This window comes from Callorhinchus milii, unplaced genomic scaffold (assembly GCF_018977255.1).
Source record: "Callorhinchus milii isolate IMCB2004 unplaced genomic scaffold, IMCB_Cmil_1.0 Scaffold2, whole genome shotgun sequence".
Lineage (NCBI taxonomy): Eukaryota > Metazoa > Chordata > Chondrichthyes > Chimaeriformes > Callorhinchidae > Callorhinchus > Callorhinchus milii.
Genome location: NW_024704743.1, coordinates 29,061,515 through 29,638,230, shown reverse-complemented (window position 1 = coordinate 29,638,230; position 576,716 = coordinate 29,061,515). Strand labels below are relative to the sequence as shown.

At 41.0% G+C, this 576,716-nt stretch overlaps 4 protein-coding genes, 1 long non-coding RNA gene and 2 other non-coding genes across 7 annotated transcripts; 3 read left to right on the top strand and 4 right to left on the bottom strand.

The window, feature by feature from the left end:
* The first annotated feature begins 102,098 nt into the window (after nt 1-102,098).
* On the top strand, nt 102,099-449,143 carry gmds (GDP-mannose 4,6-dehydratase). The gene is made up of 11 exons (XM_007908694.2): nt 102,099-102,231; nt 157,134-157,178; nt 159,993-160,080; nt 164,602-164,711; nt 229,852-230,044; nt 231,377-231,481; nt 236,568-236,695; nt 394,092-394,210; nt 411,930-412,026; nt 447,999-448,067; nt 448,552-449,143. Exons 1-11 carry the CDS (start codon nt 102,178-102,180, stop codon nt 448,612-448,614), a joined length of 1,071 nt encoding a protein of 356 aa, XP_007906885.1. The 5' UTR covers nt 102,099-102,177; the 3' UTR covers nt 448,615-449,143.
* Nucleotides 223,250-223,318, top strand: trnav-uac. Its single transcript has one exon. It is a non-coding gene; the product is annotated as a tRNA-Val (tRNA).
* On the top strand, nt 298,559-298,627 carry trnat-ugu. The gene has a single exon. It is a non-coding gene; the product is annotated as a tRNA-Thr (tRNA).
* Nucleotides 449,144-454,122: 4,979 nt separating the features above from the next.
* LOC103176203 (forkhead box C1-A) lies at nt 454,123-465,739 on the bottom strand. Its single transcript, XM_007889611.2, has 2 exons — nt 464,166-465,739; nt 454,123-454,493 (listed from the first exon to the last, which is right to left on the bottom strand). The coding sequence occupies exons 1-2, from the start codon at nt 465,691-465,693 to the stop codon at nt 454,363-454,365; spliced, it is 1,659 nt and encodes a 552-aa protein (XP_007887802.2). The 5' UTR covers nt 465,694-465,739; the 3' UTR covers nt 454,123-454,362.
* A 49,434-nt stretch (nt 465,740-515,173) lies between these two features.
* Nucleotides 515,174-520,558, bottom strand: LOC103176204 (forkhead box protein F2). The gene is made up of 2 exons (XM_007889612.2): nt 519,522-520,558; nt 515,174-515,997 (listed from the first exon to the last, which is right to left on the bottom strand). The coding sequence occupies exons 1-2, from the start codon at nt 520,501-520,503 to the stop codon at nt 515,834-515,836; spliced, it is 1,146 nt and encodes a 381-aa protein (XP_007887803.2). The 5' UTR covers nt 520,504-520,558; the 3' UTR covers nt 515,174-515,833.
* Nucleotides 520,559-520,612: 54 nt separating this feature from the next.
* On the bottom strand, nt 520,613-526,893 carry LOC103176205. Its single transcript, XR_487572.2, has 3 exons — nt 526,617-526,893; nt 521,773-521,865; nt 520,613-521,378 (listed from the first exon to the last, which is right to left on the bottom strand). It is a non-coding gene; the product is annotated as an uncharacterized LOC103176205 (long non-coding RNA).
* A 25,086-nt stretch (nt 526,894-551,979) lies between these two features.
* On the bottom strand, nt 551,980-553,528 carry foxq1b (forkhead box Q1b). The gene has a single exon (XM_042332141.1). The coding sequence runs from the start codon at nt 553,481-553,483 to the stop codon at nt 552,431-552,433; it is 1,053 nt and encodes a 350-aa protein (XP_042188075.1). The 5' UTR covers nt 553,484-553,528; the 3' UTR covers nt 551,980-552,430.
* Between the last annotated feature and the right edge of the window lie 23,188 nt (nt 553,529-576,716).

The window sequence follows — 576,716 nt, the reverse complement described above, 5'->3', positions numbered from 1 at the left end:
AACTGTTGATTAGAGATTGCATCTTGTGATTTTTTCATAATTTATGAAGAATTAGCTGTTCAATGAAGTGAAGAGTATTGAGTTCTCTTTGTAAATAGTATTTACTATCCAAGGTTGAATTTGAAAACTATTCATACACATTGCAGGTGTGGATTAAAGTTAAAAGTTATGTTGAAGCAAGCAACATAAAGGGGTAAACTGTGATAACCACATTTTTTTGTGGTCTTTTGTAATGTAATACAATACTCTTCAGATTTCATGAACGGTGAGAAATAACCTTTATTTTTCAGAAGTCTGTCACAATTCAGGAAGGAGGGAATCAACGTTTAGCAGGATTTATGGTTGGATTTTTAAAGCTGGAAAACATAAGGTGAGATTCCCCAGCTATAGATCAAAACTTAACCAATAAATCTGCTCTATAAATATTAGTATTTTTCTTTTCTAATAGATGATCTTTCTCTTACTTCTGGACTCCTAGCTCTTTATTCATTTTAGTCTTTCTTGTATATCCNTTTTTTTGGTGTCTGACACATGTGGAAACCCATCACCATGCTTGAGAGTATGCAAACTAGACTGAGAGTTCCATGCATCCCATCTACACATGGAAATTCCTCTATTCTGGAATGAAATGTGTGCTCTCTCCCTGGAGGGATGCTCCCTGCTTACCAAATTATGGAGTGTATTAGGTGCAGGTTGATGAGGGAAAAGGCTGAGGGATCTCAAGAGTGTGTGGGAGAACTGCTGGAGTTTATCTACCTAAAACCATATAATTTGACATTGAACGCACTGGCTGGCAAGCTTCATGCTGAAAGCTCACCTAGGCACCCTACCCATTTAGGGCTTTAACATGCAGGATAAACAAGTTTGTCAAAATGGGTTGAGAAATGTAACATTTCACAACATGTTGAATCAAAACAAACCTTTTGTGAAACATTGGATTTTTCAAGTGTGTAGCTGTGAATTCTCTCTGTGAATGACGAATATATATTTTCAATCCATGTTTGACTTTTACATGTATGTGCCATTCCCACTTGAATGGGAAGAACTAAGACAGCTTCACGCTTCAGTAAATATAATCTGTTTGGAGGTTCAAAGTGCAACCTTGGGTTGCCTTGTGAGTAGATTTTCTTATGAGGAGGTACCTGGTCTCCACGATCTGCATCTTGAGATTGGTACTTAACTAAATAATGGATGTGGATGTGAATTGTCATTCTAGCACTTTGTGGCTCAGTTTGTGAATTCTGCTGTTGTGCTACTCTCTGAGTCACATTCAGATTGTGTTAATTGCTGAGGTGGCAAACTGCACCAAAGAAGGAAATCTTACCTCTAAATGTTTCCTAATAGCCTTAGGAGGTAAGATGACAATTCCTGTAGTGGACTGTATTGCTGGAGTCCAGAAGCTCTTCAGTGTGGGGAATCAAAGCTGATCAGTGGAGTAGTGCCAGTCTCCATGACACCTCTCCCCTCCTTGTGAGTCAAAACAGCAGTGATGGGAACAATGGTCTGATTGTTCAGATTACCAACCACACACTACGCTAAGACAGAAACCAAATTCTTGAGGTCAGAGAAATGGCAGCTGTCTTAAATTAGCTGACATGAATGAAGACTGTGGGCAGATTCCTGGTCGCATCAAACCAGCTCTGCAATCTGTAACATATGTAGAACTCAGTTCTGCATCTGTTGTGAAGAAATGGCAAAATAGGTAACTGAATTGAAATTCAGTAAAGTACTAGAAAGAAGAAGATAATTGTAAATGAGTAAGGCTTGATCTGGGGTATTATCTATTGAATTGCATAGTGCTATGTTATGGGTGCCTGCTATTTCCACTTCTTGATATTAGATGAGAACAATTCTCGTAGTAAAAATAAAAATATTAATCCTTCATATGACACAGCACCTTTCATGTTGGGAGGACATCTCAAAGCTCTTCACAGCATAACCTGTAAACTGCAATGACTATTTTGTGGCTGTATATATTATTTGCTGTTGAGATCAAATTAATTGGCAAGGGGATTTGTGTAAGTGAAATGATGGGTTAAATAATCTCCATTGTTACTGAGGGAAGAATTAATTATCATTAATATTGGCATAGGAAAATGTAGACAATTAATGCATATTATTGGCAAAGGAGAAAAGGAGCATTACTTACAATAATTATTCATCATATAATACAAATCTAGTTCATACAAGATTACCATCAACACAGTTAATCATGTTCTGAAGGACATTTCAAAGGTATTTAAATACAAGCCTGAAAGCTTTATTTTGTTTTGTCTTCTCTCTGATCGGTTGTGGCTATGTTTGAAATATTGTGTAGAGTTTTGATCGCCTTATTTTGAAAAGGACAGTTGTGGATTTCTCAGGGTACAATAAAGATTAATAGCAAATCTTTGACTGGATACGCTTTGTAATAAAGAGAGAATGGTGGAATTGGAAAGAGGGCTGTATACTATTGTTATAGGTGGCCTTTAATCGGAATACAAGAATACCATTTGTCTTACGCAATGTGCAGCAGTTGAATGATATTCTGACCTTTATTTAATCGATTTCAGAATCATGCAGGAACTAATAGTTTATTTTATTTTAGAACGTTTAGCCATAGCTGTCTACTGTTAATACATCAGAGAGCTGAATTCCTCATAGCTTAAGTAAAGTGCATTAATTTTTATTACTGCAGCATTGTATTATTTCTGACGAGGCATTGAAATGCAACAGGGATGCAAAATAAATCTTAACTGAACTGAGCAAAAGCCTTTAAACAGTCAGTTAAATGACTCAATGGGCCAGTTAAATATAGCAATCGTGTCAAGGGGCAGCAATAGAGCCATTTACAGTGGAATTTGTTTGCTTTAGGGGATGGTCGCAGATAAATAATCCTTAATGAGAGTCCTTAACAGATCTTCGACATTTGCCGTGACAGACTATGTCTATTTAAATCCCAGGTGATACACTTGGCTCAAAATTCCATCCCGTCTTAGCCTGTAAGACCATTTTGTTTCTTAAATTTTTTTAGATGGCAACAAGTTGTGAAAATTGTTTTAATTCAGTCTTAATTCACAAGGCACTTTCTTACGGTTCATGAAAAGAACCAGCTTCCAAATTAAGACAGAATTTAAGAATTTTCCACAATTCTATGCAATATAAAATTCTTTGACAAAATTGTCTTGCAGACTAAGACTGAGTGCAATTTCAGTCTACCATGTCGAGGATTTTACGAGACGCATGCAAATATTTGTTGTGAAGCTGCAATTGTCGACAATCTGGTGAATTGACATAGTTTGCAGAACACTGCATCTCAAATGGATGTCATTGGTTTCGGGTGAGTTTTTTTGTCTTATAATAATCCTTGCATTTGATATAGTGCCTTATTATGTCTTTGAGACGTCACAAAGCGCTTCTCAGAATATACTGTAAAATGAATTTACTATATATTTTGTGGGTAAAACACGGCAGCCTAAAGTCTTGGCACTTTAGGGGAAGTGATTTCCTTTCACTGTTCTTTTCCCTGCATTATCATACTTCTTTGATTCACAATACTCCTGGTAGTGAGAGGCTTTCTGGGATTTAGATGATGCTACCCTTCTTAACCATCGCCTGTGCAGACAGTCTTGTGCAGCAGTATTGTGCTACGATTCAGATAATAATCTTTGCATTTGATATAGCACTTTTCATGTCTTCTAGATGTCTCAAAGCGCTTTATGTGCAGGAAAAGCTGAACTGTTCACTCCATTTAAGATTTCTGGAGATGTAGGTACATCTTTTGCCTACAAAATACCCAGTCCACTACACTTTACATCAAAATCCTATGAAGCGCTTTGAGACATCCTCCCAACATCAACTATATGAAATGCAAAGGGTTATTATTCTGCACTGATGCTTACCGTGTCATCAGCATGCAGTCATCCCTTGAGCCATGTTGTTATCCCTTCTCTTGCAGAGACCAATACAACATAAATACATTCATTCTCACAGTAAAATAACATTTCTTCCACCACAATCTTTAACAACATTTTCCACTCAATTCCAGGAATCATCACCAAATTCACAGATTGTAGGATCAAAGTCATTTATAGCCTCAGTCATCATATTGAAATCAACCATAGCTTTGCCACTTGCTGTAGTTAACATATTTTTCCAGAGGAGTATATTCAAAGCTAATATAAGTCACCATACCATGATTTTGAACTTCTTCAGAAATTAATACACATAATAGTGCCAGAGGAGCTCTGTTTTACAGAGGTGTCATTCTTCAGATGAGATGATAAACCAAGATCCCGCTTGTCTGTTCAGGTAGATGTTAAAGATCCCATGGCACTATCCATAAAGAGAAGGGAGTTTATGCTGGTGTCTTGGCCAACAATCCCCCAGATAAAATTTTTGATTTGCTTCTTGGCTGTTTGTGAGATATTGCTGGATGCAAATTGGCCACTGCATTTACATAATACACAGTCACTACATTTCACTGAAAACTCTTTGAGCCATGTTATAAGAACTTTATCAAATTCAAGAATTACAAATAATAATCCTTGCATTTGATATAGCAAATTTGGAGTCCTGTAGCACATTGGTTAGAGCACTCGCCTCACAAGTGAGAGGACCTGAGTTTGATTCCAGGCAGGGCAAGTTTCCTTATTCCAAACACCTCTGTTTATCTAGCAGTAACTAGGAACCCGGTTGTTAGTTGATTGGTGGATTGCTTTCCGAGGGTAATATTCTGTTAAATATTTTTTGAAATAATAATTTGGTCACTCAATGCATGACTGTGTGTGAGACATTGCTGTGAGCAATTGGTTGCCGCGAGCAATTGGTTGCCATATTTCGCCCACAGAATATACAGTCAAATAATTTTACAGTATATTCTGCAAAGTGCTTTGAGATGTCTTTCTTGGGGATGGGTCTGCCAGGTGTGTGACACATGCAGAAACCTGTCACCATGCTTAAGAGTATCCAAATCAAACTAAGAATTTCATGCATCCCACCTGCGTACGGAAATTCCAGAGATAGATTGTTGGAATGGAATGTGCACTCTCTCCCTGAAGAGACACCTCCTGCTTATCCAATTCCACAAAATTATTAGGCATAGATTGGTAAGAGCCACAGCCTAGGGACCCCAGAGTGTGCGTTGGGGTACTGATGGAATCTAACCAGCTAAAACCACATAGCTTGCTTTCCCATGCTTGTCCAGCTTGGACCATCCTATCTGTTAGGGCTTTGGCTTGCAGGGTTAACAGGAAATGAGTCAGATTGTTCCCTATCCCCAGTAACTGGTCTGCCCTTCACAAGCAGTGAGTTTGCATAGTCAATCCTTAATGTAATGAAAGCATGTATGAGGGATTCGGGGGCCTGATGTGTGAAACAGTGTTGGAGCCAGGTGACGTTGCGGAGGTGGGGGAAGGCAGAGCAGGTCATGGTGCAGATGTGGGGTAGAAAGGATAGTTGAGAGTCAAACAAGACCAAGTTCCAGACTGGCTTAGCAAGTGGAGTGTGCAACCATGGATGGTGATGCTGTCAGCACCTTAGGTGAAGAGGCATTGATGGGAGCCAATCAGAGGGCCTCGGTCTTGTTGACGTTCAACTGAAGAAAGTTAGCTCTCATCCAGGACTTGATGTCTGACAGACATTCTGTCAGCACAGCAGTGGTCCTGGAGTCAAGGGTGGAGTCAGAGAGGTAGAGTTGGGTGTCATCCGCATACATGTGGAAGTTGACCACTTGTCTGCGGATGATGTCATCAAGAGGCAGTATATAGATATTGAGGAGGAGGAGGGGCCAGGACAGAGCCCTGAAAGAATGCCGCAAGCGACGATCCAGGGGCTAAAGGAGAAGCCATTTGAGGAGATGAAGTGCAGGCGGTGTGAGAGGTATGATCTGAACCAATCAAGGACAGCGCCATGGAGGTTGAGGTGAGGGGAGAGACGGTGGATGAGGATAGAGTGGTCGACAGTGTCAAAAGCAGCAGAGAGGTCAAGGAGGCAGAGGGAGCTCTGGTCCCAGATGGACAGAATGTCATTTGGCACTTTGACCAAGGGAGTTTCTGTGTTGTGGGCGGCATGGAAACCTGATTGGAGGGGTTCGAGAAAGTAGTGGCGGGAGAGGAAGGAGTGAAGCTGAGAAGCAACAACTCATTCCAGGACCTTGGAGAGGAAAGGGAGATTGGAGATGGGGCGGTAGTTAGGAGCAGAGAAGGGTCCAGGGAGGGTTTTTTAAGGAGAGGAGCGATGACAGTGTTTTTTAAAGGGGTGGGAATAGTACCAGAGGACATGGAGAGATTAATGATGTCAGTGAGTAGAGGGGCAAAGAGGTGGAGCTGGGAGGTAAGGAGGGGGGTAGAGATGTGGTCGAGGGAGCAGGTGGTGGGTTTCATACGGGTTATGGTGGTGATGAGAGAGGAATGAGAGACAGGTTCAAAGGTGCGGAGGGAGGAGTGGGTTGGGGTGGGATGGGGGAGGAAATGGGGAGGGGGTAGCAGATGCAGTGGCAGAGGCAGCTGAGTGGATTCCCTCTACTTTGGATTTGAGGAAATCCAGCATTGCCTTACAGTTGGCATTTGAGGTGAGGAGTGAGAGGGTGGCGGAGGAGCCAATTTGTGATGGAGAAGAGGAGGCTGGGGTTGTCCTTAGTCTCCAAGATTGTCTTGGAGTACGACGACGATTTTGTGGAGGCGAGGGCGGAGCTGTAGGATTTGACATGGTCCAGCCAGATCTGAGGATGGACAGTTAGGTTTGCTTTAAGCCAGATGCGCTCAGCGGAACGTGCCTGGGCTTTAAAGGAACGGAGGTGGCTGGTGTGCCAAGGTGATTTGTGTGAGTAGGAGATGGTTTGGGAAGAGAGTGGAGTGAGGGAATCAAGAGTGGAGGAGAGGGAGCTGTGGAGAAAGGTGACCGAGGGTCATTGTGGGAGGACGCCCAGAGGGGAAGGAGTTCAGATGACTCCAAGGCAGTCGAGAAAGAGGAGGGAGAGATTTTTTTTCAGTGGCGGTATGAGATGGAGGTGAGTTGGGTGGAGATGGGGAGAGGGATTGAGCAGTTAAGGGAGATGAAGTGATGATCTAAGATCGCTTTGTCGATGATGGTGAGGTCTGAGACAGTGAGGCCCTGAGTGATCACCAGGTCGACCGGGTTACCGTGGATGGGGGTGGAGGAGTGGATGTGGAGGGAGAGATTGAGGGAGAAGATAAGGGAGGAAAAGCCAGCAGAGGTAGAGCAGGAAGGGGTGAAGTGAAGGTTAAAATCGCCTAGGATGAGGAGGCATTCAGAGCAAAGGGAGAGGGAAGATAGGAGGGTGGAGATGTCAGGGATGAAGATGGGGGAGGTTTTGAGGGGGCGGTAGATAAGGAGAATTTTGAGGGAAAGGTTGGAGGGGTGATAAAGGGTAAGGTGCTCAAAGGAGGGGAAAGTTCCAGAGGAGTAAGGGTTTAGGCCGAGAGGGGACTGGGAGATGAGAGCCTCACCAGAAGGTGAAGCCAGTTGGTGTGACCTCAGTCAGGGGGAAGGTGTCACTTGGAGTGACCCAGGTTTCAGTGAGGGCGAGAATGTCGATGCGTTCATCGACGATGAGGTCTTGGATGGTGTGTGCTTTGTAGAAGAGGGAACGGATGTTTTGTAGACCGATATGGAGGGGACAGTTGATGGCAGAAAGTGGGGGGGGCAAGGCAGGGGAGGGGGGGACTGACAGGGAGGGTGGGATCTGGATCAGGGAGGAGAGGTTGGCCTCTGTGGTTGGGTACCGGTTAGTCTTGTGGCAAGAGTAGGGGATAGGGCAGTCAGAGTGGCTGCTGTTAGACAGCCAGCGGCAACTCCCACAGTGGGCCTGATGGAGGATTCACAGGCTGGAGCAGAGGAAGGCAGTGGGACTATCGAGCAGGGATAGGAGTTGGGGAGGGCGGTGGGAGAGGAGGACCGAGCGGGAGTAAGTGAGAGTAGAGGACGGGGTGGAGGCATTGTGGGGAAGCAGCACGTGCCGTTGTCGGCAGCCACAACGCGCACGTCAAGACTAAAAGCAAGTGGTGGGGGTAGGGTGGTCAGCAAGGCATTGTTAGCCAAATAATAACCATGATATAGTGGCTTATCACATCTTCTGGAAGTCCCAAAGTGCTTCACAGAATATACTGTAAAGTGAATTGACTGTATGTTTTGTGGGTGAAATGTAGCAGCCAATCGCACACAGCAGTTTCCAACAAACAGTCGTGGATTGAGTGACCAGATCATATTTTTTTGGAAGGGGCTATAATTCCTGGAAAAGCGATCGCCAATTGACTTGCAACTGGATTCCTACTAGCTACTAGCTGAACAGAGGAGTATGGAGTAAGAAAACTTGCCTGACCTGTCGCCTTACCCAGGAATTGATCCCAGGTTCTCTCACTTGCGAGGCAAATGCTCTAACCACTGAGCTGCAGGTGATCAGCATATGAGAGAATTCCAGAGAGTGCAGCCAGACACCTGCAGGATACATTATTTGCAAATCCCTTTGCGAATTTCACAAATTAGACTCTGTGGTCTTCTACCACGCTCTTCAGTTTTGATGGAGTGCTATGCTATGACACATCATCTATTACCTGATTTTTCCCTATAAATTAACTTTTAGCACCTTTTTGGCACCAACCATGATTCTAATTGTCTGGATGAAATGCATTTTAAAGTGGCAGCATGTTACATCATATCTGTGCAAGCCAATTTCTGCTTTGATGAAACTTGGCTGACCTTGTGTTGTGCAATATATTTATGTGAAACAAGGCTATAGGAACACAGGATTATGTGGAGACTGCATATGTCTTAATCCAGGAAGAATGATACACTAAGGTTAGTTAAGGATAGCCTGTATGTCAGCCTATCTCAGTTGGTAGCACTCTTACCATTGAGTCAACAGGTTGTTGGTTCAAGCCCCACGGGAACCCATATAGTCCCTGCTGACTCTCCACTGCAATGCTGAGGAGGTGCTGCACTGATGAGGGCCATTCTTTGGATGAAACATTAAACCGAGGCCCATCTACCTATTTCGGGTGGACATTAATGATTCCATGGCACTATTTGAAAAGAGGCAGAGTTTCTGGCTCACAGCGTAAACGTGACCAATTCACACAACTGAACGAATACATTGCCTTTATTTGTTTTTTTACTCCTTGTAGATTCCATAAAATCCCATAGTGAACATTAGTGCCACATTACGTTCAAGTAATGGAAACAGTGCTGTTTTCTTGGAACTGAGAAGTTGTGAGTACCACTGTTCCATGGAACTATACATATAATCATGACTGTCAATTTCAGTGTAGAGCATGCACCACACAATGAAAAAGGATTGAAGTAGTGTACTCTTTGTGTAATCTGAGTCATACATTTTGTTATCTTAACATTACTGTAATTAGTTATAAATGATTTCTAAGTTAGTCATTCACAGAGGTCGTTGCTTCTGTCTCATTCTTAAAATCTCACTCCTGTTATAGAAATGTGATTGTTCTTGGCAAGTTAATTTGCATTAACTCCTCTTATACTTTGAGACGTCCATCCGATGTGAAAGTGCTTTATATATATATATATATATATATCAAGATCAAGCTGTGGAAACGGCTGCTAGTAATGGCATAAAAGAAAACCCAGGTTTCCCCATTCACTAAAGAGAAGCAAGACATAACTATGCATTTCCTCCAAACCCTGATCATCTAATCCTCTTCTTTTTGCATTATTTATTTTTCAATTTTGTCTAAACTTCCAATTGCTAGCAGCTAGCAACATTTTGTGGCCTGCAGCTCAATTGGAATATCTGGAGAGAAGGCAATATGCTTACGCAGAGAATGAGCTAGAATGGAAGGAGATTATGACTGACGCTCCAATGGCCTGTTCGAGGTGCTCCTTCCACTTAAACCAAGTTCAAAGCTGCCAACTCAATGAGAAAAGGGAGACAGAGGCTCTCATGGTGCCTTGGCCAACAATTCCTAGATAAATCTGCAAACAGCTAGAAAATACAGCCTACAAAATAATCTCACAATTCACAGCTTTGTTCATACACAGTTTCAGTTTTGCTGTTGGTAACCTACAGTGTAACTGCAATGAAAACTGCACTGACACCATCAAGAGTACTGCAATGTCACATCAATCTGAATCGTCTTTGCAGTTAACACATGAGAACATATTTTACAGTTTACAGCTAATTGAGAGGGTTCCCTTTACAACACAATAGCGTGAAATTAACACTGGTGATTTTCATTACACACTCCGGTTTCACACAGGAAGGTTTCAATAGTTCATTTATTTCCAGGGCAATTTATCCACTGTTTATTTGGTTTTCCTGTGCTCACATCTCTGCTGCAATTAGAACAGGTGGGCAGGCTACTCTGTGAGCATTGTCAATGGCCTTTTGACCAACAACCAGGTGTATGTCACTGCTTAGATCCTTTCTGATTTTTTTTCTACCTCCCGCATCTGTCACCAGTTGCCTTAACCTTATACCACACCTCAGTGGAGTATTGTAAGGGCTGGATTGAATGTGTATTTTCTAGTCTTTAACTCCTACTATCAGAGCTCTAATAAAAGAATCCCATAATTATTTGAGGTATTCATTTTAAGTATGTGAAGAGTGGCATTTAAATGCAAGTTATCATTATTTTAGTCTTAGTCTTGATGAAAATTTTGTAGTTCATGCTACTTGACAATAGGATAGATGTTAACAGTTGGAATTTGCCTTCCAGCTGTTACCAATGTCTCTGAATGTTAATTTATGTTGCTAAATACTTTGGTCCAGGATAAAGTCAAACTGGTTATGAATTACACTGGGATCACGCCCAATTTATTTGGTGGGACGGTATCCAAGGTAACAGCAGCAACATTAGAAAAACTGTCATGCACAGGATTGCATCACAACTTTGATCTTCTGATTGTGAACCTTCCCATATAACCTTCCCATATATAACCTTCCCTGCCAAATACCTATGGCAGGAGTGGTGAGTAGAGCAGGGTGGGGAAGCAATGTTGATTAAAGAGCACTGAAAACTGAATGAAGCCCAATCAATATGAAGGTCTATTTATGTGAACTTCCTCTTGGGGTTTGGGGAATGGTCCTGGGCAAAAGGGAAAGAGAATGGAAATAAAACCAGGGCTTGCAGCTTGTATTTGCTTGTTGATTTGGTTTAGTTTTTGTTTTGCTTCAGGAAAGAAACTTTGATTTGATTTTTAACCTTGTGACTGATGTTGATCATTGGGATCCACTGGGCTTCTAGAAACAAGAGAACCTGGCCTGTGATTGAAGGGGAGTAAATTCAAAACCAATCTACGGAAACACTATTTCAGTGAGAGAGTGGTAAATCTATGCAATAGGCTCCCAGATAGATGGTGGAAGCAGAAAGTGTTGATTTATTCAAATGCAAATTAGATAGGTTTCTTTTAGAAAATAATATTTTGGGATACAGTCTATAGAAATTTGAGACATGTCATGTAGTAAGTGTAATATGCTTGGAAGAACTTGGCAACTTTGGATCTAAGGTTCCCAAAGCTTCCCACTCGGTTGTAGATGAATCCATACGAAATTAATTGCTATCAACATCTCCATTATTGTAGCATGTAACTTCCAGGATGGTAGAAGGCGAACTAGATGGCCTTTCATTGTGCACTCGTCTCTGGAACCTGGATGAAAATCAAACTCGGAGAGTAAGAAACCATGGATTGAGTCAAAAACTATTTGGCCCATTAAGCCATACCTCTACAAATGACAGTTTCAATAAAAAAAATGTTGAGGTTAAGGCTTCTTATAACAATAACTCACATTTATATAGCGCCTTTCATCTGGGATAGCAGCTCAGAGCATTTCAAAATGAATGGTTTGACCCTGAGCTGGGGATGATGGGTGGGGGAGAGGCACCATAGACATGGTTAAGGAATAAAGTCTTCAGGTGCAATTTGAAGACAAGCAAAGAAGGAAGGCAGAAGGATTGAGGCAGAAGGGGAAATGCCTAGAATTAAAATATTGGAATTTGAGTTTATCCTGTGTGGCATTCTATGGTTGCTTGGGTTTGCATTAATCCAATGTATTATTGATGACAGACTAACCAGGCTGGCTTGTAAGTAGAACATGGAGGAGCAGACCAGGCACTGGGGACTGGAATTTTTCCCCACTTGATTTCTGTTAATTTTGTAAACCCCAAACCCCTACCGGTAAGGGTGGTCTGAGCTGGAATAGCAGCGGAAGCTTGGCAACAATCCTCCAGATAAATTGGTCATTCACTGCATGGCTATTTGTGGGACCTTGCTGTGCCGTGACATTTGGCTTCATTGGTTGCCTTCAAAACAGTCACTAGACTTGCCAGTAATTACTGTGAACGCTTTGAGATGGTTGGACATGATAATATGCTTAAAAAAAAAGAAGTTCTTTCTTTGTATTGCTTAAGACTGGGAGGAACTGTAGAATTTCTGCAACATAAGACAACACACAACTGACCTCCGAAAGATAGCAGCCCAAAGCAATCCTCCCTCCAGAGGGTAAGTAAGTGGCTTACTGCTCCCTGCAGGAACTTGGCTGACACCGGGAACTCAGCATGAGGGGGGATCACAGGCAGTAACCTGCATCCCACCACTCTCACTCAGCACGGCACGGTGGAATACAACGCACCGTGTCACTGTCCTGCCAACAAAAATATTTTTTTCACAACTGAAATCACAGTCCACGCTCCATCACATGAGGATCACCCAGGCTGTAACGCTAAAGCAGTCACTTTGGTGCCTGTCTGTATTCCTTCTAGTTCTGCAGTGATATCTGTATGCTGCCTTTGGGCAGAAGCCTATTGTAAATAAGCTTTTAGGCTTAACTGAGACATCCTGTAGAAGTAGATTTCATACACAAATAGGTCTTTTTCCCCCATTTAATTCTCACAGCTGCTTTTATTTAATTTAAATTGTATAAAAGCTTTTGTGTTTAAACTCAATCGCCAAGTTTGACCCAAAGTTTCATTAATGCTGTGAAGAATGCAGTAAAATGCCAGTACAATGTCCAAAAATAACACTCCATTAGAATGGTTCATTTTCTCACACTGTCCTGTAACAATCTGAAGTGGCACCAGACCTTGCAAAGCCTGTGTGAGACTGTACCAGCCTTGTTCGTCATTCTACATTGTCTGCAATTACAGCCTATGAGACCAGCTTCAGCCACAATAAGGCAGGTATTGCAACATAATTCATTTTTCAGTTCAAACAGCCCAGACAGAAATTCCTGACATTGAACTAAAACAGTTAATGCTCTGGTTAAAGTGCTGGTGACATCAACAGTTCCCATATATTCTTCTAGAGCAATACTATTAAGCTTCACTAAATCTCTTCCACTCTAACTCTTTTATTTTCCCTTTCATCTCTAAACCTTTTCAATTCTCCATTTTCTTGTTAATTTTCTCTCTCTTTATCTCTCTAGCTTTCTCCAGCTTTATATAGCTTAAATTCGTAGTTTCTTCCATGTAGCCTTCAATTTAAGACTAAATTCAAAAATTCTACGAAATGTTAAACTTTGAGGCAAAATCATCTTACAAGCTAATGGTCTAAGTGGATTTTTAAGCCTAATGAATCTTTAGGCTCACACGTGGAGGCCACCAAATATACACTACTTTACAGTGCAGTGGGGGGAGAGAGAAGGAGTGGCCTGTTCCCTGTGGTGAGGAGAGGGGTGAGAGGTCTCCAGGTGAAAAAAAACCTGGAGTTGGACGGGTCGTGTGAGGGAGAGGCCTATTCCCTGAGGTTGAAGGTGGGGGAGAAGCTTGGTCCCCGGCATGAGGGGGGAGAGAGGGTGAGAGTGGGAGAGGCCTGTTCCCCTGGGTGAGGAGAGGGATGCGAGGTCTCCAGATGAGAAGCAGTCTGGCCCTGGGGAGGTGTGGGAGAGACCTGTTCCCTTGCACTATATGAAATGCAAGGATTATTTATGGAAGCCTATTGACTGCCTAGGTGGGGTCACTTGGATGAGGGTGGGGCAGAGAAGGAATTAGAGGGGAGCCTCAAAAGAATAGAGTTTACAGTTGCATAAATCTAAAAATGTAACCAATCATTAGATTACAACATATTAGAAGTGAACTGTGCCAATTCAGACATTCACACTGTTATGAACTTGCTCAATCCATTTAAGTCTTGTGTTGTGATGAGTCTTGCTCTCACTGGACCAGTTTTCTTTTCATATTGCAAATGTGGAAAGACCTTAGGCAATATTGTATTCTCACGAACAAGTAAAACAAAAAATTATAGCACAGAATGTGTTTTGGCCTCACCTTGTGTATGTTTGCCCTAAGTGGAAATTCCTGTCTTCTTTACAACAACTTATATAAATATAACTTGCAAGAAATGTCTCAAACTGCTTTACAGAATCAGGTTATATTGAATGAAGTGAATGTCATGTAGGCAAACGTGGTATTTGTGCCAACATTTCACAAACAAGTCATGGAACAAGACGGATTTTTCAATACAATTTCCATTGATTCAGTGCCTTTTATGTCGGGAGGAAGTTTCAAAACTCTTCACAATGCTGAATGCGCACCCAAGATGGGGGTGGGAGCCGGGGGGGAGGGTGGGGATTGGGGACAGGAAAAAGATACATTTTGAGACGTGCCTTGAAAGAGGAGAGGGAGAGAGTGATTATATCAAGAGACATGCAAGGATGGAGGACCCCTGATTCCAAGCACTGGACACTGGAGAGCGGTTTGAGACATTTCAACATTTTAGGTCATATATCAAATGTAAAGATTATTATCGGAACAAAGTGAGAATTCCAGCAGTGAGAGAAATGAACAATTCACTAGAAAAAAAGAAAGCAGAAGGAAAACATAACTCATAGTAAACAAATGACAATGTTTTACATTACCAGAAAATAACATTGAATAATAGTCTGAATGGCTTTCTGTTCCATGTACTTAAAAAAAATGCTGATCTAAATGAAACCAGAGAACATGAAAAATGACTTTTTTTAAATAAAGGGAATATTTTATGATAATTATATAGTGTTATTGAGGTCCAGTTAAGAATGTTATCAAAACAGATTTGTGTGTTAAATTGCAATTTCCGATTTGCAAAATCGAATTGTAAAATGTGTGACACAATTCGTAGCCAACTGATTGCAATTCAACAAAGTCTCAGAGAACTCAAGTTGTTTCTTAATTGCATTTTGCTTGCCAGACATGATTTTGTTTTTGTTGGTTTGGGATAAGACATCTATTTTTGGTCTTTCCTGGGTTGGGATGAGCCAACCGTTTATGTTTGGATTTTGCTGGATTGGGATTAGCCAGATGTGAATTTCACTGTAAATATCAGAATCTGATATTCACAAACAAAAAATCAATTCCATTGCAAAAATACAATTGTTACAAGTGGCAGAATAGACTCCCATTATCGAGTGCCTACTATTAATACATGCTTTAGTATTAGTTTGGAAATTTCAAGCTAAAATTGATAGAGATATTTTAATGCTTTTGATACCTTTACTGTGATGTTTGTTGGACCTATGAGGCAAATTTTGCTGCTTGCAAAATGTCTGCGGTTGACTATTGGAGCCAATTTGGTGAAAATCGTTTGATTTACTGACAATGCTGTGACAGGATTTTCATAATGGGTTTGTCAGTAAATCCTCTGACACGAAGTTAGAACATCCAAATAGAATACAAACAGTAAAAAGGGTTGTTTGACCTTTCCCAATGAGCATAGAATGAGCTTAGGGCATATTCTCCTCGACCTCAATGCCTGTGGTCTGAAAAGTGACAAATAATTACAATATTAAATGAGACAAAATTCTCCCTCATTTCATACGTTTTGATGTCAGGATCCAAAACACAGCGATTTTTAATTTGATCATAATAATAATCCTTACAATTTATATAGCACCTTTCATGTCAACTGAACATCTCAAAGCACTTGATAGGATATACTGTGCAATGACTGTGCATTTTGTATGTGAAATGCAGCAGCTTGTTTTTAGGTACAGCGATGAAGTGAGTGACCAATTTTTTATTTGAAGAATTGTTAGCCAGGACACCAGGAGAAACTCCCTTCTCTTTTTGTATAATCCACCTGAATAAGCAGATGGGACCCCGGTTTAACGTCTCCTATGAAGGACGTGTTGCCTTATTGATGACCCAGAAAGGTAAAGGGTTTTGACAATCAGAAGTACATCACACTGCTCCCACTTGATCTATTTCCAATGCATAGTTGTTGTGGGTCAGGGTGATACCCTTTTAGCTATTTGCAGGAGTCCCCATTGTGACTGAGAGTCCTTATTGAGGAAAATATTGAAAGAAATCATAAGCTCCATTATCCACTGACAGTTAAAAATAGTGGACATCACTATTATTTCATGACTAAAGCAAGGTTTATTGGAAAGTTATTCTGAACTCCTCACAGCAGTGTTGGCTATGAAGACTAGACAGACACATTTCAGGAATGCACATGGGCAGCTTCTGATCAGAGAAGTCTTAAGCAGATAAGAGTCTAGCCTTTGGTTCTCATAATAGCCTCCTACACCTGCTGAGTGTTATATTGCCTGTGTCTGGGTAGTAAATAAAACAAATGGAGTTCAAACATAACTGAGAGGAGAGCCTCAAACATCTCATTGGCGTTGAAGCAGTATTCAGAGAAAAGCACTGGCCCGGACTGGTTCGGCTGAATGGTGTGTTTCCATGCTGCATACTCTGTATAAACTTCTGCTCTATAAAACTTTAAGCTTAAAAAGTTGACATTGCACTGGTCACAGCTATGCTAAACATGCCCACAAACACACAATCACTCCACTTCATAGTAAAACCTGTGAAACACTTTGGGATGTTCTTCTGATGTGAAAGGCGCTATATCAATTCCAAGGATTATTATTACTAACAGCCCAGAGTAGAAGTGGTGTGAAAATATGGATGTCATTGCGATGGTTGCTAACCACTTTTCAGAATCACGCTCTTTAAACTGTGGTTGTACTGCACAACAGAGTTTGTGCCAGTTCAACAGGAAAATTACTTCCAACCAGCAAGTCCCTGGAAGTACAACACAACACAGTTCAGTAGCATGGTTACTATGCCACAGTGGACTATAAACTGAATAGGAGGTCGTTATGAGTAAGTGTTGCATAAACTGTCATGTTTACTTATCTTCATATTTGGCAGCAAAGAAGAACAATTCCGACTACTTCACAGTTGATATTTGGTTACATTTATAGTACTAAATGTTTCATAAAATGAGAGCCACCCGCAAACAAAAATAATCAAATTCTTTGCCAATTTTCTGAAAGGAATGCTTCTTCCCTGTTGAACTTGAAATGTCATTTTTAAGCGATGAATTAATGCTTCTGTAATGTGAGATGCCTTGTGCTGTTTATTGCAAATTATCCAAACTAAATAACATCTATATCTCCCCAAAGCTGAAAATCCAAAATGTAGCTTGAAGCACAAAGAAGAGGAATCCTTATATAAGCACTTTGGACTGTAAAAAGCAGGAGTTATAACTAGATTGGCTTGAATAAAGAGGTCCAGTTGATCTCATCCTTCCTGAATTCACATCAAAATCCACCCTCTTGGGGAGCGATACATTGCTGAAAGTGCTGTCTTTTCAATGAGACATTAAACCGAGGTCTGTCTGTTCAGGTGGATGTTAAATATCCCATGGTACTATTTGAAAAAAAGCAGGAGGTTCTTCTGGTCTCAGAGGAATCCTGCCTTCATATGAGTCCATGTGACTTGCTTCCAATTTGAGGAAGAATATTCCACTCAGATTTAGTAAAGAATCCCATTTAAAATCTCTGCACATTAGACCCAACATAAGAATGAGCAAAGTCCACTTCACCCATTCAGCATTTTAACCATTTACATCCTTGATCCTTGTTCATAATCTTCACAGGATGCTTATAATTGCTTCTCAGTTTGACGCAAATTCACAGAAGTATTCATAGATCATGAGTGGATTTCCCCAAAGGTCTATCCACTTTTTCTTTCTATTTCTTTGATAGTTCCATGTACGTTCCAGTGTGCATCCAAATGTAAGAATGCACAAGATGTATGGAAGCAATATAACGGTTGAGGGATTTTCATTCATATTAATGAAGGAAATCTGTTGCAAATGAATTAATGTACAAGTGTTATTTTCTCAGAATTCAGAAATTCTGTGTGATGTTAGTTTTAAGCCCATGGTCTTCAGCTTAAGAGAAATGCCAGGTGCTACTGCTGCAATGCTATGTCGGTTATAAACACATTGGTTCCAATGTGGCCAGCAGCTTTTCTGCAGTGAAGGCTTTGTTGGAGATGCTGTTGGGACAACAATGCTAAACTTTGTTATGCCTCATTTAGTGATTCTATGTCAGTGTTTTGGCACCTTGAAATCTATCTGCTAGAGGGACAGTGGAGCTTGGTGAAGGCGAGGGTCAAGGTGATGAGCACCTGGAGCCTTATTATTACTATTCATTGCCTTATCTGTAAAACAAAAGTACAATTACATCTTGTAATTGAGACGTGGAGTCCTGTAGCTCAGTGGTTAGAGCACTCGCTTTGCAAGCGAGAGACCCGAGTTCAATTCCAGGCAGAGGGCGAAACCTTGGGCAAGTTTCCTTACTCGACACGCCTAATAATAATCCCTCCAAAACCAAAAACAATAATAAATTGGTCATTTTCAATCCACGACTGTTTGTGGGACATTGCTGTGCGCAATTGGCTGCCGCGTTCGCCCACAAATAGGCAGTCAATTCACTTTACAGTGTCTTCTGTGAAGCGCTTTGGGACGTCCTCCCGACGTGAAAAGCGCTATATCAAATGCAAGGATTATTATTATTATTATTATTATTATAGTATGTCTGTATATTGAATGTTATTCATTTTCTGAAGATAATTATTTATATGGCGCATGAAGGATACATGTATCCTGTTAGCTTGATTTCACATATCAAGTTTTATGTATGCCGCAATCCATTATTAAGCTATTATTGAGGGACTAAAATACTATATTCACAAACAGTACGTCACAGTGCTAATTTCAACTTCTAATTGGTGAGTGAAATTGCAGGATTTGCTAACAAATTTGGAAGCAGTTCTTTTTAAAAACTGCAGAAAATATGCTTTCAATTGTTCTATAATTCAGTATGATCTTAAATTATTAAACAGAATGGTCTTAAGACAAAGTGAAATTTCAACTCTTTAGATCCCCAATAAGAAATTGGACATCTCTCTCTCTGAAGATTATAAGCTTTTTGTCCCCCTCCTCCCTGTATGGCTACATTTTTGAAACACCAAGATTCCTGTAGATATGGAAATGCCTCCACTCCCTCTAAGACCTTTGTTGGTTAGTACAGTAAAGTGGCTTTAAGCAATGTAATACAAATCCCTGAGACTTGGGGGATACTTTACTTGTCAATTGTGTTCAGGTGAGAGAAAAACAACCATCCCTTCATGATTCTGGACACATAAACAGTGATCTGAAACAAGAATGCTTTGTTGTTGACATTTTTAATAACAACAAATTGAATTTACATAGTACCTCACGTCAGAAAGATGTCCCAAGGAGCTGGACAATGAGGGGTTTGCACCCGAACTGTGGGTTATGATCAGAGAGGGGTTGAGGGAAAAGGGGTGGAGTTGGGAAGTCTGGTGAGCAGGGAGTTTGCATAGTCAAGCCTGAACGTAATAAAAGTGTGGAGGATGGAAGATGACCGAAGGCACAGTCGAAAAGGAAGGTCTTGAGACGGTCCTTGAAGGAGACAAGGGAGGGGGCGAGGCGGAGGGGCTTCGGGATGGGATGAAAGCCTGACTGCCAATAGTGGAGCAGGCAGGGCTGGAGAAGTAGAGCAGGCCAGTGCCTGCAGCGGAGGGAGCGCACAGGTTGACAACGTTTTAATAGGTCACAGAGGTAGGGCGGTACAAGACTATGGAGAGCTTTAAAGATGAAGACAAGGATCTTGAACTCGATCCTGTGGGGAATGGGCAAGGCAAAGATGGGGGTGATGGGATCACAAAGCTTAGTTCAGGAGAGGACATGAGCTGCAAAGTTCTGAATAATCTGCAGATTGTGGAGGGAAGAGTTGGGAAGTCCGGCTAGCAGGGAGTTAGCATAGTCAAGCATGAACATAATAAAAGTGTGGATGAGGGTTTTAGCAGCCTGAATGGAGAGATAGTGGTGGAGGTGGGCAATATTACCGAGATGAGGAAAGGCAGAATGGGTCATGACACGGATGTGGGGTTTAAAAGACAGTTGAGGGTCGAGCAAGACACCAAAGTTCTACACTGGCTCAGTGAGGTGGAGATTGCATCCATGATAGTGATGCTGTCAGCACCTAAGGTGTTATATTAATTATCTGAAGCCTCACCAACCTAAATAAGCCTTAATACTGAGTGTCAACCATAGAAACATCTAAACGTTTTTGAGGATTCCTTTAGAAGCTGCATTATATCCCTCATCCACCAATCTCTCTCAAGATAGTTCATATTTTTTTTTAAAAACACGTAATCTGTGATCTTTGAGTTCATGACACGGGGAGCGGCGGCAGGACAGCGCGGGGGAGGTGTGTGGAGATGGAGCGGGGGAACCGCTGACGTCATAGTTTAGTTTTCAGGAGTGTGCGCGCGCAACAACAAAAAAAACCTTTGCGCCCCCCACCCCCCCCCACCCAGGGCTCACATCAGAGCCCACCATGATCCTGTTGGGTTGGCAGCCCCAGCCTATGGGATAATGCCATCCATCTGACCGCTCGCTCCCGGTCCCTGCATGTGCACTATGGCTTCCGCTTTAACCCGAGCCCCCTCACCCCCTCCCTCCCTCCTCTCTACCCCCAAACCCTCCCCCCTCTGCATCTCTACCGCTCTGTCCTCTCTCTCCGTCCCTCACGCCTTCTATCCCCACTTGACCCTCCCACAACCTCCCCCTGTTCCAGCCTGGGAATCCTCCGCCGGGCTCACCGTGGCACTCGGCGTTGGCTGTCCAGCAGCAGCCACACCGATTGCCCCATTCCCCACCACACTCGCCAGCCACCCCGGACACAGACCCGGGGAGCCAACCTCTCCTTCCTCATCCCCATTTCCCCCACCCCTGCTTCACAACCTGGAACCCCCTCCCCTCCCACACACCCTTCTGTCAACCGCTCCCTCCACATCGGACTACAAAACGTCCGCTCCCTCTGTAACAAGGCCCTGGTCATCAACGATCTCATCCTTGATGAGAGCGTTGACATCATGGCCTTAACGGAAACCTGGCTCACCCAAGGCGACACCTTCCCCCTCACGGAGGCCACACCATCCGGCTACACCTCCCACCACATCCCTCGCCCCAACCGCCGTGGCGGTGGTGTAGCCCTTATCTCAAGGACACCACCAACCTGCACTTCACCCCCTCCTGCTCAATCTCCTCAGATTTCTCTTCCCTGCTCTCCTCACTCAACCTCTCCTTCCACATCAACTCCCCCACTCACAGTCACGGCCACCCACTCGACTTGGTGATCACCCGGGGCCTCAGTGTCTCGGATGTCACTATCACCGACAAGGCTGTCTCTGATCACCACTTCATCTCCTTCACCACCTCCACCCCCCTTCCCACCTCCACCAGACCCACCACCATCTTCTACCGCCCCTGGAAGAAGTTACCCCCACAATCCCTAACCGCTGCCTTGGAGTCCTCTGAACTCCTCTCCCTCTGGCCTTCAACCCTCACTAACCCCTCTTCTCCTCTCACCCTCCTCCACAACACCCTCTCCTCCACACTCGACATTCTTGCCCCCATCACTCCCGTACTGTCTCCTACTCTCGCTCCTCCCCCTGGTTCAACACCTACCTCCGCTCACCGAAGAGTCAGGTGCGAGCCGCTGAACGTACCTGCGTCAAATCTGGCCTAACGGTCCACCGACAAATCTGGCTGGACCTCCTCAAAATCTACCGCTCCACTCTAGCCTCGGCCAAGTCGTCCTTCTACTCCAGGATAATCCTGGAGGCGAAGAACAACCCCAGGCTACTGTTTTCTACCACATCCCGACTCCTCCGTCCCCCCGCCACCCCGCGCAGGTCATCTCCTCCAACCTTCACTGCGAGGAGATGCTGGATTTCCTTGAATCCAAAATCAAGGGAATTCGCTCCGCGGTCACTTCCCCTCCAACATCCACCCACCCCCCACCCCTCCCTCCCACACTCCGACTCCTACCCATCCTCCCCTACACACTTTCGTACCCGTTTCCCCACCCTCTGTCACCAAACTCATCCTATCCCTGAAACCCACCACCTGCTCCCTTGACCCCATCCCCACTCCACTCCTTATCTCCCAGCTCCACCTCCTTGCCCCACATATCACAGACATTGTCAACCTGTCCCTCTCCTCTGGCTCTGTTCCCATTCCCTTAAAAACTGCCACCATCACTCCCACCTTGAAAAAACCCTCCCTTGATGCGTCGCAGCTATCAAGCTACCGGCCCATCTCCAACCTCCCTTTCCTGTCCAAGATCCTTGAACGAGTTGTTGCCTCCCAACTGCGCTCTTTCCTCTCCACCCATTCATTATTCGAACCCCTTCAGTCGGGTTTCCGTGCTGCCCATAGCACAGAAACTGCCCTGGTCAAGGTCACCAATGACATCCTGACCATCTGTGACCTCTGCCTCCTCGACCTATCGGCAGCATTTGATACGGTTGACCATGCTATCCTCCTCCACCGCTTGTCCTCCCACCTCAACCTTCAAGGCCCTGTCCTTGAGTGGTTTAGGTCGTACCTCTCCCACCGTCTTCACTTTGTTTCCACAAACGGCTTTTCCTCCAGCCCCCGCACTGTCTCGTGCGGTGTCCCTCAGGGCTCTGTCCTCGGTCCCCTCCTCTTCACCCTCTCTATGCTCCCCCTTGGTGACATCATCCGCAGACATGGGGTTAACTTCCACATGTATGCGGATGACACCCAACTCTACCTTTCCTCTTCTACCCTCAACTCCACGACCACCGATGTCCTGACAGCCTGTCTGTCCGACATCGAGTCCTGGACGAGAGACAACTTTCTTCAGCTCAACGTGCGCAAAACTGAGGCCCTCCTGATTGGCTCACGTCAGCGCCTCCGCACCTCAGGCGCTGACAGCATCAGCATCCAAGGCTGCACTCTCCACCTCTCAAAGCCAGTCAGGAACCTCGGTGTTCTGTTCGACCCTGAGCTGTCCTTTCTCCCTCATATCCGCACCACAACTGGCACCGCCTTCCATCACCTCCGGAACATCGCCAGACTACGGCACTACCTCACCCCTCACGCTGCTGAAACTCTGGTCCACGCCTTTATCACCTCAAGGCTGGACTATGGGAACTCTCTCCTCGCCGGCCTTCCCGGCCCCTCCCTCCACAAGCTGCAGGTCATTCAGAACTCTGCAGCTCGTGTACTGTCCCGCACCAGGCTTCGGGACCACATCACTCCCACCCTCGCTCGCCTCCACTGGCTCCCCATCCCCCAGAGGATTGATTTCAAGATCCTCATCCTCACCTACAAGGCCATTCACGGCCTTGCTCCCTCCTACCTCTCTGACCTACTATCCCCCTACCTACCTGCCCGTACCCTCCGTTCCTCTGGCTCCGGTCTGCTCCACATCCCCCGCCCCAACCGCCCTACCATCGGTGGCCGGGCCTTCAGCCTCTCAGCCCCAGGCTCTGGAACTCTATCCCCCAGTGCCTTCGCCGCCTCCTCCCTTTCCTCCTTCAAGGCCGGTCTCAAGACCTTTCTCTTTGACGGTGCCTTCAGCTCCCCTCTCGACTCTCTACCCCCTCCTCGCTCCCTTCCTTCCCTCCCCTCACCCTGACCATTTCCCCCCTACTCGGGTCCTGACCCAACTGTACAGCGCCTTGGGACGTCCTCCCAACGTGAAAGGCGCTCTATAAATGGAATCTTGTTGTTGTTCTTGTTGTTCTTGAACTGATTTAGAGATCAGAGAGTCAACGAAGAGATTAACAAAAAATGAGTCAAACAGCATAGTCACTCTCAGTTGGTAACACTCTCTGAGTCAGACGGGTGTAGGTTCAAACCCCATATTAGGACTTTAAACTCATAGTCGAGGCTGACACTCCAGGAACATGATGGGGCTGTGCTGCATTGTTGGAGATGCAGTTCTTTGGATCAGCCATTAAACCATCTGTCTGTTCAGGTAGATATTATAGATTCCGTGGAACTAATTGAAAGGCTTTCTTCCAGTTTCCTGATTAACAACGCCCACACTTCATGGTTGTTTGTGGGACAATGCTGTGCTCAAACGGACCATCGTTTAGAACTACAAATATACAGTCACTACACTTATAGTATATCCTATGAAGCACTTTGAGACAGCCTACTGACATGAAAGGTGCTGTACCAAATGCAAGGATTATTATTATTAGCCAGCAGGGATCCCTGGATAGTGATCAGGAGCAAGAACCCTGGCTGATTATCCTTCCCCAGCCTAAGCTGCTGAAATCGCTTAACTCCACATACACCAGGTATTCAATCTTCAACCTCAAGTATGTTTGGTAGTTACAGTGACACACCATCATCCGTAAACTTCGGCTTATCGAAACTCCACTGACCATACCTTTACCTTCACCAAACTCTGCACTTCCTATCATCCCAGTTCTTGCCAGGCTCCATTGTCACTCTATCTACCAGTGGATTGTTTCAAAGAATTTTGAATAGGAAAAGATGCCCTGTCTTTTGTATGTTTGGATGTAGTGAGGAATTAACTTTCAGTGTTTTTTTTAATATTTTAATGAAAGCAATGCCCGTTAAAAATAACATTCAACTTTTATTGGAAAAAACTCCCTAAAGCATAGTTTATTGTAGTTATGTGGAACCTCCAATTCCTCAGTGAGCAAATGACTAAGAGACCACTAATCAACAGTAAACTGTCCTGGAAACTTGTCGAATTCCAATTGTAAACAAGTAAGAAAATGATTGTTATTTTTCATCCTTGACGTAAAATATATTGTGGACTTTTGTAAGGTCAAGAAAAGGTAGCCCATGTTCAATTTTAGATGAGTTAAATAGCCACGTAACCACATCAAGCACCATTGTGAACCCAGTTTCATGTGTGCAAACAAGGTTATTATTACATTCAGAAGATAGTTTGTGATTATTTAACTTGGGCCACAAGAGAATAAAGATTTAAATGCCTGGAGCTAGATTCTGAAATACATCTGTGATCGTGTTTTCATTGTAATCGCAGTGGTGTTGTTGTGACCTGATTGTTCACCTTTTCTTCACCTCCATCAGATCGCCCGCCTCTGACATATCTCACACCAATTGCTGCCAAAGCCCTCATCCATGCCTTCTTTACCTCCTGCCTGAACTTTTAAACTGCACTCCTCGCTGATCTCCCGAACTCCATTATCCATAAACTCCAACTTATCAAAAAAACTCCACCACCCATATCCTTACCCGGACGAAACTCTGCACACCTGCACTCCCATCATCCCAGTCATCTCCATAGATTCCCATTGGATCGATTTCAAAGTCCTATTGCTCTGTGGCCTTGTCTTCAGTTACTACACCCCTAATCATTCAACCATCTTGCTCCCTTTCTATTTGTCTTCAAGTACTGCCTTAAAACCTACCACTTTGACTGCATCCTTGGTCATCTCCCCTTTTCCTCTCCATCTCCCCCTCTTTGTAAACAACTCAAAATTTTATCTTACGTGAAGAGCACTATACAAATGTAAGTTGTTGTTCAAACTGTTCTTTAACTTTTCAGACTTAATGCAACAATCCTCTTGTATTAGAATAAGAATATACGCTTTTATAGATGTTAGAAGTATAGTGGTCTAGCCCCACCCTATCTCTGTGGCCTTTTAAAACCCTACCAACCCGCCCACTCCCTCTGCTTCACGTCCCCTGTCCTGCCCATCTCACAATCAGTGTTTGGGATTTCAGCTTTTCTGACCCCACTCTCTGGAACGCCATCCCGGAGTCCTTCCGCCTCGTCCCTTCCCTCGCCTTCTTCAAGGTCTATCTCTCAACACCTTCCTCTTTGGTCATCTTTCTCCCATAATCTCGTCCCACACAATCTCACCCCCCCCCCCCCAAATCCAACCCCCGTCTCACGTACAAACTCTTGATTATCCAGTGCATCAGGCCTGGACATGCAGGACATCCTCCCGACATGACAGGCGCTATATAAATGCAATTTGTTGTTGTATTCACACGCCATCATAAATGGTCAAATAGGAGCAGCTAGTAGTGTCTTGAGTATTATCTTGGCTGAGATCAGAAAGCATAAGCTAAACCAGCACTCAAATCTGTCACATTCTCAGTCCATACATCAGTCCATTGGAAACATTCACTGAGCTTTACTTTGCATTTAGCATTTACTTTAAAACATAGCAATGTGACCCAGTAGCTGTCGTTATGAGTTTGGGACCGTGAGTTAGAATTCTAGTTTGTATATTCATGTATGTCTATCCTCTTTCAGGTGAGTTTGAAGAGACCCTGGCCAGAGTCCTAGTAGGAGCTGCACACCTTGAAAAATGGAGCAGCGTGGAGAGAAAGGTTGGCTGAGGAGCAGAAAGACACTGCCAGCAGCTGACCGGGAGGCAAAAGTATGGGATATTTCCACCCACCAGGTTGAAGGATAAACCATAGCCAAGTAAGGAAATTTTCAAGGGAAAATTATCATTTTATACAGATAAGGAAGGCCCACCCTGTGACATTACAGATTTTTCCACCCGCAGCTTGAGATCGCTAAAGGAGAAACAGGCTTTGTATTTTATATCAGCTTTCGAGATGTGTTCTGGATTCATGCATGACAGCTGCGAAATGGGGTTATAGACATTTGAAAGAAACTGACTGTAATACCTTTTAAACATAATTACTTAAGGCTCCGTGGGCCTTTATAATCAGTTTACAAGAGCAATAAAAATGAAATGTGGCAGGCGGGTCAATAGGGGTTCACTTAATTTTACATCAGAAAATACGCAGGCAAAATCTGATCCTGCTAATGGATTTTTATTACTTTTAATATGTGCTCGCTTGTGCCAAACAGGTGAAACTGATTTATGCCAGGTCTGTGAAACCAAAGGCCAGGGAGTGAATAGCTGGTCTATCCTGTTGAGCACAAGCCTCCTCCGGTTCTCATCCTCAGCCTGAAATTCTGGGGGAACTCAGTTTATAAGGGAGAGAGGGAGGTAAAAAAAACCTTTGAAACTTCAAGCTGATCCTGAAGACAAACTAGACGAGCAAAATCAAAACCAGATGTACTTAGCGGCTCTAAAGATAACAAATAGCACTTTGGTTTCTCTTGAAGGACCACCATGTAAGAATAAGAAATGACTTTTCTCTCTGAAACTCTAGCACCAATTCACGGACACATATTGGCACTTTCCAGATTCATAATGAGAGCCTTTTTTGTACGAGGTGCCTTGGTGGAGTGCATTGGTTACTTGAGAAGGTTAAAGTGAAACAGGAGCCACGGCGCTGTGAAAGCCAAGCCTTTAAAGTGTGCCCATGGCAGAGGATGGTTTGTTTTGGCAAGGAGAGCAGGTGTCTGCCCTGATCTGAGAACTGGATTGTCAGCAGTGACCTGAGGACTCTGGGTGGCCTGCTTCACGCTCTCATTTCCTCCGTCAGCTGATCCCTGCCACCCACACACAAGCAGGGCCGACCCAGACAAGTTCACAGGCACTCCCGATGTGACTCGAGTCATTGATGTACTAAGGCTCCTCCAAACTTAAAAGTGAAAGAAAACTGGACTTCAAAATCATACTGCGCACAAAATTGACTTCCCGATGCCAATCTTTTAACTTACTGAACGTAAAAGTGCAACAATAAAATAAAATCTTCTCAATAACCTTCAGCAGCCATGCATGAAAACCTTTCATTGTTTTAAACTAAAAGTATTTTGAAGCGCTCTCTTAAATGACATTGAAAACCCAGTCATTGCCATTTGTACAAGTTCACTAAGGATTATTGTGTTTGGTTTAAAGTTTAATAGAGGAGATAGCTGAATAGAGATTTTTTTGATGACTAAAACATAGTTATGGTATTGCAATGTGTTGGACTTCAGTAGTTATAGATATATACACATTTATATTTATGAGAGTACTGGCCAGGATGAATTACAGACATTTCTGTGGTCAAGTTGGTTTTCAGACAGCATGTGCATGAGAGGTCCAGTCATACATACAATCCTGAGCCCTACCTTAATAAAGGAAGCCCCATATCTGTCTACCCCACAACCCCCATGATCATTCATCATTTTGCAAAATATACACACTATTTTAAGCTGCCACTTTGAGTCAAATGGCTGTGGGTTGCATTATGGGTCACTAACGTCAAAAAATAAAGACATTTTACATTTGGTACAGAACCTAAAATGTCAAAATGCTTCAAAGACTTTCACATTGCTGTTGTTTAGTGACTGTGTATTTGTAGGTAAGATAGCCATGAGTAATGAAGAATAATGACCCACCAAGTCTGAGGTGCAACATTAGAATGGACAATTGGTGTCAGAGGCAGCAGAGGTACAAGAAATTATCTAATAGAGTCCCTCAATTGGTCACTCACTCCATGGCTGTTTGTAAGACATTGCTGTGCGCAAACTGGCTGCTGCATTTCGCCCATAATATTCACTTTACAGTCTATTCTGTGAAGCACTTTGAGACGCCTCAATGGTGAGATGAGGCGCGGAATGGTGAAGGATTTACAAAGGTTGAATTCTGCAGGTAACTGGATGTGGGTCATGCCACTCTCGCAAAACAATCAAATGAATTATGAGGGGATTCGATAGGGTGAACAAGGAGAAACTATTTCCACTGGCGGGCAGGTCGGTAACCCGAGGACACTGATTTAAAATAGCTGTTAAAAGAAACAGAGGGGAGGTGAGGGAAATTTTTTTCACACAGCGAGTAATTTGGATCTGGAATGCATTGTTTGAAAGGGTGGTGGAAGCCAATTCGATAACAACCTTTAAGAGAGAAGTAGATAATTATTAGGGGAGGACAAGTTTACAGGGATATGGGGAGAGAGCGGGGAAGTAGGATTGATTTGGACAGCTCTTTTCAAAGAGCCGGCACAGACACGATGGGCCGAATGGCCTCCTTCTGAGCTGTATAATTCTATGATTCTATGATAATTCCAGATGTGTTCCGGTTTTGTTACAAGTCAGAACGTGGTGCAGCATTAAGTCTTACACTAAAATCTAATTCCTGATATGTGCTGATATAATTGAGCTGAACTGGAACAGCAGGACTACAATTAACATTAGCACCTCTGGAAAAAATCAGCCAGGTTTTCGGACTCCTAGTCACCATCCAGGAATCAGATGCTAAATCCAGGAACAATATCATCATTTTACGCCAAGGCAACATGACAAGAGAGCAGAAGTTCAAAGCAGTGAAGGGCAAGTTTAGCTCAAACATCAGGAATTATTTCTTTACAGAAGGTAATTAACAGCTGGAATAAATTACCTGGAGGAATGATTGAAGCCAGGGCACTGGACTCATTTAGAAACAGCTTGTTGCTGTAAAGGATTCATTAACCAGGCTCGACTATGCCAACGTCCTGCTTGTCAGTCGTCCCAACTCTTCCCTCCACAATCTGCAGATCATCCAGAACTCTGCAGCTCGTGTCCTCGCCCGCACCAGGCTCCGTGATCCCATCATCCCCACCCTCACCCAGTTCCACCGGCTCCCCATCCCTCAGAGGATCGAGTTCAAAATTCTCGTCCTCAACTTCAAAGCCTTCCATGGCCTTGCCCCCTCCTACCTCTCCAACCTGCGAACCCCTTATAAACCTGTCCGCTCCCTCCGCTCAGCAGGCTCCGGGCTGCTCCATGTCCCCTGCCCGGCCAGCCCCACCATCGGCGGTCAGGCTTTCAGCCTCTCTGACCCCACCCTCTGGAACTCCATCCCACATTCCCTTTGCCTCCCTTGCCTCCTTCAAGGCACGCCTCAAGACCCTCCTCTTCAAACCATGCCTTCGGCCACCACCCTCCACCCTCCCTGAACTCAACCCCACCCCTGGCTCGGGTTCTAATCCCTGACTGTCCAGTGCCTTGGGAATTCCTCCCGACGTGAAAGGCACTTTACAAATGTAATTTTGTATTTTTGTATCATGGGGATGGGTATTCTGGATGGTTGAGATCAAATGGACTAAAAGACATTTTCATGCGTAGCTCTCATGATCTTGTGGCCCCTGGTGCTGTGAATAGTGAGTGTGTGTGGGATTGTGCTCAGCTGTGATGCCCACTTGTTCAAATGAGCCAGTCAACACTCACTCTCTGGGCTCGCACATGAAAAATAGACATGTTTTAATATTTACAGAGGGATGCAGGCGCTGATGGAACATCCCCAGCATAAGCCAGCACCTCCAGGAGATGAGGAGAGGAGAAAATTGACCAAAAAACAAACAAGAGAAATAACATTCACCAGGACTAAAGAAATCCCAGCAAATTCAGCCAAATAGATCAGTGAGGGCTGGGTCATAACAAGGGAAATGACTTTTTTTATTACGCACACACACACACCCTGAAAACAAAAGTTGGCTGAACAGCTGAAGTCCTCCCCACTGAGGTTGACCTCCAGCCCCAGTTAGGGACGAAACAAGCCATTAAAAATTTGACAGTGCCAATACAAGTCATTCGACCTGTGTCTGCTGACGTTTAAAAGCTGGAAGATCAGGAAGTGGTTCAATAGTTCTGTTAACACGTCCTAGTTACCCTAATTGGTAGCTAATTGTTTTGTGTATCTATTGCCATTACCACCAAGTAACAAGAAGACAAATATCATACAGCACACAGCCCTTACCAGGCCTCAGTCTCCAAATCAAGGCTGCAGACTTCCTGTTGGCAGTCCTGTCCGGAATAGTATTACTTCTGCCAATTGCGCAATTTTTCACCCTGTGGTAAGTGGAAAAATCCATAAAGCAGCCAGAATTCTGATTCTCTGTATTTCAGAGCGCTGGCTGTAGAGAAAGGAGCAGCCACCAGGGTCCAGAGAAGGAGAGGGAGGCTTGGTGAAGCTACTGAGTAAGCCTCACAGTTTTCCTCTTCACAGGGTGTGCTCCCATGGGTGGAGATTAGGCGAACAAGAAACTGGTTCAGTCTTTGCTGCCACTGAGGTAATGTTCTCTCCTGGGCCAAGCTGATTATAGCATGGAGTCCAGCAGTACACAAAAGAAAATAGTACCTAGATTTATACAGATTTACAAAGACTTTACAGCACGGAAACAAGCCTTTTGGCGCAAATGTCCGTGCTGATGTTTAGACACCATATGAGTTTCCACCCACTGCTTATTCCCTCCAATACCCTTTTATTTCCTTCTCTCTCGTATATATATCTAACTTCTTAAATACATCTATTAATCTCTCTAAAATGTATCCAGTGTTTTTTAAATGGGTTGATGACATCTGCACAATGGAGCAGTACATCAGGACAAGTGTAAGGAGAGTCAGACACCGGTTCCTGTCTTTGGATTTTACCCTCGCACAGTTGCTAATCTCAGGCATGTGGATGTCAGACATCAAGGAGAGTTCCAACTCCCATTGGCCATGTTCAGAGCTCCGCTGGCTGATGGTATAAAACAGGCCATCTGTCCACTCTACATGTCAAGTCATGGGCCCAGGGAAATATTATGCAAAGACCCTAGCTGGAAAATGTTTGCGAGTAATTAAAAAAAATACTTTTATGTGCAATGCACGATCTCTTAAGTCTACCACACTGAAGCCTGAGGAAAATGGCTCTCATATCATATGAAGTCCACTGACCATTGATGTGTACATGAAACTGTTGTGATACAATTGCTGAAAGATTAATCCCACTGGTTGATAAATTAGTAACAAGATAGTCTAACTTTAGGATTATTATAGGAAGAGTTAAATTAGAAGGTTAGAAAAATGGCATTCACACAGAGGGATATGAGAACATGGAAAGCTTTGCCAGAAGTAACTGTTGAGGCTGAGATCATAACAACATTTAAAAAGCAATTGGGGTTTAAAGTGCAGAAGTTGCAACCTGGATTTATACATACAAAAGATGTATAAACATTGAATAGTTACCAGTGGGAACTCTGCTCCGAAGCAATGTATTTCTTGTCACATTGGAGGGGAGTTTCCACAAGCCAGGGTCACCTACATCTGCTTACCAGCAGCAAGCAATAGTTATCACTCCTTTAGGAATACTGGTTGTAGATACTGCGCTTTGGACTCCAATATAAAGTGGGGGAAGGCGCAGGGATTTGGGATTTTACCAGATAGCTCCAATGGAGGTGACACTAGTTTGATTTAATTGGCGGAATGGCCTCCTCCCATATTGGAATTTGTAATAAGAGTTGAATAATAATAATAATCCTTGCATTTGCTGTAGTGTCTTATCATGTCTGAGACATCTCAAAGCACTTCACAGAATATACTGCAAAGTGAATTGACTGTACATTTTGTGGGCAAAATGCTTGATTTCTGGGCAGTAACAGTAGCTACTCTGATATGCCTGTCAGTAAATTTATTATCAAGGAGGGAGGGGGAGACAAAAAGGAAAATTACACCACAGGTCACGGTGAAATTTATCCTTGGTAATGAGTGGGAATGAGTAATTACATTGAAAACAAGTTCACAAATACACATACATTTCAGAAACCAAGCACAGGTCTAGACAGGATGTGTGTAAAAGCAGTTTTTAAAAATACGCAATGTCTAGTTGACCCTTTGATGGCTGGACTTTTCTGCATCTAAATCACAGAAAAGCTTGAACAAGATGAAAATGTTTCAGAGCAATCCAGGGAATCAAGAAATTGAGAAATGTCCAAATATTTTGTATCCTCCCAAATTATACGCTGTGATTTTCCGCACAGTGTATTATACAAAGTAATGTGTTTAGTGATAGTGAAAGCTGGGGAGAGGGATTTCATTCACAAAAAAGCAAGCTTTACACCAGCAGTGGATTAAAGTGTAATAACTTCTATGGATAACATTTGCGGTGTGTTCCTTCTTTAACACTCGCATACACTGTACCCACGAGATGGCAGCTCACCATTCCAGGTCAGCGATTGCTTTCCTTACAAATCCCAGCATCAGGCAATTTTTTTTAAACTGAGACTGGCGATTTATTATTTTGGATATTTTAGGCCCTAAATCTGTCTCTAATTTATTTTTAGGCAGATTTTTTTGTCCAACACTCACAAGGAGGGAGAATATCAGGATTCTCCTTGGCCAGAAATTAACTTTGTCGATCAAGTAGGCCAAGACTGGGCCAATCATTGAGGTGGGTGGATGAACACCCCTTGGACTGTTTAAAACTTTTGAGCCCAATATTTGCAGCGGATCATTGACTAGGGCCTTTAGAGCGCTCCAAGGTGCTAACCAGCATGAAGAGTTGTATGTAAAGCAAGGTGTTGTTGTCATTGCCAAGAGTGGAAATTTGGATCTGGAATAATAGTGGCCAACCTGTAGCCCACAGGCTGGAAGTGGCCCATGGGGCAATCAAGAAGCTGATGCCTCGAATATTCACATGAGTGAATATATTCACATGCGTAAGTCCGTGTTCGATCAATAGTGTTTTAATTTCTTTCTTATGCCATAAATCAAGCAATATTCAATCAAGAAAATGTATTTTGTTGGCCGACCATAAAGGTTGGCCACTACTGATCTATAGGAACTAGGCCATTTTCATTTGAATAGAGAAGGATGAAGCAAGACCTGATTAAGCACTTTAAAATTATGACAGGTTTTGATACAAATGATCAGGAGAGATTACTTCCACTGGTCAGTGAGTCATTGACTGGAAGGCAGCAATTTCACATAATAATGATATAGCACAGCATCATGTTGTCAGGACATCTCCAAGCGCTTCACAGGATTTATGGAGTCCTGTAGCTCAGTGGTTAGAGCACTCGCTTTGCAAGTGAGAGACCTGAGTTCAATTCCAGGCAGAGGGCGAAACCTTGGGCAAGTTTCCTTACTCCACACGCCTAATAATAATCCTCCAAAAAACCAAAAACAATAATTAAATTGGTCATTTTCAATCTACGACTGTTTGTGGGACATTGCTGTGCGCAATTGGCTGCCGCGTTCGCCCACAAATATACAGTCAATTCACTTTACAGTGTGTTCTGTGAAGCGCTTTGGGACGTCCTCCTGACGTGAAAAGCGCTATATCAAATGCAAGGATTATTATTATTATTATTATTGCATATTTGTAGGTGAATGCAGCAGCCAATTTACAAGACGTTAGCAAGGAAGCAAATGGGGAGTTTTGGAGGACGTTTCTACACAGAGAGTTTTCATTAAAATTAACTAGTGCCAAAATGAACAATATAGACTGGAAATAAACTGTGGAAAACTGACCATCTAATTAAAATTGTTAGAGAATTTAGCGTGCAGAATTCATAGGAGCAGCACAACCTGATTCGTCAGGTTTTTTTTAACTATTTGATCAGATCACTCAATTAGGCCACCTGAGTTGCTACCACATGTGTCTTCTACTAAGAGTTTGCTAAACAATATAATTGAGTGTTCCTTATGCTCTACTAAAGTGCATGTTAGGTCCCACAGTCTCATTGTAATGTTAGTCATTCCAAGGTAACTCTTACAGTAAGTCGTATGGTCAGCCTACAATGTAGAGTTTGCAGTGCAGATAATTAATACTATTTTGAGCTTTTCAACCCTACTGGGCATGGATGCTAGCATTTTGTTATCTGCTGTGGCAATGAATGGCTACAATAAGCAATAAAGCTAAGTGGATTATTTTATATTACTATAATAATGGGGGGTGGGGATGGGGGAATCATTGAAGTTAAATTGGCTCAAAGGTGACATGTTTGGCAACGGAATGTCAGAATTGAGCTCACCCTCTAAGGCAGTGTTAGTAATCCAGTTTCTGAGCCAGGTGGGTCTGCAGTATTCCACTATTGTTTGTACAAGTTAAACAAAAATCAATTGCTGGGTTTGCTGTTCTGCACTTCATACTGTACATATGGAAACTTCGCAAACAGCCTTTAAAAATTTAAAAGGACTTCTCGAGTAGTTTTGCTTATGATTACTTCAACAGTAGCATATGTGCCAGACCCATCACCATCACCTTGATGAGTCAAATTTCATCCAAAAGCAATAATCTGATAAAAGATGTTAACCGTGACATCAATAATAATAATCCTTGCATTTTATATAGCACCTTATCACATCTTCAAGACGTCTCAAAGCGCTTCACAGAATATACTGCAAAGTGAATTCACTGTATATTTTGTGGGCAAAATGTGGCAGCCAATTGCGTACAGCAGTGTCCCACAAACAGATTGAGTGACCAAATTATGTTTTCTAATATTATTTCTGAAAGGATTATTACTCCCAGAAAAGTGATCTGCCAATCGACCAACAACCAGTTTCTTACTTACGGCTAGGTGAACAAAGGCATGTGGAGTGAGGAAACTTGCCTAACGTTTCACCCTAACTGGGAATCAAACCCGGGCCCTCTCGCTTGCAAGGAGAGTGTGCTAGCTAATACGCTACAGAACTCCTCTTTGATTCTCCTCGGTTCTTATATTAAAAAAGAGTATTTTGCACCCCATCTGAAAAACTTCCAATGAAGTAATTTAAAGGAACATTTGAGGGACGGAGAAAGACATAAAGGAACTGTGACTCGTTCATGATTTATTTTAGTATAATAATTGTCCTTGCTTGTAACATGGAAATGAATTAAAGCACTTTTCAGATAATTGTAGTTGCTGTGCATTTGTAAGTAATTGTGACAGCCATTTGCACACAGCAAAGTGAATGATGAATTTTATTAGGAGGTTTATTGACCAGGACACTGGGAGAAACTCTTTTTACGAAGAGTACCATGGGATCTATAATGTTCACCTGAACAGGCAGACGAGGCCTCGGTGTAATGCCTTATCCGAAGGACGGCACCTCTAACTCCAAGTGTAGTAGAACTTGCCCCCACAGTGTGAATAGGGGTGGAAATTCCTCAGCGCTAGAAGCTTGTGGTTTATTAAGTGAATCAGCAATATATAGAAATTCAGAAGGGTCTCTGAAAACCTGGATCCAACATGACAACAGGACACTGGAGGGCATTCTATACTCAATAAGATGTTGTCTGGAGTTGTTGCATGTAACACTTTTGTCTTGTTGCTGCTGTCCTCCAGGCTTCAGCTTTCTTGTTCTGTACCTGTCTATTAAAATACATTTATATACCTCCAGATCAGACAAGAAACTACTAGCTTTAAAAACATTTAAAGGATTAAAAATATAATTACTATGAACTTGTTGCAAAAAAAACTGATGGGTTCTTCATTATTGTAAATGATAGGTGTTCTCTCATGCTGATCATTATAGAAAACCACACCACTTTTTCCCCCATGTTCTTCCCTGTTTTAGCAATAAAAATCTGTCTCCACCATTAGCGGAAGAGCCTTCAGCCACTCTGCCCCCAACCTCTGGAACTCCATCCCCCAATCATTCTGCCTCGCCCCCTCCTTAAACTCCTTCAAGTCCTACCTCAAAACCCTCCTCTTCGACCATGTCATTGGTCACCCCCTTCCGCTCCTCTCCCTTCTCACCCCTGACCCCAGCTTAGGTCTGAAATGCTGTACACTGTCCAGTGCCTTGAGACGTCATCCCGACGTGAAAGGTGCGATACAAATGTAATCTTCTTGTTGTTGTTGCTTTGCAGGTCCTGTCTTGCCAAAGTCCTGCTTTGGTCCACATAGCACTCCAGAAAGCATGAGCAATATCAAGATGGTGAGATTTTCCTCTCCCTCCCATTATTGTGCCACCAAACAACAGACTAGGTTTGAATTTTATGTGCTAAGCTAAGAGGCACAGAGGGAGATATGCCCACACTCCCTCTGGGTCAGAATGGTTGTGGGATCCTGCTCTGTACTAGAGCCCATAATCTAGACTGGCATTTGGGGTGGCGCTACATTGTTTCTTTCGATTAGACACTAAACTGAGGTCCCTCTGCCTGTTCAGGTGAATGCTCAAGATCCAATGGCATTAATTCAAAGAGGATCCCAAAGGTTCCCCAGTATCCTAACCAATAATGGTCAATCATCTTGTTGCTGTGTATGGGCCATTTCCTACACAGATTAGGTGTCACATTTACCTACATAAGTGACTGCACTTCAAAGTAACTTAAATTAATCACTTTGAGATGGTTCATCATGAAAAGGAACTAAAACATTTTTATCATCAATGAATTGTGTTCAATGTTCTTTGAGGATCTGGTTGTTCAGTTTGTACTGTCCCTTTATTTTCATTCCCAACTTGTACCGAATGTCTTCAATATAAAGCTACTGAGGAGGTTGTTGGTTCTAGGCCTCTGGTTGCAGGATTTATGTACATCCTAAATATTCTATACGTTAGGAATGCTCAGTGTGGCAGCTGCCACTCATCACTGTGGAACACACTTGTCTGGATAGTACAAATAGCAAATCCTGAGATATGATAGGTACATCTTGTCCTGTTCTCACTTGGCATTCACGTGTGTTCTTTGAGCACCGGAGTTGAAATAACATTCATAAACAGAAATTTTCTGCTTTTCTAGGCTTTAATCCCACTTTGCCTCAGATCAATCAACTCACCACTTGCTCACTGGCCTCTTGTCTTCTTGTATCTTAAACTCAGGCCTACAACATATGCTGGTTCTTTTTAAGAGCTATGAAACATTGCCTCCCCAAATGAAGACTGAATTATTATTATTATTACATGAGACCAGCCTGAGGAAACATTTCCAGTTGGAATGCAACCAAAATGCAGTAAGGAAACACTGCAACACAATTTAACTTTTGTGATCTCCGCGATCGCAAGTCTATTTTATTCAACAGGGCAAAAATGTGGTACCTGATCATTAACACTAGTGATGTTCCACTGGGCTGTTATTTGGAGTCTTTCTTTTCAAAATTGGTCTGGATGATCTATTTACAAATGCGAATTGTGAGATTTGCAAGGCAGTTTATTACAAATCCTGAAAGCCAGCAAAAGCAAAAAAACAAAGGCCAGTGAGCAAAACACCAATATTTTGCTCGCCAACCTATTTTCAGGCTGTGTCATCTTATAGGATTTACAACTAGCCATTTTAGCAAATATTGCAAATTAAAACCCAATATTCAAATGGGTAGTTTAGAAAGACCTGCTTCATTATGTATTTTATCGCACAGACCTCCCCAGAGTGGACACTACGGATATGATTTCTCTGAAGCTGAGAACAGTTTAACATATTAACATTATCACAGAAGATGACCGAGGCATTTCCCTTTCTTGTCACTGGTACTGAGAGGTAACCTGATGCTATAAATCTGATTTTGACTCATAGCAGAGATGCTACCCTGTTTGAAGGGTGCAAGTTTTGACGATGATCTTCTCAAATTATGAGGTTGTTGAAAATGGCCAGAAAGCAACAAGGACAGCAAGGCAACTGAGCTATGGGAAAGGAATGTCCCACAGTTTCACCGCCAATGTAGTAATAAATAATAATCCGTACATCTGAAGATAGGAGAACATTTCAAAGTGCTTCTTCACAAATATACTGTAATGTGGAATAAATGGGTACTTTGTGCGTGAATTGTACAATAGCTCGTTGAAAAGGGAAAATGTTTATGTGCAAATGAATACGTCAGCAAGATTGAATGTAAGGTGCAGTGTTAATCTGCTATGGTTCATGTTATCATGGATCACAAAAGACGGGTGATACCAATAATGATATGAAGTTAAAACAGAGCAAAATACTGCTTCAGGCAAAATATATGAACTGTGCTGCAAAGAACCCTCTATACCTGCACAAATAGGAATAAAACTGGACCAGGACGTTTTTCTTTTCTTTGTTTTTGTTCCCTTAAAATAACATATAAGAGGTGATTTAAAAAAAAATTGCTTTATAGTTTGAAACATTTAAATAAAATTTGACTGAACTAAACCTTGTTACGTTACTCGGGATATGGTAAAAGTTCTGAATGTCAAAAATCAGACCTTATTTCTTCGCAAGGAAAATGTATCTTGGAGACTGGCTGGCTCAGTTGGTACTGTGCTTGCCTCGAAGTTCAAAGGTTGTGGGTTCAAGGCCCATGTCGGGATTTGGAGCTCATGTCATCTAAGTTGACACTGCAATGCTGTGCTGGGGGTGTGCTGCATTGTTAGACTTTCTGATGAGATGTTAAACTAAATCCAAGTCTGTCTGTTCAGGCAGACATTAATGATCCCATGGAACTATTTGCCCAACAATACCCTAAATAAAATTGGTCATTTGTTTCATGGCTGTTCGTGGGACATTGCTGTGCACAAAATTGGCTGCTGCATCCGCCCTCAAAATACACAACCACTGCAGTTAACAGCATATCGTGAAAGCACTTTAGCATCCTGAAGTGAAAGGAATTATACTAAATGCAAGGATAATTACTATTATTTATTTTACAAAGGCTGCATAGAAAGTTGTAACACAATTTATTGTTAGAGCCAATAGGTCCCAATCACAAAATACTCAATGATATTGAATCTTTCCAAGTTAATAGTTAGGCTAAAACTTGAGAAAATATCACAGTGGGTTCAGAGCCACAACAAGGGGTATGAACTCAAATATTTTAAAGGGTACAGAAGAGATTTAACAGGATGACACAAAGCAACAAAGGATATGATTGAGATAAAAGGCTTAAAAAACAGTGCATTCACTGGAGCAGAGAAGATTAAGAGGTGATGGATAAAAGTGTTAAAAATTCACAGAGGATTTGAAAGGGTAAATAATGGTAAACTATTGTAGCTATTGGGTGGTTAATTAATAAGGGGTACAAACTCAAGATTATTGCTAGAAACATAAAGGGAGAGATGAGAAAAATATTTTTTACAGAAATGTTTATAAGAATGTGGAACATATTACCCTAAAGTGATTATTGAAAGCAGGCCAGTTGCAGCAAATGTAAGCAAATGATAAGCTCTAGAATGAAGATGCAAAGGGAAAAAGCTTCAAAATTGAATGAATTCTGGTAAGAGAGCAAGAAGGGCACAGGCACAATGGCCAATTGACCTCCTCCTGTGCTTCAACCTCTCTAATTCAATTATATTGATTATTCTAGGAGCCGAACACATTTGTTGCCATTTCATACACTGAAGTCAGACTAATTTGACAGAAAACAGTTCATCACTATAGCAAGCTTATGGTATATACAAATTTATGGATATTTTTAGTGAAGACTATCTAGCACATTGATCCTGATATTTATTTTTTGCCCTGGTTCCAGCACAAACGCTAGTTCAGGTAGAATGCAGGGTATTTCATGCACAGAGAGTCTATTTTCTGAATTCTAAACAACTTTTGATAAGGTTTTGTAAAATACTACAACAATAATAATAATCCTTGCATTTGATATAGCACCTTATTACATCTTCAAAACGTCTCAAAACGCTTCACAGAATATACTGTAAAGTGAATGATTGTATATTTTGTGGGCAAAATGTGGCAGCCAATTGTGCACAACAGTGTCCCACAAATAAACAAAATGATGAACGTTCCGTCAACTGCAATGATGAGAAACGATGGCATGGACTTCTTGACAGACCACTTCCAGCCGTGGGCCACAGGTTGGCCACCACTGTTGTAGATAGAAGATGCCGTGAGTTAAGACTGCATTGAAACCCAGGAATGAGAGGGTGGCCTATCTGACCCAAGATTGGGAGACTAAGGAGACGCAACAGTATCCATTGGATGAAGAGATTGTACAGATTGTAGAAAACTGGGAAATATCAAATTAATCAGATACTGACTCTAACTCCAATGTGTCTGAATCATTGCATCACCCTGATTTTTTTGGAATCTATAAAGTTAATTTTAGAAGATTGCCTATCTATTCATCAGTTTAGTCCTTTATATCTGTTTTGTTTTCAACATTTAACCTGGCAAAGTGAAAGATGTGAAGTACATACCTTGCCCCACTGTCTGTTTTCCTGTGGTGCTACTGGGTGCGAGGAAGCTATGATAAAGGATTCCTATCTGATTTGTGCTTGCAAAAAAAATTTAGATTAAAAAAATTGTGTCCAACATGTCAGAGAGTAAATGTAGCTTACTAAAGAGAATGCTATGTCTCTGTTTAATTGATCTAGAGGTTGCTAGATTCTTCCACACTCTAAGGGTAAGTGGTAGCTTCTGAAACCATGACGTTTTAATGGTCCTTACTTTATGGTGTAGCTGTAGAAGAATGCCCTGCAGACTCCTCCTTAGCAAAGTTCCTACATATAAAGTCATTGATTTTTAAAAAAAAGAGTGTGGCCGGGAGAAATGATATGAGGTTGGAAGGGTCTTCCTCCTGTAAAAGATGTTGCCTCTTACATTATCAGTTTGCAGATCTTAACCTATTTAGGAGAATTTACGGCACAAAATTATATGCTACATCAGCATGGAATATGCTGGGCTACCCATATAGTCGACTACATTTCTAATCTTGTTTTGTTGTAAAATCGTGCCTTGTTCTGCAATTTCTTTTTTTTTAAAAATCAACTGTCAAAGCAGCTGCAGCTGGTGTTTGGTACTTTTTGTTGGCAGCAAAAGATGGTATAATGTTACGCCAATATGACAGGCTTTTGTTACCTTCTGCTATTGGCGCAAAATTCATGGAATATATTTGTTTTGGAAGAGCTGGAAGGAAATTGTATGAGCCTTGGTACTACAGAAGAAACTGCTCAGTATATTTAAAATAGGCTGCATTATATTACATAAAACACATGGGATACAATCCATAATCTTGTTTGACTCTCAAATATTTCAACTTTGATATTTTTGCTACATTTTTCCTCCTATAAAATTTCCCAAAAAGTAAAAAAATCTGCCCTTTTTCTTCACCTTTTAAATTTAATTTGATCAATTATTTTACTAATGTTCTGCCTCTGACCTCCTCTTGCTGGGGTCCGGTTCCACAAGGGCTAATTGCCATCTGATACCTCAGTCAAGTGGCCATTTTCACCTATGAGCTTTATCAATAAGTGTCAGCAGGCCACTTGATTTCAGAGAGTGCATAGTGGAACCTGTCCTCTCTCCACCCAACTTTCACGTACACACAGGCATACACACACAGCCAGTAGAAAGTGCTTGTGAGGAACTAGGAGCAGAAACACTTGCTACGTTCCTCTCCCAAACCTCGTAAAAGCCAAGGCCAATTTAGCCTACACAACCAGCCCTGGCTGAGACCAGCAAACTCAGCACAGAACAGGAATCAAATGCACTCAATTTCCAATCAATTGAAGAACAATCTATGTGTTAAGTAGTGTACACAACAGTATTGAAGTGATTTACACTTAACTGTCCAAAAACATAAAAAGGTTACGCCTATCTTTTCAACATTTGATAATGCTAATAAAATATCAATTTAGCTCTTTCTAAATGGTCTAGTAGCTTGAACACTGTCCGACTCACGCCAACCAAAAAGTTGTGGCTCTGAACCCATTCTTGAACTGTTTCCCTTGTAGGCATTTTCTACCCAACAGAAAAATGATTTGCCCATTTTACCTTACAAATACTGGAGACATCCATAAATCATGGTCAATTTGCCATAAAAGAAAATAGTGGAAAGGGATTCATTTCTCATTCATCATTTGTTGGCTGGCGTTGTTTGCTGCTAGCCTGTAAGGGAGAGTTTGGGAGGAGAGCAACATAAATTTAAACGGGGTATTGAAAATCAGCAAGGTATTGAAAAGACACTTAAACCAGGTTTGCAAATGGAAGTGGTGGAATAGTAGAATGACATTGCTGATCACATCTGCCATTAGAAATGTTAAAGTTAACAATAGAAAGAAGGAAGCTTTGGATTCTAATGGTAAAGAAGACTGAGCCAGAAAATAAGTTAAAAGTAAGAAAAATTGAGTTAGATTAGAATACAGCAGAATGAGTCTTGATTTCCGAACCATGATGTTGCAGCCAGAATGTAGACGATGGAGATTGGTGTAATTGAAGTTTCAGGGAAAAGTTATGCTCACACACATATATAATATATTACATATATATTATGGTTATAGATATATATATATATAAAAAACAGAATCCTAGTGCTGGATGGGCTTTGGATTTATTGGGAAGCTTGAAATTGTTGAGAGCAAGAGACATACAAATGTTCAGCACAGACAGCCATTCAGCCAATCTTATCTGTGCTGGCTCTTTTAAAGGGCAATCCTTTCACTGGCATTTACCTGCCTTTTCCACATTTCCTACACATGTGTGGCAAAACAATAGTAACTCAGTCCCTTGGAGGTAACTATAGTTATAATACAATATAATTTATAATACAATTGACATTTAGCACCTTTCATGTCGGATGACCATCTCAAATACTTATGGAGATGATGTAACTATTCTACTTTCAACTTGAGGAGATAGTGAAATTAAAACTGTTGATCAAAGGTCACAAAGCTTTTAGCTAATCTTAGACGAGATGGGAAGAAACTTTGTTTGAAGAGTTGTCACAAACCCAGATTTGCATTGTTAGGCAAGGATGAGATCAAAGAGGAAGGAACTCTTTTTTTCGGATATTATCCAATTTAAACTTCTCAAAGCACTTCAGAGGTGAAATATAGTGAAAAATAGCATCCATTTGTGCGAATAAGACCCTACAAATTGCCATAAGAAGAATAATCAATTTCTTGGCTAAGACCCTGGGAAAAGATCCCTTCTCTTTTTGAATAATGTGATGGAATCTTTAATGCCCACCCGAATGGGCAGAGAGGACCTTGGTTTAGTGTCTCATCGAAATAATGAGTGAATTGTTTCAGCGTTGAGACAGTGAAAGTGAACGTAGAGTGCAATCATCAAAAAACAAGTGGGTAGAATTGAATGATGAGTTGAGGAGACCGCAGTTAAATATGTTACTTACATCAATTTATTCTATGCCTCCACTCATTACTTTTTATTGGTTATCCCTGTGTCTGACACATGCATCACCATTCTTCTGAGTATCCAAACCAGACTGAACTCCAACCATACCACCCTCATTACAAACCTGGAATCATTCCTCTCCCTCTTATTTAACCCCTCTCAATATGTCAATGTCCTGTTGAAAGTAAGGTGCCCAAAACTGCCTAAATTATTGGACTCACATATGATGTGCATTGAGTTAGAATAACATTTGCTTGACTTGTAGTTGAAATCCCTTAAGAACAAAGTGGAGACCAGTGTTTGATTAGTTCTGTTGGCAGCAGTTTCAGATTGTTCCTAAACCTCCATTCCACACACTCCTTTTGGCTTTCAAAACTCTTCTAAAAACCTCTTTGACTGTGCCTTTACTTATAACCCTCTGATGTCCCACCTTAATTTGTTTTCCACTCCATTGCTGTAAAGCTCTTCGACATATTATCCTATTTGAAAGACTATAAAAATATATAAATACAAGTTGTTGATGAATTACAGCAACAACTTGCATTTACATAACGCCCTTCATGACGGACAGCGTCTCAGAGAATTAGTTCAAATCTTCAATATTTAAAAAGAATTATTTTAGAAATAGAGGAATAATGGGCCAAATGGATGCTCCTGTTCTTATTTTCCTATGTTCGTAAATGTTTTCAGATCAGACAGACAGTAAAGTTACATGGTATTCATATATCAGCAACAAACAGGATAAACGAGATGTGTCTTAAAGACAAAAAAACATTGTCACAAGCTTTATTACTTTATTAACTCTGTGATAATGAACAACAACGTTCACAATTTGCAGCAAATACGACACGCAGCTCTTCACTCTCCTAGCGAAAGATATTCATCAAACAAAAATGAAGATAGCGCCCCCTTAAAGACCTCACAGCTCTTTTGTCTTGTTGCTCCTAATAATCTTTTAAATCATTTCTTTTGTGATAGAAAAGCCAAAGGGTGCAGTCCAGCGAGGAGTCTCTCCTGCTGTCCTGGAACTAGTCCCATCATCAATCATAAAGACAGCTTTTTAAAAATTAAGCCATATTTCAAAAGAAAGAGTTCAAATTTGAGGTAGGTGGGGAGACTAGCCTGGCATGAGCTTTCTAAAATATACAAAATTCCTCATTTCCAAGCAGAGAAACGGGGAATGAGTGAAAGCAAATAAGTATGTCAGTCGGAATTGTATTCACTGAATGACCCTGCACTCGAGGGAGCCCAGAATGTACCAAACCTGAGATACGCATTAATGGAGCTGTTAAAAATTGCCGTTCTCCACTTTAATTGGAAACAGGACCAACTGTGACACGCTTTCAGAAACTTGTGAAATATGTATTTAACTTTTTCCCACATATTTCAATAGATAACAGCGACAGAGAGGTGTTGATTCTCTCCTATCTGGAAAGTTTTCTTTCTAACAATTTTTGGGAATAAATTTTGGCTTTTAAAAAAAATCCTTTTGATCTTTATTGAAGATTTGTTTTAAAAATCTACTTGTACTTTTTTTGTACATGCCCCCCCACCCACTCCCCCACCTTCCTTCTCTTGAAGGCTTGTGACTTCTGCTGGGTATTGTTTCATGAGAGCAGACAGCCCTCCAGTGTCTCACCCGAGTGACCATGTTTCATGTAAGAATCCAGACAGCGATATGTGAATCCAGACAGTGAATGTCTGCAGGCTATTCGATCGCCTGGGACACTGCAGCAAGCCCAATCCTGTTTCTCACCCAATGTCCACTGATATGTGCTCTCCAGATAGTCACCATACAGCAAGCAGAAGCAAGCCTGTGTTATTGTAGTTGTAGTTCAGGGTCACCGAAGACAACTACTTTAAACTTTGCATGCCCATCACCCCCATCTTCACTAGGCTACACAGTCTTAACTGACTTACAGTGGATCAACTTCAAGATTCTCACTCTCATCCACAAATCCCTACACGTCTTTACCCCGCTGAATCTCTGTGATCTTCTCCTACTCTCCACTCGGCAAACTCATGCTAACCGTACTTTTTAGACCCTCTCCATCACCAACCTAGCCTTCAGCCACTTACCCTAAAGCCTCCTGAAAGCCTATCTCCGCAACTTTTCCTAGGGTCACCTCCATCACCCTTCTTCCTCGGTGTCTGACCCGATTATGGCCATTGAGTTGTTACCCTTCATGAAAAGTGCTACTACATTAAACGAGTTGTTATTCTTGTAGTATCCCCAATCACCTGAGCTAAGATCACTTATTAGCACAAACCAAAAATCAAATCAGAGACTTTGTTAATCTGAATACTAATATCCAATATCCTTCTACTTCTCTCTTCAAAGTTGTTATCGAATCGGTTATCCTCATCTCCCCTCTGGTTCTTTTGGCAGCTATTTTAAATCTGTGTCCTCTGCTTACCGACTCACCTGCCAGTGGAAAACAGTTTCTCCCTGTTTACCCTATTGGAACACCTTTATTAAATCTGCCCTTAACCTTCTTTGCTCCAAGGAGAATAATCTTAGCTTCTCTAGCCTCTTCTCATAACTGAAGTCCCTCATTTCTGGTGCAATTCTGGTAAATCTCTTTTACACCCTCTCCTAGGTCTTGACATCCTTCTTAAAGTGTGGTGCCTAGAACTGAACACAGAAATCTAGCTGAGGCCTAACCAGTGTTTTATAAAGGTTCATCATAACCTCCTTACTTTTGTATTCTATGCCCCTATTTATAAAGCTGAGTATCCAGTATGCTTTTTAAATAGCTTTATCTACCTGTCCTGTCACTTTCAAAGATTTGCTTATGTGGACCCCGAGGTCTCTCGGTTCCTGCACCCACTTTAAGATTGTACCATCTAGCTTATAATTCTTCGCCTCATTCTTCCTCCCAAATTGCATCAGTTCGCATTTCTCCGCATTAAATTTCATCTGCCATATGTCTGCCCATTTCACCAGTCTATGTCCTCTTGCAAACTGCTACTATTCTCCTCACTGTTTAATACTTTTCCTAGCTTTGCATCATCTGCAAACTTGGAAATTGTACTCCCTATACCAAGTCCAGGCTAGTTATATAGATTAAAAAGAGCAATGGTCCTAAAGCTGACCCCTGGGGGACACCACTGTATACTTCCCTCCAGTCAGAGAAACAACCTTTCACCACTACTCTCAGCCAGTTTTGTATCCATGCTGTCACTGTCCCTTTAATACCGTGGCTTCAATTTTTCTGACAAATCTATTATGTGGCACTTTATCAATAGCCTTTTGAAAATCCAAAAATATACATCAACTGCACTACCTCATCTACACTCTCTGTGTTACTTGTCCCTAACCAGTTATGGTTATAATCGGGACTGCAGGCTGCAGACTATATTCTGAGTGTATCAGGTCTGTTAAGTTTTTCTAATTTAAAACATGGTTTCCACTTAAATGTCGAAGCCAATTTGCCGTTCAACTATGCATATGGGTGTGGTGTGTTTGGAACCCTGGGTGCTCCATGGTTTTACCACCTTGCACATGATACAGGGTTCAGCGCTCTGGGACACTACCCTGTGTGAAGGGTGCTATATAAATGCAAGATGTTGCTGTCATCTAAAACAGAAAGAGTCCAATTTTCACTAACATTGATTCAGATATTCCTCTAGCCTTGCAATGAATTGACTGTTTCCACAATGTCTGCTGATTGATAATATTGTACAACTGCCACTAATTAACAACAATATTACCCGAGTAATACATATAGTTGAAGAATCGTCTGGGATATTTAGAAAAGAGAGATACTGGGGATGTTAATGTGTTAAGGGAAAGTCTGAAAAATTGGATTGAAAGATCTGCCGTAAAAATAGGAAAGTGAAGGTTATTTTTAGTTACATTTTACAGGAAAATAAGTGAGAAAAGATAGAATCCAACATATTAGAGAGAGAAAATTTTAAACCTAAATAAAATGAGAATGGTAGAAAAAAAAGTCAATAAGTTGAGCAAATTTTTGTTTTATTTGAAAAATGTGTTTTTAATATTTTTTAGTTTGAGGTTAATCTTACAGCTAGAAAGCTATTTCTTATATTGCAGTGATTTTAATATTGTAATAATATCACGCTTCTTGGACAAAAGATTGTGAGATCTTGGACAGGACTAAATCTTGGGCATGGTTAAACCTTGGGCAAGTTTCCTTATTCCACACGCCTGATAATAATCCTTCCAGAAAAAAAACAATGATAAATTGGTCACTTCAATCCAGGACTGTTTGTGAGACACTGCTGTGCGCAATTGGCTGCCGCATTTCGCCCACAAATATACAGTCAATTCACTTTACAGTATATTCTGTGAAGCGCTTTGAGACATCTAGAAGAAGTGAAAAGCGCTATATCAAATGCAAGTATTAAAGATCAAATTCCACGTTGGGACTTTAACTCACAGTCTGGGTTGACATTCCAGTGGAGTACTGGGGAGAGCTGCATTGTCAGAGCTATTAAAAATACAGTTTCTCCCACAAAATATACAGTCAATTCATTTTACAGTATACTCTGTGAAGTGCTTTGAGACATCTCGAATTCCATAATAAGGTGCTACATAAAATGCAAGGATTATTATTATTATTACCGAGGTCTCTGCCGCCTGTTCAGATAGATGTCAAAGATCCTATGACACTATTTGAAAGGATAAGGATCCTAGCTAGCAATCTTCTTTGCAGGACCTTGCTGGTGTGTAAGGCTGCTACTACACCTGATAGCAAATACCTATGAACCACTTTGAGAAATTATGAAGAATGGAAGTTCTTGCTGTATTGGTATTATTTTCAGCATCAACTTGCAGAAGGTGAAAGGGCACATAAATGAAGATTTACTTAACTTGTAGTAAACTTTTAATATCAACAGGGATATAATTACCCTCCCTTTTAAAGTGTTTCTCCCCCTTTCTTTTCATGAGTCTTTCTGTGAAGTAACCTCTTCCCATGCAAGAGAGCAAGCAAGCCTCTGGCAATGCCAAGTGAGATCTGTAAAGACCCCTGAGGACTTTTCAAAGCATAATTCAGGCTGACACAGCTTGTGAGGGAAATGTAGCATAATTTTCTTACTGTGTTTTCATACAAGAAAAGATGAATTACTATCTGTGGAGTCCTGTAGCTTAATGGATACAGCATTTGCCTCGCAAGCGAGAGGACCTGGTTTTGATTTCCGGGTAGGGCAAAACATTGGGCAAGTTTTCTTACTCCACACGCCTCTGTTTACCTAGCAGTAAGTAGGAACCCGGTTGTTAGACAATTGGCAGATCGCTTTTCCGGGGGTAATAATCTCTTCAATTTTTTAAAAAAATAAGAAAAATTTGGTCACTCAATCCACTGTTTGTGGGACACTGCTGTGCGCAATTGGTTATCATCCAGGTAGTTCATGTCTTCCTGGGGACAATACAAAGGTGTGTGTTACATTGGGGGCAGTTTTAGAATGAGTGTGATAAAACACATACAAAACAATGAACAAAAAAGGCTATTTGGACAAATTGAGCCCGCTCTTTCCACAGACAATGCACAATCTCCTTATCATTGACTTCACCTGTATAAGGCAGCATTCTCCAGTCTTACATCTTCTATTATATTACACAACTACAAAATTCCAGTTGCCCCCCTTTATGAGCATTAAAAACATGAGTGGTAATTGCAACCAAGTAGCGACTAGAATCATAGATAATGAGTCCTGCCGGTAACCAGGTATGGGTCATGCTGAGCCGCAGCAATTCCGCCATTTACTTAATAATAATAATCCTTGCAGTTGATATAGAGCCTTATCACGTGTTCGAGACGTCTCAAAGTGTTTCACAGAATATTTGCAAAGTGTATATTATAGACTGTATATTTTGTGGGCGAAACACAGCAACCAATTGTGCACAGCAGTGTCCCACAAACAGTCATTCATAGAATCGTAGAATCATAGAATCGTACAACACAAAAAGAGGCCATTCGGCCCATCAAGTCTGTGCCGGCTCTTTGAAAAAATCAATGTAATGTCAATCCCACTCCCCAGCCCTTTCTCCGTAACCGTCCTCCTCAAATGCCCATCCACCGTGTTATTAAAAGTTGTTATCAAATTGGCCTCCACCACCCTTTCAGGCAATGCGTTCCAGATTCGAACAACTCGCTGCGTGAAAAAATTTCTTCTCACCTCCCCTCTGCTTCTTTTAGAAACTATTTTAAATCTGTGACCTCGAGTCACTGACACACCCCCCAGTGGAAACAGTTTTTCCCTTTCTAACCTATCAAATCCCCTCATGATTTTGAAAACCTCTATTAGGTCTCCTCGTAACCTTCTCTGCTCCAATGAGAATAATCCCAACCTCTCTAGCCTTTCCACATTATCAAGGTCCCTCATTCCTGGTACCATCCTTGTAAATCTCCTCTGCACCCTTTCCAATGCCTTAACATCTGTCCTACAGTGTGGTGCCCAGAACTGGGCGCAGTATTCTAACTGAGGCCTAACCAGTGTTTTATATAGGTTAATCATAACCTCCTGACTCTTGTACTCTATGCCCCTATTTATAAAGCCTAGTATCCCATATGCCCTTTTTACAGCTTTATCTACCTGTCCTGCCACCTTCAAGGATTAATTTACCTGAACCCCCAGGTCTCTCTGTTCCTTCACCCCCGTTAAGATTGTATTATCTAGCCTCTATTGCCTCCCCTCATTCTTTCTTCCAAACTGTAATACCTTGCATTTCTCCACATTGAAATTAATCTGCCATGTGTCTGCTCATTTTACCATTCTGTCTATGTCTTCCTGCAGTTGGCTGCTATCCTTCTCACTGTTTGCTACCCTATCTAACTTTGTATCGTCCACAAACTTGGAAATGGTACTTGCTATACCCAAGTCCAGATCAGTTATGTATATTAAGAAGAGCAGTGGTTCTAATACCGATCCCTGGGTGACGCCGCTGTACACTTCCCTCCAGTCAGAAAAGCAGCCGTTCACCACAACTCTCTGCTTTCTGTTTCTCAGCCAGTTCTGGATCCATGCTGCTACTGTCCCTTTTATTGATTGATTGGAGTGACCAATTTATGATTATTATTTTTTTTGAAGGAATTATACTCCCGGAAAAGTAATTCACCAATCGACTAACAACCGGGTTCCTGCTTACTGCTAGGTAAACAGATGCGTTTGGGGTAAGGAAATATGCCCAACGTTTTGCCCTGCCGGGAATCGAATCCAGGCAAGTGCTCTAACCATTGAGCAAGTCTGTAGAAGCACGGTGGGTTACCAGCAGGAAAGTCTGCTTGCCATTCCAAGTCGCTGATTGTGAATCCAGATTGGAAATATCAAAGTCTAAAACGTGGGATTCAATAAGTAGGTCAAGAAACAGAAACAGGGTCTCCTAACAGTGACTGGATATGCTTCCTGCTGACTACCTCGGACACCATTTACCTCTGGATCAGGATCAATGGTATTTCTAGTGGATTCCATGTTAACAAACCCCATTAGAAAACGCACATGTTCGACTCCCATCAGTACCAAAATCACTGCCGCTGTTGTTGTACAGTATCGCCTCAGAGCAATGCTCCTGCTGCTCTCAAGCTCCACTTAACCGTAGCTTTGTATAGAAAGCATTGTTCACTTTATCTTTAACACGTCGGACATAACTCAGAACTGTCAGAATTACTGCCAGCATTTGATTTTGTATTACCTCCAAGGAGGCATATTTTCGAACCAAACTGGGAGAGGAAAGAGGAGGGGGGAAATAAGAGGAAGAAGAATGAATACATAAGTTATTTGAGACTGTAACAGATACAGAGGGACACAGCAGCTTAGTGGTAAGTCCTTTCAGGTCTCATTGAATATCGGTATGCGCTCAGCAGTGGTATTGGGAGGAAAATCTGCTTTGGAGCCTAAGGAAAATATAGTTCAGAGACATTTGCAGTGGTGAACTTCTCGTCTGATCTAGCAGTCCCATTACTCTTTGATCCCACAGAAGGATTTGGCTCGTGTGTGTGTGTGTGTGTGTGTGTGTGAGATAGACACTTGTTTTTTAAAGCTCTTTTGAATTCACCCCTCGTAGTTTAGAATGTGCCACAGCATAATGTGTAATGTGCAGTATAATGTGTAGTGTAATGCCTTTGGTTGTGTTTTCCTACCTCAGACAAAATGATAGATAATGCTTCTCTTATCTGTAGTGGAACCCTTTCACTCCCTGGCTAATAAAACTGACACTGTTGCCAGGACAAATAGTGCAGACCAAAAAAAAGTTAATAGTTCACAATAATTGTGGTGTTTAAATGTTTCCCATGAAGGCCAGACATCAGCGTTGCTGCCTAGAATATCTGAGATTTGTAGCATTTTTCTTTAATGATACATGCCCCGAACAACAAGAAGGGAGACTGTGGGCAATGCAGACACATTTCCAGAAAGGTCATCGTGAATTTTAGTTCCTATAGTCCAGCAAGATCTGGAATGTGAGCTTCAGGAGTACAGGCGCCAATAACCTACCCTTCTCTCTTCCTCCAGCCCTTACCAAAAACAGCTACTTAAGATAACAATGACAAATATATTATATATAGCTCACTTTCCAATGTGGTACGAATGGGAAATCAGTCAGTCTGTGGAATTTATGAACTAATTTTTATGCTAAGGTGTTTTATGATGGATCAAATTGGCTGCCATGTTCGCCTACAAAAGCATAGTCGCTAGTCTTCACACTAAATTCTGTGAATTGATTTGAGATGTCTTCCTGACGTGAAAACAGTTGGATCAAATATCAGGATTATTATTTTAAATAAATACATAATACAATACAAATTTATATTTATATAGTGGCTTTCTCATCAGGAGGGCATTCCAAAGTGCTTAGTAGTACTGGATGGATTGGTGAGATTGCACAAGTAGGGTTAGACTACGGAGGGATTTAAAGGTGAGAACAAGGATCTTAAACTTGATTGGCTTGGGATGTGGAACTGGGCGAGGATGGGGGTGATAGGCTCTAAAATAGTTTTTTGGTCAGCCAGGTGTCTGACATATTTGAAAACCCATCATTATGCTTAGGAGTATCCACAACAGCAACTAGAATAGAATGTGCTCCCCTGCTTTCCTAATCCAGGAAAGTATTAGGTGGCAGGATGGCAAGAACCAAGGCTTGGGGACCCTGTGTACTGAAGTACTACTAGAGTCTAACCAGCTAAAACTGAATTGAAAGCAAGCTTTCCCACTGCTTGTCCAGCTAGGACCACACTATTTGTAGGACTTTGACTTGCAGGGTTAACAGGAGCTGAGTAGCAAGAATCCCTAACCGCCAGTGACTGATCGGCCCTTAGAAATCCTGCCAATGAACCAGGCTGGCTGGCTGGGCTGTCATTAGTGGTGCCCTTGAGTATTGCAGACCCGCTTGGCTCAGGAACTGGGTTACCAAGACTGCCACAGAAGGTTAGCTGGATTTTACCTTGGCTCTTGTCAACCTACACTAAAACTCTCCAGTATTAGGTAAGCAGGATGCATATTCGACTCTAATAAATATCTTGGGAATTTCTACAGAAAGGTAGAATGCATGGAACTCTTTGGTTGGTGATGGGTTTCTGCATGTGTCAGAACATACAGCTGACCCCCAAAAAAGACTACATTTATCTGGAGGATTGTTGGCTAGCACATTGGAACAAATTCCCTTCTCTTTTCCAATCGATCTTCAATATCCACCTAATATCCACCTAAACATGCAGACAGGAATTTGATTTCAGTATGTCATCTGAAGGACGGCACATCTGACAATGCAGCCCTCCCATTTTCATTGTACTGTAATGTCAGCCTAGACTAGGAGCTCAAAGTCTAACATGGGGCTTGAACTCCATCTGTGCCATGCTAGTACATTATAACAACAAGGAGAAGATACCCCAGCTCTTCCCCTCCCAAACCCAGAGAGAGGCCAATTTCAGCATCCCCATTGCTGCCCAAGCTCAGATCAGCTAACTCAGTACAGACTGGGATTTGAACAACTTTTAAGAGAGAAGTAGATAATTATTTTGGATGGACAAGTTTGCAGGGCTCAGCGGAGAGAGCGGGGGAGCGGGATTGATTTGGGTAGTTCTTTTCAAAGAGCCGGAACAGACACAATGGGCCAAATGACCTCCTTCTGTGCTGTATAATTCTATGATTCTGCGAACATGTTCAAATGCCCTTGCATTTAGGCTATATGGCTGAATGCCATATTTAGCCATTGGCCATCAGGGAAGCTCTAAGTGAAATGTTTTGATAACTGTATTGTACGAATACCTAAACCTTCTGTGAATGCCATTCTCATGGTCCAGTCTTCTTAAGATTTAAGCTTGAAGCTAGAATTACATAGAATATTACAGCATGGAAACAGGCTTTTCAGCCCAACTAGTCTGTGTCAGTATTTATACTCCATATGAGCCTCCACACCTCATAGATCCTATACCCCTCTATTCCCTTTGTCCTCATGTATGCAGAGTGAAACAGAACGATTCCTCTAAATATTAAGCGCTTTTGCACTGAGTTGAGGAAGAACTTCTTCACTCAAAGGGTGGTGAATGTATGGAACTTGCTACCCCAAAGGGCTGTTGATGCTCAGTCCTTGAACATATTCAAGACTGAGATAGATATATTTCTTATTGCAAAAGGGATTAAGGGATATGGGGATAAGGCAGGGTCTGGTTATTAGCTGGAGTTAAATTAGAAGATCAGCCATGATTGAATGGCGGGGCAGGCTCGAAGGGCCGAATGGCCTACTCCTGCTCCTACATGTTATGTTATGATATTACAGTAATAATGTTACATCAGGAGGTTATTAATGTTTTATTCAATAAAAAAATAAACTTGAAGATGTCACTTTGCCCTGCTTATTTTTTCATTTTGTCCCTGTCCTGTCTTCCTTCTCTTTCTTCCATCTTTGTTATTTGAACATTTGAGTTTGATTTGTTTTACCCAAAATAGCCATTTTATCTTAATTCTTACTTCAGCTATCAAAACAAAAGATGACTGTTTATCCGTGTCTCTGCCATGCGGACATCTATTCTGGAATTGTGATAGACCTCAGTGAAATTAATTGGCTTTAAACTGCATCTAAATATTGTTTTTCCGTTTGGTTTTTTCCTTGAAACAGCCAACTTAAAAGTTGACTTGTTTTTTAAGATGACATTCAGAAGGTTGAGTCACTCAACCAGATAATATGTTGATAGTTAAGCAAATGGTGCTTTGAAACGTGATATTTCACTGGCAGTGTAGAGGGGAGTGTGTGCGCTGAAACATGGTGTCCCACTAGAAGTGCACAAGGGGAGCTGCAGTAACACATTACCTTGGTTCTCAATTTATTCCGTTGACATAGCTGTTTAGAGCATCCAGAATTTGACAAGTTGTTGAATACAGGATTTAATTTTGAAGTCTCTATTCTGTAAGCTATTTTAAGACATATCTCAAGAACAAGAACAAAATTACATTTCTATAGCGCCTTTCACATTGGAAGGTAACTCTATCTGTCCACTCCCAAGGCACTGGACAGATAGAGTTACCTACCCGAGCTGGGGGTCGGGATCGGGGAGGGTGGACTGTAGGGGGGGAAGCAGGGAGATTGAAAGCACGGTCGAAGAGAAGGATCTTGAGGTGGGTCTTGACGTTGGCGAGACGGAGTGACTATAGGATGGAGTTCCAGAGGGTGAGTGCCGAGTGGCGGAAGGCCCGCCCGCCAATAGTGGGGTGAACAAGGGGGTGACGTGAAGCAGGCTGGAGCCCGCTGAACAGAGGGAATGAACAGGGTGGTAGGGGGTTAGGTGGTCGGAGAGGTAGGGGGGAGCAAGACCATGGAGGGCTTTGAATGGAAGGACCAGGATCTTGAACTGTATCCTCTGTGTGATGGGAAGCCAGTGGAGATAGGCAAGGATGGGGGTGATAGGGTTGCAGAGCCTAGTGTGGGAGAGGACATGGGCTGCAGAGTTCTGGATGATCTGCAGCCTGTGGAGGGAGGAGTTGGGGAGGCCGACAAGCAGTGAGTTTGCATAGTCGAGCCTCGATGTAATAAAAGCATGTATGAGGGTTTCGGCGGCCTTGGGAGTGAGATAGTGTCGTGTTGCAGAGGTGGGGGAAGGCAGACCGGGTCATGGCGCAGATGTGGGGTAGAAAGGATGGTTGAGGGTCAAACAAGACCCCAATGTTCCAGACTGGCTTAGCAAGGTGGAGTGTGCAACCACGGATGGTGATGCTGTCAGCGCCTCAGGTGAAGAGGCGCTGACAGGAACCAATCAGGAGGGCCTCGGTCTTGATGACATTCGACTGAAGAAAGTTAGCTCTCATCCAGGACTTGATTCTGACAGACATGCTGTCAGCACAGCAGTGGTCCTGGAGTCAAGGGTGGAGGCAGAGAGGTAGAGTTGGGTGTCATCCGCATGGATGTGGAAGTTGACCCCATGTCTGCAAACAGAAATTGTGCTTCAAAATTAATAATGAATCTAAAAGTTTACTGAGTTCAACAATTTGCCAAATTCTGCACACTCGGAAATGCTGGATTGATAGTGTAAATCTAGACCTGGGTGGAATTTTAACCCCTGGTATTTTTTGTCTCACATGCCCCCAAAGGCAGGAGTGACCCAGGCGAATGCTTCTACTGAGGAGAGATGACCCAGGGGAGGGGTGCATTCAGGAGGGGCTGACTCACTGGATGAAACATATTACCTCAAGATCACATGATTTAATAAATTATTTCAAAACTATTCAACAATTGTGCTTCCTTCATCTGGTGACTTACAAGTAGGCTTGCCTAGATTCCATAGAAATCAATAAATATCGATATTGCAATGTTTCACAACCTGGCAATAAATTTTCAGTTTTTTTAAAAATTATGATGCAGGAAGGCAGAGAATTAATTGAGAATATAAGTTACTTAAAACCCAGCTGGAGTCTTAGAAACAGTGTGGTGGGGATCAAAGGTATATGAGGGGATGGAACCTAAAACAAGCACTTGTACTGAGAGTGAGTCATCAACAGGTGTCTGAAACATGCACTTTTACTGAAGTCCAGCGCTTTCGGGTGTAAAAGCCACTATACAAATGTAATTTGTTGCTGTTGTTGTATGTATTCCTGAAATGTGTCATTTTAAAATATTTGAAAAATATTTTCCAACAACGACTATCTGAGACTGTTGATTTGTCTGTTTTAACTTCTCCCGAGTGTGAAGATTGTCATTAAATACCACAGTAGTGTTTTTAAAAAGTTAAAATCTAACCACCGTTGTTACCTGTCAAAACAATCAGAAACCAAAACAAGTTTCCATCAGCTCTAGTTATACAGTGCTGAGTGAGGTAAGGGACTCTGAGGTATATGTTTAACTTATCTGTACATATGTTCTGACATTATTTTAAAAACTGAAATGAGGGCTGAAAATGTTAATAGTCATCATCACTTTTAATAGTCACTAAGTACAAATTGTTAAAATAATGCTTCTATTATTTTGTGGGATTCCATGTGGTATATGCCTTTCACGCCTTCTTTACGTGAAAGGTGTTTTCAAATGTAATTTGTTGTTTTATAACTTTCGATAATTTACTTTCCTGCTTGATTCTAAGGTATTTTTCCCCCCGTAACATCACTGAAACATCACAGTGCTTTGCCCATTGTCATGAAGCACGGATTCTTTCTCTGCCTGTATTTTAAATAATAAGTCTTTCATTTGGCATTTTGTCTAATCATATCAAAGATGCTTCACAGGATTTACTGTAAAGTGACTATGTATTTTCTGGGTGAACGTGGCAGCCAATTTGCATGCAGTAGTGTCACAGAAAGCCATGGGTCGAAGAATTAATGCAGTATATTAAAGAATTGGTTGAGTTTACTAGTTCTGGGATGTGTTGAGATTCCTGAAACGTTGCTTGTTCCAGATATTAATTCCTTGAAACAATCCTTCAGCAGTGGCCATTTGGTTCACTTGACCCTCCAATGTGCCGACATGCCCTGAAGATGGCGTTGCTTTAAACTGTATTGCTTCAAAGCAGCTATTTATTCGACAGTGTTGGACAACAGGAAAGGTTATATCCAAGAAAAGCTTCTGTATTTTGCCAATCCTAATATAAACATTATGTGCCGGAAAATTTGTGAAACATTGAAATATGTTGTTTCCCCCCTCCCCCCCACCAACACATTTAAAAACAGAGATAAAGATATGTATTCCTGAAATGTCTCATTTTTAAATATATCTCCGATGACAATGATATCTGATGAAAACCAAATAATGAGTCATTTCCACATTGACTGGCCAGTGAGCTTCCTGCAGCCAATGGTGATTAGCTCTTCAAATGCGCAGATTATGCGGTGTAGGAGGACATATCAGTGGAGGAGGAAGCTCGTAAAATTTCCATTATTATTTTCTGCCCCTCTTTAGAATGGGTTTAAACAAACTGTGTAACTGTGTATCTACTTTAAAGATTTTTTTTCTCCCCTTGTCCTTGGCTTCCATCGACTGCTGTTAGACACTAACACAATCAGATTTTTCATTCCTTACAAATTCTTTTCTCTCTGATATAGCAATGCAGAATTTGTCTGCACGGAAAGAAGCCATTTGGCCTACTGTATCCGTGCCTCAAAACTGTCCTATGTACTGTGCAGATTCTTTCAATTTGCAGGCCAGCATTTCTAGAATTGCTTCACTTTTACAAGTTTATAATTTCACGTTTTTAAAAAAAAATTAAAACAGACTTTTTATTTAATTTCTCGCCTGTTTGGAATGTGAGTGGGAAAGAAACTTGATTATTCTACCATTGAAAATATTGGGGGGAGTGGGAGGAGAAAACAGGGTAGTTGACAATAATTGAATATCGTCAATTTGGCTAATTTGGCAGTACTAAGTTAAAAGCTTGGGTATTTCATAGCTATCTATGCGCAACTTCTCTCAAAATACAAAGTCACTGTACTTTACAATAAATCCTGTGCAACATTTTGGACGTCCTCCTGACATGAAGGCACTTTACCAACTGTAAACGATAATTATTTTTATTGTGAGTTTGAATCCTTCATCAGGACTTGAGGTGATAATCTAAAATTATCACCCACAAAATATCGTCAATTCACTTTACAGTGTATTCTGTGAAGTGTTTTAAGACATCTAGAAGACATGATAAGGCGCTATATTAAATGCAAAGATTATTATTATAAAATTACAAACATTAGATTGAAAATGACCAATTTATTATTGTTTTTGGTTTTGGAGGGATTATTATTAGGCTGTGTGTGGAGTAAGGAAACTTGCCCAAGGTTTCGCCCTGCCTGGAATTGAACTCAGTCTCTCCTTGCAACGAGTAAATACAGTACTCCTTCACATTAATCCTGAAGAAGTACTGCATATACTTTGAGGTGCTGCTCTTCATATGAAATGTGAAACCAAGGAACTAACTGATGTTTCTGGGACATTAAAGCTTTCACAGTGATGTATTGAAGAGGAAAGGAGAGTTCTCCAGGAGTCTTCACCAATATTCCTTCCAAGTTCTATTTCACCATGAATAGATTATAAATAAAAGTAATTTTGCCTTTCATGAATAGATTACATTTGGTCATTCATTGCTGCTGGTGGGACTTTGCTGATACAGATTGGCAGCTGCATTTGCCAGAATAACAGACATACATTTTCAAGGTAACTCAGTGTGAAGCATTCTGAGACATTTTGATGTGATAAATTAGTGTAAGTAAGAGGAGTATGATAATAGTCAAGCTGCTAGAATAGTTCTGCTTGTTTATTGTGCATAATGCTGTTATACAACAACAAAACTTTGTTGACATTCAGCTGCAGGACATTTGGAGTCCTGTAGCTCAGTGGTTAGAGCACTCGCTTTGCAAGCGAGAAACCTGAGTTCAATTCCAGGCAGGGGCGAAACCTTGGGCAAGTTTCCTTACTCCACACAGAGCCTAATAATAATCCCTCCAAAAAAACAAAAAAACAATAATAATTTGGTCATTTTCAATCTATGACTGTTTGTAGGACATTGCTGTGCGCAATTGGCTGCCGCGTTCGCCCACAAATATACAGTCAATTCACTTTACAGTGTGTTCTGTGAAGCGCTTTGGGCCGTCTAGAAAACGTGAAAAGCACTATATCAAATGCAAGGATTATTATTATTATTATTATTTGCGCTCATTCATCCCTTGATGTCCATCAAACAAGCTGACAAGAAGCTGACTTATTAATAGATAAAACTTTTGAAAATATTTCCACTTGCCTCTTGCCCAGGTCTCTGCAGACTGCAGGCCATCCCTGGATATGAGATGGGTAATCTGCTCCCTAGCCTCTACCAATGCTGCTCTGAAGATGTCTACACAAGAATAGCACCCCAGGGATCCCTCTCTCTCCAAATCTTCCCTTTGTAAAGGCAGCACTTGAGCTTGTGTTGTGCTCCTGTACCTTCTCCTCATTTGTTTCCTGTATGCACGATTGCCAACACATCAAGTAAGTATGGAAGGATCCAACATCCACTTTGAGTATCCAGTATTTCCTTGTTTACAATGTTTTAAAAAGCCAAGGCCCATCATCAATACAGCAAAAAAGTAACAACTTGAGATCACTTGGTGCTCAGGTGACTCCTGGATATCTCCCTGCCACATTTCATGAAATTGAAGATTTATGTAATCCATAACGTCAATGGTAGTTTATATCTTTTAAGGGATGGGTGTGCTATATGCATTTCTTTATATGGTGCATCTGAAGAGTTACTCTTGAGAGTTGGAAATAAGCATGTAAATAAGAACATAAGAAGTAGGAGCAGGAGTAGGCCATTCGGCCCCTCGAGCCTGCCCCACCATTTAATAAGATCATGGCTGATCTTCTAACCTAATTTCATTTACCCACCCTGTCTCCGTATCCCTTAATCCCTTTAGTTTGTAAAAATCTATCAATCTCAGTTTTGAAATCTCAGTCAAATGTTTCTAAGTCCAGAATGGATTGCCTGCTCTCTCTCCAGTGGGGTATACCTTGCTCACATAATGTCAGAAAATATTAGGTACAGGTTGGCAAAAGCCATGGTTTGGGAAGCCAAGCATGCACTGCGAGAACTGCTGAAATTTTATCAGCTGAAGCCACGTAGGTTGCGATTACGAACACTGATGAACAAGCTTCCTGCTGTTTGTGCAGCTAGGACCACCCTACCCATTAGAGTTTTGGCTGTTAGCTTTGGGAGCACATCACATCAAAGCTGATGCTATTCAAACCTGACAGCCACATATACAATGATTCCAGCCAGATTATTTTCCTTTCCTCCCCGTTCCTTCGTGTAGTGTGTGTGTTTCTATTACAACTGTTGCTAATAATTAATGAATTAGAATAATTCCCCACATGATAATAGAAATTGTGTTTCAGGGGTGAGATTTACAAGTCATTATATGATGTATGAAATCACACAGTCGCGTCTATCCTTTTGACTGATATTTTCCAAAATTTAATATGAAGTAGTTTATATTCACAAATAAGACTCAACCCTTGATCTTGTTTTATTGGAATTTTAAAGCACCAGCAATGAACTGTGCCATTTATTGATAACTAGAATGTAGTACAATAAACTCCGAAAAACTCAACTCTGTATGGACCTTTCACTACCACTTAAATCATTAAGCTGCCAATATCCTGGCCACATTTATTCATGTATTTATACATATGCCTAACTCGCCACTCCTGATAACTCACCACTGAGTCCCTTGGAGTGATGAGTTATCAGGAAGTTTACTGTAGTTGGGGGAATCCCTGGTTGAATCTACTGTGGGGAAGTTTTTCTTCCCTGGAGCCTTCATATTACTGTTCCTGTCTCTTCATCTAGCCCACTCATACTGTGACACAATAAGGAAACGTGTATATATGATATGACGGAAAGAGCAACATAAGGATCAGGATAATCACTATAAGTTCACTATAAGTTCAAAAATGTATATGGTCTTGGTTAATTTATTATCAAGTTTTAAGTTAGTGATTCTTTGTGTATCTGTTTACGTCAAAAGTACCTAAATGGTGCCTGACACTGTTCCACCAGTTCCCAGCCTAGAAATTCTCTACAGAATATTTTGTGAGGCCTGCAGTGAATTAATGCCTGCAGTGAAGTGGTGCGAGCTGGCAGACTGGTTTTGCACTGCCTGCTGATTCCATATTATTTTCAGCCTGGGTTTAGCACAAGTGAAGAGGCCCCAAATAACTTTTAATATTGTAGTAGTAAAGAGCCATCTCTTAAATAATATTCAATGTTTTAAGGGAAGTCTAATTGACCAACCACCAACAGACCTTTAAATGGAATCGATTTAAGTTTTGAACACAATGTTTTTGAACCTTACACGACATCCTGTGAAGTGCTTTGAGATGTTGCAATAACTCGATAAGACACTGTATCAACTGCAAGAATTACATTATTATTATTTAAATATCATTATTAAACCGGTGGGATGTGAAGGAAATGAGAATGAGACTATACTGCAAATTTCCCAGTAATTCAACGTAAAATTCAAATGATTTGAGTTGACCTTTGAGCAGAGACTAGAAGAACTGGGCCTATTTTTTTTGAACAGAAAAGATTGAGGGGAGACCTGAGAGAGAACTTTAAAATGATAATGGTTCGATAGAATTGATAGAGAGAAATTATTTCCACTAGTGTTAAGTCGGTGACTAGAGGCCATTACATTAAGATTTCAAGGAGCAAGGCGGAAGTTTACAAGAATTGTTGTTAAACAGACTTGTTAGGATTTGAGTGTTTTGCTGGATAGGATCCATATTAACTTTCAAGAAAGAACTAGAGAGATATCTAAAAATTAATAATTTGGAAGGGCATAAGGAAAAGGCTGGTAAAATCCTGGGCTCCTCAGTGAAATCACCTTACAGTTTCCTGTTTTCTCCCCATTCCACTGCCCACTGCCTCCGCTTGGCTGGCTCTGGCCTCCTGCTCATCCCTCGTCCCCTCCAATCCACCAACGGCAGCCATGCTTTCAGCCACTATGCCCCGAAGCTTTGGAACTCTCCTCAATCCCTCTACCTTGCCCCCTCCTTCCCCTCTTTTAGATCACAACTGAAGACTTTCCTCTTTGACTGCTTATGGTCACCTCCTCCCTCCACCCAGCTTGGCGTTAGGCTCAGGTACTGTTAAGTGCCCTGAGACACTTCCCCATGTGAAGGCCGCCGTATAAATGCTAGTTATTGTTGTTTGCACTGTAGTGGGAAGAGAGCATTTTGAAAGAATGAAATCAAATGAGTCAAAAAAAAGTTTTCATCTGTACATCTTTTGTGATCTTGTGGAGTATAGCTGGGCTGTCAGAACAGTCACAAGGCATTTGCACAGAAGATTATCATTTGCATCGGAGGATGGGGGAGTCTGGAAAATGCATCAGGCAGAGGAGTTAATTCAATGGGGATGAGACTTTTCCAGATTTGTGGATACAACTTCTGTGAATCCCATGAGCAAAAAAAGTTCTAGTCACAAGTGTGCCATGAGAAGCACTCTGAGATGCTAGGGCACTACATAAATGCAAGTTGTTGTTGTTGTTGTTATAATCCTTGCATTTGGTATAGTGCCTTTCACATCAGGAGGACTCCCAAAGCACTTCATTGGATTTACTGCGAAGTGGAGTGACTGTGTATGTGTATTTGTGGGCAGATACAGCAGCCAATTGTGCACAGCATTGACCCACAAACAGCCATGAAATGAATGACCAATTTTATTTGAGGGATTGTTGGCCAGGACACAATCCCTCAAATCTCCTCTTTCAAGGGACATCTCAAAACATACCTCTTTGACCACGCTTTCGCTCATCTTTCCCCTCCCCATCCCCCTCGGCTCCCTACCCCCAGCTCAAGTATCCATCCAGCACTATGAATTGCTTTGAGACATCCTCCTAATGCGAAAGGCCTTACATAAATGTAAATCGTATTATATTGTATTTCTAGCCTCTGACATTAACACAAATAGCAAATCTTTACCACTGATCCATTAGTGCAGTATCAGAAGCAATTTTCTTCATGGTGATTTACCATCAGCGGTAATTTAAACCATCCAGTGATAAATTAGGTAAAATAAATTACCACTTGAGCAGCCAGAAATGAACCATTTAACCTTTTAACAAGTGTGTCCCATAGAAAACAGGCAGTAAATGTCAAAGTTAATCCAAACCCAGTCCCAGAGTTACAGAAATGAATGCCACATTGCACAGAGGAAGACCTGTATAAAGTGATCTAGTAAGTGCTAAACAGACGCAAGCAATCTCAGACATTGCAGTAGAATCTCAGCAGCTTCTGGGTGTGTAGTACAAAAATGAAGTGTCTAAAGTTTGTTGGAGGAGGATGCTGAGAAACATTAACAAATAGTTGAATAACCTTAAAAGAAAGAATTGTATCTCGCAACAAAAGAAGAAAGATTTACCAGCCAGAAAATTGCTGAGTGAATGTTAATCATTTTTAAAACAAGTAACAAGATGGAGATCAGCATTAACCAACTCCAGGGTGATTTTGCTCAACATCACTGCAAATGACCAGCTGATTCTTTAAAGGTACTCACCCTACTATGAATTTCAGATTCAGAAAGAAATAAGGGCCCATTGATAGGAAATTATAGCAATGAGCTCTGAGAGTTGGTCGTGCAATAGTTTAGTATGCTGTCCTTTCCAGGGACCTAGGGTCAAATCCAATCGAGAGTGATTGAACAGATGTTTTTCTCACTCTGCTTCTCTGTTTGCTGGCAAGACCTTAAAGTTAAACAAAATGGGCTCAAAGGTTGCAGTATTCCTGAATGCATTCCATTCCTTATTTAAGGAATGGTATTAAAATGGATTTTTAGATACCTCTCCCCCAACTTCTGAATAATGGTAGCGCACAGGCAGGCTGAAAATCCAGTAGTTGGAGCCATCGTCTCAGATTCCTGCTCAGCAGGCCCGCTGGTTTTGAAGCTGCAACAGACTTTCAGGTGCCATTTTACAGGATATTAATTTCATTAAGTTGTTACCCTTTAAAAGGACATTGAGAAGCTCCAATCCAGGATCCAGAACTTTAATGTCCAATACAAACCTTCAAGAATCCTGGACCTGGCCAGATTCTTGAAGCTTTGTGATCAGTGTTGAAGTTTGACTCTCTGAATTGTGCCCGTTCAGCATTGCTTTACGTCAGGGTTTTAAACTCACAACCAAGGGTGATACTCCAGCACATTACTGAAGTGTGCTGCATTGTTGGAGGTATCGTCCTTTGGTTGAGACACAAGACCAAAGTCCCGCTTGTTCAGATCCCATGAGCACTATTCAAAAACAGAAGGAAGTTTCTCCTCGTGTCCTGGTCAACAATCCCCCAGATAAAATTGGTCACTCACTTAATGGCTGTTTGTGGGACATTGCTGTGTCCAAAATTCATCATGTTCACCTACAAAATAAACAGTCCCTGCACTTTACAGTAAAATGCTATGAAGCACTTTGAGATATCGCTCTGATGTGAAAGGTGATATATGCAAGGATTATTATAATTATTATAATTTTGTACACTAATTTCATTGTGTTGGGTGCCTACTGACCATATGCTTGTTATATATGAGGCCCAGAATTCTTAAGGTCTTCGTGATAAAGTCGTTGAATTACAAATTTAATATTGTACAGAATTTTGGAAAATTCTTTAATTTGGTCTGAATTTAGAAACTGGTTTTCATAAAGAGAACTCTGAAAAACTGCCTGAATTGAAGAATTTTCAAAACTTCTGCATGATCTTAACTTTTAAGGCTGTGGTTTTAAGGATAAATGTATCGGCCGGCAAGGCATGATGCTGGTCTCAGCTGATGCACCCATCTCGGAGCTGCTTGGAAACTTATGCCAGCTCATAGGAGGAACGCTAGCACAGGAGGAACGCTTGCAAAGTGAGCACAGCCTTCCAAGCATTCAGAAAATACACAAATAGATTCACGCATAAGAAAAGATCTCTCCATTCTGTTGGACTACATTGAGGGGTCTGTGTATAATGGCAAAGGTAAAACGCCATATTTTACGGAAAATCTTGTACAGTATCATGGAAATCATAACATTACTTCGGACTTCAACCATTCATATGGTAGATCACTACATGACACCAATTACATCAAAGACATGTCTTTCATTATCTTTGATTTGAATAAATGAGGTGAATGCAAGTGCAAAGTTAGGTAAACTGAGTCCTAACAAAAAGTTGCTAGTTGCCTGGTACAAGTAACATTCACATTAATAAAACATTTTTTTTCAGCTGTGGCTTGAGTGATTGTGTAGACATTTCCCTGAGGCAATTCAATATTTTGTGTAGTTGTAGCCATGACCTCCCAGTGACCTTCACAAAGTTTATACCTGCAGCATTCATTTTCACAACACTCAAAAGGCACTCTTCCTCATGTCATTATTCTTTACCATTTGGTTCCCTGGCTTCAAATTCAAAATTTCATATTAAAATAATGAATCTGAAGACTGAATAAACGTAAGATCTACTGCACCAGTAATTGACTGATGACCCAATAACCTTTAATTTGATAATTCCATTATTTTTCAATTCAAGTCTTTTACTTTCACTGTTATGGATGTTGTTCAAAAAAATAATCAGTGGCTTGAAGCTCAGATTTTCTGCTCGGAGAGATTATCCCAACAATATTCCCTATAGCTTTATGGAGATAATATTAAATAATAATTTTGAACCTTTCACGTAGGAGGTCTCAATGTGCTTCACAAGATTTATTGGGAAGTGCAGTAACTATACATTGTCTAGGTAAATGCAACAGCTAATTTGTGGCAGCAATGTTTCACAAACAGCCATGAAGCAAATGATCCGTTTTATTTATTAATAATAATCCTTGCATTTAGTATAGTATCTTTCATCTCCGGGGGATGTCCCAAAGGTTTCACAGGATATTACTGTGAAGTGAAGTGCTGTGTATTTGTGGGCAAAACCAGCAGGCAATTTGCACATGGCAATGTCCACAAACAGCCATGAAGTGAATGACCAATTTTATTTGGGGGATTGTTGGCCCGGACCCTGGGAGAAACTCCTTTTTGAATGATGCCATGGGAATTGTGCAGACAGGATGAACACCAAAGCCAAAATGATCCAAATCAGGCTGATTCAGATCTAATGGAATTGTTTAACCAACTCAAATATACTGGGGTTCATGTCCCTCTTTGCTTTAAAAAATAATTGTGATCAGTTTGAACAAAGAAGCAGTTTGCTAGCTAATTATTTTCTGCCCATAAAATATGTAAATTTTGTTAGTTAATAATATTCCTCGCATTTGATATGGTGCCTTATCATCTCTTCATCTCAAAGCATTTCATAGGATTGACTCTAGAGTGAAGGCACTGCCTATTTGTGTCAGCAAACATGGCAGCCAATTTGCATGCAGCAATGTCCCACAAACAGCCTTGACGTGAATGACCAATTTTATCTGGAGAATTGTTGGCCAGAACACCAGGAGAAACTCCCTCCCCTTTTCAAATAATACATAGGATTTTTAACATCCTCTTGAACAGGGACCTTGTTTTAATGTCTCATCCAAAGAATGGCACTTCTAACAATGCAACACTTCCCCCTGGAGTGTCAGTGTAAATTATGAACTCAAAATCCAGCCGAAGGTAATTATCTAGGAAAAAATTCCTTTGTTCATGCTAATCACCATCATTTTTTAAAGTAAAGGGCAATGTGAACCCTTGTGGAGATATGGGACCTGAGCCCACAACCTTCTGACTCAGAGGTGTGAATATTACTAACTGAGCCAGGTTAAATAGTGTTGCACCACTGGAGTGAATGTTGAAGCACAATGAGGTTACTAGCTGGTTTCTATTCCTCTGTTTAATTTTTTGTTGCGTGAAGGGCGTTTTTCTGTTCATCATAAATGTTCTGTGGCTTTCTTTGCTTTCCCAGGCACATTAGTAAGGAGTTTGATTCCAGCTCCCTAGTGGTTTGGTGAAGGAGATAAATTGCTTTTCATGTAGTATGGTGTGCATGTGGTTAAGTGCTTTGTGATTTAGGAGAGGGTGTGGGTCTCAATCCCTGGCAGTGCAGTAGGAGGCGTGGACCCATATCTGTGGTATTTCAATGGAAGCTGTCCCTTTCAATATAACACTTTGTCAGAGTATGTTTGAACACATGGGACCTACGTTCTCTAGATCGGAATCTGAAGTCAGAAAGCATCGAAGCCTCTTACAGTCTAGTCACAGATGGGAGCTGCCAAAGATCATCCATTGAGCCGAGATGAGTTCAGACAGAGGTTTCTGCTCCCTTCGAACCTATGATAATGTGATTGGGAGTTCAGTGCTTTACTGCTATTGGGTCAAGTCCAAGTTTACTTTTCATAAGAAAGTCTTAAAGATCAGAGTGTTAAGCAAAGCTGAATGAGAAGAGGAGAAACAAATCATATCTATAATTCTCTTTCACTCTATGCCAAATCCTTGCAGCATTTACGGTGGTTTTCAGTTATTTACCCATTTGTGGAAAAAAAAGTTGGAACTCTTCACTGATCATATCCTCAATTCCCAAGTGGAATACTGAACACATGTCATGTAAAAAGACTGTAAAATTTCAGAGCTTCAAGCTGAAATCACTGGAGGTCCTTCTCAGAGGCTGTCCAGTGGCTACTGCGGGACTCAAGTTTTTTTTAAAGTGAGTCATAACTCTCTGAAATATAAAAGGTCCTTTTTATAATTTCCTGACCAATTATGGGAAACTGTGCTGTGTTATGATTTATCACAAAAGATTTTCCCATATGTATAAGAGTATCTCACTAATCTGGAGAGCATGCTCAGTGGCATAATGCAGCGTGGGAATATGCTCGCTTCACAGACGCAAATGGAAGGCTGAGCAAAGTTAAATCCCGCCATGCATTGCAACTCTGCAGACATGCACAGTAGGAACTGGAACAGTTTCACCGTAGTGTGCGTGTGTGCTTTTGTGCTTTTCATATTCGTAATTTGTTCTCGGACAAATATTCATCTAACTATTTTTTTCAAAACAGGATGTGGCAAACAGCTTGATGCTGTAATGGGAAAACGGTAGTGGTGGCTGTTCTGGAAGGATGAGATCAAATAGGCTGAAGAGTCTTTTCCATTTGAATCAATCTTGTGATTTGCATCAATAGGAAAATAAACACAGGCAAAGGATAATGAGCAGAAGGATGAATACTATATTTGCTGCCAGGATTTGCACATAGCAATACCTATAGGTAAATGCAGGTACTTCATACCAACCCATGGGATCTCTGCTCTAATGAGTTCTCAGAGGGAGATTGTCTCATAGCAGAATTCCCATGAATAGGTTTGACGCACATCAAGTTATCTGCTGAGGTAGCATTCTCACACAATTTGCATCCCACTATTCAAGAGGCCACAGGATGGGCACCTGAGCTTGGGGTGGGAGCTGGGGGGAGTGGGGAACAGAAAGCTGACCAAAAGTGTAGTCAAGGTAGAATGGCTCAAGTTAGCAGTTCCTACATGGCTGTCCCAAGCAGAGTAAGCGTCTCTTTCCAGAATGTGATTGAACCCTTACAGGAGTGAAGGAGTTTTATTGTGCTTCCCTTTTAAAAGGAGCAGTTGTACACTCAGCTTAAAGCACAGGTCTCGGGAATTTTAGGCTTTGTGATCCTGAGCGTTCTCGTAACATAAGTAATATCTGGTAACTCCATTGTTCTTTAAACCCCACATTCAGGCTCTGACCAGCTCAGCTTTCCTCCACCTCTGTAATATTGCCTATCTCCGCCAGTACCTCTTGCCTCAGGCTGCCAAGAACCCCCCCCACCCAATCCATGATCCATTCACTTATTACATTCAAGCTTGACCACACCAGTGCTCTGCCTGCTGGGATACCACTCTATCTTTGCAACAACAACAACAAATTACATTTGTATAGCGCCTTTCAAGTTGGAAGGATGTCTCAAGGTGCTGGACAGTCAGGGATTTGGACCCAAGCTGAGGTTGTAGGGCAGGGTAGGCAGGGGCAGGAGGTTGGCCGAAGGCGTGGTCGAAGAGGAGGGTTTTGAGATGCGCCTTGCTGTGGAGAGGTTTGAAGGTAAGGACAGGATTTTGAACTCTATCCTCTGGAGAATGGGGAACCAGTGGAGCCAGGCGAGGGTGGTGGTGATGGGGTCACAGAGCCTGGTGCAGGAGAGGACACAAGCTGCAGAGTTCTGGACGATATTTCAGCTTGCGGAGGGTAGAGTCGGGAAGACTGAAAAGCAGGTAATTGACGTAATCGAGCCTAGATGTGATTAAAGCATGGATGAGAGCCTCGGCGACCGAGATTATTACCCTGGATGTAATAAATGCAACCTCCTCAAACCATACCAACCTGCCCACTCTCTTCACTCGGCTGTTCAATGTCCCACGGCCTCCCTCCTACCATCAGTGGTTGGACTTTCAATCTCTCTGCCCCCACTCTCTGGAATTCTATCCTAGAATCCCTCCGACGTGTTCCCTACCTCATCTCCTTCAAGGTCCATCTCAAGGCCTTCCCCTTTGAACATGCTTTTGGTAATATTTCCCGTCTCCCACCCCCAGCTTAGATTGTCGAGCACCTTGGGACATCCTCCCAATGTGAAAGACACTACATAAATATAAATCTGTACTGTACATAAAAGTCTGGTAGTGGAGAGCTAGTTGACTGTACAGTGAGCATGCATTTACCGACTCCGCTGTGAGGCAAGGTTTAATTCCTGCCAGATGTCAAATACAGGTTGCAGGCACTTAAGTGGGATAAAATTCTTTTTCATCCCGTACAGGAGACTAGTTGCAAGGCCCAGTGATGTTAATCCATTGACCCTAACATCAGAGAAGGGAGTCTCTTGGCTGATTGAGAGTCTGCATAGCTGAAGTGTTGTGTAAGAGATTGCGATCCTGCACTTTGGAGACGCCTGAAATAGCCAGAAATGGCTTGGAGCAAGAGTCAGCACTTGGAGTGAAGTAGAGAAGAAATTTTGCAACCAGAAAAAAAAACTTTGGCTGATAAACGCCATGTGGTATGATATACTTTACATGTGATGTATCCTGTGAAGCACTTTGAGATGTCTTGATGATGTGTTAAGGTGCAAAACCAGATATAAGGATTATTATTATTATATATGGCTCCTCAAAAAGGAGATTTGCAGAAAGAGTCTGCAAATCAGAAAGTTAAATGCACCAGTCAGCACTGTTGGTTTAGTGAAGTGCAACTTTGAACAACAGCGTGTAAAGGACCATCAATAAAGCAAGGAAGTTATGGTAAACTTCTATAGAACCTTAGTTAGACCACACAGAATACTGTGTGCAGTTTTGGTCCCCACATTATAGAAGGGATGTGGAGGCACTGGAGAGGGTGCAAAGGAGATTCACAAGGATGATCCCAGAACTCAGAGGTTATACCTATGAGGAAAGACTGAACATACTTGGGCTCTTTTCTCTTGAAAAGAGGAAGGTAAGGGGTGACCTGATAGAGGTCTTTAAAATGATGAAAGGTTTTGATAGTGTGGACATAGGGAAGATGTTTCCACTTGTGGGGGAGACCAAAACCAGGGGCCATCCATATAAAATAGTCATAAATAGATCAAATGGGGAAGTTAAAAGAAATTTCTTCACACAGAGAGCAGTGGGAATGTGGAACATGCTACCACAAGGAGTAGTTGAGGCAAATAGCATAGATGTATTTAAGGGAAAGCTAGATAGGTGCACGAGGGAGAAAGGAATAGAAGGTTATGCTTGAAGGCTTAGTTGAGGAAGGCCAGGAGGAGGCTCATGTGGAGCATAAACACCGGCACAGACCAGTTGGGCCGAACGGCCCGTTTCTGTGCTGTATATTCTGATGTATTCTAATAGGGTCAGAGAGTTCCATTTAGTAATGCATTCTCTAAATGTGGGCCACACCCACACAAATTCCTTTAACCCTATCAGACAAGGTGACCTCTCAGAGTCGCCTTAGTGTCTATGTGGCGCCAGAGGCCCAAAATTGCTGATGATTTTAGCTTAAGACCATTACCATTGTAATTCATAAAGTTTAAGACTTTGCAGAATTTTGGAAAATTCTAAAATTGTGCTTAGAAGCAAATTTTCCACTGTTCTTAAAAATAGGTGTAGGAAACTGTTTCCCGATAATTTTAAGGCTTTGCATGTGAAAATGGGCACTTGAAGGAAACTAAATTGACTGTGAACTATACCCCAGCACAATGGTGTACCCTTTTTCATTGAATCCTCCCACTTGGTTGTCCCCATAAACAGTAGGTTAGGGTGTGTGTGTTTGTATGTGTGTGCGCAGGGGGCTGGGGGAGAGAATGTCTTCATGTAGGCTTGTAAGGTCCGAATGAAGATTGGTTGGAGGAGCCTGAGTGGGACCAAGAACCTGCCAGTAAAATTGTTGTAAGGAATTTGTATTGAATTGACAAGTTCAGTTCTCATCATTTTAAACTCTCCGACGCATGGCTGTGGGGCAGAACATTTTTTTTTAAACACAACTCCATCTTGTTCTTGAAACTGGACTTGCCCTATCTGGCTTTAAAAAAAGAAAGCTCAGCATGTTTTACCCATGGGGGTAAGTACATGTCTGCCCCAGAGTGAATTAATGCCTTCAGGACAAGAGAGAAGTAAACTGAAGAAGCAAAACAAATAGTATGTTTTAGTCGAAGATGGTTAATATTACAGTAATACAATTCATGCTGACATCTGAGTAGTTTTACAACTGCAATGTTAGGCTTTGTTGCAGACTCCCTGGTGTATAAACTGAAAAGTTTTATAGAGAAACTGAGGCTGCAATTCCCTGGAGATGGCAATAATCGAAGGATTAACTTACTGGGGCAGTAAATTAAGGTCCAAAACCAGAAAGTCGTGCAACACTATTTGGGTGGTAAATAGGGGGAAATTACCTTGCATTCACCACTAAAGTAGTCTTTAACAGCACAAATGAGATGATATAGCCAAAATATTATCTTGCTTCGGGGAATGGGTGGGAACGGAAAGCCTGGTATTAAAAAACCTTCACAAAATTATTTTTTTCTGTGTGTGGTGGGTAGGGTGGGGGTGGGGTGGGGGTGTGGGATGAGGAGTGGGGGTGGGAGAAGCGATATGTGGTGACTCAAAAAATATGTAATCGTGCCTAAATTTTTAAAATTGTTGCAGTCCGAAAACGTCTAACTAGACTTAAATTTACTGTCTGGTTTTCACTTCCTGACAGATATGAGCCATGGGTAAGCCTACAGCTTTAGACACAAGAGAACGTGTGGCACTTGATCGTAGTTCTTTTCACCAGCTGCTCTCCTCATGTCGAAACACAAGAACTACAATTCCCTATGCCCCCCCCCTCTTTCATAATAACACGAATCCTGCTCCCAGAGCTGGCCTCTGTGTTTTATCTGCTACATCGCTACTGGCCTGTTCAATTGAAATCACTGTTGCAGCACAAAAAGGAAAGCTTACTGCCAGAGGGTGTAACCAATTCCCAACAGAGCGAATTTAACAACGCAAATGGTTTTGTTTAAATGTTGTAAAATTGACAAATTCCCAACCTATATGGAAGTGCAGAGAACATATATGTAGAACTATTAAACAAAGAACTTAAAACATCAGTTTCAATTTGCCACCACAAAAAAATCTGGCAATGATTGGAATTTGATCTCAAATAATGTCTCACTGGTGATTACTGGAACAAAGTTCATAAGTACTCATTTTCTGACACTAGATGTAGCTAAACTACAAAATACTGTTTTAGCAGAATGTAGTAGAGACATTTAGAGACACTAAAGGGACTTTATAGGCTTATTATTGTGTGTATATATTGAAATATTGGGAATGGGATTCTTTATCGCTTTACACTGTATCTTTTGCATCTCTTCATTCCCATACATGACTGTGTTACATTTTAAGAACATAGCAAAACTGAATACAAGGAGAGACTATTCAGCTCATCAAAACCACTCCTTTCGCAGATCATACAAAACTTATCCAACTATATAACCACTCTACCTCTTTAAGGAAAGCTCCACAAAGAGATTTTCCGATCCTCAAAGATAGCTATGTACATTACTCCTCCACATTTCTACTATTCTACCCTGGGCTGCTTCCCATCAAGGACAACATTCTCCTTGTCTCTGATCAATATAGATTTCGAACACTGCACGCAATGAGATAACTTTTGGGATATTCCTTAACATGTCTGCTACATGTTAGCTATCTGCTTAATTGGTCCAGTCTCCTGAATACTATTCATCCTCTTCATGTTATTCACTTGGTAATGAACTTAGTATCGGCAGCAAATTTTATGTTACAATAAGGGTTAAAAATAAATTACTTTGCATTGTGTGAGGAACAAAGGATTTTGAACAACTCTGGTTGGATCCTATAGTACTATTCAAATTGAGAAGGCAGTTTCTCCCTTTGTCCTGGTCAATAATCCTCTGGATAAAATTGATCATAAGAATAATGATCTATACGTTTCAAAGCTCTTTACAGTAAATAAAGACTATTTTGTTGGGCAAAACGCGGCAGCCAACTTGCACATAGCAGTGTCCCACAAACAGCCATGGAGAGTGTGGCCTATTTTATTTGGCGGATTGTTATCATTATAATTCTTACCTTGCCCACGACAGAACTTTTGTTTATATCTAACATCGCTTTACAGTTTCCAATCCAACCAGATAAATTGTCAATTCCTTCAGTTTAGATCTTAAAACGCTCACGTGAAGAATTTTACCAAAAGTCTTCTGAAATCCCAAGTGATTATATTAGGTTTGGAACAAATTTGCTATGTAACTTATAAAATCAGATTCTTTAAGTCTGAGGAATAGTTTAGGGACACCAACGAAGAAACCCCTCTCTCCCTAAATTTCCATGCTACCAGATGCAGAATGGCATTGGCAGATGCCTAGTAATACGAATCGTCTTTCTTCCTTTCTTTCTGGTGCACGACATGGGAGTCCAGTGAAGGAGAAAAATAGTGAATAAAATATGGGGAACATTTTTTTAATCCTTTTTATAAAAGAAAACTAAATTGCTTTACATTTAGGGTTTTATCCAAAAAATATTAGTTGTGGTTTCACTGTAACATTAGCACTGTTTGGCAGCAACCACCACAGTGCAAAGATATCTTTTTGTCTTGAATGTCATACTATTTTCTTGGGAACATTTATTGGCATAGCTGGAGTGCTAGCTTGGCAGGTCAATTTGGACTGTAGTTCAGCACAAGCATTAAAATAAGAAGTGTGGCTCACACCCATCTATTAATACTTTGAGAAAAAATAAATGATTGTAAAATGTTCTTTTTCTAATTTTGTTTTGTTATTCTCAATGAGAACTATTTTCATTGGGTGTAAATGAGTTTGACCTGTTTATCAATCTGCTATTTTATTGCATACAGCCCTGTGGAAAAATAAGCCTGATAATTGTTTTCAGAGAGAACCACCTACCAGGGTCGGGTGCTGAATCAAACTTAGACCTGTCAGCGTTCAAATTTAGTCAATTCAGGTCTATTTAAAAGGATCTGAAATTGGCGAACTTTGGATGTCTTCAGTTGAAATGGAAAATTACCATATGCCCACAGGATTAAAACGATCCTCAAAATCCACAAAACAATTTTGAGCATCCCACCGCAGTTTCCTGCTCCCATGGATGAGTGTCAGGAAATGGCTGCATCTGTAACTGGAACCTTAACAATGGTGTATATCATATACTAAGTGCTAAAAATAGTGGTCTTTCCTTTACATCTTTATGGTAGAAAATCCCATGGTGATACACCAAGCAGAGGAGAGTCATTCTCCCCAGAGTGGGAGGGGAAAATCAAAAGGATTATCATTCCAGAACTCTCACTCTCTCCCACTCATCTTCCAGTGGTCAGTAATAGAACAGAAATGGTACAGCACTGGAAACAGGCCATGGGTATAGTCAGAAGTCATACACAGCATGAGGAAACTAAGAATGAAGGGGAAAGAATAACATTTTTAAATCAAAGAGGAGGAAATAAAGCTTACGCTTCCTGTGTTAAAAAGGGCAAATATCTCTCAGTTTTCTGAAACCCATTTTTGTCATTGCAGACATAAAGAGGAGGGGTTAAAATAGCATTTTATTTTTCTACTCGGAGTGAGAAAAAAATCTTCTAGTTTTTGTCCAGAAAAAATGCAATGAAGATCGATCGAAAATGCTAAGAAATTGGGTGTGTGTCTATACCCAGATTGAATTTTTCTCCTGTCTGTGCTGGGTCAGTTGATCTTGTCCTGGTCATAGTTAGACTATGATTAATTTCACGACCCAGTGTGTTAAGGAGAGAACAATGGGTCCTCATAAATTTTAGTAGGTTGCTGAATAAACTTGGCTGTGATTCCTGCACTTCCCCCAAACCCCCATGACTCTGCACCTAAACAACCTGCCAACATGTACTGTCCAAACTCACATATAGGATATGGCCACTCAGAAGCCGGGGGGCGGGGAGTGGGTAGAGATGAGGAAAATGAATGGTGGGGGGGGAATAATTAAAATTAAATATTTATATTTTAAAAATTGTCTTGTTGTTTTGGACTCTATTTATAAGGACATTTCTATCAATGTAATTTGTATGTACCTATTCCGCATATAACATATGGTTAGTTATTTCACTTTTCAATACACCTTTTTTATATCCCTGCTTTACAGTAACTTGCATTTATATAGTGCCCCTCACACAGGGTAGCGTCCCAGAGAGCTTGACAGTGGCAGAGCACGAAGCTGAGCCGGGGGAAGGGGGAGGTGACTGTAGGCACAGTCAAAGAGGAAAGTCTTTAGACTCGATCTGAAAATGGGGAAGGAAGGGGCAAGGCAGAGGTATAGAGGAAGAGTGTTCCAGAATTTCTGGGCATAGTGGCTTCCACCAATGGTTGAATGAAGGGCTCAAGGGACGTGCAGAAGGCTGGATGGAGCCAGTCAAGCGGAGGAAATGGTTTGTGTGTTGGGGAGTAAGCAGATCGGAGAGGTAGGGAGGTGCCAAATCATGAAAAGATATGAAAACAAGTGTGAGGATCTTGAAATCTATCTGTCCGGCGATAGGGAGTCAGTGGAGCTCTGCTGGAACTGGTGTGATGGGGGTACGGAGTTTAGTATGGTTAAGTATGTAGGCAGCAGAGTTTTAGATCAGCTGAATCCTGTGCATGTGCAGCTGGGGAGACTAGCGAAGAGAGCATTTAAAAAGTCAAGTCAGGAGGTGACGAACAAGGCTTGTAATACTTTACAAGCGTTACAATTGGGATAATGTAATACAGTTGTACAACGACATCTCAGCAGCTACATTTCATGGGATCCAATGACATGTAAAGGGGAATAATAGGTTTCAAGGCAGCCGCCTGCTATTCAGTACTAGAAGTGTCCTGAAAAACACCAAATGGTGCCGGTCTATATTTAAATGTTGTAGTTGTATATTTAGATGAGGGAACTGTGTGTTCTTATTGAAGGGACTTGAACTCTGAGATTGGAATAGAATATGTTCATTTTCTAACGGAATTCCTTAATAAGGCCGTATAATAATAATCCTTGCATTTTATTTAGTGCCTGATCATGTCATTGAGGTCTCAAAGCCTTTCACAGAACATAGTAAGTGGAGTGACTGTGTATTTTGTGGATGAATTCTGCTCCATTTTCTGTTTTCAGAGCAGGTTTCCCACAAGTTAGCACAACTCATGTGACATACTTCTGGTTATTCTAAGGATTCCCAACTCATTTTCATTATAATGCAATCTCATTAGATATTGCAACATATTACACCCCATTCTCTGCTCCAAGATATACCTGCTGAACTTGTATCATGAATCTTGCCTTCCTGCTTTGACAATTCCATAGAGCTTTCATTTTCCAAGCTGTACAGATAAATTTGTATAATATAAGTAAATAAGGTTATATTCTTTCAGAGATGTCACTGATTACTTTGCCAGGTATTTGATTAGCTACTACAATGAAACAACCAAACACACTCTTATTAGGCCATCTACCATCATGGACCAGCAAGTGTTTCCAAAGGACAATGCCATGACTAGGGCTAGTTTCAAGTGCTAAACACCAAAATAACCCTTGAATACCCACACTGTAAATAATGTGCAAGGCACAGTTGAGATGTACTTAAGGTGATACTGGAGTCTAATTTGTAATATTCATGATAAGAATATGTGTTAACAAGATTTATGATAGTCACATTGTAATTTCTGAAGTCCCAAAATGTAAAAAGGACTGGAACAACCTGATACCACTTTGTTCTATGGCCTCTTTCCACACTTTTCTACTTTTGAATAATTCCTATCAGCTGTTTTGCAAATATTGCAGATTGGAGGCTATTAATATTCACAGATGGAAATTACAATTTTGCACTTGAAATCTGGGTTGGCAAATATTGCAAAGTAGATGTCAATGCACCGGGAGAGAAGTGGGAGGGGAGGCAAATATTCTGCCAAAGCTAATTCATGCAAAGGGAGAAAAGAGTTTGTTCAGTTTGATGCCTGGGAGTCCCTAAAATCTGTGTATTACAGTGTGAGGTTATTGAACCAGTGGGGTCCGCAAGCTCAACTCATGGTACTTAAATTGTGAAAAATTAGTTTGGTTGTCAAAGATTATCATTTCTATTTTGTTCTTAAAAACTTGTCAAGGGGAAGGGAGTCAGGAGAATTCCACTTTAATAGAATCCATTTCTTGGCTGCAATGAATAAAATGTCTATCAATTCTACAGAGTATGTAACCAGTTAGAGCTGAGACAGGAGGCCCAAAAGGAAAACAGCTGGTACAGGGTCTAGTTTACATTCATACTTTTCTGTACAAGTCAATTATTTTGTTTCAAAAGATTTGGATTGTTGAATAGTTTCAAACTAAGAACATGTGTGTCTGAGTTAACACACCTATGACATAAGAAGGTGTTTTATTTAAAACAACTGTTGCACAATAACTGCAATAATCATTCTCAGATTTTTATTATAACAATTGATCCAAATCAGACTTCACCTTTGTCATCTTTCAAGTGGTCTTTAGTGCTGGAGTATTCAGTAATAAAATACAATGAAATATTTTTGTGAAGTTTTCATTTGGGTGTTTCAACTGGAAATTAACAGGTGTGTTTTTGGTTTGGTCTATTTTCCATTCCATTTTCCCCATCTCCTCCCCCTGCAGTTCTGGCTTGTGCCAAGTTACATTTCCAATGACACCTTTGTCCAAGTGACTTTTCCTTCACGTGTGAATCTGCACAGTGAGTGTTGTCAGGCTATTAGATTACAACAACCAAGCCTAATCCTGTCCTCATTTGAGATTCATGGACAGTGTGGAGGATAGCAGCAGACTACAGGAGGACATAGACAGGCTGGTGAAATGGACACATGGCAGATGAAATTTAATGCAAAGAAGTGCTGCATTTTGGGAGGAGGAATGAGGAGAAGCAATATAAGATAAATCATACCATTTTAAAGGGAGTGCAGAAACAGGGAGACCTAGAGAGTTCACATACACAAACCTTTAAAGGTGGCAGGACAAGTTGACACAGCTGTTTCATAAAACATATGGGATCCTTGGCTATAAATAGAGGCATAGAGTATAAAAGCAAGTACATTATGTTGAACCTTTACAAATCGCTGGTTAGGCCTCATCTGGATTATTGTGTCCAATTTTGGGCACCACACTTTAGGAAGGATGTCAGGGCCTCGGAGAGGGTGCAGAGGAGGTTTAGAAGAATGATACCAGGGTTGGGGGACTACAATTATGTGGAGAGATTAGAGGGGATGGGATTATTCTCCTTAGAGCAGAGAAGTTAAATATGGGATTTAACAGAGGTGTTAAAAATTAAGGGGGGTTTTGATACAGTAGTGGGTGGGTCGTTAACCAGAGGACATAGATTTAAGATAATTGGCAAAAGAACTAGAGGGGAGATGAGGAGATTTGTTTTTTACCCAGGGAGTAGCTTCAGTCTGGAATGCATTGCCTGAAAGGGTGGTGGAAGCAGATTCGATAATAGCTTTCAAAAGGGAATTAGGTAAGTATTTAAAAAGGAAACATTTGCAGGGTTTGCGGTAAGTTAACTAATTGGTAGCTCTTTAAAAGAGTCAGCACAGGCTGATGGGCTCAATCCCCTCCTTCTGCGCTGCAGGATGACATCCAAGTGAGAGTCATTGGAAATGATTAGGAGCGCAGAGCATGACTGATATTTTCCCCTTTTCCAAGCCCAATAGCAATAAAGTTAATCATAGCACTCCAACCTTGTCCAGTCTGACATCGGATAATTCAGCACTGGGGATCAAGCCTGGCCAGTTCTGAATTCATTAGCTGCACTCCAGGCAGTGCCAGTTACCAGCTGAGTCATCCAGGGTCTAGTGTTAGCCTGGCTCAGCTGGTAACATTCCCAAGAACCTCCTGACATGAAATATGCCACATCAAATGCAAGGATTATTATTATTGGGATTCCAACTAATGGTGTTCAGGATTCCTGAATATTAGTGTAAAGATTATGAATTGTTTTATCCCCATTTTACAACTACAATTACCTGAAATTAGGAAAGTTAAGGGTTTAGCATCAAAGGGAACATTGGGGAACAATGTGAAACAGTTTTGAAAAGCAATGTTTTGGATATCTATTATCATTGAAATGCAAAAACAGGATGAGGCCCTTCAGTCCATTGAGCCTGATCCCCCAGGTTATCCAATCATGGCAAATTTTAAAATTAAATTTATCCGTCTTTTCTCTTTACCCTTTAATTGTCAAATTATCAATTAGTGGAGTCCTGTAGCTCAGTGGTTAGAGCGCTTGCTTTGCAAGCGAGAGACCTGGGTTCGATTCCTGGCAGGGTGAAACCCTAAAATTTCTTACTCCACACGCCTGATAATAATCCTTCAAAAAAAACAATAAATTTAAATCCACGACTGTTTGTGCGACACTGCTGTGTGCAATTAGCTGCCGCATTTCGCCCACAAATATACAGTCAATTCACTTTACAGACTATTCTGTAAGCACTTTGAGACGTCCTCCCGACGTGAAAAGCGCTATATCAAATGCAAGGATTATTATTATTATCCTCCTGAGGATGGAAGAATGCCGGGTCTGTTTGGAGCTGAAATAGATGCAAGGTGATATGCTTGGCAGCGAAATGTTGAAATCGAGCCAACCTTCTGTGGCGGTCTCAGTGGTCCAGTTCCTGAGCCAGGCGGGTCCTCAGTACTCCAGGGCACTGCTGATAGACCAGCCAGCCTGGCTCATCGGAGGGATTTGGGGGGCAAACCAGTCACTGAAGCCATGGACTCTTCACACTCAGCACCTGTTAACCCTGCAAAGGCTAAGTGGGTCGGGTAGTCCCAGCTAGAAAAGCAGTGGAATGCTCACCAGATAGTGCTTTCAATGGAAAAGTATACATTTTAGTTGACTAAGCTCGAGCAGTACTCTACTGCACACTCTGGGGTTCCCAAGCCTTATCTCTCGCTAACCTGCACCTTTTACTCATAAGAACATAAGAAATAGGAGCAGGAGTAGGCCATTCAGCCCCTCGAGCCTGCACCGCCATTTAATAAGATCATGGCTGATCTTCTAACCTAATTCCATTTACCTGCCCTATCCCCATATCCCTTAATCCCTTTAGTTTGTAAAAATCTATTGATCTCAGTCTTGAATATGTTCAATGACTGAGCATCCACAACTTTCTGGGGCAGAGAATTCCATAAATTCACTACCCTCTACATGAAGAAATGTTTTCTCTAAATGTTTTCAGTTCTAAAGGGCTTTAATCCTGAGACTATGACCCCTAGTTTTAGATTCTCCAATCAGGAGAAACAGTCTTACACTATCTACCCTGTCAAGACCCTTAAGAATTTTATAGGTTTCTATAAAATCACCTCTAATTCTTCTATATTCTAGAGAATATAGGCCTAGTCTACTCAATCTCTTCTCGTAGGTCAATCCCCTCATCCCAGGAATCAACCTAGTGAACCTACATTGCACCCTCTCTAAGGCGAGTATATCCTTTCTTAGATAAGGAGACCAAAACTGCACACAATATTCTAGGTGTGGTCTCACCGAGGCCCTATACAATTGCAGTAAGACTTCCCTACTCTTGTACTCTAACACCTTTGCAATAAACGCTAACATACTATTAGCTTTCCTAATTGCTTATTGTACCTGCATACTAACTTTCTGTGATTGGTGTACAAGGACACCTAAATTCCTCTGAATACTAACACTACCTAGTCTCTCCCCTCTAGAAAATAATATGCTTTTCTATTTCTTCTACTTAGGTGAATAACTTCACACTTCCCCACTTTATACTCCATTTGCCACCTTCTTGCCTACTCACTTAACCTGTCTAAATCCCTTTGTGTCCTCCTCACAGCTTACATTCCCGCCTAGCTTTGTATCGTCCGTGAATCTAGATACATTAAACTCATCTAAGTCATTGATGTAGATTGTAAACAGTTGAGGCCTAAACACTGATCCTTGCGGCACTCCACTCGTCACAACCTGCCAATCTGAGAAGGACCCATTTATCCCTACTCTCTGTTTTCTGTCTGTTAACCATTCTTCGATCCATGCTAATATATTACCCTTAATTTCATGAGTCCTAATCTTATTTTACATGGCACCTTGTCGAATGCCTTCTGAAAATCTAAGTACACTATATCTACTGGTTCCCCCCTTTCTAACTTCTTAGTTACATCTTCAAAAAACTAAAAACAAAATTGTTAAAGACGATTTCCCTTTCATAAAACCGTGTTGACTCTGCCTAATCATATTATGGCTTTCTAAGTGTCCCACAATGACGTCCCTAATTATAAACTCTCCAGAATGAGGTAAGCAGTATGCATCCCTCCGGGGAGAGAGTGATTATTTCATTCCAACTGCTGGAATTTCTATGTGCAGGATCAATACATGGATCTCTCAGTCCAGTTTGGATACTCTTAAACATAGCGATTAGTTTGTGCATGTACTAGATACCCAGGTAACCAAAAATAAAGCCCAAGTTTCTGTCTAAAATAATAATAATCCTTGAATTTGATATAGTGAATTATCATATTGTTGAGTTGTTTCAAAATACTTCACAGAATATACTATCAAGTGGATTGACTGCATACCTTGTGTGCAAAACTCCCTCTTCAACATCCAAATTGACTCTGCCTCTACTGCCTTATGCTGCAGTGCATTCCTCATTTTCACCAGCCTCTGTGTGAAGAAACATTTTCAGGCCTAACTGGCTTCTATCAAGCAGTTATTCGGTGAAGATGCACATTTCAGAAGTACTTTTCAGCACTAAGATGCATAGACGATACAGGTGGAATTGGAACAAAGGGACACCTCTGATTCCAGCCTTCAATTTCTCAGGGATCAAACAATTGGTTTTATATTCATCTTTCATTATTGGAAAGATTGTCTTTATCCTGAACATTTACTGAGTATAATTTTTAATGCGCTGAGTCAATTTGGATGTTGAAGAGGGAGTTTTGCACACAAGGTATACAGTCAATCCACTTGATAGTATATTCTGTGAAGTGTTTTTCCTCAATTCACATTTGCATTTAGCTATAGGCATATGAATATATACAAAGAAAAGTTTTTTAGATATGAAAGAAAACAGCCAACAATTCATGTTATTTAAACTGGGAGCAGCACTGGTTCCTCTGTAAAGATTAAATGCTGTCCTTTTAGTTTATACTTGCTTTTATGAAGTATTTGCTTTTTTTCTAGATTCATAATCTATATTTATAATTGTGGAGTTCCATAGGATATTGGTTAGCGCACTTGCAAGTGAGAGGACTTGGGCCCAGGTGAAACCTTAGGCAAGATTTCTGCCTCCAAATGCCTCTATTTACTGAGCAGTAAGTAGTACTACTTGTGGGACACTGCTGTGCGCAATTGGCTGCCACGTTTCACCCACGTAATACAAAGTCAATCCACTTTAAATTTATTCTGTGAAGTGCTTTGAGATGTTTCAATGACATGGTAAAGCGCTGTATCAAGTGCAACGATTATTATTATAACATACTTCTGAACTCCTGATTTCACATGTGAAAAGAATCCATGGTTATCACATTGGTAAAATAAATCATCATTTTTGTTCTATAATCCTTTGCACAGGCAACAATTATCAGGTTATTGCTGAGGTAAGAGAGGGTCCGGTTATGGATGCAAAAGAAGTTGTCCCAAAAGAGGCTATGAGACAACTAACCCAAACGAGAGTGTTATAACTGAGTTAAGTTAATACCAAATATAAAAATATGCCAATAAATATTTTAGGCCAAACTTGGGTTATAGTAAAATTTGCATTCTGTTCTTTCATCTCTGGCAACCTAGATTCAAAGCCACACTTATAGAATGACAGTCTCCTCTGTCAGGTGTAAGGCTCTTATTTGAAATACATTTGCACAATCTCAACACAGTCCTTGGAATCTGTGCTTTGACAGCACACGATTATCCAGAAGTTTGCAGTAATTAGTGCTAATTTGGCAATTTCACTCAGCAAGGGCACAAGACCATATGGGAAATGAAACAGCTCACACCGATATATTGGGGAAGCAATTTTTCTGAACCGTGGCTTTGAGTATGTTATTAGGGTTGAGCAGAAACAGCTTTCTTTTGTACCCAACTCATGACTCCTGCCTCCAAAATACGTGAAAAGTCAAAATGACCAAACTGAAGCTATCATGGCTTACGAAAAGTGGATGGAGTGACAAATTGATGCAACCAAATTGCTCACTGTAGTAAAGGATTGAATCACTTGGGCACATCAATGTTCGAAACAAGGAGGTCAGGTAAACCTTTTTTAAAAAACTACCTCTTTAACTATGCTTTTGGGGCTCTGTTTTTATCAGGCATGTGTTATGTTCTTTCTGAACTACATTTGGAAAGGTTGGCATCACTTTAACAACTGCTACGTGAAATATTAGGTTTGTAACTCACTTGTTCTGTGGTACAAAAACATCTTCTGCACTTAAAAAGAAGAGCCTCAAGACATTTTGTGCTACTGGAAATTGCTAAGCATTTGTTGATAATTCTTGTAGTGACTGTAAAGCCATATCAAATTCCATTGGAACATAATTTACGACAAAGTGTTAAAAAGCACCCATTTGGTCTTTGCAGCTTATATTTCAAGTGTACCATAAATCAAAATTATATAGTATCCTTTTCTCATAGTTCTTTGAATCTGTTCAAAACATTCCATGGAATTCTTTCAAAATAGTAATGACTAAGAAATGTATGGAATAATTATTCACTGTCCCCAAGGAGGGTAGATGCCAGCCAAGCATTTCCAGTAAATTCTTTAATGTTGTCATAATTTCTTAAAGATAAAACGTAAAAGAACTGGTGAAAAGTAAGAAAGGACATCTAAAGTTCAAGAAAGTTAACACTGTGTAAATTTTATTTAACACAGTTTGACAATTTGGCCTGAGCCAGACCTACAGTGAGAAGTGATGTTTACATTGCAGTCCAAATTTGATAAGATCACAAGAGTGCCACACAAACTCAGAAGAAATAGCTTTAGCCCCAATTAAAATAGCTACAAGCGTAACAAGGACAAAATATAATAGTTCATTTGTCTTTCGCAATTCAGTAATAGAAAATTACAAAAAGTAATTTTCCAGAATTGTACAGACTTCTAAACTTCACAGTATTTTCCTCCAAATTGTAGGTTTAAGTATGTTATAGCCCTTATTGACAATGTGGTTTGTGATCTGAAATCTTAATGCTCTTCTAAGGTGTCAGCCTGACTCAGACAGCAGCCTCTCAGTCAGAAAGTTGTTGTCTCAAGTCCCACAATTTGCAGGGTTCACATTCCCCTTTGCTTGCCCTGACCAATAAACCTCCAGATAAAATTAGCCATTTGCTTCATGGCTGTTCAGGGGATATTGCTATGTGCAAATTGGCTGCCACATTCTCCTAGAAATACTCAGTTACTATAATAAATAAAAAAAATCCTTGCATTTGATATAGCGTTTTCACGCCTTCTAGACATCTCAAAGTGCTTCACAGAATATACTGTAAAGTAAATTGACTGTATATTTTTGGGCGAAACGCGGCAGCCAATTGTGCACAGCAGTGTCCCACAAACACTTGTGGATTGAAGTGACCAATTTTATTATCCTGTAGCTCAGTGGTTAGAGCACTCACTTTGCAAGTGAGAGACCTGAGTTCAATTTCAGGCAGAGGGCGAAACCTTGGCCAAGTTTCCTTACTCCACACGCCTAATAATAATCCCTCCAAAAAAACAAAACAATAATAAATTGGTCATTTTCAATCCATGACTGTTTGTGGGATATTGCTGTGCGCAATTGGCTGCCGCGTTCACCCACAAATATACAGTCAATTCACTTTACAGTATATTCTGTGAAGCGCTTTGGGAGGTCTAGAAAACGTGAAAAGCACTATATCAAATGCAAGGATTATTATTATTATTGTTTTTTTTCTTGAGGGATTATTATCAGACGTGTGGAGTAAGGAAACTTGCACAAAGTTTCACCCTGCAGGGAATCTAACCCAGATCTCTCGCTTGCGAGGCGAGAACACTAACTACTGAGCTATAGGACTTCACTTCACTGCACTACTACACTTTACTACACTTTACAGTAAACTCATGTCAAGCAAGTACTTTGCTTTGCAAGAACATGGTAAGGCACTATATCAAATGCAAGGATTATTATTTTGCCATTTTATATTCTGTACTTGTGCAGCATGTAAAATGGGCATTTATAAATTGTTGTTTTTATAACCACAGAAATTATATTATGTTGTGTTTCATTGCAATTTAATAGTTATTTAGAGCAAAACTACACATGTATGGGGATTAACTCTGGTGTCAATGCCGAAAACAGATAAATTGGTCAAAGGAGGGTTGTGAACAAATCCTTACATATTGGACTCTGTGTTGTGGCTCATCCAGGATATTACAATAATGGAACAAACAACCAAGTTATTGTATCTATAGATCATAGTATCAGAATAATAATAATAATTCTTGTATTTGATATTGTTATCATTTCATTGAGACATCCCAAAGCGCTTCACAGGATGTACTGTAAAGCGATTTGACTGTGTATTCTGTGGGCAAATATAATCAGGCAGGTCATGTTTTAAGTGCACCTTCAGGATTTGAAACAAAACAATCTCAATGGATTGGTTCAGAGCTCCCTTTAATAATTTTCCTCAGAGTTACTGACTTCCTAAATCTTTCCTTATTAATAAATAATGAGAAGCCTTGCATTTAATATAGGTTCTTGCACATCAAAACACTTCACAGGATATACTTTAAAGTGTTGTGATTATGTATTTTGTAGGCGAATGCAGGAGTCAATTTTCACACAGAAATGTCCCACAAACAGCCATAAAATGAATTTTGTTTGGGGCATTGTTGCCCAAGACACTGAGGGAAACTCACTACTTCTTTTTAAAAAATTCCATGGATTCTTTAACATCCACATGAGCAGGCAGATGGAGCTGTCAGATTAACGTCTCATTCAAAGGATGGCACCTCCAACAATGCAACGATTCTCCACGACTGCATTTGAGTGTTAGTCGACCTTAGATCACGCTGAGCGGCAAGTTTGAGCTATAAGTAAACAAATCAAATATTCCCGAAGAATGAAGCATTACAATTCTTGATTCCAATTTGACAATCCAGAATCTACTGTGTGCTGTTTTTGTTGCTGGGTATTGAAGAAAATTTAAATAAATTAGCAAAGTTTGCTTTTTTCAACAAACAACATACAAGTGGAAAACAAATACAAAAGGTGAGAATAATTTTCCCACCATTTTTCAAAAGACTCCAATTAAATTTTTGAGTAATATATAATAATAATACTTGTATTTAGTGTAGTACCATATCACATCATCGAGACATCTCAAAGTGCTTCACAAAGTATACTGTATTTTGTGATTGAACTATGAGTTAATTCCTACCTAACTTTCACCTATCATAGTGGTTTGCCAAATGTGTAATCTCATTGTTAGATATATTTAAACAAGTGCTATACTTAAATGAGATGCTTAGAGTGTTGCCTTCTCAGATTCAGTGGCTTGGTAACATGTGATTTACAACTCTCAACTCTGAGACCAAAAACATATTTATAAATTTGTGTTTTGAAAACAAGACAACAGTTTGTGGGGGACCCAGTTTTAGATCTTTTGCCAGAAACCTTGGGCATTAAAGCCGACAGGAAAAATAATAGGCAATTAATCATTAATCCTAATATGTATCCTGTTCTGTGTTTTCTTTCCCTTTTCTGAAGCATTATCAAAATAGAAAAGGTGGCCTGCTGCCTTTTGTTTAAATTGCTGCAAGATCTACAATTATTACCGTATCTTTACACAATGTAAAACGTTTATGACATGACTTATTTATGCTCATTTTTATTATCCCACATCTATCATGTAGATAAGATCTGAAAGGTCAATTTGAAGTAACTCATGACCCTCTTCATCACCAGAGCTTCCTCTGTTGGCACTTCCTGTCCAGACTGTAGTATACTGGGAAAATGAGACTTATAGAAACTTTCAGGGGTATGGGGGGGTGGGATAGGGGTAGGAGGAAGACATCATCTCAGTTAACTGGTGGATGAATACCAAAATTCTTTGCCTCCCAAGAATGGCACAATTGGCTGATGAGGAAATAGCAAACAGGACATGTCCTTATCACACACACCCATCAAGGTTCACTGTTATGAATTGTTACAAAAAGAATTGTTTGGGTGTCTGTGTGAGGAAGGTATTTTTTGCATTTGTGGTGGGAAACAAGCATTGAAAGTTATGGTAGAGTATCTCAAACCCAGCCTGTCAACAACAACAAAATTACATTTGTAGAGCGCCTTTCACGTCGGGAGGACGTCCCAAGGCCCTGGACAGTCAGGGGTCAGGACCCGAGCTTGGGGGAGGGATGGGGTACGGGGTGAGGGAAAGCAGAAAGGTGGGAGAGCGACTGAAGGCACAATTGAAGAGGAGGGTCTTGAGACCGGCCTTGAAGGAGGCAAGGGAGGAAGTGAGGTGAAGGGACTGTGGGATGGAGTTCCAGAGTGTGGGGGCAGAGAGGCTGAAAGCCCGGTCACCGATGGTAGGGCAGATCGAGCGGGAGACATGGAGCAGGCTGGAGCCCGATGAACGGAGGGAGCAGGCATGTTGGTAGGGAGTCAGCAGGTCAGAGAGGTAGGAGGGGGCAAGGCCATGGATGGCCTTGAAAGTGAGGACGAGGATCTTGAACTCGATCCTTTGAGGGATGGGGAGCCAGTGGAGTCGGGTGAGGGTGGGAGTGATGGGGTCACGGAGCCTGGTGCACTGGAGTACACAAGCTGTTTTGCATGATCTGCAGCTTGTGAAGGGAAGAGTTGGGAAGGCCGATGAGGAGGGAGTTTCCATAATCGAGCCTTGATGTGACGAAAATGATCTATTGGAGTCAAAAGCTACAACCACAACTTATATTTATGGAGTGCCTTTCACGTAGATTAGCATCAAAGATTATTGAAGCTGATGCTAGCTGCAAAGTTTGTTATGCATAAAACACTTGTTTTTAGCATTTTGCTCTTTCATACAGGTTATAATGCACCTGATGGGTTTCAATCAGTCCATTCAGCGTTGATAACAATACAAATACGAGGAATACTCACATTGCTGAAAGATGAATCCTTGTCTTGTTGAAACTAATTTTCTAAACATCTAAATCAAAACCAATTTTAAGACTTCAGTGTTGTATTTGTCCACTTCTTAGAGGAAAGGCAACGTATATTTACAAGAATGATTATGGTGCCATCTGCAATTAGCTGCTGTCTGCAGAGTTTCGGACCCCCAGCTCGGGTCCAAATCTTTGTCCAGCCGCTTGGGACGTCCTCCCGACATGAAAGGAGTTATACAAATGTAATTTTTTTGTCGTTGTAAGCCACTGGTGCAATATTATGTCATGTTTAAAGTCTAAAGTGGCTACCTTCAGCAGTGAGAAATTACAAAAATAGGTGGAATGGATTTACAGTGATGCTGACATCTGCCGAGTTCAAAGCCTATGGTGTTTTAATTGTAAACTTGGTGTTGACTAAAGATAATATTTTCCGCTGTATGTCCTTTCTTGTTTAAGGTGAGGTGTCTCAATACATTATCCTACTGTAGCAGAGCTGCATTAGCTGTGCTGTACAATATAACAAGCAATTTATAACAAAGAGTTTTATTTTTTCTTGCCCTGGTCTACATAGATGCAGTCCTGTAGCATAATGGTTAGTGCACTCGCCTCGCAGGCAAGAGGTCATGGGTTCGATTCCTGGGCAGGGTGAAACCTTAGGCAAATTTCTTTACTCCACACCCCTCTGTTTACCGAGCGGTAAGTAGGAACCCTGTTGTTAATAGTTTGGTGGATTGCTTTCCGTGGATAATAATCCCTCAAAAGAAAATGTGGACACTCAATCCACTACTGTTTGTGGGACTGTGTGCAATTGGCTGGTATGTTTCGCCCACAAAATGCACATTTACAATATATTTTGCAACAATGTGATAAGGTGCTATAGTGCCCTTCGTATTCACAAAGCACTTCTCAGGATAATTTTTAAAGTGCAGTCATTGTGTGTTTTGTGCAAATGCAGCAACCAACCTGTGCACAGTAATGTCCCACAAACAGCCATGGAATGAGTGACCAATTTTATATGGGGATTGTAAGTCTGGACAGTCTCTTTTTGAGCCCCAGTGCTTTGGGACATCCTCCCGACGTGAAAGGTGCTCTATAAATGTAATTTTGTTGTTGTTGAATAGTGCCATGTGATCTTTAACGTTCACCTGAACAGGCAGACAGGACCTCGGTTTAAAGTTTCAACTGAAGCACAGCACCTCCAACAATGCAGCGAGAGTGCTACCAACTGAGCCAGGCTGACACACAAATGATTTTGGAGTACCAATGCGAAAATCAAAGATTTCCCCACAATGTACCGTATGTTCCAGCAATCCTAGTCCAGCACATTCAACTGTAAACTATAAGTCATTCCTCCAAAATTGAGGAAAATACATCACTCCAGAGTTATGCTTTCAAACTCTGAAAGGACTGTCAAGCAGAGGTGCTCTAAACACTAGTTGGCACAATGAGATAAGTTTCACAGAAGCACATCATGTCATCAAATACACAACACCTAGATAAAGAGAAAGATGCAGTTATGTTCTAGGTTGAGGCCAGGACACTCATTTAAAAAAGCCTGATCCTGTTGTGGACCATCTGAGTCTCTCTTGTGTGAACTCTTGAGCACGTTTGTATCTGAGAAATGAAAACATTGGGGTCTAATATGGAGCAATTTCCTCAATGTTATTCCTTAATAAGGCACGTAAGTGGGATTTTTCCTGCCAATTACCGGAAGTATGTCATGACTCTCATGAGTTACACCAACTTGCAAGAACTCCACTCTGAAAGTGTGGAGAGATCCTTTTAAGAGATAATGACAATGGAACTGTTTCAGGAACTATAAAAGGACAATGAGAAGGGGACTCAGGTGTGGTTAGCCTAGTAGGTTTGGAGTGTATTAGGTTGCGATGCAATTAACCTCGGTAACAGCAGTATTTTTATGGAAAGTAGAACAGTAGGAACAGAGTCCATGTGATGGACTGTAGTTGCAGTTTCTGCGATAAGCAATCCCATTAGAAATCACCTTATATTGGACCCTTTAAAGGCTGTACTTCTGTGCGCCTATTTGGCTTTTGGTTATAAATTTTATTTTGAAAATCCTTTTCTCTAACCATAACCAGTTGATGGATGCTTACCAAGCTCTGAATATTATATCAGGGTATAGTAATCTGAGATGAAAGAGGTGACTACTGGACAACTTGGAAATTGTTTAAACTGGGGAAAGGTAGAAAAGCCTGGTACATGAGATACTACCAGATGATGACAGGACATCAGATTATAAATTAGAGTTGTGCAAAGGACAACCTATTCTGTTCATTAAAATGAGCATTGTATACAGAGTTGTGACTAAATTGGCTGCTCGTTCACCTATAAAACATGCAGTCATTACATTCCTGTGAAGTATTCTGAGATAATAATAAACAATAATAATGATCTTTGCATTTGATATTGCGCCTTATCACATCTTCGAGACATATTCACAGAATATCCCGTAAAGTGCATTAACTGTATATTTTGTGGGCGAAACAGCCAATTGCACACAGCAGTGTCCCACAAAGAGTCGTGGATTGAGTGACCAAATTATTTTTATTTTGAAGGAATTATTACCCCTGAAAAAGCGATCCGCCAATCGACTAACAACTGGGTTCCTACTTACTTAGATAATCAGAGGCACGTGGAGTTAAGGAAACTTTTCACCCTGTCGGGAATCAAACCCAGGTCGTCTCGCTTGCGAGGCTATCGCTCTAGCCACTAAACTGCAGGATTCTGTGTCCTCCAATGTGAAAGGCACGATATCAAATGCGAGGCATTATATTATCTTCCTAAGATCAGGCACCCTAAAAATGTACAAAATTGACAAGGCAACGTTTCTCCCTCGCAGCTTGATATGCAGAATCTGGCTATTGATGAAGACTTCCCATTACTATTCTCCATGCAATGTGTGAGGTAGAAGCAACCAAGCAGATTGCTTCAGCTTTGGCATTTGAGAATATTGGATGAACAAGAAAGCTACAAAAGGAGTGGAAATCAGTGTGTTTGCAGGAGAAAGCAATGCAACTCCTCTTTATTACAGTGGCACTTCCAACATTCTAAAAACATTCATTCTGCGCAACATACAGATTCATTCTGCACATCACTTGTTACAGTTTTGGTAGACATATACGCAAGGAACCACATCTATTCAAATGTGTACTAAAATAGGTATAAGAACTGCGTCCAAACATTTCTCCCTTATGGTTCCCAGCTCCTGGGAATGCAGCAGAAAGTTTTTTTTCCGGTCCAATTGTGAAATCCAGGCAATGAGGTGGATTTGTGATAAACAGGAGAAGTGCTTGCCGGGAGGACTCCAGCCTACACTGACATGCTGCTGAACACCCTGGACGTGGAGATGGTGGGCATGTCTATTTAACAAAGCCCCTCACATGAAGACCTGGATTAAGCAATTGGTGCTGAGAAAGCTTGGTTTGCAGCATTGAACTTAGACCTCTAGAACTTCAAGGAGATTGTCATATCACAAGCTGTTCTATAAAGGTCCTCCTCCTATACTGTCAAATGTTCAATTAGAAACTAACCTCTTGGGGGCGGGTGGTGGGGGGGAAGGTAAGATAGGTGTCCTTGGAGATGAACTGGCACCAAGATGATATTCTTGGTAATGGAATGCCAAGCAGCTCCTGTTAACCCTGCAAGTCAAAGCTCTAACAGGTAGAGTAGTCCAAGCTGGACAAGCAGTGGAAGCTTGTCAGATAGTACCTGACAGCTTGTCAGATAATGCTTTCAATGGCAAGCTATGCGATTTTAGTTGGTTAAATTTCAGCAACATCCCAACACACACTCTGGAGTCCCCAAGTCTTGGCTCTTGCTAACCCGCTCCTAATACTCTCCGGGAATAGGTAAGCAGAGTGCATAGCTCTGGGAAGAGAGAGCTATTCCATTCCAAACATGGGAATTTCCATTCATACCTAGTTTGGTTACTCAGTGGTGGCCAAACTTTATGGTGGCCAACAAAATACATTTTCTTGATTGAATATTTTTTCATTTATGCTATAAATCAAGAAATATTCAATCAAGAAAAACCTAGAAACACACTACTGATCAGACACAGACTTACTAAGACTTGTACAAATGTTCTGGGAGCAGGGTTCTTCTTGATGGTCCTGCGGCCAGTTCTGGCCTGTGGACCATATGTTGGCCACCACTGTTCTAAAACATGGTGATGCACTTCTGTGTGTATTTTGGGGGGTCACCATGCTTAATAATACCCAAACCAAGCTGAGAACTCTATGTAACCCACCTGCACATGGAAATCCCAGAAACAGATTGTTGGAATGGAATGCTCACTCTCTTCCTGGAGGGACACATCCTGCTTACCCAATTCCGGAAAGTATTAGGCGCAGGTTGGCAAGAGCCAAGGCTTGGGGACCCCAGAGTGTACATTGGGCTACTGTTGGAGTCTAATCAGCTAAAACTGCATAGCTTGCCATTGATATCAATGTCTGGCAAACTTTCTTGCTGCTTGTCCAGCTAGGAGCATCCTACCCATTCAGGCTTTGGCTTGCAGGGTTAACAGGCACTGAATGGGAGGATTCCCTGCCCCCAGTGACTGATTTGTCCTTATATGTCCTGCCGAAGAGCCAGGCTGGCTCTGCTGTCATCAGCAGTGCCCTGGAGTACTGAGGATCTACCTGGTTCAGGAACTAGACTACCGAGACCGGCACAGAGGGCTGGCTCGATTCTGACATTCCGACATTCCGTTGCCAAACATTTTACCTTGGAGCCAGTTCAGCTGCATCAGACACCTGGCTGGCCTGACCCCAAAAAAATGCAGTACTCCCACAGCACTGCATTGGAATGTCAGCCTAGACTGTGAGTTCAAGGTCACTTCATGGGGCTTCAGCCCAACCTTCTAACTCAGAAGTGAGAGTGCTACCAACTGAGTCAAATTGGCATGCTCTCAACAGTATGTTGGGGGAAGGGGTCAAATTGTCAAAGCTTTTGGGCAATTCTCAGGACAGATACACTGGTGATTTGAAATATTAATCTCCATTGAGAATTTGCTTATTGGAAAACAGTAGGATTAAATATCATACTTAAACAGACTTTTCTTCAAAGTATTTAAAATTAAGATTGTTTCTATTAATCCAACATAGGCAAAATAAAGGAGCATAGAAAAGAAAGGCCAAATAGGATTGTAGCATTTTCATAAAAGAGCAAATTTCTTCTAAACATGGAATTGCTCCACCCTAATTCATCCTAATTTTCTTGTTTATTTTTGCTCCTTACTATTTGGACATAATTACGTATTGATTATTTCTTGTGTAATTAAGATAACTGACCTAATTTATAATAATAATCCTTTCATTTTGATATAGTGCCTTATCACATCTTCGAGACTTTTCAAAAATCTTCACAGAATATACTGTAAAGTGAATTGACTGCATATTTTGTGGGCAAAACATGGCAGCCAATTGCACACAGCAGTGTCCCACAAACAATGGATTGAGTGACCAAATTATTATTATTTATTTATTTTGGATTATTACCCCCGGAAAAGAGATTTGCCGATCAACTGACAACGAGGTTCCTACTTACTGCTCGGAAACTTGCCCAATGTTTTGCCCTGCCGGGAATTGAACCCAGGTCCTTTCATTGCGAGACAAGTGCTCTAACCACTAAGAGAAAACAAGCATTAATTGTCGGACCTAAATTAATACGTGTTTTGTTACCTTTGTTGGATTTACGATCGTTCTGTGAAAACCATGATAAAGGTCTAGTTTTGCATAAGTTTAGGGTGGGTTATCTATACCTTGGAAATTATGTAATTTTTCCCCAAACAATAACAACTTGCATCTATATAGCACCCTTCGCACTTGGTAGCGTCTCGGAGCACTTAAAACAGCAAGAATGGATATATACACAGCTCTTTGGAACCTCCGTGAACTAGATAATTGCTGGGGAACACAAAAGATCTTCAAAGAAATATACCTCTGCTGGAAATACTGTATAAACATGCAGAACAAAGAAATGACTGAGGACAACTGTTAGCTTAAGATTAAATCAGCTTCCTGTTAATGTCCTCTAATTGGCTACAGTCCAGCCATTACTTTTTGACCCTGCCAGAGACCAACACTAAAGAAATTTCGGTTTCAGGTTTTAACATTTTGCAGTTAAGAATAAATGGGACGTCTGAACAGAACTCTTTACTTAAGATCTGTATGGCTAATAGAATTCCAAACCTGTTGTGAGTAACAAGTCAATTCACACTGCAAGGAGACATCGGTTTCTACTTCTCCCTTGGCAAGTTCTTTCAAGCATGTATGATAACCTGTGATAATAATATTAATCCTTGAGTTTAGAAGATTTTGACCTATGAGCAATGATTAGACAAGCTAGGGCTCTTCAATCTTGAGAGAAAATGACTCGGAGGAGATCTCATAGAGGTGCCTAAATTTGAAATGGGATTGAAAAAGTACACCCAGATCAATATTTTAGGATGTATCAAGATAGTAGACCAAGATGATATAGATTTATAGTTATCAAGGCAATTCATTTCAGGACAGATGCCAAGAAGTTTTTCTTTATGCAGATGGTGTGACTAGACCAGATTCTCAGGAAATGTGGCAGAGGCTAGGACGCTGGACTCATTCAGAAAAGCAGCTTGAATCAGTGATAGGGAGTAAATATGGTGGGTGTTTTGGAGGGATGAGATTGAATAGGCCGAAGAATGGGCCGGGTTCTTCATCCCGAACAATCTTTTGATCTTATGATTTAGTGGCATCATTTTGGTTGGGTGAATGATTCAAAGCATTTCACAGGATTTTACTTCACAGGATTTTATTTTGTAGGTGAATTCTTCAGCCAATTTGTGCACAGTAATGTTCCGTAAACAGCCTTGAGATGAATGATCAATATTACTGGGGGGATTTTTGACCAGATCACTTCACTTTTCGAATAGTGCCATGGGATTTTTGAAGTTCATCTGAACAGGCAGACGAGGCCCCAGTTTACTGCCTCATTCGAAGGACAGCATCTCCAACAATGCAGCACCAACCCTAACCCCCCCCCACCCCCACCCCTCCACACACATCCGCAGATCTATGAGTTCAAAGCCTTAATGTGGGGCATGAACCCACACCTGACTAAGAGGCGAGTGTTACTGAGGTCAGTGAAATTTGCAAACACTGCTTTCAGGAATACAGAGCACATCCATACAATTCCAGTTGCATTGCGCTAAAGCAAAAACTGAATAGACTTTCCTGCAAATTGTCAGAAAAGAGGAATGTCGGACGGGCTCAATGTACCATATCAGGGGGTTGGTTTTACATGTAATAGCTGACAGCACTGTTGATCCTAATTTATTACCAGTGATTATCGTCACACCTAACAGACTAAACATTGCATGGTAGTAATTCAGTGTAATTAGAGCCACCTGCTAGAGGGTGGAGGGCTTGAGCCAAATCGTTTCCTATTCATTAGCATCACCATCCAAAGTATATTACAACACAGGCATACATATGAAACCTTGTCAGTTTTATTATGTTTGCGTTTAGCTTTTTTCAGGTACTGGTATTTTTTCCCTAAGCAAGCAAGTAAGTAAGAGGAAATACTGTAATTTCAACTTAGGTTTTTAATGTTACATAATCAATGCTGAGAAGAACTTTTATTTTGCTCAGCCATGTGTCTGACACTGAAACCCATCACCATGCTTGACTATTCAAACCAGACTGAGAGTTCCGCATACGGATGCCACCTAAACATGGAAATTTCTCTGCGCCTGGAATGGAATTCACACGCTCTCCCCGCAGGGACACACCCTGGATACCTAATTCCAGAGAATATTAGGTGTAGGTTTGGCAAGAGCCAAGGCTTGGGGACCAGCTAGAAAGTCATAGTTTACCACTGAGTGCAGTGTCTGGCAAACGTCCTGCTGCTTGTTCAGCTAGGGCCACCCTGCTCTTTAGAAATTGGGTTTTAAGAGACCATGAGCTCAAAATTATAATGTGAAGCCTGAACCCCCAACCTTTTGAGTCAGAGTGCTGCCAACTGAGCCAGGCTGACTATGACTGGCGTTGATTGTTTCTTCTGCAGCAACCCTGTGCCTGTTACAATATGAAATACCATGACTAATACAGGCCATGATTCTGGGAGTTTAGGTGTTGCAATCTCACAAAAGACTATCTGTGTAATAGTATGTAGAGCTGGGCAGTCTCATAAGCTAAAATTGAAGTTTTAACTATGCATGAAAGTTCCCAGGTCACAGGTCATTCAAGATAAACATAACGTAGCTTACTACTGAACCCAGCTCATTTCCTGCTTAGTGACTCTATTGAATTTGTTGGCTTTCTTGGTGCCATGATAGGGTTTTGTGGTATTATTATTGTTCATAATACATATTATACACAGATATCTGTGTATAATATGTATTAAAATGTACAAAAATGGCACACTGCTGCCAAACACATACCTTGAGATATCAATAATTCCTGCAAAGCTTCAGATTTTAGTCTGTCTGATTACCCTTTCACATCACTTCGTTCTTACAGCTTGGCTTAAAATGCCCAGCTTGCAGCAATAATAAAGTGATTTAGATTTTATTGCAAGGAAATATTAAAATGTAGTACATGCCAAATACAACATGCTAGATACAAATTAAGATAAATAAATTAATCAACTTGTAGGAAGGGTGAACTCTTTGAATGTACCACCGCTGATTATCCGCTCCCAGGATACTGTGTGTTTCATAAAGCTGTTACCCACAACAGCTTTCCCTGACTGATAGCAGGTAATCCAGCAAATACGCTGTTTGCAACGAGGTACGTACTTCCTGCTCCTCACACACTCCCTTTGTATTGAATGAAATAATAAAATACCCATATGAACACCCTTGGAAAACTTACCCCCTTCCCCTGAAAAAAGTTTCTTGCCCAAATGTTTAAAAAGGAATTTTTGACAAATATTTCCAAGTCAATTACATGTACAAAACATTCGAGAAAATGTGGTATCAAAATATTACTGAGCTGTAGTTTTGTTTCCTCAAGTGTGCTGGAATGCAGACTGGACCTCTGCCCAGCTATATTTCATGCCATTCCAATTTCTGAAGCTTGGTCCTGTTGGTGCTCCTACTCTGACAGCCTGTGTGGCCTGGTGTTATAGCTCTCAACATTCAGCTGGAGCCCAGCCCTGATCAGCACAATACACATTTCTAGTGTTCACCGCAATGAATGTATAATTGCTTCAGTGTCAGGTCAAGGGATTTAAAGTGCGGGAGAAAGGGTCTTTGTGTATTTTAATTGAAACTGAGAGTGATGTGTTGTTTTCTGATTTCTTCCCTCTCTCATATTTGATATGCTGCCTCCTTTTATTTTCTTGTTTTCATCTTTCGCTCTCTTGTATCAGTCTGTATTTTCTATGTCTCAATTGTACCTCTCTCTTCTGTCTGTTTTGTGAATTTCAGCCTGGCTTAGTTGGTAGAATTCTCACCGTTGTGTTAAATGGTGTTAGCTTCACTTTGCTGGTGCATACCCTTGATGTACAGTTCGATCCTCAGCCTTTCTTTTTCCCTCTTCTCTAACCCCTGACCAAGAGCTCTTTCCTTCACTTCCACCACATTGCCCAGCAACATGCCTCACACCCGATGCCGCCTAAACACTTATTGATGCCTTTGTTACATTCTGTTTAAACTTTTCCAGTGCACTCCTGACTAGTCTCCCTAGCTCCACCATTCATAAGCTACAACTCATCCAAAACTCTGCCACCCATATCTTGATTTGCACCAAACTCCATGTAACCATCATCCCTGTCCTGTCAGGCTCCACTGATCTCTCTGATGTTCTCCAACACTCCTCCTCCGCTTCCCTCTCCGCAGAGGTAATTTCGGGCTTGCTGCGCATTCCCAGCCCTCTCTGTGCCATCTTCGGTGGCCGATCCTTCAGATTCTATACACATAACTTCTGGATCTCCCTCCCTTCCTCTGTCTCACCCTCTCTCTATCTGTCTTTAAATCCAACCTCAATACCTACTGCTTTGTGTGGTTAGGACCACCTCCTCTAACTTGCTTGGCATCTAACCTTGTCCTTGTGACGAACTCTGAGAAGCTACCCTATTTACCCAATTTGAAGTGTGCTACATTAATGCAAATTGATGTTTGGGCCTCAGGCTCAGTCTTGGGGAGTACTGCGTTGTAAAAGGTGTTGCCTTTGGAAGACACATTCAACCAATATCTGTTCTTCAGGTGGATGTTAAGGATGCAATGGTACTCTTTGATGTGAGAAGGGAGTTTCTCCCAGTTTCCTGGCCACGAACCCCCAGAAAAATAATCATTAACCTCATCAGTGTGCACAAAATGGCTGCTGTCTTTACCTACAGAAACCATTACACTCAACAATAATACTGTAAAGTGCTTTGAGACATTTGATGTAGTAAGGTCTGATAACTATTTTCTAGGCTCTCTTTTTGTTGCTACGCTTTGTGAGTCATATTTGAATACACGCAATTTTGACATTGTGCCTCATGAAGTCATCGAGACATCTCAAAGAGTTTCACACAATATACTGTAAAGTGGATTGACTGTATTTTATGGATGAAATGGCAGATTTTGAGAATGAATGAAACATTGTGCAATTTGATACCTTACACTTTTTGAACCTTGAAAGGGCACAAATATTAATTACAGTTTTATGTGCTTTTTATGCCCTAAAGCTGAAGCTCGATGCTTTATGCAGTCACTGGAGACCCTTCTGCAAGCACACCGGGGGGGGGGGGGGGGGGGTCAGGGAAAACAGTTCAGAGACTGGCAGGGTTGAAGTAATACATATTGGAAATATGTTTTCAAATGAAAAAAGATTTTTAAAAATGAATAAAGCTGAAATCTTACTCGGTACGACAGACAAATGCCTGGGAGCTTTGAGAAGGCTCAGCTTCATATATATGTGCCGAGAAATGCTGACTAATGATTTGATGACATGCAGAGAGTTTATTGAATCAGAAAGGCTGGAATGTAAGCAGGTGCTGAAAGATGTTGCATGGGAGAATAAAGAAAGGAATGGAGAAAGAATGAAGTTCAATTGCTGGTGCAAGTTGCCAAGGATGTATTTATAAATGTCAGACTGTTTGGAAATAATTTGCATAGTCTGCAGTATTCCCAATTGATATGAAACATTTTCTAATAATGCACAATTGGGAGATGTTTATTTCTGTTACATTAAGCATGATATCCAGAAGCATCTACCAAAAATGGACCCAGATCATTTTAATTCTCTCCATTACTAAAAAATCATGCTCAGCGTGGCAGGCCATTTCCACTGATGAATGAGTCAGTAGCATGAGACCATCAACCAAGAATTACTCCAGAGAAATAAAAGTTAAGAGTTCAGAAGAATTTTTGCACAGACTGTAGATTTCTTCCATCACAACTGTCTGCTGAAGCTGAGTAAATAGCATTTAAAAAGAAATTGAATAACTACTTAAAAATTATGTTAAAGAATATGTGGAAATGTAGAATATGGGGAAAGAGCATACGATTAGTGTAAGTAGCTACATTGGAGAACCAGGACCAATACAGACACAATGGGCTGAATGACCTCCTTGATTCAACAAATATTCTGTGGTGAGAAGAAGGAATGGACCTAACTATATGGAAAGGGGAAGAAACAGATTAAGCCAAAGGCAAAATAATGGCTTTATGAACTAATGAGAGGATTAGCTGATCACTTTATATACTGTAAAGTGTAATGAATGACTGGATATTTGTAATTGAAAGTGACGGCGCCATTGTGCACAGCAACGTCCCACAAACAGCTATGGGGTGAGTGACCAATTTTATTTGGGGAATTGATGGCTAAGACAAAGAGAAACTCCCCTCTCTTTCCAAATAACACCTAACAAGCAGACGAGACCTTGGCTTAACGTCTCCTCTGAAGGACACACTACCTCGGACAATGGAGCACTGCATTGGAGCTTATAGTAGCTGCCCCTTTGCAGCTACGCTTACAATCAGTTTCATTCAATCGTCCTTCTCTTTTTCGCCTGGCATTTTTATTTGTCCTTGAAAGGCTTGATCTTCGCTTCTTAGGCATCTCGTCTTATATATATACATACATATATATATATAGATCCCTTAAGATTAAGAAAATGTGCAATTGAAGTTGTTAATAAATTAGAGCATAGATGTACTTAAGGGAAAGCTAGATAGGTACATGAGGGAGAAAGGAATAGACGGTTACGCTGACAGGTTCAGTTGAGGAAGGGCAGGAGGGAGGCTCATGTGGAGCATAAACACCGGCATAGACCAGTTGGGCCGAACGGCCCGTTTCTGTGCTGCGTTTTCCAATGTATTCTCATGTAATGTCAGTATCGGTTGTTCACATAAGATGCTGCCTGACCCGCTGCGTTTTCCCAGCTCTCTCTGTTTTTGTTTCCCTGGTTCACATATTTGCACACATATCCCTTCGGGAAGGACTCAGTGGGAAGACTCAGTGGGAGGGTCTCCTGCTGGGAGGACTGACACACACACACACACACACACAGTGACTGACATTTCGTCTTTTCGGGGGGGAGGGGAGGGGTGAGGGGGGGGGGGGGGGGAGGGGAGGGGGGATGGGAGGGGAGGAGGGGGGAGGGGAGGGGGGGGGAGGGGAGGGGTGAGGGGAGGTGGGGGGGGGAGGGGGGAAGGAGACCAAAGGCGCGGTCGAAAAGACATGAACAAGAAGGGTAAGTGCACCACCACCTGCGAACACAACCAAGAGATACTGCAATAGCTGCAACTGCGCCTCCAGGCCTGCAGCTGTCGCTGTGCGGGGCGCTGCCGAGCGTTGCCTGGACTGCGCGGGGCGTCAGGTCTGGGGGTTGGGGGGGGGGGAGTGGTGGTGGTGGCTGGTTAGCGCACGCGCGCTCTTTGGCGCTGTCCAGCGGCGCGCGCGCGCGTGCGTGCGCGCGCGCCCGCAGGGGGCGGGGCCTGGAGCGCGTCTACGTCACAACCAGGAAGCGAGGCGCCGGCGTGAGAACCCGGAGCAGCAGCAGCAGCAATGAGTGAGACCGCGAGCCGCAAAGTGGCAATAGTTACCGGCATCACTGGCCAGGTGAGAGCGGCAATAGTCACCAGGCTGGCAGGCTGGGGCAATAGTGACTGGCATCACTGGGCAAGGGAGACCCAGCAACAGGCAGGCAGGCAGGCAGGGAGTGTGGCGATAAGGGACAGGCAGGGGCACCAGTGACTGGCATCACTGGGCTGGTGAGAGTAGCAGTAGCCACCAGACAGGGAAGGGCAATCGTGACCTCCTCACTGGGCGCCCAACCTCTGGGACTCCCATCGCCGCAGTCCCTCAGCCTCGCCCCCTGCCCTGCACCCCGTCAAGACCCGTCTCGAGACCCTCCTCTTCGACCGTGCCTTTGGTCCACCTCCTTTCCCCCCCCCCCCCCCCGCCCTCCACCCCTCCCTGATCCCGACCGCCAGCTCGGGTCCGAAACTGACCGCCCAGCGCCTTGAGTTGTTCTCCCAACATGAAAGGCGCAACACAAATGTCATTTTGTTGTTGTCGCTGTTGTTGGGCAAGTGAGAGCGGCAGTAGTCACCGGACAGGGGCAATAGTCATCAGCAGCCCCGGGCAGTTGAGGATAGCAATTGGGCAGCAGGAGAAAGCAGCAACAGTCACCGGCAGCACTGGGCAGGTGAGAGTAGCAACAGTGCCTTGGTTCACTGGGCAGGTGAAAGCTGCAACAGTAAACAAATCAGAGGGTAATAATAGGCACATGAAAGTGCAATAGTGGACAGGAGAGAGTGGGAATAATGATCAATGCCACTGGGAAGAGTGACAACAGTGGAAAAATGCAATGGTGACATGCGTCACTGGGCTAGTGAGAGTGGCAATAATAATAATAAGCCCTGCATTTGATATTTTTTGGGGGGACAGCCAGGTGTTTTGACACCTGCCCACATTTCCAGGTCTCCAGGTGGGATGCATGGAGTTCTCGGTTTCGTATGTATATTCTTAAGCGCGGTGATGGGTTCAATAATCACCCCATCGCCATGCTTAAGAGTATGCAAACCAAGCTGAGATTTCCGTGCAACCCACATACGCATGGAAATTCCAGGGATAGGTTGTTGGAATGGAATGCGCACTCTCTTCCTGGAGGGACGCATTCTGCTTATCTAATTCCAGAAAGTATTAGGTGCAGGTTGGTGTATGGCACCCTTCCTGTCAATGGATCTGAAACGTTGCTTTCTGTGAAGGGGGCTATATAGATGAAAGTAGTTGTTGCTGATTTTTTTTCAGATTCTTCCTCTTTGCATTTTTTTAGTATGTATTTGTCATGGCTTTCTTATTTGTTGTGTAATCACTTATTGTTGACCGAAGGCACAGTCGAAGAGGAGGGTTTTGAAGGAGGCAAGGGAGGGGGCGAAGCGGAGGACTGCAGGATGGAGTTACAGAGGGTGGGGGCAGAGTGGCAGAAGGCTCGTCTGCCAGCCAATAGTGGAGGCTATTATTGATCATTAGGGTTCTCATCAGGATTTTCACATCCTGCAGAGAATATTTATCGTTTATTGTTTGCTTGATTTAAATGACAAATGCTAGTTACACATTTACTATTAATGCTGTATAACTGGTTATGCTCATACCCACAGCAGCCAAAACACTTGTTCACGCCTTTGTCACTTCCCGGCTGGACTTTTCAAATGCCCTCCTCGCTGGCCTCCCCAGTCCCACCATACATAAAATACAATTAATTCAGAACTCTGCCACCCGGATACTAACCCGCACAAAACTTGTTTTGAAATCCCTTCATGCCCTCGCACCTCCATACCTTTCCGACTTGCTCATCCCCCACTCCACCACTCACTGCCTCCGTTCGGCCGGCTCCAGTTCCTGTTCATCCCTTGCTCTCTCCGCTCCACTGTCAGCAGCCGTGCTTTCAGTCTCTACACCCCGAAGCTCTGGAACTTTCTCCCCCAATCCCTCCGCCTTGTCCCTTCCCTCCCCACTTTCAAATCCCGCCTAAGCACCTTCCTTTTTGATCATGCTTACCCGTTCCTCTTCCCCTGGCTCCGGGTCAGAATCTCCCACTGTTAAGCGCTCCGGAAAGCTACCTGGCGTGAAGGGCGCTATACAAATACGAGTTGTTGTTGTTGTATGTTGAGTTCCTGTTGGCAATTTAATTTTGCACTACATGTAAATCACTATACAAAGGCAAAAAGACACGCAATATGTTACTTCTTTGATAAAGTTTGATAAACGTCATCAAAGGATTGAAACTTTAGCCATTTGAAATGAGTGTTCATCGTGTTACAATTTGACAAGACAGACTCGCATTGAACAGAATATATGTGAATGTATAAAACTACTGTCCATTCAGATCAATGAATCAGTGTTGCATGAGACATGTATGTGGGTGAAGTTCTTACTATTAAGCATCAGAATATCCAACATTTGCTTGGCCACTTGGAAATGTCAACACTACAGTAATCAAGGTATCTCAACTGGGGCAAGAAAACACCTGAGTACCTACATTTAAAGGGCTGTAAAAACACCTTCCTTCATTCCAGCACAATGACCAGAACTGCATACAATTGCTCATTAACTTGTAATCCAAGTGTGGGTTGAGCAGAACACTAAATAGCTTGAGTTCTCGACTGCTGAGAATCCAATCCCAACTATTTGGCAATGTATTCCAACATCCTGTTTGCTTTGTTTAGTTCCGGGCCACCACCGGTAGCCAAGTCATTGACAACTATGGCCCTAATCTCTGGAACTTCCTCTCTCTACTCCTCTGTCTCACTGCCTGTCTGTCTGGCCCGTCCTGTCCATATGTCTGTCTTAATATCTAATATCTATCCAAAAACCCACTTCTCCGACTGTGCTCACAGTCACCTTCCCTCTCGTCTCCTCCCTTGCTTGGAGTCCGACCCCCTATTTGTTAAGCGCTCTGAGACGTTATTCTACATGAAGGGCAAATTGTTTTTGTTGCCAACTAATATCGTTTGGATCTGATGAGAAATGAGTTAACTAATACAACAGCAATAACTTTATATTTATTTAGAGCCTTCATGGCAGAAGGATGTCTCAGAACGTTTCATAGAGCCTGAACTGGGGCTGGGGGAGCTAAGGCAGATCTGGAGGAAAGATGGCTAAAAGCACCCTTGAAAAGAAATTTCTTAAGATGTGTTTTAAAGGTGGGGAGTGAGGGAATGATGTGTAGGGAGGGGCTTGGAGTTTAGTGAGGAGCTGCTGATACCTTAAGGTCTCTTAACTTTCTCTTTGGCAAGTTCCGCCCTATCCACGGAGTACATATATCTCCTATGTTTACTTTCTAGATGCAGTACATTGATTTTGCGTTGAACTTCATTGGCCAGTGATAAGCTCAGGTGCAATTTGCTGTCACACCTTCACATTAATATCTTAACTACCTCTTCTGATTCCACATTGTGTTTTGGATCTGCAGATAAATCCCTTTCCAGTTCTACATAAAAACATAAGAAACGCTAGATGAAAAACGACCAAGGTCCATCTAATTCGCCTTCCACCTTCCTGGCAGTCGTATGCACATGTGTCCAGAACTACCTGTGTACCATATATATACCCCATAATGTTATTTCCTAAAAGAAAACTATCTAATCTGGTTTGAAAGAATCAACACTTCCTGCTTCAACTGTATCCCTAGGGAGCCTGTTCCACAGGTTCACTATTTGCTCTCTGAAATAGCATTTGCACAGATTTGTTGTCTATTGGCTCTCCTAATCTTTTTTTAAAAAAAAACTCTTCCTATTATAGTCTTATTCTTGGTGTTTTGCATCCTCTTTTGTTTTGGAAGATTTGTGCAGGAATTTCTTTACAATTATCATTCTCACACATTGAATAAAAAGTCTCATGCAATCTCCAAAAATTACTATGAATCTTAGACTCTGGATATTTATGAAGCAAAGTTTGCATGCTAAGGTTTAGCAGGTGCTTTTATTTTCCAGCATCAAAATGGTCCTGTAGAATTAAATGTCTCTTATATAGCGAGACATCAACCCTCCCACTCAGTTGCTTTTTGGTGCCTCTTCTGATCACTATGATAATAATCATATGAGGATATTACCCACATTATATGAGGATATTGGACCTGCTGCCTTTGAATGAAGCTTGTGAGTCCTGTCCGACTAACATGTAAATATAGTACAGTACAATACAGTACAATATGAGCACTGCCTGAAGTGAAAGGTTTTGCAGAAACCATATTCTGGTTGGTTCTCTGGTATTGTTATTCAGTTTAAAAAAAACCCTGAATATTTCTACATAAATAATAAAAAAAACCTTGCATTTGCTATACCTCACATCATCAAGATGTCTCAAATCACTTCACAGGATTTACCATACGTTAAGTGTAGTGACTGTATTTGTGAGTGAAATTGACTTAAATTCAGAAATGCTTTTAAATTTTGGAAATCAGTATCTTGCATTTTATTGCCAAATTTATGCATCCAACGAACTGCGCTATTCATCAAGTTGTGTGTTAAATCTCCTCCAATTCAATAATTTTTCAACAGAAAGGAAACTTTTGGCACCAAAAACTGGGTGTAGCTATTTTACCCTGTAAAACGTTAATTTGCTGTGAAATTTGCCCATTCCTTTACATAAAGTACATTCATTTTCTCGCTGCAGGTTCTGTTTCTCATCCATTGACACTTTAATTTGGCAACGATAAATAGCAGGTTATGACTGTGGTGAAATTCTACAATGGAAACTAAAAGACATCATATTAGACTGCCAAAGTATTACATTTAAAACCAGGCTAACCAGTCAGAGGGTATATAACTTTTTCATGTTAACTAGATTTATGACCCCTTCTGTCAAATTAATAAGCTATAATATATTTACACACATGGGACCTGAAATTCCAGCCTCTCTTGTAAGACCATTTTGTCTTAAAATTTTGCAAATTTATGCATTCAATGAACTGTACTATTCATCATGTTGTGAGTTGAATCGCCTCCAATGCAATAATTGCAGAAATTAAATTTAGTCTTAATTTGAAAGCTGTTTTTTGTTTTCTTGTTTTTTGTCAGCCATGTGTTGGACACATGTGGAAACCCATCACAATGCTTAAGAGTATCCAAACCAGACTGTTTCACATATGTATGCCACCCACATTTCCCGGTGTCTGGAATGAAATGTGCACTTTCTCCCTGGAAAGATGCACCCTGTTTACTTCATGCAGGTTGGCAAGAACCAAGGCTTGGGGACCCCAGAATGTACATTGGGATACTGCTGTTTTCTCTGTTTGAGTTTAACCACAACTTGCCATTGAAAGCAAAGTCTGACTTGCTTCCCACTGTTTGTCCAGCAAAGACTATCGTACCTGTTAGGGTTTTGGCTTGCAGAGTTATTAGGAAAACTCCCTGCCCCCAGGAACTGGTCTGCTTCTTGAAATCTTGCCGCCAAGCCAGGCTGGCTGGTCCATTATTAACAGTGCCTTTGAATACTGCAGGCCCTCCTGGCTCGTGCTTTTAAAATGTGGTTCATTTAAAGATTTGCAGAAAACTAATTACTGAATTAAATCTGAATTTAGCATTTTTCCAATATTCTGCACAATCTTACATTTTAAGTCAAAATGTTCGAAAGGCTATGATGAGGTGGAATTTCAGCTCTTAATGCAGTTTAAATTGAGTCATCCCTTTCTTCGCAAATGAGCCTTCTGAATCTTAACCTATTTGCCTACAAATACACAGTCACTGCACAATTCACAGTAAATTCTTGTTAAGATTTTTGAGGCATCTCTACAATGTGATAAGGCATGATATCAAAGGATTATATTATTGTTAATGAAATCACTTCCTGCTCAGTCTTAGCTGTGACAAAGTATACTATGATCATGTGTCAGTCTCACAATTGGGCATTGTTCAAACAAATAATTGCCACTCATCCAGGCACTGCAGATTCATAAAGGTACTAAATGTCCTGTACAATACAAACCATCGGACCATGCAAATTTACATTTATATAGTTCCAAAGAGTGGGGGCAGATATGCTGAAACCCCGACTGCAGCTGGTGTGCTGCATTCAGTGGGGGAACGTGAAGCAGGCTGTTAAGCAGATGGGGCGACTGAGTTTGTAGGTTTTAGAAGGTTGCAGAGAAGGTTAGGACAAGAATTTTGTACTTGATCAGTTGGGAAATAACTAAGAACATGAATATTTTATCACAAGGGCATTCCATGTCTCAATCACCATCTATAAGTAAATCAAATTGTTAACCTCTCCCTCAGGTTTTCCTTAAACTTTCTTAAATTTATGCACTTTGGCAACTCATCTCTCAGTGGAAACTTTTGTTCAAGTGCTTTTCTTTGCATGAGCCTTTAAACCAAGGTCCTGCCTGTCCATTCTGGTGGTTTAGATGGACATTATACATCCCATAACACCTTATAGTAAGTGGGACTTTGAGATAATAATAATCCTTGCATTTTATATAGCGCCTTAATACGTCATTGAAACGCCTCAAAGCGCTTCACCGAATATATTGTAAAGTGGATTGACTGTGTATTTTCTGGCACAACAGTGTTCCACAAACATTGACCAATTTTGGAGTGGATTGAGTGACCAATTTTGTTTTGAGGGACTATTACCATGGAAAGCAATCTGCCAATTAACTAACAGGTTCCTACTTACTGCTAGGTAAACAGCGGCGTGTGGATTAAGGAAATTTGCCTAAGGTTTGCCCTCCCCCCCAGGAATTGTACTTGGGTCCTCCAATTGTGAACCAAGTTCTCTAACCGATATGCTTCAGCACTCAATGCTGTCACGAGGATGTGTATTAAATACAAAGTTTAAACTATTTTGATATAAATCAATTGCCCTAAAAGTGGAGAGCCATGTGTGTGACCTTTAAACCAACAGCTTCCAGAGTAATCATGCAGACATGTTGACTGTTCACCCATCATTAGGTTTTGAAGCATAGATGTGTTCATACAAAGTGACAGCACATGTCTAACAAATGCCTTCCATGTCTGCTTTTATTTTTCTAATGTTTGTTTTGAAACAAACGCTTGAAATAAGGCTACTCTAGAATTAATAAAGTACTGTGCCTAGTAGGTTGTTTTTTTGCAAGTTGTTCATCTAATACAGAAATGTAGGTAATAAGTTATTTCAGTTGCTGTGTGTAAAAATAAACTATTCCATTTCATGTTATCGTTTTCGTTTCAGCTGGTGAATTGTCCTTTGTGAAAGTTTTACTGTTGAACTGCCAAAAGGAGCTAGGTTGTGTTTGAAATGTATACTACGTTGTGTGTATGTATATAATATATATAAAATATAATCTATCTATGTCTATCTAATGCTTGAGGCATAATTTATGTTTGGACGTAGTGTAAGGAGATCATTTTATTTTTCATATAAAAGAAAAAGTAATTCTTTATAAGGCTTAAATTTTAACCAATTGAGTCGTACAATCGTATGCATTTACTGGGTATTTGTTAAGAGCTTTCCAGAAAACCACAGTTTGATTCAGTTTATTAACAAATGAAAAAAGTTGGGGTCTAAAGTGTGAAATTCACAAACTGAATTCATTGCTTCTTCCCGGTTGCAGTTTCCAATTTTGAGAATTTAAAACCCTCCCAAAAAGCTGGTATTTTGCTGGTTCGACTGAAGAAAAGATCCCCTTACAAAAAGGCCCCCTGTTTCTCCCATTTCCTCAGCTTGATATTCTTTATCAACGTTTTATCAATTAATGACTTGGGGTTTTGTCCAACCTTTTTAATGGGGAGGGGGAAGAAAGGAAACAGCTACATTGTGTTCTTTAGGTATTTATAGCCACACTATTAATTTAATTTGTTAACAATTCAGGTCACAGGTGAGGCTGCTTGAAGGCACCTCTGCATCACAACAACAACAAGATTCCATTTATAAAGCGCCTTTCACGTCAGGAGGACGTCCCAAGGCGCTGCACAGTTGGATCAGGACCCGAGCAGAGGGGAGATGGTCAGGGTGAGGGGAAGGAAGGGAGGGAGCGAGGAGGGGGGAAATGGTCAGGGTGAGGGGAGGGAAGGGAGGGGGCGAGGAGGGGGAAGAGAGTCGACAGGGGAGCTGAAGGCTCGGTCAAAGAGAAAGGTTTTGAGACCGGCCTTGAAGGAGGAAAGGGAGGAAGCAAGGCGAAGGCACTGGGGATGGAGTTCCAGAGCCTCGGGGCTGAGAGGCTGAAGGCCCGTCCACCGATGGTAGGGCGATTGGGGCGGGGGACGTGGAGCAGACCGGAGCCGGAGGAACGGAGGGTACGGGCAGGTAGGTAGGGGGATAGTAGGTCAGAGAGGTCACCTCCTGTGAGCTGAAGACATCCGGGGATAATTTTCCAAATGTGTTCTGCGTCTTAATGCAATCAAGCTCCAACTAAAACTTGTGCTGGGATTTTCCAATTGAATAAGGACCTATTCCATCTTTTGTCAAATTACGCAAAATGGACTTAATTATGGTATTCATGAACCTAAAGCATTGTAGCTTTTGAAGGCTTAATATTGAGTGCATTTTGAATCAAAAAGATTTAAATTTGAATTAAGAAAAATTCTTCTGCTGAGCTATTATTAATTTGATTGCCCCAATAGTATTAAATAAGTATTAACTGCAAATGTATTTACTGGAATTGAACACGTATGGCAGCCTAGCACTCCCGCCTCCGAGTCAACCTCAATAACAGCAATAACTTGCAATTATATTGCGCCATTCACGCGGAGGAGCATCTTATAACACTGGAGTCAGAAGGTTGTCAGTTCAAACCCCATGTCGGTAGTTGAAATTTATATAGTGTAAGATAGCACTCCAATGCAGTCTGGTGGTGCGGGTAGGGGAGAGTTGTAGGAGGTGCTGTCCTTTGGATGAGACTTGAATCCAAGGCCCTATCAGCCAGTTCAGGTAGACGTAAAAGATCCCATTAAACTATTCGAAAAGAGTTTCTCCTGGTGTCCTGGCCAACAATCCCCCAAATACAATTGGTCATTCACTTCATGTTTGTGGGACATTGCTGTGCCCATCTTCAAATCACACCTGAAGATTTTCCTCGTCGACTGTCTTCAGTCACCTCTCTTCCCTTTCCAGTTCAATGTCAAGCCATGCTCTATTAAGTGCTCTGAGATTCTAGTTGTCTGAAAGACACTATAAAAATGCAGTTATTGTCATTGTTGTATATCCTTTGAAGCATATTTATATGCAGCAGTTCACCAAAACAACTTCCTGGAAATTGAACAACTTTTTTTAGCTATTAAAATATCTGAATTTCATAAGTAATATGAACCAATTGGAATTAATAAAAAAAACAATGCAATTTACATTTAGATAGCACCTTTCATGTTGGGAGGCATTAGTCCTTGTTACAATTTCACTGTTGCCTTGTGAATGTTAGTATTATATTTACAATATTACTTCAGAGATTTACCCACATATTACTATTCCAATTTTTTTTAATTCTCTTAACTAAAGTTTTTATTTTATATAATCTTTTTACTTTTTAGATGCCTTCTATTTGTGAATCTGTTACACTTATTCTTAGTTTGTAATATTTTCTTTTCTTGTCCTTTTTTCGTCTGTCACCATATGTTGTCAATGTTCAGACTGGCACATTGTGTAACAGATGCAAGCAGTAGATGTGCAGTTATCTGCAAGATTTACATAGAATGTACAACATGGAAACAGGCCACTCGGCCCAACCAGTCTGTGCTGGTATTTGCACTCCACATGAGTCTCCACTCACTCCTTACTCCTTCCCACACCTTTCTATCCCCCCCCCTCATGTGAAGGTCTAGCTTTCTCTTGAATGCATGTTTGCTATCTGATTCAACCACCTCTTTGGGCAGTGAGTTCCACATTCTCACTACCCTCTGCTTAAAGTTCCTTCTAAATTCTCTTTTAGATCCCCAAGTCGCGATCTTATATTTGTGTTCCTGGTTACAGACTCCCCAACCATTGGAAACAGCTTATTTATGCTATTTGTACTAACTCGTCAATACGCAGCACAGACTGGTTGGGCCGAGTGGCCTGTTTCCATGTTGTACATTCTATGTTAATCTTTGCAGATAACTGCACATCTACTGCTTGCATCTGTAACACAATGTGCCAGTCTGAAAGTTGATAACATATGGTGACAGAAGAAAAAAGGACAAGAAAAGGAAATACTACAAACTAAGAATAAGTGCAACAGATCCACAAATAGAAATGTCTCTTCTGTAGCAAAACCATGTGCAAGGTACAGAACCATGTATCTTATTTTCTGAGAAGCAGGTGGGAGGCTAAACTTAATTGATTCCAGAAGAAGTGTGGTAATGGGAGAGGGAGGGAGTGTATATTAGTATATTTTTGAGTTTAGCAAATTGATTTGGGAAAAGCACTCATTCATATCTTAAGTACAGCATTAAAAGATGTTTGGCAGCTGGTCAATACACATCTATGCACTAGGTTTGAAATTCCACCAGAAATACTATTTTGTCTTATTTTTAAAAAATAATTTAGCGTGTCCAATTTTTTTTCTAAGTTTCTCCCCATTGGCATATGCCACTCTCCTCTTGTTGGGGTGTGGTATCCCAGCGCGGGTTGTCTGCCCAAATGGCCACTGTTTAAATCAGTAAGTTGCCTGCCGAACATTCGCCTGTTTTAAATCAATATTTTATTTCTAGTAGCTGGTGAGTGACAGTGTTTGCGGTAGGGCCATCAATCAAGAACATTTATTTGGTTGTCCGATCCAAAAGACCACCACTGGTTTAGTTTGCTATATTGATTATATGTGTATTCTGTACACTGTATGGATTATAGCTCTCAATTTTGGAATGAACCTCTCTCGTGTCGATGTAACCCACACAGACCTGTGAATTTAGAGAAAACAAAGGCCGCGGACACGCTTCGCTTCTCGAAACATTGGTGCAAACTATAAATTTGCAATTTTTTTTGTACAGTCATTTGTTACAAAGTTAGTGTTGCTTCAGTTCTGGTACTTGCATTTGCCAGCTGTCAAGTTTTATTCTACGGCTTCACCTTGTCAAGCAGGCCCACTAAAACTGCTAGACGGAAACCAGGGCATTTATGAGCAAGTTCCTGTTATTGACTTAGATTGGATGCCAAGTCTGGTGTGGGAGTTTGTTCTTGAGTGTTTTGACAAGGATGCATTTTTCAGGATATTTTTGAAAGAAGCATTTTTTAAAATATATTTCGAGTTCACCTTTCTAGATGCTATACTTTAATAGTTAATACTCAGCAGTGTGCAGTGTCCCACAATGTGCTCATTCGGAGCAATATTTAAATTGTTGGAGTGGAGCTAACTTCTGTTGTGCTGTAAAACTATTCAGTTTTTGAATGGGTGACTTGTTTGGAGATGCGTTTCAATGTGCTGGCTGGCACCTGCTATGACATTTTACACTCTCTTTCATCATCACGATTGTGATCTTCAGCAAAAACAATGGTATTTCATTGTAATATTTCATAACAAATGAAAAATTAACTTAACAGTTCTTTTTACCTCTTATCAAAAAAGTGCATATCCCAATTTATTTGGTTCCAGGCTCAGGGGTGGGCAAAATATGGTATGATATGGTGGTCCATATCCGGCCCGCCAAATGATTCTATCCGGCCCGTCATTGTGTCTAGCGATAGAAAAAATTATAATTCGTCAGATAGGAAACAGGCTGTTTGCCCACTTTCCAACTTTCCAGCAGATTATTGTTTGCGATAAAAAGTCGCACAAATTTCGCATTTGAATCTGACCGGGAACATCAGCCAATTGCACTGCTTAGTTGTGCGCACACTTCCTTAAGTGTTGAATCAGGCTGACGTCAGAAATGTACGGATCAACAAATTTTCAAACACGCAACCGCGGTAATACTTTTCGCTGAAAAGGACATTCATTCAAAATGAGTTTATCAAAAAAGCGGAAAGTGGACACTGAAGGCCGAATATTCATCAAAGAATGGACTTCTAAAAATTTTTTTTTACCAGTGTGGGTGGAAAAGCTGTGTGTTTAATTTGCAAAGGAAGTGTGGCAGTGCTCAAAGACTACAACTTGAATTGCCATTTTAAGAGCAAACATGCTTGCAAGTATAAAAACATTTCTGCCAAAGAAAAAGGAAAGAAAGCTGATGAGATGGTTGTTCGAATGCAGAAAGAACAAAGCATTTCCATAAAACATATTTGCATCCCAGGATGAGATTACAAAAGTGAGTTACGTGATTGCACACAAAATCGCCAAGAACAGCAAAACATTCTCTGAAGGAGAATTTATAAAGGAATGTATGGTTGACTCTGCCTCGATTTTACGCCCAGAGAAGATAAACCATTCGAGAACATTAGCTTGTCAAGGCGAACTATTGTGAGACGTGTCGAGGATATCTCTGAGAACCTGTATCTGCAGTTACAAAATAAAGTAAGCAATTTTGCATGTTTATCACTGGCACTCGATGAGAGTTGTGATGTCAAAGATACAGCCCAGTTGATAATTTTTATTCAAGGTATCACCAAATATTTTGAGCTCACAGAAGAATTGACATCAATGAAAGATACGATAACTGGAGAAGCCTTTTTGGAGGCAGTAAATAGGTGTATCTTAAAATTAGGAGTGGAATGGAAAAAATTGATGAATGTGACCACCGATGGAAGCCCAAATCTGACAGGCAAAAACGTTGGGTTACTGAAAAGAATTCAAGATCAAGTCAAAGAAACAAATCCAGAACAGAATATTGTTTTTCTACAGTGATTTATCCACCAAGAGGTGCTCTGTAAGAGTGTTCTAAAACTAAGCAATGTCGTGGACGCAGTTACGAAAGTGGTCAACTACATTTGAGCAAGAGGATTAAACCACAGGCAATTTGTAACTCTGCTTGAGCAATTGGAATCCGAGCACACGGATGTCCTGTATCACACGAATGTAAGACGGCTTAGTTTAGGAAAGGTCTTGAAAAGAGTGTGGGAACTGAGAACAGAGACTGATTTATTTTTGGACATGAAACAAAAAGATTCGAATTTCCCACAGCTGAATGATGCGAATGGGCTCTCTGATTTCACATTTGCCGTTGATATCATGGGCCACATGAATGAACTCAATTCAAAACTGCGACGGAAAGGGGCCTTTGTGCACGATTTGTATTGCAATGTCAAGTCATTTATGACAAAATTACTTCTTTTAAAGCAGGCAGATTACTGTTTGCGATCAAAGCCTTAAAAAGTAAACTTCGTCACTACTTGACTTACATGCCAAATTTTCTCACCGATTCCAGGATTTCAATTTGATCAAAAATGACCTGTCTTTGGTCTCTTCACCTTTCTCATTTGATGTTGACAAAGCCCCATTTGACCTCCAACTCGAGCTTATTGACCTGCAATGTGATCCATTGCTTGCGGAGCAATTCAAATCAGTGCCGCTTCCCAGTTTTTATGCCTCTCTTAATGAATATACCTTTCCAAAAATAAAGGCTCATGCCCAGAGGATGCTTGTGCTGTTTGGATCAACATACATATGCGAGGAGACATTTTCTGTGATGAAATTCAATAAATCAAAACATAGATCTGTGATGACTGATGATCATTTTGCAGCAGTACTCCGCATTGCAACAACGGAGACGATGCCTGACTTCAATTGTCTGGTTAACTCACATCAGCGCTTTCATTCTTCCCATTGAGTCTCATCAATATGTGAATAGATGAATAAATATCGAATAAATGTCTGCTCAATGAGTTGTTTTTTTAAACCTAATGTTAATGAATGTCAATTATATAGACTTTATTTTATGCATGTGCAAGTGTAAGTCTTGATCTTGAGCTATTATTAAGTATTTGCATCTATATTAAGTGTGTGGCCCGCGAAGCTTACCAAAACCTGTGAAGTGGCCCGCCAGCCAAAATAATTGCCCACCACTAGTCCAGCTATCCAGTCTGACTGCGAGATTGTAGCATTGGGCATCACAGTGAGAAAATCCCCACTGAGCTCAGGTCTATGTTAGGTAATAACCATGTATTTGCTCGGTAATAGTTCATTTGCAACTTTTAGTCATATATTGGCTACATTTGGGACTTTTGGGTCCATCCTAAAAAATGCTTTACACTTCTATTGTCTTACCTCATTCCAATGATGGATTCTATTCCTTTTGTCCTTAGGATTAATATTCAGTGAAAGTTCAAATTTTTGAGTTACTGTAGCAGTAAAATGTTCCTTTGTGATAGTTACATTTACTTTGAAGGGTTAAAAATTGCAAGCCACGAATTCCAAGGCCCTTTTCCAATGGTTTACCGGATCAGTGCTCAACGTGCTGTGGAATTCATCTGTACAGACCAATGTGGTTCCAGGTTCAGTTCCTGGTTTGTGCTGAGTGAATGCATCTCCAGTGGGGACATTACAATTGGCCTCAGGATCCTGCTCTTCATCATTATCTAGGATTCCCTGCTGGAGGCGTGAGGGACTCGTGACCATTTATTACCTTGGTACAGGCAGAGACCAGGGATCATGCATTACCTGGACACCGTCGGCAGTCAGGCCTTCAGTTCATCTGCCCCCACCCTTTGGAGCTCAGTTCCATAGTCCCTTCATCTTGCTCTTTCCCTTGCCTCCTTCAAAGCATGTCTTAAGACTGCGCATTCGGCCACCTTCTTACACCTACCCTCCCTAGCCTCCACCACCCCTTATTCCAACTCCATGCTCGTGTTCAAATCCCTGACTCCTCCCAACGTGAAAGGCACTATATAAATGTAATTTATTGTTGTTGGACACAGACGAGACCTGTGACCATGCATTACCTGGTCACAGGAAATATTGTTTGGGACTTTCATCTTCACTTTTATCTTGTTAGTTATGCAGAGAAAGACACAGCAGGTTGTTGCTAGTTTATGATGGTCTTTTTGGAACTTGTAACTGAATGCAAGTACAAGATTTACAAAAATATTAAAATTGAGTTGAAATATTTCTTTTCTGATCCAGCAAGAAGGAGCGGTACCCAGTGTGTAAGAGAGTCAATATGCTGTATCATGATGTATTACAAGACATGTGTTGCATTTTTTTCCAAGGAGTGCTATGTCTCCTCGATTATTCCTCCAAACAGACTGTCTTACCTCACCTACCATCTGAACTGTTGTTGTGCACCTGTGCTGTTCCCTGATCCAACTCCACTGAACAGTCATGAGTCATCATGACCTTCAGTCTACAGTAGTTGGATCCTAGGTAAACAAGTCTTTGTACTCTCTACATGCCAAGTCTTTCCAAAGACTGGTACCTCGGTATAGATCAGCAGTTTGGACAATAAAAAAATTAAAATAAATTTATTTACAACTGTTTCAATCACTAAACACAATTTACAAATCGTTCAACACTGAAGACTTGAAATTCCATCAAGTCATAGCCTTTAAGGCCATATTGGCTTAACGTTTAAGATCATGTGGAACTATTGAAACATTCTTCAGTCAGTCCTAATTTGGAAGCCAGTTTTCCACAGTTCGCAAAAAGAATACAATTGTACTATGCTCATTAAATCTGTAAGACTTAAAAATGTTACAAAATTCTCTTCTGTTACCAATAAGAGCGTCTCTGTGTGTTTGTTTGCCCTGTGGATTCTCGGTTTCATTCTTCCAAAGACTGAATGATGAGACTTCTCATGGCTAAGCAGTGCTATGTGACTAAAATCCCAGAATTCATTTAATCTGTTACTGAGCTGACAAACTGCTTTCCAGCTTGAGTTTATTTAGTATCTACTCAAGAATTTATCTTCAAAGTGTAATTACAATACAATTTACATTTATATAGCATCTTTCACATTGGGAGGATGTCCCTAAGTGCTCAAAGCTCATAAATTCATCTTCAAAGCGTAATTACTGTTGATCAAAGGAGGTTCTTTTGATCAATACTAACTACATTTTAAAAGCAAATTTATGAGTTAGATATTAAAATTTTAACGACATATTCCAATGGCATTCCAAACATTTACTCTCAAGTAGGATTATGATGAGCAAAAATGAAATTTACATCCTCTTAATAGCTAAAACACACTAGAAGCTTTTGAATTTGTACTAGTCAAAACATGTTCGAGTACACTTTGTTTTCATTAGACTGCCAAAAATGTAATATAAAGGAATTTTACAAATGGCAACACATTTCTCAAAAGCGTGACAGCATGTGATTCTCCACATGCTGACGGGGTGACTTTAATCATCAATTTGGGAAGCCGTGGTGCTACCGAGTGGGAAGTAAAAATCTGAGGGAGAGATGTATGTTGGCTGTTAGAGTGCGCCTCTCGGTAGCCTGTTATAGAGTGTCACAGTGCACTCAGCAGGCGCCTGTCTTTGTGGCTGGACATGGTCCAAGGCATGAGGGCAATTAAAGAGACAGAGAAGGAAATAAATAACAAATTCTGTATTTATGCTTTTATTGCTGTCATAAAGTTATATCTTTATGATGGTTCATTACATAACGTACTTGTTTCTGCTATCTGTTGCCAATGCAGGCAGTGTTGTGTGTTATACCATCTGCGCTGTGCACATGTGGCTGGATTGGTGAGCACTGGGGTGTCTGCTTCTCTTCCTGCAGCAGCCATTGGACTAATTTCAAATGGAATATGTTTCAATGGCCTGTAATGCACGTGATCCATCTCAAATTGTAGTATTTATTCAGATGGTATGCTGAATTTAAATGCTTTTCACCTGCACTTTCAGGATGGAAAAATAAAATACTGGGGGGGGAAAGGCAGCATAATTATATATAAAAAAAGAAATGTTCTTGAGCCAAGGGAGGCATGTTTTTAATTTGAAAAATAAGCGTTTCCCTGTGCACATGGTTCAGTAGAATGCAAATAGTTTGGCCAAAGCAAACATTTAAAATTATGGAATAATTAATAAAATAACAAGACCACCACTGAATAATCTGCCCCTTGTGTATCTGATAATATTGTGCAGGCAGCCAGATGCTGTCGCTGCTGCTGTCTTTTCATAAATAGATGATGTGCATTTGTGATGAATTTGTCTCACTCTCAGCAAGGTAAAGGCCGACTATGCTGGGGAATGGAGAGTGCATGTTCCCATTGCAGGCAACACAGTATTGAATGCTCTGAAGTCAGCTGTAACGCAGATGGGATGCTGAGTACAGCTTTCTCTATTCTGATGCGGCAATATGGTTTAATCCTCTTGAGTGAGTTTTCAGCTATTCTGCCCCCGCTCTCTGGAACTCCATCCTGTAGTCCTACTACTTTGCCCATACGCTTCCTCCGTCCCCTTAAAATCTATTTCTTTGACTGCTTTCAGCTACCTTACCCCCACTCCTCACACCCCCAGTTCAGGTTCCCACTCTCTTGGGTGAAGAGCTTTGAGAGATGCTCCCAATATGAAATGCACTATAAATATACAATGGAAATTGTTGTTATTGTACCTTCATATTGAAATGGCTTGAAGCGGTTCAGGGTAAACACTGTCAGTTTTAGTAGGAAAACAAGGCAGTTATTTTGCGTTTGCAGGATTGTTTTTCTCCCAGGACATTGGGATAAACTCACTTCGCTTTCCGAATCGTGTCATGGGCTCTTTAACATCCATCTGAAAACAGACAGACATTTTGGTTTTCCATTGGACAGCACATTTGACAGCACTTGCAGCACTGCACTAGGGTGACAGCCTAGACTTGAGCTGAAGTCCCCAAGTGTCTTAAGAAGTTGAGTTGGCTCACCTCCCTGAGAATGCGCTGCCCAGCATTTTAGGAATTAATTTTATTTATCAAACTCAGTTTACCACACCCAGAAAGAGTCCCAGAGCAATACAGTGTGAGATCTCTGGACTGAAGCTTGATATTTCCAGTGGGCTTTGGTTAAATTAGTAATTTACTTCACAAGTGCTGTTATTTCTTTAAGAAAAGGTCTTGTTGGGCTGTATAGAGTTCTGAAGACAGTAGGCCATTTTATAGGACCTTGCTTTGTTCAAATTAGTTGTCATGTACATTTACAGGGGGTTGGGGGTGGAAAGCAAGGTCTCCGTGGAGCTGGACGGACCCCATGGTGACTTGCCTGGCAACGAAATGTTGGAATTGAGCCAAGCCGCTGTGGTGGTGCCCAAGTCTTGGCTCTTGCCAGCCTGCACCTAATACTTTCTGGAATTAGGGAAGCAGGATGCTTCCCTCCAGTGAGAGAGTGTGCGTTCCATTCCAACAATCTATCTCTGGGATTTCCATGTGTAGGTGGGAATGCGTGGAAATCTCAGCTTGGTTGGAAACTCTTAAGCATGGTGATGAGTTTCTGCATGTGTCAGATACCCGGCTGAACACTCCCAACCCCCCAAAAAAAATTAACTTCCAAAATATTCAATACACTCTACAGTAAATCCTGTGAAGCACTTTGAGGCCTGATAAAATGCTCTATCGAATGCAAGGATTATAACTATTATTGAATGAAAGGGCACATCTTTTCTAGATCTTCTTTAAAACAAAACACCGTTGCCAATAATAATAATCCTTGCATTTGATATAGCGCCTTATCATATCTTTGAGATGTCTCAAAGCACTTCACAGAATATAGTGTAAAGTGAATTGACTGGATATTTTTGTGGGTGAAACATTATTTTGTGAAATAAAGACCGTCCCAATTCAGTAATATTAGTTTGTAATCTTGCATTTGTTTAACATGTAATAATTTTGATGAATTGATGAAATATTGATCAGAAGTGTTATCCTGAGGGTAATCGGCATTGAAACAGTTCATGATTTCAGTACTTAAAATGTAGTTTGATATCCTCTTAAAAGAAAGGGAAGTAAACACACTGTCCAGCTCAAACTACAGAAGAGCAATTTGCCTACCATTTACCCTGCAATGCTGAACCACCTGTGCACACTGCAGTTGGGATTCACAGGTGCTGTTGTGTGGAAGGGAGGAGTTTGAGGTGAGACTGAAGTCTCTATTGCCATCTACAGGTATGCTTATTCAATGAGGAAAACAACAAAAAGTAACCAGTTCCTAAAAACTGCTGTAGGGGCCGCTTGATACCATGTTTGTTTTCTCTTCAGACTTGCTAGTGCTGATAACAAGGTGCTGGGTTCCATTTAGTGAATTCTTTACTTGTATTAATTTTTATTCTGTTTTAATTCTGATAATTTTCTTTCATTCCATTTTTTCCTACATTCCCATATTTCATTGATTGTCACTCCTGGTGTACGTGCCAGAGCACTCACCTCGCAAGCGAAAGGACCGGGGTTTGATTCCCGGCAGGGCAAAACATTGGGCAAGTTTCCTTACGCCACACGCCTCTGTTTTGCATTAAGAAGGAACCCAGTTGTTAGTGATTGGCGGATCGCTTTTCTGGGGGTAATAGTTCCTTCAAAAAAAAAATAATTTGGTCACTCAATCCATGACTGTTTGTGGGACATTGTTATGCACAATTGGCTACTGCGTTTCGCCCACAAAATATATAATCACTTTACAGTATATTCTGTGAAACGCTTTGAGACGTCTCGAAGACGTGATAAGGAGCTATGTCAAATGCAAGGATTATTATTATTATTATTACTTAGTTTCCGATTATTCTGTAGTATGTTCTGCATTTTCTTTGCCTTAATGCATCAGCTCTTGCTCAATTGACAGCTTATCTGTTTGCATCTCCCTTCATCTTCTTTTACGACTATTTCAGGCCTGTTTGCTTGTAAGAGCAGCAAGTAATCTGCTCACTGGTGAGGTTCGGGATCTGGAGGTAAGGGTATTCTTGGCCTTAGGCAGGAAATGGAGCATATGGTTTGACTTTAACACATGGAGTAAATTTACTCAAAAAATTCAGTCTTCCTTGTGTTTACAATATGTTAAGTGTACAGTTTTGGCACCTGTCGTGACCGATCATGAATGTTCTGCCGTGAGATTGAAAACTTTAAAATTCTCAAACCATTTTACCAGTACAGTTGCCAAGATTATGGGCGGGTACGGGAAAGTGTTCCAGAAAATTATATGAACCCATTAGTCCAGTAGGCGTTTTGGATAAATCTACATTAAACGAATGGATCCCGTGTCACCAGAAAGAGAGTGCTTCCATTTTTTATCATGCTCATAATGTCAACCAATCTCCAAGCACTTCACATTAATTGCTGTCCTGTGTAGTGACTGATTATTGAAGGCAAAAATATGGCCAAAATATTCCTTATTGCTCAGTGCAGTGTATTTTGAGCATTTGTATCAACAAGGCTGGACTACTGGTCTGGGCGTTGGTACTTCCTGCCCACATTGCTACACTTATTCGCATTGGCATTTTTTACATAGGCATTTTTTTGCTTAAATCAATTTTATTAATCTAAAATGAAAATGTTTTTCATGCTCCTCTAACTTCTGAAAATATTTGTTTTGTTTGTACATTTGGAGACCATGATCTACAATTTTTGTCTGAATCATCAGACAAAATGATTCGTAGACCATCAGTGAAAATTGCTGAGAGTCTACGTGTAAGTTTTGTTACAAGTCAGCGTTTTTCTGACAGTGACTGAAAAGATCAGCGAATGAATAGAGTCATGCAAGAAGCATGAGTCTCTCAAACTCGGTCTCTCAAACTCGACACCACAATGTGAAAAATGGCTTCAATAATTCTTTGTAAAGTGACCTTGTATCGAAAAGCTGGGCTAAGTTAGCAGGTCTGTATTCAGTTTTCAAGATAATTCAGCAAATAGTAGTTCAATTTCATATATCATTTACTTTGATTTATTGAGAGAAAAGTGAAAGCATTCCAACCTTGAGGCAGTATAGTGGTTTGGGCTTGGCACTGTAACACATAAAAGTCTTTACGTTATTCAAAGATTGTTCTCTGAATTGTATGTACAGGGCTAGTACTTTAATCCTCAAATTGCTGTGGTTTTGATTTAATCTCACCAAAATATAATGTACCCAATATAGGCATTAGAGCCATGCTGTGCTTTGGGTATTTTTGTCTTTTCACTTATAATATTTATAAAAAGAATCTTTGCATTTGTTATGGTGCTTTTCACATCGGGAAGACATCTCAAAGCATTTCACAGAATTTAATGGAAAGTATGAAGACTTTCACTTTGTAGGTGAATGTGCCAGCCCATTTGTGCATAGCATCACCCCACGAAAACTATGAGATGAATGACGAAAATTATCTGGGGGATTGTTGAACAAGAAGACATTTCCTTCTCCTTCTGAGTACGGCCATAGTATCTCTAATTTCCATCTAAACAAGCAGACTAGATCTTGTTTATCATCCCATCCAAAGCAATGCAATGCATGCCCCGTACTGCACTGGAGTGGCAGCTTAGACTGAGTTCAAAGTCCTCACAAGAGACATTTCCATTAACTAAGCATCATAATACAATTTGAGTTCTGATGAAAGGTCATCAACCTGAAACATTAATTCACTTTCCTCTCTCCATAGATGCTGCTGGACCTGCTGAGTGTTCCCAGCGACTTTTGTTTTTATTTCAGATTTCCAGCATCTACAGTATTTTGTCTTTTGATCATAAGACAATGTTGAATTTAAATTCCTCTCATTTTGAATCATGGTTAATTTGAAACAAAGAAAATTCCTGTAGTATCTTGCACAGTTGATCCATTGTATATTTATTCCAGAAGTACTCTTTATTGTATTTGCATTGCGTTACATGTATATGGGCACCACACCACAGGAAAGATATATTGGCCCTGGAGGGGGTGCAGCGCAGGTTCACCAGAATGTTACCAGACCTAAAAGGGTTAAGTTAAGAGGAAAGGCTGCGTAAACTTGGATTGTATTCCCCCGAGTTTAGAAGATTGAGAGGTGATTTTTATGGAGGTTTTTAGGATGATAAAGGGATTTGATAGGGTAGATGCAGAAAAGTTATTTCCTATGTTGGGGGAATGCAAAACAAGAGGCCATACTACAAAAACAAGATTACATTTGTATAGTGCCGTTCACGTCGGGAGGATGTCAAGTCTTAAAATTAGAACCAGACCATTTAAGAGTGAAATTGGGAAGCATTTTTTCACTCAAAGGGTGGTAGAAATCTGGAAATCTCTTCCCCAAAAGGTAGTGGATCCATCCACACCTTCAAGAAAGAGATTGACAGATTTTTGGTAGGTCGGGGTATTAAGGGATACGGGGAGAAAGTGGAAAATTGGATTTGAAATTCTAGTAAAAATATAGATCAGCCCATGATCTAATTAAATGGCGGAACAGGCTCGATGGGCTGAATACCCTCCTCCTTTTCCTATGTTCCTATAATAGCTAAGCATAGTGACAAATTAATTAAGCATAAGCCAAATTGAGGATTATCTGTCACACGTCTTCTTGCTCTGAATTTACCATATTTACGTGGTTGAATAATTCCTAATAGCCCTTCCAAACCCAACTCTGTATTTCAGAAATCTTCCATAGTGCCAAAAAAATCTATTTCAGTTTGTGGTTTCTCAGATATTGTGCTTGACATTGTGTGGATATGTTTTTTTCAAGCTTTTATTTAGTAATTGACCATTGTTTGAAACAAAGGTGGTAACAATGTGGGAAGAGAGTAAAGTAAAGTCAAAAATTGCAAAGTGAAGGGTATCATAACCACCCATCATTTAAAGCACATGAAAAGATACAACCTGTAATGACAAGTTACAACTTGGGAATCGCCAAAAACTCAACTCACGGAAGCAGTTTAAATCCTCATTAAAGTGATGCAATGCGATCCTGTTTAAGTTTTATTACAATCGTTCTTTTGAGAACATAGAAAGCATGGGGTCTGTTGGCTCTCATGTCGGCAACATTTTTACATTAATCTTGTTTTTTTAAACCAAAACAAATTGATAGCAGTGAGTGCAAATCGTGAACAGGAATCTGCAGTTTTATTGAATCCTGCAGTTTAGCTATATAATTCAGGGGTGTGGAAAAGCAGGAGGTTAACAATGTATCTGAGTTTGTTTTTAAGGTACACATGGTGACATTCATTTATGTGTTTAGGTTGAAAGTCATCAGTGCGATTGAGCATGATTTTCTGCCTCATTAGAATGGCCCAATGAAGCTGCTGACTGATTGAACAGATCAGCTTTAAATATCTTTTAAGACTCACTGCAAGAAGCTAATTCTAAATGAAGTATGCTTTTCTCCCAGTGCCCTAGCAAACAATTCCCCAAAATAAAATTGGTTGTTTGCTTCATGATTGTTTACGGGAGATTGTTTTGTGCAAATTGGCTGCCGTGTTCGCTCACCAAAATGTTGTCACTATACTTTACAATATGTCCTGCAAAGCGCTTGCAGATATCCTCCCAATGTCAAAGGCCGTATATCAATGCAATGATTTATTATTATTACTATGTATGTATGGAATACACAACAGCAGATAATTTTAAGCCATCCATCTCCTGTTTGCACTCTCGCAGTTGTATTTGAGAAAAGGGTGTAACAGATTTTCACAGAGAATTTATAGTGCTATTCTTGTCTCTGGGATTGTGCTTGTTTGTTGCTTTATGCAGTGGATATTAAATTGTTTACATCCCCTTCTGTGCATACCGGTTGTCTCAAAAAATGCTTGGGATGCTTCCACCCCAGATTTAGCGTCTCGCTTATTTATTTATTGGAAGAAAGAAGGTATTTCTACTGTGTATTGTGTACAAATCCTAAATAGTTACTTCATCTTACCTTCATGATTAAATTCACATAGTATACTGCACAGCTCCCCAGATTGTTGTCCAAAGCTTTACTCAGGTTTCATTTCACTTCTCCTTGCATTAATATATCGTGCTCAGGCCATATTTAAGTGCATTATTTATTGGCCCTCTTATTTGGGGAGTAATTTTGCATAAATAGTTTTATTTTAAGAAAAGGTTCAGAGCCGGACAACACTACCAGTGAAAATCTATTCTGCAGTTTTATTAATTCCTCTAGTTTTTACTTTACAATGAATACCATTATTGAAGTTAGATGGAGCGCAATTTAGGATTGGATATATTTGTAGAAATCATACCTGGTTTGAGAACTACAAAGTACATTCAGCACTCACAAGGACTAAATCAGTTTAGCATGTTAACTATTTTTTGAAACACAGTCTAATATTATGTTTCCAAATNAAAAAAATGAAAAGCCTTTCCCCGTGGCTTCATCCACTTTTGAAACAGTTCATGTTCACTTCTCTCCAAAGCTATTTAGGGTACACAAAGCAGACCTTATGCATCAAGGTACAGCTGCCATCATATTTATGAAATTGAAGAAAGTAATCCTTTGTTCATCACAGAATTAGTATAATTTTTTAAAAAAGAAATCAAAGTCAAAGTGGATCCCCATATTACAAGATGTATACTGGTGGTGTAAAGGTTATGATTAAGGGTTTCCTGAGGAAGAATTAAAGAATGCGACCAAAAAAAATCTGCAGGATACTTAGTTTGAAAAAAGAGGTATTCAGTCATTATTTACATCTGTGGGTTTCCTTTTTCTTAATGAATAAAAATATTCATTGCACTCCAAAATTTCTGAGGGAAAACTTTCTGGGGGATATATTATTAAATGCAAATAGCTGTAGAGTTCTGTTCTTTAAATTGAATGTCTAGACACCAGCTATATTTTGCTCTTGTTCCTGAAGAAATTGCGGTGGATTTCTATTTGTGATTTCTTGGGAGGCTGGGTGCAAATCAGTTGCAATTATACAAGTGAAGTCATTTTCTGATGATAAATGGCTTTGCCGCTTTCATGGCATAACTATGCCAGACTGATATTTGCTTCCTGTGCTGCATTTTGTCTTAGCTGCAGCGAGGAAGAAATCTAAATCGTGGAACTTTAGGGAGATCCCAGATGCAGCTTGAACAACATTTTCAGTGTGTGCCCTTGATAGGCCAGACTTGCAGGGAAGCCAACAGAAATGACAGAGAAGAATGATTTAAGTTATGGTGATCTGCATTTGATGTCTAGGAGGATTTGGGATATTCGGGGTGGCGTGGGGAGAGAGAGATTCTGAATTACAACCTGACTGGGCTTCTTGTTGGAAGTAAAACCACGTGAGTCTCGTTTTTCTAGGACAAGTGCAGTGATACAGATACAGAGTTTTTAGTCCAGAGACTGTGTGGCCAAATCTTGTGTCAGTATCCCTTGAGTTTGATGGTTTGAGAGATTCTGTATTTTTTAAAAAATGCTGTCCACTGCCAACAAGGTGTTATGCATATTATACATTTAAGTAGAATTTGTTGCAGAGTTATCTTATCTACTGTACAAAATACTCCACATGAATTGTTTTCTAAAATTAAAGATTTTTTTTAATTGTCATTGTGTGCCAGTTCTCAGCCAAATAAGTAAAGCATCTTGGTGACAGGTTCAGATTAGCATTGCACATTTGGGAAAAGTGAAATGACTAAACTAAATGTGGGTGTCTTGCTAGTGGTCCAAGATGAACCTTCTAAATTGAACAGTCATCTACATTAGAGACGCATCTTAATGTTATACAGACTTTCCAGCAACAGGCACAAGGCCACTGACATATTGGAATAGTTAAGGGCTGTTGGCTTTCATGGTTCTCTGAAAAATGCCATCAAAACAGTAGGATTAAATAATAATAATAATCCTTGCACTTGATATAGCGACTTATCACATTTTTGAGACATCTCAAAGCACTTTACAGAATATACTGAACAGTGAATTGACTTGTATGTGTTGGGAGCAAAAAGCTGGGATTGTGTGAATTCTTGTTGGTAATTTATAAATGATGTATGTTTTACACATTCAAACTCTTATGGCTCTTCCTTCAATGTCATCCACGATTGTTTGTGGGACACTGCTGTGTGCAATTGGCTGCTGCATTTCCCCTGCAAATATGCAGTCAATTCACTTTACAGTCTATTCTATGAAGTGCTTTGAGACGTCTATCACCTCAAGGCTGGACTATGGGAACTCTCTCCTCGCCGGCCTTCCTGGCACCTCCCTCCACAAGCTGCAGGTCATTCAGAACTCTGCAGCTCGTGTACTGTCCCGCACCAGGCTTCGGGACCACATCACTCCCACCCTCGCTCGCCTCCACTGGCTCCCCATCCCCCAGAAGATCGAATTCAAGATCCTCATCCTCACCTACAAGGCCATTCACGGCCTCGCTCCCTCCTACCTCTCCAACCTACTATCCCCTACCTACCTGCCCGTACCCTCCGTTCCTCCGGCTCCGGTCTGCTCCACATCCTCCGCCCCAACCGCCCTACCATCGGTGGCCGGGCCTTCAGCCTCTCAGCCCCTAGGCTCTGGAACTCCATTCCCCAGTGCCTTCGCCCCCTCCTCCCTTTCCTCCTTCAAGGCCGGTCTCAAGACCTTTCTGTTCGACCGTGCCTTCAGCACCCCTCTCGATTCTCTACCCCCTCCTCGCTCCCTCCCTTTCCTCCCCTCACCCTGACCATTTCATCCCTGCTCGGGTCCCGACCCAACTGTCCAGCGCCTTGGGATGTCCTCCCGACGTGAAAGGCACTCTATAAATGAAATCTTGTTGTTGTTGTTGTCTAGAAGATGTGAAAAGTGCTAAATCAAATGCAAGGATTATTATTATTATAAAATCTATTTGTCTCCGATTTGAAAGATAAAGCACTTAGTTTTTTTGTGTAGAACGCTGTGAGATGCATCAGGACCAGGGCCAAATGGCATATTTTGACTGTTGACTGTAGGACGTACAATATAAAATTATACTGTATTTCAATCTCTTGTAATCCTTTTAAGAATCTCTTACAACTGGCGGATGTCATGCCAGGTGTTCAAATAAAGGGGGAAAACGTGAAGTCAATCTTGAATTTCTGGCATGTCTGGAAGTCATTGAACAGAAACTGATTTGAGGTCACAGGCTGAATTGTGAAAGTATTTACACCCAGCTTTCCATTGTCTGGATACAGGTTATAGTGAATGTTAAGTATTTAAGAGTGAGGTGTCTGTGAAACCATTTACTCAGGTAATCCTTTGCAACTCACATTTGCTCTTTATTTTCTTGTGAAATTATGAATGGGAAATTTATTGCCATTTGCGTGTACAGTATTGACATTGAAGGAAGAGCCATAAGAGTTTGAATGTGTGAAACACACATCATTTATAAATTACCAACAAGAATCCACACAATCCCAGCATTTTGCCACAAAGTTTACAAGTCAATTCACTTTACAGTATATTCTGTGAAGTGCTTTGAGACGTCTCGATGACGTGATAAGTCGCTATATCAAATGCAAGGATTATTATTATTTAATCCTACTGTTTTGATGACGTGTTTCAGAGAACCATGAAAGCCACAGCCCTTAACTATTCCAGCTATGTCAATGGCCTTGTGCCTGTTACTTGAAGGTCTATATGGCAATAAAATGACTCTAATGTAAAACTTTGCTGAAATTGAGCTCTTAGTCACATTGATAAATCCCTAGCTAGTTAAGAGATGTAGAGGTGAAGAAAGACCTTTGGCCAATTGGTTCTACTTCAAGAATACCCACCCGAAGAGTCTTACAACTCTGTCCAGCTGTTTCTTGAATCAGTCCAGGGTGTTGCCTCAACTACCTTCCTGATATCCTCCTGTTCCAGATGTTGACCTCCCTCACTGTAAAATAAAGGGAGGTTTTTGTTGCACCAAGTTCAAATTGCACATAGTTCTGGCTTCCTTGGCACGTATTTTGACATTGTGGGTGTTTTTAACTGGAAGGTACAGCAGATGATGTTCCACTGCAATGTGTCATCAAGTGTGTCATACCCCTAAGCTTGTCCTTTCCCATAAAGAGTACCAAAACTTGGCCAGGATGTCGGGGAGATGTGCCAGAAGGAGGTCCGTCATCTTACAGTGATCCTCTGTCTGCAGACAGATCATAAATCATAAGTCCAGTGGTTGGGGAGTGAAGTTTCCACAAGGTCACATCAATTTGTGGTTTGGAATGTTTCTTATCACTCATTTAGGGAAATTCATGTAGTTTTAAAATATTTTTGACATCAAAAGTTGTAATTGATCAAAATACAAGGGTATAGCTTGTATCCTACGTCAGCTTTTCTCTAAACTTCTAACTTTTGTAAGTTTGTATTTTAAACCTGCGCATTTTCTGTGGACATTTAATAAGCTTGTTACTGGTGACAGTATATTAATAATGATTTCACATTGGGTTTTGTTAACTCAACGATGAGAACAATGATTGAATTAGCGTATGAAAATAGCAATAGGGTTTTAATTAAAATCAAAAATGAGAAATGCAGAAATCCATTATCCCAACCACCCTGTTTACTCAATCCCAGGGAATGTTGGCGCAAATTGGAAAGAGCCAAGGCTATGGGACCCTAAAATATGTACTAGGAGTATTGCTGGAATTTACGTAGCTAAAACTGTGCAGACACTGGCAAGCTCCAGTGAACCAACAACATTACAGCCACTGCAGGACCATAATATATCAAGGTGACATTGTAGTACTCAGAGTTTCCAATGAACTCTATTTTCAGGGTTTTAACCTATTTATTGTCGAGAGACTGCTAGTTGATATGTACATGTATACTGTATATTTGTTTATTTTCTTTTGTACAACTCCAACTTCACCTGAGGCGCAATTAAAGGATGACTTGCCATGTAATTATGAACACGAGTTTCAACTCATTACGTTGGGACAGTCTGACTCAAGTGTAGAGTTAATATGTTTGCTGTGCTGATTTCCCTGTGAGCAGCGCGTGCTCCTTGCTTATCTTATAATGTGACTCCCCCTTGCTCAGTTGAAGATAAAGAAGCTGATGCCCGCACAACCAACTGCAGACCGGAGAGGATGCAGGAGGCTTATTTTCACTATTTGTGTAGGTTTGCACTAGTGCTAGGGGAATGGGTGCAGGGTTACATGATGGCACAGAGCTGCATCTGACATGAAAGCAACCTAACTGAACCTGAGCCACTGCGCATATGGTACCGCTGATTTGTGAGGGTTGCGATTCCTTGTAGCTGGTTTCCAAGAAAGATGAAGCCAGTCAAAGCTGTACTTTGCAGATTTTGCCACCAAACTACACCCACGACCGTTTGTGGGACACTGCTGTGTCATTGGCTGCTTTGTTTTGCCTACACAAAAAAATACAGTTAATTCACTTTACAGTATATTTTTTGAAGCGGTTGAGACTTCTCGAAGACGCAATAAGGCGCTATATCAATCGCAAGGATTATTATTATATTATCACAGCAGCAGTGGGAACATTCCTAAGAGATGCCCTTATCACGTTTTGGGAACATTATGGAAAACTCACCCCACACAGTTCTTAAAGAAGGCCAAAATGATATTGCTTGGCTTTGGAAAAAGTTATAGTTAAATTGTTTAATCAATTGTATACCAGTTAAACCAATGTATACCACTCTCCACAACCATCTCTCCTAAATGTCTCTCCTCCCACTCCCCCTCTGTGTCTCTCCTCCCACCCCACTCTGTGTCTCTCCTCCCACCCCCCTCTATGTCTATCGTCCCACCCCCTCTATCTGCTACTCCCCCTCTGTCCTTCTCTCCCATCGCCCTGCCCGCCTTCTCTCTCTCCTCAATCCCATCACCACTTCCCTCTGCTCCAGCCTGGGCATCCTCCGCCAGACCCATCATGGCTCCCGGCACTGGCTGTTCCAGAGCAGCAACCCCACATTTACTCCCTCCGCTCAAACCGCCTCCTTAAGGCAAATCCAACTTCCCCCTCCCTCATACGTACCCTCCCCAACCCTCCACTCACACCACTCTCCACAACCATCTCTCCCATACACCCAAAAATCCTCTCCGCATCACTCTCTCCTCCCTCTCCTCCTTCCAGCAAACCTACCCGCATTTCCCTCCAAAACATCCATTCCCTCTCAAATAAAGCTCTCACCATCCACGACCTCATCCTGGACGAGCAGCTTGACATTCTTGAGCTCACCGAAACCTGGCTCTCCCCCAATGACCCCATCCCCCTAGTAGAAGCCTCCCCTCCAGGCTACACCTTCCACCACACGCCCCGTCCAAACCAACGTGGCAGCGGGGTGGCCTTCATTTCCAAAGCCTCTCTTGGTCTTACCCCCTACTCCTCTGGCTGCTTCCCCTCCTTCGAGCACCTCACCGTCTTCCACCCCTCTCTTCCATTGAAAATTCTCTTTGTCTACCGACCCCCTAAGCCCTCAGCATAGTGGACAAGGCCATCTTGGACCACTTCCTCATCTCCTTCTCCTCTCACATCCCTCTCTCCTCCACCAAGCCCTCAACCATTCACTACCACCCTTGGAAAAGGCTACCCCCTGAGACCCTCACAGCAGCCGTCCAGCTGCTCTATGATCGCCTCTCCACCTTCAAATCCCTCTTCCCCCTGAAATCTAGGACATTCTCCATTCCCACCTGATCCCCCTGGTACAACAACCATCTCCGCTGCCTAAAAACCCAAGCCCAGCTGCTCAAGCACAGAAGGCGGAAAACTGGCCTGACGTCCACCGCCAACAGTGATTTGAGCATCTCCACAGCTACCGCCGTTCTTTGACATGCGCAAAAACGGCCTTCTACTCCAACATCATCTTGGAGGCTAAACACAACCCAAAAGTCCTTTTTTCCACCACCCACTACCTCCTCCGTGCGCCCCCTCAGGCCTCCTCAATCTTCATATCCAATGCCAAGTGCGAGGAGGTCATGGACCTCTTATCTAAAATTCACAAAATCCGCCAGGCAGCCTCATCCACCTTCCTCTTGTCACCCACCACCACGCCCTCTCTGTTCCCCTCAGCCTCCCCATCATCTGCTCCTACCACCACCCCAATCCTACATTCCTTCCTCCCCATCTCTCCCTCCTCCCTCTCACCCACCATCACCTCCATGAAACCCACCACCTGCTGCCTCGACCCCCTCCCCACCAACTTGCTGGTCACCCAGCTACCCCTCCTCTGCCCAATACTGGCTGAAGTCATCAACCAGTCCCTCTCCTCCGGATTAGTCCTTGCCCCCCTCAAAACTGTTGTCATCAACCCCTCCTCAAAAAACCTTCCCTAGGTCCCTCAAACCCCAGCCACTACTACCCCATTTCTACCCTGCCCTTCCTCGCTAAAGTCTTAGAACGTGTTGTTGCCAATCAACTTCGCGATCACCTCTCCTCCCGCTCCCTCTTTGAACCCCTCCAGTCTGGTTTCCACGCTGCCCACAGTACAGAGACTCCGCTTGTGAAAGTCACAAATGACATTCTCTCTCTCTGTGACCAGGGCTCCCTCCGACTCCTTGTCCTCCTGGACCTCTCTGCGGCATTCGACACAGTCGACCACGCCATTCTCCTCCACTTCCTTTCCTCCGTCATCCACCTCAGTGGGACCGCACTCGCCTGGTTCGAGTCCTACCTCACAAACCGCCAGCAGTACATCTGCACAAACAGTTTCTTTTGCCGCTCTCACCCGGTTACCTATGGGGTACCCCAAGGATCCATCCTTGGCCCCCTCCTCTTTTTGATCAACATGCTCCCTCTTGGGGATGTCATCCACAGACATGGGGTACATTTCCACATGTATGCAGACGACACCCAGCTCTATTTTTCCACCTCTCTTTGCGACCCCCAGTCCCCTGATGTTCTGTCAGTCTGCCTGTCAGATCTCAGTGGCTGGATGAGCGCAAATTTCCTTCAACTGAACATTGACAAGACGGAAGCCATACTCTTTGGCTCTCGTCAACGTCTCAAATCCCACGGCTCTCACCTTCTCCACCTACCCGACCTCCCTCTAAAACTCTCCAAACCCATGCGCAATCTTGGCATCATGTTCGACCCCCAATTATCCTTCCTCCCCCACATCCAGTCCCTCACCAGCACCACTTTCTTCCACCTCCGACACATTGCCCCCCTCACCACCCAGCTGCTGATCACCCACCTCCGCCACATTACCTCACTCCACAAGCTGCCGAAACCCTTGTCCACGCCTTTGTCACCTCTCAGCTGGACTATAACGCCCTCCTCACCGGTCTCCCATCCAACACCATCCATAAAATCCAAATCATCCAAAACTCTGTCGCTCGCATTCTCACCCGCACCAAACTCCCTTCCCCGTTCACCCCAGTCCTTGCCAGACTGCACTGGCTGTCTGTCCCAGAGAGAATCGATTTCAAGATCCTCACCCTTGTATTCAAATCCCTCCACTCCTTTGCACCCCTCTACCTCTCTGACCTCTCTCCTCAAAACAGTACCTGTTGCCTTCGATCCTCCCGGTCTGGCCTCCTCCTTGTCCCCCGAGTCCTCCGCTCCAACCTCGGCGGCCGTGCCTTCAGCCACTATGCCCCGAGGATCTGGAACTCTCCTCCTCACTCCCTTCGTCTCGCCCCTCCTGTCCTACTTTCAGGTCCCTACTGAAGCCCTTTCTTTTCGACCGCGCCTTTGGTCACCTTCCTCCCCCTCCCCCTGGCTCGGCCCCGGGATTCATTACTGTGAAGCGCTCTGAGGCGCCTTCCGCCGTGGAGGGCGCTATATAAATCCAAGTTGTTGTTGTTGTAAATGGGAAATCATTTGAAAGCCTTCACGCTCCAAAGAAATATTGTGTCATTTTTGGTGGGAAATTTTATGGAAATTGTAGCATTTTTGAAGTCGTGCTAACAGATTTGTGGATTTATTTGGAAGTCCTTTGTTATTTTCGTGTACTGTATATTGCTGTAATCCCGAAATAGGTTCATTTTATCAATTCTTCTTTATAACAGTGCAAACAAAGTAAGGTGTTTAACAGGATGCTTTACTGATTGTAATAGGTTTGTTGACATATTTTGAATACAATGTATCTGGTCTTTCCTCTGGAGAAGGTTGATAATTATATTGCTGAAAAGGATTGTTGTTACATTTATAATTGCATGCGTCATATCATTTCATATGCCGTAATCACTTCTGCCTGATTACTAAAAGCCAGTGATATTTCAAACCTACTACGTAGTATATAACCACAATTTGACTGTGGTATTTTGAATAATGTACTTTAGGTGTGCCACTGTTGTTCACTTCTGGAAATTTAATATTTTCCATGAAAGAAAATTAAACCTGTTAGATTGATGTCTCCAAGGTCTCTGCCATTTTTTTGTTTTTGTTGCCGATCTAACAACACCAAGAGATGGCATTGTGCCTGGAAATTGGAAGATACAGGGACAAGGCTCTCTGACCCAGTGTACTGTCTGTTATGTCCCCTCTATGCTGTACGTCACTGGTGACAGGTGCATTTCATATTTGGAAGATATCTCAAATTTCTCAGGATTAACTGTAAAGTGTATGCATTTGTAGAAAAGCAAATGACTGCTGTAAGGGTTGGCATATCATGGTCTCTCCATTCATATATTCTGCGGAATCAGTTTGTCTTTGTAAGTTCCTCCACTACACATGCCCCTGGATATTCATAGATGGGATCTTGGTTTCACTGGGAGAATCTTCCTTCTCTTTTCAAATAGTGACGTGGAATCTTTAACATCTACCTGAACAACTTGGAATAACATTTTATCCACAGTCTGGCAGTTTCAAAAATGTATCCCTCCCTCCTCCCCCCCTCCTGCTACTGTATTGGAGCGTTAGCCAAGAGTTATGAGTTCCAAGTCCTCAGGTAGTGCTACCAACTGAGCCAGGTGACACCCTAATAACTGAATGCATGTGATAGGAGGGCAGAAGAGGAGCTGGTGGGAGTTTGTTATGTGGAAGATGTCTTGTCAGCAATAAACAAGCAATTAATATGTTTTTGGGGTGGTGCTATGTTTTTGTTACGGTTACTATTTATCAAATAATTTGGCACTTTTAAGTAATGTGGTGAGGTGAGGTGTCAGCCCTTCAGGCAACTTTGGATGATCTACAGTCATTAAAAAAGCTTTTTAAATCACCGGCATCATTTCGTCTTGGAAAGAAGTAACTTGGCCATTGCTTAATCTTTACATTGTAAAATCTGCCAAACAAATAGTTTATGTTAATCAACACATTATCTAAAACCATTAGATAATGTCTTACTCGATCCTCAACTGTCCTTTCTCTTGAGCCCAAGAATATCTAATTGCTCAGCCAGGATGAGGTTGTAGATTATAAGAGCTTTATTAGAGAGGAAACGGACATTTTTGAGGCCAATGCGAATGCGGCGCAGCCGAGGGAGGGATTGGAGGTGGTTGTAGATTGTGTGGGGGGAAACGACTGTCGAGTGTGACGGGGGAAAGGAAGATGATTCCTGCAGATGTGACGAAGTGTGCTTGAACGTTAATGCAAATCAAATGAGAATATTGTTTTTGAACGTTAATGCAAATCAAATGAGAATATTGTTTTCATTACTGCAGTTTACTCAGGTGTTGCGAAGATGGCTTTTCATTTGAAACAGAGTGCAAGACATTCCTTGTGTTGTTGAATAACGTCACTGGTGGTGTGCGCTGAGAACCCCGTGTCTAAACTGACACTCCAGTACAGTGTTGGGGTGGGCCTCGTGTACCATCCTTCGGATGAGACGTTAAACCAAGGCACCATCCGGCCAGTCAAATGGACAATAAAGATCCCATATCACCATTCGAAAAGAAAAGAAAGCTTTGCCTGGTCTCCCCCAAATAAAATTGGTCATTCACTTCATGGCTGTTTGTGGGACATTGCTGTGTGCAAATTGACTGAAGTGTGTGCCAACAAAATGTCACACTTTACAGTGTATTCTGTGAAGCGCTTTGGGACATCCTCGTGATGTGAAAAGTGCAATTCGAAATGTAAGAATTATTATTATCATTACCACTTACTGTTAATGTCAGGACATCTTGTGATCAAAGGGACTTCTCATCCATTCAATTATCTGGCTCAGTTAGTATTACGCTTTAGACAGAAGTTTGCACGTTCAAGCTCCACATGGGATTTGAGCTTGTAGTGTAGCGTGAAACACCAAAGCAGCACTGGGGAGATGTTTATAAAACGGGGACCATATGCCTTTTTCTGGTGGTCATTCCATCGTGTGGTTTGGAAAGTGGATCAAGTTTCTCCTGGTGTTTTGGACAATAAACTTCCCGGTGAATTGATCTTTCACCTCATGGTTGTTTGTGGGACTTTGCTATGTGCTAATTTAGATCCCTAGTCGTCATATTATAATTGTATCAAACTACTGTACAAAAGGTATTTGGTTCATTCACCGGGGGTTATTGCAACTGGTCCTCTGAGAGGTTTGATTATTTTTGCCCTGTACCCTAATGCAATGAACATGCATTTTACTAAACCACTTTATTATTCTGAAACATTCATTCAAGGGTTTTGATAGTAGTGTCACTTGCTGGAATGCTGTACATTGAAACTCTAAAGATTGCCTGAGCAGAATTTCACAGATGCCAACAGCAATCGCTCCTTCTCCACGAAGGTTTGAGACCATGCAGCTGCTGTCCAGTGTAAGTGTGCAACAGCAACGTGAATACATATCTAAATAAATCAAACTACATCAAGTACCGTTAAATTTGGTTTAGAAGTGAGAGAAATCTCACAGATTAACTGTTTGGTTGTAACCACAATCACATTTCAAAATTAAATTAGGGAATGGAAATAGTAAGTTGCATCACACTATCTTGTTAGTACACGAGAAGTGTGTTCCCTCAAACTCCAGTTCCTTTGGTTAAACATGTTGCCTTTCAAAGCTGAAACACTGTAGTTGTGGTTGCTTTTCACCCAACTACTTCACTGCTATTACAGATGTATCCTCTCCCATTTGTATTACTTTGTTGTCATGTGGCTCAGAGTGATTTCAGGCAATGTTCTCTAACCTTGCCAAGTTGACGGTGGCGGAACAACTGATAGATAAATTGTCATTCCATGTTTGAACCTATCCTTTCTTTGCCACTACACACAACACACAATCATAAAGACCATTATCGCTATCTTCCTTTTGTATTTTTATAGTTTTATTTCCTAATATTCTGTTTCTGGAGCATCGTGACCTTTCTATCAATCGTACCAACTTAGCACATTCTAGGCTGAAGTTGGATTTCTTAACACAGAGTGTTAAGCGTTCCATATAATCCCCTACTACTGATACAAAATAGTATTCTGTGAGCATCCCCATAGTTATGTAATCAACTGTGATTGAACATGCAACCTTGAATGCATTGTCCAGGCTGCAGATTTCCTCATGACTATTTAATAGAAAATGTGTTTGTAATGGAGGTAAAATCTCCATTTTAGTATCTCCTCTCTGCCCTGCAAGGTAGAATGCTCAACCTCCATGGGGTGATTGGAAACGTGACCCAGTAAATTAAACTTGAATTTTGCATGTTTCTCGCCATCTGTTTGTGAAGACATTGCAGTTACTTCACCGCTATTTAGGTGACACTCCAGTGCTGGGGGAGCATTGAATTGTCGGAGATGCAGTTTTTCAGATGAGACATGAAACTGATATCCTTTCTGCCTGTTTGGCTGGATGGTATAGATTCCATGGCAGTTCTTGAAAAGAGAAGGGACTTTCTCACAGTGACTAATAATCCCCCCAGAATAAAAAAAAGGCATTCACTTTATGGTTATTTGTGGGACATTTGCTGAGCAGAAATTGACTGGCTTGTTTGCCTAAAAATATAGATAATTGTACACTTAACAAAAAACTCATTGATACGCTTCAAGATATTTAAATGTAATAAATTGCTATATCAAATGCAAGGATTATTATTGTTATTATTTCGCCTACAAAATACACAGTCACTGTACTTTACAGTATATCCCGCAAAGCGCTTTGAGATGCGTTGATGACATGATAAGGCACTATATCAAATGCAAGGATTATTGTCACCCTTGAATAATGAATGGTGCTGATAAGTACTAGAAAAAGTCTGAAATTTGCAAGAAACTCACCTGAAATTGTAATCTGTTTCATTCATATTAATTTAATTTGACTGCAGTCTATAGTTGCACGAATCCAGGTTATGTACATGTTGAGAAAGATTCAAATCCTGGATTTCATTACAATTGTATGACCTTGAAATTGGCATACAAGTTTAATATTTAAACAAAATCGGTTATGCTTAGCCTTACTGTATAAAATCAATTTGGATCAATATTTCATTTGGCTCCATTTGAATTAAAAATGCTACCATAGTGTAAGTGGGGCTTGACCCTTTCAGGGTTGCAGTAGCATTTCAGCACCTAAATAAATAGAAGATTAGGATTTGTTCTGTGAGTAATTCCCCAAATGCTTTGAATTAAGTAATGTGCTTTGTTACTTTATAACCCTCCGTCACGAGAAAGTAATTTTTACAGATGTTTCTACAAAGGCGAAAAAACATGCATACAGTATTTTGAAAGCAGAGGAGCCATTCAATATTTGAAAGGTTAAAGTTCCATTCGAATCAATGTGGTCTCGTACTAATTTATTCCCAAATACTATGTGGTTCCAGTAACTGCAAGAGGCACAAAAATCACCCGCTGTTCCTGTGGCTTTAGGCCACTGAGGCTTTGTTTGATCTAGTCTGCCCAATGTTCAAAAAAAGTTTCTCAGTGGGCTGTTTGCCTTCTTACAGACTTCAGTTGTCTAGTTAACAAACACAAAATTACTATGGAAACCATCATCTGGCAATTCTTCTGAATGGAACTTTTTGAACTTATTTTTCTCCTCTTTCCCTTGGAATGGAACAAAATGTGGGTGGACAAAAATTTCCTGTGGGTATGTACTTCCATTTTTTACCCCTGTAGTGCCAATTGAAAATAAAATCCGAAGTGTAAGGATATTCCGTTTTTTAAGTCACGGTGGGGTTCATTCTGGCACAAGGGGAATCCAAGTGCTAAAAAGGATCCTGATGTTCAACTGTTTGTTTTCCTAGGCGAGCAGCAGCATCTAGTGCATATTTAATAAATTCAGAGAGAATGTCGTTTGTTGAGGAGAGCAGAGTTGAATTGTCAGGATGGATGAATATTCTGCACTGCGTGCTCGATGTTCTTGGAGGTCAGGCAGTATCTATGTAGAATTGTGTGGTCTATGAATTGTGTGGTCTATGAAAAGACTGAAACTTGATAGACTGAACAAAGTTTGTGTCATATTCTGTAACAAGATGTACTGACCAGTCATTAAAACCTTCAGTAAGTGCAACATAATCTTAAAATCAAATTATTTGTAGAAATGACTGTCACTAAGATGAGTCTGCTATAGGTGAGAGCTCAGCACTGTGCCATCCTGAAGATCCAATTCAAAGACAGGAGTCTGAACAGAAGGAGACAGAAGACAGAATCCTAAGTTAAGGCAAAAAGACATTTTTATAACGCCTTATCAAATTGAAACGTCTCAAAGCAATTCCCAAATCTATTGTCATTCTTGGGCAAACTCAGCTACTGTTTGTGCCGGTAAGGTATCACATGAGGTGAAAGACCAATTAATATAATAATAATCCTTGCATTTGATATAGTGCTTTATCAGGTCTCTGAGATGTCTCAACGCGATTCGCAGAATGTACTGTAAAGTGAATTGTTTGTATATTTTGTGGCTGAAACGCGGTAGCCAATTGCGCACAAAAGTATCCCACAAACAGTCGTGGATTGAGTGACCAAATTATTTTCTGTGACATCATAGCACTGTCCGAGTGCTAGACATAGGGCTTGACCCCACAACCTTCTGACCCAGAGACATTCAATCTTGCTAAAACAAAAGTGAGAGTTTGGCTAAATATAAATATGGAAGGATAAATATGGAATTGTGTTTCTTTCCAAATATGCACTGCACACCTTTCCTTTTTGGGGAATTCATTGTTCCCAATAAAGTCTGGGAAAAGAATGGCAAGGCTTCATTTGAATGATCACATGGGATTGACACTTCAGTCACTGGGATATGCACAACTCCATATATTCTGTCATTCCTGTCAGGCTTTGATTTGCGTCATTTGATTTACTGACGGTCTTGCCCATGGTGTTGATTGGATTGGGGAGAATATAGTAACATCTACATTGTGACATACAGATTATGTTTATATTCTATTGTTTTTTGAAATGAGAATGGAATCCATTTATCAATAATAATAATAACCCTTTAATTTGATATAGCACTTTATCACGACTTCAAGAAGTCTCAAAGGACTTCACAGGATATACTGTAAAGTGGATTGATATTTTGTGGGTGAAACGTGGCAACCAGTTTGCACACTTTGCAGAAGAATGATGAGTGAAGGGAGCTCTGGCCTCTGTTTTACATGTTTTACTTGCATTAATTCACAAAAAGTGTATTTATTTCTTCATTTGCATTAGATTGCTTTGCATTGTACTCAAACTGCTGGTATACTGTAATTCTGTCATCCATGGCAGATACTGTACAGGTTGGAATCGACAAGGCAGGTTTATATTAAATGTTTCAATTACTGCGTCAAATTTGGCTGGTGGATTTTATGTGACAGACTTCCCAATCCATGAAATTTTATTTTTGAACATTACTGTGACAATTTTTGTCATTTATCTGTGGTAGATTTTTAAATTGATGATTTCCAATAAATAGAACCATATGTAACTGTGATTTGCTGTATGATCGCCAGCTGGTAGGATGCATCAGCAAGCATTCTGCTCAGCTGCAGACTACAGTAATGAACTGATGCCTAACTAGAACTGGCTAGAAATTCTGCATATTACATCTTCAGCTTCATGAACGAAATGTGTGTAAATATATATATGTATACATTTGTTCCAGATATGAATATGTATTCCCAAGGAGTAAGCCAGATTGCAAATGGGGAAACTTGGAAGTGGGATAAGTCTATAAAAAATGTTCACGTAATTGATATGTCAAGGTCAAAGGGTTGCCCGTGTAACCATCCCAATGCTTCAGCTGAAATGCACCACCTCCAGCTGTCTTTAATTCATTTTTCTGTAGCTGGCATATATGTCAATTGAGAAGTATAATTGTATTGTTTTATTTTATCCACTGTACATCCTAGTCAGTGACCACAACCAATTTCACGGCCCAAAGAGCGCCTGTGGTTTGTAATCTTTCAAGCGAAATCACAGATGTATTCAACAAAAGATGTGTCTTTCATACATGCCTGTTTGCAGACAGGGCAAGACACAAAGTTGTCTCCAAAATAGTAGACCGTTTGGCGATGAGTCAAATTGAACAATTTTCTAATTTTTGAGCAAGTCTGTTATCTGACACTGCATGGAACTTTATTACTATGGTTAAGTGTGTCCTAGTCAAACCATTCAGAGTTCCACATATGTATAGATGGAACAAACAGTTCAAGGGCTCAGGATACATGTGCAACGCTACCTTCAAGGCCTAAAACTGGTGGCATCCACCATCTGTTTGGTGCTGTAAACAGTGTTGTTCAGCTAGCTGCTACAAACTTAATTTTTCTCCCACGTTGGTCTCTGCATAATTTGCATTGACCCGAAACGTTGGCATAGAAATGTCTTCTGTGGCAGGCACAGGGTGCTAGTTTTTTGGCTAATTTCTTCACTTGCAATCACCTCTTCCATTACTAGACATAATGACTGATGCCTTTTGTATAATAGGAAGCACATCTGGAGAGAACCTGGGCATACAGACTGTGTAATACTCATGGTATGTAAACAGTCTTGAGCTCCAAGACGTTTGGATGATCTTGAACAATTTCAGGATCAAAAACATAGCAGGGAAGTGAAAGTGTAGAGGAACAAAGTACAATTGTGCTGTCTTATGTCAACTAAAGGAGGGGACTTGGCCCTGGCACACCTTGAAGATATAACAATAAATCAAACTGAACTCTGCGTATCCATCAGGAAGCATCTATAAGGATCCAGACAATGAGCCATTGTATTCTCAATGGAGATAGCATTCAGTACAATACAATTTATATTTATACAACGTCTTTCACATCGAGAGGGAGTCTCAAACCGCTTTAGGCATCCGAGCTGGAGGTTTGAGATGAGAGGGTGGGGAGGGGAAAGATGACCAAAAACGCAGACACTGTACATCCTAGTCAGTAACTGCAACCAATTATTATTATTATTATTATAAGTGCAATTAAAGAGTAATGTTTCAAGACATGCCTTGAACAAGGGGAGGGAGGGAATAAGTTATTTGAAAATGCAATTGAGTGCTGCAGTTTCCTACTGATTAAAATATTTTTGGAATGATTTCTACAGATGACAGAAGACACTGACTTTGAGGTGTACTGCTATGGTTGAGTCACAGAATCAAAGAATCCTATAGCACAGAATCCTATAGCACTCCTATAGCACGTGGAGTCCTGTAGCTCAGTGGTTAGAGCACTCGCCTTACAAGCGAGACACCTGGGTTCAATTCCAGGCAGGTCAGGGCAAAACCTTGGGCAAGTTTCCTTACTCCACACACCTAATAATAATCCCTCCAAAATAAAAAAAATAAAAAAATTGGTCAGTTTCAAACCACGACTGTTTGTGGGACACTGCTGTGCGCAATTGGCTGCCTCGTTTCACCGACAGATATACAGTCAATTCACTTTACAGCATATTCTGTGAAGCGCTTTGAGATGTCGAGAAGATGTGAAAAGCGCTATATCAAATGCAAGGATTATTATTATTATTATAGAAGGAGGCCATTTGGCCCATCATGCCTATGCTGGTTCTTTGAAAGAGCTGCCCAGTTAGTTTCACTTCCCCGCTCTTTCCCCAGAGCCTTGCAAATGTTTTCTTTTCAAATGTATACTATATTCAATTCCCTTTTGAAAGTTATTATTGAATCTGCTGCCACCATCCTTTTAGGCAGAGCATTCCAAATTCTAAATTTATTAAGTCTTTGCATTGCAGTTTGAAAGAGGAAAGGATCACCTCTCTCCATATTTGTGGAGTCCTGTAGCTCAGTGGTTAGAGCACTCGCTTTGCAAGCGAGAGACCTGAGTTCAATTCCAGGCAGAGGGTGAAACCTTGGGCAAGTTTCCTTACTCCACACAGAGCCTAATAATAATCCCTCCAAAACCAAAAACAATAATAAATTGGTCATTTTCAATCTACGACTGTTTGTGGGACATTGCTGTGCGCAATTGGCTGCCGCATTCGCCCACAAATATACAGTCAATTGACTTTACAGTGTATTCTGTGAAGCGCTTTGGGACGTCCTCCCGACGTGAAAAGCGCTATATCAAATGCAAGGATTATTATTATTATATTTTCTCATCTTTTTAAGAAATATGCTGATTTGTAAGCTTCCCTGTTTGAAAACCATGAAGGCTATTACATTGTACATGAATTCAAGTGGAATAATATTCATCATGAATGTGATGGGGGCTCCATATTCTTTTACAGCAATTGCAGCACATAATTGTTTGCTGAACAAATTTGTTTATTATAGGTTGTGGGTTCAAGCCCCATGTCAGGGACTTTGAGTTTACACAATCTAGGCTGACATTCCTGTGCAGTGCTGGGTGAGTTTTGCATTGTCAGAGGTGCTGCCCTTTCAGGTGAGAAATTAAAGTGAGGTCCCGTCTGTATTTAGATGGATGTTATAAAGATCTGATGGCACTATTCAAAAAGAGAAGGAGAATTCCTCCCAGTGTCCTGGCCAACAATCCTCCAGATCAAGTTGGTCAGTGACTTCATAACTGTTTGTTATGTACAAATACAATATTACAGTCACTACATTTTAGAGTACATCCTGAGAAACAACTTGATGTCCCGACGATGTGATAAGGCACTATATCAAATGCAAGGATTATTGACGGGTTATTATTTAATTCTAATCTTGTATTGCATTGTTTTTTGTACTATTTTTAAACCAGCGCTTTTATAATAAAAAAAACTGATATAATGGGGAATGCATTTTTAAATGGGCTAACAGTCTTGGTTTTTTTTCTTAATAAAAAGGAACTTGTGAGGCACACGGCTCCGCCATTGACAATAGGTACTATTGCACCTTATACGTTAAACCTTGATGACTCAAAGCAAGAGTGTTTGGAAATAAAAACTCCAAAATAAATATTAAAAGAGTAATGATTTTTCCAGCAATTATTTAGTATTTAACTTTGTGGCCGAATCTCCACCGGGTAAAACAGTATTAAAATAGAAATGATGTCAAATTACCACTGTGCGGTAAAGCTACTTTAAACACCTATGAATATAAAACTATAAATACAGTATGTACAGGGCTATTCTTTTTAAGCATAACCTGTTGTGCCTAATGGAGCTGACTTGATCTACAGTAAACCTTTTGTGTAACCATTAGAATAAAAGAAATTGTTTGGTTCTTTGTTTGAACTGATGTATGGTGGCAAATGGGATTTGAATTATTGAAATTTTGTGTGGGAGTTAGAAAGTTGTCCAAAGTTTGACAGATTGACACTAACTTGGCATTTAGAAACATATCAGTGATGAGGTGCTCTATCAAATGCAAGGATTATTATTATTACCTCACTCCAAAAGAGACTTTAGCATGGCTGACGTGGAACCCAGTAAAATCACATGGTGTAATCGGTTGGAGTTGTACATTTCTGGGGTGGAGCAGAGCTATTGTTAGAATAATAATGGCCAAACACGTGGTAAAGCACCTCTCACGTCAGGAGGACATCCCAAAGCACATCACAGGATCAATTTTAAAGTGTAGTGACGTTTTTTGTTGTGTTTACAAACGTAGAACTTTGCACTTTGGCCTTAAAAAAACATTAAGTTGAATATCGATAAGACCGAGGCCCTCCTGCTCAGCTCCCGTCAGCGATTCCTCATTCAGGCCCTGACAGCATCACTATTTCTGGATGCACTCTTCATCTCACTGAGCCAGTATGTAACCTTGGTGTTTTGTTCGACCCTCAACTGCCTTTTAAACCCCAAATCCAAGCCATGACCTGTTCTGCCATCCCCCACCTCCACAAAATTGCCCGCCTCCACCACTACCTCTCCCCTGAAGTGCCGAGACCCTTATCCATGCTTTCATTATGTCCTGGCTTGACTATGCTAATTTCCTGCTCCCTGCACTTCCCAACTCTTCCCTCCACAAGCTGCAGCGTATTCAGAACTCTGCAGCTCGTGTCCTTTCCCACACTGAGATCCGTGATCGGATCACCCCCATCCTGGCCCGGCTCCACTGGCTCCCCAACCCCCAGAGGATAGAGTTTTAAGATACTTGCCCTCACTTTTAAAGCCCTCCACAGACTTACCCTTCCCTACCTCTGTGACCTGCTAAAAGCTTTCCAATATGCCTGATCCCTCCGCTCTGCAGGTACTGGCCTGCTTCATATATCCCGCTCTGCCTACCCCACCATCAGCGGTTGGGCCTTCAGCTTTTCTGCCCCATCCTCTGGAACTCCATTCTGAAGCCCTTCCACCTTGCTCCCTCCCTTCGCTCCTTCAAGGCCCATCTAACAACCTTTGTCTTTGATGCCTTCAGTCATCTTCCCACCTCCTTCGCCTTCCACCCCTCTTGACTCCAGCCACCAGCTTGGGTGCAAATCCTTTACTGTCCAGTGGCTTGGGTCATCCTCTCAAAGTAAAAGGCACTATATAAATGCAATTTGTTGTTAATGCAATAATAACCCTGGAATTGCAGATTTAGATCTGTGGCAGTCTGTTTGAAGGTATGAGTGTGGTTCATTTAGAAAATGTTGAAAAGTGGGAATTGTGCAGCTCAGAATGAGTGATGAAGATGTGATCATTTAGGAGAGATGACATTTCAAATTATGTATGAATGTTGTCCTTGTGAGTGTAATAAACAGGGTTATCTACTGAACATTCTGTGCATCTAATGAGCTTTAAGATTATTAATTTCAAAGAAATAAATGCACGTAATGGAGAGTGGGTCTGTTATGCAAAGTGCTTTAACACTCAGCTATGATGCTGTGAGGTGCCTTTAGAAAGTTGGCTGCATTGTTCAAATGCCTTCAATGGGGATTTTGGTTAACCAGTTTAAGCTGCTGCAGCTACAAACATAATATTGTTTTACGGTTGTTCATGAAGACAATTAGCTCCGTGACTGAATTGTCGTTCAGAAGTTTTAAGATTTTCAAAATGAGTTCCGCATGTCAGAGTGTAAATTGAACATTTTTAAGTATCCTCCTTTATAACAAACGTTTTGGCTCTGGATTGCAGAACTGATCTTGAAAGAAAGTTCACGTTTCTGAAGCATTGTTCAGTTGTGGAACTAAAAGTATTTCCCAGCTCCATGACAAGATTGTAAAAGTATGTCTAAACTACATACCTGGTTCAGACATTTTAAATGAAGTGAACAAAATAAGGGGGATGGGATAATATTTGTGGGCCTTGAACCCCCTCTCCCACCTTCTAAAATAGAAACAGAGAAATCTACAACTACTGCCTCATTCAATCCCACGGCTCTATTTTACCCTGATTCCTCTTCAAGCCCCTCTCATTCATAATGCCTATCTACTTCCCTCTTGGAAGCTACAATGGTTTCCGTCTCCACCATCTTATTCGGCAGAGCATTCCACACCTCAACATTTTTTTTACCCTTTTTCTGTCCCTGACTGACTCTCCTATTAATGGAAATGACTTTTTTTTTAATATTTAAGCAAATTACAATACAAGAATGCAAAATTACATTTGTAAAGCACCTTTCACGTCGGGAGGACGTCTCAAAGCGCTGGACAGTCAGGGATTAGGACCCGAGCTGGAGGTGGAGGGGTTGAGATCAGGGAGGGTGTAGGGCAGAGAGGGTAGGAGGGTGGCTGAAGGCATGGTCAAAGAGGAGGGTCTTGAGGCTTGCCTTGAAGGAAGCAAGGGAGGGAGTGAGGTGAAGGGAATGTGGGATGGAGTTCCAGAGTGGGGGGACAGAGAGGTTGAAGGCCGGCCGCCGATGGTGGGGCGGGCTGGGCGGGGGACGCCAGAACCTGCTGAGCGGAGGGAGCGGACGAGTTGATAATGGGTTAGCAGGTCAGAGAGGTATAAGGGGGAAAAGCCATGGAGGGCATTGAAGGTGAGGACAAGAATTTTGAACTCGATCCTTTGGGGGATGGAGAGCCAGTGGAGCCGGGCAAGGGTGGATGTGATGGGGTCACCGAGCCTGGTTTGGGAGAGGACATGAGCTGCAGAGCTCTGGATGATCTGCAGCTTGTGGAGGAAAGTGTTGAGAAGGCCGACAAGCAGGGCGTTGGCATAGACAAACCTGGTTGTAATGAAGGCATTAGATTAGCGCAATGAGTTGATCAGTGGCAAGTAAAATTTAATGGAACAAATTGTGAGGTGATTTATTTCAGTGGAAAATACTTGCATTAAAAATTCAGCCAGCCTGATAGTTGACAGGTGTCACCCTGGCTTAGCTCAAATCACTATCGCCCTGTTGAATAAAAGGTCTGAGTGGAGGGAAAGAGGATCAATACTAGGTTGGGACTTTGAACTCAATTTCGTCTGAGTGCAGACCGGCGGGTGGGCTGCATTGTTGGAGCCTCCATCCTTTGGATGAGACATGAAACCAAGGTCCCATCTGCTTGTTCAGTTGGTACTATTCGTAAAGAGAAGGGAGTTTCTTCGAGTGCCCTGACCAACACTCCCCCAGATTAAATTGGTCATTCACTTCATGGTTGTTTGTGGGACATTGCTGTGTGCAAATTAAATCTGCCTTTGTGTTACATTGCGTGCCTTAATCCACCAAGCATTCAGGGATTCTGAACAAAATATTGCTGAAACCTTTAGTGGAAAGTAAGATTTCAGAATGTACTAAGAACGTAGAACCTAAAGAGCAGATTTATATTCCTGAACGTTCTATGTTATGTTTGTTTTTTGGTTTTCCTGAACTATTGCTAAATGTTTTATGTCAAAAATATTCACAGATTAAAGTCAAAAAAGCAATATAATGATTCACTTTAAACGTATAAATTAATGTTATAGTATATTATGAATAAAATAAGATAATAATCCGTGCATTTGGTATAACACCTTATTATGCCTTTGAGACATCTCAAAGTGCTTCACAGGATATACTGTAAAGTGGTGTGACTATTTTTATGGGTGAACATGGCAGCCAAATTGTCCCATAAACAGCTATGGAATGAGTGACCAGTTTTGTAGGCATGTTGGCTGGGACACTGGGAGAAACTTCCTTCTCTTTTTGAATAGTGTCTTGGGATTTTTAACGTCCGTCTGGATAGGCAGCTAGAGGCTTGGTTAAAGTATTAGTCAGCTCATGTTCAGAACAATTCAGCATTTGAAGAAGTAAGATTAATAATCCTTGCATTTGATGGAGCACCTTTCACTTTGGGAGGCTGTCTCACAGCTCTTTACAGGATTTATTGTAAAGAGTAGTGACAGTGTATGCTGTTGGTGACATAAGATGTGCATAAAAGGAATTCACTTTTCCCTAAAACTTGTCAAATAGACCCGAATAGATAAATAGGATGCATCCCTCCAGGGGAAGAGTGCACATTCCATTCCAAACAGGGGAATTTCCATGTGTAGCTGACATGCGTGGAACTCTGGTTTGGATACTCTTTAAGGATGGTGATGTGTCAGACACCTGGCTGACCCCAAAATTATTTTTTTAATAGTGCCATACAAGAAGGATTAAAGCCTCATCTCAGGCATGAACTCCATCCCACATTCCCTTCACTTCACTCCCTCCCTCGCCTCCTTCAAGGCACACCTCTAGACCCTTGGCAATGCTGCGCTCCCCAATAATCTACTGGTGTGTCAGTCTGGACTATGAACACAACCTTCTGACCGAGAAGAGATAGTTCGACCAACCAGCCAAATTGACACCTGTGGATTGAGAAAAAAATCTGTATAATAATTAAGTTACACATCTTATTCCAATATCTTATATGGTTTCATCTTTTTTTAAAAAAAAGTTTGCCTGAAGACATTACCTGTTTAATAAGAGGATTTGCTTGATCTTCTCCAAAAGATCGTTTGTTCAGGTGACTGATGGATATCAAAAATACCAGTGTTTTCAAGATTAAGTGGAGGATACTGGAGTATTTTTATAAGTCATATGGTCTAATGGACAACCACCTGGTCATTTATAAATCACCAGTGAACTGGAGAATTCTGAGAACGTTCAAACTAAATTGTAGATGAACCATTGTGAAGATCCAGATAGCAGATCTATCTCTGACAATAGGGCGTTTCATGCCACTGCAAACTTGGCATTTTCTAGCCCCGTTTGTGCAAAAAAATCTGCTTTTATTGTATCCAGTCTGGACACAGGTAGATGCTTGTAATCAAATTGCAATACAGTAGACTGGAATTGAGGAAGTAAGATGCTTCCTTTCAAATACTGTGGGAGTCATTTAGGTGGAGTGCCGGAGAGCAAGTTGTAGACTCTGTGTCATAAGGTTTTGTAACACAGGACATCCACCCAACTTTTAATTACTCTCAAGTACAAATTGTGGAAGTTCAGGTCTTGGCTGGATTTGGTCCAATTTTGGACTGCTTTATCGGATGCCAAATTAGTGGAAGGCCTGCCTGAAGTAGAGTTCCTTAGCTTCCCCAGTCCCTTCCTGTCCCTTAATGTAATCTGAGGGAAACAGAATGGAGGTTGCAGTTCAAATCACCCGAGATAAGCCACAATCTCAGTGGAAGTTCCATTCACAGTCCACAGCTTTACTCTTGGCTGTGACTGTGTGTGCCGTAGGGCCTGAGCACTGGCAGATATACTTAGTAATAATGTAAAACTATAGTCATGGCATTAGTTGTCAACACTTCTGTGGAACTGATGGAGTTTATTTTTTTATTTTTTTGTGAAAGGGATCAGATATGACCGGTAAGGTTTAGCCAGCACTGTGTTTGGAGGAATGTATTCACTGACCCTGGAGCTGTAGTTGTTAACAGGTGCCTTTTTTCAGTCTTTTGCCATTTCTAAGCTGCACTTTGTGGAATATTGAATTAGTAACTGAGACGAACAGTCACGTAGCTTAACATCTTATGTTTTTCATCAAGCACAACACACAATATTCAAACGGAACAGGGAGCCAACGACGGTCAATTTGGCATTGATGGGACTTGTTGGGTTTTCCATTACACACGCTTGGTAACTCATATGGTCTCCAATCTGAAACTTGGCAATGAGGCTTTCTCAACAATTTTTCAGCTTCAGTCCCTCAAGACTGGCTCCCTAAGGGAATGTCAATTTTATTGATAACATTTTTTTTGTCTGCTTGAGGGCAAGGTCTACTACCAAAATATTAATGGCAGGTCAGCCAATAATAAGGCACCGCTGATACAAACCCAATCCCTACAAGCCTTCAGTGTTTCACTGTAGTTTTCATATTGAATAAGGCTGTATCCTGAGCACAACATTTTAACTCACTTACTGCAATTTGCATTGTGACATACAATCATAATGCTGTTTTTGCCATTTTCTCATTGCCAAAGTATAGAGAAATTCAATTTATTCTCATTGTTCAGCTGTTCCCCAACACAGAGAAACCCAGTTAAAACGCAGCCCTGCCCCCTTGTATAGCACCGACATGCTCATAGCGCTCGTGCCCTGTGGGTATTCACGAACTGGAAGCTTTCGGTATTAACTAGCTGGTTTCCAGGTGGACATGTTGTCACTGACATCACGCGCAAGAAGCTCTTCTCACATCACTTCCTATGTACTGCACATGCAGGGGGACGACCCTGCAGGAAGTGAAGTCAGATGGCGCTTCCTATGTATATTGTGTTTGTACACAATGCGCAGAAAATGTTGTCAGCAGGGATCTGACACTCCAGAATTTGGCCATTTTTTTCACACTTGACTTATAACTTGGCCTCAGCTATTGAACCCAGAGGAGCGCATTATAACAAAAGTGCCTCTATACTTATGAAAATATTCTCTCGTACAAAAGTGAACATGAGGCAGTGGTGTCAGCAGCCCGAATTGAGAAGGTATGGTTTAAATTACCTGAGTACCTTTGCTTTCTTTATTTTCCAAATATTTTTTCCTTTTATTGAAAGCTTTCATTGTTAAAAGCTGTTATATTTACAGAAATTGCTGCTACGCTTTGAACTGATGTACGAGGTGGCACAGCGATGGTCCAAATTATTATTCCATGACGACCCAGTCTCGGTTGCACTGCCAGAATGTTGTGCAGGCCAAGTGTGAGAATCTAAATTGTTCTGGCCCACAAAGGCCTCAGACAAACTCACTTGCCCTCCTTCACAAACAGGAGCTACATGTTATTGGGGAGATCTAGAAAGTTAGATTTGTTTTTAAAATCAGTGTGGGGGGAAGAATTGAATTAAAAATCATTCTGCAACGTAAAGAATCTGTTATTGCTAAGAACTAAACAAAACTGGTCATGAAAAATTAATTCTTTATGAGCACTCTCCAGCAGTACTGTGCATCATTTAAATCAATTTGATTATAATCTCTATTTACACTTGGCTCATTTCCCAATTGGTCCGAATGAAATTAATACAGTTTTTAATCATGGGATGTGATTAATTCCTGGCGTAAGTGAATGTGGTGAGATTAAATAAATAATTATTGCAGTGACCAGATTGATATTTCACACATGAAATAGCAATCTTGGAAAATGGTTTGGCTACAGACGTAAGTGATTTTACTCTCAACATACTGTATTTTGTTTTGAGCAGTAGAGCAATTATATCTTTTTATTTTAAAAAAAAGGATTGTTGCTGGCAAACAGCACAGCACCAAAATCTGGTATCAAATTTGATTATAAACTGCTGGAGAGCTGCCATTAAAACAGTGAGTACAGTAGTTGGATGACAGCCGAACAAGTCTTGTCTGAGCATGTATGATTGTATAATCTGGCAGTACACTGTCTGCTTGTCATCTAACTCCACATGCAAACCTGCTTTTTGGTGACCTTATAGCCTGAAAGTTAACAGCTGGTTTCACCCACCAAATGCTTGCAAAATTCACCTGTGAAATAAAAACTGCCAATTGTACAGCCCTCTATGCTTACAGGAGCCACATCTTTTTTAAAAAACTAAAACAATATTCTAACAAATTGCTCACTCGTCTCACTGCTCGTTGTAGGTTGTTAATGACACATTTGTCTCCCGAATATTCACTTTATTTCTAATTAATCTCATTCTGTTAAGGGCTTCAAGACATTTCTTTTACATGAAAAGCTGGTACCTAAATACAAGTAGGTCTTGTATCCTCACGCATGGACCCAACAGAACATTATATTTTTAGACTTCTTACCATTACTTTAAGAATACACTAACAGGAAAATAATAAATGAGTTTAAGAGCATATTCAGTTGAATATGTTCAGCTGAATGTATTCTCGAAAGACATTTTGAACTTGTGCATTTTAACAATACAGTGCGAGCAAAGATAAAGCTTTCATTTTGCTTGAGTATTAGACTACTGGATTGAGTATTTTATGTTAGTTTATTCACTGATACTTGTACATTTTTCTTATGTCATATTTTTCAGAAGCAAACTGTTTACTGAGCAATGACTCGTTGACACACATTCTCACTTAATTACTAGCACAGTCCAACCCCATTTCAACTCATCACTTGAGGGTCCATAAAATGAAATCCCGGGTTATAATGGAGACCGTTGTAATGTAGCCACTCACCAGCACTTCCAGGATTGTGGGGATCAATGCTGATGTCATTGTGCTTATGCACCAGTCAGTGCAGACGACTCTCATGAGCATGAATGTTTCCAGGGATGATGCTGACATCTGTGCACTATGCCCAGGAAATTGTCCAGTCAGTGCCAAGGCAGGAAGTATACCACACCTTAGTGTACTGCGGATCCACCATGTTCCTGTGTTATGTTCTCTCCACTATAATGATGTCTAACTGTAGGTGCTCCACCCTTCATCACATTTTCCTCTTCTGGAGGCCTGGATCATTAGGAATGCACAGAACCACTATTCCTTGTCAGTGAGTGTAGTTGGTCGCAAATTGGACAATACGGTACAAACTAACATTTGTATAGTACCTTTCACGTCAGGAGGACGTCCAAATGCACTTAACAATACTAAATAGTTACCTGAGCTGGGGGTGGGAGCACAGACAAAGAAAGATAGATCTTGAATGAGGTGATGGAGGGAGCAAACAGCTCCTATTCTTGTGCCTACAGTGAGTTGTGCATTCTCCCCTTTCATCTTAGTTGAGTTTACCCATTATAGGGATGTTCTGTGGTGGATTTTAGAGAGGGGAATGGATTTTGATGAGAAAACCATTCTGGAATTTAAATACTTTTTTAACCCAATATTTTCAATACTTCTACAACCAATTAGTTGAAGATGACACTATAGTGCAATGCTGGGGGTGGCGTCCTTCGGTTAAGATGTCCAACTGCGGTCCTGATTGTTTGTTCAGCTGGATGTTAAAGATCACTTGGCACTATTCGAAAAGAGGTGGCAATTTCTCCCAGTGTCCTGGCCAACAGCCCATCCAATTAAAATTGATCATTCACCCCATGGGTGTTTGTGGGATATTGCCTTGCGCCAATTGGTTGCCACGTTCATCTACAAAATGCACAGTCACTGCACCTTACAGTAAATCCTACGAAGTGTTTTGAGACATCCTCTCGACAGGCGAGGATTATTGTTATTGTGCACTGATACCAGATTAAAATTTGTGTATAAGGTTTATTAAAACTTACAGCCAGCAATATACAGTGTTGTAACAGAGCTTCAGTCACCCACAAGTCTGGCTTTTCTCCTAATTTTCTCTGTATAAAGACATTGATAGCCATATCGCACCACACTGAATGCATCTGGTTTTCTTTAACATAAAAATATATTTATTTAAGAAGAATTCTATGCTTGTATAGTACATTTGTACAGATTCATTATATATTATTTCTCTAGTTTCTGAAGAGATTTATCTTTCAGCCACTTACAAAAGTACGGGACATGCAAGTGGCCCAGCACTTTTAGAAATAAATGTTTTGCTCATATTGCTGGGAAGAGTTCTTTCTGTGTTTCTGTTTCCCACTTATTGGAAAGTAGTGCCCCTATCACTTGATAGAGTAGGAAATGCTGTAAAATGAAAAGAAAGCTGGTGCCAGCTCTGTTCCATTGTGAGTGGAAACTCTGAGAAACAGCCAGAGTGAAGGGGAAAAAGACCTATTGACAAGAGCTCAGTTCTGCTCTGTCTCACAGACTGACTGAGGACTGTCCAGTTTTGTTTTAAAAATACATTGTGTGTATATGTTGGGGGAGGGGGCCCTCAATGATTTTTTCTTCACATTTGCTGAATTGCTGACATGAAATAAGGAATAAAACTCCACTGATTTAAAAGAAAATCACATTTTCCACTTGATGTTTGGTATTGGAGTTCGTTCTTATTCCTGTAAATGAATTGAAACAAAGACTTCTCTTTTGCCACATTCACCCCCTTACAGCTCTTCTGGTTTTATGGAAACTTGGCAATTTTGAACATTTCCTTTAGCAGCAATAAGTTAATAGCCTATAATGTTTGTCTAAAATTAGTATCTGGAGATTTCTTAACCAAAAGTACAATAAGTGTGTGCGTGCTTTATGGAAAACCGGTCGTACCAACTTATTTGCATTCAGGTTCTAGTTTCTGATCTAATGAGCACAGTACTTTTTGATATATGCATTGTTAATTGTCACTTTGTAACACACCCACAGTGATTCATAGTATTTTGGCTGTACTTTTAGGATTAATTAGTGACTTGCTTGCCACAAGCTTCCAAGGTCAAATTTAAACCTGCACTAAAAGCCAGTAAACCACCCATGTGTACAGTCAATATGCCATTGTTTTAAGTGAGATCCCAGAAGGAGTTGTGGAAAAATCATCCCGAGGGAAGGGAATAGAATCAAAGTACATGCATACTGTTCAGTTGGTTTTTAGATCTGAATTCGTGACCTGAAAATGAAAGCAGGATATACTGATGGTGTAGTTTAAGTGATTGTTCTTAAGAATATTTGAAGCTGTCTTACTTGAACTCACTTTGCCTGACAATGGAGAGTTTTATCTGTTTTCAGCCAGTCTTTGGAAACATCATGAAGTTTCCATTGAATCATTGTACAAGATAATCATAACAATCCTTGCATTTGATATAGCGCCTTATCACGTCTCAAAGCGGTTTATGGAACTTACTGCAAAGTGTAGTGACTGTGGATTTGTAGGCGAACTGACAGCCAATTTGCGCACAACAATATCCCACAAACAGTCATGAAGTGAATGACTAATTTTAACCTGAGGGACTTGTTGACCAGGACACTGGGAAAAACTCCCTTTCCTTTTCAAATAGTGCCATCTTTAATAATAATAAGAAGAATCCTTGCATTTGATATAGCGCTTTTCACGTCTTCTAGACGTCTCAAAGCGCTTCACAGAATATACTGTAAAGTGAATTGACCGTATATTTGTGGACAAAACGCGGCAGCCAATTGTGCACAGCAGTGTCCCACAAACAGTGGTGGATTGAAAATGACCAATTTATTATTGTTTTGTTTTGGAGGGATTATTATTGTCTACCTGAACAGGCAGACAGGACTTCAGTTTAACATCTCATCCGAAGGATCGCAGCTCCAACACTGTAGCACTCCTCAACACTGCACTGGAGTGTCCATCTCAGATGGAGCATCGATCATCAAATAAAATGCACAATGTTTCATATGTCCATGTTTTGGGGCCACAGTTTCAAATCATAATTCAAACTGCATAGAATCAAACTCCACATAAATCTAATCAGAATTTTTGGAGTGAAATGGCTTTTGAGCATCTACAAAGTTGGCATTTTGTATGGACTATAAATTAAGATTGTTCATTGTCCTAAATATTCTTATCAGTTCAATCATAATCCTAATAATTATAATAATAATCCTTGCATTTAATATAGCACTTTATCACGTCAAGATGTCTCAAAGCGCTTCATAGGATTTTACTATAAAGTGGATTGATTTTGTATTTTGTGGACGAAATTATTCATTGCATGCAGAAAAAATGCCTATTCGTTGTGTGTTTCTACTTAAATATATATATGTATATATTGTGTGTATATACGTATAATATATTTGGCAACAAACATTGCTTGCAAACTAGTCTTTTGAGATAATTTTTTGTAACTTCCCAAATATTGTATTTAATCTTCATGGTTTTAAAGAGATATAGTTAATTCTTTTCCCCACCAATTATACCTGTAATTGAAGGTATCACATGGTTATTACAAACAGTTTAGATGGATTAAACGTTTTTTTCTAGAAATTCAGCAGGTAGAATTGGCAACAATAACTAAAAACACCTAGGCTGGATTAGCCAGCCTTTCTTAACTTTCTTAACAATTAAGACAACATCTTGACTTTCACAAATTTATTAAGTTGAATATGAATTTCAAGAGATGATTTTCTAACCTTCTGTGTTTTGTGTTTTATTTCCCCTCAGGATGGATCGTATTTGGCTGAGTTTCTCTTGCAAAAGGGCTATGAGGTGAGAAAGTCCAGACTTGAATGGTTGATTTTTTGCTGCAGTTATCATGTGTTTCCTGTGTTTCCATATACTCTTTGTGTGTTTCCAGTCAAGTGCCGATAAATAATCTCAGTTGCAGAAGAGAACATGCGACCTAGCAAAACCATTGTGCCAGCTCATTGTTTTCATTATCATTTAGGTCTGCTGCTGTATTCTGTCTGTTCCTTTGGGACGTGCCTCCTACACACATCTCGTAGTGTCAGATCACCAGCAACCTACAGAAGGAATCTCAGATTAATTGGGGAACTAGTAAATGATGTAATATGCCACAAAAACAAATGATGCAATTGAAAACTCTGGATATTACGCTTCTCCTTGTCTCAATTCCTGTCCCAGTTAAAACAGCACTCAAGGGAATTAATGGACTATGTTACAGGGCAGAGGTTTATTACAGTGGATGTTTTATAGTAGATCCATGTGAGAGGTGGATACACTTAACCTTCCTTAGGTTTCAAGGAATTGGACTTGGACCTCGAGAACATCAAGGTTGCTAGCACTTAACAAGCTGCCCTATGAAGGTCCTCCCAGCACATTGAAGGTGGGTATCCATCAGATAACTGATGAGTAATCTCTGAGGCTTGGGGTGACAGCTGCTGGAACACATTATCTGGAGATTGAGTTTGTGAACACATGTTCTATCATCCAGTTCCTGAAATCCACCTTGGTTGGTTAGCAGAGATCACCCCAGAGTTTCAGCTGAAGTAAGCCAGTTGGCCCATTTGGTCTCATTCTTCCAAAACTCTCCCCTACAGTATAGCATGAAGCTGCTTCTTAAATTATTGTGCGGGCCTTAACCATCTTTCCTGTTAGTTGTACCTTGTTCAGACAGGATTGGATTGGTTGTGATGCCAGAACTGGAGTTGAAGCACTTCTCAACTCTCCTTGCCTGGCTTACACATAAAAAAGGCATTGAAGCAAGGTACTGGTGAATACTTGGTTCCCATGAAATCTTTGGCCAGTGTGAGTCATCCCTAATTGGCCACCAATATTTATTATATCTCAACTACCTGTCCATCATGAACAAGGCTATCTCTGACCGCTTCCTCATCTCCCTCTCTTCCCGTAATCCCCTCCCCCCTCCAAGCCCTCCACCATTTTTTTCCACCCTTGGAAAAAGCTTCCCCCCGAGTCCTTCACAAATGCTCTCTCATCCTTGGACCTTCTATCCCTTGGCCTTACACCTGCAGCAATCCCGACGCAGCCATCAAGCTGCTAAACATACGTCTCTCCTCAATTTTCAATTCCCTTGCCCCCCCACCCCACCCCGAAATCCAAACATACCCCCTCGTATAGCAGCCACCTCTGCTCCCTTGAATACCAAATGCAGATGCTCGAGCGCAGATGGAATAAAACTGGCCTCTTGGTTCATCGCCAAATGTAGCTTGAGCATCTTCGTACCTACCACCTCTCATTCACACAGGCCAAAACTACTTTCTATTCCTAGGCCATTCTGGAGGCCAAAAATAACCCTGTAACTGTCAATTCAACTCCCTTGCACCAGTGGGTTCAGTAACTCTTCCAATCACGTTGACACTATTTTAAACAAAGTCCAAAAATTGAAATTGAGAGAGAAATATAAAATAGTGTTGAAGTTGATTTACATTCTTTGTAGCAATTTGTTTTTCAACTATTCAAGCATCATAAACAGGTTTACTTGTCCACATCTCTCTGTGGGACCACCAATGAGTTTACTTACTCATATCTTTCACTCAACTATGCCATGACTTTTTCAGTCTTTCACCGGCTGTAAATGGGTCTTCAAACCAGTTTTCGGTCATTGTTAAAAAATACAAGTGTCTAGTTTTAATTTGGAGCAATTTTTTGATGTGAGCAGAGGTCGCAATTTTACCTGTTCAGGGAAAGTTAAGCTTTCTTTTTTTAATATGTTTTGTGACTTGTCAAAAATGTTTCGTTTTCAAACAAATTCAGTAATCCTTCATTCTTAACCAGATTGGATGAAGGTTGGGTATGGTTTGTCATTGATCAGTCTTGAACCTTGAAGCCACATTAGATAATTGACATACACAATCATACACATTTAACAAATGCTAGCCAATCTGCTCTAATCCCATTGCCTGTTCTTTCCATTTCTCTGTTTCCATTTTATATCTCTTTCAACGTTCATCCAGTTCACTTTCAAATATTATGGTGTCAGCCTTGCTCAGTTGGAAGTACTTTTGCTCTGAAATATGACCGGTGCAATATAAAATGTAGCATTGTATTGATGGGCCATTGTTTTATATCCTCAAATTAATTTCACATACTTTACAGTCAATAGCCAGAGATAACCTTCTTCCTATTAGCATGTGTCAGATTTGACTCTTGGTACCAGAGGTGATAGATTTGTGTGCAGGCCCCACTATGCCTTATAAATTAACCCCCTTGTTCCAAAAAACTTTTATAACAATCTAATTTCCTATCCTGCAATGGACAGACTAGTACACTGCATTCCATGACTTGGATGAATGTTGTCAGATACCTTTGTTATATTCTTTATATTTATATTCATTATATACGTGTTATATCATCCGCAGTTGGGACTTCAGCCTTTCTGCCCCCACTCATGCTATTTGTTTTGTATCAGGAGGTGAGCTGTTTCACGGCAGACCGCATGTTTTTTTGGATAGTGGTAGTGATTTATCAGTCCAGTTGGAGTTGTTGTGTTGGATTCCTTCTGCAGATTTCACCCTTTGGATGTTCTTTTTTTAGGTCTGCTAATGGTAGTAACTGAATGATGGCTGTATTTAACATGCTTTTTTGCATTTTTCTACGCAGGTGCATGGTATTGTACGTCGATCCAGTTCTTTCAACACTGGGCGTATCGAGCATTTATACAAGAATCCACATACACACACAGAAGGAAGTAAGTTTGTGTCCATACATGGCTGACACTTTCCTCTTTGCCTACATGCTGTTTTTGGGCCAGATTTACCATTCTGTTCTATTCCAACTTTTTCTTCCTGTCTTCTGAGTGCATCAGGAAGAAAATTGATTTTCTGAATCTCAAAACAAACACCCGGTTTGGCTTTATGACTGTGTTTGAACGGCGTTTTCTTTTACTGTTTGGATTTATAAGTGTACCTCTTTTAGCCACGATAATCTGGCAATAAAACTGGGTTATTATTTTGTTAGAATAGATTTCAATGTTAACTTTTTATGGCTAATTGTGGTGATCCAGATGCACTCAGTAATGATTCTGACTAGAGTGAAGTTTAACACTGCACACATGGAGGTGGGGAAAAAGTAGCCTACTTATTCCCAATCAAATTGTTATGCATATTTTGTAAAATTTACTTAATCTGTTACACAGATGAGAAACTGTACTGTTCAAGCCCCAAAAGAATCACAGTTGGTTTATCCTGTCTGAAGTGCAGTTTATTGAAACCTACAAATGCACTAACATTGTACTTGTGAATTGATCAAGATGCTTCTGAGTGTTCAAGATCTAAGGTGAACTTTGACCTAAAGAGTCATTGTGGGTGGTCTCAAAATCGAAAAGCATATGTTGGCCATAAGCGAGTTACAAATGGGCATTAAATAAGTACTAATATCTGGTGTGAAGCACAGTGGGGTCCAAGTTGCAAAAGTATTTTTAACTATCGAATCCTGCAGGTATCCGGATGTGTCAGGGGCCAACCCTCATTGGTGCCAGGAACCTCCTTTAGCTGAAATCTGGCTTCACAGAAATTGGAACTGAGATCAACAACTGAGCAGGGCTCCTGAGAGTTGTTATGCAGGATTTGCTAGACATAAATCTTTTTCCTGCTGTTGCATATTAGACAGCAGGATTACAAAAATAGTGATCAAATTGCTTTATGGGAGGGTATTTTGAAATATTCTGGTTATGACTATTCCGAGAAGCTTTTTATCAGACGCATGTTCTGAAAATCACCCAAAATGTCTTGTATTAGTACATGTGCAATTAGCCTCAACCCAAAGCCTTAGCCTACATTTCAAATATCTCTGTGTATAATAGTGGAAACAAGATGAATTCCCATTTTCTCCTGCGTTGAGAATTAGAAAGTTGCGTAGTCACTAGAGGTTTGTTAAGTTATTGGACTTTTCAATTGATTTGGTGTTGGGAAAGTGTAATGCAGATTGCAAAAATATAACTTGTTAAAGATCATTATTATTAGAGTTTCTTTTGTTTATTGTAATCAAACTTTTATGCTACTATCATGAGGATGTGTCAGTTTGTGTCAAATTGATGTGGTTTCCATATTAGAATTAACATACAGCATAATGTTACTCTGACTTAATTGGCATTGATTTGAATTCCTCTCCTGAAATTGCCTCCAGCCGGTGGTTTTGGACTGATATCAATCTGAATTGCTACAGGGTGACTCCAGTTGTATAGCAGCTGACAATTTAAGTGCCGCAAAACATTCATCCTATGTGAAAGGTGCTCTTTAAGTGGAGTTGTTGTTCACTGAACTTTTAAACTTTAAAAACAAATACAGTGCAGCTCTGAAGTGATGTGCTTCATTAGAGCACAAATTCGCTTATAATATGGTTGCACTGTGGACCCCATTCACTATACCAGCTGGATTTTCACACTGAAATGGACAAATCTAGGTTATTAGGTCTCCGTCAACATCACTTCCTAATTTGCATATGTGCAGAAGTAGGAAATGACACCGGTGTTCACTTGGTAACCCAGGATCACAGCAAGGCCAAGTTAGCTGAGCAGTGGGGGTAACCAGAGGAGTAGGGTAAGAGATCAGTGAGATAATGTAGTTCCAGGTAGTAGATGGATTGGTAGATCAAGGTATGGAGCTTTGAAATTGATCTGCTGGGAACTTGGGAGGCCAGTGGAAACTGATGAGGACTGGAGTGATGGGAGAGAACTGGAGTGATGGGAGAGAACTGGAGTGATGGGAGAGGACTGGGGTGATGAGCTTTCAGGATATGGTGCAGCAGAGGATGCAGCTGGCAGACTATTGGATGAGTTGCAACTTGTGAATGCTGGAACTAGGAAGATAAGTGAGGCATGCAAGTTTAAGCGGGATGTGACAAAAGCATGAATGGCTTTGGGTGTGAAATTGTGGCGGAGGTGAAGAAAAGCAGTCTTAGTGAAGTACTGGATGTGAGAGAGAAAGGAAAATGGGGGAGCTGGATGCCAAGTTTGCGCACCAGTTCGGCGAGTAGTGTAGGTGGATACCAAACACTACTATAATTGTGTTGCAGTGTACAAATAAACTTTCTGAGTAGGCTAATGAACTTGGGAGAGTAGTCTGCACTCTGAGGCCTCCCTGCTGGGCAGTGGAGTTCTGTGAATAAAGGCGAGTGATTTGGAGCAGGTAATAAAGTATAATTTTGCTTCTCAATCCATGAGGATCTTAATCTGAATTTCAGCCAACCTGTATCTTTATCAATTATCTTAGACTCCGAATCTTTCTTCAATCCTGAATGCTACCTCTATCTCCGGCCTTCCGATCCAGGCATCCGTCTCGGAGCAGACTATGGATGGCATTGGGTGTGAGATGGTCAGGCGACTGAATGGGTGCTTCCTTCATCATCTGGTCTTCCTCTCCCATCCATTTGGACTTAAAATTGTTATTTCAAATAGTGAGATCTAAATGGACATAGAGCAAAAGGAAAAGAGAAACACAAAAGAGAAAACTGGCAAATGAAGTGCAGAAAATGTGTTAGAGTTTGCATTTGAATTTAGTGAGAGCTGCAGACCTTTGTGGTTTTCAGAGAGCGGGGAAAGCAAGGGGACTTCAAGAGAGGCAATATTATTGTAAATGAGCACAAAGGACTTGTGAAGGGGCGGGAGAGGATAGGCAGCGGTCAGCGAGATGTTTTGACCAAGCTAAAGCTAATACCTGGGATAAGATGCAGATTCTAGCAAACCCCTCATCTGATTCTTGTTCTGCCCCAACCAGCTTGGATTTTCAGTTCAGCCATGGACTATTATCAGTTTCCTCTTCGGATTCTCTTCTGATATCTACTAATTTTTGTGTTGTTTATTTGTGGAATTTGCTGCATTGTCAGAGGTGCTGTCCTTCAGATGAGACATTACACAAGGTCCTGTCTGCCTGTTCAGATGGATGATAAAGATCCCATGGCATGTTTTGAAACAAGAAGGAAGTTTTTTGTGGTGTCCTGGCCAACAATCCCCCAAATAAATATCATTTACTTCATGGTTGTTTATCAAACATTGCTGTACACAAATCAACAGCCTAGTTTGTCAACAAAATACACAAGCCACAGCACAGGAAGCACTTTGAGATGTGAAAGGCCCTATGTCAAATGCAAGGATTATTATAAATTTTAACTGAACATTTTGTTTTACAAACTTTTGAGGAATTCCCCTTGCTGTTTCAGTGTACATTCCAGAATGCCCATGCAATGCTGAATAATATTGTAATGTCACCTTTGCAGATTTATGGAAAAGCTTATCTCTAATACATCGCTGGGAAATTCCAAACGCACCAATACGTAACTTTATAATTTATGGACTCCCACTAACCCTCTCTCCAAGTTGATTAGTCACATCTATGAATACGTGCACTTTTTCATTTCCTTTGGGCTGGTTGTGTTACTAGTATTGGGTAACAGTTTGCCACAACCAGCATGTTGAATTCCATTTGTATTGGAGTATATTGTGTGTTCCATTGTGAAGTTTGGAAATAAATATGAAGGTTGTATTACTGACTTTCTAAGATATTATAGATGTTAAAATTAAAAAGTGAGGTGACGAGTACTGCATTCCATGATTCAAATAAAATCAGGGGAAAAAAACAGATTGATTGAGAAGAAGTGGTGTTAAGGTTGATTTTACGTCTATCGGAGAGATACATACTTGAAGAGCCTTCCAGACATAGGAGCTGCATGTTTCCCCTCCACCCTCCAACCTTCTCTTTGCTTTTGCATCTCGTGACATGGCTCATTCACTCTGCGGTACAGTCCCTTGGAAGCCGGCTTGCTTCTTTTGTCTCGTCTAAGTGTCATTTCTTCATGCATGAGTCTTGAGATTACCATTAGCTTTATTCAACCTTGCAAAGCATTGCCGCTGAGCAGCTCCTATCTACATGAATGAGTTTTCCAGCTGGCCATACAGATCATAATCAGAAGTAGGAACATTGGTGGATCTCCCCACCCTCCGGACCAGCGGGGTGTTGAGGCTAATACAGCACTCATGTAGTTGCCCCAACTAACACAGCACAAACTGGAAACTTGGCAGCCTTCAGGTTTTTGGATATGGTTTAGCTTTAATGTATTGTTTCTTTAATGTTCTTGGAATGGACTCGTTTGCGTTTTATGCAATGGCTATTCGTTGATTTTTAAAAGAAACAATACAAACATTGTAACATTGACTATTATGACCTGACTCCCATTGTACATGCATTATGTACTAACCTGGCCTTTTGGTTTGCAGATATGAAACTGCACTACGGAGACCTTACTGACAGTATGTGCCTGGTGAAAATCATCAATGCAGTGAAGCCAACTGAAATCTACAACCTGGGTGCGCAGAGTCATGTAAAAGTAAGTCACTTTGACCTGAAGTTAATATCCCATGCATTACGTACCTAAACATGGTGGAATCTACATGTACATACATCTACATCTACCTGTATTAGATAGGTGTATAGTATTTGGGACGTCCTCCTGATGTGAAAGGTCCAATACAAATGTAATTTGTTGTTGTTTGGGAAAATTGAGCAGTTTTCTGAATAACAGTGCTGATGGACACACACAGAAAATGAAGCTGAATGGTAAATAAAAGCTCTTCTGGTATTAAAATGGTAATAAATCTGAAAGTCAGAAAGAGGAAAAAAAACTAGTGTAACCTATCATTTTTTACTTTTTCAACCCTTTAATTCTGGTTTTGTAATTGGCACTTGTGTAAGCCCTGTTTTGAGAAGATTTATGTTGTTGAAACAATGAGCAATGTGGGCTGTAATGTGCATCCTCTCCATTGTTTCTGCTGGATTGAAACTGCAGTGGGTGGTGTAAGGCTGGGTATCTGAGCCAGATGTGCAGGTCCAGGAATCAACTGTGCTCTGAAAAAGCCCCTGTTGGCTGATGCTGACCAATTGCTTCGTAAAAAAAGAGGTCAAATTACAAAATTGATTTCAATATTTTCCATATTCAGGGAGTAGAATTACGTTGTTGATATTGTATATAGATCAACAAGCAAATTACATAGTGACATGGGGAGGAAGGGTATTAAAGGTTACAGTGAAATAATGGGGAATTGGGATTTGGGTTTCATTGGACATTACAAATACCACCAGAATACAATGAGTCAATGGCCCCCTACTGTATTGTAGATTTCTATGATTCCAGATAAATTCAAGTATGTCAGACCCTGAAAATCATGTGAACAGTTCAATTGTTGCTCAGTCCTTAACTTCAGCGTTCAGAGTTAGAGCATTTAATTTCCTAATAATTATCTGTGTTTGATGCACATTTCTTGGGGTTTAGGTCCTCCCACCTCAACCTTCAAGGCACTGTCCTTGAGTGGTTTAGGTCGTACCTTTCTCACCGTCTTCACTTTGTCTCGACGAATGGCTTCTCCTCCACCCCCCGTACTGTCTCATGTGGAGTCCCTCAGGGCTCTGTCCTCGGTCCCCTCCTCTTCACCCTCTACATGCTCCCCCTTGGTGACATCATCCGCAGACATGGAGTTAACTTCCACATGTATGCGGATGACACCCAACTCTACCTTTCCTCCTCTACTCTCAACTCCACGACCACCGATGTCCTGACAGCCTGTCTGTCCGACATTGAGTCCTGGACGAGAGACAACTTTCTTCAGCTCAACGTGCGAAAAACCGAGGCCCTCCTGATTGGTTCGCGTCAGCGCCTCCGCACCTCAGGCGCCGACACTTGTCTCCTCACCCATCTTCAGATCGCACCTGAAGACCAAACATGGAAGACTAAGCTCTGAGATGCTACCCGCATGTGAATGGCATTATATAAAATGCAAGCTACTATATTTGTGAATTGCTACATGTTTCTCTTATCTCAATAAAATGCCAGTGGTCTTCTCCCCTTCCAATCAGTGCTGTTTGCACAGTTAATCCCATGGCTGCCATGGACTACCATCTTGGATTTCTGACCTGACTCTTTTTGCTGAAATCTGCTAATGTGGAAGCAGACTTTCAGTGAGAGATTTCAGGAAACCAACTACATTCAGTCAGTTTCCTGTTCTAGTAAATTGTGACTGAAAAATACTGTTTTTCAGTCCCCGATTGGTGTAGAACATGCCAACAGGGAAATTGAGAAAAATCTCGGTGTGTCAGTTGAGTCATCACTCACCATGTCCAACCAGTGTGAGGCAGTGATAAACAATAACAAAATTACATTTATAGAGCGTCTTTCACGACAGGAGGACGTCCCAAGGCGCTGGACAGTCAGGGGTCAGGACCTGAGCATGGGGGAGTGTTGGGGGAGGGTTAGGGGAAGGCAGAGAGGTGGGAAGGTGACTGAAGGCACGATCGAAGAGGAGGGTCTTGAGACCAGCCTTGAAGGAGACAAGGGAGGAAGTGAGGCGAAGGGACTGTGCGATGGAGTTCCAGAGTGTGGGGGAAGAGAGGCTGAAAGCCCGGTCACCGATGATAGGGCGGGTCAGGCAGGAGACATGGAGCAGGCCGGAGTCCGCTGAACGGAGGGTGCGAGCAGGTTGGTAGGGAGTCAGCAGGTCAGAGAGGTAGGAGGGGGAAAGGCCATGGATGGTCTTTAAAGTGAGGACGAGGATCTTGAATTCGATCCACTGAGGAATGGGGAGCCAGTGGATCGGGCGAGGGTGGGAGTGGAGCCCCTGGTGCGCGAAAGTACACAAGCTGCAGAGTTTTGGATGATCTGCAGCTTGTGAAGGGAAGAGTTGGGAAGGCCGATGAGGAGGGAGTTTGCATAATCGAGCCTTGATAAGACGAATGCGTGGGTGAAGGTTTCGGCAGCCTGAGGGATGAGGCAGTAGCGGAGTCTGCCAATGTTGCGGAGGTGGTGTAGGCAGTGCCGGTCATAGTGCGGATGTGGGGGAGAAAGGACAGTTCAGGGACAAACAAGACACCCAGGTTCCTGACTGGCTTAATTATATTGAGTTTGCAGCCGTGGAGGCTGATGTTGCCAGCGCCTGAGGTGTGGAGGTGCCAGCACGAGCTAATCAGGAGGGCCTCGGTCTTGCTGACGTTCAGTTGGAGAAAGTTCTCCCTTGTCCAGGACTTGATGTCAGATAGGCAGTCGGTCAGGACGTCAGTAGTCCTGGAGTTCAGGGTGGAGTCAGAGAGATAGAGTTGGGTGTCATCCGCATACGTGTGGAAATTTACCCCATGTCTGCGGATGATGTCACCAAGGAGGAGCATGTAGAGGGTGAAGAGGAGGGGACCGGGGGCAGAGCCCTGAGGAACGCCGAACGAGACATGTGGGGACTGGAGGAGAAGCTGCTTGCCGAGACGAAGTGGAGGCGGTGTGAAAGGTAGGACCTGAACCAGTCAAGGACAAAACCTTGAAGGTTGAAGTGGGAAGAGAGGTGGTGGAGGAGGATTGAGTGGTCCATGGTGTCAAAGGCAGCGGAGAGGACGAGGAGGCAGAGGAAGCCCTGGTCACACATGGTCAGGATGATGTTTGTGACCTTGACCAGAGCAGTTTCTGTGCTGTGGGCAGCATGGAAACTCGATTGGAGGGGCTCATAGAGGGAAGTGAGAGGAGAGGAAAAAACGAAGCTGGGTGGCGACGGCTCTCTCAAGGACCTTAGACAGAAAAGGGAGGTGGGAGATGGGCCGGTAGCTGGATAGCTGTGATGGGTCAAGGGAAGGTTTCTTCAAGGTGGGGGTGATAGTGGCTGTTCACATAAACAAAGTGAAAAAGTTACATTGCCAGAGCAGTTGAATTCAAACATCCAGAACTCCTACCTAAGCTGTATGATGTGCTGCAGGATTCACTGGATAGTAATCGAGAACAGCAACCCTGCTTTTCTCCTTCCATACCACAGTTGGGCTGAGGCCAGTTGCTGCTCTCCTGGTTGAGGTTAGGTAGCACAGCACAGACTGGAGACCTCACCTGCGACCTCCTTAGTCTGCAGATCTGTTTCACACCAGATGGTGGTTTTACCAACTGAGCCATGTGGAAACTCATGAATTCTCTTTCCCACTTAATCCTGCCAAGAGTTCTCCGAGCTCTTGCACAACTAGAAATTTGGCTTCGGGTTTAATTATAATGTCAAATTGGCTGTACAACGAATAGTACACCACAAATAGTTATTTCCTTCCAGTTGACTAATTCATTCTTTTGGATTGCTGAACACTAAATCTAATCTAGCATCTCCCTCAGTACTGCACTTCACATGTTATGTTCATGCTGTATTTAGCCACTAATTACTTCTAAGAAATTGTTTACACTTTCTTTGCCCATTTCTATTTACTCCTGGTTTGATACTTTAATTTCTGGAGTACTGAAATCTCTCTTAATCTCAGTTTTATGGCTTCCTCTTTTCTCTCTCTCTATTGCCGGCAGAACTCCCTTTCTAAATGTTTGTCTTCAGCAGCTCATAGCAGTTCTCAATACTTATTTTTTTATTGCCCTTGTGACAAACATCTGGCTGGCTTATTGCTTGTATCCCTCAATGAGTTGAGAATTGGGGGGGGCGAAGCAACTCATTCATTTCCCAAACTGTTGCTATTTGAACAACAACAGCTCGCATTTATATAGCACTCTTCATGCAGGGTAGCATTTTGGAGAGCTTGAAACACTGAACATCGACCAGAGAGAAGCCTATCATGGTCTCTTGGCTGAGGAGGCTGCTTAGGAAGTCGAGAAGGCACCTGAGGGAAAAATGGAAACACTATTGAAATTATATATTATTTAGAAGGTCTGCATCAGGAGAACGGTGGGCAGTCGGCATTCATCGTGGTTGGTTGAATAATAATAATTCTTACATTTGGCACAGTACCTTTCACATTAGGAGGATGTTTCTGGATACAAGAGGATATACTATAAAGTGGAGTGAGAAATGTGTAACCAGTTCTCAAATACCCTTTTTTACACTTGCTCAATCTTGATTTGTTTTACCTAATTTTCTTATTTTCTGCTGCTTGTTGCATCACCTCCACCTTCACCTGGCCCCACTGGCTCACCATCCCTCAGAGGATAGAATTCAAAATCTTTGTCCTCACTTTCAAGGCCCTTCATGGCCTTGACCTCTCCTACATCTCTGACCTGCTGACCCCCTATCAATCTGTCCGCTCCCTCTGTTCAGCAGGCTCCGGCCTGCTCCATGTCTCCCGCCCGACCCGTCCTACCATCGGCGACCGAGCTAACAACGTCCGCCCACACCCTTTGGAACTCCATCCCACAATCCCTTCGCCTTGCTCCCTCTTTTGCCTCCTTCAAGGCAAGACTCAACACCCTGCTTTTCGACCTCGTCTTCAGCTGGCCTCCTACCCCTCTGCCCTCCCTCATCCCAACCCTGCCCCCACACGCTTGGGTCCTGATCCCCGACTGTTCAGTGCCTTGGGGCGCCCACCCGACATGAAAGGTGCTTTACAAATGTAAATTTTGTTTTGTTCTGTACCCATCCTTCAAGGGTTGGAGTGCAGCCTGTTGTTGCTGGTCAGCCAATATAATGAAGTTCTTTCAATTCAGTAGCATCCTGCACTTTTCATTTTGTACTGGAGGTCACATCTGAAATGATTGATTGCATGAATAATACCAATCCCTTTTTGTGATTCTTTCAGTATGTTATGCACCACTATTTGTATTTGTTGAGTGAATTGGGACAGTTTTAAGCTTGTGAGCTGTTCTTTGTGTTTCATTAATTGGATTGTTTGTCTTCAATATTTTTACATGTATATGTTTATGTTGGCTGCCAACCCCAAGAATATGCAGTTCTCTGTGTATCTCTCTCACTTTCAGACCATTAAAAATGAGCCATTTCTGAGAGTAAGGAAAATAAAATAATAGGAAGTTGGCCTGGTTTCCTGTAGGAAACACATGAAGATGTAATTGATTCTTACAAATACGATTACAGTACTGTAGGAGCATAACTTTCACAGAAATATAAACACACGTCATTGTGAAGTGCGAAATTTATCTTTCACTACCTATATTTTAAAACCTTGTGCACCGATGACGAGAATTCTCAGTTGCACGTTAAGCAGAGGTCTATTTGAATGTTTTACCATTAGCACAGCTGGAGGTTGATTTGGTTCTGCTGGGAGTAAGTGCTAAGGTATAAGTTGGTGCAGACGATTTATTCATTTATGGCACATCTGGGGAATAATGAGGCCACGCTTCTCTTTGTCTTCTCCTTTCTTGTCCCTTATAAATATGTTATAATTCACATCTAACATTTGTCCCTGCCCAAGAGACTCATGATCAGCATGAACGTATATGGTCATTGTGCGAGTGTATCATGTAGGAAGGGCTGTGTGCGTGCGTGTGTAAGAGGTGCTGTGTGTGTATGTTGTGTAGGAGGGGCTGTGGGTGTTTAGGGGGGACTCTGGGTATGGTTTATGGAATGGGAAGGAATCAGTTTACAAAGTGTGTAAATTAGAGAAAAGTGTTGAATAAAAATAGAAGTATTGCAATTATGTGTGACATAAGAAGCTTGGCAAATTCTGCTCTTCTAATGTTTGAGTTTAAACCCAAACTTAGAATTTTATTTGTAATATGGTCTGTATTTAATGGGCCTCTAGCCTTTTTTCCACTCTTTTCTAGGTATCTATATGATTGGTGAAATCTTTTTTTCTCAAGCATTTCCAGATTTCCTAGTGAGCAATGCTGCTCACCTGGGAAGCAGGTTATCCTTGAAGTTGAGCTGGCTCCAAGATGTGCTTGGTAACGTAATGTGAGAATTGAGTCAATCCTTCGAGGTAGTCTCTGCAGTCTGGTTCCTGGTTCCTGGCACAGCCAGGCTGCCTCATTGGCAGGACTTGGAGGATCCAGACCAGTCACTAGGAACAAAGATTCTTCCCATTCAGATCCTGTATGGTGGAGTAGGGTGGTCCTAGCTTGTCAGGAAGCTTGTCAGACAGTGCTTTAATGCAAGCTGTGTGGTTTTAGCTGGTTAGACTCCAGCAGAAAGTACCCTGATGCATACTCTGGGGTCCCCAAGATTTGGCTCTTGCCAACCAGCACTTAATACTTCACAGAGTTAAGTAAACAAGGTGCGTCCCTCCAGGGAGAGAGTGCACATTCAATTCCAGATACAGGAATTTCCATGTGCAGGTGTCATACATATATGGAACTCTCAATCTGCTTTGGATGCTCTTAAACATGGTGATGGGTTTCTGCAAGTGCCAGAGACCCAGCTGATCAAACAAAATGAGCAGTTCCATATTGTTTTGCTTTTATTTATAGAAATTAGACTATTTCAGTTTGCATTTTCAAATGCTCCCAATGCTCTAGCGACAAACTTGCACTTTTCATTATACAAATGTAATTTTTGATTTGATTTTTGATTTTCAGCTGTAATCAGGTACACATTCCTGTGTCCTGTAACCTCTGAGCAGTCTAGTGAACTTGTATAATCTAACCTGTAATTTAAACACTTTACTGACTTGTTGTGCTGTTTCAAATGTAACATAATACTAATAATTCTTGCATTTGACAGAACGTGTTGCATGCTTCTAGTAGAAACATAAGTGGAATGAAAAGTGAAACGATTTTGCAGTGTAGTTTCATTATATGGTATCATTAAATAAAATAGGCCTTGATATGCTGTATGGTATGCCAAGGCTGAAAATTACAAAATGTGATGTGTTGATGAACATATTGTTGGAAAAAAATTGCGTCAGCCTGGCTTAGTGGTAGTTCTCTAGCCTCTGAGTCAGAAGGTTGTGGGTTGAAGTCCCATATTCTATTCCATCACTGTTCACATTGGTTAAACGCAGAAGTTACGAGCATCACATGTTAGACTTATGGCTTGTGGATCATCATTGCAAGTTAGAGGGATACTGATTCATGTCTAATTTATTTTTGTTCAGATGAATCTGTATCCTACTCGTGGCTGTCGAATACCACAATCTGTAAGTCAGAATCTTTGGGGACAATCATTGTGAATCGACTTGGGAAGTGTAGGGATCGTTTTCAGCACACCCACAGACCAGTCGATAATTAACACACTGAATGGTGCTTTTTACAACGATGTGTTAATTAATATATCACACATTGCAGTTTTCACCCCACAATATATGCCACCTACATCAAGTGAAAAATGTTTCTAAATGTGTATTCAGCTGCCTTCAAGTCCAACGCTTTTCCTGAGGCCCAGCAGCTCAATGCAATGCAATTTCTTCTTTTAAATAGTAAGAAATAGTAATTTCATGATGGTTTGTTTAGAACGGGAACTCCTAAGTAAACGTGAGTGATGATTGATGCTGTATAAAGGAATCACGGTCACATTTCTGAACAATACTCACATGTTGTGTAAGGCCAGAATCTTGTGTAAACAGGAGAACAACAAGCACTCCCTGAAGCTGATCGTATTTAAAATGTATATGGTTTTGACAGCGGGTTGTAGAACTGTTTTTTTTTAAATGCCTGAGTTTGAAGAACAACAACAAATTGCATTCATATAGCACCTTTCACATTTGGATGATGTCCCAAGACACTTTAAAGGTGAGGACAAAGATTTTAAACTCGATCCTCTGGGGGATGGGGAAGCCAGTGAAGAGCCAAGCTGAACCCCTGTCTTCTTTAGTTCAATTTTTAAAAAAATTGCCAGTCACAATTTTCCTTTTAAAATCCTTTCTAAATTGGTTTTAAAATAGCTTGTGTGGTGTGTGCGTGTGCACACATGCATTCATGTGCATGTTTGTGTAAACCCACGTGTGAGTACAGTGGAAGCTGCTCAAGTCAGACACATCCATTTGTATGTTCATGGGTGCGTATGTATGTGGGTGAGTATATGTGTGGGTGAGGGTTAAAGGAAAGAAGACCTGTAGTCAATAATCGCATCAAACACTTACAGTGTCAGTTATGGTTTAATGCAACAGAAAACCCAACCCCTCTTTTCCTCACACGCTCTCCCGTCATCCCATTTCCCACACAGTCCTTTTTAGAACCTCAACATGTCTTCACTGACTTGTTCACTGCTGAATATTGAGGGCATTTTTCTGGTATAGACTCATGTCCTTAGGAACTGGAATGAGATTGGCCAGACCTATTTAGTACTGTTACATGTCATTGACAGTGGGAGGTTTTCATTCCATTTGTCTAGGCATGGTTTGAGCACGGACTGGAATAACAGTCTTCTAGACTAGTCTCGAGGAAGCAATCTCAAAGAAAGTGTGGACTTATCAGCATTTAAATTAAGTAATGTTTCAGAGAGACTGGGCAGCATTGTAAAACATTTGTGAAGAAACCGACAAACAGTTAATCTTAAGACTAAAAACATGCTTTTTTTCACATACATATAACTGGTATTTTTCACCTTAAAAAGACACAGTCACTGCACTTTAAAGTATATCTTGCAAAGCGCTTGGAGATGTCCTCCCGACATGAAAGGCGCTGTATCAAATGTAAGTATTTGGTGGGTTCAATATTGTCACAGAATTGTAGTACAGTTGAGTTCAAAACTCAATTTATGGACACCTAAGTAATGAGGGCAACATATTGTTCAGGTCACTTTTCCATGGTCTGTGTAGGTTTATTTTCCCTTTTAAAACTAATGGTGACCAAAATCCCAGTCTCACAAATGAGGGCAAATTGGGCCATTCTATTGATTGCCCTGAATGGTGAGTTTCCATTGCAGTTTCTCTATTGAATAGACAGATGGCGGCAGTGTGCCACACTGTGTTGAGAATCTTTGCCCACTGTACGTGTGCTGTACAGTATTTGTATGCAGATGCTGCTGTGTTAGTCTACATCAATTTCATCCTCAATATGGGCTAATCCTGGCAGCAAATGGGATAGGCCGGACAGCCTGGACTGATAACTTGAAGGTGAAATGGAATAAAGAGAACACTTGCAATTCTGCAACAACAGCAACTTGCATTTATATAGCACACTTCACATGGGGTAGCATCTCAGAGAACTTCTGCAGCATTATGCTGACCCTGATGTGAGGCTGTGATGACCCTCATCCTGATTTGGGCTGGTTTGGCCTGTTTTAACCCTGGATTTGGCCTGGGTTGACCCTGTGTTTGGGCTGTGTGCACCCAGAGGTTGAGCGGTGTGAATCCTGTGCTTGGGCTGTATTTTATGTGCAAAGGAACAGACATAATAGAACAAGTTGCATCTTTCTGTGCGGAAATATATCTGTATTTTTGTTTCTTCGGTTGCAGGCACACACCCTCCTATCCCCAAGGTATGGCAAAGTATTCAGCTGGAGATATGATGGTAGTTTATAATTGAGCTTAACAGCAGAAAATCTCCTTTTTATTCCAAGACAAATTGGCAAGATAAACTATTTATAGGAAATAGTTGTGGAACGTTCTGTTACTGAAAATGCTGGGCTGCCTCAGATTACGGTATGGTTTGGCCAGTGTGCGTACGTTTTCAGTCAAGCAAGATTAAAATGAAAATATCAGCCCATGAATCAGGGAGGCATGTTCAGCCTGTCTCGCACAAATTTGCCAACTTTTCAGAAACGCTGCTCTCTGTCCTCTCCATTGTAACGACGAAAGAGCAGAACTGGTTTTCAGTCTGTATATTTGGCTGTTTTGTAATTGTCTGCTGCATTTCGCCCACAGTATACTCTGTGAAGAAGTGATAAGGCACTATATCAAATGCAAGGATTATTATTATGAACTGCTGATTCAGAGCATGGGTCTAACTGTTCAAAGTGGCTACTTGGAAATCATGTATCATGTTATTGAACGCTGTTTGTGGTATTAAAGTGAAATTATGTTTTTTCACAGGTGGTTTCATTAACCTATTCATGTATCTAAAGGATATGCATTTTGCTTTGTGAGCAACTGTTTAGTTCAACTGAATTGCAGTACAGTTTTTTTGTTGTCACTACTTGGATAGAATCCAGCATTTAAGTTTATTTTCTGTGTTGCAGATCAAATGTAGCTATAGATGAAGGTGAATTTTTGAATCTGATGTTGACTGTTAGTGGAGGATCATAATGTGTCACTGAGCACAATGGTAAGGATTGACACAACATTTGATACATAGCCAAAAGCAATGATATTTAGAGAGTTGGTTTCCTTCGGTGAGGAGCTACTTTGAATAAAACAATAGACTAACCTCAAATTTCAGTCCATTGACACATTATTTAGCTATAATACAGATATTCTTGTGGACTGAGAAATTGTTTGAAATTTGAAGCAAAACAGGAATTGGCCAATTTTTCCTTTTTTAAAATAAATTCTGATGTTTACAATGCTTTTTTTAAAAAAAGGTATCGATCTGCACTAAAATTATAAAAATATAGTTCAGACGTTTGCAGTGGAAAAAGAAATTCATAAATCGTATCACCAGAGTTAAAAGTAAGTCATGTATTTGGAAAATAGATTGGATGAATAATAAGAATAATGTTAAGCCTTGTATTTGGTAGAGCACTTCTCACTTCAGGAGAACATCTTAAAGCGCTTCATGGTATATACTGTAAAGTCTAGTGACTGTGTATTTTGTAGGCAAATGTGGATTCCAGGTACACAGTGCAGACCAGCTGTGAAGAAAAGTCAACCTATAACCAGATTTGCCTTCAGCCAAAATGTACATATTGAGATTGACTGAGACTGGAACAAATTGGGACTTGATATGAATATGCTTACAACATGGAAGCATTCAGCTAGCAATTGGCTTTTACCAGTTTATTCAAAAGTGGATTGATCTGTGCATCAGGTGTGGCCATTGTTATGTTTAACTGGCAACTCCAGAAATACTTCACTACAGCATTTTGCTTTGATGCACTGCCATCTTTTCTTTTGTTGGCTCCAAGAGTGATATAATACAAATGCGTTTTGTCCATATGTGTGTTAAACTTGGCGAAGCAATTTCTCTTAGTGCTTTTCTGATCCTGAACGAAAAGGTTTGTTCATATTTTTCCGTAAGATACAAACTTTGTTTTAAAATAAATAAGATTTAATGTAGCTAAATGTGTGCACTCACATGCAAGTGATGCAGTCAAGGTAATATTGTCACCTGGTAGATTCTGACGTAAGTATAGATATTTTTAAGAGAGTACGGAAATCTTTATGGATAATCGCTTGAAGCTATCCTACTGCATAAGTACACAATATTACAGCCATAATTAAATCTGGTACTAGACACTTTATCTAATGTAATGTTCCCATGCTTTCAGCAAAAAATTGCATGTTGTAAGTGCTTTGGCCCAAGAACATGACATTTGATATTGTTAGATATAAATTAGTCAAATTGTGACTAGTTTAAATATTTTCAGCAAAACTGCACATTGTAAGTGCTTTGGCCTGAGAACATGATGTTTGATATTGTTAGACATAAATTAGTCAAATTGTGACTCGTTTAAATTACAGTCTCTCTAATTAACTCTTTCCTCCAGATTTTTGTGTGGATGTTATTTTTGCATTGAGAATTTCAGTGGCGAGACTGATGTATGCACAGTAGTCTATCAGTCTGTGTAAAAACGGTGTGGAAAAGGCCACTTCAAACATGTGCCCACTGTTCCTGCCCAACTCGAGCCCATTCCTTTCAAGAGTTTGCAATAAATCATTCTTGGAACCAACAAGAGGAAAGGTGGCAGTGCATCGAAGCAAAATGCTGTAGCGAAATATTTCTGGTACGTTACACAGAATGCCTGGAGTTGCTGTAGTCTAGTTAAACATTTTGTCATTTGTATATTTCTTTAGAGAAAAAAATGTAACCATCTGAACATTTCATAATATGAAGCTTATTTTTTGGTGCCATGCTAATAGTTTAGAACATGAACTTAAAACACTCGCTGGGTTGAGGAATGAACTCTGTCGGTGCACACGGTCCCAAGTTGATATTAAGCCGATATGTGGGCTGCCTTGTTTGTGCAGATACATGCCCAAAAATTGATAAAAAGCCTCCGTAATCAATCCCTGAGCATCTGCTTTTTTAAATAATTCTCTGCATCATTTCATAATGAGTAGACTAGACAGGTGAGCTAGAAGTTTGTAATTAAGCTCAACTGTAGTATGATGCCAGAGATTCAAAATTACAGGCTTCATTCTAGCAAAACAGCTATAGATCCACACGTGACAGACGCTTCTTGGTTTTGAAAATTCGAGCAGAGTTTAATGTGTTCTATTTCCTTTAGAAAAATGCCGTCAATGAGATTAGATTCTCAAACTCAAATAATGAAATTAAGTCTCTGGATTTTCGTGGGCGGAGGTCACAAAACCATGATTTATAGTTTGATCTGTTTGAAAGTAAGGAATATACTTGTCATGAAGTGATCTGACGTTTTGTGGCAACACAAATAATTTTTTTCCGTAACAGTGGGCTAATTTACAAAGAACTCCAAGCAAAACCTGAAACTGCATTTAAAGAATATCACCACAGAACTAAGTTTCACAGGAAACCTCTGCACAAGAGTAATAAACAGTTTGAGAATCAGACCAGGAGTTTCTGAAAGATGTTTAAGGTCGATGTGAGTTTTTGCTCCTGTTCCATTTGTTTAAAATATTTACAGATCAATAGTTTGCTTGCACTAATAGATTGAATTTTGTTTTATTTTAATGAAAAAATAATTTGTATGCACGTTTTAACTTCAAAATTCTTAAGTGTTTTCTTTCAAAATAAGTGCAATGCAAAGATTATTTTTATTCTAAAGGAAACCAGATTGTCACATTAATTTGTAAAAGCTAATTTATTGCTCCATTTTAAAATTAATTTGGTTTTTTTTACATCTTCTTCATAGACTATTTTGTTCATTGAATATAAACCAACAATTCTGTCAATATAAACTGCAGTTTGAGTCCCCACATTTATCTCAAGTAAAAAGTGGTTTCGTACAAAAAGTGATGCCCTTGTGTTGGACTAAACTGCACATTCATTACTTTATTAGGTTTTAAGAATTTCACATGAAATCCTAATGGTGCATTTGCACATTTTATGGCCCAATTTAGTTTTTACAAGTTAACTGAATGTTATTTAAAAAAAATTCAAAAATTTGAACTGCTTTATATTAGAGTTTAATAAATTCTTAACAGAAGCCTGATTTTATTCAAGTAAACAAAACTTAGAAACATATGCTGTGTGAGAGTTGTGGTAGCCTGTCTCATGCCAGATGTGTTATATTTTTAAATAAAGATTTTGTTTTAATTTTGTTAGTGCATTTTACTTTGGAGTGAGCAATTCCAGTGGAATTGAATTCTAATTGTACTTTAGGTGCATGATTGAACGTAATGAGCTTTGCACATGAATGGTGTTTTGTTGTCTTCTTTCCTCATGACTTTAGCTTCCGTAATGGTGTATTAATTTTCAGTAGAGTTTAACTCGCAGGGGGCTTTTGAAATTTTACCAAAGTAAGAATTCTGTAACAAATCTTAAAAAGTATGTTTTACCCACCTTTACTACTGTTTTTTTAATTAAACTATTACTGAGAATTGTGATTTGCATCCTTTTCTTTGTTTGGCTTATTTTTTTCTGTTGTTTGTTCAGCTTCTTATTTTTTTGGGGGTGGGCGTCGGGAGGTTGGGACGGGGGAAGAAAGAGGAGTGATATGTTTCATTTAAACAGTGACTTCTGGTTTGGAGGAGCTTCTGAGCTAACTGTTCGAAATCTCAACTGACAGCAGCGTAAAGTGAACTTTACTGTTCTGTTCCTCTTGTGTAAATTCATTGTGTTTAGGCTGTTGAACTCAAAATAATGCTTTCTTGCCAATATTGCTGGTAATATCATAAATGCTAAACATCTAAGCAAAACTATGCAGAAATAGTCTTACATTGAGATGGATTAGGAACAAAGGATATAGCGCCTTGGGAACTCCTCCTGACGATTTTAAGCAATCAAGCAAAATATACACAATTTTTCCGAAATGAAGTTAAAATCAACATCATTGTGATTTTATACAGCTATTAAAATATCTCTAGCCAGTTGAACTGATGTGTATAAATAAAATTTCTAAAAGTATGTATGTGTTTTAAAAATATTAAACTGAATTGACATAAGGAAATACTGTTCAGTATTTACACTGGGTAAATAATTGAGTACAGTACTGCACTGTATTTCCTACTTTACATTTCATAGCAATAAACAAATGTATTCATTACAACTGTAAGTATAAAATCTTTTAGTCAGTGTAAGTTACAGCATGTGTGTTGGAACCTGGTTTAATTTTGTGAAGAGCCGGTTAACTGGATTTTTTTTATTAGATAAATATTATTTATTCATTTAATCATAAAATAAATTCTTAGTCTTGCATCATTTAGCACAGGTCAGGTGCATTGAAGGACATAGTTAATCCCAGTACCTTCTTTATTCATTTAAGTACCTATATGTATCTATTACCTGGACTGTGAGAATCAGTTTAACAGCTGGAGTGCACTACACAGTTGGTGATATGAAAGCAATATAACCAACCATTCCCACAGCATTCTGCACTGGGGAAGGTTTAAAAAAAAATCTTCTGTATCTGAAGTTACAGCAGGTTTTAATTCTTTTTAAGAAGGAGTCCTGTAGCTCAGTGGTTAGAGCACTCGCTTTGCAAGCGAGAGACCTGAGTTCAATTCCAGGCAGGGCGAAACCTTGGGCAAGTTTCCTTACTCCACACGCCTAATAATAATCCCTCAAAAAAAACAAAAACAATAATAAATTGGTCATTTTCAATCTACGACTGTTTGTGGGACATTGCTGTGCGCAATTGGCTGCCGCGTTCGCCCACAAATATACAGTCAATTCACTTTACAGTGTGTTCTGTGAAGCGCTTTGGGACGTCCTCCCGACGTGAAAAGTGCTATATCAAATGGAAGGATTATTATTATTATTATTATTATTATAATTGCTAATGCTGGGTCTGTAGGGCTGGCTGTCAATCTTAGAAGGTGATGCATTTTGGTTACATCACTGGTCCAGTAGTTTTCACGGGGCACTCAGACACACAAGTGGGCTAGTGATTCACCTTTACATTTAGCAGCATTGTTACAGACACGGTGTAAACAGATGGTGAGTGCCTGTTTTACACACTGAAACTTCAGCTCACAACTTCAAAATAGACCTTTGTTGGGGAATGGGAAATAATGTTGAATTGTACAGTTTTTTTTAAAAAAGGTGTAATTATAACTTTAATGAGCAAGGTTTTTCATTCTTTCACAATATATTCTGACAATTACGAGCTAATTAATAATAGAATTCTTATTTTTGACAATTTTAGCAAAAAAGTTCAAACAGTAAGAGGATATCCTGTTTGGAAGGTTTTCTGAGTCTGATATTGAAAGTGAGCAACACCGTAATTAGCCTATGGATCATCAATAATTTCATCTGATGTTCTGTGTTATTGCAGTTCTTCCACCACCCCCAACCCCATATAGCCTTTAACTCCTCAAAGTCACTTCCATGTTATGTCATCAGTGCTCGCTATTGGAAATGTATTCCAAAAGTCAGAAATAGAGAAAGAAAGTTAATATTATTCTGATCTAATAGAAAAGGAGTGCACTGTGAATGGTAAAATACTGTTTTAAGCATTTTTTTTCTTTTGTGGTGCTGATTGAATAGAGCTCTTGTCTGGGAAGGAAGAGTAAGGGTCAAAAGGACATATTTCAAGAAAAAAAGCATTTGGCAAACTTTTTTCTGTATTTTTAAATTTACCATTTAGTGACACAAATTGCATTGCAACAAATTGTTCTGGTGAAAACACGTTTGCACGTCTGCACATTTGTTGTGGCTCCTCTCACTCCCCTTTCCCCCCCTTTTCCCCTCCCCAAACATGTTTGGTTATTGTATCTCAATTTTTTAAGACGATTGGCGTTAACATTCTGAAACCGTAGATGGTAAATAGTACGGTAAATATAGTCTGTAAATGGAAGATGTTTGTTAAAGCAATTGGTATCTATTACCCCATCTGCATTTTCCAAATCTATTGAAGCAGACTTTATCAGTACGGTATCTGCCGGTGGGATATTTAAAAAGACATGTTTACAGCAATTTTCTCCATGTGAGTTAGTTCCATTGATGTTTCTCAGCTACTTCAGACAATAACGTGTTCAGAGCACTTTGCGACCGCAGTGTTGGCTGGTCTACAGGCACATGCTCTTAGAAAGCTGTCAAATATTATACCATGAAGAAGTGTTCAAACCACTGCAGTTCAAGTTTTGTTAATTAGTTTTCATTTTTATTCTGTAACCTTCATTTATTAACAAATAATACAGATATATCTTGACGTATGTGATTTGGCATGCACCCAGATGCTGCAAAATTGCCATAAAAGGTACCTTGATTCCAATGGCATTGCCTATCTAACTGTTTGTATTTGTGAAACTGAGAGCTGTCAACATATTATGAACATTGCCACTAGCTGTCGTGCAATTAAATGGAACGTTGCTGAGTGCATAACATAAGACTTGCTGCATTACAGTGAAACGGAAGAAAAAAGTGACCAAGCATTGTATCGTCAATCCTGCTTGTTTGATTATATTAGTGTTATCTTAAAATGAAATTTTATTTGGTTGCATTGAATGTGATAGACTTGGTGTTTATATTCGTGCTGATCTGGGGAATTTGTGCAGGGTCGACTCAGAGGGTGTTCAGAAGCTAAAGTTAGACTGTCACAGTTCAGTGCCTTTTCAGTATGTGTTTATTTTATTCATTTACATTTTTTGTTGTAGCTGTTTGTTTCTACTAGCCCCCCTGGGATAGGTTTAGCCTGTGATTTGGGAGCAGCCTGTAGATTATGAGGTGGGAACACATGGTTCCAGTAAAGCCCTTTAAATCTGTTCCAAAACACAACATAGTTTCAAGAGTGGAAATGTCCATTTCCCCCACCTCCACCATGCCCACATCTCACCAGAAAATCCAAGTTGGAAGCGAATGCTTTTGAAGCTTCGTTTGAGTTTTTTTTGCCACCTCCTAACGTTACGGAAGAGACACTGCCTGCTGTTGTGTGAAGCAAATGATGTCAAGTTAGAATTTGCTTTAAAAATCAGAGGATTCATTTGGGTGTTTTAGTCCTAACAGCAGATGGTGCCTGTGATTTTGTTGTTGTTGAAGATTAATTTTATTAAAGATATGAAATAGACTTGCTTACTTCCCTCCAGTTATTTTGCGGAAATCCTCAGGACGAATTTGAAGTTTGGTTATTCCCTTTTTGTGTTGGTCGCTGAGAATCATTGCTGCAATTCCTACCGAGTTGGTAGCAGTTAACTCTCTCACTGACCGAAGTGACTGTGTTGATGCTAATTCTTTGCCGGGTCTGGAGTGTCTGAACAGGCTTAGGCCTGTTATTTACTGAGATGTCCTACCTTTGTAAAAGGCGTTATATAAATGTAAATTTGTATTATTTTTTTAAAAAGCTATTTATTTAAAATTTATTTGAATTTCAAAAAGGGTTGACTTGATGCCCTCCAGAGTTCTGAGATCTCCACTGAAATTGTATCTCCTGAATGTTGTATCAATATGAATTCACACAGCTAGGCTGACACTAACGCAGTGCTGGGGCTGGGGAGTGTGGGGGGGTGCTGTGGGCACTGCTTTGCTGGTGGTTTGGATGAGGTGTTAAACTGTGGTCTCCAGGTGGACGTTAAAGATCCAATGGTGCTTTTTGAAAACGGAGTTTCTCCCAGTGCCATGGCCAAAAATCCCTCTGGTAAAGTTGATCATTCACTTCACAGCTGTTTGGGGGCTGCTTTGTTTGCCTACAAATCCACTTTACAATAGTGCTGGGAGACATCATCCCGAAGTGAAAGGCGCTATGTTGGATGCAAGGATTATTTTTATTTTTACTTGACAGAAGAAGAACCAAGATAAAACAAATTGATCCTACAGGTTAATTAATGGCACAGAGAGTACCCTGTGACTTCAGTCTGAAATAAGGTGAAAGATATTGTAAACTGTTTCATTGCCATTAACAACACTTATTTTCATTATCTAAACTCTGTTCCATGTACGTCAGGATGGACACAGCTCTGCTAATTTACAGTCTTTCATTCAGCCAAGTCATTTGTTTAGTCTACCGTGTAAAAGGAAATGCTTGTAGGGTTGCATTCTTTCCTTTTTTTTACAGAAAGTTCTGTTTTCCAGGAGAGAACTACACATTCTGACTGAACTGTGTTTGCTGACTATGCGCAGTAACTCACTTGCATGGACCCCAACCTTTTTTGGACTTAATGGCAGGGATCTGATAAAGATTCTCATGACTTGCTGAAGGACTTTCAGCTGCTGGTTTAAATCTTTGCCAATCAATACAACGCGTGGAAAGACCCTTTGTAAGGTTGAAGCTTTAACATGTGCTCTACATTTGATTATTATCCTTTTTTTTATTATTTTTGTTTCACAATTAATATTTCCTTTTAGAAAAATTAACAAAAAGAGCCTGTGTTTTTGGTTTCAACTGTATCCAGGTCCACCCACTGAACTGCAGAGTGTGTTCTCAGAGTTTTATTCTGTATCAAAAGCATTAGCGATCTGTTTCAACAAAATACAAGAAAAACAATGTTCTATAACCGCTTGAGTTTTGGGCAGAAATCAGAACAACAGTGATGAATTGAGCAAAAAGAAGCCCAGCAATCAGAAAGTGGTGTTAATGGTGCTGTGTGAGTAGTGATGTACAGTTGCAATTTAGTGGATAAATAAATTATCCTTACGTTTGGTATAGCGTCTTTTTCGTTAGGGGGACATCCCAAAGTGCTTCACTGGGATCAACTGTAAAGTGCAGTGACTGTATATTGACAAATTAGTCTCACATTAGAAGGTGGATCTTGATATGAATGTGCGTGTGGAATGTGAATTGGGGTTGGGGGCGGGGGGGCATTCAACCACGACTCCACAGCTGTGCAGGGGACACATCCAAACCCCCTTCAGAAAGTCAAGGATAGCACTATGAGGAAACGGTTTCATACTGTAATAATAATAATATAATAATAATCCTCGCATTTGGTACACCAACAATTTTCATGTGGGTTAGCATCTCGGAGCACTTGGTATAACTCCTTTAACTTGGGAGGACGTTTGAAAGCGCTTCACAGGATATAATATAAAGTGTATTGGCTGTTTGAAGGGGAATAGGGTAGCTAATTACCACACAGCAGCATCCCACAAATAGCCTTGGGGTGAATGACTCATTTTATCTGGTGGGGTTTTGGTTTCTCAGGAAACCAGCCAGTCTGCCCAGGAAATCGGTGGGTCTGCACCAGAAGGCAGAGATTTACTGCACTTCCATATAATGTAGGTCCATATAATTAAATACAAAAGGGATATATAGGAACCCTGAAGGATACATATATATATGTTTATATACATATATATATATATGTATATGTGGATGACATGTGGCAGCCAGTCATGCACAGCATTGTCCCAGAAACAGCTATGGAGTGAGTGATCAATTTTGGGGGTGGTGGTTATACTACAATATATTTCGCCCACCAAATATACAGTCAATTCACTTTACAGTATATTCTGTGAAGCACTTTGAGACGTCGAGAAGACGTAAAAAGCGCTATATCAAATGCAAGCATTATAAGGATTATTATTTATAAATGGTATAATCGGGTTGCACTGTGTCTATCTGCGAGAATGAGATACACCTGAGACTTATTATGCTGAAGCAACTCCATGGGTCCTGGTATTTGTTATCTTTAATAATGTAGGCTACAATGTATGGTTTGGCTTTGTTCCTTTTTATGCTGACAGCTGCTGTTGGTATAATATCTGCTGTCATTGAGCTCCATGTTGATCTGTGATTATGTTTCCACTAAGGATTAAGGAACATAACACATCACTGCAACTTTGTGGAGAAATCATTTGCTGTTTTGATTACTGTGAAATTCTGAGACCGCTATGTTTTTTTTCCCCACAAGTTTGCGGTTGGAAAGCAAAACGGGCAAAATACAATACCACAGATATGAAATTTGGCCCCAAGTCAAAATATTCAAGATGATGTCTATTCATGCCCAAATCATTTGGATTTTGAAATATGTAGTTTTTCCAAAGGTAAATACAGATGAATTAATATGCATGTGTAATATAATAATCCTTGCATTTAATATAGGTATGGTTTGGGCATGTACTTTATGCAGACAATTCAAGTAGTGTGTCCTACACATGCCAGAGGTCCAGAATTCCATCTAGACGTAGCCTGTCTTAACTTAACATCACATAAAATTGGGGAAAAATCTTGAATTCAGTCTCAGTTTAGTAGCTGGTTTGTTTTAAAAACTGATAAATAAATTGGCTCAAAATTAAAACTGAATTTAAGAAGGTTCCACATTTCTGAATAACTGGAAATATTAGGACAGGCCTTACAGGGATTAAGATTAGGTAGAATTTCAGGCCTAACTCATTTTGACTCTGCTTTAATTTAGTGAAGAAATTAATGTGTTTTTGGTTTGAAGACACTAGCCTCACTATGCAAAAGCTTCCAGTGGCACTGGAAAATAATAATTATAAATTCTTGCATTTGATATAGCGCCTTTCACATCAGGACGATGTCTCAAAGTGCTTCACAGGATTTTACTCTAAAGTATAATGATTGTATTTTGTAGCTAAAAGTGTCAATGTGTTGCACAAAACAATATCCCTTAAACAGCCATGAAGTGAATAACCAATTTTATCTGGGGGATTGTTGGAAACCAGGAGAAACTCTTATTTTTTTGAATAGTGCCATGGGATCTTAAACATCCACCTGAACAGGCAGATGGCACCTCAGTTTAACATTAATACAAAGGTCAACATCTCCAACAATTCAACACCCCCTCAGCACTGTATTAGAGTGTCAACCTAGACTGAGAGTTCAAAGTCCTGACATGGGGCTTGAACTCACAACCATGCTCTTCAAGTTGATAGAATTACTGTTTATTAAAACTGCTGAGAATAATAATAATCCTTGCGTTTGAAATAGCACCTTACCATGTCTTTGAGACGTCGCAAAGCACTTCACAGAATATAAGTGAATTGACTGTATATTTTGTGGGCGAAACACGGCAGCCAAATGCGCACAGCAGTGTCCCACAAACAGTCGTGGACTGAGTGGTCAATTTATTATTTTTTTTGAAGGAATTATTACCCCTGAAAAAGCGATCCGCCAATTGACTAATAACCGGGTTTACTGCTAGGTAAACAGAGGCATGTTGAGTAAGGAAACTTGGCCGATGTTTCACCATGACGGGAATCGAACCCAAGTGAGACAAGTGCTCTAACCACTGGGACGCAGGACTCCACTGACATTGAAACCTCGAAACAGGACGAGGCCATTCAGGCCATCGACCCTGTTCTGCCATTCTATAAGATTATGGCTCATCTGTATCTCAAGTCCAATTACCCACCCTTGCCCCATATTCCTTAATACCCTGACCTAACATATATCTATCCACCTCAGTCTTCATTGGGCCTTGGTTGGTATTGGTACATTTAACACAGTGCATTAAAATGCAGACACTATTTGCTTTCCAGTAGCTGACTACCTTGCTATATTAGCAGAGAGGCACCATCTAAACCGCTTCTTTTCAGGGCGATACAGTGCGTTAAAGAACTGCATTTGAGTGGGATGGTAATTTGATTATCATTTTAAGTAAAACTTCCATATAAAATAGTAACCCAGAATATCTAGTTGCTGAAGAAGGGATACTTCACACCCTTGAAATGGGCACTTTTTTTAAAAAAAATTCTAATTTTCAAATGAACTGTGAGACATTTCCTACTTTTAGATTATTTACCTCTCACATTAACACCACATTAACTATTCTTTATTGGTTGTTGGATGTCTAGTTCCAATATTCTAAGTGTCCCGCATGTATATTTTATTGTTGCAATATATGGCACTCGAGCCGTGTGAAGAGCACTATATAAGGGCAAGTTGTTGTTGGATATTCTCTGTTTAAGATAGTGATGACTTGTGTGTCTTTGAACTCAAAGTCGAGGGTGACACACCGATACTCTCCTGGTATCCTGGCCAACAGTCCCCTTGATGAAATTGACCATCCACTTGATGGCTATCTATTGTCCATTCCTGTGCGCAAATTAGCTGTTCCCCTACAAAATAAACTGTCACTGGACTTTACAGTAAAACCTGTGAATCGCTTTGAGATGTCTTCCTAATATGAAAGGTGCTATATCAAATGTAAGGATTATTATTGAAACAGTAGTTCTGAAAGTATTGTCGTGCTCAAAATGATCATGATTTGTAACTTGATGCAGAAAGATGTTTAAATCACCTTAGTTTAGAAAAAGCACCTCCAAATTAGTGCGCTGATTGGCTCTGGCATATTCTCTTTTTAAGATATCTGTAATGAAACAATATTGGAAACAATTAAATATTGTTGCAGAAACAAGATTTTTATTCATTGAGAAACTATACTTTTGTAGATTACTAGTTGGCCAGAGCAATTTTACAGTTTTTACTTGTTTCTGTAAAATGTACCGGAAAGCCCTTAAGCAAAATAGCTCTTCCATGGCAATGAATCTATGGTCTATGCCGATATGTGGTGATTGATTTATCGTACAGTTTTCAGGCTGAATGGCTTAGACACATCTTTTATAATTTACTGAACAGATACTAACTTCTCTGCTGTACAGAAAACATGGAGATGATCTTATCAGAGATGATCTGAGAAACATCTACCAAAGAGCACATTGTAAACTTATTTGGGGCAAACAAATGTTAGATGCCACTGTTAAACATAAATCCATCAATGTACTTCACAAATATCTACTAATATAAAATATCTGGTTGGTGCAACAACAAATCCATGGACCTTTTGATTCCACTTTTTAAAAACTTCAATGTTTTCTGTTTGTTTTGTACTTGTACTGTTGCGTCCATCAGCACTGTGAAGCTCTCAGCAATTTTAGATATCCCAACATGAAAGGTGCAATATAAATTAAATGTAAATTGTATTGTATTATGGTGTTAGACACCAGCACATGCAGTTACTATCATTATCATCATTTCAAGCGGTCCAGGAAGCTTGAAATTTCAAGCAAAATGCCTTGTAAGGATATGGTTTCACGCAGGGCAGTATACATAGTGAGGCTATTTCCTCCTGAGTTGTGAGAGTAATTTTGAATTTTTAATCGTGTGGTGGGTGCTGCCTTGTTGTAGGTGGTATCCTTTAGCTGAGATATTGAACCAAAGTCTGCTTTGGTTAAGGTGGATGTTGAATATCTTCTGCTATTGTCCTGGCCAACAATCCCCCAGATAAATTACTCATTCACCTCCTGGCTGTTTGTGAGCATTAAATGTCTTTGATGATAGCTTCAGACAACTGGAATCTTCTAATGAATGCTGAATAATGACAAACTTTGAAAAGTTGCAGCATGATAAGGGGCTTTCCATGTCTACCAGTGCTACACCTGTATCGCATACATTAAGTCATATTTTCTGCTCCGATATGCATTAACTTACCTCTATGGTCGGTCAACATTTTTTTTTGTGATTTATGCCATAAATCAAGAAATAATCAATCAAGAAAAAACTGTAAACACAGGACCGATCAAACACGTTGCCTACACTCGTGTGAATGTTCGGAAAGGGTGGGGTGGGAGGTTGGCCCAGTTGCTCTATAGCACATCAATGCAGACATACTGGTTTCTGAGGGTTACCAAAAGGGAGGACACTTCTGACAGGTCCACTGGCCGACAGGTGCACTGGGTTACTCAAGTGACAAGTACACTCATTCCTATTTCATTAATCAGTTGTTTTCACAACTTTGGAGTCGCTGATCAGGAAATCACAGCTCAACTTTACTGAAAGGGTTGTGCCCTGGCCTTTGTATATAATTTAGTATGCAATAGAGAGTGAGCAAAATGGGAATTTGTTTTACTGTTACTAGAGTGAAACCCAGTTATAATGTTCCCACCAATATATCACTGATTTGCTGACTGCCTTACCTGACTTGCAGCACTGCCGAGTTGGCTTCCCATTAAAATGTGGCAGCTAATTTGAGTGCAAATTGTCCCATAAACAACCTTGAAGTGAACGACTCATTTACCCTAAGGTAACTCGCTTGAAGTGGCATCGGTGGCATTCCAATGATCCAGAAGTCAGCCATTTTGGCTCAGTGTGACCTGGGGAATCGATTTGAAGTGCAAATAGAGCCAGCGTTAGCAATTTTGATTTTTGCAGTAAATGAACCCACATTGCAACTAATCACCTTATAGCAAGGTTTCACTGTGTTTTTGGTCTTTAATGAAATCTGTAGAATCATCGCGAATGTTTTGAACTTATTAATTGTGTAATGGAAAAACAATGCCGTTTGGGATGGGGGAGAAGAGGGAGGGTCTCCAGGGGTTATTTCACTAAAAATAGCACGAGAGGAAGTGACTGTCATATTTTTGTTCAGTAAACTTGCTTTGCAAAATTATTTTTGTGACTTTGTTGTGTTCAAAGCACAAGTTGAAAAGTGTAAGAGGTTGAACTTAAACTCTATACAGAGGAAATAACAGAGTGGCTGGCATTGCTGCCAGCCTTCTCTAGCAGCCCTCCTCCAGGAACACATTATTCCTCATGGGACCAAATTTCACATTCATTTAACTTTTCAAAGTTTCTTGCATTCATTTTACCACACGGTGCGTAACTCTCCAGAGTGACCTGTTTTAGGCTATAACAAAGGACAGAAGGAACAATCTAATAGATTTAGATAATGACTGAGAGGAAGGAAGGAAAACCAGGCCACAGTAAGAATGGTTAGCTAAATAATTCACAAGCATCATACAGGGTGATAATGTTATAAGGTTCTTTGCTAGAGCACAAGTCTGTTTATAATGCTGGTATCCTTTGGACCCACAGTTACTGGAGTTCGATATACTTCCAGGTTGTGGTACAGATTGGCTGTCTTCCCGCACATGCACATAAGCACGTACACTGGTATGGTGTAGTACAATAGTGACAGTATAACTCCTGAGGAACTTATTCCATTTTTAAGTTTGTGCTGCAGCCAATATATGTATTGCACGATTTGACATTTATCCACACTGTCTGCGTATTCGCAAAGTTCCCAAGGTGCAGATAATACTGTAATTCCCTTTCAAAAGAATTTCGGACCTCTGAATGGAGATGATCATAACAATTGTTACCATAACATTACCTCTCTGTGCACTATTGTATTTTTGCCATTACAGGTGTTAAATAGAAGTTAATGTAGAATGTAGAAACACGAAGCAATTTTTGCACACAGTAGTTAGAAAATTCCAAATGTAAGGATTAACAATCCAAATATCAGTTGTATGGCTTTTTAATATTGTTACAAATCCAGACCAAATATGTTAGTTCAGTCATCTCTGAACTATATGCATTTAAATCTATTTATATAAAACTATTTTTACAGCAGCATTGCAAGAATGGTGTCTAATTTGATCATCTGGAATATTTTGCCTTTTGAATCTTGCAGTGTTGGGCATATCAGCATGAAGTGGAATGAGTTACGAGAAGTTATTTCTGAACTGTTGTGAATTGGAGGTTAAATGATATGCGCTGTTCCAGGTGTTTTATGTTTCCCCTCTCTTGTGTGTACTGCATCTCCCATCCCTGTTGTTGGTATTAACTATTTTATTTAGGTTAATCTGTCAAAAATTATAACTTTCACTACGAAAGAGACTCACAAAAAATGGATTTGGAAACATGCAGGAAAATCTTGTCTGTGAATATGTTACCTTTTGCACTTAGGCAGGCAAATGTCTTGCATGTTATTTTTGGACTACACTGGTTAAAATAATGACCTGTCACATTTACAACATTTAACTTTTTTAATGTATAGTTGTTAGTTATGTTCTGCAGAAATACTCTTTTTGGGGGGTGGGGGGGCGATTGCTCAAAGCATGTTTGCTGTCTAAACAAAGGTAACTTTTGTCTTGTTATGGAGACAAGCCAAGCTGCTTGACACGATGACAGATGTGATATTATTTAGAGCTGATGAAATTCAGGTCTGTATGGGTGCTTTGTTTTCCCTAAGATTGTGTTTTGACTTGCATATTTTTGGACTGCCATTATGGTATTAACCTTTTTATTGAATGCAGAACACAGAATATTGTGTAAGAGCTAGTTGAGAAATCAGCTGCATTTTCTTATCCTGTTTCTGCGTCTTTTCCAAATGTTTTGTGGAAACGATTTTTTAGCATAATGTATTACCTTTCCCAGACCTTTTGTATTTTGAAATTATATTTAAAAATAGATATAATATCTGATCCTTATAACTACTTATTTTTATAATGCTTGATTAATAGACGATTTGGATAGTTTCTCTGACACAAAATTGCATCTGTTAAGTGCTTCGAGGCCCTACCCGGGTGAAGAGTGCTTTATAAATGAAAGTTGTTGTTGTTGTACTACTAAATTGTAGCTCATATGGGTAGTTCTCCACAATGTTAGCATAATTATTTCTGACTCGCATTTTAGATTTTACTGGGTTTGTTGGTTTATTGTTGGAAAGAACTCTGTTGCTTGAAGAAACAGAAATCATTCAATTTGTTTGGTAATGGCAGAAAGAGATTCCATCTGTCAAGTGGTTTGCCACAATAAGTCTCTTTGCTTTGCACATCTTGTAAAATACAGTAATCTAAGAATCTGGGGGGGCACAATTGCAGAATTCCTAATTACATTAGGGGAACGGGGAGTATTGTGAAACACATTTAAATGCTGTTCTTTTGGCATTAACTACTTTATTTATGTCAATCTATCAACAATCGCAGCTTGTGTCAAAACGTGTCTGAAACAATCCCTACTCCCTCAACTTCTGAATTGTTGTTGAGGCCAAATCAGACCAAAAACTCCTCGATCCAGCAATTTGGGATTCACGTTCATATTCAAGGGTCATGTACAAGCTCCAAAACCAGCGTTTCTGAGCTTATTCATGCATCCTGGCCCTCATTGATCCTAAGCTAGACCAATATCTCGTGAATAAATGCACTTGCAAATAGCAATGGGTCCTGTGGCAATACTCGGTCGAACCTTAGAAATCTACAGTGCAGAAGGAGACCATTCAGACCAGCTCACAGGGCAAGGAAATACTTCAATCCCATCGCCTCTGCTCATCTCCATAGCCCCTTCAAGCCCCTGTCTTTCAAATGCATAACCACTACAATACTAACCAGTATTGGTCATTTGCCTCATGGCTACTGTGTGTAGATCGGTTGCCACTTTCACCTACAAGCTGTACTGGAACTATACTTTACAGTATGTCCTATGAAGTGTTTTGAGATGAGCTCCTACTGTGAAAGGTGCTGTAGCAAAATGTATGGTTACTATTATTATAGTGGAGAGTTGTCTGCAAAGGTGTGTTTTCTATTCAAGAGGAGCTCTTCGGATATGTAGCATTAAAAAGAGATGGTTTGGACGGTATGTTCATATATGCCAAAGGAACAGGATAAGAGAGGGGGTCAGGTTAAGGGTTGTTGAGGGCAATATTGGGACTGGAAATTATTTTGGAAAAAAGGGTAATTAACAGTTTTGAATTGTTTTATTTATTAGCGGTTTAGCTTTCAGCCATCTTTTGAATTTTCGAAAAAACGGGAGCTTCCCCCCTCACCCCCCCCATGCTTAACTGTAGTTGCTTTTAATACAAATTGTTTAATAATTTATAATGCACACCAGACGGTCAGTGAATTTCATAGTAATCTGCTGCAGATTGTCTCTCAATAAACCTGATGTAATCACATTACATTTTTCCAAATCCCTTTACACGAATATTATCTCACTCCAAGACTATTAAGAGCACAGTGATGGGTCATCACCAGCTGCAGGAAAGGTTGTGTGTGTGTGTGTGTATGGGGGTGTGGCGGTGGGTGGGGAGGGAGGTTAGCTTCCACTGGAAAAGGGAGTGTCAGAGTCTCCAACACTGTGGAGGGGAGTCAGCATCTCCCACACTGGAGGAGAGGCTGAGGTCAACATCCCTCACACTGCAGGGAAGGGAACATGGAAGTGAATCATGTATTCAGCATTCTGTCTGACGCAAGCTGCTGACACAGAATCTGGTCCGACACAGAATATTTTGTATTTTGCAACAGCCCAATTTGCGGACAGCAATGTCCCACAAACACCCAAGAAGTGAATTCAATGACCAGTTTTATTTTGAGGATATTTTTGGCCAGGACGCTGGGGGAGAAACTCCTTTCTTATTTTGAATAGCATTGTGGGATCTTTGATATCCACCTGAACGGGCAGACAGGACCTCAGCATAATGTCTCATTTGAAAGTGACGCCTCTGCCAATTCAGCACTACTCCAGCACTGCACTGGTCCTGGTGTCTCAGCCTAGATTATGAGCTCCTGATGCTTGAATCCACAACCTTCTGACTCAGAGGCAAGAGTGCCAGCAGTTGAGCCAGGCTGATGCCCAATGTTCTTAAAAGCAACAAAACAAAAACAAACCTTTTTGTTATTCAGAAGTTTGCCCAACTACAAACGTGTTCTTAGAATTTTAAATTCTAATTGATAAATAGTTCTTTGATGCCTTTACTTCTTTGAAGCACAATAGGAATATAATGGCCGGAGTTATTTCAAGTGCTCGCTTTCTTTTCTGCAAGTTTCTCGTAAGATGTAATTTGATGCTTTGTTCTTACGTGAATCCAAAAACTACAGATAGGACATCAGTGTTGCCAATAAGGGTTCTTGGAGCACCAAAAATGTTGTATTGTTTAAAGCAAAAATATATTTTGCTTGGATAAGCACAGTTAACGCAGGCTTGCTCCTCATCCCCTAACACCTCCACGGTACACCTCTGCTAACTTCTGGAACTCCCCATCTCAAGCCTTCTGCCTCACCCCCTCTTTATCTATCTTTAAATCTTACCTTAAGACCTACCTCTTAGACCCTGCCGATGGTAATCTCCCCCTCTTCCTTGTACCCTTGTCGAACCCCGCCACTGTGAAATACTCCGACACCTTATCCTGTGTGAAGAGCACTATATAAATGCAAATTGTTGTTGTTGGGCAAGGAATCTTCAAGTCTGCATTTGTTCTCTCCATTTGTAGATGCAGTGACCATAGAGGAAAATGTTTAGGACACAAAGCACCAAATAAGTAACCCTATGGTGTTGGCGATTGTGGGTGGTTCATTTTCCATGACGCACTGAACCCCAGATGCTATTCTATGTTTGAAGTAATTGTGCACGATGCATAGTGTTTTTGTCATTTATGGACATTTATAAGCCAGTTTGGGCAGACAAATCATTTAGGTGCGGAGTGATGCATTTTGTGAGGTCAGGTGATATGGGTTTATCACCCGAACGCAGGTTTCGTTAATGTCTGGAATTTAGAATCAAGAAGTTAGTGGTATCTGTTGCTTCCAGCTGTCAGATCATCAGCAGTGTTGTTTGCTGTGTGTGTGATTGACAGTCCCCATTTCTATTGAAAGGCAATTTTTCTCTCCTTTTGAAGTGACCCTTCTCTCATGATGAGACTGATTGATTGGTCTGAGGTACAGTTTCTCTGCCCACGGTATCTTGTGAATTTCACCGCCAGCCGTGGGAGAGGGAGACAATTACTGAGGGGGCGGAGAGTGTCAGGTAGAATTCTCAAAACACTTTATTGAACAGATTAAATCTCAGGCCCTATGTTAAAACAACTGTGCAATCTTATTTATTTTGATGGTGTTGAAATCCTTGTTCAGTGTTCAATTCATTCCCACCGTATACACTAGACACTCTTGATTTTATGTGTGCCTTTTTTTCCTAATAAAATACTTTTATACAGTAGTAGTTGCTTTTTATCTCTACCACTGGTCAAAGTTCCAGAATATTCTTTGCAAATTAAAATTTTTGCTAGTCTCTCCCAGTGTCCTGGCCAACAATCCTCCAGATAACATTGGTCATTCATCTCATGGCTATTTGTGGGACTCTGATAAGCGCTATATCAAATGCAAGGATTATTATTATTATCATCAGGACCCATTGGGAGATTTCCCTCTGTCCACCCCATGATATTAAGGCAAGTTGTACTACGTTGACTGAAGTCGTCTAACCCAGAACAAACCACGCATCGAACATGGTCGTAAGTTGTTATTTCATTCTATTACCACTGGAAAATGGGCAGAAATTTTTTTGTAGATATACAACAGGCATGTGTGAAATTAAAAATCTGCCTCAGACTTTGAGTACTTAAGAGATTAAAACAAATGGTGTTTCTCTCTTCCTGAGTTGGGTTCCCAGTAAAATGGTGTGTGTCAAAGTCGTGAAATGCCTTCAGTGGGAACCGTCTTGGTACATTATTAAGAGACATTGATTAGTGTGTTGAGTCTAGTCTTGCAACTTAAAGGCAAGCACCATAACACCTGTGCAGAATTAGCACTGACTTTCAGTAACTAACACCAGCACTGTGATACAGCATCACTGAGAAAGAGCTTTATTTCTGACCAAATGATGTCATTGTACTCGCTTGAAATCACAAAGATTTTAATTTTTTTAAAAAAATTTGGCTGAAAGATCTGTCATCCTTGAAGTAGGATTTTGAACAGCGTAAATACCAGAGTCACTATGCCCAGACATGAAGCATGCTGCACAGGATTCTTCAGTGAAATCAGACGCATAATACACAGATAGTAGAAATGACAAAAGCATGACTGCTGCTCACTGTGTGACTGAGAAAATAGGCTTGTGGGCTTAATACCTGGGAACAGAATGCCGTGTTTATTTCAACTTAGCGTTATCCTTAAGTGTCGCCTTTTTATCTGTTTTTTAAAAATTTATAGAGCACTTTATGTTGTAACTGTATGCAAACATGTCAGAATAATGTATTTCAGTCCAGGTGTTTTACTGTCCTCACAATGGAATTCTCTTGGAACAGATACTAACTCTTGCAGCTCAGCCAAATTGCAGGTCAGGGCTGAAAAGCCAGTTAAATTGCATTACATTACGGCGATCTGTGGTTTGGGTGCAAGCGGCAGCCAGTTCAAAGAGGGAATGTGGGCACTCTGCCCTGTTCTCATTTTGACCCCCACAGCATTTTGAAGCACTTCATTATCTCTGAAAGGTCCTACATAATTGCATGTCTATAAATGTTGTTAATGTTCTTGAGAGTTGGCTATGCTGATTTGCAAAGCAATTTTCAGTTTGAGCCACTTTTACAGCGGGCAAGTAACCATAATGATTTTTTAATTTGGACTTGAATGTTTCATATCAAACCTTCTAAATTCATTGAAGGGGAATGTCCATGGGTAAGTGCTGTGCATCATGTTGGTACAAACAGATTTCAACTGTATATTCCCCTAGCCATTTGCAGCTGGCTGATTAAGTGTGCGGACTGAACCTTTGTTTTTTTTAAATGAAAAACTATATGTTCAAAATAATCAGATTTTGAGGGATTCTCTGCAGAGCCCTCTTGAGCTTGTGTCGGCCTGTCAAATCGTGCACACGTGTGCGTGCGGTTGGCCTCCTGTCAAACTACTTCAATAAAATTCAGCCTCTCAGCTACTAAATATCCAGACTCCCAAAACAAGCCTTCATTTTGGTTACATGCCTCCAGTGGAAGTGGCTGAACTGAAACTTGTTGTCCACATCAGCGTCACCACCTCTCAAGAACAAGGCACAATGGCTGCAGCCCGTTCTTGCAAAACCCCAGGAGACTGCAAGTAATTTCTGGCACTTACCAGCTTGTTTAGTTGGGCACAAACCACAGACGACCATTTTGCTGAAAAAAAAGATGAGAAAATACTAAACTTTCAGAATATTTACCCCTAGTGTTTCCTACTCCTTTTAATAAAACCGTGTGCAACATGCCCAGAAGTGCTGAACTCCCAGTCAGCGGTGATGCCATGTTCAAAATCCCGGCCCCAATCAACAGTAATACTCTCCTGTCCTCAGTGAATGAGATTTCCTGACTTTCTGCTGGATAGTAGTGAGCGCTGCATTGCAATGTGGTACAGGAAAGGACAGGACCAGTGCTGCCTTGTGAAAGAACACGCCCATCTCTACTATCGCATGGCAATGTCACTGTCCCACCTATGAATCTGCAGTATGAAGGTAGGAATGGGAGTTAGAGGAAGGATAAACATAGGAAGAAATGTGTATGTCTGTGCGCGTGTGTATATGGAAGGTGAAGAAAGATGTGGTCTAAACAAAAATCAAACTAGGAAACTATTGGGACAATGTTGCGACGTTGAAGACCTTATGGTTTGACAGGGAAGGGATTACAATCAGAGAGAGAGAGAGAGAGAGACATAAAGGTCATTCTGATCACTATCGCACAGCTCGCAGCAGCTGGTTTCATAAATGCATATTGGTAAATGGGTTTCCTGCCCATCCTGTTTGCCAGAAGTGGTGTGTGAGGACTCAAGGCCAATAGAGCGGGACAAGATTTGACAAATAAATAAACAAGCAAGCAAAATTAGGTGTACTTAATACATAACTGCTGAGTACTCGTACATAATTGCTGTGCGCAATTGGCTGCCGTGTTTCGCCCACAAAATATGCAGTCATTTCACTTTACAGTATATTCTGTGATGCGCTTTGTAACATCTCAAAGACATAATAAGGTGCTATATCAAATGCAAGGATTATTATTATTACTTATACAACTAATATAAGGTCTGTGGCAACAAGCTTCTTCCCAGAACTGTGTTATCACCTTTGAGGAGAAAGTTACAGATTGCTGTGGCACAGTGCCCTATATAAATATTTATAAAATCAAAATCCTTTGACTGAAAAGCGAATCAGCTTTCCATGAATCTTCCTATGGTATTTCCGTAAATGCAGTTTAAGTGTACTCGTTAGAATTTCCTATTGGAAATAAATTAACAGTATTGCTTAAATTGATGGGCATTAATTATAGGTAAAGAAGGACTTTGGGAATTCTGCTGGTGCCTGGTGGAACGTCCCCCGAAGACATGCCCCTGTTTACTGGCGTCAGCTATATTTACGGCTTCCAGTGAATTGTACATTTTTTCCAGGGGGAAAAAATTGTCGAATGAGTTGAATTCAAGTGGTATCCAGGGACAGCAAAGGGAAAAAATAAATTTATTCCCAATGTAAAATCGCTTAAACAATCCCATTTAAACATTACTGTTTGAAGGACTACATATAGATATATCTATATTTCCCTAACATTAAGTCAATAGAACCATATAATATTTCCTTATGAACCACATGCTGTATTACTGATGAAAGAAACAGACTAAAACGTCCACAGTCTGTCTCCAAATCAGACTGGTTTTGCTGTTATATAATTAATGAAAGTTCACATTTTTTCTGTTCAAAATTACAGTGGCTCTAACCTGCTTTGAATATGTCTGCCAAAATGAACTGTCTAGCTCCTGTCACGTACAGGCAGAGTATGCTTAACTGAAATACTTTCATGAGCAGGTCAAGTTAGATCAGTACTCAGTGTTGGCTGTGTATAATTTACAGTGTTTTTGTCTGTTCATGGTTTATAGTCTGACGCGGGGATTTTCAAGCCTGTCAGTCTACAATGTTGGTGAAACAGTTCTGAGTTTGAGTGGACCACCTATGCTGTCAGTAATTTGAACAATGATTGATTTAGCAGCATCTTGAGAGCTCAACATTAGCAGACTAATATCTATAGAAAACATCAAATGGCTATATTGACTGCATTTTGTAGCAAATGAATAGAACGTGTAGGTACAGTGTATCTTTCCCACATTTTTCATTTTGCAAATGGGGAATATGTGGTGCAAATTTATCTTTAAAGAAAGAGTTAAAATGGTTCAGCCTTTGGTCACACATAACATGGTGTTCAATTTCAGTATCTGAGCACTTTGTGGAACGGTTTCCATTGCAACGGCATAAAAAAATCGGATCAAATTTCATACTTTGCTGTGAATGACATTTGCGAAGACGTGAAATGGTTCACTTTTGATCGTATCTCTTGAGTCAGAACCAGCCAAAAGCTATTAGTTTTTTTGTAAAAAGAGAGGGCTGGTGGGGCAGGGGTGGTGGTGGGAAGCATGGGTTTAGCTCTCTTGTCAGAGGAGTTCTTCTCCATGACAGCCAGGAAACGACTGTTAATCTGCAGCCAAAGCATCCCTTCAGATCTACACAACTACTGAAAAGTAACTTTTGTAGAGTAGTTTATTACCTTAAAGAAACGCTTGTTTTTTTTCCCTGTGTCTGGATTTCAATTAGGACATCCTCCCGACGTGAAAGGCGCTATACAAATGTAATTTTGTTGTTTGTTGTTGGGTGTAATGCTGCAATAATATTTCGCTCATAAAATACAGTCAATCCACTTTACAGTATATCCTGTGAAGCGCATTAAGACATTTCGATCACATGAAAGTTGCTACATCAAATGCAACGATTATTATTGTTATAACAACTTCAACCCCCCTGTCCACCAAAAAAAGATACATTATTCCCCCAAAAAAATGATTAGGCATTTTCAATTTCTATACAGAGAATGTTGGCGCTCTGAGGATAATTTATAGAATAATTCTCATATTTAATATAGCATCTTTCACATCGAGAGAACATCTCAAAGTGCTTCACAGGATATACTGTAAAATGTAGTGACCTGACTCTATTTTGTGGGCAAACACACAGCCAATTCGCACACAGAAATATACCACAAGAAATGAATGACTGATAAACTCAGAACGCCAGAGAAACTCCCTTCACTTTCAAACAGTGCCCTGGCATCTTTATGTCCACTTGAATAGGCCGACTTTGTTTTACTACCTATTCTAAAGACAGTACCTCCAACAATGCAGCACACCCCCAGCACTGCATTGGAGCGTCAACCTAAACTGTGAGCTACCCACAACCTGCTGACTCATTGATGGTCGTACAAAACTGAGCCAAGGCTGACACCTTATTAGCAAGTAATCTCATCAGAGGGATCCAAATGATGTGATTCATAAAACAATTTGGATGTGTCTTTGGCACGCTGCTTGGAATCAAGGTTGGAGCCCAGCGGAATTCCAGAGGATCAGAACAAAATAGTGACCGCAAGGCATTTTTGCAAGTTATAAGCAGATAGGAAAATCTGAGAGTTTTGCAAGACTAGTCTGTAACTTGAGATGAGATTGCAGCCTCTCTTCATGACTGTTAAGTTTCTGATGTGAACGGTGGAATATGTGACTATGGTTTTACTATGTTTTGTGTTCGTGTGTCACACCACATACCACGGGCTTATTAACTGATGATATCCATTGCTTGATGAAAGTGATTTGATTGTTGGGACTTTACTAACAAATCGATCGACCACTGGAAAGTAATAGTTTCTATGACTGTACATTTCCCTGCTATGTTTTTTGAAGAATTCCAATTTTTTACTCTGCTGAGTCGGTGATGATTTGGGAAGAAACACAAGCTATCACTGTTTCATTGTTTCATTTTGTAATTTCACTCAGCTGGAGGAGACAGTAACATTTGTGTGAGTTCAGACCCTTACGTTCATACAGGTATTTTGATAGGCATGGCTAAAATCAGATTGAACACAGCCAAAGTTTCAGTGTGTTTGTGAATCCTAATTGAAACTTATCATTGCATGTACAATTTACTTATACTGCATGTCACTTTTATGCTTCTTAAACAATAGAATAATATTGTTCTATAATAATAATCCTTGCAATTGATATAGTGCCTTTCAAATCAGAAGGATGTCTCAAAGTACTTCACAGGATATATACTTCACAGGATATACTGTGTATTTTGTAGGCGAATGCTATAAAACCTTCAAGACATTTCTTTTGAGTGAAAAGACTATTTATAATTGTAACTTTTAAAATGATTCAATTGATAGCCTCAGATTTTTGCGTTGTGTCCATTGCCTTTTTATTCTGGGCATAGGGGCAACAGAGGGCAAACCCTCTCCTTGGTTTCCTGTCACTTAGAAATAAAAATCGTGTCACTGTGTCCTTAAATGATTAACGAGTGCTAGCACAACAGCACTTTCTTTGACCACAAACATATCTGAGCTAACACCATTTTATGGTAGCAAGCATAAATACATCTGCTAACATCACTCAGTCTACAAAGGACATGCTAGCCATAATTGAGGGGACTAACCAGTAAAGCTTACTGTAAAATCATTCTCAGTTTTGCTTGAGTGGATTTATTTAATGTGTAGGATTTATTTAATGCATAGGAGCCATTTCTAACTGCGGCGTAAATGTGCAGCTTTACTTTGCCAACTATTTTTTTTGTTTAGTTGTAGTTTAGTTTGTGGATGGATATTTGATTGGAATTCATGAGCGGTTTACAGTGGTACTGCAGATGGTTTTATCACTGTGGCTATCACTCAATGATACGTCTGTCAATACTACTCATAACAATTATAAAGGTCATCTTTCCCCAGAACAGTATGACTTGCACTTGGAGTGCAGCACAATGTTCATGATTTTACAGCTGTAAGACATGGACACATGTCAGAGCGCTCAACAATTCCACCAGGGCACTATGATGGGGATTTGCTTGCCAGAAAAAAATCGCCAATAATTAAGTACAGTCCAGAGCAGAGTACCAGCATTAAGACTATGATCTTGAAGGCACAGCTTTGTTGGATTGGCTACATTATCATAATGCCAGAAGATCATCTGCCAAAATACACGTTCTGCTGCCAGTTAAAACAAGGCAAATGTTCTCTCAGCGGTCAGCCCAAGCATTTCAGTGGTGCTCCAAAACACAACTTCCAGCTGTGCAATATCAGCATCAACAAATGGGAGATAGCTGCCGCTAACAGAACTGAAAGGTGCAGAGTCGTCATCAGCAAATGGTTGGATCTTTAGAGTCCAAGCGTTCTAAGCAAAGAGAGTGTGCAGATACCAACAGTAGCAAGTTCAAGGTCAAATCATGTGCACGTTATGTGATCACATCTGTCTGTTTCACTTAGGGCTTTCCAGCCACCAGAGGAATCATCAGTGACTTTGCAATTCTCCATCTGTGTGAGCTATCATCATTCCAGCAGAATGATAATGATAAGCGACGTATTCAAATTCATGAATGTGGGAAACCCAATAACTCACAATGATTTTTTGGGAGGTCAACGGGGTGTCTGACACATGCAGAAACCCATCAACCTGCTTAAGAATATCCAATTCAGATTGAGAGTTTTGTGTTTTGCCGTCTACATATGGAACTTCCTATTTTTGTTTTGGAATGAGTACTCTCTCTCCCGAGGAATGCATCCTGCTTACCTAATGCCTAAAAGTGTTAGGTGCAGGTTTCCAAGAACCAAGGCTTGGATACCCCAATGTGTGGGTTTGGATATATCTGGAGTTTAACCAGCTTAAACTGGGTAGTTAGCCATTGTCTGACAAACTTTCACCTACTCGTTCAGCTGCGACCACCATAAGGCTTTTGGCTTGTAGGGTTAACAGGAGTGGGAAGATGCCCTGTTCTGTATGAAAGATGCTTTGAGTTATTCAGGCTTCTACAATATACAGTATAACCGAGATCCCATCAAACCAAAGCGACTCGACTATGAGCCACGAGTCGTTTTGCAAATTGTTTTGTCCAGTCATTAGTTTATTTTTTGGGTGCTTTAGTGAATGCTATGTGTGGAATCAATGGTGTGTTATCTAGTACAATATCCAAATAATGAAGCTCCAGGCACATATTCTTTCTGAACATATTTAGCATAATCCTCCTCCAATTGAGTTGATCATTCACCTCCTGGTTGTTTGTAAGACATTCATTAGTGCAAATTGGCTGCCACATTCGCCTACGGATGGCCATTACACTTTACGGTAATATCCTGTGAAGCACTTTGGGATGTTTTTGATATATAAGATGCTGTATCAAATGCAAGGATTATTATTACTTTTTTATGTTTAGTTCACTGATTATACCGTAATGCCATTTTAACATATTTTGATTTATGAATAAATAGAACTGAAAAAGATCTTTGAGTTATTGAGGTAAAATTATAATAATAATCCTTGCACTTGAAATAGCACCTTATCACGTCTTCGAGACGTCTCACAGTTCTTCACAGAATTTACTGTAAAGTGAATTGGCTGTGTATTTTGGGGACGAAACTGAAACTGGAAAATTCCTACACCAATTCTGTTCCCGAATTATCACTGGGGATATCTGGGTAATGTGTTATGTGTTAAACATAATGTAATATGTTTTGGAATATTGCAGTTTTTACTCCATAATCTAAAAATTGCTGCAACTTTGGCCACTTTGATTGGAATCGAACAACTGTTAAAACTGCAAAAACATTTTTCTTTACAAAAATTAAATCCTGGAAGAAAATTGTGGAAAGTATATATTTAAAATAAAATACCAGCTGCATACAAATTAACACTGTATTTTTCTTCTCACATTTTTACAGCACTATGTTCTGCAGGAGAACTTTGATTCATTATTGATGTATTTTGCATCTTTTAATGTAATCAGAATTTTTTTTAAATGAAGCCAATTGTCTGGGTATATTGAAAATACTGTATCGGGCAAACTCTACATAAAGCATTCAGACACAATAAACTGCAGATTAAATACTGTTCATTCTGCCTATGATAATGACAGTCTAATATTGGAATTTGTGTAGTAGCTATCACTGGATACCGTCACCCTTCTCCATTCAGATTTCCCAGGAAAATGAAAAAAAATTCAAAAAGGGACATTGTGTGAAAATTAGCTGCCGTGTTTTGCCCACAAAATGTGAATGCATTTAAGAGAAACACCCCAAGAATAATAGACAAGAATGCTCCATTCATGAATCACACACGACACAGCATCCTCAGTCCCCAATGACAATGATTTCCATAAAATCATTCTTCAGTCGACAAATTCATATCATGTTAAGGTTTTCACCTCCACCAACATTTTTGGCACCACAACATTGGGAATACTAGAAATCCAGCCCCTGGCTTTTGGCCATTGCCTCCCATGATCTTTCAAACACCCTCACAGCTCAAGAAAAGAGTCACACTCAACTGCCAGTATAGCAAACAAATCATTTTGTGCAACTGCTGTTTTGCTGTTTGATAATATAATAATGTGCTGAAATGCAAGGTCTTTATCTTTTACTATTTCATTTTAGGGATCTTTTTCCTTTTCTATTTACTTAAATGTTATTATAAGTAAGAGCTTGTCATTCGTGTATTGAGGTCAGGTCACCTTTTGTAGTATATACAACAACAACTTCGATTTATATAGCGCCCTCCACGCCGGACAGCGTCTCAGAGTGCTTTACGGTAACGGATCCCGGCGCCGAACCAGGGGGATGGGGAGGAAGGTGACCAAAGGCGCAGTCGAAGAGCCTTGTATATCATACAACGATCATTGATTGTATTGTTCTCAATCACTGAGCTTTGAGTTTTAGTGTCTCTTTCAATTTGTGATGTACATTGTAAAACAAAAGTAACATTGCAGTTTAAGAATGAAAATGTTAATTAAAAAAATTATAACTTTAGTAGACGTTTATTGATTTTAATTGAAAATACTGTACCTACTTTAAGGAATTAAGCCTTATTGTTGACCACCAAAGTGAAAGAATAAAATCAAAAGGTAGCAGCCGTGAATACAAAGCACGATATACTGGTACGTGTAACTGAACAACAATAGTTTAGGCATTGTGCAGAAAAGCACTGAGCTGCAAACACTAAAGCAAAATACATTCCTGCCTGTCAGGCTTTTGGCCTTAGCTCCACTATCGTTTTTTAACTGTGTGGCTTTCTTATCAAAGCACTTTATCAGAGAGGAGTGGATGTGGGTTTACCACCTCACTCAACTTTATTTTCCAACAAACCATTTATGAGCAGTTGTCAGCACAATATATTATGCCAGTTCTGCATCCAGATGTTCTGGCATTCTTCAATTGCACAGCACACAGGTGTGGTTGGCTAAAACTTTTCAGTAACTCTTTAAGGGGAAAATATCCTTACTTTATCCTTTGGTATTTAAAAAAAACATGTTTTTAACAAGAAAATGAAATATTTCTGTGTGATAATTATTCATATTTGGTGCTGATGGAATATGCAGCCTAATGAACAGACTGAATTGATTACAAATGATTCTGATCAGGATTACCTGCTGTTCCTGGCTTCAGGGTGTGCTGCGTTGTACTGTACATGGAGGTGCTTTGGTGGTAAAGGTTGATTGAAAATAAGAGATGCTGTCATGCTGCTGGTTGCAGCTGTGCCTTGCACAATGTTTCACTGCACATGATGCTACAGTGAGGGTTTGTGGGCGAAGATCAACCACATTTAAGTGACGTGTTTCTTTACCAAGTTAACTCACCTAATCATTATTTAATGTTGGTGTTCACCTGGGCCTGACAATTGCTTGTAAGGTGCAGATAGTTTTTCTTATACATTTTATAGACCATTTTGATATGTATTGAATTGCCCTGAATGTGTTATTGTTTACAAGGTGGAATAAATGCTAAATTTTATTAGTTTCTTCTTTAAGTCTGTTTCCTTCTGGGTTGCAGTGGTGGAGCATTAAACTGTCATGTAGAGGACCTGAGTTAGAATTTACACTGTAAGTGGCATTTGATTTAAACTGTGTGTGTTCACTCCCCCCACACACACAGACAGGGTAAGAGTTTAACTGTTTTTCGGACAATTACACAAGCTTAAAGAGGACAAAGCACCTGACCCAGATTGACTGGTATATATATTTAAGAACTCTGTAGAGTACTGATCAGTATAGTGACAGCTGCTGGAAGGGTGTGCGCTGTTGTGGAATGGTGACTGTGTCAGGCTTGGCTGTGTGGTGCCCCCAGGGCCAAATGGACATTAACTCTTACTGTCCTGACCCATACACAAATAATACTAATATAATCCTTGCATTTGATATTGCCTTCACATCAGAGGATGTATCAGAGCACTTCACAGGATTTACTGTAAAATGTAGTCACTGTGTATTTTGTAAGCAAACACGGTAGCCAATGGACAAACGGAAATATCCCACAAACAACCATGATATTGAATGATCAATTTTATCTGGGGGCCTGTTGGTCAAGACTGCAAGAGAAACTCCCTTTTTTCAAATAGTGCCTTGTGATCTTTAACATCCACCTGAACAGGCAGATAGGGCCCGATCTAACGTCTCATTAGAGCAACACCTCCAACAATGCAGCACATGCCCAGCACTTTTTATGGAGTGACAGCCTAGACTGTGAGATAAAAATCCCGACATGAACCCAAAAACATTCTATCTCAGAAGAAAGAGTAGCTACCCGAGCCAGACTGACACCTCAGCAACTCTAAGAAAGCCAAATGGGGTAAGGAACCCAGTGATTCATTGCTGATGAGGCTCTGCTATCATTGCTATTGGAAGTGGAGAGGTACAGTTAGCCCTATTCTAATGTGCTTCAGTATACCGTGCGGCAATGGATAACATGGGTGCATGGTGCAGATCGGCTCACTTCTTGCTCATAGCCCGCAGGCACAGAAGACTTCCTGGCGTCAGTGATATCCCAGCAGCTGCTGGAAATGCTCATGAGATCAGTGGCAGTCATAGTGTTTTCTAAAAAAGTAAACCACTAAATAGGGTCAGACCTCTTGACCTGTAAGCCGAAAGGGTGAGTGCTTAATGTAGTCCAAATTCAAGAAATAGTTTATTTCTCCGTAAATCACTTACGATTTGTTTTAATTATACCTTCAAATTGTTTGGTTTAGCGTTTTCTGCTTAGAATGGTACGTTTATTTTTCAAAGTAATTGTTTGTCTTGTTCTGTGCAAAATTCGTTGTGCAGTAGTTTGAAGCTCGGTTTATAAAAACCCGATACTGAGTGAAACAGGCTGCAACCCATCCACATCAGAACTCAGGCCACGTTTTCAACCACTACACCCCGTAAATCTGGAACACTCTCCCTCAATCCCTTCGCCTTGCCCCCTCCTTCCCCATATTCAGGTCGCGCCTGAAGACCTTCTTCTTCGACCATGTTTACGATCACCTCCCACCGGTTCCGTGTCGCACTCCGCCACTGTCAAGAGCTCTGGGACGCTATCCTGTGGAGGGGTACTATATAAATGCAAGTTGTTGTTGTAGTAGATGTGCTTCAGGGCTTCATTAGCAGTGAAGCCTCCAAAGCCTCCTTCAAATCCCGTCTGAAGACCTTCCTCTTCGAGTGTGCCTTCAGGCACCCTCCCACCCCCACCCCCCTGCCCTCTTCCCCTTCTGACCCTAACTCCCAGCTCGGATCCAAAACCCCTGATTATCCAGTGCCCTGGGATGTCTTTCCAACATTGAAGGCTGCTATACAAGTGTAATTTGCTGTTGTTGAAAATTAGCTGACTAGAGTGGTCTGACTACACTTTATCTTACATTCAAGAATCTCAACATCCAGCAGAAAAGAGGAAAATCTATCTACAAATAGTTGTATTCGTAGTTTTACAACTCGAAATGTAGCCAATTTGTACACAAACAACCATGAAGTGGATGCCTAATTTTATCTTGGGGGAATGTGGCAAGGATACAGTGAGAAACTCCTCTTTCATTTCGAATAATGACATGGGATCTTTGATGTCCACCTGAGGCATACCTGCAGTATTGCATTGGACCATAGTCTAGACTATGATTTCAAAGTCCTGTCATGGGACTTGAAACCCACAACTTTCAGACTCAACAGTGAGGGATGAGCGAGACTGAGACCAAATGAGTGAATGAGTAAACTGAATGAACAAACACAAATTTGGGGGTGGGGGGTGAAGGGAGGAGAGGATGAAAGTGACCATAGGCTGGTCAAAGAGATAGGTTTTCAGCAGGCATTGAGGCAGAGAAGGGGCAATGGAGAGAGGTTTTGGGAGGTAGGACCAGTAAAAGGGTAAAGAAGCCACTTCTTCAAAAGAGAAAGGGTCAATTTGAAGTTGAAGGTCAATTATTCAACATTGTGTGTAAATCCTCTACTGATCGTCAGTAAATCAAAATTTGGTTCTGATCTGAGGTTAAAACATCAGGGGATGCTATTTGTCTTTCAAAGGTGTTGGGAGAGGGGAAAGGGAACCAGCATGTTGGAGCAGCAGCACATTGTATTGATTTGCAATGAGTTAAAGATGAAACAACTGTGCAATCGATTGTGAAAAATAACATGCTTTGTTACTGAGTGCTGATCATTTTCTTCTGTTGAGAGGGGAACAACATTAACCCCATATGTTATTGGTTGTATTTTATATGGTACTACAGCAAAGCAAAGATCCTTTTATACACTCGAACATATGTTCCTCAGTACATCCTGCAATATTTCAACTGGTACAAGTTTGCACTGAAATTCGAATGTAAAAGCCATGAATTACATTTAAAAAAATACAATAAAATATAAACAACTGAATGCCTATGAGCTGTTTTTGCCTGACTCCAGTAAATGTTTTTGCTGCTACATTTTTGTCATTAATAATACTTTTTTTTGGAAGAAATACAATTATTACTCCAATATGTTTCCATTCAAGGGATACAGTAATATGTACCAGATTGATTCATGACAAGCTTAGCAAAGTTGTTAATTTAATTATCTTGTTAACTTCATGTTTACTTTTTACCACAAATTTATAAGCCCTTGTAAAATAGGCACCCTTGTCACTACTTAATGTAATTGACTCCAAACAATTAGTCTCAGGTGGGAGATTTCAAAACAGGGTGCTAACTTGGTACAGAAATACAAAATAATTGTGCGTAGTTATTAACCATTTTAAATCAGAACATTGTTCATGCAGAAACTCTACATCTTAATCTCAGTGATGTTTAGCGGGGAGCAGTAACCAAGGTTTGCTGACAAATTTGATGACTTACGGAACTTTTTTAACAAACAAATTGTTTAACATTTATTACCATGTTTTCATTTTGGGAACAAGGTGCGAAAACACTAAATTCCAGTGCAGTTCTTCGCAGAACAAAAGTATTACCATATTTAGAATCTTCCAGTTCAGTGGCAGAAAATTCATGGGGATTGTGCTATTAAATGGTATAGAAAGCAAGTGCATGTTTGTTATATTCGATAGTGTGCTTAAATGTTTAGTTCCAACTGCCCTTATCATTAATAGAAAGCAGCATAAGCATATCCTGTAACCTCATTTCCTTATTTATTGTGAGTATCCTTCCTTTGCTGAAATATGCTTCCTTTTTAATAAAGGAGTAAAAATCCATCCTTTGTATAATCTTGCTTGTACATCCCTTCAGTTTGGTACAAAATGTGGTGTTTGGTAGCTTCAACTTTATTACAGCGTTGCATTGGAGTGTCGGCCTAGACTGAGCTCTAATTCCTGACTGGAGCTTGACCTCCCAACCTCCTGATCCAGTGGCGAGAGGCTGATATTTCTCTTTAATTATAGTCCCTTACTAATCCAGATTTACCCCTAAATTTCAAGTGAATTGGCTGCTCATCTCACTGTTATTTATGTTGGCACAGATTAGCTGCTGTGCTTGCAAATAACATCTCAACAACTTGATAAGGCGCTATATCAAATACAGAGATTATTATTAAGAAATATTTTGCACAAGGAAGGTGCTCACAATGCATTTGCAAAACTCTTCTTCCTGAGCAGAGCTTCCTCAGCAAAAATAACCAAAGAACTTGTTTGAGAGTTAACACACCACACTGCTTTGTAAGCAACGAAGCAGCAATGCAAGGCATTTTTGGGTCTTGGCCAGTGTATAGTGCACGTTTTATGTCCAAACTGGAGAAATGTTGGTGAGCTGCTAGATGGATTTGGAGGAGCTGAATAGCCCACGCCTATGACGGTAATAGATTGAATACTGCTTTATACTTTGCTGTATTGCACTTGCCTGGATCAGTTATTCTTAAATGCTCCAGTTCATCTACTTGCTTAATCCAAAGTGTCACCATCAGTAAACTCAATGAAACCTTTCCAGGACTCACCTGGCTCTCTCAGATAAATGCATCACTTTTTGACGTTATTACCTGTTGTGTACAAAATGAACTATCAAGGAAAAAAATATGAAGAAGTACTTGTGTCACTCTGATCACTATGTTACAGAGAAATACCAGCCTGACTGTTTTTCTGGTTGTAGAGCTTGGACTCTGCCACAGAAATTTACAGCACAGTAGGAGATCATTCGGCCCATCGGAATTTTTGCTTCCCATTATAAAATGGGAATGGCTGACTTCCAGGTCATTGCGTCACCAGCAACACTACTTGCTGCTTTGTGCGTGCACAGCAAACAGGAAGTGACATCCGTGGATCCTGATGACTTGGAAGCTGGCCATTTGTCGTACAGTGCGGGAACCGGCTTTCACACAGGCAGCGAGTGGGTTGGGCTGACTGCCCATATGCACAGAGAATCTAGCTACCACCCATAGTCATCGGGAAATTGTGGATCCAAACCACCGCATTATAACAGGGCTCCACCGCAACACACAATTACACACTTGTTTGTCCATTGTACCTTGGGTCTGATTACTGATTCATGTGCTCAGTATTTGTAGCCATAGAAGAAAGTTCTGTCCAAGTCAAATTTTCTTAAAGACCATGGCTAAAGTGGGGCAATTTGCATTATATGGAATGGCATTGTTTCTAACCTCTGACTAGTGTAACACCAACATACATTTATTTTGCACCAATAACATAAGAGAACTTCTCGAAGGTGTTCACAAAATGAGATTAATCAGAACTGAAGTGAATGTTATTTTTTTAAAAAAGTCATCTGTCCAATTCTGGGCACCACACTATAGGAAGGATATCAAGGTGTTCAAAATTATGAGGGGTTTTGATAGAGTAGATAGGGAGAACCTGTTTCCACTGGCAGGTGGGTCAGTAACCAGAGGACGTAGATTTAAGATAATTGACAAAAGAACCAGAGGGGAGATGAGGAGAATTTTTTTTACAGTCTGGAATGCACTGCCTGAAAAAGTGGAGGAAACAAATTCAATAACAACTTTCAAAAGGGAATTGGATAGGTACTTCAAAAGGAAAAATGTGTAAGGATATGGGAAAAGACTGGGGGAATGTGACTGATTGGGTAGCTCTTCTAAAGAGCCAGCACAGGCACGATTGACCGCATGGCCTCCTTCTGTGCTGTAATATTCTATGATTCTAATATTAGTGTCCCTCATACTACTGCAGATAGATTGTTTTAGATTAATAGATTCTCAACTCTCCCTTGCTGCTCAGTGTAAGTCAAATTACTCTATAAAGTATATTGCCTATGGAGCAACTTCACTCTCACTAAGGAGTATAAGGAGCATCCATCTCCATTAACATGAAACTGGCTCTCACACTAATCGACATCACTTGTATGCCTTAGCAAGAGTGAAACTGCCCTTTGGTCAATATAGTGTGTCGAGTAGTTTGATGTGTACTGAGCAGTATGGGTCAGCCTGTATTAGTGTGAAATTCTCCACATGTAATGTTAGTGGCAGAAGCATTGAAAAAACAACAGATGCTGGCTACAATATTGGCTGATAAGAGGTGATTTCCAACTGGATTAGTTAATAAAGAAATTGGAAGTACATCATGCTGATCTGTGGAACTCTCCTCTGGTCCAAACTGCTTTAACAATGGAGTTCCCATGAGTTTGTGTAATGTACAGTATTTTGGGTTACTGGAAGGAATCCCCATTCAAATTCCTAATGAAAGAATCTCACTCAAAATAGTTGATTATTAGACTCGTTATTTAGACCACAGTTCGAGTATTGTGTCCAGTTTTGGTCACCCCATTTTAGTAAGAATTTTAGAGCCAAAAAGAGGGTGCTGAAAAAAAACAGTGGGATGATACCAGGGATGAAATGTTTGACCTGTGACCAGAAACTAGAAGAACTGGGTCTATTTTCATCGGAACAGAGAAGGTTGATGGAAGAGTTGGCAGTTAGTGACTAGATGATATTAATTTGCCAATTGCAAGGGAGCAAAGGGGGGAGATTAGAAGATTTTTTTTAAAACAGAGTTGATGAGTGCAGTGGTTGAGGTGGAATCCACATAGTTTTCAAGAGTTAACTAGATAGATATCTAAAAGGGAATCATTCTGAAGGATATGGGGAAAAAGCAGGCAAATGGGACTGCATGTACTGCTCTTTCAAAGAGGCTGAATGGCCTTCTTCTGTGCTGTAGCTTTCTATGGTCTGAATGCATTAGATCCCGGGGCACGTGATAGTGATCTAGCAACTCAAACTCCTGTCCAGCACTGGAGTGTTGGTCAGTCTGGTAATGGTGCCTGTGGTCTTGTGCCTGTGGAAACTGCTTCTCATGCCCTGTATTATGCTATCAAAGCCATTGTTGTAAATTACTTCCCACTGATCTAATATGACCTGAACTGAAACCATTAACTGTACAGACGCACACTTTGCGAAAAGAATTTTAAAAAAGAGTTTATTGTTTGGGACACCCAAATTAAAGACAAGACCGCAATATCCAGTTGTCAACCATGTGATGAAATGATTTCAGCTAGAGCAACCAACTGTCTTTTACTCTTGCCCGTATGTAAACACTCTCCAGTTGCCTGTTGAGCCTTATTGTAAAGCTGACATGACTTTGCATTTGAATGAGCCATTGCAATCTTCATTCTCCAGTTCATTAGGCTCATAATTACCCTCGTAAAAGTAACATGTCACGTGTCCCATTTATTATGCTGAAGAATGTTTAGATTTAGGCTGGGAAAGTGAACACCCATGGTTATGTGAGAACACGAACTATAAACGATAGACTGCTCTAGCTAACTGGTTGTGAAAACAAAAGTTGACGACAAACTCCTTTAGGAGACTGCTATCACTTCATTGAGCCTAGTGGAGAGCAGGGATTTGTCAGAAAGATGCTCTGTTGGATGCCTTGAGACAGACCAGGTGGCGGGACTGTGACCCTCCCTGCTGTGAGAAGCCACATCCATTATAGGCAGCTGCAGCTTGTGTGGTAGAGAAAGTGTGAATTGATTTGAGCCACAAATAAAAGAGTGGCTGAAAGCTCATTAACACCGAAGTGTGATGTGTCAAAGAGTAAGTCTTGGAAGTGGGTGCAATCTTTTATCTTTAACACTTCTTATGCAATGTTTATATTACGGAGCAGGGCAGAACATCAAATAGAAGAGCCTCTATAGTGCCATGGAGCTCTGGGCCAGAATTTGACTCAACCTAATTTTCTATTTGTATTGATCCAAATGATCCAGCAAATGGTGAAGATTAAGAAAGAGGATTCTGACAATTTGTCATATTGATGCCTGCTTTATCTACAGGGCAGAATCCACAGCCCTAGTGATATTGGTAGCGTGAGGAAGGGTTTGCCACATGTTTCTGGTAACCCCACAAAGATACGTCAGTGGACATATTAGTAACAAGCTGTACCCATTGCAACTTCGCTTGCAACCAAAGGATCCAATATGGAATGTAGATTGACACACAGACATTTCATCTGGGAGGACTCCTGTGGGAGGACTCAGTGGGAGTACGCAACACTTTGAAAATTTAATTTTGTTGTTGTTGCTGTGGCTTAGCTTTGTCTGCGTTCTTTATTTTGTTTCCGCCGCTTGGTTACGTGTGTGCTCTGTGACGCAGGATGCCACAGCGCCACGGTCAGCCAGCGTGGCCACCAGGTATAACTGCAGTGTGTGCGTACATATGTAGGTGCTCTGTGGCGCACGATACCACAGGGCTACTTTGACTCATCGGCCACCAGGTGTATCTGTAGCGAAAAACACAAAACTGAAAAGAACTCATGAACGATACAAGATACCCACCCCCAAAATGCCCATGTAACTCCCAGGTGCAAGACCTTTCCGATGAGATATAAATCATGTCTCCACGTCAATCGGTTATTGAGATCCTTCTTGAAGTGCAGACAGACATTGTCGTTTTATTAGTATATAAGATTACTTCTGGAGGTAATGCACAGGCAGCAATTTTAAAACGTACATCAGCAACAAAATAAACGTTCCTTTAAATAACATAATGCTAGTGCACAGTGATGAGTGTTGAATAGTATTGCAGTATCCTGCTTCTGTATTGTTTTGTTTTCATTGTCATTATATACACTTGCTCCTTGGTTCCGGTCGGTATCGTAGCGCAAGATGTTGATGTTTTAGTGTACTTTTGTTCATACAGGGTCAGGCTGGGAATTCACAGCAACACTTCCCTTAGAGGAGAGTTGACAGAATAGTGGACGCAAAATTCAAGTCCTAGCTTTTCTGCGAATGCAGTGGAAACAGCCCCCGTATTCATGGTCTGGTAGTTCTCATCTGTTCTATTGATATGGAGTTTCTTACAGGGAAAGATCTGTTGTAGGATGATATTGGGAAGAGGAGACCTGCCCTGTGACTGGGTGGAACCCCAGTGTTCATGTTGTATCAGTTGTTGGAGTGTAGAAATTTGGAGGTTATGGAGAAACCCACATTTCAGTCTCTGTTACCTTACAGATGGGTGTTTGTAGGACATTGCTGTGTGGATAGTGACTGCCATATTTGCCTACAAAATACACAGCCATTACACTTTACAGTATATCATGTGGAGTGATCTGTGACCTGCTCCCTCATAAAGGACACTATACGAAATGCAAGGATTTTATTTTTCCTCTTTCCTTATAGGAGAATGGAAAACAGAAAAAAAGAGAATTAAACATGTGAGTGCAGGGGGTGTTTCTAATCGAGTTCCATGTTCCTTTATCTAACCACATTAAGCTATTGTTGAAGGCAATGAAAATGTCTACCCATGGAATCCAAGACATGTAAAATGGATTGAGATAACCATGACAAATAATATCTAAAATGTTGTAATTTTGTTTCGATCTTGGCATCACTAATAATCGGATGCCTCAAATTTCCCCAATATTGGATGTCTCAAATTTCTTCAGTATTGGATTTGATGAAGTTCTTTGTAGCAATTCTGCCCATTTGATGAGCAGTAGCTGCAATTTTATGAATTGATGGTCTTCTGATAGGATATATACATGTAAATTTGTATTGTATTGTTGGTGCTGCAGGCTTCATCCTGCTGCTTTGAAAAAGCATGGATACTGGAATAGGTCTACCAGGTGAGTGGATTGCATCTAGAGTCAAGCTGAACTCAAGGGGATAAAACCCAAGGGACCCTATTGAGGAATTCAAATATCTACACACTCTGCTGTTATAACAATAAATCTTGCATTTGATTTTGCTCTTTTCATGTCGGAGGATGTCTCGAAGTGCTTCACAGGCTCCACTATACAGTGTAGCGACTATTTGTGGGCATAGGTGTAGGTAGTGCGTTAGATTTAGTGAGCTTTATTGACTTGTACGTGGACAGTCAAAATATAGATTCTGTATCTTGAAGATAAATTGTGCTACTTTTACTGTGATACTGATTTTATCAGACCATGCTGAACTCAAAGTTGTGATTGTTCCTACATTTGGGAGCAACCAGTATACAAAATACGTGTTGTATTTTCTTCTAACATGTTTTGAACTGAATGATTCATCAAATGGTGAAGATTAAGAGGAGGATTCTGACAATTTGTACAATTTGACTCCTCCTAATTAAAGCAAGGGAACAGGATGTAGAGTTCCTGCCCTGCACCTGATTAAAGCCAAATGCACTGGGAACAGCTGCGTTTAGGAGGAAACAGTGAGCTGCACTCAGCTGGGGGTGTAAGAGGATGAGAAAAAAAAGCCTGAGTAGGCTCAAGCAGGCAGCCGATAGCCGCTTTGTTGTCACCTTCTCCCAAGTTTCCCAGATATCACCATAGGAATCCTGCACTGTTAAAAGCAGATAACAGAAGGGACACTCTGCCAGAGGAAGCAGCGTCTGAAGACTGATAAGGCATTTGGTCGTCGTGTTTCTTTTCATGTTTCAAAACACTTTGTTGAAGGAAAAAATGCCCATCACTGTTAGGGGGTACTTAAAACAAAGCTGGATTTTAGTTTGCACGCTGAATCAATCACAGAATCATTACTTATAGCGCAATTAAGAAAACGATTGGGACTGTTTGAAGTCTATTACATTGCAGAATTGTGCAATGCAAGATGTTATGATCTTTTAATGTTCATTGTAAATTGAAAATAAGGTTCATTGTTTAAGAGGCGGGTACTGGAATTTCTGTTTAGATAGAACCTGAATTGTCCACACTTTGTATTGCGCCTGTCGCTAAACACAATTACAAAGATTGCAAATGAGTAAGACCTATCCTAACTGCACTGAGCCAATTATGAACCCTTCGCTTGTTTGTGCTCAGCAATAACACACTGAGGCCAGTAGAAAACAAGTGTTACCAGCCAATGGGTGTGCAGTATGGTGCAATAATAATGGTTAGCTCTGTTCACCCTCATGTGATCAGGTCTCCAGTCTTTCAAAGCCCTCTAGATGGTGCTGTTGTTGAAGTCCAAAATCCTATAGCTTTAATGCAGCTAACACATGACAATGTTTTATCTCCCCCCCAAAAAAGGTGCAAAATCTAGTCATTTAGATACAAATCTGTATAAGATAAACAGGATCCAATAGTAATAAACTGTCACAGTGAGAGAACCCCCCCCCCCCCCCCGCCCCAGAAGTATTTAAAGAAAATTTTATTGGGAGAAGGAAATATTTTATGGGAAATTTTTGTAAAATGAAAAAATAAATAAAGCATTCACACATCTGGACGATTATATACAGCTGTTCATTTTGTCAACATTGAACGCTGTGGCCATTTTCTCTCCTCCCCTTCCATCACCCTACTCCACAATAACATAAGATGATTTTCTCAAGCTGGTTGCATCGAACCCTCTGCAACACTGTAATTTCTGTTTACGCTTGGAGTCCAGTCAAAAGGAAATGTTACTTCATAAGTTACATGTTGTTTGTGCATTACCTCTATTTGCATCCAGGAGAGGAAGAGCAGGGGGATTTACCCATGACTAAACAAATTGTGGTACTCTGGAGGATTTGTTTATTCATTCCATGGCCAGAAATAGAAACAATTGTTATGCAGAACGTTGCACTGCTCCCACTCACCTCCACTAGTTACATTAGGAACTCTTTAAATGTTTAATGGACCACATTAGTGGAGCATATGTTTTGACACATGCACTATGTGCTGTGAGCTTTTAGTCTTTACAGATAGTAAGATGTATGTGCATTGAAGTGGAAATTCTCAAACAAGATCCTGGGAAATCTATTTAAGCACTTTTTAATATTTAAACACTTGAACTCACATCTCTGCCACATGAAGATAAATTTTAGCTGCGTTTTTCATTTGCACTGAGACTATGAATAATGACTTGAATAATGTGTAGTAGTCTTCTGTTGTAAGTCTGTTAGTATTTTTAAATGCTTCTCTCGAATGAATATAGGGCAGCCCTGCTATAGCATGGTCATCTGAAGACATTGACTAACTTCTGGGATGTCAGGTTACCACAAAGGGCAGTTCCTATACTCTACACAAGAAGCTCGCTGATACAAGAAGGGCACTGTATCAGCGGCGTGCAGTAAGTGACATTAATATCGATTACTGAACTTAGTATTGCATGCATTGCAGCACACAGGAGGGGACCTCGATGCTGACCTGACGACTGAAAAGTCATCTATTTTTTAAAATTCCATTTGGAATCTGGGTAGTCCATGCCTGAAGCCGGTACAGTGCTGCACCTCGAGGAAGCATAGGGCACCCGTGTTAAAAGTAACCCCGAACTCTAATCAGGCACTTAGTCATGGGATTGCCTTGTAGTAATGTATTGTTATTAGTTAAAACTGAGGAGAATCAGCATTCAGTTAGTGCCTTGTACTGCCCATTAGTGATTGGGTATATCCCATTTATGTTTATTTTAACTAGTAATGTTTCAAATCCTTTGCTTGCTGGACTATTTAGCTTGCTTGTAGAAAAACATATTAAAATGCATGTACACAGCAAGCAAACAAGCCATGAAGTGAATGACCAATTTTATCTGGAGATTGTTATACAGGGCACCAGGAGAAACTCACTTTTCTTTTTTAATATTGTCATGGGATCTTTCACATCCATCTGAACAGTCAGACAGCGCATCGGTTTAATGTCTCATCCACAGGTCGTTACCTCTGCATAGAGATTTCTGGGTTACTAACACTGCACATTTGCTGGTGAGAAAGTGCACCACCTACCATAAAATATGTCCAGAGCATTGTTCTACCATTGAGAATTACTTCAGGAGAAAATGCATTATGCATCTTGAATTGATGAAAAGGTAAGACTCTGGTGCAATGAAACTTTCCTTAACTGAGAGTAATCTATGTAAATACTTCCTTAGCCATGAAACACAGTCAGTTTATTCACAGATCGAAAGGAAACGTTAGGAAACCTCTTAATAAGCTTACATCAGCTACTCCAAGACTGTGCATAAATTAAACAAACCAAACACTTAACTAAATAGCCGCAATATCCGGACACAGTCTTTTCAACCTCAACCTATATCTTACTCAAGTTGGCCCAGCCTTGGAGGCTAACTCCTATTTACCAATTTTAACAAGTCGAACCCCTTTTTCTGTATAAATCCGAACCCTCAACCTTCAGGAATTGTTACATTGTTATACAGTATCAGGAACCAACCCGATTAGGTGAGAAAGTGGCGAAAGCTTCAAATTCAGATATATTCACGACTTTCTCACCTTGAAGTTGCTTTGTTCTTGATGTTTACTCGAAGATTTTCAAAACCCAATGGTTTTCTGGTTGTGACCTCCAGCTGAAACCAATCACAATACAATACTTTGCAATGAAAAAAACATATTGGTCTAAGATTGGCTTATTTCTGCAGCTTTTAAAAAGTGTAATTAAGAGGATTGGTTAGTGTGCAGATAAAGATTAGCACAAGAACCCCTCTGTAATCTGAGATGCGTATGTCTAGTCTTATGTCTAGTCTTTATGACTGGATATGCTAGTTTCTATCAGGCTCCAGCTAGGGTTGCTCAGTGGTATAGTATCTCAGGCTGCACTGTATGGAGGAGTTGATTGATATCAATATACATAAGGTTCTATGGTGCAGCATCTCAACCCACACAGTGTATTGTAGTAAAACATCTATATAGAGGTGCTAATATTATTCCAAATAGAGGTTTTCAGTGGTACATTATTTTTCAACAATGCTTAGATGCTTAATGGAGTCCTGTAGCTCAGTGGTTAGAGCATTTGCCTCGCAAGCAAGAGACCTGGGTTCGATTGCCAGGGCAAAACCTTGAGCAAGTTTCCTTACTCCACATGCCTGATAATAATCCCTCAAGAAAAAAAAAACAATAATACAACTGGTCACTTCAATCCACAACTGTTTGGGCGACACTGCTGTGTGCAATTGGCTGTCATGTTTTGCCCACAAATATAGTCAATTCATTTTACAGTATATTCTGTGAAGTGCTTTGAGACGTCCAGAAGACGTGAAAAGCGCTGTATCAAATGCAAGGATTATTATTATTAATTAGGCAGCTTTTTGATTTGTATTATTTATTATTGCAATTTAGTTAATTAATGAACAGACCAAATTCAGTTTTACCTCATTGCTCTGAACCTATTTCTAAAACATAAACCAATCAATGAATAGGGAAAATTAAAGCATTGTTTTTTTAAACAGTATAAAATTGCTTATATTAGTAATGTTTATTAAGCTAAAAGGTGAGCAGGGGGAAATTTGACGCAAAAGATTGACAGAAGACTGAAAAACAAGTTATTGAAAGCTGAGAAATTCCAGCACAAAATCCATCAAACTAAGGATGCAAGGGAGTGTTGCATAGGGCATGCCTTACTAGGGAGATAATCTGGGCTCATGCCTATCCCAGTCTGAAGAGAACACTTACTAGTTAATTCATCACCACTTTAGAACACTTCAGCTTCACATACTTGAAAGGTTAAAGCATTAAATAGTTTCTCACCAGTGAAGGCTGTTTGCATCTATCATAGACTGAATTCTCCAATGCCGACATACAGACTCTTTGTGGTTGCAGTCCTGCACAGGTCTCAGATTTGTTGTACCATTCTAAAGGCATATATATATATATATACACAGCAAGTTTTATATAAAATTTTACATCTGTAGTGTTAGAAACAAGATACAATGGGGATGACTTTTTAATTTCTGTTGTGGTAAAATATTATAGCAAAAAATTATATTCACAAATGTAAGGTTTAAATTTAACATTTAAAGAGAAAGAGGAAGCAAAGAATAATGTAAAAGGGAGCACATTGTCACTTAAATCTAAATAATTTATAATAAAATAATCCTTGCATTGGTATAGCGCCTTATCATGTCTTCAAGACGTCTCAAAGCGCTTCACAGAATATACTGTAAAGTGAATTGACTGTATATTTTGTGGGTGAAAAGTGGCAGCCAATTGCGCACAGCAGTGTCCCACAAACAGTCGTGGATTGAGTGACCAAATTATTATTTATTATTGTTTTGAAGGAATTATTACCTCCGGAAAAGCGATCTGCCAATTGACTAACAACTGGGTTCCTACATACTGCTGGGTAAACAGAGGCGTGTGGAGTAAGAAAACTTGCCCAAAATTTCGCCCTCTGGGAATCAAACCCAGGTCTCTCCCTTGCGAAGTGAGTGCTCAAACCACTGATCCCTATATTAAACCCTATATCTTAATATAGAGAAATGAATTCCACTTGGGTCTATACTGTATATGCTCTCAGCATTACAGACCATCCGGAATTTAGCACATTGTTAAATTCAATCTGAACTTGGAAGTCAGTTCTCCGTAGTTTTTAAAAGAAAGTTACAGAAAACTAGCATCAAAATTCAGACTGACTTCAAACATTTGCCAAATTGTGAAATGCTACATAAATAGAGTAAACAGACCCATGTGGAATTTCTCCCCTTTGGATCCACAATGGTAGGTTTTAAATGAAAAGCTACTTTTTAGGAATCCTTGGAGAAACGCATCATATGTAACCTGTCTGCAGCAATCTCTCAGTTTAATATCACCGATTCACTGGACTGGTGATGTAAGGCAGGAGCACTGCTCTGGAGTGTGGCTGTCAGCCTGTGCTGACTTTAGCAGCGCTGTGATTTGTAAAACGAAACGGAAACAAATTAATAATACTGACTTTAATCCTTTTGTCTGTGCAACAATAATAATAATCCTTGAATTTGATATAGCACCTTATCACATTAAAATGTCTCACAGCGCTTCACAGTAATTACTATTAAGTGTAGTGTAGTGTACAACACACTACAAAATTACATTTGTATAGCGCCTTTCAAGTTGGCAGGACATCCCAAAGCACTGGACAGTCAAGGATTTGGACCAGAGCCGGGGGTGGTGGGGGTCGGGATCAGGGAGGGTGGAGGGTAGGAGAGTGGCTGAAGGCGCGGTCGAAGAGGAAAGTCTTGAGATGTGCCTTGAAGGAGGAAAGAGAGAGCGAGGCGAAGGCAATGTGGGATAGAGTTCCAAAGGGTGGGGGTAGAGAGGTTGATGGTGGGGTGGGACGATGGTGGGGTGGGACGGACCAGGCCTGTTGGAGCCTGCTAAGTGGAGGGAGAGGACAGGTTGATATGGGGTTAGCAGGTTACAGAGGTAGGAAGGGGCAAGGCCGTGGAAGGCATTGAAGGCAAGGAGAAGGATTTTAAACTCTTATTTTCTGGGGGATGGGGACCCAATTGAGCCGGGCGAGTGTGGGGTTGATGGGGTCACAGAGCCTGTTGCGGGAGAGGACATGAGCTACAGAGTTCTGGATGATCTGCAACTTGTGGAGGAAAGAGTTGGGAAAGCCGGCAAGCAGGCAGTTGGTATAGTCGAACCAAGATGTGATGAATGCATGAATGAGGGTTTTGTCGGCCTGAGGTTTGAGGCGGTAGTGGAGGTGGGTGATGTTGTGGAGGTGGGGGAAGGCAGAGGGGTGTCATGGTGCAGATGTGGGGCAGAAAACACAGTTAAGGGTCAAACAAGATGCCTAGGCTTAGTGAAGTGGAATGTGCATCCTTGGATGGTGATGCTGCCAGGGCCTTAGGTGTGGCGGTGCTGATGGTAGTGATCAAGGGTAAATTTTCAAATTGAATTGAATTTAAATTTTTTTTTGATTCAAGTAAACATTTTCTTCCATTTAATTGAACTTTGGAAGCCAACATTTACATGAAGTTCGGTTTTCTATTCTATTTACCTCTTATTCCTTGGCAGTTAGTTATGTAACAGTTATGTAACACCTGCCATATTCTGAAGTATAGTGACAGAATTGAAAATAAACATGCGCGTTTCATATCAACCTAAAATTAAACTTAATTATGTTCCAAGTTACAGGTTTTAGAAGTGTATTGGAGAGAATGTGCTAAATCCAATGTTCCAAAATGTACCATGATTTCTTTACAGTCTGTTTAAAATGTTAGTTTCCATATTGGGTGCCAGTTACTCTCATGTGATGATGAAGCCTTCAAATCAGCATTCCTGGACCAGCTCCATATATCCTACTAAGGTATCATGTAATGTAGGTTTTAAATGCTTTTAAACAAGTTCTGTGTACCAAACCTCGGAATGTAATATTGTACAGAAATCTGTGAAGGAAAGCAAATTGAACAAAGTGGGAATGAGGGCTGCAAAATGTCAGTCTCAACGCGATAGTTATCACATTGAATCTTTTATGAAATGTTGTATTTTTCACCTCATAAATTTCCATTGGAACCATATGTCATTTGGAAACTCCTAAGGATTGAGAAACTAACTTTTGTTTGAAATCTTGGGTCTGTTTTATAATTTGTCTAATAATTCATGCATAGGCATTGGATAGATAGACTTGTACAGTACACAATTAAATGCCTACGGTTTGGACCTGATATGTAATACTAGTACGAAAGCAGAATCCATTTTGAATACAATAACAGAACAACGCAGTTCACGTGTGAATTAAGAGCAAAAGGGGAGAAAAGTGAGTGACTTAAGCTCTCTGAGACACTACCCTGCGTGAAGGGCACTATATAAATGCAAGTTGTTGTTGTTGTGGTTGCTGATTAGTTGAATTAATTCATCCAATCTTCATTCCTTTTGAAAGGTTGTTATTAGGCCACTGTGATTTTGTGCGAAGATGGGTTGGATTTTATCTTATATGCAGTCTTGTGCATTCTAGACATGTCTACTGAAACAGCAAAGTGTCAGCATCCTGCCTGAACATCATTGCTTTTGGCACGTGAGAACGATAAAAAGTGTTATGTTTTATTTTCTGTATGTAATGTAATGTTGGATGAATGAAAATGTAATGTTTAACAATGCAGCTTCATTCTTCCCGTGGTTCCCACCTAAATTTAATGTTCTCATGTCTTGGTTGCTGCAGATGAGCTTGGGGAGTCCTGTAGCTCAGTGGTTAGAGCACTCACCTTACAAGCGAGAGACCTGGGTTTGATTCCCAGCAGCGCGAAACCTTGGGCAAGTTTGCTTACTCCACACGTCTGATAATAATCCCTCAAGAGAAAAAAAATAATAAAATTTGTCACTTCAATCCATGACTGTTTGTGGGACACTGCTGTGCGCAATTGGCTGCCGCGTTTCGCCCACAAATATACAGTCAATTCACTTTACAGTATATACTATGAAGCGCTTTGAGACATCTAGAAGACGTGAAAAGCGCTATTTCAAATGCAAGGATTATTATTATTTTATTATTGAGTGACATCTGACACATTTAGCCAATCCTAACTGCTACTGACCCATCCCAGTGTTTCTTTTTCTTCCACTTTACTTAAACGTGGTTATTGATTCTGGGTTATACTTGTATTGGCACCAAAGTGAGCCTGGACAGCGTGTGTCAGCAGCCTGTACTCCCAAATGTAGCTGTCTTTTATGACTGAAAGGAAATGCTCTATGCAAAAGTGACATACGAATGTTGAACTCTGTATGCTTCAGATACTCTCAAAAAAAGGAGATGGGTTTCCGTGTGTATCAGACACTCAGCTGACCAAAAAAACCTAATAAACAAATTTGGAGAGCAACCAGAAGGAAATGCTGCAAACTACAAAATGCTGGCAGAATTTAATCGTCTTATGATGCTCTTCTCTTTCTTAAAGTTGCATGTTTTTTAAAGCTTTGATTCAAGAGGATAAAGTGCTTCCCTCTCTGCACCCCACCCCCTCCCAATACTTCTGCTAACCCCTAGATAGGAGGCTGGGTGCTTTGAGCAGCAGATGGCTGAATTCAGTGCTGTTGTGTGACTGCTCAAGACACCCTCTCTGGCTTGTTTCTGCTGGTTTCTTTCCTTCTCCTATTGCCCTCTCTCTCTCTCTCCCAAAATGGGAATTAATGTGAAAAGCTTCCGTCCCACTTGCAACTCTAAAGGTTTGCCCAATGAATGCAGAAACGTTTAATTGTTACTTAAGCCTAACATTGAACCTTGACTGTCTGGCGAGGAGTCCTTTGTGAACGAAATGCTCTTCAAATGTTTACATCTTTCTGTGTTAAAGGGACAGTTATCAGTTCAATCTGTCTTCCAAGTCTGGAGTTCCAGTGAAGGGTGTCTCCTTACCCATTGTCCCTTGTTACTTCAGACTGCCAGCTCAGAGTACTTTTTTCCAGTAATCAAAGAGATTAAGGGGTGCAATTTTTACATAAGCATTCAGAAGCTGTGCTATGGAAATGATCATGAGGGCCATGCATTTTGTGTTCCTTGGTTCCTTTTTTTTGGTTAGCCGGGAGTCTTGACATAATGCGGAAACCCATCTACAGGCTTCCCACCTACACATGGAAATTCCAGAGATAGATTGCTGGAATGGAATGTGCTCTCTCTCCATGGACGGACACATCCTGCTTCCTAATTCTGGAAAGTATTTGGTGCAGGTTGACAAAAGCCAAGGCTTGGTCACCCCAGAGTGAGTGTTGAGGTACTGCTGGAGTCTAACCAGCTAAAACCGCTTAGCTTGCCTTTGATACTGCTATCTGGCAGGCTTTCCCGCTGCTTGTCCAGCTAGGACCACCCTACCCTTTAGGGCTTTGGCTTGCAGGGTTAACAGGAGCTGAGTGGGATGACTCCCTGCCCCCAGTGACTGGTCTGCCCATCCAGGTCCAAACAATAAGCTAGGCTGGCTGTGTTGTCATCAGCAATGCCCTGGAATACTGCGGACCTGGCTGGCTCAGGAACTGGACTACTGAGACTGCGGAGGGCTGGCTCGATTCCGACATCCCATTGCCAGGCATGTTATCACCTTATCACCAAGGGTCTTTCATTTTCCTTTCATTTTCCTAGAATTGTGCACTTCCTTGGCAGGGTGAAATGCCTGCGTAAACATACAAACACAGCAGCGGGTTGTGTTCTTTTTTAATTAAGGTGATTTAGATTTAAATTTTTTTTGGTCAGCCAGATATCTGGCAAACACGGAAACCCATCACCATGCTTAATATGCAACCCAAACTAGAGTTCCACATACACTTGAAAATTTCCATTTGTCTGGAATGAAATGTGCACTTTCTCTCCCCAGAGAGATGTAACCCACCCACCTAATTCCAGGAAGCATTAGGCACAAGTTGGCAAGAGTCAAGGCTTGGGGATCCCATAGTGTGCAATGGGATACTGCTAGACTTTAACCACCTACTTTCCCCTCACCACCATCCCAAGCTCAGGCTCCCAGACAGCTATATGAAGACATCCTTCCCACATGTAAATGCAATTTTTTTGGATGTAAAATGACATAGCTTTCCATTATGAACAGCGAGCTTCCCTTTCCTTGTTCACTTTGGACCCGTTAAGACTTGCAGAATTTCACCAGAGCTGTGAATGAAGAAGGCATTCCAGTCAGTTGATCACATCCTTTCGCAGTACCCTCTATTCCCTTAAATGAGACCTGGCCTTAACCACTCCTTTTAGGTAACTTATTCTGGCCTATAATTGATTAAAATTAATATTGATTTGCATTTGTGCCTTGTCAAATACCTTAAAAAAATCAATTGTGTAAACCTTTTATGCTACAGCGCTTACATGGTTAATTCAATAACCATGAACTTTTGACCAAATTAGCTTCCGCAGTCCGTTTTTCTGTGTGAGTAAGTTGAAAAACAATGTTCCAAAGCCAGAGTTGCTCACCTCCCACATTTTAGACTCAGTCTTCAACTCCCATGATGCATATAAAGAAAAATGAATTGGATATCCATTTACATCCCTGCACTGGTGTTCTCAAGTGAATACAGTCGTTTTGATTTGAGTTAAAAGCTTTGGACACAGCTTGAGTTTTCTCTCCAAGCCAAACTTAAGTTACAACTGTGTCACTAATCATAAAAGTCACAACATTTTCAACTAGAATGTCCATCTGGACTTTCGTAACTCATTCCTTTGGTCAAAATGCATTCAACCAGGCTATGATCTTTGGTGCAATCTGTGAGGCATTGACTGGTTGGTATCTTTCCTGCAATTTCAAAAACTGCAAGAATTGTGAACAGTAGGTTGAAGATTATAATTAAAGATAAACAATTTGCACCATCGATTCCTGGAAGCTCCTCCACTCCATCAAGCTAATAATGAATGGTTGAGATAAGAAAACATGATGGGGAGCTATACTTTCCTGACATTGTTTATGACTGCTCTGATTCTTGTGCACTCTTGTATAATCTCTCACAGTCTTCCCATTTCATTCTCTTATCTGATAATCTGACAGTTCCACTAATGAAGTCCAATGAAGTGGGGTTAGATAGAGGCATTAGGTCTTGCCTGGGCCGTTTTACTGAATTTTGATGTCTGTACCCTGCAGTAGATTTCATTGATGTCGTAGCTGCTTCCTAAAAAGAATTAAGATTGAAGAGCTACTTTAAGACCAAAATGTTATCCAGCCTTGAGGACAAACTGTTAGCCAAAGAGGCATTGAATTGTAAATTCTGTGTCCATCACTGAGATTTTAATTGGAGAACTTGGACTGTTCTAGTAATTTTAGCTCTCAAGAAAATGAATTCTATCAGATTAACCTGACACATTAATGCATTTTAGATGAGAAATGTAAATTCAGGAGAGGTAAAATGGATGCTAAAATAAACTAAGCTGGTCTCGTACATGTCCATATTGTTTGCTTATTAAATCGATAAGAGCAATGAATAAGAGACCTGCGGGTTGAAATTCTAGAAGCCAAATGTTGAAAGCATTGATGTCTTTTTATTAATCTTCAGTTCATTTGCACTCTCGTGAGAGCCATGCGTCTTCCCTGCAAAACTCCAGCAAATGCGAAGCAGTGTAGACAATCACACAGTGTGTGGGGCCCTCTGACGAGCAAGTTAGTGAGATTTACGAACTCCCATCATCTAGCAATGATACAATAGGGAGGAGCTTTCTAAGACTGGAGATAGAGACATTCAACCCAACCAGTAACTGGTGAATTAATGGAGTCTGGACACCATACTAGTTGGCTATGTCCTTTACCCTGCATATTGGGTCACAAGGACATACCAACTTATCAATCTGTCACACAGTCGCCCCGAACAATGCATGATAGTTTGCCTAGGCTGACTCCATGTTCTTCTGAGCCCCCAAAAAACTTTTAGCAATCACCCCAGAGGCTTCAGGGGTACTTGCGTGATTGTTAAATATTAATGTATTGGTCAAGGAAAGCTTGGATTTCAGCCCTCCCAGGTATATTGCCCCCGGGAAAGCAATATTAAACTAAAAGCTAAATCACAGTGCTCAAAAGAAAATTACAATGCTCAAAAGAAAATGAATCCCCTCAGGGTCAGAAAAAGATAGCACTAGGACACTGAGAGGATCCACTGAACTGGAGATGACACCAAATGTTGTTTCTTTTTCCTTTTAATACGTTATGGAGCGCTTTAAGGAAAACTACAAATTGTATCTCATAAATTGGAAGAAATTCCTCCTGGATCTAGATTTACTCTATTTATGTAACATTTCAGAGCATCCAGTATTTGCAAGCACTTCATGCTGCCTTAATTTTGAAGCCAGTTTTCAGTAAGTTCTTTTAAGAACTCTGAAAACTAAGTTAAAACCGAATTTAGCAATTTGCCAAATTCACAATGCTCCAACATGCTACACAAATAGAGTAAATCTAGACGCGGGTGGAATTTCTCCAAAGATCGAGCTCAGAGTGCATAAACAAGCTATTTGGTTGATCAAATCTACTCTAGTTTGTTCTTCACATGAGTAACATCATCTAATCCCACTCTCTTGCTTGCTACCATTTAATATTCTTTTACAAGCATTTATCTAATTCCCTTTTTAAACTCCAATGGACTTTGCCTCAACAAAAGCTAATGGCAGAGAATTCCACATTCCAGCCATCCTGGATGCCAAGAAATATATTCTAGATTTCATGGAAATGACATAACGCTTGAGAAACGTTTGTACTGTAAAAATTTGATGTTTCATGGTGAGATCATCGGAACTGTTCTGTGCTCTGTACAGCAGGTTATTTGCCATTTAAAACAAGTATTGGTTAGAGCGCTCGCCTCTCAAGCGAGAGGATCCTGGTCTGATTCCCGGACACGGCCAAATCTTAGGCAGGTTTCTTTACTCCACGCACTTCTGTTTACCTGCAGTTAGTAGGAACCCAGTCATTAGTCGATTGGCGGATCGCTTTTCTGGGGGTAATAAACCCTTCTATATATTTTTTAAAAAATAAATAATTTGGTCACTCAATCAATGACTGTGCGCAATAGACTGCTGCGTTTTGCCCACAAAATATACAGTCAATTCACTTTACAATATATTCTGTGAAGCACTTGGTCTCAATGACACGATACGGTGCTATATAAAATGCAAGGATTATGATAAAATTTAGCTATACATTTGAATTACATACCTGATGTATGGTATTAGCTGAATGCATGATGAGTAATTGTGAGACCTTAGTTTATCACATCATCCACCCTACATACATGAATTGGAGCTTGAAAATGTATTGCTCTAACATTTAAATTTAGCATTTTTGCAGTTATTTTAATTGTGGCAATCTCTGCCACTCCAGTTAATCTCTGTTAGTGTAAATACATACATAAATACTGTATATAATAATAATAATAATAATCCTTGCATTTGATATAGCGCTTTTCACGTCTTCTAGACGTCTCAAAGCGCTTCACAGAATATGCTTTAAATATATATGTGTATTATATAACAGTGTAATATATGCAAAATGCTGGTTGTATACATAAAATATACATCATATATAATATACACAAGACATAGTGTTGAAGGAGCACTTACCAAATAATGGAGTTGTGATTCTGACTAAGTTGGCAGAGAATATACCTGGTAAATATTTTAAAGCTTATCAAATACAGAGCCTTTAATGGAGCAAAAAACTGATGGCTTTATGCTGAATAATAATTGTTATATTTGATATAGCACTTTTCATTTCAGGAGGACGTCTCAAAGCACTTCACATGATATACTTTAAAGTGTATTGACTGTGCATTTTGTCGGCAAATGCATTAGCCAATTTGTTCACAACATTGTCCCATAGACAGTCATGAAGCAAATGACCAAATTTATTTAAAGGATTGTTGGCCAGTCACCAGTAAAAATGCACTTCTTTTTCCGAGTAGGTCCATGAGATCCTTAACATACAATATAAAATTACATTTGTATAGCGTCTTTCTCGGGAGGAAGTCCCGAGGCACTGGACAGTCAGGGATTTGGACCTGAGCGGAGAGGGATTTGGATCCAAGCAGGGTGGGTTGGCAATATCCACCTAAATAGGCAGGTGGGATCTCCGTTTAATGTTTCATCCTAAGGATGGCACCTCTGCCATTGCAGCACATGTGTTAGCGTCATCATAGACTATTTGCGTTTTAATTCCCAATTTGGGGCTTGAACCCACAACCTTCAAACTAGGATGCGAAAATGTTACCAACTGAGCAAGGCTGACACCCTTGGGAAGGGAAGGTTCTTTATTGTAAGCAAGGACTTGTTTTTTGCAGCATGTCTTTCCATCACCTGTGAGCTTGTTTTTCTTGCACTTCTTTTAGATCTCCTTTGACCTGGCGGAGTATACTGCAGATGTTGATGGTGTTGGCACCCTGAGACTTCTGGACGCAGTTAAAACATGTGGCCTTGTAAATACTGTGAAATTCTACCAAGCATCCACCAGTGAACTATTTGGCAAAGTGCAGGAAATCCCGCAGACGGAGACGACCCCGTTCTATCCTCGATCACCATATGGCAAGTACAGTGATGTATTTATGTGCGTTGGGTTTGTGTTCTCGGGGCTCAACTCACCTGCATGGAAAATAAAGACAGAACAAAGTGATTGGACTATTTGAGAGACATACCTTTAATACTTGCCAAACAGAAGTTGTTTTCAGAGACAGCCCTGGGGATGGAAATTATAATGCCAGGTTGAAAACAAACATGCTGTTAATTTCAGATATTAAATCTACAGCACATCACATTATGCGATGTGGAAGATGAACGCTTGTGGAGATCATCAGAAAGTTGGAAAAATTCCATATCATTTATTTTCTAAATGGAGCACTTTGCAGCCTGCTCATGTCCAGGGGCCTGGCAGTGCAATTCTGTCACTCTTACTCTTGTGCAGATGAGAGCTTGTCAGAATATTAATAATAGATTAGTTCATCCTTTATCTAAGGGTGGTATCTGAGTCCATCAAGCATTTTTTCAAAAATAAAGGCTAATTTATTTTCGATTTCTTTTGAAAAGTTTCTTTTCTTCTGTACACGTACAAAGATTTTCAAAGAATTCATGGCACAGAAACAGGCTGGCATTTAAAGTCCACATGAGTCTTCACCTATTCTTTACTCCCTCCCATATCCTTCTATTCCCCTCTTCCTCATCACCTTGAATGCATCTACGCTTACTGATTCAACCAGTTTCAAGCAGTGAGTTCCACAATTTCACTACTATCAATGTACCTTCTAAATTCTCTTTTAGATCCACTCATCACTATCTTACACTTGTGCCCCCTGGTTACAGACTCCCCAACCAGTGTAAACTGCCTATTTATGCCAAAAGCCTAATTATTCTACTTATGTGATTTGTCTTAGAGCATGAAATCCTACTACTTTATATTCAGTTTCCTTTCTCCCGCCCCAGTTCTCTGTCCAGCAAAATCTCGCTGTCTGTGGCCCACCCCACTTGTACTAGAGAGGGTAGATGTGTCTGTGAGAACCATGAGGAGATGTCAAAAGAAACTAAATGCAAAAATGTTAATGCAGGGGCACCTCAATGCAAAATCTGTTATCAAATATACCCTATGCCACCTTGCATCAGTGACGAGGCATATTTCAAGAACCGAAATAGCGTTCTTAAAACTGTTTCTAGCAACTGAGCTCTAAAAGAAAAATAAACGGTGAAAGCGATGGTACTGTATTTCCTTGGAGTCGCTGCCCTCACTGTAACTGATTCAAGCTGGTCATCTGCTGGCAGGATAATTAAAATAAATAAAATATTACTAAGAGATTTTATTTTGTAAATGACTTGGTGTGTTCTGGCGATGAACATTGCTGACTTGCAGGGTCTTGTTTTTTTCCACAGGAGCAGCCAAGCTTTATGCCTACTGGATCGTGGTGAACTTCAGAGAGGCGTACAATCTTTTCGCTGTCAATGGCATTCTGTTTAATCATGAAAGCCCAAGAAGAGGTTAGACCAGCTAAAGTGTTTGGGATATTCTTACATATGTTTTATTTAATGCCCGTCAAGAGTTAGGGGCGGCTGCTTTAAATTTTTGATGAGTTGGGTGTTTCAACCGGGAACACAAAGGGCTACTTTAATTTACCATTTAAGTTGCAATACTTCAACATTTGATTCTTTGTTGATGCATACTCTTTTGTACTTGCGTCCTCAAGAGTTTCTGGGTTCTAGAGGAGAATCACTCAAGATTGTTATCATTGTGATTTTCTCCTCTCTAACCCAGAGCAATGGCAACAATTGTGGAGCTTCAACTGCTGCTTCAGGTTAGATCAGCTAACTCGGCAGAGACCAGAGATTGAACTGGGGATCTTCCAGTCTGTATGTCTCTCTTCCTCAGTGAATTAACTTGCTGAGCTGTCCAGAGTCTACAATGCTGTTTTTAATATCCTTAATATCCACCATAGTTGCAGTCACTGCTCTTAGCATCTTGTTAACTTGTGTCAGCCTGACAGGACTGTACACAAGTCAAACTTTCTAATCAACAATGAATTCTGTGAGACAAATGTTACCTGCAAATAGTGGTGTTCTCTTGAGATGTGAAAAAAAATCCACAGATTTTTGTCTCAGTGAAATGTCCTAGCAAAAGTTTACCAATAGTTTAATAATGCGACAAAGATTGAGCTTTCTGGAATTCTCAAGCTGCTATTCAGTGTCTCTGTTGAAAGTTCAGCAGTGCCAATAGAGAATAAATTATAAAAAGAAAGCAGCAATCAAAAGTGACCTTGTACGAAATGGATTACCATGGGAGTGATAAACACAGAATGCAAGAGTTCAGGACTGGTTGACTTAAAAGAACGATAAATCTGGTGGCTAAATTTACCCCAGTTATAAAAAGAAAAAGTTTATGAGGTGATCCATTGGTAGCATTTTAGTCATACTAAAAGTCATACTAGCCTTGCTCATGACATTTTCAGTTTGAAGTTAATTATCCAAACCTTTTAATTGAAATGAGAAAGAATGTAAATTCTGAAACCCTGTAGTGGTGCTGGTGGTGAGTGTGTGCAGTTAATACAGTAGTTCACAGTATTTGCTAGGAGGAAGGTTCACAGATTGTGGTCCTGTGTGAAAAGTATGAATAATTGTATTTATAAATAATGCAGGAAATATTGATGATTCCCTATCATTTGTACTAAAAAATTGAGGTAATGGACAGTAAACATTCTACTTGGGAGTAGTTTGCTTGTGTGTAGCTTCTCAAGGTATCTGTGGTCAAAAAAAAGTTAAAAGGTTCAAATAGATTGTTAATGGGAACACTCTTCATGTATGGAAAGGTACTAGATATTTTATTGTGGAATTACTATAAACAAATGCGTCAACAGAACTTATTGTCCCCATCCTTACACCTCACACAGTGTCACTGTTCCCACCTAATGTATTGTGTTACCTTGTTAACATAATAACCAGAAATAAAATGAACAAAATGCTTCTTAACTAGATCTAAAGACCTTTGTTTGATCAAACTAAATTCCTGATAACCAGTTTATTTTGCAAATAATAAGTGTGGATTTACTTTACTGTTATGAAGCCAAGACCCAGAAGTCAGTAGGTCATCATTTACTTTACTTTTTTAAAAAAAGTTACAGTGAGAAGAAAATTACTTGAGAATAATAATACCATTGTACTGAATATGAAAACAGTTCAGATTACATCATACTGCACAATTATCATTGGCCATTTATAGCACTTTAATTGAATTATATGATCCTTGTATATCCCTGATACAATTTGTTCTTTTAAGTCAACCAGCTTATCATTAAGCATAAATCTGACACCAAAGAGCTTTTCAATTTAAAGTTGTAGAATCTGTAAGAATCATTTCAGTGGAAACTGGCGCCCATACAATGAGATTCTGGACATGCTGCTGTAGTTCCTTTAGAACTGTCACAGATTTTACAGAGCTAAAAAACATATCATTTCTCATTGACATTATCAATGGATATCGTACCCCAGGGTTGGAGACGATTAAACAAAACTGCCCCTACAAAGAACAATATATTTTATGGGAAATTTGTGGCCTTAATGGGTTGCAAGGCCTTCTCTTTGTTCATGCTTTGTTTTATCTTCCTAGCACAGGGTACAATGTGGGAACAGAGAGCCACATAAAGGTCTCCAGTCAATATTTTGTTGAAGATATTGGTATCACGTTTCCTGGATGAATTAAGACATTCTTAGATTTTTAATGTAACCTTTCTGTAAGTTATGTCAACAATGCCTGCTGGGCGCTCGAGGGATCGGCTTTCACCACTCTTTGATAAGTACTTGTGGCATTGTTTGAGCGAATCATGAACTATGCTGTTGAGATGTTGCATGAGAGATTAGAAGAATTTGTTTCCCCATAGAGTTGTGGATGTGTGGAACAGATTCCCAACAAAAGCAGCTGATACTGTATTGATTAACTCTTAGTTGCAGCCTTTTTCGGAGTGTTGTTTCTCTTCAATAATTTCCCCCAGTTGGTCCTGTAAACGGACTCTTTCATGCCTTACGATCCACATTGCTGTTGGTCATGATGACTCAAGTGAACAATAAGCTTTTGCTTCCAGTTTTGCTGGAAGAGCATGTACTTGCCATACACCACCAGGTCCTTCAAAAATGAAATTACAGCGCTAGAACTGAATTCATGCCGTTATTATAGCATGGATTGTGATATCATCCAAGCCCTATCACATTCAGTAGGGATCAGCATCATTATTGGTGTCTAGCTATATGTGTACTTTGATGTAGTGTTTTCTTCCAATTTTTTATGCTGGCTCAATAGTCAGTTATATTTAGATGTCTCGTGGCTGTGTGCTAGATTTCACAACTTACAAATAGGTTCACGTGTTGTAACTCCAGGTTGCTCAGCCTGCATTACACTTGTCTCCTTTCTTGCTAGACCCTGTTCAACTTTCAGAATGTCTTTGCAGTCTCACTTAGCTAGGTCACCGCTGTCAGTCTGTAGCATTTTCTGCATTGACAAGTGGATCTAATTTTGAATTGACAAATGAATTGATAGATGATTGTGGAGTGATTCTGATTCGCATCATTGCGAAGATGATATAAATTCTCACATCATTTCCAAAGGTGAGTAGTTCTGAAGACTGATGCCTCTGCAAGGTTTGTGCGTGCCCCATGGATGATTTCAAAATTATCTTCCCTCCTTGGGGGAATACTTAGTGTGTGCTCAGCCTGTGCTGGCAGCACAGCTAAGATCAAGATCAAAATGTGGGGAAATTGCTAGCACTAACCTGGGACTTCCCACTCAATAGCATTACAGCACACTGGTGCTCAATGTCGCTATGCTTTCAGCTCTTTGGAACTAAATTATTACTGCCTTCAGATATTTTGGTGTTTAATGTGCAGCATTCACTGCAGCTTGGAATGGGAGAGTAAAACAACAGCAAAATTGTGTAATCAAGACAAAATAAGATCTTTTAGCAGTAGGAAATCCACTTGGCTTGCTTCAAGACCATCTGTCTTGCACACATTGCCTGTCAAACTGGGGCTTAGATCAAAAGCCTTTGGAAGGTTTTTCTAGCTTACAGTAAAAATGCACAAAGGACACATTTATGTTGTAAAAGCTCCCTGCCAATATTTTTTTCAAACACAATTATGGTTCACGGCTAATTGCCAGTATCTGATTTTATAAAAAGAAAACAAATTTTGTTGACAGCATTACTTGAGCAAATATCTTTTAATCTAATTACAAATTTAAAACGGCACAGTGAAAAAAAACGCACTTGCCATGGATGCATGCCGTACATAAATGATTTTGCATCTTGAGAAGCAAATACTTTCCAGAAAATGTTCCTATAAGTTTTTGAGTACCTGCCGTGAAATAGTGTTGATCTTGGCAGTGTTCAGCAAGCAAATGAAGTGTAATCTCTCTGATCTCACTAGTCTCTTCGGTCAGCCATGACATTCCCAGTGTCTGTGCTTTTTGCTTCCCGGCTGTGCAGTACCACAGCACAGGCAGCCCTCTGTGGGGTGTTGAAGATCACCCAGTTTAACAGCAGATGGCGGCTCGTGAAAAATGAAGCCACCAAGCTAGAGTTCAAATTAGGTTCACAATGAGAATTCCCAACTCGTCTTTTGCTAATGAACATAGCTTTACATCTTTATTTTATTTTGCTGTGACTTCTAATTAAACCCAATATTCCAGTGTTTACATTTGTCTGATTGACACATTTATTGCAAGAAAGTTTAACGTTTTTTAGTGCAGGAATTTGCTGGCTTGAGTTTCAGTTTGTCACTAGAATTTGATGGCCGATTTACAATTGGATTTGGGTGTCTGTGTTAGCTCTTTTCACCAGGGAATGTAGTGTTTAACAGAGAATACCCACAATAACAAGGAGCTGCTCGGCAATACACTATAGTAATTTAATCTCAGGACCAATATCAGTATATCATTGTCTTTATGCTCTTAATTTTTAAACTGTGGTAACGTTCTTGAAAAAATAAGAAGTCAGTACATTGAATGTAAGATTTGGTGTAATTGCCTTTGTGATAACTTGGTAAGAGATTCCCAATACATTAATGAACTTATCTTTTATTATGAGATTGCTCCAAACACAGACAGAAAGTAATGTATGTTATGAAAGTAATGTAACTCTTTCCGCGGATGCTGATAGTTTTGTATTGCCTGTTAATCCTGATGAATAATTGCTGTAAAGTTACCTGCTGTCCTCTGTAATAATTATTTTTTAAAAAGGCTTTTAATGTCAATGTGTTTTCCAGTTTTAAAGGTGTATTTTCGTGTCATTGTGCTTTTCATGTTTACATGCCTGCTTTACGGGATGTGGAGCCTGGGGTGACAATCTAAATAGTAAATTTAGGAATGCTTAAGTTCCATTAAGGATTTAGAAAGATGTTTGGTGTGTAAATGGAGCTCTTGGTTCTTAGGTTTCAAGCTTCTGGGCTTACTCAACTGACAAATGATACCATAACACCAAAAAAAAATTACTAATTCTTTTCAAATGTTAAATTAGCTTTTGTTACTTTTCTGATACAGTAAACAGCAGAGTGGCTACACTGATGCTATCTTTTATCTCTGTTTCAGGGGCTAATTTCGTAACTCGGAAAATTAGTCGGTCGGTGGCTAAGATTCACCTCAGACAGCTGGATTGTTTTAGTTTGGGCAATCTGGATGCCAAGAGAGATTGGGGTCATGCCAAGGACTACATTGAGGTAGGCCATTGGCCAGAGGCTGTTCAGAAACAGCTCCCTGCCTGGATGATATGTTTCACGCATCATCTCAAAAAAATTGCTTGATCTCTATGGTGTATCTTGTGAACTTGTGCCAGAGGAGAGCTGCTAACACAGTGTACAGTCAATTACAGCCCAGGGAATTTAGTTCCATGGTGGGCTACCCTAGTCCTGACCCGACCAGAAAACAATCTTTCTCTTGATTCAGAACAGCTATAAGGTTTACATTTCACTGGTAAGATTCTGCCGAGGGTCAATCTAAACCCTTTTACAACATCTTGATTCTTTCTCTGAATTTTTTTTCTTTCCCCCCCCCCCCCCGCTTTGGACCGACGCATAAGTGTACCAACATGTTTGCGTTTAGGAATATTTCATTTCATTTCCCATTCTTTAGTATGAAGCAACTACTGAGACTGCATTTAACTGTGCGAGACAGCGGCAAGAATAGTGTCTGGACCAGACTAGCTTGTTTCCCTCAGTTAGGCCCTGACAGGTTTCCTGTGCTTACAATGCTATTTCTGTCTTTTTGAATCATACATCCCTGGGACACAGACACTGGTTTCCAGAACCATTTACGTAATTTAAACAGAAGCTAGAAACCTACAAAGCAAGAAAATCTGACAGTTTAATAAGGGTGCGGCAACAAGTTTATGGCAACTGCCTCTGTGTGGGTTTACATTCTATGTAAAAGAAAGCACCAAATCCAGATGTCTGCAGCTGGGAGTACAAACACCACAGAATTTTACACTGATGATATATTTGGTTCCAATTTAAATGTTAATGATAGACTTGCACTGTGCTTTCTGTAAATAATATGTAGTTAGACTGATTTTTTTTATCCTATTAGAAAGGTCAGCCTGCAATTACCAGATGGAGGGAAAAAATTGTAATTTTCTATTTTGTGCTGCCTTGTCAAAACTCCTCTCTGTTAAAACCTTTGCAAGCACAAGTAGCCTTTGGTATAAAAATGCTTCCATGGAAAAGCGCTCAAACTGCAGCCACCTCCTAAGATGAAAGAGATTGAGCAGAGCAAAGGTCTGATTCATCAGAATTTAAGATGAAGCAAACGTCTATATATATCTATCTAACTATCCGTTGCTGCTGCCGTTTTATAATCCTAATGAAAATCTAGCACTCATAAAGATAAATGAGTTTAATTTTAAGATAAATGCTGTGATTGCTAAACAAATAGCAGTACAGGAAGCCAAAAGAAATACAAGAATGGCTATTTGTTATATTAAATTTGGCCAAAAGTTGAATTCATTAAAGAAAACAAAATACCCAGATCTGTGATCTTATCTATAGTTTTTAGCAGGGTTTAGGCATCCAATGCAAGAGACAATTTGAAACAGTATGTCTAATGTTTTACTTTTCATATGTGTGAAGTCCGATGAAAAGGTAGGTGCATAAATAACACAATATTTGCGTTAGATTGTTTTTTGTGATGGGGAACAAATGGTGAATATTGTGGTCGTCCCTTCTGCTTAAAATTTCCATGCTATATATTGAGATGATCTGTATTTCATGGTTTTTATTCACTGATGCTGCAATGTATTTGTAAAGCAATCTGACCTTGCATTTCCTGCAGGAAGTAACCTTACATAGTGTGTGTTAGGATTTTAGATTGTGTGCTGGAAATTGCCTATATTTTCCCACTTCCATTGCTGCTTGTCTTTTTTATTTTTCCTATGATGACTGGTTTTCATTAGCAATTACACATTGACCAATGCATTCACTGAAATACTAAATAAGAATATTCTGAAAGCACATGATAATGTATCTGGAAGAAATATAACCCATCCAAAGTTCCTCGTCAGTTTAAGGCTCAGTGGGGTTTATTACGCACTATGTGCAAACCATGGTGTTTTACACCCAGTTTATACAGGTGTATTGTACCCCGTTTTTAAATACGTTTACAACGGAAATTAGAATTTGCCCTTAATATGTAATTTTAACAATATTGTATTTAATATGTGATCTATTTTGATAGTAGACCCAGAAAAGCTTATTAAGTTATTTAATTTGTCTTTTGTAACATGGTAGTTTAATGCACTTTGCCAAAGTAAATACATTTGTGAATGAGTTCAAGTAACTTGTACTTAAAAGTTAGGAAACCTAAAGCTATGAATACAAAATGCTGATGATTATTCATAGAAGTGAAGAGGACAGGATGCACAATGTAAGATGATTATTCTGAATTCTGACTTTAGGAATTGTTTTTGATTTCCCTCACTTCTCTATGACCCTTTATGTTGTGCATAAAGTAACAGTTGACAAATTGTGTTAAACGCTTGGATCTTTATTTGATTTTTAAATGATAAGTAGTTTGCCTCTTCTCTGATTCACTGACTCTTGATCGGTCATGTTGCCACCAACCAACAGAAAATGTGGTGACTAAAATATTCCTTCTTTAAAGATAAAATTGTTTTTAATACCACATCATTGGAAAATATGATAAAAATATACTGGTCATGCAGGACTGTGTGAAGTCGGGTCATTGGTTATATCTTTGAACTAGTGTTTTGGATTTGTTTTGTCCAAAAAACACAACCGAATTGATGTCCACCCAACTGCTATTTCTTGTGTGTGAGTCCAAACAGTGAGAGTTGGGAGATCATTCCAGAGCATTACAGTCAAGTCTGACCTCAACCAACATCCACATATCCACTTTTTAGCCAGGGTTACAAGCTATCGACCTAGAGCAGAAACCCTGACTTGTTTGCAAGAGCAGAAATACTGCCTTCATTAGCTGAGGGCCATGAGGCTTGAATCATTTTAAAAGATTGGAGACTGCACTGTGTCTTTCCAATTTGGATGACTAAGTTCCATAACTTAGATCTTCCAAAGTCACAAATTCATAAATTTTTCAACAATAATGTTAATCTTGTTAATTCTTGAGTTTGTTGAATTTGATTGACTTATCTACTTACACACTGTTTCACAATGGAGTTACTGTATGTTGTTGCCATTCATCTTTTTATCTCACTTACTATGGCTATCTCACTATGTTGGGATTGGTCTGTTTGTTCCAGGCAGAATAGCTGCAGTAAACTAGTAACAAAGAAACGTTTATACATGGTTATGGCAACTCACCTATCTCTAGCCATGGGTGTGGTAAACTCGGTACAGTTCTTACTTATGGGTGAAGTCTTGCTCAAGTTGCTACAATAGAAGGCACATCTCTGCTCGAACGCTGGCACCCAGCCTTCTCGCTGTGTCTTTGTCTGAATTGTTTTCAGAAATAACTCCAGTGAAGTCAAACAGTTCTTTGAAATATCTCACTTTGCTCTGCTGGCATAAGCTGTGGGGCTTTTGGAAGATGAGAGAAAAAAATTTGGTTGCTACAACGTGCTACAGTAATAGAATATCACATGCCACTTCAATGAGGATGTGTCTTTAGTTTTTCAATTCCATCTCGATTTCTTGGAGACTGCCATTACTGATCAGTGTCATTTTAAGATTTTTCCTCTCATCTGTGCTGTCTGTGTTCTATCCTGATATTTTCAACACTCCAGGTTCAACACCATGTTCACGTCTGACGAGCAGTTGTCTAGTTATTGTTGCACCAAGCGCTGGGCAAACGTTTTGAGTTTGCAATCTTAAAAATATAATTATTTACAAAGCCAACTTTTACCAATGGCCATGGGATCTGGAATTCAACACCTTCTTATTGCAAGTTTGTTTCTTGATCTCCCAACTCTCACTGTTTGGACTCATACACAAGAAATAGCACTGTATTTTCTAAAAAAAAATGAAAGCAATAATAATTAAAAAGGGAGCCAAAAGCACCTACTTTTTACATTGTTGTGCTTGCTGGGTAAGAAACAGCACCTGCATTGCAATGCGCAAAGGTGGTGAATTGGTAAATGCAGACATGGTGTCCAGAGGGACACATTTTCAGTATGTCCATTGGCAGTGCCATTTTTATTGAAAAGATGTGCACATCCATACTAGAACTGTGTAACTTGCGTACAATCCTAAAATAATTCAAAGTGCTTAATTCTGAAAATTTATGGTGCAAATGATTGAAAAATTCATTAGGTCTAAAAGAGGTCCATCACTGGTGTTAGCGTTCCGATTTGATGGAATTCCAATAAGATTTAACTTGTAGCATCTGGGGCTTGTTCTATTGGATTGCTTCAGGTCATAATAGGTGGCAACTATAATACTTTTGTTCCAATGTTTTTGCCTTGGGACTTCCTCCCGACTTGAAAGGCATGATCCAAATGTAATTTTGCATTGTATTAAAACATTGAAGTTGCAATAATGATTACCAAAGCGGATTATACCAGGAGGAGGTGTAATATTTCTTTTCATGTGTTTTGTCTTCATACAAATAAGCAAACTGCCATTGTTTGCCATTATGCAGTTGAATTGTGGTGTAACCTGTATAAATTATATAATGCAGAGAATAGAGAATGTGTAAACCTATTCTGTGGGAGTGGCTGAATAATGTTACTGCTTCCTGAGATGACTGTTCACATCAGAGAAAATTGACTACAATAATATCCAGGACTGAATTAGCACTTGCAGTTGACATAACATTTCAACTGAATTAATTTACAAAATGAGCCAGTATTCCTGGAATTAATTTCACTCTTGCCACTTTGTCTCTTAAAACAGCTTCTTCTCCAGCCCCCTCACTGCCCTGTGCAGTGTTCCTCAAGGCTCTATCCTCTTTAATACCTATATGTTCCCATTCGGCAATATTATCGCAGATATGGGGTTGACTTCCACCTGTATGCAGATGACACCCAACTCTATCTCTCTCCCTCACAGTTGTCCTTTAAACCTTATATTCATGCTCTGACCCACTCAGTTTTCCTCCATTTCCACAACGTTGCCTGCCTCTGCCACCATCTCTCCTCTCAGGCCCCGGAGGACCTTATCCATGCTTTTATTACGTCCAGGCTATATTGTGCAAACTCTCTGCTCGCTGGCCTACCTGCCTCTGCCCTTCATAAGGAAGACTTTGTGGAGTCCTGTAGCTCAGTGGTTAGAGCGCTCGCTTTGCAAATGAGAGACCTGAGTTCAATTCCAGGCAGGGCACAACCTTGGGCAAGTTTCCTTACTCCACACGCCTAATAATAATCCCTCCAAAACGAAAAACAATAATAAATTGGTCATTTTCAATCTACGACTGTTTGTGGGACATTGCTGTGCGCAATTGGGTGCCGCGTTCGCCCACAAAAAATACAGTCAATTCACTTTACAGTGTGTTCTGTGAAGCGCTTTGGGACGTCCTCCCGACGTGAAAAGCGCTATATCAAATGCAAGGATTATTATTATTATTATAAGCTGCATACTATCCAGAACTCTACAGCTTGTGTCCTTTCCCTCACTAGCCTCCTCAAGCCTATCACCCGCATCCTCCCTGGCTCCGCCAGTGGATTGTGTTCAAGATCCTCATCCTAACCTTTAAATCCTTCCACTATCTTGCCCCACTCTATAATAATAATAATCCTTAATAATAATAATCCTTGCATTTGATATAGCACTTTTCACGTCGGGAGGACGTCCCAAAGCTCTTCACAGAATATACTGTAAAGTGAATTGACTGTATATTTGTGGGCGAACGCGGCAGCCAATTGCGCACAGCAATGTCCCACAAACAGTCGTAGATTGAAAATGACCAATTTATTATTGTTTTTCGTTTTGGAGGGATTATTATTAGGCGTGTGGAGTAAGGAAACTTGCCCAAGGTTTCGCCCTCAGCAACCTCCTCAAACCCAGCCTCTCTCTCCACTCAGCGGCCTGCTTCATGTACCCCTTCGCCCCTGCCCTCACCTCCTTTAAGATCCGTCTTAAGACTCTGTGTACAAACCATCCATAGTTTAAGTACTGTTGGTCTTTTGAGCTTGCAGTCAACAACAACAACAACAAAATTACATTTATATAGCGCCTTTTACGTCGGGAGGACATCCCAAGGAGCTGGACAGACAGAGTTTCGGACCCGAACTGAAGGTCAGGTGGGGGAGGGCGTGAGGGAAGCAGGGAGATTGAAAGCACGGTCGAAGATGAGGGTCATGAGGTGGGTCTTGAAGGTGGCGAGGGAGGGGACGAGACGGAGGGACTGCGGGATGCAGTTCCCTACTCAATCACTACTGAGAGTCCCTAATTTTGCTTTATCTGGATGCTGGGAAGGCCTATCAGAATAGCACCATATGTGACAATTATTGGCAACAGTTACTAATATTCCCAGCTTTTCATATCACCTGATCCCACACTTCCTTTAGTGTCTAGCCTCACATTTACTCCCCTCATTCTGTTATTCTGCAATTTGAGTTCTAACTGCCTGCTCTTTATTTCCGACAGGGCTGCATCTTTCAGATCCCACTTATGTACCAATTCTAGTCTCATTCAACACTAAGCACTGACTCCATTCCTACCAGCTAAAGAGTCACGTTGCCCTTCATCATCCCTGTCATTCAGCCTGACCTCTTTTTCCTATTGACTGACCTTGTATTTTACCTGACCCCCAACCATACCATCCAACTTATCCTGACTTCATTCCCCTTCTGGCCTCTAACCTTATTCTCCTATAGGCTGAACGCTCATTTTATCTATTTTCCAACTTACCAGACCTCAGCAACGTTCATGTCTTAAATAGCAGACCTGCTCTCTAAAACAAAAATTACAGATATCCTCGTCTTTCACAATGCCAGTCTTATTGATAATTGGCCTAATGACTATAGTTTAAGATCATGAAAACAGCACTGCTCAATGGAATACACAGACGATCATTTTTTTTCTTTTTAAAAGCAGGTAGTTATTAGATTTAATAATACATTCCCTTTGCCAATTCTGGCAAATACTCATGTGAATTTTGCCCTGCACATGTCGTATTATTTTATGGATTCTTTTTTCACATGTGTTTTTCACAATTAGCGCGCAGTTCTGAAAGGCCCTTGTCTCGCTGTCTTTACTGCAGGAAATAATTTGCTTGGAGTCGAACATTTTGGCCTGCCAAATTGTTGGCCCTAAATACTTCTGGTTCCGCTTCATTGCTTTCTCAGAATTTTTTAAAGCCTGGTGCTGTCTTCTAGGCTGCTGTGCTCTGCACTGTGGTATGTTTCTACCACATCCTTTTATGGATGAAAAAGAAAATAATACCAGTAAGCTGTTTTTTCTCACAAAAAAACAAGCCACATAAAATCTGTTTGGGCTGTAAGGCAAATCTGTTGTACGTTCTGTTTGCTGCAGGTATCCTACGACACCTTGCAAGTTGCATTCATAACTACTCATTTTATTGTGCAGAAACATTGCTTTTCTGACCAAAAACTCAGAGAATTATTTAAGGGCCCAAATTTCAGCAAATAGAATATGAGGAAATTGCGCAGTTTGCACGTTGCAAATATGAAATATATCTAGCTTGCCTCAAAATATGTAATATTTTCAGGCAGCTCAGTTGAAAATGCAGTGTAGTTGCATTTAAATAAAATGTAAAGGTACAGGTGGTAAAAATTTAGTGTCCCATTGGGTAGGAAATGAGGCCCATATTCAGTTTTAAATTATATGTTGGTTAATCCCTGCGGTGTGCAGAATGCCAGTACTGTATTCTTAGATTGCTGCTTGCTCCTGAATACTTCAGTTGATTTTTATTTAGGACCTGCACACTGCTCTCATTCACTGTGAAACTTCTTGAGTCATTTTTCATAATTGCAGTTCAGTGCAGTAATCGGGTTCTGATAGCCCCACTTCTAAATTAGCCGTGTACACACACGATCCCTGGTTGGCTGATTCCAAATGCTAAGACGTTGACCTGAAACTGACAAGCAGATTATTGAAAAGGGGAATTCAGCATCTTTAAATTTTGCTGATGTAAAAATTTCCCACAAGAATTAATTAAGAGATCAAGTTGCACGAATTTACAAGGGACCTAAAAGCTGACTCTAGCTGGATAGACGTCCAGGCTTCTTTGTGAACTGGAAGGCCCTTTTTGCCAGTTACAGAGGCATGGAATGGCTTATTTATATTCCTGCTCAATCATACTGTTTGTTTTCTCCCTGGGTATATTCTGTTCTTTTGCATTTTGCTTCATCGTCGTTATTCTTACTTTGGCCGGGATGGAGACAGTAACTGGACTGCAGATGTGTCTATAGCTGCCGGGAATTCAAATTCTCTCCCAGCAGGGGTGCATTGGGCAGTGCCGGTTTATCTTTGCTCCCTTGAGGTGGATTGACACGTTACTGTGCGACACTTCATCTCATGGCTTGACTGACAGTTGACCAAACAGGCTTAATGCATGCAAACAATTTGAAGAGTCAGTTCTGGGATATAGACTTCTGGTATTTTATAAAAGAAACAAACTCAGTCTCTTCAGACCGCTTAATGTGTACAGTTCATCTTTTGCAAAATGGCTTTGTATCAAAGAATACTGTAATAACCTTTTATTTATACAAACAACAATAACAAGATTACATTTGTATAGCGCCTTTAACGTCAGGAGGATGTCCCAAGGCGCTGGACAGAGTATAGCATTTCATACCCAAGCTGGGGTTGGGGGGGAAGGGAGGAGAGGGGAAGGGGGGTGGCTGATGGCATGGTTGAAGAGGAGGGTCTTGAGGCGGGACTTGAAGGAGGCTAAGGACGGGGCGAGGCGGAGTGATTGGGGGATGAAATTCCAGAGATTGGGGGCAGAGTGCCTGAAGGCTCTCCCGCCAATGGTGGGGCGGGTGGGTCGGGGAACGTGGAGCAGGTCAGAGCCGGCTGAGCGGAGGGAACGGGCAGGTGGTAGGGGGTTAGGAGGTCACAGAGGTCGGGTGGGGTGAGGCCATGGAGGTCTTTATATGTGAGGACCAGGATCTTGAACCGGATCCTCTGAAAGATAGGGAGCCATTGGAGTCGGACGAGAGTGGGGCATATAACATGTAAAGGGCGAAACGTAAGGCAAGTTTCCTTACCCACATGCCTCTATTTACCTAGCAGTAAGTAGGAACCCGGTTGTTGGTTGATTGGCGGATTGCTTTCCGTAATAAAAATTTGGTCACTCAGTCCACAACTGCTTGTGGGAAATGGCTGTGTGCAATTGGATGCTGTGTTTTGGCACAAAATACACAGTTTTTGCAGTGTATTCTGTGAAGCGCTTTGGGATGTCTCAATGACGTGATAAGGTGCTACATCAAATGCAAAGATTATTTATAAAGTACTACATCCCATACTGTTCATAATCGTTCTATACCTGTTTCATTGTTACAGGTATTGTATTATGTTACAAACACAACTGCTTACAGTCATTTGTTTTTTTTAAGAGTTTGTAAAATGGGCAAGAGGTTGCAAGAATTTAAAAAGTAGTTCTATCAATTTAAGTTGCACGATAATGTCCCTTTTAATAGACAATAATAAAGATTATAATGTCTCATTTACAGACAAAGCTGTCTGCCCATATGGACAAGACTACAAACTAGGTACAGTAAGTACCAAATAATTGGTCTCTCAAGAGTGATGGTGGTTTCACAAATTATAGGCTATCAAGTGCCAAATAATGTGTGTAAATTGACCTCATTGGTTAACATTTCAGATTTGCCATAACATCTTCTATTATTAAATATAATACAATTTACATTTATGTTGCACTTCTCATGTCGGGACGATATCCTGAAGAGTTCCCAAAGTTTTAGGAGTTACTTATTTACAGATTATGGGTGTTTCGCCCACAAAATATACAGTCAATTCACTTTACAGTATATTCTGTCAAGCCCTTTGAGACGTCTGAACAACATGATAAAGCGCTATATCAAATGCAAGGATTATCATTATTATTTACACAGAAGATTGTAGGTAACAGCTACTAGGAACAGTGGTCTTTAGACAATTTACATTTAAGAAACAGCTTGATATTAGGATGGCAAGGACAGTAAGAATCTGGAAAAAGGAGAATATTTGGACCAAAGGCCTTATTCCTCTTTACTTCTTTTGTGATCTTGTGGTCAGTACTGTAGGTCTAGTTTGCTGGCACACCTGTGCAACTCGGGAATAGTCACCATTATTTTGAAAATTAGTTTATATAATTAACTCATACTAAACTATGAAAGATAAATGTCTTGGAAACACAATTTCAGAGTTTATCATGATGCTGATCTCAAGTTTTGCTATTGTTAAGTATCCAAACACCTCAACTGTGTTACCCAGCAAGGAATTGCAATACAATTTATATTATTCCATATGTACGGCTCAGCCAAATGTAGAATAGGGCAAATATGGTGAGCAGCTGGCTTTGAGAGGCTTTTAAAAAAAAACGCATGCAATCTAGATTCTTTTGGTTGATTTGTAATTTTATTGTTTTGTGGTATATGGAAACAATTAGGTTTGTAACCAAAATATAAATCAGTTTCAATCAAATGTAAATCAATTTTGTGTCAGGTATGGATAACAATTTGAAATCTGTTTGAAGAAACACCAAAGTTCTTTTCTCTTGAGCATGTGCTGCTCAGATGTGGAATCTATAAATTGATCAGTGCCGGGCATAGACTTTGAGACATTTCTCCATTTTATATCTTGAATTACAATAATATTGGATTTGTGCTATTAATCCACAGAATTTACAAAGATTGTCTGCTGCTTGATGCGAGAGTCTCACCAGACGTTGGTAAACTTATTAGATTTGTCTTCATATAGGATTTGAGTGATGGGTAGGGAATGGTAAGCAAGTCCCTGGTAAGAGAAGTCCTCAGATCTCCAGGTTGAGAGTACTGACAGGATCAATTTTATATCACTGTCATCCACTGGTCACCAAGCAGAATTGGATGTGGCAGTGCTCTCAACCATCCAACTATTAACAGCAAGCCAAAGCACAGCAACAGAAGATATCAGTGAGGATCTGATGATGCGGCGGGAAGTATAAAAAAAATCTATATCTTCAATACTTACAACATGATCCGCAAGAACACTTTGTTTAAGACTGGTGGCTGTGAACCAGTTAAACTTCTCACTGAATCATTCAGGCTTTTGTTTCTGAACTATAGAAATGAAAATAAATAGTCGCATGGGGACTCATTCCTTCAGTGGCCTGGTTTGGTGAGGGGGGAGGTTTGTGGGGAGGGAGGGGAAGACAGAATGGCTAACTGACTGGGTGGTGATAAGACAGAAAGTAATTTGATCCAATAATACATTTTAAAATTACTTTAAAGTTTTAAGATGGGCAATCAAGTCCAGGGGAGGTTGTTGGACCCTGTTGCTTAACTTGTATTATTTAAGAATCTTCTAAAAGCCTAGGATTTTTAATAATAAATAGGTTTGATCCTGGGTGTTTCCATTTATCCGTTCTGAAGATGTTCTTTAAAATCATCTGTCCTTGCCCGGTATATTATCTTCCAAATAATTATTTCCGAAAGAGGGGAAAAAAGTTTAATGTGATCATTCATAGTCATGATTCATCCTTTTGCATTTTGAAATGTAATTCAAGGGTTAGCTGGACTTCACTTGGAAAGATATATTGACAGGCAGTCAAAGAAATCATGTCATTGTAGAGCACAACAATCTGTGATTGAAAGTCAGCTTTAGCCCCAATGAAAATGGAGGGAAAATGCCTTTGTTAAATGTTTTTGTTTACAAACGTTGAAACTTTATCTCACTGCAATTTTGGAAAGAACTGATCTGAATTCTGAATTTTTTTAAAAATCCCTCTGGATCTCATAAATCTTCTGAGCACTGTTGATGTTTATAGTATGAATTGTGTGGGAATGTTGCTTTATGCCACACACATGGAGAGGGAAGGTTCAAGATGCTTTTTTTCATATCTCCCAACGTGCGGTATCTTAAAAGCATTAAATTGTTTTAAAATTGTACTTTAAACATGTGGTACAAATAAAGTATACAGTGTCTGACCAGCAGTGAGACTTCCAGTCAGCCGTGCGAGAACAGATATTTGTAGCTCCCCTGTGTCTCTGTTGAACAGTGGATACTTATGCCAGTGTCTAGGGAAAATGATCACAGCATCACTGGGCTGGATGACCACTTTTAAAAGCAATAATAAAAATAATCCTCACATTTTAATATAAAGCCTTTCACGTCGAGAAGATTTCTCTAGGCACTGCTCATGATTTACTGCAAAATTGTGTATCTTTGTTTATTTTGCAGGTGAATGTGGTAGCCAATTTGTCCACACCAATGTCCTGTCCCTTAAACAGCCATGGTGTGAATCACCAATTTTTATTTGGGAGATTGTTGGCTATGACACCAAGAGAAATCTCCTTCTCTTTTGGAATAGTGCCATGTGATCTTTAATATCCACCTGAAAAGACAGATGGGACCTTGGTTTTAGTCTCTCATCCGAAGGATGGCACCTCCAACAATGCGGCACACACCCAGCACTGCATTGGAATGTCAGCCCAGACTGTGAGCTCAAAAACCTGACGTGGCGTTTGCACTCATAAACCTTGTGACTCAGAGGCGTGAAGGCTACCATTGGGCTAGGCAGCCACTTTGAAGAACTTTTTGCCTATCTTATTGAGAGCACTTGGGTTGTGTGTACATAAGGTACAGTGCAACAACAACAACTTGCATTTATATAGCGTCTGCCACACCGGGCGGCATCTCAGAGCGCTTAACAATGGTGGAACCCGATGCTGAGCCAGGGGGAGGGGGAAGGTGACTATAGACACGGTCAAAGAGGAAGGTCTTCAGGCACAATCCGAAAATGGGGAAAGAGGGGGCAAGCCGAGGGGTTTGAGGGAGGGAGTTCGTAGCTTTGGGGCACAGTGGCTGAAGGCACGGCTGCTGATGGTGGGGCAGTATGATCCTTAAAGGAAAGTTTCAGTCCGAGTCTACTCCCAGAAATAGAGTATTGTATTTTACAGTGCCTGAAGCAAATGCATCACCTCAAATTGATCACATTTTTTTCAAAATGCCATGTGATTAACATTACCTCTGGACCTCCTTATCCAAACAGCAAATGTCATGCTCTGTGGCAAAGCGTGAGTGGTGGCATTATAATGAAATTATTTGTGGCAATGGACTAGTATCCAAATTAATTTTACAGTCTGCCACGTTCTGCTCATGCAGATGAGAGGTGATATTTTACACTTGAATACATGTATTCAGACTCCAGTAATGAGGTTTAAGAACAGTTGAGTGAAATTTTTTCTTATGCGGTACAGATGGTGACTATTAAAGATCTCATGACAGTGTCCCGGTGTCCTGGACAATAATCCACCCCCATAAAATTGGTCACTCACTTTGTGCCTGTTTGCATGGCATCATGCTCCACCACTGTCAAGTGCCTTGAGACACTAATCTGCATGAGGGACGCTACATAAATGCAAGATGTTGTTGTTTGTGGGACATCACTGTGTGCAAATGGGCTGCTGGATTCGTACACAGGCGCCACACTTTATAATTTATAGTATATCCTATGAAGTGCTTTGAGACTCCTCCTGACGTAAAAGGCACTATACCAGATACAAACTTACTATTACTCAACCTGCTATTCTTACTAACAAAGCCACTGAAATTTATGTTTTAAATCAGGAATTTCAAATGAAGCCTGAAAAAATACAACAATTTCTCAAATACCTGGTATTTCTTCAAACCTCCTAATCCATACTCAAATATACAGTAGTAATTTTCACTGGTTGCACAAAAGACAGAAGGCGGAATCAAATGCAATACAAAAATGTGATTGTCGGTGTGGGGTTGCCATTTAACAGTAGGGCAGTGGCTATTTTAAGTGCAGAAGTAGACATTTTGACTCAGTGTAATATTTAAATTCAAAACCATGAAGGCAGTCCTGTGAACATATAATCTACACAGTTGTAATGGAGTATTTAGACACCCAAGTCACCAAGTTCTCAACTCCACGACTGAGGAAATACGAAGTGGAGGTCAGACCTAGTATGGACAGTCCCTTGGCTACACATGCAGATTTCTTGCCAGTAATAATAATATAATAATCCTTGCATTTGATATAGCACCTTATCACGTCGTTGAGATGTCTGAAAGCAAAATATCATCTTATTTCATCTGTGATCTGATTAGGGGATTAAATTGCTATTGTGAGAATTTCAATTTGGGAAAATACAGGGAGGTTCATCCAGCCAAAGACTGTGATTGGGAGTTTTTATGATTGGGGGTTAGTCCAGTTGAAACTATTCTGATTGCCCATGATGGTGCTGGTTGCTTGCAAATGGTGGAAGTTATATACTTACTAGAGCTAATGTGGAAATTGTGGTTCAACTATCATGTTCACTCATGAAAACTGTGGTGGTGTTAAAGAGGAGTGCAGCTAAATTCATCTTGTGGATTATGTCAAAAAGGTTATGCAGAGTAGGAACTTGTTCACACAGAGGATGATGAAGATGTGGAACTCACTGCTGGGAGCTGTGGTTGAGGAAGACAGACTGGAGAGAGGCTGGAACAGTGATTTTTTTTTGAAGGGTTTTAACAAGGATCTGTCGTCTCAGAAAAGTCTTACTGCATCATAGAAAAATGTGTTGAACTCATTCTGTCAAATCACTGTTCTTTATGAAAGGAATACTGATATTGCGATATAGTTTGGTGCTTATACATTAGCCAAATATTAAAAGGTGGAAGCAAAGCGGACAAAGTTGCATTGATAAAATTCAACTCATATCAATTTGATATGGGACTTGCTTGGTTAAAAACTGTTCTGCATTCTTTCATAAAAAGCAACTCAATAAAGAAGAAGCTGAATTGCTCCAGTTGCGCAACATTTGCTTGAGGGCCACTGACAATGATCAGCCACTCTGATTTCGAAATTTGACGGTTTACATTATTTGACTCATTTGTATCAACTATATTAAAATAAGGATTTTCGAACTTGCGGTGGGTTTATTGAAAGGAGGACGAGGAATTGATATCCAGTCAACCAAAATACGTCATGGAAAGTACTGAATGTTTTTTTTAATAAGGGGGAAATAATAAAGACAATTTCTTTATTTGTATTTAATCTTAAATCCATAAACACTTACTATCAAATTACAAAGGAGAACTTAATTACCGCACATGTTTAATTATATTTCACTGCTGATGTTTTTTTTTATTTTAATTGCAAGCACTTGACTGCAGTTACAAAACGAATATACAGAAATTACTTTCAGCTCCAAAGAAAGCAATTATTATTGTTTATTTTGCAATGAAGTATTTTAAAATTCAGTTAGATTGTTAGGTTCACTTAAATATTCATTTGTAGATCAGTAGAAATAAGACCCATTTGGGGGGTGAGAGAATGGATACGTGGTAAAATACCATATTCATAAATATACTGTATTGGAAGCATTACAATTGCATTGCAAGAATGAACTTAAAAAACATCCACATGGTAATTGTCAACTATCTACAGTAGGACTTATTGCGAAGTTGGCCAAAATAGCGTTAAGTAATAATATTCAATCATCATTGAGTGCACTGTATGGAATTGAAGTGCAAGAGCTTGTTTTCTTTTTGCATGGTCTAGTTTAAAAGATATTTGAAGTTCCTCTTGTTTAATATCCAATCATACGTCTAGACATTTCACTGCCACTCACTGGTAATATCTGTTATTTCTGGGCCAAATAAGACTACATATATGACTGCCTGCTAGGACTGAACTAGATTGAAGAGGATACAGAACAAATTATTTCCAACCTATCTTATAAACCTAAGAATGAGTTGCATATCTTTACTTTTGGGAGGTAAAAACTCATTCAGATGTGAATGATGGGCTGAAATGATCGAAAAAATATTCTATTAACTTGGATTTAGTTTCCTTATCCAGTGAGAAGTTCTCTCATGAGCGGAAATCCAAAGTGCTCAGGTACGTAATCCTGGAGAATTAAGTGCAGGTTGGCTCCAAGCCTTGGCTCATGCCAACATTCAAGGATTTGCAAGGATTTGGCAAGCAGGGTGCATCTGTCTGGGGAGAGACTACATATACCATACCAGACAAATGGAAAAATACATATGTGCAACCCTCACTTATCTGGGTTCCAGATTCTTAAACATGGTAATGGGCTATAATAATAATCCTTGCATTTCATATAGCACCTTATCACGTCTTCCAGACGTCTCAAAGCGCTTCACAGAATATACTGTGGAGTGACTGTATATCTTGTGGGCGAAACGCATCAGCTAATTAATTGCGCACAGCAGTGTCCCACGAAAAAATCAGCTATGGTTCAGTCGTGGATTGAGTGATCAAATTATTATTATTATTCCTTAAGGGTATTATTAAGCCCAGAAAAGCAATCCGCCAATTGACTATCAACCGGGTTACTACTGACTGCTATCAAATTGATTAAGGAAACTTGCGCAATGTTTTGCCTTGCCTGGGAATCGAGCCAGCTGACAAAAAAAAATTCTGTGAAAGGAAAGACTGTTATTGGCCAAGATGAACTGAAATACAATGTAGTGTGAAGTCTAATTGATTCAACGTTTTCTATCATCCTACCTACCAGCACTCGCACACATGCGAGCAGACAGGGCAATTCTGCTGGACGGTAAAGTTATAATATGTGTTCATAACATGATTTCCCCATTGAAAGCAACTATACCAACCAATGGAACTTCACCACCTTAGTGACAGTAGGCTGTTCTAAGGGTCGAGAATCACACTCATGCCCAACCAATTGCTTGCCTAATGCGTAGACATACATACCCACTTTTCTGAAAGGACATCTGGATGGAAATCTTGAGCAAGAACTCCAGCTGATTTTTTGTCTCTCTCCCTAGCCTGAGCTCTGCCGCCAGTTGTAGTGTCCCTAATAGAATTACTAATGCAACGAAATGTCATCAGTAAGGCATAACTGACCTGTCCTCTCGACGGTCCAAGCCAGGCTCACATTCATAGGTGAATAGTTCCAATGCTTGGAGAATTCTGCTTCACAATGATAGGAAAAGCTGACATCAAAGGATCAAAAAGTGATGGAGGAGTAAACACCTAGCCTGAAACTACTTTTCACACTTTACGGAGTTGCTCATTGTCCTGGGTTATAGATCGCGTGAGCTTAAGTATCCCTCTTCAAATCATGGTTTACCCCTGTAACTTAATCTAGCTACTTTCATACATGATGCCCATGAAAGAAAGGACATAGTTTGCTATCCTGGTAAGATATTCTCCTTTGATACCTTGAGTCAGTATACAATTTGAATTCCTACTTGCTTTACTATAGTTTCACTGATGAGCAGCTGTGTCTTATCTGCTATCTCAATACATCATCAGCCTTTGTTGACAATGCTGGATGATCAAACCGCATTCTGGTTTTCAGGGGGCAAAAAATAGTGTTGCTTAGATGGAGAGTTAATGCTTTGAATAACAAAACAGTCCAACGTACCTGTAGTTATTTGAATTGATCCAATATTTATTCTAGCTTTATCATTTTCTGCCTACTGCACCATGAGCAAGAACAAGGCAGTGCTGTTGTTTTGCCACCTTAGCCTCTTTGTTACAAATTCACAGTGATTTCTTTGTTTTCCTTGGATGGAAAGAGTTCTATATAAGATGGCATGCGCCCATATAAACATATGCAATGAAGTCTTCTGTTCCGTGCATGCACGGAAAGTTTGGAGTTTCTAAGTTAGCAGCCAGTGGTGCAGACGAAGCAAGTAGCACCAGAATATCAGACAACTTTGGTCCTGGCCTTTGTCGACGTCCACTACAATTATTTCAGCAAGCAGCAGAAATGGGTGTTCAGTAGCAGAACTCATTGGTGCCTTAAAAAAAGAAACGTTGCATTGAATTATAATACTTATTATGTCAAAGTGTCTCAAAGAACGTTCCAGAGTTTTTCTGTAGAGTGCAGTGAATGTATATTTGTAGGTGAATGAATAATAATTGTCCCTACCAAATGTAAGAAGTAAAATAGAAAGGTAAAATACATGAAAGACACATATCAAGAACCCAATGGGTACAATCGTTTGCTATGCATCTAAACAGAAATGAGGAAAAGGAAATTAAACTGAAGTATAGAGTATAGTCAAATATTAAATGCAATGTGGCCAATGCGCCCATTCAGATCTTGTCATTGTGAGTGTTGATTGCTAAGGATACAGTACAGTGGTACAGTCGTATGAAGGCGAGAAAGCAGCTGCTTGAAGTATAATTTATTTACCTTCTGGCCTTTCCAAATAAGGAGTGAAAGGACTTCCTTGAAAATAATTCTTCATGGATGTGAGCTAGCGCTGAACAGTGCAACCCACGGTATAAAGTAGGATTGGGGCCTGCAGTTTTCCCTTCATAAAATATATTGTCTCTGTTGTAAAGACGATCATCATTTGCAAAACTGAAGGAATTATTTGGTGGCTTTGGAAGGGAGAGACTACCCCAGAAACTACATTTGTCTGAATGGGGGTGTTTGTGGGGATTTTACACTGGTATGGTAGCCACATCTGCACTAAATTTGGCGTAAGTGCAAATCGGCTCTGGAACTGAATTCATACCAGCTTCACTCCAACACTAAGTCTAGTGCACAATTGGCCTTCAGTACAGACCTGTCCACTTGTTATGAGTTTCAGTAAATGAACACAGGATTTCTCATTTATCAGGCAGTTGTGGCTTTTGTAAGCTCACGATTTGCACATGATTAGTGGTATTGCCAAACTTATCTTGAATTGATCTGTAATGTCTGGTTTGGACTGGTTTCAAAATGAAGGCTTCAGTTGTAGATTATTTCCAAGTGATTCTGTTTGAGTGTTCTTGGTTGACTTTCTATTTGAACCATGTATAATGTATGGCACAACTGGAAACCGAACACTAGTACATTTTTCTTCTCACATTTTCATACAGACTTAAGTGCAAATGAATCCCAGAGCTTCCCATTAAAAAGAAAGTTACAAAGTTGCATTGCCTGTTCTTTCTGCAGGGCATCTTGGATTCACTCTGCGTAAACTGTAATAATGTCATTTTTCCCCTAAAGTTTTATTGAAATAAGCTGCATTTACGTTATCTACACTTTCAATTTCTCGGTGTATAACATTTGGCTTCCCAAATAATTCAGTATTTAATAATAACTTCTGGATATCATTTGTTTTGACAGAATTAGTACCCTTAATCTTTTCCTTGATATTTTCCAGTATAGGCACACGAGCCCTCAAATTTCTACCAACTCATAGTCTGTAAGAATATTTTACTGTAAAATTCAAAATCACGCAGAATTGTCAGTTCATAAGCTGGTTATTTTTAAGATTTGCTGGGAGCTGGCTTTGAAATTGACCAAATGTAACCATTTCCATGATTCTGCATTATCTTAAATTTTAAATCAAAATGGTCTTATAGGTAAAAGTTAGGGGGAATTTGGGGCCAATTTTGGACGGTCAGGTTGAGGCTGATGAGTGCTCTAAGACATTATCCTTTATGAATCCCAGAGTATATAGAATCCTATATAAATGCAAGTTGTTGTTGAAACATTTATTACCCTCTGAAAAAACAAGTTTTTTTTACAGTTATCCACAAGGGGAATATAGAGAAAAAATATTAGAGTAAAATTTGATAATTCTAACATTGTATCTGTTATGAAATATCTAAAATATTGCCCCATTATTTGTTAACTTTCTTTTGGGTTGCTTTTTTTTGTAAATTATTTGAGCTATTATAATGCATGAGAGATCCATTGACTACCTAATAGTGTTCCTTTAGTACCTCAAAAGCTCAGATCCCTTCATAATTTGAAAGGACAAACTTTTGATACTTAACTGTAGAACTCTTAACAAAAGTTCCACTGTTGTAATACCAATATGATAGAATTTGGTTAAAAAGTTAGATGAATTGCATCTTATTTTGTACCATTTATAATTGATTGTCCTCACAAGCATTGGCTGTACTGTATAGAGTGGTGTATGTACCCTGTGCAGTTAAGTGAACAGGATGCACCTTTACATCTACTCCTGTGGGAATCCCCAAAGTTAGATTTGGGGTTTTGTAGCATTTTTCCCATCTTGAGAAAGCCATGTTTTCATGCCATTTCTGAGTGGATAAATAAACAGTTGGCAGCTGTGAGGTCAAAACACATCTCTCTCCTCCTTGTCGCAGGCAGCATTGGCTTAGCAATTAATTGCAAGTGAAACCTTAGACTTGGATACTCAGCACAAGTGCAATAAAAGTTGGTGGTTAAATAGCCCCGGTGTGCTGTCTTGTCAATAAAAATGTGCTAAGCCTGAACGCCCAGATCAGTATGATTCCCATCTCTCCTGACTTATGAGAGTCTGTCTCCCTTTTTTCAAAATGAGGATTGTGGTTAGTTAAACAATTTTGTGGTGAGCTTTTGAAAGACAGCAAACTGCCACGCAAACATTTGGACACTATTCTGAAGCTAATAACTCCCGTGATACACAGCTTGTTCTTTGAGCTGTTGTTGTGTACGAATAAATACGCTGAGAAACTTGGTGCTGGAAAGTTTGTATCTTTGCTTCTTTGTTTATCATAGTTTCACTCAAATGGTCCTGAACCAGATGGATGTTATTTAGACTTTTGTCCTGAAGGGAGTACAGTTCACTCGCAATATACAGGGCAGTAAGGACAACAAAATAATACGCTTACATGATTCTCACATTTTTATATAAACTTAAGTGCCAATGAATCCCAGAGCGTCCCATTTGAAAAGAAAGTTACAAAGTTGCACTGGCCATTCTTTCTGCAGAGCAGCTCTGTGTAAACTGTAATAATTGAATTGCTTGACTTTAGTGCAAATTGTGTTACTTTTGTAACATCGAGGGCATAATTTCTTTAAAACTAAGATATTCACATGTTTAGAGCAGTTGCAAAGACTGCAGTCGTTTGTATCGTTAAGAAATGATACCGTAAAGAATCTACAATGTGGCACTTGGTAAAGGAATGTACTGTTTGTTCATTCCTTTACATTATCACTGGGGAGGGTGGAAGGGAAAGGAAATAAGCTGTATAAAAATCATATTATCCACCACCGTCTTAACTGGTTGCATTTTTGTATAACCTTATTTTACATAAAATCTATGGAACAACCATCATTTATTTGGAAAGAACATATTCTCTCACATCTCAGCCTGAAATGTAGGTTCCACTTTGAAGACGGCTTTGTGTGACTGCCTCTTGCACATAGTTATACTTAGTCCATGGTAGTGCTGAGACCACCCTTGATGCAACTGCAAGTGACACAGATGGTTCTTAAAGTCCGGCTCCTTAAAAAAAACAAAAGTGGGGTTGGGAATCTGTGCATGATTATGTGTGATGGAGTTCACAGAATTCAAAAGGTCTACGAACAACTTTGGTTGTGAATGTTTTTGTTTGGTTCGTCTCCAGCAATAGAAATCTACACAACTCACCAAATGTATGGGGATGCACTCACTCACCTGTTGCTGTTATTGAGCATTGTATTTTAGACAATGAATCCTCTTAAATACATCTTAGAATTGAAACGCTCATTGACCTGTACCAGTGTGCTAAAGTGGTATTTTTTTATGTGGGAAGACTATCTATAATCTACATATTATTGTAGATAACAGCAATTACTGCCCATGCACAAATTCCTAGCTATTTACGTAGTAAATCGGTTAAATTTTTTTCAATTGGGAAAATTCCCCAAACCCACAGGGGGCACTTAAAATGCCACTTTTGGTCTTAGATGGAATAGTTGAGTTTTCAGCTGTAGGTGTTTGGGGATCCAGCTTGACCTGACAACCAACATTTAATGATCCAAAGATAGACCTGCTGAACATTTAAATCAGCTTTATTTGGCAGGCATTAAACTGACTCTCCAAGGACGGTTTGATCCAGCTACCAGACAGAATTAATTGAGCAGACAGACGCCCATTCTGTTGACAGGGCTCTTCCAGACCCTGTGTTGCACTGTGCACTAGTTTAGTTACTGTACTGCACTTCTGCTGTACCAAGCTTCACTTGCCTTTCTGTAATCCAACGCTGTGAATTGGTAGGATTTTCTAAGAAAGGGGAGTGAGTGTTCTTGAACCCTTCCATTAGATGAAATCTATATTTAGGTTTGACTGAATGATCTCTGGATGGCGTTAGCCCTTTGAGAACTATGGGAGCAATTTGCCTCTAAATTGCAGCCAACGTTTTGCTTTGGTTTATACCATCTTTTCGGCCTCTGCAGATACGAGGCCTTCCTGACACATAAAATGGAAAAATAGTAATCGCATGATTAATGATTCCTTTTCATTGATTAACTGCATAGTTAAGAGCATTTGTAAACAACAGCAACAACAAGATTACATTTGTATAGCGCCTTTCACGTCAGGAGGACGTCCCAAGGTGCTGGACAGTGTACAGCACTTCAGACACCTCAGAATACATGTATTTGACATGGTGTGCAATTATACATGCATTTACACATGGCTTCCACAATAGATTCCACCATCTGTATTTTGTGTTTTTATATGCACATATTACAGTGATTGTCTGACAATTACTGCATTCAGAACAACATACTATTGAGTAAAACCATTGCCAAGCTTTTTACCCTCAGTGTGCTATTTTGCATGTGAAATGATTACAAGCGTTGTACATTTTAACAAAGCTATCAAAATAAACTGACCAAAATAATAATAATCCTTGAATTTGATACAGCGCCTTATCAGGTCTTCAAGTTGTAATGTAAAGTGAATTGACTATATTTTGCAGACAAAATAAGAAAATGAAACGACCTGAAGCGAGAATCAGAGCATAAAGTTGCACTTTGCTATTGTTGTGAATGGCACCCATGGCGTCTTGCACGTTCTGATTAAATGACCTAATTCCCCACGCCTGATATGAATCATGCATTCAGAGTGTTACAACTACACTGCACATTAATATATCAGTCTTGCCTATTGTACACAATTGTTGCATTTTTCCCCAGTGAATATTTGTGTTCGTGATTAATTTGATTTTGCTCACTGTTTCCAGATGTCAGGCATGTTAATGACACACAGGCTGATAAACCACAATGGCAGCAGATATTGTGCTTCCTGAGATGGCAGAAGCCAGGGCAACCAATAGCTGCAAAGCACAGACTTGCCAGAAATCTGAGAAGCCTTTAGTTAAGTTGGGGAAGAAATAAAATAATGTGGAAATTTAATAGATAAATTACAAAGACAGATGCAGATTCTTGGCTCGTGCCAGTGAATGTATTTTCAGTCAATTCCAGTCTGTAATTGACTGTAATTGAACAATCATTTAATAGACCAGGCATGACACAGTGCTGTGTAAACATCTGATCCAGTGCTAAAGGCCCTTTTCTGCAGAAGATAGCTGACGTAGTGAAGTAAAAATAATGTATGTTGAGACTGCAGCTCATTGGAAAGGCAGTCAGCCTGTACATCTAATGGTGATAAATTCACGTTCCTTCAGCGGGGTATTATGGTGAGATGCCGAATGGATATTTAACCGGAGGTTTGGAGTTCTGTACTCACATTAGCATGGTCTGAAATGTGCCACTAAAAGGCTATGATAAACTCCTCTCAACAGGGCTGACCCCATGCTGCGTTAGGGTCAGATCAAATCTGTGAAGTTACCGACAAAGAGTTGCAACCATTTTAATGATTTGTAATTCATTTTGTTTTAATGTAGAAAACTCCTGTAATTTTGTGAAAGTGCATTTAAATGGCTGTCAGCTAAACTATAGTTGTGAGTGACATTCCTAAACATTTTGAAAGTCTCTACTCCTCTTAGGTTCCTAACATAGACAGCTTCTTTATTTTTCCTGCCAAAATAAATTACTTTGTATTTCCTACATTAAACTTCATCTGCCGTCTTTCTGCCCATTCTAGTAGTCTGGTTATGACTTCCTGCATTCTTCTGCAATCCCCTTCACTGTTTACTACTTCCCCCAGCTTGCTGTCATCTTCAAATTTTGACATTACACCTCCGATATCTGAATCCAACACATTTATGTATGTGGTGAACAGTAGGGGTCCTAACACAGATCTGCCAAATACCATTTCCTAGCTCTTGCCATCCTGAGAAGAAGCCTTAACTCCTACCCTTTGCTTTCATTTTCCATTCCATTCAATTCTGCATCCCCTTATTCTGCTCATATGGCACTCTATCAAAGGCTTTCTGGAAATCGAGATATTCTACATCCATTGCATTTCTCTCATCTACTTTATCAGTTAAATCTTAGTCAAGCATGACCTTTTCACAATTCCATGCTCGCTGTTCTTAATTATATTTCTCCTTCTCCAGTTACTTCTTCTTTTATTATAGATTCTAATACCTTGCCCACAACTGACATTAACATGACTGGCCTGTAGTTTCATGGATTAGCACTATCGCCCTATTTAAAAATAGGTATTATACTCTACCGTTCTCAAGTCCTCTGGCATCAGCATCCAAGGCTGCACTCTCCACCTCTCAAAGTCAGTCAGGAACCTCGGTGTTCTGTTCGACCCTGAGCTGTCCTTTCTCCCCCATATCCGCACCACAACTGGCACCGCCTTCCATCACCTCCGGAACATCGCCAGACTACGGCACTACCTCACCCCTCACGCTGCTGAAACTCTGGTCCACGCCTTTATCACCTCAAAGGTGGACTATGGGAACTCTCTCCTCGCCGGCCTTCCCGGCACCTCCCTCCACAAGCTGCAGGTCATTCAGAACTCTGCAGCTCGTGTACTGTCCCGCACCAGACACCGCGACCACATCAATCCCACCCTCGCTCGCCTCCACTGGCTCCCCATCCCCCAGAGGATCGAATTCAAGACCCTCATCCTCACCTACAAGGCCATTCACGGCCTTGCTCCCTCCTACCTCTCTGACCTACTATCCCCCTACCTACCTGCCCGTACCCTCCGTTCCTCTGGCTCCGGTCTGCTCCACATCCCTTGCCCCAACCGCCCTACCATCAGTGACCGGGCTCTCAGCCCCTAGGCTCTGGAACTCTATCCCCCAGTGCCTTCGCCGCCTCCTCCCTTTCCTCCTTCAAGGCCGGTCTCAAGACCTTTCTCTTTGACGGTGCCTTCAGCTCCCCTCTCAACTCTCTACCCCTTCCTCGCTCCCTCCCTTCCCTCCTCTCACCCTGACCATTTCCCCCTTGCTCCTGACCCAACTGTACAGCGCCTCGGGACGTCCTCCCGACGTGAAAGGCGCTCTATAAATGGAATCTTGTTGTTGTTGTTGTTGGCACAATTCCTTTCTTTACAGAGTTCTTAAATATCTATACTACACTTATCTCCTCACTAGTTTCGTTAAGGATCCTTGAGCGCAGTCCACCTTGGCCAGGTGCCTTATCCTCTTTCAGCTTGTGTAATTTATTTAATGCCTCCCTTCTCCCTACCTTAACTGTTGTGATTTTACACCCTGCCCTGTCTGTTCTTACTAAATTTCCTCGTCAGTTTCCTTTGAGAAAACTGAGGCAGAGTATTCATATAATAATTCCACCATTTCTTTATGATCTGCTCTGAGCTAATCCCCTTCTCTCCTTAATGATCCTATTCCTACTTTAACCATTCATGTATTACTGACCTGCCTATTGAACACCTTGCTATTTCTTTTTATATTTTTTGGTATGTTCGCTTGACGGTTGCTCTTTGGCTTCCTAATCATCTTTTTAAACTCTTTCCTAAATTTGCTGTATTTACTTCTGTTTTCCTCTGTTATTTATTGTGTACTTTTCAAATGCATTTCTACCTAGCTGCAGTTTTGTCTTCACCTCCTTCTTCAGCCATGGCATTCCATTAGTAGTTAATTTTCCCTTATTTCGTAATGCAATATATCTCTCCGCACTTTTCCATCTTATGCTTAAAACTCTTCTATTGTTGCTCAAGATCATTGTTTGTCAATTTTCCACTCAATGTACCTTGACCAGTTCATTCCTCATACCATTATAATTAGCTTTTTCCAATCAACGTTTGGAATAGTCTTATCTATTTCTGATTATGTAATTATCTTCAACCTCATATTATGGTCACTATCCCTGAGGCTCCCGTAACTAGGTCTTGTTGGAGTTTCTACATTCTGTACTGAGACAGAAAAGTGTTGTGCACACATTGCAAAGACTCCATCCCTTTCTTGCCTCCTACTCCCTATCTCTGCCAATCTAACTAGGGATAATTGAAATCCCCCATAATTATTATTTCATTATTATTGCTCATTCCACATATCGGCCTGCATATTTCTTCTTCTTTTCCACTGTTGGATTGCCTGTAGTACACCACCAATAGTGTCCTGTTTTAATCAGAGAGCGAAAGAGAGAGAGAGACACACATTGCTGACAATTTTTTTTATCCTACTACAGTGTATAGGTAGTTCTCTAATTTATGTTTCCTGAGACAAAGAAAAACACAAACATAGTTCAGATGAAGAAATCTCTTCGGCCCAACTGATCTCATCCTTCCAGAATACTCATGCTATGATGTTCCCATCAGAGCATCAAGCTTTTTTTTTGCATCCTGGCCTGAAAACACCTTTCCTGTCGACCCTCTGAGTAAAGAAAAACTTCCTGGTCTCTGTCCTGAAATTGCCCTTTGCAACTCTAAACCTATGTCCTCTTATTCTATTGTCTTGGTGCATCCTAATGTGCTGTTCTGGCTTTACTTTTTCAGTTCCATTTAAAATTTTGTACTTCTATGAAGTCTCCTTCAGTCATCTTCTCTCAAGACTGCAGAGCCCGAGCTTGTCTACTCGTTGCTGATATCTCATTCTTCTAACACTGGGGATCATCCTCAGTGCCCTCCTTGAATGTTGGATCTATGCATGTGATTCACTCATCAACGTGTTGTCATTTTGAGAGCAGATTTACCTTTCTAAAAGGAGTTTATATTTTCTTCCCTTAAAACAGAACAAACCGGTAGCTCATTCTGCCAAAACATCCCTTATTTTCAAGTGCCTCTCTTGTGTAGCTAGAGTATTTTTGTATAGCTAAACTGTAGTAAGGGCAAAATAAACACATAGCGGGAAAATAAAGATGTCTACTTTAAGCACTGACAAGATAATTGAAAATCTTCTGATTTTTAAAAAAGGTAATTTTTGGAATTGGGTGAGATGCAACAACATTATTTTCACAGATTCTTCAACATTGAAACAAATTGCCAGCGATGCATATTATCACTAGGAGAGCGAAAGGTTATGACCTACATTTGACTGATGCCTCAATCAGCCATTCAACTGCATTGATCTATAGCCAGTTGGATTGATGGGGGACTGGGTTCCAGAGGCCGTGCTGACGGTGTCTCAAATGATTTGTTTTTAGAATTTTCTTATCTTTGACATCTAAAAGTTGGAGTACAGCAGTATAATGTCGAGCTGCTCAATCTACAGATGATCTATGTGTTTGTAAACTGAGATACGACTCTGACATTACATTTTGCCACTTTGCGAGAAACGTCATGGGTCAAAAACAGGGGTGCCAAATGTGACCAGGATCATGGAGTTTGGCATTGTGTTGTTAATGTTTTAACCAGAATCAAAACTGGAATCTGGATTTTTGTTGTAGAATATCGTTATCTCCGTTGATGCTTCTAACTTGACAATTACCTGTGAAGCACTTTGAGAGGTTTTGACAGATGTATTTTGTGGCTAAGGATTATCTTCTAAGTTCCTTGTTGAAGAATCTGTACTCGAACACGTGCTTGATCAAAGTGATGATCATTATTCTGAACCAGGAGTCGGGCTTTTTTTTAGACAATGCTGAGGAAGCCCTGATTTAGTCTGCACAAGTCTAGCTTCCTCAGCCTATGGCAGTGTGCTCAGAAGGTCAGTGAGTTTCTTGTGGCTTTATTCAAAGGATACTGATAAGCTCTCTTTCTTACTGATTCGGTCTGCTTAGTGTCAGCTCTGGCTTTTACAAACTGTCTGATAGGTAATGATTTTCACAGCAGTTATCTTACTGTAAATTATCTTTAGTTTTTACTCGAGTGTTTACAGATCGTTTTAACCGTCCTTCAAGACTAATGCAGAATGGCCAAAGTGTTTGAATGTTTAATCTTTTTTTTCCCAGTTAATAATTATGTTGCCTGAAATCCATATCAGTATCGGATCAGCTCTGCAAGTGTTGTGTTGGTCTCCTGTCCTCTCAGACAACATCAGTCATTATCTGACATAATGATGTATACAGTATATGCTAGATTCTATCACTAACAATCTAAGCCCAGTATCTTCCTTAGGCAATGCTCTTAACTTTGTATAGCTTCCTTAATGATAGTGGTGTATGTTATTGATAACGATATGCAATGTGTTTAGCCAGATGTTCAAGAACCACAATATGGTGTCTCAAGTCCCTCAGTTTGCATAGCTGGGTAAGGTATCAGCTCCCTGTATGCAATGTAGTAAGTATTTCCATATGTCTTTTTCAATAGACATATCTCTTTCAGAGGACCGTGGGACTGCTGCATCCCACTTTAGTCACTCAAGGACATTTGGCACTGTTAAAGAGCAAAAGGCCTCTTAGTGGTGATCCACCCTTGATGGAATGGCAGATAATGAGGGACATCCTTTTCAAATGCAGTGGTTCAGCAGAAAAACTCAATCTTGCTTTCCTGTGGCTAACAGAGTGCAGATGAGTGTCATGATTAGCTCTAATGAGTGGCCAGGGATTTATTGTTTTCTAGTAGATAAGACATGACCAGTTCCCTTGAATGACATATCAGCTAAAATCTGCAATCCTTTAAACCTCACCCTATAACCTCCATTATTTATTCATTTGCATTTTTGCAGATCTTGGTTCCTCAACCTTGTTTAAAACTACTGTAGCTATCTGGGCTGTTTATTACTTGGTAATTCGTTTGGGCAGTAGAATCTGAAGGTGCTTCCTACGCTCATATCCACTGCATCCAATGGTGCCTTTCTGTTTACTGCCAGACCTCCCTCCCCAAAGCCGAAATAAATCAAAGTTGGTTGAAACTCAGCCGCAATAAATCAAGACCTGTCCGAAATTGGAGCCTACCCAGTCAAACTGTCAGAGCTTGGCTTTCACTGAGGATTAATTAAAGGCCTGATATAAAGCCCAGATGTGCTTAGGCAGAATAGCAAACTGCCTAGTAGTGGCTGGACTGAAAACTAGTCTCCCTGTTAATCTGCCCACCCAAGAGCATGGAGGAGTATAGGAGTGTTGAGTCAAACATGTTCTTAGTGATTTTATGGAATTTGACTTCAGTTGGAAAAAAAAGCGACCTGATAATAATTTTACAATAACAATAAATCCAATAAACTACACTAGAAAATAATCCATAAATTGTTCTGCTAGATGGTATGATCTCTGAGATTGGGAGGACAGGACACATTCCCTTGATGTACTTGTCCTGGTAGACAACCTTGCAGTTGGAGAAGTTTATCTGTACCAGCCAAAGGAAGAAAAGGAGCAGCAGCAACAACAGTTTGCATTTATGTAGCTCCCTTCAGTGGCAGAGTTGCATGCCGAGGGAGGGGAGATAACCATAGTTGCAGCTAGAGGTAGGCCTTAAAAATCGGATTTATAGATAGGCTGAGAGTCAAATGAAAATCTGACTTTAAATTCTCAAATGTATGAAACTGTTTGGTTCTTTAGAAATTAATAATACTATATGAAATGGATATGGCCCTAGTAAACACTAAATGCATTTTGCCAATGGAATGTCATCATCATTCTGTTCCCGATATCTTCCAACAGCAGCCATAAACTTGCACAATATACAACAACAAATTACATTTGTATCGTGCCTTTCACATCGAGAGGACGTCCCAAGACGCTGAGAATAGAGCCGTTCACGTAGGAAAATGTCTCAAAGCACTTCACTGAGAGGGAGTGGGAGCCTGAACTGAGTTCTGAACTGGAAGGGAGGTTTCCGAATTTGTGGTCAAAGAGGAATGCTTTTTAAAAAGGCTTTGAAAGTAGAGAGGGAGGGTGCAAGGCAGAGATTTAGAGAGAGAGTTCCAGAGAAGAGAGGCAAAGTGGCTGAAAATTCATCTGTCAACGGTGGGATGTAGGGGGCAGGGACACGAAGCAGGCCTGAATTAGCAGAACCAGGGATGGGAATGAATGGCATGGAACACTATTAAGTTTCATGTTTTTTTGCAGCTTGGAGCTCCCTACCAATGAGACTTACAGAGTTGACAACAGGTTCAAGTCTCATTGATGACCCAGATTGATTGATCAATCATCAATGAGGGCCTGCTTTGTCAGGTGGGTCTTCCCAGAGCCAGTTCAACCTCTTTACTAATTCGGTCCTCCTCCCTCCCCACCCATCCACCCACCGTCAAAGCAAATATCTTTCACTTGTTCAAATAACAATGTAATGCAGAAGTACTCCTGGTGAGATATTGATGCAGTGTTCATATTATACAGCAGTTGGGATTTTCTTTTGATGACAGACTATAATTATAATAACATTAATAATAATGATTCCTATGTTTGGCATAGTGTTTTTCATGTGAGAAAGACGTCCCAAGCAAACACCCACAAAAGACTAGCCGTCATTAGTGTAGTTTGCTGTGGTTGCTATTTTGTAAATGGAGAAATCATGTATTTCAATACGATATATTGTTACCTGCCCATTCCTGGCAGTCAGTCCCCAGCCCACACACACACATGAAACCACAAATTCAAGTTTCCTTTTTGGGGAACTGAAGATGCTATCACTGTGGACCCTGGAGCAAACTCTCTGTTCTCTGGCATAAAAAACTCTTGTGTGCTGTTATGCCGCCCTGGAAACTTTGACATATATTTAGAAAAAGGTTTCTTTATTTGAAATTGGACCTAAGAATAGCTGTTTTTACTTCCTCCCAATTTTCTTCCCACCTGGTACTCACCCAAATGGTATTCTTCATGTGTAAGGCTAGACAGTGAGTGTCAGAAGGCAATCTAATCACAGAGCATCATTGCGAAGCTCAACCCTGTCTGCTTCTATTATAGATGCATATGTTTACATACAGTAGAACCCTGTTGTAAAGTTGTATTTGGGGTCCATAAAAAGATGCAATCGCTCGCCAGCGTTTCTTCACTCGCTGTAAATGTACACAGAGAGCTGTCAGTTTCCCAAGACAAATTCAGAGTCTTCAGATCTCCGCCAATGTCACTTTCCAGCATGCAGAAAGTGATGTCAATGGCAACCTGATAACTCAGACTTTTGGGGTTTTTTTTGGCACTCAATTGGCCGACTAACATTTTGACACAAATTGGCCAGCTTTCTGGGCACATTTTGAATTCCAGCTGTGGAACACCAAAAAACTTGGAATTTAGAATAATATAATAATAACCCTTGCATTTGATATAGCGCCTTATCACATCGTTGAGAGGTCTCAAATCACTTCACAGAATATGTTGTTTAGTGAATTGACTGTGTAAAATGTAGCAGCCAATTGCACACAGCAGTGTCCCACAAACAGTCGTGGATTGAGTGACCAAATTATTTTTTTATTTATTTTTGGAGGGATTTATTACCTCTGGAAAACAATCCGCCAATCGATTAACAACCGGGTTCCTACTTACTGCTAGGCAAACAGGTGTGTGAAGAGACTTCCTCCACTCAGCAGAGACCCGCCTGCTTTGTTTCCCCGGCCACTCAGCCCTGCCGTTGGTGGGCGAGCTTTCAACTATACCGACTATACTGTCCCTGCTAACCAGAAGTCCATCCCAGAGTCCCTCCTCCCTTGCTGCCTCCCTCGCCTCCTCATTCTAAGTTTTAAAAACGCAGCCTAAAACCTGCCTTTCCATCCGTGCTTTCGGCTATGTTACCCCCTCTTTCCTCCCGTCTGCTTGGGCTTCAACTAAGTTGCATGAAGCTCTTTGATACGTTTACCCAACAAAGACACTATCTATATATATGTAAATTATTGTTTTATGTTCTTCAGGTGTTAAACCAATTCCCTTTCAAATGTTCTGATCTCAACTTCAAAAAACACCTGTTGCAAATCATTTTATATTCTAATAATCCTTTAACTTTTCTTCAAACCTCTCCGAGATCATTCAGTGATGATCTATAATCCCAGATTTATGCCCCCCTCCCCCATTACTGGTTTATCAATCAGCGGGAATAATCATTCTCATTATCCTCTCAAAATATTCAGCCTGGCTCATTTGGTAGCATTCTTGACTCTGCATGTTGGGACTTGGAACTCGTATAGTCTAAGCTGACACTCCAGTGCAATGCTGGGAGTGCACTGCCTTGCTGTAGATGCTGTCCTTTAGATGAGATGTCTGTCTGTTAGGTCACTGTTAAGGATCCCATGGCACTATTCACAAAGTGAAAGGAAGGTCTCCCGGTATCTTTGCCAACAATTCATCAAATACAGTTGGTCACTCACTCCATGGCTGTTTTGGGGATATTGCTGTACTTAAACTGACTTCTGCATTCACCTACAAAATCCATTTTACAGTATATCCTGTGAAGCACTTTGAGATGACTTCCAAATCTGAAAGATGCTACACCAAATGCAAGGGTTATTTTTTATATTTGAAATTTTAGAAAAAGCTAATTCCATTCCCTCTTATCCTTCTTTGTTCCAGTGAAAATAGTCCCAGTGGTTTCAGCCCAGGTACATTACTATAATAATAATCCTTGAATTTGATATAGCGCTTTTCATGTCTTCTAGACGTCTCAAAGCGTTTCACAGAATATACTGTTAAGTGAATTGACCGTATATTTGTGGGCGAAACACGGCAGCCAATTGCGCACAGCAGTGTCCCACAAACGGTCATGGATTGAAAATGCCCAATTTGTTATTGTTTTGTTTTGGGAGGGATTATAAGGCACCTAATAATTAATAATAATAACCCATTGTGGCTTAACTAATTAGATATTCAATTTGCTGCATTTGTGTTTTTCGTGACAAAGAAATTAGAATTTAAGTGGAAAAGAAGTGTTATTTCCAATATGTTGGTTAGACAGAACTACGTCCATAAGTGTAAGTTCCCAATGTGAGAACCTGCTTGTATTTTTCCTGGGTATTTTGTTCTAAAACCTGAAGAAAAATGGCCTGAAACAGCCAATGTTGGCTCGAGAATACAATCCCCTTTCTGGGCCTGTGCATGTTAGTCTGAGGTTTGAAGCTGTAGCACCCTGGAAAGGGGGCATTCAGTTCACAAGGTATGCAACATGAAATGTAACCTTAAAACCACAAATGACCACTCAGCTTTCAAAGCATTTTTGCTTGATATCTGGGGTATAACAGCAACACGGTTGGAATATAAAGGTGGCATTCATTTTTCAGACTGGACCCTGCACTATGTTTAAACATTGCGTGAGGAATGTGCTTTATTTCTGTTGGTGGACCTTACAATAATTAGGTATACTTGAGAGCCAACAATTACGCAAGGAAACCACTGCTGCTGAGGGGAAAAGCAGTGATTTAATTTTAAGATTTTATTTAATATAATTGAGTGCACTGTAAGAAAGTACCAAGAATACATTTGGAAAACATTTTGGAAAGTTAATGCTTGGCAGTTACTTTTTTGTTTAATAAATTCATCCTTCACCACATGTCTGGTGTTTTATCTAATAACATCCTTGTAGCACGCAGTATGAAAACATGCACAAAAACTAGCAACTGTATGGAAATATTTAATGTAAAGAGCACGAGCATGTGAAGTCTCTCATTCAGACTTCAATGCTGCTGCTATTTGGCCAATTTTATGTTTTTCTGCAGGATTTATGGACCCCAAACAAGCGATAGAAAAGAACACTTGGATGCGCAACATGGTGTTTACCCAGCAGGTTCTGCTGACGGTTTATGTAATGAGTATTGCTCCCATTGATATTACTGCAAATTCACTGATGCTTATGCCTTTTTTTTATCCCCGAGAAACAACAGAAATGCAAAACTGTGTTATTAAGGGGCCACCTGTAAATTTTGTGATTTTTCTCAAGAACAGGCCAATTAGTCAGAATGGATAGAGAGTTAATGCTTTTGAGTGCTTTTTGCATATGGTCAATTTTAATCTTCTCTCTTCCCCCCTCCCCAAACAACACACACACACATTTTTGATAGGTGAAGTGGAAAATGAGCAAAACAGTACTGTTGTATTCCCATGACAAAGAAGACAATAGTTGATGTGTCCCCAGAAATGCTGTTTTTTCTGGCTTCTTCACTGCAGCCAAACTACTCGTTGTAGTTGGTGAATGAGATGTGCAAGGCATCACTGAGATGTATCATTGCCAGGAATTGTACATTGCGAACAGTTTATGTCACTCATTGGACACACTTGTTGCCATTTAGCTTTGAAGTGGAACAGTTAGGCACAGTAAATGGGCTAAGCTGTGTGCCATAAAATGAAGACTTTCAAACCATTCAGAAGCTTTTCAACATGACACAGCAATAGTCTGGTAAAGCGAGTGTAGCAATTGATTGTATTCATTCCACATAGGCAAAAGCTGAAGGTTATACCTGCCAAATTAGATATTTTAGGAGGATCCAAAACAAACAAGCAGTGAATGTCACCATTGAATTAAAACCGAGGCATTGCAAAGGTCCTATTGATATAATTATTTTTCTCTCTTTCTAATTTTGTTTGTTCAACAGGGAAGTGCTCTTAATGATCATCCTTAATTTGATTAATCACCGCTAAGTCACAGGAGGTAGAGGGGAGGAGAGAGGAAACCGTCTGGGAGGTGAAGCTATGGCTAACAGTCTCATAGAGCTAAGCGGGACATCAGAAGAAACAGTTTCACACAGAAGGTCATTCAAACATGGAATGCTTTGTCATGAGTGAATACTGAATAACATTTAAAAGGGGAATTCTTCCAGTCACAATCCTGAGTTTATACCCACTTGTTACCGATTTACTATCCCGAGGGAATAATCTTTCACTATTATCCTTTCAAAACCTCTCAGAGTTGTGAAGTTCCTCGATTTTTATAAATGATACGATGCTGTATAATAATAATAATAATCCTTGCATTTGATATAGTGACTTATCACGTATTTGAGGCATCTCAAAGCACTTCACAGGATATACTGTAAAGTGGTTTGACTGTTTATTTTGTATATTGAAAGGGAGTATGTGAAAAGGAGCAATATAATGGGATAACAGATTAGAGCATGTAACTGGGATTAGAGTGTATAGCTCCAGTAGAGGAGCTGACATCACCAGCATAGGCTTCAATGGGCTAAAGCAGTGGGCTAAATCGTTTTGGTTGGTCATCAAAATAAAATGTTTCTTGGTTGAATATTTCTTGATTTTATCCCATAAATCTGTGCTATTTTGTTATTTCTATGATTATTTTTGTTGGCCAACCAATTAGTCACCACTGAAATGGACTTCTAAATTGTAATGTCTGTGATTCGGTGAAAATCACATTGAATGCAACATAAACATATTTGGATAACAAGACGGGAAACTACTTGTTGGAAGTGCTCCTGGACGCTATTCTGCGTGAAGGGCGCTATATAAATGCAAATTGTTGTTGTAGTGTTGTTATATTGTTGGTTGTTGCATATGTTACTGCTTGCAAATCAGCAGCAGCAATTGAGCAGTAGCACAGCACTACTACATGGATTTACAAGGAACTACTTTCACTTTCCCTTGATAAGCATACATACAGCATCCTGTAGATTGTTAAACTGTTGAGTTGTCTATCATAGCGGTGAGAAGCTGGAAAATATAGTGGGGTTCTACCTAGGATTATACGTAAGCAGCTCTCACTGGCACATCATGGCCTAGCATTGGCAGAGATGATGGAGACATCAGAGACACCTGCCTGGATTTGTGTCAACTGGTGCAGGGGTTAGGTGTATAAAGAAGGTGGGAAAATGGGGATAATATGCTTAAAAATAAAAAGCTTCTCTAGTTGCTTACAATTCTGGTGATGTATGAAGCCATTTCTAAATTGTATCGTCTCTCCTCTTTGATCTACCTCTGAGGCATTGGCCATTTGTGGTTCCACTCTTAGCTGTTTCGGGGTCTCCACTATATTTCCTCTAACAGCTCCTTGCACGGTCTCCTCTACTGAATCATAGGACTCCAACCTTGATTTTTCTCTATTCCTAATATGTATGTTTCACGTTGGAGGCATCACCCACACGTAACACACAGCTCTTTCCTCTCTGTTCTTGCCCACACTTCCACAACTGTTGCTGTACGACATCTTGTTCTCAATTTAAGTCTTTCAACTGAACATCGCTAAATGTTGAAGCCATCTTATTTAGTTCTCACCAGTGTCTTCCCTCCTGTGGCATGGATTCCGTAATGCTCCCTAGCTGCTTTCTCAAACTTTATGAGCCAGTGCTCAATCTTGGCATTCTGTGCTGTGCATCAACCCCCACATCTGGTCCATTGCCTGAGACAACCCTTTTTCTTCCTTGGAATATTGCTCACTTGTGCTTATCATCTTGCTACCTTCAAAACCCTCCTAAAAACATATCTTTTCGGCCATGCTTTTCCTAAATTCCCCCTCTTCTTGCTGCTCAACATTCCTTATCATATTTTCTAAGTACTTCAAGACATTCATTCAATGTGATAGATCCTATATAAGTGCAAGTTGTTGTTGCAGAAGGTGGGTAATGTAGTGGCAACATGGTGTGAAGTATGCTGGCTTTGGGATCCAAAGAAGGGAGCAGTCTGTAGACAGGAACTCAGTGTGATTGAATGTCTCAAGATGCTGCTGTTTGCTCCCTTTGGGCTCCAGTGGTTGGTGTGATTTATTAGGCAGTTGGATATTTGCAGTAATGTTTTATGTTTGTGAGCATTCCCATACATCCTGGCAGAACGTTCTTTGCACGAATCCAAGCATGAAGCTGTCACAATTCATGTGTACTAAAGAAACCAAGAGGGTGATGTCTCTACATCTTGAACAGGGCGGCAAGCAGTAATTTACTACCATGGGGATTAATATACCTAAAACACAGTGTGGTAAAAATACGAACTGTTACGTTGCCTTTTCTTTAGTGCATCATTATTTAAATAGCAGCTATTAAAATATACTTGTATCGGTGAGATAAGTACCAAGCAGGCCTATTCAGAACAAATGCACGGTATTAGGTGTCTCTATAAATATCGGGACTTTTTTAAAAAAGTGATTTAAAGAGCAGCTACTGTTTTCAGATCGTACAAATGTTCTTAGAATGCTTCCCATCAAAGGGTACAATAAGTTTAATGGATTTCAAACATTTTTAAGAAAACAGAATAAAAAGTGTCGCACAAATTTCAAGTTGAGTTGAATTTGGCCATTCACAGGACATTTTTATTGTCAAACCGGGCGAAGCCAAGTATGAGGTTGGCCGGCTGCTTTGGGTTTCAGTCTAACATTGGAAATTACTTCAGGCTGGTAGAATGTAGTGGTAGTCAATTTGGAAGGGTGATTCAGCTTTTTGAGATGTCCTGAAATGGCCACTGGAAATGGGTTGAAATTCAACTCGCAGCCTTGCACTTTTGACACCCTCTTTGGGACTTCCCTCTTTGGCCTGGGCTTACTTGCCGGACTGATATAAACAAGGGGCTTAGTGTGAAACACTGTACAGGCAGCTGGAGGTGAACCGGCACCATAGACAGGGATCAGGTTCAGTCCTGAAGTAAAACAGCGTGGTTTTATCTGGGAGAAATGGTCCCAAATTCTGCAGCTGTGTAATGAGAATGCATGTCTAATCATGGCATGCAGAGGAATCAATGCTCACACTAGCACCGCTGAAGGAAAAAAGGGACCTTATTTTTTACATACACTTTGTCTTTCTTTATGTTTAATTGTATAGAAAGGATAAGGACTTAGCTCTTAAGTTGCAATTTACAGGAGACCTACAAAGGCTTCAGCTTCAGTGCCTTGGGACGTCCTCCCGACTTGAAAGGCGCTATACAAATGTAATGTTGTTGTTGTTATTGCATTACGATGATTCGGGAGGCTTTTCACTTGTCCTTTTCCAGAGCACATCCTGAAGTTCATGTAAAAAGCATCCTTTTTATTTGAATTATTACGATGGCTTTAAACAGCGAAAAGACCTGAATTAAGAACAAGCGACCATAATTGTCTAATTGTTGTTGCAGCACATGACGGGAGCAGGAGAAAGTCAGCATTGCATTTCTTGACCCACACGGGCTGAATGGACATTTTAAAAAACATTGCAAAAGCCTCCATGCAAAGCAGCACATAGTTTTCTTATCATTCTAATCGTAGCAACTGCAGCAATTAAACGAGCTGTAGTGTTTCAAAAGCTGCAGTTATTTATAGTCTCTCTGAAATACTTCAGAGCACTACGTGAACTGTTCATGATGTTTAATGTTAAATAACCTCACAGTAGTTTTCTTCATTTTTTTTTGCTGTCTGCAGTTACCTGCAGCAGGCCGTCTAACAAGTAGAAAATTGATTTTTTTTTCCAGACTGAAGGTCTCTGCAGAGAACCCCAGTGTAACTGTTATTACATTAACAGCACATAGCTCAACTACAGTATAATTATAGCTTATAGCTGTCATCACATAGTAACCCAAGAAATTCAGACCCTATGCTTCATTGTTGAGATACAATTATGTAGCATGAACTCTAATCGTACATAATGTGACACCATTTACTGAGTAAAGCCTGCACCTCTGCAGGTATATACTGTACAGAGAATCCCAGTGCAATAATACTTGATCTGTTCACCCTTGAATCCTTCATTAACACAAAGCTGCAGTAACAAAAGAACCTAACACACCTAAATTAAACTTCCATTATGTCATCCTCTGAGCACCAAGTTCAGTAGGTATGCAGCTAATTGCCTTAAATGTCCCGCTATATTAAGCCTGTGTTTACAAGCAACAAGGTAAATGACAACAGGCCCATTCTGCTATGTTAACATTGTTGCTGAGGGCCTATATTGTCAGCTCGGATTCCACATGTGCCCAGTGCTGCACTGTCCTACAGGTGATTTAGTGAAGCCATTCAGTGCTTTTATACGTTGGGACTTCCTCTCGACGTGAAAGGCGCTATATAAATGTAATTTTGTTGTTGTTGTTGATTAGAAATTTGTTTTGTGAACAAAGTTACTTTTTTTCAAAGGTTGTTGTATTTTATGGTCGTCTTTTGTGAGGATTAACCCAAAATAATGGGTAGATATTCTTGTGTATGGGGTGATGGTGATGTATTAGAATTGATTTACAGGCTATTACTATATTAATTGAGGATACAGTACACTACATTGTTTCCTCCGGCTATGAACTAGTCTCTGAGTGACCAGAAAAGTTCTCAGGTTCATTTTCTACACCACACTAGAGCTAGTCACAGGCAGTTGCATGAGAGTATCCTGAGGCAAATCATCTGACAATACTTTTTTTTATGTATGAATTTCTTTTCCCTTCCTCCCTTCCCACACTTTCCTGTTTGGGGAAGTGCCTCCACCATCAACAGGACCGAAGCCTAAAAGCCGGCAGGTGTGAGGCCCACCAGTCTGTGGCTTAGCACTTGGACCATAGATGCACAGTGTCACAGTGCAGAAGCTTACAAAGGATTTCACAAATCACAGGTCCAGATAAACTTTCAAAGTTCTTCCCTTTATTTTACTCAAACACCAGATGAACCGACCTCTGGGAATTCAAGTGCTAATGCCTGCTCTCACATACCATGCACACAGACCCAATTCATTTTGGGTCTATAAGTGCCTTCTTTATTATTACCCCGGTCAAAGAAAACTTCTAGCATGGCAGAATTGCCTTAGAAGCCATTATTATAGGCTTTTAAGGCCTATAAATCCTGGCAATACTCCCGTAGTTCAGCCCCTTTTCATAACACTCTCAAGCAACAAGTGGACATTGTGATGCTTTTTTTTTGCCCAAGAACGATGTTTGCTTTTTATTAAGTTTAAATTCATGAAAACATAAAACCTTTTGACACATCTCTACATTTGCTCCAAAATATATCCATAAGATGCTTTCGGATTGAATTCTCACCCATGTGCTGTTTTGTTTGCCAACGTTCAAACTGCAAGTACGGGTATTGTTCATCACAGGATATTTGTCCCTGGAAATCAAACCAATTCTGTTCCATAATTTTAGTGGTCTATATAAATGCACCATGTGAATGTACTTTCACATAGAATCATAACAATGACAATACAGTGAAAAAGGCCCCACCTCCAACACATCCAGATCATAAATACTTCATACCTTGGGAATTTCTTAATTTAAACCGCATGTCACACCCTCCGCTGTTACCGTCAAAATGAAATGAGGTTCAAGGTTTGATTTTTAGATGACCAGTGATCCAAGGAGGTTATTTGATTTGAGCCTGTGTTGGAGTTGGCTGCTCCACTGGGACTGTATGCTCTCTCACAGCTCCCAATTCCAGAGGTCAAGCTGAGTATGAACGAGAATGATAGTGTTGAAGGTGTTACCCTCCCTCAGAGCTCATACATTCTTCCCTTTTGCCTGAAATGGAGGTAACAATGGAGCGACGACTGACATTCATGAAGCCAGATCTTGCATTCGACTGCTGGCCAGCATTTAGCTTTATGCAAACAAAATACACTTCAATCCCACTAACTGGCAATCAAATGGAAATTAAGTCCATGAGCTGGAAGTCAAAAGCACAACGCAGTTTAATGGATGTTAGCATCAAAAGAAGGGTTGGGGAGGGAAAGTAGTACCACCTCCAGCACAACCAGATAATTTCTGGCTGATTCTGTGAAACGCTTTGAGATGTCTCGAAGACTTGATAAGGCGTTATATCAAATGCAAGAACTATTATATTATTTAAACTATATACTATTACTCATTTATAATAATGTAATAATAGTCCTTATATGTCAGGAGGATGTTTCAAAGCACTTCACATTCACATAAGGTGTAGTGACCATGCACTCAGTAGGCAAACACAGTATCCAATCTGCACACAATAAATGATGCCACTGTTAAACACATACACACCTTCCCAGCTGTTGATGTACATACAATAAAATGAAAACAGTAGTTTGTTTTCTTGATGACTAACAGTCCATTTATAAAGGAGAAGAACTTCATATTTCGCTCATGGTTCTATGACCCCCGGAAAGTATGTTGTGTTATTTAAAGGCTAATGAAAATTTACCAGCTTTTTGGTCTTGAGGTCTGGAAGTTCAGTTTATTGTCGCTGTGGTCCATTTCCAGTTAATGCAGTTTTCTCTCTTTCTCTCATTGAGTTAACTAGTTTTATTTTCTTAATTTTATAATAGCCTGGAAGGGGATTAAAATGAAAACAAGCCTGATCCATACTTTGATCATAATGAAATATTGTGCTGTCAATCAGGTCTTTGTGGATGTTAGAACCAGTTAAATATCCAGTGGAGTGAAATGGAAATGGCCTGCAGCCTTGGTTTGCTCAAGCAGCCCATTGTCCTGGCTAACAAGCTGTCTCTAATGAGTTAATAGCAGCAGTAAAATGAATGGTGCATTGCTGGGACTGAGGGCTGTTCCTAAATTCCCTTTTGAAAACAAAATGCAGTCCACAAGCAATAGGTATTGCAGAGATTAATAACCTTTTGGCACCTTACCCAGTGCAATGTTTATGTAAAGTGGATCTAAACTTCATAAGTGTGTGGTGTATTTATAACTAATTATTGTCTATGGAAATACGACCCGACTCCGTTTGCATTGCCTGCTTGTGACTGAGGTTGATTGATTGAGGCAGCAATGTAGAATAGTCATTGATCATATCTTTTCCAGGCACATTAGACCACTCACTCACTTTCACTGCAATGCTAAGTTAATTATAAGCTTAAGGGGGCACTGTCTCCATAAACAAAATGATTCTTTTTTTATATAGTACTACAAAAAGTTGAAATTAGTGAGTCATGCCATTGTGACCAAAGTGGTGTGTGTCTCTGCTTCTCGCTCCCCCAGCCCTAAACATATCCCTGAAACACGTTTTCGTGAGGATGATTCCTCTTTACTTACTGACTGCTCAAACAGCTGCTGCAATGCTGGGATCAGGACTAAAGACGTTTCGAAGAGTTGTGCTACAGTGCGCTGTGCCACCGAGTGGAAGGATCCAAGTTCACACCCTTCATTTCCCCTTTTTCCGGACAATGAGATTGGGACATTTGCTGTGCACTTGCAATAACAGGGAACAAATAGGTTCAAGCACCCTCCTCCAGGTACAATACAATTTACATTTATATAGAGCCTTTTATGTCGGGAGGATGTCTCAAAGTGCTATTTCACACAGACAGTCGCAAACAAGTCGCTTCATTGCATCTTCATTGTCGTGCTAAGTGCCTCTTGCTGTTGAGGGACGATTACATGTCTCCTGCCTACCTCCCTGCCCACTCAGCCTGTGAATGGTACATGGTCCAGAGAGACCCAGGAAAAGGGAGAAAAACTATTTTAAAATGGTCTTTTAAAATAAGTTTGGTTTAGTGACTTTTTGTACTTAAATATGATAGTCATTTGCACCAACAAAGATCCTCAAACAACCATGAAAGTGAATGACCAGTTAACCTGGCAGAACGTTGGCCATGACACCAGGAAACATTGCTCTTTTAAAATGAGTTCATACGATGGTACCATTCACCCCACAAGCATATGGGATCCCGGTTTGACATCTCATCCAAACAACATTACCTCCAACAATGCAGCGCTCGGCCAGTACTGCACTGAAGTGTCAGCCTGGACAGCTCAAAAAGTCCCACGTGGAGTTTGAACCTTCTGACCTGGAGGAGAGAGTGCTATTAACTGAGCCAAACTGACACTGCTGTATGTTTACAATGTGTCTAAACTCTTCCAAAGGAATTTCTATTTGAAGGCCTTTTGGGGGGAGGGAAAGGCTTGATCACAGCAGTACTGTCGACCTATTTGTGAAGTCAATAATTTAAGATTGAAATATTTTAGACAAGCAAGATAATGACACCAGGACTGAAAGATACAGAGCTTTTTTTTTTGACGTTTCCACATTATTAAAAAAAACATTGAGGCAACACACAGGTTTGTTGCCATCACTCAGCTGGGCGTTGCTTTGAAAGAAAAAAAATGTGTTTCAGATAAAAACTGATCTGTGCAATAAAATTAGGGGGTCTGTGTAATTGTTGGAAATCTGATAATGTTGCTAATTTTGTGTCAAAGGTTAATGGCGTCTCTCTGCAGTTAAGTGGCATGTTGACCCAATAACCATTTGTTAAAACCAATTGGAGTCTGATTCACTGTGTGAAGAGTATATGCCTCACAAGGCTACACACTGTCCACTTTGATTTCCGTTCTGCCCTCCCCCTCTATTACACAGATATTGCAGAAAGTTGCTTTGAGCAACTTTGACTTAGTTGATGGCTAAACTGAGTCAGTACTGACAGCTAGCTTGGTTTACACTTGGTCACAGCCAGACTGGCCATTCCCTTAAATAGAAATGTTCAGCACAGAAGGAGGTAATTCAGTCCGTTGTGTCTGTGCCACACGTTTGATCTGCCCTGATACCACTGCTGAATGAAACATCTTGTGTATTCATTTCGAATTTGGTTTGCGCAAAAAATGCATCTAAATATAGATATCGCAATAAAAATGAGGCCAGGTCAGATCAGTGCACAGACATAAATATTTCCATGGGCAACATAAAAAATCTGGGAAAAATTGACAGGAGGGGAAACGACACACTCCAGGAAGACTTTGTTTAAGGGTTAAAAGTTGAATTGTGGAGCCAGACAGTTGAAGCTGCTGTGATACAAAGACATTGAATCTCTCTCTCTTGGTCTGGCTACTTTATTCTTGAGGTGTGCAACCCATTAAATGCTCCATGTTTAATGGAAATATACTGTGAATTGACTGAAAATGTATAGAACAGTGCTAAAACAGAACCTTTATATAGCTTGATGGAAAATCAAGTAAATGCTTTTCTAAAATGTAGGTTCTGTTGCAACCAGTTTATTACAAATGATTTCATTTCCTTTCAGTTTTCATGAGTTACGATTCACTTCCATGTTTTTTTTGTTTGACAGGCCAAATATTACGCCCAGAGGTCAAGTGTGTTAAGCTTTTTTCTTGACTGTTCTCTGTTTTTTGCCTTTTTAACCTATACAGTTTGGGCTATTGAGGGAGCATTTTAAGTTTTGAACATCAGAGATACCAAGTTCTTCAAATAATATACACAATATATCTTGATGGAGGCTTTTTAAGCACAGCTACTGTTGTACAGTGCAGCGTGCATCATAAAAGTTAATGTTTAGTGAGGCGATGTCAATCCATTTTTACGCTTGCTGTATTGAAGTATATCATCCCGTCAGATGGATGCACATAGTAACCAGTAACTTACATGGATAGATTTGGACAGCCGCCAGGCAGTAAGTAAATGGGTAACTTCACTTTACACATTTAGCAGTAATCAGCCTCCTGGTCAGGTTACTCTGGGCAGTCTTGTTTAATGTGTTGTTATTCCGAAAGTAAATCAGTGCTGACTGGAACTCTCATAATTTATACTTATTTGGATACATTTGTCACAGATTGTGCTTCACAGTAGTTGGCAAAGCACTCTTGGCGATAGGAGCTTGGGAACATTAACAGACGGGCAGGACACAAAATGCAAGCCTGCTCAGATTATTTGCATTCCTTCACTGAAGTTATCACTTAAAAGACTTGGGACCGCAAGGGCAAGGCTATGCACTGCGTTATGTTAAGCACAGAATTAAATGCTAATACTGTAATGTGTACGATTTTAAATTCCCAGCCTTATTTGGTCAGTTTTGTTACTTCCAGTTTACTGAAGGTTGCCAAGAATCTTACTGAGTAAAATGCCACTTTGGTGAACACACAAGTATGTTAGCTGCGGAGAAAAGCTGCCCAGCTAACTTTGACATCATTTCTGTACTGTCATTTGTTTATTGGAGGTGGGGATTGGTTGCTCTTCACACAAAAGAAGAATGAATTAAAATATACAATATAATAAGTTAGAATTTGCAAACATGAGGGAGCAGGGAAAGAAAGAGGTATCAGAGAGGGAAAGAGGATAGGTGGAGGCTTATGTGGAGCATGAACGCCGTCATGGACCAGTTGGGTTGAATGGCCTGCTTTGGTGCTGTACTTTCAATGTAATTCTAGTAAAATCACTACTCAATGAATACCAATGTGCCTCAGAAATGTCTGCTGATCTCTGAACTACTGTCATGTGGAGAAGTGCAACTAGAACTTCTGTTTCCACTGATAAGGCATCACTGTGACATAAACGTTTTGAACTGATTTTCTTGAACTGTCAAAAAGTACTACAAAAAAAACTCCCTTAAACCAATTCAGGTGTAGGATATTAATTCTGTTATTTCAGTTAATAAAGAAATCCACAAGTTCGTTGCTAGCTGAGTGTTGCTGCTGACCCTCTGCTTTTGTCAGCCAGTTCACTCCCTAAACATGCAATGTCATTTCTCTTCCTCTCCTGTTAGGATAATGCTAATGACAGACTTACCCTTTGGTACGTGAGCTATTTTGTTTAATTTTAAACCCAATAGGTCCTTTATTTGACTAAGGACTGTCCTCCCCCCCCCCCCCCCCCCACCTCCACCCCCCAAAAATGTAATTGATGGGGAGGAGCTTGCATAGTGACTGGAATGTAATTTGTGTCATGATGTGATCACGAGCAAAGGTCGGAGAAACTTGGTAGCTACCATGTATTATGCCACAAGATGTCATTGTGAGCCATTACATCAGAACATTGTGACCACTATACAATCCTTAATTTCCAATCTGAAATCTCCTTATCCAGTCACTACACTTCTAAACACTTGAAGAATGTAAATGTTCATGCATATTTCAAGGAATTCAAGTGTAGAGGTTGCAATCCCAGGATTTTGGTGATTTATTGCATAAAAGTACTTAGGAAATGTCCCATTTTTACCCCATGGTGCTTAAGAATCATGAGTGTTTAGTCTTTAGTGAACCTGAGTTAACAACAGAGCAATAGAAATGTGTGTTTTGTATAGTAATGGAAATTGATGCTTTTAATTATTTCTGTAGAATTTGCACTAGGGACCAGATCCATTATGGATAAGGAAATACATCATTACTTAAAATACAAATTGTTTACATGCTTACTAAAATCAAGGGGTTATATGGTCACTACAGTACCACACATGTCCAGCCCTTCCCTCTCTCTGCTTTTTTCTGTTTTCTTTCTTAATTTCTCTCTCCTTCTCTGACTCTCTATTTTTCAATTTCCTTGACTTTCTCTTTCAGAATTTCACACTCATTAAAGACACTTTTTTTTTAAATTCAGCAATATGGAGGTGAGTTCCTGGCGAGGTGAGAGAGAACATCCATTATCCGAAACAGACATTCAGTTATGTGGAATCTGAGCTACAGACAATTGTAATTGTAATTCATTCACAGTTCACAATATACCTTTATGATTATACGTAAAAGAAGTTTGGGAATCAAAGTAACTACCCCTTCTATTTCATGTGTTCTACTCTTTTGTATTTCCTCCACACCCCTGGGCAAATAGATGCATAATAACATGTTTCACAATCTGAGAGCAGGAAGTTGACTTGTTGCCAGATATCTTACAGTGTTGATTTGTAATCTTCACAGATGGGGGAAAAAAATACAGCTCAACCCACCCAGACTGTTTATGCATTTCCATTCTGACTGAATGGATGCTGGGAATACAATAATAATAATCCTTGCATTTGATATAGTGCTTTTCACATCTTCTAGACATCTCAAAGCTCTTCACAGAATATACTGTAAAGTGAATTAACTGTATATTTATGAGCAAAACGCAGTAGTCAGTTGCACATAGCAGTGTTCCACGAACAGTTGTGGATTGAAGTGACTAATTTATTATTGTGATTTTTTTTGAGGGATGATTATCAGGCGTGTGGAGTAAGGAAACTTGCCCAAGGTTTCGCCCTGCCGGGAATCGAACCCAGCTCTCTCGCTTGCAAGGCAAGTGCTCTAACCACTGAGCTACAGGACTCCAAAATGCAAATATTTTAAATTTATGTAGAATATCAGAAGAATCATTTATAGAAAATTGGACTAAGATCTGTAGATAAACAGATACGTCATGTACTTGTATCTCATCCCAGTACAGAAAGCTCCAGTCATCCAACCAACAGTAACTTGCATTTATATGGTGCTCTTCATACGGGATGATGTCTCGGAGCACTTCTCAGTGGTTGGGGTAGATATTGAGCTAAGAAGAAGAGCGAGAGGTGACCACAGATGCGGTTGAAGAGTTAAGTTTTAAGATGGGGTTTGAGGATAGATAGAAAGGAGTTGAGGCAGAGCGATAGAGGCAGAGTTCCAGTGGTTGTGACGAAGGCTGCAGATGGTTGTATAAGGGAGGAGGGTTTCCGCATAGCAGATTTGCCACTTGATGCAATGACTTCAATTCCAAAATCATCAGTTAGCATAAGCTCTCACATCCCAGTGTTGCACAGCACAATGAGATAGAGGATGAGGAGTATTATATATTCAGTTATATGCCAGTCAGGATGATCTTCCAGATAAAACAAAAAACAAGTCATTCACTTCATAGCTGTCTGTGGATGGCATCTCTAATATAAGCACAAATTGGCTGCAGAGTTTGTCTACAAATACTCTGTCACTGCCCTTCACAGTAAAATTGTTTGTACTACTTTGAGAGATCTCAAAGCTGATTCAAATGCAATGATTATTATTTTGCATGTGGGTGTGGATGGTCCAGCGTTTGGTTTCTCTGAACACAAAGCTCAAATGTAACATTGTCAGATACTCAAGTGGGAAAGCTTCCATCAACACCAGAGGATCCAGATTAACTCACTGGCGAATTAGGAGGTTTGAAGCAAACTGCAACTAAACAGCAGAAGATTATACGACAGCACAATATCCATGGCTGAAACCACTAGGATGATACCAGGGCTGGCAGGTTACTGCCTTCAGGATAAACTAGCTAGGTTAGGCCTTTTCTTTCGCTAGAGAGGAAACGTTTAAGAGGAGACCTAAAAGAAGGATTTAAATTATAAAAGAGTTCAATAAAGTTAGCATAAATAGGTTTTCCCACTTGTTTATCAAGTCCATAATAAGGAGACGCAAGTATAAGATACCAACTTGGGGACCTAAAAGAGAATTCAGAGGAACTACTTCACGCAGAGGGTAGTGAGAATGTGGAACTGATTGCCCAAAGCGGTGGTTGTATCAGATAGTCAAGATGCATTTAAGGGGAAGCTTGACCTTCACGTGAGGGACAATGGAACAGGAGGATATAGAAGGGGATAAGGAATGGGTGGAGACAACAACAACAACTTGCATTTATATAGCGTCCTTCACAGGGGGTCCCAGAGCGCTTTGCAGTGGCAGAGTCTGATCCCATGGGGTATAAACACCAGCAAGGACTGGTTGGGCCAATGGCCTGTTTCTATGCTGTACAGCCTATGTAAATCTAATGACCAGAAATCAGATACTGTACAAACCCCCTGGAGTTTCATGCCACATTAGATCAGGCGCAGGCTTGCTCTCTCCCCTCCTTTCCCTGTGGTAAGTTTTAATGCACTACTTTTGTTGTTTTAGCCAAAGATCAAGGGTACAAAAATATGCTGCACATTGTTGAACTATCCAGGGAATGCACAAGATGATGACACGAGGGACATTTTCTGAAGGAGTCTAAATGCGTCCAAGTACTTTTACCGTTCTGCTTTTTTTGGAAACCAGCAACTCACGGTGGGCATCATAGCCAAGCCCAATCCTATCTCAGGGACACTAGCGACAGTTGTCATCTATTCACCACAGCATCATTTAAACTAAGCGAACTCAGTACAGACAGAGCTTAGAACCGAGACCTCACTGTTGTATGACTCAGTACAACACACATTGACCTACAAAGGGAGCAAGTAGCATACAGCATCATTTGACTCCATATCAATCCACACTATCTAAATTAGAATCATTTTAGTGCTTATCCCAACGACACTCAAATGTAAGCAATGCCTCTGTCCTATTCTTGGACTGTTTATAGCTGATATAAAAAATGTCCACATTGACACGAGATCCATAGTGTAACTATTGTGCGGCGAGCCCAAAGTCAGTTCAGAGAAGAGGTGTGAATGCACCTTAGGAAAGTCGTCCTATATTACTATGCTTTGGACTGACAGTAGTAAATGCAATTGGTGCGGAGGAACAATTGAAAGCTTTCTAGGCAGTCTTTTGGATGTTATTAAAGAACCACTGGGATTAATAGTGCTTAAAAAAATGACCACTTGTTTAGCTGAGTTCTGTGCCTGCACAGAGCTTCACTTTACTTGGACTGAGCCCAGAATAGTGCAGATGCGACCAGATTACCTCCAGGCAACTTGCATGGTTTACACCATGGAACTGCATTTCGCCCACAAAATACAGTCTATTCACTTTACAGTATATTCTTTGAGACATTCTTTGAGACTCGTGGAGTCCTGTAGCTCAGTGGTTAGAGAACTCGCCTTACAAGCGAGATACCTGGGTTCAATTCCAGGCAGGGTGAAACCTTGGGCAAGTGTCCTTACTCCACACAGAGCCTAATAATAATCTCTCCAAAACAAAACAATAATAAATTTGTCATTTTCAATCCATGACTGTTTGTGGGACACTGCTGTGAGCAATTGGCTGCTGTGTTTCACCCACAAATATACAGTCAATTCACTTTACAACATATTCTGTGAAGCGCTTTGAGTTGTCTAGAAGACTTGAAAAGCGCTATATCAAATCCAAAGATTATTATTGTTATTGTTTATTATAACCACATAAATGTACAGCACAGAAGCAAGCCATTTGGCCCATCGTTTCTGTACTGGCTCTTCTAAGAGCAAAAGAGCAATTCTTTCAGTCCCGTTTACCAGTCTTTTCACCATAACCCGAGAGTTTACTCCTTTTTGGATATGTTCCACACAGCTAAAGCTTTGAATCAGTGCCTAAACTCATTTATCTCATTCTAACACAGATGTTCCGAAAATCTGGGTCATCATCCTTTTCTTAATCGGTTGGCAAAGCAAGGTTGTCATTAGTGTGATGGTGAGGGATACCGTACCACTATTTCAGAGAACAATGGAGAGTTTGCCCTGCTTATTCTGGCTAATATCCTTCCCTCATCTAAATTTACTCATCCTTTTCCCTTCTTTCCAAAAAAAATCTTCAAATTAATTGGACATTTGTGTCAGTTTGTGGAATGTTGCTGGCGCAAATTACTGTAATACTGATAATACAACATTCACTTAATTTCTAACACTCATTTTACGAATTCATAGAATGTGTTAAGCACTATACAAGTGCACGTTCCAGTTGTTGTGTAACACTGAAAAATCCAAATAGGTTAACCTGGTTTATTAACTGGTGTGATACAGTGATCCACACCTCCATGTTCGCAATTTTTATCGATCTAATGTTAGTTGGAAATCATGCATTAAATACCAGAGAGCGTAAACATTTGACAAGTGGGATAAATTTGTCAAGCTATTTGGTCCTATGTGCTTGATGAAGGAAGGAAATGTTTACCTTCATTGTAGAAATAATTATACCCATTATGGGTCTGATTTAAAAGGAACCTATGGTTCACTATGTTTTATTTGAATCTTCAACATCATTTTATTGAATTAATATGTGTTTTGTTGTAACCATTCATTCTGAAGGGTGGATTCACCACACTATCCAGCTGTAGCTTTGAGGCCAGATGATGAGAAAAGGCAGACTTCTTCCACCTGCTGATTGTGGAGAGTGCAGACTTCGTCATAGCCTTTGGGTGGTGTCTTGTCTTGCTGTCACCAGCTTCTTGCTATTGATTAATCTTGTCTTTCACCAGTCCCAGCTTGAATGTCTCCCCACAGCCTTAGTTTGTCTACACGGGTCCTCCAAGTGCAAAGCAAAGCAATCTCTTACCACAGATTTGTGTCTGAAAACTCTGTCATGTGGTGCTTCCCCCCTCCCCCCTTTCTCTCCCTCTCTGTCTTTGTTTATCCATCAGTTTCCTTACCAGTACTTATCCCTTACCTCTCAGCCGCCGGACAGCATCTGTTTAGTATCATTCTTTAGCACTACTTGTCACCACACTTCCATTAATTTCTACACGCTCTGCCATCCATCCATCCAATAAACAATTTTTCATTAACAAATACTTTTTTTGACATGGGACTCTGCATATGTCAGCTCAGATGGTAAATTCATAGCTGCTGCTTGTACTCCACATTACTGGTGTCAAGTTAAATGAGTCATAGTGAGGTTTCCAGCTGATGCTTTGAAGTTAGATGACAGTTTAAGAGCATCAATAAATTCCAGCATAAAGCTTTACATTGCCCTCATACTGCGCAAGCTAATTGCCTGATCTTTGACTTAATAGAAGTCACTGGGCTAAATAATTTGTCAAATTTGTAGTCCACAATAAATATTCTGACGGCCCAGTTTATGAGTCCTTTTATTGTGAAGCAGTATAGGTCCCATTTGGATACTGTCATTTGGAGTTAACAGCAACTATGTCAAGTGATGACATTATTCTGAAAAGTAATGTTGTGCTTACTGTATATAGAGAGGTTTCTATTGTGCAACATTAAGTACCACATGATACTGTATGTTCATTTAGGCTGTACATTGATTAAAAGTAAGAAGCCTTGTATTGTCAGTGTTTCGATCGTACAAGAGCAATTGAAAGCATATGTCTGAATTCTCCAGGTAATGGACTTGCTCTGGCTGCTAGAATATGGGCTACAAAGTTTCAATGCTTCCAAAAGTCCTAGTCTACACATTGGTTGGCACAATGAAAGTATTGTCAAATCAATCCCCAGCATATCAAACTTGATTTTTTTTTAAAAAAAGTTTCCACACATAAAAGGACAGTTTGGAAAGCTTTGATCATTTTTTGAGAATGATTTTCAGGAAGGACGCTCAGCAGATGAATAGATCCCAACAAACCTGAGCAGGCAGTGAAATCTGAATGGGCTCCTATTCTTACCTCCGCTTCTCTATCCCCACTCTCCCCGCTTCATGTTTGCATAGAATCGCTGGGTCTAAGGCATTGAATTAATAAGCACAAACTTGCTTGACTCAGTGGACTGGTGCCACTAGTTTGATGAACCTCGTCAGTGTAATTATATCATTCAGCTTGCAAAGAGGAGTATCCCTATTAATTCTCAGAACTTTATTTGTTTTAATTAAACCTGTCTTAGATTTGTTAGTTTGACATTTTTTTTAAAAGCAGCCCAATGCTTTTCCTCCATGTCCTGTGTGACCTCAATAATAATATTGCTTGGCGTTTAACATCATGTGCTGGTTGTGGGGAGTTGCTCAGACTTTACCCTTTGATCTTTAATCATTTGAGGCAGGAATGTAATTTTACTTGGAAACATTTTACAATAAATTGTGATCTGAAATATTATTAATAATAAATAATCCTTACATATGATATAGTACCTTTCACATCAGAATGGGGTTCACCGAATTTACGCTAAAGTGTAATGAGTGTAGGTGAATGCAGCAGCCAACTTGCCCACAGCAGGCGAATAGAGGTAAAAGTTGATTATGTTTTACTGTACTATGCTTCAATTTTCTTTCCAAGATCATAAAAGAGGTTAGACGAAGACGGCCTATTGCCCCGTTTGATCTCTTCCTTGAAGAATACCAAACTTACTGTTTTCCAATTACAGATGGGAATTACAATGTTTCTCAAATGAGTCTAGTATCCTGGCTTCAAGCAACAACAACAACAACAACAACAACAAGATTCCATTTATAAAGCGCCTTTCACGTCAGGAGGACGTCCCAAGGCGCTGCATGAAGCATCCTTCATCCCAATCCATTCCAGCTGTAATGCCCTCTCTATGTAAAAAAAAACTTTCCATTTCCATCGAAAGCTTATTCGATCACATCCCTGATGTGACTTGTCCCTTTGGCGTATCTGAAAGTGTTGTTCTCAATTCCATTGAGCTTCTTGTATATATATTCACAATCTCTTCTGTAATATTTATTATGAAAATCAAAAAATTATCTTCTCCATTTATTCTCTTAGCTCATTCCTCCAGCTTCATTGCTCTCCTCTGCACTGCCTGAAGGGTCTGGGTGGCCCCCTTATTTTACAGCCTAGACGGTACGCAGTATTCCAGGTGCAGACTGATAAAAGACTGAGCAGCTCGACGAATGGGGATCTGAGCGCAAGTTGTTTCATCCAAGCTATCTCAACTTGTTTGACAATGTATTCCGGCATCCATTTCACTTTATTCATTCTCAGCTGAGGATGTGTTGACATGGTGAATGATGAGCTAATTAACACCCTTAGGACTCTTTCTGTTCTCTCTTTGGCAATTTTCTGTAATTTGTCAAAGATTTACTAAAGGATGTACAGCACAGAAACTGTTCACTCGACACAACTATCCGTTCTAGTGTTTATACTCCACAAAAATCTCCACCAATTATTTTACTCCCTCCCATATTCGTCTATTCCCCTCTCTCTCAAGTGAAACTCCAGCTTCCTCTTGAATGCATCTATACTATCTCAACCAAACTCTGCTTCAGCCAGCGAGTTCCATAATCTCACTACCCTCTGCATGAAGGAGTTCCTCCTAAATTCTCTTATTGATCCCCTAGTCACTATTCTTATATTTGTTTCCCCTGGTTAGAGACAATTGTGTCTCCTGGTCCAACCAATGGCAACAGCCTGTTTACATTAACCTTTTATAATTTTAAATACTTCTACAAGGTCCTCCCTTTAAACGTCTTTTCTCTGGTAAAAAAAGGCTTAACCTATCTAGTCTATCCTTATAGTAATAACCTCCCAGCCTTGATATCATCCTCGTAAACTATGCTATACTCTTTCCATCACTGCTATTCCCTTCCAGTAGTGTATATATGAGAATTGAATGCAATACTCCAAATGTGGTCTAACCAAGGTTTTGTATATTACCTCCTCACTTTTCATATTCTATCCCGCTAGATATACAGCCCAACACAACCATGGCCTTTTGTAGCCTCATCTACCTGTGTTTGCTACTTTTTAAAAAATTATTTGATCTGAATCCCCAAATCTCTTTGCTCCTCCACTCCTCTTAGGTTTCTACCATTTAGATGAGACAGTTTCTTTATTTTTCCTGCTGAAGTGAATTATTTTGCGTGTTTCTACATTAAACTTCATCTGCCATCTATCTGCCCATTCTGCTAGCCTACTTATGTCTTCCTGCATTTTGCTGCACTGTTTAACCATGTCTCCCAGTTTGCTGACATATTTAATTTTGATTCCACACCTCCTATACCTGAATCCAAATAATTTATGTATATTGTGAACAGTAGTGAACTTAAGGATCCCTGCAAGCACCACTTTCTATTTCTTTCCAGCCTGAGAAGATACCTTTAACACCTACCCTTTGCTTTCGGTTTCCTAACCGTTCTTTAATCCATTCTGCTAACCTCCCACAATTCGACATACCCATATTTTAGTCATGAATTCCCCATGTGGCAATTTATCAATCTATAAGTTGCATGTAATTGTATGTATTTAAATATAAAATGGGGAAAAAAGCTTCTATTTTGTGTCTTAACACTTGGAAGCCTCTCGCAGCATTTGTGAAATAATTACTGTTAATAATCAAAAAAAAACAAGTGTTGTGACTTTTTGTAGGCAAGCACACAGCCATCTGTCAAGCAAGTACACATGATTTGAATTCAAGATCCTCATCCTCACCTACAAGGCCATTCACGGCCTTGCTCCCTCCTACCTCTCCGACCTACTATCCCCCTACTTACCTGCCCGTATCCTCTGTTTCTCTGGCTCTGGTCTGCTCCACATCCCCCGCCCTAACCGCCCTACCATCGGTGGCTGAGCTTTCAGCCTCTCAGTCCCTAGGCTTTGGAACTCCATCTCCAGTGCCTTCGCCGCCTCCTCCCTTTCCTCCTTCAAGGCCGGTCTCAAGACCTTTCTCTTTGACCGTGCCTTCACCTCCCCTCTCGACTCTCTACCCCCTCCTTGCTCCATCCCTTCCCTCCCCTCACCCTGACCATTTCCCCCCTGCTCGGGTCCCGACCCAACTGTCCAGCGCCTTGGGACGTCCACCCGACGTGAAAGGCGCTCTATAAATGCAATTTTGTTGTTGTTGATTTACTTTGAGAATTTGTCTCCAGGACGATTGTTAGGGCGAAACTCCCTTCTCTTTTGTTGAAGACAGTAGTGTCATGGGATCTATACTGTCCACCTGAACAGGCAGATGGGGCCTCCTACAATACAGCACCACCACCCCCAGTACTAAGACATGAGGGCTACCAACTGAGCCAATAAATCTAGGCATCTGTAGTCGAAATTGTCCAGAGATGTGAACCAGGTTTAAGTTACTCACAGCGTGAACCCTGGAAGATAGTAGCATCATAAGTATCATATATCATAGCATTTTTCACAAAGCTTAAATAATTTGTATTTAGATTCAGAACATCCTCCTGAACTATTGATTGCATTTTGCTTCCTACGGTCATTCATCCTGTAAACCAGTGTTATCTTAGTATCATCTTTTCCCCACATACATAGATAGCATTATAAATAGATGCATCTCGTGAAGCAGTAGAAATAGTCACAAAATTGATTGTCCTTGTGAAGTGATATAAATAGCTGTATCTAGTTGACTGTGCCTCTGACATGGTGTAAAAGGCTGTATCAGATAGCCTTGTGATAATGATAGGACTGCTTTGAGTAATGATTGTAAATCAACACTGCCTTAGATTTGCTGGCCAAGTTATCAATCGCTCACACTCAGATTTCCTCCAAAACTTGTAGCTCCATTGCACATTTACAGCTGCGTACACCCTATGCCACACATTGCACAGATGTCCCTGTGCAGTGCACAGTGTCTCTCTTAACTCTCCGAGAAAACCACAGTTTCTAGTGTGCATCGGCCACACACTCAGATTCTCATGTATCTTGCTATTGGGGTCAGAGGGTTGCTGCAATCATCATCTGATGTGATATGTCACTGAACCACAACTAATATCGAATGACATCTGTCAGGCTGCAATGCTCACAATTGATTCTCCGTTTATATACTGCTTAACGTAATTAGTTATTGCTTCTGTTGGCAAAGTGATTTGGAATGAGAATCTTGAAATTAATCACAATCGTATCAAGTAACGTAGAGTGTACATATAAAAAGCCATCAAGAACAACTATTTGGACTGAACTCTGTACCCCTTCATACCTATCCTTGCCAGGCTACACTGGTTCCTTATCACAGAACGGATTGACCTCAAGGTTCTCATACTCGTCTTACAAATCCTTCATGCACTGGCACTTCCATACATCTCCAACCTGCTTACATCCACTCCACCACTGGCTGGCTTCAGCCTCCTGCTTATCCCTTGTCCCCCTGTTTGTCTCTTGTCCCCTTCACTCCACCATCTGATTTTTCCCAGTATGTGCCTATGTGTTACTTCTGGAATTAAAGCCCAAATTCCAGGTGCCCTATAATTATGGTCCTCGTCTAAGATGGTGTGTGGAGAAACAGCCAGGATGGATTCATCCTTCCTAAAGATCAACTGCTCTGTTAAAAGCATTCTGCTGTGCACTCCCGTTTTTGGTTTGTGACAGCTAGCTCTCTGCTCATTTATCATCAGCCTAATTAATTCCACCCCCCGAGCACTTGGAACAAAATCTCATTTTATACTTTGATTTCTCACCTGATTCTCGGCTTTGTCAGAAGTATCAGTTCTGACAAAGTGGCAGCACCACAGGCCTCTCCCGCTTGCTCTCCCGTTTTATTTTTAGAAGCAGAGGCAGCTGAATCCATCCTGGCTGTTTCTCCACACACCATCTTAGACGAGGACCATAATTATAGGGCACCTGATCTATCCATGAAGAAGAAAGAAAACAAGCTGTTATGAATTTCAGTCTGACTCACAAACTAGTACAGAAGAAAGGGAAACTGGAGGCTAGCGATCCTGTCACTTCTCTCAGAGCCTTGGGATGATGAATCAATGAGGGCTGTGATAATGTTGGGTAAGGCCATCATGTTAGTCAGAAGAGCAGTCCAGTTTGGCTCCATATTTAGTTTGTTACAAAATAGCTCTCTAGGGCTCCCTTCCCAGGACTAGGCCATACAGTCCAGAAGGTCACAGATTTGATATTCCTTGTCTGGGCTGAGTTAGCTGCTCTCAGCTAAGGGCAAAGGTTGAGCCATTGCAATTGGTGCCCTGAGGCAAGGGAGGGGGGGAAATTAATCGAGTTTCCCACTCCTTAGGGCCCCAAATTCCACTTAGTCTTTAAGACCATTTTGGAAAAATTGGTTTTTCACGTTTGTTAAGAAAAAACAAAATTAAGTGTGAATTTAAGAATTGTCAGCAATTTTTATGGCTCAGACTAAGTGGAATTTTGAGCCTCTGATCACTACCCAGTGACCTCTGTTGGAAAGAGCATGGAGGGCATCACGGATAGACAGGCTCCAGCTGTGATGCCCTCCTCATTCAAACATCCTAATGATGCTTTTTGCAATTTAACCTCACCATGAAGATTGGCCCATGGAATCAGCTCCCAGGAAAAGTTAGTGTCTTCTGGGGAAGAGGAGATAAAATAGGCATATTTTCTTTTTTGCAACTTGCCAATATTTAAATTTAGAAAGATATTTAAATGTTGAAATATTTGCTTATGTCATATCTCTTCCTTAAAATCATTCTCTCATGTGGTGAATTTGCAACAAGTAGTTAAGGGCCAGGAGCTAGAAGCTAGATAGGTGATGTGATTCCTGCAATTTATTTTAGATACGTTTCATGGTTTCACTTTATAGTAAATCCAGTGAGGCATTTTGAGACGTCCTCCTGACAAAATCAAAGGCAAAGTCAAGGCAAAATCAAGTGCAAGGATTATTCTTACATGTGAAAGTGGATCCCATGCTTCAGCTCAGCCTGAAAGGCCATTTTATAATGAGTTTGAGGAACATTACATGAGGGGACATTACAGGATGAGGATGTTTGCAATGTCTTCCAAATCTCCACCATGCTGTCATAAGGACTGACACCAAACAGGAACTTTCATTTGATGAGAGAGAGAGATGGGGGTGGGTGGGGAGGAAGCACTGTTAGACTAATCAGTTCTGTGCGTCTTCTAGTACTTTAAGCCTGGATATCAGATAATGATAATAATCCTTGCATTTAATTCCACACTCAGGGGAAGAATGTGTGGCGCAGAGAGACTAGGAAAGCATTTTTTAAAAAAAGTTTATAAGTACAATATTTGATAAACATTTGATAAAACGTAACAAATATTTGGCAAAGAATTCTTAAAGGTTAAAGGACCCTTCTGTAAACAGACCAGTTCTGTGTGCTGGAATAGTTACACTGAAAGGAGATCCCCTCACACTACGTTACATAATCACATTGTCTCTGAAATGGTTAAATCCAGAGCTCCGAAGAGGAGACAGTAACTAGGATTGAATATTGTTTTGAAACAAATTGGCTACCGAGTATCTGGGGCGATGCATATAACTTCCTATTGATTACCTTTCCTCTCCAAATCTCCTGTATTTTTCAATCTTGTTGGGATAAAGAATGTTGAAATCGTGTAAGATGGCGGTGGATTTTTAATGCTATAAACTGCATGCAAACGTGAATCCGGTGATCAAAACCCTAAGAGGATGTGTTGGAGCCAATACTGTGCTCTACCCAAACGGCAGTTTATCTCTTCTAATTAGGAGAAGGGTGGTGTGCTGGTACAGAACGGATCCACCAAGTCAGAGGATGCGAGTTTCATGCCAGAGGTTCTCCACCTGGCAGATATCTGCAGTGACCTATTGCCATTGGGTAGGGGTGTGTTACTATCTGAAAAGTGGAGAAGAGAATCAGAAAGCAAACAGGTGAGGCTGTCCTCCTGTGTCCACTATTGTCTGGCTGAGGATTGTCTATGGCAGAGAGTTGGAAAGCAGTCACTTGCCCATGCTTTGGACTGGTGGCAGCAATAATTCTTATACAGGATAAGAGAGATAAGAGATGGAAATTTTAATGTAAGATATATTTTGCTTACCAAAATGGTCGTCTCAAAAACTGGGACAAGTTGTGTCACTGGGAAAGAGAGAGGGCATGACAGAATTTATGATGCAAGTCCTAGACACAGGAAGGGTCATTGTTGCAGGAAAAATTGTCCTACAGCAGTGAAGAATGAGCTGTGCTGTACATGTGACATATTGGTACTACACTCGGAGCAATGTAGTGTTGAACCAAAATAAGCAGATTAATCCGACATAAATCAGAGTTATTTATAAATTGTGCGGTAACACAGCAAGCCTTACTGAACTAAAGTTTGTATGCACAAGGTGTGGCAATGCCTGAGTTATTGAGACAAAGGGGGTTTTGAGCAGATTATGCTCCCTCGGCCTATTTCTAGTTGCCCTATGTGTGGAGTTTGTGGTGTGAGGAGATATGAAACAGCATGTTCTGACTTCCATAGCAAACAATGTAGTCTCTGTTGCCGAAACCTCCAGTTCCTGTCTTATTGGGTTGGAATGGTTAGTGAAGCCTAGGTTCAAAGCTCTTGGCGTCTACATATATCAGTTTTGAAGTTTTATGTATTTTGCTTTTCTTAAACATCTGCTTTTCTACTTTTACCATCTAAGCTCCCATTGTTATTCCAGCTGATAGAATGAGTAATTTGATAACTAAATTTAAGTTAATCAAATAAGTACTTGAATATTTTGGAATTTAAATTGAAAACTCTATTCAGCCTCTACTGTGGAGCAAGGAACACGGTGGTTGACAGAAAGAGAGGTGGAATATCATTTTTGGGGACTGCCACAAACTGCAGTTTAAATTAAAATCCATTTTGAGTATGTTTGCAACATACTTTCATCTTTTTTATGGGATGTCTTGGTTTTTTTGAGTGGCAAAAGATGCTTTAATTGTCAAAAGTTGTACAGCCGTGTCTGTTCATTACCATAAGAAACCAATGCAAAGCAGTCTGCTTGATTTGATGTTGGCTTACATTCAACAATCAGTTCACCTACTTTTACAAATCACATTTTTTTCCTACTCTTTTATCACAGAAGCAGATTTGTCTGGAAAGTCAAAACAATGCATGGATTGGAGAGGCTGTTCTGTTGCACCATGATCACTTAAACATATCTGTGGTATATCACTCACATGGGGTGAAGTGGGGTGGGAACTGGTTGCAGGAAATAATGTTGTTGCTTTATTTTCTTCTTCTCTCCTTCCAACTATTTCTCTTCCTCACCTGAAAGTTGTCAAGGTATACATCAGCAGCCACTGCTTGCTCTCGGGAAACTCTTGTAAATGCTCATGTTTCCTGTATGAACCTAAAGAAGCGAGGGTTGTCAGGCTATTCAAGAACGAGGGAATTTCCAGATGAGCCCAAACTTGCCCTGGCCTGACTGGGTCACTGGATAGTGATGGGGAATGGGAACCCAAGCTGATTATTTTTGCTCCCTCACCCAGAGACCCTGAGGTCGACTGCAGCATTCTTACAGCTGCCCAAACTGAGATCAGCTAACTCAGGTCAGAGCAACGATATCACCTAGGACTGTCCAGATTTACACACCTCTATTTTATACCAGACAATGCCTTTTAAGTGTCAGCTTAGCTCACCCTTGCACACCTCTTAGTCAGGAGGCTGTGAGTTCATTCCCCACAGCAGGACTGGGGGAGCGCCTCATTGTTGGAGGGTGCAGTACTTCAATATAATGGTTAAACTAAGGTTATGTCAACCTATTTACATGGGTGTTAAAGAAACCATGATAATATTTGAAAAGAGAAGAGAGTTCCTCCTAAATAGCAATCCTCCAAACAAAATTGGTCATTGGCTGTTTGTAGGACAGAAAATATAGCCACCGTTTACAAAATAGTAGCTATATTTGCCTACAAAAAACACTTGACATTAATTATCGTAAAGTACTTTAAAATGTTTCAGAGCTGTAAGAAGCTACCTCAAATAAAAGTTGCTTACTTCCTTATGTTTCCCAACGTATGCCATTTGTGGAATAATAGCTGTCTTCATAATTTACTCAGAGTCCAGTTCTTTCTTAGAATTAATTCCACTCGGTTTCCCTCAGTGACAGTCTGGAAACACTGTTTTCAGTGTTTGGCACTGAGCTGGATTACGTTTCTAGCCCTGTGATGCATTGGCATGGTACATTAATTGCAAGGTTATAAATGTACATTGAATGGGTTGGGGAAAGATTTTGGGCAGGGACTGGATTCCTGTTTATGGCTCTTGTGGTAACGCCGCATACTGGCACTAGTAATATTTATTTATATTCTTCTCACATTTACAAGGCCACTGAGTCACAGATCTTGAAATTAAAACATTCCGTGACGTTTTAGCAAAATATACACAGCAGTTGAGACTGCTATATCCATCCAGAACACCTAACTTTATTTCCCACTAAAGGGGTTTTCAAAGTGATTGAGAGAGAGAGAGAGAGAGACAGAGAGAGAGACATTATTTAAGTATTCTCTGCACTATGGATAGTTTCAGTTAAAATGTAATGAAGATACTGTAAAATTGTTGATGTGTGACATAAACAGAATCCTATGCTGTGTCATCAAATACAGAATTTATCCCACATAAACCAAGATTAACAGACCTCACTTATATCTAACAACATGTGTAAAAAACACATTTTTGAAAAAATATTAAACTCTATTTTTAGTCAACAGGTGTCATGGCCAACAACAGACTCAAATGGTTGAATTTAACGATTTTAACCCTTCAGCCACAGGCAGCTCCAGTGAACTCTGTTACCGCACAAACCAGCACTTATTCCTGTTTTTTTTAAAAAGTCACTTCAAGACATTTTAGGGCTGAAAACAAATATTGTATAGCACTGTATAGTAATAATGTACGCCAGCTCAGTTGGTAGCACTCTTCCCTCCAAGATTGTGGGTTGAAGAGTCAAGATTTGGAACCCATACAGTCTGTGCTAACACTCAAGTGCAGGGCTGGTTTTCCTGCATTGTTGTATTTGCTGTCCTTCAAATGACAAGTTAAATCGAGGTCCTGTCTGCCTGTCCAGACGGATCCTGGTGGAAGTCGTAAAGATCCATCCCATGGCATTATTTGAAAAGAGAAGGGAGTTTCTCCCAGTCTCATGGCCAACAATGCCCCAAATGGGATTGGTCATTCACACTATGGCTGTTTGTGGGACAATATATACCCTTTAAAATTATTTACTTCTGCTCTGCCTGTTCTCGGTTTCCCCTCTTCTCCTTTCTACAACGGAGTCCTGTAGCTCAGTGGTTAGAGCACTCGCCTTGTAAGCGAGAGACCTGGGTTTGATTCCCGGCATCGCGAAACCTTGGGCAAGTTTCCTTACTCCACACCTGATAATAATCCCTCCTAAAAGGATCACAATAATAAATTGGTCACTCAATCCACGATTGTTTGTGGTACGCTACTGTGCACAATTGGCTGCCGTGTTTTGCCCACAAATATACAGTCAATTCACTTTACAGTATATTCTGTGAAGCGCTTTGAGACGTCTAGAAGACGTGTAAAGCGCTACATCAAATGCAAGGATTATTATTATTATTTATTTTACATTTGTTGTTTCTAACATATTTGGCAAAGTGCTCCCTTCTACATTTGCTGTTTTTCACACATTTTCGTGTTGTTTTGTAGCTGTGTTATTGATTTTAAATGTTACATGTACACTATTTCCTATGTGCAAATATCCCTGGATCTGTAGTGACTGCCTGAAGATGGTAGCTGGGTTGGTAATGTTTGGTTAGTTGACTGAAAACCTGGTTTTCCAGGTTTTGAGGAGATGACATTTGACCGGGTCACACTTTAATGTGTTTTCTGGGCTGTCAATCCAAACATCCAGTGAGATAACTTGTTCTTGCCATAGCATGCCACAGACAATGGTTAACTGCCGTGATAGTGGGTTTGATTCACTCCATGGTACAGGTAAGAGAGCATTAAATGTATATAATCTATGTATAATGCAATGCAATGGTGGAGCTGTCTTTTCTTTTACGAACGACATCCGTGCAATGCACTTGTTCAGGATACTTAAACATGAGTACCTTGTGTCATTTACTCAGTCCTGGAAACATATTGTCTTATAGTTTATGCTGCGGTGGATATATTGAGCCAATATTATCTTGGCTGTAGCTAAACATTTACCAAGCTGTCAGTTATCAATTGGCAAGAGAAATTTGAACCACAACTGGGATCTTCCTTACCACTAAATCCTGACAGATACCAGATTTAGCTTAAAAAGACAAAACTGCTCTTTGAAGTGGTGATTGAGTGAGCATTTCCAATTTGTCAGATTAAAGATGTGACAATCTTGGTTATGGTTTAAAGGTAGCAGACAAAGGTGAGTTTTACATTTCTCCACCATGAAAATGCCCGTCTTAATTTCACTGTTTGATTGTCTCTGTCTGTCTCTGTCAGTCTGTCTGTCGTTCTGTGTGTTTTATTTGTTGCTTTTCTGTCTGCCTGTGTGATGTCTCTCTGCAATTTTCTTTTTGTTGGGAGAATTCTTTCACACTTTGGATATCTAATTTCTCTTTTCCATACGCTTAATTATATAATAATCATTGCATTTGATTTAATGTCTTATCACCTCATCGAGACATCTCAAAGTGCTTCACAAGATTTTACTCTGAAGTGTTGTCAGTGTATTTGTAGTGAACATAGAGTCACTACACTTGACAACAAGTCCATGTGAAGAACTTTGAAAGGGTTCAGTATTCTAGGGGCTGTGTCAAATTCAAGCATTTTTAAGTGCGCTTAGAGTGGCTACACTAATTCTATCTCTGATTTTATCTATTATGATGCTTTAATTCCCTCACTCTTTGGTCACTTGGACCAGGGAATCTTTCTACTGGGCTCCTCTTAACCCCACAAGCCAGAGCCCTAGCAGGTAGGGTGATCCTAGCTGGACAAGCAGGGGAAAGCTTGCCAGAAAGTGCTATCAATGGAAAGCTATGTACTTTTAGACTTAGACTCCAGCAGTATCCAAACTTGCCCTCTAGGGACACCAAGCCTTGGCTCTTGCCAACCTGCGCTTATTACACTCCAGTATTAGGTAAGCAGGATACACCTTCCAGGGAGAGAGTCGGCATTCCATTCCAGATGCAGAGAAATCTCTATGTCTGGGTGACATATATCTGTGGTACTTAGTCTGGTTTAGAGAAGCACAGGCACGATGATGGGGTCCTGCATATGTCAAACACTGGCCAAAATAAAATGTGTTCACACTTCATCATCAATTGTCAGATTTTAGAAGAGAATTGCTTCAAAGTGCTGTATGTCAGGTACTGTACTTATTCATTTTCAGCTGTATCTCAATACTGGGTGGGGGCGGGGGGCGTGGGGTGTGAGGCAGGGGCTGTTTTAACCGTTTATCACTGAAGGACACGAGAGTTGCTAATTGATATCCCTAATCAATTTCCCTGGTGTGAAGGATGAAACTGTAGGTTAGAAAGGTCAAACCCAGTTTGCAGATAAGGACGATCTCTCCAGCTTGTGCCCAAGGTCTGTTTTTTCCAGTTTTCGCCTGTGTCAGGTTTTAGTGAGTGATTTCAGGGTTGTCAGGAGGCAGTCACCGTATCTGTGAATCCCTGACTTCGGGGCTTCCCTCCCCTCCCCCCTTCTGCACGCATGCACGCACACACACAAAAACCAATGCTTCTATAAAAGAGTAGTTTCTCATGGAAAAGCCCTGGGGTCTAATTTGCAGGTTGTGCAAACCAAGTGTGAACATGTTTGTACTGAGGGAATTGCAGGTGCCTTTAATTAAGTTTGTAAATGTTTCAATGATTCTGCAATCCATTTCATTAGTTATTAATTACATAATTAAGGGCATCTGCCATTCTTTCTGTACACATGCCATTCTTTACACATGGTTAACACAGCCTGTAATTTAGACATGCCTGTGTTTGAGCTATTTCCTCCTTTCCTCCCCCAGCATTAAGAAATTGGCATTAGAAACATCTGAAAATAGACCCATTTACCTCCCACAGCTAACTGGCTGAGATCAATAGTAAAGCTTGACTTTACGTATTAAAAAAATCACTGTTGTGGGTCTGTGCTGGGGATGGGGCAGAGAGAGAGATTATCTGCCAATAATACTGTCACACTTTCATGCCATTTATACAAAGAAAAACATGTTTGCATCGATGTGTCACACATGTGGATCAAATTCTCAGAGCATTAACTAGGATGTTCTGCGGGCAGTAATCCAGTTAAGTTTATAACCGCACAGATTTTCCAGTGCTGCGGTAAGACTCTAGTTTGCATATTTATATATTCCATCACTGTTTTCTGGTGTTTTAAACAAGGAATCTAGAAATGGTGCCAGGGAGAAGGTGAAGGAGGGACTCTGGCCCAGCAATCAATTCTGATACAAATGGGAAAACAAAAAATACCTTTTTGATTTATTCTTCTCCAATAAATGCCTTGTATCGCATCTCCAGTCCTGCCCAGTTAACAACACAACTTCAAGTGTGTGTGAAAACTTTTCCTTTTTTTAAAAAAAAGGGGACCTCTTTCGTGATCATAAAGTTGTTAGTGTTACCAGTGTTTTTGTGGGGGGGGGGAATCAAAAATTGGAAGAAAATTGGGAATTCCTCCACCTTGCTTCACTGGGAGAAAAGATGTGAATTAGAGAAATTATAGGGGCCGAATTTCTGCTTTTCTGCAAATGTAACAACCTTGGTGCCATGAGCTCGTTTTGGGATTCTCCTATTATGAGTACAGAGCAAACACTTGGTGATTTGCCCAATAAGCAAAAAGTCCAGTCTACAGTGTGTCAAGAGACAAATAAAGGAAATAGAGAAAAGTAAAGCAAGGGGGTGAATGTGCAACCTGCTAATGATGACTCCAAATTAGCAAACGCCACTGCTCCAAGGAACCAAAGATTAGTCACACCAACCCACAGGACTCCACTCCAGAAGTGGATTGTGTTGGTGCAGAGTTCCTGTGGGTTGGAATGACACATGTGTTAACCATGTAGAGTCATTATTTGTGATTCTGACTATATTTAGTGAATTCAGATACCAAATACCAAAGTTTAAACTGCAAGTCACAGGGAAACAAAGAATGAAATGGTGTACAATCAGGCAGAAAGTGAGAGAAAGAGAAGTTGGAAGGTTTATTTGAAATGAAGAAATACTGTGTGTGAGAGACATTTGAATCCTTAGATTCAATGCCTGAAGAAATTAGCTAGATACTAGCAGGCATTTTACTTGTATGAATACACTTTGCCTTGTAATCTGATCTATAGCCATGCTGAGTTTCCACTTCTTGCAATACCAATTAGAACAGAAAGAAAAAGCCATCCTCCTTGGCTCTGCCTATGTCTCCTCACATCTGGCTCCAACCTCCCCAGCATATCTCTCAAACTCACAAAATCAATATATAAACTAGGTGTGTGATTGCTTTAAGCCCAAGACAGTGTATTCTTGATGACGGGCCAAATGCACTCGTCTTTATTAGCCCCAGTAGAGAGACTGTCACAAGCTTAGGCTCGATGGGCCAAATGACCACTTTCTGTGCTATAATTTCTATGATCCTGCATTCCAATCATACTGCTCCATTTCAAGCAGCATATTGCTTTCAAATACAATAATTGAACTGTTACATTAATGTAACTGAGAGGTTGTGCAAGCTGTGCTGTGTGACACTGTGATACCGCTTCTGGGAGGCTGATGTTTTGGGGCTTCAGCACAGAAAGTGCATTTGCTGAGCCACAAATGATCCTCTTCCCTGTCAGTTCCGGAACAAGTAGTTGTTTTTAATCTTTGTCATTACCTTGTCACTCTTTTTAAACTTGTTTTCTATATTAAGGATGGTGAACTCAAAATCTGTGCGGGTCTGTGCGAGAAAGTTGTTTTTTGTAGAAGCAATCACAGGTTAACTCATTGTAAAAAAGAGTGTTCCTGCCACTTTACTTGAGTGCGTTGTTCTTGCACAGTGCCAAAATCAAGTACCAGGGTAACTTGATACCTATTCACTCCTGTAGCAGATTGTGCAGCAGACATCAGAATTAATAGCTGAAGCAAATGTGAGCTTCATATAAAGTCATTGAAACTTTCCAATGTAATAAACTTGACACATCAATAATGTGTTCTAACTAGTGAAGTTTTCACAGATGTTTTCAATAAGGTACCTGTAGTCCAATATGACTTTTCTCCTAACATTTCAATGTTGGGAACACTGTTGCCTTTTATCCTTCTAAATCGTGCAACTTAAAAGATGTATTGGATTTAGGGTAGTTTTGTGGGTGTCCTATAAAAATTTCCAATCCCAGAAATACTTTATCTACCATGTGCTCGTGTATGTATGCATTCCTATATGTGCAAGTATATTGCAGTGTTGTATTGGTTTAGAATTGGCTAAAAAATGACTAAATAGTCATATAATATTGAAAGAAAGGTTAGTTCAGAATTGATGTTTGATGCGATTGCTTTAAAGCTAAAAAAAACTCAGATGTACTAAGTCTCATGGTGTTTATTGCTTTGCAAATAATTCTCTTATTGGATTAAAGATGAGAGTAGCCAACAATTTCTTTTTTCTTGAAGGATGTTTTGAATTGTAAATTAAACAGTGCTTTGTCCTTGGATAATTGTGTGCTTTCTGTAATAAATCTAAAGGCACAAAACAAAGCTGCTAAACCCACTCCCAACACTTCAAAATTGCCAACTTAACACCTAATACCTCAAAATTAATTTGTGGGGTGAGAGTGAGGTCAGGAATGGTTCACCACACACAATAACCTCCCTGCAATTCATTTCTAGAACTTCGCAAATGAAGTTCCGCACCTTCCCCTTCCCCCAACCCCAAACACAGTTTGTGCCTTTGGAGATTTTCTCACTATCATTGCATTGCATCAATCAGCTAAGACTTGAATGCGCTGCTGCAGCTGGAGTCAAGTGAACGCTGGATACCTTGAGGACAGTCTGTGGCGACATTACTGTCCTGAAATGTAACCCTATCATCCATAAATAGAAATGCAAAAATATTACCTTCTTCAGCAAAAAGCAGTAAACAGTTTGAAACAGAAATGCCTCATTTATTTTTTCCAACAGAGCCCGAGAACAATTGTTCATATAGCTCCATTAACTGGCACCAAATGTCTGATCGTCTCCTCATGTTGTTAAAAAGCCTGTGCACCCAGCTTTTGCCAGTCATGAAATTCTACCATAACTTTGTTTATATTGCAGCCAATGCATCAGTTAGATTAGGTCATCTGAGCTCAGGTGATTGAGGGCTGTATTGGGGGCCCAGAAGGTTCTGGATTTCAATCCCAGCGAGTGACTGGGTGACTGTCACCCATTCCAGGTGATAAATGATTTCTGTGTATACAGGTAAAATGTAATCAGACTGTCTCTGGGGTTTAGTTGGCCCCAGTCGGTGAAAAAGTCCCTGCTTGCCAAATATCAGGCTTTATGTTTACCATTACCATAAAGTGTTCATGGATTTTCATTTATAAACAGATTATTTCTTTAGTTTCTGCGTGGAATGTTGATGATTTGAACAATGCTGAATAGTGAACAGATTTTGCTGCTGGAATTCGAAAGTCACTTTGCTGCACTTCAGAGGTTCCTCCAGCCCATCTCGCCTCCCTTATGTGTTATACTGAGGTTCAGCTGAAGGTTGTTGCAGTGAAATCTGAAATGCAGTTGCTCCCCAGCTAAGACCAGGGTATGATGTACTTGCATATTTTTGTCGATTTCAAATGTAAGCAGAAAGTGTCACAGAATACGAAAAAAGAGCCTGGAATTTATTTTTTTCCAGCCTTTTGGATTATTTTATGAAAAACAAATACTGTAACAGTCCTACGTCTTGTATATTTGAACAGTAAGAACATAATAGTGTCGTTTGATGCCACGAAATATCCAAGCAATTGATTCCAGTGCTTTTCCTTTTGAAAAACAAAACTCTGTTATAATTTTTTCTTTGGCTATTTTTGGCCCCCGTTTGTAATTATTGGTCACTGGTTCTCAGCCGCACAGCTGTGCACAATCTCCAGTCAGTCTGGGAGCATACTGGACGAGTTTAAACCTTCCCTGGGGCACTCGAACATGCAGCAAAGTGTTTGCTAAACCTGGTCCATGTGAATTTGAGTTCTGTTATTGAATGATGAGTAGATTTTCAGACTGCTTGCTAGTCTTCTAACAGATGTTTTGGGCTGGTTCACAGCACTACTGTTCTGACCAAAAGATCAGACTGAGCAGAGCGAGTTAAAATCCACCTCTCGCTGTTATGATATGCAGCCTTTGAGAGAATGCATTGAAATATCACCTTTGGCTACATTATACGTGTATGACCTCAAATTCTCCAGGGCACATGTTATTATAAGATCTGCCAAATATTGTGTGTATAGATATGAAGTTTATTTAACTGAATTTTACCATGAGGATAACTACAGTATTAGTTCACTTCAACAACCTTTGAACATCGCTTTCTTGGTTTGACTTGTGACTATGGACACTTGTTGGCAAGCTGGGTGGAGGAGTTATTAAATCAGACTGTGTCAGGGACCTGAATTGACACAACAACAATAACTTGCAGTTATATCACACTCTTCACACACTCTTCACGCAGGACAGCGTCTCGGAGCGCTTGACTCACCCAGTTGAAGAGACGTGATTAAAGCATGTGAAGGTAAGAGAATGAACCTACCTGCAGTTAAGCTGCATATTGAGAGTACTGTGTACAGTTCTAGTCGCCGCAGTACACAAAGGATATTGGAGAAATTGAGAAGATACAGAGGAAGGCAACCAAAATGATTGAGGGAATAGAAGGACTGGACTATGAGGAGCGACTAAGTAAATTTGGCATGTTCACGCTGAAAAAAAGATTGAGTGAGAGGTGACATGATTGCTGTCTTTAAGATTTTAAAGACATATAGATCATGACAGGCTGTTTCAACTTGTTCAGAATAGTAAAACCAGAGGACAGGGCCTACAATTGAAGGGGGGTAAATTCAGAACAAATTTACGGAAACACTATTTCAGTGAGCAAATAATGAACCTGTGGAACAGGCTCCCTAGAGAGATGGTTGAAGCAGGAAGTGTTGATTCTTTCAAACACAGGTCAGATAGTTTTCTTTTAGGAAATAACATTATGGGATACAGTACATAGTTTGGGATGTATGTGCATGCGACTGCCAGGAAGGTGGAAGGCGAACCAGATGGACCTTGGTCGCCCAGCATTTCTTATGTTCTTATATAAGCAATAACTTACCCGTCACCTTGCATCAGCGCACTACACCATTTCCAAACCCTTTTCCCCGCTGGTATGGTTAACACACAGTTTTCAGTAAAGGAAATGGCACACGACTCAAAAATGATCACTAATTTAATTTTAAAAAAAGCTTGATGGGATGACTCACTTCTTCCATAAAGGTATCTATCCTTTGGATGATTTTATGTTTACAAAAATACATATTTAATGATTTTGCAGCATTTCTACATATATATTTTTTCCACTGCCATTTAACCTCAACTTTGGTTCTGAAGGTTTAGATGGAGGTGAAGGATTCCCCAGGTTCTCCATGTTTGTGACCATTTGTAATGTGTGAACTGAGACAGCTCGTGCTGCGATGTAATGGGGCAGTTCACCTACTAAGACATAATGCAAACTGCCATATTTTCATGCATTAACCTGCTAGCAAAGTAATTGTGAAATTGCTTCAATCCTTCCAACAAAAATGACAATGGGAAATAAATGTCATTCTACCCACTACATATTGAAAAACTAAACTACAGTAATGTCAGGGGGCTGATGAGAGACTGGGATTTGACCGGCATCAAAAGATGCAGTTTCCTTCACTGGAGACCCAGGTTTAAATATATCCCAGAGAGATAGTTCACACCATTTTTTGCTAATGGTTTTTGAGGATGAAGTTTAAAATCTTTTCTGACAGCCTAAATCTAGTCCATCACTGCACTGGTTTGGCAGCATAAAGCTGCCCTTTCTTCAGCTGCTTCACTGGTGAGAGATCTGGTTTAAATTGTCCAGAAACTAAAGCCATTTGGTGCACCACGAATTCTGGTGAGTAGGTACTTGGTGGAGACTCCAGGACTTATACTAACTTCCTTTGTATGGTCAGAGAACTCAGTTATTCTTCTTCAGATCTGTCAAATCTGATATCAGTAATTCTAAGAAACCCTTTCTAAGATGATGGGATTTCTTTTTATATTGTAGCTACTCTAATACTCTCTCTGTACTGCACTCCCAACAACATTCAGGCATCAATGTGAGTAGGGAGTAGCAATTAAAGTGCTTTATTGTGTTGTGGAGTGGGAAAAGTAGGTGTGCACATGCAAGCACGGAACACTGCTTACTAGCCTCCGATTGCAGCTAGTTTGCAATCTGAAAAAGATCGCCTCTTTATGGTTGGTTAAAAATTGGATAACAGCCTGATACGCTGGAAGAATTTTGATGGATACGTTTTAAAACCTGGATGTTTGTGTGAGCACGAGTTATATTAACCATAACTCTTTCATTTATAAAGTGCATTTCACATAGAATAATACCTCAGAGCTCTTTATAGACAAGATCAAGACACTGAGCAAGAGAGAGGGAAGACGGGCATGAGATATCACTTCCAGTAAGAAATTAAAACCAATGGAGTTATTTAGAGTTATAAGTTATAAAAAGCTCTTGGAGTTATATAAAAAAACAAATCCATTATTTAGAGGTGATCTCACTTACCTGTACTGCTCTTGGATTGCTGTCCTCTCTTGCAGCTTTATCCATTCATTTTCTCATCCACAAAACACATAATCATTCCACTTAACATTAAATTCTGTGGAAACTTTGAGACTTCCTCGCGTTATGAAAGGTGCTATATAGTAAGTGCAATTTTACTATAAAATGACTTACTTCACTGAATATACTGGCTCCTGGTTCTAAAACAGTCTAATATTATGTACATCAGCTAAATCTGCACATGTTTAATGTCATTATGATGCATTGCTCTGGTGGTAGTCTCGTGCTAATTTTGCATTGCACTTCAAGTATTGCACAGAGATCTGTGATACACTGATGCCAAAGAGAATAACAACAACAACTTATATTCTCTAGTGCCCTTCAAGTGGGGTACCATCTTGGAAAACTGAAAATAATAATTATGTTTACATTTGGTAGAGTGCCTTTCATGCTGGGAGGACATCTCAAAGCACGTCACAAATTTACTGTTAATGGGAGTGACTGTGTTTTGCGGGTGAACAGATAAGAATGAAAAGATAAAATATCCATAATAAAATCTGTACTTTTTGTGTAATTACTAAATCAATACCAGAAACTTTGAAATTTGAACAGATGACCAAGAAAAATTGATTTTTAATCCATGTCTTTAATGTCTTTGTTGCAGTGTTACTGTTTCTGTGAAGCTCACATTGGGGATGGATGGAATTTCACGTGAGCAAATTTGTTCAATCCCTGGTAAATTTGCTAATACAGTAGCTCGCATCAATTGTGAAAGCTCTATTGTCCTTTTTTCAGAATTCTTTCTGTCTTATCTGCGAAACGTTCCTTTATCTACAATAGCTTCCTCTCTCCATGATAGAGGCTTTGATTAATGAGGAGCTAATAACACTTCTTAGCATTTGCCAGTCCTGGGCACTTACTGTATGTTTAGCTCTGTGTTTATCAGTGTTTACGCTGCTATAATCTGTGGGATTGTGCTGTATGTAATACATTACTGAAATCCCACTGAGCACCATCAACTTGGGTGTTCCAATATTGGCGGTTACGCTTTATAATACTGTGGTAGAGCAGGGATTTAGGGTGGAATAAAAAGGGAGAAACTGAAAGTATTGCCAGCAAAGTTAAAACACTCCCAGCGAACAGGTTTGAGCAATAACAGTATTTCTGAGGGAAGGCTAATGACACTTAAGTGAGGTTGGTCCCAGTAATGTAATATATACAAAGCAGTTGCAGATCTGGATCCAATAATGTATCATTTACCACGTCTGGAATAGATCGTCTGGGTGAATTAACTGAACTCTTGCCCTGCTGTGAGCTTTTGCTCTTTGCTCGTTTGTTTGTTAGCCTTCCACCCTGTAACTTGACCTCTTTCCCCCTCTTGCACGAATGCATCTCGACCTCAGAACCTGGACATTCTGCTATCTTGCATGTTTCTTCCTTTCCACATGATGTGGTTAGGAAATAGCTTGAAATTTTTAAATGTTTGTCCCGAGGCAGAATTAACAGGTGCATCAAGGAGGTAAAAGAGAGATCGGTCGCTGGCAGAGCAGGGCTCAGCCAGGTGAGCCGAGTGACCTGGTCAAAACTGGAAAGCATCATCAAATGCCCTCGCAAGGTCTAACGATGGAAAAAAGCAGGCGCTGACAGTTCAGCATTGTTAGCCATAAAGGTCATGATATCCTGTCTTCACCTCGTTTCTTCTTCTTCTGTATCATTCCAGAAAAAATGTTGAAACACAAATGGAAACTTGCAATGAATCAAACCTCAGCTCATTTAATTGCTGAGCCCATTGTTCATTTAGTAAATGAATTGTACCAGTAATGCTGACTTCTGCTGCAGTGCAGGCAGCACTGGCTGCAGCCTTACAAACATAGTTCATTGTGCAACTGGAGCCAGCTCTCTTTCTCTCTCTTATCAACCCACAAAAAAAAGGTGACTGATTTGCACGTTCAGCCTCATTCATTTCAGTGTACGAATTGAACAAAGTCATCCACCTTTAGCAAGACACTAATTTTTGGAATTTCTAGGAATAGCTTCTGTGACTATTGCTCCAGAGTGTTTAGTTTTGCTTGGATTTTTTACATATGCAAATTGCAGGTAGATTCCTTCTGATTTGATGCAGAAACATCTTTCAGCAGATTGCATCTAACAATATACAGTCCTGTTTATATTTTTTGTAGTGACTAGATAGTAATTTTAATTGACATAATTCCAGCAAAGTTGTTTGCATATCTACTGCTGTATTTATGTTTAGGAAAGTTAGTCTGCATTGTTGGATGCAGGTTCCAGCACGACTTATATTTACATTGAGGTTAGTTTTGTGCTGTTATATATATATAACGGTGGAGTCCTGTAGCTCAGTGGTTAGAGCACTCGCTTTGCAAGCGAGAGACCTGAGTTCAATTCCAGACAGGGCGAAACCTTGGGCAAGTTTCCTTACTCCACACGCCTAATAATAATCCCTCCAAAATAAAAAAACAATAATAAATTGCTCATTTTCAATCTACGGCTGTTTGTGGGACACTGCTGTGCGCAATTGGCTGCCGCGTTCGCCCACAAATATACAGTCAAATCACTTTGCAGTGTGTTCTGTGAAGCGCTTTGGGATGTCCTCCCGACGTGAAAAGCGCTATATCAAATGCAAGGATTATTATTATTATTATATCAAATGCAAGGATTATTATTATATATAATAGTTGAGGGTTTTCTACAGTGATGAAATTATCATTCATGAGCAGTCATTTTAAAATCACTCCACACCAGGTTTTGCAGATGGCCGTTGCCTTCCCCATTGGTGAAGGGCAGGCACTTTGTTGGGCTGCGCAGGGCAGGGTATGATAGGTTCAGCTGCTCATTCCATCACAGCAGTGAACATGGTTGTCTCCACAACCAGAAGAGTCATTTCTGGTGTTGTTGGTGGAGGAGTAAGGCCAAAAGATAGAACTCACTTTTTTACGGCACCTCAGCATGTTGAAATGTCTTATTTTATTGTAATTATACTAAGTGTAAAGACTGTATAAACATAACAGCCATTTTGCACACCTGAAGAGGTGGACGGGTCTTCTGTTCTTCTGTTCATCTGATGGACAGTCACTAGTGACTTGAACTGACTCCAAGGTGTTGTGTTTGACAACAGAATATTAGAATCGAGCTAGACCCCCGTGTCGCAGCCTTGGAAGTCCAGTTGTTGAGCTAGGCGGGTCCCCAATATTCTAGGGCACTGCTGATGGCAGACCAGCGAGCCTGGCTCATCGTCAGGCCTTAGAGAGGCAGACCAGTCAATATGGGCAGAGATTCTTTCTACTTGGCTTCTGATAATCCTTCGGGAAAAAGCCCTAACAGGCAGGGAAGTGCAAGCTGGACAGACAACAGGAAAACTTACCAGGCAGTGCTTTCAAGGGCAAGTTCTGAATTTTCAGCTTGGTAATTCCAGCAATACCTCAATGCATATTCAGGGTCTCCAAGCTTTAGCTCGAGACAACCTACACTTAATACTCTCCAGAATTAGGTAAGCAGAAAGCATCCCTTCAGGGAGAAAGTGCACATTTTATTCCTGATGCAGGGAAATCTCAGTTTGTAGGTCGCATACGTGTGTGGAACTCTCAGTGAGGTTTGGATACTCTTAAGCTGATAATCGATCCCACTTATGTCAGACACTGAGCTAACCCCCAAAAAAGGATGACACCTCCGACGATGCAACCCTTCTCCGGTACTGCAATGGAGTATCAGCGAAGTCAATGAGTCAAAAGCTCAACATGGAGCTTGAAACCCCAACCTTCTGACCCAGAGGTGAGAGTGCTACCAGCTCCTCTTCAGGTCGGTAAACACAAATTCTGTTTCATGCAATGTGTTTTGTTTTGATTGGTGAGCGAGAATAGGCCCTGGTCACCCTCAGGAACTGAATTAGACCAAATTACATTCCACTTGGGAATGAGGGTTGTCCACGCAGTCAAGCCCCAACCCCTCCAAACTCTTCTAGGCTCCAAATTATCAAAGGACAATAAGGAACTGAACCATGTCTTCCCGACCAGCCGACCAAGTTAGCTGACCGGATCACCTCTGTGGCAGGACAAGGGCTGAACCTACTGACCAAGTGCTCAAGTTCCAGTATCTCTGCTTCCTCTGTGAGGGCAGATCAAACTCCTCAATTCGGAAGTACTGCAATAATAAACCCAGCCAACAGAGGGCTGAAGGCATAGCTGTTGCCAGAAGCTCAATCCTTCCCATAACAGCCCCTAAATTATGGGTGAGATTTGGTCGAGCCAGAGTGTTTTAACAGGAGAACTTTTCTGGCAGGTGCTAGCCTAAGGAGTAACTGATAAGAACAGATACTACATTTGATCTTAGCCAAAAAGCTGCTTCATGCAATGTATGGCCCACCTCGGGGATGTTGCTGGCAGAAAAGCATATGGAGTGGCAATGGTGTGTAACTTGTTCTCAGGTGCATCATGCACTCTTTCATATACACTCCATCAGCTAATCCTAATGTGCATTCATCATCATCATGCGATATGGAATGCTTTCTCCTGTCTCTTGAAGAGAGCTCAGCTTAGTCAGCCAGGTTAAGGCTCAAAGGAATTATTAAATGGAGATGTAATGTATCTGGAGACACGAGCTGTGGGTGTCGACAGTTAAACAAATATAGCTGGCATAGCTTCAAAGGTCATGGTGTCTGTCCTCATCTCGCTTTATTCACTGAAGAAAAAGAACAAAACAGTTGATCATTTGGAATAATTCAAATACAGTACGAGGGCAGGATTCATTCTTAACTCTTTCTGTGCTGATTTATCTGGGGAACAGCATTTCTGCACTTATCCTTTCAAGATGGTAGTGAATTTTACATTGTGGCCAGATATAACATAAAATTACTTTTTCCTGTAGCTGCGGAGTGGGGGGGAAGGAAATGTGTCATGTACAATTAGAATTTTATCAAGTTCAGATTTACTGCACTATATGTTGTGTGTCAGTCTGGCTCAGTTGGTAGTACTCCTCGACTCTGAGATAGAAGGTTATGGATTCAAGCCCCACCTGTAGTTTAGGCTGACACTTCAGTGTAATACTGGGGGTGAGGCCAGGATCAAGTGTAGTCTCTGCACCACATTGGCGTGTGCAAATTGGTTGCCTCATTTGCCCACAAACCACAGTCACATCATTTACACTATATCCTTTGAGGTGTTTTGAGACATCTTAATGACATAATATGGTACTATATTAAATGCAAAAATCAATTGCAAGGATTATTATGTTTAATGGTGAATCTGTTCAGTTCAGTGCAAATGCAAGACTTATTATTCTATGGCAAAACACTCAGTCGTTGAAGGAGAAATCTTCATTGGGAAAATGTAATGTTTTAAAAAATATTGTTATAAATATAATGATACTAATAATCCTTGCATTTTTTATACAGTAATGAATATATTGGTGAAATGCAAACCTCCTCAAAAAGCTTCATAGGTAATTGATGTGAAGTGTAGTGAATGTGTATCTGTAGGCAATTTGTGCACAGCAGAGTTCCCACAGTCAGTCACAAGGTGAATGACTAATTCATCCAGAGAACTGTTAACTAGGACACCAAGAAAAACTCAGTATTTAACTTATATGTGTGACCTCACGCTTGTTCAGGTGGACTTCAAAGACCCCATGACATTTCACCCACAAAATATACAGTCAATTCACCTTACAGTATATTCTGTGAAGCGCTTTGAGACGTCTCAAAGATGTGATAAGGCGCTATATCAAATGCAAGGATTGTTATTATTATCTGACAGTGCAGTGAAAGGATTTCCTCCTAGCTTCCACATGGGCATTTGACAACAATCATTCGACCTCTCGATTACAAGCTTGGATTTTAGAGCTGCCCTGTTCTGTCTGCCAGACCAAAAACGCGAGAAAGATCAAGAAAGAGCTTTATGTTGGTTCCCTCACTAAAGCCTTAGTTACAGCCTTAATAATGTCCCTGCTGATATATCTTTTGAGCTGTGGCACTTTGAACAAGTATCTCCTTTGTGACCTTCGCCAGGCTTTTATCCAGATAATCAGATGGTATTTCACTAAATCACATGTCCTTCGTAATGATAATTTTAATTGGAGCCAAATAATAGGAATCTGGCAATCCCCTGATACCACCCTAGTTTACCCTTACACATAAACTTACACATCCCAACATGGCCATTTACATTAGTGATCTGAGGAATTTATCACCTTGTGTGTTTTGAAGAGTTCGCCTTATGACACAAGTTCATGACACTGAAAAAGCACACCATAAAATCTGTTCAGGTGATCATAAGGTATCTTATGGTCAAACATTGCAAACAGCTTGGGGATGAAGAAACTACTGATGGTCCAGATCAAGAGTTCCATTTCTATTCAGACTAGGTCTAGGTACCACATTGGTCCTCCTTACTAAGGTGCAGATAAGACTCTACTCAATACCATTGATGCCTGGCATATGCTCGGTCTAGATAATACTGTTTAATTCTGGACCAAGATCCACTGTTTGGGAGTCTTTAATATTATCCATCGATTGTTCAGCACAGCAATACAGTAAACATTTCTCCCGCCCACCAATCATTTGTTGCCTGATTGTATTGCTTCTTTACCATTTTGTTTGGCAAGGTCACCCTGTTCATTTCTTTATGATTCCCTTCCATTGAGTGTCACAATCTCAACCAGAAATGGTGAGAAACAAAGAGAACAAAATATTCCTTCTGCTCAGTATAAGATTCAAATGAAATATCAAAGTGACAGAAGTTAATGTATGTCACATGAATAAGCATTTGGTATACTTGAGTAATAAAACGTATTAGCTTGGGTTCCCCACTGAAGCACAGGGACTGAATATGGGTACACCTGACTCCTGCTCAAGATCGTATAGGGCTTGAATGAAAACAAACAACAGTGTGAAGAGGCTACTGCAAATTCACAGACAGCCGGGAGGGAGGGAGAGTGAAGTGAAGAGAGTTGATTCTTGACTTGTGGTTTCTCTGCGTTCACCAGCTGCACTGACCACACGGGCTCCCAGATAAATACAGGTTTAAAAATGAGACGTTGCAAAAACGGAACATGATACATGGGTTTAATCTAGCCTCGTATTTACATTTCTGCGAGCTTTATGGCAGAGGAATACAGGAATTTCTATTACTTTGTGAAAAAATATAAAGACCTGCTGGATCCTAAAAGTGCCACTTTGCAGTTCATTCTACAAATAAATCATTCACATTTTTAGGATTGGATGCAATTGTGAAAGGATTGGATTATTTTGTTTATCTTTAGAATAGTTTAAAAAAATAATTAGGTTTTCGCTTTGAAAGCACATGCCATTTTTACCTTCATTGCTAATCCTGAGTGACACAAGACCATATAGAGTTTATTTTGTTTCTGCACACCCCACACACGCTGGCAAATAGCAAACCCAGACATAAAAGTAAAACAGTTAGAGGCGACACACTAACTAAGACCTTTGCCCTATAAGCACTGAAGGTTTATCAGCTCAAATTGCCATCATATATTATTACCTCAATCAAACTGACTGAACAGAATAGATTATTTTCCAGTTATGTTAACAACTGTATGCCATGAGCAATCATCAATGTACCCTCTAACCTCAAAAAGGAGAGAAACTCAAGCTTGCCTCTAGGCTGCCAATTTTATTTCATGTGCTGAACAACATGTTTGGTTCAGTTGTGAACCATGCTCTTCATATGGAGCCCAGCCATCATGTTGCAACTTTCATCTTTCACCTTTGACTCCAAAAGGTCTGCCACTGTGGAAGCTGGATGTGTACGCCAAGTGTGGCTAAAACGCATCACATTATTTCTACTTTGCTCTGTGGTTATTATTGCTCTGTTGAAAACCAAATACGCTCTAACCGAGCCGCTGTGTCCCCTTTTCCAACAATCTGCCAGTAGTTTTCCGATCAACACCTTTCATTCAGCAGGAACCAACCAGCGAGCTCTGTGCACTCTGGCTGACCTAGAAACAACATCAGCACTAAATGGTTCATTTTAGAAATGTATTTCACTTAGAAAGCAAACTGAATCATTGAATCATTCTACAAGCAAAAAAATTGGAATCAACTATGTGTACTTCATTTTGCAAACTTCAATGCAATCACTAAAAGTTTGTGATAAGGGAAACATGACACTGGATTTACTCTCCAGTGGCTATTAAAGTTCAGATTGTGCAAATGTTACTTGCATCAGAAACCACTATTGTAATTTCCCCTGATTTCTTTCTCTAGGGGGTGTCTGTAGGTATCCAGTCAAGTGCCAACTGCACAAATTGAAATTGAGCAGGTAGGAATTATCTTAGCAAGCAAGTTGCTCCATAGATGTGTCAAATGATGGTTGTGACGTATAGAGCTTGCTGTTAAAAATATTTGTCACAATGAGGATGAAGTATTAGGTTCTGCTCAAGAATGCTGGGTTAGCCCTTGCTTTGGTTTCCCTTCACCCAGCTTTCCACCTCCAGAAACAGGAATGGAAGGGAAGGGGGGAATGTAAGAAACCAAAGCCAAGTGGATGCCAGCGGCTTCCCTCCTGGAGAGCTGGGAAAATCGGATAGTAAATTTCCCTTGGGCTGCTCTTACGCATTTCCTTGTTAATTCGAGGGGTTTTGGCAGAGGGCTGAGACCAAGTGTTTTGCTCTCCTGGCCAAAACATAGCGGATGGTATTGAGAGACTTGAACACTGAGAGTAGTTGGATAACACATTGCCTTCAGTCTGTTATAAGAACATAATACAAATTACACAGTAACTGCACTTCACAGTACATTTTGTTAAGTGATTTGAGACATCAATCTGACCTGAAAGACCCTGTGTCAAATGCAAGGATTATTATTTTTATTAAATACATTGAAGGTTGAGGTGACAATATTAACCACAGGAGCATTATATCATCTTAACCCTGAGCTGTGTTACTGCATTTAAACATATTGTGAAAAATTCAAAAAGAAAAGGGAGTTTCTCCCGTGTCTTGGTGAACAACCCCTTCTCACCCAATAAAATTGATCATTCATTTCATGGCTGATTGTGGGACATTGCTGTGCGCAAATTAGCTGTTGCACTTGCCTACAAATACATTTTTCAGTAAATCCTGTGAAGCAGTTTGAGATGCGCTCCTGATGGGAAAGGCGTTATATCAAATGCAAGGATTGTTATTGGATTAATTATAATCTTTGTAATATTGACAGACGTAAGTAATGGAAGTTCAGTTGTTAGAGCACTTGCCTCGCAAGTGAAAGACCTGGGTTTGATTCCCTGCAGGGCAAATCGTTGGGCAAGTTTTCTTACTCAACATGCCTCTGTTTATTAACAGTAAGCAGGAACCCAATTGCTCGTCGATTAGCGGATCACTTTTCCAGGGGTAATAATCCCTTTAAAAAAATTGGTCACTCAATCCACGACTGTTTGTGGGACAATTCTGAGCACAATTGGCTGCCGCATTTCGCCCATAAAATATACAGTCAATTCAATTTACAGTATATTCTGTGAAGCGCTTTGCAAATGCAAGGAGTATTATTATTATTAAATGGACCAAAGGGCATTCCATGCCCAAACCTCTCTACGATTAATAGCAGTGTTAGTGTGCAACGTAATTTCATATGTAATTAGATAGTTGAATGTATTTAACTGTATGATGTGGGGGATATCATACATTGGGGTTCACTCTCCTCCACCCCACAACAATCCATATTGTGAAGAATTACAGATGCACCATCCAGCCACTGATGGACTTTGTTTGCACTTTCATGTCACCTTTTAGCCAAATATGTGCTTCTCTGCATGTGCCCACATCATCTAGTTTATTTCCTGTAATTCAACAAAAACATACCCGCAGAACAAAACACTTTTTTTTGCAACCAGTGGGATACAACATTTTTTTTAAAAAGAAAGAGGAATAATGCAGTAATGCATTGGAATAAAGGTGCAATTGAGAGGATTTGGAAGGTTTGAACACGAGGCATTCAAAATGAGCACTGTCATTCACACAGTAGTTAAGCGATTTAAATGAATGAATCACCATATATGCCTGTCTTGCCCAAGGTTTCGCCCTGACCTGTCTGGAATTGAACTCAGGTTTCTCGCTTGCAAAGCGAGTGCTCTAACCACTGAGCTTCAGGACTCCATTAAAAATGTTCTGCTAGGGTTAACCCAATGGGTTAACCCTAGCAGAACATTTTTAATGGAGTCCTGAAGCTCAGTGGTTAGAGCACTCGCTTTGCAAGCGAGAAACCTGAGTTCAATTCCAGACAGGTCAGGGCGAAACCTTGGGCAAGTTTCCTTACTCCACACGCCTAATAATAATCCCTCCAAAAAAACAAAACAATAATAAATTGGTCATTTTCAATCTACAACTGTTTGTGGGACATTGCTGTGCGCAATTGGCTGCCGCGTTTCGCCCACAAATATACAGTCAATTCACTTTACAGTATATTCTGTGAAGCGCTTTGGGACGTCTGGAAGACGTGAAAAGCGCTATATCAAATGCAAGGATTATCATTATTATTATAATGCTGGATGAATAGCTTCACCCAAATAGTAAACCTGCCCTGATAAACAACAACTTGCACTTATATAGCGCCCTCCACACAGGGTAGCGTCTCAGAGCGCTTTTTAGAGCATAAAGGATGCACTGTTCAGAGCAATGACACATTGTGTGAATAGGCCAGGTGGATTTTGGGGTTCTTGTATCTGTGTGTAATCTTTTCTTAGAAGTTCTTCAATTTACAGAAATTATTTGCAGTGCTTAGGGGAAAAAAAATGAACGAAAAAAATTCAGAGGTTAAAGCAGGGAATAAGTTCAATTTGCATTCTGTGCCTTATTTTATTCTGTCATTTATCTTGGTAGTTGTCAACCCTTTCACTCAAATTGGAGGGCAAGACACCCACNTTTTTTGGTTCAGTGCAGAGATAAATAAACCTTCCTCCTTTAAATATCAAGATGTTGCTGTGTTTCAGGATGANTTTTTGTTACACACAAGGGACCGGGGAAGAAATTCACCCTATATACATAACATTTCACAGTGTCCAGAAATTAAATTCTGAAATACATCCTTAATTTTGTAAGTTCTTTTAGGAACTAAATAATAAACAGCCATGAATTGAATGACTGAACTGCAGAAAATAATTGGCTTCAAAGATAACGATCACTGAAATCAACACCTTAACCAAATTAATAATAATAATGCTTTCATTTGACATAGTGCCTTATCACGTCTTCGAGACGTCTCAAAACTGGCTGCTCTGAAACACTATATTAAAATAGTAAATCTAGACCCAGATGGAATTTCTCCCTACACAGCTTTCTTGAAATCAACCCGAAATCAACCCAATAATAGTCTCTCCAAAACAAAACAATAATAAATTGGTCATTTTCAATCTACGACTGTTTGTGGGACATTGCTGTGTGCAATTGGCTGCCGTGTTTGCCCACAAATATAGTCAATTCACTTTACAGTGTGTTCTGTGAAGCGCTTTGGAACGTCCTCCCAACGTGAAAAGCGCTATATCAAATGCAAGGATTATTATTATTAATGTTCGAAGCCTCCCTTAAAAATATAGCACTTGTCATATGCAAGGCTCATCTTGTCCAATTCTTACGGAAAGGGAAGCTGTACAAATCTTCAGTTTCATTGGCCTCCTTCCTACCTCCTTTACTTCTGAGTGGTATTACGTTTGTCTTCTCGGTGACCAATCCTCTCTATGAAGGGAAATTGAATCCTGTTTTAAACAGTGCGTTTTGATCATTTTTTCACAACCCCACTTCCTCGGCAGTGTCTGAACTGTGCAGCTGGACTGCACGAAACACTGTTGTAATCAAGCACTTCAAATAATGGGACCCACCTGGGAGCATTTTTGCTGGGAAGCCTGTCCACAATTAAGTCAAAGAAGGCAAAAAGTCAGCACCCATGTGGCGATAAAAATGCACCGTTAGGATCCGGATCGCTCCGCAGCGCAGCTGCACATATCGCAGCAGAGGGGCTTTTCTGGGAGTAAATGACTGAAACCTATTCTGTGGGTCTTGGTGAGATTTATACCACACGTGTGTGAGGTTTACAGGTCTCACATGCCGCTGCTGAAATATTTTACACTGTGAAAGTAAATGTCCCTCTGCAACCTCCTCCCACTCCCAAACCAGCTGACAAGTTACTCACTGTCTTCCTGTTATTTTGTTCTCTTTTTCTGGGTGTGTGTCTCTCTCTCAGAGATGTAAACCTGTCTCTTTTCTTTTAACTTGTTTAATTATACAAAGCTCTTCACTGTGAGAGCTTGGACATGAAGCAGTGACACTAATCGCAGCACCATGAGTATTATCTGACAGTATTTCCCCCTAAGCACGAACAAGATTGCCACAGAGAACTTTAAAATGTGGATGTACAAGTATTTTAAAATTCATATTTATTAGGAGCATTATTATTAGCTTCAATGACCCTGGGATGAATCCTACTGCCATTCAACAACCAGCAGTCTCTGCTGGGAAGTATAAGTTTGAGTTTTGGGTGAGGACAAAATTGGGGTGGATTTTGATGCCCTGCCTTCCCATAGTTGAACAGCATGACATGTGCATGTGGGAGGTGCTCACGGATTCTGGATGCCCATTGGAATTGTATCCCCATCTTGCCTTTGTGTTTGGCTGAAAGGAACAACATATTTACCCAATGATGCCTCATTTCTGTAACTCTCCTCTCCTCAATACTGTATGCATTCTCCCTCTCCCATTTTCCAATCCACAGTTGGAGTTCCAGATTTGGAAAACAGGAGAAGAAGGACACATACTGTATTGGGGAGAATTCAGTCTGTGATTATCACACATTGGTCCACACTGTGATATTGGTCATAAGCCTTTGTCATATTTTTTCATAATCTCATCTGTATAGTCATTCTATTAGTGTCAGCGTCAATCACTTGTAACTCGAGCTAATTTGTGCATTTAACAATTTTTATCTTGTAATTCAAAAGTGCTAATCCTCTAGTTTTGAAAGTTGGAGGATGTGATTGTTATGAAGGCAGGGCGGCCTGGATTTTGCTAATAAGCCTTAATGTACATCAGTAAGACAACAGATCTTTCCGCATCACTAAAGTGGGGAGGGCTGTGCGTTTGAGATGGCTATCAGTTAGAGGAAACAATGAAAAATGTTTCCAATGACCTAATATGAGGTCCTGCAATATTTATTTAAAAGCAGTTTCTCTGCACAAGCCGAAACTTATTAAATTCAGTGCACATATACACGCTCATTCCATCATTCGGGAGATATCCCGTTCAAATGCCTGTTAAGCTGCAAAAAAAGTGAACTATTGCTGTGGTTTCAACTGATGAGATACTGTGTTAGTAAAACTATGACAACATCAAGCAGGTCATTTAATTCAGTTTTTTTTTAATCTGATAAAATTGAATAAACGAGGTGAAGGTGTTTTGATCACTAAAAGTGCCTGAACTGCAAGTCGGTTGCTATTTGAGAGCTTGCATTATAGCAGTGGATTGCACTCCACCCGATTGAAGGTTAATTTGAAGCAAGTGAGAATACTCAGGAGGACAGAGAAGAACTACTCCCGGTGTCTGCAGCAGCTGAATAGAGTGGAGCCGCCTAAAACTGAGCTCACACATATGGAAAGTCTGGTTACAATGGATTCATTTTAGTGCCCAACCCACTTGCCATGTAACTAAATGTAATAAGATTCCTGTTACAGTGAAATTACCACCCACTTATAGTTAAAAGCGGAGCATTAATCTTCTCCTGCATAAGTGGCAAAGAAAACACTAAAGGACTTTATAGTGCTTCATAATAATCCTTGCATTTATCACATTGAAACTGCTCACGCCACTTCATAAGTAATTTCTGTCAAGTAGAGTCCCGTAGCATAGTGGTTAGCACATTTGCCTCGCAAGTGAGAGGATCCGGGTTCAATTCCGGGTAGGGAGGAACAGTAGGAAGTTTCCTTACTCCTCACCCTCCATTTACCTAATAGTAACCTGGGAACCCAGTTGTTAGTCAATTGGCGGATTACATTTCGGGGATAAAAATCCCGACAAAACAAATGTGGTCATTCAATCCATGACTGTTTGTGGGACACTGCTGTGTGCAATTGGCTGCCACTTTTCGAAAAACCCACAAAGATACAGTCAATCTACTTTACACTATATTTTGTGAAGTGCTTTGAAACGTCTCAACAACGTGATCAGCACAGTATCAGATGCAAGGATTATTATTATTAAGTGCATTGAGTGAATTTTTATCGCTAATATCAGCAAGGTCCCACAAATAGCCATTAAGTAAATGGTCAATTAATCTGGAGAATTGTTGGACAGGATACTAGGAGAAACTCCTGTCTATTTTCAAATAGTATCTTTAACACTCATCTGAAGAAGGGACAGATGAAACTGAAAGACAGCGCCTCAAACACTGCTGTTCTCCCCTCCACTGCACTGGAGCCTTGACTAAATTTCAGCAGCAGTCTATCAGATCATTCATGGAGTCCTGTAGCTCAGTGGTCAGAGCACTCACTTTGCAAGCGAGAGATCTGAGTTCCAATTCCAGACAGGGCGAAATTTCGCCCACAAATATACAATCAATTCACTTTACAGTGTGTTCTGTGAAGCGCTTTGGGACGTCCTCCCGATGTGAAAAGCGCTTTATCAAATGCAAGGATTATTATTATCAATAGAAACTCATGTCTCTAGTACTAACTGAATCTCATCATCACACTTCTTGAAAGAAGCCAATCAATTTCAGCACATGAAGCATTCAGTCTCAAGATCAGAAATATATATATACCTAAACAACAATCTCAGTTCCATTTGGTACTTAACAGCCTGAAGAAATGGCAAATACTCCAGATTCTTCTGATTATACTGAATTCCTCTTTGAATCATTTTAAACAATTTAGCAATTTTGAGTGGAGCCGCTTGCTCTGATTGAATTCAATTGCAGTTTTGGTGCTTCATCATCTAGCCTTGTCAGTAATGCTCAATCAGCTGACTCTTGATTCAGCGAAACTCTGAAAACAAAGAGTCGTACTTTTATCAGATCTGTACAGCAGGCTTCAGGCATTGGAGGAAAATGCAACCAACATTGCTGAGCCAAACTAATTAAAAACCTGTGTGTGCCCTGCCCTGCCGTCAGTGCTATCTGGGGGTCACATTTGGTGCGGGGGTGGTGTTAAGTGAAGAGTCATTGCGGAAAGTCCTGTAACATTATTAAATAGACACACAAATATTTAGTAGAGTGTGCGAGGAAGCTGGGGGATCAGAGTAAGTCCGCACCTTACTGGACTTATTTCTGAGAACACTGTGCTTCCTCTGCATGAGGCCCTGCATTATTTCCAGTGCGCTCTGGGGTTCAGATCGCCTTTTCATAAGGCAAAGCTGATCTGGAGATCCTGTCCAGGCCTGTGGGAAAATGCAGCAAGGCAGCAGCTATTAATACTGTTCCTTTCCCACTCTTTCTCAAAGGAACTCCCAACAGGAAGATTTCAACACAATCTGCTAATAACGGCCTCTTGGTTTTAACCCTTTTGCAACCGAATTTGATGGATTCAATTTGGCAGCTTTCTCAATTTGCATGTTTTATTTATCTCCGTGATGGACGTTATATGCTAAAAGCACCATTTACTTTATTTTGCCAAGGATTTTATACTGTAAATTATGAAACGTCCCAAGTGACAATGTTCCCAAGTTGAATGATTATTGTTTAGATGTTTTGAACACAAAATGATGCCAAACTATGTTGAATTGTTTGAGAGATCAAATTCACAGGCACGATTATACCAGGAAGTCAGATGTACCTATTCATTATTTGTTTTAGAAGGAAAAGAAAGTACTGCCATTTTATTTGTAGTGTATGATTAATGGGGTAAGTGGCCTCTTACAGCAAGTTTCAACAAATGCTTCAAAACAGAAGACAAATAATAAGTGTTTCAAGAAATAGTACTACAGCGAGAATTTTACCAGTTTATTGTGACAGACATATTGACTTTACAATAGAGTTTATACAATTTACATTTATATAGTGCCTCCATGTCAGGAGGACATCTCAAAGTGCTTAAAGGTTGACTTGGCGATGCTGCAAGATTAAACAAATTCACAATGGGCTTTCCAAGTTGGCAAGTGCATGTAGTTGCACTACATGCAGTTAACATGGGCTCTGTAGCACATGAAAAAATGATTTGCCTACAAAATATATAGTTTACATTGTATCTCCTGCGAAGCACTTCAAGACATCTCAACAACGTGATGAGGCACTATATCAAATGCAAGGATTATTATATTGTACAGTATTTTCATTTGTCAGACAGAAGGGGCTGCAACATGTTTCCTTCAGGTTGAATACACACAGCAAAATCGTGAGCTTACTGTGGAATCTTTGCATGACTAGGACTTATCACCCACCACCTCTCATGCTCATGTCATACAGAAAAGATTCTTCCAATATATTTCTGCTATTGTTACACTTGAGTTACATCAATTCAAGTGAAATACCAATAATGCTTTTGTTTTCTAAGATAGTTATTTTTGAATACTCTGTGATGTGCAAAGTTTGAAATATGAACACAAAATCGGGGTCTGATTTGCAGTCTTATTCTCTATCTATAATGTATTATTTTAGTGACAGAATTACACAGATATTTTATCTGAATAAAGTTGCATGTTGTCAATCCATATGGCACTGCAGAAGGAGTTGTTTTTTCACTCAAATTGCCTAAAGCCGAAAGTAACACAGGGTAAATACTATGAAGGTGCATATATTTATTCCCACGTATGTTCCAGATACTGTAATTCCATTTTCCAGCTCTTCATATGCCTTGGTGAAAATGCAGCAAAAACCTAGCCAGAGACCAAATAATAGCAGTTAGCAAAAACAAGTTCCCAAATGCTAAGAATTGGAAACAAAGGGGATCAGCTGGGCTTCTGTCAGCAGAATAAATTTGCTCCTGTATTTTAACAGAACAAAATCAAGCTAACTGTGGCAATGACTATAACATTTAATTGTTTTAAAACCCATTTTCTAGAAAACAATAACACATTACCTATTCCTTCAACTTACATGCTCAGTAAAATCTTAGTTGTTTTCTCTTCAAAATATAGTCTTTCTGTCTTCAAAAAGTTCCCGAGAATGTTTTTCCAAAGTAAAATCTTGTTCGTAGGTATTTCCAAAGGAGAAAATAATTCTGTTCAGTGACCATAAACTAGAATTTCTGTGTTTCACCTGGTGAACTCTGCTGGGTATCCTTTGGTTTCAGTGCTCTGAGATGCTATCCTGTGCGAAGTGTGCTTTATAAATGCAAATTTTTGTTGTTCCTGCTGCTATTTTAAATTAATTACATCAATTGTTGCACCGAAAATGGGTCCTGTAAAAATGAAATGCAGTCATTTACTTGTATTAGTCATCTCTGGTCATCCATTAAAAATATCCCCTGCACTTGCGAGCTACAAACTTTAAACCTCCAGCCAGTTTCATTGTTTGTTTTGTATCAAAAGTAAAATTTAATTGGAACTTTCAATGAAAGTAATACCTTGTTTGTCAAAGTGTTTTAGAATTTTACGGTTCGAATGGGTTTTCAAAGAATGTTACAATTATTAGACTTAGCTCTGTGTTTTTTAAACAGAAATATCTTTATACTTCCTGTACATGTGTACTCGTCTGGGCCTTTTTACTGAATAGTCAGCTTGAGATTACCACATGCTGAGATTTTATTATAGACTTGGGAAAAGAGAATATTGCCACCCACAACTATCACTGTTGCCCTTTTTGGGTCTGTGTACACGAGGGCAAGACTTTCGAGGGCGAGATACTCGTTTTCTCCAGTTTGTAAAAGAAATGTGTGGTCTTTTTTAAAAAAATTTCTTCCCCTCATCCTCTGTTCAGCCAGCGTGCTCTCACAAGTTAAATTATAATACATCACTAAGCTGGAAGCTCCTTTGGTATAGACACACAAAGAGAAGACTGTACTGTATTTATATTCCCTTTCTCTCCTGAAGAGGTGGCTTGTGCTGCACAGTTCCCTAGACTCTGAAAGTCTTTGAGCACCTCACTCAAATGATCATTCTTCATTTGTAAACCAGCGTGAGCTGGTGAGCTATTCAGTGACTGAGTCTTTGCAGTCAAGTCTAATCCTGTCTTCACCCATTTTGGTGGTGGGAATAGCCTGGGTGCTGCCCCAACTGAGGTCAGCTAACTCAGCGCAGACTTAGGTTCAAATATGAGACCTTTCTGATCCCTCTGGCTTCACTGTTATCTCACTATTATACGCATTCAGTCCATTAAGCCAGGAAAGGAGCCCAGGACTACAGTGATTTATAAGGCACAAATCGTGCTTTGCAGTTTGTTTTATGGATAAATTTGCTCTCAATTCAGGTTGCATAAAAAAACTGAGTGCTTAACTGCTCAGAGACCTTTGTTTACTGCCTTCATAACAAATTGTAATAAATACATGTGTTCTCTGCTTATTGCCAATGCAGTGCTCAGGGGTTATGGCAGTCCTTCCCCTATGGGATTGTCTCAGTGAGGAGTTTTCAGTTCCAGAAACAGCCTCCCCAGGAAACTCCACAGCTGTGGCACCACATTAACCTCTTGGGGAAGCTGTGCTGCAGCAGCCACTGGATTTACTGCAGTCAAAATGTTTTACAATACAGCTTGTGTAGTTGCGGTCTCACTTTTTAGTAAATGCTGCGGTAGTGGACGTAATGAAACCATTGTGTCATTGTTCACAATATTGTGCCATTTACCCATCTTAAGAACTGTCTCTAATACATGAGTGCCTCCTCCGTAGGGAAAGTCGAGTCTCTCTGCTTCCTGAAACACTTGTATATTCTCATTGAGAAGTTGATGCATTGTCTAGATTTGACTGCTTCCCAGTGAGGAGGGAAGAGAGAGAGCAAATACCCATTTATGACACAGATCTACTGTGGTTGCATAAATAACAGCGACCTACATTAAGCCAAGTTTATTATCTTTTTCCAGGTCGTATTACCCTTTTTCAATTGATTTATTAATTTAGATCTGTACTGTATTGCTGAAGAAACAACATTCATCTAATTTCTAATTAATCTCACTCTGCAAAGTGCTTTGAGACATTTCTTCTTTACACGAAAAATATTATATAATTGTAAGTCGTCAATGCACGTGCTAGAGCCCGGGACAACAACAACAACAAGATTACATTTACGTCGGGAGGACGTCCCAAGGCGCTGGATAGAGAACAGCATTTCAGTGGGCAGATTTTGTTACAGTAAACTCGGCAGGAATCAGAGGTCGGAACTGCAACATGAAGCGCTTCTAAAAGCAGTGCCATCAGTTCCTCAAAATGGTGATGATAAGTTTGACTATCGATCAGCATTGGTGAGCACAGGGGAACACAGGGTCACCATAGAGAAAAAGCTTGCTGTTTTACCTGTAATGACTGCGCAGCGAAGAAGCTATTTCCACTGGCGGGCAGGTCGGTACCCGAGGACACCGATTTAAAATAGTTTAAAAGAAACAGAGGGGAGGTGAGGAGAAGTTTTTTCACATGAGTTGTTCGGATCTGGAATGCATTGCCTGAAAGAGTGGTGGAAGCCGATTCGATAACAACTTTTAAGAGAGAAGTAGATAATTATTTGGGGAGGACACGTTTGCAGGGCTATGGGGAGAGAGCGGGGGAGTGGGATTGATTTAGGCAGCTCTTTTCAAAGAGCCGGCACAGCCATAATGGGCCGAATGACTGTCTTCTATGCTGTATAATTCTATGATTCCCACATACCTCTGTTCTTCGGTGGCGAGAATGACACCCACACGTCAGTAACTACTGCACTCCCCCTGTTGACTGAGTGGTATAAATTGCTTATGAAACAGCACAAAAACAAACCGCTCTCTGAAACAACTTTACATCGGTAAGTGGATTGGAATGAATTAATACCACATTAATAATAATGTCATCCTGGGTCAACTGGTAGCACTCGCACCTCTGAGTCAAAAGATTATGAAGTCCAAAACCCAGCGTTTGGTCTATGAGCTCATAGTCTAGGCTTACTCTCCAGTGCAGTGCTAGGGAGCCCTGCATTGACAGAGGTATTCTTTGTATGAGATGTTAAGTAGAGGTTCTGTCTGCCTCTTCAAGTGGATGTTGACGATCCCATGGCACGATTGAAAAAGAGAAGGGAGTTTCTTCTGGTGTCCTGGCCAACAAACCCAGATAGAAAATATGGTCATTCACTCATTCACTTCATGGCACTTTGTGGGACATTATTGTGCGAAAATGGATGCTGCATTTGCCTACAAATATACAGTCACTTTATGTTTCCCCTTTCACATCAGGGAGATGTCTCAAAGTGCTTCACAGGATTTATTGTAAAGTGTAGCAACTGTATTTTGTCAGCGAACCATATACCACACAATATGTGGCAGCAAAAAAATCATTGTCAGAATATGGAAGGAAGCATTAAAAGGTGGGTCTCATTGTAGTGGGAATCTGCATTAAGTAATCTAAAGAGTCTCCAGCCACCTCCCCCTCCTTCAATCCACTGCCATCCTCCACACACGATGGATTCCAACTGGAGCAGGCTGATAGACGTACATGGAAGTCATAACCTGCTGCATCTGACATTAGGTTAACCCTCTATCCTGAGGGAGTTGGCAGTTAAATTACCAGGAGTTGCAGAAATGCAACACTGTGGATCTGTGGGGAGGCGGGAAAGTGGGAGGAGAAGTGAAAATAAATCACAATGTAGAATTCTGTCTTGGCATCCACATTGTATTATTAGCCTATTAACTGAATAGATTGGGAAAAAAGTACCTAAAAAAAACCTAAAAATATTCCTAAAAGTTTAATATTTGTAGAAACAAAATCCGAGAGTAGTCCAGGTACAAATATTAAACTGCCAAGACCTAAATAAAAGTTGGAAGGAGTGCAGGCTTCATTCAGTGCATAAGCTCTGTGTTTAACAGCTAGAAAGCATTGTGAGAGGTAATCAGAGGTTGAGTGTTTGAATGTGCACGGTGAGCTACTTTCATGCAACAAGTATTTAGACAAAGGCAGTTGTAAATGCACACACAAGTGCAAGGAAATGCATCTGTTAGTGTAGAGGTTAATTTTTTTAAAAGTCTGTGTGTTAACCCTTTGTAGTCATTTAAATTGTTTTTCAACTTCATAAAGTACCAATAAAGTTGTTTCTTTTCATTTGTTTTTTCAAAAAGTAGCCTACTAGGAGGAAATGGTTAACGGGTGATTTGCTGTTTATTGCCAGTGCAAACGATTGCTACATCCCCTTACAAAAATGCTGAGCCTTCTGTAAAAGTCTATCTTTACCCGGCTGCTTTTCACCTCCACCTTTCTTGCTCCACTCAGTCACAAATTGCTCCTCATTGTCTCTAAGTGCTTCTGCAGGTTTCACATTTCATCCTGTCACCTCCCAGATGAGCTTTCCATACTACACCAGCGAGGATATTTGATGCCTTTAATGTTATTCTGTTGCCTCCCCTCGGAAAAAGAAGACCATCTCTCAAGTAGTTTGTGCTGTGAAAGCTGAATGTCAGCAGCAGCCCTTTTGCCCCGGGTGATTAATGCATGCAGGGGCTCATACCACCCTCATCTTCCTGCAGCCCATTCGTTATCATGGCATAGCATTTCGTATTTTCAGCTGTGGGGTGATCCGGACTGGGGCCCAGTGGCGCCAGCAATTTTCCGTCCTTTGTACAAGTATCCACAGATTGGTGCAGAGTAGCTGCCAATGATTTTGCTCAGCACTGTTATGTCATCTTCACCAGTTAAAGACTTCCTTCCTTCAGCGAGTTTTATACCGAGTATGAATGTGATTTGGTTGATAGCAGTAGAGATAGACAAAGACAGATTTCCCTGGATGTGTCACATTTTGATCATAACTATTTCCTTCACAACCCAACTGACATATATTAAATATCATTGTCTCTCAAGAGGTTTCAGTTAATAACATGTTTTTAATTCTACTTTGACCTTTTCACCACTGAAGTAAAATTTCCCTTTATTTTTTTAAATAAAAGATTGTTTTTTTGAATTTGAAAAGAGATCTGTATTGTAAAGTTATTTATTTTTTAACCTTATGACTCAGTAAATATACAAGTGCCCAAATTAAACAGGACCTCAGTGCCACTATCAACTTCCTTAGAGACACAATGTCAGTATAGATGAAAATGCACCTATGTTTCCCACTAGTGGAAAAAGCTATTTACAGCATGTTATACAGTTCTCCTGTGTTAAAGAAGTAATGTGCTCATTAACAAAGAAAGCCATTTCAATAAATGTGTTTCCTTATCCTATTTTGTAGTGATTCAATTAACTTAAACAATCGATCATGTTTAGCATAGCTAACATTTCTTATGTCAGCTTGGCTGAATTGGTAGCATTCTTACGACTGAGTCAGGTCAGAAAGTTGTGGATTCAAGCCTCATATCAGACTTATGTTCTTAGTCTAGTCTGACATGTCAGTTCAGTTCTGGCTGAGTGCTGCATTGTCAGAGGTGCCATCTTTCAGTTGAGATGTTAAACAGTGGTCCTATTGGCCCATTTATTGCAATATGAAATGCTTCAACACAAATGGCTGTTGGAGCCGAGTCTATAAACAGCATTTTAAAAGGAACTGAATGAATACTTCAGGGGAAATAATATTAAAGGTTATGGGGTTAGAACAAGGGGAATGGGATCAGAATGGACAACTGTAGTGAGGATACTAGCACTACCAAAGGCACGATGGACTACTGGATTATGCCATCAGGAAGTGACCCAGAGTGAAGTTCAGGCACCCTCATATGGAGTGAGATGGAATCCACCAAGGTATCTCTTGCTTGTTCTCCAGGGAGTATATACCTAGCTTTGTTGACAGAGGAGGAACCAATCCATACTGGCCATTCTTTAGGCCAGAAAGGATGTATATACTACCTCCAGGTTAGGTGAAGTGCAAAGTATTATTTTTAACCGAGGGAGACAACATGTATAACCTCTTTCCTCCCTCCAAAAAAAATCCCAGCTGCTTAGACGTTTTATCAGAGAAATCATTGGATTACTGATGTCTGTTGCTACCACTGTAGCTGAAAAAGATGGCTCTTTCAAGCAAAATGAAATGGTTGTGAAGAGCTATTTCTAAGCACGGCTTTTTGAGTTTGCAAGGAAGAAATGTACACAATCACAGGAATAAACCTCTACCAGTTGTCAGTTCTGAATGAATTCTGGTGACGAGCTCCCAAGTTAAGGTTGCAAATGAGTGAGACAAGAAAGTCACGACTTCCACATCACCCTACAGCAACAACAATTTGCACTTATACAGCACTTCTCACCTCAGGAGGATGTGTCAAAGCACTTCACACAAACAACTAGGAGCCCGATCTGAAGGGAAAGAAAGGTGGCCGAAACGCAATCAAAGAGATGAGCCTTGTGGTGGATTTTGAGGCTTAATGGAGGGGCTCCAGGATGGCATTCCAGAGAGTGAGATAGATGGGCAGGGATGAGGGTCTCGGCAGCCTGAGGTAAGAGGTAGTAGAGCAAGTGATGTTGTGGAGTTGAGGGAAAGCAGAGCAAGAGAAAACCTAATTGTAAGGATTTAAGGATAGTTGGGGGCTGATTAGGACACCAAGATCGCACCGGCACACTACGAGGTAGAGCGAGCATCCGTGGAGGTCCATGTGGTCAGCGCTTGCGGTGAAAAGATTCTGATGGAGAGAGCCTCAGACTTCTTGAGAATTAGCAGTAGAAAGTTAGAGCTCATCCAGGACTTGATGTGTAACAGGCAATCAGTCAAAACAACAGTGGTCCTGGTATCAAGGGTGGCGGTTAGGAGATAGTGCCCCCACCCTCTGGAACTCCATCCCACAGTCCCTCCGCGTCGCCCCTCCTTTGCCGCCTTCAAAACCCATCTCAAGGCCCTCCTTTTCGACCATGCCTTCAGGAAGTCTGAGAATAGAGCCCTGAGGTGCTGTTGGAGGAGATATAGTGTAGTCCCTGGGATGACTGTATAGGTCAGTAAAAGTTACAAGTTTCTGTTGTTGGAAAGTTTAAGTCTAACATGCTACTTACCATGGTTTAGGAGCTTATAAAAAAAGTGAAATTGACTTCAAACTTTTTTAAATAAAAAAACTGGAAAAGTTTGTAAATTATGCCAGGCCACAGATACCGATGGAAAGTCTTGTTACCAGCAGAGTTTGAGTTCAGTCCTGGAAGCTGTAATGGCTATGTGGCCATTTTTCAGAACAAACTGCTCTCCTTAAACCACTAATTGGGGACCCCACCTCAACCGTGAGGGAGATTCAATCAAAGCCTAAACCAGCACCGTTTCACAGCAGCAGCAGAACAGAAGAGCCTTGTTTTCAAATGTTTCCAGGTCTACAGTGTCCTTCGTTAGGCATATTCTGCACAAGTTGTTCTTCCGAAAGTTTTTTTTGTGAGTGGTTTTTTAAAAAAATCTTTCTCCAAATATTTTCTCAATGTGGCAGAGGGTGGGCACGTCTATTCTGGTCTGTGTTAAGTTCTGAGGGTGTTTCCGTGCAAACTCTGCATTGCTGGCAAGTTTTTAACTTGGTCAAAAGGAAATGGGCAAAGCAGATTTGAATTACTCTAAACCCCGCAGCAAAAAGAGATGAAAATACATTCATTTACATTTTTATGTAATGTGTCAAGGAACTAGAAAAATAGACCCTCCCTTCCTCTTTCTAATCTCGCTAAGATACAATTTCACAGTTACCATAACTCACCATAGAGTACTAACGTTTTTTTGCCCATCTGTCTGTTCAGGTGGATATTAAAGATCCCACGGCAGTATTCAAAAAAGTAAAACGAGTTTCTCCCGGTGTCCTGGCCAACAATCCCTTAAATAAAATCGGTCATTCACTTTATGGCTGTTTGTGGGACATTACTGTCGTGTTCGCCTACAAAGTACACAGTGACAACACTACACAGTAAATCCTATTAATGACTTTGAGATGTCCTCGCGACATAAAAGTTGCTATATCAAATGCAAGGATTATTATTATTTTCATATGTGAAGCTGGCCAGTGAGCATCAGGCATTGAGTCGACCATGGGGAACTTGAAAGCCAAGTTCCAAACTATCGTTTCCCCAGGTTGATGTATACACTTTCCAGCAAGGGTCACTGGTTAGCAATTAGAAGCAGGAACCATGACAGATATTTTCAATTCCCTTATGGTCCACCCCAGCCCCCCCCCCCCCCCCCCAACCGAGGAATACCAAGTAAATCATGATGCTCTGACAGCTGTGATGGCTGCTATCAGCTCTCAACATAGCCTTAGACCCAACCTGGGACTTTCTGGTCCCAATGGTTTAGTCCCATTATCTTTTTAAGGGTATTATTATTCAGCCATCCTTTCCAGTTTAATCTTTAATGGCTCCATCAGACAAGAAAGCTGTCCAGAATGTTGCGTTCAATTTAAACTCTGCATTTGGCTTTTGAGATCCACAGTTAAGTTGAGGAGCAATTTTACATCAACACTAGAAGCAACAAAACTCTAGGGTGTACCACTGCCAAAGGATTTCAGGCTTAAATGCAGATGATAAAAGATACCAAGTGGGAATAAAGTATTTACTTCTGCTATAATTCCTTGGAGCGCTTATAGATGTGTTTGAAGGACCCCGATAACATCTATGGAGTCCGCCTGCACTAAACCTCAAAGGTGCTATTAAGACCCATAGACGTTTGTTGTTTTGCACACTGAACACTGAGATGCATAGATTGCTTAGCCTTGTGCTGGATAATTACCTCTGTGACTCATTCCTCACATGCTGCAGTTTCCTGCCTTTATAATAATCCTTGCATTTGATATAGCGCCTTATCTCATCATTGAAACCTATCAAAGTGCTTCACAAGATTTTACAGCGAAGTGTATGAATATTTATGCACGTGAATGCGGCAGTCAATTTGCTCACACCAATGTCCCACTGATAGCCATGAAGTGAATGACCATTTTTTTCTCGGGGATTGTTGGCCAGGACAATGGGAAAAACTCCATTCTCTTTTCAAATAGTACCATGGGATATCTAATTGAAATAGTTTGGAAACGCTGCTCCATTTTTAGGTCTGTCGTATTAACTCTGGGTCTCTCCGAGTTGCTACGCCAAACTTTGATTGAAGTTGTTACTTTCAGATGGACATTGGGTTAGCGAGGACTCGTAGCCAAGAGAGAATGCACCACATTAACCAAGGAATCACCACACTTTGGATGAGTGGGTTAATATTGTGAAGTTATATAACAAGGTTATGAGTACGACTTTTAAACATTTTGGAAAGCTCCCCCAACAAATCCCCCAACAAAATAACACGAGTCTCACAAGCTTGAGTGTCCTTTTGAATCTATGAGGCACAAAAGACTGACTAAGGATAGTTATGTGTTGGACTTTAGTATTTCATGGTCACCAGGAGGATCATTGAATACAAGCAGCATATTGAGAAAACCTTCTGGCTTATGTTTGCCACCAGATTGACTGAGGGCCTGTTTCTCCATTTGGGTATAACCTACCACACACGGCACTATGGAAATGCCAGGGACAACATTTGTTGTGTGTGGCCAACCGATTCTTCACACTTTTTGGGGCATTAAGAGCGCCTTGGGACGTCCTCTCGATGTGAAAGGCGCTATACAAATGTAATTTTATATTGTATCGTAATAAATGTCAGTCTGTTGGAAGAGTCCACGCCCTTGGTCAAAGCACTAAGTCCAGTTTCACTAATAAGCATCTCGAAACCTGGAAAAACCCAGTAGCCAAATAAAATTCATGTAGTTACAGCTGGAATCACTGAGAAACCCTTAAAATGTTCAGCCAGGATTTCACACAGCTCAGTTTTTTTAATCTCACAGTGAGTCAAAGCCTTCTTATACATAGTTCCTAAATTAAACCAGGTAATTCAAAGATGGCCCATGTAAAAAAAAGGGGAAGAAACCTTCCATTTTTATAGTGCCTCAAAATGTCATGATGCACTTTACAGAAATGACTGTAATTTTTGCCTACTGTTTTTGTAGGCAAAAGAAGCAGTCACTTTGCACACGCAAGGTACCGCAAACAGCCATGAGGTGTCTGAACAGTTTATCTGCAGGACACCGGAAGAAACTCCCTTTTCTTTTTGAGTCATGTCGTGGGATCTTTTAACATCCATCTGAGATAGTTTGGAACTTGGTGTGACATCTTAACCTAAGGACAGCACCTCAGACAATGCAGCTCTCTGCCAAAGACCCATTTTCAACAACAACAACTTGCATTTACATAGTGCCTTCATGTGGGGTTGAGTCTCGAAGTGCTTCACATCCCAAATTGCTTTTTCCAGAGGCGCTATTGATGCTTCTTCCCAGACTAGATGTTTGTCCGACGAATGCATTTTCAACCACAATGTCTTTATCAGGTACAATTTGGACACTGGATGGACTTATGACATTAGAACTGCTTTGTTTCTTTTTCAAGCTTGTAACTTGCTACTCACACCTTCTTTAGTGGGTCCTGTGCACTCAGTTGGTAACACTCTCGCCTCTGAGTCAGAAGGTTGTGGGTTCGAATCACTTGAAATCACATAATCGAAGATGACACTCCAATGCACAGCTAGGGGTGTGTTGGATTGTTGGAGATTGTGTGCTTTGGATGAGATGTTAAACCAAGGTCCCGGCTGCCTGTTCAGGTGGATGTTAAAGATCCCCTGGCACTATTGGAAAAGAGAAGGAAGTTTCTCCTGGTGTCCTGGCCAACAATCCCCCAAATAAAATTTGGTCATTCACTTCATGGCTATTTGTTTGCTGCGTACAAATTGGCTACTGTGTTTGTCCACAAATTCACAGTAAATCCTGTGAAGTGCATTGGGATGTCCTCCCAGCGTAGAAGGTACTACACCAAATGCAAAGGTTATTATTGATTTTATAGTAAGGGATTCTTTCCTTAGTAGTAAGGTGTTAAAGGTTGGCTCGAACTAGACCCATGCATTGCTATTATTAATAATATCTGAGGCCTAGCATTCTACAAGTGTACTGTATCATTGTTTTTTGTTATTATTACAATTGGAGGTTTTATGCTTGAGGGATTCTAATAATTTATATGAACATAAAACTTTGAAAAGATATTATAAAACTGTTCTTGAGCTTTTTTAAAAATGTAATCTGAACCCTTTACAACCCTCCCTTTACAACATTTTGTTTTTCCCATTTTGGTTTGATGGAGCCAAGCTGGTTCCTGCATCATTCCTTTGATGTGCTGCTGAGGGTCTTTATTGCAGTCATTACTCTTTCAGCCAAAGAAAATGCTATCTCATTATGAAGTGGTGTTAGCACTTCTTTTCCCTTAATGATTGTTTACTGGTGTTTATGGACATCTGGGCATCAGTCATGTGGATGCATTTTTTTGTGTGTTTACCTTTAGCCAGAGACAAGTAAGTACTCTATGATGTGAGTGCTAAGGTAACAAGAGTATTGAATGGAGATGAGAGTAACAGGGAGCTGCTCTTGTTTCTGCTACATCTGCTCCCTACCACCCCCCCAACCACACATTTACGTGCTGAAAAGACAATTAGGGAACAGGTTTCGCTCCAAACACAGACGGAAGCCATGACATCATCATGTCCTCTATCCTATGCATAATGTTCACTTCTACACTCCACAATAATAAATAATAATAATCCTTGCATTTGATGTAGTTGCTTATCATGTTATTGAGATGTCAAAAAGCACTTCACAGTATATACTGTAAAGTGGAGTGACTGTGTATTTTGTTGACCTTCACTCTCGAGCTATTTTCCACTTTGCTACATCTTTTACTGTTCAGGCCCTGCTCATTATTTAACAATAAGCTTATCTCCCCAGGGTTGATATGATTGAAAGGAGAGCTGATAGACAATAGTTATAAAAGGATTTGATGAGATGGGCGCAGAAGTTAATGATAATGTGGAAGAAGCATAATAATAATAATCCTTGTATTTGATAGAGCGCATTATATCTTCGAGACGTCTCAAAGCGCTTCACAGAATATACAGTAAAGTGAATTGACTATATTTTATGGGTGAAACGCATCAATTTATTTAAGAGAAAACCTGTTGTGTACTTGAGGGGGAGGGGAATAGGTGGGTGTGAGTTGAGTTGAATGGCCTGTTTCCGTACTGATTCTATGTAAGCATCAAAACAGCTATTATCACCCCCCACCATGAAGAAAGCTTCCTTTGACCCATCACAGCTATCCAGCTACCGGCCCATCTCCCACCTCCCTTTTCTAATTAAGATCCTTGAGACTCCCAGCTTCGCTTTTTCATCTTTTCCCACTCCCTCCGTGAGCCCCTCCAATTGGGTTTCCGTGCTGCCCACAGCACAGAAACTGCTCTGGTCAAGGTCACAAATGACAACCTGACCATGTGTGACCAGGGCTCCCTCTGCCTCCTCATCCTCTTCGACCTCTCCACCACCTTTGATACTATGGGCCACTAAATCCTCCTCCACCGGCTCTCCTCCCACCTCAACCTTCAAGGTTCTGTCCTTGACTAGTTCACACCGCCTCCACTTCATCTCTGCAAAAGGCTTCTCCTCCAGCCCCCGCACCGTCTCATGCGGTGTTCCTCAGGGCTCTGTCCTCGGTCCCCTCCTCTTCACCCTCTACATGCTTCCCCTTGGTGACATTATCCACAGACATGGGGTAAATTCCCACATGTATGTGGATGACACCCAACTCTACCTCTCTGCCTCCACCCTCAACTCCAGGACTACTGGCGTCCTGAATGACTGCCTGTTCGACATCAAGTCCTGGACGAGGGACAACTTTCTCCAACTCGATGTCAGCAAGACCGAGGCCCTCCTGATTGGCTCGCACCAGCGCCTCCGCATGTCGGTCGCTGGCAGCGTCAGCCTCCACAGCTGCACACTCAACCTCACTAAGCCAGTCAGGAACCTGGGTATCTTGTTTGACCCTGAACTGTCCTTTCTCCCCCACATCCAAGCCATGACCGGCACTGCCTACCACCACCTCCGCAACATTGCCAGACTCCGCCACTGCCTCACCCCTCAGGCTGCCGAAACCCTCACCCACGTATTTGTCATATCAAGGCTCGATTATGGAAAATCCCTTCTCATCAGCCTTCCCAACTCTTCCCTTCACAAGCTGCAGATCATCCAAAACTCTGCAGCTCGTGTACTCTTGTGCTCCAGTCTCCGTGACCCCATCACTTCCACCCTCGCCCGACTCCACTGGCACTCCATCCTCAGAGGATCGAATTCAAGATCCTCGTCCTCATTTTCAAGGCCATCCATGGCCTTGCCCCCTCCTACCTCTCTGACCTGCTGATTCCCTACCAACCTGCCCGCTCCCTCCATTCAGCGGGCTCCGGCCTGCTCCATGTCTCCCACCCTACCATTGGTGGCCGGGCTTTCAGCTTCTCTTCCTCCACGCTCTGGTACTGCATCCCACGGTCCCTTTGTCTCGCTTCCTCCCTTGCCTCCTTCAAGGCCGGTCTCAAGACCCTCCTCTTCGATTGTGCCTTCAGTCACCCTCCCGTCTCTTTGCCTTCCCTGACCCTACCCTACCCTTCCCCCATGCTCAGTTCCTGACTCCTGACTGTCCAGCACCTTGGGACATCCTCCCAACGTGAAAAGAGCTCTATAAATGTAATTTTATTGTTGTTGTAAGCATAATTTTATTATGTAATGATAATTATCCTTGCCAGAGAGATTATGAAGCACCTTTGTCCATCTTTAACAAATGCATCAAGTTGCCTCACAATGATCCTTCGGGAAAAGCACCAGAGTCTAGTTGGGCCATGGTTCTTTGATGAATTCGACCTTTTAATTTCAGGCGTTTTGTACATTTATTGGTCATTTAATCTCAGATCACCAGCAGAGATAGTGAGAAAGAGATTTGAATATGCAGATAGAGCCAGTAAAACAAATTAAGAACCGGGGAAAAATACATGATTTTGGGAGGAAAATGAGAAAGCTAATTCCTTGAATAAATACATTTGTTTGCTTCAGATATGCGTGACTCCTCCCTGTCCAAAGAGAGTGAACCTTGACAGAATACATGATGCTCTGTATCTTGTTGGCAGAAGGTCCTTGTCTAAAAAACGGGTTACCGTCTCATGCAAAGGACGGCACCTCCGACAATGCAATACCCACCCAGCAGGCATTGAAATGTCGTCTTAGACAATATGATTCCAAGGCCTGACATTGGGCTTGAACCCACAACCTTCTGAGTCTGAGCCAAGAGTGTTACCAACTAAGCCAAGGTGGAACACATGACAGGATTGTGGGCATTTACTTCCCATTGAATAAAGCAAACGGCTTGTTGCTTTTCGTCTGTGTAATCATGATCTGACTGGCAGGAGTATTTGTGGATGTGCTCAAATGCACATTTCTATATTCTATTTTCTCTCGCAGTTTTACTGTGTCTCCCCTACTCCTCCCTACAGTGAGGAGCGCTTCAGGTCCTCCCCTTGGCCATCATCAGTGCACCATCACGTTCAGCTAATAGGAGGGGACTGTTCCTAATTCAACACAACAACAACAACAAAATTACATTTATAGAGCGCCTTTCACGTCGGGAGGACATCCCAAAGCGCTGAACACCCCCACCTTACCAACAAAAAAAGAGTGAGCATTCTGTGTTGAAGCTTTCCCAACTAGGGGAGGTGAGTTCAAATTCCAGCTGAGATTAGGCTTTGAACTTATGACCCTCTGGTTGGGCCGCAGCATCTGATTTTGTTATTGCTAAGATTGCTCATTCTTTAAATATTCCGTTGAAATCCACCCTCAGCAATGCCGAAATGGCCTGTAGTTTTAACCCAGGATCCCGAATTGGATAAATCCACATTTAGATTGACACGGCTGTGGAATTTAATGAAATCTTATGACTTCTCAATAATCTCTGACTAAGCTCGTACGTAAGAGATACGGTGAAAATGATCTTAACAGTGACTTCTGTAATAACACATGGGAACAGAATGCACAGTTTCACTATCAACCAAACTCAAAGAAGACAATGGGCCAGTTAATAGACCACTGTCAGCTTGCACTGGGGCCGACAGTGGTATAAAGTACTCGAACAAGACCAGAAAAAATGTGGCCTTAATCCCTTAAATGTGGGTTCATTTTATTGCAAGCTGCCATATGTTAGGATAAAGGGCCGCCATGTTTCGCTCTTCATCTGAAATGGTTTGCTCTCACTTCGTCATTTAAAAATATACAGTTTTAAACATGCGCAATCTGCAAAGGGAAAATAATCTTGAATGTGTTTAGACTGTTGTATTTGGTCTGTGAATTTGCACCATGCCTGCGGGGTGGTGTGTATGGTCTAGCAATAAAAGTAAACCGACAACACAGAGGCCCGGCAACTTCCAGACGAACATTTCAAAATGAATACTCTCTTTGACAGAGCTTCACAAGTATTAATTTACCAACTCTGATCTGGAGATTTCAACTTCTGTCCAGTTCTGTGTGATATAAAGAAAGAGGAAAGAAAGGCCTCGCATTTTAATAGCACCTTATTTATAACTTCACAGTAATTACTGTCAAGTGTAATGACTGTTTTTGTAGGCAAATGCAGCAGCCATTTTGCACAGAGTAAGGTCCCACAAACAGACTGTGGTAAATGACCAATTTATCTGAAAGCCTCGGGGAGAAACTCTGTTGTCTTTTCGAATGGTGGGTGTTTAACAACATCCACTTGAAAAACAGATGGGCCCTCGATTTAAAGTGAAGGACAACACCTTCAACAATCCAATGCTCACCCAGGATTGCATTGTCGTATCAGCATTGACCATGAGCTCAAAGTCCTGTAGGTTTCACAACCTGCTGACCCAGAGTTTAGAGACATACCAACTTGGGCAAAGCAATGCAAAGCATCCATTGACAATGATTGGAACCAGACCATGTGAATTGAAACTTGCTGGTAACCAATAGTCCACCCACCATACTGGGGCTAAATGCACTGACTGTCAGTCTGCCAATGAACTCCCACATCAGTTTTAAAAATAATCAAAATGTGTGATTCACTTCAAAATAATGTACTTTTTTCATCTTGTGTTTGAAGAAAAATAGGAGAACTATGAACAAAGACCTCTATCGGTATAAGTCAGCTTTCACGGTGGGCTGGTAAAGTACCAGTCTCATAAACTGTTGGAATGTATGTGTAAAAGTAGAACAAATTCATCGTTTGCTTTTTTGGGATTGCGCATTGTAGAATATGTGGTGATTGTCTGGTAAGTACTGCTTCAGCCCTCCAGCGACTTCAAGTCCTTCGCCTCCCATTCTGCTGCTGCTGTGACTAAGTTTGGCAATCGTAAAATGGAATTTGTGTCATCCTGATCGGAACAGCTCCAATGCTTAAAATAGGTCTCGGTTCTTACCAGACAGGAGGCACTGGGTTTGCTAAAATAGGCAAAGAAATCTAAAGTTGTGAAAAGTTATGAGTGTGTAGGGTGAACAACATCAGAATATTAACCATTTTTGCTCTGNAAAAAAATGTTTTTGGATGAGTCCCCTGCAAAAGTGTTGTTGTGGAAACGGCTAAGGATGACAACACAAGCGGAAGTAAAGAAATCTATTGAAGCAAAAAATGTTTTTCTGAGCTCTGAATATCGACCTAAGTCTCTAAGGCAGGATGCTTAATGGAGGATGGCCTGATGTATTACATTTTAGGGAAGATAAAATCTTCAGTGGTAAGAGGTGCCATCCTTCGGATGAGACGCTAAACTGAAGTCCCGGCTGCCTGTTCATGTAGACATGAAAAATTCCATGGCGCTATTCAAAAAGTGAAAGGAGTTTCTCCCAGTGTTTCGGCCAACAATCCATCAAATAAAGTTGGTCATTCACTCCATGCCTGTTTGTTGGACATTGCTGTGTGTAAACTGGCTGCCACGTTTCGCTCACATAATACAGTCACTCCTCTTTACAATATATCCTGCGAAGTACTATGAGACATCTCAATGACTTGATAAGGCATTATTTGAAATGCTACGATTATTATTTATTAATTACGCCTTCCTGGAGAAGATCTCTCTAGCCAGTATAGAATGGCAACAGCGGTGATCTCACCCTTCTGGCTAAAAGAGAAGACGAGTGAGAACAATAATATAAAGGGACTGATGGAAGCAGTGGATTAACAATCATGTTCCCAGTAGTTTGTGGTATCCTGTTTTAGATTATTTTTAATCCTCATCCAGAAGCAATCGAATGAAAACTCCCAGGCTTCTGGAAAGTAACTTGGCAAAACAGTCCAAACCCAAGCTGTGAATAGCTGAAATAATGACCACTTGTGGTTTTATGAAGTTCTGTAAAACTTTACCAAGTTTTTTATATAAAGGTTTTGACTTCGTGAGATTTATTATTGCACATACGTTTACTATTTACAAACTTCCTTTCCCTTTGCATCAACTGAGCAGTTGTGAAGATAGTTTAACTGATTTCCCTGCAATAGAAACTCCCACTTGATTGTAAAGATATTTGGGTTTCAACACTCTTCTAAATCAGACCAGTAAAAGATGAGATAAGGATGGAAATACTGAGGCTGGTAAGTTTATACTGCTTTTATATGACCCTTCTGGAATCCATTTGGTGCGAAAAAGGAGGCAATGTCACATTTCGCATCCCCGGGACTTTTATTTTCCTTGGTAAGTGATTTCCCAAAGCATGGCGGGACTCTACCCCACATGAAGTGTGCTATATAAATGCAAGTTGTTGTTGTTTCTGAAGGCCTCAGTCTTGACAGGTGATCAAGATCAGCTGTTAACCTCAAGAGTAGTGCCTTTTCTTTTGCACTTGCCTCTATGCGAGCAGCTGATCCGACTTGGATTAGGCACTTGCAAAACCAGCCATTGTGTATCACCCGTTACCTCTGAAAAGAAACTAGTAAGATATAATAATAATATAATAATAATAATTCTTGCATTTGATATAGTGCTTTTCACATCTTCTAGCCGTCTCAAAGCGCTTCACAGAATAGACTGTAAAGTGAATTGACTGTATATTTGTGGGCGAAACGCGGCAGCCAATTGCGCACAGCAGTGTCCCACAAACAGTCGTGGATTGAAGTGACCAATTTATTATTGTTTTTTTTCTTGAGGGATTATTATCAGGTGTGTGGAGTAATAAACTTGTCCAAGATTTCGCCCTGCAGGGAATGGAACCCAGGTGAGGCGAGTGCTCTAACCACTGAGCTACAGGTCTCCACAAGGTAGACTCCACTTAGATACAGTCCCACACAAGAAATGAGACTCCTGCACTCTGCTTGGCTCTGAGTGCTGCTGCTGTAATCAAGATTCTTTCTGCTGGGCCAGGGATGGGATTGGTGACAAAGGGAAAAGACATTAAATCAAGTCACTTGATTCTCAATAATCAGCATTGTGACGGGGCGACTGGATTAACAGTGCAGTTGCATGGCATGATCACTGAACAGTTCGAAGCAATGTCACTAATTTTGCTCTTAGATTCAAAGGAAGGGGACAAATTCCCCTCAAATTTCTTCCTTCCAGCCTAGAAAAAAGGAGTTTGAACTGAACTGGAAGCAAACGTGTTTGCTGATGAGCAGACCCTCAAGACAGCCCGTCCTGCAGGCTGCAATTCCACTGAATGACAATAAGATATTTCAGCAGCCATTGATTTACAAGAGGAGTCTTTCAATTCCATTCAGTTACATCATAAATATATAAATGGTACAATTCAATTTACAGCTATCTGATTGCCAATGATTGTTTTCTACCTACAAAATAAACAGTCACTACACATTACAGTAAATCCTGCGAAGCACTTTGAGACAGAGCCCCTCCCAATGTGAAAGGCATTATATCAGCTGCAAGGTTCATGATTATTATTTGAAAGGATAGGAATTTGTTTTAGAGAAAGCAGTTAATATTCTGTATATCTACCCCAAAACTCTTGTTTTTTTTATTCAAATACTCCCCCCTTATAAGACAAAGATTTGACCTGCAAATTATTTGATTTCCGTACATGTAATACTTAATGTACAAAATGAAGTTGCCAAAAATGGTTTGTTCACGATCATAGAGAGCTTAAACAGGTTCATTCAAGATCTGAGTTTAACATACAACATTTAAAAGGAAGCTGTCAAAGGTGAGACTTTTTTATCTTAATTTGCTGGCAACTCACAAACCCAAACAAAACAGGAGTGTCAAATCTCACACCCTGCTAAAAAACAATGATTGTAGTTGCGATAGGTGTGATACTATGGCGCCTCAATCTAATGCATGATACAAATCAAATGTGTTGATGCACAGAGCTGATATAAGCACTTGTGTGGTAAGCATCATGAATAGCTTGTTCTCAACTATTCCACTTGGAGCAGATTTCCCCCAGAGACCTTTTTTATTTTTATTTTTATAGCAGAGGTTTTGGCCCTTTCAGCTCTTGTAAATGTGTGAAGCTATATTTTGACCCCAGTCTTGTAACATTTCACAAATGCAACCTCATCAAATGCTGCTTGGTATCTACAAAGACCATCTATGGGAGCTTGGGCTCCCCATAACTGAACAAAATGAATATCACAGCTGTGAAAAGAGTACAGCAGAGATTCAGTAGATTAATGCCAGAGATAAGCAGTCACAGTTATATTGTGAATGATTTTGAAAGAGTAAATACAGTATATACAGACTATTTCCAGTGGTGTGTCAGTAACAAGGAGGCATAAATTGAGTATTAGCATTAGCATCTGAAGGAAAAAGGAAGGAAGCCAGACCATTTTTTTTGGAGGTTTGTTAAAGTGCAGATTTTGTTTTACCACAACCAACCATTGATTCGAAAAAAGAAGTGGGCAAGTATCTAATAATAATAATTATCCCTGTATTTGGTATAGCACCTTACCATGTCATTGAGACATTTCAAAGTGCCTCATCGGATTTGCCTGTGAAGTGTAGCAATTGAGTCAGATAATTTGCGCACAGCAAAATCCCACAAACAGCCATGAATTGAATAATCAATTTTATTTGAGTGACTATTGGCCAGGACACTAGGAGACATTCCTTTCTCTTTTCTAATAGTACTATGGGATCTTTAACGTCCACCTGAACAGACATACAGGACCTTGGTTTCACAACTCTTCTGAAAGACGGTACATTCAACAATGCACCCCAGCATTATATTGGAGTGTCAGCCTATGAACTGAATGTCCTGACATGGGACAAATAACTTGAAGACAGTATTGAAGGGAAAGAGCAGAGAAATAAAATTAGAGCAGGCAGTTACATTGGAAGTGGGTGGAAAAAGAACTGGCACCAGCAAAACCACAACGGGCGAAATGGGTTCCTTCTATGCTGTAAACCACATTGAATGATTGTACTTTCATACAAAAATCAGTTTCTTTGTATCACATATAACTTTTGTAATATATTGTTAATATAAGTTATTAAGAGGGTTGTGTTACAGCATAATATTTTATTTGCAGGGAAAGGTTAAAAACCCATAGATTGCCTATTCCGTTACATGCAGTAAGTGGAACTCTGCTTTGTGACGAGGCCAGTGCTGGAGGGCAAAAGGGTCCTGTCACGGCAGCAAGGAGACTGAAGTGGTGGTGTCAGTCTTATCTTCTCAGTCAAGCCAGTAATAGGCCTGATCTGTGATCCTCTCTATCTGCCTGATCTACAATATTAATCAAATCATTCTTCTGTGCATCCTACAGCAGTATTGCTCGCAGGCTTTAATGCTCATTTAATACGTGGAGCGTTTCATCCCACACATGTAACCCTTGCTCCTCCTGAATTCTGTAGCTTGTTTTTTTTTAATGAAACATCTTTTATTAATAGCAAAAGGTCACATATTTCAGGGTAAAAAGTGCAAGGAATTAAAGGAAAAGACCAAGTTAGGTCAAAGAAGACAGATTTTATTGGCGACCTCTTATTTCTCCTCACCCTGGTGAACGCTACATTTTAGTGTCACGTGCAGAACAATGTAGTCAAACTTTTCTTCTAAACATTTCTGCTTTCTAACCATTATTATCTATGACAGATCTGATAATACGAGAAAATTAGAACAGTGTGTGGGATGCAACTTCCTAATGAAACTTCTATAGAAAGCACAGTGGCCTCAGAAAAGAAGTCTCCTCCATGCTGAACACATTACAATAAACATCCTGCAAAACCAGAATGGATTTAATGAAATTTTGTGGTTCAGTGTTGGTCACAGCAATGGAATTTTTGTGCCAGGATTAGCATGAGCAGGAAGCTAAACGGATTTGAGTGAAATGCTCCACACTTACATTGATAAAGCTGTGATTCTTCATGGAATTTATTAGGTTGTAAGGTTTGCGGGATTTATGGTACATGACGTTCAGGGCTATTCTGTATAATCAACAACCAACATGAATACGGAAGCAATCATCACTTGCTTCAAAAGACGAAGATTATTCCATCATTATGACTTTGCGTTAAATAACCATGTCTCAATTTGTGTACGTCTTCCACTTGCATTTTTTTGTAGCTAAGCTCTACAGTAGCACTTCACGGTAATGCTCATAATACACCATAACCTCTGATAAACTTGTAATAATAATGATAATAATCCTTACATTTAGTGTAGTGCCTTTCACGTCAAGAGGGCATCTCGAAACGCTTTACAGGATATACTGTGAAGTGGAGTGACTGTGTATTTTTAGGTGAATCAGCACAGCAGTCCAGTACCACAAATAGCCATGAAATAAATGACCGATGCTTCTGTCACTTATAATGCTTTTATTTCTATGATATAACAAATTATTTTCAACAACAACTTGCATTTTTACAGCGACCTTCACATGGGATAGCTCTTGGAGCATTTACAGGTCAGTCAGTGTAACAGTTTCATTGCAATTAAACATACATGATCTCTGGCATAATCTATATTACTAAAAACACTGATACATTCAGGTTGAGCAGTTTTGGTATCCTTGTTTTGTGAGGGGGAGAGAGAATCAGTATGAGAAAGTTTTACGTGGAGAATATGATTTTTTTTACCTTGATTCTTGATCTTTTAATACATTAATTGTTCCTCTTCTCCTCTATCCTTCTCTTTTTCTTTGCTTTCTCTGGGGAAATTTAGTCACCCAATCAAGAGAAAGACTGATTAAGGTGATGGAACTGTTGGTTCGTGAATGATTTATTGAGTTTGGCAATAAACCCAAACACCAGAGTGCCACTAGCCATCAGTGGCGAAACCCTGGAGTGCAGGAACACAATTGGATGAATGGGATCAAATAGACTGAAGGGTCTTCTTCATCTGAAGCTTTCTGTTTCCTTCTTACCTAGCTGAGCCTTTGCCTTGTCTGCTTTATGTATGACTTGTGGACTCCTGTAGCTCAGTGGTTAGAGCACTCGCCTCTCGAGCAAGAGACCTGGGTTTGATTTCCAGCAGGGCAAAACTTTGGGCAAGTTTCCTTACTCCACATGCCTCTATTTATCTAGCAGTAAGTAGGAACCCATTTTTTAGTCGATTGGCAGATTGCTTTTCCGGTGGTAATAATTCCTTAAAAAAGTAATAAATTGGTCACTCAATCCAAGACTGTTTGTGGTCAGTCAGTTTGGGTAAATCACAGCTGATGGTTTACACAAAACCTGTGTGCAATTGGTTGTACTGTGTGCAATTGGCTGCCGTGTTTTGCCCACAAAATACACAGTCATTTCACAATACAGTATATTCTGTGAAGCACTTTGAGATTTCTCGAAGATGTGATAAGACTCTATATCAAATGCAAGGATTATTAATATTATTAATTATACAGTAAACTTGTTTTAGTGTCTCATCTGAAGGATAACACAACTAACAGTGCAGCGTAGCCCCAGCACTACATTGAAGTGTCAGCCGAGACTGAGTTCAAAGTCTTGATGTGAGACTTAAATCTTCTGACCCAGAGGCAAGAGAGCTAGGATTTTTACCAAGGATTTTATTAACATTTTTCAATGTTCTTGCTTCAAGAAATTCATTTGATGTGAAGGTGTTATTACTGAATGTTGTATATGTTTTCAGTGTTACTGAAGTGGGATGTTTGAATTTAACTTAATTCTCTCGCTCTTGAGGCCAATGTTTCAGCCACCTTATTTAGTAGGTGCATGCAGCGTCTCAGAAATCTATGGTTAAGTCTGAGATCTGGAGCATTAAAGTAACACGATTAAATGTTCCTCAGTGTAACATACTTGTAAAGAAGACTGCCTTATGAAAAGTGCTTACAGCTCAGTTGGTGCACCACATCTAAGCCAGTGAGATAGGAGTGAAATGCTCACAAGATACTTTAAATATGACTTTACAGCAAGCAACTTTTAAAATTAAATATCTTTAAGGTGATCTTGATCGTCGCATTATAATAATCCTTCCATTAGATATAGCACTTTATCAAGTCGTCAAAATGTCTCAAAGTGCTTCACAGGATTTTCTGTAACTTATTTGTGCTGTCCAAAGTGGATATTGCAAGAATAAAAGGGACAAGGCTGAAACCAGGGGCAAATAAGCAACATTTCTGTTTATTTCAGGGGGTTGACCGGACCTATTTTACAATGGCAAAAGTGAGCAATGTTGTTGTGAAACCCAATTGTTCAGTCATTGTGGAAACTAGCAACACAATAGCATAGTTTTCAAGTCAGTCTCACTGTTCTGCTTCCTTCCCTCTTTGTCGTCGGCGCTGATCTTTTATCTTTTGGAATAATCATAATTTATGTGAAATCTTTTTAACTTACACAAACTATTTGTTTTTTTGAGGACGGAGGTGTAAGACCAATATTAGCCCCGTGAAACCTATTCTTGCCTTTCTCTTAACTATCCTCTCTACCCCACATCTGCGACGTGACCCGCTCTGCCCTCCCCCACCTCTGCAACGCCGCACGGCTCCCACTGTCTCACACCGCAGGCTCCCAAAACCCTCATACATGCCTTCATTACATCAGGCTCGACTATGCGAACTCATTGCTTGTCGGCCTCTCCAACTCCTCCCTCCATAGGCGGCAGATCATCCAGAACTCTGCAGCCCGTGTCTTCTCCCACACCCCCATCCTTGCCCAACTCTATTGGTTTCCCATCACACAGAAGATACAGTTCAAAATCCTGGTCCTCACCTTCAAAGCCCTCTACGGTCTTGCTCCTCCCTACCTCTCCGACCTCCTAAACCCCTACCATCTTGTTTGCTCCCTCCGCTCAGCGGGCTCCGGCCTGCTTCACGTCACCCCCTTGTTCGCCCCACTATTGGCGGGCAGGCCTTCCGCCACTCTGCCCCCACCCTCTGTAACTCCATCCCACAGTCCCTCCGCCTCACCCCCTCCCTCGCCACCTTCAAGATCCACCTCAAGACCCTCCTCTTCGACTGTGCTTTCGATCTCCCTGCTTCCCCCCCCTGCCCTTCACCCTCCCCCACCCTGACCCTCAGCTCGGGTCTGTAACTCTGTCTGTCCAGCACCTTGGGACGTCCTCCCGAAGTGAAAGGCGCTATACAAATATAATTTTGTTGCTGTTATTATCGTGCACAAATGTTTTGTAACGTGCTGAAAGTGATAATTGCTCACGTTTTATTACAACTCAACTGAACAGACAAAATTGGCAACAGAAGTCATTCTGTTAAAGAAGAAGAAAGAATCATTAAATCTTTGGGTTCTAGAATAACAAAAACTCCATTATTTTTAATCCTTCTTGTTTTCACAGCTCCTAATTTGTTTAGGCTCTGTTAGAAGCAATGGGCAGAGCAGAATTGATCCCAAGATATATTTCATAGCTTTATGTTGCATGGTAATTGACTAAAGCAGCAGAGAAATTGGAGAGCAAAGGTCAAACAAAAACAAAAGGGTTTACGGTAGTTTTAGGAAAACAAACAAGAGCTAATTTTAGCTTTTCAATCAAATTGACCCAGTCTTTAACCCTGGCAAACATTACTACAGCATACTTCCAATAGACAATAGTTTGCATACCAGCAGTGCACTGGAAACAGATGTCAAAGAACTGTTTATGACTGTATCAGAATTCCAGCAGGGAGATTGGACATGCTAGAAATATCATTTCTTCTTAATGTTTAGTGTGTGTATTTCTGTGGATAGTACTTGTTCTGGTCAATTCTGAGCAATTTGTTTTATCAATTGTTGTCTAATGTACATTATTGAAATTGTATGATTTTCGATGAGAAATTATGCCGGTTAAGATGTGATCTAAGATGGGTATTATTTGAATGGCCTTGTGAAATATAATAATAATATTCCTTGCATTTGATATAGCACTTTTCACGTCTTCTAAACGTCTCATAGCGCTTCACAGAATATGCTGTAAAGTGAATTGACCATATATTTGTAGGCGAAACACAGTGTTCCACAAACAGTCGTGGACTGAAAACGACCAATTTATTATTGTTTTGTATTGGAGGAATTATTATTAGGCGTGTGGAATAAGGAAATTTGCCCAAGGTTTCGCCCTGCCTGGAATTGAACCCAGGTGTCTCGCTTGCAAGGTGAGTGCTCTAACCACTGAGCTACAGGACTCCACATTATGGCTTGTGTATATTATAACAATATTTATTGCGTTTGATAGCCATATCACAACTTTAAGATACTTGCAAAGCGCTTCACAGAATATACTGTAAAGTGAATTGACTGTATATTTTGTGGGTGAAACATGGCAGCCAATTGCGCACAGCAGTGTCCTAACAAACAGTGGAGGATTGAGTGACCAAATTATTATTATTACATTATACGTTAGATAGCAGTAATGTACTCGGTTTTTAACAGATTATGTACCTCTCTAAATTTTGATGTTGCTAGGCACCTCTTTAACCTTTCTGGGATTGCAGTAGCATTTGATATCAGATTAAACCTACAAATTCTTTATCTGTTGAGGAAAGGTTATTTAGAAGGTACTGCCATTGGGAACAAAGGTTTAGGACAAGGACATTCAGCCGTCGAATCTACTCCACTGTTTTACTGAATCATGGAAGATCTTTCAATCCCGTTTCTCCACCTTTTTTCCCCATATTCCTGGATATCTTTCGTTCCCAGGATTTTATGTATCCCCTTTGAATAAACCCAATTGCGACCTTCTGGGAGCAATCCTCTTGTGTGAAGAAATATTTCCTGATCTAACTTCCAACTGATTCATGTCCTCATATTTTAGATTCCACTACAAATGGGAAGATCTGGCTTGTTAAATCTGGCTTGTCAATTCCCTTCATTATTTTAAACACTTTTAAGATGGCTTGTTCTGCTGTTGCAAAACAGGAATGTTGGAGGTGGATCAGAAAGAATATTTTATTCATTGGTAAGACTCTTTACAATAAAAACATTAAGTTAGCAGAGATCCAAAACAAGTATCACTCAGAATTATCGTTAGTTTCCAAAAATTGATCACCTGAATTGTCCAGACATCCTGCTCAACAAGATACGGAGGAGCATGTGGACAGTAATCTAAATAAAGAAACAAATAAAGAAATAGAGGTACATAATCTGTTAAAAACCGAGTACATTACTGCTATCTGCTATGGATGCATCAAAAATAACAAAATTATATTTTTTAGAGCGCCTTTCACATCAGGAGGATGTCCCAAGGCGCTGGCATGAATCGTGAGGTGGAATAGTTATTTATACTATTTTATAATCAGCTTTTCTTCCAGTCATTAAGTGTCATAAACATTTTGTTGATTTTAATTTTGCAGATATAATCCTGCAATCCCATTGTTTTGCCATACCCCTTAATACCTCTACCCCTTTTGAATATCCCTATTGATTCTGCCTATACAGCTTTCTAGGACAGAGAATTTCACATCTTCACAATCTTTTATGTAGAAATACTTCCCACTTTCAATTCTAACTGACTTAGTTCTGATTTTAAGGCTATGCCTCCTTGTCATTGATCCCTCTACTCAAGGCAAGAATCATCCACTATCTAACCTGTCATTATTATGAATACCTCAAACAAATTACTCCTTAAGTGCCTTTAAGTAAGGAATATAACCCCAGTCTAGCTAAGCCCCTCAGGTATCAGTAGTGAACCATCGTTAGGCATTGTGTGAAATACATTGCCACAGAAAGCCATGTGGTAGAATTAATTGGAATATTTCAAAGAGAGATGGACAGATACTTTGGAAGTAAAGATATTAAGTGGTATGGAGTAAAGACACGGAAATGGAATTAATTTTTGCGGGGGCTAGCCAGGTGTCTGACACATGCGGAAATCTATCACCACGCTTAGGAGTATCCAAACCAAGCTGAGATTTCCATGCATCCACCTATACATGGAAATTCCAGAGATATTTATTGGAATGGAATAAGCACTCTCTCCCTGGAGGGACACATCCTTTTTTACCTAATTCCGGAAAGTATTAGGCGCAGAGTGGCAAGAGCCAAGGTTTGGGCACCCCAGAGTGTTTTGGGTACTGCTGGAGTTCAACCAGCTAAAATCGCATAGCGTGCTATTGAGAGCACTGCCTGGCAAGTTTTCTCACTGTTTGCCCAGTTCAGATCACCCGACCTGTGAGGGCTTTGACTTACAAGGTTAATGGGAACTGAGCAAGAAGAGTCCCTGCCCCCAGTGACTGGTCTGTCCTTCCAAATCCTGCCGATGAGTCAGGCTGGCTGTGCTGTCATCAACAACACCCTGGATTACTCTGGACCCGCCTGTCTCCTAAGTGACCGAGACCGCCATAGAGGATTGGCTTGATAAATGGAATTAAAGAGATCTTCCACAATCTAATAAACTGGCAGAGGAAGCCAAATGGTCTGAATAGCCTTCTCTATTTCCTGTGTGGTCAAAGTGGGTAGCAGTATTATTAGAATGGCACCTGTGGTTTAGTCTGCTTCTAATCCAGTTCTATTCTGTATTTACTGTTACGGATACTACCTAGTTCATTAGAAAACTGGATTTTATATTGGTGCTTCAAAATTGGGCTTGCACCTGCAATTGAATCCTCTGCTGTGGGTAACTGATATGTTTAAAATAATTATACTTCATTTCACATTGTGCCTTGTTCCATTGTCGAGATATCTCAAAATGTTTCACAGGATATACTGTAAATTAGCATGCTTGTGTGTATTTTATGGATGAATGTGGCATCCAATTTGCGCACAGTAAACAGACATGGAGTGAACAACAAATTTTATTTGGGGAATTATTGGCCAAGACCCTGGGAGAAACTCCCTTTTTTTCGAATAGTGCCACTCGTTCAGGTAGACTTGACCTCACTTTAATGTCTTGTCCAAATGAGACACATTGGACAATGCAGCATTCCTGCAACACTTTATTGGTGCATCAACATAGAGTATATGGGTTCCAAATCCCGACTTGAGGCTTCAACCCACAAACTTCTGATTTGGAGGAGACTGCTACCAACTGAGCCAGGCTGGTGTACATGTTTATGGGGAGTAGTGACATATGAAAAACTGTTGAGTGAGACTGAAAAGATGTAATGCACAAACCCATAAAGGTGGATCTTTGCCAACTGCTCCTGTCTCTACCTTGGTTGTTCTATTTATGCAATATATTTGTCCAATCCAGTAATAGAACAAATGAGTGTTCAGTTAGGAATGTTAGCAGCCAAAGTGACCGAATGCCATAATGAATGAGTGACATAATCTGCTTTACTTCCGGGTTTAAAAATAACCCATTGACATTTATACCACATGTGTGGTATTTCTGGGGGTGGGGGGGTTGGTCGTGGGGAACGATCAGCAATAATCCAGCTGTTCTCCTCTGCTGTCAGTTACTGTGGAATGTCTTTTCATTTATTTTCTGTAACTCAGGACTTCAGTCCCAGATGTAGCATGCCCCTGTGTGGAGGACTGGGCATGGCTGCTTCTCAAAACAAAAACAGAAGTCGCTGGGAACACTCAGCAGGTCAGGCAGCATCTATGGAGAAAGGAAAGTGAATCAACATTTCGGGTCCACGACCCTTCGTCAGAACTGAAAGGCGCACAATGTGGCCATAATTTTTCTGTGAATCTATTTCACATTTGTGCTCAATTTGGAGGGACTGGTGGCACAGTAAGCTAGCACACTCAATTTACACCTCTGGGACGCTAAATCCAATTGCTCTGCTGGCTACAGAAGCACATTGTAAATTGATTTTGTGCAGTCTCAACCTAATTCTTACTAAGTGTGGATTGAGAGCAGAAAACTGCTCCAAATTTGGCATAGACTAGCACTGAACTGTCAATCTCACTCGGCGAGGCCACAACAGGACTGGTGTGGGAAATGGGAACAATTCACACTGGAATGCACTTCTGAGGTTAAGAAACAATAGGGTTGAAAAAACACTCCTCAGGATTGCAATAACGTTGCTGGTGCCTCACTGCTGGAGAAAACTCCGTGCGAGGTAAACTGTGTTTTCTGCAGGGAGTCTCTGCACGTCAAAACAATTTGTGATTAGTTCTAGAGAACACCCACGTTTAAACTTAAATTTAAAATACGCTCACCAAAACTGTGCCTTCATTTTTATATTTTAAACAATGGATAGCTGTCTGCATCAAGACAGGAGCCCAGCCATTCACTCCAATGGAAACGTGTCCGGTTGGGAAGAATGAAACTTTTCAGAGCATAGCTGGAGTGTCCAGTAGATTAATGAAAGAGTCAGACAGAATAGATTTATATACTTAACTCCGTACAACATTGCTGAACAATACCTATTGAATCAAAGTCAGAAATCTGGTCGTCCTGATATCAATTACAGTAGACGGGAAATCACCTTCACATACAGAATCTGAGCCAGGGAATACAGAACGGGTGGTTGAGCCAAGATTTGGATGCTATATGTTTAGATGTGTTTCAATGTTGACAGGCTGGGCATGTCGTACCAAATGCTAAAGGATTGCATATCAATCCCACGTCAGGATCTGCTAACTATGAGATAGAAAGAATTGGAATTCTTTCACATGCTCAGCATTTAGCGTCTACATATCACAGCACTCTTGCTTGTGCATTAACCCTGGTGACGCCACATGGTAACCGCATTCACCAACCTCGAGTTGATGCCTTCAGCAAGCATTTAGTCACGTCAGTCCTCACGCCAGCTGCAGATTTTCTTTTCTCCTGTCCCACTCTAACCAGCCTTTCCTGTGTGCTCACATTGACTTCATCTGTGACCTTTCACCCCCTCTTGCTCTGTTCCAGCTGTGATCTTTCCCACTCCTTTGACCCCACTCAATCCTCAACCTTTTCCGTTTGTTCAACCCATTTTACTTGTGATCTACCTCTTTGTTCAGATCCATATTGCCCGTCTTTTTTTTTGGCGTTACTCAATCTGTAGCCTTCTGAGGGATTTCAGGCAATCTCCTACCTGGACCTCTATTCATTGGGGATTATTCATTGACCCCTGGCTTCTTAATCTGAAGTCAGTTTGAACTTGTGTCCAGTTGCAATTAAAGATGATGACACAGATACAATAGGGAACACATGTATGCTTGAATTGCGGAGGGGAAGGCTACCTGCAATTATTGTGATGGTGGTGTGATGCACCCTGGCAGCCAGTTCAAAACTAGGGTGTATCTGCAATCACTGCTTCAGATGTGATGATTGAAACTTAGATAGGGACTTCCTAACTTGACCTCTCAGTGTGAGTAACAATTTCCTGTTGCAAGCACATCGGCTATCCCCAGGACAGGAAGGGCTTGCAACAGGACGTTCCTACCTACGGCAAATACTTATAACAGGAAACTCATCCTAGAGTTGCCAAGTAAAGGCAAATGAACACTATAAGTAAGATTCTTCGATAGTACAGTAAACTCCTGATAACTAATCGCTCCAAGGGCTCAGTGACAAGTTAACCAGAGTGACAAGTTAGGCATGTGTATAAATACATAAATAAATGTGGCCAGGATATTAACAGCATGATGAACTAAGTGGTAATGACAAATTAAGCCAGGGTAGAATTATCAGGAGTATGTGTACAGTTGTGCAAGTTATATGTGCATCTATGTAAGCATATGTGTACATATATTTTGGGGGTTAATTTGCAATATTCGAAAACTGGATGGGAGTTGCTATTTGCAGTTACCATTGAAAGCCATTTAATTTGCAATATTTACAATAATAATAACCCTTGCATTTGATATAGTTCTTTTCATGTCTTTTAGATGTCTCAAAGCACTTCACAGCATAGATAGTAAAGTGAATTGACTGTATATTTGTGGGCGAAACGCAGCAGCCAATTGCGCACAGCAGTGTCCCACAAACAGTCGTGGATTGAAGTAACTAATTTATTATTGGGGTTTTTTCTTGAGGAATTATTATCAGGCATGTGGAGTAAGGAAACTTGCCCAAAGTTTCACCCTGCCGGGAATTGAACCCAGGTCTCTCGCTTGTGAGGCGAGTGCACTGAGCGACAGGACTCCACTACAAAGCATTTATTTGCGATTTCTGAAAGCTGTCAAAGTAGGAAAAAAGTGGCTGGACAGCAAAACAGCGAAGAATCCCAGAAGCACCAACGGTGCCATTTGTTCAGAAGTTCGAGTAGAAAGAATAAGAAATTATAAAGAGAAGGAACTTTGATTTAATCGAAGAACATCACATAAGGAGGATTCAAGTGGATACAATTGAAATAGAAGAGATGAATGTCATTGGTGTGTAAAACAGTAATCCTTGCATTTGATATAGTGTCTTATCACATCTTCAAGACGTCTTAAAATGCTTGACAAGATACATCATTAAGTGACATGGCTATTCGCAGCTAATTTGTGCCCAGCAATATCTCACAAACAGCCAAAGAGTGAGTGAGCATTTTATTTGGGGGTTTGTTGGCCAGGCCACTGGGAAAAACTCCCCTCCCTCTTTTTTTTGACAAAGTGAGAAGAGAGCAGAGCATGATATGGGACCGCCTTTGGGTCATTCAGAATTTCCTGTGGTTCTGACTGCCCTTGTATTTTGTACAGTGCTTACATGAAGAAATAACAAAAGCAGTTAACATAGCTATAAAATGAGAGTAGCCAGACACAACGTGCTGTGGCATGCTGCCTTTAAGTGGTTTGAAAGCTGCTCCCAGGCATAATTGCAGACACCCAGTCAATCTTGAACTAGCAAAGCAATTTTTCTTGGGTTTTTCACCTGCTGATGGGGAGCTTGCCAAAGCATTACCGATAATGATTGGGTAGATACACGGTGGAGCCACAGTACTATCTTGCAGCAGGATTCCTTATTAAATGCATATCTAATAAGTTCCTACTGTGGTGTAAAATATACTCGGACCCCATTGTAATACAATGATTTGGGTCCATAAAATCAGACTCCACGTTACAACAGGTCATGTGACAGAAAGGTGCATTGGTCATTGCTTCAGGCAGTCCGGTTGCTGCTCATGTCACTTCTGGCAGTGTGCAGGAAACTGATAGTCAGCGACAACCGGTTGCTCTCACAGTGTTTCTAACAGTTGCTGGGCTGCCCCAGAGACTGGGAGGAGGTCTTGTGCCTGCATGCTCTGCGTAGTTAACTAGCTCATCAGTAATGGAATTGGGAACTATATTATCTTTATAAGTGGATCTGTGCTACACCGTATGACAATGGCTTCCGACTGTGTCACTTTGTTTGATTTTATTTGTAACTTGATTCCGATCTGAATTTTTGCAAAAGCAGACAGTGCTTCATGACTAATGCCACAACATCTCAAAGAACTATCACAGGGAATTTCTGTCAAGTGTCATGACTGTGTATTTCTAGGCAAATACAGCAGCTAATTATTGCACAGTTAATTAATCTTTATGGATTTATGCAAAGCAACTTTAAACAACAACTTCCATTTATATGGTGCACTTCAGGTGGGTAGCGTCTTAGATCCTTTAGTGGAGGATTTTGACATTGAGCCAAGGACAGAGGGGAGGTGACCATAAGCACGGTCATAGAGGAAGGTTTTAAGATATGATATGAAGATGAGCAAGGAGGGGCAAGGCGAAGGGAATGAGGCAGAGTTCTAGAGATTCGGGGTGTCGTGGCTAAAAGCACACAGCTGCTGATGGTGGAGCGGAGGGGACAAGGAACATGTAGAAGGCTGGAGCCAGCTGAGCGAAGGGATCAGTTCCCATGGTTATCAGAAGTAAAATCAGCCAGAGTTCCCCTCTCCAGATTGCTGTCCTCCACAGTTGAATAGCCTGGCAACATCTCAAGGTTCACTATATCATAGCAGCCTTCTTCATTTAAGTCAAGGTCTCCTGTCCACTCTCGTGCACCAGAAAGATACAATACAAAATTACATTTGTTTAACGCCTTTCATATTGGGAAGTGCTGGGTGCCAGAGATTCAGGTGAAAAATAAAAAAAAGCGTTATAACTAACATCAATGTAACTTTTTAAATAATTTGGAGTGACCTTTCAATCTAGTGTTAAAATGTTAGATGACAGAAGTTGAATCTTCAATTTGCTGCATCTCTCTTGGAGGTGAGTTTTGAGAATCCTTTTACAGCACGATAGAACATTGTAGAATAGAAGAAATTTACCTCATTTTTTTTGCTAAGGGGAGGGGAAAGAAAGAAGAAGTAAATTAAGAGGTATAGGTCCAATGTTACAAAAGCATATTTTCTGGTGGCTGGTTATGCAAGCAATGGTGATCACTGGAGTAAGGCAGCGACATAAACAAGAGGAAAGAATTTGTTAGCAGCAAAATATTCCTCATCTGTAAAATTATTTGGACTTTTTTTTAATGCCCTGAAGTCTATAAATTTGTACTAACCATCATTTCCTTGAGAGTTCTGAGTTTTAATGGTGCAACGTCAGCATCACAAGGAGATATTCACTTTTTGCTTTGCGTTTCTGTTGCTAAGTCAGCAATTATTGTTGCCAGAAGGAGAAAGTTCAAAATGTTTAAGCTAGGCCAACAGGAAGTTCTAAAACACTTAAAACAAAAGTTGGGTTTATCAAAGCAGCATTGTGCTCCTTGCTTTCTCATTATAATAATAATCCTTGCAACTGATACAGCGTCTTTCACGTCGGGAAGACATCTCAGAGCGCTTCACAGGATTTACTGTAAAGGGTAGTGACTGTATTTTGTCCCCCTTTTCTCACCCTTCCCCCAACCCCTCCAGCCTCCCCCACCACCACCACACACACACACACACACACCAACCATCCAAAAATTAACCGTTGAAAAAGATTTCATGGCCAGTTGATTTGACCCTGAACAGTTTACAATCAAGAAAAACCATTTAGCACAAAGAGGAATTTGTCCCCTGAGCATTTTGATTCATTGCACCATGCATATATATATTATAAAGGATTGCATGGCACAGCCTTTCTCTGTGAGGAATAAAGCTATTGCTAACCCACTTGCCTCTTGTTAACTCGGGAGTCTCAAATCCTGTCAAAAGCAAGCTTACTTTAATTAGGATTAATATTCTGTTAAAAAAGTGCAATGCTGTAAATCTTCCCATTTAGCCAAAATGTGGTCTCCCTTTTTTGCTTATCAGTTCAGCTGAGCTATTAATTGTTGCAGGTTTCAAGGGTTCTATCAGTCTCCGATCAGAACAGTTGGTGCATTTTACCTTCCAAGGAAGTGTGCACTGAGCCAGATGGACCAGCAAAAATGTAGGAGCTGGAGAAACTCATAATTGAAACAGGCGACTGCTGTAGTACAGACAGGAAATAAAAGGAAGACTGGCTCTTCTATGGATTAAATTAGATGTTTCAGATTCAGACAGTATCAGGAAAAGAAGACTTATGTTATAAAAGGTAACAGTAAGTTCATTCTATTGAACCCCTACTGACATATGTTCTGTTGAACTCTTACTATAACTTACTGTTGTGTTTTAAAATGATTCCGGAGTCTGTCTTGCTGCCAAACCAGGGCAGTTGAATTGCTGAAGTTAAAACTTGCATGCAGACAAACCTTCTCTTGTTGTGGATTCCACACAAAGTCACCTTAGCATTCCTCGTCTCTAAATGTAAAGCAGTTTTTATGACTCCCAGTTTTAATATTCTGCTTTTGCTGTGTAATTTGCAGGCATTGTTTCTCAGGTGTATTTTTAAATGGGTTGATACCCGTGAATCTTCTCAACAGAGCAGTAAAATGGAGGAAGGTTTAATAGTGCCTCTTGCTTGTCTCTCTTAGATTGATATTTCTCAGTTTTCAAAAGTATATGGGTAGGGGTTGGGAGAAATTCAAGTCCAACCCTGGCCCAGTTTGTATTGTGTTCCATGTTGACTTTAAATCTTTGTTTTAACATTTCATCTGAAGGACAGCACCTCTGACACCGCAGCATTCCCCCAGTCTTTTCTGGAATATGAACTCAATAAAACCCACAAATAAGATCCTTCTGCTTTTAATTGTTAAAAGAAGCTCTCAACAATCTGAGGAAAATACTAGTATTTCTTTGCCAAATCACAAAACAACTCTTTGGTTCTGTAGTATTGTCTAATTCTCTTCTGTGCAATACAAATATTTAGAAATTTCACAACAAGATTTTAGCAGGAGAGCACAGATGAGCTTAAACCTCAAAAAAGGCTCATAGTAATGAGTACTGTACACTGTTTTATACAAGGTTTTGTACATATTTACCATGGACAGATTCCACTGGTCGATTCATTGAGACATCATCTCTATGAATTTGCTGAATTGAGAATATTGCATAAATTTTAAAGCCACTCTGCAGCAGTTTCTATTACAACGTAATAATAATACTCTCATTTCAAATAGTACCTACAATGTTGAGAATGTCTTAAAGCGCTTCACAACATTTTTGTAAAGTGCAGTGACTGCATGTTTTCGTGGGTGAACGCTGTACCCAATTTGCATCCCACAAGCAGCCATGACCAATTTTATCTGGGGAATTGTTGGTCAGGACACTGAGACAGTCTCCCTTCTCTTTTTGAATAGTGCCATGGGATATTTAACATCCACCTGAACAGGTGGCTGGGCCTCAATCGAAGGTCAGCACCTCCAACAATGCAGTACTTCTGAGCACTGCACTGGACTGTCACCCTGGATCATGAGCTCAAAGTCGCAACATGGAGCTTGAACCCATAACCTTCTGACTCAGAGGCGAGGTGGCCAGCAACTGAGTCAGACTGATACTCACTGCATCTATTTCCTACAGATATAACTACAAGTAGTTCCTCATATATACAATAAGTATTTACATGTATATTGGCAGTATGTGTTTCAATGCAACACAAATACGATGTCTTGTGTATGTAATTTATAGAAGAGAACCTCCTACCCCTGTCCTTAATACTCGCCATACATTATTATAGTCTCTACGGTATTATCGAGTTTATTTTGGTTCCTGGATTAATACAAGTAAGGTTGTCTTTAACTGTCGGTTGAATATTCTGTGATTACCCAATCACTTAAGCTATGACCGACTTGACTGCAACTGGGGTTGTGACAGGCTCGGATCACGGTGAAAGATTTTGTTATATTCAGTGACCACCCACCATGCCATTTCCATTCATGCCCTGAAACCATTGCGAAACAAATCCATTTATTTTCTGTTATCTTAAAAACATTATTAGAAATAGTTCAGTATGTCCCACATTTTTCTTGCCTTATGAAAGGGTCTCTCATTGTTGAGGGTGTGCACCTAATGCATGGAAATCCTGAGGCTCTTGGGAGACCTGTAGTGTTCAGAGCACTCACCTGGCAAGCGAGAGAAACCTGGATTTGATTCTCGCAAGAGTAAAACCTTGGGCAAGTTTCCTTACTCCACACACCTGATAATAATCCCTCAAGNAAAAAAAATTCCGTAATATAATTGGTCATTTCAATGCAGGACTGTTTGTGGGACACTGCTGTGCACAATTGGCTGCCGCGTTTCGCCCACAAATATACAGTCAATTCACTTTACAGTCATTGTCTAAAAGTTCTTCACAGTAATTTTTGTTCAAATCCATTCACTCCATGGCACCTCTCCATCTCTCTGACCTCCTTACTCCCCAATCCACCACCCGGCGTCTCCATTCAACTGGCACCGGCCTCCTGCTTGTCCCTCGCACCCTCCGCTCTACCATTGGAGGTTGCCTTTTTAGCCACTACTCCCCAAAGCTCTGGAACACTCTCCATCAATCCCTCTGCCTTGCCTCCTCTCTCCCCTTTTCCAAGTCCCGCCTGAAAACCTCCCCTTTCTTACCTCCCTTCATGCTTACGGTCCCCTCCCCCCCCCACCCTCCACCCCGGCTCCAAGTCAGGCTCCGCCACTGTTAAGCACTCTGTCTCTACCCTGCATGGAGGGCGCTATATAAGTGCAAGTTGTTGTTGTTGTAATTGTAATTGCACTGGACTGTCACCCTGAATCACGAGCTCAAAGTCCCAACATGGATGGATGCTGGATCCATCCACACCTTCAAGAGTGAGGTTGATTGCCTCGCAAGCGAGAGACCTTGGTTCGATTCCTGGCAGGGTGAAACCTTGGGCAAGTTTCCTCACTCCACACAATTGATAATAATCCCTCAAGAAAAAAAATAATAAAATTGGTCACTTCAATCCAAGACTGTTTGTGGGACACTGCTGTCCACAATTGGCTGCCGCATTTCACCCACAAATATACAGTCAATTCACCTTATGGTATATTCTGTGAAGCCCTTTGAGACATCTAGAAGAGATGAAAAGCGCTATATCAAATGCAAGGATTATTATAGATTTTTGGTATGTCAAGGTATTTAAGGGATATGGGGAGAAAGCGGGAAATTGGAATTGATAAGAATAACGTTCCATACAAAAGATGATTAGTGAAAATGGAAGCACATGGATCAGAGGTAACTTTGTAACGTGGCTTGGTAATTGTTTGGGAGACAGGGAACAGAGAGTAGGGTTAAAGGGAACATTCTCTGATTGGTGGGACTTGACAAATAGTGTCCCCCAGGGGTCTGTACAGGAACCTCAGATATTTGCTATATATATATTACTTGAATGAAGGAATAGAAGGTTTTATATCCAAGTTTGCAGATCACACTAAGCTAGGAGGCTCAGTAAATTGTGTAGATGGGAGTAGGAGTCCTGTAGCTCAGTGGTTAGAGCACTCGCTTTGCAAGCGAGAGACCTGAGTTCAATTCCAGGCAGAGGGCGAAACCTTGGGCAAGTTTCCTTACTCCACACGCCTAATAATAATCCCTCCAAAACCAAAAACAATAATAAATTGGTCATTTTCAATCTACGACTGTTTGTGGGACATTGCTGTGCACAATTGGCTGCCGCGTTCGCCCACAAATATACAGTCAATTCACTTTACAGTGTGTTCTGTGAAGCGCTTTGGGACGTCCTCCCGACGTGAAAAGCGCTATATCAAATGCAAGGATTATTATTATTATTATAGGAAGTTACAACAGGACTTAGGTTAAGTGAGTGGGCAAAGCTGTGGCAGATGAAGTTCAATGTAGGGAAGTGCGAGGTCATCCACTATGGACCGAAAAAAGATAAAGCAGAATATTTTCTTAATGGGGAGAAATTAAGAACTGGAGGAGCAAAGAGATTTGGGTGTCCATATCCACAAATCACTAAAAACTAGTTCTGAGGTGCAAAAAGTCATCAAAAAGGCGAATGGAATGTTGAGATCAAAGGGCCTGAAATACAAAGGGGACGAAATGATGCTTCAGCTGTACAGAGCGTCAGTCAGACCTCATCTGGAGACTGCGTTCAGTTTTGGGCACCACACCTCAGGAAAGATATATTGGCCCTGGAGGGGGTGCAGCGCAGGTTCACCAGAATGTTACCAGGCCTAAAAGGGTTAAGTTATGAGGAAAGGCTGCGTAAACTTGGATTATATTCCCTTGAGTTTAGAAGGTTGAGGGGTGATTTGATTGAGGTGTTTAAGATGATAAAGGGACTTGATAGGGTAGATACAAAATTAGAACCAGGCCATTTAAGAGTGAAATCAGGAAGCATTTTTTCACTCAAATGCTGATAGAAATCTGGAATTCTCTCCATGGGTGCTGGATCCATCCACACCTTCAAGAGTGAGGTTGATAGATTTTTGGTAGGTCAGGGTATTAAGGGATATGGAGAGAACGCGGAAAATTGGAATTGGAAGGATTCGTTGAGGTTCAGATCAGCCATGATCTTAATTAAATGGTGGAACAGGCTCGAAGGACTGAACGGCCTCCTCCTGTTCCTATAATCCTAATTGCTTTCACATGTAGTAACTTTTTGTCGTCAAGACCGCAGTCATTTTGAGTACATCAGCATGTGAAGTATAGTGACAATGTATTTGTAGGCGAATGTGGCAATCAGTTTGTTCACAGCAGTATCCCATAAAGTGAATGAAGTGAATGACCAATTTTATTTGGGGGAAGAAAACTCCTTTCTCTTTTCAAATTGTGCCATGGGATCTTTAATGTCCACGTGAACTGGCAGATAGGACCCTGGTTAACATCGCAGAGGTGAGAGTGTTACCAACTGAAACAGGATGACACAATGCTAAACTACTCTTTGTATGGCTGCACCTTCATAATGATTCAAGTTCCTGATAGATTAATGTTACTGTGTTCCTGTTGCACTTGTACACCCTTCTCCTCCGTGCCTATAGACTGTACCAAGGAGGAATAGCAATTGGTCATTCTACACCATTGTTTATTGTGTTAATCTTCTTCACCAGAGCCTCCTGGCTCCCAGCAGATCAGTTTCAAAGTTCTCACCCTCACGGATAAATTCCTTCACAGCCAAGTACCTCCCTATCTTTGTGACCTCCTCTTACTCTACTCAGGCTTAGGGCGCCTCCTCTGCCCTCTGTGCACCACCATCAGTGGCTGAGCTTTTAGATTCTAAGCACCTAACCTCTGTGACTCTCTCCCTCTATCCCTATATCTCACCACCTCTCAATGTGTCCCGCCTTAAAACCTACTTCATCGACCACACCTATGGTCACTTTCTCCCACTTTGCCTGCTCTGCATCTCGACCCCATCACTGTAAAACTCTCCAAGACATTATCCTGTGTGAAGGGCGCCATATAAATGCAAATTGTTGTTGTGAAGAAAAAAGGATTCAATCTTCTCAAAGCAGGGACAAGCTCTTTTATTCTTCTTTCATACCTCTATTTGGAGACGTTGAGGATTCACCGGCTCTAATTTGTGGCATTCAAGAAATGTGGTGGAAAGCACAAATTCCGACTTCTAGTTTTCCACCTAATTACGATTTCTAAAAACTGTTAAAGTAAGCAAAAAAAAGGCCAGAGAGTAAACCAGATGAACCAGTTTGCATTACATGTGATCTGATTTGCTCTAGAGACTTTGTTTTCACATTTTAACAACATTTGGAAATTACAGTTTTGCAAATATAATAATGATGATAATAACTGCTAGTTTAGATATATGCCTTTCACTTTTGGAGGACAGGATCTGCTGTACAATGTAGTGACTGTATTTTGTAGGCAAGTATTGCAAATTAGTTCTCAACCCATGACCAGAGGTTGTATTTTTGCAATGCCTTATTACTTACAGAAGACAAGTTACATGTAGGCCAAGCTGTATCCAGGTGATTCCCACTCCTCACTCCTACAGGGAAGACCCCAGCCCCTGCTCGGCACCTCCCTCTTGTGGCATGAGCGAGCCCAGGAACTGAGTGAATAGGGAAACTGCAGGTACAAGATTGTCTCAAAGACATGATAAGGCACTATATCAAATGCAAGGATTATTATTATTATTACTACAAGGAAAAGCTAACAGGCATCCCAGCGTTTTGCCCCTTGTCTTCTGGATGTACACCAGCTTTGCAGAAGATGCCCCTTTATTACGTTGTCTGTTGTGTGGTCCTCTCGTCTCTCCTTTGGGGCCTTTGACGAAATTGCCGATTGGGGAAACAAAGACTGATTTTTATCTCATCTGATTTTAAGATTTGCAAATACTGTAGCAGATGCTTTTGGTTTCTTTGTGTGACCTAAAGAGCAGTGGGTATAAACCATATGAATGACATATATTCTGGTGGTAATAATTGAACAGATAAAGTACTCAAATACGCCCTTCAGCCAGAAGCCACAGATTTTCTGCATGAGAGGCCTCTTCTGTTGAGGTCATGCATGAATGCACTAGTTTATGAGTTTACTCCTGATTCAAGTAAGCAGTTTAATGTCTCCTTATTTTCTGTGCCAGATCTTTGGTTTGAAGTGCAGTGCATCTTTTTCATGTCTTTTTTTAAATAAACTGTACAGATTTTTCAAATATGGCAGCACTAATCTAAACAATCAATCAATAGCCAGCAAAAGACCTAAATGCAGTACAATTTATACATAAATCAATCATTTAGTTTGGAAAAAAGATTAAAACAGGTATACCATGAACCAAATCTGCTTTTACAATTATGGTGAAAATTTACTTTTTAAAAAAAAAGCTTTATTCTCTTCTGGTAAACTGAATGGCACTTTTATGTTCATTTGACAAACTCTTGCTTAAAAATTACAGCAGCTGTAATGTTAAATAAAGCACTGGGGATGCAACTCTGAGGCTAGAGTTTAATGCCTGTCAAGTGCAAGGCATATACTTCATCCCTAAAAGGCACAATGACATCCTATTTCTGTTAAACCTTTTGCATTGTTGTTTCTTGATCTCTGTTACTTAGATAATGAATGGAATTGGAGGGCAGGAACTATTTCTTAAGAGGTTTTCACACTCGACTGGAGACTCATTCCATTAACTGCAAGTTGTAAAGGCTCTTCAGCCTCTAGAACATCCACCTTACTATCCTCCCATCACAACCTCAAGCTGTTTTTAAACAAGTCCAGTGTCCTGGCCTCAGCCACCCTTCCTGGCAACCTGTTACGCTCTGAGTAAAGAAGAACTACTTCCTGGTCTCTGTCCTGAAATTGCCCTTTGCGACTCTAAACCTATCTCCTCTTGTTCTGTCAGCGTGCCAAGACACTGCCCATGTGAAGGGCACTATATAAATGTGAGTTGTTCTACTTCCTTGGTACATCCTAAAGTATTGTTCTGGGTTTACTTTTTCAATCCTATTTGAAATGTTATCCACTTCTATAAGATCCTCCCTGAGACATGTTCTCTCAAGATACCACATTATCTCAAGGGAACTCCGCTCTGAACATAGATCGATTTGGAACAACACTCCAGAGAGTCAGCATCAGAGACTTCATTTCATAGTTAAGAAAAACAGTTAAGAAATCCCCCATATTTCTAGAGAAATACATTTTTTCATTGTAGGTCATTAAGAATATGATCAATTGAATGTTATGTTATCTTAAAGGCCTTAAGTTTCATCTATTCTTAACCTCTGAAACCATATTTTCATACAATATACGATCATGTAGAATTGTGGGAACATTTTAAAACTGCAATGATTAGAATAACATAGAATCTTCAGCATTGATATAAGCATTCAGCCCGACTTGTCTGTGCCAGTGCTTATGAGTCTCCACATGAGTCTCCACCCATTTTAACCCTCCCCACAACCTCTCCTAATAACAATATATCCTTACATTTCATATAGTGCCTTATCACGTCTTCTAAACGTCTCAAAGCGCTTCACAGAATAGACTGTAAAGTGAATTGACTATATTTGTGGGCGAAACGCAGCAGCTAATTGCACACAACAGTGTCCCACAAGCAGTCGTGGATTGAGTGACCAATTTATTATTTTTTCTTTGAGGGATTATTATCAGGCTTGTGGAGTAAGGAAACTTGTCCAAGGTTTCACCCTGCCAGGAATCGAACCCAGGTCTCTCACTTGCAAAGCGAGTGCTCTAACCACTGAGTTATAGGACTCCCTGCCCTTTTATTCCTTTCTCCAACCATGAATAACATTTCCAATGCATTGGGAGTCACCCTACTGCGCATATCAGTGACAAAATGAAGAAAGAAGAAAGTTCAGGTCCAGTGACAGTGGACCACTTATTTGAATGGAGTGTATGATTTAAGTTCAGGATCCTGACCATAAGCTTCTTCAAAAGATTCCACACTGAATAGCAGACCATTGCTTGAAGATGAACTGGAATTATTGCTTTCTTNAAAAAATAAGCATAATGTGTGCAGAGATCAGCTTCTTTACAACTGGGAGCAATGGTTTCCATTGATCTATGAGGTGCATTCACCAGACATTTAATGGACTAAACAATGGAAGGTTTCTGTTCAGATTTTCATCATGAACAAGCAGTAATTTAATTATAACAAGAGAGGTATTACATGTTGTTAAATGGGAAAGTGAATTAGAAATATGGGGGACTTTTTCCTCTTAATAAAAAGTTTCACTGTAAACTAGTTACGTTGTATATTTGTCACTTGGACAATTGGTCTGCTCTGGATCTCTCAATTTTCGGCAAGTGTTCAAGGGTATCCGTGTATAAACATTTGCTGTTAATGGTTTAATTTCAAACCTTCTATATCCTCCGCATCAATTTCCTGCATAGCACCAAGTAAGTCTGCGTTCATTTCCCTCAAAATAAACGTTGACCGGGAGATCAGACGAACGTCTTCAGCTTCAATTTCCAAGGTAAACTTAACCTGCGTTTCTCCAGCCACTCAATGCCCGCATTTTAAATGACTTTTTTAAACTAGAAAATAATCCAAAATACATTGTGCTATGAGGTAATCACTCCAGCAATAGGGAAATGTGGGAATGAGTAATTAAACATTACTCCACAGTGAATGATTTTCCACAATAATACACTCCAAAATCTGGGTAAACCTGCTCAATACAATGTGAAAATGGCATTCTGTGACGAAACCCCAGAAATATAGTACCTTATCTTTCCTGCGACCTCTTGAGATGTCCCAAATGATGCAAAAAAAACTAGCATTCCAGCAAAACAAATGTGTCCCTCTCTTTCACACTGGCTTTTTAATGCTAGCAGTTTCTGTTACAATGGACTGGGCACTTCACACTACATGAAAGTGCTCTCCACATGGGGCGACCCATTTAAGGCCAATTAAAATCAACTAGTAATCATCATGAATGAAGTGCAACCAGTTATGTTTTAACAATCGGAAACGGCGCATATAAATTTAGAAAAGGGTGGAAAGATTACCACTGATCAATAACGACAAATGACTTCAGAAATATAAAGGCCTAGACGTCCACGCTGAAGGTATTAATCCCCTGAAGTGTTCCATGGAAGAAAAAAGTGTCGTTCCCACTCTTATATTTTCTACTTTTGCACAAAAGTGCCTTTTGGGTCTTGTCATGCAGTCCCAGGAGGATACCAGTAATCCCCTTTCACTCGCTTTCCATTTTAATCCTGGACGTAATCTAGTTGTATGATTAGTGTTTGCTTTTGCTTGTAACGATTTAATAAGATCTTGTTTTCCGCTGTAAGCTTTTCAGTTTTTCATCTCGCATAACATTGAAACCAGAATTCAGATTGATCAGTATTACAGTTCTGTTTCAGAGGCACCTTTAGCATGTGTTAAGAGAGAAGCGAGTTTCGCCTGGTGTCCTGGCCTGCAATCCCCCTGAGAAAATTGACCATTCACTTCATGGCTGTTTGTGGCGCATTACTGTGCACAAATTGACTGCTGTTCTCACCTGGAAAATAAACTATACTTTGCAGTAAATTCTGTCAAGCACTTTGAGACAGGCTCCCATTTTGGTCCTGTGTCAAATACAAATATTGTACAAGGATTAATATTATCTGTTATTAGTTACATCTTTGACATGTTCAGATAGACTATGGGTGTCCTTGTAGATTGATTCAAAGAAAAGTTGTTGCAATGGAATTCAGATCTGTTAAAGAATTCTGGTGAGCAAAATGCCATGAATAGCCTTAAGCAGAGTTTTGTGAGTGCATACATGATGCACCATTGATTCTTCTTAAGAGATCAGCTTGACAGAGGAAAACATAGCTGCACGTATTTCAAAAATGGACTGTATCAGAATTCATCTTTCCACTGTTACCCACTGATCTATGATTGGAAATGTAAAGTTGCTTGTTTCTAAACCATTTATTTTTAACTGCAAAAAATAAAGAATATTTATTGATTTTTCTCAATGTTCTCCCATGATCTCCTGAAGGAGATGGTTTTCACAAATGAGGTTACTGTTGCATGAAAAAAATCAGTTATTTGCATTTTATTGCGTCTTATCCCATTAAATGTCTGAAAGTGCTTCCATTGGTGCTTTCAGCCCTTCAGTGCTTAGCCCAAGTGGCCATTTCTTGCTTGAGCCTATACAGTGAGGGTTGGCAGCCTTTTCAACTATAGACAACAAGAGAACCAAACCTAATTGTGCCATCACCTGAGATCCCAAATTTTTAAGAACTAAGGAAAACCGGCTTCCAATTTGATACAGAATTTAAGAATACTCTAAAATCATAAATTTTAGTGACCTCCAGGCAAAGACCAGATGAGTTTCTGGTCACTGATGTATTTACCCACTGAGTCATCGGGGGGAGTAAGTACAATAACTGTGTAAAGGTTTTGTTGCAGCCAGTTAGTGCACATGCTGGGAAAAGACCACCAAGAAATGGACATCTGGTAGAAATTGGCTCAGACCACTTTGGGAAAAGTCTGACCCAGTAAGGTTATCTTATGCAGGCCAGATTACACTATACAGGAAGCATTGCAGTTTGCAAAGGACAATAGAAATGGGGCATTAGGGGAATAATATAACTTCCCCTCCTCCTCATCTCCTCAAGGCACTGAGTCATGCTTGGGGATATTTCCACATGGGGATGGTAGCCCTCTGGTACCTCACATTCTTCATGTGTAAGTCTAGACAGTATTTGCAGGCTAGTCACTGTACAGGGCATCAAACCGAAGTCCGATCTTACCCTCACCGGATTTCCACACATTCCAGCAGAGCTCACTGGATGGCGGTCAAGGGCATAAACTGTTCCTGATATTTTTCCTTCCCCTCCCTAACTCAGGGGCTGTGAGCTCAATAGTAGTGCCCCTGAGATCAGCCAACTCGGCACAGACCAGGAATCGAACTTGCGACCTTCTGCTCTCAACGACTTAATGTGGCTTAGTGGTGCCCTTACCCAGTATACACTGGGGAGCAATAACTCAGCAGTTAAGTCCCAGTTTGCTCCCATACCGTGAACAGAAGTTCTGTTTTATGGATGTTTTACATAAGCATCAGATGGTTTTGAACAACGTTTGCTAATAAACAGCAGAAAACAATTTCAGTTTACTATTATTTTTCAATGTTGTGCCCCATAGAGTCAGAGACAAAGTTGGGTGAAAGGCTTCTTTTCATGCAATTATGGCACATTTTTATTCTTCTTTTGAAGTTTTTTTTAAATTCTTGTACGTTGCATTTATAGCCGTACGGAATCAATACCTTCATTGAGCTAGTCCTGTCTGCTATGACCTATCCATCCTCCTGGTCACATGTGGTAGTAGGTGGGCATACGATGCAGTAATAGTTCTACCAGCTGCACCTTGGTGAATGAGCTGGAAGTGTTTTAAGCAGCAAGGGTTTTGTTCTGCTAAAAATGAAAAATGTTTTAAAGATATTGCTTCAATTTTTTAATTTAAGATTATTGATATAATTTCTAGGTTGGTGGTAGAATTGCTGTGCAAGCAAGCAATTCTATTCCCTACCATGCCAAATTGAGAAATGCACCTCCTTTTAATTTCCTGTGTAGATTTGTTACTGCTGAAATTTGGTGGTGGTTCCATTACTAAAATTTGGGATTGCAATTCAATGGATGTATTGCAAGTCACAGGATGGAATAGCTCCAAGCTTCATTGCGGTTCAGTCTTTGAGTGCAGCAGGAACCATCAAATTGGTGGTGGTGCAAAGCAAGCCTACCTCGGTAATACCTTTCATACTGGCCCTATTCCAAACAGCATGCAACAGACTCCATGACAGTTGTGTACAAGCCCCAAATAAAATTCACTTTATGGTTGTTTTGGGGGAATTGATGTGGTGAAATTGTCCGGCATTGTTGCCTATAAAACACACAGTCACTCCACTTTACAGTCCATCCTGTGAAGTGCTTTGAGATATCCTTCTGATGTGAAAGGCACTATATCAAATGCAAGGATTTTTATTATTGTTATCTTCTCAGCTCCCAGGGCATTCCTGTCGTCATTTGTATATTTTTAACAATATACATTTTTAATGTTCTCATATGGACTTACACAAACTCCCAAAAAGTAACAGCAGCAAGTAGAACCGAATCGTCTTTTTCAATTTGGTAAAATAACCAGCTTCAGCTGAGATGACATTGACAGTCTCATACATTTGACCTTAATGGTTTACTGGGGGCACAGAAAGACAATGAAAAATTGAACTTGGCAGAGAGGGAGGAGTACCAATAGGGAAAATGCAAGCTCTAGTTACAGAGCTGAGGTTCAGTATTATTGAGGCAGTAAGTCAAGCTAAACTGAGGCCAAAATACAGCTGATCGCCTTTTTGCTTTTGAGGTACTCTGCTGTACATTTTCCGAGCTGTAAAAGGTCTTGTTTAGTTTCCTGCTTTGGGGGCACAGCAGCACCATTACTGCAATCAGCAGGCGTGTTAACCAAAGGATTGCAGATGTTATTGAATCAGCCTCTGCAGGGTAGTTGATATGGTTTGTTTTGGATCTTTTACCATCTCCAATAGAGCTCAGCAGATAATAGAGTGATTAACCTTAATGAGTCATTGATAATCTAAAGCAGCCAATTATCCACATTGTCACTTTTGCAATTGCTCTTTTGACTGCTGGAGTGTTGAAGGCCAGTGTAAACCTATCCCATCGTTGCTGCTCCTTACCTGTCATTAATAATTGCCACAGCTCAACAAGACCCAAGGGGGTTGTTTCTGGATTGTTGACAAGTACAGTACAGACTGATGGAGAAACACAGCATTTGACCCAAGCTGTTCAGCATTACTAATGCAACGAGTTCTCATTTGACAGTATCAGTATCATACAGTAAACATATAGGCATTAAAGCTACAGGACCCATTTAACATTGGAGTCCATTAGCCCATACATCATCACTATTGTAAACTATTTCCATATACAATTAGGTTGTTAATCCTATGCTTCCAGGTAAAGTTGTATGCATTGTTTATAAATTGAGTTGCCAGAAAATGTTGCCCCAGCAGGGTAGTGTCTTTTCTCCTTCAATATGCCAATACCTCTGTAGTGAATAAAGCATACTTTAAATTAACATTTTCCTGCTCAACAGACTGAAATGATTAGGTGAAGGGTAGAGCGGGTGGAGGGGTGACAGGGTTCCAGGTTATGACAATAGCAACTGATTTGGATTCAATTGACCTAATGTGCCTAGTCTTCCAAATGGCCTCTGACGAAATACTGTACCACCTGAGAGACTCATTCCCTGTTGCTACCACAGCTGAGATCAGTTAACTCAGCTCTGATGCTCTGCTTATCTACTCTCTGGATAACCTCACTAAGCTATCGGGAGGGCCAATTATCAATTATTGAAGCCTCTTTTTCTTCTCACCCCAGATGCAGCCAGGGTGACTGAACTGACAGGATCAAAGACCATTTTAAATCCCAATGTCATGCCATTCTGATGATGTGATCTTATCAAGTTTCATTGATCTAAGCTGCATAGAATCACAGGAGGCCATTTAACCCAATCCTATGTGTGCTGGTGCTAGCTTCCCCCAATGCAGCTATCTACTCTAATCCCATTCCCCGCTCTTTCTCCCATACCCTGCATGAACCTGGCATTGTGTACAGATGCAAATGTGAAATATCCTGGCAGTGCTACTGTAAAATGAATCACTTGAGTGAGAATGGGAATGAATAAAGATATTTTCCAGCTCGTTTCGAAAAATATAGCCAACTGCAGAATTTCCAGAAGCTCTCAGCTTCTTAAGAAAACTGGTAAATCAAATATTGTTCGAGAAAGCTGCAGATAAACAAATTATGAGATTTCATAACGGTATCTTTATAAATTATTTGAAGTAAATACGATGGAACGTGACTCCTGCACGTTCTGGATATGCTCTGCTCACGTCAGCTGGAGCGGCATGCTGGGATAATTATTAACTCTATTGTTCAGGTCCAGCAGTTTTTCCCTGAACCACAGAACATTTTGCAGAGATTTACTGATCAGCGAAGCCTTGGTGCAGTCTTTAAATTTTAACTCTCGTTCATTTGAATGACGGTCACAGTTGACCATTCATAGGATTTAAGGGTAACAATGAAGCTCAGAAGCCCAGAATGATGGGTTTTGCAGAGCCATGGGATTCCACTTTGCCTTACTGTCAATAATTGGAATGCAATTTTCAGGTCCATTTACAACGTTTGGAGGATTCAGGGCAGTTTTAGCACAGAATTCAAAGTGCACAGCCAAGATAAAATGACTTCAGAGTTAGCTCCTCCACTGTCCCAATTTTGTCCAAAACAATATTAATAATAAATAATAATCCTTGCATTTGGTATAGCGCCTTATCACATCATCACAAAATCTCAAAGTGTTTGATAGGATATACCTTAAAGTGAATTAACTGTATTTTGTGGGTGAAATGCGGCAGCCGGTTTGCACACGGCAGTGTCCCACAAACAGCCATAGAGTGAGTGACAAATTTTATTTGGGGGATTTGTTGGCTAGAACACTGGGAGAAACTCCCTTTTATTTCAAGTAGTGTTAAGCGATCTTTAACGTCTGCCTGAACAGGCAGATGGGACCTCCGTTTAATGTCTTACCTGAAGGATGGCACCTCCAACAATGCAACATACCCCCAGGACTGCATTGGATTGTCATCTTAGACTGTGTGACTTTAGGCACTCCCACACACTTCATAAAAGTAGCATTTCACTGTGAAAAATGTTTTATGCAATCTGATCTCTTTAGTTCATGAATCAACGCCTTGGATGTCCTCTCGACGTGAAAGATGCTGTACAAACGTAATTTGTTGTGGTTGTCAAATCCCTGCTTGTCAGCCTTCCCATCTCTTCCCTTCACAAGCTGCAGATCATCCAGAACTCGGCAGCTTATGTACTCTCCCGCACCAGGCTCCGTGACCCCATCACACCCACCCTCGCCTGCCTGGCTCCACTGGCTCCCCATCCCTCAGAGGATCAAGTTCAAAATCCTCATCCTCACCTACAAGGCCCTCCTTGGCCTTGCCCCCTCCTACCTCTCCGACCTGCCCCCACCCTCTGGAACTCCATCCCACATTCCCTTCGCCTCGCTCCCTACCTTGCCTCCTTCAAGGCACGCCTCAAGACCCTCCTCTTCGACTATGCCTTCAGCCACCTTCCTACTCTCTCTGCCCTCCACCCTCCCTGCCCCCACCCCCTCCATCCCAGCTCAGGTCCTAATGAACCTCTGTTCAGGGCCTTGGGACGTCCTCCCGACTTGAAAGGCACTTTACAAATGTAATTTTGTATTGTTGTGGTTGCCAACAATCTCAGAACTATTTTCCGTATTTTATCATGCAGCTGAGGATGGATAGGTAAAGATACCTCTTACCTTTCACCTTTCCCAAGTTGCATGAGGTCCTTAGATTGCCAAAATACTGACTTCATTCCAGCATGTTGCAAGCACTTTCTAATCAAAATACGAGTAGTCAATTGACAAAACAGACCTCCACTTTACACTATCCCAAAGGATGACATTTGTTTTCACATCGCAGCAAGTAGAACTGGCTTTACCTTTGTGTTATAAACAATAATGAAATTGAGCCCGGGCTTCTCAATGCATATAAATATATTTCAGGTGACAAGAGACATCGTACACTTACACAAGAGACAACAAATTCAGTAACATCATCTCACTGAGATTAAATGGGTTTGTGAGCAAATTATAATTTACAATATAATAATTCTCGCATTTGATATAACATCTTATCACATCTTCAAGACGTCTAAAAGTGCTTCACTGTAATGTGAATTGAATCAGTACTTTGTGGGCGAAATGCGGCAGCCAATTGCACACAGTAGCGTTCCACAGTCGTGGATTGAGTGACCAAATTATTCTTTTTTTAAGGGGAAAGCGATCCCCCAATCAACTAACAACTGGGTTCCTACTTACAGAGGCGTGTGGAGTATGGAAATTTATATAACTTAGCTATATTAATGTATGTATCAGGTGGATGAGTTGCTAATGTGTTGCTGAACCTCATGTTGCACTTAAACATTTGCCCAGCTTCAGCTCATCCGAGTGTCCGAGTGTTGTGGCCGTCGCTACTCCCCAATCAGTAACAGAAGTGACAGTTCCTGGGGAAGTGCGTAGTGTGTTAATAAGGAAACAGACTCTCTATACAAGTCAAGGATGCAGTTGACTTTTAAAACTCTTAGGACTATTTCATGGCCCATAGATCATATTTGATATGAATTCAGTTTCATGCTTTCATTTCAGTTTTGTATTTGTTTTTGAAGAAATATTTTTTCAGATTAGACTTGCTTTGCCCACAAAATACACAGTCAAACCACTTTACAGTCTATTCTGTGAAGTGCTTTGAGACGTCTTGATGAGATGACACAGTGCTATATCAACTGCAAGGATTATTATTATTTTCTTACTCGTGGGACTGATTTATTGTAAGGATACCAAAAGTACAATTGTTGCGCAGTTTATATTTTCTGTGGTAATTTCTGTGATTTATGTCTGGCCATAGAGTATGTGGGGGGTGGGGGAGTGGAAAGGAAAGACATTACAATGAACTGAGCACAGCAAGGACTGGTACAGCTATTTTATTGACATTATGTCTTCCTGAAGCAGCTGGTCGACTATAGTTTTGTGCTGTAATGAAACCACTCCAACATGAAGCTTTTTAAACAAACTAATCTAGGGATATAGGAATGTACAAGTCCACAAAACACCATTACAGTTCTTCTAGCTGTTAGTGCTCCAATGATGGATCATTTCATAAAGTAGTGTAGCAGAGATCAGGACTTATTTTCTGTCCTAATGTAATGATTTTGCAATGTCACCCAGACTGTCTCAGGATGCCACGAGTGGAGGAAACAGGACCTTTCCTCAGAGAACTGGAAGCAAGGCTTGCATACTCTCATGCCTTGTAGTGAATTCAAAGGAATAGTATGGGTAGACAGGATCTGTGAGCCTGAACTCTCTTCCCTTCCCCCCTTCTCACACACAAACACACACACACACCACACACCCTTTCTCTCTCTCTTATCATTTATTACTGAATTTAAATGGACCAGAGTAAAACATTGAGGCATTGAAAATGTGGCCTTATAACAGATTCAAATACATGAATATGTTGTGAGACATTGCATTTTTCACTGCTTGCTTTTTAATAGAAGCGCATTGGAAACAATAGAAACAAAAAAAGGTAACTAAACCTTCTCAGTTGTTCACACCCAACACCATATACTAAAGAAACTCCTCCTGAGAATTGTAAATTATTGTCTACGGTTGACTTGAGGTCAAATTGCACGTTTTACATATTTTTCTGCTTTGCCACATTTATTGAACTGGACAACATAGCTTGGAGGATTTTTGCAGAACAGCCCTTCCTGCAACAGCTTACCAATGGGATTAACTGGGATCACCCACCTCTCTGGTTTTAATGAAATTCTCTCTTGTATTTTCATGTTTGGATGAGAATCTAAACTTATCTCATGCTAATTTAGTTATCCAGTGCCCTCTAGGGATGTCAGATAGGTCCTGGCTCCCCCTTGAGGGAAACCATGTAGAGATGCAGTGAATTAAACATTCCTGAGAAATTGCAAAGCCACAGCCCCAAGAGAATCTAGACATAAACTGGCTCCAGACCAGCTGCTCGAGACCTTAGTCACCTTTTCAGCACGTCTTTGACATAGCCACCAATCAAGGCTGGGCCTCCTTGGTCAACAGAGAAGGTAACATCAGGGAAAGGGGGTGAAATTGTGGGAGGTCTGCAAGATTCACAGTGATTCAGCCAAGTTTATATGTTGTAAAGGCTAAGCCCTTGTCAGGAGTTATGGGACATAGGAGACGTTTCTGTCGCAAATTATGGTGCGGTGTTGTAAATTCATTGTGTGTATGGCCACAGTTACAGCATCAAGAGGTCTGAGCAGCAAAGCTAAAATTATGAGAGGAAAAGAAAGAATTTAAAAAAATACCAGTTACCTACTCTCGAAACTATAAAAACTGAATTTCAAGGGGAAAAATCCATTTTTTACGTTTGAAAACAAAACCCCGAAGCAGAACAGATCAGCTCTCACTTAACAGAGCATATGGAGCTAGTTTTCCTGACCTGTAACTACAGTATATGGGTACCTGCTCTTCACATGTGCGGTTAATACGTACAATTTGGGCAGGTTGCAATATGTTAACCAATTCAAAACGTCTATCCTCTTCCCCACATACTTTATGCTAAACTATCTATTCGATCTAAGCTTTCAGTTGTTAAATAATTTGGCCATTCGCACAAAGAAGGATTTTCCCACAATAGAATGGGGATGACAGCTCCTCAAGCTGTTATCTTTCAACTCTATCGTGCATTTAGGTACAGCTCTTTTGGACTTACTGCATCACTCAACACATTTTTTAGAGTTTCTTTTTTAAGATTATTTATCCTCTTTAGATTCCCTTGGATAACCTGGTAGCACTGCAGGCGAGTACCTAAGCCATTTCACACATTCACTTTTATGGGTTAACCAGGTGTCTGACTCATCCGTATGAGTCAGAAACCTATCACCATGCTTAAGAGTATCCAAACTAGACTGAGAGTTCTACATATGCAAGTTACCTACACATGGAAATGCCCCTGTGACTGAAATGGAATGTACATTCCCTTCCTTGGGGGATACATTCCTGCTTACCTAACTCCAAATATAATTAGGTGTAGAATATTAGGTGCAAGTTGGCAAGAGCAAAATCTTTGGAGCCAAAGTGTGCCTTGGTACTGCTGGAGCTTAACCAGCTAAGACCACATAGCTTGCCTTCCGCCAGAAGATGCCAAGTGGATGCTATTTTTTTTTTATTCGTCATCGCTGTTATTCTCTGACAATTCAAGACTAAGGTTGCTGAGATGCTATCCTGTGTGAAGGGTGCTACATAAATGCAAGTTGTTGTTTAGGTTCCACCTTGGCAACTTGCACTTTTTTTTGCATCGATTCACTTAATGACGCAGCTATAATTAGGAACTCACAGCATGAAGATCTGAAGAAATTTAGGTTCTGAGGCTTCTTTGTATCCTGCTGAATACTGCACAACCAGAATTTTTTGTGACCCATTTAAATTTCATGCTCAGAGGTTTTTGACGCAGAATCTAATGGGCCACCAGAAAATAAATAAAATCTTACTTTCAGTCTAATTGAACAGACAGACGGAATCCTTAGTGGCGGCATGAAAACATAGCACGTAACAGTCAGGCCCGATGTGTGAAAAAAAAGCAAATGCCAAAAAAATGGGTGTATAGTGTTATTTCAACCCAAGAGATTTTCATCTGTATGTCTGACACTTGCATCTGAGTGACTTTTGCGAGTATATATTTCCTCAGGTATCATATTTCCTTTTTATTTGTGAAAATAGCGATTCATGTTGAAGCCTTTTTTTTTAATTCATATTCTCCACTTTCCAAAAACTTCAGCAACTTCGAAACGAATGTGAAAAAGTTCATTAAAATCAGAGGATTGTGTAGTTCACTAACAACAATTACATATTCTGTTACGAAATTAGTTGGTTGACTCAATAATTGTTTCGAATTAAATTGCCCAACTTTTTCTGTGAACAGAGGCCAGCTTTTTAAAAAAAGCCCATTGGAATGAGGCTGAATTGGCTGCTTTACATTTCTCTCTGTTAAAATTATGAGAACACCTCCTAGCAAAATCTGAAGAGATTTAATAGAATGCATGCAACACTTCTGTTTAGATGGCCTTCTTTGTTTGACTTCTTGTGGAAATTCTTTGAAAGGTCTCTGAGGTTGATTGAGTTGGACTCATTTTACAGCTGCATTCCATGTCGTAGACAGTAACATTCATATAGTGTAACAGACTCGGTTTCAGCCAATGTGCTGCTCAGCTTCTTCAGATACTGAACTTTGAGTCCGAGTTAGTTATTGTGCCTTCTCAAAGTAGGGGCATACAATAACTTGCATTTTAGATAGTGTATTTCCTGTAAAAGAAATGTCTGAAAGTGTTTTACAAGTTACTTTGTTCAAATTCAAGTTATGTTTAAAATGATTTATGATTCAAATAAATTAATAGCTATTCTTTTTTTTTCAGTTTTCAAAGGGTATTTCAAAGCCTAATAGAATTTAGTCACATTAAGCATAGATATTTCTTTCAACTGGAGTATTCCAGGAGAAACATTGACACGCACATGCTACATCTTAAATAGAGGACAACATTTTCAAGTGCTCACTCATTAAATTAATATTTTTCCAATATTCCTCAGACCAGCCAGTTCAAAGGAAAATGATTCACTTACAACACATTGTGCAGCAATACCCCTAGTATTAGAATTAATGTTCAAGGAGAAGTGATGATGAGTTTTTCTCCCAAGTACTATACAACTTTAAATGTAAACTGTACTATAACAGTGCCTTTAATTTCGGGAAGGTGTCCTAAAGTGCAAAGTACATTAACATTACAGATATTATTATTCAGTGGTGATTAAATGATGAATCACTGTTTGTTTCTCAGCAACATTTTGCTCTTCGGATTATTTTGGGCTCTGCATACCTTGCATAATACACCTTTACACAAGGTTTACAGAACTTACATAATAGACATCAACTCTGCTCAATTAGATAAATAAAATTCATCATTCACTTTGCATCTGTTTGTGGGACATTGTTGTGCCCAAATTGGCTGCCACTTTGCAGTATATCCTGTGAAGCACTTTGAGATTTCTTCCTGGCATGAAAGATGCACATTTTTAAATATATAGTGGATTATCTTTTCCTTACCTGCCACCAATCGTGGTTAAGTGATGTTATTGTGGACTCTATTTTCTGGGTAAACCTTCTCTCCCAACCCTCCCAAACTCCCTGAACCAGAATTGTTAGCAAAAGAAAATTGTGGTAACCACTGTACAACGTGAAATTATATAGTGCCCTTCACAAAGGTAGCGTCTCATAGCTCCGCTGACATTTTTGTGTTTATTCTCCATCGGTGTTTGCTTCTCGTCAGCATCTTATTCTTCTGGTCAGGTGACTTTGGGTTCTACATAACTCACATATTGTAGGAATTTACAGGACTAGAAATGACCACTGTGTTCAACAACAACAACTTGAATTTTTATAGCGCCCTCCACGCTGGAAGGCGTCTCAGAGCGCTTAGTCCATCGAACTGGTCCCAAAGAAAAAAAACATATAGTTTGTTTTTGAAAATCCTACCTTTCTCACTTTCATACCCCTCGATTGGTTCACTGATCAACTAGCTGTCTGACTCCCTCTTGAATTTAGTCACAATCTGCTTCCAACACTGTGCTCTGCACTCTGTTTCACCTATGTCAAGTTCTTCAAGAAGTCTGTTCGACATGAAAAGTGTTGTAAATTGTATTGCATCAAAAGAGTGACCCATTTCATGAAATGAACTTTACCATTCGAGCACCCTATACCATTTAATAATACAATTCGTCTTTCACTTATGAAATTCTCTCTTTGTAAAATCTGTTCATCTTTCCTCTTCTGAGCTGAAGTTTGTATCCCCTTAACCTAGTTTTTGAGCACATTATAAGTGAGTATAAAATACTTTCACTGAATAACTAAAAATACTTCAGAGACATTTGAAGTCATCTGTTAAGACGTACCATCATGCTATGGTCCCACCCCCTATCCACACCACCATCAGCAGATGGGCTTTCAGCCATTCTGCCCTCGCTCTATGGAACTCTATCCCGGAGTCCCTCAGACTTGCTCTCTCCCTCCCTCTCCTGTTTCAAGGTCCATCTCAAAACATATCTCTTTGATAGTCATATTTCCCCTCCTGCAATTCCCAGCCCCAGCTCCGGTGTCCAGCTGAGGTTGTCAAGTTCTTTCAGAAGTCTGCCAAATATGAAAAGAATGTATATCTGAAAATTGTATTGCAATGTAAGAGTGAACGATGTCATGAAATTAACTTTACCATTCGAGCACCCTTTACCATTCAATAATACACTGGGTCTTTCAAATATGACATTCTTCACTACAAATACCAATCAAAGCCAAGTCCATAACTACGTTGAAAAGGAAATGGGAAAACCTTTCAATAAAGTAATATTGAAATGTAAAGGGAAAGAGCAAGCGAATGGAAGCAGATAGCTCCATGGGCAGCCTTAAGCGCTCCGAGATACTACCCCATGAGGGGTGCTATATGAATGCAAGTTGTTGTCTTTGATTTCTCACTAGGACAGACTTGGTGGGGAGGGAGAGGCAAACAGCCTCATTTGGTGCTCTAGACATTGTATGATTTCTGGTATAACATAAAGTGTAGGACAGGGATCTGCAGTGTTTATGGGTAACTCGAGAGGTGTGTGCAAAAATCACGATTAGAATTTGGACAGAGCTTTGTTTCTTATATTCTCTCAACAAATGTGCTGCTGCTTCCTGCAAAAACATGGGATTGAAATCTGCCCAATCCAAACCCTGGCAACAGTTCTCCCCCTTGAAAAATAATCGAAATTACTGTACTCTCTGAGCAAGAGATAGTAAAACTGACCGGTTTAAATTGACCTATTTTCTTTATAATTATCTTTTAAGTCTGGCTGGATTGTAACATGGGTGTACCATTTGCTTGCTGTTTCTTTTCGAGACGAAGCAGGAACAAACTGCAAAACAGCATGCCATTAATGCTTACTGAAAGTTACTTTTACTTACCCTGCCTTAAAAAGGTATCCAAAGTTAATGCCGTGCTCCATCCTGCATTGATCATCATCTGTTTCTTAAAATCCCAGACAAAGCCATTTAAAAACATGAAGAATTTAAAGCCAAGTTAATGGCTGTTGGCACCAAGGCATAAAATTACGTAAATTAAGGGCCTGAGTCTATCACTGATAAGAACACAGGCTTCGCTGGAAAGACAAAGGTGCACTTGAACTGGGGGTGCCAAGTGTCATGTGACACTGACTGCATATGAGCAGGAAGGTGGGAATAAGTGAACTTTTGCCTTAGTTGTGCAGCCCATCAGAGAATAAATGGACCAAATCAACTGAGCAGATGTGTAAGGATGTGGAAGGTTGAATACCTTTCACACAGAGGCCTTTGTGTTCTGGGCATGATCTGGCATTATGATGGGACGCAATAGGCCTCAGCTTTGCAGCAATTACTAAGCCATTATCACGCTACAACACAAGATCGTTTTTCTTCTGATTCGGCCTGTCACCTGTTCTTCATTTACCAGTCAATAACCATTAATTATCCTCTGCAGAAGTTTAAACAAAGCGTCCCCCCTGTTAAAACCAGTAAACCATTCAGTAATGATAAATAAACTGAGAACTGCAGTTCACCCCCCTCCCAATTTCTGCCTGAAGTCTTGTATGATGGGAACTACTAAAGGAAATACCTAGAAATTGGAAGGTCAAGGGCCTGATGAGGTCAAATTCTAGACTGCAGAAGAGGCAGAATGAGTGCTCTTACTGCAGTTATGCAGTTTCTGGTAGACTTGACATCAATAGCAAGAATTTCCATTTTGAGAGTAAGTAGCGAGAGGGGCAGCACAGATATGAGAACTTGACTGAACTTACTTAAAGTCGGATGAAAGCATTTGAATTTAAGGTTTTAGAATATATTTGAGTAGGAGAGTTTAAATTATCTTGTTTTACAATCTTTCTAATTGCGCCACCTACTATTCAGAGGAATCTGCTCAGTTTGCTTTCATTGAAGCTAATGTGAAAAAGTTAGTTGGGGGGGAAAAAGGTCAAACTAAACTTCTCCATGAAGAATTAGCAGTTACTCATGTTTCCTAATATTGCATACACAATGTGGCAGCAAGATTTGTGATCTGCAAGTTACCAAAAAATGCTGAAATCCATGCAAATAATGAATGCAATATAACTTTAATATCCAAAACGTTAGGAAATACAAAACCACCAGACATGTATTTTGTTCCCGATATGTAATGTAAACAGTTTTGGAAATCAAACACTCTCGGGAAAATTATATAGCATCACCAGACGTCCACGTGTTTGAAAATTCAATATTTTCAGGATTAACTGCTTTTTTTCCTGATTTATTCCATCAGAAGTTTTTAATCAAGATAGCTCTACGCCTGACAATTTTTTCAGATTCTTTAAAAATAACAGACCAGAAGCAATTTCTCAAGAGGTGCCTGATGTTAAACGACTTTACACTCTCGCTGGCAAACTATGCAGGAGAAATCACTGCTGAATTCACTGCTGAATTCTCATTGAAAACGGTACCTTCTTTAAAACCCATGTTCACTTATTAACATCATGGGCACTCAGCAGGCCTTTCAATACTGTTGCAATTCTGTACATATTGAATCACTGGTGTAGTGACCACCCCTGATTATGTTACTTCAATGTATTTTCAAGATAGTTTGCTCTTACTTTGCCACAGAAGGTACTGATCCATACTGCGAGTTGTAAATACCTAAGGTTTGCAGCATTTATAAAGTGGGGAATTATATGTTAGATGCATAACCAAGGTTTGTGCAAAATGTTGACCACCTTCTTTGTACTCCAGCATGCAGAAACTGTTTCAAAAATAGATCTTGATGAGGTGGAGATTCTGTGAGTCAGTGCTTCCGTACTTCTAGATTCCTTGTTAAAGAATCCTATTAGAAATCATCACATCATTAGAGCCCAATGTTAAAGATTCTCAACAATTGTTTTTGCATTTGCATTCTTTTTGTCCCTTTAACAAGTTCTTTCAAAAATATTTCATTCAGGTTCTACGCTTTATTTACTGGTGTTCTGGACCTGTTCAGTTATATTCACTCTTTGTCATAACCAAGGATTGTCATAGATGCCACAAGGCTGCACTTTCCCCTCTGCCAGCTCCGGCATCTGTCTGACCACTTTGCTGACTTCTTCCTCTGCAAATCCCAGTATATCAGCTTTGGCCTGTTACTGCAGATGAGATGAGAGAAAATGCTACAGACCACACAAGATGGGATCTTCGTGTGCAGCTGAAAAGGGCACAGAAAACCAAATCTCATGAGAGTCACAAACATCATGAGATTTCAGGAAACTGTGAGTCAAGCTTTCAGTGAAAGTCAGGCAAAACGGATTCCTAAACATTATTAAATCTGCTGGCCTATCAGTACTATAAAAGCTGGAACAGTCGTGTGGTGCAGAGCGGAACAGCCCCAGGTTCAGTCCCTGGATCAGGCGGAGCAGCTGACTTCAGCAGTGGGGGGGAGGGAGGGAAAGACAGTTACAGTTGGGGATCAGCATCCCTGGGCTTGGAGGGAGGGAAATCAAGACAAGGGTCCTGATCTTTATTCAGTGTTTCTAATGGAAAAGGGCAGGTGGGTGGACACTGGGTGAGGGAAGATCATTCTCAGCTGCAGTCTCTGCTCTCTTTCTCTCCCTGTCCCTGCCCCAATCCAATAATTTCCTAGTAGTCACTGACCAGACCCTATTCAGGCATGATCATAGCCATGAGGGTGAGGTACCAGAGGGCAGCTTGTGACAATGGAGCAGGACAAGATTACTGTTCAGTGCTTCAGGAGAGAACATTAGAGGAGGACCATAAAAAGCCTTATACCAGAGATGCATCATGAGTCATAAGTAATATAAATTGTTGATCAAAGGCACAATCAAAGAGATTGTTTTAGGACATTTTGAAGGCAAAAAAAATACGGGTGAGGCAAAGTGGTTTTGGAGAACGTTTGCAGGAGATAGAGGCACAGTAGTTCAATGCCTGCATCACCTCTGTTTGAATAAATAGAACAATAGACCAGAAGAGCAGAAGGTATAGGCTGGAATGTAGAATGCAGGAAGATGACAAATGTAGGATGAGGCGAGACTGTGGAAGGGATTCGAGACCAAAACATGCATCTTAAATGTAATCTTCTGACATATGTGGGAAGTGGTAGGATAGGGATGTGGATCATGGGTATCCAGAGCCTTATGTGAGTGAGAACTCAAACTGCAGAGTTAATCATAATAATAATAATCCTTGCATTTGATATAGCGCTTTTCACGTTTTCTAGACGTCCCAAAGCGCTTCACAGAATAGACTGTAAAGTGAATTGACTGTATATTTGTGGGCGAACGCGGCAGCCAACTGCGCACAGCAATGTCCCACAAACAGTCGTGGATTGAAAATGACCAATTTATTATTGTTTTGTTTTTTTGGAGGGATTATTACTAGGCATGTGCCGTAAGGAAACTTGCCCAAGGTTTCGCCCTGCATGGAATTGAACTCAGGTCTCTCGCTTGCAAAGCGAGTGCTCTGACCACTGAGCTACAGGACTCCACGAGTTGTGAATCCTTTAGACTTTCTGGAGAATGAAGCTTGAGATTATCAAGAAGAACATTGGAAAAATCAATCCTCGAAGTAACAAAGGTATAAATGAAGGTTTTGGCAACACAGTGGATGAGTTAAGGTGTGAGCAAATCGTGCAAGAGAGCAGTCTTAGTATTTCATTGCTGGACCAGATGTGTTTGAAACTCAGCTCAGGATTAAGCTGGATGCTAAGATTGCACACCACTTGGTATAGAATCATAGAATTATGTAGCACAGAAGGAGGCCATTTGGCCCATCGTGACTGTGCCGGCTCTTGAAAGAGCTATCAAATTAATCCCAACTTCCCTGCTCTCTTCCCATAGCCTTACAAATTTGTCCTCCCCAGATATCTATCCACTTTTCTCTTGAAAGTTGTTATCGAATCAGAATAACCAGAAGACATCAAATTTACAACAAATTTGAATCAGATTTCTTTTGGTAAGAGGCAGTGTCAATCAAGTCATCAATAGATACACCATAAGATGTATGATTTTAAAGGTTATTGCAAAACATTGGTGCAAAGTACAGGAGTACAGAATGAAGTCTTGAGAAAACCTTGAGTGACTTGCAGAATCAAAAAGGGTGATGCAGAGCTGGTGTATAAAGAGAGAATGTTATCAAAGAAAGGTCTGGTGGGAAAAGCGCAAATGTCTAATTATATTAGTGTTTCCTTTTACAAAGCTCCTATCCTAAAATAAGCTGTTTGCTTTTAGATGCATAGGAGATATTGGGATCTAATTTACAGTATTTCTTCACAGAATTACTGAGAAGAGAAATGCATTTATTGAATTTCTAAAACATTGAATGTTTTCAATAATGAATAAGTGCACATTTCTGATTGAGAAATCTATGAAAAAATACTGCAAATTATACCCACCACGTTATGGTGATGTGTTAAATAATAAAGACCATTTTCACCAGCGGCCTGACTTGATATTCACTGTTATCCACATGTTAAAAAAAAATCCTTTATATTTTAAAATGATTCGTGGTTATGTTTACTTTCCAATGATTTTTCATCTCAACCTCTTTGTTCACTGAATGTCCAAGGATAATGGCTTCAGTATTGTGTCAAAAGTGTGGAAGTATGGAGTTGTTAGTAGCTATGACAACTCTGTATGTGACAAATAGAGGATACATTACAGAGACCAGTGGCATACAATTTAAATCTCATTAATGAGATGACCTCATCATTCAGGAGCAGCAGAACCATAAAATATTACGTCTATACTGAAGTACTTAGGAGACCATGTCAGGGTCATAAGTGTTTGTGGTAAATGTCCCCAATTGAGCCTAACTAGGCAAAGTGTCTGCAATATTAGAATAGTACCTACTGTATCGTTCTGTATTATATATTACAAGATATTAAAATAATTCTATATCACTCTTAAGTCTGCATTTGTGTGATGCTAAAGTATACGGGACAGGAACGTCCCAAGTTCAATTCCTAAGAGGAATGTTTGAACGTATAAAATTACTATAATGTACTATAATGTATGACTCTTTGGGTGGGGGGAGGTAATCAGGGTCTCCTTGGAGCTGAACTGGTTCCAAGGTGACATGCCTGCCAATGGAATGCGGAATCGAGCCAGCCCTCTGTGGTGGTCTTGGTAGTCTGGTTCCTGAGCCAGGCTCCGCAGTACTCTGTGGCACTGCTGATGACAGCACAGCCAGCCTGGCTCATCAGCAGGACTTGGAAGGGCAGACTAGTCACTCGGGGTGTGGAGTTCTCCCACTCAGCTCTTGTTAACGCTGCAAGCCAAAGCCCTAACAAGTAGGGTGGTCCTAGCTGGACAAGCAGCGGGAAGGCTTGCCAGACAACAATATCAATGACAAGGTATGCGGTTTTACCTGGTTAGACTCCAGCAGTACCCCAATGCACACTCTGGGGTCCCCAAGCCATGGCTCTTGCTAACCTGCGTCTAACACTTTCCACAAAGTGAGGCGACTTCCATCTAACTTGAATTGTGTTACACAATTTCAAATAAGTTCAGACTAATCCTGTAATTGATCTCTGTTATGCATTGCAAATTGTGAAAGTTCTGTGTTTTAAAGCAGACCCAACTCAAAGGAGGATCTCCTGGAGGTATTGCAGGTTTGTAGACAAACCAAGATTCCTTTCGGCCACCACTTTTCCCGCTGTTTCATACTGAGCATGGATCAGGTTTGATTCCATGCGCTGTGACGTCCACAAACATTGTGCTTGCACAAAAAATTTAAAATCCACCAGTGCTGATGTCCTACTTGAAAGCAAAAGTATAAATGGGGAAAATCAGTATAAATACAGAAATGACAGTTTTAAAAACAATAGATTCCAAGGGTTTCTGATGTTGTCAGAGTTGTCTAAAGTTGTCAGATTATAGCCATTAATAAGACTTTAAGAGGAAAGTTTCCAATTTAACCAGTCACAGATACCAGCAGAGGAAGCCTTACTTTCATATTTGTTGTGTAATATGAGCACTTTACTGTATAAAGTGCAAGGATTATTATTATTATCAAATGCAAGGATTATTATTATTATCTTTATTCAGGTTTCATAGGCCAGAAAGTTATCATCTTCTTCGTCTTAAGAACATTGAATAAATTTAAGGTTGTGTGCAATTTTGGAGAATACATGAGTTGAATTTGAAAGTCACTACTCCATAGTATCCAAAAAGAACTGAAAAATTGGCTTCCAAATTAGGACTTGAACTATATTCCAGAATTACACATTATTTTAAACTATAAATTGATGGTCTTAAACCTAAGAACATTAGAAATTTAGAGCCAAAAATTTCTCAGATGAATGTGCTGTACTTTAACATGTTTTTGCTACGCAATGTAAAGAAGCCAAGAATGAAACCATCTAAATTAAAGTCATGATCAGAAAAGAGGCTTATGTTTGCCAGACACTTTTAATTGTTACATGGCCTTCAGATTAAAATACAGAAACATTTCCTACTTACGTAGGAACATAGGAATGTTCAGGACCAGAAACATCCATTACAATCCAACTGGTTGGTCCCAAAGTAAAACCAAAATTCATTCAGCACTCTATCTCACACACCAGTCAATAGATTTATTCAACAAATAGCTATTCAATTCTCACCTGAATTTGCATACACAATCTGTCTCCACTCTCCTGGATATTCACTACTCTCTGTTTAATCTGAACTGTCTGTTCATTTTCACATATTATGTTAATAAATAATAAATAATTTTTGCACTTGATATTGTGCCAAAACTTCTCAATACACTTCACAGGAATAGCTGTCAAATGTAGTGACTGTATTTGTTATATATAGACAGATTCAGCAGTCAATTTGAGAGCAGAAATGGCCCGCAAATAATCAGGAAGTGAATGACCAATTTAACTGAAGGATTGTTTGGGCAGGACACTGGGAGAAACTATTTTCTCCTTTCAAATAGTGCCATGGGACCTTATTATGATAACCGTGTTCTGTAGCTCATGATATGGGAAATATGATCAAAATACAGACAAGAGCTCACATCAAAATGAACTTGACTTAGATTTTTAAGATCAGAAAATAATTTGGATTTGAGTCTTATTTTGACCTGTTACTAAAGTCTACATGACCCTAGTGGAAGACTTCACAATTATATGCCTCCATCCCCCATATCCTGTGTTAACCCTCTGGTTTGAAAGGCATAAACATCTGGACAGAGATTTCTCCAGTGCCATTGAGCTCTGTGAACATTCCTGATTCTTCTGGCCAACAGACACTGCAAATGCTGAGATGGTTCATACTTCCAGACCAACACTCCACCCATATCCTTCGGCTCCCCTGGACACTGTTGGATTTTTTGGCCAGACAGCTGCACTAAGCCAAATGAAACAGGCCAGGCACTGTGCATGACTTTGTTTCAAGGGGAGTGGTAGAGGATTACTTCAGTAACATTCACAAAGCTATTGCATTCTCGAGAGATGAGTAAAATTCTGCAGAATTATGCAGAAAGTGGGTTACAAATGAGCTTTTAAACAAACTGGACTGTGAGGCTCAGTTAACTGGGATCATTGACTTGTTTATCCTTTGAATTTGTCTATTGTTCTTATTTAACTGACTGATTTTATACAAAATAGGCCTGAGGGATGAATATGACGGAGGTATCAGAAAGGCAGATGTATTCTGCGCCACATGTTGTGGCCTTATCCAGAGACTAGGAGATTTGGGGAATGGAATGAGCATTTGAATAAATTTTAGTCTTTAAGTTTCAACTTTAAAGAATCCAGGTCTCAACTCCTCTCCAACCGAAGTGTAAATCACATCCTTCAAGCCCTATTCCCTGCCTCTTACTAAGCCGCTCATAAATAGGCTGTTTCCATTCATTGGTGAGCCCATAACAAGGGGACATGAATACAAGATCGTTACCAGTTATATCTAAAAGAGTTTAGGAGGAATTCTATAGGCAGAATCAGTGATAATGCAAAACTCCATGTCAGAAGCTGAAACAAGAAACATCAATGCACTTAAGAGGAAATTCGATGTTGACATAGGGGAAAAGGGAATAGAGAAGTGTTGAGAAAGCTGGGGAGAGAGGATTATGAGGGGTGGAGAGTCATGTGGCGTATCAACTTCAGCATGGACTATTTGGGCCGAATGGCTTGTGTCGGTGTTTTACTGTGTAATCCTACGTAATGTATTTCTCTCTTCAACAATTCTCACTTTGCCCACAAAATACACAGTCAATCCATTATTATTATCCTGTGCATGGCTTTGTTTCAAGGGGTGTGATGGAGCATTACTGATGACTGCCTTACATCACTATAAAGGACATACGATCAGTATCAATGCATTGCCTGAGTTGTTTTGACATTGTTTTATAAGTCATTTTTTGTGGGGGGGGGGGGGGGGGTGGTTTACAAGAGGCAATGCTCTCTCTCTCTTTACTCTGCATGAAACATTGGAGATCACTTCCACTTTGCTGTGCCGACTTGATTTCACTGGGCTGATTGCAGATATCCATCCACCATCATATATATATACATATATATTAGATGGTGTATGTGGAGCTGGGTATGTGACACTTTCAGCCATTCTAACTTTAAAGCAGTGTGGAAATGTATATGCTATTGGATTCAGTGCAATTTAGCCTATGGCGTGAAAAATAAACCATGCATCCAAAGTACTCGTGCCTTTATTTTATTTCCACATTGGTGTTTTGCATATTGTTTGTATTGAAGTATGTTGGCTTTCAAGCTGCACATAATGATACAGACCATATGATGAAATGGACTTGCCCCTTTGTGGATTTGAAAACAGTACAGATAATAATAATAACCCTTTACTTGGTGTAGCGCCTTTCACATCGACAGGATGTCCAAAAGTGCTTCACATGATATACTGTAAAGTGTAATGACTGTGGATTATGTGTGTATGGGTCTTCCTCTCTCTCTCTCTCTCTCTCTCTCTCTCTCTCTCTCCCCATCTCTTTCTCTATCTGTTTGTCCCTGACTGTCCAGCACCTTGGGACATCCACTGATGTGAAAGTCGCTATGCAAATGTAATTTGTTGTTGTTGTCTGTCCATCTAACTCTCTGTCTAATTGTTCTCTGCGTTCATGGCTCTTTCTCCAACCATGTGATCTAGATAGAATCTCCCCCCCTACATAAGTAAGTTCATATACCTAGTTACAAACTTGCCACCAATAATTGTTTTGGCTTATATCGCAGCCCAACTTCACTTCCATATCAAAGCCCCAATTCAGATGAACAAATGTGGATGTAGCTAAGTGGTGATCCACCATGGTAACACCCGCAAGTACCTCATACCAAGCTGCAGGAATTCTACTCCAATCCAAACTGCTTACAGAGAGGATCTTTTAAGATAATAAAAAGCATCTATTTGACGTGGGTATCTAACATACAATATCTATTACCAGGAGTCAGATATAGCGACTCTTATTGGTACCTGAAACTGCATTCTGCGAGTCAGCTCGACTTGCATCCAGTTACTGGCAAAATTTGACATTTCTGAATCGAGTTCAGATATCACATTGTTAACCTCATTGAGTTCTCATTTTTCTCATTTCAAACATTCGGCGTTTGAAACCAAGAATATCTGAATAACCTGTTGGCCCAGGTCTTCAAGTGTCTGATTCGGAGGTGCCTCTGACATCTGCTTATTATTCCAAGATGTATTTCTAAAACATCTCTATTCCTCAGTGAAATTACCCACCCATGTACGGCTATTTTAGTGTTTAGAGTTCAACTTGGCACTTACTAATGGCATGTAAACCAACAAGTGGCATCTTGCAAATATGAAATTCTACTTGATTTATTACTTTTTAATGCAACTATTTACTCCAGGTTACCTGCACTGGAAATGAAAACACTGCAGATTTTTTTAAAACTGATTTTTGATTTTTTTCAGTAAAGAATAGTTTGGATCAGTCAATATTAAGGAAAAATTAATGCTAGCTTTTATACAGATATAAATAAAGAATCCAGAATATGCAGATCAGTGTGTTATGAAATTTTGAGCATCTGAGTATTAGATTGGCCTTTCATTTTGGGGATAAGATCCATATATGAAGCATTAAAGAATATGCTTGTACCTACATCTTATATGTTCTTCGGCAAGAATGCTTTTTCATTTAAGGTTACTGAACATTATTTGTGTGAGGCATTTGCAACAATTTCTGGATTTCGGCATCTAATTGCATCTACATCTCAGTTTGTACCACTCAACCCTCATAAGGTTGTAAGTTCTAGCCCCACATAGGAATTCTGAACTGATTGACACTCCAATACAGTCCGTTGTCATAGGTGCCATCCGTCAGATAAAACTTTAAATCAAAGTTCTGTCTGCCTGTTCAGATGGATGGTAAAGACCCCATAGCACTATTTGTTTTATTTATTATTATATTATTTATTCAATTTTTTTGCCCACAAAATACACAGTCACTCCACTTTGCATATATTCTGTGAAGCGTTTTGAGACGTCTCAATGCTATGATAAGGTGCTATATAAAATGCAAGAATTATTATTATTGATAATTTTTTGCATAACTGATTTACAGGTAAAATATTCCAGGGATTTAATGTAGGACAAATCTGAGTGCTGCACAAAGTTGTCCTTTAGCTGGGATTTCAAGATAGGACAGAAGAAATAAATTCCGTCTGCTTCGGTCTTCTTCTGTTCCTCAGTCCCATTTAGGAAGAACTCGAGATTGTGCTTGCTCATTCAGACCTTGGGCAATCGTAGTGTCCTGCTGACTGACTTGCAGTTTCGGCTGAGTTCCTGCTCTCATTTGTACTCATTTGTTGAAAGTCACTTCTGCACCCTCCCTCTAAGTATGGGAAAGATCTTGGAATCTTCTCTCCTTGGTTGCATTACAGAACTTGGAGAAGGAGGAGAAAATGCATTCAACATACAATAATAATAATCCTTGCATTCATCGGCCTTGTGCCTGTAATGTCAAAATGTCTTAAAGTGCTTCACAGAGAATTGTTATTAAGTGTACTGTGTACTGTTTTTTTTAGCCAAACACTGCAGCCAATTTGCACACAGCAGTGTCCCATAAACATACATGGGATGAATGGCTAATTTATCTGGAGGATTTTTTGGCCAGGACACTGGGAGAAACTCCCTTCTATTTTTGAATGGTACCATGGGATCTTTAATTTTTTTATACAACTAATACTCAGCGTTGAGGTGCTGTTTTCATAAGATTCTAGTTTTTGATGCATGTTATCATTGGAAAATAGAAAATAAACAGTAAAAGTATTGTCCTTACTATTGAGAATTAGCCCCAATTATGTACAAATAAGGTTTAGTTAAACATGCCAGTGCTGGCTTGTTATAAACAACGCTTAAGGCAATAGCCAAAGAACACATGATTTCTGTTTGCTGATCCTTGACGGGTTGACACACTGTATACTTGTGCATAATCCATCACTATAGTTCTTAAGATGCAATTCATTTTACAGTAGTTATAATTTATCAGTCTGAGGGCAGACTCTTTCCCAGAGATATTTGATTATTATTTAATTTGAAAGCCTTGAAGTAAACTGATGTGAAGGATCCAATAGACTTATTGTATTAACGCCCANTTTTTTTCATTTCTTCTGTCAATAGGCGATGTGGTTGATGGTTCAACAGGATAAACCAGAGGATTTCATTATCGCTACAGGAGAGGTGCACAGTGTCCGCGAGTTTGTGGAAAAGGCCTTCAAGCACATTGGAAAAAGCATTGTGTAAGTATCTCACTTTATCAAGAAAAGATTCTACTTTCTGTTTACTGGCCACTTGTGTTTTTTTCCTCTCATGTTAAAGTAATCACATTAAATTTTTTAAATATATATATGGTGAAAATATATACAACAGGGCCAAAAAGCACTTTTAAAGTTTGTAAGCTGTATTAAGTTCCCAAGAAACATACAGAAAGTTATCTTGCCAACTGATATGGTGGGGATTTGATCAAGACAAAGGTGGTATTTAAAGATTCATGCTAAATTTAAAACTCATCAAAAAAGAATCTGGTGTGAGTCTGGAACATGTCTATAGAAGATTAAACTGGCTCGCTTGGACCATAAAGCTGAACCATAAAGCTTTTCTGTCACAAGGCCAAGCCTTGGTACAAGAATCAAGTTTTCGAGGATACACTTGCAGTTATTTGAATTTTAGTTTGATTTTTCATCCATTTACATTTATTTGGGAAATATCAAATATTGAGTGATGGCCAGAGTAGGATATACTTTTAAGTCATTCTGTTCCATTTTGCATTTCCGTTTTTGGTTTTACTGTAACACAAAGTCTTAGTTAATGTGGTCAAAATTCAAAATACTGCAGATGCTGGAAATCTGAAACAAAAACAGAAGTTGCTGGGAACCCTCAGCAGGTCAGGCAGCATCTATGAAGACAGGAAAGTGAGTCAACGTTTCGGGTCCAAGACCCTTGTCAGAACTGGGGCATGTTGGGAGGGAGAGGCAAGGGAGGGAGCGAGACGAAGGGAGTGTGGGATGGAGTTCCAGAGCGTGGGGGCAGAGAGGCTGAAGGTCCGACTACCAATGCTGGGGCTGGCTAGGCAGGGGACTTGGAGCAGGCCGGAGCCTGCAAAGCGGAGGAAGCGGACAAGTTGATAATGGGTCAGGAGATCGGAGAGGTAGGAGGGAGCAAGGCCATGGAGGGCCTCGAGGGTGAGGACAAGAATTTTGAACTTGATCCTCTGAGTGATGGCGAGCCAGTAGAGCCGGGCGAGGGTGGGTGTCATGGGGTCATGGAACCTGTTGTGGGAGAGGACATGAGCTGCAGAGCTCTAGATGGTCTGTAGGTTGTGAAGGGAAGAGTTGGGAAGGCTGACAAGCAGGACATTGGCATAGTCGAGCCTGGTTGTAATGAAGGCATATATGAAGGTTTTGGCGGCCTGATTGGTGGCGGAGTCGGGTGATGTTGTGGAGGTCGGGGGGAGGCAGACCGGGTCATGACACAGATGTGCAGGAGAAAGGACAGTTGAGGGTCGAACAAGATGCCCATATTCCTGACTGGCTCGGTGAAGTCGAGTGTGCATCCGTGGATGCTGATGCTGCCAGTGCCTGAGGTGGGGAGGCTCTGGCGTGAGCCAATCAGGAAAGCCTCGGTCTTGCTGATGTTCAATTGTAGAAAATTAACTCTCATCCAGGACTTGATGTCTGACAGATATTCTGTCAGGACAGCAGTGGTCCTGGGGTCGAGGGTGGAGGTAGAGAGATAGAGTTGGGTATTATCCGCATACATGTGGAAGTTGACCCCATGTCTGCGGATGATGTCACCAAGAGGGACATTGTACAGGTTGAAGAGGAGAGGACTGAGGACAGAGCCCTAAGGAACACTGCACGAGACAGTATGGGGGCTGGAGGAGAGGCCATTTGGCGAGACAAAGTGGACCCAGTGTGAGAGGTAGGATCTGAACCATTCAATGACAGATCCTTGAAGGTTAAGGTGAGAGGAGAGGCGGCGGTGGAGGATAGAGTGGATAGGAAGATTCATTATTGCTGTTCATTCAAAAGTGTAAATGTTGTGCAATGAGTTTTTCATTTGGGGTAAAAACATGTGAGAAGGGTGGCATTTTTTTTGAATTTCTTTTTAATTGCTTGTTCAGTTGTGGGAAAATATCATTGTCACTATTAAAATGTTATTAAAATCCAGTTGATTCAAACCCATCGTTATAATGGAGCGTTATGAGAGAACTATACTTAACTGGACCTGATTGTCTTCAGTGAAGGTGAAAATAGTTAATCAAAATATTGCAACTTCAAATTGCAGATTGATAGAACTATCTACTCTTATATATTTATGAGTGTACTCAGCTGTGTATTCAAGCCTGATCAAACATGGAATATTGTTAAAGTATCAGGACTGTGCCTTTACCTTTGCTTTCTAATGAGAGAAGCAGAGGAATGTTATTAAGGGGTATTCCTGTAAAAAGCGAATGTGATCCATTATAATGAGAGGTCAATAGCAGTTATGAGGAACCTACAACCCATGCGCCCAAAGTTGTATCCTAAGGCAATCATAGCAGCACATCTAAGGATACAAATCTGTCAATTAATGGAGGACTTTTTATGTTCTGCACATGGATATGCAGGAGCTTACCCTTGTTACTGTGAGGAAGTCTTTGGTCTTTAGTTGGCAATTGCCAAAAGTGGAAAAGCAATAATCAGGATCTTACTAATCTTACCATTTGTGGAGTCATGGCCACAATATCTTATCCCATAAGTCCATGGTGCAGGGCGTTGGAGCATTCCTCAGAGTGGCCCTCCTGCAAGACACAGCTTGCGATCGGCAATGAGTGATGGAACAAGCTGTAACTTCAACACCATAAATATGGATCACAACACTATGTCAGTGAAGGATGGGATAATTTGTAAATATGACATCTAAGTGAGAGACATTAGCCAAACTGGCAAATCATTTGTTATATGTTTGTTACAGGACCACATATGTCATGGATAGAATGCATTCCTGTGTGCGTTCCCATTGACATATAGTGGGTGTGCAAGTGGACAGTAAAATTTGGCCTTGCCCTAGGTTAGAGGACGTTTAATGCACATCCAAAAAACTCCCTATAAAAAACATTCCAGAATTATTATATCAAACATTGTACAGATGTAGTGGTTTATTCTAGATTTTGTTAAGCAGTATTGTTCAATAGTGTTGTTTCATACACTTACTCTTTAGTTGTTGTACTATTACCAAATACCAAACTTTGCTTGGAGTACAGAATATTTACTATTATTGCTATCAAAACTATTATTTAATTCCCTTTGTGACAGGCGTAGACAGGCTCTGTATAACCTTGATGTTTCTTTGATGTTCCTGTGAGCACATAGCTGAACTTCTAATGCCCCTGAATCAATGTTGATGTTAAGTATAATAGATTACCCTAAGGGCAGAATAGCATTGTTTCTACTTGTTTTGCATTTGCTTTTCTCTTAACTCACAACCCTCTGTAGCACATGACAGCAGCCAATTGTGTTGTGCCAATGATCCAATCTACTCCTCTGCCATTACCTTTTATACAATTTATATCATTTAATACATGCCCTGGCGACTCTATGCCATAAAATGGTATGGAGTGAATTCACCTTTGAAATTCCCAACGTCTCTCATTTGGCTAGTTCCCGGTAAGGAAACGATGATGCCTGGTGAAAGTAAGGCATTTCCTCAGAAAAAGGGAGGGATGAGTAGAACACTTTTGGGAGGGAACAAGCCAATCCACACTGGCCTTTTTTCAGCCTTTGGTGACTTCCTCAAAGGTCTGAGAACAAGTCAGCACCTGCCCTTTCCATCCTGTGTCAAGTGCCTGGTACAGCAGATGTAAAGGCAGAAAACACATTTTAAAAATCATCGTGGGGGGTGTAGAAGGGATTTTTAATTTTCAGGTAGAATGAAGGATGCTATGTAGAATATTGTTGAAGGTGACAAGCCACATTTTGTTTGTACTTATTAGCATACACCTTAAAACCTAAAATACTCCCAACATACTTGAAGCAATTCCATCATCAACAACAACAATCACAACAACTTGCATTTATTTAGCCCCTTTCACTCGGGGTGGCATCTTGCAGCACTTAAGCCAGCATGTACATGTCATTGAAAAACCGCATTCTTGCTTTATTTCCCCTGCTGACAATTAAAGACCGTATGATTTTGCTTTTGTTCCTCTATTTTTGCTGGTATATCATTAAGCATTTTTGTCATGCTGTGATTCTGATGGGCTTGCTTAACGTGTGATTTAAGTCTGAACATGATTAGGCAAAATAACCTTCAAAATATCCTTTACTATCATCTATTTTGGGGTTGATGTGGGGGGAGTGATTGAAACTTTCTTTCAGAATCCTACAACTACATGTTGAAACCAATCTATTCTTGGCGCGTAAGGGGATCCTAATCCATGGATTAGACTTTGTAGTTTGGGCCGAGTTGTTTATATTCCTTTTAAATTAGCTGAGATGTCTGGAAGGCTTTTCTGGAACTGAGATCATTATGAAATTGAATCATCCTCGGATTACTTTCAATTTGCCAGTGAAAAAAAATCATATGTGTAATTTGTGATCTAAGCTTCCTAAATATATTTATTGACTGGAAAAATAGAATTGCAGATTTCTTCACCAAGAGTTCTCTTCACTGCATTTTTGAGTGCAGTTCTTGTGTTATTTAGCCCAAGATATGGGTAATGAAATGCCACAAACTTGATGCGTTTGCATTCTAAATTGTAGACTTGATAATGAATTAGCGATTTCTACAGCAAATACATCTCCTAAGCTTTTCTTCAAATGTATATTAGGTTAGTTCAGAAGTTACAAGGTTAGACTGGAGTATTAAACCAACTATTAATTGCTTCATTGATTTTATAATCCGCCTAAGCATATAGTTTAATATGTCCTTGTTAAATATGTTAATTTAAATTTGCCTCAAGAGTGGAGCAATAGGCTTTCAACTAGGGGAGATCCCTGACTCAATTGACATTCGCATGAAAGGTACAACTTATACTAGCTTCACGCAGTTTGTCTATGAGAGAGGAGGGAAACCTGTCCAAAGCCCTTTTCACCATTACTCGAGCTAACTCAACAACTCAATAAAGGAAGTATATTTGACCATGTCATAAAGATACCCACGGGCCAAACTGCCCGTTCATTGAGTAGGGATGATAGGTGGTCCTACTAAGGAAAAAAAATGGGAGGAAGAGATGATAAATCACATTGTGTCTTGCAGATGTGTCTTCTTCTGGTAGTCCCATGTGTTCATTTAGAAAGTGGTCATAGTTGTTAAATCTCCAGATGAGCTGAGGCCTCCACTCTCCTTGAGGCACATTAAATAAATAGTGAAATAAAAGGATTTAAAACAATGCAGTAACAAAAGAAAGTGAGAGAACGAAAAAATAAATATAAGTTTGTGTACTGCAGAGAAACAAGATCCTTCAAACTTCCCCACCCCTCCCCCTCCATCCCACCCATCACTACAAATTCACACCATGCCACCAGCTGCTCACTACCATAACTATCAGAGGGACATTTCTGTTTATAATTTAATACAGGGATAATGATAACTTGGACAAAGCAGGTTGTAAAACCATGTTTTCATATGCGGGTAAATAGGGAAGAAACACAACTGCTAACAGTCCTATTATCAATTCACTTTACAGTATATTCCGTGAAGCGATTTGAGACGTCTCAATATCGTGATAAGGTGCTATATCAAGTGCAAGGATTATTATTATTATTGTTGGCGGGCCTAAAAGCTGAATGGAGCGATAACTGCCAGCATACTGGGGGGAACAGAATCTTTCTATCCCCTCCAAAGATTTGGGTTTGGAATATTCAAAATATTTAAAGATAATTGAAAGGGTGTAGGGAGGTTTTGAAATCCCTTAAAACTAATAATGACTTGGAAGAATCTTAAAAGTTATTTTGGATTCCAGTTCCTAAATCAATCCCATCCATTGAGAGTTAGTATCCAGGTGAATCTCTGTTCTGTTAGTGACTAGCCCTTTCTTTAATATTGTTAAAGCTACCTGCCCCCACCACCACCAGTACATAAAATTGACAATTAACATAAAAATATGCAGAAAATCATCCCCCTACTTTTACTTGACACACGTACACATATAACAGGAAAACTGCATAACATTTTAGTGCATCTCAGGCAATATTTTACAACTGAAACCCAGATGCTGACAGATCCCCTCCTTTTGAACTCTAATAAATCAGTAGTAGGTGTCACTGACCTGGATTGTCAGCTATCACAATGTATTTATATTTTCCAAAATAGTGATGAATTTCTAAGGTTGTTTCCTGCAGCAGCAGGTGAGCCTCCTTCCTATAAGCTTATTTTCTTTCTTTTAATAAGCATGTAGCACTATATAAGGAATATGCCCTTCATAGAACAAAGCAATTTACATAGAGCAAGGTGTTTATCATTAAGGTTTTTTTTTCCCCATTCACCATTACTGGATTTGCATTATCTGCATTCAGATTTCCCATAGATTGGTAATTTTGCTTGAAATAATACCAAACTGGAGTGTGGGGAGAGGAGAGAAGGAAAGAAGAGATCGCAGTCAGGTCAGACTGTGTTGTCTTGACACCAACAACAATTCATGCTGAATCCTGTCCTGGACTCAACATCCTTTTGACCCCTTTTAACCCAAACAGAGTCCTGTAGCTCAGTGGTTAGAGCACTCGCTTGGCAAGTGAGAGACCTGAGTTCAATTCCAGGCAGGGCGAAACCTTGGGCAAGTTTCCTTACTCCACACGCCTAATAATAATCCCTCCAAAACCAAAAACAATAATAAATTGGTCATTTTCAATATACAACTGTTTGTGGGACATTGCTGTGCACAATTGGCTGCCGCGTTCGCCCACAAATATAGTCAATTCACTTTACAGTATGTTCTGTGAAGCACTTTGGGACATTCTCCCGACTGAAAAGCGCTATATCAAATGCAAGGATTATTATTATTGTTAAACAAGAATGATACATCTCTGAAATCATTTTTATAAAAAAAACGCAAAATTTCATTTTGAGGTATTCACACACATGGAGGGGGATGAGAAAAAAATTGTGTCTAGATTTACTCTATTTTCTCAGCATTTCTGACATACAGAAGTTGGCAAATTGTTGTATTTATTCTTAACTCTAAAGCCAGTTCCCTGTGGTTCTTAAAATAAATTACAGACAACCAACTTCAAAATTAAGGCTGTATTTAAGAATTTGCCACACTTTACACATTCTGAAATGCTACGAAAAATAGAATGAATCTAGTCCCATGTGGATTTTCCCTCCTCCCCCTAAAAGGTGGGAGGGGGGATATGAAAACTCACTTCGCAAGCAAGAGGACCTGGGTTTGATTCCCGAGTAGGGCAAAACCTTAGGCAAGTTTCCTTACTTAAAAAAAATACTAATAATTTGGTCACACAATCCACGATTTCTTGTGGGTCACTGCTGGGTGCAATTGGCTGCCACGTTTCGCTCACAAAATATACAATCAATTAATTTTACTGTGAAGCGATTTGAGACTTCTCAATGATGTGATAAGGCACTTTGTTAAATGCAAAATTATTATTAATATTAAAACTCTTCATTCATATTAAATGAATTGGTGAATGGAGCAGAGTAACCTATATGTGAAATGATGTAATACCCCATCTTTGTGATATGCAGGATTCCATGAGTTTAATATCGAGGCTTTAACTCTCATGATACACATTTTCATACTTCATTTTGTATTAAATAAATGCCTCTGCACTAAGGCCTCTGCATTAATAACAAGTGCTTATAATAGGATATTCCCATTGTTACACTTGGCAACAAGAGGAAATTCACCACCACGGTATGGAGAAAAATGTTAGTTTTTGAATGATGTTCTTCCTCTAGATACATCTTAACATATTATTTAAATGAAGGATATGATTCTTTACCTTTTGAATGTATTAATGGTCTCCAGTGGCAGAGATCAATACTTTCTCAACTATCAACTATCATTTAGATGAGATGCTGTGGACTTTGCATAATTTTGCCTCATTTTGGGGTGTCTTACTGGAATGTTAATTATTTATTGAATACAGGAATATACAACTACATTTAACACATACCACGAATAAGGGCTGCTTACAAGGAAAATCCTAGAGATACCTGTCTTTTTAGACGATTAGCTGGAGCTTATGTGACCTTACATAAAATGATTTTCTTATGTTTCTTCTGCTGTCAACATCATTCAGCCTTATCCTTTATCACGTGAGAGAATTAAGCATTATAAAAAGGCTGTAACAACAACAATAACAAATTATATTTGTATAGCACCTTTCGCGTCAGGAGGATGTCCCAAGCTACTGGATAGTCAGGGATCCACACCCAAGCTGGTGGTTGGGATCAGAAGGGGTGGAGTACGGGGAGGGTAGGGAGAGTGACCAAAACAACAACAACAACAAGATTACATTTGTTTAGCGCCTTTCACGTCGGGAGGAAGTCCCAAGGCCCTGGACAGTGTACAGCATTTCAGACCCGAGCTGAGGTCAGGGGGAGAGAAGGGAGAGGAGGGGAGAGGAGGGGAAGGGGGATGGCTGATGGCATGGTCGAAGAGGAGGATCTTGAAGCAGGACTTGAAGGAAGCTAAGGAGGGGGAGAGGCGGAGTGATTGGGGCATGGAATTCCAGAGGTTGGGGGCAGAGTGGCTGAAGGCTCTCCCGCCAATGGTGGGGCGGGTGGGTCGGGGGACGCGGAGCAGGCCAGAGCCGGCTGAGCGGAGGGAACGGGCGGTTTGGTAGGGGGTTAGGAGGTCACAGAGGTAGGGTGGGGCGAGGCCATGGAGGGCTTTGTAGTTGGGGACCAGGATCTTGAACTGGATCCTCTGAAGAATAGGGAGCCAATGGAGTCGAGTGAGAATGGGGGACATGGGGTCATGGAGTTTGGTATGGGAGAGGACATGGGCTGCAGAGTTCTGGATTATCTGCAGCCTGTGGAGGGAGGAGTTGGGAAGGCCGACAAGCAGGGCGTTTGCATAGTCGAGCCTAGAGGTAATGAAGGCATGAACAAGAGTTTCAGCGGCCTGAGGGGTGAGGTAGTGGCGGAGTCGGGTGATGTTACGGAGGTGAGGGAAGGCAGAGCGGGTCATGGCTTGGATGTGGGGAAGAAAAGACAGTTGAGGGTCGAACAAGACACCAAGGTTCCTGACTGGCTTGGTGAGTTGTACTGTGCAACCATGGAGGTTGATGTTGCCAGAGCCTGAGGTGCTGAGGCGCTGGCACGAGCCAATCAGGAGGGACTCAGACTTGTTCACATTCAACTGTAGGAAAGTTGCCCTCATCCAGGACTTGATGTCTGACAGGCAGTCTGTCAGGACAGCAGTGGTCCTGGAGTTGAGGGTGGAAGCAGAAAGATAGAGTCGGGTGTCATCCGCATACATATGGAAGTTGACCCCATATCTGCGGATGATGTCACCAAGGGGGAGCATGAAGATATTAGAGAGGAGAGGCCCAAGGACAGAGCCCTGGGGGACGCCAGATGTGACAGTGTGGGGGCTGGAGGAGAAACGGTTGGAGGCAACGAAGTGGAGGCGGTGAGAGAGATAGGAATCAAACCAGGCAAGGGTAGGTCTGCGAAGATTGAGTAAAGCGAAGAGGCGGTATATGAGGATGGAGTGGTCAACAGTGTCGTAGGCGGTAGAGAGTCGAGGAGGACAAGGAGACAGAGGGAGCCCTGTTCAAAGATGTTCAGAAAGCACGGTCAAAGAGGAGGGTCTTGAGACGGGTCTTGAAGGAGGTAAGGGAGGGCGCGAGGTGGAGGTACTATGGGATAAAGTTCCAGAGGGTGGAGGTAGAGACGCTGATAGCCGGCCTGTCAATGGGGCAGGTGAGGTATTACAAAAAGGCTGATTACAACTTCCTTTATTTTTGAACCCTGTACAAAGTGTATCTCTATTTTGGAGACGTTTCACCTGAGCTTTGTTCTGTTCTTGAATTTGCATTCTTTGAGTAAAAACAAAGAAGGAGAGAGGTTATGGACATTATACAAACCATTATACAAACTAGGTAGCAGCTTGACAGAGTTAGTAATACTCATGCCCTGTGGATTCCAATCCTTTGTTGTGGACCTTTTGAGCTAGTTGTCTGGAGTGACAATCCATGTAATTTTGGGGCGCAATTGCATTGTTGCAAGTGCTATCTTTCATATGACAAGTAACAGGTCTTATCTGCATGTTCATGTGGCAGTTAAAAAATCTTGTGACACTGTTGAAAAAAAGGGAAATTGGGAGTTTCTCCCAATGTCTTGACCAACCAGCCTCCAGTTAATTTAATCATTCACATTATGTTTGTTTGTTGGACCTTGTTGTGTGAAAATTGGCTCCCACACTCACCTACAAAATACACAGTCACTACACTAAATAAACATTTTGAAATGTTTTGACATAAGGCATTTTATCAATTGCAAAGATTATTATTCTTTTATTAAACCACATTGGCCAACGTTAACTCAGAACATAAAAGTATAGAGTGAGAAGATGGCAGACACAAGGAGAAGAACCCAAGGCCCATCTTCTAAAGTCTTTTGAATTTCAAAAGCCAAACACCCTAAAGACTGCTACCTGCTGATAGAAGATCTAGTTAATAATGCACTAGTAAATAGTGAAGAAAACACTATCCCTTAGCAATAACTATCCATTTATGTAGATTCTTTCAACTCAGGAGGCCATCTCAAAGCACTTCACAAAGCTTGAGCTGGGGGGAAGGGGAAGCTGAGGGAGGAGAGGAGGTAAAGGTGGCTGAAAGTGCGGTTGAAGAGATCGGACTTAAGGCTGGTTTTGAAGAAGGGGAAGAAAGAGGCAAGGCAGAGAACTTGCCCGCAATGGGCGGTGGGGTGGGGGGAAGAGAGCACAAAGCAGACTGGGTTACTTTAACAGAGCGAGCAGCCGAGGCAATACGGTTGCAGGAGGTTGCAAAGGTTGGCTGAGAAAAACGAAGGAGAAATTTGAAACTAAGGACAAAAATCCTGAATTTGCTCTGGTTGAGGATGAGAAGCCAATGGATCCAAGCAATGATGGGCAGCATCTAACATGCCAAAAGTGGATTCTAGCTGGGCCTCTTTAGACATTTCTGATGCTGTTATCAAAGTTCAGCATTGCATCAGAGTTCAGGTTGCAGCCTTAGGGTGGAAGCAAATTATAGATAGCACATCTAACCTCCCGTGAGTTCTTATATAGATTTTCATATCTTCATCACAGTCCTCTTCAATGAGATTGGTCAGAAGTTATCATGGGGCTGTCATGAACAGCACTGGTGATAGCCCAGTTTTTAGGAGTGCATAGTTGAATTTCAAAAGGCTATTATGTGATTATAATTCTGGATGTTGTCAATGTATCTGATGGTTAAACAAGAAAGTAGTGCTGTGCTGTGTGCACTGAATCATGCACCATCGTGGGTGGAGGTTATCAGATAACACAGGCTTCAAGTGTCAACTATGGACATATAAGAGCTGTTGCAAAAATGCCACTGAAGTTCACTTAGTGAAAGTCAAAGTAGGAATTAATGTAGTTTTTGATCATTTGAAGATTTGCACGTTTCCTTTATGTGCTGTCGAGACAAACTCATTGCCAAGCATGGCAATAGGAAAGCAACATGAACTTTGCAGGTTTGATCACTGTTTCAGATGAGGAACAGAAGAGTATGGGGCAAGACTCTAAGGAGAAGACATTATGCAAGGGCGAAGGTCTACAAGACTGGAAACCCACACCTCAGTCAAACAGAGAAATATCTTAAAGAGGTTGTGGTCTCCAGAGAGCCTGTTACTGAATTGTATCAAGTGGTAGTAGATGAGTTCAGGGTGGTCTGTGTGGCTGGAACTGTTCTGTCTTTGGCCCTTAAGGTCACATCTGCCCTGAATGCTTTGTGGAACTGACTTATTCCAGTCACCTGCTAGTGATTTTCCTGTGGATTTTCTAGGTTTGTCCATTTCAACTGAGTTCTGAAGCAACTGTCACAGAGACAACAGCAATGATTTGCCATTGTTACCTGCCACCAAAGGTCTTGGTTATCATAGAGTTACCTCCCATTGAGACAGGTGTGCCCACAATCAATCCAATAATTCAGCCATTCACAACAACCACAAAGGTTTCCAGTCGGTCATTCTGTACATGCCTACTGATAGCCAATGGAAGGTCTTGTATGTGAAAGCACAATACCTTCGATCAGCTGCAGCATTTGAAACAGGACCATCACGGAACTGACTATGAGCTCAAACAATGTTTTGGGATCTCCTGCATTCATTGCCACGACCATTTCCTACTCATACGCTCTTTTAGCGCCCTAAGACAGTGATGATCACTGAGACAGTGAAGGGCACTGTTCAAATGCAAATCATTGTGACACTAATACTTCATGCAGCTGCTGCTAAAATCTTTATCCATCACCCTGAAGACTGATTTTTCCAAAGCTCTTCTAGCCCTCCTGGCCCCTCCCCCTTGCTCACTAAACTCGATTGATACCAGTACCTCAGAGGATCTGGTCTATATCGTAATCTTCAAATCCATCCATGGATCACCCCACCATACCTATGCTATCTTCTCCAACCCGTGCACTCTGCTCTTCCAGGTCTATTGGTTGCTTCCCATTCTCTTCACATCACCATTGCCTCTGGGACTCAAACCACTTTACTTCGCTTTAATGACAATATTTGTATTGGTGCTGGGACTTCCCAAAGACCTTCTAAAGTCATATCTCTTTGACTGTGCATCATTGAATCAGTTATTTTCTTGTTCAGTGTCCACCACAACATTTGTCAGGCTCTTTTAAACAAGGTAAGGTGCCAGCCTGGCTCATTGGTAAGATTTGAAGAGGAACACCAGCTTCTGAGAAAAGGGATTCTACTTATTTGTTTCCTTTTCTCCTTGTAAGCTAAAGTCCTAATGGGTAGAGTGGTATTAGCAGGGCAAGCAGCAGGAAGCTTGCCAGACAGTGCTTGCAATGGCAAACTTCCTGCTCCTTTTCCAGCAGTGTTAGCTGGTGAAACTCTAGTAGTACCTCTGGGGTCTCTAAGCTTTGGCTCTTGTTAACTTGCACCTAATATTCGTAGGAATTAAGTAAGCGGGGTACATCCCTCCAGGGAGAGAGTTAACATTTCATTGCAGACACAGGAAAATGTCCATATGAAGGTGGCATACAAATATGGGACCCTGCCTTGTTTGGAAGGGTTTCCATGGGTTTCCATGTGTGTCAGACACCTGGCTGACCAAAACTAATTATATAAATACAAGTTGTTGATAATACAATTCCGACTGTTTATGATCTGCTGCCTATAGTGTATAAACATAAATTTAAAACTTTACAAAAAAGTAATGGACAAAATTACAAGGAGTGAAACGAATGTCATCACATTGCTTGTGACTTCCTCCGTCCTCAGGTGGTAGTATCATGGCACATCATTGACCTGGAGCATACCAACAGGTATTCATATTTATAGCCCAAACACAGTGTTCTTTTAAATGACCCGGGTAATTTCAAAGGTGCAATGCAACAACAAAATTACATTTGTATAGTGCCTTTCACGTCGGGAGGACATCCCAAGGCACTGGACAGTCAGAGTTTCGGATTTCACTCTGATTTCAGCTGATGGATTACAATTTGCTGAGGTTTTGTGGCTGGAATTTGTAACATCCTCTAAAAGACTTGATTGGTCCATTTTCTATTCATTGTATTTTATTAATACTCATGTCGTACGATGTAACAGGAAGGGTTTCCTCCCCTTCTCATAGGTCATAAGGGAATGCATCTGGAGGGTCTTATCATTGAACCTTATGCTAAGATGTTCCCTCTAGTCAAAGGAACTGAAGCTGACTCATCAACAGGTTTGTTTGATAGTGAAGATCATGTAATTCCTGTCCAGAAAACTCTTAAAATAATGGACATTTCACATGGCTGCTCATGTATTTCTTACCCAATGTGGAGCATAAAACTATCACTAAGAAAATTACGACTGCTAATAGGTAAATGATCTTTCTTTACAGCATAAAAATTTCCTGTGCAAATATCCTTCCTTATTGCACTGTAATTGCAGCAGATGGTCCAGAGTTTTCATTGGGAGATAATGAAACCTGGAAATGTTTTTTTTCATGGTCAAAGCATGTAAGAGTATTAAACATTTAAAGTGTTCCTTGAAGCTACCATTTTTCCATCAATCCTCTTTGTGATATTTTATGAATGCATTTTAATTTTACTGATTGTCACATTAACATTTTTATTTTCACATTTTGAGGCACTATATAAATCCAAATTGTTGTTGTTGTTTATATGTGGGAGTGGATGGGACAGGGGGTCCTTCCCATGAATAAGTAGGAAGCAGAATCCACATCAAATTTTAAACATAACCAGCATATTTTCTTGTACCTATTACTTAGTTTAGAGAAGAGAACCCATCGGTTCTGTTGAAAGTGAGGGATTCTTTATGTGGATAAGGCTTGTTCAGTTCAGTTATTACATGTTGGTCAGTTCCACTCTTTAAAATGCATATGTCATTTCTTCAGGAATATTCATTGTGGAAATAGGTAAATTCTAATCAATGTTCAGAACTCCCTTCTGTAATATCAGAACTCCTTTCTTAAATGTAATGATTCAAAATTCAGTACAAGACATAGAGAATCTAATATTTGGACCGTTAGTAGCTGACATGTCCTTTTATATCTCTATGTGGTAATAACAGTCTGGCATTAAACACATTTTGGGTGATGTTAATACCACTGTGCACACTTTGCTGTAGATTTAGTTCAGCGTTGAATGTTTTAGATTAAAAATACTGACGGAAACATTTTTTGTCAGGAGGATGCAGATCTAATTGACTGGTCACACTACATGTTCTGAATAGTAAAACACTGGATGCTTCTCGTGTTATAAGTCACATTTGGCAGGGCCTGAAGAATGCCACCAGTCTGAAGCTAGTTCATTTTGTGTTGATACAAAAGAATGAGTGCACATACTATTCTTGCATATGCGGAAGCATCATATATTAATACTGATGATATTTCTTGCACATTGCAATGGGTATATTCTTCTGAATGGATATATAGGAAATGGACCTGAGTGCAGACTTATGAGGAAAAAGTAATTTCCTGCTGAAATTGGCACATATCCAGAATCGCCCTTCACAAGAATGTACTGAGGATAGCTGGAGCCATAGGATAAAAGAGTCCCACATTTGACTGAACGTTGCAGAAACATTAGTAGTTTGCGCCCGGGAGCGTGAACACATCAACATGGTCAGCATGCTGAAGACATCAAACCTACATCTGAAATGGGTTTAAAGAAATCTGACGTGCAGGAAGAAGAAAATTACTGGAGACGGAAGTGAGAAAAATAAGCCTTTTCATGAAGCAGGAACTTAATAGGTAAAGTAACATTTTACATTGTATTTTAAAATCAATATATCATATGTGATATAAACACATATGGGTAACTTCACTGAAACTGCGCATTTGCAAATGAATAACACTTTAACAATTGTGATGTTTTCATATACAATATTTGCAGCGGCAAATTAAATCCAGTCAGTGTGAGTTAGTCAGGAAAGTCAGTAAAGGAGTTTCAAAAACCGATGAGAAATACTAGGATGCAATCTGTAACTTTGTGTTCTTAAAATGTCACTCTTTTCTGTTCACAGAAATACAAAGTACTTGCTGCTGAACTTTGGCAGGGCCCGTCACTTGAAGGTCATCCAAACAGTTTTGCTCTGGATTCAGGACCACCCTTTCATACCTCGCAACTGCCTTTCAAGGTGGTAATTGCCTGAGAATGACAGCAACTTGCATTTATAAAGCACCCTTCACGCAGGGCAGCATCTCGGAGTGTTTAAAGAAAGAGATTCAGCAGAGCTGGATGATGAGAAGAGTATTGTTTCATTCATTTAATTGGCGGGCATGTATGCTGGGAAGCCTGGACTTCTATAGACATCAGAGAGGCTCAGAATTGATTCATGCAATTCAAGTACAGTAAAAGAATATTGATGCAAGATTTTTCGTATAATTTTTTTGATGTCTTTTAAAAAATTATATTAGTAATGAGATTAAGAATGAACAGAACTTGTACACCAAGCCCAAGTATATTGGATTTTTTTTTAATTACTGTGTTTTGCTCTGAGCGAGCAGATGTTATCTCCATTGTCAAGATTTAAAATAATCTTAATAATCCTTGCATTTGATATACGCGTTAACACATCGGAAGGATATCTTATGTGAAAGATATAGCAATCACGCATTAAGGTCAGCACTACATGTTTTTGTGTTTAATGGCTTCTTTACTGTTTTTTGTACTGTTTGTTTATTGTCTATCTAGAACGCTGTAGTCGTGTCCCCTCCTGCACTAGGATCCACGTTCCTATCACTCCTATTCTCGCTCGCCATCAAGTTCAACATCTCTGTTTTGACATTCAAATCCCTCTTCAGCCTTCGCCACCACATTCTGCCACCTCCTTCAACCACACTAACCCAGCTGCTAACTTCACTTAGTAAAAAATTGGCCTACTTCATGTTCCCCATCCTTTCAGCCTGACTATTCACTGGCGAGCTTTCAGCCATTCCACCCTACTCTCTGGAACTCCGTCCTGGAGTACCTCTAACTCACTCGCTCCCTTCCCTCATTCAAGGCATGTCTGAAGAAGTATCTTTTTGATGGCACTTTCAGTCATCTTTCCCTTCCCCATCCCCTCATCTCCCACCACCAGCTCAGATCCCCAGCCATAATTCTCGAGCACTATGAGACATCCTCCCAGCATGAAATGCACTATAAGTGTATATTTATTTTATTTCAACTTGGATTGCTAAATCTTTCACACAAGATGTCCTTCTGACATGTTAAAATGGCATACTAAATGCAAGGATTATTAGGATGATTTTATAAAACAATGTACCTTTTTCAAAAAAAATCATTCTGTGCATTTTGAACTTAAATTCTATATCGTCAAAGGGTGTTTTCACACTTCCGTCATTAAACTTTATTTTTAGTGACTTTTATTCTGATCAAATTAAGGGATGTTAATCCTAGGAATAGAACATTTTCCTATTTTGATCACCCAAAGTCAGTGTCCCAAGTCCTCTCACATTAGTTATAATGTAGTTTTGACGCAGAGTAAAGCACTTTGTAATCCTCTCAAATCTATGAAGAGCAGCCCTATATACTTCTACAGGATATTTTCCACTTTGTACAACAACAATCTGAGACTTCTCTGAGTGAGATAACCAATTTAGTTCCAATTTATAATATTTCTGTGTTATGTGCGCACATTCAACAAGATCGTGATTGAGATTGATCAACCTTCTCTCACATGAACCACTTCACTCAAGACTAAGAGAATTTCTTCCATTCAGTCTGGATTGGATTTGAAATTTGAACCAATGTCCAATGCCCTGCACCATTCAGTCTCCAGTCTATTTCTGTGATGGAGAAAACATTTGTTATGTTGAAAAGGAATCTTTATAAATTTGATAAATTGTTTGACAAGAATAGGTTTCTGAGAATTCAGCCTCTTAGAGACATGGCTATTTTTTATTTGGCATTGCTCTCAACTTTGTGTCACAATGTCACATTCATCACCACAACAACTTTTACTGTATATAGTGCCATTTACGCAGGGTAGCATCTCTGAGTACTTGGCATCAGTAACTTTTTTCTGCACCTTGAGATGGTAAATTTGAATGTATTTAAGTAGCATCTTATTTGGTACTGTACTTCTGGCAATAAATTAAGATGCTGTGTATTGTAATCTGTAGTACTCTCAGAAGGAGAATAATGTGCTTCAACCCTTGCAGTCTGAAAATAGCCCTGATGGACGTTGATCTCATATATGGATTCCAGTAGTTTCTACCACTGATATTGTTAATGCTATTGAGGTACTTTTTTCCAGCCTGGACTATGTTAATCCTTTTTGATAAAATCATCAACACTTCTTGTCTTTTTCTAGGTGGGAAGGAAAGGATGAAAATGAAGTTGGAATGTGCAAAGAAACTGGAACAATCCATATCAAGGTTGATCCCAAGTACTACAGACCTACTGAAGTGGTAAGGACAGTTTAAAAGTGATTTGAAAGTAACCTGCACTGCTCCTATACATTGAATCATAACACCTGTTAAATTCCCCTAATGACCTGGTAAAACCTATTAAATTACCCTAATGCTGTCATTTTGTTAGAGAAATGCTACGGGTCATTGGGTACACGTTGTCTTGGCAGTTGTATGAAGTTAGGAAAAAGTTTGCAATAAACATACCTTCACTTTTAGTCCCACTGCTTGTTGCATGGATTCTGCAATGCTGAAGTGGAGGTGTTGACAGTTCAGCACAGTTTTTGGTGCCGCTGCCACTTTTTCCTTCATGGGCTTTGCCTGTGAATTTGAAAGAAGGGTTGAGCCCTTGTTGTGCGATGATATTTTACACACTTGGGGAATGCATGAAATCATCCAGTATGTGCACGTGTCTTGAACACAGACCATCTTCGACAGAACAGCATCCTGCAGTTTCACTCCAGTACATATTTCTTCTAAAAGTCGTTTGCATTCTTTTTGCATTAAACAATTTCCAGTTGTATTGTGAAAGGGGTAATTTGAACTACATTTAAAGAACCAGCTTTATATTTTTCTCTATCAGGTTAACCCTCTCTTCAGTTTTTGTTCACCAAAGTTTTTGTTCGCCTGTCTTTTACAAAAGAGAAGGCAGAACAGCCCAGACATGCAACAGCAACAACAACAAGATTGCATTTATAGAGTGTCTTTCACGTCGGGAGGACGTCCCAAGGCGCTGGACAGTTTTGTCGGGATCCAAGCAGGGGGGAAATGGTCAGGGTGAGGGGAGGGAAGGGAGGGAGCGAGGAGGGGATAGAGAGTCGAGAGGGGAGCTGAAGGCACGGTTGAGGAGAAAGGTCTTGAGACCGGCCTTGAAGGAGGAAAGGGAGGAGGCGGCGAAGGCACTGGGGGATGGAGTTCCAGAGCCTCGGGGCTGAGAGGCTGAAAGCCCGGCCACCGATGGTAGGGCGGTTAGGGCGGGGAATATGGAGCAGACCGGAGCCAGAGGAACGGAGGGTACGGGCAGGTAGGTAGGGGGATAGTAGATCGGAGAGGTAGGAGGGTGCAAGGCCGTGAATGGCCTTGTAGGTGAGGATGAGGCTCTTGAATTCGATCCTCTGGGGGATGGGGAGCCAGTGGAGGCGAGCGAGGGTGGGAGTGATGTGGTCCCGAAGCCTGGTGCGGGACAGCACACGAGCTGCAGAGTTCTGAATGACCTGCAGCTTGTGGAGGGAGGTGCCGGGAAGGCCGACGAGGAGAGAGTCCCATAGTCCAGCCTTGAGGTGATAAAGGCGTGGACCAGGGTTTCAGCAGCGTGAGGGGTGAGGTAGTGCCGTAGTCTGGCGATGTTCCGGAGATGGTGGAAGGCGGTGCCAGTTGTGGTGCGGATGTGGAGAAGAAAGGACAGCTCAGGGTCGAACAGAACACCGAGGTTCCTGACTGGCTTTGAGAGGTGGAGAGTGCAGCCTTGGATGCTGATGCTGTCAGCGCCTGAGGTGCGGAGGCGCTGACGTGAGCCAATCAGGAGGGCCTCAGTTTTGCGCACATTGAGCTGAAGAAAGTTGTCTCTCATCCAGGACTCGATGTCGGACAGGCTGTCAGGACATCGGTGGTCGTGGAGTTGAGGGTAGAAGAGGAAAGGTAGAGTTGGGTGTCATCCGCATACATGTGGAAGTTAACCCCATGTGTGCAGATTATGTCACCAAGGGGGAGCATATAGAGGGTGAAGAGGAGGGGACCGAAGACAGAGCCCTGAGGGACACCGCACGAGGCAGTGCGGGGGCTGGAGGAAAAGCCGTTTGCAGAGACAAAATGAAGACGGTGGGAGAGGTAGGACCTAAACCACTCAAGGACAGGGCCTTGAAGGTTGAGGTGGGAGGACAAGCGGTGGAAGAGGATAGAGTGGTCGACCGTATCGAATGTGGCCGATAGGTGAGGAGGCAGAGGGAGCCCTGGTTGCAGATGGTCAAGATGTCATTGGTGACCTTGATCAGGGTGGTTTCCGTGCTATGGGCATCTTCAGGGAAGCCCATTTGGCTGCTTGTTAGACAATATTCTCTTCTTGGCAAGCTTTTCGTACTCTCCACTGGATCAAATTCAGACTGGGTCTAAAACGCAGATTGTGCCAATAGCCTGTGCCCAAAAACTAAATTATAGAAATTTATAGCACAGAAGAAGGCCATTCAGGCCATTGTGTTGTGCTGGCTCCTTTAAGAGCAATCCTTTCAGTTCCATTTACCTTTCCACATACCCTTGTACCTGATTCCTTTTAAGATATTTCATCTTGAATCTTCAAGATGAATTGGTCATTCACTTCATAACATGTTTACCTACAAAACACTTACTACACTTGACCATGAATACTCTAAAGGACTTTGAGATGAAATAAACAGCTATGAAAATGCAAGTTCTTTCTTCCAAATGAATGCACGTGCCTTTATTTATGTAATTAACCATTGAAAGAGGAACCAGAATCACCTGTAAACTTTTATAATTTGTTTAGTTGCAGAATCAAGGATGCTTGCAAACATTTATAATAATAACAATAATAATAATCTTTGCATTTGATATAGCCCCTTATCACGACTTCTAGACGTCTCAAAGAGCTTCACACAATATACTGCAAAGTGAATTGACTATATTTTGTGGGTGGAACGAGGCAACCAATTTTGCACAGCAGTGTCCCACAAACAGTCGTGGATTGAGTGACCAAATTATTATTTGAATATGGTTAGCCCATGGGTTATTAGCCCAAGTTGCATTTGCCCAAGACATCGCTGCTCACGTGTGCAGAAAGATGGCCAGCTCCATCACACTTCACATCTCATTGCTGCGCTGAAGTACATCAATGGGATTCAAAGCGTAATTTGAATTGTGACAACAATTTAGTTTGCACATTGTCGAGATATTGGATTTTTAGTTAAGAAAATGTTGGGGTCCACAACCCAATCATTATAAACAAAGCACACTATAATAAGATTCCACTGAACTCAGTGGATTCCTGTGAATTCTATTAGTTCAGTGTTACATCCAGATCCACAGATTAAGGCTTTAAATAATCACAGGAAATATTCAGACGACAAAGACTCTTCAGCCTATTTGATTTCTTCCTTCCACAATACCCACCGTACCAACCTCCTGTTGCAGTATCAAGCTGTTTTTTTAAATGAATCAGTATCCTGACTTTACCCGCCCTTCCTGGTAACCTGTTCCAGTCATTATTTACCCTATGGTTAAATATTTCCTGATATATGTTCTGAAATTGCCCTCTACAACCCTGCACATGTGTTGTCTTGTTCTGCTGTCTTGGCACAATTGAAGGTATTGTTCTGCATTTACTTTTTCAATCCCATTTAAAATTGTACGTACTGCATTTCTAAAAGGGCCCCTCTAAAGTGTATCTTGGAAAGACTGAAGACTCCCAAGTTTGTCTAATTGTCACTCGTAGATCATTGCTTATTGCTCTGAACTGCATGTAGGACCTGGGAAGCCCCCTTTTGTCACAGCAGCCAGAACCGTATGCAGTACGCCAGGTGCGATTTGACTAGACCACTATATTGCTTGAGTTTGTCATCCAGGGATCTGAACTCAATTGATTTGGCAATATGGTCCAGTATCCTATTTGCCTAGTTTATTACTGTCTTTTACAATCTTGATGTGGTGAGCAAAGGGTCAACTAACACCCCTTGGTGCATGTGTTTTCTATATGTAGTGTCTTGCATTTATCCATATTAAACCTCATTTGCCAGTTTTGAGCCGCATATGCAGGTCCTATCAAACTCTCTATGTAGGATCTTCACAGTCTCCTTAGTTCACAGTTTCCCCCAGCTTGAGTCCCAAACCCCTGATTGTCCAGCACCCTGGGTCGTCTTTCCAATGTGAAGGGTGCTGTACAAGTATAATTTGTTGTTGCTGTCATCTGCAAAATTAACAACCTTACACTGGGTCTGCGAATCAAGCTCATTAATATATACGAGGAACAGGAGATAATGAGCAATCAGGATAAACCAGTCACCTAATGTACTTCAACCGTTCTGCATATACAACAACAACAACAACTTGGATTTATATAGCGCCCTCCACGCCGGACAGCGTCTCAGAGCGCTTTATACTTATTTCTGTGTTGTAGTAATAATCTTTGCATTTGATATGCTGCAGTATATACAGTCTTCCATAATCCAAATAGTGAAACTTTCTCTGGGGACGAGGAAAGCTTATTTCTATATAGATTCCTGAAGCTTTTTACTATTTGCTGAAGGGGAGAAACTTCCCTATATTTCTTTTGTTTTGCTTAGTGTTGCTTCTAAACATTATTGTTTAATGCTTTAATTTAATTTAATTCATTTAATTTAACTAGACTCAGAGAGAGAGTTTCTCTTTGTCCAATAATGGTTCTGCATAATAGTGACATCCCGTTGATAATGAAATACTTAATCCAACAACAAAATGCATCAGAGCAATGCTGGATGTTGCAAAGCACCTGAGGCTGTGTTAAGTTAAGTGGAATGTGGAAGTAAACAAAGTGTGAAGGGAGGCCACTGCAGCAGTTTAATGTGTCAGACTACCTCAAAACCTTTCAAGATGGGCAAACAAAGTGCTGAAGGTCCAGTATTCAAGCACTGCCCTTTGGTGCACAGTGCCCTAGGTTATTTTGCATGCTTTTCCAACCTATTTTCAAGATTTGGAAATGAAGTAAGTGATTTTGTTCTTGGCTTGTGTTTTAAGTGCATTTTGTGTTGGTTCATGTTGTTACGCTGCATATTTTTCATGTTTAGCGAAACCTCTGCTTTCATTTTGGTAACTTTATGTTCTCCAAAGGTTCATGAGGAGAGTGAGTAAAAGCCAGATACCAAAAGTCATGTCAATTATAGCTTCTGTGTGTTATAAACAAACGTGGATCTCTCTCTGTCTCTTTCTCTGCTTGTTTTTCCTGCAATGTGTGATTTTTGAAGGCACAAGGATCAGTGTTGATGGGTTTGATTTAGTTTCCCCTTTGAGGGGGTTGGTGGGAGAACAAGAGGGAGGGAGAGCTGTGGAGGGGAGTGGGGGGGAGGGCACAAAAAGGACGCGGACTAATTGCCCTGATTGGGGAGTGGTAGGTTCTATATAGGATTGTCTTAATAGATAGAAACAGTTGGAATTAATGAGCATTTGGTCAGCAAACCCAAGCAGGACTCAATGTTGCCATTTGGTGGTTTAAGTTTAAGCGGCTGAGCACAGTATGCCACAAAGGGCAACCATACACATTCAAACTATCAATCTACATTTAATTAACTCACATAACTGATGTTTATGTGTGACAGAAGACGGCATCTAGTTCCTCTGGCAGTAGTTAAAATTACACAGTCTTGGACAAGGACTGTTGAAATTAGATGCTGACATTCAAGAAATCCAATGTTACCCAGACATATTTGTGGTTATATAGCAGTGTTATCCTTCTTACTTCCAAGTCTGTAAATTTGTTTGAAAGGATTGTGCTGCTTGACCTTGAGCCTTTCTGAGATGTTTAGATCCCACTTACACTCACTTAAAGCAATGCAACCATTTTAAGGAGCTTTCATACTTGGAAATCTAACAGCAGTGCTTTACAGCCACAAATATGTCTGTCTGCTACTGTTTGGTAAAAACTACCATTCCCTATACTTTGCTGAATTATGTCTCAAGATTTTTTTTGATTAACAGACTATATTTATCATATGTATTTCTGTTTCACCCAGATGAAATACTGTACCTCAAAGTGATTTGTAGACAAGCATGGCATCCCATTTCCGTACAACAGTGTCCCACAAACAGCCATGAAGTGTATGTCCAATTTAATTCTACTTAATTTCTATAGTTTTTGTTTTTAACCAGAAGAATTTTGCATTAGTCGATACTTCTCCTTTGTACAATGGCCCATCTCACTTTACCATTGTTAAAGGGCGGTAAAGATTTATTTATTCGTCTCTTAAAGGCATTTGTCTCCTTTTTCCTTCTTCCAGGGATCATTTTGCTCTTGGTTGTCGGTCTCTCTTATCCCCCTCCTCTGCCGCTGCATACCCTTGTGAGCATGTTCCTGTGTTTACTCAGAGTTACCCATAGCAACACAGGTGAAGTCAGCAACTCACCATGTGGGAGATTGTGGCCAGGAACCCATATCCTTCCTTTTCATTGTACCACAGGATTTTCAGCTATTAAGAGCTATACATAGAGTAGAAGGAACCCAAGATGAAACCCAGCACAGAAACAAGTAAATCTAACACACAGAAACAGTGGTGTGAATTTTAGTCACTTTCAAAAGAATGGTTAATTCCCAATTTAGCAAATCTTTTTCGTGTTGTAAATTGGAATTATGAGAATCCATTTCTATGGATTAAGTCAGAATAGATCAGTTTTGTGTGAAACAGATTTGGATATATAAGGAATTACTGGACTAGTGTGGTTAGGAGCATCTTAACATTAAAATGGTGAGACAACTCTTTTCTTGATACTTCCTCCCAATGTTAAAAGCTCTATATAAAATACAAGGATTATTATTATTAATTATTATTCTTTATGCCAAAGCAAACAAATAAAAATAACAGATAGTGGACCAGTTCTTGTGTAAGTATCCCCTTTAAACTCATGTCCAGTGTGTTCACAAATGTTTGTGCTACATTAAGAAAGTGAAGAATGAACTAGGACTTAGCAAGGTGAAATAAATATTTAGGTGAAAAATGCAATTTTCCATAACCAATAATACAGTGCAGCTCCATAAATTCACCCCAGAAGGAGGAAAAAGGAGCCTAGCACAAATTAATGTTTGTATTGTGTAACCTACTCATTGGGAATATTGTAAATGAACTGCTTGCTTCCCACCCACCAGCTGGCTTCATGCACTAAAATGGTCAACTTCCATATCATTAGATCACTGTCGCTTTGCTAATGCACCACATACTGGAAGTGACATTGCAATGACCCAATGACGCAGAAATCGACTGTTATTTCTTTTAGTGTATCGGTTGCATACATGTGCTGTCAAACCTACCATTGTCCCTCGCCATAATGTTGGTTGGAATTTTCTGTATCTGTTCTGCAGTATAATTTGACTATTACATTTTCCACCCATTTCAGAACTTTGGCTCATGGGGTAATGAGTAAAGGCAATTACTGACACATGACTGTGCTATACAGAACTGAAAGTTGCAGGTTTGAATCCTGGTATGTGCTGAGTCAGCTGATATCAGATAGGACAGAATTTGAGAGAACTAAATTGGCTTTAATGCCCCCGAATTAGGGAAGGGAGAATCAGCCAAGGGTCCAATGCTGATTGGATCGGTGCCTTCAGGACGGAAATTGGAGGAGAAATAATGATGAGGAGAAACCACAACAATTAATTTGCAGTAAGACCACACAATATCTGATGTGTAATGCATGGAACCTTGGCTTTTAAAGGGGACAAAAACAGCAATAATAAATCCTTGCATTTGATGTGGGATCTTATCACATCAAAATATTTTCAAAGATCTTCACACAATAAATGACAGTTGTTATTTATGCACATGCAACTATGAATCTATGCCAGCAACATCTCACAAACAGCAACGAGATGAATGCGTCTTGTCCTCGCATTCAAATCCCTACATGGCCTCACCCAACTCTTCTTCTGTAAACTTACTGACCCAGCTGTGACCTCTGCTCAGTGATCCATGACCTGCTTGAGTCATCCACCTTATCCACCCACCATCAATAGGCAAGCTTTGAGCCATTCTGCACCTGCTCTCTGGAACTCCCATCTCCTCCGACTCAGCCCCTCTCTCCCCATGCCTACCTTTCAAACCCATCTCAAGATCTATTTCTTTGACAGGCCTTTTGGTCATCTTTCCTCCCCCTCTTTCCTCCCCCCCTTCCCCTCTTTCTCCCCCACTCTTCACTCGCCCCCCCCCCACCCCCCACCGTAGGTTGGGTTCCCAGTCAGCTGTGCAAAGCATTTTGAGACAACGTCCTGACATGAAAGGTGCTGTATAATTATAAAATAATTGAATTGTAATGACCAAATTCATCTTTTAGTGAATTTGGATGTGAGCATATTATTGTAGGCCCTCAAGGCAGGTAGACTTGAGGACGGACCTCGTGCCTTCTTAACATGACACTGCTGTCTCTCCCTTGGGGCTTAGGCTGGTCTGAGAAGGGTGGAGACCTTGCCCTGGCTCCAGGCCAGAGCATGGATCTGTAAGAGAGGGGGCAGGTACTGTCCACAACCTAAGATGCTTGTGCCCCTCCCTCCATGGTTGTTGTATTGCTCTTACTTTTCTGGGTTTCCTTCCCTTGATATGAAACCTGTATTATTGGGTGCATAGTGGGAGGGTTGCATGTGCGTCCGTATCTGCCTAATGGGGGGGATTAGTGCTACATTATTGTTCAAGACATTAGCGGAATACTCGGCTCTTCATCATAGCAGTGCCATGGAATCTCTTAACTCATCCTTTGCATTAGATGTTTAATGGAGACCCAGTGTGCGACATCTAACCCAAAGGATGACAACTCCCAACAGTGCCTCAAGCCTCTGGAGTGTCAACCGAGATTATGAGCTCAAATCTGAGTGTGGGGCCTGACTGTGTAGGAGTGTGGTGGAGGTGACACAAAGCAATGAGTAGAAGGGTTTTGACTGTGAATGTACTGGTAATTTGTAAAGAAAGCAATAGCATTACTGTGTTGTGCTAGCCTCCTGCTGAATAACCTTCTCTCCTGTCCAAGAGATTGCTGCAAATAAAGAGTAGGATCTGGGAGAATTAGAAGGGATAAAATGTAGTGTAAATTACTGCTGTCCGGACCTGTTAGGTTTATTGACAAGGGCTCGCTGGCTAAAGAAGAGTTTCAGATTGACTTTACTTTACAAACTAGCAACAGAACAAAGTCTGTGCTGTAATCTCTTCCATGGATTAGCCTAATCCTATATTCAGTTTTGCTTTGTTCAAGGATTAAAGGTGTTTAAGCGGTTTTAGCTGTAAATACTGGGAATGTGTCAGGTAATGGAGCTATTCAGGTGAGTTATTACAGAGTTCATTCAGACTGTGAGCCGTGACAGCATTCATCCCTTCAGACTTAACTCTCCTACGCAATATCTTATGTCACCATCATCCTTCTTACCCTTCAGACACAATCCTCCTACGATGTATTTCTTCTCGGTCTGAGCTAACTCACCCGCCCACAGCATCACTAAACAGGGCTAAACTCGCCCTCTCTCAAAGGTGTCTTTAGGCATCATTACCAGTGATTCCAGTCAGAGTGCTGAGCCAACTCACACCAAACCCATTGGCAGCATGTTGGCAGCAGGCACTAGATTGAAATGTGATTTTACACTTGTTCTGAAAGCACAAGTAATGGTGTTAAATGCACAAAGCACAACCTAATTGAGACAGATCACCTCACTTAAAGCAATAAAGCAATAGCTTAAAGAATGTGTGCCGCCATTAGAGATGATGAGGAGAGGCTGAAGGAGCTGGGCTAGAGGGAGGGTTGGAGAGGAAAGATAGCTGAAAGCAGGGCAAAGAGGTAGTTCTTGAGATAGACCTTGTCGAAGGGACTCTAGAATGGATTTAAAGGTGAAAGTAATTTAAGTGAAGTATAAGATTTGACTGTCTGTTGGTTTTCCTCCCTCCAACACGAGTCAAAAGACAGAAAATTATATTTTATAGCATTAAATGTTCCACTCCCCTCAGCTCACACCTCCAAGCTCAGGTGCCAAGCCAGGATTGTTAAGCATCTTGGGATGTCCTCCGATGTAAAAGGTGCTAAATAAATGTAAATTTGTATTGTATTGACACAAAACACTTCTCAAGTGCTTGCTGTCAAGTGTAATATCTTGGCAGACACAACAGTCATTTTGCACACAGTAAAGTGCCACAAATAGCTATGAATTTAATGACAACTTTAATTGAGGATTGTTGGCCGACACTCAGAGAGAAACTTATTTCTCTTTTTAAATAGTGTCATGGGATCTTCAACATCCCAGTTAATCTGCAAATCAACTTCGGTCACACCTCTCCCTCCACTCCCTAATCGAACCCCTCCAGTCTGGTTTTCGCCCAGCCCACAATACAGAGACAGCGCTTGTCAAAGTAACAAGTGACGTCCTCTCTCCCTCTATGACCAGGGTTCCCGTTGCCTTCTCATTCTCCTGGACGTTTCTGCCGTGTTCGACACGGTCAATCACGTCATTCTCCACCTTAGTGGAACCGCATTCACACGGTTTGAGTCCTACTTAACAAACCGCCAACAATACATCTCAACAAATTTTTTTCCTCCCTGCCCAGTTGCCTGCGGGGTACCCAAGGCTCCATCCTTAGCCCCATTCTTTTCCTCAGCTACATGCTCTCTCTTGGCAATGTCATCCGCAGACATGGGGTCAACTTTCACATGTATGCGAATGACACCCAAATCTACTTCTCCTCCAGCTATGACTCCCAGTCTGCTAATGTCTTATCACTTTGTTTGACGGACATCAAAGATGAGCGCAAATTTCCTGCAGTTGAATAGAGGCAAGACAGAAGCCACATTCTTTGGCTCCCGTCAACGTCTTTGCTCCTGCGGGTCTCAATCCTGAACCTCCATGGGCTCTCCCTCAGACTCACTGAACCTGTGCGTCAGGTTCGTTCCCCAGCTTTCCTTTCTACCCCACATCCGATCCCTGACCAGGACCGCTCTTTGTCACCTCCATCACATTGCCCGCCTCCGTCTGTAACTCACAACCAAAGCAGCCAAAACCCTATCCACACTTTAGTCACGTCCCGGCTGGACTATTTTAACTCCCTCTTCACTGGTCTTCCCATCTCCACCATACACAAAATTATAGTCGGTGCTTCAAGAATGGAAACAATGGACCTGAAATTCCAGACTGAATCACAGGATTGGTGCTGTAGTAACATTAGGTTTAGGTTTGCTGTGGTGAAACAATGTAGGAACACGTAGCAGTGATACATATTATGGTCAACCCTGTTAAATGCTAAAGCATCGTTTCACTTTTCACACAGGTGTTCTGTGGATCTATTGTTTTCAGAGGTTGGTACTGCCTCTGGCACGGACCAGTCACCTTTCCATGCAAAAAATATGGCTGACTTATGTGCTGTCAGGTTGCTGCTCAGGAAGTGACATTGCCATGAGCAGGAAATGGCGTTAGCAGTACTTCTTTGGCCTGCACATAACATGCAGGAAGTGATGGTAGTACCCTCCTAATGACAATGAACTTGATCAGTTTTTGGACTCAGATCACCACAGGAGGGGTTGAGCAAATGGATCCAACGATTATGCTATACAGGGGGTTGCCCTGTATAACCCAACACTTTTGCTCTCGTAACTTGAAGACCAATGCTTGACGGCCAATAATACAAACAGGTATTCTTATGCTGATGTTGAATTCTAAAACTTTTTGTTTTAGGTAACAAAAGGGACTTCTAGTGTGATGTATTTATTTAATCAGACTATTTTATAGAGGGTCAAACATCCACTTTCTATATCATGTTGAAAAAAGCAAAGATAAAAGATATCTATGAGTAGGGCTTTATTATTTCTTTTTCTTGCCTTGGAGTCAATATTAACATGTGTCAAAATTCCAGAGGTAGTAGTAGATCTTAATGACTTCCTTTTTTACGTGAGTTTATATCTGGTTACACATTGTTAAACCAACTTGCAAATAAGACCCATTAGTTTTAGCAGAATCATGACCAGTCTATCAGAGTGGAAGGGCTCTTTCTTTTTTAACTAAACTATTCCATGGAGATGAAGAATTCATGCCACACTATGGAAGTGAGGCACAGGCATTGTTTGATGAACTTGGAACTCCACTATTCAAGTCACTGCTAGTGAAGAGGCTAATTATATTTATCAGCACAAGTTTTCCTGACAACAAGGAAAGATTACTCAGTAATGGACTGAAACTATTTCCATCATGTAGTGTTTTGAGTTATTCTGAGGAGACTAACTGGAGATCTGACATGCATGAATGAATGCCATTCTGTTCCTCTGGGTTAAATTTCCTGAGAGATAACTTTGACATGAAGTAATGTTTTGGTCGAGGTAAGCATTTCATTCTGTTGACGAAGAGTGCTGACAAATTGGTGATGATCAGTCAGACAGTCAACTTGCAAGAAAATCCTGTACAGTGAGTATCTGATGTGTCCTGAACAGGATTAGCAGCCAAAGAATTGTTCATGTCTTAATGCTTTAACTGTTTTATGGCCATTTATTTTTGTTTCTTTTAGAGTATTAAATCCAATGCAATGAATCTCCCAAAAAATGCAAGGATTATTATTATGAGACAGCTCACTATGTATAGTGAGCTGCCTCATTCCCCCCAGAAAAGTTCACTATGTATAGGTATCTATTATCTAGATACAGATGTAAATGTATTATATATACAGATTTAAAAATAAATCACATATCACTCCACTGTTCAAATATTGGTGTTTAGTGCCACCCCAGAGATTTCCAAGGTGGTGGCTGAGATAAGAGAAAAGGAAAGATTTGTAAATAGTGGAAATCGGAAATAGTTGCCGGAAACACACAACAGATTGATCAGCATCTGAACAAGAAAGATAGGTTAATGTTTTGGGTGGGAGCCTCCAGCAGAGCTGGGGTTAAGATGATAAACTGCTTGAGCTTTGGTCTGGTCTCCATCTCTGTGTGTTGGTGCCTGATAGACTATGTGCAATCATATTTATGTATTTATTTATTGATCCCTTAATAATTCCTTCAAAAAAATAATAATAATAATTTATTCACTCAGTCTACGACAGTTTGGAGGACACTGCTGTGCACAATTGGCTTCCGTGTTTCGCCCACAAAATATACAGTCAATTCACTTTACAGTATATCCTGTGAAGAGCTTAGACGTCTCAAAGACTTGATAAGGCATGATATCAAATGTAAGGATTATTAATCTATAATATTTGGGGGCAAAAATTGCAGAAGTCCTAAACAGTTTCTAAGCTTGTTTTAGGTACCTCTGCAGGTAAGTACTCTGCGCCACTAAAGGTCTGAGGGCCATTGCTTTCTTACGCCCTGAAACAAGAAATCCTATTTTATAAATATTAGACCTTACATTGGGATGAGAATGGGAGTTTGTTTTCGCTAAATATTAGTTTCCCAGTTGTATTTGCTAAAGTTCCTCCTCTCCCACCTCACAAAATATAGTCTTACTGAATGTCCCAGAGGCTTTGGACCTCGCTCAACTGATTGGTAAAAGTTCATTTTATGGCCTAGGAAAGCAGGAATTTGGGCAAATAAACTATGGGAAACTAATATTAACCAAACAGAAACATACAGCCTGATGTAATACCTAAAATTTACAAAACAGAATTGTTTGCCTCTGGGTAAAAAAAGCAAATGACCACCCTCAGACCATTAGTGGAGCACTTACCTACTGGTGTCCCTAAAAGTGTTCTAAAAAAACGTTTAGGAACAGTTCAGGAATCCTGCAGTTTTTAACCTCATAGTCTTTCTTCCCTCTATTTTAAGACATTCACAGACTGAATTGTTCCACTTTATTCCTTTTTTCAGCATCATGTTGGAAATTCTTCCAGGAATGTTGAATTACTGCTTTGACCTGTGATTAGCTTCTGCCTGGACTTCCAACAGTGGAGTTGAAATATCCTGTAAGAATCATTACACAACACTAAATCAGAAACTCAGTGCACATAGACTGTTACAGCACGGAAATAGGACATTCTGCCCAACAAGTCCGTCCTGGTGTTTATACTCAATATGCGCTTCCACCCCTTCTAATATTCTCTCAATTACCTCTATTCGCTTTTCCCTCATGTATGCATCAAGTTTCCTCTAAAATATGTTGATGCTTTGTACTTCAACCACATCTTTTGGCAGTGAGTTCCACATTCTCACCAGCCTCTGTGTAAAGAAGTTCCTCCTAATTCCTTATTACATCTGCTACCAGTTATATTATGTTTATGCCCTCAGTTTGGACTCACCGTTGAATCCTTTCATAATCATAAACACCTCTATTAGACTACCTAAGAACAGTTGAAGATCAGTTGAATCTCCATGAAAGGTATTTAGCGGAACCTTTCTCAGTGGTGGATCAGTCCCCTGGGGAAAGTTGCCTCATTCGCCAGACGAAAAAGTTACAATGCTGGAGCATGAGATTTTACATACTATTGGTGCATGTATGTAAAATTATGATGTAATCATACATGTGCCACAATGACACTAGATGCATCGCACAGGGATTAAAACTGGAGAATTTCATTTTCTTGCTCATCGCCATCAAAAGAACTACAGTGAAACTAGGAAAAAGCCCCAAAGCAAAGTCAACAACAACAACCTGCATTTATTTAGCATTCCTCACACAGGGCAACGTATTGCAGCCATGATCCCCTACTATTCATGAGCATCCCTCAACTACAAATCTCTTCTTAATAATAATAATAATCATCCTTGCATTTGATATCGCGCCTTATCATGTCGTTGAGACATCTCAAAGCGCTTCGCAGAATATATTATAAAGTGAATTGACTGTGTATTTTGTGGGCGAAACACAGTGGCCAATTACGCACAGCACTGTCCCACAAATAGTCGGGAATTGAGTGACCAAGTTTCTTTTTGAGGGATTATTACCACCAGAATGCGATCCACCAATGAACTAGCAACAGGGTTCCTATTTACTGCAGGGTACACAGAGGTGTAGAGTAGGGTAACGTGCCTAAGGTTTTGACCCCCCAGTAATCTAAACCAGGTCCTCTTGCTTATGAGGTGAATGCGCTAACTACTACTCTACGGGACTTTGCATACTCAACATTACTCTTCCCTCAGTATTAACACTACACTACTCTTCCCCAGTATTAAGTGCACTTCCTGTCAGCTGAGCCGAGGAGTAATCTTGGAAGCTGTGGAAGAGTCAGCAACTCTTTTGCCGGTCTTTTCAGCCAAAGGAAGGATGTGTGTAGAAATGAACCTTTGATAGTGGAAGAATAAACAGTGGTAAAGGGAAGGTTAAGAAACCGTTTTTTTTTAAAGTACACACTATAAAAGCACGTTTTTATTGAAATTGAGAAATGCTAAACTCTTCTCAAGTACAGACTTTAAATGTCGACCAGCAGCTGGAGTCTGGTGAAGGAGAGCCTTTCAGTCTACCTCATGTTAGTGAAAAGTAACAGCAGTCAGCTGACAAGTCCCTTGAGCACTACAATTGAGAATTATTAACTACTAAGAGGTGGGGGGGAAGCAAGGGACAAGAAAAGACGTTTTGTGGGTGGGGGTTGAAGAGAACAAGTTGGCTATTAGGTAATACCAATTTCGTCCTAGCCCGGTGGTGGAATATCACAATTCAACTTGGCCCTGTTGAAAAATTAGTTGCTTGACGAAGGTAATTGAGTGTGCGTGTCAGACAGTCCTACAACCTGAACTCTTAAACTTCTAGTTGGAAGTTAAAGCGCCCACTTACTAAATGTACAGACTGGACTATCTTGGGTTCCAGCTTTACTTTTGCAGTTTAAAAGTTCTTAACTGCGAATGAAGGTAAAAGTTTTTGTGCTCTGTCGATTAAATCAGTGTTGCACAAAGTTTGCATCAGACATTTGTTTGAACTAGTTGGATGCAAGATAGATCCCATCTACAGAGCAGCTGCTGCACTGATGGGATAGTACCTCAGTTTCGATACAGTATTTTGAAATATCTCTGCATAACGTGGAAGAGTATAGCCGGTGATGCTGAAACACTTAAGTTATGCTTATCACTGGTACAAAATGTACAGCAACAGTTAACCTGCTCCTCCATCTCAGGCACTGTGATTGACATGTTTGGTTTTCCTGCTATGCACTGCTGAAACATAGTAACAATGCAAGGTTTTACAACCTTAAAACGTTGTGCGTGTAAGAGAAGACGGTCTCATTTCACTCGGCTTTCACTTTCTCTCAACCGAAGGTTTTACAGAAATATGCCATTCATTTTGTCTGCACTGCACTTTTATTCATGCGCCGCTTTTGTTAAGTGGCTGATATCCAACATTACCACTCTGGGTGAATCTAATATGGGGAATGGGTTGCAAGTTGATTTAAGAACGCAAAATGGTAATAAAATTACAAGTGACAGCTGAACGTTAGAACTTCGTTTTTTAGATTAATAAAATCACCCCATCTGGCAGCACATGGAAATCACAAAAAGGATCACTTATGGAGCGTTCAGTGTTAAATGGCGGGTTGTCATTTAATATTATGTTTAATATTCGACAGGCGTGGTTGGAAAGCCACCTGGCAGTCTGTAGGAGATTGAGGGGTCAAAAATGAAAAGTCATTCAAAGAATTTTATTTTTAGTTTGGTCTTACAGTCTGACTTTGTCACCATCGTTCAGCTGACAGGTTAACTAAACCGAATTAAAAGCAGTCTTCTCGGACAACCTGATTCAGAAGACACAAATCTATCTCTTAGACTCTTGCCTTGCAATAGATGGCCGTTCCTCCTTTTCATAGGCTTTACTGATCAGAATTGGTGTCCAGATCGACTCTCTGAAAGTGTGCCAAAAATAATTCACTTTTCACTTTCTTTAGTTAAACAAATCAGGCTCTGAAAGTTGAATTCATGATCCTTATCGAGCCAGGTTTGAAATCCGTCACTAGTTTGAACTCTTGATCTTCAGTTTTGTAACATTCTGTGCATGAAATGTAGCATTTTTTTTATTTCAATATAATGAACCTATCACTAAATTAAGTAAGGTTGACATATTCACCAAACACCTCTTGCTCCGGGCACATTCAGCAGCGTAATGATTGACACCACAGTCGTTTTGCTGAACTTTCTGCTCTTGGCTATTTGCTGGTGAATACAGGGAAGTGTCATCAATATGCAAAGTGATGGAATGAATGGAAGAAGCTAAAAGCCACAATGTTTGTTGTGAGGAGAGTTACATGGAAACAGCATTTCTAGTGTAGAATTTCCATAAGCCCTGCAGCTGTGCTCTGACTGTCAACCTTAACACATACTCTCTCCCCCACCCCCCTCCCTCATCCCACCAAAGGCTGTTGGGAGTTTGTGGAAACCTAACCTCGCAGCAAGACGTTTTTCAAGTAGACAAAGTTTGCAAAGAGAGAACAGAGGGAAATATGTTTTTTTGCTTAACATGTGAGAGTGGGGACAGGGCGGGAGGTAGGAGGGTATACGTAGACCTGTGAATGACCTGACTAATATTTTCCTAAACCCTCTGTCAAGATGAGCAAAGGTGCATAAAACATAGCTCGTAGCTGATGAAGTGAAACACTTCTCTTTATTGTTTCCCAGAATCCAAGAATCTGTGTGTTTTGACTTGCCTAGCATTTATATATATCTTTTTCTTCTCTGATCAAACAGTTTTTTTTGCAGTTTTTTTTTGTTTGTGTATTTATTTTGTGAAATAACTTGAAGTGCCTGTTTCGGAAAGTGTTTTTTGAAAGTCACTTTTGAAAGTGAAGGGTTTGAGGCGGTGTAGTTTATTTTCAGTAGAGGGAGTTGGTACAGTATACCTGGTAATACTGAATATTTTTACTAATACAACGTACAAAGAGTGCATTCATTGGTGCTGCCCTTTGGAGAAGCTGCCTCCTTAGCTGCGGTTTGTAATGAAATGCTTTGGCGGCTGCCAAGCTGGTCTGCTCGACTGTGCATACCAGCACTGTTCCTAGTAACTACTAAAAAAAATTGTTCCATTTGATTTGAAAGTATAATAATCCACATATGTTGTATGTGAAACGTTTTTAAAGACAGAATTTGCCTGGTGTGTTTGAGACAAGCCAAATACTGTAGTAGTTTTGTTGTCCTCCTTGCCAGTACGGATTACTAAAAAATTCTGCCTTTACTCTGCACAGTTTAATTTGGACAAATGAATACTTTCTCTGCCTCTGCTGTGATACAAAAACAGTCACTCCACTTGACAGTTGCAATTATAATAATATAAAAATCCTTCCATTTGATTTAGTGCCTTATCACATAATCGAGACATTTCAACTTGCTTCACAAGATTTCACTATGAACTGTAGTGACTGTATGGGCATTTAATAAATGTTTTGGGGTGTTTCTATACAATTAAAGTGCTATAAAAGATGCAGTATCTTTCTTTAATAACTCTGGCGTGTGAGGGCTATAGCACTGCAGAAGCTTCAACACATAATTTTTAGCCGTCTTGGTGCACTTTTAATTGTGTTGTAAATACAGTATATTCTATAAAGTTCCATTTACAAATACAGGCTAAACTGCATAATAAATACGGTGCCATATGTTTTGAATTTATACTCAATTCATTTGCAGAAACATATTAAAACTCTTTTTGTTCAAAAAAAAGAGCTGAATTGATCCCTAATGGATACTTTGGAGAACGTTGCACGAGTGTATATATACACTGGGAAAGATGAATTGCAGAAGCTGGTTGTAGTTTGGGGTCACACACTGTATGTTTTCCCAAATCGTTCCCAAGGAATAAGAGAAAGAACCTTTTACCACATTTTCTCTGACTATCAAAAGGATTGTCCACATTTCCACTGGGTTTTTTTTATGCATCGACTACTGGAATATCAATTTCGTTTGAATTTTATTATACAATCTACACAAGGAAATATTGTCTGAGAATTGTGCAGTCTCAAACATTGAAAGAACAACTATTTACAAATGCAACTGACCGTGTTCACAATACGTTTTGCATCCTGCTTCTTTGATCGTATATATTGAACAGATTTCCATCCTTTTTGTAAATATACCTCAATTTATTTTCAGAATCACAGTCCTGCTGATGAAAGCTTTAAAGTCCAGCTTTGGTTTGTTTCTTTACACCCCGAGCCGAGAGGAAGCCTGGGAAATGGCGCTTGTTACTGATCTTAAATTGATCAAATAGGAAAAATTGAATGTAATCAGGTCAAAGGTAAAACTGCTTAGCTAAACTCATTAGCAACTCACAGTTCATCAACAATTTATAAAAGAGGAAAAAAGGGGAGAAAAAAACTTTAAAAAGTCCACAGTGATAACATCTGGCTGCGAGCATATTAACTTTTTGTGCTATGATTGAATAGGAGTTAATGGTGGGGAGGAACAATCTGAAGCAATTTCATTCCAGAATTATGATTGAGTACTGATAAGGTGGAATGCCAGACTTTGATCAATCGTGGGCCGATTACCAGGCCATCCATAGGGTAGCAGGTACCTTAGGACCTGACAGAGTGTTTCCTGTGTTGGCCTGAGGTCTTATATGCATGAAGCTCTTCCTGGGTGTTAAGCAGCAGTCAGTCAGCCAGTGCTTTGTGTGTGGGCAATACCATGACCAGGGCAAGCAGAGAGACAAGATTAGACATATTACACTTTATACTGTGGTTGTTGAGCACAACCTGAACTTCGTATATCTGGGGTCACGGCAGCTCCAGTGACATGCTCAACAAGCAGGAGAACTTAGTGTTTAAAGTATTCATGTGCTGTTATTTTACCAATCTCGAGCTTGTTTTCAATCAACCAGATTCCTATACAGAGATTGGTCAGGGCCATTTGTGAACCTGTTGTTAAAATATAGCTTCTAGAACCAGCGTTTTCTTTTTCATTAGCTCTTTAAGAATACTACTTGATGAGAAGATACTCTATACTTAACAGATCAGTCCATTTGAAAAAGACAATCTGACTTTCTATTTAGAGTAAATCCGTAGCTTTCTTCCTGTCTACATTAAGATACATACATTCTCTTACTAAAAAAATACTGTCGCTACACTTTATACTAGATCTTGTGAAGCACTTTTTGAGATGTTTCAATGATGTGGTAAGTGCAATATCAGAAGTTTAAATCTTGTATTTTTACATATTAACTTCTGTTATTGATAACAGAAGTTAATACAGTATATGAAAAAAAACTGCTTGAATCCTTGCACAAATCATTTCTACATTGTTTTGTTTCTTGTATTTTTGCTGGATTTGTAATTGGATACAAAGACAATAGCTAAAAAGATTATCTTTAAGATGCATAGCTAAAGGTAAAAGTTGTGAAAACTGAAACAGATGAATTGTTTTTCTATCTTGAATCACATCTGTGTAAATGACTAGAGGGGAAATATTTCCTCAGCTCAATGTTCACTGTGAAACATTGAGCTACAGTTAGCAGAGCACTTACCATAGACAGAGACTGCATCTGGTCAGTTTTTGTTGTATGATTTACTTAGTGAACTGTCTATCAATTTAAGTGTTGTATGGGGCTGCCTAATAGGAATTTGTGGAAGAAAATGTATCTTAACCAGTGACCTTATCTCATTGAGAGTGTCTCTTACCATAATTCTTCAGTACACATGTGAACAGTATAATTGCCTTTTAATTAAGTAATTGATTAATTTTCACTCTCTGGTAAAACATAGTAATTGCAGTATAATGGAGTGGATTTTCACTTAAACCTTTACTGTACAACTGCAGTGCTACATTATATAGGTTTTATAAGCTTATTAGAAATATATTGAAGCTTGCTGAAAGGTTTATAAATAATGCTGCTTAAGATCCTGCTTAAGAGCTACCCAATTACCACAAAGCTAGCTGAACAAGAGTCTATATAACAGAGAGTCAGCTAAGGACTCTGTGGCATAAATGCGAGGCTGTGTCAGAAGACAATGCTGTCAGTGGGACTGAAAGGCACTGTAGATTCAAACGGTATCATCTTTACGTCTGAATCAAAAGGTTGTGAGTTCAATCCCATGTCAGGACTTGGAACCCATACAGTCTATGCTGACACTCCAATGGCAGTGTACTGCGTTGTCGGAGGTGGTGTTCCTCAGATGAGACGCTAAACCGAGATCTCGACTGCCTGTTCAGGTGGACGTTAAAGACACAGAAGTTTTTCTCAGGATCCTGGCCAACAATTCCCCCAATTAAAATTGGTCACTCACTCCTTGGCTGTTTATGGGACACCCCAGTGCACAACCTGGCTGCCTCATTTAACGACCTAATACACAGTCAATCATTTTGCAGTATATTCCTGTGAAGCGGTTTAAGATGTATCAATGGTGTGATAAAGCACTATATCAAATACAAGGACGATTGTTATTGTTATCATCATCTTAAATTTTAAGACCGCATAGTCTTATGGACTAACACTAGGTGGAATTTCGAGCCTATATATATTATATATATACTATATATATATATATGGCTATAGTTGGGGAGAATGAAGGAACCATTACTCCTGCCTCTGATCTGCCTAACACTGACCCTGGATGGCATGTTGGCCATTTGTTCCAGTAGCATCTTTGCTGATGTGAGCAAAAAAAAATTTTTTTTTAAAGTTAGATGCTGCAGATGAACAGAATAAACAATTTTCTAATTGCTTTGTCATGTTACACTTACATATCAAAAGAAGACCCCTTTTCTAACTAGGCCTGCTGAAGAGCCCATAAATCTATTTATTTTCATTCAGTAATGTCTTAGAAAATTGCACAGTATTCCAATGTGTGGTTGCGCATTGGAGGTATTTCAGGTAGTCCCATTAAGGAGGAGACCAGAGTGCATGATTGCATTTGAATCTGACAGTAATTTAATAGCCCTCTTCCAAGAGACCACCAGACATGGAATGTCTAGAAAGGTAATATTTTGTTGGTTTTGAAAGATTTGAGGTCCACTGTTCATTTCAGCTGCTTACCTTTTAAAAAAAATTATTTATCTTGTCATCATATCAATGGAATTTTCTATCAAAAAACAGAGTCCAGAATTTTCTCTATGAATGTCAAATGTGTGCAACATGCAAAAGTGCAGTATCAATAAAATAACACTTACCTTTACAACAACAACAACAACAACAAGATTCCATTTATAAAGCGCCTTTCACGTCAGGAGGACGCCCCAAGGCGCTGCACAGTTGGGTCATGACCCGAGCAGGGGGGAAATGGTCAGGGTGAGGGGAGGGAAGGGAGGGAGCGAGGAGGGGGGAAATGGTCAGGGTGACGGGAGGGAAGGGAGGGAGCGAGGAGCGGGGAAATGGTCAGGGTGAGGGGAAGGAAGGGAGGGAGCGAGGAGGGGGAAGAGAGTCGAGAGGGGAGCTGAAGGCACGGTCAAAGAGAAAATTTAATATAGCTCCTTTCACATTAGGACATCTCAAGGAGCTTCACAGGATATACTGTAAAGTGCAGTGACTGTATTTTGTGGGCTAATGGGATAACTAATTTGCACACATCAATGCTCCACAAACAGTCAGGTACTGAGTAACCAGTTTTATTTGGAGTATTGTTGGCCCGGACTTTAAGTATTGAATGCGGCTGCCTAATAGCAATTTGTGGAAGAATTTGTAGAAACCTCTCTCCAATTTTCAAGTAATGCCTTGGGATCTTTAATGTCCACCTGAATAAGCAGACGGGACCTTAACATCATCAGCAACAAATTGCATTTATAAAGCATTTTCACATCCCAAGGCTCTGGGTTGGTGTAAGGTCTGCTTAATGTCTTATTCAATAACTTGCACCTTGCACAATATAGTATACCCTGTTATTGCATTGAAGTGTCAACCTTGACTATGTGAGTTCAAGTCCCAATTTGGGGCTTGAACCCACAATCTTTTGACTTAGCAGTAAGAGTGCTACCAACTGAGCCAGGCTGACACATGAATGCAGTGCTGGAGGTGCGCTGCACACCAAATGCCAAAGTTGTGTAGAGAGGACCATTGCACCATGAGAAAAATGAAGAATTAGTCATGATGGAACATTATATTCATGTGCATCGTGTTCTGAGTTAAATTCACATCAGTGAAAACTAGCACAAGCACTCTGGGAAACTACCCAAGCACTCAGCGACTCTACCCATGTGAAGGGAGCTATATAAATGCAAGTTGTTTTTGTTGTACTTGCCAATATTGCCCCCCAGCAGTGAAATTGTAGTCTTCAAGATAAAACAAAATTTGTTGAAATGGTGACATTAACAATTAGTGTTTTGGCATTTTTGCTGCAGGACAATGAATGAACTCTTATCTTGATATCATACTGATCTGAGCTTTTGAGGCTGATGAAAAGCTTTGCAAGACTTGTTAACTGAGTGATAATCATAATAATAATAATATGATAATATTATTTGATATAGCGCTTGCATTTGATATAGCGCTATTCACGTCTTCTGGACGTCTCAAAGCGCTTCACAGAATATGCTGTAAAGTGAATTGACCGTATATTTGTGGGTAAAACGCAGCAGCCAGTTGCACACAGCAGTGCCCACAAACAGTCGTGGATTGAAGATTACCAATTTATTATTTTTTTTGGAGGGATTATTATTAGGCGTGTAGAGTAAGGAAATTTGCCCAAGGTTTCGCCCTGCCGGGAAACAAACCCAGGTCTGATACTTTTGGGGTAGCACTTTCAGCAATTTGTCAGCCTTCTTTTCTTTAGGTTTCATGATGCAGTCGTCAGTGTTGTTAGGAAGCTTAGGTTCAGGTGATCAGCAGAGCAGGAGCTTTGCCCTCATCTGGATTTGCTCTATTTGAACAGGAAGTGCTGGGTATTGACACTCGGTGAGTGAGAAAACCCATTCTATTCCCAGCACTGACATCTTTCACCTTGATGAGTACTTAAAGAAAAACATGCCATCTGTAAAGTCTTCTTGCACCGTACCACATGGCAGATAGCAATTTAAGTGTTAATCCTTTAAATGTGCCACTTGTGAATTCAAACCATGTAAGTGAATGGATAGCTTCATTATATTGTAGGGTTTGTTGGAAAGAAGAGCCTTCTGGGTTAATTTCCTGAAGTGGAGACTAAGTAGCATATAAATATCAAGGAATAAGATTCAGTGAAGATCAGTGTTGCAGGAGTGTAACCTCATAGAGTGTGTGCCAAGTAGAATATAGTGAAAGCAATGTAATCCGAACCTCTCAAAGCTAGGGTTTGGATAAGGTGTATAATCTGACAGTTTATCATGCTTCAACAGTTAGGTTGACGTGTGAAACACAAATATATTGACACTGACTTCTCTGGTTCTACTTTAGTATTACCTAAGCACAAGCAATTTACTTCTTTAGAATATAGTAATGCTAATGGACAATATTAATTTTCTAAATCTTGTCACCTTTGGCCACAATCAAATTCTGTAAGAATCCAGCAAAGGCAATTATAGTCTGAACTGCACATGTCACTTGGAAGAAATCCAAGTCTGTAATTGAAAGTAAGCGAATTAGGAAATTAAACAAGATTATACAGGTAGAGTATAAGACTTGCGAACTCTAGGATTTTACAAATGGGGCACATGTGGGCAGGATAGAACCTAACTGGTAAAATGAATATGTGTACAGAAAAGGTGGGAGAAATCAATTTCTTTCACTTTATCCAATTTCCAACAAATAGTGTTGACTATCATGTTTAGCAATTTTTTTAAAAATGATACCAATTTTTTTTATAAGTTGTATCAATTTTTTTTACATAAATTTTCGCAACGGGTGGATGTTAAACTGAGATAAATTGACAGCCACTGACACCCAGGCCTCCTCTGGTACCTCAGTAAAAGTTCACATTTCAGACGCCTGTCAGTGATTCACTCTCGCTACGAGCGTGGATTTTTAGGCTCCTCCTCATCCCACCCCTCCCTTATCTTTGACCCTACCAAACTGTGTTTGTGAGGCTCCAGACAAGTTTTAATTTATTTATTTTTTCAATTGTTCAATTGTTCACCTAGTGGTATCATAAAACAAATCTTATCAGATTCCATAACATTGCAAAATACAAACGAATACCAGTTTCTACTGAATCTAGGCAAGCCTTCTTGTAGATTATTTATGAGGGTGGGAATGTTTTCTCCTGGTTCTCCTTCTGTCTCCAATTCACTGACTCCTTTCTGCATTGCAATTGCACGATGTACCTCTCCAAAGCTTTGACTCAATCTTTATGTCTGAGCCTTTGGGTTTAGTTCATACTGATAGGAACTATGGTGAAGTTTGGGTTTCTGAATTTTTTTGCATCTTGTTGATGCAAAGTGTTGCTGCTTTAACAGACTGAGCCAGGGAGGGGAAGCACACCAGTTCAATGTGACTGTGAAGCCCTCAGGAAGCAACAAGGGTAGACCAGCCCATAGTTGCTTCACTAGCCTCACTTTCACCCGCCTTGGGATGTCCTCCTGACGTGAAAGGCGCTATACAAATGTAATATTGTATTGTACACACAGCTTACCTCCTAGATAAGTAACTAGCATGTGACAAAAGATGAGAGCAGAAAAATTGATGGGGCAGATAAAAATCAAAGGAGGGGACAATAGTAACTCATACCATAAAACCAAAATTATCTTTGTCCTTGAAATGTTATCAAATAAAAAATAGTGGAAAAACTTGTTTACTGCATATGGTATCGATAAACGAAGGGGTCATGACGGAAATGAATATATTGAAAGAGAGTTGATTACGCACTGAGGATTTGCATTTCTGCTCAGTTTGCTATTTCAAGTTGAAATATCTAGGCAGTATTGGAAGATCAGAATGAGGCCAAATCCCAATTCATCGCATACAATATAATGGCTTCATGTAGGTTTATTTAGATTTAGGAAGAAACTGAAACCCAAACCAGTACAAAACCACACATTATTTAATTTATTTCAATGCTTCATATTGTAGAAATTCTCGATTTTGGGAAACACAGCAATTTCCCCCTCAGATATCTGAACAAATTTGTACGATTCAGAGCCATTGAGCAGCGAGAAAATCCTCTGTAACTAAATTCTCATCATTGCAGGATTGACTTGGCCAGTTGTGCTCCATATCTGATGGATCAAACTGTTGATGCTGTTTTATGTTTTGTTGGTAGAGTGTAGGGATAGCCACAGGTGTAAAGTGAGTTTGTATGTGGTGCTTGTGCTGACAAAAGCCTGACCTCCTTGACATCTGCAGTGTACCTGTACTAGTAGAGGCCTGTCATTACTCGTATCCTTTTTATCAATCAACATCTCTGATATACAAAACATTGCTCCGTCTAGCCCCTCTGCGTGCAAGACAGGAAGCTTTATTTTCACCACATTTACAAGGGGACAACATAATATTGGCATTTTTTAATGTTGTCGAACTGCACAACAGGCAATTACTTTATCAGGGAATTGCAACATTATCAAAATAACTAACTACTTACTATGAGCAGTTGATTAATGCCTGCTATTTGTCAGTCAGTGATCCGTACAGTATGAAAGGTGGGGCTGTGGCTTGCACGCTGCAAAAGTCTCATACTACATCAGGACTTCCAAGTGGATGTAGAATTTTTTTTCTTGTAAACGAAACGTATCGAAAACAGTGAACATCCTTTTATCAAAAAAATCAAAAAGCACCGAAGAATGCCATTTGGCCCAATGAACCTATGTTTGAGCTCAACACTGTAGCAGCTTGTGGGAATGCATTCCATGTCTCAACAATCCTCTGTGCAAAAGGTTTCCTTTAACCTCCCAATTAATGCTTCCAGTGACAATCCTTAATCCAGATATAATTAATAATAATCCTTGCATTTGATATAGCGCCTTATGTTTTTGAGACGTCTCAAAGTGCTTCTTTTGTATATTTTGTGGGTGAAACGCAGCAGCCAATTGTGCGCAAACAGTCATGGATTGAGTGACCAAATTTTTTTTAACGAATTATTACCCCCGTAAAAGCATTCCGCCAATCGTCTAATAATCGCATTCCTATGTACTGCTAGGTAAACAGAGGAGTGTGGAGTAAGGAAACTTGCCAACATTTCGCCCTGCCCGGGAATCAAACCCAGGTCCTCTCGCTTGCGAGGCAAGTGCTCTAACCACCGAGCTACAGGACTCCACTGTGCAAGTGTAATTCAACAACTTCAAGTAAAAATGGACACATAAGCCCCCTTTGAGTGACTCAATTGTAAACCCCACCACTGGTGACACATCAAAGACAAAGCCGCTATATGAAATCAAGGATAATAAATATTATTGTTATGTCCTCTTCCCCCAGTCACTAATTTACCATATGGCAGGAATAATTTTCACTTTCTATTCTCCCAAAGCTATTTAGGTCCCCTTTAACCTTCTGTGTTCCACTGAAAAGGCCCCAATGTTAGTAGCCTATCTTCATTCCTATAACCCTTTATCCCAGTGTCATCCATATGGACTTACAGTGTAACTTTTCATGCCTCATTCCATAAAGGAGTGCCCAGAACCATGCTCCATCTAAATAAAATTTCCTCTCCCTTGACGTGCAGGTGCCTGTTTCTTTGCATGCATTTTGCCGATTTGGTGAGCTCTCTGATTTTTAACATTAAGCCTGATTTTTAACATTTTTAACATTAAGCCTGTCACCATTGAGTCACCCAGAGGGGGTTTATGTGTTCGTTTTTTTTCTTCAAGTTGTTGAATCACACTTGCACCAACACTATGACTTCGGTGCAGAAAGCTTTCAGCAAAGTCGATCTGATTACTTTCCACATGATTTTCCTGGAAGGATGTTATGATTTTTTCGATGTTTGTTGGCCAGTGATAAATGAGCCTTTTATATGATGTAATGTGAAAGGTTGGAGCTTTGACTTCCTTCTTCGTGGAGCTTGAGGAAGAGAATGCTCTGAGCATGCTCAGTAGCCCTTCAGTGTTTTTTTTAACACCAGCTCAGTATCTGCCCATTATCTGTTTTCTACCAACTGCAAGATGTGAACCTATATCTTATGAGATCCTACCAGCTGCTGCAAGCAATGAAGCATAGGCCGCATTGTCTGTCATAACAGGCTACTGTGTAATTGGCATTGCTTCATGGTGTGTATATCCTGGTATCCTCTGTTTTTGTCCTGTTAGTGGTTTATCTCCTTTGTCAGTATGCTTGTCAAAGCCAGCGCTGACTGACTTCATTTCCCCAAAGTGGAGCTTATGCATTGTTTGGGCACTGACGGCATTCTGTGCCCCCCCTCCCCCCGACAATACCACTGATTCGCAACTTCCTGAGCAGACCAGACAGCTCGCTGTTATTTTTTTCCACCACCCCCTATCTCTTATCGCACTCGGTCATTAAACAGGCTCTGTTTTCTACCTTATTTTGTACTTATATAGAGCCATAGGAAGAGTGAAATCACTTTTATTATGAGGTCCTCTCCCTGTTAGGACTTGATGAAATGTGAGATTATCGTGCTGATAAGATAAGAATGCTGCAGTAAATGTCGCAAGGAAAGTGATGGAGCGGAAATTACTACACGGTCTGATTCCAGTCACATTTGCTCAAGTATTTGTGACAAGTTTGAAGTAAATACAGGTTTTTCTTCAAGAGCTATTTAGGGAATCACTGCAAAGAGAAACTCAACTACTCAAACTGAGATTTGAGTCCTGACCCTTGTGTCTGAGCATGCCCACTCCTGCCACGCAGACCTAGATTTTCATCACAGCCCTACGCTCCCCCCACCTCTCCCCCCCCACCCCCAACTCAAAAATAATCACCAGCATTCTTTCATTCCCAGAGTGCCTGGTTGTCACAGAATTCCAAAGTTTTTTTCTGTCTGCCAATTTTCTCTTCTAATGTTCTCCGCTCCTCCCCCTCCTCCTCTCATGAAAGGTATTTAACTCCCCTTTCCTTCTACTGCAGGCCTCGTCCCAGTGGTCATTCTTCACGGTGAGCCCTGGCAGGTTCTTTGACCAAGGCCGTCAAAGCCGAGCCTGAACTTGATTCTCTCCTTTCCTCATGTCAGCGCGCACACGTACACACACGTTCACGCTGACAAACACAACCATTTATATGTACATCCAAATTCTAGCAGAGTTCTCAATAGGGATCAGGAGCAGAAATCCTGACCCCTTAAAAACCTGTCACCTCCCTTAAACAAGGGACCCTGAGGCCAATTGTAATTCCCTCAAACGCTGTCCTGATTGAGATCAACACAGATTCCTAATCAACCTGCCAACATCCAGTGGGTTATGGCCTGGTTCTTTACCTACTCAGCCCCAACAGAGGCGCTCCTGAATTGCTTTTAACCGACTGCTTTTTAAACTTTTGTGAATTGGGCTTGAAGGTACAGGGGGACCCCATTATTAAGTGCGTCGCTGGAGCGTGAATTTGTTTATTACTACAGTCTTCTGTGGGCCTGCAGTTTGCGGGATTGTTGTACAGACCCACCAGCTTCTTGCGCTTGTGTATAGGAAGCTGGCCAGTGTGCAACTGGAACCAGAAGGGACATCAGCATGAACTGTTGACCTGGAAGCTGCCATTTTTTTAAACAGCTCTGTTACAACACTGGTGGGGAGGTGGGGGAGTGTCAAGCATCCTGGACACCCTGTTGTAACAGTGTCCTCCAGTAATTCTTTTAAAACTGAGCCTACACTGTGCACTTTCACATTTCAATCTGACAAACTGTTGATCAAATGTCTGGGTCCCAAAAGTTTATAACAATTAATTCACTTCATTAATCAGGGAATTTCAGAACTATACATTCATTTCATTTATTTGCAAGATCGTTTTTGTCCCAGATTGCACAGAAATATCAGTTCTGAAAAGCTGATTCATAACTTGAGCAACGACTACTGAACTTCAGTGGCTCTGTGCTTTTGTGCGGAAAGCATTAAATAAAAAGCAAGCAAAGGGGTTCATCCCATGTTTCTTCTCAAACAGCGAATGAAGTCTGAAAGGTGGGTGGGCAACTTCAGGAAGACATGAAATTCTCCTTGATTTTGGGGTTTGACTCAATTCTTCTTCCCAGCTGATGCAAACAAATGATCTGTGTTAAGGTGATTTCCATAACTCTGTGATACCTATCTGAAGTGTTTTGTGATTCTAAATTTGGAGCCAATGGGTGCAATCTTGAAAAAATCGTATTCATTTTTAAAGTGGCCAAAAGCATTTTGCATACAGCTGCTCTTTTAATATTGCAACAGCTTCCACAAGCTGTGACGGGTAAGAAAACACAGAGCAAAATTCACCTTATGGACATATACGCTTGCAGAATAAGTTAGTTGTTTCTGTTAAACTGCTCCGTAACTGCTTGAAATACCAGCTTCATCCCAAGGAATTTCTTTTAGTGATAGAACGACCCCAAAGAAAATTTTCCTTAACATTGCTGACAACTGTCGTGGTAAAATCGAGTTCTGTTTAGAAACACTGAACAGTTCTTCACCCTATACAATTTACAACAACAATAATTTACATTTATATAGCGCCTTTCACATCCCAACAGTATCTGCTGAACTCTGCCAGGTTGAGGGGGGGAGGGTTGTAAGACAGAGGAAAGCTATTGCTGGCATCATAGGATTCAAAAACATAATGTGCATGAAATCAGCTACTAGGACCCTCTTCAATATACCTCCTTTCAGTATAGTGATTCTTCACAGGCTGCTGCGGACACAGAATAACCGAAAATGTGATATTCCTGCTTCTCACGTTAAAAGTGGCCGACTTCTGGGTTGGCATGTTGCCATTGATGTCACTTCCTACATGGTGCGTATGTGCACTTCACAACGGAAGATATCAGCAGCACTTCCTGTGAATAACGCACGTGTGCGTAACGCGCAGGATGTAATGTCAGCGGAGAACCTGATTGGCCTTTTTCCTCACCTCACTTATATCTCAATCGGTGACACCTTGGACCCAACAAACCACGTTATAATAAGGTTTACGTGTATTAACCTGAAGAGCTACTGTGCACTGTTAACTTTCATCCAACATTTAGACAATCACTTCCTCTTGTGATGTATCTTACTTTCTTGTGTAAATACTTCCATCTTAAATCTATAAGTAGTCCATGAGGAAAGTTTCTGAAGGCTTATATAATTTTCAACTTATTCACATGCTAGTCATTGCTGTGTACATTCTGAGATTTAGTGGATTTTGTTAACTCTCTTTAACACAATACTGTACAAATCTGGCCTTCAATTGTGTCCAAAGTAAAATCATGCCTCTTCAGTGTTCTTGCTAAGTGGGAATGATATATTGGTAGCACTGGGTAATGTGTCATTTACAGATTGTGGTTTATCTGGTGATTAATTTCTCTGTGCTCTGTGGTTTTGGCCAATTGAATTATTATGGGTTTGAAGAATAACATCTAGAATGTGCTGACTCCAACATTAACTAAAGCAAACATTGAGGAGCACGGGCGAAAGGAATTGACAATTTCCTGAATGTAGGTTGAGGTCTAATTGTGGATTGCAGGATAACTGTAATCACGATGTGTATCAGAAGATAGTAAACAACAAGCAAACCAAAATACCATAATGTACAATAGGTTGTCACACACAAAACAAGTTGTTTGCAAATCTATGGTGTGTAATGGGATACTTTGTGTGAGGATATTACAAAACTTCTGGTGTGTAATAGGTTCACTTTTGCTAGGACTTACCATGCAATTGGTGAGTAATAGAATCAGTTGCAGTAGGACATACCATACGACCAGTGTGAAACAGAAGCAGTTGTGCCAGGACATATACTACTGTTGTGTAACAGGATTAGCTATGCCAGGAGAAATCACCTACTTGTTTACAGTATCAGTTTCCCTTTGACTGTATCGCTCTGATTGCTGCTTTGCCATTGACCACTGGCCCATACTGGGACATAAAATCGTCTCTTTGTTCACCTTCACCCGCGTAAATTCACGGAAGTCTTGGTGCAAAGTGTTTCTTGAATTTCTTTTAGTTTTTGTATGTCCCATTATTTTTTTAATTTTCTTCCCATTTGGCACAAGCCTCTCTTCCTAGTCCCGAAGCCCTTCATACTAGTTGAGGTTCCACAAGCACCAGTTGCCTTCCAGTACCCCACCAAGTGGCCTTTGTTCATGTGTGAGCCGTGTCAGTGAATGCAAATTGTTGTTTTACCAGTCATTCCACAATAGAGGAAATCACAACCGAGTCTGACCTCTTTTCACCTGGTCACACATGCACACTTCCCCAGTAGAGGGTGCTATAGAAGGACAAGTAACAGGAACCCTGAAAACCCTAGTTTTCTGTACCATAAATAAGGCCAAGGCTAATTTAATCGCACCAGCCAAAACCAGCAAATTCAACATACACCAAGATTTGACCCAGCGAGCTCCAGTTCATAAACTGCAGCTCATTCAACTACACCATCAGGGCTGACTCATGCTTTGTTTTAAAACTGGGTCATTATTCCACTGCAACCTAAATATCCTTTTGTGTACGTACACTGGTGATATGGGGCAATTCAGCCATTCAAATGCTTCAATACTGCCAGCCTTGTAACATAAGCCTCTTTACTCAATGATGTGATAATTGCTCAATTTTAAGCAAAAATACCACCTAAAGTATTATCAGAAAGAAAGAAAAGGAAGTCAAATTAATAATTTTTTTTGTAATTTGATATTTAATGTGGGTGCTGGTGGTGGCACTTTTAAACATAAATATTTTACCAAATGCAATTGTTCAGAGTGCTTATCTTGGTAGGCAGCTTTACATTGTACATTGTGTTGGTGGTATCACGATGTTTCTCTTTTTCAAATAATTGTCCACTAAATAGAAGTTTTGTATGCTTAGTAGCTGTAACAGGAGAAATGGTGTACGTTAAACCGAAGCACCATTCCATTATGGAGTGCCGTATTGTGAAAACCAATCTTCTTTATATGTGTAGAATCAACAGATCTGCCGTGGAGAGAACCTACTTAGGCAAATGCATAAACACAGTCTGGAGAACTCGGTGGTATCTGTCAAGATGTCAATTTGAGTGCTGGGAGATTTAACAATATTGCCAGCTCCTTTGACATTCTTAAGTATGGAAAATCCCTGTTTTGCCTCCCTGTTGTACTGTGCTTACACTGTTTTCTCCAATGATCACACAACTTTAAGGGGTGGATTATGTCTATCGTTGCAACAGCTCCCAATTCTGTTAGCCAATCCCATCCAACCTGAACAACAGGTAACTTGAATACATTTCTGTTTCTGTCAGAAAACTGGCTGGCAAATCTAGTTTGGAACCATATTATTTGGGGAGCTGGGCCTAACACTGAATGTTGGTTATATAAGATCCTTTTCTCTTTTTGCTCATTCTGATTTAGCAACAACAACAAATGTTGGTGTGTAAACTAGTAATCTGTCGGTCACATTTAATATCAGCGTTTATTCTGAGGACATTCTGAGTGTTCATATTTTTTCAACAACTCAAGATTATATTTAACACCAGCAAAACATAGAATACATGGAGAATCCATTGTAAGTTATAACTCCTCAAAATGACCAGCTAACTCTCCGTGGGGCTCTGTTAGTCAAGGCAATGTCTTCCATGAAATGTGAGTCACAGAGTGAGAAAATTTATTGAACTGATTTCAACAAGGTGAGGGTGGTACTCTCACCGCTGGGTCAAAAGATTGTAGGTTCAAGCCCACATCAGGACTTCAACTGATCAACTGGGTTAACTCTTGGGGAAGGGAAGAAGAGACTGAAGCATTAATCTGAATTCAGATAGATATTAAAGATCCCTTGACCCTATTATTACAATTAATAATAATCCTTACATTTAATATAGTGCCTTATCATATCATCAAGATGTCTCAAAGTGATTTGCATGATTTACTGTGAATTGTGGTGACTGTGTAGTTTTTAGTTGGAGAAAAAGAATGGAGTTTCCTCCCAGTATGCTGGCCAAAAATCCTCCAGATAAATCAACCATTCAACTTGTGACTGTTATGCCTCCTAGATGGTACAGCTGACTGCTGGCTACACAAGATAATTGGTCTATATAGTCGATGGTTTTATCAGTTAAAAAGAGCTAGTAGCAACCTGTAGCATGATTTCATCTGCAATTTCCTTATGATCACCTGTAACTTGTAGTGTGATTGGTGAGGTAACTGTTGTCATAGTGATAGCAAAATAATTACCTGGATTCCGGCACGTACAGCAACCTCAGCAATCATTGTAATTAACGCTCTTCTTCTTGAATTACTAACACATTGCACAATAGCAATAAGCATAGTTTTTCTAATTGGGTTGTGAACAAAAAATCACCTCCCACACACTGATAAACACCTAAGCAATGGCCTGAGTTGACCTCATTCAGTATATGCTCCTCTGAGGTACTTAATTACAGATGAATATACATATGTTTGTATATAGGTGTGTATGTGGGTGTGTGTGTAGGTACACAAACAAATATAATTGCACAGCTTTAAAACCTTCTTAAATGACAGCCTGACATTGGGCAATACGTTGACAGTGATGGTGCATTCCAGATCACCTACCTTGTGAGAAACAAACCTTGTTACCTTCTGTCTGCCTCAAATGTATCATCTTATCTCCTCGGTTGCTGGTTCCTGATTGGATAACTCCTGGGTACCCTGAATATATGTTTTCTTATCTAAAAGATAGCTCAGTATAGTCCGTCTAACGAAATATCATCGACCTGAAACGTAAACCACTTTCCTCTCTCCATAGATGCTGCCTGACCTGCTGAGTGTTCCCAGTGACTTCTGTTTTGATTATGTGATAGTTTAGCATTATGGCAAGTGATCTGTATATAAATTAATCCTGTAAAAGACATAGTGGGGTTTAGGGTTATATGGCAAGTAGTTGAACTTCTGCCCTATCACTCTACCTCTGCAATATATTTAGTCACTTGAATGTTGTATATCTCACACCTCAAAATGAATTGTAAATTTCTTTGAGGCACAGTTAATGTGGCAAACCAGCAGGCAGAATTGGAATCCATGCGTTTTCCTAGGATTTAATTAATAACCCATTATTTTGTACCATTTTTATGTATGGATACATCACAAGAGCTGAGTGAATAAATTGGGGTGGGGTGTGGGGAGCATTTAGAAACTACAAATCGGTATTTGTTTTGCAAGCAGATGGCGGACACTTTCAGTAAATAAAGGTCCTGGAACCAAGTGATAAAAAGTAGCTGACTCTATTTCTGAGTCTTGATTGTATGATTAAAACTAGGAGGTTCCTCATCGAGCCATGCAAATCAGGAGGTGCCCAAATGCAATCTTCTGCCTGCGCTGAGTTATCGGATCTCACCCAGTATTAATAAACAATAATAATAATCCTTGCATTTGATATAAAGCCTTATCATGTCGTTGCGACGTCTCAAAGCGCTTCACGAATATACTGTAAAGTGAATTGGCTGGGTATTTTGTGGGCAAAAGTGTTAAAGCTTGGGGCACAGCAATTGCCCTCAGAACCCCTGAGCGGGGAGGGGAAAATCAGACGGATTTCCTCCTGCTGATCGTTATCTAGTGATACCGCCAATAACTAATGTGTGGAAGTCGGTGAGGATCGGATTAGTCTTAGGTTATGGTGCTCCTTGCAGTCTAATAAACTTGCCAACACACAGTCCGGGGCTGTGTGTGTGCAGTTAATCCGGGATTTGGAAGTCAGGGTTTTTACTGCAATACCGACTGCAGTGAAATAAATTCAGATCACGGACAAGGTTCTGTAGCAGTCAGCACACTGCTTTGCCTTGCTCCGTGCAGCGACGTGTATCTTACTCCCTCAGCGGACTCAGTATTTCTGAAGCGTTTCTCGTAGCTCCCAGCTCCCGTTAAAACACAAACTGTAATTGTGCGGCCGATTTTTTTAAAAAAAACGCGCTCACCTAAAAATATTGCTTTCTGCCCAAAGCGACCCTTTTTTTTGTCTTATTTGCACGTGGGTTCTCCGAGAAATAACACGCGGAATAATAATTGGAAGAAGGGTAGCTTTTGACTGGGTGTTTGTTGATGTTGAATTTGCATGCATTAGCTCGAAGACAAAATAAAGTCAAGTGGCTGGGGATCAAAACTTGGCTCTTGGCTTGGCAAGTGTGAGCGACAGAGGGGGATGAGTTCAGGATGATACCTGTCATTAACTCGACCCCTGGGTTACCTCTGACCTTAACCAGAGAAGGAGGGAGAGAAGGAGGGAGGGAGGGAGGGAGGGAGTGAGTGAATGAATGAGGCTGCCATGGGGCTCAGTTACCCTCATTCAGCTCTTTGTGGGAGTTTGTTGAGAGAACCGTTTTGCAAGCACAAGTTGAGCTGCTATGGGGCTGTTCATTAAAATACAACGATATTCTGCGTGTGTGTGTGTGTGTGTGTGTGTGTGTGTGTGTGTGCAAAAAAAAATCCAAACTATTAGGCAGTGCAATTGACGGTGACCTGTATTTGTTTTTTCTGCAGGATTTTCTCCAAGGAGACAGCACCAAAGCTCTGCAGAAGCTGGGATGGAAACCAAAAGTTACATTTGACGTGAGTATCACTCCCGGGCGTTAAGAGCAACAACGCAAATGAAATTGCTCGAAAGTTCAACCCCCCCACTCCCCAAACAGTGTGTGGAGCTGTGCGAAACACGTACGTGGCGAGTAGCCCTGGAGCCCCCGGGCAGAGCAGACTCTCCCTCCTCACTCACTCACTCTCTCTCTCACTCACTCACTCACTCACCAGTTCGCCCCATCATTTAGTTTCACTTTTTGGGGGGGAATTTTCTAAACGTATTATCCAGCGAGGAAGGATGGATAAGCGCGACATATGTGAGCACTCCAAACAGTGGTTATAGCCTGCGATTGCTATATGTGTGTATTATTTTTTTTGGTCACGTTTGGTGCCCTCTGTGGCTCTGTGCGTGTGTGTAGTGTAGTGTAGTGTGTGCACTGCTCGGTGCTGGTTTGCAGACTGGGGCTGTTGTGGCTGTGAATGACTGGGGTCGAGCTGATGGCGCTTTGCTTGTGTGCAGGAGCTGGTGGAGGAGATGGTGGGCGCTGACATTGAGCTCATGAAGACCAATCCAAACGCCTGAGTTTCAGGTCCCGACACAGTTCGGGACCACGAAGGCCACGAGGGACCCGAATGTGTGCTCTTTAACTCTTAACGTTCCCGAAACGCTGGATGCAATGGGGTGGTGGTAGAATTGCAATTCAAGCTCAGCTCAAATGAAGAATATAAATGGTTTGAGCAATCTGCAATTGAACGAATCGGAATGGGCTGATTTTATTTTCGTGTGACTGTGAGTTTGAACCTTCGTATGGGATAATATAACACGAATCATGTTAAAAGGATTGGATTATTCTTTTCCTTCAGTCTGCTTTTAATTGGGACCTCTGATTGTGTGATGTGGGTGGATGCATTTTAATGGAGATTGTGGGAAGGCGACACGTTTGTATGCGTTCCTGTGTGTGTGTAAAATTTTTTTTTATTTTGAAATGCACGTTGAAGGAAATATTCTCTACGGGTCGGGGTTTTTTTTAAAAAATCTGTTTGCATTACAAGCTGTGCAACATCTTTCCGTTCTTTGGCCTCTTGATGAGTAATAAATTTTCAGAAATTGCCATTGCCTTCGTTTGAGTCGTTCAGAGAGAAACGCCCAGCGCCGCGCTGCAGACCTGTGATCTCCAAAGCAACTTCGCATATAAAGAGAGTCGCTCACACACAGAATCCACACATTCACCGAACTTGTAGGGTTTGGGGAGGAAGGACAAAACGGACTCAGTTTTCCCTGGCACAGCAAAAGAAATGGCTTGGAAACCTTAATGAAGGCTTGTGGATGTGAATAGGAACAATTTCGGGGTGGAGCGAAGGCAAACGCAGTCATCATAAAGGATCTCTCTGTATTTCACACCATTGAACCTGCAGCTCCCAATTCCGCTCCTCGCTTCCTCTAATTAAACCCCAGTGACAAGCGGAGTTTTGATGAAGCATTTAACACACACACACACACACACAGACACACACACACACACAGACACACACACACACACTGACACACACACACACACAAACACACACACACTGACACACACACACACAGACACAGACAAACACACAGACACACACACACACAGACACACAAACACAGACACACACAGACACACACACACTGACACACACACACACACACACAGACACACACACACAGACACACACAAACACACAGACACACACACACACACACAAACACACACACAAACACACAGACACACACACAGACACACACACACACAAACACACACACAAACACACAGACACACACACAGACACACACACACTGACACACACAAACACAGACACACACACACAGATACAGACACAGATACAGACACACACAGACACACACAAACAGATCACCCTGCTTGACTACTTTGAAATTAAAAAAGAGAAAGTTTCAGGCAAGGTAATTCAATTTTGTTTTCAAACGTTTTTCTGGTCAAATGAAGGGTTCCTTTTTGGGGGGTGAGTACAGGAGACCGGGTTTATGTGACATTTTATCCGCAGAGTTTTCTTTCGCTCCAATTTTCCAGGGTATTCACTGAATCGTAGTTTATCCTGCATCCGGATACCCCCACCTCCCCCCCAAAAAAAAAGAAAACTACTTCCTTCCACATGGACCACCACAAACACCCTCTCACTGTTAGCTACTGTTCTTTATATGGGATCTTTTGAAATTAACTTAAATTAAATTAACCAGACACCTTTTAAAGATGAGCTTCAAAATAAAATTTATCTTCGGGTATTTTACATGGTCCCCCCCCCCCCCCACGTCCCCGAAACCCCGAGAAAAGATCAGCCCGTGTTTGAATAGAGTTTAAGACTTGAAGAGTACAATCTGTCTAATGTGTGGAACTGGGACCGAAAGGCAGCGAGTCTTGGTGTTATCCAAAATGCCTTCAGTTATTGCATTTCCTTTTTTTTGTCCACGGACGCTCGCAGGAAAATCCACCCCTCGCAGCCACTGGGAAGTTTTGGGTTACTTTTCACGTCTGTTTATGTTGTGCTCCCGTTAAGCGCTGCTGCGTTTGAATACAAGAAACAGCTTCGTCTGTTTCCATATCATACGAGAAATGGAAGAGAAACATCTCACACTGACAGTGTTGCGGGGGACGGGATTAACGAGGCAAACACTGCTCCTGTTGGAAGCTGTTTCTCTCCAATAAAGAAGGGTTTTCGCTCTCTGCAACATGTGTAGATTCAGACTGATTTTGCCGAATGTCACTGAACTTGTCCTTTTCTTAAAACAGATGCCTCAACGCGTCTCTCTGGTTACTTAAGACCATCCTCTTATACCCCGTTTGTCTATGCGGCAAAGAGGTGCCAATTCGATATGTAGTGTTGCGGCAACTGGGAAATACAGTAGTATTATTTGATGCATTTAAATTCACAGCACGTTTTGCCCCACGAAAAGAGATTCGGTTGATTTAGTTTATTAACAGAACACCTTTTAACAGGCCACAGTTCCCAGTAGTCAGACAGTGGGCCTTATTGAGTTTAATTGGTAACATATGTCAGTGGGCATCGCCAAAGTCTGGAAAAAAATACACCAGCTTACAACAGCCTTGATACAGGTGCAGGCAACTTTTTTTCCCCCCCCAGTTATATTTACTTAAAAGGCTGCACACCGCTCCTGTGGTTTTGAAAAAGCTGAAAGCGTACGATTCGGGGTAGCATCGCAAATAAATGCATCCCTCGCATCTATTTATGCGTTAGATTGTCCAGCATTTCGATATGCATAAATATAATGTCGCAGGCGTCGTTTTTTTTTCCCCCCAGCAACAAAAAAAAAGCACGTTGAGCCTCTCCTTGGTTTTGTGCACTGTGCCCCTACTTCCATGGAAAATCGAACCTGCCTCAAATTCTGCCTGACCACAGTTGCCCTCAACTGGTGAAAGGAAGCCTTGTCCGCAGAGAATACATTTGTTATTCTGTGTGTGTGTGTGTGTGTGTGTGTGTTTTTTTCAGGCACTTTCTATTCCGACCTTCCCCTTATCCCGTGCACATTGTGACTGCATTTTCTGCGGCTTGTGCTTTCGTTAGCGGTTAGTGTATTCGGTTCTAATTTATTTATCCCCAAAACACCCAACGGACACACCCAATGCGCACTGTTTACAACGAACACCAAAAGGACAGCTCTGTCTGCAGAAAAGCCTCGGCAGCTCCAGACGTGTTATGTATATTATCAGACATTCGTTCATTTGAAAGTCGCTGTTCCAGGGTCGTGAAAACACGCCAATTAACTGCTATATATTAACTTTGCACCCAAATCAGCAATAAGGGTATTGCATACACTTTAATGTACTTATACACACACACACACATTTCAGATCGAATGTCCTTTTCAAGGATTGTTAATGTTCCTTAATTCAATATTTGTTATTTCAATCTTAATAAATGACCCGGAAATATTCTTAAAATCGCTGCACTACTGAGTGGAACTTGTGTTGGATATTGGGACGGTTTTCAAACTCGTGAAAAGGCGGTAAGAAACCCCTCATTTTGGGTGCCATTCACCGAAAATGGATTGTTCTCTCGAAAAAAAAGAGGCTGGAATAAGAAGGGGGCATTGGATACGAGCTGCACGTTTGTGGTGGAGAACATTAATTGGCCTCGCGTTCACAGACCAGAGACCATCATTCACTGTTACTTAAATCACTGTAGTTTAAAAGAGCGTTTAAAAAATCGAGAGGTGTTCACGTTCAGGAAACATGTATCGGGATGGGGTGGTTTTCAAACATCGTTTGCACTGCTGTGACGAGACAGAGAGAGAGAAAAATATGATCGAGTAAAATATGTCGCCTCTTTCTGTGATTAATATATATATATATATATATATATGACTACATATCGGTATACCTTAGAGTCATGTAGGTGAGGCCGCTTAACTATTTCTCAATTGCAGGTGCAAGGCAGATTCATTCCCTGTTTCACTTCTTGCCAAACTCGCTCAGTTGCGTTTGTGGCTGTGCTGAGGCGAGGTGTGGTTTCTTTCACAAGTGAGAGAGGGGGAAAACACCCCGAGACAGACAGACACACGATCTGCAAATAAATAGAAAACGTTCCCGCTTCCTGGCGTAATAATAACAAGTGAACTGGACACACGTTAACTGTGTGTGTGTGTGTGTGTGTGTGTGTGTGTGTGAGTGAGAGAGAGGAGGGGGTGGGTTGCCTTTGCAGGTTGCATTGGGATGACTGCCTTTATATCAGTGAACTTTCCACAAGTTCAGGTGGCAACCAACAGGTCCTTGTTGAACTTCCCCGAGATTTCCAGCAACTATCCTTGCTTCACCTTTTCCTATATCTAGTGAGACCCCGGAATGTTAGACACGTCCAACTAACACCAGCCCCCCCCCCACACACACACACACAAAAAAAAATGACACCGCCCTGGCCAATTTATGCAATTAACTTGAAAGCAGTTGGTGATTTTTGTTCTCACATGAGCTCCTCTGTTTCCAATCCCCGTGTGGGTCCAGAGAATTTCAGCTTGCAACAGCATTCATGCGAAACGTATACTGTTTCAATCGTCCTTTCATATTTCAGCTCAGATTGTGTGTTTCTGCAAAAGTGCGCTTTGTATTCGCTGAACAATTACCCGTCATTAAAAGAAACCGAGAGGAGAATAAATATCCCACAAATATTTTTATTGCACGTTGTAAATTCAATTAAGCTTGCACTGTGATCTATCTGGAAATGTAGGTGGCAAAACCACGCTACTGAATATTAGTATTAAATATCGCTGTTAGGTGCTGCTCGCTGCAATCTCTGTAGAGTTGATCTGTGTGCGCTGTTATATAGCGCTGCGGGGAAATAAGGAGAAATTACAGTTTACCAGCTGACTTGTGCAAGTAACATAGCTAATAGGATCTGAAGTTATACTTAAATATTATCAAATGTCATATTTAAATGGACAAATGTTTGTCTGTGTGTTGTTAATTACTTGCCCTGTAAATTGGTGCTAATTACATATCCAAACTAAACGTTGAGACAAAAGATCCTTAACTTGCCTTTTGTGTGCTTGTTTATTCCTTTATTTGCGGATAAATTGATACTTTTACTGAACTAAAACGCTAGCTTGAGTTTAAATACAGTATCAATCAATCGTCTGGTGCGCTTGACGAGGTTGATTCGTTCTCCATAACATTTGCAAGAATATTCCCGTTTAATTATGAAGGTATACTTGCATTAAAACAAGTCAGTTTGTGATTTTAGTAAATGCATTTTAATTCCCTAACTTCACTAAAAAAAAGTTTCGCCCACAAAATCCACAGTCAATCCACTTTACAATATATTCCATCTCAACGACGTGATAAGGGATATATCAAATGCAAGAATTATTATTTTTATTATTAAAACCACTGTACTGCCAATTTTACCGCGTGTCCGTATTAAAGAGAATAATAATTGTTATTCAACCTCCAGGAGCTTTTCCAATATACCAACCGGTTTCTTGGAGGGGGGGAAAAAACACGAAACAATTTTCTAACAGGAGAAGAGGCAATACCTCTCTCAACAAATAAAAAAAATGCCATTTCTTTCCTTTGAAGACATTTTATTAGTGCTGCAAATGTTTATAAGAAGGTATCCGGGGCGCTGAAATAATACTTGTCTGGGTAGACCAGTTATTAAGTGCAGACTGCGATTTCAAAAGGAATTGTCTCTTTAATGTATTCAGTCTGCCCAGGTGTTACAGTGAAGTTTCATTCCTTGGTAACCTCTCATTCTCACACCGCTCTCTTGCCGTCTCTCCACGGGCACTGACGATGCTTCCTAAAGGAAATCAGGTTAATAGAGCATCTGAAGAGCATTTCTGCTGCAGATGCAAGTCTGGAACTAGCGGCCGACCAAACCACTCCAGCCACCGATCTTCGTGTGTGAAATCCAACCTACACAGTGTGTCTTTAAAGCATTCTGTAAACGGCGTAAAACAATAAGCTAATTATGAGTAAAAGGTTCATCAATACGCACTCGTTTTGCACAGACACTTGGGAAAATAAAATAAAAGCATATTTTGGGGCACCTTTGGATTGCTACACTTGTACTTAAGGATTAAATGGTTTCGCTAATTTCTATTAAAGCTCCCATTAGTTTGTTTGAAATGCAGTGTAATATTGTGCGAAAGTTGAGTGCTGGATACAGAAGTACCACGGCGACAGAGGACAGATCAGCTGCAGGTCTCTCTCTATTGGCAGTCCATTGGCAAGGAAATGAGCACTTGAAATCGTGCACCGTTGACAGAGTACAGAGCTGCTACTGCAATCCTCACAGGGCTGAGCAGACAATACACAGTGGTGACTGCTATTTTTCAACGTTATGGTAAATCTGTTGATTCTGCACTGCAGTTAGGTTAGAAAGTTTAGACGATTGTTAGCGCAGGTACAGTTTGTAAATTCAGCTTTCCTTCCCATCGATCATCACATAAAACAACGAGAAGCCCGCTTAAACCATTGATCTTGAACGTTTACCTGCAAAGACCCCTTACAACCGCCCCCCACCACCCAAATCACAATTGTACACGCAATGATGAATGCTGTGCAAGCTGCTTCGGGGTTAATGAAAATCGTGGGCTGTTTGCAAGCATTTAACGCAACCTTCGTTACAAGTCAACCGAATGTGGGAGCGTATTCTTTAAAGGCAGCTAACCAAAAGGTCAGTGCGACAGCGAGAGCATCTCAAAAGAGCTGGTAAGCAACGCGGATTTAATGTCTTATTTGTCCTCCCTCCCTGGCCCGGTGGAAAAATAAGTAAAACGAGAAAGCGTCGCGGTGGTTTCTGCAGGATTTCAGAGGTGGAAGGAAGGTTGTGTGCGAGTGGCCGCAAACAGCCACAGACTGCATTAAGTGAGACTCAATGAGTCAGAGCGGCTCACACTTCCCCACTGCTCCCAGCGCTGTAGTCAAAAGGAAATCGCCACTCCATCACCCCAAAAACAAGGCTTGCTTTTTTTTTTAACGCGCGGCGCGGGGATTAAAAAAAAAATCTTGTTTACGTGTAAAAGAAGGAAAACTGGATGAAATGGGACCTGGAGGGAACGTGCAATGGCGCCGCTATTTTATGTGGTCCGCAGGCCAGCAATCGGCAAGGGATGGGGACACCCTCCGGCGGCCTTTAACTGCACCAGGACGACGGATTCCCACCGCTTAAAGCCGCCGAAATGGCCAGTGAGCGCACTGCTGGCGTGGCCTCTCTGGGGTATCCGGCCTTCCCAATGAGATCATGGTGTTGGCGACGCGATGCCTCCGGGAACACCGAAAGCCCTTCCACGGGTCAGGGGAAGCCAAGGTAGGACTGTGACACAGGACACATCGCTCGGCACAGACAGTCCAGACCTGCGGGAATTAACGTGGTCAGAATGCCTCGCAAGGTTTTGACTTTGCCTTTGCCCCCCCCCCAGCGATGGACTTATCCCGCACCAGAGGGGCAGCAATCGATAGGGCTGTTCGTCTTTTATTTTGGAGAGTGAGTGAGTGAGTGAGTGAGTGGTTGGAAAGGGATCTGCAAACGAGCGACTGTTTTTTTTTGTGTCTTCTTGTCGACACGCGAAATTGAACGCGGCGAAGATAAGGACAGGGAGGGAGGGAGGGAGGGAGGGAGGGAGTGTGGGGGGAAAAAAACACGATGAGAGCGTGAGGTGAAGGTGGAGTTTGTGCTCGAGTCGAAATACATCTTGAGCCCAGACGACCAGGGGAGGCCAAGCAAAGGGAAATGAGTGCGCCTTCAAAGTTTATATTTTCGCCTCGAATTTTTTTTTTACAGTAGCACAGTAAGAACACGGTGGGCAAGTGGAATGAAATCTGCTTCTGGACGATTTGTTTAGCTTTTTTTTCAAAATACCTTTTTCAGCATTTGGTTCATTGTAAATGAATGATATGAGTCACAAATGCGATCAAGTGAAATTTGCAACCGTTTGCTAACCATCCAACACAGAAGTTAAATGCCATTTGTTTTCATTTTTTTCCCCTGATATTATTATTATTATTATATAAGGATTATTAAATTTGACACGATTTTTGGTACTTTCATTTAAAAATATATATTTGCGTACGCCCCCACCCCCACCTACCCCCTTACCTACAATTGGGAATAAAGAGAAAAAAAAGTGGTTTAAAATGAGTCACATATAGAGTCCTGAAATGGCTGGAAATGACTTTTGGGAGATGGAGATCGTGCTCTGAATTTAGTTAGATACCTCACCTCAGCATCCCCCGCCCCCCGACCTCCCCCTCCCCAACAAAAAATAGAAATCAGGCAGAGTTAGGTATATTCGTGGCTATGCCTTGTACGTTTCTCAACTTGCATTCCCACCTCATCCTTTCACTGATCGTCAAGATGACTGTAACAGTCAGTTTTTGTGAAGCCCCAGGTGCCCTCCCTCTGCTCCTGTTTTCTTTTCACTCTGTCTCTGCCTCCACTGCCCACCCCCACATCTCCCCCCCACTCCCCCCCCACACCCACCCTCCCCGCTCTGACGTATTTGTCAAAATTGCCCCGTTTGCCCACCCATGTTGAATCAAGCTGTGTTTATTTAGGGAAAAAAATGTCGGCCACCCAACCCCATAATCATTCTGTGACCTCCAGCTTTCCAGTGTGAGTTTATTCTGACGTTTGGGTTACAACGGGAGTGAAAGTAAAAAGCAAGAGAGGGTGGAGGGAGGGGGTGGGGTGGGGGTAACTAGAAGGAAGGGGGGTGGGTGGGGGGGGGGGGGGTGTGGATGGACCAGGCAAAATCGAAAGTAAAGAAATCCTTCTCACTGAAAACAAGTATGAAATGAAATCAAACTCACGCGGTCGTTTCCAGTCTTAAGGCAATGCGGAATACCGACCTCAGTGCGTGTGGGTACAGCTGATACTCACTCAGGCGCTTTCGTTTCAATCAAATCATGCAATTCAGTTATTGCAACTTACTTACACGTCGCAAAGCTAAAGAGGGGGTGGTGGGGGGGGGGGGGGGGGTGGGGGGCTGTGCCATTGCCAAGCTCCACTCCAGACATTTGTAAAGAAATGGGATCCCAAATGCCAGATAACGATATCGCTGCAATTTATACTCAAACCGTTTTCGCGACTTTATGTTTAAATATATATATATTTTTTAAAAAGTATACAGTCCTGATTTCGGGAATGCAGCCAATTCTAAATAAAAAAAGTCAAAGGCAACTCTAAGATACATTACTAGGAGGGGAGTAAAATTTGTACAAACTTTTCCTGTGTCTATGGCAAATGGGGGAGTGAACCTCAGCAACGGTTTAACATTTGAACATTGTAATCCAAGTGAAAGACGACAGGATTTATTGTAAAGATTTCTTTTTTTTTTAAAAAAATGCAACGATTGCTTTTTTGTTTTTCAGAGGGAGACAGAGTGGCCCGGTGCAAGGCCCCTGTTGCTCTCATTTGGTTGTGGGGTTGTTAGACTGACATCCTCTGCACTGACCTCTGGTTTCATTTCGCTCTGTGCTTTTCCGTCTAATGAAAAATGATTCCGCGCACTGATTGAATTTTATTCCTTCCTGGACCAGTCAGATTGTGTTGCATGTACGCAATCAATCTTGTTACTAACGCGACGTTTGTTTATTAGACTGGGGAGAATTAATGGTTTTATAATTAAAGTTGGAAACTCCAGTTCTAGATGTACACATGCACTTATATACATTTATATATTTACACAATGTGCGCATATGAATGCATGCATATAAAAACGCAAACTGCCTCCTTTTCTCTCTTGTATAAACCTCGAGAATAAATGAAGAGAGCGATCGAACTAGGATTATGTACGCGCAGTAAAGAGGGACGGACAAAAATGTACTAAGAACTCAGATCCGCATAAATCAAGAATATTTTATTTTGTACCGACTACGTTTCTCGAACAAACTGAAACTTGGTTAAATAAGATTGAGAAAGAACTTGCATTTTTATAGCGCCTTGGAGCCTCAAAAGGCTTTTTACAAGTAATTGGTTTCAAGTGCAATGCCTGGTTTTGTATGTAAATATGCTAATAAAACATAACGTACTGCTTATTGCAGTATATAATAAATTGTCCTATAACATTTGCCCTTAGTATTAATTTTGTTCAACATTGTCAGTGCAAAGAGACTTACAAATATCTACATATTGGGCATGTTAGAAGTAACTGGTTGCTAATATCCTATTGTGTATCACTCTCATTTACTGTTTCAGTTTTTAAGCTCTGGACTTTACATATTACAGTAGTTATTCATTAAATAGCCTGTTTCCAGCGCTGGTTAAATGTCCTGATTAAATATGGACTGGCCTTGCTATAAACCTAGCATCCAATAAAACACAGGTAGCAGCGACAGCGCACTGTCCCTAGTTCAAATAATTGTTTCTTGTTTTCGTCCTTTTGACTGTTTCCTACACATATTAAGTTGTAGCAAAAGTACGGAATGTTTCGTTTTTAATAAAATAAATTTGTCTGCATTGCCGGACATTTCCATTTCTTCAATCTGGAACTTCTGGAGAGGAGGGTTTCCCATCGGCCGTTTGAAGATTAAAGAGGACGATACAGCCCAAACAAATATTGCACCACAAAGCATCTTAACCGTCAAATTCCCTCACACTTAATCCATTTGTTTGGGCGTTTGGGACAGATATGAATCCAATGTATTCAGGCACGAACAATGTTAATCATAAAAAAGTAGGTACTATAGTTTGAGTCTTATACAATGCGTACAAAATGGGATCTATTGACGTGTGTGTGTGTGTATATATATATGTGCATAATATATCGTTTTATACAATATGTTATATTAAACCTGCTGTTTAAATAGAATAAATTAGGGGCAGCAGTGGTATATAATAAAATCTCCAATTCTCAAATTGGCTGTGATCCCAAGCTTCACCTTGTTATTGAATTCGTTGGTCAATGGATTTAGGAATTGCTATCAAGCTTACTGGCCTTGACCCTGTTTATCTGTCTGTCATGTCTGCCAGTCTTTCATCTACAATTTTTGCCTGGCTTTGCCCCTTTGTTAATTGAGACGTTGATATAGGCAGACCTGGGTTTGACAGAGCCTGGCCACACCATCAATAACTATGAAAGGAGCAAAACTGATAGAATTGGGCACAACTTGCATATATCAAAAGAGAGTCAGGAATTTGCCAATGCTATATGCGACTTGGCTATCCAGTGTATGGACCTCCTAACTCTAAATTATATTACATTCTTATACAGTTCTGCGGATTTTTTAACGCTGATGCCATTACAAACAGGTGGCCACATTACACACCCTAATCTCACATCGCTCCTCATATTGCCCGAACAGCTAATATCAAACTCCACCACATGAATTACTCACTGCATGTTGCATTTTTTTAAAATCTAGGCAAGTAACATAGTCCCGACTTCTCGACTGTATTCATAAAGTCAAGTTATGGCGAAAAAAAAGAAGTCTGATAACGTTAATTTTTTTTTAGAAAGAAACACCCGATCGCATTCCACATGTCGTTCGCCATCGCAAGGATTTTCCGGCGTTGAAGCTTTATCTATTTCAATTCAGTTAATGCGCTTCAGGGAAAAAAAAGCCACAAACTATGAAGCCTCATTCTGTATTGAGTGCAACTTTCTGCGCATTATTTTTCTACCTGTTTGCAGCTTGCCAAAATATATATATATATTATTCTCTCGTCTGTTTCTAGCAAGAAACGTCTTTGTTTTCCAGTTGCGGTTTGCTGTCAAGCGTCCTAATGCGCTTGTGCTCTTGGAATAAAAACCACCAGCATTTCGCACTACAGATAAGCCGTCTCCACGCTGACCACTCAAATCCACTTCCCTTCATCTTCACATGTTTCAACTTCATTTAAGGCTCCTGGCATATTTCAGAAACTGTTTCTAGTTTACAATGATAATAGTCCCCCCACCACCCCATCTCCAATACAATTCGATTGATTATTGATTTTGCATTAACTCAACACGACCAGACATTGCCCTGTTAATTTCATGCCCTATAATTCATAGAGGGGATAGAACGGGATTTTTTTTTGTAGATTTAGTACTCATAGTTTGAAACCGATAGCTAATTCCACACTCCCATTTTCGAATAAAATGTGAAATTAAAAAAAACCGAGTGGATTTGTTTTTGTAAAGTCAACTTGCCACCAAAAAGCAAGACTGGGGCATTTTATTGAGCGTCGTCAAAACGCTGACAGTAGATTCTATTGAATTAAACGATACTTTAGACCTGTGAAACAGACCGAGGGTCATTCAGAAATTCGCGAATCTAACAGTGATCTGGAGTAAAAGCCCAGGGAAAATTTTTCCCAGTAAATTAGAAGATCGCTCTCCTACATGTTGAAGAGTTCTGTCTGTTTAGGTAATCTCCCGAGGACGCCTTAGACATTAGGTACCAATAGACGTATGTTTAAATGGATATATTGGACATACTTTTTCTCGCATTTGAAAGTCGTGTGTGTCGAATATTACTACGGAAAATATAATAATGTACCATCAAGCAAAATAGTGGACAAGATGAACCATGCAGCTGTGTGTTTTTCTCTCCCTGGTTCACATAATACTGGTTGGTGTATGGCTCGTGGACGATCACCTGAAGTTTGCCACGAATGAAAACTCCTTCATCTCTACGTCTATCCCTTCATTCCCCAAAACACACGTGTGTATTCAAAACAAACTTTACCGTAGAGGAATTGGTGAGTAAACAGTTAATAACCAGAGCGGGTCAGCGACTTAATAGGATCGGGTCAGTTCAACGCTTACAAGTTATTCAGCGCTGCCCAGGCTCCGACCAGTGATCCGAATTGAATTCACAAAAATTAATTGCCATGAAAAGGTAATTAATTACAGAATATTTTAATTAAAAAATCTCTTTTTTTAAAAAAAACATCAGCATTCAATTATAATAAAGATCCCACCAGCGGATTACATTACTCCTCAATAACACTGGAACCAGTATTCTTTACATCAGTTTGATTCAGTACGTTTCGCCAGATTTGGGATTTATCTTTGAGGGTTTCTTCTTTAACTGTCCAGTCAACGGCCCCTAATAAAGCATAATATGCACTCAATAAATCTTGATGTTGCTAATGCTCTGGAGTACAGTTTCGAAGGCCTATTTGTTATATTGTAATGGGCTGCCCTATTTATTTCAGAATTTAAAAAAAATCTAGATACGTTTTTCGAAAATCACACAGTAATACTACTTGCCTGTTTTCCTACGCATACTATTGTGAATCCAGACAAACACATGGGATTATTTTTTAAATACAAAATGCACTTATTGGCAAGCAGCACCGCTTTGCTCGACTTCATGGCTTGGCTGCGTTTAAAATACCTGTCGTGATTTTATTGTTGTTTAGGCTGCTGCTTTCTGATTCTGCGTGGTCTTTTGCAGGCAGTAATTGAATTTTATAAGTTACAGATTTGTTTCTGCGGAACCATAAAAGGCGCAGGCAGGTTGGTGTGGTTAGAGAGGGACTCTGGTGTCCAGGCCTACCTGACTGCGTTTCAAAATGAGCAAAAAAAAAAGAGACAAAACCAACCACACTATCAATCAGTACAGAGGGCTATGTATCCCAGCCTTTAGACCGAGCTCTTTAAGTGTCTTTGCGACAGCAGAAGTGTGAACGTTGAAGTCCCTCTCCCCCCCCCCCCTCGGTACATGTCTACCCAAATTGCCTCTGAAGTGCGATATTCCAATCTATGTCCAAATATATATATATATATATACTGTTGTAAAGTTTTTTTTAAAAGGAAATCCCTCTTCATTCGAATCAACTTCGGGACGGCCAACAAAAAAAGCGAATTGATCGGGTTTTACGTTTTTTTTCGGTAAAAGCGAGTTTGACTGAAGGACAAATGTCTATTTGGTGAAGTTTCGGCACAGGGAGTGCAGAAACCCTAACGCTGTGGCTGTTTCTCTATCCCTCTGATAAACCATCACATTAGAATCGAACTGAGTTGGTCACGTTTAAAATAAGAACTTAAATCGTAAGCTTTACAAAAAATATATATACAAACAATAAACGTTAAATATATTAATTTACAACGCGATCATTTGCGCGATGTCTGCTTAGGAAATCAGGAGTGGAAACATTTTGCGGCTCTTAGCAGAAAAAATCTATTTATTTCTGTCTTTCTGTTTTAAAAAAAAGTAAAATAGAAATCAATGCTGCGCCTACAAATAGATGAGTACTTTTTTTTTTAAACAGAGTTTCCCACCACGGATAAACAGGCCAGATCTAATCTGAACAACACCGCAAAGTACATTAGTCTTTCATTTTGGTCACAGGAGTTCTTTGAGAAATTGAGTAAAAATCAGCCGTCTGTACTCTATACACCGGCCTCACCCAGCAATGTGACTGGGAATCTCTCTGAACCTCTTTAACATTATATCTATATCTTTATTGGGCCTTGGCTTGTTCTTTAAAAGAGTTTTTTTCTTCCCAGGCACGTTTGATTGTATTAGTTTTCTTTTTTAATATATATATATTTAAAAAATAAAAAAAAACAATCCAAAGGTGATTGTGTGCCTTTAAATGACCGCCTGGACTCCGCAATTTGGCAGCAATCAAGTAAGTAAGCGATGGTAATTATTGTCTAATTGTTGTCTTTAGATAGTGGAGCGGATAAGGGACGGTATTATCCGAAATGTCAGCCTGTGCTGAGGATATGTGCAAAGATATGGGATTCGCTCCGGATCCAGCGGATAAATATATATATATATATATCTTCTATATGGATATAAAGTCATCGACACCAACGACGGGATTGACCCGATTGATACGCCGCATTAAGCCAAATAAAATCAAACTAAATAAATAAAAATGATTTGGTGTGGATGCATTATTTGTTCAATGTCTTTCCAACTGTTAGCGTCTGACTAAACCCCCCAAGACGTTTAAACGAGAGAAGTTAAAACACCAAGACTTTAGTTTACAACAGACGTGGTTAGCACTCGAATCGAACTGTAATTTATTTATAGACAAACAATGCAATGCCTTTAGAATAGGTTCAACAAAAGGAGAAAAAAGAAAATCGCGTAATACAGTTTCCCTTTTTTTTTATAATGGAAGATGTAACATCGAGAAATAAAAACATTGGAGGGAGCTTAAAGTAATTTCTGAAACACTTTTCACGTGTTTGGTCCATATTTATAAAAAGGATATCCTACTACAACTTAAAATAAATTACTATATGACATTTACGTGTGTATAACAAGTCCAGGTAAGCTTGCGCGGAACTTTTAATAGATTTGACACATACTTTGTAATATTTTAAACACCTCGTCTCTCTCTCTTGCAATAAAGCAACTTACGGATCACTTGGAGCAACGCTGTCCTTTTAGCCAAATTTCAGATTGGATTGGTTTGTCGCGCGTATATATATATATAGATACACACACACACACACACACACACATGTGCAATATAAAATATATATGTACATATATATGCATATGTGTGTGTGTGTGTGCGCGCGTGTGTGTGTATATATATATGTACACAGAAACGTGGCGTGTTGTTGCTGGTGTACTGAAAAGGACTCGAGGGGGGGGGGAAAAAAAGAGTTTGTAAACGCGTTGTGTCAGTACTTGCTGCAGTCGTAGACAAACGAACCTGAGGTGCGGTAAAGTGGCTGAGCCGAGGCAAAGGACATTTGGCAGCTGCTATTCCCATTGACATGTGCAGAACTGACGGCCGAGTGGCCGAGGCCGATCCTCTGCGACTCAAACGTCTCTCGCACCGAGTGGAAGTTCTGCTGCTGCCCCGCGTAGTGACCCAGGTCGCCGGTCTGGTTCAGGTACCAGTAGGCCATCCGACCCCCCCCGGCTCCTTCCTGGCCGTTGCTCAGGCTGTGAGTTAAGGACGGGGCGGCGGCGGCGGCGGTGGCGGCGGCGGCGGCGGCGGTGGGGATGGCGTAATCTGGTAAAGTCTCGTCCGCTGCGCCGCTGGTGGTCGGCATGTGGGGCGCCCTGTCCCCGGCGTAGAGGCTCATCGCCTGCATGTTGCAGTGGTAAGTCCCCGCGTTGCTGCTGCTGCCGCCGCCGCCTCCTCCTCCTACTCCTCCGCCTCCTCCTCCTCCTCCTCCGCCGCCGCCGCCGCTGGAGGTCATGTTCTGGCCCCCGCAGGGTGGGTTGTACATGGACGGCTGACTGGAAGGGTAACCGTGCGGCAGGGCAGGAGCGATGCCTGTCCTGGAGGAGGCGGCGGCCAGGCTGGCGCCGAGGTCACTGTTGCCGTGGGGCGACCCCCTCAGAGACGTGATGATGTTATCCACGGTGAAGCCCTGAGCAGCGGCCTGGTGCTGGTGCTGCTGGTGCTGCTGCTGGTGCTGCTGGTGCTGGTGCTGCTGCTGCTGCTGCTCTGGGTTGTCCAGGCTCATGGACCTGTTGGATGGGATGCTGTGAGGGCTGGCGCTGGACATGCTGCTGGTGTCCGGGCTCTCGATCTTGGGCACCATGTTCAGGGAGGGGGAGGCGGGCCCGGGGGGGGGCGAGGACGAGCCGTTCTCCGTCTTGATCTCCCGGATCCTCATGGGCTGCGAGGGGCTGCTTTTCCCGGCGTCGGGCGCCTGCTGCCTGGGCTGGGAGTCCTTGGGCTGCCGTTCCCTCTCCTCCTTCTCCCGGATGGCGTCCTTCTTCTTGAAGCGCCTCCTCCTCCTCAGGAAGCTGCCGTTCTCGAACATGTTGTAGGAGTCGGGATCCAGGGTCCAGTAGCTGCCTTTGCCCGGTTTCTTGTCGTCCCGGGGCACCTTGACGAAGCACTCGTTGAGGGACAGGTTGTGGCGGATGCTGTTCTGCCAGCCCTGCTTGTTCTCCCGGTAGAACGGGAACCTCTCCATGATAAACTGGTAGATCCCGTTGAGGGTGATCTTCTTGTCCGGGGCGTTCTGGATGGCCATCGTGATGAGGGCGATGTAGCTGTAAGGGGGCTTCACCATGTCCTTCGGCTGGGGCTGGGGCGCGTAGTGGCCGTAGGATCTGGCCATGTTGGCGGCGTACTGTTCGTGCGCCGGGTGCGAGTACATGGTCATCGGGGGCGGGATCCCCGCGTAACCGGGTCCGGCTCGGTAGTAATTCTGGTCGCCGATGTAAGGCACAACTCCCAGGGAGTTGGGGCTGGACACGGAGTAGCGAGCCTGCATCGCTGCCACTCCCGAAACAACGTGCGCTGCTTTCTCAACGCCGACTTTCTCCACGGGGGTGGGGGTGTGGGGGGTGGGGGGGACGGGGGGCGGTGGGGGGAAACACACCGCACACACTCTCTCTCCCTCTCTCCCTCTCTGTCTCCCTCTCTCTCGACGGGAAAATAAAGCAATCCCAAACTTTTCCGAAGTTGCGCCGAGGTTTTAGCTCCCGGATTAACCCCCCCCCCACCCTCCCCCAAGAAACAAATATTTCCCCCCCCCCACCCCAATTTTTTTTCTCTCTCTCTGACTCTGTCCTTTCTCTCTCTCTCACTCTGACTCACTCACTCTCACTCACTCACTCACTCTCACTCACTCACTCACTCTGTGCGTGTGTGTATCTCTTTCTCTCTCTCTCTCTCTCTCAGTCTCACTCACTCACTCTCACTCCGTGTGTGTGTCTCTCTCTCAGTCTCTCACTCACTCACCCACACTCACTGTGTGTGTGTGTGTGTGTGTCTCTCTCACAGTCACTCACTCACACTCACTCACTCACTCTGTGTGTGTGTGTCTGTCTCTCTCTCTCTGTCTCCCCCCGCGGGGTGGCGGAGTGAATTGGAAAACTTCTGAACTTTGAGCATCCGTCACTTGATAAGACTTTTACGCAGTTGGTTTTTTTTTTCTCTCAAGCGGGAGCCCCTCCCCGAGGTGAAAGCGTCCAATTGAAGGAGCTGCCGCCCTCAATGGAAAAGCAAGTTGCTGCCGTTTTGGCCACACACACACACACATACACACACACACTCACATCCCAGAACCTAGGTGGCGTCTCATTGCCCCACCCCACTTGATATCCCAGCCCCCATTCCAGCCCCCCAAAAACACAGCATTTAAAAAGGTAATGCAACCCCCTCCCCTCCTCCACCCCTCCACTTTTTTTTTGCTCAACCTCCCCTCCCCCCCCCCTCCCTCCCCATGCACACACCTCGACTTTCCAATGGTAAAAGATGTCCTCGTTTGCAGCCACTGCTCTGAGATCGGTCACTCACCCGCAGAAGCTGAATCTGTAAGGTGACAAAAAATAAACCCCAAACATCATTTCTACCTTTCACGACAGCATTGCGAAAAACAAAAACATAAAAAAAACACGTTCAACGGTCCTGTGTGTCAGCCTTCTGTCAATTCCACGACGGGGCACGAGAAACGTGTGCGTGGTGTTAGTCCCAAGAAAATAAACAAACCAAAACGGGGGGGTGTGCAGGAGCTCCGAGCAAAACTTTAGAAGTTTTTGGGGGAGATTTAAAAGGAAATTCCGGACGCGTGCATGTGTGTGTGTGTGTGTGTGTTAAAACAAATCTTTTCAGCCTCTGTTGGTATAGTTTGCATTCCTGTTTTTTTGGGGGGGAAATAGACGCGGTCAATTAGTTAGAGTAACTGGTTGATTCCCCCCACCCCCACACTGCACCACCCACCCCAGCTTTGTACGTTTTCATTTGGAAAAATTGGACTTTTTTTTATGTACTGTATATGTAAAAAGAAGAACGAATTCGGCAGCCAAGCGCTTTGTGGGCCCCGCAATTGAGGGATTTTAAAGTGTGCAATGATAATCAGTGGCTGCCCACTGAAGTGTAAAATAGGTCTGGACTACTGACTCTCCAGGGATTGCAGCCCGAGCAGAGCAGGAGAATTCATTAGAAACTTTAAAAGTTATCCTTAAACTCTACTGCAGAGTCGGCACGACCCTAAGAACTTAAAATAGTTCGGACCGCAACATGAATGTTTTAAACAGATGGAATATTGAACGGATTATTTACTCCATTGAACAGCCCGGCACGGGCTTTGCAATCAAGTGGCTGCTCAGTCTTAATTTAATTAGAGCCTTTTTCTGAAACCATGAGGTGTGAGTGCATTTACAGATGTGTGAAGCAGATTTGGTCTTTGCACCGTTCCGCCAAACGGCTGTGGGGTGAGAGTGTGATTCCCAGATTCCCAGATTCTTGATGTGTTCATGACACGTCTCGCATCCCCTTCCCCACAAACTGTTTGCAATTCAGCCCCTCTTTAAGAGTTCGTTGAACGCCAGCGTTTCGATCTTTCGATCTCAAGCCTTAATTTAATTTAGAATTTTTTTTCCTGCGAGAGAGTTACAAAGCTCTCCCAATGCCCAAACAGTATCGCGAACACTACACGTTTTCCAAGTCGCTGAAGTTGGATCTCTATTATACAACAGTGCGAGTTTGCACGTGTGAATTTATTCAGTTGAGAGCCCCCTACCTGAGCACTAACCAGTAAATCAAACGAGTACTTCTTTGGCGTGAGAAAATATATTATTTGAAACACGATACCAAGAACTGTGCGTCGCAAAACGAAAGCCTTAATTTCTTACAACAATCTGAAAAAAAAACAACGATAACAATTGGAAATCATGATGTTTTATAAATTACATCTAAAGAAACTACAACCGTGCGGTGAACGCTCCTTGTCCACCTGGGAGCTTTATTAACTCTCACGTCCAAATTAGTAATAACATTTTTTTGCTTTTGTATCATTTTAAACTTTTTTTTTAGAATAACACCGTTTTCGCGAGTTGAATGCATTGTGCAATCGGGCTCTGCCCGTGTGTTTATTGTGTTAATTTATAGCCCGGCACACATGCAATGCACTCCGTCAGGTACACTGGTAACTATATCGTTCGAAACATGATGACAATCTTTTTTTAAAAAAAAGTATAGTTACACTATGCCAGCAAATGCACCCGATAATCTAGAAAAAAAGTGATGGGTATACAAATAAGGATACGGGAAATAAGAATGTAAATCGCCTCCACGCATTGCAAATCATGATATATATATAATATATATATTATATATTATATATTATATTATATATATATATATTATTATATATATATATAATATATATACACGCAGACCTAGTTTCTAATGGATTAATGAAAGGCTATAAATGTACCTTCTCGTTGATCGCTGGTGTGTTTGCGAGGTGACTATTTATTTGGGTACAATGTGATGCATTGTATTTCTATCTGTCGCTGCAGGTGGAGCTGATATGTTCACGAGTGGCATGTTCCACACACGAGGACCGGCAAATGATCTTTTTTTGTGCTGCCTCGGGCTATTTGTACAGCCAAGAATTGCCCTGCATAATTCTCTCGTCCTCTCTCTGCCTTTACTCCCATTCCTCTTCTTGCAACCTGCGCTCCATCAACTCGGTTTAAAGGAAGATCGTTTGAACGGATTTTCTTGGCTGCAAGAGACACTGATTCCAAAGGGCAACTCTTTAAATTCGTGGGATTTACTAGTAAAACTCCCGCCTGTGAAGATGGTAACGTTTCAAATGATTGCACCGTAGAATTTCCTTTAAATCGGGTTTAAACGGGGGCTGGGGTTTTCAGTGTTCACATGGTGTGTGTACAGTTCTCAAGATGGACCTGGTTTCTTGAGGGAGTTTATCCTTAAATTGCTTAGTGATAACAGCTTGCAGACGTTATGTGACACACGCTTTCGATGCAGTTAGGGCTACGTACAAATGTGCATTGCGATAATGCGTTAAAACGCAGCACTGCTAAGTTGAATATACATTACATGTGTTGCAATGAGCGGCCTGTATATCTAACTGCAAAATATTCTCTTTGCGCAGAGTAAGCTGCGAGTGGAAGGAAGGAAGGATGGTCAGTCCCTGTCTTGTTTCGGCTGTGCTGCCTTATTTTGTATTTGATGCAGTCTTTCTGGTATGTTTTCTACACGTCTTTCGGGGACAGCGGGACATCATCACGCGGTGACAATTTATCTCGACCATAGAGAGCATTTTAGTTAAAGGACATTTACATTCAGCCATTTCAGCTTCAAACCGAAACAAATGCAATCTCCTGTAAACAAAAAGTCTTCTTTTAAAAAACAAACAAACTTGTATTTTTAATGCAACAGGGGAGAGGGATTCTTTTACAGAATATACATGTATTTAACCTATATATCAGACAGTGTCTGATATACAGGTTAAATACAGTAAGAAGGGAACGTGTTATTTGAGCTTCATGAGAAATGCCTGACGCTGATATTCGAGTGAAGAAACCGCTGAAGGTGGTGGCATCCTTTTCAGTATCTCCATGCAAGACTGTTCCTTTTGTGTAACATGTCACTCCAGTTCGGAGCATTTACTGTAAAGGTCTTCCACAAGCGCCGCAAAACCATTGCAGAGACTCATTCATTCCCTCGGTATCTGAGTGAGGGCACCTGGCAATCATTTGCTGGTTTCAGCAGTAGCTGCTGGATGGGAACATTCCGCACTCTGTAAATGTTTTTAATGATTGTGTATCAGCAGGTCACAGATAGAGAGACCTGGGGATCCAGACTAGCTCTCATTTCTTACAGGCTGTTGCACATTTTTCTTGTGTGGAAAGTCTGTCACTAAAACAACTCCACTTTATGCATTAGTTATACATCGCTGCCTATCGATGCATTCGGGACAAAACGACACTATGCGCCGAAAAATTACCCTTTAATCGTAAGGGGGTGGGGGGGGGGGGTTTACAGTCGGTATCTACAATATTTTAGTTTTCTGGAGAATCCCATATGCACGGAATGCAACAGGCCATTCGCATTGTAATATTTTTATTATTATCTGTAAACATATCATAAGGTCTTCTTTTGAAAGGCTTTTTATGTACAGGAACAGCACTGATATAATTATTGATTTATGCAGTTCGACATTCATCCCCCGGGATCCACTGCACCTTAGAAATAACAAGAGCACAGACAGAAACGTGTACACGAATACACGAATAGGTATGTTTTTAGATGCATTATAAACCGATGAGTGTACACGTCTGTTCCATTGAATACACTGAGTTTGATGGCCTGATTTATTTACTTGCTCCAAGTCAGTCCCTTTGTTCCTGTGACAGTCTAACAAAATCCAAATCCACCAGTTTGTTTGGGAGAAACACCTTTTTATTTGCATTTTACGGATGCATGCGAGGGCTCGTCGAAGACTGCACCAATAAACCCGTTAACATGTAAGAAAACAAGCTGATCCGGAGAAGACACGGTGTAGCGCGCAGAGCCATGTACCATTTAAATGTAATGTATATGTATGTCACTGTTATTTTTTTTTTGGGTGGGTTGGGGGAACAAAAACAGAAAGAAACCGCAAACGTTTTCATACGTTCCGTCGGAGCAACTGCGATATGGGGAAATTTCATGCAATGCGTATTTTAGAAACCCAATGCTCGACGCGCGTAGGAACTCATCCCAAAACGACCCAATTTTATTTAACGTCACGTAGGAAAACCTCGACGGTGCCTTTTTCCACCAGCAACGCATTCACACGCACGATGGCACGACGAAATACGACGGGATGAGAGAGGCCGCCCCCCCCCCCCCCCCCCCCCCCCATCGATTCTCTGCCGCGACCAAAATCAAAACGACGACCCCCCCCCCCGAGAGCAGAAGGAAATCCATCCACTTGACGCGACTGCGGAGCGCTGAAGCGCTCGCAGAAGGGACCCGACAGACGCGGCAGCCGGACCGACACCTGGGGGTCGTGTGCTGAGCGTGTACTCCAAGCGCCCCCTGGGGGCAGGACTCGGTGCTCCTCCGCAGGCAGCGAGCCTCCGCTAAAGTCGGGTTGCGGATGAGGATGAGTTGCGCGTCCTTAACGCACACGCACCTACAGCTACACCCACACACACACACACATTTCACATAAAAAGATCCCCCCATCCCACCCCCCCCCCCCCCTCCCACCCACCCCTCGTCCCGTTAAAGAGGCTGCAACACACGAGCTCATTAACCGGACACGGCCGCGATGCGCTTTTGCACGATTTCACTGCAAAAGTTCGTCCACCGCTTTCAGTAGCAACTCGAGAAGTGACAGCAAAACCACCGGCTGAGACAACACGGTGTCGCACTCGGTGCAACACTGGATCCAGGGTTTGCTCCACCATTTAGCACCACTGCTATTTCCACCGTAAAGTGGATTTATGGGAACGCCGCTGACGGGAACGGCTCAGTTTTTATTTCAATGCGTTGCATTTTCATTTACTCTTTATTTGATGATTGGCAGAGTATTCCCCCCTCCCCCCCCCCGGAAATCAAGGGTTAAACTTATTCCGCATTTATCCAGGTTTACTCTTCAAACAAAACAAACAGGTTGAACCATTGGGACCGAGCGGGCAGACGTGTTTTGTTTTGCCAACATGAGTTATAAATGTGCTCTCATGTTAAGGCAAACAGCTGGCAATTTATAAGGGTATAACATGGCATTTATTCAAACGTTTGAAGTTACTGAAAATAAATATAACGTGACACGAAGCGAGGAAATGTTGAATTTTTACATTACAGAACACATCAAAATAATAACAGTGAAGTGCCACAAACTCTGGTGCATACCGGACGAGAAAAGGCTTGAAGTAGGAAATGGTTAGTTTATGCATTTGCAGAAATAACTATACAACAAAAAAAGGCACGATCTGTTAAATGCCACACTTGTAATTTTGTGCCCGGCACCCAGCCAGGCTCCCCCCACCCCCTGTAGTCGTGGGCTCAGCGATCCCCTCGGGGCAACGTTTTCTCATCAGGTTTGAATAAGCGCAAAAAAAAAATAACTACGTGAAAACGAATCAAATGGAGCAAAAGTATGAAAATCCTCACTTTGGGAAAGCAGAACGTTTATCTCAGTGAGGAACAAGGACACACACACACACACATGTTTGCCTGAGGTCCGACCACTTCTAAAGGGAATGTGAAAGCCCCGAGTCCTGAGTGTCTCGCTGTGTTTTTTTTTAACTGTTCCGAATGGGCTACGATCCGCCCAAACTGACCCAAAACATTGCCTTTTTCTGCTTGGAGCCACAGACAATCCCTCGCTTGTTTCACATCGGCTCCTGCAAAACCACGTTGGAACAAACTGCGAGCAGGCTGCAAGAGCAGCTTAAAAAAGCAGAAATAAATACATCACAGCCTCTTGCAAAATAATAATAATCAAAATAAAGGTTTCAAGCAGGTACTGTAACTATATATATATATACGCACACTGTAAATATATTATATATAGCGAGAAAACAGATCCGAGAGCGCACGGATTAAAATACCACATCACAAGTTGGCTGAATATATATTGTTTTCATTTTGACATTTTATTTTTTAAAGGTCAATTAAATGCAGCAAATTGCACGTTGTGCGCGTTAACGAGTTTCTTGGGCGCTTCGAGGTAGAATTTCATTCGTTGCAATTAAAAACTACGCGTTTCTGGTCTGCGAGGAGCTGTTTTCCCCATCAATAAAATAAAATATAATGCAGTTCCTTGACCATGGGTCGGGGTGACTGTTTGTACACAGGACAGTCGACGCCAACATTATTCTGACTGTGAACCACGGGACAGGTGCGGAGAGGTGCAGACCTGGGACATCATTTGATTTTAAAAAAAGCACAACGAAAACTTGTTTCTTGGGGCTTGCAAGTATTCCCTTGTGCATCGATAAGCTTTTTAAAGCAACGTCAAATAGTATATACTGCACTATTGGACAGACAGACGGGTGGGGAGACGGACAGACACAGAGACAGATGGATAACGAGATAATTAATAACCCTTTGTATTTGATATAGCGCCTTCTCACGTCTTCGAGACGTCTCAAAGAGAATTACAGAATATTCTGCAAAGTGAATCGACTGTGTGTGGAGGCAGATTGATTGATTGATTGATTGATTGATTTGAATTGGTAGATTCGACTGTGCAGATCAGTCCATTGAGTGGAAAACATTGCTCGTTCGTTAAATGAAGGGACTCAATGAAGGTTAAATGAAGGGACTCAACACGCGATGTATTTGGGAGGGGGCGAGAAGAAAACGGAGGCTCGGTCTCTCAAGACTGGGATTTCTCAGAAAATATCACTTCAACGTGAAAATTGCAACGGGTAAGATTTGTCGCGGATTGTTGCTTTTATTTATATTGCGGGGCTTCACAACCTTTGGACCGATCGACAGTTTTTTCCCTCCCCATTTATAGCGCTTTAAGTGCATCACCTGTTACATTGTCTTAACGTCAAAGGAATAACATACTTTTGGTATTTACCTTTCCAAATACCATGGACCAAATTAGGCGACGTTCAACAAAAGAAAATATATATCAGTTAGTCTTTAGTCATATGAGTATCACCGGGTGTTACAATGCAACATATCCAATCTCATATTTACATGTAGAATTTTCTTGTATTTTGTATGTTATGCAAACGCCATGAACTGTATTGTAATCACACGGAATATGAAATGAACGTTTCATTCGTCAGGTTTCTCCTTCAGGTCTCCAGCTCGTTCAACTACACCATCTAGTGGAATTTAATGGACCGACCTTAAGAAACATGACTAAAACGGTGCAATTCATCAACAGAGAAGATCAAGAAAAAAATGATGAGGCACTAGTTTTTTTTGGCATTAATAATAATAATAATAATAATAATCCTTGCATTTGATATAGCGCTTTTCACGTCTTCTTGACGTCCCAAAGTGCTTCACAGAATAGACTGTAAAGAGAATTGACTGTATATTTTTGGGCGAACGCGGCAGCCAATTGCGCACAGCAATGTCCCACAAACAGTCGTAGATTGAAAATGACCAATTTATTATTTTTTTTTGGAGGGATTATTATTAGGCGTGTGGAGTAAGGAAACTTGCCCAAGGTTTCGCCCTGCCTGGATCTTCCATCATTTTGAAGAGCTGAATCTATCCACATAGAAATACTTTATGAAATACTTTGTGAAATATTTTATATTGCACAATTAGGTTTGCAAGTTTGAGGGGCTCAATGCCCTTTGTTCACTGGGTGTGAATTTTTAAGACCCCATGTTAATTTCCCAGCCCACTCATATTTTAGGTCGTTTTTAATCCATCAAAATAATTAAGTCACTACCTTTCTAATCCCCTGCACAGGGTGGAGATCAAAACAAGGTTCTTTGAAGCAATGAGCACGTCATATACTTCCTGAAGCTCTATGAGACACAAATGAGATTAGGATTAGTTAAATATGTACATTTTTGAAATTTCAAAAGGCTGGTACATTTTGTCCTATGATACATCAGCCATCTTCCATTTAATTCAAATACAACAAATCGTAGGCTGGAGCAGGTTCAAACAAAAACTGAAGATCTATTTTACAGAATTTTAATCTATTTTATTTTGGGAAATAAACATAATTTATTGTCCTTGAGCAAGTCAGCCTTTCTCCATCTCTGGAACATTGCTCTCTGCTTCACCTTCATTATAGCTAAAACCCTCATTCATGCCTTCTCACTTCCAAACACACTGTTTCCAATGCCCTGCTCACCGGCCTCCCCTGTTTCACCCTCCACAAGCGCCAGATCATTCACAACTCTGGGGCAATCATTTACTCTCACATCAGGCTCTGCAGGTCCATCACCACTGTCCTAGTCGAGCTTCACCTGCTCCCACTTTCCCAGCGGATTGATTTTAAGTCCCTTGTCTTGGCTCCGTGACCTTATCATCTCACCTTCACCCGGCTCCACTGGCTACCCATCCCCCAGAGGATAGAGTTTAAAATCCCTGTCCTCACCTTCAAAGCCCTCCACTGCTTTGCCCCTCTGTGACTTGCAAACACCATATTGACCTGTCCGCTCCCTCCACTCAGCAGGCTCCGGCTTGCTCCACATTCCCCACCTGGCCCGCCCCACCATCGGCAGTCAGACCTTCAGACTCTCTGCCCCCCCTATGGAACTCCATCCCACGATCCCTTCACCTTGCCCCCTTCCTTGCCTCATTCAAGGCACATCTCAAGACCCTCCTCTTCGACCCCACCTCTTACCCCTACACTCCCTATCCTCCAAATCTCCTGATCCCAACCCACTGCTCAGGTTCAAATACCTGATTGTCCAGCACCTTGGGACGTCCTATTAGGCTCGGCATCAGGCTCCACCATTGCTAAGCACTCCAAGATGCTACTCTGTGTGAAGGGCACTATATAAATGCAAGTTGTTGTTTTTACTCCCCTGTGGACACTCCCTTGTCTTTGCCAGGCTTGCTTCATGCTCCCTACCTACTGTGATCCCCACTGATGGACAAGTTTTCAACTATTTATTGGATGAACTGGAACATTCTCGGAAAATCCCTCTGCATCTATGATTCAAAATTCACCTGAAGTCTTATCTTTTTGACTACACCTTTGACTGACCCCCAAAAAGTCTCAGATACAATCTTTACACCAGAATTCTTATTAATACAGGATAGAGAAGTATTCAATGTGGTGAGAAATATTATCCTTGGATAATAATTATGTTCCACATAATTGGAATTCTACACTTGGATCTGATTTATTGATGGATCTGCTCCATTTTTATTCAAACAAATGAATGCTTAGATATAGAGGAATCACAAATGATTTTAAGACTGATAAATGATACTACAATTTCCTCAATCCACTCTCTAAATTTCTATTTGGAATATTTTGAAGAACATTGACAGTACTGTATGCAGAATTATATATTTATTCTGTTGATTTGTTTGTTTGATTGTGACATAGAAAGAAGGATAATTGATCAACTAGTGCATCAAAATCATAATAACTGAATAACTATAGCAGGATTTGTTTGGTATTGCTGATACAATAGTATTTATCTAAAAGTTAGTGTCAAATCACTTTAATAACTGATACACAAAAAGGCAAATTTCATGGGATTCAACTATATGTTTGAAAGAATCAATGGCATGGAATAATGTAGTTCTCATCGTTCTTTAAGCTGAAGAGAACAGTGAATTATGTGCTCCTTAGCTCCATTGTACAGCTTTTTGCTATTATTTGTGAGCATAGTGACCATTGTTAGTGAGAAGTTAGTGAGCATTTTTACCACAGATTTAAGTGATGAAAACGTTATCGGGCGCAAAGAAACCTCCCATATCAATCCACTCAATTTACAATAGTTCCCCATTCAGGTTGTTACAGTATCTAAAATTCAATACCCTAATGGAAGACAAGCTTCAGTACAAACCTACAATGCAGCAGGACAGTGTACAATAATTGTAGAATTAGTGCACACAAATTTGTGCATCCATATGCTCTTTCTTCATTTGTAGTATTTTTTCTTACAAGGCAAGCTTAGATTGTTATTCAAAAGGAAAGTCATGATAACTTCAGCAAAAAACTGAAGTTATCATGACTTTCCTTCTGAATAACAATTTAAACAACAATTTTAAATTCTTTAAACAGCTGTACCATGCCTTATGGATCAATTTGTAAAGCAGGTTGGAGTTTGGAGGGAGTTCTCGGGTCAGTAGGGATGCAGTGAGGTTACAGAGGTAGGGTGGAATGAGGCCATGAAGGCATTGGAAATTGAGGCAGAGGATCTTGAATTTGATCTGCTAGGGTCAGTGGTGCCAGGCGAGGATAGAAGTCCTCCTGCCTCCTCATCCTCCTGGATCTCTCTGCCACGTACGACACAGTCGACAGCGCCATCTTCCTCCACAGCCTCATCCACCTTAGTGGGACCATGCTCGTATGATTCGAGACCTACTTAACCAACCACCTCCATTTCATCTTGGCAAATGGTTTCTCCTCCTGCCTCTGCTCAGTCACCTGTGGTGTATCCCAAGGCTCCATCCTTCGCCCTCTTCTTTTCCTTAACTATATGCTCCCTCTGGGTGATGTCATCCGCAGATATGGGGTAAACTTCCACAAGTATGAGGATGACACACAAATCTACTATGCCTCCTCCAGTACCAACTCCAAGTCCACCGATGTTCTATCAGCTTGTCTGGCAGACATCAGTACCTGGATGAGTGTAAACTTCCTGCAGCTGAATGTGGACAATATGGAAGCCATACTCCTTGGCTCCTGTCGATGTCTTCACTCCTTTGGATCTGAACTCCTCAACCTCCGTGGGCTCTCCCTCACACTCACCGAACCAGTGTGCATTCTAGGCATCCTGTTCGACCCCAGCTGTCCTTCTTCCCCCATATCTGGTCCCCGACCAGAACAGCCTTCTTCCACCTACAACACATTGCCTGCCTCCGACCATACCTTACCCCAAATGCAGTGAAACCCTCATGCATGTGTTTGCCACCTCCCACATCTCACTAGTTCTGGCCAGTTTCCACTGGCTCCCCATTACCTATTGGATTGACTTCAAGATCCTCACACTCGTGTTCAAATCCCTTCACTCTCTGGCACCTCCCTACCTCGCCAACCTCCTCATTCCCAAATCCACCACCTGAGGCCTCAGCTCGACTGGTACCGGCCTCCTGCTCATCCCCCACACCCTCCGCTCCACCATCGGAGGTCGCGCTTTCAGCCACTACGCCCTGAGACTCTAGAACACTCTCCCTCAATCCTCCTGCCTTGTCCCCTCTCTACCCTTTTTCAAGTCCCGTCTGAAAACCTTCCTCTTCGACCGTGCTTATAGCCACCTTCCCCCCCACTGGAGTTACCTATGTTACCTGTAGTCCGGGTATTTTCAGGCCATATATGCAGGGCTTGGTATTTATTGGCATGTGCTTTAACAAGTGTTTCAGGTTGGTATCTGTTGGTATGCAACCAAATCTTTGTACTTCCAACTGAGTGGATTTGAGCTGTGAATATGAGGATGGTGGCAATGTTCTCACATATTTCATACTGAATTGTGCTGCTCACCTATTGAGAGCTGAAACTTGAACTTGTTAGATGTCTAGTGACCAAGTAGTGACTAACCTCTGGATATGGGGGCGGGGGAGAAGGCAAGGTAAGTGGTGTCTTAAGACCCTCCTCTTCGACCGTGCTTTCGATCTCCCTGTTTCCCTCCCCTGCCCTCCCCCCTCCCCCACCCCAACTCTTAGCTCGGGTCCGTAACTCTGTCTGTCCAGCATCTTGGAATGTCCTCCCGACGTGAATGGCGCTATACAAATGTAATTTTGTTGATGTTGTTGTTGTTGTTTCGGAGCTAAGATGAACAGATCTACTCAGAGTTAATTTGCCCACTAGGCCACTAAGGAGAGCTAGGTACAGGGTGGATCATCATTTTATGAAGACCAGATTGCTAGAAATGTGCAAATATGTGTGTGAGAGAAATGGCAACATCACAAAGAATGATTTAGTTTAGTTTTTAACTCTAACCATTTTTTTCTTTTATAGAAAGTGCCTCTTGAATATCAAGGCCTTCAGCTTTTATGGATGTAAAACAAATAAAAGACATTTTGTTGATAAAATGATTAGACATTGACAAACTGTTTTGTTAAAATGATTAGACATGTCCAGCCTAGTACTGAAATGATCTACCATCATCAGAAATAGTAAATGAGTTTTCTGTTCCAAACTAATTTGGTAAGCCAACCTGCAAGACAGATCATGTAAGCCTCTGCCTGGCACTAACTTCTCTATTAGAAATTCAGAGCTACAGTTACATTCTTTTCATCAAGTTTCTTTTCAGAGTAAGTGTTGATGTTTGCTGGGTATGGTAACATGAGGGCTAGCTACCCTCTGATACATCGCCCAGTTGGTCATTCTTCATGCGTAACAGTTTGTTCTAACAATCTTATTATAAATACCTCACAAAAAAATGTTCTTTTCAGTTAAATATGCCAGTGAGCTTTTGCACTCTATTTAGCTGTATCAAGGAAATTACAGCCAAGTCTGATGTTCCTGATCTGTTATGTACACTTGTGTTCTTTCCAGCATGAGTCACTGTATAGTGATTAGGGGTAAGAATCCTGAGAGATTTTCTTCATTTCCCAACCCATAGGATACTCTGGATAATAGCTGCCCAGCAAATTCAGTATAGACCATGGACATTCTTCCCAGTGTTACACAAGGTGATGCATATCTGTCTGTCTCTCTGTCTGTCCCAGAATGCGCGTTGGGGTACTTCTAGAATTTAATCAGCTAAAACCGCATTGCTTACCTTTGCAAACACTGGCTAGCAAACATCCTGCTGCTTGCCCATCTTGGGCCACCCTAACCATTAGGGCTTTGGATTGTAGCGTGAACAATAGTTGAGTGGAAAGAATCCCTGCTTCCAGTGATCATTCTGCTCCTTCAAGTTCTGCTGATGAGCCAAACTGGCTGGTCTGTCATCAGTAGTATCCTGGAATACTGCAGACTCGCCTGACTCAGGAACCAGACTACCGAGACCGTCACAGGAGATTGACTCCATTCTGATATTTCACCTCAACAGCCACCCACCTCCACATTCCACCTCTCAGGTTGATGAAAAACAGAGTCAAGATGTTCAAGTCTTTTCAATTAAAAACATACTAATACTAATGTTTACTTTTAAGTGTGAAAGGATTGAAAATGAGTTTAGTCCAGTTTAAATATTAAATCTTTTGCTTGATTGTGACACAGTTCACACACAGTTCAGAAGTACAGTAACTTGGCCAAAAGTAATTGACGGTCATAAAGGCCAGTTACGCTTGCTACACATTCAGGCTCCTGTATAGCAGGATTGAAGCATAGCGTAAAAGCAATATGGAGCTGCCTGTTTAACTTAGAAAGTCCAAATGAACTCATACGCATTGATGACTTTAATCACCACCCTAAAGTTTTTGATGTCAGTACAATGGCCTTAAACCATTTAATCTATTAACGGGGTGAGCAACTACAGTGAACGTAAAGAAGTTAAAGATCTGTGAAACATCTTCCTACCAAAATATCAGATTATTAATTTAATCTTCGAATGTATGTTTCTGACTCTCATCAGCTGTTTCCATAGAATATGGAAATTTCTGAATATTTCATTACTTGTGTAACCAAACAAATATCTATCTATCTAGTTTTTTTTAAAACAGACTTAAGTAATATGACATTAAGTTCTTTTGATGTAAATTAATTTCTGCATTTTCTCTACTCTGAGGAAAAGTTTCCCAGTTCATTCATAATCTTTGAAGGAAAGCGCCATATTTTCAGAGTTAAGTCTGCCTCCTGTTGGAGAGCAATTAACATTTTGTGGCACTAAAAGTACGATCTGCTCAGAAGCTCTTGAAGAAGATGATAATAGTTAATAACAATCCTAGCACCTGATATAATCCATTTTGAATTGGGAGCATGTCTCAAAGCACTTCACAAGATTCACTAAAGAATGTAGTTACCATGAAGATATTGAGTGGAATAAAATGATAAACTTGACTAATGATTGTGTAGGAGTTATCTATTACTGAGTTTACAATTTGGCTTGAAAGTAATGAAGTGTTATTTCAGATGCATGGAGAATTGTAATTACAATGTATTGATGGCTTTAATCATCATCCCAGTATTCTTGGCAAGCAATGTAAGATGCTATCCTGCATGAAAGGCGCTATGTAAAGTTGTCGGTTTTGGTAGTGTCAGTACAACACTGAAAGTTTGTTTTAAATATGCACTTGTAATTCAAGGTTAGGTTGTTAGCAGAAATTACATAAAAAATCATTGAGCAAACTCGTTTTTGTTGAGCCCGTCAGATTGATGGATTGAGTTGTGATAGCTTATGTATTGTCAAAGGTGCAGTCTTTTGAATAAGGTGTTAAACCAAGGTCATGTCTATCTATTTTGCTGGATATTAAAGATCTCATTACACTTTCTGAAAGGAGGAGGGAAGAGTTTTTCCCAGTGTCTGACTAATGTTTCAGATTAAACGTTTTTTCAGTGCCTGGCTATTTGTGGGAGCACTTGTTGACGTAAATCACTGTCACTTGCTACAAATATACTCTTTACACTTGTATGTTATTTCACAGAACTTACTTGTAAAATACTTTGAGACTCTCCAATATGTCAAGATGCTATAAAAATTGATTATCCACCTCATGACTGTTTGTAGGACTTCACTGTATGCAAATTGTCTGCCATATTTGCCAACAAAATACAGCACTTTACAACAAATCCTGTGAAGCACTGAGACATTCTCCCAATGTTAAAGGTACTATATCAAATGCAAGGAATAAAATTAGTTATGAAGTTCTGTCTTTTTCTATGTAATATAATCATAACATTGTGCACAAAAATAAATGTCTCAAACCTCTTTACAGACAATAACAGATCAGAAATTAACTGAGTGTTTTATGTTGAAAAACAACAGTTAATCTGCGCGAGTAACGTCCTGTAAATAAAAAAGATGAGCAGCCAAATTCATTCCTTGGGGATACATTTGGAGAGGGATATATACCAGGATAACTGGGAGAAATATTGATGTCAGGTTTGCTGTAGTTTGGCAACTGTGTTGCATTGAGACAGAGGTTATCTGTTGGTCACCACAGATTGAATGATAAAAGAGAATTACCTGAGGACTACTCACAATTAGTGGTTGAACACTTCATTGATTTCTAGCAGAACATGTATTGAATCACTAGATTCTTTGGATCCCTTCCTGCAGGCAAATTTCCTGTTTTAATAGTTATAATTGCTAAAGCTGTCAGTCATTTACATGCTATCTGGTGAATTTTGTTTAACAGTTATCTGGTAGAAAGAGATTATTAACAGGATCATTTCACACCTCATTTTAAACTGCAATTTATGTGCATTTCCTGAGGGTTTGGAAAGTGAATGATTGTGAAGAATCGATAGGAACAGAGCAATCAATGAACTAGACCAGAAAAGAACATTGTGGTTTATATGATTAAAATAAAACAAACTAATGGGAAATGGCCTGTCCAAAGATGGACTTTTGGGAAAAGATTGTACCTGCAAACAAAAGTCTATCATAGTGAGCAGTTATAATAATAATAATGACTCTTGCATTTGGTATAGCGTCTTATCATGTCTTTGAGATGTCTCAAAGCACTTCACAGAATATACTGTAAAGTGAATTGACTGTATACTTTGTGGGCGAAACGCAGCAGCCAATTGGGCACATCAGTGTCCCACAAACAGTCATGGATTGAGTGAACAAATTATTATGATTAATTGTTTTGGTAGGGATTATTACCGCCGGAAAATCGATCCGCCAATTGACTAACAGCTGGATTCCAATTTACAGCTAGGTTAACAGACGCGTGTAGAGTTAGGAAACTTGCCCAACTTTTCGGCCTGCCCGGGAATCACCCCAGGTCCTCTCGCTTGCGAGGTGAGTGTTCTAACCACTAAGATACGCGACTCCAGTTGATAATGAGTTGGTTTTCCTGGCTTCATATCTCTGAAAACCTAACTATTCAGATCTTCTAATGCTAGATACTCTGCTCCTACATTTCAACCTTTAGGCACCAATGCATATCTTATGTGTGGTCAAAGACTGTGTGTTCAAAGATGCTTAAGTCACAACCTGGATTTGCAATGCATCGGGAATATTGAGTTTTGCCAATAGCCAACTGTGGCATACCAACCCACAGGTTCTCTACTTTGGTCTACCAGGAATGAGAATGTATCAAGTGCAGATTGAGTGAATTGGCCTGACACGTATTCGATTACTGGCAGGAGATGTAGTCAAAGAAATAATAATAATACATAATAATAATCCTTGCGTTTAGTATAGCGCCTTATCACTTCAAGAAGTCGCAAAGCACAGAATATACGGTAAAGTGAATTGACTGTATATTTGTGGGCAAATATTTGTGAACTCGTATTTCAGAATGGAGACATTATGACACAAACTGTTTGATCAGGAGAGAATTAGAGATCATGAATAGAGATGTCTCTGATATATAAGCTGATCATTTAAGAGGGATGAGCTATGAGGAATTGCTAGTTAAAATAGACTTCTTTAGTCTTTAAAATAGATTTATCAGAGGGGACTTTATGCTAAATTAGATAGCGAAAGTAAACCAACAACAATATTTGTATAAACAACGAGACAGCAGAACAAGACCTCTCAGGTTCAAGGTTATGAAGAACAATTTCTGGACAGTCACTAGGAAGTATTTCTTACACAGTGGGTAATTAACATTTGAAAGGAATTAACAGAAAGGGTGGATACAGATCAGGTCATTGGACTCATTTAAGAAACAGCTTGCTGCTGGAGTGGAAAGAGGATTGACTGGGTATTCTGGAAAGATCAGACCAAATTGACTAATTCTCTTTTGATGTTGTAATTCAGCATTGTGTTATGGAGACACAAGTCCCATTGTTTGTAGATATATTTAGCTGATTCATTTTGTAAACCTGATTAAAGGGAAGGAACAGGGAAATGGGATTGCAATAGAGGGTGGGGGAAAGAGAAGCAATATCAGAGATACAATAGGCCAAATGGCACACTGTACTTCTGTGCTATAAACCTTTGACTATTCTATGATTTAGACTCAGAAGCATGTCGTGAATTAACTGCTAAAATGCAACTGACCTGTAACACATTCAGAATCTGTGGAACTCTAGGGTAGTTCTCAATCAATCAAGACATATAAAAGTAATTCAGCAATGCCTTGAGCAACTGTATCCTTTGTCTAGTATATCAGCTTCCCAAACTGTGTGCCTTTACCGAAAACAGTTTGAGAAGTAATTTGATCTGTTTTGACTGGATGATTGCCTATGACCACACTTCCTAACAGTCAGACATGGCATCTGCATGCACATTTTAATCAGCTTGGATGCAAAATATGTACACCAATGTATTTTCCATTTCCCAGAGAAAAATCTGGACCACCCGTGTGGCCCAGTGAATTTTGATCCCATTTCCTCTTAAGCAGAACAATTAGTGCACTGTTCTGAGAACTGTATTGTCAATGTACAGCGCGGAGAGTCAGGATCGGAGTTCCAATTTTCCAGAATACTGAAACCTCAATGAATCAATTTCAATTCCTTATAGCATATGAACATACTCCTTTCAACTGTTTCGTGTAAGTGTCTGGCTCCAAGTATGGAGGAAGCGGAAATTGCAAGAGGATGTTAATTGAATTGCAAATGTGTTCCTCAACCCTATATGATCCAAAATGTTATTATCAGCTAAGTGAATACCATACAGTTCCAAGCATATACCATTATAGAAAAGACATCAGAGCCACAGAAAGAGTACAGCGTAGGTTGACAAGAATAATACCCAGGATGAGAGGAGGAGGAGGAGCTATGCAGAGAGGTTTCAAAATTGGGTTGTTTCCTTTTCAACAAAGATATTTGAGAGGGGCAATAATAGAAGTCTTGAAATGTCTGAAAGGTTTTCAAAAGCTAAATCGTGAAAGACTATTCACAATGATTGATAAATGAGTAATTTAGGCATAATTTCAGGATTCTCCTGGAATTATGAGGGAAATAAGAAGGATAGAATAAACACAGAAGGGGTTAGAACATGGAATAATTTCCCTCAAGTACACTAGCTATCAAGGCTGAGACCATAAAAACATTTAAAATGGAATTTGATAAATATTTAGAAAAGGAGGACTATAAATCATTCAGGGATAGAGAAGGTAATAGTGATTACTTTAGATAGCACAAGCAGATGAACTTGCCTCTATCATGCATTTGATAGACAGAATGGCTTCTTCATATGCTGTCATTTCTATTATTTTACTTTGGGATTATCCCAGAATATGTGTACTGTACCAATTTCTACTCTTGTAAACCGCAGCTTCAATAAGGTCTATTCAGCTACATCTCATTTGGATAAAATGCTCAGAGGAAGAGAATAATGATATTAAGATTTGTTTAATTGTACAGTATTAATCTTCATTTGGTTTATAGAGATGGAATGTGAGAATCATCTATCCTTTGAAACAGTTAGTAGCACGCTCACTTCAGAGTCAGAAGTTTGCGGGTTCAAACCCCATATCAGGGCTTTGAGCTCAGTGAATAAGCTGAAAACCGTCATCCCAGGTCCCTGAACTACCACCAACTAAAGGGTTAACTTCATCAGTCAGTTAAAATAACATTGCTCAATGTTGTCCTTCTTCACCTGTAGGCAGCTCTGACAGCAACACAGTGTTATTGATTCTTGGGGGCCCAGCAGAAGGCCTTAGCCCTGCCTCAGGTTCTGTATCCTGATCTGACTTTCCTTCATTCCTGAAATGTCATTGTTGCACTGATTGTAAACAAGTTGTCACGAAGAGCTAAAAATAAAGAATGTTGGCCATAAGTTGTATTCTTACAAAGGTTCAACATTGAACAGCAACAAAATCATCAGTCTCTGGAGCACTCACAGAGAGCACAGGGAGAATTTACAGGAACTTAAGCTGCCTCGGGGTATAAGTGATTAATTACTTTACCTATACCTGTACAACCATCCAGCAGTTCTGCTGTATACTATCTGCAACTTGGCAAACACCTATGGCAGGCATCTGTCATGCTGCTAGTCTTGGTGCACACACAATTCCTCTTGAACTTGAACTGGCCTCTCCTTGTTAGTAGGCATCCGCCTGCTCTGGCATCACTTTAGTAACACTTCTCTGGTCTTTAGCAGCTAATTATTGTAAGCAGTTTCTTCCTCTGATGCTACATTAATATTGGACCATCGCCTCCTGAAACAGTTCTTTAGTGTCGGCTTCTCCTGCTGCTGAACAAACTGTTCCATTGGTGTTGCAAAGCCGGATCTGCTTTAACTAATAGCATTCTGCAAACACAGCTGTAACATGCTGCACATGTGCGCATGCTATATGACAAATCACCATGACTAGGAAATTTCAACGTGCATCATAAATCGAGTGGTGAGAATGGCACTGCCACTGACCACCACCAGGAGATAATTTCAGCAGATATTGGAGATACAATACAATACAAAATTACGTTTGTAAAGTGCCTTTCACGTCGGGAGGATGTCCGTAGGCTCAGAAACGTCAGGGATTAGGACCTGAGCGGAGGGTGGGGGAGCAAGGTGGATCAGGGAAGGTGGAGAGCAGAGAGGGTTGGGAGGGTGGCCAAAGATAATAATAATCCTTGCATTTGATATAGTGCTTTTCACGTCTCAAAGTGCTTCACAGAATAGACTGTAAAGTGAATTGACCGTACATTTGTGGGCGAAATGCGGCAGCCAATTGCGCACAGCAGTATCCCACAAACAGTCGTGGATTGAAAATGACCAATTTATTATTGTTTTTGGAGGGATTATTATTAGGTGTGTGGAGTAAGGAAACTTGCCCAAGGTTTCACCTTGCCTGGAATTGAACCCAGTTGTCTCGCTTGCAAGGCGAGTACTCTAACCACTAAGCTACAAAACTCCACAGATACAGTCGAAGAGGAGGGTCTTGAGGTGTACCTTGAAGGTAAGCAAGGAAGGGATCGAGGCAAAGGGAGTGTGGGATGGAGTTCCAGAGGGTGGGGGCAGAGGGCAGAGAGGCTGAAGGCCTGTCCACCGATGGTGGAGCTGATTGTGCGGGGGACATGGAGCAGGCCGGAGCCTGCTGATTGGTGGGAGAGGACAGGTTGATAAGGGATAAGCAGGTTGGAGAGATAGGAGGGAGCAAGGCCATGGAGGGCCTTGAAGGTGATGACGAGAATTTTGAATTCGATCCTCTGAAGGATGAAGAGCCAGTGGAACCGGGTGAGGTTGGATGTGATGGGGTCATAGAACCTGGTGTGGGAGATGACATGAGCTGCAGAGTTTTGGATTGTCTGCATCATCCAGCAGGGCATTGGCATAGTCGAGCCTGGTTGTAATGAAGGCATATATGAGGGTTTCGGTGGCCTGAGGGGTGAGCCGGGCAATGTTTTGCAGGTGGGGAAAGGCAGAGCAAGTCATGGCATGGATATGCAGGACAAAGTACAGTTGAGGGTCGAACAAGATGCCTAGGTTCCTGACTGGCTTGGTGAGGTGGAGTGTGCATCCTTGGATGCTGTTGCTGCCAGTGCCTGAGGTGCGGAGGCTCCGGCTCGAGCCAATCAGGAAAGCCTCGGTCTTGCTGACATTCAACTGTAGAACGTTGGCTCTCATCCAGGATTTGATGTCTGACAGGCAGTCTGTCAGGACATCAGTGGTCCTGGGGTTGAGGGTGGAAGCAGAGAGATAGTGTTGGGTGTAATCCGTGTACATGTGGAAGTTGACCCCATGTCTGTGGATGATGTCAGCAAGGGGGAGCATGTACAACTTGAAGAGGAGGGGACCAAGGACAGAGACCTGAGGAACACTGCACAAGATGGTGCGTGGATTGGAGAAGAAGCCATTTGTGGAGACAAAGTGGAGTCGGTTTGAGAGATAGGATCTAAATCATTCAAGAACAGATCCTTGAAGGTTAAGGTGAGAGGAGAGGTGGTGGAGGAGGATAGAGTGGTCCACAGTGTCAAAGGCAGCAGAGAGTTTGAGGAGGATGATGAGACAGAGGGAGCCCTGGTCACAGATGGACACAATATCATTTGTCAGCTTGACCAGGGCTGCTTCCATGTTGTAGGCAAGGAAACAGCACAGAAACCGATAAGGTTCTGTTTGCAATGTTATTAAAGAGTGCGACGGTTCTCACCCCAATTACATACCCACGTTATGACAAAGCACTCGGTGTACTTGTGGCCTCTGTATAGATATTTTCTCTGTGTCATGCAACTTCCCTCTCTGAGTGAAACTCCACTAATGAGAATTTACACCTGACGACAGGTAATCTCAATACCTTATTGCGCAACAAATGGATGCTTTCATCAACGTCCTTTGCATTACCAGACAGCTGATTTCCGCAATGACCTGTTTGTTTTCTCTCTCTCCTTGAATTTAACAGAGACGCGCGAAACACTGTATAAAAAACTCAACAGTGTTTTATTGGTCATTAACCCTGTGCCTAAGTTACACTAACCGGAACATAATAACTTTTGCAACATTAAGGAATAGAAAATATCCTGACACTAAACTATGACACTATCAGCTTTGCCTAAAGGTAGTTAACAACGAAAAAACAATGTTGACCTGGAGGTGGGGCTCTTGATGACGCACAAGTTCCCCCTCCAGGACCCACGTGACGCTTTACCGCTTTTTTTGTTTCAGTAGCTCAACCAGGTCACAGACTTTGTGATGCCAAGGCTGTCCTTACATTTCGGTCCCTAGTCCACAAATGTGCCTAAAGCGAAGGCGTAATATTTTGCACAGAATCTCAACACTTACAGAATATCTACATTAATAATCCCAACAAAAGAGATAGAGTGTTAACCTAAACAAGGTGACTCTGACAGCTTTGTGTCAAATGGCCCTGGTTATAACATTTCATCATGAAACGGGCAGCATAAATCGAGGGGTGTGATCGACCACCTCCAGGAGATGGTTTCAGTAACTATTGGATTCACCCGCTGTTGCGGAAACGCAGTAGGTACACATTGAATTGGAAGTCGACTGAAAGCTCATGAACTTTTAAGGGTCTGTTCGCAACGTTATTAAAGAGGTAGTGCTGGGATTGTCTCTTATAACATTAAGAAGATAACTCATAATTTTATATAAAACTTCAAGCTACAAGCTGTTAATGGCCCCGGTATGATGTGGAGCAAGAAATTTAAATCTGATTTTCTGCCTTGCAAGCTGTCTGTAAACAGAGCATTGAAGTGAAAAGCAGCAATCTATTTCGCTGGGCTTAGTAACCTCTCCAATGGCCTGAGAAGATCCGTACAGTCTAGTGACAGTGAAGCTTGCTTTGTGGTCCTGTACTCAGAAAGACAAGAGAATTTCAGTCCCTCAACTAATTGGCAGCCTTGTGTTTTGCCAACCCCTCCAACTCTGCCTCCAACAATTGCTGTTGTCAGAAGGTTGGATCCCAATCACCCATTTGGTGATGTGGACTGCCTCTAACAGCAAACTGTAAATGGGCTATTAAAGCATATTAGTGAAACCTCGTGTTGTACTGAACACACTTTCCACGAGCCTCTCTGACCCTCTTCCATTTTAATTACATTTTATAAAGCCTTCCAGTTGTCTAAGCCTGGAATCAATAACCAGGAAGTGGCTGAGTAACATATTAGTCAGTTGGCATTATTGGTTTAGAATTAAACAATGCAGGTAACAAGGCAGGTTTATGGTTTAGTTAGAGGGTGCAAAATAACAATTATATTTATAGAGCTCCATTCATGTGGAAGAATGTTTCAGAGCTCTTCAAAAATGACAATAATTAGTAGTGAAGTGAATATTATGTAGGCAGACACAGCAGCTAATTTTTCCTAATAGATCCCACAGCAACACTGGAGTCCAAAATTAGACATTAGTAAGACAGAAGTCATGGTATTATTTGACTTTGGGTCTGCAACCGAATTTGATGAGACTTCAAAGATGAGGTTTCTAAAACAAATTTTGTTGGGAGACAAAAGGGTGGAAATGTTTGACAAGCATTTGGAAAACAAAGTGACATCTGCAAAATAAGAATTATTACAATTTTTCAGCGTATTTTTAGAAAATCGCACAACTTTTGTCGCCAGAAGTGACAGGTAGCAGATAGCTTCCAACTACATGTTAGAACCCAGAGAGATGAGTAGCTAATTAATATTTTGGGACAAAGGATGATGAGATATTAGTCAGGGCAAGTGGTGAAACTCCCTACTCTCTCAAATAATGTCCAACTGAATTCTAAGGCAGATGGTTCCTTGACTCATTCAAAAGAAACATGATTTAGTTTATAAATGACAGCTGCATTTAATAGTACAGTAATATAATATTGCATTGTTAAAATGTCTCAAAGTGCTTCTCAGGAATTTACTGTAAAGTGTTATGGCTGTGTATTTATAGATGAATGCACACAGAAATGTCCCACAAACATCAATAATCATTAGTGAATGACTAATTTTACCTGGAGGGTTGTTGGCCAGGATGTCACACATTTGCAGGTTCAAGCCCCATCCTGGGACATTGAACTAATATAGTCTAAGCTGACACTGAAGCTTAGTAGGAAATTGGTAGGAAAAGAATACATTATTGAATTCAAAGGGAGTGGCAGTGAGCCTGGAGCTCCATCTATTGTTTAATCGTGATGTGTAAATGTGCCTCTGTTCATCACATATTGATGCATATTTATATTTCATCACAAGAGCAATGGTTGACTTTCTGCAGGTGTTAGAATTTTATTAGATGATACAAAGTGTTATTAAACACCTTTATCTCACTGCTTTCTGAGAAGTAAGATAATGTCCTTCATTATCTCCGTTCTTTGAGAACGACAATAAGTTCAGGGTGTTATATTTCCCTAGGGCAAGGAAACCACCTACCTTTCATTTTGCCAAACACTTTCCCCATTCACTACAGGGATTATCAGACTTTAATATCACTGGCACTGTTAGACCCTGGAAAACACCAGGTGCGGTCAATACAGTATCGCAGCAATATATAGTAGGCTTAATGTTGCTTTTGATGGGTTCAAATGTGTGAAAGATTTCCTGAAGCAATTTGACTCCTTTTTCTTGCTTTGCGCCACTGTTGTATGTCCCTCTAACACGAGGGATTACAACAACAACTTGCACTTATATAGTGCCCTTCATGCAGGATAGCATCTTGGAACGTTTGCTCCGAGATTAGATTCAATGCTTGTTGCTTTGCCTCTAGAGCCTGGGCAGGCCACCTACAATACCAATCAGAACTCTCCTGGTGTGGCCTCTGATACACGTGGAGATCTGAATTCAGCTCACTTGGCGATGTAGCCCAGTATGCTGTTTGACTTGTTTTCAGCTGCCTCACACTGTTTGGACTGGTAAGCGGCATATCAGCAAGCAACTTTTGGTTTCCTTCAACTTGCTCGTTCTGTTCCATCCATGGAGTATGTGTAAGGAAAATGGAATAGACAGTGGTATTACTGCTTCCTGTCTATTCTGTTTTAAACCCTCTCCCCTTGAGCGGCCTATAAATCTGATACCCTACCTTCTCCCAGGCCCATTTCTCTGCACTCCTCCCATTGTGTTGAACGCCCATCCTCCCTCAAAGCTTTCAGTTTGATTTCTACTCTTATCTATTCTTGTTGTGTTTTTATTCTCATGGCAATCTCCCCATTAAGCAGTGTCTATTGCACATCCCTGACATCTCAACAATTAGAGTGTGCCATCTCTGTTATTCCTCAAGTGTGAAAGATTCTTGGTCATCACGTGCCACAGATGTAGATGAGTTTTGGTGACTGTAATTGTACAAGAGAAAACACTGGTAATAATACTCCACTGGTGGGTGGCTCGGTATTCCGAGGACACTGATTTAATATAGTTGTTAAAAGAAACAGAGGGGAGGTGAGGAGAAATTTTTTCACACAGTGATTTGTTTGGATCTGGAATGCATTGCCTGAAAGGGTGGTGGAAGGCAATTTGATAACAACTTTTAAGAGAGAAGTAGATAATTATTTGGGGAGGATAACAACAATATTTTGTGAATAATTCATGAGCACCAGGCCTGTAGTAATGATTTCCACTTGTGTGATACAACATTTACATTTCTTATCTTATCTCAAGTCCATTTATCTATTTTCATGTATTGATATGAAACAAATTTCCATATTTCATTTTTAGAGAAATAAAGACCTTTAGGTTAAACAATAATGTATTTGCTATTGGATCTAAGCAATGTAAGATTGGTGGATGGGATATGTTTATGGAGTAATGTCTTTGGTATGTGGTAAGGAGACAGAGTTGAATAATGGAAAGGTTTTTTCATTTCTTTATTTTGGGCTTTCAATGTGCCACTTACCAGTGTTAGAATGGGTGAGGTCAAATCCATAAGAAGACTGATTTCATGTGGAACAGGCTTGACAGCTGTTTCTTGTTTCCTGGTTTCTTACATCCTTATCACACTTAACTTAGACGTGTGGAGTCCTGTACCTCAGTGGTTAGAGCTCTCGCCTCACAAGCGAGAGACCTGGGTTTGATTCCTATCAACCTTGGGCAAGTTTCCTTACTCCACACACCTGATAATAATCCCTCAAGAAAAAAATAATAATTTGGTCACTGCAATCCACCGTTTGTGGGACACTGCTGTGCGCAATTGGCTGCCGCGTTTTGCCCACAAATATATAGTCAATTTACTTTACAGTTATTCTGTGAAGTGCTTTGAGATGTCTAGAAGACGTGAAAAGCACTATATCAAATGCAAGGATTATTATTATTATTATTAACTGGTATGGATTAGATGATGGGTGGGGAGTTCCCATGCTGTTCCCATATATACACCCTTTACAAGTAGAGCTGAGTCTATGTATCAAGTGTTCATATAAACGGTATACTAATCGGAAGCTCAAGTACAGTATTAAGAACCAAAGTACTGATTGTTGAGAGTATGCAAAAAAAATTGGTCACTTAATCCACGACTGTTTATGCGACACTGCTGCGCGCAATTGACTGCTGCGTTTTACCCAAAAAATATGCAGTCAGTCCACATTATAGTATATTCTGTGAAACGATTTGAGATGTCTCAAAGAGTGATAAGGAGTTATATCAAATGTAAGGATTATTATTATTCAGTAAACCAACAGCTTGAAACCCCATGACAAGCAGATACTTCCCATAGGCTCTTCTGCAGCGGTTTACAAGCTGTCTCGAAGGGGCTTTCGCTGTCTGGTGCCAATCAGAATTATGAGTTCACTTACCTCTCAATCCCTCAACCCAATCGCAGCAATAGTCAAGATCATTTTTTTGCCCTGAGGTTTACTGTCACCTTTTGACCTTTTCAAGTACCTTCAGGCAAATTAAACCATTTAAAGCAAGGACACTTTGTAATAATAACAAATGCTCAGGAAAATAGTTTTTCAAACATTACTATAATTACAAGCCTCAAGGAATGCTTCCCAATAAAAATTGTTCGACTCACCCATAAAAAGTACAGTGATTTATCGTTGTAGAATTTTATTGCTGCCAATAAAGATGACTGTCCTTAACCAAAAAAAACATTGCTTTTCTGAATGATGGAGGATAGGGCAACTTGCCACATGTTTTACAAAAGATACAGTATTCCTTGTTGACTATGACAAGTCATTTTCTTGCAAGCTTGCAAAAATATCGCTCAAGATTGAATGTCTGCTGTATGTGCCAATTGTGATTGGCAGCCAGGGCTAAGAACTGATGAAAACCACCCAGCCCAAGCCACAGAGTTTGAGTGACAGGGAGCCCTGGGGCATGACCCTGTGACCTGCTCACAGGGAGCCAGTCACTAACAGATTGAATGGTTGGACTGGCTGAGCATAAGGTGAAAGCTCTATGTGAGATTTCACCCTTACAAGTTTGCCAAAATTCACGGACTGGCCATTTTTAGTTTCCAACTTTCAGTTCACACCATGTGAAAGTGAAACAAATGCAGTATTGAGCTGTTTTAGACAGCACAAGTAGCTTTAATATTATAATACAATTCTAACCAAATGCAATGAAAATATATATTTTTAAATAAATTGAATCCTTCTGCTACTTTCTCTCTCCATTCTCTCTGCTAATTAGTTTTTATTTTATTGATTTCTATCTATTACACCATTATTGTGTTATATTTTCCATGGATTTTTCGTTGAAAATTAAGTTTGAAATAAAGTAGTTTCATTTTATTTTATTCAGTGACTCTGGGCCCAGTTTGCATTTTACAAACGTGGAATATTGTAACATATTGGTTAGAGCACTCGCCTTGCAAGCGAGAGGACCTGGGTTCGATTCCCAGGCAGGGCAAAACCTTAGGCAAGTTTCCTTACTCCATAAGCCTCTGTTTACCTAGCAGTAAATAGGAACCTGGTTGTTAGTCAAATGGCTGATCATTTTTCCAGGGGTAATAATCCCATAAAAAAATTATTTGGTCACTCAATCCATGACTATTTGTGGGACACTTCTTTACGCATTTGGCTGCCTTAACTAGTCTCAGCTGAGTTGTTGGGGTCCCACACCATTGCCACCTACCTCCCAGCACTCAGATCTTTGTCCAGGAATAACAATAACAATAGCAACTTGCATTTATATATCGCCCTTCACGCAGGGTAGCGTGCCATAGCGCTTGACAATGGCGGAGCACAATACCGAGGCAGGGGTAGGTGACCTTAGGCACAGTTGAAGAGGAAGATCTTCAGGTGCGATCTGAAGATGGGGAAGGAAGGGGCAGGCAGAGGGATAGAGGAAGAGTGTTTCATTGGTGAAAGTGAGATCACCGATGGTGGAACTTTACATGTTGTGTATGTGTTGTACATGTGTTGGGTATGGAGTGGGGAAGTTGGAGATGAGATAGATAATATAAATATTCTGAAATAAAACATTATTTTTACATTTAGAAAGAATAAACTTGTATTTTAGAGAACTTTATCATGTCAAAAAGTATTTCACAAGTAACTACTATCTGGTGCTCTGTTTCTGTACAAATTTTGGTAGCAATTTGCACCGACACGGTCCTAAAAATAGTTTTGATTAGGGCACTAGATGAAGTCCTTTTCAAATAGTGCCTCAGAATTTTGGACATCCAGCCAAAAGACAAACAGAATCTAGGTTTAAAGTCTTATATAAAAGCTGGAACTTCAACAAATTCTGGAGTCTCCCAGGACTGCACTGGTGTCAGCCAGGTCCGACCTGATGTGAGACTTGAACCCACAACCTTCTGACTCAAAGGCACTAACTAAGCCAGGCTGACACACAGCTTAATTGTCTGAGCTTATTTGCACAATGACAACATAATGGCTGCAAAAGACATGATGTACTCTACTGTTAAAACATTTATAAGGTCAGATATGCCCTGAAGCAGAGGCAGGCACAAACCTCCCACATATTCTAGATGTGAAATCATTTATCTATGTGACCTGCATTCAATCCATTGCGTAGATATGTTCCATGCCTGTGTCATTCCACATTGTGCGATTGATCTCTCTGTTCATAATAAAAAATGCTGATCCATTCTAAGCCCATATTGTCAGGGGCAGTTACATTCACCATTGTTTTTCACGTCCGGAGCATTACCGGAGATACTAGATAGTCCAGGGGTTTGCACCCAAATTGGGGGCTGGGAGCAAAGGGAGGTGGGGCCAAGCTGGTGGGGGTTGTGGGGGGGGAAGTGGAAGGTCTTCAAATGAACCTTGAAGGAGGTGAGGGAAGGGGTGAGTTGCAGGGATGCAATTCCAGACAGTGGGGGCAGATAGGCTGAAATCCTGAAAACAACAACAAAATTACATTTGTATAGCGCCTTTCACGTTGGAGGACTTCCCAAGGCGCGAAATGCCGATGGTGGAGTGGGCAGGATGGGGGGACCTGAAGCCTGATGAGCGGATGGAGTGGTCAGGTTTGTAAGGTTTCAGAAAGTCTCAGAGATGGAGTGGAACAAAATCATGGAGATTTAAAAGTGAGGACGAGAATCTTGAACTCGAGAGCCTATCACCCTCATTCTCGCCTGGATCCACTGGGGGATGGGGAGCCAGTGGAGCTGGGCAAGGATAGGGGTGGTAGGCTCACACAGCCAATGCAGTAAAGGACGTAAGCTGCAGAGTTCAGGATAGTTTGCAACTTGTGAAGGAAAGAGCTGGTAGTTCGGCAAGCAGAGATTTGGCGTAGTAAAACCTTGACACGATGAATGTGGGGATTAGGGTTTCAGTTCCCCCATGGGAGAGGTAGTGGCGGAGGTGGGGGAAAGCTGAATGAGTCAAGGCATGGATGTGAGGTTTAAAGGACAGCTGAGATTCAAACAAGACACCGAGGTTCCACACTGGCTCTCCTTGAGGTGGAATGTGCATCTATTTAGATTGATACTGTCAACAGCTTAGGTGAGAAGGACTTGATGTTCAACAGATAATAAATCAGAACAACAGTGTTTGTAGAATCAACCCTGGAGGCAATCGATAAGAGTTGTGTGTCGTCCGCATAAACAGAATCAGAGAAAAGGCCATTTGGCCCATCATGTCTGTGCTGCCTCCCTGAATCCTTTTAGAGAGAGAGAGCCCTGGTCACAAATGGAGAGAATATCATTGATGACTTTGACCGGGGCAGTCTCAGGAGTGGAGAGGTTCATGCAGAAAAAGAAAGGGAATATTTCTCCCATTAGCCTGACCAACAATCCTCCAGATTAATTGGTCATTCACCTCATGGCTGCTATTAAATAGATTATTATAAGTGTAAATTAATACAAGTCAACTTAGCTTTAAGATCATTGTTTCAGAATTTAGGATTGTGTAGAATTTTGGTATATTCTTAAATTCAATCTTAGTTTGGCTGCTGGTTTTACACAGTACCCAAAACTTCAGAATGATACATTCTTATTGTTTGATATACTGTATATAAGTGCAAGTTCTTGTTGTTGTTATTGTATATCATCACATGTTTGCTTTCAATGCAACACAAATTTACATTTATATAGCACCTTTCACATCAGATAAGGTCCCAAGATACTTGACAGTCTGGCCTTATTTGCACACATCAATGTCCCACAAACAGCCATGACACCTGGATTGAAGGGCGATTAGTTATGATTGACCAATTATAGGTCATTGCCTCCACCTAACAGAAGGCTCAGCAAAGGACCTCACACTAGCAGAATTACAAATTTAAATCAATCTCTTAACTTTGTCTTAAATTTGTGTTCCAGCACAGCACAATACCAAAAGAGAGGTTTGGGCGAAGAAAGGAGCCTGGGTAGCCCCCTTGTGTTGCAGTGTCCACAACTGTACACAATACTTTTCGCCCACAAAATATATAGTCATTTTACAGTATATTCTGTGATGAGCTTTGAGATGATAATAATGTGATAATACTAACAATCATAATCCTTGCATTTGATATAGCGCCTTATCACGTCTTCGAGACATCTCAAAGCACTTCACAAAATATAATAATAATAATATAATAATAATAATCCTTGCATTTGATATAGCGCTTTTCATGTCTTCTCGACGTCCCAAAGCGCTTCACAGAATATACTGTAAAGTGAATTGACTGTATATTTGTGGGCGAACGCGGCAGCCAATTACGCACAGCAATGTCCCACAAAGAGTCGTGGATTGAATTTATTACTGTTTTGTTTTGGAGGGATTATTATTAGGCGTGTGGAGTAAGGAAACTTGCCCAAGGTTTCGCCCTGCCTGGAATTGAGTTCAGGTCTCTCGCTTGCAAAGCGAGTGCTCTAACCACTGAGCTACAGGACTCCACAAATATACTGTAAAGTGAATTGATTGTATATTTTGTGGGAGAAACACAGTAGCCAATTGCACACAGCAGTGTCCCACAAACAGTTGTGGATTGAAATGACCAATTTTTGTTTGAAGGAATTATTATCCCCGAAAAGCGATCCACCAATCAACTAACAACCAAGTTACTACTTACTGCTAGGTAAACAGGCATGTGGAGTAAGGAAACTTGCTCAACAATTCACCGTGCTGGGAATCGAACCCAGGTCTCTCGCTTGCGAGGCAAGTGCTCTAACCACTGAGCTACAGGACTCCACAAGGTGCTATATCAAATTCAAGAATTATTGTCATTATTACTCGAGGTGTGGCCAGTCCAGAGCACGATAGAACATGAGCATGTCGTCTGGAGATCTGAACTCAATTGATTTAGCAATATAGCCTAGCATCCTGTTTGCCTTTACTACTGCCCTAAACTGTTTTGACATGGTGACCGATGAGTCAACTAACACTACTAGATTACTTTCAGCTTCCCCCTTGGCAAGTTCCATATGGCTCTGATAATCTGCTTTACCTCTTATAAAAAAATGGTACTATGATACTGAGTTCCTTTCACCTTGGCTGCTTTAATCAGAACTCTCTAACCCAACTTCCTAACTCCATGAAGCAACATGGGAAATGGGGTAGGCAATTCAACCTATGAACCTACTGTGCCATATTCTTGATCATTGGTGATCAAGAATATCAACAGTACCATTTAACTGCCGTTTTTTTCCATTCTTTCATAGCTAGGTGTCAGTCTGGTTTAATTAGTGAGCAATAGCATCTCTGAGTCAGAAGGTTGTGGGTACAAATACTTTGAACTCACTGTCTAAGCTGACACTCCAGTGCAGTGCTGAGGGTGTGTTGCATTGTTGGAGATGACATCCTTTGGATGAGACAGTAAAGCAACGTCCCATCTGCTTGTTCAGGTTATTGATCCCATGGCACTATTTGAAAAGAGAAGGGACTTTCTCCAGGGTTCTGGCCAACAATTTCCCAAATAAAATTGGTCACATAATTGATCCCCTTAATTGATTTTGAGATGTTTTCAAATCCATCCATAGTTTTCTTGTTCTCTATCTGTAACACTCTTTATCTCTACGTCACAGCTTGCACTCTCCATTTTTCTAACTCTGGTTTAATATTTTACAAAAATTTGCAAACAGATCACTCAGCACGGAAACAGACCACTCAGCCCAACCAGGCCAGTCTGTGCCAGTGTTTGTACTCCACTCGAGTCTTCACCCATTCTTTGCTCTCTCTCATACTCTTCTATTCACTTCTCCCTCATGTAAAGGTCAAGCTTCTTCTTGAAAGTATCTATACTTGCACCCACAGTTTACAATACAATTTACATCTCTATAATGCTTTTCATGCTGGGAGCTCATCTGAAAACTTCTTCCTTGTCTATGTAGGCTCAGCTGTCTGTTTGCTGGAATTGTCTCCCAAAACCATTCAGCTACACTTTCTCTTTCCCAAAGAGAATAATACATTCATAGCATTCTGCTAATTCTACTTTCAGTCATCAGCTAATGAAATGTGTAAGAATGTCCCAATCTGACTCAGACAACAATTTTCTCAGTGTGTGTGGATATATGCAGGTGTACTGTATATATAACATATACGTGTGTATGTGTGTGTATGAGAGAGACAGACAGAGATTGAGTAATGAGTATAGAATGTCACCTCAAGGCTGGACTATGGGAACTCTCTCCTCGCCGGCCTTCCCGGCACCTCCCTCCACAAGCTGCAGGTCATTCAGAACTCTGCAGCTCGTGTACTGTCCCGCACCAGGCTTCGGGACCACATCACTCCTACCCTCGCTCGCCTCCACTGGCTCCCCATCCCCCAGAGGATTGATTTCAAGATCCTCATCCTCACCTACAAGGCCATTCACGGCCTTGCTCCCTCCTACCTCTCCAACCTACTATCCCCTACCTACCTGCCCGTACCCTCCGTTCCTCTGGCTCCGGTCTGCTCCACGTCCCCCGCCCCAACCGCCCTACTATCGGTGGTCGGGCCTTCAGCCTCTCAGCCCGAGGCTCTGGAACTCCATCCCCCAGTGCCTTCGCCTTGCTTCCTCCCTTTCCTCCTTCAAGGCCGGTCTCAAAACCTTTCTCTTTGACCGTGCCTTCAGCTCCCCTCTCGACTCTCTTCCTCCTCCTCGCTCCCTCCCTTCCCTCCCCTCACCCTGACCATTTCCCCCCTCCTCTCTCCCTCCCTTCCCTCCCCTCACCCTGACCATTTCCCCCCTGCTCGGGTCATGACCCAACTGTGCAGCGCCTTGGGACGTCCTCCTGACGTGAAAGGCGCTCTATAAATGGAATCTTGTTGTTGTTGTTGTTGTTGTTGTAGAATGCTAACAGACATGCTTAACAGGCAGAATGCTTCCCCTTCCATCCCTGCAATGCAGCGCCTTATCACTTCAGGTATTGACAGCATCAATCTGCATGGATGCACACTCCACCTCGTGGAGCCAGTGCGAAAACTCAGTGGCCTGCTCGACTCTGTTAACTGTCCTTTAAATCCCGATTACATGCCTTGATTCATTCTGCTTTCCCTCAACTCCTCAACATCATTGACCCTCTCCCCTGGGACCAACAAGACCCCAATCGATGTATTGACCACGTCGAGGCTTGACTACACCAATGTTGTTCACTATACTACCCAACTCTTCCCTTTATAAGTTGCAGAATATCCAGATCTCTGCAGCTTGTCTTTGTTCCTGCACTCTGCGAGCCTATTACCCCCATCTTTGCCTGGCTTCACCAGCTCCCCATCCCCCAACTGATCAAGTTCAAGATCCTCGTCCTCACCTTTAAATACCTCTGTGATCTTGCCCTACCCTACCTCTGTGACCTGTTCAACCCTACTGACCTGCCTGCTCCCTCTGCTCAGCAGGCACGAGCCTGCTTCACATCCCCTGCCCTGCCTGTCTCTCTATCGGTGGTCGGGCTTTCAGCCTATCTACCTTGACTCTCTGGAATTCCATCCCAATCCCTTTTCCTCACCCCTCCCTCGCCTCCTTCAAGGTCTGTTTGAAGACCTTCCTCTTTGACCATGCCATTGGTCATCTTCTCCCCCACACCCCCATTCCCCTTGGCCCCAACCCCTCCCAAGTCCAAGCTCCAGCTTGGTTGCAAACCTTGGACTGTTCAGCACCTTGAGACGTAAAGGGTGCTATAAAAATGCAAGTTGTTGTTCTTGTTTTTTCAAAACAAAGTCTGGGGGAGAAACGTCACCTGTGTCTAGATTTACTCTATTTATGTAACATTTTGGGGCATCCAGAATTTGGCAAATTGTTGAATTCAAGCTTAACTTTGAAGCCTATTTTCTCTCATCTTGAAAGAAATTTACAGGAAGAAATGGCTTCAATACAATTTGCCAAATTCTGGCCGTGGTGAAATCCCAAATCAAGAGAATAAATCTAAGCCCTGGTGAAATTACTGCCCCATGATGGTATCTTCCCCTTTTTAACTTTCTCAGGAGAGTATCAGAACACAAAAAACAACTGTGGACCATGTCATGACACAACAGATCAATCACCATCCAATGCTGCATGTACAAATTTACAGAAAGATAATGTATATGAGCTAATGTATGAACATGCAGTTTAAGGGAATTGCGGGTGAATGAAGCAGCTAACGTGTAACAATTTGCGAACAATACATGTCTGAGCAGGATCAAACCGAGACCCAAAATTCTCATCGTTTTAGGCTTAAGACCATTTTCTTAAAACTGCAGTGTAACTCTGTTTTAATAAAGAATTTTGGAAAACCAACTTACAAATTAAGACTTTATGGTGTCAGCCTGGCTCAATTGGTAGCACTCTTGCTTCTGAGTCAGAACGTTATGGTTTCAAGACCCAAGCAGGACTTTGAGCTCATAGTCTACTGCTGGGTGCGTGCTGCATTGTCGGAGGTGTCGTTCTTCAGTTGAGATATTAAACCGAGGCACTACCTGCCTGTTTAAGTGGATGTTAAAGAACAATGGCCCTATTTGAAAAAAGAATAGAGTTTCTCCGCAAGGACTATGTCATGACACAACAGATCAACAGTCTCCAAAATAACAGCCTTTTAGCTGTTTGTAGAACATTGTTTTGTGCATATTGGCTGCCACATTCACCTACAAAATATGGTCATGCACAGTTCCGTGAAGCACTTTGAGATAACTTCATGATGTGATAAGGTGCTATATCAAATACGCAGATTATTATCAAAGCTTTTTCCAAAATTCTGCCCAACCTAAATTTTAAGACAATGTTTTTAACCAAAGACCATGACACATTTCAGACTTCTGGTGACATAAAAATCTATCAATTAAATCTCATCTTTTTAAAGTTTTTCTAATATTATAATAATCCTTGCATTTCATATAGTATCATATAACATCTTTGAGATGTCTCAAAGTGCAGTGACTGTTTATTTTGTTGGTAAATGTGGCAACATCGGTGTTTTGAACTCACATGGTCTAGACAGTCTACAACAAAAACAAACAACAAATTGTTATATAAATGCATTGTTGGAGGTGCTATCTTTGGATCAGATATTAAACCTTGGTGTTCAGGTGGACGTTAAAGATCTCTTGGCCCTGTTTGTAAAGAGAAGAGATTTTGTCTCAGTATCCTGGTTAACAATTCCCCACATAAAATTGGTCATTCACTTCCTGGCTGTTTGCGAGCCTACTGTGTTCACTTACAAAAGCTCAATTGCTGCATTTTACTGTAAAATCCTATTAAACTCATTTGAATGTTTTGACTATCTGATAATGCACTATATCAAACATAAGAAAGTCAACTCCAATGATTCCTGGTGCAGTTAAATGTCACATCTTATTGAAGATGAGACAAAACAATTAAGAGAATGCTCGACAAGTAACAACATGTACTAACTCTTTCACAAACAGGAAATTAATGTTGCTTTCATTGCTGTTTGCCTACAAAAACAATCATTGTACTTGACAGTAATTACCTGTGAAACACAATTTGACATGAGAAGATGCTATAAAAATTCAAACTTTTTCCCATTGTCAGAGACACATGTAATGTCTAGGAGTGTCTTGAAGAGGTAAAGTCAGATTTTGATTTGATCTTACAGAGCAAGATGTATATGTCCCTCAGTACCTTGATGCTTTTACATTTTAAAATCTATTTGAATGCACCTCCTGCAAAATATCACAGTGCTATAATATTTTCAGATTTGGATAAGACTATAGATTGGTATTTATAATAATAATCATTGCATTTCATTGAGCGCCTTTCCTATTGGAAGGGCAGCTCAAAGCACTTCACAGGATACACTATAAAGTATAATCACTCTATATTTTGTAGGCAAACAACCATTTAATGCTTGAACCAAAATAATAATCCTTGCATTTGATATAGAGCCTTATCATGTTAAGGCGCATGATATAATGATATATACTGTAAAATAGATTGACTGTATTATGTAACTTAGATATCATACATATACCATTTTTCATATTCATGATCATGTGCAGGAGGTTTTTCTTTAAAAAATGTTGTTGAAAATATTGGTGAATCTTCAAAATTTTCGATACATGCATTCTACAGTTGAGACAATAGGTGGTGCTCTTGCCTTAGAACCAAATGAAGGTTGCAATGAAGTTCTATGGCTCAAATTGTCACATGGTTTTAGGCTTAAAACCTTTGTCTTAAACTTTAAGATCTAGCAGATTTTGGAAAAAGTACTAAATTTAGTCTTAATTTGGAAGTAAGTGTTCCAAAGGCTTACACATATACTGACTTCCAATAAAAATGTAGCTTAGAATTTTCTGAAATTCCGCACAATCTTACAATGTTTCGTACACAAAATACAATCAATTAACTTTACAGTATATGCTGTATATTCTGTGAAGTGCTTTCAGACAGCTCGAAGACAAGGCAGTATATCAAATGCAAGGATTATTATTATAATGCAAGAGAATATGACTGGAATAATTTGTACATAGCACTGTTCACATATTGAGAATGATTCAATCACTGTACAAAGACAGAAAAGAAGCCTAAGGTGGGAGGTGGGTGGTGGGTGGTGGGGGTGGGAGAGGGAGTAATGTGGTCAATGACGACATTAGACATGTATTCAATAGAGAGAGGAAGAGGCAATGCGGAGGGATTTGGGGAGAAGATGTCAGTCAGAACAGCAATCTTTCTGGATGATGATAATCATCCTTGCATTTGGTATAGCGCCTTTCATGTAAGCACAATGTATTACATAACGACAGTTAAGGGTCGAATCAGACGCCCAAGTTCTTGACTGGCTTGGTGAGGTGGAATGTGCATCCATGGGCTCGTGAAGGGAGTGGTAGGAGAGGAATGAGCGAAGCTGGGAAGCAATGACTTTTGGGAAGTAAGGACCTTGGAAAGAAAAGGAAGGTTGGAGATGCTGGTGGTTAGAAAGCAGGGATGGGTCAAAGGGAAGGTTTTTTTAGATAGGGGTGATTATAATTGGATATGGAGGTCATGAGAGAGGAGGGGGAGACAGGTTCGGAGATGTGGAGGGAGGGATGGGTAGGGGTTGGAGTGTGGAGGGGAGATGGGGAGGGAGTGGCGGTTGGGAGGGTGGAGGCAGCTGAATGGATTCCCTCGATTTTGGACTCAAGGAAATTCAGTGAGTGGAATACAAGGAAGTGGAGTGACTCTATTTGTAGATGAATGCAATAGCCCAATTGGCCACAGCAATGTATCATAAACAGTCATAGAGTGAATATACAATATTATTTGGGGCAATGTTGTTCAGAACAACGGGAGAAAATTGCCGTAGGATCTTAGCATCCACATGAACAGGCAGATGGGATCTCTATTCAGCATCTCATCTGAAGGATGGCAACTCTAACAATATACCCCAAACAGTGCCCTGGGGTGTCAGCCTCTGCAATGTGAGTTGGTATCATCAATGTGTTATGATCCACAGGTTGGTATCACCTGTGGATGATATCATAAAGGGGAGGGTGTAGAGGAGGAAAAGAAGAGCAATGAGGACAGAGCCAAGTGGAATACCATACGTAGCCCTGCAGGGTCAGGAGGAAAAACCACTGGATGAGACAAAGTAGAAACAGGTAGGAGTGAAACCAAGAAAGTGCAGAGTCATGGACATGAATCTGAGAGGAGAGAAGTTGAAGAAGGATAGAATGGTCAACAATGTGAAAGACCGTAGATACTGAGGGAATAAGGAGGCAGAAGAAAACAGAAAGGATGTCGCTGGTGACTTTGACCAAGGCTAGCTTGGGACTTTGAATGAGGTGGGAGCCAAATAACAGCAAGTGGTGGGACAGAAAGATACAAATTTATGAGTCAATGACATGTTTCAACACTGTGGAGAGGAAAGGCAGATGGAAAATGAGATGATAACTGGAGAGTTATTAATCTTGAAGCTGAACCCAAGAAAAAAAAATTGGGATGCCACTGCCTGCCCTTCACTCAGCTGACACAGGCATGACCCACGACCTCCTTGTACCACGATTAGTGACTATGCCTTCAGCCACCATATTCTAACCTCTGGAACTCCTTACTTTAATCTCTCCATCTTGTCCCCTCTTTATCTATCTTTAAATCGCACCTGAAGATCTACCTTTTCAATTGTGCCTATGGCCATTTTTCTCCTCCCCCTTTCTCCCTTTTTTGATGTCCAACCCGCTACTGTACAACGCTTTGAGATGCAGTCCTGCGTGAAGGGTACTATATCAATGGAAGTTGCTGTTTTCATCACTTTCCGCAAGTGTTTTTAAAAAAATATTGTCAAGCATTGATTTCATATCTGTCCATCATCTAACAGGTCAGAAAATACAAACTCAGATTAAAACTTTCTCATGATGGAAAATACCTCACAAATCCATTCAGCATCCATTTCCACCTTGCAGGATGGTTTAAGTGATAAGGGCACTAACTAATAAGCAGCACAGAGGCATACAACTTTAAAGTCCAAATTTTCAACTGGTGAGTCAGCTGATTTCAGTTGGGGTGCTCCAACTAAACTCTGTGCCATGGGTGAGGGAGAGGAATATCAGCCCAAATTCCCATCCCTGATAGCTGTTTACAGAACACCTTGCATTGGATGAGGAACAGGAATAGATCATCCGTAATGCTCCGATAGTCAAACAACCTGCAAAATCTCAGGCAACGCTCGCACATAAATAATGACCACTTGAGGCCGTCTGATGCCATGAAACTAGTAGAAGGAAATTTTTTTTCAGGAATGGAGCAAGAGGTGAGTTCATTGATGGGGAGAAACGAAATTTCCACTTCTGCTTGTCACAAGCTTGTCAGTTTCTCTATTTCTGCCCTGACATAAGTGCATCAACTGATCTCTTTGACCAGTCATCTTTTGGTCATCTTTCCATTCCCCACCCCCTCAGCTATCACCCTCAGCTCAAGTGCCCAGCTAGCATTGTTAAGCACTTTGAGACATCCTCCCAATGTGTAAGGCTCTATATGAATGTAAGTTGTATTGCATCAATAAATTCAGTACAGTGAAAATATTTTTTTCAGATTGTTTTATCTTCCAACTCAAATGTTTAGTCAAATAAGCAACTCAGAGATTCCAGATACAAAATACCCTTGACTCCTACCCCAGCTCGTGTGCCCATCCAGCTTTGTGACCAGGGCTCCCTCTGCCTCCTCGTCCTCCTCAACTTATCGGCAGCATTCGATACGGTCGACCATGCTATCCTCCTCCACCACTTGTCCTCCCACCTCAACCTTCAAGGCCCTGTCCTTGAGTGGTTTAGGTCGTACCTCTCCCACTGTCTTCACTTTGTTTCCATGAATGTTTTTTCCTCCAGCCCCCGCACTGTCTCGTGTGGTGTACCTTCCTGCCCGTATCCTCCGTTCCTCTGGCTCCGGTCTGCTCCACATCCCCCGCCCTAACCGCCCTACCATCAGTGGCCGGGCCTTCAGCCTCTCAGCCCCAAGGCTCTGAACTCCATTCCCCAGTGCCTTCGCCGCCTCCTCCCTTTCCTCCTTCAAGGCCGGTCTCAAGACCTTTCTCTTTGACCGTGCCTTCAGCTCCCCTCTCGACTCTCTACCCCCTCCTCGCTCCCTCCCTTCCATCCCCTCACCCTGACCATTTCCCCCCTGCTCGGGTCCCGACCCAACTGTACAGCGCCTTGGGATGTCCTCCCGACGTGAAAGGCGCTCTATAAATGGAATCTTGTTGTTGTTGTTGTTTGTCATGCATTTTGAGATGTGCTCCCAAGGTGAAAGGTGCTATATAAATGTAAATTATATTTTATTATAACCTTGAAATTTAACATCTTGCAAAATTTTGGAAGTGTCAAAAACAGCTTCCAATCAGTGCACAATGTATTGTTGCAAACATCCATTATTGTCATCGTTACTTCATGAGAAGGTTTGTAGACCAGCAACCCAGTGCCATGCAGGAATCAATAAACAATAGAGATTTAATTAGGTACATCAACAAGAACAAAATTACATTTGTAAAGCACCTTTCACTTTGGGAGGACGTCCCAAGACACTGAACAGTCAGGGATCAACCAAAGTATTGGATACCAAAGTATAGCCAAGTCAGAAAATAAGATGTAAATAACTTTAAAGGATCAGAGGTGTGCTGCCAAATCTACCATTCCTCCTGGCAGATCATGATGAAGTGTTACTCCCTCCAGGAAAACATTCCAGTTTTTGTATTTTATTCAAATGTATGGACTCTTTCCACTGAGGGCAGCCTATTTCTGTGCACTAGGAGTACAGTTTGTATGGAAAAATGGACAAACTGAATCAATATGTGACCCCGGGCAAATAGAAAGATTATAAAACAAATGGAAATGCTGGAATCAATACTGTGAAGACTGAAATGCAACTATATGTGTGAACAGCAAAACATTTGTTTTTCTATACTCCCATATGGCATAAATACCAATGTCTTAATTGCATGTTTCTTTCAGGTGTTAACTGGGTCAGTCTCTGAGTCAGAAGGTCCCACAATGGGATGGGGACACTCCGAGACAGCGCTGGGGAAAGCGCTGTATTATTGAATTTGCTGTCCTTTGGTTGAGACGTTAAACTGTGGTCGCATCTTCCTGTTAAATTGACTCTGCTCCTTTCTTTCTTGCCATTCCCTCGTTGAACCCCTCCAATCCGGCTTCCGCGCTGCCCACAGCACGTAAACAGCCCTGGTCAAAGTCACTAATGACATTATGAACATCTGTGATCAGGGCTTCCTCTGCCTCTTTGTCCTCCTCGACCTCTCTGCCGCCTTTGACACTGTCGACCACTCCATCCTCATACGCTGCCTCTCCTCTTTACTTAATCTTCGCAGACCTGCCCTTGCTTGGTTCAATTCCTATCTCTCACCATCTCCACTTTGTTACCTCTAACAGTTTCTCCTCCAGCCCCCGCACTGTCACGTCTGGCGTCCCCCAGGGCTCTGTCCTTGGCCCTCTCCTCTCTAATATCTTCATGCCTCCCCCTTGGTGACATCATCCGCAGACATGGGGTCAACTTCCACATGGGATGACACCCAACTCTATCTTTCTGCTTGCACCCTCAACTCCAGGACCACTGCTGTCCTGACAGACTGCCTGTCAGATGGGGGATCCAAGTACTGGATGAGGGCAACTTTCCTGCAGTTGAATGTGAACAAGACTGAGTCCCTCCTGATTGGCTCGTGCCCGCGCCTCTGCATCTCAGGCTCTGGCAACATCAACCTCCATGGTTGCACAGTACAACTCACCAAGCCAGTCAGGAACCTGGGTGTCTTGTTCGACCCTCAACTGTTTTTTCTTCCCCACATCCAAGCCATAACCCGTTCTGCCTTCCCTCACCTCCGTAACATCGCCCGACTCCGTCACTACCTCAACCCTCAAGCCGCTGAAACTCTTGTTCATGCCTTCATCACCTCCAGGCTCAACTATGCAAACGCCCTGCTTGTCGGCCTTCCCAACTCCTCCCTCCACAGGCTGCAGATAATCCAGAACTCTGTAGCTCGTGTCCTCTCCTGCACCAAACTCTGTGACCCCCATGTCCTCCATTTTCGCCCGACTCCATTGGCTCCCTATCCTTCAGAGGATCCAGTTCAAGATCCTGGTCCTCACCTACAAAGCCCCTCCACGGCCTCGCCCCACCCTACCTCTGCGACCTCCTAAGCCCCTATCAACCCGCCCGCTCCCTCCGCTCAGCCGGCTCCGACTTGCTCCACGTCCCCCGACCCACCCGCCCCACCATTGGCGGGAGAGCCTTCAGCCACTCTGCCTCCAACCTCTGGAATTCCACCCTCCCAATTACTCCGCCTCTCCCCCTCCTTAGCCTCCTTCAAGTCCCGCCTCAAGACCCTCCTCTTCAACCATGTCATCCGCCACCTCCCTTCCCTTCTCCCCCCCTGACCCCAGCTTGGGTTTGAAATGCTGTACACTGTCCAGGGTCCTTGGACGTCCTCCCGACGTGAAAGGCGCTATACAAATGTAATCTTCTTCTTGTAAATATCCCGTGGCAATATTCGAAAAAAACAATTGCTAACAATTGCCCCAGATAAATTAGGTTATTAATTTCATGACTGCTGCATTTGTCTGCAAATGAAGTCACTTTACGATAAATCCTGTGAAAGCTTTTGAGACAGTGTGGTAAGGAAGCGAATGCAAGGATTATTATATGAATGCAGTGCCATATGCATGTGGTTGCTTGCAATTTATTGCATGTGTCAAACTTGAAAAGTTCCACACGATGGCGATGCTGCGCTTTCAAACAACCTGTTCACATTTGGTACATAAAGCAAACTTGTGCGCAGAGGTTTCGATGTGGGTGGCATTTTTCCCTGAACAAATTTTGTTTTACTTTCATGCCGCTTGACGTGAAAACAATTAGCACTTCGGAGCATGGAACATTTCATCTGCCCAATATATGGCAAATTCCTTCAGAACTAAGTACAGTAAATTGCATTCAGGGTCACATTGTAAATTGCACAAACACACATTGCAGTAATAACGCTTGATGTTCTCGGAAAGTATTTGACATCGTTGCACATTATAATCGCAATCTTGCGAGTTCAGCTCACATTATCGGACACATTCATGTGACAGTGTTCTGAATTTGACATACAATGCAATGTGAATGTAGGAGTCGTTACCTTTCTATTTGTGCTGTAAAACAGCTAAACTGAATATCAACCTAAGCCTGAAACAAGTGATTAAATTGCGGAAATCGTCCCTCCGAGTGGTTACCTTTATCAGATCACATTTGCCGTATTAGGGAGGATGCCACTGCTATTTCAAATAAGCATCTCAAAGAGAAATTTGCACTGTAACCCGTCCCAGAGATCTGATGCATCAAAGCATACCTCGATGCATTATCGATAATCAGAAATAATCTATTCGCAACAGTAAAAGATCAAGCATAATAAAGCAGCGATAAAATTGGCAGCAATTTATCAATAATATGTCTTTAATTGAGAGTTGCTTTTATGCAGATATTGTCACAATCCCACCGCGAGGTCAAACTGTCTTGCGATGAAAATACTGTGCAGAAACCCAGAGGCATGTGAGTGAGAAATAGAAACTGAGAGCAGGTTTGGCAACAGCAAACATCTTGATCACTGAATAGTGTCCAAACGATGACAACGCATTGGGGAGCCCAGTAACCGCAGCAGACTGGCGCTCTGGGTGATTAATGGTACCAACCAGTGCTACAAATAACTTTGACGCAGGTACACTGTACACTAACGACTCTTGAGTGCCCATCCCTGTCGTTTGCCACAGCCCACAAAATACAGTCGATCTGCTTCGCGGCGTGTTCTGCGAAGCGCTTCGAGACGTCCCAACAACCCGATGAGACGGGAGAGCCAATCCAGGGATTATTATTTTTTTTTGCATTCTATTTTTAAAGTCTCCGCTCGATCGAGTTGCATGCACCATCGAGAATTTGTACGTCGGTAGGGAATTTCCTGAGACATTATGAAACTTAAATCACTGTGCATTGAATTGAGCGACTTTTTTTTTTAAAAAAAAAGAAATGCTATCTGTCTTTCTATCTGTCTACCATGTCGGTCTGTATTTATCTACTCCGATTCGATTATTATAAGGGATAATCTCAGTTCAGTTCATGTAACTTGTGTGGATGAATGCTGACTGGCAGGTCTTGCTGCTGTGCCTGGTCAGTGCGGTGCATAATTCACTGTTCCTTGCAATTGATTTAGGACAGAGGTGGTGCTGACACCCACCACCCCCCCCCCCACCACCACCCACCACCACCACCCTGACCTGTGGGCTTGGAGCAGTGAGCAGCAGCCCCGTCTGACAGTCCAACAGCAAACATCCAGTGACAAAAAAGACCTGAAATCTTAACCCAAACCGTGGCTCTCGGGTCGGCTGTGAGGAGGAGCCGTGTGTGGCCTGCAGATCAGCACACGTGTCAGTTGCATTCCTGAAATCAACAAACTTTATCATTTCCTTAAACGGTGCGTTCATAAATAACAGCATTGCTGTCCTACAGACTGTAACTTTTAACTGCTGCTGTCCTAAACCACATTTCCCGCAGGCACCGTTGTTGGCAATCCCCATTCCGATATCTCGATGTGTTTAGCTGACAGATTCGTTTCATGTGAACGTCGTCCTTATTTTGTGACCTCGTCTTTACTGCAAGGACTTTCTGCTGTGCAACTCTTCCAGCTCCGATGAAGGATCACACCTTTTTAATAACCTTCCTCTTTCTTTTCTTTCAGATACCGACTTGCCTGCTGCCTTTTCCTGCATTTTCTTTCTTTACTTCGTGCCGATATTGTATCCTGGATCTGCATCCAGATCAGAAGTACTGTGTCTCGCTTTCTCTCCGTTTAATTTTTTGGGTTAGCATCAATGCATTGGACGCACTTAACTGCTGACATCTCAGTGCTTGACCCAGGAAGGGTCACCTATAGTTTGCTGTCACTGTCCAGCAGTCTTGGTGTAGATAATAACTCAACGCATAGCTCTGGCCACACAACGCTTTGCTTCTCCAGTGACTGCAGTTTTCCAGACATTTCAGGGGATGTTTGCACAATTGCACCTAATGAAAACAACTTGTGTTAATTGTCTCATCTACCGAGCATTAACCCGAATGTGTAAAATATGCTATTTATTTTTGTACTTACAGTACATCGAAGAGAGAGTGAGAGAGTATGTGTGTGTGTGTGTGTGTGTGTGTGTGTCTGTGTTAATGTCCATTTTGAATGATTAAAGGCGCCGAAGTACAAATATTACTGATTGGTCAATTTTACATGTAGTTTCTAGACATCTTGATTCAAGCATAACCTCTTGATCAAGCCTCAAGAAACATCGGCAAGTTAGGAACATGGTTGTTAGGATTCCGCTGTCCTGTTCCCCAAATCCTGAATCCTGTTGCAACCCAAAGCCATCACTTAATGACCCTTAGCCATGGCATGGATTAGATCTCACTCTAACCTCCCCCCCCCCCCCCCACCACTCCACCACCCTCCATCACTTGTGCCTGACACAGTGCAGCAACCTGTGAATTCACGGTGGGTTGCAATGTCAAGTCAATGCGATGGTTGCAAAGGGGTTAAACAAAACACCAAAGCATATTTGGCTGTGAGCATGGGCTTCGGGTTGTTCCGCTGATATTGACCAGAGGCCCGTGGCTAACGTATCTGAAAGAGGCCGTGTAAGGAAATAAAATGCAAGCAGTGTGGGGGGGGGGGGGGGGGGCAAGCAAAAGATTAAGTGAAGGGAAAGTTCCGTCGCAGGGATGGTACTGACGGGATGAATTCACAGCACAAACACCAGAGGGGTACATGCAAAGCCAAATGAAAAAAAAAAGCGTCGCACACAAGCGTTACAGATAATGATAAACTGCACACATATCTATAGACATATACACACGCACACACACACATGTGTGTGTATGTACAGGCGACATGCATAGATATATGCATATATGAACGGCACTGGTGTTGATCGGAATGATAAATGCGGACGATTTGCCAAGTTTGCAAACATCTGCCCGGCTGCAGATCCCCCCCCCCCCCCCCACCTCCCCCCTCCGCCCCCAGTTGACGGTGGCAATAAGCAAACGCTAGGGGGCGCCACGAGGTTAGCCCTCCGCCAGCAGCACACACGCCTCTGTGCTGAGAGCTAACCTTCAGCCCTGGCCCTCCTGCTGTTTATTGGCCATCCTCAGCTAAACAAGTTGCTTATATGCGCCTCGGCTATAAATTTTTACGAAGAGCCTCAGAATGTAAACCGAATCCTGGGACTGCTCTTTGCCAAAAGGTTGCAAAAAAAAATTAACTATCGCGCATTAGCAGGAAAAAAAAACTTTTTGTTTTGTTTTCTTTTTGCAAATTGGCCGGCGGAAAGTGTCAGGTCAGCAGCACAGAATCATTAGGATTTCATAGAGGATTTTTTTTTTTTTTTTGGGGGGGGGGGGTTATCAAGTGAAATCGCGAATTTGTGTCGCAAAAAAATAAATAATTGCCACCCTTGGAAATAAAAATCTAACGTTGAAAAATTAACAAACTGCAGGCCAAGCACTTGCATTGAGTTGGATCCACTTTGTATAACACATGTCGATGTCAGGATCCAAAAGAGAGAGTCGCACGTTAAAATGGCACAATTTAATCCCATAATAATCTGGGAGCAGCGGCGCTTGGATTATGTCTAACCTGGTGCAGCTTTCGAAAAAGGTTTCCAGTTAACATCAGGAGTGTTTCGTGCACTCAGAAAGGAAACGGATTATTTGCACGACGTTTCCCGTAACCTTGTGTAACATGTAATTTTAATGCCTCTGACTCTGAGGCACAAACTAACGCCTTGCGCTTTTTGTCTTTATAATAATAATAATAATCATTGCATTCGATATAGCGCTTTTCACGTCTTCTAGACGTCCCAAAGCGCTTCATAGAATATACTGTAAAGTGAATTGACTGTATATTTGTGGGCGAACGCGACAGCCAATTGCGCACAGCAATGTCCCACAAACAGTCGTAGATTGAAAGTGACCAATTTTATTATTGTTTTTGTTTTGTGGAGGGATTATTATTAGGCTCTGTGTGGAGTAAGGAAACTTGCCCAAGGTTTCGCCCTCTGCCTGGAATTGAACTCAGGTTTCTCACTTGCAAAGCGAGTGCTCTGACCACTGAGCTACAGGACTCCACACTTTCCCGTTTTATTCAACTCTTGTGTTTTTTTCCTGATGCCTCGTGGAGTGAAGAGACGAGAAGAGCAATGCACATCGTTACATCGTCAGTCGTTATATTATGGTATTTGATATTTGCTGATCCCCTGTTATAATAATAATAATAATAATCTTTGCATTATTATAACAGGTGATCAGAAAATATGAAATATCTGCTGGAATCGTATCAGTTATACTCTGAGGATGAGCTTTCAGTCATTTTTGAGCGTTCAGTCTTCATCCTTTGCCTGACAACAGGGGACGGGATTTCGAAGGTCTCAGACAAGGTTTAGGGGTCGCAACACATTCACTGATCCTAATTTGGAAATGAATGAACCCGTGTATTGACCCGCACACTGATCGCAGATGGATTCAATCCGGGTGTGGCTGATTGGGGGGGGGGGGGGGGGGGGACTTCAAAAGAAGGGGAAACTTTTGCTTCAAAATAATAAAGAAGAATGTAAGGTTCAGGTGCCCTGACAGAGTCACTAACGCCGGCGAGTCCGGGCTCCCCACCTCCTGTTGAAAGGACATGGATCTGGCAGGGGCTAAAAAAATTAGTCCGGATCAGAGCCGTTTCCGCCTGAGGTCGGGTCTCCTCTTCCTCGAACTTTTCACCTGCCCTCTGCTTCCATTTCCCCCAAACAATCTCGCCCCTTCTCCTGGCCAAAATATTATTATTATTATTATTATTATTATTGCCTGTCTGCTCGGCTTCCCACAGCCGACACTCGATTCCATCAAACTAACTGCACACACACACACACACACACACAAAAAAAAACCCCCACTCACTAGCAGGTGTAATGTTTTAAAACATCAATTGGGCTGTCTCTCTGTTTTGCTGCTTTGCTTTAAAATCCTGAAACCAATGCAAGTCCGCGTCTCGGACTGTAGATGTGACATTGTCTGAACTGTCACCTACAGGGCAGTTGTTTCTATTTCTGATCAGATCCAGGTGCCCATTGACGTCAAACATCCCGTTTGGAAAAATATAATTATACTGTTTCAGCCACGTTTGAAAACAGTTGCAAAACGCGAAAGTGATTTTTTTGTTCCTATTTTTTTTTCCCTTTACGCGATCGAGCGCTGGGGGTTGTGATAAAAAAAGGTCCGTGTTTTAAAAAAAAAATTGCAAAGGGCAATCCCGCGAGCAACTCGAGTTAAACCCCGATTAGGGTGGATTTGCGGTGATAATTATCACAGTCGACAAATATCCAACGACACACCGCAAATTTTCCCTCGTTGTTGCAGAAATTGAGCGATTGCAAGAGTCCCTCGTGTGGGTGTCCCGGTGTTCAGCAAACACATGCAACCAACGGTATTTTACATTTCGATTAATAAATCGAGGTCTTTCAAAAGGTATCCGGACAATCCGAACAGTACACTGCACCGACTGTAAGGATCTTATAAGGTTTATTTTTTTTATATATGTAAAAGTACATTGGTCTCACTGCATTACACGGGAACCGATCAATCCTTCATTCTGGCAAAGTTGCAAAGAAGAGTACAACACACAACCTTCCCGAAGTCTTTTTTTTTTAATTGAACTTAGTTTTTACATCACAAGGTTTTGACAAAAGGTCATATAGTATACATTTTTTTCAAGTGCAAGTATATTCAAATGTAATTATTTAGAAAAGCATAATGTGCGCGTATACATGTGCCTTATTATAATCCTTTTAAATGGGAAAATTGTATATTCTTCACGACTTGGCATCAGCATGTCAAGGTCAGCAAGTCTGATGCTTGATCTCAAATGTTACATAAATACAGTGCGCTAAACACTCCGTTCTTAATACTGATATGGCAATTGAATGCTAACTGGTAAACTTATTAGACCGTTGGCCTCCGCACCATAACTTCCTTCATAGTTTACAGAAAAAAAACTAACTGACTAGTTTCATATCAGTTGCTTTTTTTTTATATATATACACAAAAAAACCTTTCTTATTTCCATCGATCAAAGAAGTCGGAGATAATTCGCCATTTAACCCACAACACGCTTTCAGAATCAGAAACCTCGCCTGTTGCCTTTCTACAGTGTTTTTTGTTATATTAAACTTCCAGCTCTATGGTGCCGACTCCCGGGTTGGATTTAATAATATTATTAATAAATCAAAAAAAATAGAAGTAAAAAGTGGAGTAGACGGGAGCTGATTTGCAGAGGTGTCTGTCTGTTTCACATGACACAGGGTTTGATATCTTGACACATGCTCTGATGGTGGTGGTGGTAGTACGAGCCACTGGCAGAAGGATGGAAGGACGAGATCCCGTTAAAATTCAGCACAAAATCCTTTCTGTCACACATCGGCGAGGAGTGAGTCTGATAGCGAGGTATCCCCACTGAAAACAGAAAGAAAAGACGTAGCGCACAGTTGAAGGAAACGTGCAATTCGCGCAGGACTTGATGCTCTTTTATATTTCAACATTATTTCACAAATAAGAGATAAGTTACAGAGTGGGTCGACCCCCCCCCCCCCCCCCCCCCACTTTCCCGTTACGACCTCTTCCCTCACCAGAGCTAATTGATTTGTGTGCGTGTGTGTGTGTGTAATGCTATTTCTTCCACTGCTAAACTAAAGGTCTCCAGAACAATTACTTCTTTTTTTTTTGCTTTCAAATTGCTTTGCCTTTGTAAAGGGACTGATTGTCTTTTGCCAGATGTGGGATGTAATTTGTCTGCTCGTACATATAGCAGTAGGAGCTGGTCTAGATTTGCCCATAGAGACTACAGATTTGCCCACATAGCTCACAGTAGTCTATGCAAGTGATAATAGACCTTATTTTAAAAAAAAAGTCTCTCCCACTCATCGATATTACTGTGTGTCATGGCATTAAGTACTCGGTTCCCAATATATACCTTTACAAGTCGCACCATTACCAGCGCTAATCTATTAACTGTTCACCCAGTCGGTAGAGTCTGGCCAATGTAAATATCATACAGTGCGTTAAGCTCTCTAAGCAGTGTTAAACCATGTCACGGTAAATAGGAAACACGGTTTTCCTAAATAATTCTTCGATTACATATATTGTGTGTGTGTGTGTGTATGTTCCCACTAACCACAGGTTAAGTAAATTATAAAATTGGGAAGGGATTAGATTGAGAGGGGAACGCGTGTCCTGTGTGTGTGTGTGTGTGTGTGTGTGTGTGTGTGTGGAGGATGCTGAGGCCGATCTACCTATGAGTGATTTTGACTGTTTTATCGCTTGAGTGCATTGTTTGAATTGACACGGTTTTGTCCTAATCCCTCCAGTCACAATAAATCTTTAAAGTCCGTTCTGGGAGCCCGAAACTGTTGCTCCCGGCGGTGCATGTACTCTGTGCTTTGCTCCTAATGAGATTGGAGTTACACTGCTCTCCATGGCAGGAAACTCCGCAGAAAACAGCCTGAAGAGGAACCTTAAAACAAACCGAGAATTTAACTTATTGCTGAGAGTAACATCAAAGGCTCCCGCCATTGAAAAAAACATTGTCAAAGACCCCAAAGCATTACTTTACGTCCGTAATGAGCAACTACAGACAAACATTACCAATTCTGATTGAAATAATGAAACTTTGCCTGAGACACTATCGAATTGTACATCTGCAATTAAACTGCTTGTCGGTGGGTTTGAAAGTTCGCCTGTATATTTTCCCAGTCAGAAGGCATACAATCAATTGACACAAAAAAAAGGAAACCCAGTTAGTTTCTGTTTGAACCACATATCCAGTTTAAAGATGATACTTTGCTCCTGCAATAGCTCGCACTGGGGAGAGAGGAAAAAGTTCCTAAAGTAGTTATTTTAATTCCTTTAAAGAGCCACAAAGTACACGTTTCTGTCAGACTGCACTCTGTCAGATTGTGTTGTGTATTCCACCGTGTTTTACATAGGATTTTCAAGATCAATAATAGTTAGGAACATAAGAATTTGCAAGGCGAAAGAAGACCAAGGTTCATTCAATTCGCCTTCCTGGCAGTCGCTTGACATACCGTGTCCAAACATAGAGTAACACATCGACGTATTGTATCCCCAGATATTATTTCCTAACAGAAATGTGTTCTTGAAAGAGTTAAGCGTAATGGAGTACATACAACGGTTAATCAGTGAGTACTGTGTAAATTTCCCACTGAGCAATGAGGGGCATATGGTTTCCAAAAAAAATCAGGCATTGAATTGGGGCAAAAATAGCGTTCGCGGCCGGAGATGTGCAAATGTAAATGCGTGCGTGTAAATGCGTAAATGCAAACGTCCTTTTCGCAAATGCCGAAGAAGACGAAAACGTTGTGATTTGTGGCCTTTGCTGCTCCCTCCGGGGCACCCGCTCACACACACCACCTCCCAAATGCCCCCACTGTGTCGAAACAGTGCTTTCATTTCATTAGCGTCAAGGAAACTAATAACGCACACAAGGCATATATATATATATATATCTCTATATATTATATACACACACACACACATGGCTGTGTGGCGGGTCGGGGTTATGCGGGCTGACTGACACAGCTGCCTTTTGTTGGCAGTTTGCAGGCTTACGGTTCCCAGAAAGTTTAACAGCATCAGCTCTCATCTGGGTTAAGTCAAGCTAAAATCCTCTCCAGTGTGGTCCAGCCGCGACTGTCTTTGTTTAGTTAACCCCGTCGACCCACGTTTTAAATCACTGTTTGGAGAGTTCTGCCTCGAGAAAGCCATGGTTTTTATACGTGCATCTTGCAGGCGTTTGTTTTTTTATTTGACCGTTTCGGCCCCCCCCCCCCAAAAAAAAAAAAAAATTGCTAAAAGAGCTGCAAGAAATCGATACGCGATAACCCGTGAGATGGCATTATTTTTTTAAAAAAAGAATGCGATCGCAATTGTGTTAAATGAAATCGCCGGAACCTCTGCACAGCTGATGGGATTTTTAAAATATATATATATATATATATATATAGCTCGCCTTAGATTTGCAGCTTGGTTTAAACACAATTCCGAAAATTAAATGGTTCTGCTGTTTACGTTACATAAAGGATGTATCACAACCATTGCCTTTATTTCAGCTTCTTGTTCTTAAAATACACTCGCAGGTTCAACACTCTTTGTAAGAAGTTTGTATTAATATTATGCATATGCGATTATCATTGGAGAATCTACTTTATCTATTTGACTATATTGAGGGAAAGCGTTATTCTGCGCAAGTATTGCATAACTTCTGTCCATCATGTGTTCAGTTTCTCTTTCATTTTCATACGCTAAGGTCAGTGTTGCAAAACCACAGTATATTTTTATCACACATTTCTTGTATTTGTGTTTTTACTACGATCCGTTTTGAATTGTTCCAAAACTTAGAGTGCGATATTTAAGAGGCCAATGGATTGCCGAAAAGCAACTTTTTTTTGGAAAAAAATCTCTTTTTATTTCCGCGATATTGATTATGATAAACTCATATTTGTAGCCAGCAAAACATCATGTTTCAGCCTGAGTTTCAAAGTTTTGCAATTTACTAAATAATACTCTTTGCATTTGATATTGCACCTTAACACGTCGCCGAGAGGTCTGGAAGCGCTTCACATGATTTTACTGTAGAGTTTAGCGACTGCGTACTTTGCAGGTCAACCTATCACTTTATTTTTAAACCAATATTTTCAGATCTTTTAAAACCTTCTACGCCACATCTGGAATGAAACATGGCATAAACAAGCATTAAAGACCTTTCAAAGCAGCAAAAGACACACGAAAGGCTGCTGATCCCCCATCTTTTACGAGACAAGTTGAAAGCACAGCTATGAAAGGCACACTCTCTATTTTCTAGGCTAAACCTGGAGGTGGGGTGGTGGGTGGGGTGGTGGGTGGGGTGGGGTGGGGTGGTGGGTGGGGTGGGGTGGGTGGGGGTGGAGTGAGAAGTAACGTACCTGAAATATCTGGATGATCCCTCGTGTTTTGGTGCAGGTAGGTCTGCTCCAGGGAGTAGGAGGACATGCTGGAGTGGAGGCTGGAAGGAACAGGGTTGCCGGTGGCCATGCTCTGCTGCTTAATATAGTGGTGACCCGCCGAGGATGTCCATGGGGCAGCCGAGGCGGAGTAGGGAGAGTGACACTCCAAGGCGCTGGCCACCGCGGGAGAGGAAGGCACCGGACTGCTGCTGCTGTCGGGACAGTACTCCCCACCCGCAGACACGGGACAACTGGCCATGTAGGTCGAGCCAGGGTTTGGTGACATGTGAGGGACGTGGTGGCCATTGGCGAGACCGTCGTAGTTCCCTGAGATGGGGTTGTTCATCATGCTGAGGCCGCTCTCCAGGGTGCAGCTGTTGGCATGGCACGAGTGGGTGGCCGCCGGACCCTGGAAGTCGAAGGTCTGGGGGATGATGGAGGGCGCAAAGCCGATGCCGTTCATCATTCTGTACATGGGTTTGAGGGTCTGGCATTTCCTCCGGAACCCTCTGGGTCTGCGGCGAAACGAGCCCTCCTCAAACATGAACTCACTGGCCGGGTCTATGGTCCAGTAGTGGCCCTTGCCCGGCCTGCCCAGCCCCTTGGGCAGCTTGATGAAGCACTCGTTGAGCGAAAGGTTGTGTCGGACCGAGTTCTTCCAGCCCTGGTAGGAGCCTCGGAAGAAAGGGAACCTGGTTTGCAGGAACTGGTAGATCTCGCTCAGGGTCAGTCTCTTGGTGGGGGAGCTCTGGATGGCCATCACGATCAGAGCGATGTAGGAATAAGGAGGCTTCTCGGGCCGCCTCAAGCCGCCGTTGGTCTTCTTGGCTTTGGCCGAGGCGGAGGTGTCCATGGCCGGGGACTGCTGGCTGATCAAGGCCGACTTGAGCACTCCGGGAGCCGGGCTGGATCTTATAGGCGCCGAGGGCTCCAGGTGCTGCTGCGAGGTCTCGGTCGTCATGTCTTCCGAGAGAACAACTCTTGTGAGATCCGGAGGGAGGGAGGGAGGGAGGGAGAGAGGGAGGAGGGAAGAAGAAGGAGAAGAAGAAGAAGAAGGAGAAGGAGACGAAGAAGAAGAAAAAAAAATATTATAGCGATCCCTTATAGACGCTTCGCTCTATTTGGCTCAACTGGACCGTGGGACATTTATTCCACGGACACGTTCAAGGCACAGAGTGCTATTCAATCGGCTTCAGACAGTCAGTTCATTTTCGGACGTGTTGCTCCAAGCAAACATGGACGATTCAATTCCAGATCGGTATTAATATATATATATAGATATATATCTATATATATATTTGGTGAGCGTCTTGCGCGTATTCACACCGAAAGAAAGGCCTTTGCTGTTGCTTTGCGGTGCAGATGCAGACGTCGGCTGCTTATGTTCGCTCCCTCGAGCATCCAGCAACAACAAAAAAGTTTTTTTCTCTCTGGTTTTCTGGCAGGAGTTCAGTGGCCCAGATATCGCTGCTCCATCCTCCACCTGGTGGTCAGCCCCGAAGCAAAGCCCTTTAAGAAAAGGAAGCGCAGAGGAAGACCCGCCGGACTTTTCTGCGAAGGCTAATTAGCCAAAGAAAACGTGGCCACCTATCACCGAGGAACTCTCTTCCTTAAGCCCACTCCCCCACCCGGATCTGTGGATGGAACCAGGATTCAGACCATCCCCTTTCCACCGAGCACAGTGCAGATCATCATTATCATCATCATCATCATCATCATCGTCGGGACCCGAGGTATTTTTTTTTGTTTTATTTTATACACCAGCTTGTCGCCAACAGCCATTCGATCCACGCAATTACTCCATTAATCAGTTTCATTTAGACATTTCAATCATGGCTGCCACATGTTATACACACACACACACAGAGAGAGAGGGAAAGAGAGAGAGAGAGAGAGGGAAAGAGAGAGAGAGAGAGAGAGAGAGAGGGAAAGAGAGAGAGAGAGGGAAAGAAAGAGAGAGAGAGAGAGAACTTCACTTTATTGGCTTCACGTCAAGGCTATCAAAAATATATCCCAAATGCCGTTTGAAATATCCCAGACTTTCTCTAAAAAAAAACCTGCATTTCCTTAGGAAAAAAAATAAAAAGTTTATAAAGTGGCAGTCCCCCCCCCCCCTCCCACCCCCCCGCCCCCCCCTTTCCCGGAATGTTTAACAAAGTACGTTTAAAGCCCTAACCCCGTTTTCGTTTTTTTTTCCCCACATTCGTTTCTTCCCCATAATTTCACTTACTCGCTTCGTGTATTTATTTGTGCAGTTGACACTCTCCTGCGGTAAGCTGTTTGCTGACCACCCCAGTTTCTTAGCGGTGGGTCTGAAATTCACCTGGAATTACAGAGTTGAGCATTAAAACTAGATACTGCTGCTTTGAAAGTAAAAAAAAATAATATTTTTTACAGCTCCGCAAAAGATTGTATTGGGTCTTCCAACATCACAGCCTCGCTCCTTGGTTTCCCGAATTTCACATTCTTTTTAAGCACGGCTCCAAAAATGCATGGGTGTTGTGTTTGATCGTTTGATACTTCTATTAATTGCTTCCTACATAAAAATACTTGCATTTGAAAAGGTGCCACCCATTCACGCCGAGGGGACGTCTCAAAGCTTGTTGTAAAGTGTAGTGACTGCGTGTTTTGCAGGCCAGCAAATTTGCGCACAGAAATGTCCACAAAAAGCCACGAAGTGAATGGCCAATTTTATCCGAATATACAATAATCATCTGCATATCATTATTTTGCCAAAGGTCAAAAATAATCATCAGTTCGTTTTAAGTTTCCAAATTTGTGAACCCCGTGAATGCATATCTGAGAAAAGGGTTTTTATAACGTGATTTTATAGCCAATGATTACCCACACCCTTTCCCTTTTTCTTTCACCAAGACTTACATAAATGCCCGCAAAGCACACTCCCAGACATTCACACGTACACGAGCAGTACCATACTGTACCTGCAAACAGATCATTTGCACCCAGTCATATGCCCTTCACACTCCCCCACACTGAGTGTATGTTGCATTCAACGTACGTTCAAAACGCACCGTCAAAAAAGGGTGATGTTTGTCTCGTCTGTCCTCAATGCATAACTTTACAGACATATTCGTTTTGTCGAACGCTTTATTTCCAAAGTCAGGTTTCACCCCAATAATGACGAATTTTCAATAGCATTTTTTAAAAAAATATGGTGTGTATTCCTATATCTATAGCGATTCTGTGGGTATAACCACTACATTTTGTGCCGTTTATTTACTTTACTGTTTAGGTGAATGTATCTTTAGGAATTATAATGGAAACCATTGACGTTCAGTTTTGAACAAATTAGAAACATGTTACTACTGTACGAATCGTTGTTGGAAGGGCTTAGTTTCAAAGAGATCGTGTTTAATATAATTGGAAGGTGATATTGGATAAGGTAAATTCAGGAAAAAATAAAACAAGTTGGTGAAAGAAGGCGCTGTGGAAAGGAAACTAAAAAAAGAAATGGGACACAGGAGAAGAAGAGGGAAGGGATGGCGAGCAGAAGGAAGGAAGTGAGAGTAAGGAATGGTAAAATCAAAGGGCATTTGGGTATTCTGGAAGATAACTCGGATGCGGAGAAAGAGGGGACGGGAGAGGTGTTTTAAAAGTGAGAAAAGGTGAAGTTGCAGTCGGTTGTGGTGGACGAGGTCTTGTGTGTATGGGGTACTGTTCTGGCTAACTGGCTCTGACATGAGTGGAAGCAGGCCTTTGCCATCAAACCGTGCCTGTACCACACACAGAGAGAGTCGGTGTCAGCTTACTGCTGGTCCTGCGGGCACAGCTCCCCCCCCCCCCACCCCCTCCCACCCCCCACCCTGAGCGCTACAATAATTAGACAAAGAAAAGCTAAATTAACTGAGCCAGGCGTCGACGGCTTCCCCCTTCGAGCTCAGTCGGTGCTCACAGGGATTTGCACAAAATAACTCGATTGTGTCTCGACTCAACCAGCAAAACAGGCGAGAGGGAAAGAAAACAGAAACACACCTACCAGGCAGTACTGATGATATTAATGCACTTACTATTGACATACAGTTATTGCCGTGCATCTCGGAATGAATATATGCTGGGTGGCCGGACAGTATACTTTTTAAAAAAAAATAAATATATATATAGCAATGTATTATACAGTGATGTTATGTGTTATTCGTAACACGTTATAGTCAGGTCGTTTGAACGCACTTTGGCTCACAACCAAGCGAGCATTTTTTTATTATTTTTTTGCGCCCTATTCCAATATTACCATGAAATCCTAGCAATACCAGGGAGCCTCCAGACATTTCAGATTCCACACTTTTCGCGACATACTCATTTAAGGTCAGGCACCAAACCCCAGTTGTTTATTTTCTCAATTCTTCCTTATTTGCTGGGATCCTTAAGACCCCTTAAAAAGAAAATAAGCGACGGATACAGTATTTTGCGCGTATTTAAAAATGCATTTACCAAGTGAATGAATCGCTATCGACCCCCAGCTCGCATTGAGACGTTTCCAAAAAGTGTTTTATCAGCAGCTGCCATCATTCACAGCATTAGGGCAGACTAGACAGAGCAACTTTGTTTTACTTAACTTGAGATTAATGATGTGCATGATTATGTCTAAACTACATTGGTTCGATTATAATTGTTATTAATAAAATCAGAGCCGGTGGACAGTCAGCTTTTAGTTTTTTTTACAACATTGTTCATTTACACACGCAGTACCTCAGGTGTCTTTTTAATTGAGTGTCGCAAACCCGACGAAGATTTCAGTTATACCCATATAAACGTTGCAAAATGCATTCATTGTTTTGCTGAGATGGCGAATGCGATTTAAGAATCGATTTTTAGAGATTTTATCCTCAGTTGAAATGAAAGGGACTCTCCTTCTCTTTCGAGAGTTGTTGTTTGTCGTTAGTGTGGTGACATTTCAGTCTGAGTGAAACTCAAGAGTTGTCAAGATCAGGTTCCGACAAACGTAGTTTAAACAAAACATAAACACTGACCTTTTACGAGGTGAATTGTCTGAGAGGAATTGGATTAAAATGATGCCGAATGCAAGAAAATGGCAATCTGTGTGGTGCTTGCAACTGAGACACAAAAAATCGACTACTAGTCACCAGTGTTTTCCCCATAAGAAAGCATCTAATTAATTGACTTCGATAAACTAAGTCTCAGATTGCACATAAACAGCAGATCTTATTGCAGAGAGAGCAGGAGTTGTGGCCAGGTTTGCTGTCAAATACGTCGAAAAATATATGGTCCTGAAGCAGAAATCGCTAACACTTTTACACAATTATATTCCCGATTTATTTTTACAACTACCTGATCTGTGCTTTAAAATTGTCAGTTTTTAAAAACACATATATATATTACACACACAACTTCATCTCTCCTAACAGTTTCCAGGTTTTAGACACACACACACACACGCCAAAGCTGGAATACTATTTAATCTTCCTTTGCGTGTTTGTGTTGAGAGAAATAACTTATCATATGCAAACAAATTCGGTTTTCTGTTTGCATAGGGGGAAAATATCGTTTTGTTTTAGTTCGATAACCCAGGATGGTTGGTGGGACACATACCTCTTACTTGTGTACAGAACTGTCCTCCCTCCCCGTTTTTTTTGTGTGTTGAATGTAAACCCAAGCAATTCCGAAGCGCATTAATTTGTCTGGATTCAGAATCTCCTCACAGTCGGTGTTGAACGCTATCAATAACCTCGACCTTTCCAAGCAGCACAGGAACTCACTTACCCGAGTTCAACTCTGGTCCATCAATCACTGAAATAGTCACCCAGACATTAAACCCTATCTTCTTTTCACCCCTTGCTCTTTCTCTCTTCCCCCCAACCCCTCCCCCCCCCCCCCCCCCCCCCCCCCCCCCCCACCACCTCTCTCTCTCTCTCTCTCTCTCTGTGCACTTCCAAAACGCAATAGAAACCAGAAGGAATTTCACATTTCTGTCCAACTATTTGGGTTTGCAATGTTATAACACACATTGCCAATGCCAGAACCCGCTTCGTTTTTTATTGTGGTTTCCAATGTTCACGGGCAGTGACAACAACATTGGGGATAACGTGCAACCCGACATATTTTATTTATTAATTGATTGCATCGCCCCCTCCCCCCCCCCCCCCCCCCCTCTCTCTATGAAAGGGCACACAGACGATTCCTTATTTTTTAAGGACACACTCGTGTTTTTTTCCCCCCAGAGAGATTGATTCCCTGCCCTGCCTATACAGGGTCGCTTCCTTTAAGATCCTCAAGTGGCTTGACTCCCTGGGTTGGTGATGGCGTGTGCACGCTGACAGACAGTCAGTCCATCAGGAAATCCTTACACTGTCTCTCTTCAAGAGTTTAACGCATCTCCAATTCCAATATAATCTTGTCCCCGATTGCTGTCAAAACAAATAGGGACGCACAATAAAACGTGAAAGTCTCCGAAACACCGAGAGCTCCCAAACCAACTTGCGTGTTTCTTTCCCTCGCCAACTTATGTGTATTTGCTTAGATTTCTTTAAAACTCCGGTATTCGGGTTTTGGATGATTTGGGGGGAAAAGTTTCAATCTAATTTCTTAACGGAGAAAAGGTTAATTTTTTTTGTCACCCTGGGTGGGTTGGAAGCACGACGAACAGCGAGTTCATTGCAGCAGAAAATATTCCTTGTGGGAAGCTTTTTCTCGTGAAGTTTTACTGTAGCCAGTCGATATTTGTTTGCTTTACAGCACTTGATTCCTGCCAAAATATATAAATCCCTTGCATTTAACCCAGGTAAATGTACAGTAGATCCACAAATAATTCTCCACCCAGCACCAAATTCCAGTGCAGGTCATTTCATTTTTTTCTTCACTGTACTTAAAGCCCTCATCGAAGTGACAATTTAACATCTAGTGATTTTTTTTTTTTTTTGGGGGGGGATAGTTATCACAGAGAATAGATGACCCCCACCTTCCCCAGCTTCTAACCTAACCTGTCCTGAAAGAAAACAAAACAATTCAATAGAAACCAATACCATGTCGGTTATGTCCAAACATGGTTAAAATGTGAAATTCTGATGAAAGGAAATATTGCATCTGAACAATACTTACTGTTTTTTATACTTCTCTGCTTTCTCTACCTTTGCAGGCAATTACCGACGTTTAACACGAGTTAAAGTGCAGCATTGGAAAGTCTTCGTGTTCTTTTAAAAGAAACACACACACGACCCCAATTCATAGATAAGACCGTTTTATTCTGCAGAATGTCAATGTGCAGCTGGACGGCGGAAAGTGCTTGACAACGATATTTTCTCCTCTGCCTTCTTTGTTGCTGATGCGTTTTGAAACAGAGAATTGCTATATTTTCCTTTATGAAGCGTATTGCATTTTCATTACACATCACATTTAAAATGTTGCACTCGATCAGAGGTCATTTTGCATCACTCTACCCTGTTAAATAAATAGCAACAGAAATAAACAGGAAATCCCAAACGATGGCAATAAACCTGTACACTATTTCTACTGCTTTCCCTACCGGTAAACTATCTGATGCATTGCCAACCCATTGCTTACATAACATATGTTCTAAATGTTTTATTTATTTGTGTTGCTTATTTTGTAGCCAATTGGTATATTAGGAATGCATATCATTCCACGGATCTCCTGGTTTCTGTGTAACGGGTAAATTGATCTCTGTTCATGAGGATAAACTGCAGCTGGAATTTCCTTTGCCAGTACAGCATGAATGTTCCTTCTTTCAAAAGCCACTGTTGGGTGATTGAAAGTTATATATTTTTTATGACTGGGGCACCGTTTTGCAAACCAGTGGTTTTAATTTTTCGAGGGCTTCGCGTCAATCTGAAACCCAGTCAGTGGTCAGCCTGAGAATGACCAGAATAATATTTCCACTCTCGTCAACTCGTTCAGACGAGACGGGTCTTGTAAATACGAATTGTTTATATTTATTGAAAATACACAGACACACACCGCGATCCAGCAGAGCAGAGCCTCCCTTTCCCCTCTTTCTGTGTCAATATCCGTGTTTAACGTCAACGTTTTGATGCCAAACTGAACCGCAATGACAACCGAGAAAGATGGACTATAATACTGTCGACAAATTGTATATTTGTGGAGTATAACGGCATAGCAGTACGTTGCGGACTGTAACAGCACTATCTGTGTAGTAACTTAATATTGACTATAACAAAAAAAACACTATCTATTAGTCCTCGAATTTTAATATCAATTGCTCCAAGGTAATTCTGTAAGAGGAAATCCTGCAAGAAAACGATACAACTTCGCGTTTCGGGAGCACTTTTCACATTTTAAGTCCGTTTCAAAGTCATATATGTTTTAGCTGTGAAGTATTTTGCTGTTGGTTATGAAGAGGCGTACAGGCTGCAAACTGTATTTCCCGATGTTTATTTGTTCAACGAATTCGCGTCGATTTAAAAACATTTCAAATTACAGTTAAAGCATATTTACAAATTCTCCAAATACTGTACTTTTCATTTATGCTTTTTTTTAAAAAAAACACACAAATAGCCAAAACCACGATTTCAGAGCGGATGGGGTTCATTTCACCTACAACATGAGAATTGCCACATTTTATTTTAAATGTTTCTGGTTTGCGAACACAGTAAGGCTAATGGCAAGTTGGATTTTTTTTTTGGAGCAGGTGGAATGAACCAGCGAATAAGTTTGCCTAAAAATACACAGTCACTACACTTTACAGAAAAAAACGTTGATAGGGGCTCGACGTTAAAGGCGCTACATCAAAATGCATGGATTATTATGTTATTAGAATGGCTTGGAAATCGTAAATCGTATATATTTCCATTAGGACAAATCAAAATCTCAAACAATTTGTCCACATTCGTCTTGAGCTCGAACCATTTACAGCAGACACTGTTCTGCACACAAAGGGCAATGTAATGCAAGTTGTTGTTGGTGTGGTACACCTATCATTTATTCTTTTTCAAACATCGAAGAAAGGTCCCCCTTTTCATGTATTAAAATCAACAGTATATTTGACTTCTGAAACTCCCGGTTGTAACAAAAGAAAAGCAGTGATACGTGGACAGCAGTTCTGACAGTAGCCTTTCATATCTGGGCTCTGAGTTTTAATGCAGTTCAGCCCAATAAATGGGGTGGGCGGTGGGGCGATTGGGTGGACGTCTCCTCTCCAACTCAGGTTCAATCAAATTCTTAGCGGATGTGCTCCGTGGCTTTATTCAGCAAAATGGTACAGGGGCAGAGTGAGGCAGAGAGAAAACAAAACATTGTGAGTGCCGTTTTTATTGGGCTTGACGATCACAGTTGGAAAAGTGTTTTTGTTCTGAATCTAATCCAGACTGCACTTGGTCTGGGACTACTGATATTATGGGTGTCACTGGATCCATAGACTAAATGTTCGGTATCCTACACTCCAGCAATAATAGTCTCCCTTCTTCAGAGCACTGCACAGTGTTCTCAAATGAAACGCAGCAAATCAAACCAATATACTTAGAACGAAATTGCCTATTTTTGCGCACTGTGCCTGGATACACACGTAAGGCTGTAGTTTACATAGGAAAACACTGCAAGAGATACCAGGAAGGGAAGGTTGGCACAGAGAAAGCCCAGAAAAGCACCTGCATTGATTGAAACACTGTCTCTGTATAGGACGGGAGAGGGTAATAGTTGCTGCTGATGCAGCGACAAAATAAAACGCATTCATGTGTACACAGATGTGCTGACAGATTGTGTGTACTCTGGTAGGACACAAACGATGCGGTTGCTATTAATCTGAGAAGGCGACTGTTTTTATTTGTGCGTGTTGTTCTTCCCTCCTCCTCCTCCTCCTCCTCCTTCTCAATTATTGTTCCCAATGCCTGCATGAGAGGCTGACTGGTCGTGTTGAGTAAAAAAAAACAGTTCTCCAATGGGCCGCACACAGTTTCTACACTGCAGCCATAACGCCACCGCTGGATGGCGCATTTCGCACTCCATTGCCACACCCTGACCTTGTCTGCACAGTGTCTGGCTGGATGCATAATAATAATAATAATAATAATAATAATATTATTATTGGACTTCATGCTGGTTTATTTCCCCTCTTCTCTTGTCGAATCCATCCAGTTACAATTCAATCCACTTGTCTGCCTCTTACCATATGACCAAAACAAAACCCATCCGTTTCTCCCAAGGATTGGATTGAACTTTGCACGCACAAAAGAGATGAATTAAGGTGACCTGTTACATTTATTTCTAGACTCAAACTAGTGCAGAAATTTATTTTATTTTGATAACGGTGGAAAAATTTATGTTTACCGACAAGGCTGTTGTGGCTAAAGGTAGCAAACAGGACTCGAGCACAATACAGTACACATACATATATTAGCATTAGGTGTAGATCTATCTTAATGTTCACAGTACTTGCCTTAACGTAAGACAGCGGAAGGAATATCTCACGGTGTCCTGGCCAATAATCCTGCAGATACAATTAGTCCGACATTGCTGTGTGCAAATTGGCTCCCTGACAAGATATACAGTCACTACACTTAGTGTACAGTACAGTAAATCCTGTGAAGCACTCTGAGATGTCCTCGCCTACAGGAAAGGCTCTATAATAAAATCAAATATTATTTATTGTTGCTGCCATTTGCTGTGAATTCAGCATTTGTATTGCATTGCGGAAGGAAATAGACCACAGAAGAGTTGAGAAATATCATTTTACATCAAGTTAAAGATGTGTTCACTCATCACACTAATAAAGCTACTTCTTCATAATTTACAAAATAATTTCAAAAATTATGTATAATTTTTTTTAAAAAGATAAAAAGGTGTTCACCTCTATATGTTTCTGGATAGTGGCAGGTAATGATATACGGTTTAGAAATAAAGGTCAACATGATTGCAATTTTTTTTCTATAGAATCAGTTCGAGGTAAGGTGATAGATAATAATAATTCTTGCATTTCATATATCACCTGATCACGTCTTTGAGACGTCTCACAGTGCTTCACAGAACACACTGTAAAGTAAATTGACTGTATATTTTCTGGGCGATCTAACATGTTGAATAAGAATCACATTTCGTGAAGGGGAAGAGATAATAGTGGATGTACCTGAAATCTCATTACTAATGCCTGGACATCTCAAATCCACACAGGACCCGCGTCCCTCGGGAGTTATGAGATTTTTGTATTGGCCAATTATAGGCTGTATTTTGCTGGGAGTTTAGTTCCACCTTTTTAAAGATGCTGATACAGAGAAAAGTGTTATGCAAATCACATAACGCATTGCATTCTGCAGAGTTACAGAGTAAGAACTTTGTGTGCAAATGCGCAAATCATGTCATGCTGTTCCCTTTTTATTTAACGCTTCTACATTTAATGCATGTGAGATTATTTTAAAAATTATATATCTTTTGTGTTGAATGGTTAACGTTTTATCAGCCGTAGTTATCTGGAACCTTTTGCTCGTAATGGTGTTAACCGTGGCTCTGCGTCTGACTGCACTGACAATTGGGTCTCAACAAGAGAGAACATAACACAGCAGATGGGGCAGCTCACCCTGCGGTGTGTGGGTCTGGCACTGGGAAATGGACCGGTGTAACGAGGGAACAGCGGAGTCAGGTCTCACGGTTCTCTGGAAGCTCGATTGGGAGCCGGGCGTTGTGGGGATGTGCTTCCTCCCAATCTGCCCCGAAGGAGATCGTGCTTCTTTGGTCGTAGCCGTGCGCTTTGGTGAATGCTGATCACACGTGCGCCTTCTCGGGGCGGGGGGTGGGAAATTGACTCAAAGATCGCCAAAGATCAAAGTCCCTGATAACAGTAGCAAGAGAGAGAGAGGGAGGGAGAGGGGGGGTGGGGAGAAACATTACAACAAATTCCTACAGGGCAGCGAACAAAGAGATGGACTTAAGACAGTTTCCCGTGTGGTTATTTTGAAAAGAAATCAAAAAGAGCGTTTTAAGTTTGTGTTGGCTCTATTCCTAGCGAGAGAGAAAATAACACAGCAGATTGGGCTGATAAGCTCTGATTCGTGTTACTGTCATTGTTATTAAAGGGTGAGCTCCAGGTCAGGCCACTGGAAAAGGTAACAGTTTGCTCTGCTGTGTTTCTTTTCTTCTTCTAAAAGCACAGCGTTGTTCCTTTCTCACACTGCTGCCATTGAGATGTGGGTGGAAAGTGATCGTCAGAGCAGAGACAGGACTGGGTGCTGGGTGCTGGGAGGCTGCACAGAAAGGTCTGAGCAATCGGTTGGGATTGCAGCTGAAATAGTGTATTTTTTTGGGGGGGAGAATGAAAGATCAAATCGAACTATTTCCAAATCTGCGCTTTACAGACACCCACCACCACCCTCTCCCTCGTGGTACTGTACTTGGATTGCAAAAATACCCTATTTACAACACAAAAGCAGCCTGTCGGGCTCTCTCGCCTTTTCCAACACGAGCTTTGCACCAGTGTACAAGAGCCCAGTGTACAAAATTACCAGAAATGTCTGGGGAGAGCAACGCGCACACCATCGTAATCGATGCTGCTGATCGGAGGTACGCTTCCCAGATTTAAAAATATTGTTTTGCAAGAACATTAAAGTTGCTAACTTTAGGGGGAATTGGAGAAAGTAGGTTTGAATGAAATAAGGTTAAATCCAGATCAAAAGGAATAATGCAATATGATTGACTCATCCTAGTCAAAATTTGTTGGGAAACTTATGCCCACGCCTTTCACCCGGGAGGTACTTTGCTCTGCAATCCGTACAGTCCAACAAACACCCTGTCACGTACCTGATTTTTTTTCCAGTCGAGTGATTTCCTATTTAGGTAGTGACACATTAGGGTAGAAATGCCAGTAGATAAACGGTACTGGAGAGAGCAGCTCTGCATGGTGTTTTGCGCATTTTTGTGCCAAGACAGTAACGATGTGATGTGATATTCTTCTTTGCGAATGTCAGTCTCTGGCAGACTCAAAATTAAATGCCCAACCAGAAACTGCTTTCAGAGCCAGGCTCTGGGACCACTTTAGAAGCAGATCGAGGTGATAATAATAATAATAATAATCCTTGCATTTGATATAGCGCTTTTCACGTCAGGAGGACGTCCCAAAGCGCTTCACAGAACACACTGTAAAGTGAAATTGACTGTATATTTGTGGGCGAACGCGGCAGCCAATTGCGCACAGCAATGTCCCACAAACAGTCGTAGATTGAAAATGACCAATTTGTTATTGTTTTTGGTTTTGGAGGGATTATTATTAAGCGTGTGGAGTAAGGAAACTTGCCCAAGGTTTCGCCCTCTGCCTGGAATTGAACTCAGGTCTCTCGCTTGCAAAGCGAGTTCTCTAACTACTGAGCTACAGGACTGTGATGATTGCGGCCTTGACGGCGTTCGCCCACAAATATACAGTCAATTCACTTTACAGTGTGTTCTGTGAAGCGCTTTGGGACGTCCTCCCGACATGAAAAGCGCTATATCAAATGCAAGGATTAATATTATTATTATTATCTGCTGTTTATAAAACATTTGAACAAGTGACTGGGAGGAGTTTCTCTTAGTTTCGGTGGGAGAAGCTTAAGCTCTTGGAGTCAGATGGTCCTCGCCGAGGCCATACATGGAGTCAGACACGGTCGGTTTGTTATCACAGGGAGCATTAAAAAAGGCAATGCAGGGAACAGGAGGAATTGGCTCGAAGGTAACTGACTGGGCAGTGTCGCCAGTGCCATTTGATTGCCCGGTGTGTAGGCCAGGCAGATGTAGGCAGGCATTCCAGGTTGGCATGAAGGTAAGCTCAATTGCAATATGATGCTGCATGCAACACGGGATTCAAATACACCCTCATGATTGCACCTCTTCCCAGACATGGAGACCACCATGATACAGAAACGTTTGACTGTGCATGGTTTCTTCTCAGAGGGAGATGGTGCACAATTGGAGGCAGTGTAGGAAGGCAGACGGAAGGCCCTCCTGTACCACCAGCTGATTATAGCAGAGGAGATGATTGCGCTCTTTCAATCCACACCCTGCAGGTAGGGTGCAGTTCGGGGTTGAATTGAGCCACATGATTCCAACAACAACACGAAGAGGAAGGTCTTCAGTCCTAATCTACAAGAGGGGAAGGAGGGAACAAGGTGGAGCGAATAAGCTATTATGTTACTGATCACCAATTCGCTGTAACACTGAGAATATATGCTTGTGTCTTATTTAAATAATGAAGTTCAATGGGAAATTAATGCAAAATAACCAATGTACATCCACTTTTCATTTTTTTCAGCCTGTCTTCTCTCCTCTCAGTCTGTCCTCTTCTAACTAAGGAGTGCCAACTCTTTTCATTCTATCTGTTCATATTTCTTGCACAGATATATTTCTGCCATCTCCTGCAGGTGGACCACAAATGCAATGCATGGTCGATACCTTTTGAAAGAGTCTGTATATTTTTCTGTATATATGATCTTGATTTTGCAGATAAAAAGATCCAATTTCTGATTTTAAAAGAAAATGACATGGCTATCTCAGGACATTTCATGGGCTGGATCGAGATGCCATATCACACAAAAAAAACTGGCGCCTCCCCAGAAGCTGGTCCTGCTAAAGATTTGCAGAAAACGAATTTCCAAATTAAGATTGAATTTAACAAATTTTAATAATTCATAATTTTCAAAGACAAAATGATTTTACAGGTAAACTTTGATGAAATTTTGGTCCAACAATTTATTGGTTTCGGTGTTTCAGAATCGCAATGAAACTCCACTGGCTGATTTCCAACGTTGAGCACTGGATTATGAATAGGGGCAGGAATGCTGACTGTGTTTTTAGTTCCCAAGATCAGGGAGCACTGAGGTCAGTTGCAGTGTTTATATTGCTCCCCTGGCTGAAATCAGCTAAACCAGCACAGCCTGAGGGATTGACCTAGGAACCTTCCTATCCTTATGGGTAGTGTAACACAATGCTGTGCATTTCCTTACTGAGTAGCATTAAATTCCTAGAATTTAATTTGTAATTCATTACCACAAATCAAAATTCTTGTAAATATTAAAAAGCAATAAATATGAATGGGGTATGGGTGATATTATAAATTATCAGAGTCAAGCCCAGGATATTTAAAAAAAATCTCAATGTTCATAGCCCATTTGTAGTGACAAACAGGAGTCAAACTAACCAGAATTCCAGATTGCTGGTATAAACTTAATTTATCAGAATTTCAACAAAGTAACTGTTAAAGGTACAGATGTGAATCAAACTTTGACTTTCACACCTTTGTTTATTGCTGTAAATTAAGGTGGTGCCAGAGAGAAAACCAATTATGACTACTGCCAGCAAGAGTAGCTGAAGTTGTTTTGTTTCTTCCTACATAGTAGAAATTAGCCTTGTCATCATATACCTGTGCGGCACTTCCCCACGCATTGGTAGAAGTACAGTAGTTGGAGCAAAAATGAAAACAGCCTAACACTTTGATTTTGGATCACTTCAAGTTATCTGCTAATTTTTATAATGAATGCTGCAGTTCCTTTTCACATTTTGGATTTATTCTTAATCTTCTACCTTTAGCAACTGTAAGATCAAAAACAATAACAATAAATTCCATTTATATAGCGCCTTTCACATCAGTAGGATGTCCCAAAGCACTGAAAGGTAGCAGATAACTTGAAGATCAGACACTAGCTGGCTATGTGCTCAATGATTTTGATACATAATGGGATCTAATTTGCAATACTTGTTAATGGTATTCCTTATTAAGGAAAACAAGTATTCCCTTTCTTCCAGTTGAACTCTACCCTGAAAGCAAATTGTGTCAGAGTTGAGTTTGGTGTAACATGAAAGAAAATCTAATTTGCTTTACTTTGGTTCCATTCTGAGGAATCCCTTTAACAAATCTGTAAATCCCCAATGATAGAGTGAAAATGTATTGAGAAACAATATACAGTCAATTACAGGAAATGTTACCTTTTAAGTGAAACACTGTTAGCAGTGGGTAGTGAAGGTGGAAGATATCAAAACTAATTACATTTAATCAGGAAATCATAATCTAATACTTGATTTATCTAATACTTTCAGGGCAGATGAGTGCAGCCTGTTAGTTAGGATGATTCTATGCATCTAATCTGTGAAGATGCTTTAACACAGAGCAGCTTTATAGAGCATCCTCAAGAGAGGCTGCTCTATACAGATTATGAACTTAAGCAATGCTTAGGTTCATACGGGTCCTGCTTAATATTTTAGTAACAAATGTGGAGCAAAACCTTACAGCTTTTGTAACATTATAATATCATACGATTAATGTGAATGAAAAAGGTCCTTTGGCCCATTTAATTGGACCTTCCAGAATACCCACCCCACCATCTTTCCACCATAGCATCAAGCTGCTCTTTTATGACTACTTTCCTGGTTTCAACCATCCTTCCTGGTAACCTAATCCAGTTGCTAATAACCCTCCGGAAATATATATTTCCTGGAATCAGTCCTGAAATTACTTTTTAAACTCTAAACTTGTGTTCTCCACTTCTGTTGCCTTGATGCATCCAAAAGTATTGTTCTGGGTCCTTTTTCAATCCCATTTAAAATCTTATTTACCTTTATAAGATTCCCTTTGGGACATTGCCTTTCAAGACTGAGTAGCTCTAGCTTGTCTAATTGTTTCTCATAGCTCATACCTCCAACACTGGGGATCATGCTCATTGCTCTCCCTCTATTACATATGGCATTAAATTATGCCATGCTAGTCAGTTAATGGTTAGCACGTGATAAATAGATAGTCACTATCTTATATTGTGTATTCTTCAGTGTGTACCTTATGTCGAAAGCACAAATGAGTAATGGTCTTCACTAATCATCTTGATAGTATTTAGAAAAGACTGGACCAAAACTTAATAAAGCAAACCCATGAACATCAATATTCTAAACACAATAACTGGGGGGTAATTTCAAGACAGATGTAGATGTTGATTATAGATAAAACTCAATTCATGGTACATCTGAACACTCTCAATTGAATGACAATCTTATCACTTGAGGGTATCCTTCGGTACATTTTTGCTATTGTTTTTAAGCATATTGAATCAATAGTACTTTCATATTCCAGCCAGACTATCAGAAGGATAATTAGTTGTTGTGACATCTTTACATTTGATACCACTGCCAACCTCGTAATGCTAATGAAAAAAACCTCAACATGTTCATTAAAATATCAGTGTTGGATGGCTTGAAATCAATTTAATTAAATATGGGTAGATGCCTCTGATTTTTGGTGTGCACTCTGAAGTGCACTGGAGACTTGCATGTTATTCACTGAGGCATGGAAGGTAGGCATTCTACACTCTGTTGATGAGAAATATTGCCTCCAGGTGTGTAAGGTGGGGTTGTGTGATCCTGGGTTTTACCTGCAGGTTGCAGTGTTGTTTTACTTTAGAAAGAGAACAGGTTCTATTTTTAAAGGCACAAAGATTCTATATTTAATTTGTCACGCAGTCTCTGTTTCTAAATAGCAAACAGTAGAATTTGTATTTCCAGTCAGGTTAACTTGGATCTGTTCAAAACTTAGATCAGTATGAATAATCCTAGTTTTCAATGTAAAACCAAAGAAATTACGTTTAACTTTTATAGATCACTAGTTAGCCTGCAGTTATTGTGTCCAACTTCAATTTCAATTACCCTATTTTAGGAAGGATGTCAGGGCTATAGAGTGGTGTAGAGGAGATTTATTAGGAAGACTCCATGGATGAGTGGTTTGACCTATGAGCAGAGGAACTGAGCCTATTATCACTGGAACAGAGAAGATTGAAGGAGACCTGATAGTTTGTTAGGATATTGAAAGGCAGATAAAATAGATCACTGAATAGATTGCTGTTTCATAGGACAAGTATGTACAATATAATAATAGTAAGAATAATCCTTACATTTGATATAGTGGCTTATCACGTTTTCGAGATGTCAAAGCACTTTACAGAAATACTGTAAAAGTGAATTGACTGTATATTTTGTGGGCGAAATGCAGCAGCCAATTGTACACAGCAGTGTCTCATAAACAGTCATGAACCAATTTATTTTTTGAAGGAATTATTCCCCATAGAAAAGTGATCTGCCAATCGAGTAACAACTGGGTTCCTACTTACTGCTAGGTAAACAGAGGTGTGGAGTAAGAAACTTGCCCAACATTTCACCCTGCCGGGAATTGAACCCAGGTTTACCACTAGAGTTTGTTAGGTTATGGAATGTGCTGCCGGGCATGGTGGTTGATGTAGGATTCATATCAGCTTTCAAGAGGGAAGTAAAAAGATAGGAATAATTTGCAAGGGTATGGAGAAAAGGCAGGTTAAATAGATTGCTGAATAGATTGTTGTTTCAAAGGACCAATACTTACAATATGAGCCAAATGGCCTTTTTCTCTGTTTTAAAATTCTGTTTTTAGGGATACATCCAAAAGATCGCTCCTTCCCATGTCTCCCTTGCTCTGTGCACCCCATCTCGCTTGATCTCCCTATCCTAGTCACACTCACTTGATCCCTCCCTAAATGTACTCATATGCTGTTACCATGTTTTGCTATGAATTTCTCTCAAATAATATGTATAGTGCATAAATATTATATCTGTGAAAGAAGCCAATATTGGTAAAACTGAAAGCAGACTTGCCACTGCCAAGTAAAAGTGATAGGATTTCATAGATCGTAGCATCAACATAGAAGATAATTCTTTGGTTGAATTCGCTACTTGGTGACTTAAAGCACAACACAGACAAAGAAGGTCCCATGCTTCACTTCTGTTTTTCATTGAGTGAGCTGATCTAAGGCAAAGCAGCAGTAGCAGGACCCTAAAATATAGGTTGAGAATTCCTGGGTATGGGAGGGGATCAATCAACCTTGGTTCCTGGTTCTGATTATTGACCACATTCAAAGTGAATATGTGCGTGTGTGTGTATGTGTGCGTGTGTGTGTGTGTATGTGTGTGGGTGGGATTAGGTTGAGGGCAGGATCAGATTCTGTGATGGGCCCTTTGGTCAAACAATCTCACAATATTTACTAAATGCAAAAAAACCCCGCAAATGATGGAAATCTGAAACAAAAACAGAAGTCGCTTGGAATACTCAGCGGGTTAGGCAGCATCTATGGAGAAAGGTAAGTGACTCAATGTTTCATCAGAACTGGAGCATGTTGGAAGGGAGAGGTTTTTAAGAGCAATTTACTACCTAGGATCACAAGGTAAAATGTAATGATCCTAAATAATAATCCTTGCATTTGGTATATCTATGAATTATAGCTTCCTAAACAACTACTGAAGAGATAACTACTGTAACTATGAATTGCAGTCACCATCTTCAGGAAAGGAGGAGAATTATCAGTGTCAATTACCAGTGGTATAATCTGAATGTACAGTGAGAATATAAACATTTGGTCTTTGTGCACATCTCATAATTTAAATAATACAGTTTACATTTATATGGCACCTTTCATATCTTGTGCTCACACTTCCCACTTTGAGATACCCTCAAAGTGCTTTACACGGCTGGTTAGACACTCGGCCTGAGGTGGGGAGTGTACAGGGGAGGGGGAAGATAACCAGTAACCAAGAGGTAAATCTTGAAGTGGGGAGGGTGGGGGACAAGTTGCAGGGACTTTGGAATGGAGTCCTAGAGAGCAGAGAAAGAATGGCTGAAAGCATAGCCACCACTGATGGGTCAGATAATAATAATAATAATAATAATAATAATCCTTGCATTTGATATAGCGCTTTTCACGTTGGGAGGACGTCCCAAAGCGCTTCACAGAATAGACTGTAAAGTGAATTGACTGTATATTTGTGGGCGAACGCGGCAGCCAATTGCGCACAGAAATGTCCCACAAACAGTCGTAGATTGAAAATGACCAATTTATTATTGTTTTGTTTTGGAGGGATTATTATTAGGCATGTGGAGTAAGGAAACTTGTCCAAGGTTTCGCCCTGTGCCTGGAAATGAACTCAGGTCTCTCACTTGCAAAGCGAGTGCTCTAACCACTGAGCTACAGGACTCCATGATAGTATAGCATGAACCAGAGATTCAATAATGATAATCCTTGCATTTGATAAAAGCGCTTTAGCGGTTGAGACGTCTCAAAATGCTTCACAGAATATACTGTAAAGTCAATTTGTGGGTGAAAAAATATAAATGTACTTAAATGTACACAAAACAGAGGAGGCAGGGAATAAGATTTCTATTAAAAGTGGCCACGTCATAAGAGTTATTGATTCTTTCCCACAGTACCTCGTCAATCCAGTTTGTAATACCTACTAAGCAAATAATGACAGGGTTCAATATAAATTTTGAAATTACTGAATCGATTGTGGTTCAAAACCATTTTATTCCCCTCACAGTGTAGTCTGTTCCCAATCAACTCAAGATTGCACTGGACAGAGCAGCCAGTAGCAGTTATCTATTTCTGCATTACTTCAGTTTAAATGTCTTGAGACTACATTATAACTTGAACTGGTGCTCCAGGACACTACCCACGTGAAAGACATTATATAAATGCAAGTTGTTGTTGATATAAAGCAGGCTGAGGTTGCAGGAATAAAGTTCACTGAGGTTGCAGGAATAGTTTGCTGATTTTTTAAAAAAAAGTATAATAAATTGGTCACTTCAATCCATGATTGCGCATGGGACAATTGGCTGCTGTGTTTCGCCCACAAAATATACAGTCAATTCACTTTATAGTATATTCTGTGAAGCACTTTGAGACATCTTGAAGACATGATAAGGCACTATATCAAATGCAAGGATTATTATTATCCATATTCTATAGCATTAGGCAAAAAAATGCACTTAGCAATGATGCTAATATCAATCAACATTCTGTAGAACTCAGAGTGAAATAAATAGCCCTTTAATGACGGTTACAAATCTGTGGTGATAATAGGAAAGCTATTCTAACATCATCAAACGTGCAATTATTTTAAGCATAGAAATAGAGAATAATAATGAGCTTGGTATGTGTTACAAGTCTTTGCACAATCCAAGAAATTTGGAGCATGTTTTAAGTCATGAGAATGAAGCTCAACAACAAAAACGAAGACTTACAAGCAGCTTCCATGTAGACTATCGCTTGACAGTTTTTACAAAGATCATGTGGCTACTAAGTGGGGTTGAAAAGGAGTTTGTTGCAGATGTTGATTGAAGGCATGGTTAAAGATATAGTGCTTTTAGGAAAGGTTTCAAGACCGAGGAAGAGAGCGCAAGGCAAAGTATTTTTGGAACGAGTTGCAGACAGGAGGGGCAAAGCGGCAGAAAACTTAGATGGAGAGTATGAGGATCAAGCAGTAAATCTTAGCTGGTGGAGCAGAGAGTCAGATAGGAGATGGAGCTGGAGGAGATTTCTCAGCATCCAGCCCCACCTATGTGCAGCATTCTGAGATGCTATCCTGAATGAAGCATCTTACATAATTGCAAGCTATTCTTGTTATTCAATGTGCATAAGACATTTGCTTCCCTGTGCACTTTGGGATTCCCATGTTTATTGTTTAAATATTTTTTTTTCCATTGCACGTGTTTATTCCCACATCTCTGATATAAATAGAATAGTGCCTTCTACATAATTTAGGACAAAATCAGTTCACTAACAGAAGAAAGCAAGGGATCCAGTCTGTTCCTTAAAAGTTTTGTGATATTGTCTGTGACCTATCCTTGTTTAAAAGCCCATATTATATTGTGTGGAGTTCCAGTTATCAATATATGAAATGCTCATTGAATTAACATTTACATCCCATTCTTATCATGGTAAGTGCAGCAGACATTTTGGCTTTTCACAATTTAATGGAAGATCGGAGAGAGGGATTATTTACAGCATAAAAGGATCTAGGAAATTAGAGAAACCAAAACTAGAGAAATGGTTAAAAAAGTGACGGCCATCGTTTGATGGTAAACATTTTGGTAAAAAGGACAGGGAACCGATTTACGGCCTGAATAGCAAATCTTAAAAGAGTGGAGAAGCAGAGGGATACAGGGGTACAAATAAATGAATCACTAACATATTTACATGTATATATACATGTTATATATAACATTATATATAAATTATATATATATACATTATATATACATTACATATAGTATGTTTATATATATATCTCAGTGATAGCAGCTACGAAATGCTATCAAGAAAGTCAAGAAAGCAAATGAGGTTCTGGGATTTATGAATAGGGATAGGCAAGTCGTGTTGGAATTGTTTCATTGGTTAGGAGCTTATAGATGGAGTATTGTGCTCACTTTTTGGCTTCCCATGACAGTACTAATCTCATAGAGAAGGAGATGGTGCATTGTAGATTCATGGAGACAATATACATGTGAAGAGAGCTGGCTGAATTACTCTTTTTTGCACTGGAGCAGAGGAGATTGAGAAGGGTGTGATAGATATGTTTCAGATTCTGAAAGGGCACAATTTGGGGAATCGGTGACAAGAGGCATGGTCTCAAGAGTGTTAGCAGAAGAATCAAGGTTGAGGTTTAAAGGAATTTCTTCACTCCAAGATTTTCAGACCATGGAATTCATCGCTGTAACTGGCTGTTGAGTCTGGATCAATAAAAGAGAGCCTTTAGACTAGTATAATAATTCTTGCATTTTGACACTGCCCCCCCATCATATCGTCGAGACATCCCAAAGCACTTCAAAGGATTTTACTGTAAAGTGTAATGACTTTTGTTTGTAAGCAAATGTAGCAGCTAATTTGCACACAATGCAAAATTACATTTGGATAGTGCCTTTCACGTTGGGAGGACTTCCCAGCAATGTTCTAAAAAACAGCCATAAAATGAAAAATTAATTTTATTTGGGGGGATTGTTGGTCTGGCCTTGTGCTAACTCCCACATTCTAGATATCTGTTCATCACCCTGCTCTTTCCTGTACAATATAATATTATTTTCCCCTTTTAAATGTAGATACTGGGGCTGCCAACTGTAGTTGGGCTGATAGAAAGTTTGCTGTGAATGAAGCTGAAGCGTTCACTACCACATGCCAGTAAAGTAATTTTGTTGGTCTGTATGCACCGACTCTCAATGGAGAAGGTGTTCATGCCAACGAATTTGTAGTAGTTTGCAATTCTACAATGACTGGACACGCACATGATTTACCATGGATACCACTCATTTGGTTGCCTTGAGGCCAAAAGGTTTTTTGTTCAAATACCAATGGGTGCTTTCATCCTTTTGTAGATTTAAAAAAATCTTCAAAACCCCAAATTCCACCCAGTTTTGCTGTACAATCATTTGTCTTAAAATTTAAGATTGTGCAAAATTCTTAAATTCATTTCTACTTCGGAAGCCGGAACTAGAGACTGCAGTTTCTAAAGTGAGGCTTAATATAATAATTTTTCCACAATTCGGTGCGATCTTAAATTTTAATACAAAATAGTTTTACAGACTAAGACTATGTTGATTTGGGGATTTCTGGAGTAGGTGAGGGGGGAATATGCCTTTAAGTAGTTAAACTAACTGGTAATCTAAGTAATAATCTAAAAATCACTGTTAATGGCTAATCAATCTCCCTGCCTCATCAATGAAATTTTAAGATGCAATATTTCTTTAACCCCACCTCAATGGGTAGGGAGGTCCCAGATGAATAATTCCTGTGAAACAATTACTAGTACTAGACACCTCTGCAGTTATTTTAAAGTGGGCTGAGCTACAGCAGAAACCTCTCACATTGTAAACCTGGCACGTTCTATGGCACGTGGATCAAGTGCTAGTATTCCAGACCTGCTTCAGGTCATGGTTCATTACATAGGTGTGCCTCACCAATGAAGCAGTGGTGTAGCAACTCGAAGAAATTAACTTTGATCATCTTTCCCCACCCCCTTGAATCGCAACCTCAGCTCGGGATCCCAGCCAGAACTGTCAAGATCCTTGGGATGTCCTCCTTATATGAAAGGTGCTATATAAATGGAAATGTACACGGTGTTGTTATATATTGTGTGTTGAATTATCCCATTAGAATTCCCACATTGATCTGCAGGAACTCTAATTTGGAGGTGGATCACTTTGGCTTAGACTTCCTGCAGGTCAATGTAACAAACATCCAGTTGCTGGAAGCATTCTCCATTCATACACCTCAGATTATTTATTAAGGAAACCATTAAGAAAAGTTACAGGTTAGATCCTAGTGTCAGTGGGAACAAAAATAAACATGGAAGGAGAAATCTAACCCACTCTCTCCTCAATTCGTGAAAAACCTTCAATAGCATGGATATCAGCCCACTCATGCTAGTGTCTGGGACGATAAATCCCCCAAAGCCAATTAAGCAAAACATTCCCAATATCCTTCCATTCCAACATTCCATTCCAGGCCTTATAACACAGAAATCATTGTACCAGTGGAGTACCTCTTCATCTCAATCTGAACCTTTCCTGAGGATGGTAACAATTAGTGCAAGGGAGTTTTATTTCTATAGTTTTGATATAACGTGTTCATTACAAGGTCTAACAGCTATCATAATATATTTGGTTTCGTAGAGAAACTGAATATATGCATATATGGGCAAAGAAATGGGCCATTTGGTCTAATTAGTTCATGTGGGTGTTTATACTCCACACAAAGCTCCACCCCTCCTATTCCCCTCACCTATATTCCACCTGTTCCCTAATCCATAGATTTTGCTCTCCATTTCCATATATACTTTGTGAAAAATTGTTTCCATATATTTAAAATCATTGCAACTCATTAGTGTTACTTAACCTACCGAACTAGGCAGTTTTGTGCATTGCAGAAATTTTACACACCAGCTTCAGTTTTCATTTATTTTAAATGCAGAATTACAGCTGCTTTAAGCAAGATGCAGATGTTTCAATCAAATGCCCCAGCAAGGCTGAGTAAATGTTTTATTTACTGGAGTTCTGTAGCTCAGTGGTTAGAGCAATCGCCTTGCCAACGAGAGACCTGGGTTTGATTATAATAATAATAATAATAATAATAATAATAATAATAATAATAATAATAATAATAATAATAATAATAATAATTCCCAGCAGGGTGAAATGTTGGGCAAGTTTCCTTACTTCACACGCCTCTGTTTACCCAGTAGTAAGTAGGAACCCAGTTGTTAGTCGATTGGCGATCGTGTTTCTGGGGGTAATAGTTCCTTCAAAAAATAATAATAATAAATTGGTCACTCAATGCATGACTGTCTGTGCAGAATTGGCTGCCGCATAAACAATCAATTGACTTTACAGTTTATTCTGTGAAGCGCTTTGAGACATCTCGAAGATATGATAAGGTGCTTTATCAAATGCAAGGATTATTATTAAAGGGGTGGAAGGAAATTTAAATATTTTCTTATCCCTGTTGCTGTGAAAATGAAAGTAAAACAGATGAGGATTTTTGGTTTCTTACATAAAAGTATGTTCTCAACCACCATAACAGACCTCACACGACAGCAGGTAGAAGTGATCAATACCTCATTCAAGTAAGATTTATCTCAATGTTCCAAGAATTTCATAAAGCTGGGTAAACAGTAATGTGTTTCACACCTCATTCCCAGTACACAATAGAGTAGCGATCATGCCAAAATGTCAGAGGAACCATTCAAGAAAAACCTGGCTGACCTTTGGCTCACTCTACACAGGCTTGCATACATTTCTACTTTCCTTTGAAAACATTGTGCTATAACATTGATAGCTTAGAAATAAATTCAAATGAAAAAATTCCACCCAAAATTCTCACCATTGAACATTACGTAAACAACACCCCTTTGAAAAACATTACAGTGAAATAATTTATGCTGGCTGAATTACTTTAATAATAATAATACTTGCATTTGATATAACGCTTTTCACGGATTCTAGATGTCTCAAAGCACTTCACAGAGTATATATTTGTGGGCGAAACATGGCAGCCAATTGCGCAAAGCAATTGGCTGCCACAATCTGACATTGACTTTGTGAAATCCGACATTAATTTTATAAACTTGCAATAGTTATGTTAAACTTTTAGCATTACATGCAATGACATGCAAAACAGTTATGTTTGGCAGCAAAAGAACAGACATGCAACAAATTCATGGTAAACCCAAGGAGATTGCAGTGTTTTCATTTTATTTTGACTGCAGTTTAGTGTTCATCAAGCATAGGGAATACAGTCTTTAGTTTAAGAAAGAAGGTAATCGGTCTAAAAAGAAGACAGTTATGGGAGCATCTCAACAAAGTATGTTTAGCAAATATTTCATTGTGTAGAGAAGGTTAGTTTTCTGCAAGCCAGAAAAGTAGCATGTGTATAGAAATTAATGAATAGTAAATCGAAAGCAAATATCAGGAATCAACAAAATGCAAAATGCTGCAGATGCTGGAAATCTGAAACACAAACAGAAGTCGCTGGGAACACTCAGCAGTATCTATGGAGAAAGGAAAGTGAGTCAACGGTTTGGGTCCATGAACCTTCGTCAGATCAGGGATAAAGTTGTGACTCAAAGAATAGTATTTTTTAAGATATATGATCAAACATAGTAAAAGGCATGATAATAATCTTTGCATTTAATATAACACCTTTAATGTTGGGAGTAAACCTCAAGATGCTTCACAGGATTTTACTGTAAAGTGTAGTGATTGTATTTGTGTAGGCAAATGCCACAGCCAATTATCACACAGCAATGTCGCACAAACAGTCATGAAGTGAATGACCAATTGTATGTGGGGGATTGATGGCCAGGACAAAGGTTGCCAAAAATTTAAATACTTTTGTAGCCCAAAGACCACCATATACAAGCCCAAAAGTAGCACAATATTTTCCGTTGCCTGCCTTGGGTAGCAGAGTGACTGATTTACATTAGTGTTTTTGAAACTGTGTGTAAAAAAAAGTCTTCAAGGGAGGGATGGACGTTTTGCAAGTTTAAACAAAACATTTTTTGAATTAACTCACCCAAAGCTGTTGTTTATCCTAGGAAGAGTATAATAAAAACATAGCCAATTGGGTGTGAACCTACCCAATTTGACAACAAATGCCATGACACTGGGAGAAACTCCCTTCACTTTTGGAATAGTGCCATGGGACCTTGAACAAGTCGATACGACCTTTGTTTAATGTCTTATCTGAAGAACATCACCTCCAACAATGCAGCCCACCCCAGCACTTCATCGTATCAGTCTAGACTGATATTACCTTGACTATAGGAAGAGGAAAGGTAGAAAATTAGAAGAATAAATGAAAGACCAAAAAAAAAGTCCTTTGGAAAAACTTGCCAAAAGCATGGAGCATGGTTGAAAAGTTAAACCTTGAAGGCTGGATTAGATGGAGAGATCGAACAGGCTATTATTTGCTGAGCAGAAGGAGCAGCTAGGGCATTGAGGTCGTCGGAGGGGAACTAATATATATGGAACAAGTGTAGCCAAGTGAGGATGCACCATTTTTGTAGTATGATATACTTCATCACATCATTGGAAATTCTCAAAGAGCTTCACGTGATATACTTGTGTGGTACATGTGTACTTTCTAGGCAAATTAGGAAAGATACCTGGAAAGAAAAAAATATCACACAATGAGAGCCAAGTAAACTATGGCTTTATTCATTGCAGAGCAATAGTTTGTGGAATGATCTGATTGAAGTATTAAAATAGTAAAAGCTGGGGGCAGAATAAACAGAATGACTCTTCCCAAGGCGTCCAGCGCCTTGGGACATCCTCCCAACATTAAAGGCGCTATACAAATATAATTTTGTATTGTATAATTGTCAGCCTGGCTCAATTGGTAACACTCTTGCCTCCAAGTCAGAAGTTGGGACCCATATTGTCTATGCTGATCCTTCGATGCAGTGCTGAGGGTGTGCTTCATTGTTGAAGGTTCCTTCCTTTGGATGAACCATTGAACTGAGGTCCTGTCTTGCCTGTTCAGGAAAATGTTAAAGACCCATTCAAAAAGGGAAGGGAGTTTCTCCCAGTGTCTTGGCCAACAGTGTCTCTCCCAAATAAAATAAAGCATGTTGTCACTTACTTCATGTCCTATTGTGGGTCATTGCTGTGGGCAAATTGACTGCTGCATTTGCCTACATATACACAGTGACTACACTTCATAATTTAAAAAAAAATTGTGAAGTGCTTTGAAACAATTCATTAACATGGTAAGGCACTTTATCAAATGCAAGGATTATTATTTGTTATTATCTATACATGATGAGTAGTAATAATCATAATAATCCTTGCATTTGATATAGCGCTTTTCATGACTTCCAGACTTCTCAAAGCACTTCACTGAATATACTGTAAAGTGAATTGACTGTATATTTGTGGGCGAAACACAGCAGCCAATTGTGCACAGAATAAGGATGTTAAGGGATGCCGCAGGCTGCCGAAACCCTCATACACGCCTTCATTACATCGAGGCTCAACTATACAAACTCATTGTTTGTCGCCCTCCCCAACACTTCCCTCCTCAGGCTGCAGATCATCCAAAACTCTGCAGCCCCTGTCCCTCTCCTGCACTAGGTTCAGCGACCCTATCACCCCCATCCTTACCCAACTCCACTGGCTTCCCATCACACAGAGGATACAATTCAAGATCCTGGTCCTCACCTTCAAAGCCCTCCATGGTCTTGCTCGCCCCTACCTCTCTGACTTCCTAACCCCCTACCACCCTGTTCGCTCCCTCAGCTCAGCGGGCTCTGGCCTGCTTCATGTTGCCTGCCTTGCTCGCCCCACTATCAGCGGGCGGGCCTTCCACCACTCTGCACCTACCCTCTGGAACTGCATCCCGCAGTCACTCCGCCTCGCCCCCTCCCTCGCCACCTTCAAGACCCTCCTCTTCGACCGTGCTTTCGATCTCCCTGCTTCCCTTCCGCCCTCCCCCCTCCCCCACCCCAACCCTCAGCTCGGGTCCGTAACTCTGTCTGTTTAGCGCTTTGGGACGTCCTCCTGACGTGAAAGGCGCAATACAAGTGTAATTTTGTTGTTGTTGTTGTGGAGAAAGATGGGAAATTGAACTAGTTACCGTAGACTTATTGATAGCATAAACTGAGGTTGAATGGCTCTTTCCTTTTCCTATCCATCTTCCTATCCCTATTCATGTGCTTCTGATGGATTTGATTTGTTTTTAAAGATTCATTTGATTTTAAAATATGAAGACTTTCCAATGTAGGTTTGGTATGCAATTTTTTTAAGAAAAAGAAAAAAGCCTTCAATGAAGCTGAGGATATTTTGATGGGATTCAGAAGAATGTTGCTACAGAAGGGTTACCCACTGTGAGCCCAATTGAAAAAGGGCCAGCACCTTGTGACACATGCAGCTATTAAAACCCAGAACAAGAATAACTGAGCACAACCTCTTTGAAGCAGATCAAGTGAATAACCTTGTCGCAGGGAGTCCTGTGCTCAGTCAGAGACTGTTTGCCTCACTCTGTGACAGTCTTCACCTTAACAGCGATCGACATCACTCAACCTGCCCGAGTTGGTGAAACTATTCCACTGGCCTTTTGTGAGAAAAATGGTTAAAAAAAACACCCCCCCCACGTCTCCAGGTCCTCTTTCACAAGCGCTGTTAATACCTGCTGCTCAATGGTAAGTTATTGATCTAAAACTGTGATAAACGCTCATAGAAAATGTACTGGAAGTGGAACATTTGTTTTGATTTCCCGTAATCATAGTGACAATAAACAGTGAGTGATCCTCGAAACAGAAACATGAACGTTTCAAAGGATACGTAAATACAGTGTGACATTTGCTGAAAAATCAACGGGTTACACCCAGACTCGAGCCCATTGCAAACAGGTTGCACGAGGTCGTTTGGGAAAGAAGCAGTTGCTCTGCCAAATAAACCTCTGCAGAGTTGCACTACAATGGGAACAGAATTAGTTCTCTAAATATTCAGGTTGGGCAACTGTTTGCAACGCAAACACGATTCCAGGTCGTGTTACTTTTTTAAAAAATATAAATGGGAAAGCAATGACTCCAGTTCGCCTGACTCCGTGTGTTTGTCATGGGAGTGCCGAAAAAAAGTGGTTAAACAAGATAGATTGGAAATTGATAGGGGGAAAGTTCAAACGGCTGTTAACTACAGGGCACTTTAGGCTCAAATAGACTTTCTTTTCATTGAAACAATTCACTGCAACTGCACCTCTGGCAAAATCTCGCCTGTGTGTGTTTTGTGTGTGTGTGTGTGTGTGTTTAGTTCAGTAGGTCTGTATCTACCTGTATGCTAATGTTTTATTTATACTGTACTCTGAGATGAGACATCTTTATGTGTACACGTTTATGTCTTTACGGTTTGCCTTTCAAATAAAAAGACCGCTGAATCTAACCCATAGCAATTTAACACAAATTGCTATAAACACAGTTGCTCCGGAAATAGCATTTAAAATTACACACTGGTACGTCCCGGCAGATTCCCAACATGATTTAATATTGAGCTCTTGTAAAATAATAGTGATATCGGTACACTTGAAAACATACACGGGTCATTTTTTTTGCACGGCAGATTATAAAAGCACTGAATCTCCTAATTCAAGCGTTAGCCTGCCTTAGTTTGTACCAGTCTTATCGCTGGATCATACAATGTTGGGAAGTACTGCATTGTCAGAGGTGCCATCCTTTACATAAGACATAATACCAATGCCTTGTCTACGTTTGTAGCAATTGCTGTGTGCAAATTGGCTGCAGCCGTACAAAACACACAGTTTGTGTAACTTTATAATAAACCCCGTGATTGATTTGAGACCTTGGCCGATTTGATAAAGTGTTATATCAAATACAAGTATTACATACGGATAACAGTTGTCCCCTCTGAATTGATACCCTTCCCATCACCTGAGGGTGACTGAGTTGTGCAAAGACCAGCTGTTCTGTACCTCGGGATGCAGCGACTCCATATTAGCTACAGGTTTAAGTTGACTTCACACACTCATTAATCTAAACCAGGCATGTGCATTAAAGATTTGTATATCACCTTGATCAGGTGCTTCGATCTTCCGATAAGATCTAGTGAGTTGACAGTTATGTCTCATTGACTGGAATTTCTGAGTTTAAGCAATTAAGATTGCACTATAATTCTGCTGGAACTGGAGTGTTATTGGGGGGGTTTGGGGGTGGGCGGGGGGTTGGGAGAGATAGCACTAGATTTGTAACAGCTGGGAATAAATGACAAACCATCAGGATGTCCATGTTCAATCAAATTACCAGCACAGTATTTTTAGCATTCTCCATGTGCCCTGAAACATCCGTCAAATCGACCTACCTGATCGGACGCCTATATATAACATTCATTACCTCCTCTTATTAATGGTGGGACTCAGATGCAGTGATAAGGTAGGATGCTTACTTAAATGATGCACCCCCTTTAAGTCTAAAGTACCTGTAAGGATTCCGGTTACCTGCTTGGGCGATTACATTTCTAACCACTATAGAATTTGTCAGCTGGCGTTACCTTTCTTTCCAAGTGCCTCAAGGAGATCTCTGCATTTAGTGTCCCTAAATGGTCGGATCACATCTTAGACGATCTACCTGACAGATTGCAGCGATTAAAATATAATAGCCTGCACATCTCTCGATTTACTGGTCGTTAAAAGGCAGGAGAGAAAGATTTATGTGTAGTCCTCCGGAGAATCCGCTTAAATACCGACCCCCTCTTCCCAGATATCTGCCTGTGATTTTAGGACGCGTTTCGCTGACTTCGGTGCAATCAGTTTTGTTCGGAACCGATGCAAACACGAGTTGAACTAATATTGATCACACCCCTCCGGCAACGGCAGGGATATAACAGAATGTGAGTGAGTGAATGCCTACAGTTTGAACACACTGCGTTGAGACACTGGCGAACCATTTAGCACCCGGTGCCTCTCCGGGCGATGGAAACAACTCACCTTTGCGCTTCCAAAGCCCGTCCCCGCCCTGCGTTTCCAACCCACCTGTTTCCCTGCAAATCCGATCTCTTTCATTGCAAAACCGCGTGGGTGGGTTTGCAAAAAAAAACAAAACAAATTCTTCTCACGGGAAACCGAGTCTCGAAATCTGTGTTATTCGATTAACCCTTTTTTTCCCGGACGCCAGGTTTGTGTCCTCCTGTCCCTTTCGCATCGCCGACCGATGGTCCAAAAATCATTGCACGCCAACACGGAAGTTTTTTTTTTTTTTGGTGGGGGGGGGGGGTTACCAAAGCACATTTATTCGAAACTATAAAGGCTCGTGAAATCGTTCGGTATTGAACACAACAACAAAACACACGCGCGTAAAAACAGACAAACAAACAAACAAACAAACAAAAAATCGCCTGCGTTACATTGGCAGTGGTCCCGTCCTTAAGGTTATTACAGTACTGACACTTATCAAACTCATTGGGCTCGATTCGAGCTTTGTCGTTAACATCCTACATACGATTCATTTTATTTTAAAAACACACACACACACACACACACACAAAATAAAAGTTCTATAGCCCATCTCTGGTTTTACCTCTTTTTTTTTGCAAAAAAAAAGTTATAAATATATATATATATATTTTTTAAAAAATCGTAACAACTACTTATTTGGCACACAGCAATGCCATCGTTTTTTTTTTGGTGGTGGGGGTGGGGGGTGGGGTGGGGGGTTAGAAATGATCCGATATCCAGTTGATCTCACGCTTTTCACTACCTGCTCTCAGAAAGGATGACTGCAGTCTCGATAACATAGTGGTGGTGGTGGTCCTTCGGTGGTTTGACCGGAACGACTGGTTTTGTCGAGATGCAGGAAACCAGGTTCAGTGTATTGGACCCTTTTATTCGAATAAAAGCTTTCATCGGGTCCCAGTGCAGTGGTCGGGAAAACACACTCACACACACACACACACACACAACACACACTCAATATCTCTCCTATAATAAGATCTGATCAAAAGTGCAGAACTCGGGCTCTGTCGCCCTCCGATTGGGTGGGAGTCGTGTGTTATTCGCGTGTGTGTGTGTATGTGTGTGTGTGTGTGTGTGGTGGGGGTGTGCGGATGTGTGGATGTGCGTGTGTCAGGTCCTGACACTTGTCTTCTAGGCGATCAGGGATTCGATCCTGAACGGATGGAAGCGACCGGGAAGCATCGCCGCCGGGAACGGGAGGCGGGAGCAGTCCCGCTGCGACTCGGCCATCCCGGGCCGGACGGGTTTGGCGGGGGTGGCGGTGGCGTGGGGGGGGTCCGGCCCGGGGGCCGGGTACCCGCGGGCGGGCAGCAGCGAGGGGGCGGCCGGGCCGACGTGAAACAGGGCCGGGACCGGGCCGACCCGCGCGTACGGCACGAAGGGGTAGGGCGCCAGCGGAGCGCTGGACCAGAACATCTGGCCCACCTGCTCGGCCAACCTGTCCTCCCGCCGCTGGAAGGGTCGGCTCAGGATGCTCTCGATGGCGAACGAGCTGGAGAACTTGGCCCGGGTGCCCCCCGACCCCTTGCCCGCCTCCGCCGCCGGGGTGGGTGGTGGTGTTGGGGGCGGCGGTGAGGGGGCGACCCCGGGCGCGTCCCCGGCCCCGGGTCCCTTGAGGGCTTTGCGGGCGATGCGCTTCCTCCGGCGGCGGAACACCCCGTCGGCGAAGGTGTACTCGCTGTTGGGGTTCAGCATCCAGTAGTTGTCCTTGCCCCAGGGCCGGGACGGGTCCCGCAGCACCTTGACGAAGCAGTCGTTCAGGGACAGGTTGTGCCGCACCGAGTTCCTCCAGCCCGTGTAGCCGCCCCGGAAGAAGGGGAACTTCTTCATCAGGTAGTCGTTGATCTCGGCCAAGGTCAGGCGGCCGGTGGCCGAGTCCCGGACCGCCATGGCGATCAGCGCGATGTACGAGTAAGGCGGCTTGGGGCGCCGGGTGTAGGTCTTGTTGCCCTTCGCCTCCTGGCCCGGGCGGGGGTCGGGGTCCGGGGTGCTGGAGGTGGGGGTGGTGGGGGGGGTGATGGTGGTGGTGGTGGTGGTGGTGGTGGTGGGCGCGGGGCTGTTGGCCGCGCAGTCCCCGTCCGACCCCAACTCCTCTTCTCCCGACAGGGGGGAGGGGACGCTGCCCTCCGAGTCGCTGCACACCTTGTCTTGGAAGGCGGACCCCGAGAACACCTCCAGGTTCATGATGGCCCCGGTGGCTGCCCCGCGTGTGTGTGTGTGCGTGTGTGTCTGTCTCTGTGTGTGTGTGTTTTTGGGGGGTGATGGGGAGGAGGGAGGGGTGGGAAGGGGGAGGGGGTTGTTTTATTTTATTTTCCTTCTCTCTCTCTCTCTCTCTCTCTCGCTCTGTGCGTGTGTTACTTCCGCAAACCCGATCCCGCAACAGGCGGGGAATGAATGACTCCCCCACCGCAAAAGGTTCTTGAAAGTTCGGGTCAGCTTTTTTTCTTTCTTTCTCGACTCCAAATCAATCCTCAACTCAAATCAACTCAACTCAAGAAGAAGAAGAAGAAGAAAGAAAGAAAAAAAAGAGAGCCCCAACACGCACAAGGCTCGACTTCTTTCAGACACTCTCGTCTGTGTCTGTGTCTGTGTCTCCGTCTGTCTGTGTGTCTCTTGTCTGTGTCTGTCTGTTCCACAGTGGTAACTTGGGCTTCGGTGGAGCGATTGGAAAGCGGAGATCGCCCTTCAGTCTCAGTTGTCTGGTGGGTCTGGTGTCTGGTGTCTGGTGTCTGGTGGTCCTGGTGGTCTTTGCTTTGCTTTGCGCTCAGACACTCAGCGTCGGGGACAGACCGCCCCAACTCTCCAGAGACCGGCTCAGACCTGTGCAATATCACCGCTCGGATCCGTCCACCCGCACACCTCAAAGAGGGGAAACGCCGACGCTTTCCGCTCCACTCACTCCGCACCTTTCGGGGGCCGCTCCTGCACCGGGAGCCCCTCTCCGTGCGCCACCGGCGGCAGCACACGCGGAAAAAAATCGGCAACAGTGGCTCCCGGGACCGAATCGTGGGGAAGATCGACCGTGAAAGTCTTGCGATTGATTTGTATCCTTCCCGCAGATTTCTAAACCCCCCCCCACCCACCCACCCCCCCACACACACAACACACACCCCTTTGCACCTGTTGTGTGAACTGTGCCAGGACTGCAGTCGGATTTGAATAGAGTTGAACTGAGTCGTGGTTTTGTTTCTTTTAACGATTGCAGTAAATAAAACAAGGGGCGTGGAGGCTGAGCACGGAAACTACTGACTGACTGTGACTGACTGACAGCTCGAATGCAACACCCCCCCAAATAAACTGTTAACAAAAAAAAACCCCGATGCAATGTCCCCCCCCACACCCCCCCACCTTCCTCACATGTAGCTTTTTTATGCAACACCTTCACCCCGATCCCGTTTGCTTAAACGTTCATTAAAAAAAGACTAAGGATCTGTGTATATTTTTTCCCCCCCACACCCCCCCACAGCCTCCCAACACATTTGTTTTCAGGAATTGTAATCTTTGGAGTTGCTTAGCGATCCGCCGAGTGTAGAGGGGAAACTGTTAAGGTTATATATAAACAACCCGAGCGTCCTGACATTGCCATGGGGGTGGGGGTGGGGAAGGGGGGCTCTTACTGGTGGTGCATTGAACCCCAGACGTTTAGAACAAATAAACGCCGATGACTTTTTAGCGACTGTGAACGAGATCGATCGCCCCTCTCCCCCCCCCCCCCCCCCTCCCCCTCTCCCCCCACTCCCCTCCTCTTGGGGCAGGTGCGTTCCGTGGGGTATCCACCACCAGGTCCTGCAGCTGAGCAACACGGGATGTCCAGCCCCACGTCCTCTCATTGCAAAATAACCTGATGGAAAATAATAATAACGATACTACTCTGTGAAGCTGACTTGCTCCTGTTGTTGAGACAACTTTTGATGTCTCGGCTCTGTGTGTCCCCGCAACACCGATGCAAGTAGGGGACTGGGATGGTTTCATGACTTACGCTGTCCCTTTGCGAGATTTGTTTCACTAATAACGTCAGAATGAAAGGACTGCGGATATTTTTGTAAAACAAATCAAATCCAAGTGTTTCATATAAAAAAAACAAACGCCCCCCCCCCACCCCCTGCCCCGGTTTCATGATTTAATTCCCCCTTTCTCCTCCTTCCAGTGACGACGAGGCAACGATTTCCATTCGGTCAGATTTCGATTGAGTGGGAACCGTCCGATGCGTTTAAAATGCGCGTCTCTGAGCCCAAATGCATTTCATGACCGTCCGGTGACTGTGATCTGAGAATTAAAAACACCAACAGCACTGCAGTGTCGCCTTCCGATCACCGAAACCAGACACTGGCGGTGTTGCAGTGTGTGGGTATAACAACGCGAATGAATGTATAGGTGTTATTCCTCGTATCATCACCGTGCAATGTGTCCAACTCCTCCTTGTTATTCACCAGGAGGAGGGTATTGCCCTCAGTGTGGTACTGGGGGTGCCATCTCCGCACAGTAAGTCCAGGGTGATTCTCTGATTTATTCCTGCGTGGAGACACCCGAGGATGCAGGTTCTCGACAGGTTACATGTTGGCATCCGGAAGGAGAGATCCTGTGTGTGTGTGTGTGTGTGTGTGTGTGAAGGAGAGAGAGAGAGAGAGAGACACACACACACACACACCCACACAGACACGAACATACAGGAAGAGATCCAGCAACATGGCATTGCAGAATTCAAAGCATCGAAAACAACAGCACACCCACAGACAGATGCTGAAGGAGGATAACGTGCTCAGTAAACGCAACCATCCCCGAGGAATGTGATACACTCAGTCCCATCGCGGCTGCACAAGGACATTTTAGGCTTATCGTAAAACCTTAAGCAGGTGATCCGATCTTTTTGTTTAGGCAGTTAGTTATTATCTCCGATCTTTTGTCTGATCGAGTCCGATTCCGTCCACCCCCCCCCCACCCCCACCCACCCCCCAATATGTATCTATTTTTTTCCCAATTGAGATTGCAAATGCTATCCTTGCTACTCCCCTGTGCATTTGATTGTAATGCAGGGGAAGGTTAAAACGGGAGGGTTCAGAAGACCCTCTTATTTCCCACAGCACAGGTAACACACATTGTGAAACTTTACGATGTTTGTTCAAATAAAATAAATCCCACTGATGGGATTCCGCCTTCACTGGCTCGCACCTCCTCACACGCTGCTCCCAGTCTGTGAACCTGGTGGAGGTTCTCAGGTAAAAAAAGAGATGTCGCTGTTACTTCAAAAACGTTACAGGTTTCCCTGTGCTCTTTGGCCTCACACAGCGCACACATTTTCCATCAATGAGTAACCCAACTTGTTGTTTTATCCCGTCCCGCAACTGCTTTGTCGATAATATTCAAATAAACGCCCCAATAAACAAAGCCATACAAGGCTTTGTTTATTTTTTATAGATAATAATAATCCTTGCATTTGATACAGCGCTTTTCACGTCTTCTAGACGTCCCAAAGCGCTTCACAGAATATACTGTAAAGTGAATTGACTGTATATTTGTGGGCGAACGCGGCAGCCAATTGCGTACAGCAATGTCCCACAAACAGTCGTGGATTGAAAATGACCAATTTATTATTGTTCTGTTTTGTGGAGGGATTATTATTAGGTGTGTGGAGTAAGGAAACTTGCCCAAGGTTTCGCCCTCTGCCTGGAATTGAACTCAGGTCTCTCGCTTGCAAAGCGAGTGCTCTAACCACTGAGCTACAGGATATATAATCACTTCTGATTTTTACACAGGGCTGCGATCGTTTTATTCTGCTTTTATAATCCAGTGGCTTTGAGATGTATTCCAGTACTTGAATGCCCTTGTTAATAAAAGCTTGAGCGATGGCTGGATTGTGAATGATGAATATTCACACCCAAATCTTTTCACTCTTCCACTTTTGTAAATGGATACCAATCCATTGTTTAGATATGCTTTATGTTTCCTGTATCAATGACCATTACTTTGTATTTGTCCTCATTAAAAATCCATCTAGTGTACCTTAAGTCACCTTATTATTTTGCCCAGATCTTTCTGAATGCAGCCACCTTTCCACGTGGCTTGATTTTGTCATTTTATATTGTAATATCCTCATGCTTTGGTTCCTTCCCACTCATAAAATATATTCAGTCTTTACAGTGCTGTCACAATGATAGAAATTTGAAGTGACATTGAAAGTGACATATGTTAATCTGCACTATTTTGAGTGAATTGGAGAGAGACTTAAGTTTTGCAGTATGTTCAACTATCAGCCTAATTAATTGTAGCAGAAAGTGTAAGTAATGATCTCTCACAAGCAATCACAAAAGATTTGTGGAGTCCTGTAGCTCAGTGGTTAGAGCACTCGCTTTGCAAGCGAGAGACCTGAGTTCAATTCCAGGCAGGGCAAAACCTTGGGCAAGTTTCCTTACTCCACACGCCTAATAATAATCCCTCCAAAACCAAAAACAATAATAAAATTGGTCATTTTCAATCTACGACTGTTTGTGGGACACTGCTGTGCGCAATTGGCTGCCGCGTTCGCCCACAAATATACAGTCAATTCACTTTACAGTTTGTTCTGTGAAGCGTTTTGGGACGTCCTTCCGACGTGAAAAGCGCTATATCAAATGCAAGGATTATTATTATTATTATTATTACTAGAAAAGAGAAAATGAAGAATGCCCTATGGCCCATTTTATTTCATCCTTCCAGAATAGTTGCCCTGTGAACTTTCCATAACAGTATCAAACTTACTTCTACAAATTCAGTATTCTGGCCACTTGATGATAACCAATTCCAGCCATTAACTTTTATAAAGGCCATTGGATTTGTTACTATGCGTATCTCAACGTCCTTCATTGGGCAGTAATAGCACAATCTTGTAACCCAATAAAATACAAGGATTATCATGAACCTCAGCATCAATCCTGCTGTGCATCAATAAGTATAAGGAATAATGATTCCTTACCTCCATCTCTACTCTTTTCATTTTCTTTAAAAATCACATTTACTCACAGGACTTTATTGATAAGGAAATAGCCTTGGGGAATTCCTGGGCTGATGGGGAAAATCAGGAAAACTTTCAGCTACAATCCAGAGTGTGATTTAAGGGGAAATTATTTAGCCAAGTATGTAACTTTAATGAAAAGCTGGAAATTGCTAAATTATTTCAAACTGAACACTCAGAGACAGTCAAAGGATTTGGAGGTAGCCAACAGTGACACAGAGATTCTGTTGACCACTCAATTCTTCTCCACCAACTCTCAGCTCCACCTTCACGTTTCTATCCTTAACTGGTTTCACTTTTACCTTTTTCATCGTTTCCACTTTGTATTTGCTGATGGTTTCTCCTCCAGCCCTCGCAACTATCATGTATGGTGTTGCTCAGGTCTCAGTCCTTGGTCCTTTCCTCTTTAATATTTACATGCTCCTGCTTGGTGATATCATCTGTAGGCATGGGATTAATTTCCACATATATGCAGATGCCACCCAACTTTATCTCTTTGCCTCCACCCTTGACTCCAGGACCACTGTTGTCCTGATAGATTGTCTGTCAGACATGAAGTCCTGGATAAGATCTAACTTTCTCCAGTTACATGTCAACAATATGGATACCCTACTGCTTGGCTCCCTTCCGTGCCTCCTCACCTCAGGCACTGACAGCATCGTTATTCATGGATGCACTCTCCACTGCACCAAGCCAGTACGTAACCTTGGTGTATTGTTCTTTAAACCCGACATCCGTTCCTTGAGCCATTGAGCCTTCTGCCACTACCTCTCCCATCAGGCCACCGAGAAATAGTGGCAGAAGACTCAAGGAACATCCATGCTTTCATTACAGAGAGGTTTGACTATGCAAACTACCTGTAAACCAGACTTCCCAACTCTTCCCTCAACAAGCTTATTAACAACTTGCATTTATATATAATATATAATAATCGTTGCATTTGATATAGCACTTTTCACATCTTCTAGATGTCTCAAAGCATTTCACAGAATTGACTGAATATTTGTGGGCGAAAGGCGGCAGCCAATTGCGCACAGCAGTGTCCCACTAACAGTCAAGGATTGAAGTGACCAATTTTATTATTTTTTTTGAAGGATTGTTATCAGGTGCATGGAGTAAGAAAAATTGCGCAAGGTTTCATCCTGCCAGGAATTGAACCCAGGTCTCTCGCTCGCGAGGAGCGTGCTTCAACCACTGAGCTGCAGGACTATTTCTATAGCACCCTTTACACAGGGTAGTGTCCCCGAGTGCTTGACAGTGGTGGAGTCTGACCCTGAGCCAGGGGGAGAGAAAGGGGGGAGGTAATCATAACCATGATCAAAAAGGAAGAAAGGAAGGTCTTTATGTGGGATTTGAAAGTGGGGAGGGAGAGGGCAAGGCGGAGGGATTGAGGGAGAGAGTTCCAGAGTTTTGCGGTATAGTGGCTGAAGGCACGGCCACCGATGGTGGAGCAGAGGGGATGAGGGATGTACAGGAGGCCGGTCGAGTGGAGGCAGTGGGTGGTGGAGTGGGTGGTAAGCAGATCGGATAATTAGGTAGGTGCGAGGCCATGAAGGGATTTGGAAATGAGTGAGAGGATCTTGAAATCGATCCATTCAATAATTGGGAGCCAGCAGAGCCTGGCAATAATAATAATAATAATAATAATAATAATAATCCTTGCATTTGATATAGCGCTTTTCACGTCGGGAGGACGTCCCAAAGCGCTTCACAGAACACACTGTAAAGTGAATTGACTGTATATTTGTGGGCGAACGCGGCAGCCAATTGCGCACAGCAATGTCCCACAAACAGTCGTGGATTGAAAATGACCAATTTATTATTGTTTTTGGTTTTGGAGGAATTATTATTAGGCTCTGTGTGGAGTAAGGAAACTTGCCCAAGGTTTCGCCCTGACCTGCCTGGAATTGAACTCAGGTCTCTAGCTTGCAAAGCGAGTGCTCAACCACTGAGCTACAGGACTCCACAAGGACTGGTGTAATGGAATTATTATTCAGAACTCTGTAGCTCATGTTTTCTCCCACACCAAGTTCCTTGAGCTGATCACCCACATCCTCACCTGGCTTCACTGGCTCCCCATCATCCAGAGGATCGAGTTGAAGATCCCTATCTTTACTTTTAAAGCCCCCACACAGTCTTAATCCTTAATGTGACATATTAAAGCCTTACCAACCCACCCACTGCCTCCACTTGATAGGGACTAGCCTGGTCCACATCCCCCAACCTGCCTGGCCCACCATCAGCTATCGGGCCTTCAGCCTTTCTTCTTTTCTGCTCCCACCCTCTGGAACTCCATTCTGGAATCCCTCTGCTTTGCTATCCATTCCCCCCCGGCCTCCTGCAAGGTCCATCTTAAGATCTTCCAGTTTGACGATTGTGCCTTCAGTCATACTCTAACCGCTACTCTTTTTGCCCACCAACCCTCTTGATTCCAACCTCCAGTTCTGACTGTCCAACTCCTTGGGACATCCTCCTGATGTGAAAGGTGCTGTATAAATGCGATCTATTGTTGTGGTTTTTATTGATATATTGTACTCTGTTAAAAAGTAATACTGCATTCAGCGATTATGCACAGACCAACAACCTAATGCTATATTGTGTGAAATATACTGAAATCTGATATGTAAGTCCATCTATGTATTTTGTTTTTTACTGCCGTTGACATGTTGTACTATGGTACCTGCTATGCAATACTGTATGGTTTCAGGTCTGATATCAACCTCATCTGCTTTCTTCTATCACTTCTGTCATTGCCAATCTTCAATCGCTGTGAAACCCAGCGTTTTGGGATATCCTCCCGACGTGAAAGGTGCTATACAAATGTAATCTTGTTGTTGTTGTTGTAAGGGCAACATATCCTTTGGGGGAGGGGGTCAACTGGATCAATATATGGAAGTGTATATTGCTATGCTTAAATATATTCAAACCAGACTGAGAATTCCACATATGTATGGAAATTGCCCTTGGTCTGGAAATGAATGTGTCCTCCCTCTGCACCCTGTTTATTAGCCAAACAGCCAAAATGGAGCTACTAACACCATATGAACTTTAGTGGCTACCATACCTGTCATATACTCTTAGGATGCAGCAGCGTAATGACATATTGGAGCTTCTATGTACGGTCCCTTGGAGTATTACATGTGAGTTTACCTTCATGGTCTTTCACATCAGTAAATTGCAAATCTTCTCAGCAATGCTGCCTCGGAAAGACCACGAACTGAGGATAGTTCTTTCTCCAGGTTGAATTGAAACTAAAGAGAAGTATTTGCCAGACTGCTCTTTCACCTGTGAAGTTTGCCTCAAGAACCGTTACAATCAACAACCTAAGTTGCTCCGGGTCTTTAGCAATCAATTGAGAAAATGTGATATTTCCTACTAAATTCTACAATATATTCCATGCACCCAATTAATAATAATATAATAATCTTTGCATTTGATATTACAATCATCTCCTGATAATTCGTCACTCCAAGGACTAGTAACAGGAAAGGGTGGGAGATCTCTGCTAATGCAAGACACCATCTTATGGGACCTGGTTCTCCAATCAATTTTATATTGTAATTATTTACAAGAATTCCTTGAATGCGACTAGTTATGTGTTAAGTGGCGTGACAAGCAGAGTCCCTTATTATGGTAGGCACTGCCGGTCATGACGCGGATGTTGGGGAGAAAGGACAGTTCAGGGTCAAACAAGACACCCAGGTTCCTGATTGACTTAGTGAGGTTGAGTTCCAGCTGTGGAGGCTGATGCTGCCAGCGCTCGAGGTGCGGAGGCGCAGATGCGAGCCAATCAGGAGGGCCTCGTTCTTGCTGACGTTGAGTTGGAGAAAGTTGTCTCTCGTCCAGGACTTGATGCTGGACAGGCAGTCGGTCAGGACGCCAGTAGTCCCGGAGTTCAGGGTGGAGGCAGAGAGAAAAAGTTGGGTGTCATCCACATACATGTGGAAATTTACCCCATGTCTGCAGATGAATGTCACCAAGAGGGAACATGTAGAGGGTGAAGAGGAGGAGACAGAGGTCAAAGCCCTGAGGAATGCCGCACGACACCTGGCTCACAAAAAAACAGTGCAATGCTCCCCCAGCATTGCATTTGAGTGTCAAACCAAGCCCAATGTGTGTCTTGAATGCACAACCTTTTGACACAGAATAAAAAAAAAGGCTAGACAATATTTTGCTTAAAGCAGCATACAGCCCACAAATATACAATCAATTCACTTTGCAGTATATTCTGTGAAGTGCTTTGAGATGTCTAGAAGACGTGAAAAGCGCTATATCAAATGCAAGGATTAATAATAATAATAATCCTTGCATTTGATATAGCGCTTTTCACGTCGGGAGGACGTCCCAAAGCACTTCACAGAACACACTGTAAAGTGAATTGACTGTATATTTGTGGGCGAACGCGGCAGCCAATTGCGCACAGCAATGTCCCACAAACAGTCGCAGATTGAAAATGACCAATTTATTATTGTTTTTGTTTTGGAGGGATTATTATTATTAGGCGTGTGGAGTAAGGAAACTTGCTCAAGGTTTCGCCCTGCCTGGAATTGAACTTTGTAATTATTATTATTAGGTTGGAATCATTATTATTGTAATTATTATTACAGCCACAGAGCAGGAATGCAGTGGTATTACTGTGTACAATAATAATAATAATAATAATAATCCTTGCATTTGATATAGCGCTTTTCACGTCGGGAGGACGTCCCAAAGCGCTTCACAGAACACACTGTAAAGTGAATTGACTGTATATTTGTGGGCGAACGCGGCAGCCAATTGCGCACAGCAATGTCCCACAAACAGTCGTAGATTGAAAGTGACCAATTTAATTATTGTTTTTGGTTTTGGAGGGATTATTATTAGGCGTGTGGAGTAAGGAAACTTGCCCAAGGTTTCGCCCTGCCTGGAATTGAACTCAGGTCTCTCACTTGCAAAGCGAGCGCTCTAACCACTGAGCTACAGGACTCCAATGTAATATGAATTTGGAGTCCTGTAGCTCAGTGGTTAGAGCACTCGCTTTGCAAGCGAGAGACCTGAGTTCAATTCCAGGCAGGGCGAAACCTTGGGCAAGTTTCCTTACTCCACACGCCTAATAATAATCCCTCCAAAAACCCAAAACAATAATAAATTGGTCATTTTCAATCTACGACTGTTTGTGGGACATTGCTGTGCGCAATTGGCTGCCGCGTTTGCCCACAAATATACAGTCAATTCACTTTACAGTGTGTTCTGTGAAGCGCTTTGGGACGTCCTCCCGACGTGAAAAGCGCTATATCAAATGCAAGGATTATTATTATTATTATATTATTATTGATATGGTGCCTCTCACATCTAGAAGATGTCATAAGGCACTTGGCTAGTGCACATGAGAAAGTTATCACTATTTATTTTCCATGCTGGAATCCCCGTGAATTTAAATTTCCTGAGACTTTGTAAATTATGCATTGAAAGATGGGTGAAGATTGGCTCATCATTTTAAGGTTAATATGATTAGATAAAAAACAACAACAAAACCACACTTGTACAGAGCCTTTCACGTCGGGAGGACGTTCCATGCTGGGGGTTGGGGTTGGGGAGGGTGGAGGGCAGGGTTGGGAAGCAGGGAGATCGAAAGCACTGTCGAAAAGGAGGGTCTTGAAGTGGGTCTTGAGGCGAGGGAGGGGGCGAGGTGGAGGAACTGTGGGATGGAATTCCAGAGGGTGGCGGCAGAGTGGCGACAGCCCACCTGCCAATAGTGGGGCAAGCGAGGTGGGGGACGTGAAACAGGCTGCAACCCGTTGAGCGGAGGGAGCAGGCAGGATGTTAGGGGGTTAGGAGGTCACAGGGGTAGGGGGGAGCAAGACCCTGGAAGGCTTTAAAGGTGAGGACCAGGATCTTGAACTGCATTCTCTGTGTGATGGGAAGCCAGTGGAGTTGGGCAAGGATGGGGGTGATGCTGTCAGCACCTGAGGTGAGGAGGCGCTGACGGGAGCCAATCAGGAGAACCTCGGTCTTGTTGATGTTCAACTAAAGAAAGTTAGCTCTCACCCAGGACTTAATGTCCGACAGACATTCTGTCAGAACAGCAGTGATCCTGGAGTCAAGGGTAGAGACAGAGAAGTAGAGTTAAGTATTATAGATAAAGTGTCTATGACATTGAAACATCTGCGAAATATATTCTGTGAAGCGCTTTGAGACATCTCGAAGACATTATAAGGACAATATCAAATGCAAGGATTATTATTATTATGACATCCACCCATACTTTTACATTTTAGTGCAATAGTAATACATCAGATACATTAGTGTTGCATTAAGGTGCTACATTGTGTCACATACACCATGCTATTGTAATACAGTACCATTGTCTAACATAAACGGTATTGTAATACAGTGCTGCTTTAAATAACATATAATAATAATCCTTGCATTTGACATAGCACTCTTCACGTCTTCTAGATGTCTCTAAACACTTCACAGAGTATATTGCAAAATGAATTGACTGTATATTTGTGGGCGAAACGCAGCAGCCAATTGCGCACAGCAGTGTCCCAGAAACAGTTGTGGATTGAGTGACAATATTTTTTTTTGAGAGATTATTATCCCCAGAAAAGCGGTCTGCCAATCGACTAACAACTGGGTTGGTACATACCGCAAGGTAAACAGAGGAATGTGGAGTAAGGAAACTTGCCCAACATTTCGCCCTGCCAGGAATCGAACCCAGGTCTCTTGCAAGGGAGTTGAGTGCTCTAACCACTGAGCTACAGAAATCTAATATTGCAATACATTACTGCATTGTATAACACATATCATATTATTTCAATACAGTATCATCATGTACCACGCACAATAATACTGTAGTACAGATCTGCATTGTGTAACATATTATGGTTCATATTTTCTGTTGAAGAGGTTTTGTATATACGATAATGGAAACCTACCCCTTGCAGTTCTGACTGTGAATCAAAGTATCCTGCAATTTAAACACGAGAAATGCACGAATAAAAAGAAGACAAATTGTTTTATCAAACTTTCAATAATCAGGCGTTCAGTGCACTTTGATATAGATTTTTTAAAAATATTTCCAGACTCTTGATTCCACAGTTTGAAGATTTCGCACAATTGTAAACAAGAGACATTTACGTCGTTATTTCGTTAAAATAATTTATGTTAATTTCAATGGTGGGTGTTCTGGGCAAACTGATTAGAGGATAACTGACATTAACTTGCCAAATGGTCTGGCTGTGATATGCACAGGCTGTGTGTGTGGATGTGTGTGTGGATAGGAGTTAACCTCCTCAGATAAAACATCGCAAGCTGTATCGTAATGTTGCAACAATCTCTAATATTTAACACAATCACCCTTAAACTCATCCCGGCTTATGGAAGGTCCTGAGAATGATCCATGCAATTCAAATCAAAGTGACTTTATGAATTAGCTTTGGGCTGAGACACCACGCTCAGCGCAGGTTACAACATATCCGCCACCATCAGTAAGTGAGCGGTTGTTTGTGCGGTAAAGTTTACGCGCTGTGTACACTGCTCCCCTTGCCGCTAATTGCTCTTTTGTGAGCTGAGTTTTAAATGGAGTGTGAATAATACTTGTTGCCGGTTCAACTGTCTAAGTTGCAGGATGTGATGGTTTACTTTAGTGCAGTTTCAGACTGTCCCCATCTCTGCTGCATTTCTTAACCATCAGTGTCCTCAGATAACATTTATCTTGAAGAGCATGGTTTGGCGCACGCAGAGGCCTCGCACGAAAGGACACCCACACAAAATATTTCACTAAAATATGCAACACCATTTATCTTTCTGTTGCTTCAGGGTTACGCTGATGAAGAGGAATGAGGAAGTGTTGTGGCCTGAAACAGCGCCCTACACTGCTTCAGCAGTAAAAATTAGTTTCCTGGACCACCAACAACGACAAATTACATTTGTGTAGCACCTTTCATGTCAGGAGGGTGTCCCAAGGTGTTGGACCAAGTCCCCTTCAATGCAACAAGCTTTGGCGCTTGACTTTCAGAGTCACACACTGTTGTGATCCGAAATAATTAAACATTGAACAACAGTTTCAAATAGGGAAGTGTTGAGAAGTTAATTTGATGCGGGGCATGTCAAACTCTTCAGCTCTGTTTTGATTAATGCTTTGAAATCCTTGGGAATGATGATGATGATTATAATTGTTCAGTCTGTTGAGAGCACGCATTCAAATTTGCCTTTGGTCCACATATAGAAGGGATGATTCACTTGATACAAGTACACGGGCATAATTACACGGGTGACATTATGGAGCACATACCTTCTTTTGTTTAAAACAAGAAACAGCAATTTTTTAAATTTTGTTTATCGTTACTCCAGGCATTGCCATTTATTTCTGTAGCACTTGAAATGACTACAGTAGATGAACAATTGTTAAATGAACCATGAGGTTAAACATGCCCTGTGCCTGGGAACGGGGAAATAATAATAATAATAATCCTTGCATTTGATATAGGGGTTTTCACGTCGGGAGGACGTCCCAAAGCGCTTCACAGAACACACTGTAAAGTGAATTGACTGTATATTTGTGGACGAACGCGGCAGCCGATTGCGCACAGCAATGACCCACAAACAGTCGTAGATTGAAAATGAGCAATTTATTATTGTTTTGGGTTTTGGAGGGATTATTATCAGGCGTGTGGAGTAAGGGAACTTGCCCAAGGTTTCGCCCTGCCTGGAATTGAACTCAGGTCTCTCGCTTGCAAAGCGAGTGCTCTAACCACTGAGCTACAGGACACCACAAATACAACAGACCACAGGCAGGTGGTCCCTCACCACAGGCTGAGGAGAATCGCTTACTGTCTGTGGTCGTGTTTAGGATAAGTCCTGACACCACTCTTCTGTTCATCAGACTGACTAACCTCTGTGTTGTTGTACTTTTCATGGGTGATAGATTACACAATTAGATTACCCAAATAATCTTGTTTCTGTGACTATATTGTATTTAAATATGTATTAGTTTTCATTTTTAGTGTATTAAGTCTTGAAGTATTTAGACTTACGTTTAATAATAATAATCCTTGCATTTGATATTGTGCCTTATCATGTCATTAAGACGCCTCAAAGCACTTCACAGAGTATACTGAAAAGTAAATTGACTGTATATTTTGTGGGCGAAACGTGGCAGTCAATTGCACACAACAATGTCCCACAACCGATTGTGGATTAAATAACTAAATTATTGTTATTTTAAAAAATTAACACTGTTCAGCACATAGTTTCTATATGCCTTGCAAAACTTTGGCTAGGAATTGAATGCTGGATATCAAAGAAACATACAAATAAATGTAGTGATATGGCAAAATGATTTTTCAGAAGGAAGGCTTGTTATCTGATTGTTTTCCGTTGCTGTTGTTCACCTTGCAGAAGTCAAGGGCTGCTTGTGTGGTATCAAAAGACAGTGTTTATTTTTGTAGGTAGTGAGCCACAGATTTAGTTGACCACAAGAGGGTGTTTGTGTGTGATTATTTTTGAAAGAGACAAAATGGTTAACTGTCTCACTTTGCAATGCAAAAATATGAGAAATAATTATTTGTGGGTCTGAATTGCTGTATTTCTAACAAGATTCCTTAATCCTTGTTGTGCAAATGGGGACCCCGGATAGAACCTAGATCATGTCATACCGATCCATAGGAATTCGACTCTCAACATATTCTATTTCAGGAGCGGAGTTCCTATGGGTGAAAGGGAATTCTAAATGATATGCCACATATTAGGTGCCAACATTATTTTTGAAATCGATCTATTTGCAGTAAAGCATTATTTCACAAATGATGGCTATAATATCCATTTAGCCTCCTCCTGTTCTAAATCAATTGGGGAGAATAACCAATATTGCAAGAATAGGATGGGTGCAGTGTTACCTCTGTATAGTGGTTAACTCTGCCAATGCACCATGCTCTGGTGCACTATGAATCTGTATATCTGTCCACAGATGTACACTTCATAGTGCACTATTTTCTGAAGCGATTGTAAATGACAATTAGTTTTACAAAAGGTCAGATATTCAATAATATGTTAATACATCCTAGCAGACTAAAATACCTCATTTGAATGCAAAGTTGAAAATGACTTACATTATACCATATAAAAAGCTGTCAGAATTCAAATTTGGAATGTAATTAAAAATCTCTGTCATCATAAACCTAGAGGGCTTGTACAGCAAACTTCTTCACAAACATTTCCCAAGAACTGCTATGACAGTTGTATTGCTCAAACAATTGCTCAAACAAACATGATGGTGGAGGTGAGCCACTGGAGTTAGTCTATCTAGTCAGATTGACTTAAACAATACTTTTCGACAACAACAAATTGCATTTATGTAGTGATTTTCACATCAGGAGGAAGTCATAGGTGCTGGAAATTCAAAGGTTTCCACCAAAGCTGATTTGATTTTGTGGTGGAGGCAAGGGAGGGTTTGGTGGTGGGGGAAAGATGACTGAAGGCACAGTCAAAGGGAAGGTCAAAAAGAGAAGTGAGTTTCTCCTGGTGTCCTGGTCAACAATCCTCAATATAAAATTGGTTATTCACTTCCTGGTGGTTTGAGCGATATCATTGTGTGCAAATTGGCTGTCATTTTGTCTTCAAATGTACTGTCACTACACAAAACAGAAATTTTGTGAAGTGCCTTGTGACATTCTCGACTTTATGGGCACTATAATAAATGCAAGGCTTAGGTTTTTTTGTAGTAGGCATGCTCTAGAATTACCAGTTTAACCACAGGTAGCGGTTGTTTTCAGTATTGGCAGGGAAAGTTTTTCCTCATAATTCAGTGTGGGGTTCAGAAACCAACACAGCCTCAAGAGAAAAAAAAGGAAGGAATATATTGAAAATAATATAGTTTAAACAAAAATCTTTTTTGTCTTGAATGGCATATAGCCTTTTTATATTCTGCTTAACACTGGGGTGTAACCCCCATTCAATGAAATACTACAGATAGCTTAGTGATATATATACGCTATAGTATGGTAATGAGGTTTGCAAAAGTTATCAGTTTTGATTCTGTGCTGATTTAACTGGTTTTAAGAAAGAATGTAATTGCATTTTCATGGAAATTTATCACATCAAAAAGCCTAGAAAAGTACAAGTAAATCTGTCAAGTGTAGTGACTCTGGATTTATAAACAAAACTGGAAGCCATTTGCGGAACATACAGATCCCACAGACATTTGTGAGCTGAATGATCAATATCTGGAGGATTGTTGGCCAGAATACCATGAGAAACTCCCTTCTCTTCTTGAATAGTGTCATAAGATCTTGAACATCTACCTTAAGGACAACTAGGGCCTGTTGAGCAGAAGGAGTCCCTGGGTTTCTAAGGTTTGAGAAGGTCTCAAACCTTAACAACAACAACTTGGATTTATATAGCGCCCTCCACGCCGGACGGCGTCTCAGAGCACTTCACAGTAACGGATTCTGGGACCGAGCCACGGGGAGGGGGAGGAAGGTGACCAAAGGCGGGTCGAAAAGAAAGGTCTTCAGCAGGGACTGAAAATAGGAAGAGAGGGAACGAGGCGAAGGGAGTGAGGAAGGGAATTCCAGAGCCTCGGGGCATTGTGGCTGAAGGCATGGCCACTAAGGGTGGAGCGGAGGACTCGGGGGACAAGGAGGAGGCCAGACCTGGAGGAACGCAGGCAACAGATACTGTTTTGAGGAGAGATGAGGTCAGAGAGATAGGGGGTGCAGAGGAGTGGAGGGATCTTGGAGTCGATCCTCTCTTGGATCGGCCGTCAGCGCAGTCTGGCAAGGACTGGGGTGATCGGGGAGTGGAGTTTGGTGAGGGTGAGAATGCGGGCGGCAGAGTTTTGAATGATCTGGATTTTATGGATGGTAGTGGATGGGAGACTGGCAAGGAGGGCTTTAGATAGTCCAGTCGAGAGGTGGCAAAGGCATGTACTAGGGTTTCAGCAGCTTTCGGAGAGAGGTATTAGCGGAGATGGGTGATGCGTCGTAGGTGGAAGAAAGCGGTGCTGGTGAGGGACCGGATGTGGAGGAGGATAATTAGGGGTCGAACCTGACGCCTATGTTGCATACGGGTTCGGAGAGTTTTAGGGGGAGGTCGGGTAGTTGGAGGAGGTGAGAGCCATAAGATTTTAGACGTTGACAAGAGCCAAAGAGTATGGCTTCCGTCTTGTCAATGTTCAGCTGAAGGAAATTTGCTCTCATCCAGCCCCTGAGATCTGACAGGCAGGCTGACAGAACATCAGGGGACTGGGGGTCGCAAAGAGAGGTGGAAAAATAGAGCTGGGTGTCGTCCGCGTACATGTGGAAATGTACCCCTTGTCTGTGGATGACATCCCCAAGAGTGAGCATGTAGATCAGAAAGAGGAGGGGGCCAAGGATGGATCCTTGGGGTACCCCGCAGGTGAGAGCGGGAGGAAAAGCTGTTTGTGCAGATGTACTGCTGGTGGTTTGTGAGGTAGGACTCGAACCAGGCGAGTGCGGTCCCACTGAGGTGGATGACGGAGGAAAGGCGGTGGAGGAGGATGGCGTGATCAACTGTGTCGAACACAGCAGAGAGATCCAGGAGGACAAGGAGGCAGAGGGAGGCCTGGTCACAGATAGAGAGGATGTCCTTTGTGACTTTCACAAGCGCAGTTTCTGTCCTGTGGGCAGGGTGGAAACTGGATTGGAGGGGTTCGAAGAGGGAGTGGGAGGAGAGGTGTGCGCGAAGCTGATTGGCAACAACTTAGAATGTGACCTGCAGAATTCTGGATAGTCTGCAGCTTGTGAAAGGAAGAGGCAGGTAAACCAGCAGCGGAGAATTGGTGTAATCATGCTTGGATGTGACAAATGCAAGAATCAGGGTCTCAGTGGCCGAAGGGGAGAGGTAGTGATGGATGTGATCACTGTTATGGAATTAGGGGAAAACTGAATAAGTCAGAGCATGAATGTGAGGTTTAAAGGACAGTTGGAAGTCAAACAAGGCACCCAGGCTTCGCACTGGCTCTGTGATGTGGAGTGTGCATCCATGTAGATGTGAGTAAGTCCCAAATTGAGGCTAAGTCGCAATGTGGGGTTGGAATTAATGTCTCCCTGACACAGAAGTGAGAGTACGTCTGACCAATGACAGCATTGAGTCTGCTTCAGTTGGTGTTAGATTTCCCAGGCTAACAGGCTAAGAGGAATGAAAAAATACCTTAATTCCGGATCACATCCAGTGACCTTATTGGAAAAGTGCAAGTTTGTGAACACGACTGATGAGGACAGAATCAAGGGCAACTTTGATGCTGTTGCCCCACTGCCTCTTCTCCTTTTATCTGTGCTTAACTAACCTGCTAAAACTTGGTGTTAGATCGCTCATCAAGAATGGCTGTTCGGGGGAGGTGCTAAGGACGGAGCACACCACAGAACATGTCACGAGCTTCAGGAAAGCAGGGGAGAAAAGTGGTGGATGGAGGGAAAGAAACCTGCAGTGTGATTCGGATGAGGCAGAGCTTGGATCCAAGAATGGAATTCCAATTCCATTGTCTGCGTTTCTGCAAAACAGTCTGATTCGAACAAAATGTTTCTGGGGAAATCTGTCATCCGTTTACAAAAATTTTCCTGTTTGAAAAATCTGCAAACTTGACAAAATAGGATGAGAGTTAAAGTAAGACATCCCAGAATATTCAAGTTACATCACCAGGGAATTGCCCTAGTTGGTTCCTCCCAGAGCTCTGTATGCACCAATCTACGCTCAATGACACAATAAACAACATATTATGAACAGAAAAGAGTCAGTGATCAGGCTTTTCCTGCTAAATGCTTCAAATAATTAATAATAATAATAATAATCCTTGCATTTGATATAGCGCTTTTCACGTCTTATAGACGTCCCAAAGCGCTTCCCAGAATATACTGTAAAGTGAATTGACTGTATGTTTGTGGGCGAACGCGGCAGCCAATTTGCGCACAGCAATGTCCCACAAACAGTCGTGGATTGAAAATGACCAATTTATTATTGTTTTGGTTTTTGGAGGAATTATTATTAGACGTGTGGAGTAAGGAAACTTGCCCAAGGTTTCGCCCTGCCTGGAATTGAACTCAGGTCTCTCGCTTGCAAAGCGAGTGCTCTAACCACTGAGCTACAGGACTCCACAACTATTCAACCAGGGGAGGGGAGAATAATGCAATACTTTGTTTGTCATGATAGTTCATGGTTAACATTCTTGCTAAACTGCTAAAACAATGACTTTCTGTTTATGGATTGTCAGCAAAGCTTGCAGCCACTGTTTCTTTGTATGTACTGTACAGCTCCAAAATAATAACGAAGGCAGTTTGATAGATTCATATCTTCATGCAGCTCAGAAACAGGCAATTTGGCTCATTTACATGAGTTCCTAACCTAGATCCTATACATACAGCTTTCCCCATATCCCCTCAACTTTATTCTCTCTTAATGCAATACAAAGTTATATTTGTAAAGCGCCCTTCACAGCGAGAGGACGTCCCAAAGCGCTGAACAGTCAGGGAATAGGACCCGAGTGGTGGGGGGTGGAGGGCGGGGTGGAATCAGGGAGGGTGTAGGGCAGAACGGATAGGAGGGTGGCTGAAAGCACAGTCGAAAAGGTATGCCTTGAAGGAAGCAAGAAAGGGAGTGAGGCAAAGGGAACGTGGGATGGAGTTCCAGAGGGTGGGGCAGAGAGGCTGAAGGCCCGACCTCTGATTGTGGCACGAGCTGAGTGGGGGACATAGAGTAGGTTGGACAATCAGTAACTTTATACTCATTTTAAGTACATTATTTTAAAAATATTTTGTGCATTTTCTCTTTTTCTCTTTTTCATTTCTATCCAAAAGGCCTAGAAATTCCATCACCACTCGTGATAGATAAGGAATTGTTTTTGTGGTGGTTATTGCTTGTGAGTAAAAATAAAAATAATCAGACTGCTTGCATAGAATTAAATATTGATAGCTCCCCTGATGACAAATCAGCCAGCCTTACATCAGCAGGACTTGAAGGGGCAGACAGGCCTTGGGCAGGGATTCTTCCCTTTTAGGTCCTGTTGACCTACAACCCATAGTGCTAATATGTAGGGTGGTCCTAGCTAGAACAAGCAGCGAGAAGCTTGTCAGATAGTGCTTTGAGTGACAAGCTGTGCGGTTTTAGCTGGTTTCGCTCCAAGGCTGATACTCCAATGTGGAACTGCGGAGTGTGCTGTATTTTTTGGAGGTGCTGTTTTTCAGATGATACAAACCAAGGTCCCATCAACCTGTTCAGGTGGACGTTAAAGAGCCCATGGCACTATGTAAAAAAACGAAATTTCTCCCAGTGTCCTGGTCAAAAATTCCCCAAATAAAATTGGTCATTCACTTCATAGTTTGTGGACAATACTAGGCGTACATTGGCTGGAGTGGTTGCCAAGAAAATCTTTAGATCCTGTGAAACGCTTTGACATATTATGATGACATGGTAAAGTTATATCAATACAATGGTAAGTCTAGTGTGGCCAACAGGTGGCCCATGGGTTGCATCCTGCCCGATGGATGATTTAATCTGGCCCAAGACCATTTCCAACTTCGGGCCGCTCACCCACTCACTTGCACCCCAGCAAAAGTTTTCTCATCGCAGCAGCAAGAGCCAGGGGTTGGGAGGACGCAGCACGAGTAGAAATAATGCCGGCTGTTACTGCAGTGTGTCACACGACCTGCAGTCATTCCCGCTGCTAGATCCGTACGGCTGATTGAGAGAAAGAGGGAGAGAGAGTGTGCGTGAGAGACTGTGCTAAGAGAGAGTGATTGAGAGATAGAGAGAGCATGAGGGAGAGGGGGTGAGAGAAACAAAAGGAGTGAGAGAACAGTAAAAGAGAGGAAACGTGAGGACAGTGTTTTGTGGTTCACTGTCAGGACAGTCAATCGGAACCTCTCTCGCTCACCGCGCAGGTGGAGTCCGAGGACAGAAACTGAGTGACGTGCCGTACAGTTTCCTCACAGAAAGCTCTCTCTTTCTCAAGTGAAAAACTCTTTACATCCCTCATTCTCCCACTTCCTCCTCCCTATCCAACCTCTGCGATCCCCCGAACTGGCCATTCCCTTTGGCCACAAAAACCGGCATGCTTCATGTCCCTCTATTCCATCTGCTCCACCATCACCATTTATTCCCGCTCTCTGGAGCTCCATTTCTGGAGTCCCTCTGACTCGCTCCCTCCCTTCCCTCTTTCAAGGTGCTTCAAGACCTAACTCGTTGACTGCAGTTTCAGTCATCTTTCCCCTCCTCACTCCAACTCCCTCGCTCTCACTCCCAGCTCAGGTGTCCAGCCGGCAGTGTGTAAGGCACTGTGTAAATGTTGTTGTTTCTGGAAGGGAAACACAAATATATTGCTTATGTGGCCCGCAGACATTCCTCAAAGAGGGCATCCAGCCTGCGGCAGCCAAAAGTTTGGTCCTGGTCTCTCTCATTGCCTTATCAAAATATATATCAAATACAATGATATGGCTATATCATGTTAAATAGTAGGGCAAAACAAAGTGATAGGTGATAGGATAATTACCACTGGTAATATTTGTCAGATCACATTCCAAATTCTCTCCCCCTCCCCCACCACTACAGTAATCAGAAGGTATTTAGCAGGAAGAATGATATCTGCTAATGGGCACAATCCCTTTCATGTCATTGTTATTCAGGACTGTGAAATCTGGGAAACAGGAAGCAGCTGATGTAATTTCATACACAGGCGCATTGAAATGAATGTAAGTATTATCAGAACAGTTTCAGGGTGGATCAGTTTCTTTGTTCAACTGTTTGATCCAAACAAGCTAAAGAGAAAAATTATTCATGCACAGGACTGTATCACCGATCCCTAATTTGTATAAATGTGGTAGCAGAAAACACTGTATATTGTATACACATGTGAATACACACACATACACACACCTGTGAACAGGAGGTTGACCTACAATACAAAACATCCGAGCTTTCAGCAGACTAAAAATGGTTTTGGTTTACATTTGGAAAAGCCATAACTTTTACCATACAACATAAATTATCAGCATTCTAGAAATAAATTAACTGTAGTATTGGACCATATAAAAATATTTTTCAGGAGTTATGTATAGTGACTGTTTTGTAGGCAAATGTGGCAGTAGTTTTGCACACAGGAATGTCCCACTAACAGCCGTAGGGTGAATGTGCAATGAATTGGGAGGATCTGGCCAAGACATTGATAAGCTGCTTGGAATATATCCGGGAGCAAGTGGAGCCTGGGGTGGTATACGGGAATTTTCAGGGAAGAGTGCAATCAACTGAGCCAAATGTGCAGTGCTGAATCTCACTACAATTTTGGAAGATAACAAAATAAGAGTTGGGGAAAGAAAGATAAACACAAGAGTAACACAAGAAAAATCTGCCTTGGCGTGCATGATGTGTGCTAAAATACTCCTAGAATTTCCCACACTTGAGGCAATGCAATAATTTTACACAGTAATGCCACACATGACAATGCACATTGTAGCATATGAAGTGTGGAGAAACAATCTTTAAAAACATTATTGGTAACACTGTTCTTGGTTCAGTGCAGAGGTATGCTGAAGGACAATCCCCCTCTCACACACACACACACATTCAGTACCTAATCACTAAGCAGTGCATACTGGTATGCTAGTTAAATGCTTTCACTGAACAATAATATTAGGGTCAGGAGCATAGGGTTAGCAACGCAAGTTGAAATATAATAGGAGAAAATGACAAAATGACAATACTGTATTTCTGTCCTGACACCTAATGCTAGACGTACAAATAAAGAGTGTGGGGAAAGTGCAAGGGAGTGGGACCAGCATGATGGATTGAACAACCCCCTATTGTCAACATGGGACTTGAACCCACAACCTTCTGAGCCAAAGTTAATGTAAGTTGCTGAGATTGAGCTGATATCAGTAATAACCGGAAACTGTACTTGATATATATCACACAGAGTAAAGAATGGCTGGCAGAAATCTAAGACAGGAATTGAATGTCTGAGTTCTGTCTGAGTATATTACCTGCTCAGTCCTTACCCTTGTGATTTGTAACATTATTAAAATGTCTCAATTTCATTTTAATTTAAATTGACCATCTATTTTCCCATATATATTACAAGTATTACCAAGTTCTTGTGGACAGAACAATCCAACCCTTCATCATTCCTCGAAATTTACACACAGACAACACAATTCTAGACTATGGTCGACTGCACCTGTATGTGGGGAGGGGGAGAAGGAACAAGACTTCTTTCTTGAAAGCAATGGTAAATTGATTAAGTTGGTTAGCAGACTGCTGTTGTTGCTAATTCATAGCTGGCAATGCTTATTGGATTTGGCATTGGCTGGTTTGTGAAGTGAGGGAGGTGAGGGTAAAACATTCCACATGAATTATGTAACAAGTTAACTTTAGACTGTGAACAAATATTGCCAGTCCGTGTCTGCATCATTTAGCTGTCTTTACGTCAATGCTCTTGGT

Bases quoted from the DNA above. Each gene is read 5' to 3' on its own strand.
- LOC103176203 (XM_007889611.2), bottom strand. From the start codon at position 465,693: ATGCAGGCTCGCTACTCCGTGTCCAGCCCCAACTCCCTGGGAGTTGTG. The intron at 454,494-464,165 runs GTTCGTTTGTCT...CGCCGTTTACAG, and splicing joins GCCACTTTACCGCACCTCAG to AATGCTTTAAAGACACACTG.
- gmds (XM_007908694.2), top strand. From the start codon at position 102,178: ATGAGTGAGACCGCGAGCCGCAAAGTGGCAATAGTTACCGGCATCACT. The intron at 164,712-229,851 runs GTAAGTCACTTT...CACTTCTTTTAG, and splicing joins GTGCGCAGAGTCATGTAAAA to ATCTCCTTTGACCTGGCGGA. The intron at 448,068-448,551 runs GTGAGTATCACT...GCTTGTGTGCAG, and splicing joins AACCAAAAGTTACATTTGAC to GAGCTGGTGGAGGAGATGGT.
- LOC103176204 (XM_007889612.2), bottom strand. From the start codon at position 520,503: ATGACGACCGAGACCTCGCAGCAGCACCTGGAGCCCTCGGCGCCTATA. The intron at 515,998-519,521 runs GTACGTTACTTC...TTCTGTTTTCAG, and splicing joins GGATCATCCAGATATTTCAG to TGGGGATACCTCGCTATCAG.
- foxq1b (XM_042332141.1), bottom strand. From the start codon at position 553,483: ATGAACCTGGAGGTGTTCTCGGGGTCCGCCTTCCAAGACAAGGTGTGC.